This window comes from Epinephelus fuscoguttatus, linkage group LG21 (assembly GCF_011397635.1).
Source record: "Epinephelus fuscoguttatus linkage group LG21, E.fuscoguttatus.final_Chr_v1".
Classification (NCBI taxonomy): domain Eukaryota; kingdom Metazoa; phylum Chordata; class Actinopteri; order Perciformes; family Serranidae; genus Epinephelus; species Epinephelus fuscoguttatus.
The window spans coordinates 5,310,035-5,815,465 of NC_064772.1; the positions used below are offsets into that span (position 1 = coordinate 5,310,035).

The 505,431-nt window shown below is 40.3% G+C and overlaps 4 protein-coding genes and 1 long non-coding RNA gene across 5 annotated transcripts; 2 read left to right on the forward strand and 3 right to left on the reverse strand.

Moving 5' to 3' along the window:
* Nucleotides 1-32,108: 32,108 nt before the first annotated feature.
* LOC125882271 (LYR motif-containing protein 4B) lies at nt 32,109-64,061 on the reverse strand. The gene is made up of 3 exons (XM_049566054.1): nt 63,935-64,061; nt 32,241-32,361; nt 32,109-32,138 (listed from the first exon to the last, which is right to left on the reverse strand). Exons 1-3 carry the CDS (start codon nt 64,021-64,023, stop codon nt 32,109-32,111), a joined length of 240 nt encoding a protein of 79 aa, XP_049422011.1. The 5' UTR covers nt 64,024-64,061.
* A 185-nt stretch (nt 64,062-64,246) lies between these two features.
* Nucleotides 64,247-308,891, forward strand: fars2 (phenylalanyl-tRNA synthetase 2, mitochondrial). Its single transcript, XM_049565812.1, has 11 exons — nt 64,247-64,294; nt 79,910-80,113; nt 132,301-132,638; nt 138,041-138,127; nt 138,426-138,485; nt 140,719-140,887; nt 144,777-144,939; nt 145,032-145,163; nt 226,932-227,092; nt 236,934-237,109; nt 305,264-308,891. The coding sequence occupies exons 3-11, from the start codon at nt 132,319-132,321 to the stop codon at nt 305,400-305,402; spliced, it is 1,407 nt and encodes a 468-aa protein (XP_049421769.1). The 5' UTR covers nt 64,247-64,294; nt 79,910-80,113; nt 132,301-132,318; the 3' UTR covers nt 305,403-308,891.
* A 77,829-nt stretch (nt 308,892-386,720) lies between these two features.
* Nucleotides 386,721-407,213, reverse strand: nrn1a (neuritin 1a). The gene is made up of 3 exons (XM_049565845.1): nt 406,888-407,213; nt 396,652-396,799; nt 386,721-390,902 (listed from the first exon to the last, which is right to left on the reverse strand). The coding sequence occupies exons 1-3, from the start codon at nt 406,940-406,942 to the stop codon at nt 390,674-390,676; spliced, it is 432 nt and encodes a 143-aa protein (XP_049421802.1). The 5' UTR covers nt 406,943-407,213; the 3' UTR covers nt 386,721-390,673.
* A 58,554-nt stretch (nt 407,214-465,767) lies between these two features.
* LOC125882149 (uncharacterized) lies at nt 465,768-466,739 on the reverse strand. Its single transcript, XR_007448308.1, has 3 exons — nt 466,456-466,739; nt 466,205-466,291; nt 465,768-466,163 (listed from the first exon to the last, which is right to left on the reverse strand). It is a non-coding gene; the product is annotated as an uncharacterized LOC125882149 (long non-coding RNA).
* Nucleotides 466,740-468,105: 1,366 nt separating this feature from the next.
* Nucleotides 468,106-484,101, forward strand: LOC125882272 (coagulation factor XIII A chain-like). Its single transcript, XM_049566055.1, has 17 exons — nt 468,106-468,159; nt 468,362-468,458; nt 469,170-469,346; nt 470,977-471,225; nt 471,353-471,471; nt 471,592-471,699; nt 472,210-472,384; nt 473,191-473,329; nt 473,808-473,911; nt 474,003-474,091; nt 476,762-476,915; nt 477,710-477,819; nt 478,716-478,881; nt 478,976-479,130; nt 481,302-481,438; nt 481,517-481,622; nt 483,877-484,101. The coding sequence occupies exons 1-17, from the start codon at nt 468,106-468,108 to the stop codon at nt 483,910-483,912; spliced, it is 2,175 nt and encodes a 724-aa protein (XP_049422012.1). The 3' UTR covers nt 483,913-484,101.
* Nucleotides 484,102-505,431: the final 21,330 nt, after the last annotated feature.

The following is a 505,431-nucleotide window of genomic DNA, read 5'->3' on the forward strand; positions in this document are numbered from 1 at the left end:
TCAAATGTCAGATGAAATAATGAAACAAAACTGCTTAACCTGCTATTTATACACACACCACCAGGTAAAGTGTTTCTGTGGCAACCGTCCAGCCAAAAATAAAAGTGAGAAGATGAAAAGTGAGAAAGACTTGAGAGTTCATCTGTGTGTGAAATGATGATATAAACTTCAACGGTATCATCAGTGTAGGGGTGAACCCACACATTCACTGCGCACACGCACACACACACACACACACACACACACACACACACACACACACACACACACACTCGTGTTTGCAGATAGCAGGGCAGTGACAGAGCTGAATCTTAGGGCGGGTAGATCAGAGAGAGAGGGAGAAACTGAGACAATTACCAAAGTGTCTTGCATCGAGGTGAAACTTGAACTAAAAACTTCACACCCTTCATCTGCTTTCATTTCTCCCTCTCCCTCATCTCTTAAGTCTCTGGCTGGGCCCTTTAAGGAGGTTTATCAGTTTTCACAAACTCAGTTGCCTGAAGCACAAAACAAAAAACTGTTTACTCTGTTCAACTCTTCTCTTTTAAAACCTTTTTATTTCTCTTGGGAAGACTGACTGCGGTCCACTCTCCTCACACAGCGTTACATTTTAGAGCCCTGGCATACCAAGCACACAGTCAGCTGTTGTTGGGCCATCATTGAGCCATGGTAGAACAGTGGTTGCCTTCAAGCACTTGTGAAGGCAAACAAAAACAGGCCAAGAAATACAATGTGGGTCATGTCATACCAACAATTAAACAGTTAAATTTTAGATTTTCTACAATTGGTGGTTTCACAAAAAGCTCATCTTTAGTGACCTTTGACACGTTGATCTGTCCCACTGACAACTGGAGAACCAGCTATAAAAAACCTTTCAGAATGCGAAGCCTATGACCCCATGATGGCCAAAACTATTGTATCAGGTGAGTCACACTACAGATTTTATAGAAACCAACTCTGCTGAAGGAGAAGCAATGCAAATACAGGTTTCCTCTTTGTCTTCTTAAATGAAAAACCACAGTGACTTGGACTGGACTTCTCCTAACTGACCTAAGACTTAACTTAGAATTGTGACTTGACTCATTGTGAGTGACTCATGGACTTGTCTCATTTCCATAGAGACTTGAATTGGACGTATCTTGATTGACTTGAGACTTGTCCCAACTAGTTTTAAACTCGACTTTGTCTTGACTTAATTCATTCTTGATCATAGACTGTGATTAAAAACAAAACAAAACAAAACAAAACAAAAACAAAAAACAAAAAAGTAGTCACCATGATGTCACCTATTGGATTGTGGACTCCCGTCTCGAGTTCAGCATTTCGGCAGGCGCCATCTTGTTTTTTGGAGCCAGAAATGACCATATTTGGAGGAGACAGTGGAGCTGTGGAGGAGTGAGGGGTGGATGTGACTCGCAGACTGTGGCCTGTCACTCATAGTGGTCTGCCCTTAATTATCAATAACAATTTTGGGCCTTAATAAAATGTAAATGAGTGAGTTATTTAAAAATTCACCCCCGTACAGTTGTCATGAATGTTTACGTTAGCTACTGTATAGAGACCAAACCTGTTTTTTGTACCAGGCTGTAAACATGTTTAATTCTGCAGTAAATTTGGGCATTTTAACTTGGGGGGTTCATGGGCATTGACCCTTAGAGCCAGCTTCAAGTGGACATTAGAGGAACTGCAGTTTTTGGCACTTTTACATTTCTTTTTTGTTTTAGCCTCAGAGTGCCGCTTGGGCTTGATGTAATGATGATCACTTGCAACTAGACTTGGACCTGTCCCTTTTTACTTGAGACTTGGTCTGACTCACTGGATGTAAACTGTGGCTGTAAAGCTGCCATTGGCTGATTATTTCAGCCAGCATTCTCCCTTCTTTGTGCCAGCTGCATGTTACTGTTTTCAAAATCCCCTTTGCTATGGGAAACAACAACATTTGAGCTAACAACGAACACACCGAAGATGGCAAGTTTTGATGAAGATTTTGATCGTACAATTGAACTGGCTGCTTTGTTGTTTCTCACAAAATGAATAAAACAACTTGTGAACACAATACAGGAAACCCCAGGCTCTGTCTCGCAGGACTCTCCGATGCTGAGCTGTTTTCCAGCGAACTCCTCCAGAACTTAAGTATGGTCATGCTTCACTTCTAGGGCACCTTTTAGCATTGTTGATATACTGTACTTCTGTTAATGTATTTTGTGGCGTTATCTTTTGTGGAGCCATTTTAATGACAGTGAATGCCTCCCCACACGCAAATGTTCCACTACAACAAGTTCCCTACGGCACTATTTTGCAAGAGCACCGTTGCTGCATCCTGGGCTTAGCTCTGCCCAAGATGACTGCAATTGGTTCAAAGAAATACAAACAAGCCAGAGCATTTTCTCCCCTGTAGCAGAATGATAATGTGTGCTTCCAGACTTTTCTCTAGCGCTCAGGAGACAGGTGTGGCTGAGAGAACTTGAGACTTAGGATTTACTTTGACAATGCACTAGAACTTCTCTTGACTGACTTGAAACTTGACTCAGACTAATCTTGACAATACTTGACTGTGAAGGGTCCCGATGGACTTGACAGTGAGTTGAAGTTTTTTGACTTGGTCCACTGAAACTTAAAAACAGCTCTGGCAGACATAGTGAAAAATCTGCAGAAACTAAGATTGTTTATCTCTGTTTGCTGTGGAAGTCTCTGATGTCTTTGTTTTGCTCTGATGGTTTATTGATGTTCAAATTAATACACAGAACATCTTTAATCTGCTGTACTACATCACAATTCGCCGCAGATCAGACAGATTGTCTTGCTCAAGGACACTTTAGCAGGATGGGATAGTGTTTTGAAGGACGACGTCTCTGCATCTCACACATCTTGCTGCTTTGTTTCATGCTAATGCAGCCAATTACATTGCTCTGTTCTAATTCTTCCGCTTAACCCCCCTCATCTCCCTCGTTTGTCCCTCCCTGCCTCCCTTAATTTGTCCTCTGCTTACCTGCTGAGTATGTGTGTATGTGTGTATTTGTGTGAAGGTCCCTCAATGCCAGACTGCACTGTCAAACCTTCTCATTTAATTTCTTTCCCCCTCTCTTTCAATCTTTGCTTCTACGTCCTCTAGCTGTTCATGCATGCGTGATTAACTGTGCAGATCAGAAGTGTGTTGGTGGAGTATTAATGGTGGCGATAAGGGGTGTGTTGGAGGAGTATTAATGGTGCAGATCAGGGGTGTGTTAGTGGAGTATTAATGGTGCAGAGCTGGGTGTGTTGCTGCCGTATTCATAGTGCAGAGCAGGGGTGTCTTGGAGGAGTACTAACGGTACAGAGCAGGGGTGGGTTGGAGGAGTATTGATGACGCAGATCAGGGGTGTGTTAGTGGAGTATTAATGGTGGAGATAAGGGGTGTGTTGGTGGAGTATTAATGGTGCAGATCAGGGGTGTGTTGGTGGAGTATTTGAACATTCCGGTGAAGCGTCCTGTATGTGTTTTCGAAAGTGCCAGAGTCTCTCTGACTTCGTCTCCTCATTAATTATTCATCAACATTCCAACAGCGCCACATGCCTGTTGACAACACTTTGTCTTTCCCTGCACTGCTTTCTTTCCCCTCTTTTGGCATTTACAACGCGGCTGTCCTCCCCTTTCTTTTTTATTCTTACTTTATTGCTTTTCTTAAAGTCGACACAAAGACACCAACAGAAACAGTGCCAGTGATGCAGGAATCAAACGGACCACTTAAATATTCCTCAAGTACTTTCTGGGTACAGTAGTGTTTTTGTGATGGGAAGGGTAAATAGTATGTGGGTTTTTTTCATTAAACTTACACTACTGAATTTACAGACCATGTGCAAACGTCCATTTTTCTGTCAGGTTATCTAAAAACTGGAGAATATCAAAAGAGCTCCAGGAACACTTGTGGTATGAAAAACAACTTTATTGACCAACGCGTTTTGGCCTGTGGCCTTCATCAGGGTCATGAAGGCCACAGGCCTCAATGAAGTTGTTTTTCATACCACAAGTGTTGATGGAGCTCTTTTGACATTTTCCAGTGTTTCCTCACTCCATGCACCTTGTGAATCGGTGAAGTTGTGCCAGAAACCACTTTCTACTTCATCAGGTTATCTAAAAACAGAACAACTACATATTGGGCACCTGATAAGCTTAAACTCCAAAAACATAGACTCTACAGTATCTTACCATCCAAAAATCTTTCCATTTTGTGATGCAGTTTTCTTCCCACAGTCTAGTGTTGTCACAATACCAAAATCTTTGTTTCGGTACCAATACCAATATAAATTTCGATACTTTTCGATACTCTTTCCTTTTCCTAAGGAAAAGTCCTTTTGGATACAAACCTTTGGAACAATAAATAGTAGGGGTGTAACGGTACCAAAAAAAATCATGGTTCGGTAAGTACCTCGGTACGGACGTCACGGTTTGGTAACTCAAATGTTCCACCAAGTTTGTGTTGTCTTGTGTTGTCTCCCTTTGCGAGGGAGACTTTCTCTTGTCTTTTTTCACGTACGCCAGCTGCGAATGTTGATACAGGTGTTGTCATACACACCACTTGTGCAATCTGTGCTCCAGTAGAAAGGCGTTTGTGTGCATAAATTAGTAAAATAAATTAACTAAATTAATGAATTTAATCAATTTCAAAGTACCATTTTTCCAAATGCAGTATAGTACCGTTTGGAATACTCTAGTACCGTGGTACTATTTTAGTAATGCAGTATACCGTGCAACACTACCACAGTCCAAAATGTTTTACTTTTCATCCACTCTATCTTGTCGTCCTCTTCAGATATTTCTCTTCACCTCTTCTTGCTCTCATTTCTATCTCTCTCCTTTAATCCTCCTCTACCAGCTCAGCTGTGTCTTTCAGAATCTTTATTGGCATTGCTGTCAAAAATCACTGGTGCCAAAGCAACGTATGAGTCCATAACAATCATCTGAGAATAATACAGAATATTGATCTCCGCATTTCTTTTTCTCTCCTCATCTGTCCACTAATAAGGATCTTGTGAAGTCACTGACGACTTTTCTGTATTAATTAATTAATTAATTAGAAATTATTAAAGTCCCCCTCCACTCAAAAATGTGTTTTTCTTCTGTATATGTCCCCTACAATGTTTGACCTTGACTACACTGATCAATATCTGTGCCAAGTTTGTTACTAGAGAGGTGTTGTTCACATTCCTCTCATGAAGGAGGCGATGTCTGTTCCCTTTCCTAAAGATGAGATTCAAATGTACACTGGGCGGCCAGATTAGGTACGTCGCTAATATAAAAGCCAATCACTGTCTGAAACAGGCAACACATATTGATGAGGGAACAGACTTCGCCACAACAAGAGCAATGAATTCTGACACCTCCAGCACAGAGTGGACCCTTTTGGATGTAAACCTGATCAATGTTAACACACCAAAATTGCAGTAGATGCTATTGTATGTTTCACAACCCCAAATGCTGCTAGTTGCCGATGTTGGTGCACAACAGATTCCTCATCTGAGTCTGGCTCTGACTGAGGCCCAAACGTACGGTTGAATCTCTCTCAGGTTTTCTCTAATATTAATGCTAGCCATCTTGATGCACATGCTTTCCAGCCATGTTGAAGGGATAATGCTAATATAATACAGTACATCATAAACTTTGGATGTTAGTCGGCATGCCCCCAGATAGAGGTTAAGCAGTGCACAGCAGCAAAACCTATTTTGGCCACCTAGAAAAACAATCAATATCATTTTAAGTGTATGCTGTATTGAGAGTAATTTCACTGCCTTACCTTAATGTAATTAACAACGGGAAAAAAGCTTTTATATTGCTCTCTTAAAAGCCAGACTCCATTGAGAAAAATAGTAATTTAACATTGTTGAACACAGGAGCTGCTGGTTTCCCACTGCCTTGATCAGTTAGATAGATTTTGTGACTTTGGTGAATGCAAACTAACTCGTTTAAACACCAAAGTCACACAATAGCACTAACTAACTGATCAAAGCAGCAGTAGACCAGCAGCTCCTGTAGTCAGCAATGCCAAAATTATTATTTTTGTCAGTGGAGTCTGTTGGCTTTGACGAGAGCAGGGATGGGGAACTGAAGCTATTAATGGAATTGGACTTCTAACTACGGTGGCTGATGCAAAAACGCAAAAATGTGCATGTCCGTATAAAGACCCGGTGTTTGCTTAGTTCGTTCTGGGCTACTGTAGATATGTGGTGGTGCAACAGGATGATCTCTGCAGATAAGGAAATAGATATAAATGGCTCAGTCCAAGGTTACTAAAAAACAACACTTTTCATATTTTCAAGTGATTATACACTATACACTATCACACTTATTATATTCTTCTTCTCAATTGTACTTTAAAAGTTTAAATCAGTCTTCTCCATCAGAGTCTGAAAACAACCCCAACTCTGACATGAGGACACACTTCCATCTGAAACTGATACTACAGTTGTTTTGACCTTTGAAGGCCACATACACACACACACACACACACACACACACACACACACACACACACACACACACACACACACACACACACACACAAACACACACAGAGTGATTTTCTAGTGTACTGTGACAAGAACCTCCCTCTGCTCCCCCTGTTGTGTGTGTGTGTGTGTGTGTGTGTGTAAGCTCCAGACATCTTAAAAAAGCACCAATGGGACATCTTAGTTTACACACCCCTCTATCTGTTACTGCATATGTGTGTTTGTGTGTGTTAGCGCGTGTGTGTGCACGACCTTGGAAATCTCCTTTGCTAAAGTCCCACCCACTGGCCTTAACGAGCTCGTTTGCCTGTCTCCTGTCTCATTAATTGGCCACAATGACTCAAAAAAAAAAGCCTCGCCCCATTCGGCACGCCTCCTGACCAATTAGCCATCGGTGCTCAAAACCCCGGCATCAACCAATCACAGGCCGCAGTTAAAGAGTAATTAAATGTGATTAAGCTGTGAAGTCAAGGCCACGCCCATACAGAAATGGACAGGAAAAACACACGTGGTACAACAGTAATGAGGAGTTTCTTTGTAAATCTGCAGTTTTTTTAACCTTAAATTTTTTTTCACTCTGAGCACACACTAATTAGAAAGCCAGCAGAGATGAAGGCAAACTGTGCTCACAGTGTGCCAGTGTGTGTGTGGAGTTCCCTTGCTGTGATCTCTCGTTTCAGACCGTCGCACCGAGAGACAACGAGGAGGAGGAAGATGAAAAAGAGGAAGAAGAGGAGAGGAAAGAGATGGAGGAAATGAGGAGGATAGCTGGTTATAAATTGCCGGCGCTGTTTCGCTTCCATTGTTCTCTCCTCATTCTCCAATTTTTTCCTCAGGTCTTCTTTAATTCCTGATATTTCTCTTCATCCTCTGTTCATCAAACCCAGGGGGAATCCTGCCGATAAAATATGTCTCTCCATCTGTCTATGTGAAAGATAACGCACACACTTCTTGACTTCTTAACTTGAAACATATTAATCAGGCATTGTTTTTATTTCTGCATCAATTTCTAACTCAAAAGGACAGAAGGTTTTTCGCACTCTTCATACTGTGTGCTGTGTACTCTTTGACCCATTGCTGCTTTTTCAGTGGCATTTGTGCTGCCAAATGTGGGTGTGTTTAGCAACTCACTGCCACATTTCCATCAGAATTTGAGCTGCCATCTATGGGTGTTTTTTAGCCACGTGTCACTGCTTTTCTAGTAGCGTTTATGCTGCCAAACGTGGGTGGTTTTTATGCAACCAGTGGCTGTTTTTCCGGCAGTGTTTGTGCAGCCAAATATGGGTGTTATTTTGCAACCTGTGACTGCTTTTCCAGTGGCGTTTGTGCTGCTGAAGATGGGTGCTTTTCAGTGATCCATTGCTGCTTTTCCAGTAGTTTCTGTGCCAAAGAACGTGCGTATTATTTAATGACCCATTGCTGCGTTTCAAGCGGCGTTTGTGCTGCCTAACATGGGTGTATTCTGAAACCTGTCCCTGCTTTTCCAGTGGCTGTTGTGCTGCTGAACTGCTTGTTTTTCACGACTAGTTGCCACTTTTCCAGTGGGGTTTGTGCCACCAAATGTGGGTATTTTAAGCAGAATCATCTAACTATAACCAAGTTATTTTTGTGCGTAGTAATCATACATTAACCACAGCATTGTTATAAAAGTAAAGTTTTAATGAATCTGCTACATACAGTAGTAATATGGACATGAAACCTATCCATGGTTTGCAGAAACATACAATGCAACATTCTTCTGACAACCAGGTAGCAAAATGAATACTGGTCAGATTAGAAAATGGTTATATGTGCGGTTCGTTCTGTGGCACAAATTTCTCCCAAACTAAGAAGCTCCAGCTAACAGCAGCCTTTTCTCCACATACATTTCTAACATGGGAGGATTTTTATACTCTTGATGTCATAAACAATTAGTTTAGAGACATTAGAAGGAAAACACTACAACCTGAGCCCTCTCCTCATCACGATGACACCACAACTGTTGTCAAATTAAGTCCCTAAATGCTTTTTTTCACACAGTCAGAAGGGCTGCGTTCAGGAGCAGCAACCACCGGGAGTTTCCCTCATCGTGTGTCTGAGGCTTCAGCTGCCTGTTCAGACTGTCAACAGACTCAGTTTCTCTCATTAACTATCGCAGCACTGCAGAGAAGGAAGAGGACGAGGGAAACACACAAAAACACTTGAACACGCATCAATGCAGCCAGGCTGAGGAAAATAAGAGGCAGTGATTTTTGAGAGAATCGATAGACTGGTCGGCAATCTGCTGAAGAGGAGAGAGAGAGGGAGGACACATTGTGGGAGAGTACAGAAAAGAAAAAAAGTGAAATACAGACAGAGTGACTCATAAAGGGAGGAGATGAGAGAGAGTCCTTCAGTATCAGGCTATGAAATGACAGTCCACTTCACTCTAATGGAGGAGAGGCACTGACATTGATCCACATGTGGTTGCAGATCGACTGCCTTGTTGATGCTGCAGCAACGCTTCAATCGTCACCACAAAGAGGACACCAATGGCATCAACATCACTGCTTATGTGTTCCTGACAAGTGACCTTGTGTGTCACATATTAAAATGTCTAAACTAAAATTTGACTTAAATAAATATATTCTTACATCAAAATCAGGCTCCAAAATGACACCCCAGTCACCAGAAGAGCCACCAAATGTGTGTGTATTTTTTTTTTCTTTTTTGCAACGCATAATTGTTTTTGCAGTGGCTTTTGTGCCCAAAAATGTGGGTGTTTTTTTCCAGCAGCTTTTGTATACTGCCAAACATGAGTGCCTAAACATAACTACAGGTTAACTGCAGCAATATTCGACATGTAAAGTTTCAAAGCTTCTTCTACTAATAACGTCTCTGTGGTTTGCAGAAACATACAATTTCAATATTTCTTCTGCCAACTGGGTTGCAAAATGAGCACTATTCAGATACATATGTCACTGTCCCATGGGGTTGGGTATTGTTTAAGTGTTACTGATTCTGATTCCAATTCTGCTTACTGAATCTGGTTCTTATCGAAGAAAGAACAAAAGTTAGTCTACATTTATTCTTAGAACATTTAAGTATAAACAGTAAACGTCAAGTGTGACATTAAGGGTTTTAGCCTTCATTTATAAAGAATAAATTCTCTTATAAGTAAGATCAACAAATACAATTACAACCCAAAACTATTTGAATAATTAATTGCAAAATATAACAGAAACGAAAGAAGTTTCTGTACTGGAGAGGGGTTTGTGGGGATGTACTGGAAGCGGAGAGGTTCTCTCTGAACTCGTATCTAACAAAACATAAATTAGAATAATTTGTTGACATCATTAATTTACCTAAAAATAAAAGGAGAATGTCAGCACATCTGTGTGTTATACCTTTGCATGAGATGTTGCGACTGTTGACAAGAGCTGCATCCGGAGTGTTATTGTGGCAGGGACACACAGACTATGGTGCACTCTTTCAGATTCATGCCCTGTTGAAGTAAATGCGGTGTTGCACTGAAGTAGCTTTCCCCCTTGCACGAAATATCCTTACTGCAGGTGTTGCATTTTGCTGTGTCGTTGTCTTTTTTAGTGAGAAAGCCAAACTTTCAAGCATTTGCTTTTACCCCAGTCCCCAGCAGGAGAACTGTGTCTGTCTTTGACACTAACACTACTGTCTGTTCAAAAAAATGAAAACTATTTGATCCTTATGCATTGGATTTTTTTGCCTGCTGTACCGAAATCACTCCAAACTGTGACTTCTTCGTATTGTTACAGCCCCAGTCTTTTCATTATGTTGTTTCTTTCTCCTAAATCTTTTCCTGCTTCCTCTCCTCTTAATTTTTCTTTGCTTCATCACCACCTCCCCTTCTGCCTCACTCCCCTTTCTCCCTTTTCCTCCCTCCTCCTCCTCCTCCTCAATCTCCCATTTTCCTCACCTCCTTATCTTCCTCCTCCTCTCATTCATTCCCATTATCTCTCCTCCTTTCTCCTTTCTCCTCCTTTCGTTTTCATCTGTTGTCCTTACATCACATTGCCTTCTTCAGTCAATGAATTTCATCATGCAGTGAGAGAGAGTGACTGTGTGTGTGGAGGATAGGGTATCATCATTGCATCAGACCCAGACTTCCAAGAATAGAAGAAAAACTAACAAACAAAAGAAAAGTACCAGAAAATAACACCATAGAAGAAGCAGAAAATACTGTAGTTATTTGTGGATACTTTTAATCTCACTGCAGCATTTTATGGAATATGCATTACACTAACATATATTAAGCTAAGGTTCATCTGCAAAATCTATGGACAAACCCCAGATAGTAATCCCTCTTATTGATGTCACATATAAATCAAAAAGAGACATAATAATTATGATTGTTGCCAAATTGCAAACATTTCCTGGAATCATGTGGAAAACTAGAAAGTGCTGTGCATTGTGCATAGATATTTTTGATACTTTAAATTTATACTTTTCCTCAAATAAAGTATTTAAATAAAAGTTAAATAAGTATTCAACTTTTATCAATATTGTCAACTATTGTTTGATACCATACTATGGTTTACAGTAATTTAAAGTTATATTTGTTGTTCCATCTACAAACATGCATTTAATTGTTGCGCTGATGTGATGACTTCTCTGTTACTGCAAACATTTCCGAGATATGACACAATATATGAATATGACAATATATAGTGCACAGAAATTTTGGGTACTTTAAATTTGTAATTTTCCTTTCCTATTAAAAACACAATTTTTCATTTTATAGTTTTGGCTTAAATTTTCTTGGTACACAAACTAAAAGGTGCTTAAATAAAACTGAAAATATTTAGATTATATTAAAATATCTTGAACTTCCTTCAATATAATTTAACATATTTAAGTTTAGTAATCCATACTGTTAGTGTTCCATGTGCAAACACATGCATTTAATTAATTTTTGCTGATGGGAAGTCTTTTTGATTACTGTTACAGAATGAAGTGAAATATTGTCAAATTGTAAACACATGCAGGAATCGTGTTAACTAGGAAGTCAGAATGAAATACTGCACTGTAACACTTTATACTTTTAATTTGTAATTTCCTCTTAAATAACAAGAAATCATTTGGAATATACTCATAATTACAATATGATCAAGTTCAACAAGTGCAGCTCTCAAGATTTAATGGCCTGCCAATACCTAAGACTCATGGGAAATGTTGTTGAATCCCAAAAAACTGAGCTTGTTGAAGTTTCTCATTGTAATCAAAATTAAATTCATCATTTGTCCAAGTTTGTTTTTATAAAATGTAGTATTTTCTTTACTTCTCACAGCACATTTCTCCTTATAAATTACCTCTGGTGTTTGAGATTTGTGAACTAAAACATGTTCTACTTCAGGAGCCAGCTTAAGTCGCTATAAAATCAGCTAAAGGATCTTCTATCAATGTTTTGAAAATAAAAAAAGGAGGCTGCACTTCACTATGTTTGCATGCACACTAATATTCCACTATTATTCCAAATGTGACAATATTCTGAATTTATACAGGTCATGTTAACAGCATATACGATTTTGGATATTCCAAATTTCTGAATGTAGCATTTTCTGATTAAGACATGTGGGATGAGTCGGTATTATTCAGGTATACAGCACATTCGGAATATGCATCTCAACTGGGATTTTTACTGCAGAACACAACCTTTATGGTCAGCTCTGTTGTACACAAACCATCTCACCAACAGTTTAAAGGCTGGCATAGAGATCCATGCTCAAAAGAAAAAACTCATATTTCTGCTTGGAAAGAGAAATCTACTTTTAAACATTATGAAAGACTTAGATATCAGTTGGTTTTTGGCTATGTGCAAATATCACAACACCGGCCGTGGTTGAAGGAATGAAAGAGGGAGGCTGTGTTCAACAAGTCCACTGCTGGAGGAAAACTGAAAAAAATTCTATTATGATGCAAAGACGCAAAATGAAAAGCGGTTCCAATTGTTCCACTTTTCTATATTTTCATGAAATAAACTACAGCTACATCTAAAATAAACTACCTCATGTTAATGGGAATATTAGTCCAATATTCATTTTCTTATGCCATGTGAACAGCACAGTAGGAATATTGTGTTTTTCAAAATAAGGGCAAAAAACAGAATATTTGGTGTGTGTAAACTCAGTCATTGGAGTTTGCAGAGTGCTGAACCCAAAATCCAATAAGCACATTCCAAAAAATATGAAAAGGTGGCACATCCCAAATTTCCAAGTAAAGTAAAATAAATAACCACATCACTTGTTTAATTGGCTCATATCACAACAGAAATACGTCTATGTATTTCAGCACAGAAATTTCCTTTACTTGGAAATATGAGATGTGCTACCTCATCACATTTTTTTTTGGAATACGATCTTATATCCCTATCAGGAATAAAGTTCCACTAAGAAGAGGAAGACAAGTGTTGGATTTCTTCTGATTCAAGACTGTAAGTGACTTAGGGTGATACTGTCCCACTGTGAAATGATATTAAGCTACTTTCACAAAAAACCCTCTGTATCTACTTTCAAAAAACACTCTTCTTACAATTTATGAGTCAATACGTACAAACCACAAACAATTCAATCCTTAAACATGCATCACATTAGCATAGGTCTTAAAATGAAGTGTTACTCTAATAATTCTTCATGGTGTACTTTAATGACCGCAATCTCTGAGAGAGGATTCGTATGTTTGTTGTGCTTTTCTGACCCCCAAAAACTTGATCTCTGATTTCGTGCTGTGCTATTTTTAAAGCTGTGCTGGGCAGCTCTGTATGTTGGCAGCTTCTGAGGGAAGCTAAGGGTGATGGTTTGAAATTTTGAGGCCTTCAAAAGTCAGAAATCAATACTTACACTTCAATACTCAGAGTTTGTGGGGCTGGTGGTGATGGGAGGACCAAAAAGAGATGAGAAGAAAAAAGATCTGACGCTACAGAGTCCAGTTCTCTCAGAGTGATTTCTCCTGCAGCTCAAGAGATATTTTGGATTTCACTTTATGTTTTCATTCGTCACTTTTTGTGGGTGCAGAAATTAACTCTTACTTACTTACTACTCTTACACTTAAGTTAAGCCACATGTTTTCAGTGCACAGGGTCAAAGATTCATCATAATAAAACCACAGGCTGGACACATCCTGTTCTGACTGCAGATGATTAGATGATGGCGCTAAAACTGAGTATACTACGTTGTATTTTGGATTGGTTTAGGTGTAATAATGCTGGGAGCATTGGAGTGGTAAAGTTTTTTGTATATATTAAGGTTATTAAGTGTCCAATCACAGCTGTAGATGGGAGAATGAGGGCTTTACTGAACACAAGAACAGCCCTTGTTCCTATGACAATAACCACGAGGGGTTGTAATGCAGTTCCACAGAGGGCAGATTTGGTCCTTTAGTTTATCTTTCACATAAATAAACATTATTCTTCCTAATGAGTACTTTAACATCAACTTTTATGCAGATGATTTGATTTCATGCACATCTAATTTTCAGTTTGCCTTTGATAACTCCCAGATATCCCTTCTTACACATTAAATGGTTTTAAATGCAGAACTAGTTTCCAGTAATATGCACCTTGTAAATGGAGACAACTGCACACTGCTGTAAAACTAGACTCTAGACTTTTCTTAAATGTTTCTAGTTCTCAAGTCTCTCTGGCCCTATCGACAAGACTGCTTAATTAAAAGAAAAATATGAGCGGAAAACATCCACAAAAACCACAAGCAAAACAAAACAAACAAACAAAAATGATCGCTGGCAAGAATTTTGTTCTACGGACTCTTGCAGTGAAAACTAAGCGGTGTTTACAGCAACTCAACCACTATCTGCCCTCACAAACAAGAGAAAATGTGATGAGATACTGCTCTGTTCTGCATGCAAGCTACTATTGTCTGTGTGACACTGAGAACTTCAATTGGTTTACACAGATAAGATTGTGAAACTTGCACCGAGAACTGCAGCCTCCAAAATGACCATTATGTTGAATCAGTACCTCTTCAAAACAGTTTCAATGTTATCACCTTAATGAAAGTAGGTTTCTACTGCAGGACTGTTGCATTAGACTGCATGAATACACATATAACACACTTAAGATAATGCCTATAAATCATTTATATGACGCAATTTCACTGGTATATCTGAGTTAAGCCAATATAAGCAGATAATATCAACCCTGACTCATTCCAGCTATAGTTAAGATGTCTCTCGGCTTATGGTTTTATACCAGAGTCAGACTTTGAGCTGCCTCCCCCGCTGCTTCCCCTCCTGCCTCGGTATAATGTTTTATGAGGCAGAGACAGAGGAGGAGGGCAGGGAGTAAAAACCTGTCTGCTTTTATCCACCTGAACATCTCCCTCCTATTTTTTTGTTCAGCAGTGTGGAGTCATTTACAGTACCAGTGTGTTACTGTGTGTGTGCCTGACTGAAGCTCGGTAAAGCTACCCAGCACCCGTGGGGTAAGTCAGGTGTAAAAGCAGTAATAAAGGTATGGGATTTCTGAGGGATGGAGGGAGGAAGGGAGGAAGGCTGGGGATTTTCACAGATCGAAAGATGGAGGAAGAGTGCGGGGAAAGTAACAGAAGTGAGGAGATAGAAGGGGAGGGAGGGGAAGGGTAAGAGTGAGGTGAAGAGGAGGAGGAGATGGTGAGGTGACGCAGGGTTTCACGCAGGGTGTTGCCCTACTTTTCAGTCCAGCTCCTGTCTGGTTCAGGCTTTCCCCAAAATGTCTGGTTTCCCCAAACTGAGCTGAAACTGCGTCAGAAAGGAAGCTGGGATTTCACATTCGATCTCCTGCATCAGTAAACATGTTATTGGTTTGTTGCTTGGTCGGACTTGCGGTTATTTAAAGGCGTCATGAAATCAAAGCAGCTTTTACTTTAACATCTTAAATTCTGGGAGCAGCAACAGAAAACAGCAACCTCTCTTCTCTGACTGGGATGCTGGAGATTTGTTCTAACTTTAATAGCTTACACCTTCCTAACATTTGCCAAACCTCACGGCAGTGAACTACACTTTCATATCTGAATATGTCCTCATATAATTAAATGTCTCTGTGATAGACAATTCGATACGTATCTAGATAGACGGGTTACGATACGATTCAAAAACGATATATTTTTAATATAGAATGATTCGATATGATTCAATACAGTGTAGGAACGATACGATATGATTCAATGTGATTTGATACGATTCTATGGTTAACATTTGTTGATGTAGACATTAATCATACATTATAAAATAAAGAAGCCAAATCTATAAAAGTGACATTCTTACGGTATTTTCAAATTTGTAAAAGACCACATCCCCAAGCATTGTTGCTGTATGGCACTGGCAAAAATAAAATAAAAAGTCAAACAACAACAAAATCACATGTCAGATGTATTTATTTTTAGACATGGACCAAAAAAAGACTTGCTGAATGAACATCATTTTGTTGGATGGGATCAAAATAAAAATGAGAAGTTTTAAACTTTAAGTGAAGTGAACTTCAAGTAAAATTTAAGTGTTTTAAACCTACTTGTTGTGTTGTTTTTATGGTATTGGTTTATTATAATGCTGTACAATGTAAACATAAAGCAGAATAAAATAATAACATGCAATGTAAGGGCAGAATCTGACGTCTCCTGTTATTAGTTGATATCATCGACTGTGATGACTAGCAGCTTATCACTAACAGCATGTCAGACTATTTCTCTGTGTTTGCTACACTCTGTGTTTGTCATTTATAAAGAGATAAATCACTTTTCTATAATACATCAATGATATTTCAATGGAATAAATTACTTATTGACGTATTCATACTTCAAAAACAGCATCAATAAGTGATTAACATAAGGGGGGATCAAAATAAAATAAATAGAAAAAATAAAAATCAACCAGCCACCCTCCTCCTCTGACAAGTAAAGAACACTCCCTAAAGTGCGGTGAGGTTTGTGGAAATGTGAACTGCTCGTTTCTCCTCTGACACGTCACATACCTGAGTGCTGCCAGGGCTTGGCTGGAATTTCTGGGCAGTCATGACACCGACGAAGACTTCTTGGACCTGGAGCCGGGCTTGTCGGTCGCTGGTAAGCCGTTACCATGCGCCGTCGTATTTGACAGGAATACGTATTTCTGTCTGTGTCTGTGACCCCGCGTTCAACCCACAGCTGGCAGGATTCGCCTTTAGTTTCTGCTGCGGCTTGGCTGCTCCCTGGTTTATCCAACCAGCATTAGCTTCTGTTCCTCAGCTCCACCGGTCAAGCTGGCGCTGATGTTTACATCCATTATCGTTGTCAGTAATGCCTGCTACGGAGCATGCCGCCAGGTCTAGCGTTGTTTTCGAGATGCAAACTGTTAAAGCCAATCAACCGATTGCTAGTCTCGCGATACCCGAATCCATGACTCTACAATCGATTCATCTAAGGATTCATGGCTGATTCGTATCGATTGAGGAGGCTGCTACCGACGTAGCCGTATCTCTCGCTTGTCAAACTGGATATCCGGTTGTATCGGTTAATCGTTCCCAACCCTAAACGCAGCGTATTCCACTTGGGATGTACAGTACTTTATTTACCTTTATTATAACAGTACATTATTTAACTCTTTTATAAATCTACTTTAACTTTTTTATAACAGTACTTTCACTTTACTATAACAGTCCTTTATTCAGCTCTATTATAACAGCACTACTGTATATTCACCTTTATTATAAAGGTATTTAACTTTATGACAACTGTATTTTAATTACCTTCATTATAACAGTAATTTAACTTTACTATAACAGCACTTTATTTACTTCAACTTCATTATAACAATACTTAACCTCTATTATAACAGTTCTTTAACTCTATTATAACTGTACTAATGTATATCCACCTTTATTATAACAGTCTTTAACTTTATTACAAATTTATTACTATTTACCTTTGTTATAACAGTAATTTATTAACCTTTATTGTAAGTCTTTAGCTTTATTAAAGTACCATATTTAACTTTATTATAACATGATACACATCTCAAAATAATGAGATGTGTATCATGTATCACAAAATAGCACTGCTGACAGTCAGTTGCCTGGTTGTAATAGCATGCAGAAGGTTGGTTGAAGCTCTCCTGTCTCCACTGGTTAGCTAGCTGCTCAACACTGCAAATGACCTGGCTGGAGGGGTGCTAGCTAGCAGCGCCTCTTATTTGGCAATTATTGCAGGTAACGTCAACCTGGCCTAAGGTGGTGGGACAGCGCTGTTGCAAAAACATTGTGCCCTCCCTCTGGTCTTCCCACAGGTTGCCCCAGTGAGTAGGTGGCCTAATTTTGTGTGTGTGTGTGTGTGTGTGTGTGTGTGTGTGTGTGTGTGTGTGCGCGTGCGTGCGTGCAAACTATCCTATGAATTGACATGTGTAACTGGTCAAAAATATTCTCGGTGGTTTACCGATTAATGATTAACAACTGACACTGCTAATCAGAAGCATTCTGCTCATAATTGACAGCAGCTGTGTTTCTGGCCTCCTGAAGACAGAAGACACTTCATAGTGTTCCACACACACTGTGACCATCAAACACACCTTCATTAAGGCAGACAAAGAGAGCTGTTTTACTGTTGTGAAACTCAGCCGCAGGAATAATCCAGTTTCAGTGATTATGTGTCTGTAAGACCGCAGAAAACATTTTTCACCAAGGACAGAAAAAGGAAAAGAATCACTTAAAGTTGTTTCGATACGGCTAAAAAACAAGTTTAACAACCAAACAAGTCTGAGACGATTTTACCCCTAGAGTAACATAGAAACATTTAATCCTGTTTCTTCTAAAGCTACAGGTGATTCAGGTAACAAGGTTAACCTTTATAGGAGAAGTGGTATTAATAAATATCACTGTGGGTGTTTGTAAGTGTGTAAAGCTCAAGCTGTTTACCATAAAACCTTATTTCCACTTTATTTATTCAGCCAAGGAAATGTGTTTTTAAGCACCCTGCTGCTCAGCATGAAATCGAATCAAGTTTTTCTGGTTATTAACTGACAAACAAGTAAAACCACAACACACACGTGTAAACTGTGCACATTTAAACTGTGCTCTCATTTGAATGTCTGCAGAGATATAGCAGCACTCAGGGATTTAATTTTCTGTTTACTGAAGCTGGTGGAGATCTACTTTTTTTCTCTTCTACATTACACAAGTGTGTTCAGTAAATAAACTCCCAACATGAGCTCAGTGTTTTCCAGTCTGAAATGAGTCTCTGCTGAGCTCAAGGATTCATTTCTTTCACTCTTTTCGCCTCTTTTGTGTTTTAATTTTTTGGTCAGAGAGTGGAGCAGTTCTTTATACCAGATAAATCCAAAACCTAAAGCTTATTAAATTCACAGAGTGGAGATGTCAAGGTTAAAGGTGAACTGGTTGTTTTCCAGTTATCCATTAATACAGTACATGGACACAATGAATGAGCACAGATACAAACATTTCAGTGTAAAATTCATTCTGCAAAATATTCAGCAAATATTCATATTGTATGAAGATTTTTCTCCCTTTAAGATTTAAAACATATTTAGGTTTATAATTTATCAATATATGATATTATGGATCCGTCTCCAAACACATGCATTTGATGTCTTTGCTAATGAGATGTCTTTCCTATTATTGTCTTATTGTTACAAAATCAAGTGATGAGACAAAATGACATTTACGAGGAAAGTAGAAACAAGAGAAAAGAAAGACACTATACTCCTCACCAGTGGTGTAGTGGTAGTTGATGAGGTGGGTGTACTACTACGTACATGGGCAGGTCACCGTGGAGGAAGTGGGTATACTCTCATATATTACAATGGCTTTTTGGCTGATAGGTGGTAATATTGTGAATGGCCAGAAAAAGAATTGGGTATACCTCATATACCTGCATATACCCTCCACTACACCACTGCTCCTCACTAAATTAAGGGAACACTTTATGGTCACAGTATAACACCAAGTCAGTTAGCTTAAGGGATATCAATCTGTCCATTAAGGAAGCACAAGTGATTGTGAATCAGTTTCACCTGCTTGGGTGCAAATTAAAGTGACAACGGGTGCAATGGAGAGGCAAAAGCAAGGCAACCACCAAAAAGGGAATGGTTCTGCATGTGGTGGCCACAGACAGTTGCTCTCTCCTCGTCCTTCCTGACTGATTCTTCTCTAGGTTTGTCTTCTGCTAGTGTCCTTGTCACTACTGGTAACATAAGGTGGTACCTGCAGCCCAATCAGGTTGCACAGGTAGTCCAGCTCCTCCAGGATGGTACATCCATATGAGTGATCACAAGGTTTGCTGTGTCTCCCAGCACAGTCTCAAGAGCACTGAGGATATACCAGGAGACTGGCTGTTACATGAGGAGTGCTGGAAAGGGCCATTGAAGGGCATCAACCCAGCAGCAGGACCAGTATCTGCTACTTTGTGCGAGGAGGAACAGGAGGAGCACTGTCAGAGCCCTACAAAATGACCTGCAGCAGGCTGCTGATGTGCATGTTTCTGATCAAACTGTCAGAAAAAGACTCCATGAGGGTGGCATAGGGCCTGACGTCCTCTAATGGGACCTTTGCTCACAGCCCAACACAGTGCAGCTTGATTGGCATTTGCCAGAGAACACCAGAATTGGCAGATCGGGCATTGGCACCTTGTTCTCTTTACAGATTCAGTGATGGTCTGGGGAGGGTCGCACAGACCTCGATGACATAGCCAACAGTACCTTGACTGCTGTTAGGTACCGGGATGAAATCCTCAGAGTGATTGTCAGACCTTACACTGGTGCAGTGGGCCCTGGGTTCCTCCTGGTGCAGGACAATGCCCGGCCTCACGTGGTCAGTTGAGTTTGTCGGCAGTTCCTGGATGATGAAGGCACTGATGCCATGGACTGGCCCTCTCATTCCCCTGACCTAAATCCAATTGAGCACCTACTGGGCGTTAAGTATCTGTGCATCTGACGCCACCAAGTACTGCCACAGACTGTCAAGGAGCTCACTGATGCCCTGATCCAAGTCTGGGAAGAGATCTCCCAGGACACCATCCTCCGACTCATCAGGAGCAAGCCCAGATGTTGTTGAGAGTGCATACAGGCACATGGGGGCCGTACACACTACTGAGTCACATTATGGGTTGTTGTGATAAGATTCACAAAGGTTGGATCAGCCTGTGATTTGGATTTTTTACTTTGATTTTCAGCGTGATTTTAAATCCAGTCCTCAGTGGGTTGATATGTGATGTTCAAGAAATTATACAATGTACATCATTAAAGATTTTCACTTGAAAAATTTGTTCATCAGCACAGTTTCAAGATTACAGTCACCAACTCAGTATCTGACCAAATGTCTCCCGTTTCTGATATGACATTGAATAATGAACAGAAAGTGTTTTTGCAGAACATTATGATGTCACAACTTCATAATTTTATCCTATTAGGCATTTGTTTGTGTTTTTGTCATAATTAGCATAAGAATTCTTGAATAATGGCTAAGAACATGTTTTGTGAGGTCACACTGACCTTGACATTTGACAACAAAATCTAATCAGTTCATCATTGAGTCCAAGTGAATGTTTATGCCAAATCTGAAGGAAGTTGCCTTAAAGAGTTATTGAAATATCACATTCATGAGAGTGAGACAGAAGCAGTGACCTTTGACCAACAAGTTCTAAACGGTTCATCTGTGACTCAAAGTGGACATTTATGCCAAATTTGAAAAAATTTCCGAGACGTACGGACAGATGAACAACATGAAAACAAAATGCCTCCGGCCATGGCTATCCCTGGCAAGGAGGCAGAAAAACACACCAAAATGCTTTGGACTTTTTTTCCTGAAATCTCTTTTTACTTTTCTCCATCTCTGTAGTGTTTTGTATGTATGCGGTTTTGTATTGCATTTCTATTGTTTGACTCTTTTTAAATTTACAGACAGGGGTATATATTCAAAGCAATCTGCAGTTGAGGAGCAGCTTACCCGCCTTGCTGACCCAGCAGGTAAATCCTCTGTATGTTCATTGAACTAAGAGATCTGAGTGACAGAGATTCTGTCCAACGCCCCCGAGAGCCGTAACAAGGGGGCAGTTCCCCCCTCCCTCTCTCCCCACCAGCCCAACATCTCCGACATGGCAGGTATAACTCACCACCTGATGTGACATTTAATCTCAATTGAGCCAAAATGGCCGAAGGCTGTGTGACATTGCAGTGACATTAAGCAGCAGTAATCCGTGAGAAATGGCTCTTCAGAGAACGCCACTCGCTCTAACACACACACACACACACACACACACACACACACACACACACACACACACACACACACACACACACACACGCGCACACACACACGCACACACACAGACTTAATGTTATGGCTTTACTTTATCATCTCATGTGTGTCTGAGTGTGTGAATAGTGGGACACAATGTAAACAGACTGAGAAGGCAGGTGCATCTATCCATAAAACAAACTCTCACTGACATCTTTTATAATCTATATATAATGTCATAATTTTTCTGAAGGTGTAGACACACCAAACCAACACCAAAGAACTAGTGATGAGGAAGGCTGACTGTCGTGACACCTCATGTTGCCTGTGTTTTAGCTAAAAAGTTGCACCTGAACACACCGCAAAGACTACAGATAACCCTGGGTGTATAAAGAGACCTGGATACAGCTCTGTGAAATTACCTACATCTAACGCAGTGTGTAGCCCATAGAGCAAGCGCACAAAAGACTTTCACTGGCCGAGCTGTTACCTTCTGGTGGAGTGCCCCACTGACTTAAATGGGGATAAAATTATTTAATTGTGTGGCTCCTCTAGACTTCCAAAATGTTATCAGACCAACTGAATCAAATCCTAATAGTGAAATGAGTCATTTTGGGGGGTCGTGACTCTCAAAAAAATGTATCCACTGATTTAAAGACATAGTTTTCCTAATGTAAGTTCACCGGAAAACTTTTTTTGGACCCCATGGCATCATGTGATGAATTCCATTGTAATTCCATTTTTGGCCACCATGTAAAATTGGCTTCAAAGCCCGGCACTGTTCCCGGGGGCTTGCATTCAACGGCGGACCAGCACGTAATCATCATTCAACAAAGGAACCAAAAGGCTGACAGGGTGGATTCAAGATGCTAGTTAGCCAGTTAGCACATTAACACCACACACCGATGTTGAAATTAGTGGTCGACTGATTCATCTGTTTGGCCAATTAACTGGCGTTGACAGGACTTTATATAAACTACTGTTATTTCACAAGAATTAAGTAGCAAGCCACAGCAATGTGTGTAAAATTAATTTCTGATAATCTAAACGACTTTTAACTCATTATTACTTCAAGACCGGGAGGGGCCGCCACTCAGTGCACTCCAGCCCTGAATGAATGACAAACTTTTAATCTCATTTTTCACCGTACATCAGATATAATTTTCTCAGAGAGCAATTATTCCCACATTTTTCTATAGAATGTGACTTTGTCCCAGCAAACAGCTGAATTTACCACAAGGCTGTTGAGTGGCGCTCTTGTCATAAGAGACCTGGTTTCAATCAATTTCTCCCCACAATAGCTGTCTCTGGAAACTGTTCTGTGATTATCTGCTTTGTTCAGTTTTCACAGTTTTAATGCTGTTCCTATACTGTTCAAGTGCAGTCGGGCAATTAAGTCCCACATAAAAATGATGTTATTCTGCGTCCTGTCATTTATGAACAGGCCATATTTAAGCTCTTTGTAGACCTACACAGTAGAAGGATGAGAAACTTTTCAGCTCTACTCAACAGTGTGGTGTCAGCCTACTCTCTTCCAAATAATCCAGCCATGCAATTATACATTGATTAATATCAGTATTACAGTTTGATCCTCCTGATTTTCCTCCTAAAACTACCTTGGTGCCAAAGGCACCGATTCCATGCCTCAAGGCTCAAGCAGCCACAGAAAAGTCCGCACACTCGTTCGCCTGCGTACAGTTGGGGCCAGTTGAAAGCAATGTCAGATTTACTGCCAATGTGTAGCCTTTGTTCCGTTGTACTGATGAGTCAATTACACCACCAGACCAAAGCACCTTTGGAAGGAAAGAGTGTGTGCGGCAACTCATTAAAGGTTAAAGCGCACGGCTGCAATGAGCTACATTTTCCTCTTAAAAAAGTAATTTCAGTGGTGATTGAACACAAATCCACTTTATTTAGTAGCTGTGTTGGTCTACATGTTCATGGTTATTTGATTGTATTAGTTATTAGTTGAGCCTTTTTACTAAATAATTTTGGTATCATTGATGATTACATTTCAGTGCATTTCATGGTGTACATGGTTAGTGATGAATTGATTGATAAATATCTTGTTTGTGTTGGGTTAGCAGTGGCTAAAATTTCAGGACCATGGAAAATTCACAATCTGTCAACCTCTAGTTGAAAGAACAAAGCGTGCTTACTGTGCGCTAGCAAACAATAACACAAACCACCACAGAGGGTTTATGCTAAAGAGTTCAATGGCTAAAATAATATTATTACTGAAAAACAACTTTGTTTCATTTCCATGACCTATTGACTTTGGCCATTTGTTTGCTTTTCTCTAGGGCTGTCACCTTGTGGTAGGTTGGTTGATTAGTTGATCGATATGCTCTTAACAGACCAAATTCTCATTTGTCGGACAATCGCTGGTGTTACTCTAATGAAGGCCGTACATCCACAAAAACATTTCTTTTCCCAGCTGAAAACAGCAGCTGCTGTTGTTATTCAGCAGTTGTATTTGTATTCTGTGACAATTGGTTTTTGTGGTATTTGACCAACCCTTTTCCACTGTGCCGGGGAGGGGGGCCGGGGGGGTGGAGGGCTGGTGACAGTGACGTGCACAGCCTTTTACCCAAAACATTTTTCAACTTTTTTTTTTAAAACTTTTTTTTAAAGCAAAAAAAGAATTTATAATCACAGGGGACATTCACTGTTGGATTTAAACATTATGGATTTATTTTACAATGTCTCCAAAAAGACATTGTAGTTCAAGGCTGGATTATAAAGCTTGTGAAAGCAATACAGTTGCAGCATTACAAGGATAATTACATTACCAAAGTTATGTTGTTTATGGCATCCTTGACATCCAGTATGTCAGATTTTTCTCATCAGTCCTGTTCAACACTTATTGATGAGAAGGACTCACACATGCAGGTCAGCTGGACGCTCCCAGTGATACAGTGTGCTATTTATTTTCAGATAATTTTACAGTGGACATTGCATTTCTTTACAGTTGAGCATTCCACTTGCCTAACCTGAGTTTATTGCGTTAATGCCGAGCTCTGTGACCATGCAGTCAGAGCACTCTGGCCGATTTATCCAACATACCTTCACAGAACAGTTTGGAGTATACAGTATAAATTATTATTATTATAATGATAAATTAAATGTAAAGTTAAGTATTTAATGTAAAATTACTGTGGTTATAGGTTTGGGAAAAGAAATATGGTTTCAGCAGCTACTCCAAAACTCAGCCGCACGAGTGCTGACAAAGACCAGAGGGCAGGTGCATGTTACACCAGTTTTAAAATCGCTGCATTGGCTCCCCGTGTGTTTCAGGATCAATTTTAAGGTTCTTTTAATAGTTTTTAAATGTCTTAACGGTCTTGGGCCATCTTATTTATCTGAACTGCTTTTATCGCAGATCCTAAGGGTCTCTGGCACCGGCCTTTTAATCATTCCAAGAGTTAAAACAAAAACCTACAGGGAGGCTGCATTCAGCCATTATGGCCCTCACTTATGGAAGAGCCTGCCGGAGAGCATCAGGACTGCAGAGACTGTTGAAGTTTTTAAAAGGAGGCTCAAGACTCACCTTTTTAGTTTTAAATCTTCTATTTTATGTTATTTTAATCTCTAAGGCTTTTAAATGATTTTTAAATCTTTATGTATTTTATTGTTATTAAATATCTGAATTCATTTTTTTAATCTTTAAATTTTTAATTTCTCTAAATCCTTATATTTTTTATGCATTTCATCATTATTTTATCTCATACTTGTTTTAACCTACCCTATTGCCTTTTAGTTTTTAGCTCCAGTGTTTCCTCATGGGGGGCCTCCACAGTGGGAGGTGTGTCCGGTGTGCCCACGGGGACGTTGTCTTGGACATCCCTCAGGCCCGGGGGACTGGGGGGCTCTGCACCATGTGTGGAGTCTACCACAGTCTATCTGGGTCCGGGTGGTCTATGTGGCAGCACTCCCTGTGGCCATAGGCTGTGACACCTCTCATGTTACTATATTGACTGTGTGTGTGTGTGTGTGTGTGTGTGTGTGTGTGTGTGTGTGTGTGTGTGTGTGTGTGTGTGTGTGAGTGAGTGTGTGTGTGTGTGTGTGTGTGTGTGTGAGTGAGTGAGTGAGTGAGTGAGTGAGTGAGTGAGTTTATATGTGGGGGTGGGAGGGGCAGGTTTTCAATATTTGTAGTATTTTTGTTGCATGTTTTTATTTTGTGAAGCACTTTGTGTTGCATTTTTAATGTATGAAAAGTGCTACATAAATAAAGTTTGATTTGATTTGATATCAAAGTGACCCAAAGTTCACACTATTCCAAACACGTGACTTCAGAGGAAAGTCTGCGATTTTGTGACCCATCCACCACCCCAACATGCCTCCCTACAAGACTGCTTAGGACAGCCTCCTTGTTTACTCTTGTCAGCACAATGGTCATGTGATAACAACCTTCCAAAAAACGTGGGATATGTACAAATTTGAGTGCATTTCTTTTCGTAGGAAAGCGTTTGAACAGTTTGTGAGAACAGGCTGATTTATTTGATTCACCCCATAAACAAATTGATTGTTTTGAAGATTATCCAGAGTTTCAGTCAACCGAGATTTTTTTTGGTTGATTACAGCCTTACACTCTTCACTTTTGTTTCTCTTCTTGTGTACTGGGCTAAAATGCCAATCATAGGGACTTTATTCACTGACATGGTCTGCCATCTAAGACACCAATTCAACATACTGAACTGGATGAAAAAAGCCAACGAGGACCAATTAGGGCCAGTGGTGTACACTGCAAAGATAATGGCAGCAGACACTCACTGATGGTCAAGCATTGGCTCAGTATGTCTAGGCCTTTAGGAAGTCTTTTCTGCTTTCCCCCTCAACACACACACACACACACACACACACACACTTTCTCTCCCTCATTAAACAGAACATGCTGGTTTAGTTTCTCTTCTACAGAGGCGGCTCTGCAGCTGCAATCCATCATCTTTACGCTCTAACTAACTTACAAAGACACACAGCAAAATATCCATGCACACACACACACACACACACACACACACACACACACACACACAGTTGTGCAGGGATGCACAGACAAACCTTCTAAGCACACAAAGTAAATTTAAAACAATGAGACTTGAAATAAAAGAGAAAAGCAGCTGTAACCTAAGATGCCGATCAGGACTGTTTAGTGTCATTTTTTAGTTTTTTCATTTATAAAATTAACTCTTGACCTTGTAGGAACTGGTTCTCCATAAGGAATGATCTATGAGCAGCTCCTCTACGCAGTGCATACATGGATGTACAGACAGCTGTCACTGGAAGAAACGAATGAAGTTGTGGACGTTGAGGCACAGTTAGTTCAGAGGTTGCTGCGTGAGGAGTTGGTTTGGATGTCTACCCGGAGGAGTGTCTATATGAAAGATACAATTTCACCTCACACGCTATCATCTATCCTAACAATCTGTTCCACCCAGATATATCAAATATTACACATTGTGTATTTGCATTATCATCAGAGCAACTTTTATGCATTGCCCTTTGATTCTTCGGCAGTGACAGTTTTCTTTCTAACATCAAAGACACTGAACACATCAGCGAGACAGCAGTTTGTCGGGCCGTAAGAAAAGTGTCTCTGGCTCTGAAAAGACTTTTGCCTGTTTTTGTGGTTTTCCCTGGACATAAATCAGAATCGATTATCAACAAAGTTACCACAGGGCACCGGTGACTTAATGGTGGACACTCAGTCTTTAATGCAGCGGGCGCAGATTCAAACCCAGCCTGCAGCCTCACGCCTCTCTCTCCCCATAACGTTATGCTGTTTTGCCATTAAAGGCAACAAAAGCCCAAAAAAATAATCTTTAAAAAAAGAGGAATTCCACAGAACTGCAGGTTTGTTGTCAGTGTTAATCAGAAATTAATCTACGTTACATGATGCAAAGATTCATGAACACTTTTCATATATTCAAAGATTCCGCGGTGTAACTGGCTCATTTGCGGCATCACCAATCATTACTGAGTGCCAGAGTGACTCGCTGAGCAAATTCAAATTGTGCTCTCGCGAGAACTCTGGATTTCCAGGGTAGGGCTCCATCAGATTACAGCTGAATAAGAGGATACAGCAAATTCTATTCAAATATATGAACACTGTTAAGATATAAAAATGTATGTATGCGTGTGTATATTTTCTGTAGATTAGACACATTAACTCATCACATTACATAACGTCACTTCACATTACCTATTAACACTCTCTGCAGTCTTTTCCCATCACACTTCTCACACTGTTTAGCTGCAGCTGACGTAATAGTTTATTTTTTTTTTCATGTCTTCATTTGCAGTCATTAAAATCTCAGGTTCACTTGGGATGAAACAGGTGGCTTTCTGCTTTCTGCCACTGAGAATCACGTTATCTGCACTCCACTGATGATGTCTTTTGGTGCTCACCGTGAAAGCACTTTCCACAGGCTGAACATACTCAGAGCTGATTGAACTGATTCTGATCAGCTGTTCTGGAACTGAAAACTCAGAGTTTCTCAGCTGAGGCTCAGTCAACCTGGAGAATGTTTGTTGAGCCTGCTTTCTAAAATAGTGCCCTGATGATTCTTAGGCAGGCTGCAGTTATGAGGTGTGTAAAAATAAACTCTCTGTGCTGACATTTCTTGTTCTTTACTGATCTTGAGTTTAATTCTGTTCACGTCATGTCCCTTTCCAGTGTGCATCTGTCAAAATTTGACCCCTTAACCCTTTGAATTCTGAAATAGAAATGATGCAAAAAATGAATGTTTTAACAACAACGGCTTTTAATTTAGATAAGTATCTATAAACAGGATTATGCAAGCAACAGTCTCCCATGGCTACAGGGAAGTTCTTGGGGAAATTACAATGAAATACTACGTTTGCACTGCACGTAAGGTAACATAAGGCCATGAGGTGATGATAGGAAAGACAGAAGTCTTACTGTGCGTTCACACTGGACGCGAGTGAAGCGAATTACTCGCACATAACGCGAGTAACGCGCCATGCGTAACGTGTGATTTTGGACGCCGGACCATTTTGTTAATTTGCGTTATCGCGTCAGTCGCGCGTAGCGTGCCCGCCCATTTTCACTAGATAACAACATCTGGCCCGCCATTCTCTCCTCAACCATGGCTGAGATAACCACCGTCGCTGCTTTGTACCTGCTCTGGAAGTCCCAGATGCGTCAGAGGGCCAAGCGCCGTCGTTTTTGGGTTCACCCTATCCTGCAGAAGCGCATGCAGCTCGGTGAGTTTCACCACCTCCTCCAGGAACTCAGTCTCGATGATAGCCACTTTCAGCGGTACTTCAGGCTGACTGGGGCCCAGTTTTAGGACCTGTTGGCGAGGGTTGGTGCCAGGATCTCCCGGCAGGGCACCAACTACAGGCGCTCCATTTCGCAGCTATTGTGCCGCCCGGCGCGAATTCGCGTCTGATCGCGTCTTTGCATTGACTTGTATGTAATCTCGACGCGCGAATTTGCGAATTCGTGCTCGGTATGAACGCACAGTTAGATTTCTGCTGAAAAAAGAATGTACACTCGAGCCATTACAGTTCTTATTGTAGATCTATTTAAAAATGATCATGCAAACAACGATCACTCGCAGCCGTCTGCAGGATGTCCATATTTACAGGGTGGTTCAATGTACTCTCCTGTGTCATTTGAAGCAAGACGTTTCATTTAAAGTGCATTAAACTGCCTCTACCCCCCCTCCCTCTCTCATATAACACCATATGGATCTGGACACGGGGGAGGAAACCTAAAGCCAGAGAGCACCAAACACAAGCAGCCTCATCCACAACAAGTGCGTACGTTTACGTGTGTGTGTGTGTGTGTGTGTGTGTGTGTGTGTGTGTGTGTGATATGGATTTTTCCAAAAGCCTGTAGTATTGCAGCAGGGTTGTAACAAGGTGCATATTCCTCCTCTGATGCATTTAATCCAAGAGTCAGTGTGGGCGAGATGCAGAGGAGAAAACTCACACAACTCAAGTCAAAAGGGACTCGAACAAACAGAAAACACTCTGATCCACGCTGATGGACATACACTGTGGATGTGTGAAAACTGGTCATTGTTGGTACATGGATAATATTCTGCAGTTAGAAGCAGCATGAATTTGTGTTTAAATTACACCATAGCTTTGAGAAGAGCCCTATTTTTTCAGGGGTGGGAGGATACTGACAATGTGCACACACATACATGAGTGCCCCCGCCTACATACAAAAACATACTGTCAACACATTTCCATTCATACAGAGAGTAACCCCGGACAACAAAGAGACCAAAACATTATTCACTATTTCATTGGCTGTAATCTCACTATGGGACCAATCAGCCTAAGATTTTGTGTGCACATATATCTCTCAAGGTCCTCTCATGGTTACAGTGATTCATAATTGTTGGAAAACTTGTTTGTCAACTGTTTTATACTGTCTTTGACTGCTGACTACTCATGGTGGTAGGGGCAGCAAGTCCTCAACAAAATCACATTGCAAAAGGCATTTTTGATGTTGTGCTGAACCCTGTTTTCCTGTTGGAAACCTGTTTCATTATGTGTTTCTCCCCTAACTAAACCTTTACCAAACCCCATCCCTTACCACCAACGGGGACACTATGAATCCACGGGAGAGAAACCCTAACAAGGAAACAGACTTTTTTTTATGACACCGGCAATTGTCTCCACTAAAAACAACAAGCCTTACCATCTGTTGCAAAACACATTTTGGCCTTCTTCATGGCTCAAAAACTGACATCCATAGAAAAGTCTGGCCTCATTTTACACTGGAGGATCTGCAGATGCTAGGCACCTTATGAGAAAAATTAGTCCCCATTTTTGTTATCTTTGCCGCCTCCTAAGGCAGCCTGGAGAGACAACTGAGTAAGATTCAACTCTGCTTTGTTTCACGACCAACATGTTTACACACTGGACACACAGCCTGCACTGCAACTCCTCTTCCCCACCAACAAGCCACCTAACACATGGAGGAGATCTGCACTCTGAGCAGGGGGATGCCACAAAAAATTATGCTTTGGCACCAGGTCGATGCTAAAGTCCTGAAAATGTGGCAGCCTGTACTCAGGTTTTACCTGACGGAGCAGCATATACACCTACAAGTGTTTTAGTCTGCTGTTTTATGCCAAATGCATAAAACCTACCAGCATGAAAGAACAACACTTGTATGTTACGACACCCGTTTTATGGCACCCAGTAAACTGACACAACACCTCTGTTCAGACATTGAACTCACTGTACGCCAAGAGAACTGCCGCTCTGGAGATAGCTGTAACAGAAAATCTTCTGATCCGGTGGAGAGACAGGACGGTCTGGGATCATACCACAGTCGCAAAAGCACTGAATGCAGATATTGTTTAACTGGAGATGTCTGTATACGACTTGGTACGGAATTATTTTGGTTAATGCCTTAAAGGTATCGAGTACCGATGCCCAGCTGTACCACCTACTACGAACCAGAACGTGATCCGTGATGCTGTCACCTAACTACACCGGGTACGCTAAGAGGAAGACTGTGACTGCCGTTGATGTGGCCTATGCTCTGAGGAGGCAGAGACACACTCTGTATGGCTTCAGGGGTTAAATAGATCCGTTGGTAAAAAAAAAAAAAAAAAAAAAGTTCAGTATCAGGCTATTTCATATGCCATTAATAAATATATATATTTATTTGGCATATTTGTCACTGGACATTTTGGCTGTTGATGTTTTAATTTTAGGACACGTGATACAAAAAGCCAACACATGCCAGCTATCATGAGCACAACATCACACAGTAGGTAACGTGCGTTGAGTGCGCCCTCAGGCATGAACGGCCACAGCAGGAAAAAAAGCATATGTAAGCATTATTTAATATTTATATATTATATAAAGCATTATAAGACACAAGTTATCAGAAACTGTTCTGTGCAAACAAACATACAATACATGTTGATGAGTGTTTCACTATTAGCCTATTACTTACACTAGGAAGCTAAATATACAGCAAAATATACATTCATACAAAATAAAACAGCAACACCAAGTTCCTCCTAAATTTCTCACATGAGGCTTTCAAAGAATCTAAGCTCCACGCCACTCCCTGCATTTCCAACCCTGGTTTTATGGATGCTAATACTGATCTATTGAGCTACCTCTTTCATCCAGACTGAAACATCTCAACATCTATTGGAAGGATTGTGATGAAATATGGTTCAGAAAATCATGTTCCCTTCAAGATGAATTGTAATAACTCTGCTGATCCTCTGACTCTTCATCCAGCGCCATCATCAGGATCTCATTCGGTCTTTTTACATCTTTTTCCTCATGGTTGGTTTCTTTTTGATCTACTCACAGTTTTATCTTTTCTTTAAGAAATGTGCAGCATAAATATAACAGCTCTGCCATCAGTTATATCATTCTGACTGTCTCCTGTCAGTAGTATGTAAATCTGATCGTTAAAGTTTGGACTCAATCTTCAGAGTCAACTGTCAGTCAGAATATTTGCAGAAATATAAAATTTATCTGTAAAGATATAAATGCAGAAGAGATCTGATGGGAGGCTGTGTTTGTGCGTGTGTGTTTTTTACCTGTCTCTGTATCAGTGCCAGTGTCTGCTGTCCCTCCAGCATCAGTCTCTCCACAGTTTTTGGATCCTCCACTTTCTTGTTGGCCCTGAAGGCATCACGCACCCGCCGCAGTGCATAGGTCCTGCAAAAAACCCCCACAAAGAGACACCCACGCAGACACACACTTTAGTTTGATTCAATCCTTTATAGTGAGAAAACAAACAATAGTGGGTGGTAGAGAAAAGAAGACAGGAGATAATAAAAACAACAAATATGTGCAGTGGAGACACAAAAACCCTCGGAGGGGTTTATAAAAGCAAACATGCAGCAACAAACCAAACAACACAGAAACCTGAACAACATCAGAGGTGAGAAACATCACAGAGAAAATTAGTGCAGATGAGATGAAAACAAAAGCTCAAGGCAGCAAAACAAACAACAACAACTGATATGGAAACAAATGGCAACAAGTGGAGTCACTGATGTGTCAGTAGAGACTCTGGAGGATTTCACATCAGGGGCCTGGAGCTGGACAGACTCAACCCCAAAGCCCAGTTTGTTCAATTAATGTGAACACTGAGGACAGTACCCGGGCATGGCATGCCTACCCACAGCTGGGTCCACTTGAAGAGGTGCTTCATATCCCTAAAACCTCTGCAACCTGATCTAAAAAGTTATGCAAGTAAGTAAACAACAATTGATGAAACTGTTATAAAAAAATAAAATAAATAAATCATCATTTCATCAGATTTTACAAAATAAAAACGCAGAATATGTTGATCCAAAAGATTTTTAGATGTAGACACATAAAATATTTCCTAACACTTAATAAGTTATCTGAACTTTGTACATAATTCTGTTTTTGAGATATGCTCATTTTTATGAGCAGAATGAAAAGGTGTTAATTTATTCCTATGGCGCCACCACATCTTTTGTGCAGTTTTGCACCACTCGTAATGTGGTGCAATGACGTCTTTATGAGCTTACAACTTGATGACATGGAAGACTGAAACTTCAGCTTTCTGAGGCAAAAAGAATAAATGATCTAGCTATTCTGTTTTTTCTAGGAAATCTATTACAGTACTATGTCTCACATGGCGACCATTGTTGGGACTAAGCCTTAACACGGGCCTGACCTCGTAACAGAGTATAAAAATGGCAAATAATAAATATCTATTAATAATAATTATTAATTATGTTAAATAATGTGACTTAATTAACACTAAATCACGTCGTGGGGCACCATTCCCACGAAGGGAAAAACAATAGCCAGTCAAAGATATCAGTCTCGGACTTCTGGTTTAGCGATCGATGGAGTAAGACACCATACTTTTTCTTTTGCTTCCTGCAAACCCAAATTTCTAACTGTAACAGCACACATTCACAGAATTTTGTTCTGGTTTAAATCAACAGATCTGCCATGGTCTAAGTTAGAGGCACAGTCTTGTGTTTCATCTTCACTTCTAGCGATTACCTCTTCCATTCCAACCAAACTCTCTGGCTTTACAAACGACTAAGGTGTAACTTCCACTCTCAAATTCTGGTACCAATTCCGGAAGCACTTTAGACTCACCCCAGCATCTTCCCTTGACCCTTTACTGAGGAATCATTTAATCCAACCCACATTTACAGACTCCATCTTCTCTGTATGGCATGAAAAAGGCCTGAAAGTTTTTAAAGACCTGTATAGGGATGGTATTTTTCGTAGCTTTGGAGACTTATCAAGTGAGTCTCCCCTCCCACCTTCTCATCTCTTCTGTTATTTTCAAATTAGACATTGCATTAAATCTTTGTTTCCTTCCATTCCCTCTCTACCTTCGAATCAATTATTGGATGAGTTTCTCTGTTTTGATCCCCTTCAAAAGTCACTACTGTTACGGTCACGGTCTGGGTCTTTCTTTCTTTCTTTTTTTTTCTTTGTGGTCTATGCAGAGCTGGTTACGAACCTGAGGTTGCAGCTATGTTATTATTGTTATGTATGTTGTGCAATGCCTTGGGACAATGAACTACAAATCCCAGTGCGGCAGGTCCCAGGTGTTACGGTGCTGTGTGCGTAAGGTGTGTGGCGGGGACCTTTGATGACAAATGGCATACAGCTGGCGAGGATGCGGCGATATAGATATAGATATAGAGAGAGAGAGAGAGAGAGAGAGAGAGAGAGAGAGAGAGAGAGAGAGAGAGAGAGAGAGAGAGAGAGAGAGAGAGAGAGAGAGAGACTGGCAAAGTTAAACTGTCTTGCTTAGCCCATACAACTGTAATAACGCTATGCCCAGTTGTTACATTACCAATCCTTGAATGGATGGAGGGAAGAGTTGTTTTGTGGCGTGACAACCCAAAAAAATGATGCCTCTAGCTACGGCTGTCACTGGCACGTAGGCAAACATTATTAATGCCTATTTTGGGGTGCAAACTTTGACGGTTGCTGTCCCTACCTTTTATATGTCAGAAGTGGTTGCGACAAAAAATTGGTTGCCAGTTTCTCAAAGGGTAAACAATGACAACCTCCCAACCATTATTGTCAAGCCCTGCTTAAATCTTTGCAAACTGGACCAGTTTGAACCAGCTGTACTAAACCAGTTTTCCACTACACAGCAAGTTTCCAACATGACCTGTGAGTCAGGTGAGAATATGCTCTAATAAATGGTTGAACTATGTGATATAAAAAACACAATTATCACATTATAACATTGACATTTAAAATGGAGGTTGTCAGACACCCATTTTACAAGAGTTTCACGTTGTGACTCAGCTTGAAGACAGAAACCGAAAAGATGAAGCAGCTGGAGGTCAGCAGGACTCCACACTATGCTGCTTCGACCAAATAACACTAACACAATGCAAGAACAGCCAGAAGAGGCTCTGATCAATACACAATGTTCACCCAGAGTGTGTCTTTCTATATGATACTCTAATAAAGTGTGTGTGTGTGGGTCTGTGATGTTCTTTGATATATTTCTTCAAAGCTGCTACAGCTTCGTCTTCTCTCTGAAACATAATTACGTCTCCACTTTATACCTCGACATCCAGTCACTCTCAACAGGAGAGTACAACATACAACACGTACAATAATCAGAAATGACAGGGATAATATAAAAAGACATGAAACAAAGGAGTGGAAGGAAGAGGGAGGTGTGTAAAGGTCCAGTGTGTAGGATGTAGCGGGATATATTGGTAGAAATATATAATAAGTATGTTTTCTTTAGTGTATAATCACCTGAAAATAAGAATGATTGTTTTTTTTGTTGCCTTAGAATCAGCTGTTTATATCTACATAGGTAGCAGATCCTCGTCTATGGAGATTGCCATATTGTACCACCATGTTTCTACAGTAGCCTAGAACGGACAAACCAAACACTGGCTCCAGATAGGGACATTGATATTTTCTTGTCAGCAACTGTAGCTAGCAGCCCCTCAGTGAAGAGCAACACTGGGATTTTTTTTTTTTTTTTTTTTTTTTAAAGGTGAAAAAGCTTTATTCAGTGTTTTTACTAGTTTTAATCGTTTACTTGTTTGGTAGAGGAAGAGACCTCTGTGGGTAATTTGGCTCCAAGTAAAGAGCTAAATATTCAGGAGGTTTTCAGTTATCAGAGAAAAAAACAGAGCACAGATCAGCAGACGCTGGGCCTGCAGTCCGTCTCCAACATGCCAAATATTGAAATATTGTAGGAAAACACCAAAGGATACTTAATATGACACAATCTCTGGCTATTGTTTGATATCTTGTGCCGGCAAAAACTGACATTTCCAATCTGTTGTCGCTACTGTTGGCTTGTTTATTACACAATATGAATGCCGCTGTCACACTGAACATCCTGGTGAACCCCATTCAAACTTTATAGCATTGTATGGAAAAAACAAAAACAAAACCTAGAAGAGTATTAAAAAACTGAATCTGATTTGACTGACATAACTGTAAATCAGGTACAGCCCTAGTAAACATCGAAGAAAGATAGAGATGAACATCAGCTGAACTAGCATCCTGCTAGCCATTATACAGGTGTTAGAAAATAACCTGGATGACCTCCATGCCACATCAGTTTTGAGTGGGATATCAGGAACTGTAATATCATTTGATTCACTAAAACTTGGCTAAATCCTGGACAGTGCCATTCAACCAGGTGACTTTCTATATGGCGATGAGGTGTGTACTTTATGGTAAACAAAGACTGGTGTGACAGTGGGAATGTGAGGTGCTGTCCTGTTCCTGCTGTGGATCACCGCTATACACTATTCAGAGGTTGCTGCAGTGCAGCACAGTCTGTGTGTGGGAGGAGCGACCATACGGCCTTCTTGTTTTGGTCGTGATGTGTGGACAGTTCCACAACTAGAAACCATGGATTACCAGAACCATCCGAAAACATGGACAATTATAAATCAGCAGCCGTCAATGTAAGAAGATGCAAAAAAGAACTACGTGACAGAGCACAAGTTAAAAGAGCTGATGAATCAAATATCACTGGAGTTGTAACAAATAAACTATTGATTGATTGATTGACAATTTATCGGATTAAGTTGGTGGCTTTAATAGTGGGTTTAGCAATGAACAACATCTCCATTCTCCCTACACATAGGGTCAGTTTACCAGGGTTCCCACACATTTTGATGGATAACATTTGAAAACTTTTCCATGACTTTCCAGGACCCATAACAATTTTCTTTTCAATTTCTTCCCCCACTTGCCTAGCGTTTTTCAAACATATCCAATTCCAACGTAAATTCAGTTAATGGGCATACATGATAGGGAGAAACAAAATGCAGAGAGAGAAAATGGAAAAACGTGCATGATGGAAAACAAAGCCTCGCACATCGACGCTCATTAGAGTTGCATTACATCAACAGCTGCAGAAAATTTCATAACATACAACAAAGGTCCATGACTTTTTCAAAACTTTCAATTTTGTTTTTTATTTATTCCATGGCTTTTCCAGGCCTGGAAAATATGATTGTGAAATTCCATGACTTTTCCAGATTTTTTATGACTGTAGTTACCCCAGATTACTTAACTGTTTCAAGGAAACTTGAGTACACAACACCAAACTCCACACAAGGAAGTAAATCAAAAGAGACAAACTGAAGGCATTTCCTGGCAGGAGATGCTGAAGTGAAAATGATTATTGGTTTAATTTCCAGCTCTTTTTCCTGATAGACTCGGGCCTCATTACAGCTGGCAGCTCCTCTGATGTGGGGGAAACTACAGCATCGACCTTGAGGAAGTTACGGCGCTGCCCAGCAAACCCATTCATCTCCTCCGTCTGTCTCCTTGTCTCCAGCTCATTTAGGATTTAAGACAGAACCAATAAAAGTGTGATGGATCTGATTTACATGCTGCGGTTAAATACGTGGAGCGTAGCAAGGACATGACAGCAGAGTGATGCGGAAACAGGTTTAGGATGGTGTGAAGGTGAGACAGAGGAAGGGATGGGGATGGAGGAGGTGAAGGGAGGGAATGAGAGAAAAGAGCAAGGATGAAGAAACTAAAGAGAGTTGAGAAGAAGAAAGGAGGACTAAAAAGAAGACAAAATGAGGAAAGGAAACTAAGGAATTAAGGAAGGAAGAATTGTATAAATGAAGGAGGGATAGGAAGAGTGATGAAGATGAGAGGGAAGAAGTGAAAAGGAAAGATGAAAGGGAATAAAGAGAATAAAGGAATAGAAATAGGAACACGGGGAGAAAATAAGGAAATGTGGGCTACATGATGGTTAAAGCATGGGCAAGAATGGGATGGTAAGGTAGGAAGACTGGTAAGAATAAAGGAGGCAGAGAAAGAAGAAAGGAAGGACAGAAAGGAAAGGAATGAATGAAAATTAGGATGGAGGAACTAAAGAGGGAAGGAGGTAACACACACACACACATATATATATATATATATATATATATATATACATATATATATATATATATATACATATATACATATATATATATATATATATATATATACACACACACACACACACATATTATATTATATTATATTATATTATATTATATATATATATATATATATATATATATATATATAAAATCTATTAATCTATTCCAGTAGACCCCAATATTACATATTTATATCAATATGACCCTGAAGCATAATCGGTCTCCTTTAAAGAAACCAAAGACACAAGGGAGAAAGGATTAAATCAAAAGGACAAAAAACAAAAAAGTAGAGAAGAAATAATGATTTGGGTCTTCAGCAGTTTTAAAAAAGGGGAAATGAAGAAGAAGAAGAAGAAGAAGAAGAAGAAGAAGAAGAAGAAGAACAAGAAGACGACATTGGCGCAGCTGAAGGAGACAAGGCAGCTCAGAGTTTGTCATTGAAACGTCCATCTCCTTCTGTTTTTCTGAGGCTCAGCAGGGCCGCAGACGAGGCCTTTAGGCTCCTCCATCAAACTGACTCATACACAAATCCCCTCAGCTAATGGACTCAGCGTAACGAGCCCCGCCACTAATGAGCAAAACAAAAAGACTGAACAACAAAGAGATTAGAAAGTGCTGGAAAAATGATCAACAGGCAGGGAGGAGGTGACTGCCTGCTGCATGTCCAGCAGCTCAGTGTCTCCTCTGGACAAGATGTCACACATGATGACAGACTGAGGGCAACAACAAGAGCCGAGACTCAAAGTTTCACAAAGTCAGTTTGAATGTTTAAGGAGGCTGCATGGTGTTTGTTTTATGACCATCCAGGTGAGAAAGTTTCAAGGAAAATCAATGCATTTCTATACACAATAAATAGAGTTTACATGTGATGTATTTTTCACTTCTAATTATTAGGACTGCACAATAAATCGTAAGAATATTGTGATCTCGATTCACATCTCCAATTTCTAAATGAAACAATTTTCCAGCATTATTTCATGAGCTGCATTGCAAACAAACTCTCGTAGTTGTCATAGACAGTAAAGTAGTTGTCTCAAGCACCCCCAAGTGCTGATCTGGCATTGCATTCTCCCTTATCCTATGACAAAGCGGCTCCACATCATGTGATTTCACGTAGAAGCCAGAAAGGTAACTGTCGGCAGTCTTTCGAAACTAGTAGGCAGGGTTGCCAGGTCTGCTTATTAGGCACACTTGCTAGCTGGGCTTGTTTCTATAGCCCTGGTTGCTTGTTCAGGGTTCTTGCACCATTTTAAAAGTAAAATTTAATGCTTTTTAAGACCTTTTTAAGACCTCAAAGAACATAATTTAAGACCCAAAAATAATATATAAATATCAATTTATTGACTTTATGCAGATAGTAACAGTACTGGTTATGTGCTCTATTCAAGTCAGTCTATGGTCACTGTCGTCTTTCTGTGTGTGGCCTATAAATTTAATGGTAAATTTTGCAAATTAAACTAATGATTTTCTATAGGTTTACTAACTGGTAAAATCATATATTTTGTGCTAAAATATAACATATCTAATGTGTATTTACAAAATAGCTTGATTCTGCATCTCTATTTACAGCTCATTAACCCTTACGTGAATGTTTACTGTTGCTGTGGCAACAAGTGACAGACTACATTAGCAGCTAGATTTGCCCAACCGTCAACAACAACCCATACAACCACAATTTGGCATATTTACACATAATAAACCACATCTACCACCAGTTACACCCCTTAAACTCTGAGCTAATGTGTTGTTACCTGTTAGATTGTCAAAGTGAACTCTGTGAACTGTTTGTTGCGTCCACCGGCTGCTTAGAGGTAACGATAACTCGCTCTCCTTCTGCTGACTTCACGTTCTTTCGTTCCACATACACTCCTCTCAGTAATGTAGTGGTAGTTGATTGGGCACCAGAGAGCTTTTGTTGTTTTGTTTTGTTTTTTTTTTTTTACATTATAACGATACAGCGCATTTCAGGATTCACGTGACGTCGGATAACTTGCCCATCTGCCCCAGAGAGAAGGTAAAGTGTAACGAGATGGGGAGGGGGGCTGGGGGCTGGGGGCTGGGGGGGAACCCGGAAAAAAAGGCCTCTCTATTATTTAGTAGGCTTTGTTATGTAGTTACGTTGTTGTTGCCTTGTGTAATATTTCAAAATATAGCAGTAATAATGTTAGTAAAAAATAGTTATAGATAAACATTTTGTGGTGCCCCCTAATGGATGATGGCGGCCTTAGCATACGCCTATGCTGCCTATGCTTTGTATGCTGCGGCTGGCACTGCTCAAGTGCAACTCAATTTTATACATATATGTAGTAGGGGGTCCCTGCTCCGTCTCTATTACAGCTAAGGGGGCCTTGGCCTGAAAAATGTAAAAGAGTCCTCACTTAAACAATGAATTGATTATCAAGTAATCACTGCTTCCAACTACATTATAGTAAACCATTTATTCAAGTACTGCTCCTAATTGCTAAATAGAGGATTAAAGTAGAGTTTTACCTTTATAATTCAGTTTGTAAGTTTAGCCTGCAATTCAAAAGCATGCTTAGTGATCTTAGTAAGCAACATCCACAGAGGAAGACCCTGAGATGTGGTTGAAGGCTTCAGAAAAAGCCAGTAAGTAAACCACAAATATTTCTATTGAAATTCAAAAGGAATTAAAACACAGCATGCACAGGTTCAGCTCATACTTTTAGTAATCATCATATTAAGCATTAAATTCCAATAACAAATGTGCTACATGTTAGCATGCTACATGTTAGTATATGTTAATAAATGTTGGGTACATTTTGATGATACTATGATGCTTTACTGATAGACATGCATGTGCTCTGAGCACAACATTTTACAAAGAAAAAAATAGATCTGACAGTGCTGTCTGGTGGATAAATTGATAAAGGAAAACACTGTTTCGTCTAATACCCCAGTCGCCAGAGGAAAATGTTGGCATTCCACGTTACTGGAAGCCATGCGTATGTTACATTTGTATGTTTATATGAATCATTTCAATGTTTCTAAAGTGACAAAGTATATAAGCTGACTTTGTCATCTGAAGATGGAGGGGATGGTCGATGTAATACAGAGGCGAGGTGCCTGCCAAGCAGCAGATCACCGTTTGAGGCCAACAAACAACATAACTAGTTCTTATTTTAGGGAATCCCTGTGTTTTAATGTGGGTGTTTTTAGCAACCCATTGCAGTGTTTCCAGCTGGGACTGTGCCACAAAAGCCGGTTGCTTTTTACAGAGACATTGCTGCATTTTCAGTTGATTGTTCCACCACAAGCAGGTTTTTTAGCTAACATTATTTCTAGCAGCAATCATTGTCCCAGGGTTTTATTTAACACAATCAATGCTGCTGTGAACCCATGCACCTCTGCTCTGACTGATGTCTCAATCGCCACTTGTGAGAAGTTTCTTTGCTATTTTGTTGACAAAGTGGAGTCTGTCAGACAAGACATCAGTAAATGTTGTAACTTGAATCTTAATAAGGACTTGCTTGTTGCTCCTACTCACTCTGCTGTGTTCAACCAGTTTGACATGGTTTCTCTCTCCTTTCTAAGTAACATTGTTAAATCCTTAAAGCCTACAAATTGCCCAGTGGATACTGTCCCTCCCAAGGTGCTGAAAATGGTTTTTAACACTGTGGGGCCTAGTCTACTTTTTCTTATTAACAGTTGTCTTGGACTAGGAACTGTCCCAGCCTCCTTTAAACATGCTGTGGTCAGGCCCCTTCTTAAAAAGCCTAATCTTGACCCCTCAGTGATGTCAAATTTTAGACCTGTTTCCCATTTGCCCTTTCTTTCCAAGGTTTTAGAAAAAGTTGTTTTTAATCAATTACAGTCATTTCTGGAAAACAACTCAGTCCTTGAGAAGTTCCAGTCTGGGTTTAGGTCTCATCGCGGCACTGAGTCTGCGCTGTTAAAAGTACATAACGATATTGCACGGGCAGTGGATACCAAATCTCCGGTTGTGTTAGTGTTACTTGACCTCTCAGCTGCCTTTGACACGGTGAACCACCACAGTGCTCCTCTCTCCTGTGGGGTCCCACAGGGGTCTATTCTTGGCCCTATTCTTTTTTCTTTGTATATGTTGCCTCTTGGGTCAATTATAGCCAGGAACAACCTCTCCTTTCACTGTTATGCAGATGATCTGCAAATTTATCTGCCAGTGAAGCCAAACAGTCAAAGTGCGCAGAGTTCTTTGCTTTCCTGTGTGGCTGAAATTAAGCAGTGGTTGGCCCAGAATTTTCTTCACCTTAATGATGGTAAAACAGAGTGCATCATGTTTGGGGAAACAGGGACGGCTGGCTTTGGAACCTTGTTTCCAACACTCAGTCAAAATGTCAGAAATCTGGGAGTGTTTCTTGACTCAGACCTTAAATTCGACAAACAAATTAACAGTGTTGTCCGAACTAGTTTTTTCCAGCTTCGTCTCCTGGCCAAAGTTAAAATGTTTTTAAGTCACCGCAACCTTGAAATGGCCATCCATGCTCTTATAAGCTCTAGACTGGATTACTGTAATGCTCTCTATGTTGGTGTCTCCCAGGCTTCTCTTGGTCGCCTCCAGCTGGTGCAAAATGCTGCGGCCCGTCTTTTAACCAGCACTAACAGACGAGAGCACATCACTCCTGTTCTTAAATCCCTTCACTGGCTTCCCGTCCAGTACAGGATTGATTTTAAAATTTTAATGTTTGTTTTTAAAGCTCTTCATGGTCTCGCCCCAGTGTACTTAACTGAGCTTTTAACTGTTTGGGAACCTGGTAGAGCGCTAAGATCGTCAAACCAGCTTTTGCTGGAAGTGCCCAGGTCAAAAATACAAACACTGGGGTGATCAAGCCTTTTCCATCGCTGCTCCCAGGCTTTGGAATAAGCTCTCTGTTGAAATGCGTCTCATTTCTGACCTGGGCCTTTTCAAATCTAGACTGAAGACATATTTATTTAGGATGGCTTTTAATACCCAGTAGTGTGGTGACTCTTTTACTTTTACTCTGTTCTACTTTATTTTATTGTATTTTATTGCTCCTATTGCTTTTATTGTTTTTTTTTTTTATTGTTGTTATTGCCTCTATTTATTTTTAATTGTTTTATTTATTGCTTCTTTTGCACCTATTGTAAAGCACTTTGGTTCACCGAAAGGGTTGTTGTAAAGGGCTGTATAAATAAAGAGCACTTACATTTACATTTAGCTAAAACATGATTTTTTCCTAACCATAATTAAGTGGTTTTACGTAAACCTAACCACAAGTTCACCAGTGTTGTTGAAACGGCATTCGCTACATAATAACGTACATATGTGTATCCATGGTTGAACCCTGGTAATTGGGTTGCTTCTTAATGACCTCGAACACATCTTTGATATTCACTGTTTATTAGGGGTGTAAATCACTGGTTTCATCACAATACAATATTATATCGATTCTCTGGTCAACAATACGATATTTGACATTATTACAAAGTCTGCCACGATACGATTTTGATTCGATGTGATTCAGGGGCCTGCAACTGATATGACACAATATTATCTGATCATTTAAAACAATCTGTTACAGAAGAAGCTGCCACCCCTTTCTTTGATACCTTTTAACACATACTGTAAATAATAAGACCTTTCTGAGACCTTTTTAAAATGCAATACCAAAACTGTTTTCTTATTTTGCACATTGAATGAATATTACATTGAAAAGCATTTTATTTCATGTCTCCATCCAGAGTATGCATGTTTAATGTGATGTTAACTCCACTACAGAAGAGATTTGATGATCACTAAAATAAACTGGGGAAAAAAGTGAATATATCGATATCGGTATTGGTTATCTGCCAAATTAGTCGTTATATATATATTCGCATATGGGATATAACCAAAAAAATCCAATATTGTGCACACCTAAATAAAGGTATCAAATTCAGCTCAGTAGTAACTGTCGAGGTTCAGAGAAAAAACACTTGTTTTCGCTAATAACCCATTATTGGCTTACACGTTTAGATTGCATAAATTAGCCTAGCAGCTAGTGGACTTCTATGTTCTCTACTCATAGTTTAACAGATTACATGTGGCATTATTATTTGTCTTACTTTCTGTTGGTTTAAGACACTGCATCCCCTGACAGAACAACAAGTTTGAATTTCAGCCTACATGCACGTTTTTCAGCCGAACATTATCAAAACACATATGTTGCTGTAGTGAGAAGTTAGGGGAGTAAGATGCCGTCCAGGCAGGTACATCGTGTTATCTGATAACGTCGTTGTTTACATGCAGCATGTGATTTGTCTGTTGACCTGTATTTTCTCCATTATCCAAAATATTACCACACTGCTTTTTGTATTTGTAAATAACATTATTCTCATTGTCTTTCTCTTGGCTGTTTGCCATTTGCCTGCTGCCGTTTGACCGTGATACAGAATTAAAAAATAAAAGCGTCCTGAAGATGACAATGTGGACTGATGTTTTCACTTTGCATCAATGATATTGGATTGTTGATCACTGAATTGATGTAACGATCCAGATTGAAGGATTGTTACACCTCTACTGTTTATGTCCCTAACATATGTGACAACAACCATATATTTCTAATAAGATAAGTCCTGTGGATTAATGCAACTTTGATAGACTTGGGCAGATAGGAGGCAGGTTGAGCTGCATTATTGGAAGTGTAGGGTCAAGTGTTTTTAGAGTTTAGAAACTAAAATAGAGAGATATCTTGACGTTGCTTTGATTTTGATCTTTCATTATCTGAAAGTTGCGTTAGTGTGATGAATTACACCTGTGCTGCTTCTGCCATGGCATCTTAAATGTGAAGGCATATTTCTTATTAATTATCAATTAATGTGCTTGGCTTTAGCAAGAAATGGTGTTTACTGTAGACAGAGGCAGAGTGAGATGCTCTTGTGTTTAAAATTTAAAACTTTGTGCGACTAAAAACTTCAGTGGGAATTCTCTCGTATGATCTTTGGAATAGGAGAAAGGGAGAGGAGATAGGGGAAGGGGGAAAAGGAAGAAGACAAGTAAAAAACAAACAAACAGGAGATCAGTTATATTTCTGATAGAAAGAAAGAAAAGAGACCTAGAGGAGAGACAGATGGAGAGGCATAGATGACAAACCGAAAAAAAAAAAAAGCGACAGAGTGAGAGACTGAATTTGAGTCAGCTCACATAAAAAGATAGAAACACTGAATCAGTTTGTTATCTGATGTTGTTTTTGTTGTTGTTCCTACACAGAGAAATGACCTACTTCTGACAGAATGCTTCTTCCTCCTCCATCTTTCCATCCATCTCTCCGTCCATCTCTCCCTCTATCTAACATACCTGAGGGGTTGAAGCCCTGCAGGATGTTAAAATTGTGTTTTTGAGGCAGAGCTGGGCACCAGAAGGCCACTTGTGGTCAGGAAAAATATTCAAAACTCAATGCAGATAAACAACACGTTGTCACACCTAAACAACAGAAAAGGACGTTTGCCAGTGACTGTTGGAGAGTATCAATGAAAGTCACGTGCTCACATGGTGAAACAATCTACTTGATTAGGTTTAGGCAAAGGTCATGGTTTGGATGTCTGAGGGAAGTCAAACAACGTTCATCTGCGCACAATGTGATGACACACAGCCGGCTGAATATCAGCAAAGTTTCCCTGCTTCCCTTCACTGGTTCCTGTACAGCATGGTAGGTCTTTTTTGTGTTATAATCATTTAAAAGCAAAAGCAGCATACATATACATTCACAGGGTCCGAGGTTAAGGTTTTTTCCTACTTGCCCTGTCAGGCAAGTACTTCTCAAATCTACTTGCCCCATCTAAATTCTTACTTGCCCTGCCTAAGAGGTTCTTCTTCTGGCTGTGTGGTGCATAATTTCGCTCATGACTTATATCTTACGTCAGCAGAGACGCTCAGCCAATGAAGGCAGCAGCACATAAAAAAGCAGCACACTGCAACTGGCCCGTCCGAGGACAGAAACAGGAGAGGAAATACACGATTCCAGGCCTGGAATTCAGATATTTTTTAGGGCAAGGTCACTTTGGCCTTTGATAAATACAAATTTATTGGGGCACCAAGGCCAAAACCAATGGTGCAATAACAATATGTGCTAACTACAATATATGTGTTGAAAAACAGTACTGAGTTTATTAAAACTGGGTGTGCATGACTGGGGATATATCTCGTTTCTTGTTTTGATTCATGTCCCTTAATTTTTAAGTCTTTGAAATCTCTTTTTTCATTTGTTATCTCCTAGTTATTAAGAAAATATTAGAAGAAGATTCTTTATTTTCCTTTCTCAGCACATTACATATATTTGACCTCTGCATTTGACCCATCCTACTGTATACACTGGGAGCAGTGGGCAGCCACAGTGCAGCGTCCAGGGACCAACTCCAGTTCTTTTGCCAGTGGTCAGTGGTCAGGGTCACTGACAGGAGTATTCACCTAACATAGCCTACATATCTTTAATTATATAATTATTTATATGTCTCTATGGATATTTTTACATAAATCCCCAATATTTAATTTGCCTTTAAAAAAAATCCTCTTCCTTCATTTAATTTGACAATGTTTACTGTATTGTATTATGTGTATTAATTCTCTACAGGATCTTGTATGTTCTTTAGTGTGTGTTCAATTTATTAAAAGAAAAAAAACAAAAAAAGTTTTGGTGAACCCTGCAGCAAAGTGAACCCTCTTCCTCAGAGAGGATCTTTGCCTCCCAGTTTGTTCCTCGCGGCAGAGCAGAGTGAACCCTCTTTCTTCTCAGAGGATCTTTGTCCCATGAGAGCAGCTTTCACTGGCGATTTGACAGTCACTAGAAGCACATTATGACCCTTTGTAAAAGTTTGTGTGGTACCTGTGTTCTACATGAGCTAACGTTAGCAGCTAAGGACTGAGAGGCTGTCCGGTGTGTGTGTGTGTGTGTGCGCGTGTGTGTGTGTCTCTGTGTCTGTCTGTCTGTCTGTCTGAGGAGTGTTAGTATGTTAACTTGTTAGCCGTAGCCTTGCTGTTTGTCATGTTAATGTTAAAAAAACATGGCATGCTACACTGGCCGTATGGGTAGGAGGGGCATCCACGGCACTGGTTGTTTGGCCGTGGTATAATTCCTGCCCTGCGATTAGAAAAAAAATAAATAAATAAAAAATATCCGAGTCGGTGCTGCTTGCCCGATCGGGCATGTCTGCGCAGGGTCTGCTGGCCCGCTGGCTATTTTTACTTGCCCCGGGCATTCGGGCAACCGTTAATGTCGGACCCTGCATTCAGTAGGCTATATCTTCAGTAGCTTGCTAGCTAACCCTACACTTTTCAGGGTCTGATTTTGGTTTTGGAACGGGGAGGAAATGTATATCTCCTTCCAACCTCTCCAGGTAATGAGTATCATTAATACACGACATGTCCCAGACACAACATTTAGCTCAATATCCACAAAACCTGCCTGAAAATTAAGGAACTCTGAAACGATTTCATTCGAGTCAATGAAGCACAGCTGCGTTGTTGTCCGACCCTGGTCTGAGCTGGCCAGATGCTACGTTATGATTGGCCAGTCTGCGTCTGGAGTAGGACTTGGCGACAGGTCAACTGGAATCAGAATTAGTGCATCCCTAATATCAACCATACACAAACAACCTCCAGTAATGCAGTGCGTATTACCAAAGACACAAAACAAATTTCAATAAAGAAATGAAAAAAAAAAAAAAAGAAAGAAAAAAAGCAACCTTTGGGAAAGTACTTCAAACCTGTAAAACTTCACTGTGTATAACAGTATTCAGAAACAAGTTGTTTCAAGGCTTTTCAAGGTCCTATAGATGCCCTGGATTTAATTTGTTCTCCATGTAAGAGTGGTCTGCAGCTCCACTAAGCTCTTTTTTTATCTTTAATATATTCTCCAGTGCTCTGACTCTTGTTTTATACTTTTCTAACATTTGTTCCATCCTTCAGGGCTGTTCAGCTTGTTTCATCCATCCATGTTTCTGTTCTCCAATCACTCTCCCCATAGTTCATCACAAAAAGCCTCTATAATACTTTTCATTTATTGGGCTGATATAAAACCCCAGACTCACTAGATTTGTGTTTAAATTGCATTTCTGTGTTTGTGTTCAGCTTCCTGTTACTATTAGCTGCTGCAGTGAGCTAATTTTCCTGCAGAGAACCATGAATGTTTTATCTTACTTCACTTTATTTCCATGTTTTTTTCCCTGCTCTCTGCCTTTTTTTCCTCCCTCTCGTTGACAAAGCTCTCAAAATTCAGCCAAACTCTCCCACCTCTCCTCCCAGGAAGTGCTGTGAGCATCAGCTGTTATTGTAGTCAGACAACAAAAAACAGCCTGCAGCAATGTCTGGCATATTCAGGTCATTCCACAACAATCCAACAAGTACACTGACACACTGTTTTCACCATGAACTGGAGCTTCTGATTCTGAGAGGGGAAGCCCTTGACAGGATTCAGACATGCTCCTTCTTTCTTAAAAAGGAGAGATTCTGTTTGTCACAAAGACACAAGCAACAGGAGACACATCTTCTCCAGTTTTCCTCAAAATACATGCAAGGGTGTTCCTGATGGAGTCTGAATGATCCTGGTTTAGGGCTGCACGATATATCGTTTGAACATCGCCATCGCGATGTCCGCATGTGCGATAGTCACATCGCAGGACATGCAATGTTTTCTCTTTTTTTAGAACATGTAAACTGTGTTTCGCCTCTCTTAGCATTCAGCAGCCCCTCCCCCTCCCATGCACACGCTGCAGTCGCACACTGAAAATGAGAGACATGCAAGAGGGAGAAACGGTTAAGGAGTATTTATGCCTGGTACACACTACACAACTTTTTTGCCCGTTCTGAAAGTCACTATGTCACATTACACGATTGTGGAGTCATAAAATCGTGCTGTGACTTGGCTGACAGACATGACACACTACACGATGGTACACACCAATTATCCCTGGTCGTCTTTCACGACGTGTGTGATGTCATCAGGTTTTTTTGTCCTATTTTTATTACTTTTACTATTTACAGTCACTGTGTCTGTTCATGTGCCAGCCGAAATGTTGTTGTAGTCACCTAAAAAGCGCCAACAGATGGCAGGCGCTACATTTTAAGTACTGTATGCAAACACACAAGTCACCGAATCCTCCATTACCAAGTTCCTGCAAATGATTCACAATAAAAGCCTATTTAGAAAATGGAGGGATTCTCTCATCTGAGGTTATAAGGGGCTTTTAATTTGAAACAAATTCAGGAAGTGATCTGGTGAAAATACTTGTATTTTTTAAATACTGCAAAATATATTGCAAAAATTAAAATAAAAAAAATCGCAATGTCAGTTTTTTCAAATATCATGCAGCCCTTAGTTCATAAACTCAGAAAAAGGCAGCAGTGGCAATACTGCAACAAAATACGCCTCATCACTTCTTACTCAAAAATTCTTCTTCTAAGTGTGAAATTGAGAAATGTTAAGTATTAGATCTGAAACTATCAGTCCAAACAAAAGAATTCCAGGTGCAAAAGTGCAACAGGTTTGTAAAATGCAGTGGTGGAAGAATCCTATGACCAATTCAGTATCTGACCAAATGTCTCCCATTCCGTTCCTGAGTTACAATGTTGCATAATGGCCAGAAAAGTGTTTTTGCAGAAAATTATGTCACAGTGAAGTTGACCATTGACCTTTTGGATATAAAATGTCATCACTTCATTATTTATCCTATTAGACATCTGTGTGAAGTTTTGTCTTAATTAGCGTGAGTATTCATGACTTATGGTCAAAAGCATGTTTTATGAAGTCGCAGTGACGTTTGTGAATAATTTGAAGAAACTCCCTCAAGGCCTTCCTGAGATACTGCCTTCTTGATAATATGATGGATGGAAGGTCGCAGTGAGAAATTCTGTAAATATGTTCTTGAGATATTATGTTTACGAGAATGGAATTGATGTACGCACATGAAGATGGACAGATGGACAAGCTGTAAACATAAAGCTTCCAGCCACAGCTATCGATGGCGTGGGGGCATGACAAAGCAATTGAACACTGATTTGGACTCTGATTACCATGGCAAAAGTAGAAGCTTTGAAGCATTTAGGACAGACCTATATAGCATTACTACAGTGTAAGAATACTATGTTAGAAGTAAAAGTCCTGCATTCAAAACCTAACTAAGTAAAAATATAGGCTACTTAAAGTACCAAAAGTAAAAGTACTCATTGCAGAATTGCAGCCCACTCTCCAGACAAATATGTTGGCATTGTACATTTCTGGAAACCACAGGTATTCTACATTTGTACGTTTCATACATATCATATAAATATTTCTAAAGTGACGTAGTATACGAGCTGACTCTATCATCACAAGGGGACAATTAGCCTGGAGAAACCATCCTGATCTCGCGAGCTCATATTCGATTTCGATCTGCAGGTCAGTCTGGCCATGCAATCATTAAGGCGCATTCTGGCATTGGTTAAAGCTTAGCGGGCCAATCACAACTGTCTATTACTTTGGAGCGCACGTCATCAGAATAGGAGGGACAAGGAGCAGAATGCATTTGTAAACAACCAACATGGCTACTGATTTTGAAACTGCTATGATAAATGTGTTGATGATATTTTCATTGGTATCGTACAGCGGGTCCCAATTTTGGTCCCAACACTAATCTGGAGGGGGTTCATCTGCAAAAACTAATGAAAAACTACACAACGATATTCAGTATTCGGTACTGGGTATTCAGCCGAGCGCTTAATATTATTCAGCTTTGGCTTCGGCCACAAATGTTCATTTCGGTGCATCCCTAGATCATATTAAGTTTTTCACTGTGTCATGCAGTGCTGTAGTGTGTAATAGTGTGTAACAGTATGTAACATGAGAGAAAATATAGGAATAGGACATCAAGTTAATAGTGGACCTGACCAGATGTATGACTTTGACTGCCGTTTTTAAATCTCAGATTAAGCTTGTTCAAGTTTTTCCCTGCCTCATGTCAGTACTTCAGGTCTTCACAAAAAGGAACAGAAGCATGAGTCAAAGCTGAGATCCCTTGCAGACTAAGTGGTCTAGGTACATGGGTATGTTAAAAACGGCCACTATACCACTGTTCTAGACTCGCTTCCATTTTAATGATTGACCAACAAAATGTGTCTAATTTAGTGGAATAAAGAATAAATGGCCTATTCAAGTGCTGGAACTTGACAACGGCTGAACGCAACACAGGCTCCGCTCCACTGACTGTGGGCACAGTGCCGTGCTGCGAGTTTGGGCCTGGCTCGATTATAAATGTCTCGGACTCTGGAAAATGCTGCCCGAGCCATGCTCTAGTGTGCTCAACTGTGTGTGTGTGTGTGTGTGTGGGCGCGCACACGCATTGGGGCTTAACTCTGCCGTGCGCGATACAGAGAGCAGAGAATTGTAAAGGTGCGACCACGTCAGAGACAGAAATTACATTTACGTCATGTAAACGATTTAAGTCATCACGTTATAAGGTGAAATGTTTCACCGTATAACATGATAAATAGTATAATGTTATGTTATTATATGAAGCGTCCATCGTACAAAATAATATAACTTTAGTTTATGAAGAGATAAGATGGAGCCCTCTCCTCTCCTCTTATATGCTTTACTCACAAGTGCGTGAATTGACCTGGTCATGAAGCGTCCGCAGTGCCAAATAATATAATGGTAGTTTCTAAAGAAAAAAAAAAAAAAAAAAGAAGAAGAAGAAGAAAAAAAAAATCAGCAGAATGGTGCTCCGCTGCTAGTTGCATAGGCCTATAGGGGAAACACTGAAAGAGATGGTGGTTTCACTGAACAAATGCCTATTTTCTGCACATTTTCAGCAACATCAGCCTAATAATTCCAGAATGATTAATTCTTCTCTAGTTTCGTTGTAGCGCTTGATGGTTTTTGCGACTCCACTTGGGGACACATTGCGGACTGACTGACCTTCATTTCTTAAAGTAATGATGGCCACTGGTTTTTCTTTAGTTAGCTGATTGGTTCTTGCCATAATATGAATTTTAACAGTTGTCCAATAGGGCTGTCGGCTGTGTATTAACCTGACTTCTGCACAACACAACTGATGGTCCCAACCCCACTGATAAAGCAAGAAATTCCACTAATTAACCCTGATAAGGCACACCTGTGAAGTGGAAACCATTTCAGGTGACTACCTCTTGAAGCTCATGGAGAGAATGCCAAGAGTGTGCAAAGCAGTAATCAGAGCAAAGGGTGGCTATTTTGAAGAAACTAGAATATAAAACATGTTTTCAGTTATTTCACCTTTTTTTGTTAAGTACATAACTCCACATGTGTTCATTCATAGTTTTGATGCCTTCAGTGAGAATCTACAATGTAAATAGTCATGAAAATAAAGAAAACGGTTTGCAGAAACATATGATGAACATGTTTTATTTTGATTTAGAATAATACCTATTATACCATTGGATTATAATAATGTATGCATTAGTGTTTTCATCACTTTAATGTTGCTTTAAATGCTGCTGGATAGTTTAATCTCTAATAATACATCACAGTTTATTTGTTTATTATATTTTGTATTATTCATGTGAATCTGCAAAGTAAGCAAAGTCATTAAATAAATATAGTGCAGTAAAAATTACATTTGTTTCTGAATTGTAGTGAAGTAAAAGCATAAGGTAGCAGAAATGTAGTGAGTAAATGTAGTAAAGATACTTTCCACCACTGGTTGGTAAAATGTCTCTCTGACTTGTTGCATGTCCTGTTGCCTGCCATAAACTATTGTTGTTGTCTTTAACATTAAAATACAGTAAACGAGCTGAACAGAAGTCGTGTGTGGGAGCATTTTGGACGCCATCACAGTTCTTGTTTTGTTCCACCAACAGTCCAAAACCCAAAAAAGTACTTTATTTACCAGAAAAGTAACAACAAAAAGCAGCACACTCTCACATTTGAGAAGCTGGAAACAGAAAAAGTTTGAGAAGTGACTGATATCAACTCCCCAGAGAGGCAAAAGTGTAACAACAACCACTATTCTGCAACCACTATTCAGAGTTTGACCAAGTGGGCTGCGAATTACTTCAAACATACAATAATTCTTGTTTTCATTTATTTGAATATAAATTAAAAGAAAATATGTTTTTCCGCTATGAATGCAGAACTAGATAAAGAATGTTTTTTTATTATAACAAAAATATTTTTACCGGTAGAAAACGGCAGCATACCTCTGTTTCTTTTCTTAGTTAATAAGCATACTACAGATGTAATTTTGGGTTCTTTTTGAAGTGAACTAGAATTACAGCCTTGTGATTGTACGCCTCCGTAAACCAGTCAAGTTGCAGCACAAAAGATCTATTCAAGTCAGCACAGTTTCAAGATTAATGCCACCAATTCAGTATCTAAATAAATGTCTCCCCTTCTGCTCCTGAGATATGACACTGAGTAATGGCTAGAGAAGTGTTCTATGTAGAACATTATGACATCACAGTAAAGTTGACCTTTTGAATATAAAATGTCATCACTTCATTATTTTATTCTATCAGACATTTGTGTTAAGTTTTGTCATAATTAGAAGAAGAATTCTGGCCAAAAGCATGTTTTGTGAGGTCACAGTGACCTTTGACCACCAAAATCTAATCAGTTCATTGTTGGGTCCAAGTGGACATTTGTGCCAGATTTAAATGAAATTCTTTCAAGGCGTTCTTCTGATATTGCATTCATAGAAATGAATATGGACACAAGGTCACAGTAACCTTGACCTTTGACCACCAAATTCTGATCAGTTTATCCTCGAGTACCATAACGTTTCTGAGGTATCACATTCAAGAGCATGGGATGGATGGACGGACAACCTGCACCAATATGGTGCACCATGACTACTGCCGACGCAGAGGCCTAAAAACAGGTGTTAACCTTTTCAGTGTGCCACGGGTGTATGCAATATATGCTGGTACATGTTGGCACTTTGAGGCAGTACCTCCATGTACCAACAGGTCAACGCAGAAAAAAAAAAAAAGGTGCTGAAGTGGATTTATGTCTGTTTTTTTTTTTTTTTTACTGGCTTCCCAATTGCCAGAAAAAAATATCTATATTGTCCATTTTGCAAACAACAGATACATTACATTTGAACATTATTTTGTAGCGCATATGTTGAAATGTCTTAATGCTGTGGTGAAGGTGTGGTGAGGCACAAAAATCACTTGTTTGATTTCGCTGCCTTTGTGAAGCACTCAAATAAAGATTATTATTATTGTTGGCAGTAGTAGTACTTATTTAGTAATTTTCCTTTTAATTTCAGATGTGTGTTTTCTCTCCTTACAGGATGTCCAGCAGCCATCTCTGGGCAGGCGGTGAGAACTTATTTTATTTGGACCACCAGCAGGAAAAGGAAGGGGGGGGGGAGTTTTTCTCATCTGGCCGTTCAATAATTCAACACAGCGGCAGTCCGCATGAAGGCTAGCAGGGAGCGGCTGCTCTCTGATGTCCGTGCAGAGCGCCGAGTGTTGTGACAGTTGAAAACGGTGTCCCAAACTCACCCCCCCCACACACACACACACAGACACACACACACACGCACTAAGCAGAGAGAATACTCTGACAAACATGATGATGACTGTGCTGCTGCAGGACGACTGATGAAGATGAGTAAAAGGAGTTTGTGCTCATAAAGTTAGTTTTTAAACCCCCCAAAATGTGACGGCTGCAGGATGAAATGTAAAGACAACTCAGAGTTTTCTAATGTTTTCAAGAGAACAGACACACAGACACACACACACGCACTTGAGAGAACAGAGTGCAGTGTCAATCCAGCTGAATCGGACCAGGTGCATTCTGGGCTGTCAGGGTTCGGCTAGCTACATGATGCTAAATGATAGGCTAAATGATACATTTACAGGTGAACAGTGTAGATAAATATGCTGAATTCATGAAGGTTTGGTAAGTCAAACTTTTTACAAGTTTGCAATGTAGCCTAACCAATACTGTGTTATTGAGATTGATACACAAATCAATATTTGACACATACATCTGTGGTGTTTTTTTTAAAAAAAAAAAAAACCTACAAAGGGAGAAAACTAGCCACCTGCACGTCCTCTTGGCTCTGTTTTTTAGGCTTTAGAAAATCAAGTCCATGACATGAGCCAGTCAAAGGTCATTTCAAAGAGAGGGTGCTCCTCTTGGCTTTTTCACAAATGCAGATGTGAGTGCACATCCCTTCAGTGAAAGCCTGAAGTGCAACACACACCGCCGCCGGCGCGGCACCATGGCCGTCAAGTGCCGCCCCCAACACGCACTGGCAGCGGCGCGCAGCGGCACCATCGCCGTGTATTTCCCACCCCAGCCTGCTAGGTGGCTGTACCTACACTAGTTGCCAACAGTTGCCAACTGCTAGTAACGGAAGAAGAAGAGGAAAAACTTCGAGGCAACAACAACTTGGATTTCATGGGTGAGTTTCTTATCAAAGTTGTCTTATTAAAAATTTGAAACAACCAGAGTTGATACTACGGCGGCCGGGACGTACATAAAAGGCTTTTCTCGCAGCGCCACCATGAGCGCCGGCTGCGCTGGAAATAGAGCAGTGGGCTGAAGCAGAGCGGCGCGGTACGTCGGCCAGCGCCAGTATGGGTTGGTTCATAAAATATAATGGAGGCGGGTGTTTTGATGCGCGGCGTATGGCGGCGGTGTGTGTTGCACTTGAGGGTTAGGGTTAGGAGAATCCTGCAGAGAAGCTGCTATTCCAGCAGCAATTGCCTACACTTCAAAGCAACCCAAATCCAGCCAGCACAAATCCCAGCTCTAAGGGACTGGACATGCCCGACCACCAACTGGATCAACAAACTTTCTGTTGCTGCTGTTACACCTGTCACTGCTGCTGGCCATCAGCCAGCTGTGATACCCAGTGCTGGGTGGTTGGCCCGGCTGAATTCAAGCTGCTACAACCAGTGACTGAAATTGGGTCTTGGAGCTGCCGCCAGCTTTCCTTCAGAGGAAGCAGTCCACAGCAGTTGGGAGCGCGGTGGAGGGACATTGAGGTGGCTGGCAGCCAACTCTTGTCTCACTGTGATCTGATGAACAAGCCCATTTACACTGCCTCTTTAAAGCCACGGTGTGTAGGAATTTCTCCCATCTAACCTTGAAATCATATATTGCATTCAAACAGATAGCGCACTCTAGCACCCCACTGTTTCAAACGCGTATTGCAACAACGGTAGCTGCTGTGTACCAAAAAGCTATGATAACATTGATGAAACCATGTCATCCGATACTTCATGGAGTATTCATTCAGGCTCCTACACAGACACATGTGACGCAAGTTGACAAACCCCCTCCTCACCATGCTGGCTGTGTTTACAACATGGGACTGTTGGGGCGGGTGTAAATCGAAACAAACCAATCACGTCTTGTCTTTTGACAACTGACAAGTGGCTCAACCTCACACACCTCATCCCTCTCCTCACATCACTGCGCTGCAGCGGCGAACAGCGCTGCTAACAGTGGCTAAGAGCTGCAACTCCTGCATTATGCTCAAAGAGTGGGACTTTGTTGTGCTGCAGAGTTGTCCCACCTCTGAATGGAGGAAGAATGGAGGTGGTAACAGCGGCACAGGTATGACATTTTGAAGATGTGTATCTGTGCGACCACTGCGGGAGTAGCAGTTGGAAGTTAGTGGTTAAAAAGAGGAAGAACAGCGGCTGGAAATGTCCACAAATTAGGAAAACAATAAGTTCGCAAGCTCCTTTCCCTCCAAGCAGAGGATGAGATCAGCCACCATATAACAGAGATGGTACATGACTGCTGTTGCCATGTTTTGCCATTGTTATTATTTATAAAGTGCTGCTGGCACATTATGTCACACTAGAGGCTGATGCTGTAGCGTTTAGACTTACATGATTTACTGGCAGTGCTCGGAATCGGGCCGTTTTTCACGTGATGGGCCATGACCTGCAACCGGCTGGTCAGTCTAAAATATGCCGATTTCAAACGCCATCAAATTCCCGGTGCGCCGCATGATTGACATCGTGTAACATCAGCAGCGCACACACACACACACACACACACACACACACACACACACGTGCAACTCACGGCTTGGGCGATGTGAGGAAGTGAAACATGGGCAGCTTCTCATCTTAATCATTCACACACACACACACATCAGAAGAGAGAAGGAGAAAGTTGTTAATTGTCTGTGTTAAACTGAACTGCGGAGCTCTCACTGCTGCACTGTGCTGCTTGAAACTGATGAGGCGCGCGTCCGTGTGCCGAAGATGCACGTGTCTGCGCGCTTACTGGCAGGCTTGTCCTGAAGACCTGTGTGAATTTTCCACAGGAGATATTTTTACTTTTTTGTCTATTCAAGAAATTACCCACAAATGCTATACACCAAGAATTATTACTTTATTTATCTATGTTTTTATTTATGTTTCCTTTTTTTACTTATTTATATTAATACTGTACCTGAAGTCATATTTGGGCAAAAAGGAAAATGTTTCTTAACCTGTGTCACTGTTTTTGTTTGTTTGAGATGATTACTGAAAAGCTGGTTGTATCTTGGTTAAAATATTCTAATAAAGCAAAAATAGAAAATATTGCAATATCTTGTGTGCTGTGAAGTGGTTTGACAAAAATGAAATCGGAATTGGCCAAAATTGGAATCACACTCACACAATCACACTCTGCAAATCGGAAATTGGTATTGGCTCAAAAAATTCGGTGCAAGTCTAGTTGCATTACATGTCACGAATGTCATGCCTCTTTTGATTCCGCGATACTGGCATGCTGTCTAAAATCCCACACTGCAATGGCATGATGTTGCCATCATTTGGTTCTGCATAAAAATGCAAAGGAGGCCTAAAGAAGGAACTCAATAGCAGCTCTATAAAGCGATCTCTGTGTAAAAAGGGCTACAGTGAAAGAGTGGGGCAGGGAGAAGCTGAGCGAATGAGCCACGAACAACTCTACAATGAAATATGATGAAATAAGTCAATGTTTGGGTAATACTGGGTTAATGTATAAAGTACATGCATATGCCTGCGGTCGGCTGGTAGGAGGGACTTAGGACAGGGAGGAGAGAGCTGCAGGAGGAGGATGAATTCTCAAATTCTGACTTTTTTTTAATCTACTTTTTTGGCGTTTCCCTGATTTTTTTCTTCCTCTGCTTTAAAGCCTTTGGAAACACAGCTTGAAATAGTAAAAATGCACATATTATATCAAAGTCGAGTGTCTCATTAATCATCCACAAAAGTCTGAGTGAAAATAACCATTCATAACTATCAGAAAACCTGGTTTAAAAACAGCTCATTTTGCTGTTTAGATCACTTGCCAGGACAGAGTGGGCGTGGCAGATAACGCTGATTGACAGATCCCTTGTTTTGATTGACATCTCCCTGGCTCAGCAATGGCTGCCACAAATTTAATCCAGTCGTATATGTTTGAGCCCTCTGATGATTCAGAGGATGAAGCAGAAGCTGAAAATGATTGCTTTCAGGTGGTCACTGAATGCTAAGTTTCAAAATGTTTTGTGATTCATATTAATGTTACTTCATAGAATAGTTAGCATAACTTTTACATGCAATGTTAGCTGAGATGAATGACAACGGGAGGCTAGCTCTTTGCCTTTCTTCACTGAGATACAGTGAACTGAGATACAGTGACCCCAAACACACCTCCAGGCTGTGTAAGGGCTATTTGACCAAGAAGGAGAGTGATGGAGTGCTGCGGCAGATGACCTGGCCTCCACAGTCACCAGACCTGAACCCAATCGAGATGGTTTGGGGTGAGCTGGACCGCAGAGTGAAGGCAAAGGGGCCAACAAGTGCTAAACACCTCTGGGAACTCCTTCAAGACTGTTGGAAAACCATTTCAGGTGACTACCTCTTGAAGCTCATGGAGAGAATGCCAAGAGTGTGCAAAGCAGTAATCAGAGCAAAGGGTGGCTATTTTGAAGAAACTAGAATATAAAACATGTTTTCAGTTATTTCACCTTTTTTTGTTAAGTACATAACTCCACATGTGTTCATTCATAGTTGTGATGCCTTCAGTGAGAATCTACAATGTAAATAGTCATGAAAATAAAGAAAACACATTGAATGAGAAGGTGTGTCCAAACTTTTGGCCTGTACTGTATGTTTTCATTGAAAACATAAATCTGCTCCGTTTTTCTGATAATAGCCTTTTTCATTCAAACACATCCAGTCTTAATAGATTAAATATGTCTTTACTCTGACACACACACCGACCCTCAAAGTGGGAGAGACCGGTGTCAGCCGGCCATCTCTCTAGCAATGCGTAGTATCGTCTATAAGTATATAAGTATTTGCCCGCCTCGAATAATGTTCCCCTCCGGCTAAAATTGTGTTGTTTCCCGCAGCATCACCTCCGCGATTGGGGATATGTTTATTGTTTATGCGTAGCAAAGCTAACTGTTTGGGGTTGGGGTTAGGGGTGAGGAAGGGTGCACATTACGTCCCCTCCCCACGCGCCGACACCGGCACCAGGCCCGGGTGGCAAGCCCGGCTGCTCACAAGCCACTTCTTCCTGCAGCTCCACGAGCTGCAAAGGCTCGGATTGTCCGGGCTCTGGAGCTGGTCAACCTGATTTGAGTGCTGCTGGGAGCCCGCCGGAGGCAGAGCCTCCGCTGGGTCACAGCCGAGCGGTTCAGCCAGTTTACGATCTGTATTTTCTAAACATCAGACTAGAAAGCTGTTTGTTGGCTCAGACTCAAAGAGGCAGATTTAGCAGGAGCAGAAAGGTTTTGTTGCGCTGCCATTCGGGGGCGGGATGAGACAACTGACGGATGATCTATATTGGTTTGGAATTTATTGCGTAATAAATCTCAGAGATAACCACGGCCAAATCAAACCCAATTTCAAGAATGTACAAAAACTTAAAAGACAGATATTTCGGATTTGGATGGAAACTGATTTCTAATTGTTTTTACGTGTTTAATATTATGCACATAAGACCCTAAATTACATAGTTAGAAGGCTATTGTGGATTTGGGTTTCCAGAGGCTTTAAGTTTGACAACATAAAATAAATGTGAGGAATCGGTTGGTAACAACCAGGCCAGGACTTTTTGCAGTGTTAAGGACAAGTTGTTGTAAAAAGAACTTCTCAAAAAACAGAAGCACTGAGGACAAAATACATTGCCCCGTCACCACAACGATATCTGATGTAATTCAGAGAAGAATATTCATCCTCTGTGGATTTAAGGATATAACAAAATTAAAAAAGACAAAGGATATGAAGAATGAAAGATGGAGCAGCGCTAGAAGACAAAGCTAAATAAGCTCCACTGCAGTGATAATAGATGCAGTAACATAATTGAAAATGCAGGTCGATACAAACTATTTTAGAGACATGATATCAAAACATAAACAGGTGCAACTTCAGCAGATTAAATTCAATATTAATCCAATAGCAGTCTGAAGCTACTCAAACAGCTTTTATTAGCTTTAAGAGCAGTGGCCCGGGATTGATTTCCAGAATGAATGTGGAGTGTGTCAAAGTCAGTTAGGCAGAACACATTGAGGCCTGATGGGATCTGAGCGGCAAGAGGCCTGCAGACAAATCAGATCAGTGGTCAGGTACAAACTAGGCCACGGACTCTGGCTCTGCATTGCTGTCACTAACAAACCCTTTGACCCATCTGTACAACCCACTGCTGTAAACACACACTCATATCTGCTCAGAGCATAACACTATACTCCAATAACAGCACAAACTACATCCTCGGACATGACCTGAAAGATAAATCTACACCTCTCTAAATTTAAGATTTTATTATTATGCCTCTGCAGGGGTGACAGCAGTGACGAGAGCCATTATGATTTTAAAGCTGTCAGTCTCTCCCATTCTCATGAACACAATATCTCAAGATATGACATATACAATATCTCTACTTATGACAAAATTACACCCAAATGTCAATAGGATATAATGAAGAAGTGATGACAGTTTATATCCAAAAGCTCAAAGGTCAACTTCACTGTGACATCATAATGTTCTGCAAAAACGCTTTTCTGGCAATTATTCAACATCAAATATCAGGAACAGAAGGAAGACATTTAACCAGATACTGAATTGGTGACACTAATCTTGGTTGTCCACCTTGCAGAATTTATGTTAGCCAACATATGCCAGCTTTTGGCCAGGATCAGGTGTAGTTGCCCGAGGATGAAAATATCGTTGACGAAAATGTCCAGTTGGAAACATGCTAAATAAACAATTAAATTAAGTACTAGCATATTGAAAAGCCTCATATTGTTGACCTATAAGGTAAGTTGCCAAAACATTTAAAATATAAACTTATATTTTGCACACCGGATTTTTAGATATTAACTACCAATGGATCTATTTATCCACTGAAGAGTGTGTCCCTGCCTCCTTAGAGCATACGCCACATCTACGGCGGTCACGGTCTTCCTTGTAGTGTGCTTGGTGTAGTTAGGTGACGGCATCATGAATCATGTGCTCCAGGAAGACCTTCAATACACCGAGGGTCTCCTGGTAGAACAGATCAGAGAAACCATCTGCAGCAATAGTTTGGGTGTCTGGTCTCTTTTTTCTGTCAAGAAAACACCCTGATAATGCATTATGAATGATATAAAAGCTATGTACTGTAGGGATGCAACGGTCCTGTGGATGAAACTGCTCAAATTTTTTGCTAGATGGGTCTTATTAACTGACAACTGAGTATTGTACCTGCATTATCCTGTAAACTTTTACATCCCCTGGACAATAATTTGTAAGTTCCTGCACAATTGTACACTTGTAAAACTATTTATTTTAATAACTTCACATAGTTACGTATTCTTGTGTTTACATTTATTTATCATATTCTATTGTAAATTTTCTTCCTTTTATTTCAGATTTTGTCTTTATATGTTTGCATTGTGTTTAAATGTTATGCACAAAGTCATCACCAAGTCAAATTCCTTGAAAGCACAAAGTTACTTGGCAATAAAACATTTCTGATTCTGATTCATTCATTTCACTACAAATCAGAAACAAGGGCGGTGACTCAAAAATCTGCAAGTCAGAGTGAAACTGGAACTTCCATGTCTGCTTCAGGGGAAAGCAAATCTCATTCAAGTCACACTCTGAAAATCCAGTCCTATGTAATATTATTCAACAGTATGTTGGAGGGTTCACTCAATGTGTCTACACAGGAATGGTAATCATAAAAATCATAAAATAAACAAACAAAAACCCCAAAACACCTATTTGGAAAATTTCAGAGGCAAACAAGTACATTGATAACAGATCAGAGTGTCATTATTGGGTATGAAGGGACATCCTGGAAGGGCTCAGTTGTCCACAAGCAAGGATGGTGTGAAAAACTGCGTTAGGGAATGGTCCAACATTTTGAGAGCAACTATTCTAGATGTATAGTTGCATGGCATTTAATGATTTCACAATCTATAATTAATAATATCATCAAAAGATTTAGAGAATTTGGAGAAATCTCTGCATGTTAGGGACAAGACTGAAAACCAACACTGAATGCCATTGACTTTGACCCCTCAGGTTGCACTGCATTAAAAACCAACATGATTACATAAAGGATATTACTACATGGGCCCAGGAACACTTTGGAAAACCACTGTAGGTAAACACAGTTTGTCGCTGCATCTACAGATGCAAGTCCAGACTTTACCATGCAAAGTGAAAGCCGTATATCAACAACATCCAGAAACACCGCCGACTTCTGAGATGGACTGGCACAAAGTGGAGGGTACAGGGGTGTTAGTGCCTGTGGCATCATGGGTAACTTCACATCTGGGACAGAATCATGAATGCTGAAAGGTACATACAGGTTTTGGAGCAACATATGCTGCCATCCAGACGACGCCTTTTTCAGGAACATCCCTGTTTATTCCAGTAAGACAATGAGACACATTCTGCACGTGTTCCAACAGCGTGGCTTCGTAATGAAAGAGTGCAAGTATGAGAATGACCTGCCTGCAGTCCAGACCTGTCTCCCATTGAACGTGTGGAGCATTATGAAGCACAAAATACAACATCAGAGACCACGGACTGTTGAGACACTGAAGTCATATATCGAGCAAGAATGTGAAAGGATTTCACTTTCAAAACTTCAACAGTTAGACTCCTTGGTTCCCAAACACTTACTGAGTGTTGTTAAAAGAAAAGGTGGTGTCACACAGTGGTAAACATGCTCCATCATATTCAGAATGATTGTTTACTCATACTAAAATAAACAAAATGTATCAGTTTGAATATCTTGTCTCTGGAGTGTATTGAATATGGATAAAAGGATTTATAGATCACTGAATTCTGTTTTTGTTTACGTTTCACAGAGCGCCCAATTTTGGGGGGAATTAGGGTTGAAGTATTTTGTATTAATTTTGTGACTGATACTCTAAAATAAATTTAGTGGAGTAAAAACTGCAATACTGGCTTCCAAAATGTGGTGGAGTCTTCGCAGAAGGTAGAAGAAAATGGTAACTCCTATACAGTTCTTGAGTTGATATACTTAACTCCAATGGTGGTAAAATGCTCACACATTTATGCAGCATTAATATCAATCCCAAACATCATATATAATGTTAACAGACAGGGAACATTTTACTGTACTATACATACTTTAACTTTTCATGCTTACTGTACATTTTGCTGGTACATACTTTTTCTTCAGTCCGGTTTTGAATGCAGGACTTTGACTTGTAGTGGAGTATTTTGGCTGTGTAATTTTAGTACATAGACATCAATTAAATCTATGAGTACTTCCTCCACATGCTGTGCTTTGTAAGCGTTGGATAACAGCTAACGTTATGACATCAGGGTTGCTGATGTAAACACAGCCGTTAGCGGCTACATTAGCATCTTTTCCAGCCGCTGACAGTCGTTTTAAACAGACCGACAGATGTGTTCAGACCCGTCACATGTCATCTCTTACCTGTAGTTGTACGAGGGGAACTTCTTGCTCTCTATCAGCATCATCCTGTACAGAGAAAGCACCTGTGCTCGTGTGGACGCCGCCATCATGTTGCTAATACGCTGCTCCTCGACCCGTTTAAAACCTCAGGACCCCCTCTGCCGCGTGTCCATGGGGCGCCTGCACAGAAATACACTGATTATGTTGACTTTTTTCTTCGCGCCGCTCTCAGTCTTACGATTTACATTAATAGATTTTACTCTCCTAAAATTTCTTTATATAAACAAAGACGTAAATTTTGAACTGGATTTAAAATCCAGTAGGGACTCAGGCGCGCCATCGCCTACCGAACAGCATCTCAACGCTGGAGTGTGACAGGAGGTGAGTTAGCTTTGCTCATTTTAACCTTTAGAAAAATACACTTTAACACACTAATGACATGTTTTAATGAATGGACGAGATTGCGAGGCTATAGCGGCTGAGTTCAGGACACAAACCGGGAGAATGTCGCTTCACACAGCGCTTTATTTCCCCCCAAAACTGTGCTTGTTATGGGGCAGCATGTTAGCTTCCCTGCTACAAACACAACTGACAGAACTGCAGCTGTGAAGTTGGTTTGTTTGAAGTATTTTATAATGCGTTAAAGGCACACAGACACAATGCTAATGACACCTCCTTGGAATTTCCTAAAAGTGCATGAATGTTATCATGCATGCACGTGGTTTAACTGTGTGCACGTGTGTGCCAGTTTTTAATGACCTTTCTGTCAATTTACCTCATCACAGTGTGACCTGACCATGACTCAGTGATATTTAGGTGTTTTATTGCGGTAAAAGTACTAATAGTAACACTTTGAAAATACTGTGGCACGAGAAAAAGTCCTTTCTTTTAAAATATGACATCAGTAAAAGTATGTGAGTATAACTCCGGTAGACTAGCTCTGAAAAGTACCAGAAATGCCATAAGTACACAAATTTTGGCAAGAAGTGGAATATGGAATATACACAAAATATACAACTATACATCAAATATTAAAAAATATAAAAATTATATAAAAAAAAAAAAAATACAATGAACAAGGATGCAGTGTTGTTTGACCTGCCACTCTGTGACCGTTTAGAAGTTCATGAGAGCGACAGCCTGGGGGAAGAAACTGTCTTTGTGACGGGTGGTTTTGGTGAACAGTGCTCTGTAGCGCCTACCGGAGAGGAGGAGTTTAAACAGATTGTGTCCGGGGTGTGAGGGGTCTACAGTGATGTTTCCTGCACGTTTCCTGACCCTTGACCTGTACAGGTCCTCGATGGAGGCAAGCTCAGTCCCAATAATCCTCTCTGCACACCTGATTGTCCTTTTCAGTCTGTTCCTGTCCAGTTTGGTGGCAGATCCAAACCAGATGGTGATGGATGTGACCTGCAGTTCCTGAGGCAGGTTGAGCTAGGGCTGGGCAGTATGACAACATTTTCATATCATGTTTTTTTAAAAAAAAATCATATTGGTTTCACAGTAATTGACAGTATTTTTCTCGGGTTCGGCCCACTTGACATACTGCTGTGTAGTGTTATGGCCTATTCAAGTGCTGGAGTTTGTTATTTACGTGACAACGCCTGAACGCAACACAGGCTCCGCTCCATTAGTGCCGTGCTCCGTTATAATTGTCTCGGACTGGGATCGTCTTCAGTCAGGAAAATGCGGCCCGAGCTCTAGTGTGCTCACCCCTCTGTGTGTGTGTCTGTGTCTGTGTCTGTGTGTGGGGGTTAGGGGTGCAATGGTACAGGTAGCCCACGGTACGGTCCGTACCTCGGTTTTTGGGCCACGGTCAGGAAAAAGCGCCCGGGTGCTCACCTGTCTGTGTGTTTGTGTGTTTGTGTGTGTGTGTGTGTGTGTGTGATTGGACATTAACTCACAGGGAGGGCTTTTGTGCAGCAGGCTGACTCGGCCGTTCTCTTTATACATCCATGGACTCGGCCTGTGGATAGGCACACATACACAGTGGCCTGTAAAGCTAGCCTGGTTCCAGACCATAGACCCCGCCCACTCAACTGAGTAGGCTTGCATCTCTGGTCTGGCATACTTCAATGAATTTGCGATTTATCTCGTCCAAACGCTGGACGGACCAATGAATGCAGGGGGTCTAGTGATTAGCCAATCAGCGCCACGCTGATGTCAAGCTGTACGCCGGTGGGTAACTGGTGAGGATAGTAACAATGGCGACCGCTACAGATCCTACAGACCACATTGACGATGCTATCGAGGTATTTCGCCACTACTCGCGTTAATGGAGGACCAAATTAAGGAAGCTGCTAAACTGGATTTAACGGCGATGCAGCTGGGCGTGCACGACGACGGAGACATTTTAAACAGGCAATTCTCGCTTGTTTATGGCACCCCCGAGGCATGGATACAAATGACGTCAGATTCTGGGTGAGTCGTTGATCTCTACTGATTGGTTAGGGAAAAAATCAAATTCCCTCCCCCTTGTAAATCGCCTTCAATGGAAGCCATGTCAGACTGAAGGTTCTGGGAGCTTCAGTCTGACACTCAGGCTAGTGTAAAGCATCAGTGCAAAATTAATTGCAAAACCGAAAACCTGCGGTCCATAAGGGCGTATTGATCCGTGCAGGGCAGACTGAACGGTTCAATATTTTACCAAGGACCGTTGCATCCCTAGTGTGGGTGTGTGTGTGTGTGCGCGTGCGCGTCAGGGCGGAATGCCACTGTGCGCAATACAGAGAGCAGAGGAGAATTGTAAATGGCGGTGCGTCGTTGCTAGTTGCATATAGGGGAAACACTGCTCTTTTTGGTATGAGTTCTTCTGGGTCATCGTGTACAGTTGCTTCGCTTTCAGGACTCTCTCCGGCAGCCATTCTCGCCTCTAAACTTTTCTCTGTGCTCTCACTCTCGCCGGCTCTAGCACGCCTTTGGTGTGCAGCGGTGAAATAGGTCCCCGCTGAAACACTTTCCCGTCGCACGTGCACATTCCGGACATTGTGTGCAGCAGTTCAGCCTCTGCTGGACCTTTTTCCGGACATTGTTTATATGGGAGGTCCACTTCAGGTCCAGAGAGATTGTGGAACTGAGAAACCTGAAGGTGTCCAGTAGACACTGTGCTGTTGAGGATGGTGAGGCAGGGCAGTGCTGGGGGGCTTCTCCTTAAGTCCACTGTCATCTCCACAGTCTTGAGCGGGTTCAGCTCCAGGTGGTCCTGATCGCACCAGAGGACCAGGTGCTCCACCTCCTGTCTGTAAGCAGACTCATCACAGTCCTGTATTGGACTGATGACGGTGGTGTCGTCCGCAAATTTCAGGAGTTTCACCGAGGGGTCCCCTGAGGTGCAGTCATTGGTATACAGGGAGAAGAGCAGTGGGGAGAGGACACACCCCTGGGGGGCGCCAGTGCTGATGGACCGGGAGCTGGATGTGATGCTCCCCAGCTTCACTCGCTGCCTCCTGTCAGTCAAGAAGCTGGTAATCCACTGACAGGTGGAGGCAGGCACTGTGAGCTGGATGAGCTTCTTGTGGAGTATTTCAGGGATGATGGTGTTGAAAGCCGAGCTGAAGTCCCCAAACAGGATCCTTGCGTAAGTCCCTGGGGAGTCGAGGTGGTGCAGGATGTAGTGCAGTCACATGCTGACTGCATCAGCCACTGACCTGTTTGCCTGGTAGGCAAACTGCAGGGGGTCCAGCAGTGGGCTTGTGATGTCCTTCAGGTGGCGCAGCAGCAGTCTTTCAAAGGATTTCATGACCACAGATGTCAGGGGTGATGGGCCTGTAGTCATTTAATCCTGTTATGGAGGGCTTCTTGGGGACCGGGATGATGGTGGAGCGTTTGAAGCAGGAGGGTATTTCACACAGTGAAGATCCTAGTGAAGATAGGGGCCAGCTGGTCAGAGCAGACTCTCAAGCAGGAGGGAGACACACCGTCAGGTCTCGGTGCCTTCCTGGTCTCCTGTCTCTGGAAGAGCCGACACACATCCTCTTGACAGACCTTTAGTGCAGGTGGGGGGCTAGTGGAGCTGGGGGTGCAGGTAATCGCTTTGTGTGGTTGGAACGTGTGAAAAGCGCCTCTTCAAACCTGCAGTAGAAGCTGTTCAGGTCGTCTGCTCGTTGGAGGTTTTCCACAGGGTGGGTGGTCTCCTGTAGTTGGTAGTGTCCTGCAGGCCTCTCCAAACTGACGCAGGATCGTTGACTGAAGCCCTTTTTAAATAGGAAATTGTGCAAATTGGCAGGAAAGCCCAATCAGTCTTCTTTCAGCATTGGCAGTATAAAAACAAAACTGGGGAGTGCAGCAAAATGCCGCCTGCCTACTTTTGTTCATACAGAATGTGCCTTTTTTGGGGCAATGGGGGGCGTGAGAAAGTAACAAACCATGTAGCTCAGCGCGTGATGTAAACAGTGAGGTACTCCGAGGGAAGCCGCACCTGGTCAGTCCTTCAGCGATTCTCTCGTAAGTCAGCCTGTCCTTCACCGTTCCAGTCATTTGACGGTTAATGGCCTCTTTGTTTGCGAGGACAAAGAGGGTGGGCAATTCTTTATCTCCCCAGTTGCTCATCTTTACAGTGTCTGTAGTTTGTAGGTTTGCGTTTCCGTCTTGCTACTAGTACCAGTTGCTCATGCCTGCTATCAGCTGTTTCCTGTTTATCCACCGCCAGTGGCTCGCATGTGCAGCGTCATCACCAGCTCCTCCCACAAGTCATCAACAGCCCCTTCCATGGCGGAAGGGCTCCTCGTTCTTTTTAAACCAAAAAGGTTCCGCCAATATGTCCACCCTACGAGGTGGAAAATTGGGCACCTCGGATCAACTTGCCAATCCGGCTCTGTGTGTCTAAACGCTTGCAGCTTCCCGGCAAAACGGCCCAACATTGGCCGAAAATCTGGCAGTGTAAAAGGGACTCACTGTAGCCCCTCTTGGCTACCCTGATCTCTTTTGTCAGCTTGTTTCAGGCCTGCTTGTACAGGCCCCGATCCTTACTCCTGTAGGCCTCCTCCTTGGTCTGGTGCAGCCACCTGAGTTTGGGTGTGAACCAGGGTTTGTTGTTGTTATATGTACAGAAGGTCTTAGTCTGCACACACATTTCATCACAAAAACTGAAGATGTCACAGTGTCAGTCAGTTCGTTTAGGTCTGTGGCTGCAGCTTCAGAAACACTCCTATCTGTGCAGTCAAAGCAGGCCTGTAGCTCCAGCTTTGACTCGTCAGCCCACTTCCTTATAGTCCTTACTACTGGCTTAAGGCCCATTTATGCTCCCTTTATGTACAAAAATGTATATGTCCGTTTCAAACGATGTTACCGTCACTGCCCACACTTCCATGCGCCCTTTACATTGGCATGGATGTTAACCAATATATCCACCAGGAGGCAGCCCAGCATCAAAAGTTTATGACAACAACAAACTCAAAAACAAACATGGCGACTGTGGAGGAGATATTGATAATGTTTAATGTTGCAGAAAAGACAAAAACAGAGGCAGCGTTGTAGGAGGCGGTGGTCGGTGAGGCCGTTAAATACATCGCGACTGGAGGACAGAGAATTCTTTTCTCTTGTACTGCCAATGAGAGAAATTGAAGTGTCATTTCTTCTTCGTGTCTCACTAGAGCTATGTATCGGGTAGTGGTAGCAACACTGCCCCCACGGTTCCCGGTGGTACTGCTCCGTTTGGCCCGTATCCGTAAGCTTTATGGAAACGTGCAGAAATATGGACGAAATGAACGCGGAGCACGGACAGAAGGCTCCGTCTGTATCCGGATCCGTAACGTTGAGCATAAATGGGCCTTTAGAAGTTTTTAATTTATGCCTGTAGGTCGGGATAAGATGGAGCAGACAGTGATCAGAGAGCCCCAAAGCTGCACGGGGGACAGAGCGATAAGCGTCCTTTACAACTGTGTAGCAGTGGTCCAGTGTGTTAGAGTCCCTGGTGGAGAATTTTATGTGCTGTTTGAATCTGGGAAGTTCGTGAGAGAGGTTTGCTCTGTTAAAATCCCCTAGGATGATGAGCAGGGAGTCTGGATGTTTTTTCTCCTCGTTTGTCACCTGGTCAGCTAGGTGTTGTAACGCCTCCGTTACACATGCCTTAAGGCACATCAAGCTGATGGTTGGCCGTCGACCAAAGTTGGGCCGTCGGTGAGTGTCTGTCGGCCTAGTTTTTGCGGTGTGTCCCGCACCGTGGGCACTTCGGCGTCTGCGTTGGTGGCTTTTCGGCCGATTGAGCATGTTGAATCGGCGGCGGAGCTTGTCGGTGACAGACATCACTCTGATTGGCTGTTCAGGTTTTATTTCCTCGCCCCTGTAGTGAGTGAATCTGCCTGCAGTGAAACCAGGGCTAACAGGTGCTTCCTCCTCAGGCTCCACTTCATTCAGCTGCCCGACAGATCCGCTGCTTCTTCCCACTTTAACCTGAATAACAAACCGGAGCTAGCTGGGAGCGGCTAGCAGAGAGTTAGCCGCAGCATGACCGGAGGGAAGCACAGCCAGTTAGCCTCTGCTAGCCTCCCAGCTAGCCCCGGCTCTCCGTTTGGATCCAACCAGAGCACTGAGCTCTGGTTTGTAATTCAGGTTAAAGTGGGATGAAGCAGCGGGTTTGTCGGGCAGCTGAATGAAGTGGAGCCTGCGGGGGAAACACCGGGACTGTCTGGATGTAATAGTCCGTGGAGGGGCTGCAATGCTCGGCTGCACAGATAGGAAACCCCTCAGCTGACAGGACTTCTACTACTAGGGCGATTATTCGGAAAATTGTCAAATACTTGCCACGATTTTCGAATAGTGTTTTTGCTTGTGTTGCCCATCCCTACCTACTACTCCTGTTACTTTGTTGATCTCGTGCATTCCTTGGACTTCCGGTTTCCCTTTTTGCGTCATTTCCTCTCACACAGGTGCAGAACGTACGTGCTACTTGGCTGTCGGATGTAGTCCGTGTAGTGTGTTCAAATGCAACTGACAGAGGGCGATTCGTCTCCAGCGAATCCCAAGGACAGCTGCTGCGCCTCCGACCAAAATCTCTGCAAAACTTGCTGGGTCGTTGAAAACCGGCAACAAATTTCCAGTGTAGGACTGACCAATGTGTAGGAGTTCCTCTCTGGTAAAGGTGAGGAGAGGGGGAGCAGAAAGCTAAAAAAATAAACAAAACCAGGATAAGTAGGAGAGAGCGAAGTCCAGAAGCGGCCATCCGCAGCTCCATCTTGGTCTTATTAGGTTCAAGTAAATTCACTCCAATTATAATCAGAATAAAGTTAAGAATTAAAAGTATAAAAACGTCACCTGTGACTGTTACACTATTATTATGATATCATTAAATGATTCTGATTCATGCATTAAAGGGATGGCTCATTTTTTTTTTTTGTGTGTGTTTGAAGTGGGGCCTACTTGTCTACCCAAAGGAGATGTCAGTGGGCACGCCCCAGTGTGGAGAAGCAGGCAGGAGTCTGACACGGAAGCTAACAAATGAACTGCTTTACCTTCCCATCAGACTGCCAGTTCCGCTCTCGTCAAAGCCACCACACTCCACTCACAAAAAAACAATAATTTTAGCTTGCTGAACACAGGAGCTGCTGCTCCACTGCTGCTTCCATCAGGTAGTTAGTTTGTGTTTTTGTGTGACTTTGGTGAATTTGAACTAGAGCCCGACCGATGTATCGGTTGGAACAATTTTATCAGCCAATGCTGGCTCATCACAGATAATCAGTATCGGCTTGAATGTTGTTCGATACACACCGATGTGAAAAGTTTATTTTTTTAACTGAGCATTATGCAGGAAAAAGCTGCTTGGAGTTATTTATGATGATGAAATTCCCAATACACACATCTCTCTCTCTCTCTCTCTCTCTCTCTCTCTCTCTCTCTCTCTGTATGTATGTATGTATGTACATAGATACATTTTTATATATATATATATATATATATATATATATATATATATATATATATATATATATATATATATATATATATATATATATATATATATATGAAGCTGTCAGGTATATGAAGCTGTCAGGTAAATGTCAGGTAAGCTGTCAGGTAAATGTGGTGTGGTGAGAAGTTCATCTCTGTGAGAAGAGTACAGAATTTGTCCTTCAGTACAGCACTTGAGTAAATGCACTTAGTTACATTTAACCACATGGTTACAGACATTAGACTTAAGTTTGTTATGCCCCAGATGTTCCAAAAAGTTCCTGTGAGGTCCCTTTAAGAAGCTTTTAAGTTTGATACAACTGTTTTCCATGGTTTGATGACATCATGTTCAGGGGTGGACAGTGTTATCAGAGTGAACCATGATAAGGATGAGGGAAGACATTTGTATTTAGAGTGGACACTTGTTTTGTGAGAGAGGACAACACAGATACTCTGCCACACAATGGCTTTAATACCCGACTCGAGTGTGTGTGTGTGTGTGTGTGTGTGTGTGTGTGTGTGTGTGTGTGTGTGTGTACAGTATGCTCTTTAGCAGTGGATGTGTGAAAGGTCAGAGACACATCCTGTTTGTTGATGTCCTGCTGTCTTTTAGTGTAAAGGTCAATGGCAATTGTGTGTGTGTGTGTGTGTGTGTGTGAGAGAGAGAGAGAGAGAGAGAGAGAGAGAGAGAGAGAGAGAGATGCAGTGATTGTGTTTACACTGTGTGTCTTCTGTGTAGTCAGGTACATGCTGATGTGGACCACAGAGTGTGTTCATTGGTTAAAACGCAGTTTATCATGAGTCACATTTCCGCAGATGGTACGGCTTGGCTCTACTACACTACACTACAACATACTCTACGAAGCACACTACGACGTACACTACGACGTACACTACAACATGTACACTACAAAGTTAACTACAATTGCACTATGATGAAGACTAAGACATATTGCTATATCAGATACACCGATATGATTGGTGCAGCTCAGCTCCAAGGGCATGGGTAATGAGCATCATTACTGATTGCCAGAGTGACTCGCTGAGCAAATTCAAACTGTGCTCTCGCGAGAACTCTGGATTTCCAGGGTAGCTTCACGCTGCATTGTTATGGTGATCAGCTGAGAATCCTGCCTACTCTGAGGGGGTACTTTCAGTGCAGTGTAGGGGTGGTAATGGCCAGAGGAATCACGATATGATATTATCACAATACGATATTATTGCGATATCGCCAGTGCTTAATTTGTAAAATTAAAAGTAGGGGAACACTTTGGGCCTCTGAGAGAGCAGTGTTCCCCCACTCCCAAAAGTTTTAAGCGGCACCCGAGCCGCCTCACTGCGCGACTCCGAATGGAATGGTTGTGACATCTAGTGGTGTCACGGTACCAAAATTGGGACCCACGGTACGATACCAGTGAAAGTATCACGATTCTGAGTAGTATCAGGATACCACAGCAAAAATGAGGCAGATGTGCCTTTTGTCATTTATAAAAAGATAAATCACTTTTCTATAATACATCAATGATATTTCAATGGAATAAATTACTTATTAACTTATTCATGCTTCAAAAACAGCATCAATAATTGATTAACATAGGGGGGACCAAAATAAAATAATTTAATAAAATAAGAATCAACCAGCCACCCTCCTCCCCTGACAAGTAAAGAACAGTCCCTTCATAAGTAAAGAACAGTCCCTAAAGTGCGGTGAGGTTTGTCGACCGTTACCTGCCACAGAGAGAAATGTGAACGGCTTGTTGTTTCTCCTCTGACACGCCACATACCTGTGTGCCGCCATGGCTCAGTTGTTCAGGTACTACTGGGCAGTCATGACACCAAGAAGAGGAAATTACTGGACCTGGAGTCGGACTCGCCGGTAAGCCGTTATGTTGCGGCGCGGAGCACTATGAGCCTCCGCCGTATTTGACCACCATACCCTGTCTGTGACCCCCGTTCAACCCACAACTGGCAGGATTTGATTTTCCTTTCTGCTGCTGGTTGAAATCTGTACTCACACAACGCACTGAATGATTTAATTTGCACGCACAAAACTATTTTTAGTCGCAAATGCGAGTAAAATGCTCGCACGTAAAGCTCTGTGGAAAACAAATCACTGCCGACAAGTAAAAATAAATAAATAATAACTTTCACTGCTCAAAGATACTCACATGCCTGGAAAACAAACCACTACAGCAGCATATTGAGTGCCAGGTGGCCGGCGCGTGCTGTTACTGACCAGCACGCGCATGCAAATTAGGTCCGGAACGCACCAGGGCCTTTTCTAAAAAGATCCTGATATGCGTTCCAGTACATTCCGGCTCAAATTAAGCACTGGATATCGCAATATGCTGAGTATTGTGACAAAATATATTGCAATTTGTTTCCTTTTTTTCCAGTTATAAATTATTTCTCCAAAGGAAAACCTTTGTCAACATCAGTTCTACCTCATAAGATAAAGTTATCAGTCTGTTCATCTGACTTCAGTGATTTTTACTGCAGCAAAATGTGATGCAAAGCAGACAGACTGACCAACACCGTCATAAAACCAGTCATAAATGCTGCAGACACCTGACACAACTGTTAGCAGATTCAGTGCCCTCTGCAAGGCCAGATAAAGCATGTGAGTGAAACGCTTCACATGCAGGTATCCCCCTAACTAAATGGCAACACCCATGTTTGAAGCGTTGTTTATTACAACCACGATCCCCCATTCTTGTGCTGCATTTTGCATGAGGTCTGCAATGTTTGCTCCAGACATGGGGGAAAGTCATACAACAAGTCTCTGCCCAGAGAGGCAGTGAGAGCTACAGGCGACAATGAGGCTAAAAACAGAGTTCAAACAGGGCTCTGCGCTAACCTTTTTCACTAGGAGCGCATGTGCTCCTAACTGAAAAAATTTAGGAGCACAGAAAGAAATTTAGCAGCGCAGTGAAAATTTTAAATAACACATTTAATAGGAAAACAACAAAATACAAAGGCTGAATGCATGATAATGGCTGAATTTTCATGTTGGGTGCACTACCCTTGAACAGGTATCTAAATCCAGGGTAACTAGCAGCTATCGCTTGTTCATGACAGAGTCACGGAGGACGAGGGGAGGAGGGGGTAGGGGCGAGCCAGCTCGGTTGTGTTTGATAACATTGTTGAACGTAAACAGAAGTGACGCCCAACGGTGCTTAGCGTACCTTTAATATTGAATTAAAGCCAAGTCCTTTCAAGTCATCTGTCTCAAGTCAAAGTCAAGTCTCAAGTCATGAATACAAAGTCAGAGTCTTTTATCAGCGTTAGTCAAGCAAGTCTCAAGTCATCATATTTGCGACTCGAGTCTGACTCGAGTCAAGTCATGTGACTCGAGTCCCCCATCTCTGGTTTGCTCCAATGTGACTTTCGTGTATGGCTCTAGTTTGGAGGACATGAGACAGCAGTCGCCAGTTCTCTGTGAGATAATATGCTATTATCATCACATATAATTCCACCGACGTTGAAGTCCATGCATCACAAGTGAATGCCACCCTTCCTGCTGTTCTCAAAGATTCCTCCGCTTCATGCTTCACTTCTCTGTAGAGCTTGGTGAAAAGACATCGGGACGGAGTCACATACCAGGGTTCCAGTGTTTTTAGCATGAAACAAAAGCCTTTGTTTCCAACAACGCTGTTGTTGATCTTTGAACATGAAGTAGGTGATGGACTGTGTTATTTTCATAGCTTTCTCTGAGTTGGATGGTAGTTTTGTCAAGCTAAGTGTTTCCAATGTCGGTTGATTTTTCAGCGGAGTTGGTTTAGGGTTAGCTTGGCCATCAGTGGCTAACGCTACATACCTCTGGATGGTGGAGTGTGAGGTGAGCCCTCATGTTCATAGTATTACCAGAGTATTTTATTCTCATATGATACTGCTTGCAAATCACGTGTCATCTCAACATCCTCTCCTTCTGTGTTAAAAAATCCAAATAATTCCAGACGTTTGATGCCACTGACTGAGACCTCTGCTGACCTCACCGGGAAAAAAATTTCAGCGCCATCTAGCGGATCGAAAAAGCATTATTCTAGTACCAAAAGTTGTATTAAAGTGAGTATTTGTGAAACTGAATATGGATATAATGAAAGATTGATACTTGGTGTCTGTGTAGTGATACAATATTGCAATGCAAAATATTGCAGTACTATGCTGTATCGATTTTTTTCCCCTCACCCCTCGTGCAATGGGCAACAAAATACAGAAAAGGACCTGGTGCCATGTCTGCTGTTCTGGTGCAATGAGGCTGTGTGTGTGTGTGTGTGTGTGTGTGTGTGTGTGTGTGTGTGTGATCTGTTGTACATCTATCTTTGTGAGGCCCAGTCTGAGTTGGATCTTGAGAGGTTATTTTTGGGAAGAGAGGACTAGGGATGCACCAATCCAGCCTTTTCCCCCACAAATAGGGCTATAACTAGTAAATATTGTCATTGTTATTTTCTAAAGTAATCGATTAATTTTAAGGTCTTTATAATGTCTGAATATTAAATAAAGACCCACTTAAAATGCCCTGTTTTGTCTGACCAACAGTCCAAAATCCGAAGGTGTTCAGTTTGCTACCATAGAAACACTCAAACAATCACTTGCCAAATTATTTTTCTGCCACAGCTTTATGCAAACTCGGAGTGTTGGCCAAGTTCCTATCCGTCATGAGCGGTCTCTCTCTCCACATTGTAAAAGGTGTAAACACGTCTTCTTCAGTATGGAAAGTAATATAGGACTACAGTGGAGATGTTCCTGTTTTTTTTTGTTTAGGTTTGTAAAAATTTTAGTTCACAACTCATGAACCTAACCCATAACAATAGATAAACTGTGAAACACAAAGTTCCTGGTGTAAAAATACTGCAGTTGCGTTCAGACACAGAGCTGTCAAACAGTCTTAGCTGCTGACTGAAGGCCTGTGTGTGTATTCGGGAATGGATTATGTCAATGAGAGTCCCCACAGGTATAGAGGTACAGCGCTGTGTGTCTCTGCAGAGCCGGCTGACTGATGGACGGCTCTGCAGGAGCGACGGATCAATAAAGGAGGATTTTCCTTCAGTCCCAGCTGACTGGACGAACCCTCTCCGTCTCACCGGAGCTTTCAGTCTGAATCCTGCAGATCAACAGACGCTGCTGTCAGTGTCACTGTTCACACTGAGCTGCTAAATGCTTTTTATCCAGTCTCTCAATCCAGCGTCACAACTTCCTCTTCACTATGAAACACTCAGACTGAAAGCAGACGTGTGTGTTTTGAGATGTTGGAATGTGAGTGGGAAGTTTTCCCTGAAAGTTTTTGGCAACGTAGATGACTTAAAATGAGACTTAAATCTTTGCAACAGAGAAGAAATGTTTTTGTCTTTTAAATCTGAGCTGTGAGGTATCCCTCCCTGATATTGTCAGAATGGCCATATTCCATTTAAGACTCATTTTCTGTCAAGTCTTTATGCAGGTGTAGGTGTGCCTTGTAGCTGTTGAATTAGTCCGGAAAGGAATCATTTTCTGTTGGAGTTAACGGAGCTGACAGTTTTAAAAAAAGCCAGTCAGTCAGTGTTTTTTTTTTTTAGTTTAAAAAAAAGTTGTAGGCTATCACTTAAGATAGTTAAAAATTTCTTTTGTGGCACATTAATGTAAAGTCTGACTATTAGGTCAGCCGAACATCAGCATCGGTCGATATTTGCCTTGTTGACTGTCATCAGCAAATAATGCGACATTGACTGATGGCAGTGGCTGATGTTTTTCCGTTGTGTCACATCAATTTTGCATGCTAAAAAGCAGGACAATAGAAGATGTATTTGGGCAGAACAGAGATCTTCCCAGGGACACCATCGTAATGAAAGGACACAGTAAAGTCATTATCAGTGCATCAGAGGACACGCCCTATTGTTTCCCTGATAATGCTACATTGTGAATAACAAAACTGTGTTGACATCAGCAGGAGTAGAGCAAGTTAACATTAGCTGTTAGCAGCTAGCAGCCAGAAATAACAGCTAATGGAGGTTACATTGAGTTACATGATGGTGTGTTTAAGGTCTATTTAGTAAAAATGATTATTGGGTGAAGGTAAATTACAATGTTGTCATGATGTGTTCAATGTTATCTTGTAAAATGTATATTTTGGAGACAACTTAAAAAATTCAGCTGTTTGAAGGAGAAATTTGTTGATGTTTTCACAGCAATATAAAATAGATATTAGAGAGGAAGTTATGACATATATAGTAAAAAGCTTTTGATGCAGTTATTATTTTAAACATGTTTTTCGTGTCTAAGAAGGTGACATTAAAGGTTATTTCATAAATATGTATGATTAAATTTGTGCTTGTTCAAAGGTTGTGTAATGAAGGACTGTATGGCTTTAAAAAACAGTTCAGTTATTTTGTATTCCTTTGTTTTCCTGGCTTGAAATGGGGAATAAATGAGAGCTAAAAAAATAAGACAAAACAAACAAAAAAAACCACATTAATTTTGGCCAATTTGTCATTTTAATCATCGGTATCGGCCTCGAATTTCACAATTAGTACATCCCTAAATATAAGCCATAGACATTTTTTTTTTTTAAATTGTCCAAAGACATGCAGGTTAATAAGTGACTCTAAATTTCCACGTAGGTGTGACTGTGAGCGTGAATGGTTGTCTGTCGCTATATGTCAGCCCTGTGATCGTCTGGCGACCTGTCCAGGGTGAAACTCGCCTCTCACCCAATGTCAGCTGACATCAACTTCAGCCCCGTTGAGACCAGCAGTTACAGAAAATTAATGAATGAATAATAAGCATAATAATAATAGTAATAGTAATAATTGTGATTGTCCACAAATATGGAAATTTGCCTTTGGCTTCATTGGGCAGTTAAAACACATCATTGTTAAATCACACTACATAACACAACATGCACAGTCGATACAACAATTACTGCCATGGTGTGAAGAGTGGTTACAAATTTAGCAAAGTTATTGCATTTAATATAAAATACTTTTTGAAAATGTTCTTGGTGCTGCAGCACCTCCAAGAACACCAAATCCATCTCCAGCTTTACAGTTGTTTTCCGTTCTGTTCCAATAATTTTACTGGCCATGTTTGTAATTCTGCACAGTCTATCTTTGTTCCTGCAGGTGCCCACACCAAGTGCACATATTTTAAGTTAAAACACTTTTAACAAGACTTCTGGGAACAGTCTGTAAAATGTTCTTGTTTCTATTATAATAATCTAATTTCCTGATTAGATACAAGCACTGCAAACTTTTTTAAAAAATTGTGGTCCCTGTTGATTGTAAAACTTAAAGTACAATCAAAAACGGTTCCTAAATTTACTCTTGTCTTTAATGTATGTGCAATATTTTTATTGATGCAATGCAGGTAGAAGCCCAATCCAAATTCCCTGCAGTGTGGGAAAATAAAGTGAATCCTGAATCTTGAACTACAGAGCTTGGTGTAACAGATAAATAAAGACGTCTGTTTGAAGTCTGATTGTTAGATAGTGAAAGTCGATCTTTGAAAGCAGAACTTCTTCTCTGCTGATGTACCTGTGATTATTATAGAGGTGTAAAGGGAGATTCTGCAGATTTTTCCTGTTTTAGTTGAAATATAACACAGAATAGGGCTGCAAGTAATGGTTATTTTCATTAGTTATTCATCTTCCAATTATTTTCTTGATTAACAGATTAATAGTTTGGTCTGTAAAATGTCATAAAATAATGAAAAATGTCCATACCAGTTTCTCAAAGTCAAAGGTCTTTAAATGTCTTGTTTTGTTCAAAACCCAAAAATGTTCTGTTTAACATGATGCGAAACAAAGAAACCTAGGAAATCTCATGTTTGAGAGGCTGAAAATATTATTTTCTGCCATTATGCATGAAAAATTACTTTAAAGATTAATTGATGATCAAAACAGTTGGTGATTTTGTTTCTGTCCATCAATGTACTGTTGCAGCTCTAGTATATAATAATATCTGTTTTCTGTGGGCCTTCAGCAAACTGTTGAAAACCTGACTGGATGAAGTGAGAAATAGTTCCAGAAAGTGTTGACAGGAGTTAGTTTGTTGTTTGTCGGTAGTTTCTCTCTTTGAATCACCGCTGTGAGCTGCAGATTGAGTTTTCTCCTGTCTCCTTTCTGCCTGGTGGATCAAGGCCTCCGACGCCCCCCCCCATCGATTGCTGTTCAGACTGGCGGAAGAATCCGTCTGGGACACATCAGCCTGTGACCCGAACCTGATCGCCAACCAACCCATCCATCCATCCATCCATACATCCACCCAGCCATCCATCTTCTCTGTTCCAGTGCTCCGCTCCAGATCAGCAAACTCTTCTGCACCATTCGTTCCACACACTGAAGTAGGTGGACAGGTGTGTGTGTTTGTGTGTGTTGTTGTGATGTTTCGCCGTGTTGAACATCACATTGATTTCTGCTCTGTTCTCTGTGTTCTCTATCTAAATTCATTACCCTAATGTGCTGCCTGTGTGTGTGTGTGTGTGTTTACATCAGTGGTGTGCATGTGTGGCAGGCACACTTTGTGTTTTCAGTCAGGGTGTCTGTAGCACCATAAAAAGTCTGAAAATTACTTAAATTTAATTTTCCAAATATTAGCTTAGCTTAAAAGAACACACATTTGATCTAATTTCATCTATCCATATAATTATTTCTTTTCATCAAATTGAGTCATGCTCTTCTGTGTAGAAGTCCACATTTTTGATTTTACAAATCTGTAAACCTACCATTGAACTTAATTATACCGTCTTTTTACTTCATACTTATACTTACCTGTTGGGAAAATGTAGATCAACTTAACTCACTCTAGAGCCCCATTTACACTGCACAAAGAACCCGCTAACACACAATGACATCTGGCTTTTGGATATAGTGGGAAAGCTTACAATTGTCATTTACATCTGGGTGAAAAGACATATGTACCATCACATCTCATAACAGCAACAACCCACATGAACCCACATGGACCAGTGGGTCCATTCTCTGACCAAACAGGCTGCTGCTGTTACAGTCACACAAAAGAGTGGCATCAGACTTTAATCAGATCAAAGAGTTGGCTGTTAACAGGTTGGTTATTTACAGACAACACTTTACAACCTAAGAACACCTGGTAATCCAATCGAATACACATATTTGATGGAATTACAAGGTATCATGATCTGGATGCCCAGATAATCAATATCCAGCCACTCTGTTGGGTCATAGATCTACATGTTGAATAAACTGACATTTATCCATACTACATTGACTGGCAATTGAAAAAGATCTCACACAAAAGTTTCCAAAATTCTCTGAATGTCACTGTAAACATTAGGTGTGCACATTGCTGGTGCACATGCAACAACATCAGTATTTATATTTATTTCTGAATTAATATTTTATGTGTCTAACCTCCCTCCCGCTGCATAAAGACACATTTACGACGGTTTCCTGGGATTTCAGCTTTATTTGGTGTTTAATGTCACACTGAGGAAAATGAAGCCAGCGCAGCAGATGTAAACAAACCCGACCTCTGCTTTTAATTGGCAGAAAAAATGCAAATCTAGTCAAAATGAGCGGATGCTTTGATGTGGAGCAGAGACGCTGGAGGAGGTCCAAATCAAAGGCTACAGCAACTGGACTGAAGGGAACATCTGTGGTGATGATTCATAATGTTTATGGTGACAAAGTTAGAGTCCTGGAGAGGGTCAGGGACACACACATCTGCAGAAAGACATCCTCACAGTAATGGAGGGGTTTGAGGTTTGCTCCAATTACATTGCATGTTACAGCAATGAACAAAAAAAACAATGATTATTTGCTATTCATCATGAAGTCTATTGTAGCACATTATAGTGTTTTCTTAATGTGTAGTGAGAATCTCTGTAGCCAATTTGGTAGATTACAATTATCCAACAAGCAGTGGTGAAACGTAACATACAGTACATTTACTCAAGTAATGTACTTAAGATAAGAGATAAGATGCACCTTTATTGAACCCACAACTGAGAAATTCCAGTGTTACAGCAGTCAAGGAGAAAGAGTCAGATTAAAAATTTCAAAATTTAAACTTAAAAACTAGGCATGCAAAATAAAGTACAAAAATACAAGAAACTGCAATAAATAATAATAATAATTATGAGCAGTGGATTAAATTTGAGGTATTTTTACTTGACTTGAGCATTTCCTTTTTATTCATCATTATACTTCTTCTTTACATCTCAGAGGTAAATGTTGTACTTCTTACTGCACTACATTTGTCTGACAGCCTTAGCTACCTTTCAGATGACAGTTTTTTATACCCCTCCTGTCCAGTAAAAACCATGTATCTCTCATCAGATGTGTTGATGTTGAATGTTTGTGATAAACTGAAGGATGAAGTGTTCCTCTTTGTGTTGTGTCCTAATCCTACTTCTTAAAGAAATAGTTCACAGCTGGAAAGATGGTATCTTCATAAACCTGGGCTGTCTATGCAGTAGAAAGCAGGGGTGTAAATCACCAGCGTTTTCACGATACAATATTATATGGATTCTTTGGACGATACGATATTTACCAATATTACAAAGTCTGCTACGATAGGATTTCGATTCGAGGCGATTTAGGGGCCTGTGAACAATATAAGACAATACCCAGCAAGCATTTTTTGGTTTAAAAAACATCTAATAGCCGTTTACATGAAGACCTGACATCTAGGCTAAATCACGGCTGAATTTGGGCTGTCAGTGAAAATTTGGTAGACGTCTAACCATAGCCAAAGTGTAAACGTCATCAATTATACGGCTATGTAGAGACCATGTCCAAAAAATGGAGATAAACATATTTTAATTACTGTTGACTCTCCATACGTGATTGAATATCATACCGCACGCCATCTGCAATGGCAAAAATTACATTTAATCAATTTCAAAATTAAATCGGCTAGATTTGGGTTACGTGTAGCTAGACTAAATCAGAGCTAAATATAGCCAATACGTTTAAATCACGACTATTGCTTGCTGGGTATCACCTGCCCATCTAACACTGTCTGTTACAGAAGAAGCTGCCACCTCTTTCTTTCTTACTTTTGGTCATGAAAGATAAAAAGCCACGCATAAAAAATGTAAATAACTAACCACTGAAGTGCAGTAGAGTTTACTTTAAATTGCCTCCTGTGACACACACAAAACAAAACATGGGGTCAGTTAACCATCAGGGCTTTCTGACAGAGAGCCCTTACTGGAAGAAATCTTTTTATTTTAACCCAAACTATCATCTTTTTCCTAAAACTTCAGCTCTATCTGTTTTAAAGACTACTAACTCTGCCCAACAGCCATAAAACATGGATTATTTAGCAAAAGTATAAAATTCAGCTCATTAAAAACTGACAAGCTTCATAGAGATGTCAGTTGTTTTTTGCAAGTCATTTGTTATTAGCTTAAACACCTAAGCATATTAGCTTAAACACCTTTTATGTTGCATAACTTAGCCTAGCAGCTAGCAGAGTTTCCATCAACTCATAGCTTGAAAAATTACATTTATTATATGTACTTTTTGCGTACTCACTAAAGATGGTGCTACGTGACCAGAGAAAACAGAAACAAAAGGCTGCAGTATTCCTTTTAGCTCAAGAGGTAGAAACTACCAGAATGCACTGCATTTTTTAGGTGAGAAATAGGTATCGCAGTAACAGAATCTTGGTTCGCATTTGATCAGCACTGCCTAATCTTACCATTTGATCTGAGTTTTATCTGAGTTTGAGAGAGGCGGCTCTCTCTTTTAATCTGCTTTTATACTCTTTGTGTCCATGATGGCAGGCATACAAAAATTGCAGACGTAGTAGTTTGAGCAACATTCTGAAAGCCACTGAAAATAAGCAGGGGGATTTGGGCACTGGTTAGATGGAGGGAGCTTCACTTCAGTTCACATACTACTCACATTGTATTGATACAAAGTTGGTTGAAAATCTGCAAAATATCCCTTTAAACTACCTAACAGTATATAAAAGAGTTGGTATGAGCAACGTCTTAAAGATCTACAGAAGGAAAATGCAACATACACATGAATGCAGCAGTAATATTAATCCAAAAGCATCTGATAGAAGGAAAACACTGACCGCAGGGGACACTTTACTGCGTCATGCATACTTTTCCTTTGATTACTTTAAGCGTGTAAATAGACTTTGTATGTTACATTTAGCATTCTAATGTTAGCATGTTCAGAGTTAGCTACTAGATTGCTAGAAGATGTTTCAAATTATTCAGATTTTATATGTTATGTTTAGTAGAAACATGAAACCAAAACAAAGTTGATGATTACTGATCATTTTTTGCAATATTACCACTGGGGATCTGCATATTTACCATTTACCACCCCAACTGACAGAAAAAATGTTGGCATTGTATGTCTCTGCAAACTATGCGCATATTTTTACATTATTATGTAACAGAGACATTGAAATGTAACACCTCATTATGTTTCAACAGTGCTGTGGTTAACATGTGGTTATGTATAGGCACAAAAAACACTTGGTTTTTGTTAGAAAAATAACAATTTTAGCTAAAATAATCTCCTTGTCGTGGCACTATCCCCACTGGAAAGACAGCGATGGGTCACTAATAAACAGCCACATATGAGTCCTAAAATGCGGCAGGAAAAACAGTGAAGGGTCACTAAGACACTTATGTTTGGGGGCTTAAAAAATGCTGGAAACACAGTGACATGTTGCTACAAGACACACAGATTTGGGGGCTAAAAAGCTGCAGGAAACAGTAGCCTTTTTTAAACAGGAATTGTGCAAATTTGCAGGAAAGCCCAATCAGTCTTTTTTCAGCATTGGCAGTATAAAAACAAAATCAGGGAGTGCAGTGAAATGCCGCCTACCTACTTTTGTTTATACAGAATGCGCCTTTTTGGGGCAATGGGGGGCGTGAACAAGTAACAAAACGTGTAGTTCAGCGTGTAACGTAAACAGTGACGTGGGAGGGAAGCCGCGGCTGGTCAGTCCTTCGGCAATTCTCTCGTAAGTCGGCCCGTTCATCACTGTCCCCGTCATCTGACAGTTAATGGCCTCTTTGTTTGCGAGGACAAAGAGGGCGCGCAATTCCTTGTCTCCCCCGTTGCTCATCTTTACAGTGTCTGTCAGGTTTGCATTTCCCTCTTGCTACTAGCTGCTCGCTAATTCCTGCTATCAGCTGTTTCCTGTTTATCCACCACCAGTGGCTCGCACGTGCAGCGTCATCAACAGCTCCTCCCACAAGTCTTCAACAGCCCTTTGGAAGGCCGCCTCGGTCTGTTTAAACTAGAAGGGTTCTGCCAATATGACTACCCTATGAGGCGGAAAACTGGGCACCTTGGATCAACTCGCCAATCCGGCTCTGTGTGTCTAAACGCTCACAGCTTGCCGACAAAACAGCCCAACATTCGCGGATAATCTGGCAGTGTAAAAGGGGCTTGAGATGACTACCTATTGCCAACAATTTCCTCAAGTGACTGGACTGAAATTCATCATAAATTAAATGTCTTGACTAATATAAAGGAAGTGTTTTCAAAAATCACAGCAGAAGAAGAGAAGACCAAGAAGACCAAATCAGACTCTTGTGACTACTTTGTTAGGTTACTATTTTAAATCCTTGACTTACATCACTTTGACCTTGTTTCATATGATGTATATCAATCACTAAACTGAATTTTCATTGGTTTGTTTTCTGTCATTCCTGCACATCTCTGTTCTTTGAAATGCCTTAAATTATTTTTAGTTTCTTCCACCCCTAGCCCTTCTGAAAAGCAGTTTGTGTTCATCTATCTGATCAGGAAACTTCCCTGATTTAGTAATGAGACACACACACACACATATTAGTATTGGAAGTCCGCCTGTAGTCTTGTTTAACCCAGCTGCCTCTTCCTGTAGAAGTAAGGGGTGGAGGGAGGAGGGGAGATCAGAGCTGCAGCCTTCATTAGCTTTCATTAATAACAGAAGAGGCGTCCACGTCCAGCACTCTCCCTCTGCCTTCGCCTGTAATTACTGTCCACTGTAGATTTCAACCAGGGAGACATCACCTCTGGATCTCATCACAGCGCTCGCAGCAGTCAGAGCCTTGTGTTCGACTCATGTTTACTCCAAACCTTTGGAGGACATGTTGGGAAATTAAAACACTTCTCTGTAGAGGTGCAAATAATGGACACGTAAACACTAGTCAACAGCTTCTGATGCAGCAGCAGGTTTTGCTTTTAATTAAGGTGTGTGTGTGTGTGTGTGTGTGTGTGTGTGTATGTGTGTGTGTGTGTGTGTGTGTGCGTGCGTGCGTGCGTGCGTGCGTGTGTTAAGGATTTTTTGAAGCTCATAATGTGGACAAAATTAAAGGGGCGTCAAAAAAAGAGAACAAACAAACTGAACATTGTACCATAGGGCTTTGAAATCATCAAGTTGATGCTGATTTCTCCTCCAACTCATAGTAAAACTGCATTCAAACAAACATTTGCCATAATAATCTGAAAGGAACAGTGTGTAAGATTTAGGGGGACTTAGTGGCATCTAGCGGTGAGGGTTGCAGATTGCAACCAGCCAAAACTTCTCCTGGTTAGAATTCCTTCAATGTTAATGGTTCAGCAGGTTTGGGAGCTGAATTATCCACAGAGGTCTCTTCCTCTCAAACAAACACACCAGGTGATTTAAAGCAGTAAAAACACTGAACAAAAAAGTTTCACATTTAGGAAATCTGTTTTTTCGATACTGCTCATTGTGGAGGGGCTGTTTACTACATTGGCTGATGCAAAAACATCAATGTCCCTATCAAGAGCTAATGTTTAGTTTGTCCATTCTGGGCTACTGTAGAAACATGGCGGTGCAACATGGCAATCTCTGGTCAAAGACTTGCTCTCTATGTAGATATAAACGGCTCATTCTGAGGTCATGAAAACACAACATTTTTTATTTTAAGGTGATTCTACACTAGAGCGTACAGTGAACCTGAGCAGGTAGAGTACAGTGTACCTGAGCAGGTAGAGTACAGTGTACCTGAGCAGGTAGAGTACAGTGAACCTGAGCAGGTAGAGTACAGTGTACCTGAGCAGGTAGAGTACAGTGTACCTGAGCAGGTAGAGTACAGTGAACCTGAGCAGGTAGAGTACAGTGTACCTGAGCAGGTAGAGTACAGTGAACCTGAGCAGGTAGAGTACAGTGTTTCATGGCATTTTATGAGATTCAAATCCAGTATTAAATCCCTTATTGGATATTATTTGCTTCAAGAATCTAAGCTACCACACAGCAAACGTTGGTCTAGGCGAGGAACATGTTGCACAGATGACCAGAGGACTAACAGGGGCCCAGGAGCTCCCAGGGGCCTCCTGGCAGATTCGTCTGGACTGCAACCAACTCCATTAATCAGATTTGAGGATAGGGTGTAATCAGATCCACCAATTATAAATAAAGTAATAAAAAAAAGCTGCCTAGCAGTGCATTATGTTTTACTGCCTGATTCTGAATTAATTAGTGCATAATTTGAATAATAAAACAGTAAAAGCCGACTGGGATTAAATTTGTATGTTGGAGCTGAATCTTTAAGAGTTACAGCCAAGGTGATTAGCTAGCTAATGGCCGCCTTTAGTGGCATTACATTTGCATCCGTGTATGTTGTGTCTCTTGGCTTCCGGCCTGGTGTGGTTGTGTTAAAGCAGCAACAGGAGCTTTGAGTGTGCTGTCTGAACTGATCCACACTGACAGTCTGAATGTTAAGAGGCTTCACTAATACATCACTGCAGTGAAACATGTCAGCATGTTGGGACTGCTTTCACTATTTGGGCTGTGAGAGTTGCCAGTGTTTGTGGTCAGAATGCACCATAAGTGTGAGGACACCTGAGACTGCAGTTTGCGGTGCTGTTTGTTCTTTATTTGGATCCCCATTAGCTTCCACAAAACAGTTGCCAATTTACCTGTTCTCCAAACAGAAACAATAATAATAAAAACAGTTTGGATTTAAACAGTTTCAGTGACATGAGAGGATAATGAAAAATGGAAAATGAGTGAAATGGCTTTACATATGAAACAATTAACAATGTGGCCTACAATGGAAACAAAAACAGAGTTGTCAAAAATACATACATAATAAAGAATTTAAATAAATTACTACTACTACTACCACTACTACTACAACTAATGATAATAATAATAATAATGATAATAATGATTGTTGTTGTTACTATTATTATTGTTATTGTTGTTATTTTAGATAGTAAAAGAATGAAGAAAAAAGGTATAAATGAAATAAAATGCAAGTAAAAATGAGGCAAAAATGTCAAATTAAATTAAAAGTGTGCACATTTATGACTGTATGCTTGTGGCTTCGGTGATTCATAACAGTTGACAAACCTGTTGTATATCGTCAGTGAGCGCGTTTACATGCACACTAATAAACCGATCATTATCTGATTTCTGGAGTTACCTGATTATTCAAGTGGTCATGTAAACAGCATAATCCAATAGGCTTTATCAGATAAAAGCCATTATCTGATTATGAGAAATCAGATAAACACACCAAGCTTTTCCCCAATAGTTATTCTAATAGATTATTCGGTGCATGTATACCCTTTAATCTGGTTTCTTTCGGGTTTTGCTATTTTATACTCCCACTCCACTACATTTCAGAGGGAAATATTGTACTTTCTACTCCACTACGTTAATCTGACAGCTTTTGTTTCCTTTCAGATAAAGATTTTACATAAAATAATATATTTTTATATTCTTGGTGTTTAAATTGTCACTTTTATTTTATCTTACTTATATGTTATGCACTTTGTGTGACAAGTTTATATACAATACACTTGTATATTGCTCTTTGCAGTACTTTTACTCCGAATCTACCCAAAGGATGTAAAACTGGCTCCACATCGATAAACTACACATTAGAATGCTCTCACATGTATTTCTTAATGATAAAAACAAACAGTACTGTAAGAATAAAAGCTGTCAGTATGATGAGTGCTTTATTTTGCAAATATATGATTTGCGTACTTTTCAAGGTTTTTCAAGGATATGAGTACCTACTGTAACAGGAAGTTTGAGTTTTATGTCATGTACTTGAGGAGAAATCCAACCGAAGGACTGAATCATGTAAACCAGGTTTTTCTGATTATCAGATTATTGAAGTGCACGTAAACGTGTCAAATGGGATTATTACCATTACCTGATTATTCCCAGTTATCTGATTATTGTGTGCATGTAATCGTGCTCAATGACTGCTGCCTCCTTACTCCAGAAACTGTCTCGGGTAAAAACAACAAGCCTTATTGTCTGGTGCAGGCCTCATTTTGTCCTTCGTCAAGTCTCAAAAATTCATTCATTCATTCATTCATTCATTCATTCATCTTCTAACCGCTTCATCCTCTTGAGGATGGACAGGTCGCCTGACTATCGCAGGGCTGACACATAGAGACAAACAACCATTCACACCTACGGACAATTTAGAGTTACCAATCTGCATGTCTTTGGACTGTGGGAGGAAGCCGGAGTGCCCGGAGAGAACCCACGCTGACACGGGGAGAACATGCAAACTCCGCACAGAAGGGCTCCCATGCCCGGGATCGAACCGGCAACCCTCTTGCTGTGAGGCAAGAGTGCTAACCACCACACCTCATTTTGACCTGGAACATCTGCAGATAAATTTCATGTTATAATCCACTAAAGTTAGGGACAATATGAGATCAATTAGTCACTGTTTTTGTTATCTTCATCACCATCTTGACTGAAAGGGAGCTGTGACATTTGCACCAGGTTCAGCTCTGCGGTCCAGCTGCAACACTGGTTTTGTCCCATCCACCGCATATAATCATTCCACAGTGGGAGCGTTTCAGAAGGCGAGCGTTTTGCCTGCCTGATTTTGTTGACTTGCAGATTTTATTGATTTGGTTATTTTTCCCTGATATTTTTGCTTCTACCATAAGAAAGTCAGCAGGCTGTGTAGGTAAATGTTTCTTTTTATGTCTAATTTAATGTGTTTTTTTTATGGTATTTCCTACTTTGTTGTGCCGTGCTGTGCCGACAAAGTTAATGTTGTTAAAAGTTCAGCCATAAACGACATGGATCAAAGATTTGTAGCTGTGTTTTAGTTATTAAAAATACTAATTCATCCTAATGATTATATTGTATCTGTAGTTCACATACAGTGCCTGTTAGCAGTAGAATTCGATCTGCTCTGTGCAACGTGTTTTGGCTCCATCATAAATAAATGAGGTGTATTTATACTGGCTTCTGAAATGCATCTGCTGGAAATGCAGGAATTGGCTAGAGTGGCTGTGATCTTCCCAGGCCAAGATCTGCACTCTACTGACTGCACTTTATTAGTTCTGCAGGTTTTTTTTCTTTTCTTTTTTCTTTTTTTGGTCTGTAATGCACTTTGTACACTTGTAAAGAAAAGTGCCACATAAGTGAAGTGATGATAATAATAACAATAAAAACAAAAAGATTCTAAAACAGCAGTAACCAAAGTAACATCTCCTTGAGTTTGATCAGATTTTGTTTTAGTAGCTCTTGTGTTTCATTACACAGATGCCTTTTTGTATTTAGCCCTCACTGATTTACATGGAGTGGACAAAATAAAAGAACACCTATCAGTGTAATGCTGTAAAGTTAAACAGCTCCACAAATTGCAACAATAATCATCAGGTTAAATCAACACGGCCCTAAAACTGTTTAATTTCAAAGTGAACAGAACTGTTAGACTGAATTAGGTTTTAGCTTGATGTACCTAATAAACTGGCAGTAAATGCTTGAATAAATATTTACCTAAACTGTGTGTAAAGGAAGGGACATAGGTGTCCACATACTTTTGGCCGCAGTTGTTCACACTCACATACTGGGGAATTAGGATCATCTAAGGCTAAAGTTTTATGTAAAATATAAATGTTAATTTAAAAAATATACATTTGTAAAAAGTAGTAAATAAAGATCAATGAAATGAATAATTAAAAATAAACAAATCAATAAATATTTCACCCTTTATTCAACTGAGGTAAGAAACATTTTCAGAGGGATAAATAAATGCAATTATTTTCACTATAGTATAGGCCTATATATGAGCAGTATAAGGTTGATTTGGAGCTCCTGCCAAGTTGTTGAACTTGCATTAAATATGATGCAACACACAAATTCCCAGTGTGATTCTCAAGTAGCTGAAGTTATAATTAGATCGTATAAAACCGCCGTCACAGACCAGAAAAAGAGACTGACTCTGCAGTTGTTTATATTTCTGCAGTTTGCAAGAGCTGAATTTATGACTAAGAACTAAAAGTCGGCACAGATGATCTCTGCAGTCACTGAAGCATTCTTATTATAGGCTATCCCAAATTATAATTCTCTAAAAAATATTTTCTTGATCTGTAACATCCTCATAACACACTATACTGTAGAGTCCTGACTGCACTTCAGACATAATAAACATGATAACATGCCAGACACAATCCAAACCAACCAGACTTTCTTTAAAATCAAAGTTTCCAAATATTTCAGGCTGAATTTTACTGGTGAAATGTGTTGAAAACGATGCAAAGACATGAAGAATATTGTGTTTAATGTCTCCTGTTCCACTCAGTGTAACAATGAAAATCTGCAACAAACTGATACAGAATATTTACATTTACTGGAAACAGAGCGACTTCTGTTCTCCTGGTTGTTGTCGGTGGGGTTGTAAATGAGGTCAGACCCCTTGATGTGCCGTTCTAACCAAATTATCTGAGAGGAAGCCGCCTGCCTGATCATTCCTAATGATGGGGCGTCATGTAACAACATCAGCTGTTTGCAGGTCCACTTGTAGGCGTTCACGGTCGGGTTTAATTAATCTGCAGGAAGATGAGTGACGGCTTTACTTCTCATCAGAGAAATATTCCATCAGTTTAGGATCAGACTCAGAATACTTTGCCAGTTAAAACTCATTTGATGAGTGAAGTTGTAATACATACACCAACTGTGTGCTTGCAGATGTGGAGTCTTTGTGGTATTTTTATAGAGCTTTTTTTCCCCTTTTTAAAGTAGAGTGCCGCACTTCAAAGTGAATTAGCCTGCAGAAATTGTAAAACTATCAATATATCTGAGTGTAGCTGGAGCACAAAGCTGCATCAGTGTGAATCTAGTGATGGTCTGTAGTAATAAGGACTTCACAATTTATCAAATATTAATCATGATCATGATTTTGGTTTCCCACAATTAAATTAACATGTTGGTCTGTGATACTGATGTTTAAAATGTGTGCTCTGCTCATAGAAAGCTCTGCCACATATCAAATTAAGCAACTTCTAAACTAGGAGCTGTCTGCTATGCGTGCACTCTCAGCTTGTGAGAAACTTCACTGACTGCTGTGACTGCAGACAGGCAGTACAAAAATCATCCTTCATCAACCATCATCATGTTGTTTGGACATAGGAGAGAGGAAAGCAAAGCAACAAAAGGGAATTCCTATTGACGTACACGTGGACATTTCCAGTCACCTCTTTGTCAGCTCCACTAAATTTGTGCTAAATTCAGGCTCTTACATCTATTTTTCAAGTGTTGGTGGTGTTTTTGAGGTTGGGTTTGGATTTATGATTTATAATTTTATTCAGGTCCTCATTAGCTGATGCATAACATCAGCTACTTTTCCTGAAGAGACACAGAATAGACAGTGGACAGTGTTAGCATATGGCTGTGAGTGCCTAGCTAGCTAACTGCTAGCTAGGCAGGTCAAGGTTTTTATTTGTAAATATAAGGGAAAAGACAAAGAAGATGGACACCAGCTTAACTAGCATTCTGCTAGCCATTGTGCAGCTGTTGGAAATAAAGTGGACAACCTCTGTGCTGCCTCAGTTCACAACAGGATATTAGGAGCTGTAACATCATTTCCATCACCAAAACGTGACTAATTCTGCACAGCTGTATTCAACCAGGTGACACGTTTTCTACAAGCCGAATTGACAATCAGAGGACTCAGGGAGACAATTAGAGGCGGCTTGTGCTTTACGGTGAATAAGGACTGGTGTGCAGGGTTTTCCCTGGGTTTTTTCGAGACCAAGGTGGCAAAGGCCTGTGGCGGGGGGCATCTAGACAGCTGTACTTTTAGATATCGTCCCTCCCTCTATTAAATATGAAAGGAGGCCCCCACATGCTTGAGCTTTACACTGCTGACTTGTATAATCAGAACAGACATGTCCTGTGATTTTCAGCCTTCTATGATTATATTTTCCCTGTACAGCAGGCACATCCTGACAGCTGAGAATATTACTGTCAGGTATTGTCCCCCCTCTATCAAATATGAAAGGAGGCTGAAAATCACAGGACATGTCTGTTCTGATGATACAAGTCAGCACTCCTGAAATGTGTGTTTCTCTTCTATAATATTCATTCTACATCTCGGAGGCAATGTCTTTCCACATACGGGCTTCCTTTGCAGGGCTGCCAACTTTTCAAAAAACCTTGGAGTGAGATTCAGCGGGGCCAACCACAATTTCGTCATTTAAGCCGACACACAAATTTTTTTGTTTGTCACCCGATTTGGTAGATGAACCATCTCCTCATCTCTTGTAAATGATTAATCCTGTTGCACACTGTCCCTTGATAAACTAAATAAACTAAACTAAACCTTACATACAAATACCCTACAGAGAGATACAATGGTGGTATGGTGGGGGTCTGGGGGTCCTCCCCCAGAAAAGTTTGGATGTGGTAGATCTGATTTCCTGCATTCTGGTGGGTTTAGGGGTAGCATTCTGGAGATGGGCAATACCTACATACATTCAAAGCCACCATGACTTGCAGGGCCTTCACAAGTGAACCTGCTATTAATTAACCTCAAAGTCACTTTTATGCTCTAGATATTTTTTCTCAGCCAGTTATATTCTCTTTTCACCTGTGAAGACCCTGCATGATCATCCTTGCTGGCCTCTGGTCCACTGTCTCCTCCCTGACCCTGCTCTTTCTATTGAGGCAATAAAGATTAAAATAATATGTGTAAAGCAATAGTGAGCACAAGTTCTGCGCAGAAATTAAGGAGGAGTGGGTTTATTCCTAGCATGAAACTAACTAGCAAGCGATTTAACATGGGTAACAATAATATTAGTGTTCTTGTAAACTAGCTTCACTTGATATATTGGCATCTATTAATTAGTCATCATTTAGCTAACATTATCTACAGGCAACAGCATTACTCAACTTACACGGTTTGTTTGAAAGAAACTGTGCAAGGTTTTTTGCTTCTTGCTGGCTGGTTTGCTGAACATAGTTAACACACATCAATACTGCCCAGCAGCACATGTCCCGTCTGTGTGATTGATGCAGATCACAACACGATACCATGTGTATGCCACCTGGCGCCACCTCACGGCGCATGTGTGAGAGTTGGCAGCTCTGCGTCGGCTTTCAAATGGGGCAGAGCTCCGTGGGAAACAGTAGGAGAGACACAGCCCAAGGAGGAACCGGGATCTGACACAACACCGGAGGGAGAAGCAGGTCCATGGAACTGTGCACCGGACAAAAAAACAAGCGCGTCGCACTGAATGTGCGCCGCTATACCGTTGCTTTGGGTTGTGAGCGCACATGACGCGCATCGAATGGGTTTGTGCGCACAAAAGACGCTACAGCTGACCGCCCCCCATGCACACATACACATGCTTTAACCAAGGAGGCGGCCAAAATCACCCAGGCGGCCCGCCTTTGTTTTAGATAGGCAGGGGAAAACCCTGGTGTGACAGTGGGGATGTGAAATGCTGTCCCAGGCCTGCAGTGGATCACTGATGTACACTGTTAAGAGGCAGCTGGAGAGCGGTGCTGTCTATGTTTAGGAGGAGTGACCATATCGCTGTCTTGTTGAAGTCGGGATGTGTGGACAGCTAAGTCATTCGTAAACCAGAAACCGTGGATTATCAGAAACATCCGGACACACGGATAATTATAGAGCAGCAGCTAGCAATGTAAGAAGATGCAAAAAAAAAAACACCTAAAAAAATCTTCAATCTGCAGTATGATGAATGCATGGAGGCTGAGAAGAATAACATTGCTAACGTTATTGTATGGTTACTGTTGATCACCATCCTTATCCAGTGTCAACTCAGACATTCAGAACAGCAACACTGCGGTGCGTCATACCACTGAACACTCCAGATACACATAAAAGAAGGATGCACTGAATTCAGGTGGAAACCTTAGTTTATTTTGATGCAAAGACTTGTGAATTAGCTGGAATATAATACAACATGACAGTGAAAGCAGTGCTCTGTTGATTTCACTTTGGGTTAAAAAAAATGTCTTGGTAGAATATACTTTGCTTCTAGGAAATGCACTGTAGGGCACTGGTCTTATTTTGATGCAGAAATCATGTTAGGAGGAATGTAGCACAACATAGCAGTGAAAGCAGTTCTCCGTTTATTTAAATGTGAAAGTGCATTAAAAACATTTTGTCCCTAAAAATAATAAATAATTTTGATCTCAGTATTGATCAAAATAATTGTGATTATCATTTTGCCATAGTCATGTGGCTGTAGTAGTAAAATGAGCAGTTGCAGCCATGTTGGACTGAAGTAATGACCTGGCCTAGGATGCTAACTGTATTAGCAATGCTAATGTTCTAGCATTTGTTTTTCTGTCACTGAAGACAAATTAGCTGCTGTGTTAATGGTTGGGAACTGCAGGAGGATACAGTAGCAGTGTGTGTGTGTGTGTGTGTGTGTGTGTGTGTGTGTGTGTGTGTGTGTGAGAGAGATAACATAGTCCTTCACTGTCCAAATATCACCCAGGATGTCAAATTGATTTCTCTGGCTTGTGTGTGTGTGTGTGTGTGTGTGTGTCCTCCATCTGTTGTGGAAAGCCCTTCCTGAACCTGCTGAGCCCACCAGACCTTACTCTACATACATACACACACACACACAGAGCACACAGAGTCCATGGTGAGCTGCTCTATTATATAACATCCGAAACACTTCCTGGACTCCTATCTCACACACACACACACACACACACACACACACACACACACACACAAGATACCTTATGTTAGCCAGCTAACTCATTTTCACCTGCAGTATGTGCAACTTACTTCACTGCGGGGTTCCCCCCCCCCCAGAAAAGTTGTTAGGCCAGGTGGCAAGTATCTTTTGACAGTGCCTGGCATGGGCTGGCGGACGAGTGTCGTCTTTTTTTTTTTTTTATGGGGGCCAGTGAGACTTTGTTTTGATTTTAATGTTAACAGTGTAGCAAAGTTAAATTGAAATAAGTTGTTTTCAATGTGTAAAGCATTTGGTGTCATATGCATATGGAATATGATGCAGATTTGGTGTGTATTCATGAGTGACTTAAATGGGGGAGCAAACAAAATTTTGCTTTGGGCCACCAAAAAGCTAAAAACAGCCCTGCAAGCTGTCATGGGGGGAGGAGTGGCATGGTGTGGTGGAGAAATCTCACTTCAGCCTTCGGTCCCACAGAGGACGAAGAGGAGTCGGTAAGTTAGTAAGTGGTTAAAATTAGTGACATGATATGTTGAGTTTTGTCTCCTCATAGTTAACATACCAGTAACATCAGCTCACTGTATGCAGACGGTGCCTGCTGACTCAATAACCCAAAGAAATTTAGTTTCCTGTCACAGAACACTACCAAAAAAAAAAAAAAAAAAATTAAATCTGTATGTTTGAGCTGGAACAAGTAATTTTTTCTGTCATTTTTGCTTGAAAAACATGGTGTCTTAGGGATCCTGCCTCACTTAGGCTCAAACATACACAGAAGCATTCTACTCATAAACTTAAAGGATAAGTCTGGTGATATACTTTATGTGTCTCTCAATACTGTCTGACTTCCCGTCTTTGGCTCTCAGCTCCTGGCCCATTGGTTCCTACTAAAGACGTAAATCTTTAAAAACACAAATATAAAGCTTCATCAGTAATTTCCTCAAACACCTGGTCACTGTAGTTTTTATCAAACAGGAGGAAACAGTGCATTTGTTGGGGACTATTTTCAGCAGTGGAAAAATCCACATTTGGTACAGTATGTATTTGTGGCGGCAGGACGGTGTATGTGGGATTAAGTCATCCTTTTAGTAACATTTTGCAGGGTGGGAAGCTCCTGTACAGAACAGGTTTTAAACATTAAAGTACCTGAATGTGGGGTTTTTCCTCCTCACGCTGCAGCATCTAAATCCATGTTTTATGACCTGTGAGGCCTCGGCAGGTCTGTGGAAGTTAGCGCCCCGGCACAGTGTCTTGTCTTTATGTGAAAATAAAACATTCAGCTGCTAATAAGGAGGAAGCAGAGTGTGTCGGGCTCTCTGAGGACCTGACAAAAGATTACAGGGAAGTATAAAACTGCTCTGTAGCGTCTTGGCCTGTTCTCATGGCTCCAATCTGATGAAGTCTGTGTTTTATTAAGGGCTCTTTATGTATCACCTATGTAAATATTAACAGTATGTGTCTGAGTGAGAGATTTTGTATGAAGTTAAATACAAAATTTGACTCCATCACCAAACTTAAAAGAGTTATGACATTCAGATTCTGAGCCAGGATTATCTGCACATGGCTCTGAACACTGGAGGTGGCTGAGCCGGTGGTTAGCAGCGAATGGTGCTAACAGCGCAAACAATGCTGATAGAGCTAACAGTGTTAACCTGGAGGAGAACTGGAGGGTGGGTGCTATGCTTCTGTGACAATGCTTTGGTCAGGGTTTTCCCTAACTCCCACCAACCACCATGAGTGCAGTAAAAAGATTTCTGACTGTCTTTTAAGTTTTTATCAATACTATGGTCTTTGATAATTTGGCCCCGGGGCTAATTTAGTACTGGGTTTCGGTACCCATCCTTAATCAAAACATAAATGAAGTGAAGCTTGTAGAAATTAATTAAAGTTTTCAGCGGCTGCCCATATTAGGAGGTGCAGTCAGCGTTCTTCAGCACACAGCCCTGCCCATCAAGAATTCTGGGTAATCTGAAAAGTCCTACCCCCCTACTCAGTACTTTTTTCAGGGAAAGTTTGGGGTTGGGGAAAGTTTTTACCTGGATCATTTCGGTGGAAATGCACAGAGGTTTTTCAAAATCCCGGGTAAATGAGAAAAGTTCCTGTGGTAGAAAAAGTGCTATTGTACGTATGTTAAACCACGAACATGTTGCATTTTCATGGTTCATATGTATCATATGAATGTTTCTAAAGTAACGTAGTATATGAGTGGACTTTGTCATCTGGAAGTGAAGGGGATGGTGGATGGCGTGGGACCTAGACAAAAGACCTGCCAAGCTGCAGTTCCAATGTTCTAGACCAACAAACAACAAAGCTGTTTGGTTTTTAATCAGTCATCGTGCCTTTTTATCCCCATGCCGGGGTGTTTCCTAGGGACCCATTGTTGTTTTTCCAGTGGGGATAGTGCCACAAAAATTGTTTGTTTTTTAATAGGTCATTGCTGTGTCCAGCGACTTGTCAGCCCCCAAAAATTGTCATTGTGGCCACACTTTTTTTTGAGGGACCCCTCACTGTTTTTCCATTGCAGATAATGCCATGAAAATTGAAAAAAAAAAAAAAATGGTTGTTTGATATAGCAGACCATTGCTGTTCCCTCACCTTTTCAGCCCCCAAATGTGGGTGTTTTTAGGGACCTGCTACTGTTCTTCCAGCAGCTTTTTAACTCATCAAATGTAGGTGTTTTTAGCGATTTATTGATTTGTTGTTTTTTTTTTTCTTTCAGTTTTGTTGTTGTTTTTGCTGTTTTTTTAGTGGACTGTAGCTGTGTTTCCTGGGGGATTTTAGCCCCCAAATGTGGGTGTGTATTAGGAACCCATTGCTGTTTTTCCAGTGGCTTTTTAGCCTTGCATTGATGGTGTTTTTCAGGGACCTGGTTGTTTTTTTAGCAAGTCACTGCTAGCTTTTAAAACCCCAAACATGGGTGTTTTTTAGTGATCTGTTGTTGTGTTTGTTGTGGCTTTTTAGCCCCCAAATGTGGGTGTTTTTAGGGACCTGTGACTATTTCCTGTAGTATTTTAGCCCTTAAACATAGTTTTTTTTTTGTTTTGTTTTTTGAGGAATCTGTCTCTGTTTTTCCAGCAGGGGCAGTGCCACAAAAAGTGGTTGTTTTTTGCTGAGACATAGCTGTGTTTCCAGCATGGATTGATCCCCCAAAACTATGTACTTTAAGACAAACCCTGATCTTTTCCTGCCCATAACCAAGTAGTTATTGTGCCTAAACTCAACCAAACATTAACCACAGCGTTGTTCAAATGCAAAGTTCCACGACATAATAACTTACAAATGTAATGTAGTTTGCAGAGAGGTACAATGCCAGTATTTATTGGATTTGGTTGAAAATCACCAAACGGCCATGTGACAATAACATCACCCCACCTCCCCAGGAGAAATAAGTTCTGTACGAACTTTATAAAACGTCCATATTTATCTTCTTGTTGAACTCAGACATTTCTTTTAATCCTTCATGACACTGTTCTCTTACCATGTCTCTAAGCTTTGGCAACATAGGACAGAGACAGACGGAGTTTAGAGATGAGGATTAGAAGATGCTTCACCTTTTTGTTCAAAAATCTGCTGAAGTCAGAGAAGAATATATTTCCTTGTGACAATCGGACAAAGAAACGGGAGGAAATAGTGAGATTGTACGTAGATGTAGAGGATATATGTGTCTGTCAGAGCAGACCTACAGGTCAGCTGCTCAGCCTTTCATCCTCACTCTGCTGCCAATTACTGTTCAACACAAGTCTTCTCGGACACACACCTGTGAGCCGCCTGCCTCGCCCCTGTTTTACTCCATCGTCTCTTTCATCTCTCTTTCTACGCTGACAGCAGTTTCCTGTGAAGAAAACTTGGTGTGCATGAAAAGTCCACTCTCTTTATTAAGAGTTTGAAAGGATAACTCAGTAAGCTGGCTTTCCAAAACCAGTCTGTTCCTTATGAAACTCCTTTCATGATGACCTGGAGAAACCGAGAGCTCTACCAATTTATCTACAGTATATTTTCAAATGTTAAAGCTGTTAGATATGAAACAAGATTTTGATTTCATTTGGTTATTTGTGTTGAAGAGTAAAACTTGCTCTCCCATTTTGTCTTAACTATTTTCAGTCTTAAAGTCTGTTTTGAACAGTCTTTATATGATGAGCAGAGTGTTACATGTAGAAATAAAAATAGCAGATTGAATGTTTTGCAGAACGTTATTGGAAAAAATATAAACATTCTAGTCAGAAGTGTTAAAATATTATTAAAGGGCAATAATAGTGTTCAGGACAAAACTTTATTCATTTATATTCACTAGTTTTTAGTGAATAGTTTAACATTTCTGTTATTTCTTATTATTGATTGATCTGGAGATTACCATCTGAATTAATCAAATAATATTTTGGCCCACAAAATGTCATAAAACAATGGAAGAGTGTCTTGGTTTGTCTGACAATCAGCCAAAACCCCCAACACTCTTCAGTTTTACTATCATAAAACCAGTAAGACTCTTGAGAAGCTGCACCCACTACATTTTTGAAACATGAACAAGATGTGGGGAATACCTCCATCTGATTAAAGGATGAAACTGTCTCTGTACTCTGTGTAATTAGAACCTCCTAGAGGCCCAATCGGGTTCCTAAAAGCTACACAAACTCTGTGGTTCATAAGGAACCCTTTGACCTGCAGAGAAAATGTTAAAATTACTGTAAAAAAAATACTGTAGTATTCACAAAGACACTTTATTGATTTCACTCTGTTGACAGTTAATTTCTTGCCCAATATTTACACCAATGATTATTTCTTTTTAATTATTGATTGATCTTCTCAAGTAATTAAAAAATATTTTGGTCTATGACATTTTGCTTAATATTAAAATAGTGTCCTGGTTTGTCTGACAAACAGCTACCCGAATGCTCTTCAGTTTTACTTTTGTAAAACCAGTAAACGTTGATGTTTGAGAAGCTGGACCCGGTATATTTTTGCTTATAAATGTACTTTCTTACATGGATTCATAACAAAATGTCTTACATATTAAATTTCTATCGATCAACAAATAGTTTTAGCTCAAGAAAAATTTATCTCTGAGTCAGAAAGGGACATTAGTGTTTCAAAAAGTCTCTTTAAAGTTAACAAAGTCACAGAAATGACACTTTGGGGGCAAACCCCCCCCCCTAAATATTCAGGAATACTCTCTATTGAAACACACTTTTTTCTTATCTTCTAATATTTAAAGTGTCCAAACATTAATGATGAAGATTTAACTTCTGAACGAGCAGCATGCTGCCAGCAGGTTGGTATTTATATCTTCAAATCCACAGATTTATGGTAACAGTCTAATCCAGGATGGATTTCAGTGAAGTTTGACCAAAATGTTTCACACGGTGTGGAATATTTCCATTTGATGTAAGGGTGAATCTGTCTTTTTTCTCTGGGTGATTTAAACCTCCAAGGGGCCCAATCAGGTTCTTTGAGGAACCTCTAAAAGCTTCACAAACTCGGTGTTTTATTAAGGAACCTTTTGACCTGCTGAGGGAATGTTATAGTTGCACAGTAAATTGTCCATCACTCAGTCTGAGCGCTGCAGTGAGCCGTAATAACTGCTGCTGAAATATTAATTATACTTCTCTGTAACACGTCTTGTAAGCTAAGTGTTAGATGTGTTTCTTCTCTAGGGCTCTGTACAAAGTTGTTCCAACAAATTCTAGTTCTGTCCTGCTGATTTCTGTTTTTCAGTTGGAGGCAATGTATCAGGACCTGCAGAAACAAACAAATCAAGATGGAGGCAAATTCTTTTGAAACAGATAAATGGATAGACAAGTATTAGAATAATCAGTTATGAAACAATCTGGAATCTCCCCATATTTCAGCCTTCTGTTTTTCTGTAATCACAATGTGATACTTAAGCTGTGATGTTTTCTTGGTGAGAGAATATTATAGAACATTATGTTTTCTGTCCTCTGCTGTGAGAAAAGTTTTTTTTTTGTTTTTTTTTTTTCCCAGAGAAAGATACTGATGAAGACTTTATTGGAGGCCTGTTTCAGAGTGCTGGCAAGCTGCATTCACTGTTTATGTTGGTGTTGCAAATGTCAGTGTATCCGTGGAAAGTTTCCACTTAACTTGTCCTCTGTGACATTAAAAGACCGTGACACATATTTTTTTTTTCTTGTGCAGTTGGAGCAAATTGTGTTCACTGACAGCACATTTGTTGCCTAACTTTACTTTTATTTTCCTGTCTGGAAGTTTCAGAGAGAAAGTGAAACACATTTTTTGCACATATCTGACCGCTGGACCATTTGTGGAGTCAGTGTTGATTCGCCTCAAACAACCAATGAATTACCTGTACAGAAGTTAGTTGTAACCTAGCAGCGGACACAGCTCAGGCCCTGACTGAACTCCAGTTGTTTCTGTTATTTCCCTCCAGTTCTCTCTCCTGTTTCCTCTCGTCTCTGCAACTTCATGAACTAGATTCATAAAACTCAGCAGACTATTGGACTTTGAAAGCTGCCGTGATTGCAACAACCCTCACACTGGAGCAGCGTCAGCTGTTGGTGCGAGTTGTGAGCTGTAATTCAGCAGCAGAAAATCAGCCGTGTGTGTCTGACTGTGGATGGTGGAGCTACTGAATGGATTTGTGGAGTTTGTTAGTTGCAGCGGTGGCTGTTAGCCGTTAGCTCCACTTGTTAACGGCTACCGGACTCAATCCCTCAGTCCGGACTGTCTTGAGAAGGTTTATGGGTTGATGCTGTTTGTCAGGAATGTAGGAGGCTCAGTTAGCTGTGAGTTTAGCTGTGTTGTAAGTAAAGTGTCAGAGAAAACTCTGCTGAGTTCAGACTGAGATGAAAGTTTAGTTGTGATCACCAACTCTGTGAGAGGACATGAATTTAAACCTCCAAACTAACATGTTGTAAATGAAGGAAGAATGCAGGCTGAAATTAAGTTGTTTTTTTTCTGCTTCCTAACAGTAAGATGGATAAGTCAGAGTTTATGGTGAACCTGGGTACAAGTCCTAGTTGTCTCAGATTAGTTTGTGGTGTCAAAGTTTTTGAGAGCATAAATAGAGAGATGTTGAGCTTTTCAAATGATGATCAGTAGGTGTGCACTTGTAAATCACCCCTTAAACCTGTCAAAAACTGCTGGAGAAATGACACTTTGTCAGTGTGCAGAAATTATCTGTAGTTGTAGATAAAAAATTGTCTAAATTAATTTTTTTACAAAACCCCTCACCTTGAGTCTAACTTCTAATACATAGCCTACGTGGATTAGTTTAAAGATTAAAAAAACATAGAAACATAATGACTAAAAGTTGACTAAAACGTTTCGAATTATCGGCACCTAAAACTGGACCAAAACTATGAAGGATAATAATGACCGAAATATGACTAAAACTAATAAGCATTTTTGTCTCAAGACTAAGAGTAAATCTAATATAGCTGTCAAAATTAACAGTGGTCTCACCTCCTCCTGTTTATTGGCTGGTTGTAACTGGCGCTTAACTTGCACTAGTGCCCCCCTCTTCAGGTGTATAAGTGGTATAATTATATCAAACATTTATAAACCATTTGTTACTTGGAATTGTATTGATGCAAATTATATCTTGATGATTATTGTTTACATTTCATCGCCAGGGGTTCAGTATATCATGGTTCTCTTTATCTGTTCCAATATTGATCTAATAATTGTTGAAGCCTTTGGAATCCCCAGTTTTTTTGCTATTTTCTGTAGCTAGCTAGCTAACCTCTGTTCCCATTCAAAAAGAGGGCTGCTTGCAAGCTGATGTTAGCCACTGAAATGTTAGTTGCTAAAAGCACGTTTCAGCTGAAGATGGAAATATTTAAGTGAAACATGGTTAGTTTGTAGGCTAATAGATAACATTCCAGTAGCGGGTGTTAGCTTGCAAGTAGGCTGTTTGGGATAGGGGCAGTGGTTAGCTAGCTAGCTAGCTATAGCATGTAAGATAAGATAAGATAAGATAAGGTAAGATAAGATAAGATAAGATACACCTTTATTGATCCCACAGATGAGAAATTCCAGTGTTGCAGCAGTCAAGGAAAAAGAGTCAGATTAAAACTTTCAAAATTTCAAAACTTAAAAACTAGGCATGCAAAAAAAAAAAAGTACAAAAATACAAGAAACGGCAATAAATAATAACAATAATAATACTACTAATAATGAGTAGTGGATAATAATGAGCAGTGGATAGTAATGAGTAATGAGTGAATAAAACTATAAAAAATATAGCATATTCACTGGAGATTTCAAGGGCTGCAACAATTTCTGTCAACTTATTTTCCTTTTTGAGCTAACAAATCTGGGCCCTGCAAGATGCCCAGTCTTTGCAAAATCTTGTTCTATGACCAAGATCCCTGAACCTTAGGTATCTGCAGATACTGAGTACCGATCTGATACCAGCGCGTAAAATAAAAATGGATGGGATATGAATTGTTGTATGTCTCAACTCCTAAAATTCTTGTTGTGGAGAAATCAGTGACATTTATGTTTGCATACGGCACTTCAAATGTAGCGCCTGCCATCTGCTGGCACTTTTTAGGTGACTACGATAACATTTCGGCTGGCACATGAACACACACAGTGACTCAAATAAAAGTAAAAGTAATAAACATAGGACAAGAATAACCCGATGACATCACACACGTCGTGAAAGACGACGGGGGATAATTGGTGAGTACCACTGTGTAGTGTTTCATGTCTGTCAGCCAAGTCACGGCACGATTTTATGACTCCACAATCGTGTATTGTATTGTGACAAAGTGACTTTCAGAACGGGCAGAAAAGTTGTGTCGTGTGTACCAGGCATAAATCCTCCTTTACCAATTCTCCCTCCTACATGTTGCTCATTTTCAGTGTGCGACTGCAGTATGTGCATGAGAGGGGTCGGGGCTGCTGTTGTCAGAGAGGGAGAGACAGCTAGAGAGGCGGGCGGAGCAGAGCTTCAGAGCTGCTTTTCTGAAGCAAAATAGAAGTTTACATGTTCTAAAAAAAGAGAAAACATTGCATGTCCTGTGATGTGATTAATTGCACATGCGCACATCGCGATGTTCAAACGATTTGTGCAATCCTAGTAGAATGCTTTTTTTTTCTATTTTTTGTTTCTATTTTTTCGGGCTTTTGCCTTTAATTGACAGGGGAGAATGAAATGGGGGAGTGAGAGAGAGTGGGAGGTTGACATGCGGCAAATGGTTGCGAGCTGGAGTTGAAACCGGCGACTGCTGCAGCGAGGCATCACCTCTGTACATGGGGCGCCGGCACTATCCACTACGCTACCGACGCCCCCTAGTAGAATGCTTTTTAAACTCCGCTCCATTTCCGTTTTGTTGCCTGTAGCATTCGTATGCGTAATGTAGTGAGGCATTACGTGGTATCGGATTGGTCATAGGCTGTACTCGCTGATGCCCGATGCCGATATCAGAGGCATTTCCGATACTGGAATCGGTATCGGTACAACTCTAGATGTGAGAGGGTGTCAGATTTTAGTTTTTTAAAAGTATTTTCAAAGTATTCTAGTGTGTGGTAGTCATTAATAACTTGTGATGCAACATAGATTCTTTTAAATGCATGAAAATGCATCAGACTTTACTTAGCACCAGCAATGAAACATTATGATGAAGCATGCATTATCAGATTCATCAATAGAGTGCTGCAGGAATGAGTTAGCATTATAGCACTCCTGGTTCTTGTCTCAAAGCCAATGGGTTTTTGGGTAGATGTCTGAAATAAGGTCTGTGGTTAACACAAGCTGAAGAGACTTTCACGTTTTGTTCTATGTCATAAAATACCTCAGTAAATACCCCACTGTGAATTCTGAAGCTTTTATGTGTCTTAAAAAAAGTGGCTGCTGACAAGTGGCTAAATGAGACTACCGAAAGTCAGCACGCTGAACATGGCTTTACGGCCTAGCTGTGGTATGGATGTTAAAGCATGCATGCAACCGTGGTGTAGTTTATAGCCCAACATTAGCTTTTTACTTCTGGCAATTGCATTTAGGCTTCAAAAATCATTGAAGTGGTGTTCATTTGTGAAGATTATCTTGCTGAACAGAACATAAGTTTCCTAAATGTTTGTTTGCCACAGAGCTTATTTTCTGCAATAATCCACAATCCTATGGAAAAATCCCGTAGGATTTTTGATGAGAGAACCAGGGTGACACTAACTTCTGCATTGGCCTAGAGAAAAACATAATCCCTGGAGCACCTTTATATGGACTTCACTTATCACATACAATGATAACTTATGACACTGAATGGACTACTGCAGTATATGATGAGTCCTCTCTACAGTTGATTGTTGAAGTGTGTACAGGCAAGTATGGGTTTTCATAATGCATTATAAGCCTTATCTGTCAACCTCTAGTTTATACCTAATCAAAAGCATCCACAAAACACCTGAAACTTATAATTCATTATAAATCACATCTGAATTGCTTTATGACTGCTGATATAGTGCATTAGTAAGCAGTGTATGTGTTTATGTGTGTTGTCATAAAGCATTATGAATGCGTTGTAACTCACTATGAATGCCTTCATAGTACATTATAGATGTGGTCTTCATACAAAGTGATTCTGAAGTAACTGTGCAGTATAGTGTATTTTATTTGATTCAATTGTAACTTAAATGTATTCAGATATAGATATTCTACGTGAGTGTAGCGTGAAGGAGCTGCAACTTACATTCATTGTTCAACTCTGTGTGGCAAATGGCAAATTAACCTTGTAATATTGCAGATAAACACAATATTGAATACAGGACTCAGTTGTGATTTTGAGGAGAATCCGGATGATAAAATCTGAACAATAAATCAAATTTTATTCATGTGTGAAATCTGAACAGTTTAAAGACCCCCAGAGCCTTTGCCGACTCCATCACTCCCTCGATTGTTGCATAGATAATCTCACAAATCATTTTCACTCAAATACTGTGTATTTTCAGCCGCAACAGATGTTGTGATATAGCTGAAATGTGTCAGTATTGTTATAATTATCAAACCGTGGGCCCAGAGGACCCCGCTGTGTGTGGGTGACAGCTAAACGGCTTCTTTCAAATCCCCAAACCCTTCAAATATGAATTGCAAAGCTGCAAAATTTAACCAAAAAGCCGACTGTGTGTGTTTGTGTGTGTGTGTGTGTGTGTGTGTGTGTGTGTGTGTGTGTGTGTGTGTGTGTGTGTGGTGCGTGCATATTTTCAATTTCCAAATTGCAGTCTTTCCAACGTCTCTTGAGCATATGTTTGCTGTGTTGAAGCCAGAATTCACACTCCTACACACTTCCTCCCTCTTTCTCTGTCTGTGTCTCCATCTCACACACACACACACACACACACACACACACAGCGGTGGTGAACAGATGCACAGGTAGTCTCTCTCTGCAGCAGTGCTTCTTAACAGGTTGAGCTAAAGTCAAATTCACTTTATTTTTTCATGAGCTCAAAACTGAAACTAAACAGAGAGTAAAATGAAATTGATAACTTCACTCTTTGTGGGAGACAAAACCTCTGAATCTCATTGAAAAGAGCTTCACCTCCTGAATACTTTAACATTTTGAGGATGGAAACATTGATATTACAAACACCTTTTCAATCCCAATTACATAAAAAATGCTTTTTCTAACAAACAGAATCTGGAGATTGAACTGTTTGTTTCTTGTAGTGGAGCAGAAAGTAATTTGTCTTCATAAAGACACTGTTTTGTCATACAGGTGCTCCACAGGGTTTTACACAGGACAGTAGAAATGTTTAATATGAGGTTCCATCCTATTGAGAACATCACTGAAAAAACACAAAAACTATCATGATGCCAAAACTTTGCTGAATGTAAAAACTTAAAACCCACTTTTTGGATTATTAAAATCAAGTCACATGACATACACTCTTTCAATTGAATTTGGTCCCAGTCTGTGATGTTTATTGTCCTTCACACCCACATAAGACAATGTCATGTCTTACTGTGTATGACTGTCTGCTTGTACATTACACTGTTGATCTATTCTGTCTCTCTGCACTGCCTCTGCTGTATCAACACGTTCTCACTCCCAACATGTCAAATACCATTTGGCCAGTGTTTTTCGCATCTGGTAAAACACCTTGTATTGACATGTATTTCCTTGTGCAACAAAAGCTGGACCGTTCATCTGGAGCACTTTTGGAAAATGCATACCGTTTAGTATGCATTTATAGCAGCACACTGTTGGAGCGCAGAGTGCACTCACGACAGAGCTGCAGAATATCATTGAAAGTCAAACTAAAATCATTCGTTCTGCTGGGTCCAAAAGTTTGCATTCACTCACAGCAGCTGCTCCTTTCATTCATTTATCTGGTCAGATCAAATCAGCTCTGAATGACTTAACAGATCAGTTATCCGCCTCACAAGTAACAAACTGCTGCGTTCAGGGACTTGCCAAAACCTCCGGATTTAGAGAGGGGACACAGAATGATACAAAGGGACACATCGGCATTAAAAAGAAAAAAACCCTCTCACTCTCTTTGACTCTTATTCTGTGGGAAACACTGCATCACCCAGTGATTTGTGGATTCCTGTTTCAAAGCCTCGAATTCTGTGTTTTGGCCATCACCATCTTGGATTTTTGGACCCAGAAGTGACCATATTTGGGTGAGAGGATGGAGCTGTGAAGAATGAGGGGTGGATCTGACTGAGAAGCCAAGGACACTATTAGTAGACAGCCTGTCACTCAAAGAGGGCAGGCCCTTAATTATGCTTAACTTTAAGCCTTAATAAAATGCAAACAGATGAGTTATATAAAAAATCAGCCTCTGTACAGTTGTCATGAATGTTAAAATTAACTGTAGAGAGCCCAAAACTGTTTTTGTACCTGGCTGCAAACTAGGGTTGGGTACCACTCATAATTGAACTGATACGGTACCGGTATCTGAAATTCCGTACTGGTACCAAATGGTACCTTATTTCGGTACTTTTTAACCCTATGGGCCCTAGGCCTTTTTGGGCATTGGTGGGGGGGCACATGTCCCGCTCAATGTATATGGTGACTACGGCCCTGTCAGCATGCATAATTAGGCTACAGTTGTCTGGGTGCGCAAAGGTGAAGTGCGCTTGTTTTGTCATACAAAGTTTGATGGAGTGTCAACTGGACAATATGGAGATATTTGCATCTTGAAAGCCGGACTACAAATGTGGATAGACAGGAAGAAACACACGCAAGCCTAAGACGTGGTAGGATACGATATTCCTCACTATATGAAGTGACTGATAACAAGATCTGTATAATGGATTGTAAAGAAATTCGTCAGGTTTTTATTTTGTAGACAATTGATCTAGATTTATAGCGTGATGGGATGACAGCACAATGATGTGTGTGGTATCACTGGAAAGCTCTGCTCCTGCGCTTTCATGTGATACGCGTGACATTTCTGTGTGAGCCTGCATTCGCGAGTAATCCATCCAACAGGAATGTGTGTGCAAAGCTGTATGAAAGCTCTGTTATACATCATTTTATTGTAAATTTATCAATTTTTTTCGCTGTGAAAACATTGGATTTCCGCCTTTTCGGAAAGCTACAGTTCCGCTGTTTCACGTGATATGCGTTGCTTCTCGCTATGATGCACGGTCACGGAGAAAATCCACAGAGAAGAACGGGTGTGAATTTGGACACACTATGCGTCGTTCGGGCGGGCCCATAGTCTAAACTTCTCAGTTACAACATTTGTTTGAGAACATTTAGGAACAGTGCTGCATGTTAACTTTTGTCTGCACATTTTTTTTGTCGCCATTGTTGCTGAGTCTGAGGTGCGAGTCATGCGCTCTCGCTCCGCCTCCACCCAAGGTACCGAAATTTGGCACCGATTCATTTTAAGTGAATCGGTACTCGGTAGTCCCGACGTGAATCGGTACCCAACCCCACTGCAAACATGTTAATTTCCACTGTGAAGTTGGGCATTTTAACATAGGGGTCTATGGGGATTGACTCGCTCTTCGAGCCAGCCTCAAGGGACTGTTAAAAGACCTGTACCTCAGCTCAGGAACTGTTTTTGGCACTTCAGTGTTGGCTTTATTTTTCAGCCCCTGAGGTTGCTGCTTGGGAAGTACCCCACGATCAACTTATTGTGTGTGTTTTTTATCGCAGTTTGTTATAAAATCATATATCGTCCCAGCACCAGTTCAATTTGATGGCCAGCAGATGCACTATCCTCACATTACTCAGCTGAAATGCATCAGTTTAGACCGTAGGAAGTATTCAGAGCCTTTTCTTAAGTAAAAGTACAAATACCACACTGTAAAAATACTTTGTTACAGGTAAAAGTCTTTTTTTTTTCTTTTTAAGATATTTTTTGGGCCATTTTGCCTTTAATGGACAGGACAGGTAAGTGTGAAGGGTAGAGAGAGAGAGGGGATGACATGCAGCAAAGGGCCACAGGCTGGATTCAAACCCGGGCCGCTGCGGCAACAGCCTGGTATATGGGGCGCCTGCTCTACCACTAAGCCACCAACGATACAGTGAAAATGTTTAGTACACTCATTTGACATGATCAGCAAAATGCACTGAAAGTATAAAAAAAATTGAGTATGTCTAAAAAAGAAAATAACATAAAATGGAAATAAAATACCTTAAAACAGTACCTTAGTACAGTATTTTCCACCACTGTCTGTGGAGACATTCATGCAGTGCAGAAAACAAAATGGTTTTCCAGTCTGAATTGCAATATGTGTAATTATTTTTTTTTTAATTACATTTAATTTTAGTCATTTTACATTTTGAGTCATTGCTGCTATGTTTAAGAGTGTCTGCAAGTCCCTAAACTGCCAGAGAAAGATGTCAAATATTTTAATTTAAGGCCTTTATCAGAAGTGATATTTTTACTAACTGCAACACCTGAATTGTTCTAATCATTTTGTCCATAACTGAGAGTGTTCAGTTTATGTCTTGTTTTGAATTCCAGCAGGAAACAATAAACACTCATAGAACTCTGACTTGACATTAAATAAAACGCTGTTTTCAGTGTTTACAACCTGCATGACATCAGCAAAGTTAACTTTGTATTTTGCCACGTAAACATATAATGTCTCCTCCCTCCTGGTGCTGTGTGCTGAATCTGACAGATCAGAGGAGAAAAAGAGAACTTTGAGCTGCTGCCTTGTGGTCACTGCAGAGGATGATTGATTCAGATTGGCCCTCTCTGTCCCTCAGGACGCCAGCTCCTAGCAATCGATACGACGGCCGGCCGTCCTCTTATTCATAGAGAAGCTCCGAGCTGCTGCTGTGTGACAAAACTTCACAGGCCATCTCGCTTTACATGATGACAGAGTTTCCTGAGCAGACTATTAATGAATGAGGGAAAACAAGAGGAAGGAGAATAAATCAGACAGGAAGTGAAGCAGGAGCAGTGTTTGTCTGTGACTTAATTTACTTTTGTTTGGATTCACTGGGGCGGCACGGTGGTATGGTGTTTAGCACTGTCGCCTCACAGCAAGAGGGTTCCTGGTTCGATCCCAAGAGGGTGCCCTTCTGTGCGGAGTTTGCATGTTCTCCCCATGTCAGTGTGGGTTCTCTCCAGGTCCTCTGGCTTCCTCCCACAGTCCAAAGACATGCAGGTTGGGGATAGGTGAATTGGTGACTCTAAATTGTCCATAGGTGTGAATTGAATGATTGTCTGTCTCTATGTGTTGGCGACCTGTCCAGGGTGTACCCTGCCTCTCGCCCAATGTCAGCTGGGATAGGCTCCAGGCCCCCCCGCAACCCCTAAGAGGATAAGCGGTTATGAAAATGGATGGATGGATGGATGGATGGATGGATGGATTCACTGGACCACAGATGATTTGTCATTTGTTAAAATCTAAGCTGGACATGTGAAGGCTTCTTTTCTTGCCATCTGAAATGGTAAGAGACCTCTTGTTCTTTGTTCTTCAAACAAAGACAGCAATTTGACAGTCATCTCCACAGGATGCCTTACCTCACACCTCAGTGAGAGACAAGTCTCAAAACTTGATTGGACAGAACTTTTACAGTGTCATGTGATCTCTGATGTCACCAGGCAACTGTAGCAGTTCTGATCCCTTCACTGTCAGTCTTCCTCTCTCTCCTCCTGGGCCCAGACAGGCCTCTCTTCCTGCTTGGCTGCTGACCAGCTCAGACCCTTGCTCCTTGGGAGGGCAATTTCTCACAGACTCTCTTCCTCCTGGACTATGACCTGCATGCCCACAGCAGGGCCAGAACCTGGAAACCAGTGAAATTAGTGCGCAAACGCAAGGTTTGCAACTAACTGTCCAGCAACAAGGAAAACCAAGTTGAGAAGGCACCCCAATGTTTAACTCTGCAAGGACCCCGGGCAACGGGCTTCCCCGGATCTGCACCTTTGGAACAAAGGACACAACAAAGAATGTACCTGGACCCACAGCTCTTTCCAGCCTTCCTCTGGCTGCTAACAAAAGCAGCATGCCTCAAACCAACTCTTCCCTCCATCCATTAAAGGATTGGTAATGTAACAACCAGGCATAGCTTTATCACAGCTGCACAGGCTAAGCAAGACTGTTTAACTTGTATGTGATTCAATGCTGTCTACTGAGTTATTGTTGTGATTGTTTCAATTTCAATTCAATTCAGTTTTATTTATAAAGCCCAATATCACAAATCACAATTTGCCTCACAGGGCTTTACAGCATACGACATCCCTCTGTCCTTATGACCCTCACAGCGGATAAGGAAAAACTCCCCAAAAAACCCCTTTAACAGGGAAAAAAAACCGGTAGAAACCTCAGGAAGAGCAACTGAGGAGGGATCCCTCTTCCAGGACGGACAGACGTGCAATAGATGTCGTACAGAACAGATCAACATAATAAATTAACAGTAATCTGTATGACACAATGAGACAGAAAGAGAGAGAGCGAGAGAGAGAGAGAGAGAGAGAGAGAGAGAGAGAGAGAGAGATGCAGGACAGACAGTAATGACAGTAGCTTACAACAACATTAATGAAAGTAATAATATTATAATTATAGTTCCAGCTACTGTGGTACAATATGTTGAAAGTATATATTAATATCTGATAGTATACATATGTGACAATAATCATATGTGTATAATAAGAGTAGAAGTATGACTAATGACTCATGATGGCAGCAGCAGCAGGAGGCATCTGGCAGGACCACGGCAGCAGCACAACCACACACGTCACACTATCCAGGCATAGCTGAAGGCTCTGGCTCCTGATCTACTTTTGGAGACTTTAGGGACCACGAGTAACCCTGCGTTCTTAGAGTGCAGTGTTCTGGTGGGATAATATGGCACTATGAGCTCTCTAAGATATGACGGAGCTTGACCATTTAGAGCTTTATGAGTTAACAGTAGGATTTTAAATTCAATTCTGGATTTTACAGGGAGCCAGTGCAGAGAAGCTAAAACAGGAGAGATATGATCGCGTTTCTTAGTTCCTGTTAGTACACGTGCTGCTGCATTCTGAATTAGCTGGAGAGTTTTTAAGGACTTACTAGAGCTACCTGATAATAGAGAGTTACAGTAATCCAGCCTAGAGGTAACAAAAGTGTGGACCAATTTTTCTGCATCTTTTCGGGTCAGGATAGGCCTAATTTTCGCAATATTACGCAGATGAAAAAATGCAGTCCGTGAGGTTTGTTTTAAATGAGAATTAAAAGACAAATCTTGATCAAATGTTACTCCGAGATTTCTTACGGTAGTGGTAGAGGCAAGAGCAATGCCATCTGGAGAAACTATGTCAGCAGATAAAGAATCTCTGAGTTGTTTGGAGCCAAGAACAATAACTTCAGTTTTGTCAGAATTTAACATCAGGAAATTGGTGCTCATCCAAGTTTTTATGTCTTTAAGGCAATTATGAAGTTTAGTTAATTGATTACTTTCTTCTGGCTTCAAAGATAAATACAACTGTGTATCATCCGCATAACAATGGAAATTTATAGAGTGATTTCTCATGATGGTACCTGAAGGAAGCATATATAGAGTAAATAGGATTGGTCCGAGCACAGAACCTTGTGGAACTCCAAAACAAACTTTAGTACGTAAGGATGACTCATTATGAACGTGAACAAACTGAAAACGATCAGATAAATAAAATTTAAACCACTTAGTGCAGAACCTTTTAGGCCAATTAAGTGTTCCAGTCTCTGCAGTAGAATTTGATGGTCAATAGTGTCAAACGCCGCACTAAGATCTAATAAAACAAGTACAAAGACGAGTCCTTTGTCTGAAGCAATCAGAAGGTCATTTGTAATTTTAACTAGTGCTGGCTCAGTGCTATGATGCACTCTAAATCCTGACTGAAATTCCTCAAATAAATTATTATCATGGAGAAAATCACACAGCTGGTCTGCGACTACTTTCTCAAGGATCTTTGACATAAAGGGAAGATTAGATATTGGTCTATAGTTGGCTAACACCTCTGGATCCAGGGTGGGCTTTTTTAGTAGAGGTTTAATTACAGCTATCTTAAAAGACTGTGGTACATAGCCTGTTAATAAGGATATATTGATCATATCTAATATATGAGTGTTAACTAAAGGAAAGACCTCCTTAAGTAGCCTAGTTGGGATGGGGTCTAAGAGACACGTTGATGATTTAGATGAAGAAATCACTGCGGTCAATTCTTGAAGAGGAATTGGGGAGAAGCAATCTAAATATATATTAGGTTTTACAGCTGTGTTTGAGGTTAGATAGGTACTATCTGAGGACAGGAGGTCATGAATTTTGCCTCTAATAGTTAGAATTTTGTCATTAAAAAAGCTCATAAAATCATTACTGCTAAGGGCTAAAGGAATACAAGGCTCAATAGAGCTGTGACTCTCAATCAGCCTGGCTACAGTGCTGAAAAGAAACCTGGGGTTGTTCTTCTATTAATGCTGAGTAATAGTTTGCTCTGGCATTGCGTAGGCCCCTCTTATACGTTTTGAGACTGTCTGCCCAAATTGAACGAGATTCTTCCAGTTTGGTTAATCGCCACTTCCTCTCAAATTTTTGCGATATTTGTTTTAACTTACGGGTTTGAGAGTTATACCAAGGAGCGAACTTTCTTTGCTTCGTTAACTTCTTTTTAAGAGGAGCTACAGAGTCGAGTGTTGCAGACAGCTTATTGTTCTCAGACAGATTCTTGCACGCAATTTAACATCCTCTGCACCAATCTAGACCCTTTGTAACACATATTACATTCACATAAGCCCCTTTTCCACCACAGGAACTTTTCTCATTTACCTGGTATTTCGAAAAACCTCGGCGCATTTCCACCGAAATTACGTGGGGAAAAAACTTTCCCTCAACCCCAAACTTTCCCTGAAAAAAGTACCGAGTAGGGGGGTAGGACTTTTCAGATTACCTGGAATTCTTGAGGGGCGGGGCTGTTTGCTGAAGAACGTTGATTGGTGGAACACACTTGCAGCGTACTGCACTTCCTGGAATGGGCAGCCGCTGTAAACGTTATTTCATTTCTACAAGCGTCACTTCGTTTGTGTTTTGATTAAGGATGGGTACCGAAATCCGGTACTAAATTAGCCCCGGGGCGGCTAAATTATGAAAGACCATAGTATTGATAAGCACTAATGGTTTCATGGTTTCAGTTCTTTTGTGCCGGCGCTGAACTCCTCCACACACACACACACACACACACACACACACAGACACAGACACACGCCTACACAACATGGTAACTGGTGAACAGCCGAGTGGCCGCGGTGGAAACAAAGTCAAAATAACTCAAAAATTACTCAAGTTGACTGCAGCTACACTCGTTACTGTAAGTGAAATTAAACCTTAGTGAGAAAGAAGCCAATAATTTATTAATACATGTGTTCAGTAGGCATGAACATGTAAACATGCAGACAGCCATATTCAGTATGCTCCATCCACAGTCTCTCATCCACCGACACTAACGTTATGTTTTACACACTGATTTAGACAGCACGCCAGTTCGGCTGATAGCGAATTGTTACTAATAAGCTCAAATGACAGCTGTCTGTATGAAGACTAACTTAGTTTGACACTTATCTTAAAATACTTTTACACTTAGCTCCTGGCTGAGACAAACAGCCCCAACTCTCTATACCAGTATGTAACCAGCCAAGCTGGCAGAGCCAAATACAGAGCACACGCCGAATCATCCAAGTCATTAGCCTGATTTGAATACATTTTCTGGAACTTTGAGGTGCGGTGGAAACGCAAACCACACAGATTACCAGGAATTCTTTTACCCAGGTAATAAATTCCTGGTAATAAAAGTTCCTGGAAATGTTGATGGAAAAGGGGCGGTTGACTCATTTACAAATAGGCTTTCAACAGAGCTACACCCAAAGAGGCAACTCAAAACTCCCACTTTTCTTTCGTTTGTCTTTGTCCTGACCACACGGTCCTGATTTGATACTTTAATTGAAGATCTATTACATGGTCAGGCCAGTGTTAAGGCTTAAGTCCCAACAAACGTTGCCGTCATGTAAACATAGCACCCGTGCCTCGATCACAACATTTTGGGTGTCCCCGTGTGACACATAGTATTGTTAGTATTGGTATAGTATTGGTGTCCCCCATCTTTGAAATTTTAAGATCACATGAAAAAAATCACACTTTTATCAAAAGTCAAAGTCAGGATTTTTGAAAAATGAAGAAAAACACTAATAATAGCCAAGTGTTTTGGAACATATTGTCTTTGAAGGGTGCTGCCATAAATGTGCACGCTTGACTTTGTATGTGCACGTGCTGAGACGAGATAGCTACCAGCTGCAGCCCTCTGCAGACCACTGCCAGCAGTTTGGACAGAGAGCGTCCAATGTAACATGATGCGGAGCAATAGTCTGACGCTTGCATTCAGGTCGGACACTGTCAGGCAAACCACCAGATGCTGCACTGGTTGAAAAAGATCCTGGTTTTTGTGTAACTGGATCCTGTAATAATGTGGTTGGTGATTTGCACTTGATGAGAGTAATGGGCATTCAGCTACTTTAACAAACTTAAATATTTTCAATTAAATGCTCTTAAAACATGTTCAGACTATACAAAGTCCATTTAAAAAATTCACGTTCACATTCTGCAGCTTCACCACCATCCTGCTCACTCAGAAATATTAACACAATCTCAAATATGTTTCACTATTTTGATGTGGACAGACGACAAAAGTTTCTGTGGCTACTGAGAAGTGTTGAGTAAGCAAACTGTGTGTGTGTGTGTGTGTGTGCGTGCATACACATGTTTAACAGTCATGCGTGTCTAAGGTGTCTATGGACAAGTGTGTGGAGAAGTGTGTAGTAAAGGTATGTGTGTGGGTTTGTAGAAATTTGTCTTGTCTGGACATTTGCGTGTGTGTGTGTGTGTGTGTGTGTGTGTGTGTGACACACAGTGAAGGGAAACAAATTGGATGTATGACTGGAGCTGCTGGGTGGCAGAGAGCTGCAGCCTCGGCACTTTTCTCCTCCGACCATAAAATCCCCCTCCTTCTTCATCATGTCAGATGCTCCTCCTCCTCCTCCTCCTCCTCCTCTGCTTGTTTTCTGTATCGTATTCTTTTCTTCTCTTCTTGTTTCATTTTCTCTCTCCATGAATCCAATCCTTTCCTTTCCTTTCCTTTCCTTTCCTTTCCTTTCCTTTCCTTGTTTTCCCTCCTCTCCTCTCTTCTCTTTTCTTCTTTTTTCTATCTTCTTGTTTTTCTTTCTTCTTCTCATCCTCTTCTTTCCTTGTCACCTCTCCTCTCCTTGTTTCCTGTCCTTTCAACTCTTCTCCTTTCCTTGTTTCCTGTCCTCTCTTTGCCTTGTCTCCTCTATTTTTGCCTCCTCTCCTCTCCTCTCCTCTCCTCTCCTCTCCTCTCCTCTCCTCTCACACAAATGTGCCCCCGGGCATGTGGCTTTTTGAAGAGCCATTGTTCTACAACACCTTTATTAAGACCCGTACACTGCAGTCTGCCAGCCTGAGAGGCAGTCTTCGTGTAGCTGGCTGCACCAAACTGGGTCACCTTATGAAGATGACGTCCACAGCTATGGAAGCCCTGATGGAAGAGAGCAACATCAGCTCTGTCAGGCTCATCAACAGAGTGGTGGAGGAAGTCTGTGCAGCCCTGCCACAGCCACTGAGAGTGTTTGCAGAAAACCATGCTCTGTCTGACCAATGGGATGATGAGTGTGAGTACAGTTTTCCCTCTCTCTCCATCACCCCAGCTGTGGGGGAGTGGCAGGAGGGGGGGTCAGCTGCTTTCCTTACAAACCCCTCGCCTGAACAGCTTTGAGATGGTGGAAAAAAGGCAGTCTATGAAGTCTGCGTTAAGGTTCTGAACCTGCGCTCTGTGGCAGGGCTGAAGAAGTCAAGGTGGGCTGGGTTCTTTGACCCAGACATTTCCCCAAAAGGCGGCTGGCGGTCCCTGTACAAGATCCCCTTGGAGAAGTGTACAGCTGACCTCCAGTGGAGGGTAGTACATTGGGCAATAGCTACGAACAGACACAAGAGCACACCTTGATCCGGAGCTAGGGGAGGGTTGTAATTTCTGTTTGTACACTGAGACTCTTTTTCATTTGTTTGTTGAGTGTCCTCGGCTGTCACAGCTCTTTGACCTTTTGAGGAGTTGGTTGCATGGTCTGCAGGAGACCTTTTCTTTTCCACTGTTCATTTTTGGCCCAAAATACAGTACTAAAAACAAAAAAGTACACACATTGATAAACTTTCTGCTGAGTTACTGCCAGGTTGGCTATCTGGCTGACTGGCAGGAATTGGACTCAGGGTGCCGGCAGTGTGGAGCTGGTGCCGGTCTTAGAAGGACTTTTGAAATCCTGGCTCAGAGTGGAACATCATTACTGTCAAACTGTGGACAATTTACAGGACTTCTTGGGGGCGTCCTGTGCTCTGTGACAGGGAATGGAGAGCTGGTATATAATTCTGAGCAGTTGTTTAGCGTTAACTGTGTCTGGCGGGAGCAGCTTTTGTCTGTTTTGGTTTGTTTGTTTTGTTTTGCATTTTTCTTGATGGTTTTAATGGTTTTCAGTCATTGCTGAAATGATTTAATAAAGGGACTTGAAAACCAAAAACCCTCTCCACTCCTCTCCTACCAGGGTAAGAATTGGTGCTATCCCTCTTCCGGAAGTGATGGGGGCAGTATGCGCCATATAGCGTTACAGTCCATGCCTACATTCAGAGCGAGGGGGTGACGAGGAAGAGGAGAGAACGGCTGCCTGCTAAAGCCCACATTCCGAACCAGTCACGGCCGCACTTTAGGCCAGAAAATAGATCTGCTGGCAATATATGCAGCTTTAAACACCACTTTGTCTGTTTATTAATTGCTTTTAACTCGTTCTGAATTGCTTCTGAACCGTCCGTGCTCCGTGTGGAGCTTTGTCCGGACATCTCCCTCTCTCCCCTAGCCCCTCCCCTGGGAGAGAGTCCAGTGGTCTCCGATGAGCCCAGCCTTCCAGACGTACAACACTCCGTTAAATGTCATTCAGTTCATCAAAAATATCCCAATTAAAATCAGTAGCATAATATGCAGATATGATCCATGTTATTTTGTTTAATTTCAACAACGCAGAGAACAGCTTGAACAAGCTGTGTGTGAGCTAACGATCAGAGATTTCACTCTCAGCAGTACGTGTGCAAGCGCGTCTATTTCCGAAACGGGACATTTGATTTCTCCACAACTGGACCACGGACATCCAAATACGCTGTTTGCACCGGGACAGGACAAACAATAAATGAAACCAACGAAATTCCACACATTCTTGTGGCAGGCTCAAACGCTGTCAGCGTGATTTAGATATTAAATATTTAAATAGTTAATTGAGTTTATTGTGGATGTTGATCAATGTTTTTTACAACGAAAAAGAAAAGGAAAAGAGAAAAAGAAAAAATATAAATCACATCAAAAACATCAATCTGTTGATAGAAATGTTATTTTATATGCAAATATTTTAATAAAGTATTTCTTGTTTAATGGGATCTTAGGATTTTTTTATTTATTTATTTTTTTTTAACCATGGTATCAATTTTGGTATTGAGAATCGGCTCTAGTTTCCCGGCGCGGCTCAGGGTGGCGCAGGGTAGTGAACCCCGTGCAGAGCTAGTTTGGAGCAGCGCAACCCGAGGTGCACTCAGTTTGGTAGTTTGGCAGACTGAGGTGCGCTGAGATGGGTGTGGCGGCGCAGCAGGGGGAGGTGTCGACAGATCCAGCTTGGCGCAGTGACAGTTTCGTGCCAAAAGGCTTCGCCGAAGGTGTGCTTAAAGCTTGCCAGCTGAAACCAGGTCTACTGTCAGCGGAACCAAAGTTTGGCTGACCGGCGGACAGTGCGCACACGTCACCAAAACCTCACAGGCAGCTTTCCAGAATATCAGGCACATTAACGATGCAATAAATAGCCACAAAAGCCACTATTCAATGCAACTATCTGCAATCAGCACATAAATGTATCTCTATATCGACTGTCCCGTCACATCTGATGTCAGATCAAAGGGGATTGGCACCGTTTGGCACGTTTGGCACGCGTAATGGAAACCCAACCTGATTTGATTAACACAGCTGCAAACTAATGAGTTCACATCCCTCTCAGCCAACCACAAACAGCCACAGCATCAGATAGGGGGTATATATTCAGCATCTGTCATCTTAGAAAAGTCAAAAGAAAAGAAACAGAGTGAGACTGCAAGAGAGAAAGAGAGAGCACGAGAGAAACGCAACATTGATTTACAATTGTGGTGACCTCCTCCCAGGCTACCTTTGCATCATCAGCCCGTGGAGGTCTGCTCACAGTTCTGTATATTCGGACACGCCCGGTCTGCGAAACTAGAGGCCCTGATGTGTAAAGACCTTAAAACCCAAAGATGACAAAAGAGCAGAGAAGCTGCTTTAAATGTTTTTGCTTCAAAAAAGTGAAATATTTACCTCTGAGATGTAGTGGAAAAGTATAGAATAGTTTAAAACGGAAATACTCAAGTGAAAACTGTACTTAAGTTTAGTACTTGTGTAAATGTACTCTCCACCACTGAGGACAGGAGAGATAAAAGGTTGAAAGAAAATGAGTGAAAGATCGGAGTAATATAGGAGTGAGGGAAGAGGATGAGGAATGAAATGGAGTGGAGGTTGTAGGAGAGGAGTGAAAGGAGGAAGAAAGAATGGGGGAGGAAGAGGAGGAGGAGGAGAGAAATGTGAGAAGGATGAGCAGTGAATTTATGGGTGAATGAGGAGCAGTGAGGCAGATTTAGGGAGGAGAGGACACTGAGTTTATGGCGTTTTAAAAGAGGCTGTAGGGCGGGGGGGGGGGGGGGGGTAGGGAGGAGAGGAGAGGAGAGGAGAAAAAGGAGGACAAGGAGGACGAGGAGGAGGTGCAGGGAGTGAAGATGGATGTGAGGTTGTTTCAGGACACGCTGTTTAAAATAAACGCCATAGTATCAGCCAATCAGTTTAGACTACAGCTAACATAAATCCTGCTGCAGCCCGGCTCCCCTGCAGGCTACACACACACACACACACACACACACACACACACACACACACACACACATATATATATATATATACTGCAGCTGTCCAGCTTTATGACTACAAACACCACATATACACAATATACATATATATATATATATATATATATATATATATATATATAAGACAGAGTGAGAAAGCAAAGCTGGTACAGGTGTATTGATACGGTTGACAATGAGAATTAAAACTGTTTCAAATATTCATAATTGATACAATAATAAATTGATGTTTTTGCCAACACTATACAGCAGGGCTACCTGCCTGAAGGTGTGTCTTTAACTGATGAAATAACAAATAACTTGTTGAATTTCCCTTCGGGGATGAATAAAGTTCTTTCTGTTTCTATTTGATGAGGCGTTTGTGAAGCGACAGAACATTAATCTGTCCGTCAATTCGTGTTCTTGTGGTCAACAACTTTCTTACTATTGTCAGAGTTTTTATATTTTGTCTTGACACAGCAGGAACACACATCGAATTGCCCATTAGACTTTTTGTTAATGAGTAAGATCCTTTTTGTTTAACCAGAAACAGCCCTGATATCACCATCACCACACTCACCTGACTCCATTTAAATAAACAGTAATTTTAGCTTGAATAGAGCCAGCATATTTTCATGTATAACTGGATGAATGAAGGGTTTATATCAACTAAGCCACAGTTGGTGATTGTTAGAACAGTGGAAAGATGCACCAAGATGGCCTTTGTGAGTTTTATTTTGTTTCTGTCAACTTTTGATGAAATGGGTGTTAAATGGTAAAATTTCTGTTCATTTAAATGGAGTCTGGTGGGTTTGACAGTGTTGATTTTGGAGCTCTTTCTGGTTAAACAAAAAGGATGATACTCTAACAAAAAGGTGTATCACTGTATAGACCCTTTCCATAATGTTGTCAGACACTTTGAATAACAATCGGAGCCTGTTGGCGGCAAAACTAAACACTGTTAGTGGATGTACACGGTGCACAGTTGCCCTGAAGGATTACATTGCAGCTAGCTTTACTGCTGCTGGCTGCAGCTCTCTCTCTTTCAATACTGAACCAATTTAAAAAATGTCCTTTCCATTTGTCACCGTGGCACAAAAATATGTGAAAATAGGGTCGAAGCTAAAAACCACCAAAGTTCCCCTTTAACCAAGTAGATTTTATATTAAGTGACTGTCTTAAAATGAAGTAATTAACAAGACTTTAGTTTTGCTTGTTCACACTTTAAAATGCTAAAAATGATCAGACATTTAATTTGTCACATCCTGAGATATCTGCCATTTTAAGGACTCAGGAAGAGTGTTATAACAAGGTTATTTTTACAGTGTAAGACCTTTACTGTTTACAGTCATTCATTCATTACAATAACAGAGGGAGAGAGGCGGGTGTCGGAAGTTGTGTAACTGTCCGTGTTGGCGAGCGAGCGGTGTCGTGAACAGGAAAGAGAGGCGAGAGCCACAGGAAGTGATAATCGTGCCAAATAGGAACTCCCTCTGATGGAAGGGGGCGAGTGACACTGACACTCCTGCAGAGGCAGAGCGAGAGAGAGAGAGAGACAGAGAGAGACACCACCTGTTCTTCTTATACACTCTGTCATTCTGATCACACACAGTTGAGATCATCATGTGTTCTCTATGGGAACCACGGCAGCTCAAAAATAGCTTTCTCTCACTGTGTGTGTGTGTGTGTGTGTGTGTGTGTGTGTGTGTGTGTGTGTGTGTGTGTGTGTGTGTGTGTGTGTGTGTGATGGTTCAGTCTTTTGTCGTTCTTCATTATTGTATGTGTGTTATTGTATGTGTATAAAAAGTGAGAAGTGTATAAAAATTAGGTTAGTGATCACACAATATGAATTTCTTGTTGACATTCTGAAACTTAATGTTTCAGCAACACTGTGATTAATGCATAGGTAGGTTTAGGCACAAGAACCACTTAGTTTTGGTTAGGAAAAGACCGTGTTTTGGCTCAAAATTGACGATTATGGTGGCACATCTTGGCAGGAAGAGCAGCGATGTCTCTGCAAAAATCAACCTCTGTTGGTGCCACTATCCAGCAGTGTCAATTTTTTAAATATCCCACTGAGAGACTCTCACTCCCACCTGTTTTTTTGTTCTGAAAATTAAGGTATGCAACCCCATTATGTGGATGATAAATAAGTTGCAGACATTCCTCTGCATCACGGTTGAAGAGGAAATGCAATGAAAGCTGGACGGAGCAGTGAGTGACAACAACCCGCCTAGATTTAAGAGTACTGACTGCAGAGGAAATGCTAAACCCATCCAGGGTCTAGGTACATGTCCGTCCGTTACATTTGGTTCTAAAGGCACCATACTGAAAATTTATGGTGGAAATCGGACTAAAGGATCTACTGCTAACACCTTACTGCTAGACACTGCAAGGCCCCCTCCAAAGGTTCTGTGTTCATGCCTCGACAGGTCAGGGCCAAGTCTGTTTTAAGGATTCCCCTACCTGTGGCGTATCAGCATGTCCCACAGATGCTCAATCAGATTGTGATCTGGAGAATCTGGAGGCCAGTTAGATGCTCTTTGTCACGTTCCTTGGACAATAGGTGGTGGTAGCTCAGTCCATAGGGATGGGCAATGCCGAGGTGCCCTTGAGTAAGGCACTGAACCCCCAACCGCTTAGGGTGTCTGTCCATGGGCAGCCCCCTTGCTCTAACATCTCTCCATTTAATGCTTGTATAGGTCCTGTTTTTGCATATGTTTTTAGTTTGGGCCTGTGTGTATATGACTACAGAGGGAAAATTGAATTTCCCCTCAGGGATTTATAAAGTATATCTTCCTCTTCTTCTTCATTCGTGAGCAGATGTTGCCGTAAGGCATGGTGCATGGTTCTGTTAGGGGGTGGGGTTGGGCCAGTGTAAAAATTTTCACACTGGTTTGATATTAAGCCAAACACTGGACCAAACCGGTATACCAAATATTGCAAAGTGTCGCTGCTCCCAAGTCAAACACAATGACACCCTGTCCCAACAGCAAACGAGTATTATCAATGAGGATCAGTTAGCTCATCAGAAACTTTCAGCTCCCTGGCGATCTTCCTCCATCCAGCTGACACCTTATTTAGGTTTTTGTAATAAAATAATAAAGTATTGGATAGATAATTCCTCATCCTAACTTCATGAATCGGCCATGTATTGTCATTTGTGGCACTGTCAAAGACACATATAAATAGAAACACGCCATCCAACAAAGGTTCAGCTCACAATGGAAGAGCTACATGATGCTGTGCTTGGCTTACAGCCTGTTAGACATTAGTGCCTCCGTTAGGCTGTTTATAAATATAATATTTTGTTGATAATTACTGATTGATTATAAATGCAGTACAGGTTGGATTTAGCCCTGTGACGCCGTCGGCACAGGTTGCTGACTTAGATACAGTGTATACATATACAGTATCTCTACAGGCCTGTGTCTCCCCCTCTGTCTCTCTGCAGTATATAATTTATCACCTCTTTCTATCAGTGTGTCACTTTTTAGAGGCTGAATGAATCCTTCTGCGCCAAAACTGTCTGTGTGTGTGTGTGTGTGTGTGTGTGTGTGTGTGTGTGTGTGTGTGTGCGTCTGTCTGGAGTTTACGTCTAAGCAGCATCCATTCCATCGCGCTCACCTGCGTGTGCGTCTTATGTGGCACTGTAACCTCTGCGACGGCTGTGTTTGTCTGAAGCATCACATTTCCTGCAGAGTCTGGCATTTTTCTGTCACATCCACACAGTAACAGTGCTGAGGAGCTTTGTTTCACTTTAAGACACAAGTTTATCTCTCCATCTTTTTGACATGTGGTGGGTGTGTTTTTTTTTTTGTGTGTGTGTTTTTTTTTTTATATTTTGGATGGCAGGCTGCAGCTTGTCCTTGGCGGCGTCTCTGTTGCCACCTTTAGCTGACTGGCAGCGTCAGAAGTCACATCACAGCTTCACTGTTGGCTGGTGCCATGCTGGTTAGTCAGAACAACTTCTTGGCAACAAAACAAGGGATTTTCTCAGCAACTTTCACACATGATGAATCATGTTTCACTTCCTCCAGAGCTGCTTACACTCTATCTGCCTCTGCTGCACATAAATCCGTCATGTTTCATACCTGACGCCTCTATTAGTTCTTTTTGGTTCTGTATTAATATGACTCATGGTTCGAAGGTGACCCGTTGACATGCAGTGATGAAGTTTGGGGGATCACTACATGAACACAGACCTCAAGTTAGCTCTTTAAAGAGTCATGAGAAGGATCTGAATCAGGAGGTTTTACAGATGAACAATAACCTGAAGTTGCTGTTTGGGGCCTCCCCCATTAATCTGATGTTGCTATGTCAATGTGTACACTTCTTAAAGTTGTATGGTCCCCAATAATCTGTTTCTGCCTAGTGAGACATTGCCAAACAGATGGATGCTAAATAGTCGCCTCAGTGTTACAAGTGTTTCCTGTGCATTAGCTTGTTGGTTGCTAAGGTGTTAGCAGTGTTTGCTATGGTTTGGTAACTAACATCACCCAAACACAAGAACAGCTTCTCTCCATAGACCACCACTATGATAAACCCTTATCAACAGTCACAGTGTCAGGAACAACCTCTGTGCAATAACCCTGTTATGTTGGGACAAGTGCCTCCACTGACATGACGAGAGACCAATTACTTGGTTTGGTTGATTAATCAGCACCCATAGGACATTTTGTAAACAATCATCATTGGAGAAACTTTGCTCTGATAATGGCAATGTAAGATGTACATCCCCACGACTGGAGCCGAAGAGAGGAGGGTTGTCTTCAATGATCAGTGGGTACAGCTCCAGAGAAAGCAGCTCCCTTCTGCTGTGTGACTATGTCTTAATGTATGGTTCTTCATTTTAAGATGCATGAAATTTTGGGCTTGACCACAACAGCGGGGCATAGTCCATGATTGAGTGAATACCGCCACTTCCGTTTCAAATTAAAAGCCCTCTTTCATACATGGTCCTGACAAAGGTTTTGACCTCATCTTGTTAACATAGAGGGTGCGCTTGGATATACTCACAAACTGGCACAAACTGGACCGTTTGTAAATTCAAAGCACTGTTGGAATGTCCCGTTCAGTTTCCCAGAGCACCACGCTCTCTGAGAGGCAGAGCGCACCCTGGGCAATCTGTCTCAGGAGACAGAGCAACAGAGTGTAGAGTGGAGTGAAACATTCGTAAATTCATGTAGAAATAGAATAGAACTAGATGATCCGTGTCAGATTGGATTTATGAACACACCCATAAATATCATCACTGTAGATAGTTATTTTTTTCTGGTTAATTGTTTAGTAAAATTGTAAAAAATGGCCAGTTGACATTTTAAAATGTCCTGTATTGTTTGATAGGAGAACAAAACTCAAAGATATTCAGCTATAAACAGAGAAAAGCAGCCAATGCTCACATTAAGGATTTTAGAACATGCACAACTGTTCTGTAGAGACCAGTGTAGGTTCTAATGTGTGGCAGAGTAATAAAGTGTTTCATAGTTGTAAATAAAAATAAACATTTGACTTTTAAATATTCGTGCCACATGTTTATAGATTGAGTCATTTGAATAAAGTCACCTCTGGTCCTCTATATTCTATCACAGTGAGAACAAAACCTCAGTACTGACTGTACCAGACACCACTCCAAGGTCATCTTGTGTTTTTGTGTTGAGCCATACTTAGTGAAGATGTTCTGGGTTTAAAAGTGAAAGTGTGAAAATTAATAAATGTGGCAGCTTCGTGCTTCATGTAGTCCCAGCTCTGTCATCACACATAAAAAACAGATATGAGCGGAGACGTGCAAAGAGTTTCACCAATAAACAACCAAAAGCCAGAGCCTCCCCCGCCGGACTCATTAAAGTTTGATCTGATCTAATATTTTCATTTGCTCATCCTCACCACTCTGTGTTTAAAAAATCCATGTGATCGTTTTCCTCTTCAAAAATCTCTCTGATTCCCTTCGACTCTGTTTTCTTTTTGCAGCTCTGCTGTCAGATCTAATGCTTTCAGGGTCACAGGCAGGTCTGTGTCACCTCTGACCTTTTGAAATGAGTTAATATTCTGCAGCTTGTTGTTTATGAAAGCTGTGAGAGATGTTCTGACTTTAAATAGTTAAAACTGAAAAAAGTGACAACAAGAGATAACACAAAAGTTTTCAATCAGATCAGTCTAGAATCACAAGATGTTACTGTAAAAACAACATACAAACTCAACTCAAAGCAATAAGTTCATTCTTTCAAAGAATATTATACAAGGAGTAAATGCAACCAGGAAATCTGATCAATCAATTAGACATTTAGAACGTGATTAAATCAGCATGACAGCACACCATCCTCATCTCCAACAGTATTTCTCAATTCAACTTCCAGAGCTAAATCAAAAACCAGTACACTACAGTCCTGGTGCAAAATGGATTGTTTTGTTTCTGCTGTCTTTAATAAATATTATTTATAGTGCTGTTAGATTGCTGCTGGAGTGGTCTGTTAATACAGCTTCAGGCCTCTCTTGCATTCAGCAAGCCAGAGAGCAAACAGTTTTTTAGAGAAACATATTGGGTTACATTGTTACCTCCACAATTTCCATTTTTCCACCCTAGTGTGTCAGCAGTGTGAAGAATTAGGGGGATATATAGTGTATGAATACTATCATGTAAATAGAATATTATGCATTGAATATGTTTTCATGAGTGTATAATCACCTAAAAATAAGAATCGTTGTGTTTTTGTTACATTATAATGATCCGTTTATAGCTTCATAGGGAGTGGGTCCTCGTCTATGGAGCTCCATGTTGCACCAACATGTTTCTACAGTAGCCCAGAATGGAAAAACCATGGACTGTATTAGGGATGCACAATAGTATCTGCATGTCAGAAGAAGAGACTTGATGATCACTGAAATAATAGGGAAAAAGGTAGATACATTGATATCAGCATCGGTTATTGGTCAAATGAGTTGTTATATATCGGCATATTGGATATTGGCAAAAGAGCCAATATATTAAGATGGACAACACATCTCCACTTACCCATTCTATACAAAAATGAAGCCAAAATATCCTGATACTTCTCCTGCCATCTGGCGCAGTGGTGACATCATTTGGAGCCAGAGTCTGCGTAGATGTAATTGCTGCTGGTATTGAGTTTCCATCTGTACACCTGTCCAACCAGTCACGACTAGCGCCACTGATGGTAAGCATACCAGTTGGCACACACAGCTGTCAATCATCACCTGCATCTCCCTTTTTTAACATCAAATTACTAATTAAAACCAAACTTATCAGAAACAATGTATTGTGTTGTATTTATTTTTGTAAAGACGAAACTGCTTTATTCAGTGCATTTATCAGTTTAAATCACCTGGGCTGTTTGTTTTGGAGAGGAAGAGGCCTCTGTGAAAAATTAGGCCTCCTGGTAAAAACCTCCTGAACCTGTGGATCTTAAAGATTCATTGTGTAAGATGTTGGGAGATTTAGTGGCTTCTAGTGGTGAGGAATTCATATTGCAACCAGCTGAAACTTCTCCTAGTTAGAATTCCCTCAGTGTTCATTGTTCAGTAAGTAGTCACTGGGAGCTGAATAATCCAAAGGTGGCTGCAATCTGCAAATCCTCACCACTAGATGCCACTAAATTCCCCCGAATCTTTCACACTGGACCTTTAAAAGACCAACAAGTCCTCCAAATTAAATATCAAAATATATGTGCTCTGATCTGATGGCCCGATCAGCTAGACAACATCAATTGTCTGTTACAAATCACTGTTTCGGTTTTCACTCTGTGTCTCCATCTTTGTTGAGCTCCAGTTCTCTGCAGTTTATCAGACATACACTATGTGTGTATTTACTGAACATGTGTGTCCGTGTGCGTTGGCGTCCATATGTGCATGTGTGGTGGTGTTTGGTACCATGGGAACAGACATATGGTGATGATTACATGCTGGGAAGAAGTCACTCCCAATGAGATGAAACGAGGAGCTGAGATGGAGATGAGATATTTTATTTTTTTATATTTCAGTTAGTGTCTTTTAAATCGGTCTGAACCTTCACCCAGCTGCACAACACTGCAGGATCACGTACACCACGGCAGGTCGAATTATATATTGTCTGGAAATGTCACATGACCTTTTCTCATCATGTAAGATGAAGGGCTTCTTCACCTTTTCCAGACCATCAGGCATTTCTCAGGTCCACAGAGTCTGTCACTGCACTGTGACAGCTGCATGGGTTTTGAATTATTATTGAAGATTTGGTCATCAAAGTTTTAATCCTGATGGTCTTTGATCAGACGTACAAGATTGTTTAGAGCTGAAATGATGTGACAAACAAAGGCAAAAATGACAAACCTTCTTTAACAACAGCTGCTTTTCTCTGATTTGCTTAAATATGAATTGAACATCTTTGAACTTTGAACTGTTTGGCAGACACAAAGACATATTTCAAGATGTTACCTTGGGCCCTGGTAAAGTGTTATGGATGTTTTTATACTGTTTTCTGACATATTTTTTTTTATATGAAAATGATCAGTCTAAAAATTACATACATAATCCTGTGTGTATCTTGATGCATGAAATGATATCTGCAACAAAAAATATCATGAAATATTTATTCAAAGACCTTTCTGTTTGGTTGGCGATTAATTAGTTGTTGTTGTTTGCCCCTAAATGAAAATAGCAGCATATTTGGGAATACGGTGTATGGTGTATGTATGTTTTTTGGATAATTATTCTTTCATATGTAAAGTCGTTGGCATTTTGAAAAATAAATAAATGACACTGAAATGAGTTACTGACAGTAATGTAAATGTTGGTTAGGTTGTCAATTAGGAATCTTAACAACTTGCTTTGTTTCAGTTAAATCGGCTGTGGATATTCATGTTCCCCAGGGGATGAACTTTGGCTGACCGGTGGCTTGGTGTATCAGGGTCCTCCAGGTCCTCAGGAGTGGGAGGGGCAAGGGGTGTATTTGGATTGAGCCAGAGTCACACACATTTACACAAATTGGAGGCCCATTGTGGTCCTTGATATAAAGATAAAGGTCAGCTGACCGAACAACATTATACTGCGATTAAATTCACACATTAGTACTTAAATCATTATCAATAAAACTGCTCAAAGTCAAACATCTAAAGAATAACTGTAAGATGTTACTTGTGACCAGAATTATTAGCTTACAATTAAAATGTCACCACAAGTAGGATAAAGTTATTCACGTGTTAGAAAAATAAGGGGACACAAAGCACTTCCCTGTGGGACTCCATAGATTGATTTCTAAAATCTCTAAATCTGTAAGTGTGAAACTCTTCCAGCTCTGATGGAAAATTCTACTGAAAGAACAAAAAGATGGCTAAAAGTGACACTCATTAAATATCACCCCCCCCTCCCTCCAGTGACTTGGTTTGAACAGTCACATGATGTAAGATTACATTGTTGACATCCAACTGTTTACAACACATGTTAATAGTTATCAGCACAAAGTGTGCTCTCTGGGTGATTCAGATGTACAAGGTTGTTGCCATACAGGAAGTAAAAGTCACTTTAGTTGTTACATGAAGAGATGTCCTGCTCCTCTTTTCTAACCATTATAAAGTAGGTATAGTGGTTGATGTTATACCTTATATAGTGTAATCATTTTTATGCTGTTAGCAGAGGTGGTGTTGGTTTCAGGCGATGTGTCCCGCCTCCACTGCAGGAAACCCTGTTAACACATCAGTGCTCTACAGAGGACTTCTGTCTATGTTGGTCTTTACATGACCTTTGCTTTAGTGCCGGTCTTCAGACAAATTATAAACTCTGTACACAAGACAAATAATGGCAGAGTTGCCGTGACCTTTACTGAACATATTCATGCTTTTTAGAGAAAGTTTTGGATTTCACAAAAAAAAAAAAATCTTGAGTCCGTCTTTCCAACTATCAACATATTGTGGGGTGTAAAGATCATTGTAGCCTGTAGGGGTCATTGTCTGTGCTTTTACTGCTGTCAGCTCAAATTATGCCTCTACATACTTTACTTTTATGTTCTTGTTAAAGTCAGAATGACCTTCAGATGTCCCATTACCCAAGAACCAGTTTTGTATTATGTGTGTATGTGTATGTGTGTGTATGTGTGTGTGTATGTGTGTGACCTCAGCATTGCCCTGTCCAGTCCAGTATAATATGACACCAGCAGCAGAGCCGAGGTAAAAGCTTCATGGATTTAGGAACAATAATCCATTTTGCTGCAATGCCACTGCAATGCAACACCCCTTTGTCTTGTTCAGGGGTGTGTGTGTGTGTGTGTGTGCGCACGCGTGCGTGTGTGTGTGTGTGTGTGTGTGTGTGGACAAATATTTGAGTGGGACAGATAAAAGGGCGACTGTCTTGTCTTCTGTCAGAGGTTGAATGATGGAAAGAAAGAAAGAAAGAAAAGAACAGGGAGGAAAACATGAAACAAAGCACATCTACTAACCTTTTGATGTTTTGCCCATTTCTGCAATTATAAGCTAATTAGTAGCTGTCACCTCGTCTGACCTCCACTGAGAAGCTGCTGTGTTTTGTTTTTATGATCCTCTCCGACTCACACCCTGCTCATTTCCCTCTCCGCTGTCCAACCGAAATGATGAATCTGAGCCTCTTTGACTGATCGACGAGCACTGACACTGGTCTTTGCTCAGCAGCAAACTGCAGACAGACACAGTTAGAGACTAGCTGTCGAACATGGTGGAGCGTTTAGCAGCTAAAGAGACAAATATTTTCCTCAGGAGTTGGTGGAGACCAAAAACAGGGTTAAAAGAAAGAGAATATTGCAGTCTCTCTGGAATGTTGCACTTACAACAAGTAATGCAAATTCAGCCAATCCCTGTGCATTCTACACAAGTGTGCAATTCTGTCCATTCACTGCAACTTTTCTCACTCAAATTTGGCTATTTTAAACAGGTAAAATCTCATTTCATTGTAGCGCTGCATGCAGCATATTGATTCACTTAGCTCCTCTCTTTGTTTGTCATGACACTACTGCTGCACCTGTCAGTCACACACTCACATGACTAATGTTACCCAACATTTATTACAGGTATAACAACATGTCAAGACCTTAAAAAACGAAAATGTAACAACAATTAATGTTAAACAAAACAGAAATGTGAAATGTTTAAAAAAAAATCCTCTGTCTTAGTTCTCCCCTTCATGTCTGTGGGTTTCTATCCCGCAGGCACATGCTAATGCTAATGCTAATGCTATTATAACTTCTAATGTCTCTCTTTCTGCAGCTCCATGGACCAGTCATCATGAGACTTTGCAACACCTCCGCGTCCTCGCTCCTCCCTCTCCTTCAGTCCCCACGCCTCCCTCGGGTCCACCGCTGCAGCCTGTCAACCCTCTTAGCCAGTGGCAGGGCAGCATCGTGCAGACGCCTCAGCACAGATGGACCCGCCCCACAGCATGTGATTGGACAGGACTCGGTGGAGGTGTTGGGCAACTCTTATCCTCGCGATGACTTCACCAATGTCACACCAAAGATCTTGGCCAAAGTTGGACGTAACCTCCACAACCAATCTCATCATCCTTTATGGCTGATTAAGGAACGTATCAAAGCTCACTTCTACAGGTACGTTTTGAGTAAAGATGAGGTCCTCCACTGTGTTAAGTGCAGACTTGGCACCATTACCTGCTAAATATCAAATCTTTGACCAACAATACTTGAAAAATCACTGGTACTAAGCAGAACAAACATGAACAACCAAAACCTGCAGAACTGCTGTCATTCCCCTCACCCTTGGCTTTGTTTTTAGTGCTAATTAGCAGATGTAAGCATGCTAATATTCTAAACTACAATGGTAAACATGGCGAATATAATACCAGCTAAACATCAGCATGTTAGCATTGTCATTGTTAGCATGTTAGCATGCTGATGTTTTAGCTCACAGCACCACTGTGCCTCAGTGCACCTTCTCTCATCTCCTAGCATGACTGTAGACTCTCATTAAAGGAACACTTCAGCCACAAAATGACCATTTGTATATCAGTTACTCACACTGTGTTGTACTGAATTCTTGAAGAAAACTTTTTTTCTTCTATGCCTCTGTAGTGAACAAAGACTCCAAAAAACAGATACGTTTTTTGATGGATTTAAGTTATTGGGGTTCAGGTTTAACAACAGCAAAACTATATCAAAGCATCAATTTACAAGCTCTCATACAACATGTGAAGTATAATGCAAGTGTCATTTATCCAGTGGTATGCTCTGTACTTCAAAACAGACAGCCCTTTGTGACAGGCAACTGAACCCAAAGTGTAACTTATATATGCTCTCATCAGAACCAAACTCCATTGACTGAGCACAGAAGCTGTTGGTCTACCATCTCCTTGATCAGTTTGTTTGTGTTTTTGTGTGACTTTGATGTTTTAAAAGATTTGTTGGGATTAGGGGTGTTCCAATATTTTGGTATTGATGATAACCAATATATCTTACATTATATCTCACTAGGCTTCTCACGATACCCGTATTTCAGTAGCCGATACCGATACCAGAGAATTTCCACGATTCTCTGACGCTGATGGCGCCACTGGCCACACACATGTGAGTGATCGATGGTGACAACGTGTGTGTGTCGGCTTCGTCGAGTGTACCAAGTGCAGTGCAATGCTGGTATATGACAGCAAAAAGACGGGGACCTCAACACTTAAGAGGCACATGATGAAGGCCTGCCATGGAAAGAAAGACGAGACTCAGCCTTCAATGTCCACGTTCGTATCCTTAAAAAACGTCGGGTTTAAACCGGGCTCAGGCTCGGGCTCATAATTACAGTTAAAGGGCCGGGCCAGGCTCTGACAGAACATGCACGTGCTTGGGTGGGGTCAGGCTGGATTTTTTGGGCCTGATCTAAGCTCTAGCACTTGTAGAAGCCATTGCTTCTAGCAAAGACAATGGAGAACAGGCGTTCTTCGGTGCTCGTCGTCGGCACAGACTGACGCGTGTATACTGCCCCCGTCAGTTCCGACAGGAATCGACACGGCCCGCTGAGGGCAAAGTTGTCCCATTATTGTGTAAATAATGCAGCCCCTCTTTAATCATTCCTGTTTGTTTCTGCTCTCGCTTTGTTGTTCGTTGCCCTCTCACCATTCATCAAGTTTAATTGCTCATTGCTCAGTTATGGTTACAGACTCTCTTTGCACCTCCCTGCACTAGTATTTTGAGTGTAATTCATTTGTGTCAATAAACAAAACACACAGCAAACAAAGATTAAGATGAATATGACTGAAAGCATTTTTTCCCCCCAAATTTTCTGTAGATATCACAATGATATCATTATCATGAGCTCTTTAGGCCATAATAATCGTGTGAAAATCTGATATTGTGCTAGTCTAACTAGAGATCCACCAAAGTCACACAATAATACAGACAAACTGATCGAGGCAGTGGTAGACCAGCAGCTCCTATATTCAGTGAGCTGAAATTATTGTTTTTGTCAGTGGAGCCTGGCTTTGAAGAGAGCATAGATAAGATTAATTTTCAGCAGTTCTCTATCAAAAAGGGCCGTCTGTGAAATACTGAGCATACGATAAATGAGTCTTGCACAAGTTGTGTGGGAGTTTGTAAATTGATGTTTGATATAGTTTTGTTGTTGTTACATGTGGACCCCTATGACTTAAATTCACTTTCACTGTTTTTGATTCTTGGTTCACTGAGGAGTCATGTGAGATGGACAAAGTTTTCTTCATGAATTCAAGGTAACACGAGGTGCATAATTGATATACAAATGGTCATTAGGGAGGTGGTGTATTCCTTTGACTATGTCAGATTTGCAGTGAGCTAAAAAATGTTCTATTGTTGTCTTTATATGTGAATCTTCACACTTGAGGTGTGAATGTTCACACGACCCCCTGTTTAATGTCCTCAGTGTGTCTGTGTTCTCATCTTCCAAATAAACCCAGGTTGTGCTTTAAATCAGCTGCTGCTGTGTCTCTACATCTCATATTTCTGAGCTCTTTCTGTATTTTCGAAGTACAAACTGCTGACTGACTCTCTCCGCAGGCTCTATGTGTCTTCAGGGACGGTCGGGTGTAAAAGTTTGCTGCAGTAAAATATTGTTACGCTGCTGGTTATATTCCACACTCGCCATAAAAAACCAACTCGCACAGCAGCGGGCGTATCAATGCTGCATTAATAAGTCATTAAGTAGTCATTGAGTGTGTTGTGTGACAGTGGTTTATGGCTCTGCCATTTCACAGGTCGTGAACTTTACTCTTTAGAAAAGCCTGTGTGCTCTGATAGCAGCAAGACAGCACACTCTGAGGACACCTGAGGGCTGCTAGATAATTTTCAAACAGCATGAAAACTTGATCAACAGATACTTTCATTAATGTCTGGTCAAAGCAAAAATAAAGGTGTAATGAGTTTGTCACACCACATAAAAATTTATTATTAACCACCCAGCCAAAGCTGAATAATTAAAAATGTTGTCGCTGAAGATTCTCAGTCATCCAGGTCATGGCAAGTGCTATAGTGCTATATTGTAGGCAACTGGACTTGGTTGCATTTCTTGAAGATGTTTCCTTCTCCTCAGCGACACAGCCACACACGAGACACTGTGGCATGATTCTACCAGTGGCTACAAAAAGAAGGCCATAGATTATCTACAAAAACTGGAAAAGGACTAAGTCATTGACAGACCACTGTATTATCAACTTTACCCCGGTGTGGCCATCCCATGCATCTATGGACTCCCCAAGATACATAAGGAAGGAGCACCACTAAGACTCATAATCAGCAGCATCAACTCAGTCACGTACAATCTCCCCAAACACCTCGCTATGATCCTAGCTCCCCTGGTTGGTAACACTCCACACCATGTACAGAACTCTCAGGATTTTACCAACAAGACCAAAGAGGTAACGCTGGAACTATGGTATCATACGACGTCACTTCACTTTTCACTTGCATTCCTACCAAAGAAGCAGATAAGACAGTGAGGAAATGTCTGCTACAAGACAGCTTCCTTCCTATCAGGACCAAATTCACCCCAGACTGCATTTGTGACCTGCTGGATCTCTGTTTGACCACCACCTACTTCAAGTACAGCAAGGGTTTCTACCGACAAGTGCACGGCTGTGCTATGGGCTCACCGGTGTCCCCTGTAGTGGCCAACCTTTACATGGAAGACGTCAAGAAGAGAGCTCTAACCACCTTCACAGTAACTGCTCCAAGCCACTGGTTCAGATATGTGGATGACACCTGTGTCAAAATCGAAACTAAGGAATTGGAAACCTTCACGGAACACATTAATGCAGTGGACCCCAACATCAAATTCACACGGGAGGATGTCAGAGGACACAGTTTACCCCTCTTAGACTGTGCAGTACACATTAAAGAGGGCAGAAACCTAAACATTGAGGTGTACAGAAAACCAGCACACATGGACCAATACCTGCTGTTTGACTCTCACCACCCACTGGAGCACAAGTTGGGAGTCATCAGGACACTGAATCATTGGGCCCACCAGGACAGAGGGGAAGGTGAAGGAACAGAAACACATCAGGGAAGCACTTAAAACCTGTGGCCACCCTAACTGGGCCTTTGCAAAAACCTCTAAAAGACCCAGAGCAGACAGAGAGGAAGCGACACAAAAATGTAACAACATTGTCATTCCTTATGTCGCAGGAGTAACTGAGAAACTCAGGAGGATTTTCAGACACCACATCCCTGTGCACTTTAAATCCAGTAACACACTGAGACAGAAGCGTGTCCACCCCAAGGACAAAACACCCAGACATCAGCAGAGTAATGTAGTGTATGCAATTCAGCGCAGCCAGGAATGCACCGATTTGTACATTGGTGAAACAAAACAGCCACTCCACAAGCATCTTGGATGAGAGGCAAAAAGTTTTCAAGAAAGGCAGTATATAAAATTAGGTTTCAAAATTAGGACAAAATGAGCAGTATTCTCTGCTCTTAGATGCTGGAGACATGTTCTCTGAAGGAGCTGAGCTGAAGATCCAGCCGCTGCACAATGGCAGGCACTCATTAGCAACTTACTCAGTAAGACAAAGCACATACATGCACATCTCCCGACCTGAAGAATGAGCTGCTGCATAGGGAAAGACTCTTGCTAGCAGCTAAATTTAGTAGTGCAAAGCACACACGACTCCCCGGGTCGAAGAACGATCTGCCGCGCAGCTATAGTCGTTAGCAGCTAACTCAGCAGCACAAAGAGCAAACATCCTCTGAGGTACAGAATGAGCGCCACGCAGCTACAGACTCTCGTTAGCAGCTAACTCAGTAGCACAAAGCACTCACGACCACCAAGCTGAAGAATGAGCTGCCAAGCTACAGACCATTGTTAGCTGCTAAACCAGTAGCACAGTAATTTACACAACCCCTGAGCCAAAGATCAAGCCTGAGCCAAAGAGGATGGATCATGGGGAGTACCACCAGTTGGTCCAGGAGCTTTGCCTCCATGATTGCCATTTCCTGGCATATTTTGGGGCAGTTGGACAAGATGTCTGTCATCAGGCTGAGCATAGCAAAAATGAATGAAGTGGTATAGCTCTGAGTATCCAGCAACCGCTACCATCAGTTTCTCCTCCATTGTTTACCAACTGTAAACTTGTTGTCGAGACTACCCCAGAAGGCCCGCCTCTCGATTCATTCGATTTGACAGTGGGGAAAAAGCTGAGATGATGAGGGGCGCTTTTCCGCTCTGAGTTGAAGTTTTTTCAACTTCTGGCAAGAGTGCCAGGTGCCTAGATCGCATAGCAACGCAAAAACAGTGAGCAAAAAGCATCACTTATTAAAAACAATCACAAAAAGCTGCCTTCAGCTGCTAAAACACTTTCTGTGTGATCAGGGCCTAAGTGGCTGTTAGTTACATGCCTCTCTCTATTTTAAGATATATTCAGGTTGTGGATTCTTTGTGAAGCTGTTTGTTTGTGTCAGTCTTTGTTGTTGTTTGTTTATGCTGCATGTCTGCTAATCTATCAGCCATCACAGCTCTCTCCATTCCTCCACAGTGCCTACATTGGTCGCTGGGGCAACCCACTTTTCTCTGTCCATGACAACCTGAGCCCGGTGGTTACCGTGGAGCAAAACTTTGACAGGTCAGCAGCTTTATGATTGATTGATTGATTGATTGGTTGACTGGGCTGAACATAAGCTTTCACAGACACATAAAATTGAAAGAAATAAATGCTATCAAAGTTCTGTTCACAGAGGAGGTGAGTGAATATATTGAGAGTTTTGATTTGTGAACTCACTGAAATGATGTGAACATCTGGAGAGTCTTTATTAAGACAGAATTCTTTTGTAGTTGCTGAAACATTTCACTGAACATGTTTTGAGTCAGTGAATTCTCCCAGTGATTTGTGAAGTGAGTCTTTTATATCATATGACTGACAGCTTGCTGATCCCGCCCGGCCATCCCAGCAGGAAGCGAGGAGATAACTACTACCTGAACAGGTGAGCGGCGCTGCTCAGCACCCACAATGCATCTGTAGTGATGTCTTTTCTTTGTCTTTTCAGTGTGCTGGTCTGTTGATGAATGTCACTCACAGGTTTCTGAAATTCGACAAAAACAAATCAAAGTCTTGAAAACTTGTTGGAGTTTGTGTGTTCTCCTACTGACGTTGTGTGTTGTTGTCAGAAGGTCTACTGAGAATTAAACACAGTACAGAAGACTTAAAGTATCCCACAGTGCACCATCACTGACTTCCCGTCATTGTGCGGACATAAATGTGTTATTTTACTTGTTATTAGGCAGTTGATACTGATCATTAGTTTGGAGCAGCATGTTACTGTTGTAGCTCCTACTTTATGTTGTCAATTGTTAAGTTCAAAATTAAATAATGAAATTCACGTTTTTGGTTTAAAAATAATAAAATGTTAAAAACATGCTATTTACGTTTAATATGGGAGAAAACAAATAGCTTATTTACTGATAGTAATATTTCAGTATTACAAGTGTAAACCAGAAATGCTTTTATTTTGAAGTTTCAGGAAGGGACCTGTTGAGCATTGTCACCAGCTTTAGGAATGACATGAGCATGAACCGAGATGCAGAAGTCTGTTAGTTTACCCCTTTCTTCTTTGTAAAACTGCAGCATATTGCCCAGGAGAATGTTCCTTTAGAGGGACGCCTGTTTTGGTCATTTGAAGCTGCCAATACACTTCATATACACTCACCGGCCACTTTATTAGGTACACCTTCCTAGTACCTGGTTGGACCCCCTTTAGCCTTCAGAACTGCCTTAATTCTTCATGGCATAGATTCAACAAGGTGCTGGAAACATTCGTCAGAGATTTTGGTCGGTATTGACATGGTAGCATCACACAGTTGGCGCAGATTTGTCGGCTGCACATCCATGATGCAACTCTCCCATTCCACCACATCCCAAAGGTGCTCTACTGGATTGAGATCTGGTGACTGTGGAGGTCATTGGTCATGTTCAAGAAACCACTTTGAGATAATTTGAGTTTTGTGACATGGTGCGTTATCCTGCTGGAAGTAGCCATCATGGTCATAAAGGGATGGACACAGTCAGCAACAATACTCAGGTAGGCTGAGGTGTATAAACAGTGCTCAGCTGATTCTAAGGGGCCCAAAGTAAGCCAAGAAAATATCTCCCACACCATTACACCACCACCACCAGCCTGAACCACTGATACAGAGCAGGGTGGTTTTGACCATGTCTACATGCCTAAATGCACTGAGTTGCTGCCACATGATTGGCTGATTAACTATTTGTGATAATAAGCAGTATAATAACAGGTGTACCTAATAAAGTGGCCAATGAGTGTACAGTAAGCTGGCTTAGTTCACTGGACCCAAAGGGTCACCAGATAAATCTGAGGGGTTGTTGCGTGATTAATGGGAGAGAAGAAGAAGAAGAGCTCTGATACACAAATCTATGCAGATTTTTTGAGGATTTTTCTCTAAAAAATTTTTAAATAAATATTAGATAATTTATTCTTTTGGGCTTCAAACAGTCATTTAAATGAAACTATGTGAGAGGTTTAGATGGGAAATGTCTCTTTGATAAAACTTACAACAGTTCAGAGATATCTGAAAACTACACACTGGTTTTTTTAGATGTCACAAGCCAAAAAAAAGTTTTCCTCAACATTGTAAGTACGTACAGTACTTTGATTCTGTAGAGAACTGTAGAGTGTGCAGTGAGTTCATTTACCAGAGTCAGAATCAGAATGTAGAACGTAGTGAGGAGAGGATAAGAATGACCCAAGACTTTTCAGTTGGCTTCAAATCAGCAAACATTTCGACTTGAGAAGTAAGTAAATAAAAATGTATGTTTTCTGCACTGCTTGTTTTCTGTTTTTTATCCTAAACAATTACAATTTGTTGACTCATACTTGTTCTGCTGCTGAGTGCAAAATCTAAGGAGATGTCTAGGTTTGGTTGGAAATGGAGAGATGTTTTCCACTGGTTTTTAATAGGAATTTATTTTACAAAGCATATCATATGTCACACTATCCAGCAAAAACTGCTCAGTTGTTTGTCAATTCAAAGCTGTTCAGCTATACTTTAAAAAGGGAAAAATCAGAAGATATGTCAGGGTTTGGACTTGAATGCAACAAGTGCATGTTCCAAACCAGGCAATCTGTCAATCTGATTCATCACATTAAAACTAGTTTAATATCAGAAATGTGTCATTAAACAAATATGTCAATGTTCCAGGAAAACGATGCTCCGTGCCCACACCTCCGCCCACCAGAGGGAGCTGGTGAGCTCCGGCTTGGATGCCTTCTTACTGGCTGGAGATGTTTACAGGCGTGACGAGATCGATGCCAGTCACTACCCCGTCTTCCACCAGATGGAGGGAGTCCGACTCTTCTCCAATTACGAGGTCTGTGAGAGTGAGACTTTATAAGATAAAAATCATTTTCTGCTTTATAGCTACGTCTTATTGTAAACTTTTATTTAATAAATAAAAATAATATAAGACATAATATAAAGACTAGATTTGAGCTACAAATGTTTCATACATAAAAAGAAGATTAAGATATATTAATGGTTAGCCTTCCAGCTGTGTGTGCTGTTATTAGTAATTAGTAATTAGTAATAAGTAAATATGTTAAAGATAAAATAATGCTAGGTTTCAAAATCTAAAATGTGAAAATGACAACCATTTTTGAGTTAACATGTTTTCATTCTTCAAATTAGTTAATGGGATCACACAGTGTTTGCCTGTGAGCCTTCATCACTATGAAGAACTTTAACTTTAAGGAGTAGTTCACCCAAAAACAGTATAAACTGTCAGGCTAATTGAAATGCTTTGAGGCTTCAACGCTTCGATTGTTGGTATCGTAATCAGTGTCCAATCAGTATTCAAATAATCCATTTATATATATATGCATTACCCAAAAAATCCCAAATAGCCCATAAATTAAGAAATTAGAATCCAACATAATTTATTAGCATTAATTATTTTCAGTTATTCTCTGACATTAACAGTTAGTGATAGTTTTTTGACTCCATCTCGCTCTCATCTACATCAGTTTGAGTCCAGCACTACTGAAACTGGGACTGTTTGACATCACATGACAGGCCAACAGATACACTAGCAAGATGCTAGCCAAGCATCTGGAATAGCTTCAACATTTGCATAGACAACCCCCAAAAAGTCAAGTCTCAGATATGCCAGAGGAAACTGCAATTTGGGCTACCACATCTGATTTGTGAAAAACTGACATTTGATGCATGATGCAGAGCATTTTGTCCATGACAAAAACAGGAACGCATAACTTCATTTAGGTCGGTTGAAGATTCGGGTTGCCATGGACACAGACACACAGACCTGAAAAAGTAATTGATCACTGATCATGAAGTTTAAAAAATTACAGAAACCTACAAACTATTTTTGTCAAGTCATTTCAGAGTGATTCAGGCTTTAGATGCACGCAGTGATTTGTCAGAACTGACATTAGACATCTTAGTCATCCCAACAGCCGCACGAGACACAAGAGTAACCTAACTGCAACATCTGGTCAGGGGCTTTAAAAATAAAAAATTCTCTGCACTCAGATGTGTCACTTATGAAGTGTAAAGGTCTCACACAGCAGGGAGTACAGTAGCCAACTAACTGCACAAAATAATGTGAAATAATTGGATAACCTACCTAAGACAGTGACAGCCTGTGCAGCACTCGCTAGGTGATAAGGTAAACTTCCGTGCTTCTGCTACCAGTTATAAAGAGTATAGACATATGGCCAGTTGTCGCTGTGTTCTACACATTTTTACCTTTTTACAGACACGTGATCATAAAGAAGAAAAAACAGAATAGCAGTCGAAGAATCTGATTTTATTTGGAACTCTGAAGTTCTGAATTAAGAAATAATAGACATTTTCTGGGGCAGACGCTCAAAAAAAAGAGAACAATCCCAAGAAAACCAGAACATGTGGCAATCCTAACTACAACCAACAGCTTAGCCATCTTGCAAAGTATTCTTTTCTAGCTGGTTTTCCTAATGTTACTTTGACTTTGGAAAATGGATATGCAATATCAGTGCAAACAGATTTAAGGCCCAGACACACCAAATCAGCTTCAAAGAACAGAACAGCTGCCACATTTATCAACGCCCAATCATTCCTAAACTTTGATTTGTGAGATTTTTTTAAGCCCTTTTTAGATAGGAAATGTGCAGATTTGCAGGAAAGCCCAATCAGCATTGGCAGTATAAAAACAAAATCAGGGAGTGCAGCAAAATGCCGCCTGCCTACTTTTGTTTATACAGAGTGTGCCTTTTTCGGGGCAATGGGGGGCGTGACCAAGTAACAAAATGTGTGGCGGCGATAGTCAGGCAGCGATTCTCTCGTAAATCAGCCAGTTCTTCACCGTCCCCGTCACCTGACGGTTAATGACATCTTCGTTTGCGAGGGCAAGGAGGGCGCGCAATTCTTTGTCTCCCCAGTGGCTCATCTTTACAGTGTCTGTCAGGTTTGTGTTTCCCTCTTGCTACTAGCTGCTCGCTAATTCCTGCTATCAGCTGTTTCCTGTTTATCCACCGCCATGCAGCGTCATCAACAGCTCCTCCCACAAGTTATTTACAGCCCCTCCCGTTGTGGAAGGCTGCCTCGGTCTGTTTAAACTTAAAGGGTTCCGCCAATATGACTACACTACGAGGCGGAAAATTAGGCGCCACAGATCAACTCGCCATTCCGCCTCTGTGTGTAAGAACGCTCGCAGTTGGCTGGCAAAACGGCCCAGCATTCGCGGAAAATCTGGCAGTGTAAAAGGGGGTTTAGCTTTAGTGTTACCTTTTTTGTTCCATACATTTTAATGACCTGAAGTAGTTATATATGAACACAGTGAACAGGGGATTGTATCCTTTCCACTTACAAGTATGAATATATTTACCCAAAATAAACAAAACAAAGTTAACATTATTAGAAATGTTCTCATCCAGGTTGTCCATATAATAAACTACATCACCGTAATTAAATGACATGTATCATCCCTTTTAGTGACAAACATTTGTGAATATCTGACCAAAACAAATTAGCATTTAACATTTAAAGAATAGATGGCCAGTGGTTTCATCTTTTGAGGAACAAAAGGTTTGTGCAGTGAAATTTTTGTGCATCAGTCAAATACAGACTTAAAACTTTAATCCATGTACAGTGCATTACCGAGAGAACCTGGGAACCTTAGAATTCCTTGAATTCTAAGATTTTTCTTAGAATTTTCCCTTGGTAAGATAAAAGTTATTCACAAAGCATCTTAGGCCTTAAGAGAGCTCCTAAGGTGAAAAACTGTTAAGAGGAGGGAGGAGGACTTTTAAGAAGCCTAAGAGTGTCTTAAACAGAGAAGATGGTGGAAAGACAGAGAGGAAGGAGAGATATTCTACATATATTGAACGACAGTGATTTAATAAGAAGCTACCGGCTTGATAGTGCAGGGATAATGGTTGTGGTTTACCTCATCAGGGATGAGCTTACTTTTCCCACCCAGCGTAGTAAGGCGATAATTTCCCCCTTAAAACTCCCTTGTTCTCCTCCACGAGCTGTGCCAACAGCAGGCACTGCTCTTCTGTCCAGTTCGGCTTTCTCGTTCTTTTTTTTTCCATTTCATTCGTTGTTTTGGTCATTCTGCCAAATCAAACCGCTTTTTACAAGGAGGCCAGCAATCACAGTAATTGCTGACAGCTGAGTCTGCGTCCACCATTAATATCAAATAGATTAAGTAGTAAAATTACCAGCATGGCGAGTAAACATAGCAATAAGCAAATCAATATAATAATCAGCATGTGAATGAGGTAGCCTACTATTAATTTAATTTTGCTGAGTTTCATCATCATGACATAAAATTATTTTCACGATTACACATTTCTTAATACAGTCTAAGTTCTATGATCGGTTCATTTCACTGTCCATTCATTACTAGGAGCGCATTTTTTTTCTTTTTGTAACAACCAATCACAGCTTTTAGAAGACTGCGTCATACCTAGCAACGGGGTCAACCACACCTCCTCACTAAGATAAACGTTTCTGTCCCCTCCTTGCTCAGAGTTGCTCTCAGAAACTTCCTGAATCACTCTTAAGCTAAGATTCCTTGCTAGGAATTTTTAGGCTAAGTTAGGAGCTCTCTGAGAGGACTCTGAGAATCTTTGTGAATACGGGCCCTGGAGGTTACGTGTTGAGTGATTAAATGTGTCTAAACCTCCACAGCAGTAGTAGTTGTGAGGTTTGAGCCTGAAGTCCAGGATGCATTCCAGCTGTTTCCTGTGTGTCTCCAGCTGTTCTCTCAGGTGCAGCACAGTGAGGATCTGTCTTTGTTTGAGACTGGAGGTCGGAGGACGCCTCACAAACAGGAAACTCACTCTCTGGAGGCTGTGAAGCTGCTGGAGTTCAACCTAAAACACACTCTGACACGGCTCGTCACTCACCTGTTCGGACAAGGTGAGACACCTGAGACACGCAAGAAGTCACTTTAGATGTTTTAGGTTTTCACTTCAGTAAAATATACTTCTTTTTTCTCCTCCTCTGCTCAGACCTGGAGGTCCGCTGGGTCGACTGCTACTTCCCCTTCACTCACCCCTCCTTTGAGATGGAGGTGCGTTTCCAGGGTGACTGGATGGAGGTGCTGGGCTGCGGAGTGATGGAGCAGGAGCTGCTTAACTCAGGTCAGAACAAGGCTGATGTCTGTTTCCCTGTGGTCAGTGTTCATCTGTTGCTGCCTCGAGCTCTTGTGCAAGTGTTGATCTGTTTGTATATGTTCATTTCTACCAACGCTGTCAACACAATATGTGCCTTTTATGGAGCTTTTCACTGCATCTCATGGTCCTCCTCAGCGGATGGAGTTTGCTCAGTTGTCATGGAGATGATGAGTTCAACTCAAACTTGACTGATGCTGATTTAGTCACAGATATTTCATGTTTCAGATGAAAACTTGACCAAGTTTTCAGGGGCTTTAAATGACTTTACACTGAATTTAGAAAGAGAGGAGTGGTGTTTTCACCTGCATCTGTGATGGAATGTGACAGTGTGGGTACTTGTGTTGTAGCAGCTCTTCTAGTAGAGGCTCTTCTGTTGTGTGTGGAGGAGTTTCAGTAAATAGTCAAAGCCCTGCTCTGACAGTGGTTACTGTTGCTGTTCAAAGCTGAAGTTATCTGCAGGTTCATGTGTAGCATTCTCTGCCACAGAAGAGTATTAATCTCTTGTTCATGTCTGATGATGTTTTGTGCTGGTGTCCATGAAAGCTGTGTTAACTAGCCAACCATGGTTCAGAATAGGAATTAGCTTTATTGGCCAGTTATGTAGCCTGGGAACCAGATGAATCGTTATGTTTTATTTGCTCTGGAAGATGCATCTGGCCTCCCTCCCATTCTGACACATTTCCAACCGACCAATCACAACCGTTTATCAAATGTGGGGCATTGTTTAGATGATAGACCCATTGGAGATGAGTCAGACCTGCATTGAAATGATCAGCATTGATTGTCACACAGTGCATGCTGGTTAGTCTCACAAGATCAAGGTGGACATAGTGTTTACAGCCAGGCACCGCAGTTGTTCATCACCGACTGCAATTGCCTCATCAAAGAACTGATTAGAGAACCTTAGCTGGTCAAGTGGCTTTGCCTGGACGAGAGTTGGTTTACGGCCAGGCTTCAAGTTCACGGCTTCAAGGGCCCTAATTACCCTTAGTAAAATATTAGAAAGTAGTTGAAGCTACAGCTTGTTTAGATATGTCTTGCAGCCTGCCTCGTATGACAGCGTTGAAAGTGAGCTAACGGTGACTTCACACTGTACGTTACCACTTGCTGTCTTCGCAAGCACAGAAGGCCCGTCTCAATTAATGTGATTGGATGTTGTGAAAAAATGGCAATGACTTTGGGCACTTTTTCTGCTCTGAGCTGAAGTTTTTCAGCTTGGGGCAGTCAAGGCACTCCTGCAAAAATGTGAGGCGCCTAAAGTGGAAAAATGCTTCACTCTTACTGTGCGTTCACACCAGACGCGAGTGAAGCGAATTGCACGCGCGTGACGCGAGTAACGCGCCGCCCGTCACGCCCAAGTTTGGACGCCTGACCATTTTGTTCATTCGCGTCATCGCGTCATTCGCACGAGTAGCGAGGAAGCCGGCTGTGCTAACCGGAGCTAAGCTAGTGCTAACATTCATAGTACAACCATTCTGCAAACTAATTAAGGACACATATTTACAGAACTTACCAAGTAGACCAGTTTCCTCTGCGACTTTCACCCAAGCCTGCTCCTTTTTGTTGCGGTCTCTGCAGAGTAGACACGTAGTATCATATAGCTCCGGGTAGCCGCACACCGCAATGATAAGTTTCTCCTTCATCTCGGCATCAACAACTGGACGTCAGGGCGTCAAGATGTCACTGACGACCATGGCAACATAACCACCATCGCTGCTTTGTTGTTTACCTCCTCTGGAAGTCCCAGATGCGTCGGAGGGCCAAACGCCGTCGTTTTTGGGTTCACCCTATCCTGCAGAAGTGCATCCAGCTTGGCGAGTTTCACCACCTCCTCCAGGAACTCCGTCTGGATGATAGCCGCTTTCAGCGGTACTTCAGGCTGACTGGGGCCCAGTTTGAGGACCTGTTGGCGAGGGTAGGCGCCAGGATCTCCCGGCAGGACACCAACTACAGCCGCTCCATTTCAGCTGCGGAGCGTCTGTCCATCTGTCTCCTGTGAGTAGCAGTTAATTGTTGTTGACACACGCCAGTGACGTCGGGAGAATCTCAACACTGATTGGCTTTCGCGGCACAACGTCACCCGAATTCGCCTCAAAAGTTCAATATTTTCAACTCGAGCGATGAGGCGTTGGACGCAAATTTCGTGTCTATCACGCCGTGCTGAACGCCTCTATCGCGTCCATCGCGTCGCGCTAGACGCGTCCATCGCGCCACCCGGCGCGAATTCGTGTCTAATCGCGTCTTTGCATTGACTTTGTATGTAATCTTGACGCGTGAATTTGCAAATTCGCGTTTAGTGTGAACGCAGCTTTATTGAAAACAATAAAAAAAAGCTGCCCCAGGCTGCTAAAACCTGCTCTGTCTGATCGCGGCCTAATGCATCAAGAATTTTAATTGAATAATATAATTTATATCATTCTGCATAATTAGTACTTTTAGTACTTAAAAAATATTTTAATGTAAATACTGCACTTTTATTATAAAGGTAAAATTTGGAATGCAGGACTTTTAACAGAGTATATCTACACTGCGGTATTACTACTTTTACATTAGGTGAAGATCTGAGTACTTCTTCCACCTCTGGTTTTTGGTGGTGTTGCCTCACGACTGACGTGTGGTTGCTTGCTGTCTTTAATGTATCACTGACTTAATGAAAACTCAACATAAATGTGACAGTAAAATAAAGAAACTCATCTCTCAATCTCTTTCTGTCTCTCTTACACACACACACACACGGGTCAGGGACTGATTTACCGATTTGTCTAACAGTGTCTGACAGATGGACACAAACAAAACAAAGATCCAGCCCACGTTTACAGTGACAGGACACAAACACACATGTACAAACATTCCCCCCCTTCTCTCTCTCTAAGTGGCTAACTTGCAGCTTTGCCCTTCAACAAAGCTGCAGCACTGCGCTCCACTTCACCGCTGCTTGTTCCGATCAATAATACATGCTTTAAGACACAAAGACCAGCTGGATCACACCCACCACACATGTGTGTGTGTGTGTGTGTGTGTGTGTGTGTGTGTGTGTGAACACTCACTTAAGAAAATGTCTCTTTACATTGACGCTCTTCGCTCTTCAAGTTGTCTGTGTGTTTTGGCTTGTGGAGGCAGGCTGTACAGAAGCGAGCATGTGTATTAGTGTATATATACGTTTAAATAAGTTAAAACTAAACATGGATACAACTGAAAATAAAGATGGCTTGTTTCTTGAAGGTTAAGTCTGTGAGCAAGGCACTAAACCCTCAACCTTCACAGCAGAAGACTGAAAGGGTTTCTACTGTTTTTTAAAGGGTCAGTTTACTAAACGACAAAAAGAACGTTACTGACAAAGGGACTGTTGGTCACTTATGAGGGGGGAGGTTTGGTACGAAAAGGGGAGGTATGTCAAATAATTTTTTAAGCACTTGGGAGGGACTTGTGTTTTTTTTCTGTTTTGGCTTAGTGAGGGGCATACAGGTTTTAATGCCTTTATTTTGCATTTATTTGTATTATTTTTTAAAAGAAAATCTGAATTCCAAATTTTGGTGATTTGCCTTCCAAACTTTGGCAATGTAAGCATGTTCACAAATCACTAAAATTACGTTATTTAGGCTATCTTATTTATCTTTATAACCAAATATGGGCTCAAAATTTCAAAATCACATTATTCTAAGTAATTTAAAATGTGTCTTAAAAATATGCACTAACTAACCAAGAGCACAGCAGGAGTGAAAAACTATGACTTTTTTCATCTTTATTATTGATTATTAGGGCTGATTTAGGGCTGTAGTCTCCTGGTCGATTATTTAGTTGCAATGCTCTTGTCCTACCAAATTCTCATTCTCACTCGAATCATCGCTGTGTTACTTTCATAAGGAGAAATGTGCTACATCAATAGTTTTCCAGGATTAATCCATTATTTCCACCCTTTTGGAGTGTTTTCAAAACACCCCCTTTGTTTACACAATGTTGAACTCACCCACCCTCACGCTCAGCGTCACGGTGACGCAGACCTCCTGTCTGTTTCTGTATACTGACACCATTTCCCTCAGTGGAAACAAAACTTGTATTTACTTGTATTTCACAGATAAGGAACAATAAATTGTGAAGACAGTAAAGCCTCCACTAAAATAGCATTTTAAGTCTTGTGTGTGATCTGTCCTTTAGGGATTTATACTTCGGGATTTATTTAGGTTTTTTATGAGAAGAGGAAATCTCTGCTCGTTGCTAGGCTAATTTATACAATGTAAAATGCCATAGGCTGACGCTAATAACATTAGCATGTTGTAATGGTGGGGGAAATGTGTCCAGATAAAGACAAGTGTTTGTCTGTGAATGCTGCGAGTTATAGTGAAGCCAATTTGCGTACTTGTGTTTGAAATTGTCTCTATTAAGCTATGCTTGATGTGTGCCGTGAATCAACTAAACTTTACAGCACTTAACACAGTCCTCCACCGCCGACTAACATTTTGGAGGTGTAACTGCAGAGTGACACAGACACACCACCACAGAAGTAAAAATAACGTGCAGATTATGTTTTTTTCCCATGATTAATTGATTAGTTGAAGATTATGTACGACTTCAGTCGACCAAGATTTTCTTTGGTTGACTACAGCCCTACCAGGATTTCATCTTCAACTTTTAACTTTTATCTTTCATACATCAAAGGTTTTAAAAATCTAATCGGCCTAACTAATTCATGGTGTCGGGAGGGTCATGCATTTTCTGCCAAACACTCAGAGAAGCTTAAGAAGAAATATTTGTAGCTTTTGGAAGGGTCAAAAAAAATTGACACCTCAGCCACCAACCTCCTTTAATAAATAAAAAAGTCCCTACACTCTGGTGTTTTTCAGCCACTCAAAAAGTTTTAGTGCCGAAACTTTAATATTTCGTTTGCGGGGTGTCAAAGCGTTTGAAAACATGTTTCTGAACAGTCCTCAGACCTCCCTGTTAACAGTTTAAATTTCTTCCAAAGAAATATTCAAACCATTGAGACACAGATGGATCAAAACCTGGCCAAAAGAATGTGGGTAGACACTACAAGACGTAGGCAAGGAAATGTGGATATTTGGGTGAACTGACCCTTAAATTTGCCTAGAGAAAAGTAAAAGTTTACATCTTTTTCACAAGTAATTTGGATATTTGAAAGTCACATTTCCTCCCACTAGACACAGACCAGGTGCCAGGATGAAGTGACTGAGGGGGCTGTTAAAAAGTGCAAGGGGGCATTTTTTTCCCATAAAATGCAGTAGCCTCAAAATGGAAGTAGGGCCGTATTTGCTGCTTCTATGCAGTTTTAGTGACATATTCTGTTTGTCTCTCAATCTCCTCCCACTCTGTTTTAGTTACATGGACAACGCAGCTCTAACATACAACCATACAAATACAAAAGCCTTAAATTATTCTGCCAAAGGGATTTTCCAACATGCCAAACCAACAGAATTTGTACAAAGCATGGAGACATAGGCTGTGCAATAAAAGGCAGCAGAGAGAGGTCAGCTGACTGCAGACTTGTCCCCTGAGAATGCAGGTCAACAGTGATGGTGATCACTGACTGGACTAACAACAAAAACAGCAAAGCTAAGACACAATCTGTAGTTCTAAATGTTAAAAAAAAAAAAGTTTTCCTCGATTACTTTGACAGTTTAGTCTGTGATTCTATGTTGTACAGTAATTGTAGTTACACTCCTGAAATCTTGTTTCCCTCTGGAGTTATATGAGGTGTTCTATATGTGGATAATGTGAGGTGAAAGATTTTCAGAACGCTGTAATGCAGGCATGCTCCATGTTTTGCCTGTACACTCAGTAAGTTGGGTTGTGTTTGACTGCTGTTTGGTTTAGGTATAAATTGCTACATGTGTAAGCAGGTTGATTTTCTTCAGGTCAAAACAGTATGCAACGTTACTTTGAGGGGGTAAAAAAAATATACAACTGAGGGGGCTAAGCCTCTGTAAGACGTCGCAGTGTAGGACCAGAGCATCTTCACATCTTCAACATTCTGTCCCTTAGATATCTTTCAAGTTTTGTATTTTTATTCTGGGACAATATATTGTCCAACAAGAGTAGTTATTGCAACAGGCCTACTTGTAGAATATTAAAAATGTTAAAATGTTTTGAATCCAGTTATCTTGGTTTGTTAGCCGTTTCATCCAGAGTCAGTGCCTCACTCTGCACCCTGAACAAGTCACTTTATTTTACCTATAATCTACCAGCTGTGCCGTTTGTGATTATAATAGAGCAGCTATAATTACTCGATCCACAAAAACTTAAAAGGCAGCTGTTTTTGTAAGTCATTAACTAAATTCTTATTGACAAATGTAAAAAAAAAAAAAGGTTAGTTTTTAGCATCTTAAATATAATGATTTCCTTTTTTATATTGTAAGTGTAATATATTTGTGGAGTTTTGAACTGCTTGTCAGAAAAAAACAAGACATTTGAAGATGTGAGAAACTGTTTCCTGACATTTTAAACTAATCAACAGATCTATCCATAAAGAAGAGTTCATATTTCTTTGTCACAAACACAGACTGCCTAGCTTTGATATTTGGACTAAACCCAACTTCCAGACTCCGTTTTAAAGGTCTGGATTTGACCCCTGAACCCTGCAAACAGTGACGTCAGTCTGTCCTGCAGCTGCAGTTCAGTCCCCTGCCAGAGGGGGGAGCTGCTGTTCAGATCAGGAGGAGGGGCAGGATGCAGTGAGGAGGAAGAGAGTACTCCTTCTTACTGCAGAAATCTCTGTCATTTTCACCTCTTCTATTATTGAACGGATCTGTCTCTCACTGCTCACCTGTCTCTCTCTCTCTCTCTCTCTCTCTCTCTCATTGTGTCTGTGCATGTAGATCTACGTCAGCAGGTGTGTGTTTTGTGTTTGTGTATATGTGTGCACGCACACGTCTGAATCCATTTTCTGCAACGCACTATGACTGAAATAGACTGTTTTAGGACACACACAGCGAGATGGAAGCGCCTTTGGCCATTTTACACTTTGGCTGTGCCTTACTGTGTGTGTGTGTGTGGTGTGTGTGTGTGTGTGTGTGTGTGAGATTCTGTTCTCCATGCATTTCCTCCTGACAGTAGAAGCAGTAGGAGGTTAAATTGATGCTGAGGTCCAAACACAGGCAGAGGAAGTAGAGACTCCATCAGACACACAAACACAATAACAACACACACCTGCAGACATAGAGCTCACACACACACACACACACACACACACACACACACTGGTGTTGATGTTGTGAGACTTCAGATTCATTCAGTAACATCTCAATGACATCAAAACATCTTTATTAGGTTGATTTGTAGGGTGCTGAGAAACAGAATCATTTATTCTGACATCACACAGTTTAATGACTCGTATACTCGTTGACACATCATAGTAAAAACTTCTATGTTTATCTCTCTCTGAATACTCTTACTGACCTGCCAGTTTGAATGTTGGAGTTTTGTGTGAGCTGCTTGTGTGACCCTGGGATTTTATTAACTTGTAAATAAGGTGCCAGAGTGCATAAAAAACATCAAAAAAGAGCTCGTTCATCCAAAAAAAGGGAGGGTTCCCCAGGACCCCCCAACAAAGGTCCTAGGTTAGGGCTCAAATGTCCTCAAATCCTAGAAACTGGCCCCCAGTTTATCACAGACAAATCTGTATCAGTGCCGTCAGCTGATAAATAACAAAAACTGTCAGAAGCAATTTGTCAGAGATGTGTCTTAGTCCTGATTTCCGACACAGCTTTGCCTACTTGTGAAAGTCTGAAGAGGTCAAACTCGCTTGCAGTATGCAGGTGAACTTGATTGTTTGACCTACACATTTTGGCTTGTGGCCTTCATCAGAGTCATCATTAAAGACATGACAAAAAACATTTAAATGAGGAGCAGAAAAAATAAACATTATGAGACCACACAAGACAACGGAAGATAAATAAAATGCTTAAATTATCTATTTTGTCCTCATTTTCCAACATTTCTTAATCAGCCTTGCTTATTCAACTGTTGAACTGTTGTATAAAAGCAATATCACACAAGAGGGAGTGATGTTGTACTGTGATATCGTCACGGCTGTGATTCGGTCATAGGCACGAGGCCGCAGGTATCAAAAAGTGTTGCAATGGGACTTGAGCACTGCATATTTACGCTCTGCAACAAACACCTATTCTGCGCTGAGCCTGCATGATTGGGGTTTATTCCTGGTCACTGAGAGTCAAAAAAAAAAAAAAAAAAAATGTTAATCTTTGGATAAAATACTGCACTCCTCACTGTCACTTTTTACCCAGCTGTCTAATCACAGCGGAACAGGGGTGGGAAAAAAAAAACACTTTGGGAATGGCATGTCTCCTGTATATGTTTTATAATACAGTGTCATGTAAACGGCAGTCTTAGTTTTGAAAAGTATCTTTGAGCTCATCTAGAAACAGTGTCTTTGTCACAGTTTGTCCAACAAAGTTTTTTTACACTGTGAAATGTCTCACATGTCTTTGTCACAGTTTTTTAATAATTGATTTTAGGGATAAAAACATTGTATACAATTAGCCAATATGTTGTCAAATGTTTTCCTACTGAAGAGACTACGCTGTATTTGTGTGACAAAGGTTCTTCGAAGTTCAATACTCTAAAAGATATGACACGTGACTTGTCTCGACAGCTCCTTCCTGGGGCCAGTTTGACCTCACGGTACCATGACCATAGCCTGACTGACTGTGGCTTTAATTCTGCCATTAGCTGATAATTTAGGCTGGGATTCTCCCTTCCCTCCGCTATCTGCGTGCAACCATTTCCACATACCCTTCACTACAGGAAACAACAACCTCCAAGCTATTAGCTTACACGCTTAAAATGGCACATTTTGACAAAGATTTGGATCATGCATAAGGCATGCCTCTTTTGTTCTTTCAGTGAATTGTTATAAAGACCTGCAACAAATAAACAGCTTGTGAATTCACCTTGGAAAAGTCCAGACTCACAGGACTCTCATGCCCGATGTTGATCTGTTTCGTGACACGGTCAGTTAATTTGCCACATTTTAACTCTAGCAGCAGCACCTCCGCTCCAGTGACAGTTACTTCACTAATGTACCAATCTGTTCCACTTCACATGAGCTTCTGTGATATCGTCATAATAATTTTCTGTCAGAGCAACATACAGCCAGCAGATCATCTGTGGTTTTAATGGGTCCAGTGAGCTCCTCCAGAGCTAAAGTAGAATCAGGCTTCACCTCTAAGGCTCTGAGTATTAGATTATGTTTGTCTTTTTTATCACTAAAAGTTGAATCACACAGTGACACACGACTGCTAATGCTGTTTGTGGCATTTTCATCTGCAGAGCCATTTTGATGACAGTGCTTGCCTCCTCGCATGCAAATGTTCCACCAAAACAGGTTCCACCCTGACACTATTTTGCAAGAGCCCTGTCACTGCATCCTGGGATAAGAGCAGCTGAAGACAACTGTGACTGGTTTAAAGAAATACAAACAACCCAGAGTGTTTTTTTCCCCCTACAACACAAAGATGAACAGTGATTCGGGACCTTTCTCTTGTGCTGACTCAGTGCTGCGGAAATAAGTCTGGCCATGTAAGACAATCATAACTGTGACTGGGCTCTAATAAATGTATTAAATTTATTGAAAACATTTTTGTCTGAATTTTACAAAATAGAAACATTCTGATTATCAGTTATGTAACAGTTTATTATATTTTGAATGATGTTTTATTGGGAATAATGTGCTGTACACGATATATGTTTCATACCAAGTGTTTTGCACCAGTGCATGTAGAGCTGAGAATTACATGGGTTTCAGAGCCCTGATCTTCCTCGCAAATTTAATTTAGTTTTTTTTTTTTTTTTTTTTAATTAAATATTTGTGTACTTTCATGCCTCTGCACCTGTGATAGCAGTGCTGGAAGCATTTAGTTTTCAGGTTGTCCGTCCATCTGTTCGTGAACACGATATCTCAAGAACCCCTTGATTGAATTTTTTCAAATTTGGCACAGACATCCACTTTGAGTCAGTGATGAGCTGTTTAGATGTTAGTGGTCTAAGGTTGAGATAATGCAATATCTCAAGAAGGCCTTGAGGGACTGTCCTCAAATTTGGCACAAACGTCCACCCAGATTCAAAAATTAACTGATTAGATTTTGCTGGTTAAAGGTCAAGGTCACTGTGACCTCACAAAAACTGTTTTTGACAATATTTTTACACAAATGTCTAATAGGATAAAATGATGAAGGTCAGTGTCACTGTGACATAATGTTCTGCAGAACCCCTTTTGGATATAAACTGTAACTGCAACCTGACTGGTGTGTAGAGGCATACAACCGTGTGGTGGTTATTTGTGTTATACATGATCTGTGTGTGGGGCATGGAGGGAGCTGCAACTGCATTTCATAGTGCAGTCCTGTATTATATAATGACAACAAAGCTGAACCTTGAGATAAACCATGTCTCAGTAAATCATGACTTCATATGAAGAGGGTTTCTCTTCAGCTGTATCTCGTCTTCTCTCCGTCTTTCTCGCATCTCTTGGTTCATCCCTCACTCTCTCTCATTGAAAACTGAACACATCAGCAGTTGTAGCTGAACACATGATGTCGCTCTGCACTTCATTCACAATACACTCCCCACTGTGTGTGTGTGTGTGTGTGTGTGTGAGAGAGAGAGAGAGAGAGAGAGAGAGAGAGAGAGAAATAACATTGGCAGTGTCTCTCTGCCCTTGGCACTGCAGCAATGCTCTTGACATTCATAGTGTTGACACACACACACACACACACTCATTCTTTCCTCTTCTTTCCTTAATTCGCTCACTCTCTTGACTGCTGGGGTCAAGTTTGTTAGGGACGCACACTCACGTGCACACTCACACACTCTCACGTGCACACTCCTGCTTCATTCTCACTCTCTCAACTCTCTTCACACTCTCCACCTCCCCTACGTATCCACTGCGGCAGTGTGGCTTCGTTGCCTTGGAAACCACTCATTCACCCCCCCCCACCCACCCACCCACCAACCCACCCACCCAATCCCCTACACACACACACACACACACACACACACACAGACTTTTTTTCTGGAGCACAGCAAGTGAGAGACAATGAGGGAAAGCCTGCAAAGAGGAGGAAAAATGGGGGCGAGGGAGCGTAGAAGTTAATATGATGGGGAGAGAGGGAGGAAGGAGGAAAAAGAATGAATGGAAGGAGTGGAGCTGGGAATAGGAAAGGAAATATGGAGGGAGGGAAGGAGGTGAGGAAGGAAGGAAAGGGAAAAGACAATAGGAAGAGGATGGAGGGAAGATTAAACTAGTGGCAGGACCTCTTCTCCAAAAGGACAGGGCCACAGGGGACACCAGTTGGTGTGTGTGTGTGTGTGTGTGTGTGTGTGTGTGTGTGTGTGTGTGTGTGTGTGTGTGTGTGTGTGTGTGTGTGTGTGTGTTATTTAATGGTGTGGAAGCGTGACTGCCATATGTGTTGCCTGGGGCTCAGTGTGACGAGGGAGAGACTTAATGAGAGCTGTAAGAGGGGAGGGTTGGAAGGAGGGATCAGGGAAATGAAGGGAGGAACGAAGGAAGGGAGTGAGGGAGGATGGGATGGAAGAGGGGAGGGGTCAGGGAAGAGATGGGGAGGGAGTATAAATGATGAAAGAAGGGAATGAAGGAAGTTGGAAAAGGAAAAGGAAATGAAGGCGGAAGTGAGTAAACAATGGACTGAGTGTAAAAAAGGAAGAAGGAGAAAGACTTGGAAAACGCAAACAAAGGAAAAGTGAAAACGATTGAAAAGGGATAAGAGAAGGACTCAAGGTAGGGGGACGGAGGAGGGAAGGAAATAAGAGTGGAGGGACATAGATAAAGGGATGAAGAAGGAAAGATGGTGCATAAATGGTTAAATAAGGGAACCAAGGAAGTGGGGAAAGGAGATATTGATGACCTGAGGTAGGAAAGAAAGGAGGGAGGATAAATGTTGGACGGAGGGAATGAGGATAGTGAAATGACAAGTGAGCCAACAATAGACTTAGTGTAAAAAGGAACAAGGGATAACAATGATGAGGAAGAGAAGACTTGAGCGAGGAAGGAACAAGACAAGGAGGGGAAATAAAAATGAGCTGAGAAAGAGGATTAGGAAGAAGACACCAAGGGAAAAGTGAAGAGGATGAGAGAAGGACTTCAGGTTGGGGGGATGAGGAAAAAGGAGAAAATGAGGGAGGAAGGGACAGAAAGAAAGGGAGGAGAAAGGACAGAGGGAAAAAGAAAAGAGATGGGAAGGGCAGACGAAACGGAGGAGGAAAAAAGGAAGGAAGTCAGGGTTGAGGAAAGCAGGGGAGAGAGGGGGAAAGGAGGAAAGAGGAGTTGGAGAGGAGGAAGGACAGGGAAAAGGGACAGAAAAGACAGGAGTGAAGGAACAAGGAGGCATGAGGATAGGAAGGAAATGAAAATGAGACAGACGAGGAGAAGGGGTGGATGGAGGAAGGGTAATGAGAAAAAATGGAGAGGAAAGAAAATGATGAGGAGGGAGAATTGAGAAAGAAGGAAGGATGGAAAGAGAGAGTCAAGAGGAGAGGAGGGTGGGAAAGATGTGTGAGAAGAAGGGATCAATGAAGATAAAAAAGAGGAGAGGGAATAAGGAATGATGAAGAGAAAGGAGGGAGTGTAAGAGGGAAAATATAAGGAAAGAAGGGGAGAAAGGAAACGGGAAGGGGTTGGGGAAGGAGAAGAGTGAAGAAAAGATGCTGGGAGTGATGAAGAGCAGGAGGAAAATTGAGGGAGTGATGAAGGGGAGAGAGATAGAGGAGTGATGAAGAGGAGAGGGTAGAGGGAGTGAGCAGAAGGAGGAGAGAGTGTATGGAGTGATGGAGGGGAGGAGAGAGATGTAGGGAGTGAAGAAGAGGAGAGAGATGGAGGAGTGATGAAGAGGAGAGGGTATAGGGAGTGAGGAAGAGGAGGAGAGAGTGTATGGAGTGATGGAGGGGAGGAGAGAGATGTAGGGAGTGAAGAGGAGGAGAGAGATGTAGGGAGTGATTGAGGGGAGGAGAGAAATGTAGGAAGTGATGAAGAGGAGAGAGATGGAGGAGTGATGAAGAGGAGAGGGTAGAGGGAGTGAGGAAAAGGAGGAGAGAGTGTATGGAGTGAGTGAGGGGAGGAGAGAAATGTAGGGAGTGATGAAGAGGAGAGAGATGTAGGGAGTGATGAAGAGGAAGAGAGAGAGATGTAGGGAGTGATGAAGAGAAGGAGAGATATGTAGGGAGTGATGAAGAGGAAAGAGATGGGGGAGTGATGAAGAGGAGGAGAGATGTAGGGAGAGATGAGGAGGAGAGAGATAGAGGGAGAGATGAAGAGGTTAGAGGAAGTGAGGAAGAGGAGGAGAGAGATGTAGGGAGTGATGGAGGGGAGGAGAGAGAAGTAGGGAGAGATGAAGAGGTTAGAGGAAGTGATGAAGAGGAGGAGGTGTAGGGAGTGTTGAAGAGGAGGAGAGTTGGGGGTGATGAAGAGGAGGAGAGATGTAGGGAGTGATGTAGAGGAGAGAGATGTGGGAGTAATGGATAGACTGAGAGGATAAATTAGGTTTTAATAGAGATGGAGGGATGAAGGAGAGAAAGAGATAAATGTCTTCATTAATTCACTGATGAGGAGGGAGAGGGGTGAGTGAGGCAGGGACAGACTGCAGAGAGAGAGAGAGTGTGTCTGATTCTTCTTCTCTGCTTATTTATTCATCAGAGTCCCCTGGAGACACACACACACACACACACACACAATCAGAGGTATGTGTGTGTTTGTGTTATGTGTCACTTTGTGTTGTCTTCTGTGTATTTGAATTTTTATGTGACTGTTTTTTTTTATTGTTTTCTTATCGTGTGTGCGTGTGTCTTGAAGCTTGTATTTGTGTGTTGAAGAGCATTTGTTTTTGTGTGTATTTTGTAGATTGTGTTTGGGGTGTCCTAATCACAAAGATCAGTATCAGACATTTCAGCTGATCAGAATCTGCTCATTTTTTAAATTATTGTAAATTTTGTCTCTTTCTGTGTTCTATGACTTTGACATCACAAGTCATCCTAACGCCAGGGCCACACCAGACGCGGAAGCGCTGCGAATAGCCTCAAAGCGAAGCCAGTTTCCTTTCGGTGCCCATGTTAACCGATTGTGTCATCCACACCGGCCGCGGCGCTGCAGCGATTGTTTCGGTGTCTGGTCTATTCTCTGCGGGGCTATACATATTAGTCAGTGGTATCTAAACAGAGCGCGAGAGAGATGAACACACACACTCACACACACAGACACACACACACACACGAGAGAGAGAGAGAGGGGGGGGGCACACACAGGCAAACATAGAGAGATACCTTGATGGAAAAACAGCCCCAAATGTGACGGAGACAACAGCTGGGAGCAGAAGCGCTTGTTGACCAGCGTGGAGAAATGCACGTCTGATGTGAACGGGCTTGCGCGAGAATTTCGGTGCGTGGCGCTTCGCAGCACTTCGTTGGCAGTGTGGCCATGGCGTAAGCCAGCCAGGAGGGTTAGACAATACAAAATCTGTAAAACATATGGGAAGAGTCTTTGCAAAGACTATAGAGAAAAATGTGATCACAAAAAAGTTTTAGCTATTGAGCTATATAGAACCTGATCTCATTATTTGTTTTACGTCAGCTGTCACACAGGTGGCAGATGTCATCAGCTCTCCACTGTGTGTCTCTCCTCCACTCTGCACTCCTCCCTTGGCAAAACATCACATGTCATCAATGACATTAAAACACAGTATGAGACTGTTTATGTTATATGCTGAAGTCTATGGTGCTGGTGTTTCACCGCAGACAGGAGACAACCACAATCACCATGTCACTGCAAGTACACTAAAAGCTCTGCATGCAAAAAGCCATCAAGAGTAATATAATAATGTGGCGTAATCCATGCAAAAGATATACAGACGAGGGGCATCGGTGGCTTAGTGGTAGAGCAGGCGCCCCATGTACAAGGCTGTTGGGTTCGAGTCCAGCCTGTGGCCCTTTGCTGCATGTCATCCCCTCTCCCTCTCCCCTTTCACACTTAACTGTCCTGTCCATTAAAGGCAAAAAATGCCCAAAAAATATCTTTAAAAAAAAAAAAAAAAAAAAAAAGAAAGATGTACAGACGATGAAAACACTGAATGAACGACCAAAACCTAACTGTGTGCCTTTGTTGCCCAAACCTAACCATGTGTGTTTGTTTTTGAAGGAAAAAACATGTCAATTTGCGGTGTTGTATCGACTATATGTAAATGGTAAATTTCCTGTGAAAATAATATGTCAATGCGTGTAACAGGCAGAACTAGACACGGTGTCCCAGAACATCATCAACCAATGCACCCAGGGTACCTAGCACGTCATATGTGGACGTGGAAAGTCCATGACCAAACGTCAATATGTGACAAGGTCGGAGTGAAAACTGTGTTGTAGCCGGAGACATAATGTTTTTGGGTTGTCCATCCTCCATCGGTCCGTCTATATGTCCGCCCGTCGTTCACCCATCCCATTCTTAAGGGAATTTCTTCATATTTGATATAAATGTCCACCTGGATGTAATGATGAAGTGATTCGATTTTCGTCATCATAGGTCAAAGATCAAGCTCAGTCTGACCTCACAAAACATGTTTTTGGCCATGACTCAAGAATTCATTCACTTATTTCTTCACACAAATGTCTAATAGGATAAATGATGAAGATGATATTTTATATCTAAAAAGTCAAAGGTCAGCTTCACTGTGACATCATAATGTTCTGCATAAAACACTTGTCTGGCCATTACTCAGCATCATATCTCAGGAACAGAAGGGGAGACATTTGGTCAGATACTGAATTGGTGACTCTAATCTTGAAACTGTGCTGATTGTATAGATCGTCTGTGCTGCCGGGGGGAAGATGTGTGTGAAGCATCCATGTTTTCACAGACATGGATAGAAACTGTAAGAGAAACACAGTATCGGATAGACTTGACCGATTACAATTTTTTGGGCTGATACCGATTTCCGATTTGCAGAGTGTTTGGATGGCCGATTCCGATTTTGGCCGATTCCGATTTCATTTTTGTCAAACCACTTTACAGCACACAAGATATTGCAATATTTTCTATCTTTGCTTTATTAGAACATTTTAACGAAGATACAACCAGCTTTTCAGTAATCATCTCAAACAAACAAACACAAACAGTGACACAGGTTAAGAAACATTTTCCTTTTTGCCCAAATATAACTTCAGGTACAGTATTAATATGAATAAGTAAAAAGGAAACATAAATAAAAACATAGAACATTAAAATAATAATTCTTGGTGTATAGCATTTGTGGGTAATTTCTTGAAAAGACAAAAAAGTAAAAATATCTCCTGTGGAAAATTCACACAGGTCTTCAGGACAAGCCTGCCAGTAAGCGCGCAGACACGTGCATCTTCGGCACACGGACACGCCTCGTCAGTTTCAAGCAGCACAGTGCAGCAGTGAGAGCTCCGCAGTTCAGTTTAACACAGACAATTAACAACTTTCTCCTTCTCTCTTCTGATGTGTGTGTGTGAATGATTAAGATGAGAAGCTGCCCATGTTTCACTTCCTCACATCGCCCAAGTTGTGAGTTGCGCATGTGCATGTGTGTGCGCTGCTGATGTTACACGATGTCAATCATGCGGCACGCCGGGAATTTGACCGGCGTTTTAAAATCGCCATATTTTAGACTGACCGGCCGGTTGCAGGTCATGGCCGATCATGTGAAAAACGGCCCGATTCCGAGCACTGCCAATAAATCGATGCAAGTCTAGTATCAGATCAGGACTCAGTTTTGGCAAATATTGAATGACGGGGATCGAGATCTGGGACAAAAAAAAAACCTTGATAAGGACATCCTCGGTTTGTGTTAATGAGTGTGTTTTTCTTACCTTAAAGTGTTAGTTTGTTCATGTGTCGTTTTATGCATATTTATTTATTTGTGTGTATTTTGATGTGTGTGTGTGTGTGTGTATGTGTGTGTCGTGTGACACTGTGTATTTTTAACTTGTATTTAGTATTTTATGCATGTGTTTTTTCACAAATGTCTTTTTGTTAGTTTTTTCATCATGCTGTGTATTTGTGTGTGTTTGTGCATTATTATTTTTTTCACAGTGTGTTGTTTAATTATGTATTTGGGTGTATTTGTATAGTGTGTGTCTTTGTGTGTCCTTGTGTGCTCACAGTCTAAGATTTATGTTTTTCCCTTCATATTACATGTGTGTATTTGTGAGAAAGTGTGTGCTGGTGTGTTATCTGACGTGTGTACATGTGTTGTTCTGATTTTGTGTTTATCATTTGTATGTGTTGTCCATGTAGTGTGTCTGTGAGCGTTTGTCTGGATGACTTGTTTTGTCCATGTGGGTGTGTGTTTATGTGTGTGTTTGATTTTGTGTGTGTGTGTCCCAGGGGTTTTCCCTCCCGTGTCAGCGGGCAGCATATGGGACTTGGCGCTAATGACCACACCTCCTCGCCAAAATCTGATTTAGAGACACACACACGCACCCCATGGGACAGGATTGTGTGTGTGTGTGTGTGCGCGCGCGCACATGCCTACATGTGAGTGTATATATATGTGTATGTATGTGTGTGTGTGTGTGTGTGTGATGAGGGTGGAGGCTGAAATCTGATTAAAGTCGTGTTGGCGACAATTAACAGCCTTTCAGACCCGCCGCCCCCGGCCCCATGGGACCCTCTGTGCGTGCATGTGTGTGTGTGTGTGTGTGTGTGGTTCAGGTGGCAGTTCTCTGTCTTAATCCCCCCGCCCCCTTTCACCGCCTCCACCTCTGAATAAATCATGTGACCCTTCCCCTCCCTCCTTTCATCCCTCTATCCATCCATCCATCTCTCATTAAACGTCGTCTGTCTCCATCGCAGCACTATCATTCATTTTTTTCTTCTGCTGAGTCTGCAGTTTAATCTCTCCTCTGTCGTTCCGTCTGTCTAACTGAGGATGGAGGGATGGAGAGATGAAAGCAGGTGGAACAAAAGAGAAAAAGATAAGATAATGAGAAGCATGGCGACTTCGCTCCTCCATCTGTGTTTTCAGGCTTGTAAAGAGCCGCCTCCTCCTCCTTACCTCTGACCCCACTTTGCAGACTGACAGCTTATTCCATCCATCCATCCATCCATCCATCCATCCATCCATCCATCCATCCATATAACCTCCACCAGCACCCCGCTTTCTTTATTCATGTAGAGGATAATTTTCTTCCCTTTACCATTATGTCATTCTTTTCTTCCTCTGTCATGACTCCATTTTCTTTCTTTTCTCTGTCTGCCATCACTCCATCCTTTCTTCATTTTTCACTCAACTTTTCTGTCTTTTTTGTTTTGCATCTTTTCATCTTTTCTTTCTTTTTGTCCTCTGCGATCACTGAATCTTTTTTCTTTTCTATCCCTACTGTTGCTATATCCTTTCTTAATTTCTTCCTCTAATCTTTGCTTACTTTTCTTCTTTTGCCATCACTTCATCATTTCTTTTAGTTCTCCCTGTCATCCTTTCTTTTCTTCCTGTGCCATCACTCATCCTTTCTTCATTCCTCCCTCTCATCCACTCATTTCTTTCTTCTCTCTCTCTTTGCTTCATTCTTTCATTCACACACTGTCCTTTCTTTCCTCTCTCATACTTTCATCTTTTTCTTTTCTTCCTGTGCCTTCACTCCATCATTTCATTTCCTCCTTTCATCCTTTCATTTTTCTTTCCTTTCTCAGTCTCCCTGTTCATCTTTTCTTTTCTCCCTCTGCCATCACTCATCCTTTCTTCATGTCTCCCTCTCATCCAGTCATCATTTCTTTCTCCTCTCTCTTTGCTTCATTCTTTCATTCATCACTCCCTCTCATCCTTTCATTGTTTCTTTCTTTTCTTCCTGTTGTTCCTCCATCCTTTTCTTATTTTCTTCCACCATTCTTTCTTCTAGCTGTTTTTTAGTCGTTCCTTTAGCTGTTTTGTTTTCATCTCTCCATCCTTTCTTCCTCTCCTTTCATTCCCCCTTTCCTTCATCTTTCTTTGCTTTTTTCATCACTCCATCCTTGCCTCCTGGTCCCCTCATCACTCCATCACTCATCTTTCATGTCCCTTCTTTGTCCTTCCTTTCATCATTCCATCTTTTAGTTCTCTCATCTTGCCTTTCCACCCTTTTTACCTACCCATTCATCTATCTATCTATCTATCTATCTATCTATCTATCTATCTATCTATCTATCTATCTATCTATCTATCCTGTAATCCACTCATCCCTTTTTTCCCACCCATTTATCCCAGTGACTGCAATAACTGGTGGACAGCTGGTGCGCACACAGGGTGTCTGGATGTTCACTGATGTTTCTCACATAACAGACAAACTGTAAAAATTATGTAAATAAATAATAAAAAAATAATAGCATAGTAGCAATAGAAAAGGAAAACAGACATAGTATAAAACATCTAAACAATTAGAAATAGAAAACAATAAAAAACAAAAGAACATAGATGCATAAACGCATTATAATAAACCAAAACAATAGGAAACTGTGAAAAAATGAAGGAATAAAACACACATCAGCTCCGTGTGTGTGTGTGTGTGTGTGTGTGTGTGTGTGTGTGTGTGTGAGAGTGAGAGTGAGAGTCTCTGGGGTGTGCGAAGGGCAGAACAAACATTTGTTTGTGCAGCGATCCATCTCAGCCTGGCCTGCCTCCTCCATAACAAACAGAGTGGGGGGAGGGGCAAGATCTGGTCCACCTGACTTTGGTATTAAAAATAATAATGATCATAAATGTGATTAAAAGCTGCCTACAAGTTTAAGTGTAAGCGTGTGTGTATCACAACAACTGAAAGGAAACTATACACTCATGATGACATTGTTTATAACGGAGCCTTTTCACATCTGAAGGTGTGAATCAAAGTTTGTGTTGTAATCACATTATATACATTTAACCTGGCTATAAATTTAATCAGGCTTTCTGATGGCAAGGTAAAGCGGTGAAAATACTCTTAATATAGCATACACTTAAACTGATACTGACTTTTTAGGTGGGACTTTTTTTTAGGTGGTTAAAATGTGTTTCACTGCTAAATGCTGTCCTAAGCAGTAGATTGCTTAGCTTCCATATTAGTTTTCCTGTCTGCTTATCCAAACTGGGGGCATGCTGACTGACATCTACTGTATGTAATACACAAACTATGAAGTAGTACCCCATATAACCTCACTCCAAAAACTGTTAAGCTTTCATTGTGTTTGTATCATTTTAGTTTTTACATTAACCAAGTAACTATAACTGGTTAGTACCTTTAAAGTACCTTTAGTTTTAGTTAGCATTTGGGTAGTTTTAAAGGTACTCTTTTTAATTTGCTTTATAAGCTGTTCATCATTGGCAATTAAATACATTAATACATGGAGAAAGTTACAAAATTATACCTTTTACGGCACTCCCAGGCACTTTCTCAGTTGCTTGTAACAGTCTGTGGACTGGTTTCTATGTAGAGTAATCTGGTTGAATTTGTGGGAAAATCCAAAGGATGTAATGTTACGCCCTTTCAGTTCCGCTACAGTGCTAACAAAGTTCAACACGAGCTAATGTTACTCTTGAAATTGAGCCCGCTAACATCAACAAACAACCAACACCCACATGACAGAGAGTCCACACATGCTCTGTTTCTGTTCTATTTTTCAGTGGCTGCAGAGACAGACCTTTATATACGGCTGAGGTTTGTGAGGTTTGCTGCATTCAAGCTGCTACAGTCGCTGACTGAAGGTCCCTCTCTGAAGCTGCTGTCTGCGTTCCTGCATGCTAGCAAATTCTTGTCTCATTTGTGGTCTGATAAACAGTAATGCCACCAATGCCTATGTGATATTTGAAATATATTCTAATATTGTGGTTTTAACTTGCAGTTGTCTGCTAACGTTAGCTTTCTTGCTAGCAAGGACAAATTTTTAGCTAGCTAATGTAGAAAAATATTGTCTTGAGTGGTTAACATCAACTAATTCATCCAGACTCCCAGGGCTGGTTTGCAAATGACTTTATCAACTAACTTTACACAGCAACCAATCCAGGGCTGCCAACTCTCACGCATCTGGCGCGACTGTCACTCTTTCACCATCAATGTCACACGTCCGTATTAAGAAATCTCATGCCGGATGTTCCCTGGATCCGTTGCGTGCGCGATTCGGCTGCGGCGTGGACTCGCTCCGTCCTGTAGCAGGCGTCAATGTCAACTGGGAACTATAGCGGCGCGCACACGAGCAGCTGGAATTGGCGGATCCCGAAATCATAATGTCACGTGATAATCTGCGGAAATCTCCTCTGAGCCCCTCTTCGTGTTTGACCTCATGTTGATGTAGCGATGTGAAATACAATCCGGAGTTTTCATGGGTGTTTTATTTTGAAAACTGACCAGATACTCTCGTCTTTTCTGAGCCTGACTTCCTGTTTGACTCATTTGGTCTGTACAAATTGATGCACCGTTGCGAGGAGTCCGTCAAAAATAGAACTTTTTTTTTTTGTTTGTTTGGTTTTTTTTGTTTGTTCTACGTCCAGCCCATTGTGTGGCTTGACCAGACTGCATACTATTCTCAGAAAGCAAGTGTAGGTCTCGTGGAGCTACCCTGATCCCTGATCTACCCTGATCTACTTCGTCCTTCCCCTAGTCTCCTACACTGGTTGCCTATTGGCTTACAAAGGAATTTAGCGTGGAAGTCACCTGTCGTCGATACATTGCTGGTCAGAATTGTACCAAGGTAAGCAAATTGCCAACAAATTTACATTTTACTGTGTTATGAAACCATGTGCCCTGCCTGAATAACTAAAATACACATGATTTAAAAAAAAAACCTTTTTGTTAGATGAGTCTGCTGAATTTATTTAAGAAAAAAACGAGGCAAGAAGAAGAGAGTAGTTGTAATAGGCCTCCTACTACACAAGAAAATGATAGGGTAGGCTTATGGAATGCACTTGGCTATTATCTATTTCTGTGTGATATTGCATGAAAATAAGATTTTGCCACTTGAATTTTCAAAATTTTCTCAGGGGAGACACCCCCAAACCCCCCTTGACCTCTTTCTTTTTGTCACAACAGGACATATTGCTGCATTTTTTAAGCAGATGATTAATACTGTCATCAGATTGATGAAACTGACCTTGATCTGTGCGGTAAAACAAATACTGAGCATCTGTGGACGTATGTGGGACTTAGGCCTATAGATATGAATATGTAAACATACACTCATTTCTTCTGTCTTTGAATATCTTTATTATAATTTAAAAACTAAAATTAAAATGACCGGTAAAAATAGATTATGACCTGATTTTTATGACCCTGTCGGTCAAAATGACCGACGACGAACAAGTCTAGCGCAACGTCTGGGTTTAATGTTATCTCCGTTATTAGAACCAAACAACAGCCGTTGCTGTTTTGGAGCTGAAGGACCAGCATTCTAAAAGTAAGTAAGTATTTGATTACTGAAACAGCAAACTAACGCGTTAGGTTACTCGTTACTACAAAAAGTAATCAAAGTACTCTATACCCAACTCTGTTCATGACCACGCACGCACAAGCAGATATTACGTCACGAGGTAAAATCTCACTCCGGCCCTCTGACCAAAATTGGCAACCCTGCAATGGCAGATCCATGCCGTGTAACTTAGCTATAGCTAACTGGATGACCAACAACCTAAGTACTAGTTTAGTGCCTCCCAGTGCCTTAAAAAAACAGGGAAAACACTGACATGTGAAATATGTTCTAATATTGCAATTTTTACTGGTTAATGTTAGCTAACATTAGCTTGCTTGCTTGCTAATGTGGAAGAATTGCTAGCTAGCTATCTTAGCAAAATACTGCCTTGAGTGGATGTCAGCTTATTCATCCAGATCCAGGGGCTGGTTTGGAAATTACTTCATCAGCTAACATTACAAAGCAACCAGTGGCAAAACGATGCATCCATGTGTAGTTTAGTTACAGCTAACTGGGAGGCCAACAAGCTAACTGCTTGCTCAGTGCCTCCTGGTGCCTAAAAAAATTCTAGAGGAAACACTGACATGTGTCATGTTAACTAACATTAGCCTTTGCTAATGTGTAAGAATTGCTTGCTAGCTAGCTTAGCAAAATGCTGTCTTGAGTGCATAACCTCAGCTAATTCATTCAGAATCCTGAGGCTGGTTTGTTAATTGTTTTATCAGCTAATGTTCTGAAGCAACCAATGGCAAATCCGTGCAGCATCGTTTAGTTACAGCTAGCTGAAGCTAACCGCTCGTTCCTTCGGAGTGCAAGTGAGAGCAAATGGGACATAGGTGTCACTGAAAGCAAGGATTTTCTGGAAGTTACATACAGAACCTTTTAATTGTCAGCTGGAGGTACTTTTGTTTTACTGTTTGTTTAAGAATTGTTACACTGATTTAGCATTGTGCTAAATTTAGTGTTAGGTGCTCCTGGTACCTGACTTGGGGTTAGCGGTTGGATGGATGGATGGACGGATGGACGGAAGGATAACTTAAGTGTCTCAGTTTGGTGGCAGAACTGTATTCAGCGATACCATAACGTGGACCAAAATGATGACGTGTTCAGCAGTGAAGGAAAAGATGGACAGAGTGAGAGGAGGAAAAACAGGAAGGAAAGTAAAATCCAGAATAGTTGTACTCAAATCTCGTTAGGATACATAAACACTGGTCCTGTAGTGTTATTGTGTGTTAGCCTGATATTTAATACATGTTTGATCTGTGTGTAGATGTCTTTATCATGCAGGTTCCTCTGCTCCACAACAACAACAACAACAACAACCACAGTATTTTCTGGCTGAGCAGTCTCCATTCTGACTGTTAAATATTAAAGCAGTGTAAGTGAGCCCTGCATAGAGTCAGCCCTGCACTGCTGCTGCCGCTGCTGCTAAAAATAATCTCTGCACATAAAAATAGATCACATTTCATTTTGAAGGTCTTGATTTCATTCAGAGGGAAAACGTGCCTGCTGTTGTGTTTTGAAATCAGAGTCAGGTTAGCTTTAGTCATTAAGGACACTCAATGCGGAGTCTGTTGGAGGCAAAGGAACCATGATTTTTCTAAATATAGTGCATGTCTCTTAACCTCATCCAATTTGACAAAGAAGCAATGCAGTATTTCCACAGTACAAATTTTGTGTTTTACATTTCATCATGCAGTATACTGTGGGTGTTGTACAAACATGTTATTATATAGATGCACAGTCAGATGTATAAGGTACTGTTAGAATTATCAAAATGCAATTTTACTTAGGCTCTACAGTAAACTTTTAAATATGATCCTAAATTATGTAAATTGAAGCTCTACTTTATGGCTATCTTGTTTTGAAATCACATTTTTGCGGTGGCCTTGATACCTCAAAGCGTGTTTAACGTCATCTTCTGACAAACCTTTCCTCATCAGATAAATTGGTTATTGGGTTTAACGCTTCCAATGATCCATGTTTACGTTTTTCTGACAGGCAACCTCTAGTGGCTGTATGAGTAATGACTGTAATATATTAGTGCCTAAAACAGAAATAGTGTGACAATTGGTGCCTCTCAAACTCAAAGATGCTTCCTTGGTAGAGGCAAGACTCCTTCCTCGCATTCGGTGAACATACATTGGAACAGGGTAGCGAGTGCCAAGGTGTGCATCACTGAAGAGGCTCCACCTTCAATTCTGGCAAATTGTGTGCAAAAAATTGTTGGTACTTCATGCCTGCTAAGGATACACACATGCATCCTTGGACTTAGTCTTCAGTAGAATTCGAAGGATCTTTGACATGGGAGCAGTCCTGTGGTGGTATTTGATGATGTAGCCTCTTTGAAATTCAGCCTTTTCCCTTGATTTTAAGAAGCACCAAATGCAACAAAACATTGGTTTACATATGCAGTTGTGTGTGTGTTTAGCATTAATCATGCATATTTACATACTCACCTCTGATTGGACAGATATTTTCTTCTGTTGCCTCTCTAATGGCTCCAACACATTCTCACCCCCAACTCCAAACTCCCAACTGACACTTTGTCAGTGGTCCTTGGGGTCAAACTATGACGCTCTACGCACTGTCCTGTATCAGTTTTGGACATTCAGGGATGTTGGTCAATTTATACTCATTACATGCATTGTGTCTTTTCAAAATAAACTTCTATTTTTACAGGAAATATACCTTTTCTACTTGTTAAATGCATACAGTCTCTTTCCAAAATAAACTTAAAACACAGGTAAAAAACTTTGTTTTTAGATTTACTTCTTTTGTTTAGGCAGCAAAAGTCCATTGTTAGGTTGTAGAGAGTCAAAAAATGCCACCGCCCAGAGCATCTCATACCATTATTAAAGGGTGCCTCTGTGCCTGGCACAGAGGGCCACTGACCAAGTGTTGGTATTTGACGAGTTGAGAGTGAGACTGGGTTAAATGACTCACAATGAAGTAGTTGATTTCCCAAACTGTTGTTTCCTGGAGCTAATAAAGACTTGGTACCCTATTTAAGGATCTATAGTGCATGGTCTAAGGTGCATGGCGCAAATGCATTTAGGGCGTGTCCAACTCCACTTTACTAGTTTATGGGTCCATAATCTGGGTGTAAAGTAAAGTGCAGGGGGCAAAGGAGTTGTCCCCTTATTTAATCATAGGTGTGCTTTGGATGTAACATAAATTTAACCAATCAGAGTGTTGTGGTTAGCATAGTCACCTTACAGCAAGAGGGTTCCTGGTTTGAACCCGGGATGAGATAGCTTTTCTGAGCAGAGTTTGCATGTTCTCCCTCTGTCAGTGTAACTTTTCTCGAGGTTCTCCAAAGATGTGCAAGTTAATTGGTGACTTGAAACTGTCCATAGGTGTAAATGTGGTCTGTCTCCATGTGTCAGCCCTGTGATAGTCTGGCGACCTGTTCAGGGTGCACCCCGCCTCTCACCCAATCTCAGCTGGGATAGACTCCAGTGCCCCTGCAGCCCCTAACAGGATAAGCGGTTACAGAAAATTAATGAATGAATGGATAAATATTAGGGATGCACCGAAATGAAAATTTGTGGCCGAAGCCGAATAATATTAAACGCTTGGCCGAATGCTGAGTACCGAATACCGAATATCGTTGTTTAGTTTTTCATTAGTTTTTGCAGATGAACCCCCTCCAGATTAGTGTTGTCACGGTACCAAAATTGGATCCCACGGTACGATACCGTGAAAGTATCATGGTTCTGAGTAGTATCACGATACCACAGCGAAAATAAGGCAGATGTGCCTTTTGTCATTTATGAAAAGATAAATCACTTTTCTATAATACATCAATGATATTTCAATGGAATAAATTAATTATTGACTTATTCATACTTCAAAAACAGCATCAATAAGTGATTAACATAGGGGGGATCAAAATAAAATAAATAAATAAAATAAGAATCAACCAGCCACCCTCCTCCCCTGACAAGTAAAGAACAGTCCCTTCATAAGTAAAGAACAGTCCCTAAAGTGCGGTGAGGTTTGTGGGCCGTGAACGGCTCGTTTCTCCTCTGACACATCACGTACGGTCTGTGTTCGGCTGGCTCGGCTGTCCAGGTACTCCTGGGCAGTCATGACACCAAGAAGAGGATATTATTGGAGCCGACTTCTCCGTCGCCCGGTAAGCCAATGGCCACCGTATTTGACAGCAATACATTAACGTTACTGTCTGTGTCTGTGACCCCCGTTCAACCCACAATCGGTGGGATTCGCCTTTCGTTTCTGCTGGTGGTTGAAATCTGTAGGCTGCTTGCACAGCGTGCTGAATGATTTAAGCCTATTTTGCTCGCTCAAAACTATTTTTAGTCGCAAATGCGAGTGCGGTGACGGACGGATCGCCACACTGCCGACATTTTACTCCGCCCATCACGGCACGCTGTTTGATTGCGTTATCAAAACACGCCGCTATTATTCGGCCTTGCTGTTAACTTATTCCACCGAATACCGAATGTGTCTTTTTTTGCAATATTTGGCCGAATATATTCGGTTACCGAATATTCGGTGCATCCCTAATAAATATATACATATATATTGTTCAACACCACAGTAACTTGTGTACCTTTTATTATCTTGTGTGCATGATATTAAAAATAATATATCATGTTTTAAGAGCTTAAAGCCTCCATCATTTAGCTCTTTAAATGGGGCCAATTTGAATGAATATACTCTTTTGATCATTTCAGAACATGTTGCTGGTAATACTTAGTGAAAGTAGGACTTGAAATGCAGAACTTTTACTTGTAGCAGAGTATTTTTACACTGTGGTATTCTTTGTTAAATAAAGGATGTGAGTTCTTCCTTCACTCATGGTAAAAGAACATTAATTACTGTAGAAATACAGTGAAGAAAGGTCACATATACAAAAGTACAAACTGTAAGACAGAAGCTTTGTTACCTCCCAAAATAACATATCCAACTTTAATAAAAAGTGTTGCTTTACTTTATTAAAAAGATCCCACATAAATAAAACAAAGGTCCTTCTAAAAAACAAACTGTGTCCAATATTTGTCTAAATCCAGAGTGCTGAAGTTGAGTCGAGTTTTATTGCTTGCAGGCAGTAAAGTCATCCCGCTGAACCGACGTTCATCCTGCAGCTTCACAGCTCACACTGAACAAGTCCTCCTGATGACATCATCAGCACAGGACAAATCCTGTACACGCTTCTCTGGCGGTGACTCTGCAGGCGGACTCTCTGGATGTTTGTCAGAGCTTTAGTCTCCCAAACCAGCGTCTCTGGGATTTGTCCTGTGAAGACAGTTTGGCTGCCTTCAGGGATACTGGCTCCTGTTTGCAAGCCTGGCATTGCCTGAGCTTGATCTGCATGCTGTAAAAAATGTCCACTGTGAACCCCCATAACTTCTCTAAATACACAGGAGAAACACAGTGGGTTTCAGGGATATTATTAGGTATGATGAATTTGAGTTTAAAAACTACATAGCTTTACATTATATGCAAATATAAATCTCTAATACAGCAACACCTGTAATATATAATAAATAATATTAACTGCACCAAGTTGAAATACACTGATGGGGGCTTACTGCTATAGGTGGGTCTAAAAACTCAACACATTTTTATCCTAACAGAAATATATCTGTAGCATCAAATATTTTTTCTGTCAGTGTTTGTGTTTCCTAACCTGGATGTTTTTAGCTACACATTGCAGTGTTTAAGCCCGGAACCTGAGTGTATTTCACTGACCCATCCCTGTTCTTCCAGCAGCTTTTGTGCCACCAAATGTGTGTTTTTTAAGCCAAAACATGATCTTTTCCTAACCATAACCAGCGTGTTTATGCGCCTGAACTAGAGATGAGAGCCAGCTCGTTCGTGAATGACACATCACTAGCCTAAACATAAACTTGTTATCCACAGTGTTGTTTTAAAACATAAGTTTTGAAGTATCCGGTACATAACAACGTACAAATGTAATCTGTCTTTAGTTTTCAATTTTAGTTGCAATTACAGCATTTTTCCAGGCACTTTGGATTTGGACCAACCCACAGTGCCATGAAAAATTGTTATTGGTACCAACACAAAATAGAATAATAGACTACCTGGGAATGAGACTCACCACTCAACTATCTTTCTCTTGAATCATGAACTGCACCTTTAAATATTTAATAAATACTGTGCAGTGCATCTATTTTCATTAATTGGGTGGCCATTGTAAAGTTGCAGTTGGTGTTTTTCAACACCGTACATGGCTTAATAGATAGTTTAGTTTATAAACAATATATCGACATTATTTGAATGGCTATTATAAAGTTAGATATGATAAATTGTGCCTCTAAAGTACTCCATCACTGTATTTTAAATATTGTATCACTTACTTATTTTTTTTTTAAAAACGTCATCATTGCATTGAGTTGTTGTGTAAACTTTTTTTGTTAACCCATCGTTGGTGTCTCCCACCGTGTTTGTTTTTGGTGCAGTGTTGCATGTTAACATTGACTTTGAATTCATATGTGTGTTCAATATGATGATCAGATACAGTCCTATTAGTGATCCACCAATAATCACTCCTCAATAGATCACCAATTTCAGATTCAATGGGGCCAAATTAATGTTACTCTGTGCTTTATAAATGACTTCTAATCATTAACTCATTATTACAACTTTATACATACATATACATATATATATATATATATATATATATATATATATATATATATATATATATATATATTTATATATATATATTTATATATATATAGCTCCATAAGCAGGTGGCACCTTGTACAGTAGCCTCAGCCACCAGTTTTGTGAATGTGTGTTTGAAGGGGTCATTGTGATTCTGTAGCGTAAAAGCTGTTTGAATGGTCTGAAGACTAGAAAGGGACTATACAAGGGCAGATCCATTTACCATGTTGGATATTGTAGATATTGGATATATAGGTAGTAGCTGCAGTAGTAAAGGCTGCAGGTGTCTCTGCCTGAAATAACAGCAGTAGTAACAGTGTTGTAGTTCCTTTTCATGTTCATAGTGACAGATCGATCACCGTCCATTTTTATCCGTCTGACTCGACTTCTGGCTGCAAAGACACATCGACTCTTTGTGTCATGTGACGGTGCTTATACAACACACACACACACACACACACACACACACACACACACACACACACACAGAGTCAGATTGTGTGTAGGCTGCTCTGTCCTCTGGTCATTATTCACTGAGGAGCAGTTGGGAAAAATAAATCTCGCTGCATCTGCTGTTCTGTACTGACTGACTGACTGATTGACATACACCATCATCATCGTCATCATCACTATACATCATTAGCGTCATCATCATACACCTTCATTGTCGTCACCGACACCTCCACACCACGTAATGATGTATGGTGACATGCAGGCAAATATCAGTTTGACTCTGTGTATGTGTGTGTGTGTGTGTGTGTGTGTGTGTGTGTGTGTGTGTGTGTGTGTTTATCACCATCTGTGCACTTCACCAGTTTGCCTTCATCAGACTTTGTACCACCTGACTCAGCAGTCAGTCTGTGTGTGTGTGTGTGTGTGTGTGTGTCTGTGTGTGTCTGTGTGTGTCTGTGTGTCTGTGTGTGTCTGTGTCTGTGTGTCTCTGTCTGTGTGTGTGTTACATGGTAAATGATGCACAGCTGGTGTCTTCCCAGCTTTCTGCCAGATTGGGCGATCGTCATATGAGGATAGACACTGACACACACTTACACACTTATTTGTCTGTCTACACTTATGGGGTCCTTTGTTGCCCTCATACATTCCCCAGCCACTAACCTTAAACATCACCAACAAACAACACCAAAATATTCCCATGATGCAGAAATGTCCTCATTACAGTGGTTTAAGACTGAAATCCTCACAAAGATAGCAATACAAGGCTGAACACACACACACACACACACACACACACACATAGAGGCTGAACTGCACTACAGTGTACATCCTAACTGTAAAACATCTGCTCTCTCATTTAATCTCATACTCCAGCTTCATTTTGTTTATCTATAAACATGAAACAATCTAAGTCATCTAAGGTCGGTCCTGTTTTTTTCTCTTGGTAGTTCAGGAGTTTTCCAGAAATAAATAAGACTATAAACTAGGAAAGTGCACCCATTAAAGTGCAGCTCTCCACCAGAACTTTAACTTTCTGACAACTGCTAACAACAGCTGTTGACCGGAAGCTTCAGGTTAACAGCAAAAACATCAACACCTTCTGCCCGAGATGAGCTAGGTGCTTCAAAATATAAGCACCACTGGTTGTGCTTTATTTGATTATGACAACTTTAAGCAACTTTATTATAATGGTACTTTGTTTAGCTCATAGACTGTATATAAAGATGGATGACATGACAGACAACGCTAACCCTAACTGGTATCAAAGCATTTACTATGTGTGGCTAATGCTAACCCTAACTAATATCATAGCATTTACTATGTGGGGTTAATGCTAACCATAACTAATATCACAGCATTTATCAGTTGTGGATAATGCTAACCTTTACTAGTATCACAGTATTTATCAATTGTGGATAACACTAACCTTAACTAGTAACAAAGCCTTTCCTACGTGTGGCTAATGCTAACAAAAACAGTTGTTCATGTTGTGTATTTACTCTACTACACTGTATATTTTCCTGTAATGGTGTTTGTCTGCAGAGAATCACAGGGAGAAAAAATCCCTTACTAATGAAGACACACACACACACACACACACACACACACACACACACACACACACACAGTCGTCGGTGTGAAAACGTCAGTTGTGTTTAATGAGCTGTATGTTACAGAGTGTTTGTGGTTTCACAGGCCGGCGGTGTGGACGTCTCTGTGGCGTTTCTAATAGAGGGGTCTACTTCAGCAGCGTTTCATGTCAACCTCAGGATGTGGTGGGCGAGTGGAGACAGTCGGATGGAGAGAGTGAGAGATGTAGTGAACATAATGAGAGTAGAGGAGGATAAAGTGTGTGTGTGACTCATCATTTATCTGTATTTTGTAGCTTGAACTTTGATTTAATGCCAAAATTTTGAACATACCCAACAAATACTACGACTATTACTGCTACTACTAATACAACTACTGCCACTGGTCATAGTGCCAGTGCTTCTGATACTACTGCAAGCACTGCCACTGGTCATGGTACTGCTGTGTCTGATACTACTGCAAGCACTGCCACTGGTCATGGTGCTGCTTCTGACACTACAAGTACTGCCACTGCCGCTACTACTTCTGATGTAGTACCACTTATATTACCTCTGCTACTACTGATGCAAATGTTGTGACCAGTACTGTGACTACCACTACTGCTTTAACAACTTGGACTGTTGTTACCAAAGGAACTACTCTGTGCCTCTCAGTTCTACTACATCTTCAACTGTGTCTCATACTTCTATCTTTACTGCTGCTCCTGTTATCCCATTTCCTGGTACAGCTTACTTAAAGGCCACCTCTCACTGTGTGATTGTGGGTTGTCTCTAAATGAAAGTTGACAGTTGAGAGAGAAGCGAGGTGGAATCTTTAGTCATCAATCACAAACCATGATGTTAGGTGTCACTGTGAGACACGTCCACAGACTGCTGATCTAGAGCCTGCATCACAATTCAAACTGTGTTCGAAATTTAGGAACAAATTCTCACAGTGTGTCTGCTGCGACCCTCACATACAAACTAAACAATCGTAAAATAAAAGGACTCAGAACATACGGATGGGCGAGTGCAACACTACTGCTAAAAACCTGTTTACTTCAAACTCACTTCACAATGTTTACATGTTATTTTGTCTTTCTTCACCTGATTGCAACTGGCTAAACACTCTCCTCCAGTTTTAAGTTTTTTGATGCATAGTAGTGGCAGCTTTACGAGCAAAGATTTATTGTTTTGCCACACCTAAAAAATTTGGAATTATGTTAAAATTACAATGCTTTGATCTTGTTCCACTCACCAAAGTTAATATCCTACAGTTTGACCCACACTTTAGACACATCTTACTCAATTGTGACGTGATTTACTTAAAGGAATACTTCACCCAGCGGCATGGTGGTGTAGTGGTTAGCACTGTTGCTCACAGTTAGAGGTAATCCAGGGTAGGGGATTCGAACCCAGGGTGGGGGAGCCCTTCTGTGTGGAGTTTGCATGTTCTCCCTGTGTCAGCGCGGGTTTTCTCCAGGTACTCCGGCTTCCTCCCACAGTCCAAAGACATGCAGGTTAATTGGTGACACTAAGTTGTCAGTAGGTGTGAATGTGAGTGTGAATGGTTGTCTGTCTCTATGTGTCAGCCCTGCGATAGTCTGGCGACCTGTCCAGGGTGTACCCTGCCTCTCGCCCAATGCCAGCTGCCCTCCGCAATTCCCAAGAGGAAAAGCAGTTACAGAAAATGAATGTTGTAATTCATTACAATGTTGTAGTTGTAATGTCTGTGCTGAACCGCACCGTGTTTAGTTAGGTTACATCGTTTCAGTGAGGTTATGTTAACTGTTGTAAGATATGACAAGTGGCAACACTCAGGTTAAGGTCTTTGATAGAACAGCTGTTGGTGTTGGTAGCTGTTTTTGTTTAGAAATGTCGTATTGTAATTTTATTGTTCATTGTTTATATGTTGAATGCGCTAAGCTAACATTAGCTACTGAAACGGCATATGTTGCCATGGCAACAGTAAATATTGATGTTGCGGGCTGGGGGGATGAAAGCAGGGTGCAGCATTTTATACATTGTAAATAGACCAGAAGTCAGTACCATCCAAACAAATCTATTTCCATAAAGGTTGAAATTGAATCACCATTGGTACATCAATGGAACACTGAGTGCAATATCATGGACATAATCGTTAACATTCTGTATCATCCATGTACTCTTACACTTACATAAGTTCAGAAGGTGATTTAGATCCTTTATTCAAAGTGGCAGCCATTTTGTCAAAACCCTATGAAATTTATTAATCAGTATCTAAGACCACGTGTAATTCAGTTGTCACTGAAGGACTTTCAAGTTATCCTGAATAGATCCAACAAGTTCTAGTTACTTGTTACTTGTTATAATATTTTACATTATTTACTGCTGTGTTGGGCTCTCTGTAGACAGTCGATTGTCTCTCAGTATTCAGCCTCTCATCTGTACTCTCAGGACCAATCACTGTTGTCTCCTCAGTGTTAAACTCCCGCTCGCTCTGACTGTGGCTCTGCTTTAAAGTCTGAGGCAGTCCACTCCTGCAGCTTCACACAGCATTAGTGCTCCTCGCCGTCATCCTGCCCGCCGCCGGCTAAAGGTTAATTTGAAGGCCGAGTGACTCGCAGAGCTTTGATGTGGATGTTTAGACAGAGAGGAGCTGCTGTGATTTCGCTCAGAGTCTCCGCGGTGACGGCTTCACTTAGAGAAAAGAGAATAACGAGACACATCAGACCCTCAGATATCATAAGACACAATTACTGTATGTGTCCATCTGTATATGTGTGTCTGTTGTCACTGATCCAGAGAATCACAACCAGGAATCATGCTGAAGGTTAAACACTAAAAATACATCTCTGAGTTATTTACGAAGCTGTCCTCGTTCTCTCTCAGCAAGGAGGGGAAACTTTAAAACAGAAAGTGACCTCATGGTGACATTTGTAGTTTTTCTTCAGTAGTTCAACATCTGTTTGAAACACCGACAGACTTTTATAGATACAGTTTAATGCAGAAAAGTCCAAATAAAATATGGAAAATAACTGTACAGTATCGTATGCAGTGGTGGGTTTTGAAGTACTTTCACTTTACTTGAGTATGTCCTCCTATTTCTCCACTACATCTCAGAGGGTCATATTGTACTTTTTACTGCACTACATGTATCTCACAGCTTTAGTTACTTCGCAGATTCAGATTTTTGATACAAAATATTATCATCAACAGTCTGATTCCAAAACAGTTAGGGCGCTGTGTAAAACATAAATAAAAGGAGAATGCAGTGATTTGTGAATTCTTTTTGGCCTACATTTAATTAAATACAGTACAAAGCCAAGATATTTAATGTTCAAGCTAATAAACTTCATTATTTTTTGTAAAATGCAAACTCATTCCGAGTTTGATGCCTGCAACACGTTCCAAAAAATTTGGGACAGGGGCAGTAAAAGACTGGGGAAGTTGTGGAATGCTCAAAAAACACATAACATTCTACATGTAAACAAGTTTATTTGTAAAAGGTGATCGTACCATGACTGGGTATGAAAGGAGCTTCCACAAAAGGCTCAGTATTTTACAAGCAAAGACGGAATGAGGTTCACCAGTTTTTGAAAAATTATGTGGGCAACCAGTCTGTTTAAGAACAAAGTTTCTCAGCACACAATTGTAAAGACTGTAGTCATCAACAATCCATAATATCATGAAAAGATTAAGAAAATCTGGAGAAATCTCTACACAGCACGGCTGAAAACCAACACTGAATTGCTGTGACCTTCAACCCCTCCCAACATGACTGTATGAAGGATATAATTACATGGGCTCAAGAACACAACATCAGTAAACACATCTACAAATGTGGAAAGTATGTTATGGTCTGTCTAGGAAAAGGACCATCCAGACTGTTTCCACCTCAAAGTTCAAAGCCAGCAACTGTGATGGTATGGAGGTGTGTTAGTGCCCATGGCATCATGGGTAAGTTCACATCTGTGAAGGCACCATGAATGCTGAAAGGTTTTGGAGCAACATATGCTGTCATCCAGATGAAATTATTACAGCAAGACAATGAGACAATTTCTGCATGTTCCAAAAGTGTGGCTTCGTAGTAAAAGAGTGTAGGTACCTGACTTGCCTGCCTGCAGTTCAGACCTGTCTCCCATTGAACATGTGTGGAGCATTATGAAGCATAAATTACAACACAGACCCCTCACTGTTTAGACACTGAAGTCATATAGCAAGCAAGAATGAGAAATAATTTCACTTTCAAAACTTCATCAATTAGTATCCTCAGTTTCCAAACACTTGCTGAGTGTTGTTTAAGGAAAATTCCTGCCGTTAAAAGAAAAGTCACACAGTGATTAACGTGCTCCTGTCTCGTGTTGCAGGCATCAAATTCAGAGTCAGTGTATATTTACAGAAAACAATGAAGTTTATCAGTTCAAACATTAAATATCTTGGCTGTGTACTGTATTCAATTAGATATATGACAAATGATTTGCAATTAATTTTTTTTCTGTTTTATTCATGTTTTACACAGCAATCCAACTTTTTTGGAATAGGGATTGAAATAAATGATGATGTATTATTACAGATTAAACTACCCAGCAGTATATAAAGTCATTAAAAAGAGCACCATCTTTACCGGCTGCAACACTGAAGTGATGAACATATTATTGCATCAATAATAATTATAATCCAGTAATATACATTATTCTGAAACAGGATGTTCTCTGATGCTCTGAAGCATATTATTTTATTATTATCTTATTATTATTTATTTTAGTTTAGTTACTTGTAACTGAGTATTTCTGTACTGTGTTACTGCAACGTTTACTTTAGTAAAAGTACCTCTTCCACCCCTGGTTGTATGATAAAATAATCACTGCATGTTTTATCAAAATGAATACAAATGCCTTCACCCTGTTCTTCCTGTTCATCCTCTCTGTCCTTAAGGCCACAGTGTAAGATAAGGTCGTTCACTTTAAGGAATTTATACTGTTATGGTTGCCGTATAATGAGCGCAATAAATGCTCTACCTGTTTGCCTCTAGCCGTTTACCTTGCTGTGAGGACGGCTGTTAAACCCAGCTGCACCCAGTGAAACCATTAACCACGCAGATGGAGTCATTTTTATATGAGCCAAAATCCCCTTTTATAGAAGCTTTTCTGCTTTATTGGATGAAACAAAATGGAGGCTGACATGAAAACTTATCAGAACTGCAGTAAATCACAACATCTGCCACAATTCTATTAATTATCTAATAGGAAGGCTGTAATCACCTTGCCAACACTGGGGCAGGGTGCATTTTTTAATCAAGGCCTTGTGTGGCCCCACTGTCCAGAGGGTCTGGGGGTGGTACAGCCTACCGAACACTCATATTACATTCTAGTTTTCTACTTTTTATGGATCTGCGCCAGCGATAACTGTGGCTGGAGGTATTACATTTTTCAGAATCAGAATCAGAGATACTTTAGTGATCCCCGGGGGGAAATTGTTGGCGTTACAAGTGCTCTTTACAAGAGTAGAAAGATATATCACATAGTGCAAAAATATATACAGTAACCTATCAAATATACACAGATTCAGTGGCAAAAATAGATAATAAACAGAATATATACAGTAAAGGTATGTGCTTTGCTTTTTGAACAATAATATACTGATATTATACAGACTTGTTAGTATACATATGTACTGTAATAGACTATAAGCTGAGATGCAGAATGGAAATAAGAAAAATTAAGGATTATGTACATAATGTGCCTCAGTGCCTCGTTGTGCCTTTGGGTTGTCCATCCCATTCTCATGAAATCGATATCTCACCTTGAAAGAAAATATCCTCAAATTTGGCACAAACAACTCTGACCCAGTTCCTTAAATAAGAAAACCTTTTAAGGGATTCTGTGCAACACCTTTTTGTAAGTCTTTCAGCTAAGGAGACATTAACCCGTAAGTGTCATACTTGTGGGGAAAACTTTTGTGTTTTGTGGGACTGGTTGCATAAAACACCTCAAATTAGATTGTACTATATTATATATTCTCCAGATACCATCAGTTAGAAGAATAAATTGGCTGATGCAGGATAAAGTGATTATAGTTGTGTAGAAGGATTTTATCCCTGCAAATAGAGACTATACATATTACTCCCACCCTTATGCGGTCTACTCCAGAATTGATTATTTCTTGGCTTTTGGGAAAGACAGGCAGAGGATAACTAACTGTGACATAGGAGTGATTGACGTTTCAGACCAGACTCCACTCTGTTAAGGTAACCAGCATAAATCTACTCTGAGAAGACTTAACTCAAGTATACTTGACATCAACAAATTAAAGAACAAATCAAGTCAGAGATTAAGCTGCATATGGAACAAAGTGATAACGGTCAGGTGAATCTGTCTATGCTATGGGATGCTGGCAAGGCAGTGGTGAGAGGGTGGATTATTGCAATCTCTTCTTTTCTGAAGAAACAAAATCAAAGTTCCAACAGTTTCTGTCATGCAACACTGTTGGGACATCAACTCAGTGGAAGTTTGAATCGTTTCATTTTTCTCTTGGGGCCAAAACTATTTAAAATGTAAATAGCCAGTATTGAAGGAAAGGAAGGGAACATCAATATAACAGCTGATTCTAAACTTTTCCACAGCAGTGTAGATTGAACCTTTGAAAACATTTTCTGTCATTATTATAACTCATTTTTGTGGAAGTATTGAGTTTTGTTATTCGCATTGACTTTTCCTGCTCTTGGTGTGAGCACTATTGTAGTGTTGCTTTTGCTGTTGATTTTTTTTCTGTTTTTAGTCACTCAAAGAACTATTGGCTCAACCTGATGTTTGTTCAGCTCTTGCATGATTTACATGATTGATATTCAGATGTTCAGTTGTTATTGATAATCAGTCTGGGACTGATGTTGGCCTTCATCAGAAAACTGAGCGACCTCATCTCTGCTGCAGATCTGTTTCTAACTTTTCCTCTGCAGCAGCTGTTTACAGCCGAACCCTGACTCAAGTTATTTAGACTCTGCAGCAGCTTCAAAGCTAATATTGAGGCTTATGCTTAAGCTTTAGAATGTCTGCAGGAACACTCCTGAGTAAAGCTTTTTACATTTTATCCTGTTTATATCCACCCTTTAGGAAAACAAAAACTTTGCCATACAGTTTTTTGGTGATAGTCAAGTGAGTTCCTTTTCTTGCAAAATTTTACTTGAAATATTAAGTTTGTGCTAGCACAGTTAAGTTCTTCCTTTTTGTGTCAGCGTTGAGAAAAAAACATCCCCTGAGATCTATCTGTGTGCTGGAGGTAAAAAGGCTGACATTCAACAGGATAATTCTTAGACTTGTTATTAGATAGTCAAGGTGTGTCAGCTTTTCTTTCATATTGCATGTCAACCAATCAGTGTTGCATATGTTGCAGTTTTCTTGGCTGAGATAGTTGTCTATTTTCAGAGGTTTTCTTATGTCAGTGCCAGTGATAGCCATGAGCAAGAATACTGGCAGAATTTCTTCAAATTTGTCACAAACGTCCACTTTGATTAGATCTTGGTGGTCAAAGGTCAAGGTCATTTTTACTTAGCATTTTTCTAATTTAACAAATAATTTTGTGAATGCCATATCTCTATAATGTCCACTTTGACTCAGCGATGTACTGATTAGATTTCTATGGTAGAAGGTCAAAAGTCACTGTGACCTTGAATCAGTCTTATTCTCGTGAGTGCGATAACAAAAGCCCCCTCAAGGAACGTTCTTTTAAATTTGGAACAAACATCCACTTGAATTCCAGATTAAGTGATTAGATTTTGGTGGCCAGAGGTCAAGGTCACTTGACCTAGTGCCCATCTCATTTTCATGTACACAATATCTCAAGAAGGCCTTGAGGGAGTTTTCTCAAATTTGGCACAAACATCCACTTAGACTCGAGAAAGAACACATTAGATTTAGGTGGTCATAAGTTAAGGTCACTGTACCCCCACAAATCATGTTTTTGGCCATAACTCAAGAATACATACACTAATTATGACAGAATTCCACACAAATTTCTAATAGGATAAAATTATGACATTTTATATCCAAAAGGTCAAAGCTCAACCTTATTGTGACATCATAATGTTGTGCAAAAACACTTAATTGGCCACCGTAACTCAGTAACAGAAGGGGAGATATTTGATGTTTGAGTTGATATTTGAGATATATTTGATACTGAATTGGTGACAATAATCTTTGGTGTCCACCTTGAAACTGTGCTGATTGTACAGATCTACAGATGTTTTGATGCATCTACATTTTCACAGACATAGATGTAGACTGTAACTGCAACTTGACTGGTGTGTGGAGGCATACAAATCCAAGGTCTGTCTGCTAACAAGAACATCTTTGTGGAGAGACTATATTTTGGAATGAAGTCTGCTTTAAAAGTATTAATAAGTATCACAAAGTGCTATTAACAAATTGAATTTAAAAGAAAACTCAAGCTTTTATTACATTTCTTTTCAAACCATCATAATGAACCCTGAAAACTAAATTGAGTAACTTTTGTCAAGGACATCTGGACACCTGAGCTCATCGGCCACGGATAGTGTACCTTTGAGCAAGGCACTAAAGCCTTAAATGTTAGAGTGGATTTCCAGCAGGAGGTTAAACTGCAGCTCAGGCAAGTGATTGTGTGTTAAATGAACAAGAACAGCAAATCCTCTACTGGATGAATCACTGGTTCACCTTTTCAGCACATTTGTGTTTCTCTTTGTAAAAAGGAGAGCAGGTACAAAAAAAAAGGAAAAACGTCTTCTTGCAGCTTTCAGACCTTGAAAGAAGAACATGTTCGGTGTCAGGTTGGGAGGAGGAAAAGAAGGTCATGGCTGTATCTTTTCCTCTATGTGACATGAAGGACAAAGCTGAGAGGAACTTAATGATACGTCTGCTCTCAGTGTATGACTTAATGTTACCAGACTGACTCAGTGTCTGTAACCTTTAACACACCTGTGAGGCTTAAAATGTCTTCATTAATGGAGATCTGGGAAACGTTTTCTGGTTTTCCAAAAGGGTTTCCTCAAAAGTTTCTTAACGCTGGCTGTCTGTAGTAATAGTCTGTAGTAATTTTTGTGTTTTCAGTTGGCAAAAATTCTAAGTAGCAGACAAACAAAAGAAGAAAATAGCAAACAAAGTAGAAGACAAAACAACAAATAGGAGACAACAAAATGACAAAGTAAAATACAAACAAAAGAACTATATAGGAGACAAGAAAACAACAATGTACCAGACTGAACAACAAAATAGAAGACGAACAAACCAACAAAATAGCAATGTGGTAGACCAAAGGGCAAAGTAGAAGACAAACAAAGCAACAGTGTTACAGACAAATATAGCAAGCAAGCAAGCAAAACAAAGTAGCAAACAGATAACACAACAAAGTACAAGACAAACAAAAAAAAAATAACACAAACAGAGGCAAAGAAACAAGCAATGAGACAAAACAACAAATACATCCCTGTAGATACGACATAATGCAATAAAGGTCATTAGGGGATGGAAGATGTTTACTGCTCAACTTCCAAATTTGTTTGACGTTCAAAGTAAAATGTGAATCTCAAAAGTACCCAGTTTTTTTTTTTTTCAAATATCAGTTTGATGTAGTAACAGGTACAATATTCTCCTCTGAAACATAGGAGAAGAAAAGAAGAATGATTGAAATATTCGGGTAAAACAGCAGATGCTCTAAACTGGAAGCGATGGACTTTGGTACTTTCTACCTCTTTAAATCGAAGCCCTCTGTCTGTCAATGTTAATGCCCCCTAAGTACCTTAAATACAGCACTAATGAGTTAAACAGAGCAGCATTAAAATTGTATTAGTTGAGAATCACTTGAGAAACTGGCCCACATATTTCACAGTGAGACATTCTAAGGATCTCTCTGCTCCAGGCTCTTTGTGAATGAAGAAAACGTTTCCTCTCTTTGACACCATGCATCTCTAAAATTAGACAGCTGGATGTTAAAGGGTTTTACCTGCCGCAGGGCCACGAAACTCAACATTCCGATGACCATTAAAAGCTTTCATCTGAGACAAATGCCAAAACTACAGTGAGGTACTTTTATGGTCATTTCTTAGCAGCTGCTGTGACGAGGTAATAAGGGACAAAGTAGTAAATGATGTGCAGTGAGGATTTGTATTTTTCATACTCATACACTTTTTTTTAACATGGTCTTAATTAATGCATGTTAACAAGCTAAATAACAAGCTTAAGGTAATTAGAGTTTGTTAATTGCGTGGCCTGCCTCTAAAGGAGCTGACGGAAGAAATGTAGATGGAAAAACACGATGAGAAAAAGAGAGGCAGCAATTGAATTAAGTAAAGCAGAGAGATTAGAGTTTAAAAGACACGAAATAAGACAATGTAGAAGATCGACACCTTGACTCAAGCTATAAGCAGCTAGCAGGCGGTTATAAGCCAGTGTAGAGTATGCCATCATGGTAATTGGATATGAGGGAGTCTGTGGAACAGCTGCCTCCTCTTCTCACTGCTGTAAATCTCCGCCATGATTAACTAGCATCTGCTGCAGCTTCCCAGCAGGAAAGACATCAGCAGTGAACTATGGTTCCACCTGAAGGCCTTATTGTGTAGGTTTGATTCTGAGGGTTTTATTTGGCAAGTTGGATTTTGCAGGTGTGATTCTGATGGTTTGCGTCTGCTGGCATAATCTCCTAGGTTTTACAGAAGCCAAAAAAAAAATTGCAAGTCAAGGTCTAAATACTTGATTTTTCTGGATCTTTCAGTCATATCACACAAATTCATCAGCAGGACAGAGTTTAGTTGCCGGACTCAAAACAGCTTTTACCCGTCTTCATGACTGCTGAGTGAACATCATCCTTTAATGTGTGGGGCCTTTGAAAGCTCAAGCTCAAGTGGACCTTGATTTAGGGTTACTTGCCCACCACTTTCAGTGTCAACATTAACTTTCATGCTTAGTTTTGTGTGAAAAAGTAAAACTCATGTTGTTTATGTTAACCCAACACTTCCTGCAGCAGCGTCACTGTAAATACAAGAAATCTGGGGTTTTATTAACAGTGAAGCAGCTGCACAGTGTTCAGTACTTAATGGCAAACTTTGATTATTTAGATGAGAGATTAACATGGTTAAGCATTCCAGCATAGATGCAGACCTTTTAGTCTTTTGATTCCACTGTGCAAAAACAGTTTTGTGTTCACCTGCCTGCAGCCACACAGTCCTCCAGTGTCAGCACAGAGTTAAAACAAAGTGAAACAAAGCATGGAAATAGAGCTCAGAGCTGCAACAGACCATCTGAAGATAGATACAAGTGTTGATTCCAGTGTAACCCCGGGGAAATACCTGAATACAACAGGAGTACTTTATTAGAGGCAGTCTGGTGAAGCACAAAGGCAGCCAGGGTGGCAGAGATTTATTCCATTCTTATAAAAAAAATATGTCCTGCTGTGGAGCGAGGGAGCGTTCAAAACAACTCAACAACTGTGAAAACCTTTTACAGTAAACCTCCCATTTATAAAGTTATTGTTACAGGTGGAAATACTTGTTTTGTGCAGGGATTTGATCCATTTCAGAAACAAGAGCATCAGTGAGGTCCAACAGTGATGTTGGCAATCAGGTCTGACTCACAGTCAGTTTTCCAGTTCATCCAGCGGCGAAGGTGTGATTTTTTCTTAATTCCCAATGGGTGAAAGGATTGTAACATAACTTAAAAACTGAGACCCGCCTGGACTTTTTTGATTGCCTGTAACAGCCTATGTAAAGAACTTGGCTTGAATCTTTGGGGAAATTGAGTCTGCTGTTGTTAATAAATGACAACAGTTTCATTATGTTCTGGTCCCAACAAATCATACTGTTTTGTCAGTGAAATTTCATGTCTAAATATTAAGCATTAGGTATCCTCCTGCATCTGATGTTGATGATCTGGGATGGCAGCTTACGCTTGTTACATGCATTGTGTCTTTTCCAAATACATTTCTGTTTTCACAGAAAATGTACATTTTCTGCTCATAAAATTTATGCAGGCTTTTTCAAAATAATCTTGCGTCAGTAAAACAACTAGTATTTATTTACGTTTTTTTCCCAGCAAAAGCACATGGGTAGGTTTTGAAATAAATATTTGGTCAACATTCATACAGGAAGTGAACACCAGGCTCCTGAGTGAAAGTCTGGGGTTTGTTGGACTCATCCACCACCCCTCCCACCCAAACTACAGGGACTTTTCCAGCTCCTTATATTACGGTGTTATCGGCAGCGTTATGAACTTACACTGCCTGGTGGTGCATCATACCGTCATTGTTGCTGGCAGCATTTCAAAATATCATCATCCAGCAGTAGGGATGGGAATCGAGAACCGGATCCTGTTAAGAACCAGTTCCAACTAGTTCAATTCATCAACATCATTAGCCTTTATGCTTAACGATTCCGTTATTGATTCTTTTCATTAGGCAGAATCTTTACGTCGATGACGCATGTCACGCTCGTCAGTCAGCAGCACGTTCAACAACAAAGAAGACGTAATGGCGGAGAGACAGAAGCGGTCGAAAGCGTGGCTTCACTTCACCAAAAAAGACTCTAACAGTGTGACACACAATTTTTGCAGCACCGTAATTACATTCAAGGGCGGAAACACCACCAACTAGGCCTAAACGATCGTACATCTTTTAAGCATTGCCATTGCGAAGCACACGTGTGCAATATTTACATCGCGGGGCTTGCGACATGTGGCTTGCCCTAATTAAATTAAGCATGCACCTTTAAATTGCCGAGTGATGCGCATAAAACTCGCTTCCGTTTTAATGACTGACCAACAAAAGATGTCTAATTTAGTGGAATAAAGAATAAACGGCCTATTCAAGTGCTGAAATTTGTTATTTAGGCTACGTGACAACGCCTGAATGCAACACAGGCTCCGCTCCATAGACTGTGCACAGTGCCATGCTGTAGGTCCGGGCCAGGCTTGGTTATAATTGTGTCGGACTCGGGAAAATGCGGCCCAAGCTGCGCTCTAGTGTGTTCACCAGTGTCTGTGGACCTATTTCATATTTGCTTACTTACACAAGCACTTATCTCTTGTTTAGAATAGAAACTCAATAAAATTTGTGTTGTTGACCTGAAAACTTGTAAGGTCTACTTTTTCTTCACAGAAAATTCACAGGAGGAATCAATAAGCAGAATCAATAATGGCATTGATATCAACAAAATCCTATCAATTCCCATCCCTATCCAGCAGTAGTCTTTAACACTGCCTGGTGGCATATCACACTGCTGCAAAAGGTGCCTTTTTATGTCAGTGTCTGATGCCAAAATCTCTGACAAGGTAACGGTATTTGACAACTTGGAAATTAGAATAGGCTCAAACTTTGCAGAGGCAGCCCGGAGACAGACTTTCATCTACCAATGAGGTTTGCGCTTGCTGAATTCAAACTGTTACAGGCTGACTGAAGGTCTGTCTTCGGAGCTGCCATTTGTGCTCCTCAAGGGCAAAATAATCTCTGAGCGGCAGACATTGAAGTGAAAGGATGCGCTAGCTAATTCTTGTCTCATTTGTGCACTCAAAAATAGTAAATTCATCAAATTCAGTGCCCCACATCATTATTTTGTTGCATCCCGGAGGAAACACTGACATGTGAAATATATTGTGGTTTTAGCTGGCGAATGTTAGCTAATGTTAGCTTGCTTTCTAATACGTATGAGTTGCTAGCTAGCAAACATAGCAAAAGACTGTACTGTACTTGGATAACATCAGCTAATTTGTCAAGATTCCTGGGGCTGGTTTCCATTTACTTTATCAGCTACGAAACAACCATTACAGATCTATCCAGTGCAGCTAAGTTACAATTAATTGGGCAGCCAACATGCTAACTGTAATGTAAGGTTAGTCAGTTAGCTTCAAAGTGATGTTGCACTGATCTGCAGTTGGTTGCTTTGTAACATCCAGCTAATAAAATAATTTGCAAATGGCAAGGTCCTTCGTGCCATGGAGCCAATGGTCCAGATGACATAAAGGAACAATGCAGAGAGTAACATTATTCTAAATATGATTGTAACTTATTTTCCTGTATTCTATCTAAGTAATGCTGGTCAGTCACGCGCAGTCTCATGTTAGTCACTGTCGTGGTCGATAGAGGTGCCCACTCACAGCAACAGAGGATCCTGACTGCAGTTTACTTAACAGCCTCAGAGAGAGGTATCACTAGAAACAAAGCTTTACAAACAGAACCTTTAAAATGATCATATTGAAACAGATTGAAACAGGAAAGGGACAAACAGAAGCTGTTGATGTAAAGCTGGAAGAACATTTTGTCATGCAGTATTAATATTGCCCTTCACTGGAACAAACAGGCCCAAAACAACAAAGCAAATGATGGTGATGATGACATCAGTGAAAGGAGGTTTAGGACACACAACATGAATGGCATGTGATGCAGACAAACAACAGACCTGATTAATTAATTATAACGTCCATGTGGGACACAGCAGGTGATTGGTTGGTCAGTATTGGTGGAGGGAAGGGGTTGAAGCTGGGAGCAGACTGCAGAGATAAATCACTGTGAATAATGTGTGAATCAGACTCTAATGATGCATTTAATGTGCTGATTGGACATATCCGTATATTGATGATGCTTTTAAGCAACTGTCGCCAGCAAGCAAAGGGCCAAGAAACTGATGTGTCATGGCAAATATTTCATACATTTTTTTTATTAATGTGAGCTGACAGCAGATTGTGATGTTTCTTGGCATCGGAAGTTGTTTTATTTTTGTGTAGTTAATCCCACATTCACTATTACGTTTAGCTCACGGACTTAAATGCCCTAACTTCAGTTTACCAGGCAGCTCACAAACTCACTTTGTCTATTGTTTTTTGGCAAACTTAACCTTAAAGTTACAATCTCTCAGATTTTTTTATCAAATGATAAATGGGCTGCACATCCATAGTTTTTCTAGTCTTCTGACCACTCAAAGCGCTTTTACACCACATGTCAAATTTACCCTTTTATATAAACACAGCCACACACTGATGGCCAAGGCTACCATACATGGTGCGACCTGCTACTCAGTTACCATTCTCAGTCACCCACACACCATTAGAACAGCCATCGGGACCAAATTGGGTGGTCAGTATCTTGACCAAGGATTCTTCAACATGTGGACTGGAGGAGCCCGGAATCTAACTGCTGATCTTCTGATTAGTGGACCACCTGCTCCACCTTTGAGCCACAACCGCCCAGTATTAAATCAGACTCCCTATTAAAAATATTTTTCTTTGTTTTATTCTTAAATAGCCATACTGAACACATGCCCTAAAATGTAATTTAACCATATTCCATTAGATTACTCAAACTAAGTAATGAATTCTAAATATTTTGGATCATTTTTGGAATGCTTCAAAATTATCTTGCTAAGGTCATTTGTCTGGGTCTTATATTTTCATGCCAAATTGCCTGGCTGTGCCTCTCCTCTGCCAGTGTTGTATGGCAGCTGCACTTCACACACTTAAAAAAAAGAAATCTGTGATGGGAAATGTGCTTCATATGGATTTTACACATGTCCTAACAACAAGCAAGTGGTACTCTCTTTCCTGAATCCATTAAATATTCGCCTCTGTTGCAAACCATGTAGGCTTCCTATCAGCTGTGCGCTCAACAAGCACCTGCTGTCTTTCTACGTTTGTACTTTTTAAACAGGAAACCCAAGCTGTATTTTGGGATATATACTGGAAATGATATACAGTGTAGCCAGCAACTGGTAGGTTGTTATTAGCAATGGTCATTTACCAGAAACATCCAGCTCCCTGGTGATCTTCCTCCAGCCAGGTGACACCGTATGACACCATGTTTAGGTTTCTGTAATGAAATGAGAAGATGTTGTATAGATAATGCCTATTTCAACTTCATGAATCAGCTGTTCCGTGACCGTTGCAGAGCTTTCAAAGCAAACAACAGGAATAAATAGAAACAGGATGTCTGACAGTCTAACAGTTCAGCTCAAAACGGCAGCACTGTGTCACTATGCCTCGCTAGCTGCCAGTTAGAAAATACCAGTAGAAAACAGTACAATCGAACTGATGTTTGCTCATGTTGTGTTCAGTCAGGACACGGTGTTAGAGCAAATTCAGGAAAAAACAAATAACATAATCCCCTCAAGTAATCTATTTTGTAAGACAGTAACTGTATACAGAATACCAAAAACTTAAACTCTAACTGTTACAGTATACGGTCAGTTATATTTTGTTTTTTAAATACGTTACACTGTCACTTGTATTCCATTATTCCCCAACCCTAGCCATTCTTGTCAACACAAGGGATCAGAATCAAAATGTGCTTCTCAATTAAAATAACTTATTATGCAGAATGGCTCATTTCAGAGTAATGCATATTATTGGATTATAATTATTGCTGCATCTGTATGTTCATTTGTATTACTTTACATACTGCTGGTAGTTTCATGTAAATAAAATATATCATAATTTGTTCATTCATTCATATTTGTATAATAATCAGAAACTGTCAAATAAATAAAGCTATCAGATAAATGCAGTGCAGTAAAAAGTACAATATTTCCCTCGGAGATGTTGTGGAGTAGACATAGAAAGCCGCATATAAAAAGTAGGCGGAAAAAGTACCTTAAAATTGTACTTATGCACATCCCACTGCTGTGTCACACGTGCTACATTTTTCTCCAGTTGCCAGTCTCAGTGCATCAGCATCACTACCTGCAGTTTACTTTATTTAAATAGGTTGATTTAAATCATTTATTTTATGATTTATCTCCAATTTACCTTCAGGATTTCCAGCTTCATCTCTTCTTTTTGTAAAGCAGCTCTCATTATACTCATACACACACCTGAGGAGCTGTGTAAGGTGTGTGTGTGTGTGTGTGTGTGTGTGTGTGTGTGTGTGTGTGTGTGCAGGTGTAATAGAGCTAATGTAGAACGAGTCCGAGGCGTCTCATTTATCCAACTTCCTGTCCTGATGAGCCTCAGGTGGGGCAGAGCGGCTCTCTGCAGCGTTCTTAACTCGTTACAGAAACGATGAGCTCTGTTAGCCGGCGATCTGCCATATAAATTATTATTCCGCACTTACCAAGTCTTCAGAGAAAGTCAAAAGTCTGCAGCGTCTTCTTCTTCTACCGTCAGCAGCAGCCAGTCCTCAGAGACACACACACACACACACACACACACCTTGCACTCAGGCGTGTCAGTCTAATTAACATGTAGACATCTTTATTAAGGTAACAGGCAGCCGGGCTCTTTTCTCATTACAGATCGCTCAGGTTGAATCACTGTTTGGAATCACTTCACCTCTCTGCTAGTGATTAATCATGTCTGACACCATTAAATATCTCATCTTATTATTTTTTTTTCGCCACCTGTCACTCTGCGGGGAGAAAATGAGGAGAGGTCAGCGAGGTGCCATGGTAACGGGAGAGAAAACAAGGAGGGGTCAAGGAGTTTGATGGTAACAGGAGTAAACGACAAGGAGGAGGTCAAACTGTGTGGGAATAATTAAAACAAACAGTGAGGAGGTAAAACAAGAATGGGTCATAACAAGAGGACAGGAGACACAAGGAGAGGTCAAACAGGAGTTGTTACACCTACACGTATGTGTACTCATGTTAGCATGAGGTCTGATGATGTGACGCACTGCTGTGTGGACGGAGGATCCTATTTATTTCACCCACAGACAGTGTCAGGGGACGTAGCTGGAACATGAAGCTCTCTTGATTGAATCGTCGGTTCAAAGGATGGAGAACTGTTAAAAAACATCTGAATCAGCCTGTAGACATATAAACTTAAGTAGCAACGTTAACTACGACTCCCAAGATGCATTTGTTTGGATTTTTAGAGTGTATGAGTGTATTACCTTGTGGGTATTGTACTATTTAGAATCGTTTAACACACTGACAGGGAAAAAATGTGTTTGTCAAATAACAAAGGGGATTTTTTCAAGAAATCATTGCATGCATATATACATACACATTGATCCCTTGAACTTGCATTAAATATATATATATGTATATGTGTGTCTGTATATATATATATATATATATATATATATACATGTATACACACACATATACATATATATATTTATTTATTTATTTATTTATTTATTTATTTTTATTTTATTTTTTTTCAACTGTTGGACACTGCTACGGGCTACATGTGAAGGCCCTGACACGTAAAGTCGACTCCCAGCCGTCAGTAAATTCTGGGTGGTCAGTTATCATTTGACCTCCTAGTCTTTGTGGTGTGTCCCACACCGTTGGCACTAGTCGGCCCTTGTTGGCTTTTTTTCAACTCATTCAGCATGTTGAAGCCAGCTGATAAGAGAAATTGCTTTGATTGGCAGTTCAGCTGAGCACCCTAGAAGAGAAACAGAAGTGAGGAAAACAAACAAACAACTGAAGTCAAGAGGGATTGAGATCAAAATAAATTTGTTAAATTAGGTAAGATTATTTTTTAGCCATAGAGCTGCAGGAATGAGTCCTAAAACGCAGAAATTAGTTATCATTTTAGCACTCCTGGTTCCCTCGTATCAAAGTCAGTGGGTTATTAAATTGGGTTTTTGGCTTAAGAGACTTTCACATGTTTTTCTACAACATAAAATATCAGTAAATACCCCAATGTAAATTTTGAAGATTGTATGTATCTTAAAAAAGGTGGTTGCTAAAAAGTGGCTAAATGGGACTACATAATGTCATCATGCCAAACATGGCTTTACAGCCTTGCTGTGGGGGCGATGTTAAGTCATGTGACTGTGGTGTACTTTGTTTAAACCATTACGTTAGCTCTTTACCTCTGACGAATGCATTCAAGCTTCAAAAATCATAAAAGTGCATTCATTTGTGAAGATTATCTCACTAAACAAAACAAGTAAGTATCACAAACTTTTGTTTGCCACGTAAGTTGTTTTCTGCAATAATCCAAAATCTAATAGAAAAAATTCCATAGCTTTTTTGACGAGGGAACCATTGCGATGCTAACTGCTTCGTCGGCCCACAGAAAAATGTCGTCCCTGGATGAAGCCATCACAGCCACCAGATTCCATTGACAAAAACAGCAATTTTAGCTCACTGGACACGGGAGCTGCTGGTCTATAGCTACCTCGAACAGTTAGGTAGTTTGTATTGTTGTGTTACTTTGGTGAATTCAAACTAACTCTATGTAATACCAACATTACACAAAAACACAAACAAAGTAACCGATCATGGCAGTAGTAGAGCAGCAGCTCCTGTGTTCAGCAATGTTAAATTACTGTTTCTTGATGGAGTCTGGCTTTAGCTACGAGTTAGCATCCCATGATGTAGTTACGTCATATCATTAATGTTAAGTTACAGAGGTCAGGTTTAGGCAAGTAAAGTTACTGTGGTTAAGAAAAGAAACGTGTTAAGGAAGTACCTAGTGGTGTAGGGGTAGCTAATGAGATGAGTATACTATTAAGTAGAAAGGTAGGTTACCAAGGCAGAAGTGGGTATGCTATCCCTTATATTTCAGTGGTTTTTTTGGACTGATAGGTGGGTATACTGTTAACGGCCAGAGAAAGAGGTGGGTTTACTCTGAATACACCTGCTTATACCCTCTGCACTATTGGAACTACCTTAAAATGACTGGAGTTCACTCAAAATTCACACGGTTGTGAACACTAGTCTCTTGGGGAAAATCCAGTGGGGAGAGTTTTGTGTTTTGTGACCTATCCAGCGCTCCAGCCTGCCCTCTAAGTGGACTACTCAGGACCGCTTCCTTCGTTAGTCCCATCAGTATATTGGTCATGTGATCGCAATCTTCTAAAACACATAGGTTATGCATAAATTGCTGGTTCATCATTACATGGGATATGTAAGAATGTTGGTACATTTTTTTTTTAGGAAAACGTACATACAGTGCATGAGAACAGCCTGCTTAAATCCATCCTGTCAGTCTTTGAGTTTCCCTTTATGAATGATGAATACAGGCTACCGCCTTCTGCTGGTATGGAGAGTTAATTCCTCTCACACAGATACTGAACTGACATGCTGGTTGCCTGTTGGCTGTCGTCTTTGCGGTGCGTTCAAGTGCAACTTGGCTTGGACACAGACATGCAACAGTCGGCCTTTGTTGCCACTAGTTCTTTGATGTCAGTTTGGTGTGTCTGGGCTTTTAGCAAACAGTTGCCAAACTCTGAGTCACCTATGAATGTCAGTCCTACATTCACTTTGTTTTAGTTCTGTTTTTGGTCTCCACCAACTTCTGAAATATCTGTCTCCTTAACTGCTAAATGCTCCACTTTATTCACTGGCTACTGTCTTACTGTGTCTGTCTGTTGTTTGCTGCTGCACAGGTAGTGTACAGGGACCTTTTTACAGCTTTTTTGATAAAAACTGAAGAGACTGAACCGGACGTGCCACAAAACCAAAACTCTGAGCTTAAAAGAGGCTAAAAACATCAATGGCGGTGATGGAAACTTTAACTCTGTGTCTTTGTCATCATGAAGGACTTGATCCACTGATAATATAAGAATATTGATTAGGGCAGCTGTAAATCTCATTTCAACCAACAGATGGTCCACACACCCAAGGGAAACACTGCATTGCAATGTGAAATTAAATATATAATTCGCAAAGGGTACAAAGAAAAAGTAGCATTTGTTTATGGAGACAAATACACTTTGATAGATTCACTATGTCCCTTTGAAGAGCAGAGGGTACGATCACTGTGGAGTGTTTATCTTCAGTTTGAGGAGGAGAAATGGTTTCACCCAACATTTCCCAACTGTGATGGAGGTAGACAGATGGAGAGGCAGACAGACATTTAGATCTGCAGGCAGCAGAGCCAGAGACGCACACACACATGCACACAACTACACACAGCTACACACAGCCTTTCACACACTCTGACATGCAGTAAGTAAACACACACACACCGTGGTGTTTGTGGAAGTGTGTTGGAGTTTAGGGGATTTCCCTCCTTCTGCCGGTGATGTTGTCGTGTCTCATTATCCAGTTTGTAGTCCAGAGAGGACACAGTTTATCCGCCCGTATGGACCCGTGTTTTAATGAAAAAGGGGGTGATGAAAGGTTAAACTGAGTCCTGCTAATCAGAATGTAGGGAGTACATAGCAGTCGACCGTTTCTTTAGCATACACCATTCCATTTGTGAACTGAAAGTGGCCCTCAAGAGATTTAGAATTTCTGAAATGCTCAAATATGTGCTCACACCACAAACAAGGTAGGGCAACACATCCAGAAATATTACATTCAGCAGCTCATTGAACTGCCTGTCCACTCCTTATGTTCATACAGATTAAGGCTGAGTATTTCCTCTAATTTTGCAAAGTAGTGTTCGTTTGATTCCATGTTCAGTTTGTTTTGGTAGTAGATGTTGCACTTGCTCTTTGACTAGTCCATTCTTGTTTTTTGTCTCCGTTGAAAATGGCTGCTACAATCCACATTGCAGTGCACCATGACTTATTCTCCATAAGACTCAGGCTCAGTGATTTTCCCTTTTTTCTCTCTACACCCCTGCCTACTTGACCAAAGAAAAATAAAACAAAGATGACACAGTGTCACTTACCGGTAGCGTGCAGGTACACTTTTGGAGTGGATGATGCACAGTCCTTGTAGTTGTTAGCTTCCCAGCCCCTGAGCCAAAAAGTCCTTCATTTGTGGTTTTACTCTCCATCTAATTCACCCTTCACTCCCTAAATCCACCAGCACACCACCTGGCTCCCAAGCCATCCATCCCTGGTAGCTGACTGCAGCACACCTGCTGGATTATGGACGTAACTGAGATGTTCCTGAAGCTTCTCCACGATTGTCTGTTAGTCGTAAGAGGCATCAAATTCTTTAGAATTAAAAGTTCATTGCTCTTTAAAGGTTTAGTGTGTCAGATTAAAGGGGATTTAATGGCATCAAATGATGAGGATTGCAGATTGCAACCAGCTGAAGTTTCTCCTAGTTAGAATTCATTCAGTGTTCATTGTTCAGGAGGTTTTTACCAGAGCTAAATTACCCACAGAGGTCTCTTCCTTTCTAAAGCAAATAGACCAGGTGATTTAAACCGCTAAACACTGAATAAAGCAGTTTTACATTAAAAAAAAAACTGTCTTTCTGATGCTGCTCATTGCTGAGGGGCTGCTAACTACAATGGCAGTCACAGATGTGAATGTCCCCATCTAGTATTATCCAGTATTAGCTTCCTCCTGGAACATGTCAGGTTGTGTTTAGAAGCTTTGGTGGTTTTTCACTGTAGAAAGTGCCACTATACTCTAATAAAGTCATTCCCGAGCTGCAAGTACGCTGCTACATGTTGCTAATGTTTGGGAAACATGCATTCTTGGTTGGTGATGTTAATTTCTCCCCAATTCCTGCTGGAACATGCGCAGTTGTTTTAGAAGCTTTAATTGATGATTTTCTTGATATTCATGGCAAAGTACCACCATACTCTGTTTCTGTCTTTTGCCGGCTGCAGTGACTGAGCAGGCATGCCGAGACACCAAAAATAATGTGTTTTTGAATGTTAAAAGTAGGTAAATATGTTTTAGTTGGAATCCAAAACACAAGCATAAACCTGAAAGTGAGCATAGTAGGTCCTCTTTAAATGATGAGCGTGAGGTATGTATCACGTCGGACAAAACAAAGAACTAAGGGCGTCCAACATGGCAGTCAGAATGTGTCAGATGTAATTCAGTTCTTTACTTTACCTTTCTTTGTCTAACCCTCGCTGCCTCTGCAAGCTCTCTGCCTCCCTCGTTAGTCTTTTTATAATCTGGGCTGGTGTACAGGGACTGTTGATTATCACTGTGTGGATGACAAAGTGTCTTAACCTCCACTAAACAGAGGATCAGGCCGCTAAGCTGTGTGAATAGCTCCTCCACCTAACCTCGCCAAAGCCTGGCCATTTCTCAGTAATCCGTCCATAATTACAGCCTGATCTCTGCAGCATGGCTGATTGGTGTGGGGACACTCACACCTGTGAGTGTGTGTTTCCTACGTACACTTGTTCGCATGAGTAGAGTGAAATTAGCAGAGAAAAAAACAGGAGTAGGAGGTTTGTTTTTGGTAAGCAGTGGGAAGCTGCGTCATATACCTGAGTATGTGTGTGTTTAGTTTAAAGTGGGATTTATGCTAAAAACAAATACAAAGCACTACAGTATTTGTGGAATCGTGACTCATGTTTGCGTGCGCCCACTCAGGCAGGACAAACATGAGTCCAACGAAAACACAGTGAGTGTAGTTTCAGAATAAAAGCAGATGACAGTAACTGAACTGATGCTTTTATCTATTTTCTGCTTTGGTTCTAAGAATTGATGATCAGGTCTGAAACCAGACAGCTGCTGACTGAACACCAATTAACAAATAGAGACTTTCATGGTAATCAGCATCAACAACCACCGTCATCAAGCTTCAGTGATGTTATTGAATGATTTGGTTAAGTCAATATTTGGACATGCTGATGATTTATAAGGTCCATGCACATGTGCTGTTTGTCTTTACTAAAGTTCAGCAATCTGCTGTAGTTTACAGTTGTCTCTCTGTTTATCTTAAAGGGGCAGTGTGTAGGAGTGTTTTTTCCTTTTTCTCTTATAACTTAAAACCTCCCAATAAGTTTGGCTCTTTACCAGGAGCCGAATTACCACAGTGTTCTCTTCCTCTACAAAAAACAAACAGACCACTTAATGAAAACCAGTAAAAACTCCAAATAAAACAGTTTCATGTTAAAATGTGTTTTTCCAACACTCTTGTTGCGGAGGGGCTGCCAACTATTGTGGTTGATGTAAAAACATGAATTGCCCTTTCTAGAGCCAGTGTTTGGTTTGTCCGTTCTGGGCTACTGTAGAAACATGGCAATGCAACATGGAGATATCCGTAGACGAGGACCCCCTTCTTATGTGGATAGAAGTGGCCATTCTAAGGTAACGAAAACACTACAAGTGGTTGTGCACTAAAGAAAACATACTTATTATACTATGTATCATTTCTCCCAATGTATTCTGTTAAATCCTACACACTGGACTGAAGCTTCAGGGCTGATCACTAATTACTGGAAGCAGAGTCAGCCGGTCTATTTGAAACCCTCTATTAACCGTGTAGTATTATTTATTTATTTTTTAAACTATTATTACCAACATTGTATATTAAGTATTACAATTACAAGATGGCAGGGAGTGAGTTACAGCTTTTAGAATGGTGTCTTCCATTCATTATTTATCAGTTTTGAGTGACTTTAAACAACAAAGCTACAGTGCACACAACCTTACAGCACAGGTTAACGCACAGCAACTCAGCTCAGCTCTTCAAAAGGCTAGTAAAATTATTGCAGACCCCTCCCATGAGGAGATACCTGAATAAAACGTTTTTCATCCCTCTATCAGTGAATCTACTAAAGGAGGGTGTAAAATAAGGGGCAGCGTTTCATGTATTTGAATGCATTTTGTCTGTACTTGTCTCTCCCACACACTTTACGTCAGTTTCTGCATTATGTATGTATTTTTAGGCAGCCTTTATGTCCAAGACAAATTAAGTTATCTAAATCTAGAATATTGAATCATCAGTGTTGGCTCATAGTTTGTTTTGTTTTTTTTAACCAGTACCCCAGGCACATTTGTCTCCTTTTAAAGATATACTATGAGGGATTGTCCTAAAAAGCAATGTTTAGACTCATACAACAGTAATCCCGCTCAATTATCACTTATGACCCACTCTCAGTGTGTGGTGGTGTTTCATCTTCAGAGATTTTGCCCTCTGCCTGGATTTTATTATTTTCTTTTTATTTCTGTCTTCAGGACATTTATGGGCGTATCCCCCACAGTGCTCAGGTGAGGTCAGGGCTTTATTAAAACGTAGAGACCAGGTGCCAGATCATCAACAGCAGGCATCTAAGAGGCACAGCATCTACAGCAAATACAGCGAGGCAAAACGCCAAATGAGGGTTTATCTGGGGTTAGCTTTTACTTTCACTTTCACTGGCAAATGTGCTTATAAACAGTAACCGACAATCCTGCAGAGTATACCTTGAAGACAAACAGGAAATAATTTATCCATAGGCTATGAATTATTTAACTTATAAAATCCCTGTGTTTTTATGAGTGTCATGTAGGCTCCTGATAGTTTATCAGGCACGTTACACAGTCAGCAGTTAGCAGTGAATGTTTGGTGGAAGCTGCAGTTTGTCAGAACCACCAGGTGTAGCAGCACAATTGCAAATTGCCTTGCGTGTTTTGCATTAAATGGTCAGGTCTTCTGATTGGCCTTTATAGAGACCTCCAGTCAAACTATTTTGATCAGTATCAGCTTAAAATAATCAGTGGCCGCTCAGGCAGAGCACCCTTACTAAGTAGTTACAGATGATCAAAGATTGTTGGTCAAACCAGTCAAGCAAACAAATGTCTCCAGAGGGTAGTATTTAAGGTTCCTACATAAGACTGGTTTTGTTTCATCAGATTAAATGGGGTGAAAGGTATGAAAGTTTAGGGTTTAAGAGTTTATTATCCTACACACCTGTTAGTAAAACAAAGACTTTGTTTCCAGGCTGTAGTGTTGAAGCTTCATTGGGGTTAAAAAAAGCAGGTCAGACAGAGATGATGACTCCTTGTCAAACATCTTCAAACACTCAGAAACCCAAAATAAATCAAAGCTTTGGAGCTAAACTGAATTAGAAACAAACTCAGACGTCCAGTTTAACTCGCCCTGATTTATACCTGAAGTCTGTTTAAATTGAACACATAGTTTTTCCCTCTTGTGTCGCTCTGTCTCTGTCTCTCGCTCCAACCCCCTCCTACTACACTGATCTATAAATGGAGAGGTAAACCTGCGTGTTGCCTGGTTACTAATCACTCTGCATAATTTATGTCGTTCTCATTACTAATTCAGGAGCCAAGCTCAATAACAGGCGGACTTCAGCCCATATTGTTTTCATAATCTATATTCATTACTGGAGGCTGATTCAAAGCAGCGCTTGCACCGCAGGGAGAGTTCACGTTCAAGAGGTCAGACACGAAGTCTGCACTTGTATTCAGAGTGACAATGAGTGAAACAGTCGGACACAATGAAATCCCGCCATTGTCATAGTTAGAGTCAGCACTTCTGAACTTTGTTGAGAAAAGTTCTGGATAGACACAGTAAAAATAAAAAAGGAAGAGTTGTACATATTTTCCAGTTCCCAGTCTACATGCTGGAGTGTCTTTGAGAATGATATTCAAAGCCAAATGTTTCAGGATGGGTCGTCCAGTGTCCTGCCTGGTAGCTCTGCCACCATCAGTGTCTGTGGGTGAATGAAAGGCTTTGTAAACCACCTACTCAGGTTTAAAAAGAGTTGTAAGACCATATGTACTGTGTCTGGAGCACCTAAACATAAGTTTCAACCAGACAAAGGCCAAGATGAATTGTTGAACGCACATCTTTTTGATAATGAAAATACTCTCTGTAAACTTTCTAATAATGTAATGTTCTGTAATATTCTAATAATGACAACAATTGATTAGGATGAAAGTGCATTAAATCAATGCATGCATCAGTAAATTAACATTTTTGATATTGTTGTCTTTTTAAACCATTTTTAATAAAGGCAGTTTTAATACGCTATGCATTTTGTTTAAATTGTGTTTTTACATTTTCTAAGACAGCCAGGTTTCATTACTTGTGCATACACATGGTCTGAGGTAGAGCTAAATTTGTTTGAAGAGTACAAACAAATTTTGGTAAGAACATACTGATGAATCCCAGATTTGCGCATTAAACATTCATATGCATGGTTTAAGGACAGATTTGTTTGTGAATGAGGCCCAGTGTGATCCGATCACTCAAAGCACTTGCAGAGTTGGTCTGTAATGTGTGAGACCACATATCTTTTGTATGGTGAATGCAAATGCGTCCCGATGATCCCACACAAGAACGTCCTTCACGCAGGGAGTGGTGTTTTTCTGGTGACAGCGCGCTAATGCTCTATAGCTTACCCATTTTACAAGTTGGAGGAGGTTTTGTGTGATCATCTATCGTTTTATTTGTTAAATTTTGCTGACAGCAATATCTCTAGCTGTACTGACACAACCACTAATGTGAGCATGCCAGTGAGCAGAGTGCCATGCCATTGTTCTGACAGTGGCATGGCAGCCCTGCAAAATTCTGAAGTCCCATTAGTCCCATTAGTGACTTTGGAGCAATGGCCGTTTGTTTTTGGGATAAAAGGCTGTTGGAAAGATGGGCTGTCAGTCCAATAGACATTTTCTGGACTAACAAGGCTTCAGAACTTTGGGCCATCAGAACAATGGGCAGTCCCCACAAGTAGCTAGTCAGTGTGTGGATGTAATTACTGTGCATGAGGCCCTTTGACCTTCTAGCAAAAATGAAAAAGGCAGCAATGAGATCTGAACACAAAGGGTCATCTGGAGGCGCATGACACGGATGTGAAAGTGTCTCAGCTGTCCACTTTTCAGATAACCAAAACACGTTATTACCAGGTGTTAACAGGCTCTAAGTCATAATCACATGATCTTCCTCAGCAGATGGAGTTTGTCTTGTTGTCATGGAATAGTAGATATTCAAATTTCCATTTTTTTCTGAGCACTTAAAGGACTTTTCATCCACGTAGGGGCTGATGGTTCACTCTTGACCTTTTAAAAATAGCAAAGGACACAACAATCTAACCACAAACAAAATGTGGTACGATGCCAAATGTAAGAAAACACGATAAAAGAAGAGCAGTAAAACACATATTACGGGGGTGTCGGTAGCGTAGTTGATAGTGCCGGCGCCCCATGTACAGAGGCATCGCCTCGCTGCAGCGGCCGTGGGTTTGAATCCGGCTCGCAGCCCTTTGTTTCATGTCAGTCCCCACTCTCTCTCTGTCTCCCCATTTCACTCTCTGTCCTGTCAATAAAGGCAAAAAGCCCATAAAAATAATCTTTAAAAACAACAAAAAAAACAAACAAACAAACACATATTACAAATATTAATGTGGAAACAAACCTCAAATAAAGAAAGCCGGTGTGTAACAGCAGGTTAAAGAATTTTGATTTATGAGTTGACTGCTTATGACATGTTACAGGGGATCATTCAGTTTTAGTGAAACCTTAAAGATTCCAGAGTCTTTGAGTTTTATTACCAACATTTTGTTGGTGTGCAGTGAAAGTCACGTACCTCCAATTTAGTGTTGTTGAATTTTTCAGATAAACTGAATGATTTCTTTAGAGTTTTAGAATATTCTTCCTTTTAGGCCATTTAAAACCCCATCAGATTTTCTGAAATATGCACCATCACAAAGCTGAGATCAGGGTTATTTTCCCAGCTCATGAAAAGTGGATGTTTGCAGATGCATGGTTTTCCTCTGGATTTTTTTTCTCCATGTTTTTTAAAAAGCTCTACTTTTCTGCAAAGTTGTTTTTTGTAAAATTTCTATGAATGTAATCGTTCTTCTCTTTATAGATTTTAGTTTGATATTTCTCTTGTCCTAATTTTTTTATATCCTCATGTCATTTTGAGTTCAGATGTTAAACATGCAAGGTCCAATTCCGCTCTTTTTCTGCCCGGTTGACTCCCATGTTGCATTGCATTTGTAATTCTCTCCTCGAGAGCTGCCAGTGAGAGTTTCCATCTATAAATCATAGTGTTGGGAGACTAGTGGAGGCTGCCAATAGTCAATTTAGGACTGCTAATGGTGATGGATGAGTATGTGGCTGCGTAAGATGTAGTGAGGTGAAAAGATGAGCCTCCGAGGGCTTCGTATTAACGTGTTCCTTTAACTGGTCCAATACAGCAGCTGTCTGAAACTGGGAGCGACCAGTCCTCCCTTTAAACTTAACACCAGTGCAGGGTCTTTTATTTTGAAATACATATTGAGATACCTACATACTGTAACACATCTGCACAGTGCTCACAGAGCCTTTAGTAGGTCTATATCAAAGTCAAAGCTGGCCCAGTTCACATCAACTATGTTTTACCCAAACTGGATGTTGATTAGATCATCTCTGTATTTGTTTGTGTGACCATGTAGCTCACTTTCTTTGTATGCCACATGTCAAACAAAGTGACGCTACAAAATGTTCTAGTTACTTTTATCTGTTTTATAAGTCATGTAGTCCTGACTGCATATTTTCCATTTTTCTGATACTAAATATATATATACAGTACAGGCCAAAAGTTTGGACACACCTTCTCATTCAATGCGTTTTCTTTATTTTCATGACTATTTACATTGTAGATTCTCACTGAAGGCATCAAAACTATGAATGAACACATGTGGAGTTATGTACTTAACAAAAAAAGGTGAAATAACTGAAAACATGTTTTATATTCTACTTTCTTCAAAATAGCCACCCTTTGCTCTGATTACTGCTTTGCACACTCTTGGCATTCTCTCCATGAGCTTCAAGAGGTAGTCACCTGAAATGGTTTCCACTTCACAGGTGTGCCTTATCAGGGTTAATTAGTGGAATTTCTTGCTTTATCAATGGGGTTGGGACCATCAGTTGTGTTGTGCAGAAGTCAGGTTAATACACAGCCGACAGCCCTATTGGACAACTGTTAAAATTCATATTATGGCAAGAACCAATCAGCTAACTAAAGAAAAACCAGTGGCCATCATTACTTTAAGAAATGAAGGTCAGTCAGTCCGGAAAATTGCAAAAACTTTAAATGTGTCCCCAAGTGGAGTCGCAAAAACCATCAAGCGCTACAACGAAACTGGCACACATGAGGACCGACCCAGGAAAGGAAGACCAAGAGTCACCTCTGCTTCTGAGGATAAGTTCATCCGAGTCACCAGCCTCAGAAATCGCAAGTTAACAGCAGCTCAGATCAGAGAGCAGATGAATGCCACACAGAGTTCTAGCAGCAGACCCATCTCTAGAACAACTGTTAAGAGGAGACTGCGCGAATCAGGCCTTCATGGTCAAATAGCTGCTAGGAAACCACTGCTAAGGAGAGGCAACAAGCAGAAGAGATTTGTTTGGGCCAAGAAACACAAGGACTGGACATTAGACCAGTGGAAATCTGTGCTTTGGTCTGATGAGTCCAAATTTGAGATCTTTGGTTCCAACCGCCGTGTCTTTGTGAGACGCAGAAAAGGTGAACGGATGGACTCCACATGCCTGGTTCCCACTGTGAAGCATGGAGGAGGAGGTGTGATGGTGTGGGGGTGTTTTGCCGGTGACACTGTTGGGGATTTATTCAAAATTGAAGGCACACTGAACCAGCATGGCTACCACAGCATCCTGCAGCGACATGCCATCCCATCCGGTTTGCGTTTAGTTGGACGATCATTTATTTTTCAACAGGACAATGACCCCAAACACACCTCCAGGCTGTGTAAGGGCTATTTGACCAAGAAGGAGAGTGATGGAGTGCTGCGGCAGATGACCTGGCCTCCACAGTCACCGGACCTGAACCCAATGGAGATGGTTTGGGGTGAGCTGGACCGCAGAGTGAAGGCAAAGGGGCCAACAAGTGCTAAACACCTCTGGGACCTCCTTCAAGACTGTTGGAAAACCATTTCAGGTGACTACCTCTTGAAGCTCATGGAGAGAATGCCAAGAGTGTGCAAAGCAGTAATCAGAGCAAAGGGTGGCTATTTTGAAGAAACTAGAATATAAAACATGTTTTCAGTTATTTCACCTTTTTTTGTTAAGTACATAACTCCACGTGTTCATTCATAGTTTTGATGCCTTCAGTGAGAATCTACAATGTAAATAGTCATGAAAATAAAGAAAACGCATTGAATGAGAAGGTGTGTCCAAACTTTTGGACTGTACTGTATATATATATATATATATATATATGGTTAAATATATAGATATATTAGACCAGTGATGACACTGATTTAAACAGTGATCTGTAGAGTCACAAATGTTTATACTGATGTAAAACAATGATATTCATACAAACTTAGTCAAACCGGCACATTTAGGCAAGTCCAAAGTTACACATTCAATCATGAAGGAGGAAATAGTCAAGTTTCTATGCCTCTGCACCAGCAATAGCTGTGGCCGGAAGCAATATGTCTTTAGGTTGTCTGCCAATCCTGTCATTCTTGTGAACGCAATATCTCAGGAACGCCCTGAATAAATATCTTCAAATTTATCACAAGCCTCCTCTTTCACTTGACAACAGCAACAATGAAATAATTAAAATGTTGTGGTCAAAGGTCGTTTTGATCTTGCAACCCTCTCATTCTCATTAACGTGATACCTCATTACTACACTTTGAGGGAATTTCCTCAACTTTGGCACAAGTGTCCCCTTAGACTTAACGATGAACTGATTAGATTTTGGTGGTCAAAGGTCACTGGCGATTATGACAAAACTTCACACAAATGTCTAATAGGACAAATTGATGAAGTGATGACAATTTATATCCAAAAAGTCAGAGGTCAGCTTCACTGTGGCATCATAATGTTCTGCATAACATTTTTCTGGCCATTACTCAACATCATATCTCAGGAATAGAAGGTGAGGGGGGTGAAAATGGTCTGTTTCAACTTTAAGCAAACATAAGATACGAAGAAATAACATCATTTAAAGTTATAATCCTTGAACTTCTTAGTCCTGGTTGATTTGGCATTACCTATAGTTACCATGGTAATGGCAGGTGTGGTTAAGTACTACAGCAAACACTCATTGAGCAGCTACTTTGCTAGAAATGCAACGTTAAAGCAGCTGTTTACAGTGCAGCCAAACAAAGTCAGGTTGTTTTAATAAAGGAGTCTATCAGTGATGGTCACAGCTTGTATCTTTATTCATGCTGCGCAAACAGACAGACAGAGGTTTGGTTTTATAAACATTGTAAGAATTAAGAGGAAACAAGATGGATGAGCAGCAGACTTTAAGGATAGAGCAGAGCAATAGAAAATGCAAAGACAGGCTGCAAAAATGTGTTAGCCAGGTGGAAAGGATAAGTGGATGGTGGGATGAAGGAGGAAGTGGGAGAACAATGATGGACTGCAGTGTGAAGCAGAGAGCTAGAATGAACGAGTGCAGGTGGAATTAAAAGAGACAAAAGGAGCGATGGTGGAAATGTGGAGGAGAAATGTATTAGGTGAGAGGGAGGATTGATCTGACTTGAGGAAAAAAGAGTAGGAGGAGGAAAGAGCAATGGAGGAAGCAGGAGGAAGAGGAGAGACTGAAAATGAGGGGATTAGAGAGGTGGGAAAGGGGAATGAGAGAAAGAAGAGGAAAAGAGCAACAAAAAATTGAATGAAAAATGTAAACAGGAAAGAGGAGAGGTGAGTGATGTAAAAGAGTGATGGAAGATGGGAAGTGTAGAAAGGAAAAAGTGATGGAGGGAGAGAGGGACAGAGAGTGTGATTGAAAGAGGAGGGGGAGCGAGTGATCGAATGTGAAAGACGAGGAGTGAATATGTGAAGTGAATCAACAATGAGAGTGAATCAGAATTAGTGTTTGACAAAGAAAATCAAAGAAGGGAAGCAGAGAAGGCAACAAACTGACCTAATCTAAAAAATGAAACAAATATTAAATAACATCACAAAAAATATAAGTTTCAGTAAAAATTCATCACTTTTATTTTTAGAAAACTGTTCTCATTACTTCTGGCTATAACAACTGCATTTGATATTATTTAAGATATCTTAACTCTTAGCAGATGCTTGGCTAGTATTACTTAAACATCAAACAGAAAAACACCTAGTTGGGCAGCCTGTTAAAATCTGTCGAATAATTATTGGTTTAGCCAAATATCCACTTGTGCTTCATGCTGCTTTCGTCCAATATTTATGGATGTTTTGGTGTTGGTTTGATCCAATATTCATTAGTGCTTTAGTATTTGTTTGGTCCACTATTCAGTGATGTTTTGGTGTTGATTTGGTCCAGTACTATTGTTTTAGCATTAGCTGAGACTTATATTCATTGATGCTTTGGCTTTGGTTTTGTCCAATATTCACTGGTGCTTTAGCATTGGCTTGGTCCAGTATTCAGTAATGTTTTAATTTGGTTTGGGCAAATATTTGCTGATTTTTTTTTTAGCACTGGTTTGGTGCAATAGTCACAAAGCTTTGTGTTGAGTTGATCCAGTATTCACGGATGCTTTTCCACTGATTTGGCCCAAAGTTCACTGGTGGTCTTCGGCTGGTTTGACCCAGTATCCACTGATGTTTTAGTGTTGGTTTGGTCCAATATTCACAAATGTTTAATTGTTGGTTTGGTCCAGTATTTAAGAGCACTTCTTCTGTTAAGGGCTAGATGTTACAATGATGCACATACTTGAGATCATGAGTGGGAGTAATAGTGCCGTCTGGGTAGGCCTGTCACGATAACAAATTTTGCTGGGCGATTAGTTGTGTCAAAACTTATTGCGATAAGCGATAATATTGCGTAATATTGTGCTTTTAAGACCATTTTTATTATTGTTGTAATTTTGCTGTTTTTAGACCATTTTTTTTAACTTGTAGCAAGTACACCATTTTAAAGAGAATTAAAACATTTATTTAACAACAGTATTTAGGAATGCAAACAAAAGAAAATATAAATATCCGAAATAAATAAATAAATAAATAGACCTTTTATAAATACAAAAAAATAGACTGTCAGTCTCTCACTCTCAGGTGTGCAGTTAAGCTGGTTGTATTTGCTCTTTTTGTTGAGATGGTTTTAGAACAAACCCAGCATACCGGCTTGTCCAAATTACTGGGCTCCCCTCTGTCATTTGGTTTAAATCCAAAATACTCCCTCAGGGGACATGGCATTTGGTTTAGGAACAAGTTCCCTGTCTTTCTCTTCACCGACAAGGAGCATAGGGAAGGCAGAGCCAAGGAGAGACGTCTATGCAGACTGAACTCTCCCCCACTGGACCGGGCAGTGCACTCTACCTCCCCCTACTCCCTCATTTTGACAAGCGAAGAGAAGGGAAAAGAAAGAAGAAACTAACAGGAGAAAAACTTACCTAACTTTAATCGAAGTGGAGTTTAAGTGGTCGATTGTTGTTGCACATACTTGAGTTGGAGCCATGTTGCATTAGGTGGGTACCCTCCTTCACTGGTGTTTTGATGATAGGCCCACGACACCTCCAGAGGGCTCATCAGCAACACCTGGCATCCCAGGCGCGGCCCCTTTGCTTCTACTCCCTGCTGTTGTGATTGGTATTTCGGGGCCCAAGTGACGTCTTCCCTCTTAATCCATAGCCACTGGCTTGCCTGTTTGGCTGTGCTCTGGATAAGATCCGTGCTGGTGCATCACTTGGTCAGATCTACACAGCTCTGGCCTACAAGGGTCCGCCTGTAGTGACGAAGATAAGGCGACAATTGGAACATCTTCTTAAATGGTCGTAATAATTATTTAAGATAGAGATACAAATATCATTACATTTGAAAAGCTTGAACCTTTTTTTTTTCATTTTTGCTTAAAAAGTGGCCTGAAGCTATGCTTGGATTCGAATTCCCATTTCTTTAAGCAGCCTGGTAGTTGAGTTGCCTACGAAGCCTCTGCAACCACTTCAACTGGGCAAACCTTTTCTTTCCAGCCACGTTGCTCAGCACCAGCTGCCAACTAGGCGTACTTAAGGCTCTTGCGTCTGTAGGACTCCTCCATAGCATCCTCCCGGGGCACAGTGAGCCCAGTGATTTAGACAAGTCGCAGTGTGGAGGACCAAAGCATTGGGTCTGGCCTGAGGTTAGTAGAAGCAGTCTCAGATGAGAGGCATCGATGCTAATTCAGATCTGCTAGTAACCTCATGTCTCATGCCCCTCCTAGTTGGCTGGTGTCTGATTTTACTGTACAGGCCTTGGTTTGCTTCGCACCTTTGCGAATAAACCCTGTTGTAATTGCCGGATGGAATGATGGAGGGGGTAGGGCATTGATGGATGTCTGTCTGGACTGCAGGGTAGCTGTTAAACACTTTAATGCCTGATTGTGCTGCCAGGTATAACAGCCTTGTGTTAGGCTTGTCTTGAAGCCAACCCGAATATGTTTCAGGTTTGCTGGAGATGGACAGAGGGGGCACGTAGGGTCTTCACCGTACCATTGGCTGAGGTTCCTTGGAGATGGCAGGAGATCGTAGGTGGCTCATATCACGAAGCTAACTTGAGATGCTTCCATGTCCCATAACTTGTCCAAGAGAACTTTCTCTTCTCAGTTCCCTTCCATCTCATCCACTGGCCTTGTTGTGCTTGAGAGATGGCTATTGCTCACTTCATTGCCTGCTCTAGGCGGTGCACCTACTCAACCACAAGGCCTTGGCGGTGAGATGGGTTGCCTTGTTCCAGGATGGTCTGCTCCCTCCAAGGCCAAGCCCTCCTTTCAGCTATGATTTGGTCCAGTAGTTTCCTTTAGTTTTTAACTTCGCTTGGTGCAATATTCTCTTATGTTTTGGCCCTCTTTTAGTTAATATTTTGTGGAGTTAAAGCCCATTTTATTCCAATAGTCTCTGGTGTTTTAGTCCTGTTTTAGTCTCATATTCTCTGGCATTTTAACTCTCCAGCTCCAGTATTCACAAATCATTTAACCCTGGTTTGGTCCAACATTCTCTTATTCTCTTATCCCAGTTAAGTCCAATAATCTGAGGTGTTTTAGACCTGTTTTATTCAAATATTCTGTGGCATTTAAGATTTCATTTGCTTCATAATTCTCTGTTTTTTAGCCTTCTTTTAGTCACATATTGTGTGGAGTAATAGCCCATTTTATTCCAAAGGTCTTTGGTGTTTTAGCTGTGTTTTAGTCCCTTATTTTCTGGCATTTTAATCCTGATTTGTTTCAACATCCATGACATCTGGTGTGATCCAAAATTCTTTTGGGTTTGATCCCAGTTTGGTCTAATAATCTCTTGTGTTTTAGTCCTTTCTTAGTCCAACATTCTTTCAGTTTGGTCCAATATTCTGCAGAGTTTAAGCCATGATTTGGACTGGTACTTTCTGATCTTTGAACCCTGATTTGATCCAACATTCTCTTGATTTTTTTACCCCTTTGGTCCAATAAACTGTGGTGTTTTAGCCCAGTTTTAGACCAGTGTTCTCTGGCATTTTTGTTGTGATTTGTACCAGTATTCTCTTGTGTATTAGCTTTGATTGGCTCCAATATTTTGGGGAGTTTTAGCTCTGATTTAGTCCAGTATAAACAGTATAAACTCTTTTAACCTTTCTTTGGTCCAACATTCTCTTAAGTTTTATCCCAGTTTTGGCCAATCATCTGTGCTGTTTCACCCCATTTTAGTGCAGTATTCTCTGGTGTTTTAGCTTTGATTTGGTCCAGTATTGTCTGGAGTTCTAGCTTTGATTAGTTCCAATATTCTCTGGTGTTTTACCTCTGATTTAGTACAATATTCATGACTCATTTAACAGTAATTTGGTTCAACATTCTCTTGAGTTGTTATCCCAGTTTGGTCCAATATTCTCTGAAGTTTCAGCCATGATTTGGTGCAGTATTTTCTGATCTTTTAACCCTCGTTTGGTTGAACACTCTCTTGGGTTTTATCCCCGTTGGGTCCAGTATTCTCTGGTGATTTAGCTTTAGTTTGGTCCAATACTTTCTGTGGTGTCTGCTGCCGAGAATTAGAGTGTAATAAATAACAAGCTACATTTGCCATTGGACTGAAGTTGTTACTTTATGTTGAGACGTTCAGGATTTATTGTTCATGATTTTTTCTTTCCTGTCTCTGCGACAGATTCTCTGAACACGAGTCTACATACAGATTGCACATTACTCACACAGACACATCACAGCAGCCATCATGCCTCACGTGATTATTAAACAATGACGTCATCGACAGACGGCGATATGGCTAAACACACATACACACACACACACAAAACCCCGTCGCCCCACCACCAAGCTTCTCTGATTGGCTGAGGGAGGGGGCCTGGCATTGCAGAGCTGTGTGAATAAAAAGAGGGAGGGCAGGGGGTTGTCTCATCACACACACACAGTGATGGTTGCTCTCGGGCCATCTATCCTCTCTTTGTGTCGTGCAATCTGTTTTGGCTGACGTCTGTGCCACACTGCAGCTCAGTTCAATGATGTTCTGCCCACACACACACACACTCACTCAGACTGACTCTTGAGCATCAGTCAGGCATCTTTCCAGGCTTTCTTCTTGGCTGCCTGTACGTCAGTGTCTCATGCGTCAGATGTGTGATTTTTTTTTCCTGTGTTGAAAGCTCTTCATTAGCCTCGGTGTCAGTTAATCTGCTGGCAGCTCTGTGGATAATGTCCTACAGCTCACTGACTCTCAGTGTTGATCCCGGTGGTTGAGATGATCCAGACGGGCTGACAGGCTAAAGATCCTCAGATCTGATGCAGCAATAGGCGAAGACTCCCCGCTCTGACACTCACAACCTGATGAATACATGCTTGAAGAGAGTAAAAAAAAAAAAAAACAACCTGCAGCCCAAGTACAAGGCTGGGAGTCTGGGGGCCTCAAATATGAAGGTTGTAGACAAGTCCTACCACCTTAAATATCCAGTTTTAGACCATTCTTACTCTGCCAAACCTGCAGTTTTTACACACTACGGCATTTAGGTTATAGACCAGCTTTAAACTTCCACTGAACAATCATTTGTATGCCTGAAAAACTCAGATTCATACACCACTCCCTCTCCTTTAAGAACCAGTCCTGAACCAAAAATCTCCAGCTTATAGACCAGTCCTACACTCCCAAATGTCAACTTTAAGACAAACTTAAAAACCATCTTATAGGCCTAGTTTAAGAGCAGTTGGATTCTGAAAAACTACAGTTTATAGACCAGTCCTCCATCCCCAAACATCAACTTCAAAGATCAGCTTATAGACCAGTCCCACACCCCAAATCTATAATCAAAATGTCAACACCAAAAATCTCCAGTTTATAGACCAGTCCTCTATCCCCAAACAACTTTAAAGTCCCACACCCCAAATATGCATAAAGACCATCTTAAAGACCAGTACTACAGCCCAAATCTGCATAAATACCAGCTTCAAGATCAGTACAGCACCCCAAATGTACAATCAAAATCTCAAATTTAAAGAGGAGTTGGATCTCCAGTTTATAGACCAGTCCTACACAGCAAATCTGTAATCAAAATCTCAAATTCAAAGAGGACTTGGACACTGAAAATCTGTAGTTTATGGATAATCCTACACCCTCGAACTTCAATTTAGAAGACCAGCATATAGACTAGTCCCACACCCAAATCTGCAATCAAAATCTCAGGTTTAAAGGGGAGTTGGACATCGAAAATCTCTAGATAATAAACCAGTCCTCCACCCCCAAACATCAACTTTAAAGACCAGCTTATAGACCAGTCCTACACCAAAAATGTACAGTCAAAATCTGAAGTTTAGAGAGAAGGTATACATCACAAATTTACAGTTTATAGATTAGTCTTACCCTGGCACTAACCCTCTGGGGAAAACAGTTACGGGTCACTAAAAGAGCCATGGAAGAACAGCCATGACCCCATATAAAAAGGTTTTATTGTTTGCAGATCTAGATTACTTCAGAAATGTTGATATGATACATATAAAATATGTAAATGCATGGCATTTATGGTTTGCAGAAATGTCCAATATCAGCGTTGCAGCATTTTGGCGACTGGGCTGTCTACTGTTGGTGAATTTCACATAAGTTGTCAAACTTGGTGAGAAAAGACAAAAACATTCAGACATGTTGTGTCTTTTAATTAGGATGTTGTGAGATTTCGTGGATGCTACAAAGGTTCTCACTTGACTCTTCCATGTCTGATCAGGTTGGTATGAAATCAAAAAAACTTAAACGTAACCACAAGTAACATATACTTTTGTGAAATGATTAAAACAAACTAGATGCCAGAATGATCTTTATCATCCTTTGCCATATCCCTCTGGCTTTCTCACCTGTTTTTTGTACTTTTCATTCATATTATCACTTCTCTCCACATCTTATTTTTAAGTCCCCTCTTCTTCTCTTTCTTCATGTTCCTCCCCACTGTTGGTTTCACTCCCTCCCTAATAAAACATAATTTTCCATCTCTTTCTCTCTCTCCTCCTCCTCTTCTCCTCTCGTCTGTCTCCATTCCTCCTAATTATATTTGCCATGAATATATTTATGACTGCATTATTAGAGACTGTGCGGTGGCGGCGGCGGTTGTGGTTTTAAGCCGCAGGATTGTGATTAAGTGTAATGATTACATAGGCAGCCGTGACAGAAAACACCACTTGTAATTAGACAGGGCAACTGCAGGTTTCTGCAAGTGGAATCTGAGACTTTTTTTAATGCCAGTTCAAATATAATTTACAACCTGATCCACCCAACAAATGAGAGTAAAACTAAAGCAAACTAAGAATATAGAAAGCTGCCAGTGAAACCAGGGGGATTTCCCACAAGACAAGCAAGTGTATTATGAAGCCATTTTTTTAATCATCTCATGCAACATTAAAGAAATTAACCCCCTTGACAAACTTATCTTTTAGACTTGGAAGTGTTTTTGTCTAAGTTGGAAAAAGGAGCTCACATTAAGTCTCAATAACTAAGAAAGGATCTTTTACTGGCTGAGAGTCTGCTGCATTGAACGTTGCTGATTTTCTCCTCACCAGATATTTTTCAGTGCTGTCAATTATAAAAATGTTGAATACTGAAAAAAGCTCATGATTCACCAAATCTGAGTCTTTGAGGTGTGATAGGAAAGAAAACATTAACTGGGTGACTAACTCAAGTGACTTATCTAATTGCTAAACTTTTTATTCCTTCTAATATCTGGAATTGTGGAAACAACCACGTAAGACCCTTTCAGACCTTAACTATGTAATTTCATACTGCATATTATTACTATACAGCACGTACCATGAACCGATCTGAAGTTTAAAACCTGTATGTAATTCTGAAGGATAAAGTATTGAATTGTGATAATTTTCACCTGAAAATGTAATGCCTCCGGCCACAGCTATCGCCTTGGCACAGGCATTATGTTTTCAGGTCTGTTGTCTGTCACATTCTTGTGAACGCTATATCTCAAGAATGCCTTGAGATGTTGTCAGATGTGTCACAAATGATTACTAGGACTCGAGAATAATCTAATCAGATTTTGGTTGTGAAAGGTCAGAGTCACTGTGACCTTGTGTATGTCTCATTCTTGTGAATGTGGTATTTCAAGAACACCTTGGGGGAGTTTCCTTAAATTTGGCACAATGACTCAAAGATGAACTGATTAGATTTTGCTGGTCAAAGGTCACCGACGAAAGGTAATTGGTAGCCTCTTCCTTCTCATTCTTGTGAACATGATATCTCAATCTTAAAGATATATATAAACTAAGCACAAAAAGTAAGGAAATTTGTGTTTGGTAGATTATTTCTTTGTTGTAACAATGCTTCTTTTTGGGATGAGCAGCAGAGCTGAGTATGTGGGTTGCGCCCATGAAAAATTTGCTAAATCTTCTCTGCTAATGCCAAACAGCTTTTTTTGCTGTTGCTACTGACTCTTGTTTTGAGCTACTGGTACCCCCAGGTGCTGACAATCAGGTGCCTGATTGGCACCTGATTGTCAGCACCTGTGAGCATGGGCCCTGCTACAGTAGTCAGTTGGTGTCTGCTTCAAGAATCGGCATGCCACGTTTGACTGTAAACTTGAGGTTCAAGGAGTATAATTGGTCCAAACACTAGTCCAACAACTGGAGGTTTTGGACGTTAGACCAACGCTCCACTCGGCTTAATCTTGGCAAGATGTCCATCAATAAGTCCAACTGGCAAAAAAAAAAAAAAAAAGATTCCCACACACTTACGTCTAGTAAAAGTAAAACACTGCATAGATGTAAGTGGGTGTAAGACCAGTTAACAGTTTATAAACTGGAGAGCTGAGTTGCAGTATACTGGGACTTTGAGTGTTAAAAAAAAAAAAAAAAAAAGACAAAACTTCATAATAACATATAAATTCAACATATCTGTGGTTTGCAGAAATGTACAATGCTAATATTTTTTGGCGACTGGGTGGTAGGAGAAAAGAGGGCCCTTCAATTGTAAACATGGAGAAGAGAAAAAGCAATGATGTTTTATTTGATTTCAGTGAACCTGTAACCATTTTTGCTTTAACTCGCAGGTCAGGAACATTAAATTAACCTCTCCCGCATGTTGTCATTGTTCGTCCAAAATGTTTTGTTGCTTCTTTACAAGTTTTCAGTGGGATCATTTAGTCCAAAACCTGTTTCTGTTTTTGTTACTTCCAGGAACAGCTAAAATGTTAGCTAATAGATTTCAAGTTACTGAAATGTGTAACGCTGCTACATTAGCGTAGAGGAGTTTCTGTCAGCAGAGGAAGCTGTTAAATAAATGACTCTGCAGATGAATGCAGCGTTTTGAAGACTTTGCACTAAAATAGCCATTAGTTTATTCGTCTGTTTGGTCATCTGTTTCATTATGAATTTGATTTTATGCCTCCATGAAAACTGTAATGTATTCATCATAGTTTTTTTCACGTTCCATCATGAAAAACATCAATAAATGTTTGTTTTGTCATAGTTTCTATTGACGACAGAGGAGACAAATATGAGATCAAGAGCCAGATAAAGGAAAAAGGATAAAAGCAAGTGGTGGCAGAAGACAGAAGCTGGAGAGAAAACACAGTGGAGACAGACAGTATTGAGGTGAGGAGAAGAAAGGATGGGAAGCAGGAATACAGTGAAGGAAAATTCTTGGAAAAAGAAATGACAGAAGAGGAAAAGGAAAGATGAAGGTTGAGACAATAGAGAAGACTTGCAAGTGAGACAAGAAGGGAAGACAAATTAGTGGAGGAAACAAGAGAAGGAAGGAGGTGAAGGAGGAGGAGCAGAAATAAAAAGAGAGAAGAAAGGGCACAGAAGAGGAGGACAAGGAGGAGACGGGTCACAGATCTGATTGATTGTGCGTGATCATGAAGTGGAGATTTATTCCAGCGTGTTCCCTCATCTTCCGCAACCCCCTGACCCAATGCTCATTAGCATAGAAACCACATTCCCCATCTGCTTATTGGACCAGGAGCGACAAGACCAGGATGTAAAGCAGGAAGTGTGTGTGTGTGTGTGTGTGTGTGTGTGTGTGTGTGTGTGTGTGTGTGTGTGTGTGCACGGGCGCTTTGTGGACTCAAGCGCACACCTACGAGGGGGGGCAGGCAGGTTACGCATCAACATAATAAGCAGAAGCATTTCCAATCAAAGCAGGTAATTCTTCCTCCTGCTCGCTTGCTCGCTCGCCATACGCCTCTTGCATTTTTGTGTGTGTGTGTGTGTGTGTGTGTGTGTGTGTGTGTGCTCGTGGGTGTGTTTGTTCATTAGTGGCAAGCCATTTGAATGCCCCCACGCACAAATATTTAGAAAAATGTCCAGATTACATCCCAAGCCTCTCCTCCCACTCCTCACCCAGCTGCTGACCTCGGAATATGAGTCTGAAAGCCAAATAACAGCCTGTGGCTGTGGCGCTGCTGCACACAACTAATTATTCCTGCAGATTTGTGTAAAAGTCATAATATAGGAATGTAATCTCTCCCTCATTGGCTCTTTTTCTTTCTGCAGCGACACACAATGTTTCTCTACTGGGCTCAGTGTGACCAGCAGCATATTAACTAAACCTGCTGGTGGAAAACCCAACATGTACCCATCCAAACGAGCATCAGGAGAGCATGGGTTTAACAAGTGGAGCTATTTTAGCCCTGGTAACCAAGTCATTGTTTTGAAAGTCATGAGTAAGTCTCATGTCTTTGCACTCAAGTCCCAATCCAAGTCTGAAGTCATAACTGATAAGTCCCAAGTCAAGTCCAAAGTCCTAAACTTAAATTTTTGAGTCCTAATCAAGTCATACTGTGCTCTTCATCAAATGTAATGCCATTTTAACAACAGATTTATAATCTTTTAAAGCTGCAAAAATTCTGAATTCTTTTAAATATTTGTATTTATTTGTTAAAACAAGTTTGTTGGAAGTTCGACGGCATCTCCGTCTGTAATTTTCAACCTGCATCTTTTGTATACTGCAGATTGTTTTTCGAGGACCAGCACATAGTTTTTGTGTGCAATTGAAGTTATCATTGGTACCATATGTTTCCAGCTGGCGCACAGTAACGTAACATTAATTCCTCATGGTTCTCTATTGCAGCTTTATTAGATGCTGTCGGATTGGCTCAAACAAAGTGCATCTGGGGAGTTAAGCGTGACTTGCTGGGAATGAATAGCATTGGCGTTCGTTCATTCAAGAAATTAATTAATTTATGGCACACCTTTTAGACAACAGACTTTTAATCTTTAGTGTTGGGGGAAGGTATTTAGTATTTTCAAGTCAAAAGGCCCAAGTCCAAGTGAAGTCACTAGTCATTGGTGTTAAAGTCATCAAATTTGTGACTTGAGCATAGACTATAAATATATTATTCTGCTGTGAAGTTGGACATTTTAAAATGGGGGTCTGTGGGGATTGACTGGCTTCTGGAGCCAGCTTCAAGTGGACTTTACAGGAACTGCATTCTTTGACACTTCCATGTTGGCTTCATTTTTCAGCCCTGGAGGTTGCCACTTGGACTTGAATGTGCCATTTTTAGCCACACCTGCTCTTTCTGTAGTTTCACTATTTTTCCTGATGAAATAAATGCTGTTTGAACACAAGGATATTAAATATGTTACTCTGAGATCTGTAAAATAAAGTCTTCTGTACTGGCGATTAAGAGTGAAAACATTGTCCTGTAAGTGACCCTGGAACTTGAGAGACTGATGCAGGAATCATAATAAGTATTTCAATTTGAAAGAATATCCTCTTCCTGAAATGACTTAGTTATCTTCAGAATCAAACCCCACATTTCACTCTCTGGCTAAATGCTTGCTGTTGTGCATTTTTTAAACTACGGATCATGACCCAGACAGAGGTTACAGGCTCAGGAGGGTCGGCACATCAGAAAGGAAACAGGTTTGTCTCAATTAGTCTTCATCCCAGAGAGAGAAACCACTTCCCTCTCATCTGGGTCCCAGACTGAAAATGCCTGAAATCCTCCGAATTACCCATAATCCTTTATTCCACCGAGTGTTTGCCCTTTGCTTTGACCTGCCTTTAAGCGGTTGAATAGTTTTGTTCTGAAATGAGAAATCTGCTGTTTGAAAAACTTCACTCTGTCTGCAGCAGAATGATTGATAGCACAAAGTAAAGATGGAGGCCTCTTAAAGATCCTGAGTGACTTAAACTTATAGACTGAGAGATTATTTTAATAATGAGAGAATTTCTTGAGTTTTATAGGTTTTTACCTTATAGCCTGCAGACACTGACCTGGAGTCAGTCATGTTTTGATCTGTTTGATGAATTTAGAATTAATGGAACAGAAGCAGATTTTACAAAATTAATTTATTTCAATATAAGCTTCAGAAGGTTCCCTGTTTTTCTTTGTTTTACTAGATAATAAATTTAACATGTATCATGTTCAAAACTACAAGAGATTAGAAATTCAGGATTACAACCAACAAAACTAAATATCAATAAAAGAGTAACTGCATAAAAACTAAGATGTACTGTGTATTAACCCAGAAAATTATAGATTCACCAAACCATGAAAACAAATTTTTATCCCCTCATCTTCTCTAACCATTTGTCAGAGCAAAACAAACCTCTGACTGATGACTCTGGTTTTTAAAACACAAGATTACACATGGTCACTATACTCCATGTAAAAAAACAACCCAATCACCAGAATAAATGTTGGCATGGTACATTTCTGCAAACCATGGATACATTACATTTTTACATTTCTTATTATGTAGCGGATTTGCTGAAACTTTACTGTGGTTGATATGTGGTTAGTTTTAGGAACAAAAACCTCTTTGTTATGGTTTGGAAAAGATCGTGTTTTGGCTTTGAAATTTTCATGGTACCTTCATGGCTGAGCCTGGTGTGTGTGGAGTTGTGTGCAGTTGATGTAGGAGGTATGAGACATTAGCGTGCCGGGTGTGGTGTGTGACGTCAGACGAATGCGCCCCAGGAAGAAAGTGAGGCATGTGCTCTGTTGTTTACATCGAGCAGCCACAGTGAAGAAGCCTACGCAGTTCTGCATGCTGTTTTTGAGTTATTTCCCTCTATGTAAAAGTCAGACACTGATGAGAGAGGCTGTGCATCATCCCTGCAGTGCTGAAAATAAAGTGCCGGTCTTTAACACAGACGAAGTCCCGTTGTTTATGTGTTGTTGCCACAACGAGCTAACACAAGCTAAAGGAGCTAATGGTCTTCGGAGGTCCCTTTACTACGGTTCAGGGGTCTGCCAGCTTGGTGTTGGTAACACTTATTTATCTTATTTACACAATGGCATGTCATTTATGTCCCTACACGGTGTGCCTCTAAAATCCTCCTCTGCTCTCTGTGTCGCGCACGGCGGAGTTCGGCCCTGATGCGCGCACACACACACACACTCACAGACACAGGTGAGCGCACAAAAGCGCTGAAGAGCTCGTTCCCTTTCTTGAGAACGAGTTCTTCAGCACTCGCTGCCATGTTGTTTGTGTATCAAGCGTGTGGGGGGGGGGGTGAGCCCACTCTGAACTACATGAGCCCAGCGTGGAGCGGGGGTGGCAGATTTTAAATAGAAACTCAATTTTCATTCAAACAAATCGGCCTAAACTACAAATACGAATTGATCAATAAAATAGATTTATCGCCCAGCCCTACATGCCACCATTTTCATCTGGTGACTGGGCTGCAACAAAAAATGATATCTGCCAACTTATTCCACAGAGGTTGAATATCAAGAGCTCAGATCAGTTTCTTAAAAATACTAATAGTAATTTTACAAACAAAAGAAACTCAAACTTCAAATTTGATTATTATTTTGTTTTTTGAGATCTGTCATTAATCGCTTATTCAGTTGTGTACTAGCAAAATGACTCACGCTTCAATTAATCAATCATTTGTCACATGCAATTATAGAAGTTTGCGGGTCTGGTAGTGGGGGACGGGGGCCTATCAGGGTGCTCCCCCGCCTCCATTATTACATTTTCAGGAGGGGGTGAGCAGACTGTGTCACATAGGAACTTCCCTGCTCCTGGGCCCTCTGCTGGGTTGGTTAGGAGCCCCTTCTCCTTTGGGTTGGAGGAGGAGAAAGACATTCTTGGCCCTTAGCAACCCACATGGTTCCTTGTGCCTCTCTTTTCTGATTTCAGGGAGGTGGTCGATAGTCGGGTTAAAACGCCAACAGCGGAGGCATATGGCAAGCCGTTTTAACATTTAATCACTAAGTCCGACTATCCGGAATTACCATTATAGATATCTATAACGTCATTTTGACTAGTAGTAATGTCATTGTGACTAGTATGAATTTTAATTTAAGATATCTGTAACGTCATTCTGACTAGTCAAAACTACAGTTACAGATATCTATAATGTCATTCTAACTAGTCAAAACTGAATTACAGATATCTGTAACGTCATTCTGACTAGTCAAAACTACAGTTACAGATATCTATAATGTCATTCTGACTAGTCAAAACTACAGTTACAAATATCTGTAATTCAGTTTTGACTAGTAAGATTCAAACTATTTTTGCCATTCATGTGTATGGTGTTTGTCATTATAGATATCTACAATTACATTATGACTATCTATAATTCCAGTTTGAGATATCTACAACGTCATTTTGACTAGTCATAATTCGAATTCAAGATATCTACAACATCATTCTGACTATCTGAAACTCAAGATATCTAGAAAGGACCATGTAGATATCTTCAATTGATGATAATTAAAGATATCTTGAACTTGAATTATGACTAGTCAAAATTAAATTGTAGATATCTCAAACTGGAATTACAGATATCCACAATTCAGTTGCAGATATCCGCAGCTACATTGGAGATATTTATAATGACAAACCCCATACACATAAATGGCAAAAATAGTTTGAATCTTACTAGTCAAAACTGAATTACAGATATCTGTAATTAGAATTTAATTACAGATATCTTGAATAAGAGTTTTGACTAGACAAAATTATGTTACAGATATCAGTAATGAATATCCAGTCTAGCGATTAAATGTTAAAACGGCTTGCCATAGAGGCATGCTGGTTGCGGCTCTGTTGTTGTATGACTGTGGTTGGCTATCGGGGTAGGAGAGGCTGTGGGCCATTGCCCCCCATGGATCAGGTTTGGTTGCCTTGGTGGCGCTGTCAAAGTTCTTCATGAGCAAAGCAAACTGCCCGAGTAGAAACTGCAAGGTAATGGATTGGTTGTTGGGAAAAATGCATGGAGCCATAGCAGTCCAGACGCAGCTGGCAAACACGCATGCCATACTGCCCCTATACCAGCGCCATCTGGTTGGCCAGCTAGAGGAGGGGTGTAGTACGGATCTAATAGCCGAACTTCAACGTGTCTCCTCACTTCTTCCAAAGTTCATGAGAGAGCAGGGTGAAGCGGCTTGCAGTGCTATGGCAAGCTTTTGCGTGGTCAGGCGCCATCTCTGGCTATCACCATCCATGCTGCAGCCAGAGGATAGGGCATGTGTGCTCAAACTGCTTGTTCAGCCATCTGCCTTGTTTGGGCCTGATGCATCCATGATGATTCAACAGGGCCAGTTAGCCCATCACTGTGCCTAGGAGGTGTCACGCACCTTGAAGCGAGGTCAGGGCTGGCAGCGACCTCAGCCACAGCAGCCAAAGCAAACTTAGCCTGCTTGGGGGCAGGAAGATCTGCGGGGCCGGCTGGATGCAGCACAGCACTGCAAGTCTAAACGCCGCAGAGGACATAGTAGTGGCCAGGGGCCAACCAAGCCCACACCTCAGTCCTGACGTAACATAACCCCCAGCCTTCACTTGCCCTCAGATGACATGGGAGGCTCTGGGAGCAGACCCCTGGGTTGTTTCAACAAAGACCCAGGGGTATTGTTTACAGTTCTGAAGCGCTCCTCCTCTGACGCGGGTGGCAGCATTTTCCATTATTGTCAGGGTAGGCAACTGGTTTGCAACCGTCGCCCTCAAGGACCCCTTTTTTCAAATCCCAATCTGGGAGGGGCACAGGAGGTTTCTCAGGTTTGCCTTCAAGGGAAGAACCTTCGAATTCTGTGTCCTCCCCTTCGGCATCTCACTGGCACCCAACATCAACAAGAAAAAGCGCAGTCTCCAGCCTGCACAAGCCACCCAGTTTCTAGGCATGTGGCTGAATGCCAGGGCTGGGTTGGTGATGCTGTCACAGGAGAGCCAGGTTGATATAAAAGATAAGTAAACGTGTCAATTTGACCACAGGAGGGTTATTTTTTTTTTTTTGTCCATTAGCTGTATTGAATTCATTTACATTTTTTCTTGTTTCTTACAGCAGCTGGAGGAAGCAAAGTGCCTGTATGGGAATATTTTGCAGAAATTAGGAAAAAGACGTAGCTGTTCAGTACGACAGTCAACAGTTGTCGCTAATAAAGGCAAAGATTGACAGCGTTGAATTTTTTTTTTTCGGGGGGATATCAGCTGATTAATCGGCTAGCTTTTTTTTTTTTTTTCTACTCCAAACTATCGTTATCAGCCTTTAAAAATCCACTGTCGTTGACCTCTACTTGGGACTTGCCCAGTCAGTGATTCAGATCATGCACAGTGCTCGGGCACCGTCTACAAGGGCTGCATACTCTTACCGCTGGGAGCTTTTTGCATCATGGTGCACAACTAACCAAATCGATGCACTGACATGTGCAGTCCCAGAGGTGCTCCAGTACCTGCAGGGGCTGCTTGAGGTGGGAAAATCACCTTCAACCCATAGAGGCATGGAGGTGCCTTACCCAGCCAGGGTGGTTATTGGCCTGGCAGCAGGCTGGCCAACTGAGTGGTCTTCCTGCACCCAGCCCCTGCGTCTGGCAGGGTTGGTCGTGCTTATGGTTGCATCTGGCACCTGGGCATCGGTGCAGTGGCACACAGCTTCTGGCATAGTCACAGGCCATTGAATGTGCAAGATGTTGTACATTTATTTATAGTTCATTGGTGTTTTTTCATATATACACACCTATTTGGTATTTTCTGTTGTTAATGCTCCTGGTGGCGGGGATATCTCATTTGAATACATTCGCGCCACGTCAATAACTTACCAAACTTGCCTGCTGGGGCGGCCTCTAGCTCAGCGAGTAGACTGTCTGCCTCATGTAGTGAGTCCTTCACAGTGTGTCATCCCCATTTTCTTCCCCCTTTTCCTGTCACTTTCTAGCTGCACTGTAATAAAGGCAACAAAAGCCTAAAAAATAATATTTGAAAAAAAAACAAGAAAGAAAAGAAAAGAAAAACAAACTAACCCACAAGTTTGCAAAAGCAAGAACCCAAACTAACTTTTCTGTGTCTTAATCTCTTCCTTTAAACAAAATGCCAGAACACATCATCTGTCAGTGCCCTCTAAAATAGGACACATATGAACACTTTCTGATCTGGAGCCTCTACCACCACGTGGACATTGTTTGTCAGGGTCTTCAACACCCGTTAAAAATGACAAATATTATATATATATATTTTTTTTGTTTGTTTGTTTGTTTTTTTGCTCTGCCACATTTATGGACATGAAAACTACTTCTTAATCTCAGAAAAAGATGGTGGTTATGGTTAAAGGCATATTATGCAGGATTCTTAAAAAACAATGTATGGACAATGGCGCATTGAAAAGGATGCTACAAAAATCACAGACACGGGGATGAAAAACACAAATATAGCGAGGCAAAACACAAAGTGAACAAAAACTGGGGTTGGCTTTTACTTTCAATTTAGCTGACAATACTGTTTACAAACAGTAACCCACAGTCCTGCATAATATACCTTCAAAAGAAAATGATGTTGACTTCAGGTAGGATTTTTCTCTCAATTTTGTTAGTTTACCATATTTGAAATTAAGTTATAATGCCGAAAAGTTTTTTTAAAATGTTTGAGCAGGAAATATGGTATCTTTAACAGGTGGAACAATGCCAGTAAGAGTCAATAAAGTGACTGACGGGAGCCCCTAAAGTTCTGGAAGGTTGCATTAGTGCCCGTGAGCAGCACATTTTATGCCTGCTGGTTGCATTAAGGGAATCACACTCACTGACATGCTGAGTGGATACAGAGTGCAGGAGAATTTCCCTCTTGGGCAATCAATAAAATATCAAACAATAACTGAGATAATACAAGCATGTGAGTGGGAGGCGAAGGTTGTATATATTTATTGACTGTATTAAGTTGAGTTGAATAATAAGGAGGAGTCCTGTTTCTACATAACTGAGTCAAATCAGCAGGAACACTGATGGTAGATTATTTGGAGCAGACCTGTTGTTCTGTTTAGCTTCACTCATTTTTATTACAATTTTTTTTTTTTTTTTTTTTTTGAGTTTTTTGTTACCTTGTGGACATTCTTCCAGCTGTGCTTACATTTGGCAGTGAAACCTGCAGGGCGTCTTCTTGATTTTCTGCATGACTTTTTAATCCATATTTTTACTTTTGTCTGCAGTTTTACGTGAACACAACATAATGTCCATTCCAAATGGTGTAAGCTTGTGTTAAAGCTCCATTACATGATTTCTGGCCACTAGAGGGCACAATATGATATATTATCATTTTATAAAGAGGCTATTGCTAATATTTTAGCTTAACCCTAACTATACAGGCATCCAGCAGACACAGAGCAACATTAGCATTCATTTAGAGTCATGTGTTTGTCCACCTGATGAATGTATTCTCTCTCTTTTAGCTCTGTTTTTGGTCTCCACCAACCTCTGAAGAAAATATGTGTGTCTTTAGCTGCTAAATGCTCCACTATATTTCTATTTGTCTGCTGGAAACACTGAGACTGAACCAGACAATGGATGGTATGTTAGCATGGGAAGTGAAAGTTAATTTGTTGTGTGTTTTTTGCAGCGGGGGCAGGGAACAAAGCGGGCTGGGCATTTGGTCTCGGCCTGGAGAGACTGGCCATGGTCCTGTATGGCATCCCAGACATCCGGCTGTTCTGGAGTGAGGACGAACGCTTTCTCAAACAGTTCAAAGTGACGGATATCCAGCAGCCCATCTGCTTCCAGGTACAAACATGGTGCTACTAAAAACGTGTGTAATGTATACACTGAATGAATAGTTTTCTATGTATAAGAGGCTGGATATGTAGTCTGATGGCAAAACATCATCAAAGTAGAGCAAGACAGTCTTAACTCAAGATTCGTTTACATTCCAAAGAATTTAACTGAATCTTATAGTTTTCCTCCTCCTCTAAGGCTCGGGGTTCAACCTTCTTTTCTCATATTATAAAAATAGTTTATTTAATAATAGACTACGTGAGGTATCCATGTTTTTTTTTTTATTTACATGCCACTTATTATTATGCTAGATATACAAAAGCTTTGAACAAATATAATAATAACAATAACCAAACTTTATTTTTATAGCACTTTTCTTAACAAACTTAGGAGTCCGTAAAAAGCAGATTAAAACAATATTAAAATTAAAAACAGATATAAAAACACAGTGGGATTACAAAAAAGTTCAGTTTTAGATGGTAATAGGAATATACAATTTTTTTAATTATAGTTACTGCTTAAATTGTGACTTTGATTGGTATTTTGTAACCATGGTAACTTCTGGATGACAAAACCTCAACATTGCACTTGAAACTGATGTTTTTTTTTTATCTTTTTCATCGATGGTGTGAACATGCCCTGAGTGGTTACACTGCAGCAGATTTCATGTTGTTCAATGCAGGGCCAGTGTCAAAAACTGTTTTTCCCATTCATCAGTTCTACACAAAAACATTGGAAAATAGGGTCCAGGTTGAAAAAGATGCAGTTTGCTTGTTTTGCCATCACGATGTTGCATAAATGTTTATCATAAACTGTCCAGTGAGCAAATGTTTCCTCTCATTATTATCTTCTCTTCTTCCTGTTTATTATTCTGTGTGTTTGGTCATCCATTAGTTTCTCTGCCTGACTGAGTGTTCAGCTCAACATTTACACTCAATAACCTCTGCCTTCAAGCACTTCCATCTCCCTACATCAACCGCCCACATGCTCACTGTGTGTGTGTGTGTGTGTGTGTGTGTGTGTGTAACCATTCATCAGTTCATCTGCAGTAGAAATCAGTAATGAGTAATAACTAGTAGAACTAGAAAGGTGATGACTTAGTTGCTCCATTTTTACATCAGATGTCAAACTGATGCAAGAGCAGTAGCTAACCATCTCTACTTGTCACAAGTTCAGTTCATTTCACTTCAGTTTTATTTATAAAGCCCAGTATCACAAATTAAACTTGCCTCAGAGCAGCATACAACATCCCTCTGTCCTTTAACCCTCACAGTAGGTAAAAAAAACTCCCCCAATTAAAACCCTTTGATGGGGAAAATGTAAGGAAACTCTGGATGAGCAACTGAACAGGGATCCCTCTCCCAGGACGGGCAGACATGCAATATGTATAATAACAATAGTATTATATGATAGTATGATATATGACAGTACCTGTATGTGACAATTATAAGATGTAAATAACAATAGTAAGGGCATGGCTAATAATAATAATAGCAGTAGTAGTAGTAGTAGTATGCATTAGGCAGGACCATGGCATGAGCACAACCAAAACCCACAATCTAGGCGCAACAGCGATCCATGGGAACCTGTGAGACGAGAAAGCACAAAAGCTCTGCGGAAGAAGCCAAGTTAGTAACATGCATCAGTCTTTCCCACAGCATCTTTGTGCTTTTCATGTTTGAAAAATGTTTAATTTTTACTGATAAAAACACGAGTGGTTTGTTATGGTGAAGGGCTACACTTAAAATACGGGGAAAGATTAGTGGTTAAACATTTCAGTAATCAAAAGAAAAATGGCTAATGTACTGATCTGCCTCTGGAGGGCTATTTTATTATTTTAAATCATGTGCAGACAAAATATTCTTTTAAAACTCTCTCACAAACACCATAACAGATACGCAAAACAATACAAAATACGCAATACGAAAAGACAACAAAAGGTAAGACTCAAATTAATTACACACAGACACAAATTACTGCTTTCCTCCTTGCTTCCCTCCCTCCCCCTCCATCCCTCATGAATCAGAGCATTTAATTTTAGGCAGCTTCGAAAGGAAGATTTCAAAAGCCCTCTGGTAGTTGAATGCCTCTGGGACAGAATTCTCAGTAGGCGCTCCAGCCGGTGCGCTACAGAGTGACGTTCATTTACCGGAGGCATTTTATATCTGGCCGATTTTTGGAGACTATGGCGGAGCAAATTATACTATGGCGGGCCGCCATAGTCTCATCAGTGTATGGGAAACACAGTAATGCATTATTGGGACATTAATGTTTTCAAAGAGGGAGAGGAGAGAGGACCTCAGTGTATCATAGGAAGTAGCCCGGCAGACTAGGTCTACATCAGCCTAACTGGTCCAAGACAAGCTTGAGCCAGCCCTAACTATATTCTGTTTTAAAGAGGAGAGTCTCAAAGTCAACATTCAAATATCTTGTTTTGTCCAACGAGCAGTTGGACAAGATCTGCAGTTTATCATGATATAAAACAAAAAAGCAGCAAGTTTATTATCATAGTATTTCAGATGTAGACTACCCCAAATTGCTCCATTAGTATGTGAGAGTGTGTTAATGGTTACTAAGTAGCAGGTGGCAACATGTATGGTAGCCTCGGCCACCAGTGTGTGACATGTGTAAAAACCACTCTGAGTGGTCAGCAGACTATAAAAGCACTGTACAAGTGCTTTCCATTTACCATTTACCTTCCTTCCTTCCTTCCTTCCTTCCTTCCTTCTCTCTTATTTCAGTGGTTAGAAGTTAAGTTAATAATAAAAATGTAAAAAGAATATTTTCAGCACCTACAAACCTATTTACTCATTAATCAAATATATGATATCCACCTTTTTAACAACCAACAAACCAACCAACCACTTTTCCATCAATCTACAGACACACTTGCCTATCTAACCTTACAGCCTAACTATCTACCTACCATCTGCCTACCTTGCTAACCAACCAACAAACCAACCAACAAACCAACCACCTACTGATCCAGCCACCTCCCTACTGTCTTACTTAACCCACCAACTACCTATACCAATCAAACCATCTTCCTGCCTTTCTCCTTAACCAACCAATAAAGCCAACCCACCTACCTGCCGGGTAATGTGAGCACAGGGTTTTGACAAAGAGAGACAATATCTCTGGTTATGCGATTTTAGTCCTTTTTGTCTTGAACTGTTGAGCATGACTCTGATGATGTTTTAAGAGTTCAGTGTGCTTTTAGTGAAGCTTCATCAGCTGTGATTTAAACTTAAATTATGTTTAAAAAAGTGAGATAGTTTACAAAACTGCATTGTATTTAACCTCCTCATTCTACTTGTGTTTCATCCTTTTGCCCTCGCCACTGTAGTCCTTCATATCCAACAGTACGTGTGTGTGTGTGTGTGTGTGTGTGTGTGTGTGTGTGTGTTCTAGCCTCTTAACCTTATGTATAAAACATTTTGACAGTGGGGGCTCACATCAGCAGGTACCAGTCACTTCCCCTGACCCACCACCATCATAGCACACACACACACACACACACACGCTAACACACACAGTGGGGTATGTGCGGGTTCACACAGCGGTCACTCCGTCCCCACTAAAGGTGTTTTTTGTCGACTCTCGTCTTCATTAATGAAGAACAAGTCAAGTGACTGTTGGAGGGCAGATAGGAGAAGAAGAGAGGGGAGGAAGGAAGGGGAAAGGGGAAAGGAAGGAGGTGGAGAGGAGGAAGAAGAAAGAGTAGAGACTGAGAGAGAGAGGAATAAATGAGAGAAACACAGGTAGGACGGAACAGGTGAAATGGAAACAAACAAAAACTGGGGATGAAGGATGTAAAAATAAAAGATTCATAGAGTAACAACAAAAAGGGAGGAGAAGACAAAAACATGCTTGAAAGAAGCAATAAAAGCACAAATATATAAAGTATAAAAATGAGGGAAACAAATGAAGGTAAATGAGAGAAAAAAAAATGGTGTGAGTGAGTGAAGGAAAGAAGTGTGACGAGAGAAGGCAGATGAAATAAAGAAAGTAGGTAGGGAAAAAGGAAGGAAATTAGGTAACACAGTAAGAAAGAAGGAAGAAAAAAAGAGAAAAGGAGATCTGGAGAAACAATGAGGAATGGAAGGAATGAAGGATATAAAGAAGTGAGGAAACAAGGAAAAAAGTGAAAAAAAGGAAGGAAGGAAAAGAAGAAGAAAGAGAATAAGATAAGATGATAAGATAAGATATACTTTGTTGATCCTCAGAGGAGAAATTCAAGTATCACAGCAGCACAAGACAAAAACACATTAAATAGAATAAGATAAAAGAGAAAAAAAAATTAAAAATAAGGATCAAGAACTAAAAGATAAAATAAAAATAAAATTGCTACATCAAGGTGAATAAAGTGATGTAAAGTAAAGTAAAGTGTTGAATAAAATAAAGTGTCAATTGGCAGATTAAGTATCATAAAATGTCATGATCAGATGCAAAATAAGTCAATTCAGAGCTGGATGTAGCTTAAGCCAAACTGCTGTTGTACAGTCTGATGGCAGTGGGCAGAAAGGAGCATCTGAATCGTTCAGTCCTGCACCTGAGTGCGATGATCCGCTGGCAGAATGAGCTGCCCATTAGCCACAGTTCGTCATGCAGGGGGTGAGAAGGATTGCACAGTTTTTGTCCTTCACCCTCTTCTCAGCCACTGTCTCCAGACTGTCAAGGTCTAGTCCCACCACAGGGCGGGCTTTCCTCACAAGCTTGTTGAGCCTGTTGGTCTCACCAGTCTTAACTCCACCCCACCAGCACACTACAGCAAAGAAGAGTGCACTGGCAACCATAGACTGGTAGAAGGTCTTGAGGAGCCCACTACAGACGCCAAACAATCGGAGTCTCCTCAGGAAGAACATCCTGCTCTGTCCTGTGATATGAGTCCAGTCCAGTTTATTGTTGATGTGGACCCCAAGGTACTTATATGAGTCCACCATCTCCACCTCCTCGCCCTGGATGGTGACTGGGGCAGGTTGCCTCCGGTTCCTCCTGTAGTCCACCACCTCCTTAGTCTTGCTGATGTTGAGCTTAAGGTGGTTTCGGTTGCTCCACGCAACAAAGCTCTCAATCAGTCCTCTGCACTCCTCTGACTATGGAAGAGTCATCAGAAAATGTTTGGAGGTGGCAGGAACCAGAATTGAATCGGAAATCAGAGGTGTAGAGGGTGAAGAAGAATGGTGCCAGAATAGTTCATTGGAGCACCCCGGTGTTACTTGACACCACCTCAGATACGCAGCCATCCATCCTGATGTACTGCGGCCGGCCCGTGAGGTAATCCAAAATCCAGGCAGTGATGTCTGGGTGAAGTTGCATATCCAGCAGCTTGTCTCTCAAGAGGCTGGGTTGAATGCTGGTGAGGGCACTTGGGAAGTCAAAGAAAATGACTCTCACAGTGCTTCGAGCACTCTCCAAGTGAGACAGAGCCTTATGAGTGAGGAGAATGATGGCATCCTCCACACCAATGTGCTGCTGGTAAGCAAACTGCAGGGGGTCCAGGAAAGCAGAGAGCAGTGGCCTCAGGTGCTGGAGAACGAGCCTCTCAAATGTCTTCATGACGTGACGTTAGCGCCACCGGCCTGTAGTCATTGAGATGGTGGAAGGTTGGAAAGATGGGAGATAAAAAAAAAAAGGTACACAAAGGAGGAATTGAGAAGAGAAAGTATTAAGGAAAGAAAGTAGGAAACAAGGGAAGAAACAGGAGAGGAGAGAGAACTGAATGAAAAAAGAAGGTGGGTAACATGGAGAGAAGGAAGGAAGAAAACTTATTAGGTAGGAAACAAAGAAAGAATGGAGAGAGAAGACAAGGAGGGTAGGCATGAATGAAAGAAGATAGGAAAAAAGGGTTGAAAAAGACAGAATTATGGGAGCAAACAAGAGGTGAAAAAAGAAAGGATGGGAAAAGGGAAGGAAAGAAAGTAGAAACAAAATAAGAAAAAGGAGAGGAGACAGGGAGAGAAGAAAGAAAGGAATCAAAGTATGTAGGAAACAACAAGACTAAGGGGGAAACTAGGGGAGACAGAATGAAGGGAGGGAGGAGAGAGGGAAGGATGGAAATAAAGAAAGTAAAAAGGAAACAAGGAAAGAAAGAAGGAGGTAAGTGAAGAGGAAAGGGGAGAACAAAGGATGCTGAAAGGAAGAGAAGAATAAGTTGAATGGAGAGAATAATTTATATTATTTAAAATATAAAGACAGAGAAGGAAAAAGGAAAACGGAGAAGTAGAAGCAGAGAAAGGTCATATCTGATAAATAAATGTGATTATAATAATCTAAGAGACAAAGGTGTGATGTATGTCAGCTGAGGACAGACCCTGTCGTCCTGCTACTGTCCACTTCACAGTCCTCTTAGTTTTATTGATGAACTCAGTTCCTCCAGAGGGACCAGGGGAGCACGGCTCATCTCCTGCCCAGGGTCAGCGCACCTCTCATGGGCCGGGACTCTCCACCTCTCTGTCTAAACCCTCCACAGATTTACAGGTAATGAACTGAGACTGCTGGGAAACAGGCGCTGAGTGTGTGTGTGTGTGTGTGTGTGTGTGTGTGTGTGTGTGTGTGTGTGCTTGTGCGCATGTTTGTAAACACTCACTCACACTCACACTCACACACACACACACACACACACACACACACCAGGGAGCTGTCCAATACCATTAAACTGTGATGGTGTTGAATGAGCTCCCCAAGAAACATTCAGTCTATCTACACTGTATAGCCAAAAGTATGTAGACACCACTGTCCACCCACCTATCTACCATTCTTATCTCAATTATCATAGTATGTCAGATAAGTTAAAAACTAATAAAAGTGTAAAATAGTGTCTTTTACCTACCCTGTATCTACCTGTACAAACCAGTCTCACTCCTAACTGGTAAAATGCTGACGTTTGATCAGTGGCCCTCAGCAACAGATCCCAACACACAGAAGCACCCTTTAGTGGCAGTATGAGACACACTGGGTGGTGGTGGTAGTGACTCTCAGAGCAACTACCGTACAATAAAGAGTAGCGGACTTTCACCTGGAGCCTGCTGTTTGTTTCCCTTGTGAAATCAGAAGTCAGTTGAGTTATTTTAATAAACAGCATTGTGTTCTAGTATGTGTATCATGCTACGCTAGTGACATATGTCACATGACCGTTACATGACGTTATTTATTTTAAGCCGACGCATGATGGTTTTTTTTTGTTTGTTTTTTTGTTTTTTTACCAAACCATGTGCTTTAGTTGCCTAAAAAGAAGGAAGTAAACCTAAAAACAAAATGTTTTGTTTTGTTCTGTGTTGATAGTTTATTTTGAGAAGAGACTGTATGCATTTAGCAATCCGTGAGCATCCAAAACTGATGCTAAAGGCATACAGGAGTGAGAAGTGAGAATGTGTTGACTTACCTATTTACCACCTTCTTTCCTTCCTTCCCTTCTTATTTCAGTAGTTAGTGGGTAAGGTAAAATGATAATAAAAGTATAAAAATGAATATCTTCAGTACCTACATACCTATTTACTCATTAATCAAATATATAATATCAACCTGATTAACCCACCAACAAACCAACCAACCACTTTTCCATCGATCTACAGACACACTTGCCTATCTAACCTTACAGCCTAACTACATACCTACCACCTGCCTACCTTAATAACCAACCAACAAACCAACCACCTACTGATCCAACCACCTGCCTACTGTCTTACTTAACCCACCAGCCACCAATACCAATCAAACCACCTACCTACTTTTCTCCTTAACCAACCAATAAAGCCAACCCACCCACCTACCTGCCTGCCTAATAACCAACCACATAGCGATCCAACCACTTACCTACTGTCCAGCTAAACCAACCAACCACCCACCTATACCGATTGAACCACCTACCTACCTTTCCGCTAAACCAACCAATAAAACCAAAACACCTACCTACCTACCTACCCACCCTTACCAAACCAATTGCTACCAATATATACCTACTTACCATCCGTCCTTCCTCTCCCACAGTCCATGTCTTTTGTTTGATGGCTGAATAAATAAAAGCACTGTGTTGACTGAAACATCTCTACAGACAGCATTAAAATGGAGAGACATTTCTTGAAAGGAATGGTTGAGAACATGAAAAGCATGAGAACTTATGTGGGTATAAACCCTCTGTGTGTGTGTGTGTGTGTGTGTGTGTGTGTTTATTAAAAGTTATTTCCAGGATAATAAACAAGTCAGAGATGATAGAAATCTCTCTCTCTGTCTGTCGCTGCATAAAACATCAGATTTATTCCGTCAACCTGATTAACTTTTAATGTGTTATTGTCTTTGTGTTTTACTCCCTGCTGCACTTTCCCCCTTTCCCCTCCTCGTCTTGATCTTTCTTCTTATTTTTCCTTTCTGCTTTTTTCCATATTTCCTCTCTCTATCTGTAGAATTGCTCCATTTTCCCTCCCTTTCTATTTCGCATATCTGCACTCTCTGTCTTACTTTTTAATCTTCCTTCTATGCATCTCTGCTGCTGATGTGTTGATCGGTCGATTGGTTTCAATATGTTTTATTCTACTGTTAAAGTACACAAATAGGACTCATAGGTATTTCCAAAACAGCTGAGCCGAAGTAACCTCCAGACCCCTAAATCAGTCTGTAACATGTTTAATAAAGGGAAATTATAATGTTTTCCTTGGTCTAAAATATTCAGATTTATCATTTATTGTCTTTGTTTTTTTTAAATCCTACATTTATGCATCAGACAGTAGAATAAAAATGTTTATGTGATTGTTTTTGAATGTTTTAAACAGCTAATAAAACTTCAAATTCAAACTTCTGAGGATGAAATATCTGTGTAAATATGTGTGACTGCACATTAAATAAAATAAAGTTACTTGTAAGGTACTCAAACACTTGAGTTTTGAGCGACAAATACAGAAGACATGACCTTTGTATCCTCAATGGTAGCTAAAACCCAGCACAGAATACAGACAATACACAACTGAGAACACGACTAAACAAAGCAGCAGAGCAGCATTCAGCTCAATTTGGGCATTTAAAAAAAAACATAAGTATAAAAACAAGAAAATAAATATTTAAACAAAAAATACATGTATGAAAACAAAAACAGTATGACAAATAAAATAATTAATACTAAAGCAAACAAAACAAAAAATAAAAAATGATATAAAACAATGTATGAAAACAAAAATAAAAGAATTAAATACAATAAATAAAAGTAGGAAAACAAAAAAAGGCTTTATAATTGCCTCTTTTAGGATCTCTAAATTCAATTCAAGTCTCCTTTTTTATGATACAAAGATGGAAAGTCACAAGAAGTAAATACTTCCACTTTCACGTTTGTACTTTGACTATTCAAGCAACTGTTTTTTGTGCCTAGCTGTTGACATCTTTTACTCATGTGAAAGCAGTTGTACCACAGTATACTGTAGAACTAATTCATTACATTTTAAAGCCCTTTATCGAAATGCACTTAAAGTATCTATTTATCCATACACACATATATATATATATATATATATATATATATATATATATATATGTTTTTCTTGATGCATTTATGTAAGCTGCATTTTAATGTTGTAATGTTGTAATTTTTAAGAATGCATTCGACTTTTAAACTGATCATATGTTTTACAGGTAAAATGTTGACCTGAAAATAACTTAAGCTGTTAAATGAATGTAGTGCAGTAAAAAGTACAGTATTAACTCAGAAAATGGAAAACAGAAATACACAGGTAAAGTACAAATACCCCAGAGTTGTACTTGCACAGTACTTGAGTAAATGTACTTAGTCCACAACTGACACCTAGATCAGCTTTTAAAGCTAACCAATGTTAATTATTGTCCTTGTGTGTGTTTGTGTTCTCAGCCCCTCAGTAAGTATCCTCCCCTCTACAATGACATCTCCTTCTGGCTGCCGGACAGCAGAGAGAGGGAGGACGGGGAAGAGGCCTTCACGGAGAATGACTTCTACGATCTGGTGCGCTCCATCGGAGGAGACCTAGTGGAGAAAGTGTCACTGGTGGACCAGTTCACGCACCCAAAGTAGGAAAACACAGACACACACACGCAGTGCATTGACTCAGCTTTACCATAATAATAATGGTGGTCAATGGGGAAAATGCCTTTTGGGCTACGGGGGATTATTTCACTAGATACCGCAAGTGGCCACTGGGAAAAATTGGAAGCAATGCTGATCAGTGTTCCTGGGGGCCTGACTTAGCAGCTAGCGTAAGGGTTATTTCCTCTCTTATATATATAATATATAATATATTCACTTTTGGCTAAAAAAAACCCACGATGTTGATGTCCAAATGCCAAACTCAAGGCTCCAAATCAGGAGTCCACAAACCAGTGGGTGACATCTCGGTGGCTACATTCATTATTTTAAACAGTCTATGTTCACGTTTCCACAATGTCATTAACACAGTAATATACTCATAGACATAGTCATTAATGTTTATACAGTATCACATACAAAGGGACAAGAGAACATTAGACAGGAGGACAGAAAGGTAAAAGGAAATGGGAAAGGATGGTAATGCTTTGATACGGCAGACAGCATTTGTGTCCTAGGATGATCATAAAAGCAGTTTAAAATCATAAAGGCAGGAGGGAGTAATAACAGAGAGAGTAAAGAAAGGAAGAAAGTAAAGACTGAAAACAAAACAATAATGGCAAATGAAAATAAGGAAACAAAAAACAGGAGAGAAAGAGGAAAAGTGAAATATACAAAGTAGAGAGAACAGAGTGGTAAAGGTCACTCTGTCTGTTCTGCTGCTGATGGCAGACGACTGATGGCGATGTCATCAGTATTAATTAACAAACACACACAACACACACACACACTCTTTGTTCACCGAAAAGTGCTTGTTTACTCTAAATGGCAATGAGACACAATAAGACTCTCTCTCTCTCTCTCTCTCTCTCTCTCTCTCTCTCTCTCTCTCTCTCTCACACACACACACACACACACACACACACACACACACACACACACACGTGCACACACACACACACACACACACACACAGCTGTCCTTGGAGTACACCTCTGAGCCCGGTGTTGACATCTCATTTTTTAAGAAGTGCGTGTGTGTGTGTGTGCGCTTGTGTGTGTGTGGGGGGGGCTATAAAGGGCAGCAGTGGGAGGTTGGTACCTTATGGCTGAGAAGTCCTTTTTCACATTACCGTGAAACACACACACACACTTCTCCGACCTTGCATTAGTGAGTGTGTGTGTGTGTGTGTGTGTGTGTGTGTGTGTGTGTGTGTGTGTGAGTGTGTGTGTGTAGTGAGGGCCCTGCAGTGCGTAAAAATGTCTGACACTATTCATCTTTCAGCATTTTAATGTCTTTTAAATAGCAACCTTTTTCCCCCACCGAGCTCATACACACACACACACACACACACACAGGTCGAACAATACATTAATATACAGTGACTTTTGGTATTAGAGCTAATGGGGAGAGAGAGAGGGAGACAAAAGAAAGAGGGGTGAGACATGAGGAGATAAAGACCTAAAGGCTCAGCCACATTATCACTTAAAAAGGTGAAATTTCAGACCTCAAATTGTGGATTTACTTGCACCTTTACTGATCTTTGACAAACTAAGTCACGCCTTTGACCAGTTGTATTTACAGTTACAATTTGGAGAACGTCATGTTGACTGTTGGACCAAACTATTTTCTTTGACTCTGCTTTGCAGGAGTGTAAACTGCTCTGCAAACTGGTCTGAGTCTGGTTTTCCTGGTTTGTTTGGTTTCAAGAAATCTTATCTCTCTAGCATGCAATAATATTTTAGACCAGACTTTTCAGAGTCGGGTGTCAGGACTCCCCTAAGGGACAAAAAAAGATGATTCAGTGGCAGGTTCATCTGTGTTCTTTTCTGGGTTTTTCAATTAGAAACATCCACTTTTAGCAAGAAGCAGTGAAGCAGGTTAGAGCACTGATAATAATCAGTGTTGTGCATCTTTATACAAGTTCTTTTCACATGGATTAACCCTTTGATCTGTGCAGTAGAAACAGTCCTGCAGAGCCTTGGTATTTTTGCATATTGTCATGCCATTTCTTGGAGTATCTTTAAATACTTCATATCCCTAAAATCTGTACGTGTCCGTACTTGTAACATAAGCTAAAAGTTAAAAAAAAAAAACAACAACAACAAAAAAGATGAAGAATTAAAATTATGTTATTAAAAAATATTGCAAAAATCTGACATTTTAAATCAGATTTTTTTTACGATTTGAGATCATTTTTATAAACAGGGCAAAAAGGTGTTCATTTGTTCCTCTGGCACCACCACGTGTTTGTGCATGTTACCGCACGTAACGTAGCGCATGACGTCAGTACAAGCGTATAACATGACACAGAAGACAGAAGCCTTGGCTTTCCGCTGCAAAAACAATGATTCATAATTTCATCATCATTATTATTATAGATTATTATATTATTAACTTTATTTCAGACTCACAAGAGGCTTCATAGCAAACAGAAAGCAGATTATTATGCTGTTCTCTGACTCATCCAAGCAACACATAAAATTGTTCATCAGATGTCTGAGAAGTGCCTCAGATGTGGGAACACCAGAGGACACAAACAGTTGACTGGTATTATTTGCCATCTGGGAACCTTAAGTAGCAACTTGATCACATCACTATAAGCCACTGTGAGCTTCTGCATAATGCTTTTCTTGTAGTTTCACAAAAGGTATTTGATTTCCTTGCGTGTCTATCCTCTCTACTTCTCACTATCAATATATTTATTTTTTTTGACATTTTATTTAATGTCATAATCTTTGCCGTACTGTGAGCACACATTCAGTAGCTACTTTACAGCACTTTTTTTTTTTTGTTTTATTTCAGATCGATATATAAAGGATAGGATAGAATTATGCAAACGACAATCTCCTGCAGCCATTACAGGGAAATACTGGAGAAATTCCAAAGTAATTATGGCAAAATACTATGTTTGCACCGTATGTAAGGTAAGGTAATGTCAGGTCATGATTTGATGAAACCTGCGGGTCACGTGGGAGAATGTTTTTAGAAAAGTATTTAAAAAAAAAAAAAGAAATTAGTTATTTAACTGGATAAAAATAAAATAAATCTTCTACACAAAACGATATTGATTTTTTGGATGTTTCATACATTTTGTGCCTTTTTCTTCTTACTGATTGACTGCTGCTACAACCTATATCCCAAACAAACCGATGGATGGCAGCCCGCCATGGAGGCAAAACACACTAAAAGAAATACGTGGGAGTAAAAGCTTGTGGAGTTGTGGCAGCAGAAGCCTTGCCTGTATGATGTGTCCTCCAGCTCTCACCATGATCGTGTAAAGAGGGACGAAGCATGGAAGGAAACAGTTGCAGAGTTGCAGCTGCGTGAGCAACCCAGCAGCTAGCAAACACATACACAGACACACTGCAGTATATAGTGCCCACAAAACTTTGGGTTATTTAATAATGTGGCCCTCTATGTTGGGCTTCACAGTTGGAGAAATAATAACCTGTGCAGCATCCTCAGTAGAGGAAACTATTGCATAGCACATCGTAGCCTGTGATTTAGTAGGTGCTGTCATCATACAGTCTGTTTACATCAAACTTGATGTCGTACCCAAGTTTATCAGATCCATGACACACAGTGTAGCTGCACTTAACTTACAAGATTGTTAAAATCTCTCAGTCTGTAGGAGGCATAATGGGAGGAAAACTCGTTGGACTTCCCTGTCCACACATTGTATGATGTAGTGTCACACTTTTTGTCTCAACATCACACCTCCCCGTGCAAAAATGAGCTCCATAAAGATATGGCTTCCCCAGTTTGGTGTGGAAGAACTTGACCTCAACCCAGTCAACACCTTTGGGATGCACTAGACCTCATCAGTGTTTGACCTCACCGATGATCTGCTCTCTGAATGAGTTAAAATGTCTGCAGCAGGTTGTGGAGGTCGTTAGAGCAGCACATTAATGAACATGGTGTCACAATCACATGGTGGTGTATGTCCAAGTGTCCACATACTTTTGTCCTCAATCAAAGTTCTGAGGTCTTAAATTAGTGCTGCACAAAATACCTGCAATGCACCTTTTTTCTCCTGAAACCTCCCCCTGTCTGTCTCCCCCTTTGTCACTTCCTCTGCTGATGCTCCTCAAACTCTCCTTACACACACACCTCTCACACTTCCATTGTTTTCATCACAGCCTAATGATAATAATGGAGAGAGAGAAAGAGAGAGAGAGAGAGAGAGAGAGAGAGAGAGAGAGTTAATTACAGTTATCAGTTCTTAAATTAGTGGCGCATAAAATACCTGCATTGCACCTTTTTCCTCCCAAATCTCCCTCAATCCCTCCCCTTCTCTGTCTCTTTGTCTCTCTGTTTTACACACACGTTTCCTCTCTAGCTTCACACACACACACACACACACACACACACACACACACCCACACCCACACCCACACACATAGCTACCCGCACAGATTCTGTCTCTTTATGTGCACACTTTATCATTCTTCTTCCTGTCTCAAACACACACTGTAAATCTTCCTACTTCAGAACAAGATGCAAGAGCTCTTGCATTTCTGTTATTCTATATTTTTGTTCCTGTCAACAAATCTCAAACCAACAGTGAGAGTACTATTAGGAAAAGTTTTCAGTAGCATTTAATCAAATATGAATCTTATTGAATCTGTTCAGGTTGTTTGTTTGGTGGGAAATTATAACATCTCTCAGTAAAGATGAATATGTTTTCTTTTCCCTCAGTATCAAAAAAACCCCACAGAGATTCTACTGTGCTAGAGGGGTGTTAGAGCTCGGACATGTGCTGCTTTTTGTGACCTCAAATCCATTGTTTCCAATGTAGACATGCAGAAGGTGCACTCAAAAGCGGCTGCGCCCTGAGATGAACAAAGTCTGAGTTTTGAGGCATAGCAATGAGCATTGTTTGTCTTGCGATGGGAAACAGCCAATCACAGTAGTCCGATATCTTGGGAGGAGGAGTTAATCCTTTTAGCGCAGGGCTATTGAGAGCTTTACATGTGTCCCACTGACTATACTATGACTTTATTTTAAGACACACATCAAAAAACCATGCCCCAAGATCAGCTTCAAATTCTGAATTTCTGGTAAGTAGGCTGTTATAGTTGCTTACCAGTGCCAAGCACAACCTGTCTCCACGCCCTTACAAGTTTGCACAAGGGTAGCAGCCAGCACCTGGTTTTGTGTTCTCCAGGCAGTAGACACGCTGTATGTCCTGGCCGTAAGATTTTCATCACATATTTAGTCACCGCTTCGTGACAGTCGTTAACCCTCTCCTGACTCATTTTTTGTTTGAGTACAGAAGTTAAAAATAATTGGACATTCTATCCATTCTTTACTTTATCATTCAATATATACTCACTCAATAAACTTCTGATTGTTTTGCTTGAACTGAATGTTAAGGCCCAGACACAATCCGACATCAGAGAACTAGTGGCAATGAAAGCTGACTGTTGCGTTGCCTCACGTCGTCTGTGTCTCGGCAAAAAAGTTGAACTTCAACACACCACAAAGACTACAGCCAACAGCCAACCAGCATGTTTGTTCTGCACATGCATGAGAGGAAATAACTCTCCGCACCAGCAGACAGAGGAAATCTGTTATTATCAGTCTAAAAGGAAAACTGGAAGACCATCTAGACACTAGTTAGCCAGTTAGCACATTAACAGCACAATCAAATGTTGAAAGAACAGAGCATATTTACTGTGTGCCAGTGAACAATGACACAAACCATCAGGAAACGTTTCTGCGAGAGAGCTCAGTGACTTAAGAAAAATAATCTTACCTTATGGAACAAGTTTGTTTTGGTCTCACTCCCTCTTGACTTTAGCTGTTAGCTTATTTTCTACTTCTCACGCGCTAAGCTGAACTGCCAATCAGAGTGATTTCATTCACCAATGGGCTCTGCTGTCACTGACGCTGATTCAACATGATGAATCAGTCCAAAAAAAATAAAGCTAACGAGGGGCAAAAGTGCGGGACGCATTACAAAAACTGGGACAACACTTACCTATGGCCCAGCGTTGGCTTGGAGTGTCAGATCCTTCAGCTTAAGGTGAAATAATTGTTGCACTGTTAGGGGTCACAGAATACAGTGTAACACCACAACCCAGTCGCCAGAAAAAATGTTGGCATTAAATGTTTCAGCAAACCACAGGTCCATTACATTTACACATTATTGTGTAACAGATACATTTAAACTTAACATTACAACCATGCTTGGTTCAACGTGTGCTGAGGTTTAGGTACAAAAACCACTTAGTTATTGTTAGGAAAAAATCATGTTTGGGCTTAAAATACATATTTTGTGGCACAATTGTGAGTAGTGTGTCACTTTTCATGGCACTATCCCTGCTAGAAAATCAGCAACAAGTCACTAAATCACAACCGGTTTTGTTGTTTGTTCTGAAGCTGGTCCGTAGCTTGGCATTTATGTTTTACTGATTTTACATTTAAGATAAAATCAGGGCTAAAATCAACCCAATCATTTTACAGTTAGGCATAAACACAGCCACTTGATGTGTCTTTGTGGAATCTTGTCATTGTTGCTTATGTCGTTATTGTGTAGTGAATATATTTTATCTTATAACTGTGTTTTTATACTACAGTGTTCATTTTCTTAACAGAGATGTTATTCTCTGTTTCCTGTCCAGGGACTGCAGATGTAAATTAGTTCACAGCTAACTCTGATACAGCCAGGAAACTGTGTGTTAAATAAACAAATGAACTAATTTTCATACAACTTCAAGTCAAGTTTATTTATATAGCACATTTCATACGACAAGCGTAAACTCGATGTGCTTAAAACTGCAAAACAGATAAAATCATACATGCCAAGAACATACCATTTTATAGGCAATACATATATAAAACATATAAGATAAAAATAAACAAGAACATTTTATACATATAAAATAGGACAATATATAAAATGTTAGAAGACAAAGCTTTAAATACAAACACTAGACCTGATTAAAAGCTTGTGAAAAATAGATATGTTTTTAGTTTGCTTTTAAAAGAAGATATTGTTGCAGCAGACCTGAGATCATGTGGTAAAGAATTCCAGAGACTAGGTCTGTAATGACTGAAGACTCTTTGAGCTGATTTAGAATGAATTCTAGGTATAATGAGGAAACCTTTACTTGATGATCTCAGGGGTCTTTCCGGTATATATTCAGTGAGCATGTCAGAGATGTAAGATGGTGCTAGGCCATTCATAGCTATAAAAACAATAAGTAAAATTTTAAAATCAATTCTTTGTTTTATAGGAAGCCAGTGAAGAGAAGCCAGAATAGGAGAGATGTGTTCATATCTTTTGGTTCTGGTTAGTGCTCTGGCTGCAGTGTTCTGAATAAGTTGAAGTTTAGTGAGTGATTGCTTTGCTAGTGAAGCAAAAAGTGCATTACAATAATCAAGCCGACTGGAAACAAATGCATGAACCAACTTTTCAGAATCTGAGAGTGTAAGGAAGGATCTCACTTAGGAAATATTTCTAAGATGATAAAAAAGCAGTTTTGGAGACAACAAAGTAGGGGAGACAACAAAGTGCTAATTTGGTGTCTAAGAGCCTTTGGACCTTGTCACATTTGACAACTTGTCACATTGAACATGATAGAAGGTAGATACATATATAAGCACCCTTGTTGTGAGTTTTGTCCAACAAACATTTGATGTTGCAGTTGTTTGGTTGACTTAATGAAGTTTTTCCACACTTTGGGACACTGTTCATATTGCTGAATTATGCTACACAGAAGAAGTAAAAGATCCATTTGGATCAGATGTTGATCAGATAGAGAACTGTTTTATTATTTCCCCACATTTAGCAATTAAATGAGCTTTTATTCATTTTTAGAAGACAAACAGAACATTTATTCCCTGTTGACTTCTTCGCCCTTTACACAACACCATCTCTCTCTCTCTCTCTCTCTCTCTCTCTCTCTCTCTCTCTCTCTTTCTCTCTTTAATCTGTCTGTTGTGATTGATTGTTGCTCTCCATCTGCTGTCATTAGTCAGCATATTAAATGTTGCTAACAGCATTGACTAGATCCAAAAGGCTGACGAGAAAGCTGCGACTGTTTGAAACAGAAACTAGCGGTCAGAGGGCACTAACACAGGCACTCACTTCAATATCTGTATCATCTTAAACCAATCATCTTTTAAAAACTGGTGTTGTTGATTGACCAGCTGATGGACAATAAAGTTTATTTTGAATCTGAGCTGAGAGGTTTGATGCTCCCCCCAGAGGAGCTTTAACTTTACTGGCTTTATTTTTTACAAGAGCAGTAGACATTTATCAGAATGGAGTGTAAACCCACCCAAACACAGTTTACACTCTTTTATTTTTTACAGTTTATGATATGGTATGTTGGATAAGGTATTATAAACATCCATATTAAACAACTTTTTAAAATGAAATTTTTTTATTCTTTGTATTTGTGCATGCAAACATCTTCATGGCCCCTTTCATTTTATTTTTCTAAATGATTTTATGCATGTTTTGTGTTGAATACAAATACTTAAAGTTAATGTTTATACCTGCCTCTTACAACAGGTGCCATTCACAAAAAGACATTACCACATGTAAATAAAACTTTGTTTTGACCCATAAAATGAAGAAACAATGGAGCAGAGAGAAATAAAATAACCTGCTTTATCAACAGGGTTTGATAAATGTTCATTTCATCATGCGTTAGTACAACTATTGCTGTCAGCTGATGGGCAGTTGCAATGGTTACTCCTTGTTTAAAGTAATTTCTGGTGTTCATCAGTGGATTGCAGCAAATAGTCCCTGAGGAAAACAAAACTAAAGTTCTGAATGTTTATGTACATGGTAAATTGTTCAGTAAACCCTTCATCTTTAATGCCACTGATAGCAGTTTACAGCAAGAAAATTTCCATTATTACATTAAAAAAGTGTTGTTTTATTATTGATCTTTTCTTTTAAATGGAATTAAAAGCACTCTTATGATAACAACATTTTTTGATCCAAAAACTAGTGTGACAAAAAGGTGTTGTTTTATAATCGGGGTTATCATACATTTAATATGATATAACTTTATCCAAAGGGAAATTGCTTTGCAGCTGTTGCAATACAAAATGGGATGAGTGTAAACATCTGTAAAAACAACACAGACCATTACAAGTTGAAAGCGCTGACATTATTCATCTACAACCAAAATCTACCAGTCCAGGCACTTCTTTGGCAACACTGTTGCCTCCTGTTTCTCAATTGTGAAAACATTTTGGGCACATAGTTCAATTGCTTAGTTAAAAATATCGTGATAGTTTGGTGATGTTTGGACAAACTGTTACTGATGTATGGCCAAATTTTGCACCAGGTCAACGCACACTTTTGGAACTGCTAGCGTCCTCTATAGAGCCATTTCAAAATGATTTTACACACAAGGTTCAACATTGTTATAAAACATATCCAGTGAATTTTGTAATGATTAGACAAACAATATCTGATTTGTAATTGGATTTATGTTATGCCACATCAGGGTTTTTTTTTTTTTTCTTTTTTTGTTTTTTGCATTTATAGTGCCCCCTAGAGATGGATTTGAATGAAACTCTCAGGGTATGTTTCAGGTACTTATGTGGACATTTTCTACATGTTTTGTGATGATTGGCCTCACAGTTGTGGAGCTAGCTATATCATGTGCACTCCTGATTGATTGATTTCAAAATAAATAAACACACTTTGCTCAACATTATAAACATATCCTGCAAATTTTGTGATGATTGGACAAACAATTTCCATTTCATAGTCCAATTTGTGTTTTCCAGTGCCTATTTTTTGCATTTGTAGTTTCCCCTAGTGGTAGATTTAAATGAAACTTTCAGGATATGTTTCAGGTACTCATGTCAACATATCCTGTTTGTGATGACTGGTGCATCAGTTATGGAGTTAGGTCTATGTATGCGCTAAGCCCTGCCCCAAGTTCATTTGTCAATATCTTCAAAACACGATGAGATATCAACGAGCTTTTGATAATTTTTGACAAAGTTTGTCCAGTAACATTCCACAGACAAATTGGCACAAGTCGGACCAACGGTGTAGAAGGTCATGTGAAAAATCTGCTTTTCAAAAAAATTTAAAATGGTGGAACATCTAGTCAGATGGACCACAGAAGGATAGTGCACCCAAAAATGAAAATTCAGCCATTATCTACTCACCCATATGCCGAGGGAGGCTCAGGTGAAGTCCTCACATCCACCTAATGGAGACTGACGGCGCCCCAGATTAAAACGTCCAAAAAACACATAATTGAAACAACAGAATATCTCCATACTGCTTGTACATAGTGATCCACTTTTTATGTCGGGGCTTCAGGACACTTCGATCACTCCCATCTCCGCAAGGGATGTGACTTCACCTGAGCCTCCCTCGGCATATGGGTGAGTAGATAATGGCTGAATTTTCATTTTGGCACGAGAACATCCACTTGAATTCAACAATGAACTGATTCCAATTTGCTGGTCAAAGGTCAAGGTCAGTGTGATCTTGCATCTCTTGAATGCCATGTCTCAAAAACACAGTGAGGGATTTTTTTTCAAATTTAGAACAGCTGCCCAACACTCATCCCATTTTGTATTGCAACTTCTGCACAGCAATTTCCCCCAGGAACAAGGGCCCGGTCAAGTATTTTCAAGTGCTGTTTATCTCTAAGTCTTGACTTTATAAGTGGAAAGTCCAGTGTGGATGATGTGTGTCTCATCTCCAAACAAACCATAATGTGCATTATGGCTGTAAATTGATCTGAAACCCACTAAAGCTGCCGGAAACTGCTGCCTCTCAAATATATTTTCTTCTCCAAAGTACTTCTAAAGTTAATCGAATGAGGGAGTGATGGATAGAGAGAGAAAACAAAGTGCCCCTCTCTCTCTCTTTCTCTCTCTCTCTCTCTCTCTCTCTCTCTCTCCTCAGCCTCCTGATGGTCTCTCGCCGTCTCTCCTGCTCCATAAACATCTCATGTAGCAGCAAATCAAAGCTGATGGCTCGCTATGATTCCCCACAAATCTGCATTTATTGGTCGGTAACGCTGTCAGCCGCAACCAGGCCGGGACTAATTTGATAAGCCGATAGAGCTGTCAGTCAAGTTGACGCGCCCTCCTTCTCATGACTCCCCTGAGAGACATGGGGGAGGACTAACTTTTCCACTATAAACTCTCTCAGTCACACGCTTTTTAAATGATTCATCTCATCGAACTGCTAAAAAGAAGTCAGGAGGGGCTCAATGTTTTGGGTCATGCATCTATCCCTGCCCTGTTTTGTGTTTCTTACTGTCATTGTGTAGCTTCAGAGTTTCCAAATTAAACTGTGTTGAACTGAAAACAAGTTTTAGATTTGTCTGCAATGGATGGGCCACACACAGCATTGCTTTCCCCTCATACCCCAACCCTGAGTACTACGTCAGCAATTGTGCTACATGGATTGTTCATAAAGTTCTTTGCCGCTACGAACACATGCATCACACGCATCACACGCATCACACACATCACATTCAGGGTTAGGGTAGCCCAACGCTACAAAATTACCTCAAAGTAACAAAAAAATTATCTTAAAGAGACAAAATTAATACAGAGATCACAAAACAACCACAAGAAGACACAAAATGACAAAAAACCCCACAAGATTACCTTAAAGAGACGATAAAAGACACAAAGGAACCAGAGACACTGAGCAGAAAAAGAGGCAAAATGCCCTTAAACAGACACAAAAATACTACAAAGAGACGCAAGACGACTAAAATGGACACAAAATGACTACAAATAGACAAAATGAACCACAGACACAAAACAACCCACTAAAAAAGACACAAAATAACCATAAAGAAATGCAAAGCAACCACATGAGACACAAAACAGCCAGAAAGTGTCAAAAAAAATTACCTAAAAGAGACACAAAACTACTATAGAGAGAGGCACAAAACAGCCAAAGAGACACAAAATGACCACAGGGAGACAGAAAATAGGGTTGGGACAGACACAACATTTTTGTAAAGAGAGACCAAATGACTACAAAGAGATGCAAAACAACAACAAAACAAAAAAAGACTAAATTACCTCAAGAGAAATACTACCTTGAAGATGCAAAGTAACTACAGGAAGACATAAACTGACAAAAACACAAAATTACCACAAATAGACCGAAATCAATCACAAAGTGACAAAAACAAACAAAGAAGACTAAAAATTACCTCAGTGAGACACAATACTAATATACAGAAACACAAAGCAACCAAAAAAGACACAAAATTACCATAAAGAGACAACAAATGGCTTCAAAGGCACAAAATTACTTTAAAGAGACGCAGAGTGACTACAAAGAGACAAAAAGACAAAATTATCTCAAATAGAACAAATATACAATGCAAATTATGACATAGAGAGACGTATCATTCACACAAAAGGATACACAAAACAACAAAATTACCCTCAATGCCCTCAAAGAGATACAAAACTACTACAAAGACACACAAATAAACTTCAAAGAGACACAAAATGTCCAAAAAAGATCACAAAGACATGAAAAATAACTGAAAAGGACACAAAATTACTTTAAAGAGACACAAAACAACTACAAAAGACACAAATTAACCATAAACACAATACCAAAAAGAAGACATTAAACTACCAAAATAAGACACAAAATGACCAAAAAAAAAAACAACCTCAAAATGACTACAAAGAGACACAAAACAACAACAACAACAACAACAGCACAACTGACAAAACCACCACAAAATCTGTGTGTCTTGCTCCTATGGAGAAAGGGTGGGGGGTCCTCCTACATGTCGATGCCCAGGGGCCTGTTGTCTCATAATCCACCATGGCTACATGACTTTTTAACTGTGGAAAGTAGATTAGTGTGATAAAAACTTGACACTTGAAATGTAGGAGTTTATGAGGATGGCGTCAGTTTGGACCGAAACTTTGTCTAAAATGGAAGTTTACAACTGAAACAAAGCCTCACTTTCAGTGCAAATTGGCCTTTACTCCTCTCTCCTCCTCTTTCTGTTCAGTCCTCTCTTCCTCCCCCTGTCATCCTGTCATCACTTCATCCTCCCCCCTCCTCTCTGCAGGCTCAGCAGGAGACAGGGAGGCAGCCGCCCACCACAACTCAATGAATGATTTAACAGAGAGAGAGAGACTAACCCTCTCTCCCAAAAAGATACAGGATGAAAGAGAATGACGACTCAGAGGGAGGGAAGGAGGAAACAGATGACAAAGGGGAAGAGGGGGAGTTGGTAGAGAGAGTAATGTTATAACTGCTGAGAGAAAAAGGGAGGGAGAGAGAGAGAGAGAGAGAGTTGTCATTTTCCGGTGTGCAGGTTGCAGCGAGTTATTCAGCTGAATAATGTATGATTGTTTTCTGTTCCCACAACCAATCAGCCTGACAGAGAGAGACAGAGATGTAACCGCTATTTCAATCCTTTTCTTTTTTCATTCAACCTCAGGAAGAGGCATTAAGTGGTCAGTGTGGACACTCCCAGGTGGATTCAGCTACTGTGGGCCTCTCATACTTGAACAGCTGGATATTCCCAACATGTTTTCAGACACTTTTTCATCTGAATCTGTGATTTGTTCAAATAGAAGGTAATAAGTAGGTAAAACAACGGAGCCAGTTTCAGCTTTATAGACACGATTAAGAAGATGGAAAACAGCTGCATGGGTTGTGGTTGGTTGACTTAAAGGTCCAGTGTGTAGGATTTAGGGGGATATATAGACCCCTTGAGTGTTGGTAAATAGTGATTACGTGACTCGATATGCGCGCGTAACAGGGCAGCAGTAAACATGGCAGAGCTGGAGAGATATGTGAAGTCACTCAATCCCAAGGATCAGGAATATTTTGAACAAATTAATGTTGGCCAACGGCGAAAGACTTCCAGATGATTATTCGAGGGATCCAAAGGAATGGGTGGATGATCCAACCAAATGGCCCACAATCCAGTAGCCAGATATTTATGCATATCTGATTGAAAAACCTAGCGTTTATACTAAAGAAAAGCTGCGTGCTTACACATCTCTGGAAGCATGTAACTATGTTGTCTGTGGTCATGTCCAGGACGTCATGTACAGTGATCTGAATGAAGTATTTTGTGTCCTGAAAGCAGAAGTACTTCCTAGCCAACGACAGGGACACAAAACCGCCATGTACCAGGCATGGGTTGTTATAAACAAACCCAGGAACTTCGTCTTGACTGCGAATTGCACATGCATGGCAGGGTAAGTAACGTTAGCTAGCTATCTAACAATATCCAACTCTGAGCTTACTTGACTTTGACTATTAGGTGGCTAACACTATCAATCAACAATCAATCTTCTAACAATCTTCTCTGGTTAGCATTGAAGGGTCTTTTGCCCTTTGGAATCTGGTAAAATTTAAGTTCTTTGTTTTTACTAGATCTGTTTTAGCATCCCACAACACAACAGGAAGACATGGCAAAAAGTTAACGTTAATAAATTATATAAAGAAAAGATAACAAATTCGATGCTGTCATACAAGGGACTCGAGACTGGGGGCACAAAACTCCATCCAGCGTTTTGCTGCCCTGTTGCGCGCGCATGCTGTGTGTGAGTGGCGATGAAGTAGGTCTCAAAAGCGTCTTGTCAGAAATACAATCAAATATAATAAGTACGTTTTCTTTAGTGTATAATCACCAGAAAATAAGAATCATTGTGTTTTCATTACCTTGGAATGAGCTGTTTATTTCTACATAGACACCAGGGGCCTCGTGTACAAAGGGTGCGTACGCACAAAAGCATGGCGTACGTCCTTTTCCACGGCAAAGTTCAGATGTATCAAGAGTGAAATGGCCGTGGAAATGTGCGGTGCCTCATGCCAACTTCATGGCTGGCATACGCACATTTCTACAGCTGCTGATCCTTTGGCGACACTTAGAGGTGATGCTGGGAAACTGTTATAATAAAGAAATGTGAAAACAATTAGTCCTCAGAGTGATGTGCACATCACAGACACATCAACAATTAACACTGATGAACAATTAACACACCCGTGTGTCTGCAATTAGATGAGTGGCTATAAAAGCATGCAAAGTGGTGCCGAAAATACCGTTAACAACAATGGCTGCTTTAGCAGTATTTGCCGCATTGGTTTCTGAGGGCAATCCTCCTGATTTCCCTGAAACATTTGACCTAATAAATCATTTCCAGTGTTCAAAGACACCACGATCATATTCTGGGTTATTAAACAATGAACTCACAATCAGAAAATCAACAAATACAGATGTAAATAATGAATAAATCATAAACACACTGTGTGACTGTACAGATTATAAATACAGAACGCAGGTTGTTGTTCATGCGCAGGTGATTGTTAAACAGAGAGAAAACACTGCTGCTCTGCTACTGATAACTGTATCTGTATCTTTATCATTATGTATATATAACATTATGTGATAACTGTATCGGTATCTTTATATATGTATATAACATTATATGTGTGCAGCAACAAACTCCATTAAACATTTCTATAGCTGTTAATAAAGCCTCCTGACAGCTGATCCAGCTGTAATCAGCTGCCGCCATCATTAGAAATCGCTTCATGTGACGCTTAAGAGAAAAGGATTTCTCATTTCTCTAAAGTCGTATTTCCTCGTTTCTTCTCTCCTCGCGTCTCATCCTCACATCTCTCCCCCCCGTGTCCTACGAGGGCAGAGCTAAGACGCAAGGAAGAGACACAAGTGAGGGAAACGTGGATGCAAGATTCGGCATTGGGATGAACCCCATGTCTAGATTGCCATGTTGGACCACCACGTTTCTACAGTAGCCCATTTCAGTTTCAGTTTCAGTTCTGCAACCTCACCCCTAGGTGCCACTAAATCTGACACACTGGGCCTTTAAGCCTAATTTTAAAATCTCATGTATATGGAGAATTGTGTTATGTCCCACAAAATGTGATTGGTAGTGTTACTATAGTTGCCATGGAGACAGTAGTTTTAAATCCACACTGACTCTGACCTGCACTCAGTTTCTCTGTCCACAGAAGCAGCTGTGTGTCAGCAGTAGCTCCTGAGGAGCTGAGAGGACAGAACTGCCTTCACCAGACTGACTGATAGTAGACATTTACTGAACTAAAATATTTTTCATGTCAGCACCGCAGGAGGAAGTCAGTGACACATGATTGTGCCAAGTAATTTTTTTTCTCCGCCCACCAAGTGAGGGAAATCTGAAGCTCACAGACAGACAGGGATACATTTTTTAAAAATCTATTGATGGGAAATGCCTTATATGAATTTTACGCAGTGTCCTAACAGCAAGCAATTGTCATTCTCTGTCCACACTGAATCTGTTAAACATGCACTCCTGTGACATCATGTAAACAAACCACAATGGCCACCTATCAGCTGTGCACTCTACTGTAATGTAACAAAAGATGGCCGAGTACTTTATGTATTTTTACTTTTGTACTTTTAAAATATAAAATACATGTTTTGTATTGTAATATTTACTGGAAATGACACATAATATAGCTAACAGCTGGTAGATTGTTATTAGCAATGATCATTTACCAGAAACTTTCAACTCCCTGCTGATCTCCCTCTAGCCAGCTGCCACCTTATTTAGGTTTTTGTAGTGAAATGAGGAGATATTGTGTAGATACAGTGGCAGTAGGAAAATATGTAGGAAAAGAATCTCCTTTTTTTTTCATCTGATGTTCTGATGTTACATTTCAAACAAAGAACTTCCCAAGTAGGGATGTCAGTGGTTAACTGGTTAACTGGTGAGAGTGAAAGACATCCCTCAGTTGGGACCCACAGTACGATACCAGTGAAAGTATCATGGTTCTGAGTAGTACCAGGAAAATGAGGCAGATGTGCCTTTTGTCATTTATAAAAAGATAAATCACTTTTCTATTATAGGCTACATCAATGATATTTCAATGGAATAAATTACTTATTGACTTATTCATACTTCAAAAACAGCATCAATAAGTGATTAACATAGGGGGATCAAAATAAAATAAATAAATAAAATAAAAATCAACCAGCCACCCTCCTCCCCTGACAAGTCCCTTCATAATTAACGAACGGTCCCTAAAGTTTCTCCTCTGATACGCCACATGCCGCCATGGCTCAGCTGTTCAGGTACTTTTGGCCAGTCAAGACTACAAGTTATTCACCTGGAGCCGGACTTCTTCGCCGGTAAGCCGTTATAATGCGCCGCCGTATTTGACAGGAATACGTATTCCTGTCCATGTCTGTGACCCCCATTCAACCCACAACCGGCGGGATTCGCCATTACTGTTTATCGCCTCACCGCACGCTGTTTGATTGCGTTATCAAAACACACCGCTATTATTCAGCCTTGCTTTTCACTTATTCCACCGAATACCAAATGTGTGGTTTTTTGCAATATGTGGCCGAATATATTCGGTGCATCCCTAAAGGAGCCTTCCCCCACTCCCCACTCCCCTCACCGCTGCTCTCCTCACTATGCTGGCTGCTGCTCTTTGCAAGTGCACAGATGTCTCAGAGTGGTGGTGCATTTGCAAAAATGTTTTGAAGGAGCAGCAGCGGCGGCAATAATTTAGCAGTGGTGACGCGCCGCTGCTAAATGAATGTACCGGAAACACTGAGTCATTCAGCGACCTTACCCAACAGCATTGCCCCCCCCCCGGGTTGCCCCCGTGAGTAAGTGGCTCAATTTCACCCACAAACCCCCCTTTAGCATCTCTGTTAGCACCATTAGCAGTGTCAGTACATCAAGGGGTGCTAGTTAACAATGCTAAAGAGGTTTTGCAGCTCAAAATAAAACCACTTACTCCCTGAGGCAACCTGTGTGGATGAAGGAGGGTGGTCAGCATGTCTCATAGCAACGTCGTCCTATCACCAGTATGGCGTTACCAGTGATAATCACAAATGAGCGGCACTACTAGCTGACTTCCCTGACGTCCCTAGTTTCAAGTGCTATAAATAAAATCTGAAAAAATTAAAAAACTTTCCCAGCATAAAACAGTAGATTTTTAAAATCATCCAGCTAGATAAAGTAAGCAGAGATGGACATTTTTCTTATAGATCATCATCATTTTTTTCCTTTAGTTTCTTTCTTTTGTAATGTTTCAGCCGTACATAATTTACCTAATGAAACTAAACAGGCTCTGTCTTAAAGCTCAGCTGCTTCACTTTTGATCTTTATTAATAGTAGCTTTACATTTTCTTCTGTCAGTACTGATAATGAACTGTGTGTAAAACACACACACACACACACACACACACACACACACACACACACAGTGTATTTTGTCATGTTTGAATCGCCCTGTTTTCTGAATGGAATCTAGATCACTTGATCTCACTTTTCTCTAAATGTCAACATCATCCCATTCACCTTTTCAAAATGTCACCTCCTCCTCCTCCTCCTCCTCCTCCTCTCTTGGTTAGCCTTCAGTCTTAGCATATTAGCTTACTGCAGTACTGCCTCCCTGGAGTGTCCTAATATTGTGTATGTGACGGTATTCATCTGAGCATGTGTGCACCCGATGTGTTTATGCATGTATTTTTGTGTGTGTGCTGTTAGTTTATGGCTCTCTCTCTCTCTCTCTCTCTCTCTCTCTCTCTCTCTCTCTCTGCGTGTGTGTGTGTAGCAGTAATGTTTTATGGGCATTAGAGAGCCGGTGTATCAACAACAGACCAGATTTATATCAGCGAGCACACCGGCTGCCACAGCCCCAAGGGCCTCTGGGTAATCTGGGTGTAATTGAGCATAGAGGTTACGGTGGCAGACGCAAACACACACACACACACACACACACACACACACATATATAAACATGCCTTCACTTTCACTAAGATGATAAACACATCAGGAAGCTGAAAAGAGTCATCCACACACACAAGCTGTAAATGCACACTGTGTGCATGTAACACAACAAAACAAGCACATAAAAAACACATAAAACTCATATGAAAGGAAACAAACACAAACAACACCTGTAGACGTACAGTATACATGATAATATTAAGCATACAGTATATCAACAAATCAGCAATGTAACAAACATGAACATAAATACGTAAACACAAGAAAACATACAAGATCATCCTGAAGTTTTCCTTCTGTAACTAAAACTTTGTTTACAAACCAGTGGAAGTCAATTCAGTGGGATACAAACACTACAGCCCAGCCAGCAGAAAAAAAATCATTGTACATTTTTAAAAGCATTACATTTTTACGTTTCTAAAGTGGCATAGTACATGAGCCAACGTTGTCATCAGGAGGTGGAGGGAATGGTGGATGGAATATTACCTAAATGCCTGCCTGCCAGGCTGCAGAGAGAGAGCAACACTAGTTGTGATTTTGCAACCCCTGCTGTTTTTCCAGCCAGGATAGTGGCATGAAAAGCAGGGGGGTTTTTTTCATGTGTATGTGACATCACTGTGTTTCCTTCTGTGATACTGCCATAAAAAGTGTTTACAGAGAAATAGCTGCCATTTTCTTTTACAATAGTGCCATGAAAAGATTTTTTTGTTTTTTCCTGTGGCATTGCTGCGTTTCCTGTTGGGAGAGAAAAGTGGGTATTTTTTACCAAAAGGCGATCTTTTCCTAACCATAACCAAGTGTTTTTTGTTCCTAAACCTAACCACACATTAATCACAGCCTTGTTGAAACATGAAGAAAAGTGGAATTTCATTGTACCTGCTTCATAATGACCTTCAAATGAAATGTATTTATTGCTTGCAGAAACGTACAATGCTAGCATTTATTCTGGTGATTGGGTATAACCACCTAGTTGGTTGTGCACATGTTAACACACATGATTAAAATTTACAAATCTACATAAGTCCTACCACAACATTCTGTTTTGTTTATAAATACCTCAAAACACTGAGTGATATTACAGTGTCACATTAAAATGTTTTTCATGATCCATCTGAACTCAGCTAGACCTAAAACATTGTTGGGTACATTACTTGGGAAAACTTTTACCCATTAACAGGGACAGAGATTCAAAAATTAGTCCATGTGTCAGGCCAACATGTCCCACCCTCATATGTTGACTGAGATTTAAATAATAGATAGTTCAAGTCCTGAGAAGCATGTTTCAGACAGCAAAGAAACACAAAATCAAGCTCTTACACTACCTACCACTGAACCCAGTATTCCTACTATTATACTGCTTTACTGTACCAATGGCAGAAGGATGGGTTAGAGCATGCCTATGTAAAAAGGGATGCTAATATCTGGAACAAAACTCCAAACAGCAGAGATTCAGTCACAAGCTACAGTAGTCCTGAAAGCTGAAAACAGTACAAAATAATAGTACAGTTCATATTGAATAAAGAGTATAGACTGTTCTCTAACAGAAAATCCTAACCAGTACATTTGGTGCGTTTCCCAGCATTAAGTTTCTGATTCTGGGTGTCTGAATAGTAGATGTGAGGGAGCACTGAGTGGTTGCCAGACACTAAATGTGACAGTAGCACTCATCATGAGTACCTGAAGTGCTATGGATAGTATTTGTGACAGTGGTGGATAGTCCTACTACTACCTCAGGCAGTTGTATAAATACAACACAATAGTGTTAATAGCAGTGTCACAGAGTTTGAATCACATTAGATTTTAAGATACATTAAAGAATAACAAAGGAATATGGCTCCAAAGAGTGGTGGGTTTGAAAACTGTTTGCAGTGATTTCTAATTTCAGTTGATTCAGAAATTTATTACAGGTTTTGTGGCTATATGCAAAAACAAAATTAGCTGAATTGCGGTAAAGTCAGTGCTGTAAGGCCTATATATATATATATTATTTATAATATATATAATATAATAATATTTTATATTTATATAGCACCTTTTAAAAACAGCGTTTACAAAGTGCTTTGACAAACAAAGCAAAACCAGAATGATTAACAATAACGGGGCGGCAGTAGCTCAGTCCATAGGGACTTGGGTTTGGGAATCGGAGGGTCGCCCGTTCGAGTCCCCGTCCGGACCAAAATTTGGAGCGTGGACTGGTGGCTGGAGAGGTGCCAGTTCACCTCCTGGGCACTGCCAAGGTGCCCTTGAGCAAGGCACCAAACCGCTCGGGGCGCCTCACCAAGGGCAGCCCCCTCACTCTGACATCTCTCCACTTTGTGCATGTATAGGTCCTGTTTGTGCATGTGTGTGTCCTTCGGACCTGTGTGTAATTGACAAGCAAGAGTGAAAACATTGAATTTCCCCTCAGGGGGAATAATAAAGTAAATAAACTTAAACTTAAACTTAAAAACAACTCAAAAAAAGCATTCAAGGAAAACATAGCAGCATTCAAGGAAAACATAGCAGTCAGTACAGCAACAACAGAAAATATAGCAAAGGCAGACAGAGTAGCAACAGCAGGGAAAACAACAACAGTGAATACCAGTGAAACCATGAAAACAATAAAATAAATAAAACAAATAAAAACAAGAATTAAAATAAATAATAAAAGAAGAGAGATGACATCACATAAAAGCAAGTCTATAAAAATGCGTTTTAAGAAGTGACTTAAAAGAAGATACTGATTCTGCTAGCTTTATCTCCTCAGGCAGGTCGTTCCAAAGCTGAGCAGCCCGGATGGCAAAAGCTCGGTCCCCTTTAGTTTTAAGCCTCGACTTTGGAACGACCAGAATGGCCCCACCTGAGGATCTAAGGTTTTTTATGTATTTTTGTGAACATGTTGGGGACTTCTTTGGAGAAAATCCACACAGAAGATAAAGAATAAGTATGTTGAATTTGTGTGTGATTTTATTCAGTTTTATTTTTTTCTTCACTGTTCCTACCACCTACCACAGTATTATTTTGTATTTATTTCTTTTATATACCTATAGTCAGATTTTCATATGTGTATTAACTTCTGCATTATTTCATTTAGTGTCCTGGATCCTTACTTTTAGTCATGTGTTTTTCATTTCATATATTTTGTAGGGCTGCACCCAATACCATTTTTTGGGTTCTGGAGCCCCAGGCTCTGCTGGTGGTGCTGGTGGTGGTGGTGGAGAATGGGAGTGGTGCTAAACATGACATCTTCTATTTTTCTTTTACAATGACAAATGTGTAAAATTTTATTTCCTTATAGAGGTGCATGCAGTGTATTGCTTTGCTCAGCAACTCCTTGTTCCACTCTCTTGCTCTATTTATTATAAGATGACTGCTGCAGGAGTGTGAGCTCTGTGTCAGAGACATTTGAATAAAATCCACCCACACACACACAGTGACAGGGCTAACTGTTAGCATCATACGGCTAATATTGCCAAAAGGTTATTAATAGGTTTAACAACAGAGTCGAGCTGTTTCAGTGTTGGTGTGAGTTAAATGGATGTTTGTCGGAGTTAGCCACTGCTGCTTTTTTGGCTCATGCCAACCAGGCAGACGTTGAACAGACTGTAGGCCAGGAACAGAGTGGCTCAGCGTTGTGTCAAATGGCAGAAACAGTTCATTGTCAGGCGGGGATCAGCTGTTCCTGTCCCCCCATAACAAATATATTCTAAGGCCACACCCACACTAATACAGTTTCATTTTAGAACAGTGTTTTACAGTGTGCACATGCAGATGTAAACCAGAAGCAGGTTGTCTACTCTGTAGTTGGTTGCTTAGTTACAGAAAATGTTACGGTTACAGCTATGGTGAAAAGTAAGACCATGGATTTCTTTGCTTGGACCGCAAATAAGATGGAAATGTTACTGAAAGTAACACATAATTATAAGAAGGTCAAGGTGGAGGAAAATAGATTAGGTAATTGCAAAACAAGACGTAGACATATCAGAGCAGTGCTGAGAGCATTATACATTGCCTGAAGAAGTCATGTGATTGAAAAGGAATACCCAGACAAGAAGGATGAAATCACAAAAGGTATGTGGTCCTAGCTATGATGTTTTTGCTTTACATTCCATGACTGATAGGACCCAATCAGGACGCAAATGTGGGTGTCTGTGCCATGGTTTTCAAACTAAAAAAACAAATACCTGCTCAACCAACAAATATCCAAATAGTAACATATTCAGGTTCGGCCCTACTGATAACAAGAATTCTATTGCCAACAACTGCTTTTACTGTAATAGTTGTGCAAGTGGCAAATAAAGGCTTAAAACGTTTTGTTTTGCACAGCAGGCACAGTAAAAAATCGTAATCATAGTAAATATAATCATGCTTTTCTTTCTCTTTCTCGTCATCTGCACATTCACAAGACCATCAGGAGCTCATTTTAGATGCACAACTTTAGGCTATTTTAAAACCTTTCGGCATCGTGCCATGCAGAAAACTCCCAAAGTGAGTACTGGCATCAGGCAGGCCACCCCGGTGGAAAGGATCTGGCTTCACCACGTCCTGCTACCTGCAGGTGACATCTGCATTTCCATAACCCAGAGAAACACTGAAAATGTTCCAGTCCATTGTGTCTCTCTCAGATTCTCATCTCATATTTTTTGTTTTTGTGCCGATTCATCATCGGACATGAAAAAGCTGCATTTTCTCGCAGTAATCCAGCAGGAAACCGGATCTCTCAGAGCTCGTGTCCTCGCCTCTTTTCTGTGTTTTATTTTTACGGCCTGACGTGGAGTTTCTAGCCCAGGCTGCTGCAGCTGACATACATATGGCCAACTGAGAACACACACTGGTGAGGCGGTCGTGCCGGCATCCTGCTGCCAATTTCAGCACACACAAACACACACACAAACACACACACACACACACACACACACACACACACACACACACACACACACACCTTCTGTCCTGCCCTGGTGAATCATGCAGTCAGCAGCTTTGCTTGGGTCACTTGAGGTGAGAGGGAGCGATTCACTGCTGTCACAGAAAATCCACGTCATTGCAATTTTTGCTGTTTCACTGACAGGAAGAAAAGTTTCATTGTCATTTTGGTGCTGATCGAGTTTCAGGAACTTTCTATTCTTGTAAATGTCATCATATGGTTTCAGTAATGGACATGGACACTCGTTTTAACATGCTTTAGTGTATTTTTAGTCTGTTTTTCTTGTTTGGGCCTCTCTGTGCCAATGAATGCTGTAGCGTAAAATGATATTTTAGACATTAACATTCTTTCCAATATGACAAAGCCACTGTGCACAAAAGCTCCATAAAGTAATGGATTTCCCTGTGAGGCCTCAGGCTTTAGACCACTCTGAACACTTTGATTCCGTGCCCCAGACACGTTACTGCAATTGTTTACATTACATAAACTGCTACATGTGGCAACATGCTAAATTCAGGTAAACATGTAATGCTGGTTACTGATGTTGTTAATTTTTTCCAGATGTCAGGTCAGCCTCCTCCTGAAAAGTGCTAATGAACACTGTTACAGTCATTCTCCAACTGTAGTACACTGCTACATGTAGCCACATGCAAACAACAGGGAAACATGTAATCTTAGTTGCTGATGTTAATTTCTTCCAGATGTCAGGTCCGCCTCCTCCTGAAAACATGTCAGGTTGTATTTACAAGCTTTTATTGATGATTCTCAACAGTAGAAGGTGCAGCTGTACGCCATTACAGTCATTCCTCAGCTGCAAGTGCACTGCTACATGTAGCCACATGCTAACAAGAAAAATGTTATTTTGGTTGTATATTGGTTCAGATCAGCTTCCTGCTGAAACATGTCAAGTTGTGAAGATTTTGGTTTAAAAGCTTCTATTGTTGCTTTTTCACAGTAGAAAGTGCAGCTATACTGTGCTACAATCAGTCGTCACCAGCAAGCACATTGCTACATGTGACTACATGCTAAAGATTTTGGATCAATTCATGCTGGTTGTATTTAGAAATTTTTTACTGAATATTTTTATGCCAATAACACACTGAGCAGTGGCATAGTGTGGTTCGCCACAATAACAATAATAGAAATTCTTGTCATAAAGGTCAACATGTCACAGGAGTCACAGGACTCTGTTTACTGACTGGCTGCAGGTATTCTCTATCCAGCAATTTGCCACTGAAATTTAAACTACCCCCAACTTTTAGTTTGTCTGCACTTCGCTGCTGCTTGGTCCGCTTTCAGTATTAACGGTAGAATGTACAGTGCTGCATATAGCTACATACTCTTGTCAGAGACATGTAGTCTTGGTTAATGATATCGTTAAGTTCTCCCCGATTTTGTATCATATTCCTGCTGAAACATTTCTGGTTGTGTTTAGAAGCTTTTATTGATAGAAGGTGCAGCTACAGACTGTTATTCCCAGGCTGCAAGCACACTGATACATGTAGCTACATGCTGATGTTGTTAATTTCTCACAGATATCAGATGAATCTGAAAAATTAGCATATTAGGTCCTCTTTGAAGGATAAAGTTGGCATTATTTCATCTTTTTGTTGTGATTAACAAACTCCATAAAAAATTGATTTGGTTTGATCTTGCAAACAGGTACTGTGTGATATTGTGTGTTCAGCTCTACCATGGATTGATAGATAAATAGAGTGCTTGCTTAATTCCAGTAGGAATTTGTACTTCATACAAAGTGTTATCTTTAGTGAAATAATCATAATAGAATTAAGGTACGTGGAGAACTCCAGTTTGGCTGTGTCACTTAAGAGTATCGTAAACATGTTTTCAGCCTTATCTAACCATCCCTGGCTTTGTGAGATTTTACAACATCTTGCAGCACACACAGGAATCCAACTGCTAAAAGACACCAGCCAAAGATTTTTTTCCTGGGAAGACATAACACTCTGAGACCTCTTGAGAAATCCCTCTCCGTTCCAAGTGTGTTCACATACAAACAAGCTCCCCCTGTGTTTAAACTGAGTGGTCTTTTCCAGAGAAATCAGCTTGCATGTAAAAGCATAAAGTGAGGCGTGTTTATTCAGAAAGTGTCCTACAATATGTTCATGCTTCAAACAGTCCGCCTTATTCTCATCTCTGTTTTAATTTAATTTCATGACTTTTTAGAGGGGCAATTTTTAATCACAGGGAATATTATCAGGATGCTGAAGCCTCTGACATTTGACCTTTTGACCAGGAGTTTGTTCTGCTGTTGTAGGCCTCTCTGGATGAGCTGATCAGCTAATTAAAGTTCAGAAATATGAAAAATGTAACATGCAGAGCCGCTGTGGGTGCACACTGTGAGCATGGACACAGATCAGACTCAGAGCGGGCCAGATGTACAGGCTGATAAACAGCAGTTGTTTTCCAGGCTGAGGCGGCGGCTTTGCCAGGTTTTTATATGGAGGATGTTTTCTTATATGCTGTCTGAGCTTTCACTTGCAACATTTTTGTATTTGCAGTGATTTTTTTGTGTTGTCACATTGTTGATTGTGCCTTTCAGTTTGCTTGTGTGAATTTCTTTAGCAGCATTTTTCCTAAAAATGAAATTATGTGTTGTAAAAGTAGTCATTTGCTTGTCCATTTGCTTTTAGTGTGTTTTGAGCTCTCCGGGCCACTGTCCTGAAGGTTTTGTGGTGTTCCAGACAGTCTGACCAGCTGAGTTTTTTGACAGCTAATTGATTCAGCTGTTACACTAATTCTAACACCTGTTTCTTGCATACTAATACACAAGAAAGCAAATGAGTGAATAGCAAATCTCTTTCAGTTCTCTTAGTGTCATAAGCAGGATAAATGATTGTGAAATGTTTGTTTTGCTTGAAAGAATAAATTATTTACCCAATTTCTTTTAGACACAAACATTTATTGGTCAGAATCATTACTTAAGGAACCCGAACACGCTACACAGCCATTGTTTTGTCAGTGTTCCTATTTTGTTGCACAAAGTTGAGCGAATGGAGGAAAGTTGAGAGGCAACACCAATACTATACAATTGTATCTTTGTAACTCTATGTACATGAAGCTTAGACTGAAGTCTAGTGTTGACTGGCAAGAGTTGATCTAAGTCTGACAAGCTGACTCTGAGTTGTCCCCAGATGGTCATGGTTTTATGCCTCTGTGCCCGCAACTGCTGTGGCTGGTGACATTATGTTTTTGGGTTGTTCTTCGTCCCATTCTCATGAACGTGATATCTCAACAACACCTTGAGGGAATTTCTTCAAATTTGGCACAAACATCCACTTAGACTTACAATAAACTGGTTATAATTTGGTGGTCATAGGTCAAAGGTCACTGTGACCTCACAAAGCATGTTTTTGGCCATAACTCTAGAATTCCCACGCTAATTATAACAAAATTTCACATAATATATTTAATAGAATAAAATGAGAAAGTTATGACAATTTATATCCAAAAGGTCAAAGGCCAACTTTACTGTGACATCATAGTGCTTTACAAAAACACTTTTCTGGCATTATTCAACATAATATCTCAGGAAAAGAAGAGGAGACATTTGGTCAGATACTGGATTGGTGACTCTAATCTTGAAACTGTGCTGATTGACATGAAATGTGGTGCAGACAAACAAGGTCCCCAGAGGAGGAATTTCTCTGACTTAAATGATCCCTTGTTTTTTTCCTCTAGTGCTACCAGCAGGTAGCATACAGCTTGTCCTTTAGCATAAAATTGCGCAAATAAAGAGCCCTGTTGCCTGAAGAAAATTTTGGCATTATATGCAAACCATGGATTTGTTACATTTATAGGATTTATATGTCATATCAGTGTTTCTAAAGTGACATAGTATATGAGCTGACCTTGTCATTTGAGGGAGGAGCGGATGTGGGATGGTGTGTGTGACACCGCCCAAGCTGCAGACAACTTCGAGACCAAAAAATAAGAAAACTGGTTGTGATTTAGAGATTCATTCCTCTGTTTCCAGCAACTTTTTAGGCTCCAAACATGGGTGTTTTTTTAGCAACCTGTAGCTGTTTTTTTCAGCGGGGGTAGTGCTTACTTAGTATTTTTTACCGAGACATCACTGTGTTTCGAGCATGGATTGTGCCATCAAACCCAGGTATTTTAAGCCAAAACATGATCAAGGTTTTTCTGCCTAAACCTAACCACGTTAACCACAGCATTGTTGAAAGTTTGATTGAGTTGACCTAAACAACTGCAACTGTTAGTGTGAGTTTGTGCAAGAGAGTACTGTGATTTTAATTTTGTACAAAAGATCCCAGAAACTACAACAATAACCTCATCAGACATTTATCCACAGCTGGTAAAGCCTACACAACTTCTTCCACAACTGTTTCACTTTTCCTTGTCAGTTTTTCTGGCAATTTACTGCAGAGTTTGTGAGCAAATCTCACCCTTGATTTGCATGAATTTTATATATATAATATGACCCCTCCTAACCCCGAGAAAGTCAAGTCATTCACATTTACTTGTTGTCGCTCTATTTTTTATAAATCCAAAAGTTTAGTTTTCTGGTTAAAGCCGCTACAAGGAACTTTTAACTGGATATGCAAAAGTCTCTCGTTTCTGCTGATGTCTGTGCGTGACCTACAACAGCAAATGAGACCATCGGTGTGAAGATAAGCTATTTCTATATAGTGTATATCCATACCTTTAGGAAACTGTCTCCGGGTCCGCCCCAGGTCGCTTCCAGGACGAAACGATTTACGGCACTCAGACGGCACACGTCATCTTACCTAACTGCTTACATTTATAGTGATTCTTATAAATAGTTGCTATTCCTCCTCCTCAACCCGACGTCCGCGGGGAGTTAAAATAGCAGCAATCATCGGGTAAAAGTTCTGTGAAAGCACTGGACTCACCAACAGTCAGCCACGTCTCAGTCACACAGAGAAAATCCAATCCTCGGGAAGTCAGGAAATCCTTCAGCATAAACGTTTTGTTCGCTAGCAATCTAGCATTTACCAGCCCAATCCTGGCAGGAGCCGGCGGGTCCACGGTGTTAGCTGTCCGGGGAGCCACACACAGAGGCTGCAGGTTGCGCAGATTCACCCTGCGCCAGCGGGGACGAGGAGAGCAAGGGCTGCGGGGCTGGAACACCTCATCCAGGCCAACGACAGGTACCAGCCAGGCGTCAACAGGGTCCAGCAAGTGCCGAGAAATAAAGAGGCGAGGCACCGCTCCATACTCAGTCCAAGAAGCCGTTAAAGTGCTCACCAAACAGGCCTTCAGCCTTACCAGCTGACCGCTGCGTTTACCCCGGTGGTGGTGGCGCTTACGCCGGAGAGGTGGAGCTGGGGCGCGGCAGAGGTGAGCTGGGATCCCCGACAGGAGCGGGGGCAAAGTTTTCCCGTCTTGTTGTTTCATTCATCCCCAAAACAAACACACGCGCGAGCAAGGTAAGCGTCTTTACGACAATACGCACTAGAGCTCATGGGAAATGTAGGCTTCATTCCGGCAAAACACTACCGCTTTTGTCCACAGGGTCGCCAAAATCAACTCAAAATGAAAGTTTTTTGTAGGGGCTTTAATAATGATTCTTCACCTTTTGTTTCGTTGCCTTCTTTTTAAAGCAACACATTATATTTTTTACAAATAAAAATGCAGGACTTTGGGGATTTCTTAAAGGAAATGCTGATTTACCACAAGGATGTTACAATACTGCAGCTGCCAGTTTTGCGGTTTTAAATAAATTGACTGAATATCTCGCACACACTCACACCAACCTCCATCTCTCTCCGACACAAATACAGAGGTCGACTGTCACTGTGAAAGCAGAGATATCGATGGATTTCTCTTGCTAATGATAGTGTATAGCACTGGGACAAGAGTGTGTGTGTGTGTGTGTGTGTGTGTGTGTGTGTGTGTGTGTGTGTTTGTGTGTGTGTGAGTGTGTGCGTGCGTGCGTGCGTGCGTGCGTGTCTGTGTGCTTTCTCCTTGTCCACACTGACTCATTTGTCTCTCAAACTAAAATCAAAACACTTTAAAGGAAAAGTGGGGAGTATCTGAAGGAATTTAGAGGGAGTATGGAGAAGAAAATAAAGAGTTAGGAGAGGAGAGGAAATTAAAGAAAGAAGGTATTTTTTTATCGACAGTGTCTGCCATACTGTCCTTTTCGACTCTGACCTCAATCACAAGCATGTGCCTGCGTGTGTGTGTGTGTGTGTGTGTGTGTGTGTGTGTCTCTGTTAGTGATGAGGTTCGATCCAGGCAGATTGACTTTTTATTGTCTGGGGATGAGAAAGAGAGAGAGGAAGTCAAGTCCTTAAGGCAGTGTGGCTACCTCCGCGACGCGGTCCCAAGCGTCATTCTTTTTAGTTTGGTCTCCATAACCGAACAGCGACACATTAGAAAGGACTGAGTGGGCACGAACGCAAGTAATAAACTTCTCGATATCCATTGTCGGAACAAGTGTGCTGTAGGAACCGAAGTTACATGGCTTGTTCTCTGGGACCCGCTTCATCGATGCATGTCAGTATTCCGATTGGTTGTCTCCAAACCGCGTCAGAGCTCATTACCATAAAGTTAAACGAGTTTTAACTCCCCTCCGGACCGCTCCGTCACCCAAGACACGCGGCTGACGACCGGGTCGCCCAAGTCGCTGGGCTCTGATTGAAAACTAATGACTTCCATCGTTTTGGAAGCTCTGGTTGTTGTTGGTTTGAACGTACAGATAGAGTAATACCAGCAGTCTCTTGTTCCCTACAGCATTACAAAGCCACTCTCTAGTTCCCTAGAGTATAACACCAGCACTCTAGTTCCCTCTGGTGCAATCCTGGGACTCTCTTCTTCCCTACGGTGCAACACCAGTACTGTATTATTCCCTACAGCATTACACCAGCACTCTGTTGTTCCCTACAGCATTACGTGGGTGCTCTCTTGTTCCCTACAGCATAACACCAGCACTCTCTAGTTCCCTATGGTGTAACACTGGCACCCTCTTATTCCTTACCATGTAACACTGACACTCTTATTCCCTAGGATGTGACACCAGCACTGTCTCATTCCCTACAGTGCAACACCAGCACTCTCTCATTTCCTACGGTGTAACACCAGCACTCTCTTGTTCCCTACAGCATTACACCAGCCCTCTCATTCCCTACAGCATAACACCAGTGCTCTTTAGTTCCCTACAGCATAACACCGGCACTCTTTAGTTCCCTGTAGTGTAACGAAAGGACTCTCTAGTTCCCCACTGTGTAACCCTAAGATTCTCTGCCACCCTATTGTGTAACACTGGCACACTCCTGTTCCCTGCATTGTAATTCCGGCACCATCTTATTTCCTATGATGTAACAAGGGTACTCTCTCGTTCCCTGCGGTTTAACACCAGCACTCTCTTGTTCAATACAGTGACACACAGACATGCCTCTCCCAGCAGACATGATAAGGAGCATTTCTGATATTTCCCTAAGACCTGTACCTTTTGATATTAAAAAACTATTAATGATATATTTAAGAAATCTGTTGACGTTTTTTGAGGACCACAGAAAGGGACGCCTAAATGTGATTTCAGCTGGACTTTAAAGCTGGTGCTTTGCTTTGGTCCCAAATCCACCCTTTTCCTGCACGAGCCCCTTAAATTTGGTTTAGTTTGGACTTTGATGCCATCTTGAAACAGTCACTCACACACAGACAAGCACACAATGTAAAACTGTAGGCCAAGGTCATCCACAAGGTCAATGTGTACAATATATTCTACTGAATCTGAAGACCCCAGAGACTCTGTGTCAGTTTGTATCCTGACTCTGTCTCTGCTGGCATTTTTTTATTCCCTCAGCAAAAATGACCTAAACACAAACACACACTGTTTTCTCTGTTGACCTCTTTGTACAGATCATATCAGTCAAAGTTCAAATTTCCAGTGAGGGAAAGAGGAGAGACAGAAAAATGAGAATAAAAGAGGAGGAGAAGGGAAGGAGGTGAAATTAACAATTGTTTATCTGTAATTGGACATTGCTGACTGACTGGTTTCAATGCACCAGTTAATCAAACTTAATCAACACACTGGAGACTGTTACAACCATTTGATATATTTTAATCGTTCTGTATTTTATTATCATTATATGTACCAGGTTTCCATGAAAAGCAATAAAAATAATGAGAGGATTCTTGGTAAACATGAAGTCTGTTGAACTGAATGAAGTTGTGTACATTTCAGTTCAAGCTTATCTTTATGTCAGATGGAAAAGACTGATGTGTTTTTGACCTGCAAGAGTTAATTTCATCAGACAACTCATGTTTGTTTGTCTGTTTGTTTAAATCTACTGTAGCAACAACAGTACTCTTTCTTCCATGTGTGTTTACAATACTTCAGTGGAAAAACTAAATACATAACATCTGAGATCCTTACACAACATTAGACTCAAGAATCTACTGATGAGAGACACTGACAATTCAATAATTAAAACTCTGTTGAGTAAGATGTAAATAAATACAGATAACTGCTTTATTATATCACCTTTATTAGACCTGAAGCAATCAGTAGAGCAACACACATCCTCTTATACAAATAAATCAGTATGATTTGCTCTCCCTCACTCCAAAAATCACCTCTTTAGGAGCAATACCAGGATTAAATTTAGTTTCTCCCTTTCTTGTGTAAATCAATACGATCTTAACATTTTATTAAAGCATGTAAGAAAAATTATGGTAATGAATCGTATGCCGCTGTTGCAAGATTAATTTACTGCTTTCTGTAATACACCGATTCTACAAGTTGGCAATAATAAATTACCCTCAGACGACTGCACTGTAAAATAATGATGTGTGTCCAGAAAGAAAAGACAGGTTTCTGTAAAGTAGGGATGCACTGAATATTCGGTAACCGAATATATTCGGCCGAATATTGCAAAAAAACACACATTCGGTATTCGGTGGAATAAGTTAAAAGCAAGGCCGAACAATAGCGGCGTGTTTTGATAACGCAATCAAACAGCGTGCCGTGATGGGCGGAGTAAAATGTCGGCAGTGTGGCGATCCATCCATCACCACACTTGCATTTGCGACTAAAAATAGTTTTGAGCGAGCAAAAGAGGCTTAAATCATTCAGCACGCTGTGCGAGCAGCCTACAGATTTCAACCAGCAGCAGAAACGAAAGGCGAATCCCACCGATTGTGGGTTGAACGGGGGTCACAGACACAGACAGTAACGTTAATGTATTCCTGTCAAATACGGCGGCCATCGGCTTACCGGGCGACGGAGAGGTCGGCTCCAATAATATCCTCTTCTTGGTGTCATGACTGCCCAGGAGTACCTGAACAGCCGAGCCAGCTGAACACAGACCGTACGTGATGTGTCAGAGGAGAAACGAGCCGTTCACGGCCCACAAACCTCACCGCACTTTAGGGACTGTTCTTTACTTATGAAGGGACTTGTCAGGGGAGGAGGGTGGCTGGTTGATTCTTATTTTATTTATTTGTTTTATTTTGATCCCCCCTATGTTAATCACTCATTGATGCTGTTTTTGAAGTATGAATAAGTCAATAAGTAATTTATTCCATTGAAATATCATTGATGTATTATAGAAAAGTGATTTATCTTTTCATAAATGACAAAAGGCACATCTGCCTCATTTTCGCTGTGGTATCGTGATACTACTCAGAACCATGATATTTTCATTGGTATCGTATCGTGGGATCCAGTTTTGGTCCCAACACTAATCTGGAGGGGGTTCATCTGCAAAAACTAATGAAAAACTAAACAACGATATTCGGTATTCGGTACTCGGTATTCGGCCAAGCGTTTAATAATATTCGGCTTCGGGCACAAATTTTCATTTCAGTGCATCCCTACTGTAAAGTATCTCATTCTCCACCGTTGCTTGCACCAGACTGATTGGTTAAAGAGCAGTGCATATCAAGATAGCTAGCTTATTGTTAGAGGAAATATTTATGTAGGTATAACTGCAGCAGTAGCAGCAATACCTGAACCCCGTCTCTTGCTACCTGAGTCGCCCACCATACATATACGTCAATCCATATTCTGCCCCCCTTCGCCCCTTGGCCTGGGAGCAGAAGTCCTGGTAAAAATTGCTAAGTTAGTGATTGGGTAGCTATGAAGTATTACGTTAAAAAAGACATGGAGGTGGTAAAGGTAAAGGAAATGGGAAGGCTACATCCTGTTACTTATGCTATTGCTAAGTTAACGATTAGCTAGCTATGACGTGTTACGTTAAAAGAGAGATGGTTAACGGGATAGTGCACCCAAAAATGAAAATTCAGCCATTATCCACGTGTGCGTGGAGCACAGAGAAGCAGTCAGAGCTACAGGCTACAGTGAGGCTAAAAACAGAGCTCAAATGTCGTTTTTCAAAACAGCTTTTTATGTCGGGGCTGCAGCACACTTGGATCACTACGGATGAGCAGTATGGAGATACTTTGTGGTTTCAATTTTGTGTTCTTGGATGTTAGTCTGGGGCGCCGTCTGCCATTAGGTGTGCTAGCCACTCCCCCCACTGATCTCCGCAAGGGATGTGAGGACTTCACCAGGGCCTCCATCGGCATATGGGTGCGTAGATAATGGCTGAATTTTCATTTTTGCACTATCCCCTTAAGGTAAGGGTAAGGATAATGGGAAGGCTACATCTCATTACTTATTCTAATGCTAATTTAGGGATTTGCTAGCTATGAAGTATTATGTTAAAAAGGAGGTAGTAAAGATTAGATTATGGGTAGTGGAAAGGCTACATCTCAGTGCTTATGCTAATGTTAACTTAGCGATTAGCTAGCTAAGAAGTGTAGCATTAAATCTGTGTAATGAATTGTAAAGAAATTCGTCAGGTTTTTATTTTGTAGACATTTGATCTGTATTTAGAGTATGATGGGATTACAGCACAATGATGTGTAATGTAATGTGTATGCAAAGCTGTCTGAAAGCTCTGTTATACATAATTTTAGTGTAACTTTATCATTGTTTTTCACTGTGAAAACACTGGACTACCGACAAGTGCTTGGTCTTGTTGGAAAGCTATGTTTCCGCTGTTTCGCGTGATATGTGTGGCTTCTCGCTATGACGGTTGCGGAGAAAATCCATAGAGAAGAACAGGTGTGGATTTGGACGCACTATGCGTCATTCGGGCCTATGGGTTTAAAAGAGAGGTTGTTAAAGTTAGAGCATGGGTAATGGAAAGGCTACATGTCAGTGGTTATGCTAATGCTTACTTAGTGATTAGCTAGCTAAGAAGTGTTACATTCAAAGAAAGGTGGTTAAGGTTGGGGAAAGGGTAATGGCAAGGCTACATGTTGTTACCTATGCTAATGCAAACTCAGGGATTAGCTAGCCATGACGGATTTCGTTAAATGAGAGATGGTTTAGGTTAGGGTAAGAGTAATGGGAAGGCTACAACTCTGTACTTATGCTAATATTAAGTTAGCGATTAGCTTCTTTGGCTATGAAGTGTTATGTTAAAAGAGAGACAGTTAAGGTTAGGATAAGGGTACATCTCGTTACTCATGTAAATCACAAATGTGCATTTCTTATATTTTTAATGCATGGATGTTTTTCTTATGTTTTTTTAAAGTAATTTTTTAATCCCTTTATTTCCTTATTCTTCTCCCTATTGCTTTTGCTTTTCCCTATATGTTCCACATTTATTTTCCAATCTTTTTTTATGGCACTCCTGACTTTATAAACACATCATGATTATGACTCTGTATTTACAAGACAGAAACGTGAACGATAAAAGACATAAAGGCCAACATCACACACACAGTCGGTACATCAGCTGTTTGTGCCAAATAAACATAGACTGTGAAAAACACTCAAATTAATTCATAATTCACTTTTTCTTTACTCTGAAAGCACCTTTGGGCTCTTAATGAAGGATGCATGATACATACAATGTGTTGGAGTGAGGAGAACATACAGGGAGCAGCTGCACCCACTGAGCTCTATAGCAACGTGTGAAAATAACACTGAAGAGGCATATTTTATATTTAACACACAAACAGGCACAAACCACAACAGGTACTCCTACATTCACACACTTCCACTGAACAATATGTTCTGCTTCTTTAAGGCATTGTATATAACTTTCACAAAATCCTTGCTATTAGTTACCCCCTCTCTGAGGCTGTTAAGTGAACTGCAGTCAGCATCATGTTGCTCTGGTGCGCGCACTCCGTAGCTGCAAGTGAGCATCTGAGCATCAGCCAAAAAGGTGACAAATAAGAAACTGAATGTTATAATGTTGATAGAATGCTGTAAAATAAATTACAGTCATATTTAGAATAGCATTACTATCTGCAGTGTTCCTGTGTTTGATTTGGACCACATGATACTAAGTGCCTTATTGTTTCAAATTGCATTATTAGCTGATTCTGTGAGGCAACTAATGGCAGATTCATGTAGAGTAGCAGCTAGCTTGCTAACATTAGCAGTCATTTATTGTTGTCTAAGTCAACACTGTGTGACATAAGTATTATGGGTCACGTTAACGGCTAAAGTAATCTGGCAAGCTAGCCAACTGACATATTCATTCATATAGTTTTGCTAGTGTGGCAAGATGAGAGAGAGCAAAGGGAAAATCTACATAAGTTTTGCAACAATGCCACTTGGGGTAGTTTCACCCCCAAGAAATCCTAAGCTAAATTTTAAGGTCACACAGGTTACAAAAACAAACAAACAAAAAAACTATAGGGCAAGAGGCTGTTTTCAATCTAAATAGAAAGAAATTTTATTTAATAAAATTAATGAAATTATAAAAAGAAGAAAACCAAATGTCACACACCATTATTATTAATCAAAAATAGCACCAGGCAGTGAAGGGGTAGGAGGACAGGGCTAGGGGTCCTAAATTAAACACCCGTGACACTGCAGTCGCACACACAGCCAAAGAAAATCGTGAAGGGAACCACCACCAGGATCTGAACTGCCACTGACGGCCCACAGCACCTGTCCAGAGACAAAGAAACACAAGCGTTAAAACGTGCCAAAGTGCTATATGCACTGGTGTGGACAAACACAAGAAATTAAGCAAAATAAACAAAAACAAAAATGCAAAGAACTATAAATGAACACTAAATCATAATAAACTAAACACACATTAAGCAAAGGACACACCACTACAATTTAGTGAATTAAACATCTTAATTTAAACTAACATGCTAGGGAGAATAAACTCATACATACCACGCCCAAGAGAGCCGGAGGATAACCGGCTCAGCACCACGGCTCAATCAACCAGCTGCACCAAAAACGCACAGAGAAAGAATCAGCTGGGAACTGAGTGACAGGGCTGCTTGATGGCAGACAAATCATGGACTTACCGAAAGGAACAGGCAAGCACACCCAGGGAAGGCTTCTGGCCGAGCGATGCGTCCCCAGATGGCCCCAGCAGCCGACTGCGCTACAAAGACCAGAGATCGCATCACCAAAACGCCCGCTTACGCACACATGAACAATGGGAGACTGGCAGAGCGCATTACCTGAACAGAGGATGGTGTGCCACGACAGCCACGCCGGACAGGCCACATCCAGCAGGAAAGAAGCGGAGGAAAAGATAGGGACAGGTATAACCACACTTCTATATGAGTGCACGGTGCCGCCCCACAATCTGCCTGCGCATCAGCCGGCACAGTGCCCCATAGTGGCTGGGAGGGAGACGACCTGTCACACTAGCGATAACGTTAGTTAGCAAGCAGGCTAAGGTAGCCAGCTAGCTGTAACTATGCTACACTGTATTGATCTGGCATTGGTTTATTCTTGGCAACATTTGCTGATAAAGTACTTTGCAAACGACAATCTAGCCAATTTAACAGCGAGATCAGCCCTGAAGTCAGAATGAATTAGGCTAAACGACGTTAGACAGTCAAGATGATATTTTGCTACATCAGCTAGCTAGTGATTTGTCCGTGTTAGCAAGAAAGTTCTCTGGTCAGAAAGCCAGTGGGATTTTTCTCCTGGGTTTTGGATTATTGCAGAAAATAAGCTTTGGGCCAAAAAAGTTTGTTTCTTGCACATTTTGTTCAGCAAGCTCATCTTTGCAAATGAATACAGCTTTATATTTTTTTAAGTGTAAAAGCAGTCACCACAATTAAAAAGTTAACCTTAGGTCGTAAACCATCTACACTTGACTTCAGCGTCACCACTGCAATGAGGCTTTAAGACCAAGTTTGGCGTGATGGCATTTTGTAGTCTCATTCAGCCACTTGTCAGCAATCCCATTTTTAAGGCATCTTAAAGTTTCACAGTTCACAAATGGGGTATTTACTGACATTTTTTATGTCGTAGAACAAAACGTGAAAGTCTCTCAGGCTTGTGTTAACCACAGCCCTTATTTCCTTATCATTACCATCTATTACCATCTAATCAAAAACCCATTTAAAAAATAACACTGACTTGGAGACATGGGAACAGGGAGTGCAAAAATGCTAACACACATTTTAGAACTTATTGCTGCAGCACTTTATTGATCGGCTATTGGTTGCTTTGTAATGTTAGCTATACTATACTATAATTCACAAATGGCAAGCTGGCTAATTTACCAACCAGATCAGCCTGGATAAATTGAAAGACATTAATCACTTAAGACAGGATTTTGCTACATTAGCTAACTATCAATTCGTTCCTGTTAGCAAGCGAGCTCATTTAGCTCACATTAGTTAGCAAAAACCACAATATCTTACATGTGAACAATGTGTTGGATACTGATAGTTTGTACTGATAGTTTGTTGACATTAGCAGATTGCATTTCTTAGGTAACATGTTACACAGTGTTAGTGCTGTAGCAGAGCTGCAGAGAGGCAAGACAGGGGAGCACGCATAATGTCACATCCTTTGGATTTACTAGGGAAAATCTGTCCAGAGTTCTTTACATAGAAGTCAGTCCACAGGCTGTTATAGAGTGGTGCAGGAATGAGTCCTAAAATCCCCAAATGAGTTAGCATTTTAGGGCTCCTAGTCCTCTCATCTCGAAGTCAATGTTTTGTTTTTTTAATGGGTTTTTCGCTCTCCGACGTAGAATACATCAGTAAATAACCCACTGTGGATTTTGGCGCTTTTAGGTGTCATAACAAAGGGAGTCACTAACAAGTAGGTATACACAACTTTACAGCCTTGTTGTTGTGGCGATTTTAAGTCATGCAATTGTAGTGTAGTTTGTTTATAGCCTAATGTTAGCTTTTAGTTCTGGTTATTGCATTTACGCTTAAAAAATGATAAAAGTGGTGTTAATTTGTGAAGATTACCTTACTGAACATATTGTGTAATTGGCGCAAATTTTGTTTGCTACAGAACCTATTTTCTGTAATGATTTGAAGTGGAAAAATTCTATTGGATTTTTGACTAGGGAAACAGGGCAAAGCAATTTTTTTTTTTTCATCAGCCTACAAAAAAACGCCATCCCTGCACCACTCTGCTGATCTGGGATTGTTTCCTTCATAAGGTTAGCATACACTATAATTCACAAATGGAAAGCTGGCTAATTTACCAACCAGATCAGCCCTGGAGTCTGGATGAATCAAATGACGTTAATCACTCAATACAGTATTTTGCTTTGTTAGCTAGGAAAAAACATCATCCTGAGTACATTGAGGTCACTCCACAGGCTGTTATAGGCAACCAAGAAAGTCGGCAAAGGTCTCAGTTTCTGAGTTACATTGCAACCTGTTTACCCAATGGCTACAAAATGCAATACATGTATGACCTTACACACACTACCTTTAGTTGTGTTGTGAAATTGATTCGGAATTTGGCCTAATGACAAATAAACAGGATGTTGGTCAAATGAACAGGACGTTGGTCACACACAGACACAAATACACACACACACACGCAGTAGCTGTCAGAGATTGTCAATATTATTTTGGATGACTCACTCACCTGAGGGAATTCTACAATTCTACAAAAAGTGTGTTTTTCTTTATGCATGTTTGTCCTTTTCTTTCATTGTGTGTGTGTGTGTGTGTGTGTGTGTGTGTGTGTGTGACGGAGTCAGAGAGAGTGGGCGAGTGAGGCAGCTGGTAATTGAAAAGCAGAGAGACATTTTTCTGTGCTAATAGACGAGCTGAGCGACGGCCTTGCCGAAAAAACACAACGATGTTTGTGCGGAGAAGTGAGAATCAGAAATGATGCAGAGAGACACAGCAGAGAGGATGAACAAATAAACCCTCTTTCATTTCCTCCTCTCTTTGTTTCCTCCTGAATTAGAAGCCAAACAGCCTGAGAGCCTTAACCTTGAGTCTGATGGAGAGGGACAACAATATGCTGAGTTTCTGCTCAGCTCTGGACTCCAATAGACCTGCTGTCCTCCCAAACAGGCAATCAGATTCTCCAGAGAGGAGGAACAAACATAATGTGATCTTACGTAGAAAGTTTGTTGTTGCTCATGCTTTTGGTGTTTGTTTTTAGGTATTTTAATTTGTGTACAGTTGCATTAAGAGTGTCTTAATCCTCTTTTTCCAGGTTCAATGACCACACAGAGATTTTAACCTGTTTTAGCTCAGTATTCACTTCCCATTACTGCAGCCCATTTACCAAAATCATACCTGCAGTTTTGGACATAGTCTAATACATGAAATGATAACTGGACATACTAAGCTGACATAAAAAGATGTGGTACAACTGGGTACTTCTCATAAGGTTTTGGATTTAGGAAGTTGTTCTCCCGACTTTGTTGGTTCATGAGCTTTGGTGCTGGACGAGGCAGTCAATATCAGCAAAGAGATGGAGAGAAAATGTTGCTGATATAGTCCCTCCAGGATTTTGCTTGCTTTTTTACTGATCGTTGTAGCCTGAAATGTCTGATGTCATGGCGGCTTTTCAAAACATTTGTGATACATGTTGCAATGTTTTTAGATGTTGTTTTGCAATGTAAATGCAGGAGCAAATGAAAAGTGCAAAAATAGTTGCTGTCTCAGATTCTGAGCCTGTAATTGTAAGAATTCAGTGTTTCCTGCAGAATTGGATTCAGTTTTTAATGTTAGACAGACATCAGCTGTTGATGCCATTCTAAGCAGCAGTCTCTGTGAGCTGCTCTCCTCCTGCTCTCACTGCCTGGTTAGCAGGAGCTAACACAGCGGCAGCTGCAAACATCTGACATCAAATTGTTGAATGGTCCCAACAATCTCTCAGTGACACAGAAATGGCTCAATGTTGTCATTAAACGTGACTGATAACATTAGCTCTGTGCTGAGAACAGTTTTTGGTTGGTTGGAGTGATATATTTCACAGTGATTTGTGTCTGTCTTTGATACTTGTCCTACTATCCGTTCAACATAAATGAAAACAGATCATGATGCATTTGTTTTTCTCTTCACCGTAAGGATCTCAGACCAAACTGTGACTTCTGTGTCTCACACAGCCCTAATACATACGGTATGTAGAAGCAGAAGTAAACCAGCTCAGTGTGAGTGTGAACGGCTGCAGTGCTGTTTATGTGGATCCTTCTTTACTCTGATTGGTCCAAAGAGAGCAGCTGCAAGGGAGAATCGATCCTCCGCTCATCAGTGTGTTCCCATGTGATGTTCCTGGTAGTAGCTGCTGATTGGACATTGACAAATGTGGAAATAATGGAAATGATTGGTTGAGGGGACAGACTGAGCTAGGAGTCAGTGATGTTTCAAGTTTCATAAACATTTTTAATCTGACTGGATGTCAGTTTGACCCTCTTATTAAAACTCAGAGGAGGTGCTCGGTGCAGGAGTACAGGCAGCAGGTTAACTCAACAACGCATTAACTGTATCGATCCACACACACACACATCTAAATCACAGCAACCTCATGTTACCCGAGAGATCAAGACAATGTATTGTGAATGAATCTGATTGGATTGTAGACATGGGGGCACTCACTCACACACACACACACACACACACACACACACACTTTCCCAGGCTTCAGTGGTTGTGGAAAAGCACTCCTGCTGCCTCCATTTTCCTGATAATGATGCTTGCTTCCTGATCTCCCTCCATCTTAATACAGTTAGTACACACACACACACACACACACACACACACACACACACTCATTCACACTCACTCAAGTGGCTTCCTGTTTGTCCTTCAACTCATATCGACCCCCTCCCCACACACACACAGCCTGATGGTGTTTTGCCATCTCCACTATGTGAAGTGGCCTAAAGTGAAAGTGAGAGAGCGGGGGCTGGGGGAGGGGGGGTGGGGGTAGGGGGTGGGGGGGTAAGGGAGTTGAGAATATATGAATGAGATGAGAGAGGAAGAGGAAGTGAGAGTTTGTATGCTTCTTGGCAATTTTCTCACAAAGAATAATAATAATTTCACAAACTTGAGTTTTTTAATGAGACTTCTGTTTTGACTTGTCCCATGGTTGTAATGATCATGATCAGATGAGTTGCAGCAGTTTTTCTTCACCATCATACACTGTGGCTTTTTAGCTTCCAAACGTGAGTGTTTTTAAGGGATGCCTTGCTGTTTATCCAGCTGCATTTCAGCCCTCAAATAAGGGTGTTTTGGGGCAACCCGTCAGTGTTTTTCCTGTGGCTTCTCAGCCTCCAAAAGTAGGTGTTTTAGTAGTAGGTTAAAGTTATAGCAGCTGTGGGGTCAGTGTTTGTGCAGACTTGGCTCCAGTAGTCCTGGAACCATCAGGGTTCAACTTTTTTTCAGACGACACAATCTTCATCTTGTTTTTGTTTGTTTGTTTTGCCATAACTTCTGTGCAATCATTCCCATAGTTTCATTGAAATGAATTACAAAATGAACTAAATATAATTCCCAGTTCCACCTCTCAGCACACAGGTTTATTCCAGAGTCCCTCAAAAGGTTCTTGGTCCCCTCAGAAAGTTCCTACAATCAAAACACAACAACAGAAACACAAGGAAAATTATGCTGGAGCTTATTTTTTACTGATATCTGAATTATAAACCTCTTCAACAGCTATAAACAAACATCAGCTTTAATCTGGACCAAAAAAAACAGATCCTTGATTTCTACTTTTATCTTAAACATTTGATTGTAAAAGAAAGATATGTGTTCTCTAAACTTTGACACCAGTTTCTGAGGTATTGTATATTTTCAACATTTACAGCAGCATCATTAAATCATAAACACGTCTTGAAGTATACATTTTGTAATTACATTTCAGTTTCTTGCTACTTTACATTTTATGAGTTGTGTCGAGTCCAGGCAGATTTAGGAAGTAAAGCAAAAGAAACACAAACAAGCTGTGGACTGTAGCTGCCACTGATTTTCAGTGCCACCTTCCCATTAAATATTTATGACTGTGTGTGTGTGTGTGTGTGTGTGTGTGTGTGTGTGTGTGAGAGAGAGAGAGAGAGAGAAAGAGAGAAACAAAGCGAGCATAGTTCTCTGTGTACTCTCTTCTAGCCACTGATATGTGAAGTGACGGCTGTTGTGTTAAACGGCAGCTCTCTAGTCGAATCTGTGTTGTGTTTTTGGGAGTTTTATGCAGTGCTGTGTGCGTGTGTGTGTGTGTGTGTGTGTGTGTGTGTGTGTGTTAGGGCTACAGCTGCATGTGTTGTTGTTAAATTTTCATTACTGCCCGCGGACAAAATCCAGTGTGCAGAGAGTCACTTTTTCAGAAATGAAGGAAAGAAAGGAAAGAATCTGTTGCCTCTCTGAAAGCTTGTAGATTAGATTCTGAACTTTTACATCAGAGTTTCAACATGAGATTGAGCAGTATGGTGTTATTTACAGTCATGTCTTTACAGTATTTTCTCTGCAGTAGAACCTGACCTGAGCTCTAAGCAGTCTTACAGGGTCATAAAATAAAATAAAGGAAATTAAGGTCATAAATTGTCTTAAATTTATCTTAAATTTGCTGTAGGTATTACATTTGCAGATGATGCCTCTCAATACGCCAACAATAGCCGTTTTATGGTTGTCCGTCCATCCATCCCATTCTTGTGACCAAGGTAGCTCAAGAACACCTTTTGGGAATTTCTTAAAATTTTGCACAAATTTTGGACTGGACAATGAACGGATCACATTTTGGTGGTCAAGGGTCAGTGTGACCTTACAAAACATGTTTTTGGCCACAACTCAATAATTAACATGCTAATTATAAAAATTTAAAAAAAATCACAAAAATGTCTAACAGGATTAAATGATGAAGTGATGACAGTTTATACCCAAAAGGTCAAAGGTCAGCTTCACTGTGACACAATAATGTTCTGCATAAAACACTTGTCTGGCCATTACTCAGCATCATATCTCAGGAACAGAAGGGGAGACATTTGGTCAGATACTGAATTGGTGACTCTAATCTTGAAACTGTGCTGATTGTATAGATCTTCTCTAAAGATTATTTTTTGGCCTTTTTCATCGGACAGGACAGATTAAGCGTGAAAGGGAGAGAGAGAGGGTATGACATGCAGCAGAGGGCCATGGGCTAGAATTGAACCCACGGCCACTGCAGCAAGGACATTGCCTTTGTATATGGGATGCCAGCTCTATCCACTGAGCTACTGGGTGCCCCAGATTGTGTAGATCTTCTGTGCTGTCGAAGGGAAGATGTGCGTAAAGCATCCATGTTTTCACAGACATTGAATGTAAACTGTAACTGCAACTTGACTGCTGTGTAGAGGCATACAACCGTGAGGCTGTAATTATAGTTTTAAAACAGTACCTGTGTGGAGGTTTTTGGTTTTTTGTTTGTTTTTTTTGTTTTTGAGAACAAAACAGGGACAAACCTATTTTCAAAAATACCTGAGTACAAGTGGAATAGGCCTTGGAGAGAAACACGTGTGCCAATCCTGTTGTTGGATGGGTTTTCCATCAGATGTGAGAAATTAACACTGGACGTTAAGAGGGTAAGACTACTTACAGATTTTCTTCAAAGTAACTTTATGTCTTGCGCTTCTTCTCAGATTCAGTTGGAGTTTGTACCTGATGATGATTAAGGTGAAAATCTGCCTCTCTTACCTCTGAAACCAGTGAGAGCCTTCTTATCTATCTCTTTAATTTGTGGCGGAAGCAGGAAGCCGATACTTTCCACCCTGAAGGGAAATGCATCTGACTCAGAGTTTAAATAGTTAAACACTGAGACAGCAACTGAAACACAGACGCCCTAAAACGAAACCACTCAAAATTATATCCTTTTTTGTTAAAGGTCAAGTGGAACGCTTAACGAGCAATTAGCACAGAGGAAATGCCAGCAAGGCTGTCAGCTAAACAGTCGTCTGAATTATTCACTACATAACGCAAAGGAAGTGGAGCCCATATGCTCTGAGCAGCCAATCGCACGCCACTAATGTCAAGTGGATTTGCATTAGTGAGGGCAAGGAATCACGGGTAATGGGAATGTCCCCCTGGCAATATTTGGAAAAGTTTTTCTGGTGACTTAAGTTTGACTGAAGCTGGTTTTAAAGGTCGATACTGGTGATAATGTTTCCTGGACTCAAGTTGCCAGAAGCTCAAACAGATGATTTTTGTCATTTTCTTGTTTTTGTGATTGAGAAACTTCCCAAAATTCCTTTAAAGATATATTTTTTTTAATGTTTTAAATACTTTCGAGGTTAAAATTAAACCTCTAATTTTTAAGGAAGTTCTCTTTCCACAAGACCTTTTTAACATTAACCCTAAAGATATAATATGTAACTTACCGCATTAAAATGTTTAAAAACAACTAGACTAATGTTAAATACATATATATATATATATATATATATATAATGTATTTGTGTACAATAATGGTCAAACCCAGAAAAATCTCTAATTTCATCGCCTATCAGTGGCATCATATCCCCTTTGTCCATGCGTCAGGGTTGTGGTTGTTTGCCAGAAGCTGTCTTGAAGGCAGCTCGGCTCCAGCCCCTGATGAGCCGCACAGCATCTGTGAAACTATCATTTTTAACACTAAACTGCTTTATTCAGTGTTTCATATTAGTTCTTTCAGAGAGGAAGAGACATCTGTGGATAATTTAGCTTCTGGAAAAAACCTACTGACCAATGAAATACTGAAGGAATTATAACCAGGAGAAACTGACGGCATCACTTCGTCTTTTGTAATTGTTTTGATTGAGAGACCCCTAGCAGCAGAAAATGACTTGTTGTGTGTTAAAAAGTCTGTTTGTTTAAACTTTAATACAAACCTCACATGTTGACATACTCGCTGCTAGTGATGTGCAGGTCAACCCACAGCCAGGGTGAACCACTCATGTAAACAGACCATGTAGGATATAAACTGTGTGCTTGAGATCATACTTACAGCGTAATCATTCAAGAGATGGGTGAGTGCTTGTTGTCTTACTACATTTGTAGTTCATAAACATTTTGTGATATTAACCAGAAATGACATACAAAAGAGCCAACAGTAAGCTTGTTATTAGCGATGGTCATTTACCAGAAACCTTCAGCTCTCATTTGCAGGTTTATGGGTCGGTTTCGGGTCACTGATTAACACACATGTTTTGCAAGTCAGTTGGGGCAGATCAGCTCCCATAGTGGGCAGGCTCAGTGCGACCTGCATATCACTACTCAACACCCAGCCAACACACACACACACACACACACACACACACACAAACACACGCAAGGTATGGATCTCACAATGTGATTTTAAATCAATTTTCACTTCATATGGGGGCACTATTTTTAGACTCATGCTTCAGTGCACTGAATTGCAATATGAAACATAAGTGATAGTGAACTGAATTTGTCTCGATGAAACAGTCTGACTGAACAGGGAGAGAAATGAAAAACATGTGTGGGAGGTCGCAGCTTTCTTACTTGATCATTTGAAAGCCACTTACAGATGTCTGCCTGTGTTGAGAATACATCGTTGGTTCAATGACTTTTGTAGAAATAAAAGTTAGGTAATGGAGCATTCCAACAACACTCTCACCAAGAAAACAGACAGTTATTGATCTATCCCTCATTACTGAGATCAGGGAGAAAAACTTACATATTTGGGGTTTTGGTTTTTATCATTCAATTACGCAAAGTCTTGACTATTAAAGGAGCAATCTCCCAGTGATTGAATTTTCTCTTACATGATGGATGTCAGAGGTAAGACCTGATGGAGCTGCCAAAAAGTTATATATTTAATAATTTCACAGCAGTTATAGTGAAGAGCCTTTTTTTGTTGCCAAGAGTTCTTTTAATGCTAATCAAAATACTAATTTTTAAACCATAATTCTTTTTTAATTTGGAATTATAAGGGCTACAGAGTCGACCTGTTATGGGTGAGACACACCTGATAGCAATATTATTTAATGAATTTATCAAAAATTAGAAAGCATACCAGTACATTCCTGCCTTTTTGGAATCCAGGAAATGAAGCAGGAGTCCTTGTGATATAGCTAACTTCCTTTATACCGGATTAAATGATGTTTTTGTTTTAAAAAAAAAAAATGAGTTGACAAAAATCTGGGACACATCTTTAAAATTATTAGTAGTAGTAGTAGTAGTAGTAGTAGTATATTAAAAAAATATTAAGAAACAAACACTAAAACAAACAAACATTTTGACGCCAATGTTATCAGTACGTACTGTTAGTTTTAAATTTTGAAGGCTTCTTACACAGTTTTTAATTGTTTGAATTCTGAATCCCTGTGGCAAGTTTATAAGTTCAAAAAAATGAAAGCACATCAAATTATTTTGGAAATCATATTTATTTCATACATATAAATTCTTTGAAAATAATTAGGACTGTCAAATAATTAATTTTTTAATTACAAGTAATTGCTCAATTTCAAGGGTTAATTGTGATTAATCACACTTTTTAATCATGTGTTTAAATTCCATAATTTTGCCTTTTAAAACTGTTTTAAGTCCATATTAACAAGATGAAGCAATTCTTATCACAGTGTTTTGATTGGGAATTAAATAAATTAAAAGAAATTGACTATATGATCTTGACTGTAAGATTTATTTATTTCTAATCAGTGCTGCACTATGACAAACAGTGTGGTCCAAGAGACAAAAATAGCAGCATGCAATGATCATAGTATATGCAGATGAACAGTTTATGCTATGTAGAAGTAGTATATATCAGCTGACAGCTGGAAACCTGATGCTTAATTTGAGATGCAGCTCATCACTGTGTTAATTCTTTGTAGTCATAAATCTGTAATAAACACTGCATAAAAAGAATTGCATAGTTTGTGCCCAAAACTGTATGAGACTAGGATAAAGTTGACATGTCTGTAAAGGGGAGACCTGTGGGAACTAGGGGTGTAACAATCTGGGATCGATACATCGATTCAAGGATCAACGTTCCAATCTCATGGATGCAAAGTGAGAACATCAATCCATATCATCATCTTTAGGATACGCTCTTATTTTGAAAGCCTGTGTCACCATCAAACAGCGGCAGGCAGATGGCAAGCAGCAGAGAGACGAATGTTGAGGATAACATTATTTATTCAGTAATATGTCAGCAGTGTGGAAATATTTTGGATTTCGGAGAAAGTACAGAGCTCATGGCGTATCTAAACAGTGACGTTGCAAGATAAAACATGAGAGCTGAAAAAACTGAGCTGTTAGGTGGGGACTTAGTGACTTAAACCAACAGTGAGTAAGACAAATAATAACATTACATGTAATCTGTTCAGCTATAAGTAGAGGAAAAAAGTCTGCCGCTAGGCTAATTTATGCAATGTGAACATGCTCAAGCTAATAATGGGTCACTCGCAAAAAAAAAAAATACTTGACATGTCCATAAACTTTGACAGTTATTACTGATCTGAAATTGATAATTTTGTTAAACAATGTTGTTGTCAATCAATGTTTTATGACTGTTTGGAGAACTTTGCCTTCAGGGCTTTAAGACTTTAAGTCCTTAAGTTTTCTAATAAAGATGATAGTTTGGGTTAAAATGAAAACATTTCTTTCAGAGAGACTTTCTAGCAGAAAGCCCTGAAGGTTAACTTATCCCATGGGCTTTTTAATGTGTGTTACGGGAGTCAGTTTAAAGTAAACTTTACTGCACTTAAGCGGTGACTATTACTTGCATTATTTATGTGTTGTTTTTATCTGTCATGGCCAAAAGCAGAAAAGAAAGAGGTGGCAGCTTCCTCTGTAACAGACTGTGTTAAATGGTAAAATAATATCGTCTCATATCCATAGCAAGCCCCTAAATCACATCAAATCCAAATTGTATCATGGAAGACTTTGTTATATTTGCAAATATCGTATAATTGTCCAAAGAATCGATATGATATCGTGTCGTGATGAAACCAGTGATTTACACGCCTAGTGGGTACCCACAGAACCCATTTCATTCAGATATCTTAAAATCAAATCAAACTTTATTTATATAGCACTTTTCATACATTATAAATGCAACACAAAGTGCTTCACAAAATAAAAACATACATCAAAAAATACTACAAATATTGAAAACCTGCCCCTCTCACCCTCACATATAAACATACACAACACACACACACACACACACACACACACACACACACACACACAGTCAATATAGTAACATGGCAGGGCACTGAGGAACCAGGTGAGGAAAGAACCACCTATGTGGAGCTCATCCACACTGAGAGGTGTCACAGCCTATGGCCACAGGGAGTGTTGCCACATAGACCACCCGGACCCAGATAGACTGTGGTAGACTCCACACATGGTGCAGAGCCCCCCAGTCCCCCGGGCCTGAGGGATCTCCAGGACGACGTCCCTGCGGGCAGACCGGACACACCTCCCAGTGTGGAGGCCCCCCATGAGGAAACACTGGAGCTAAAAACTAAAAACTAAAAGACTAAAAAGCAATAGGATAGGATAAAACAGGTATGAGATAAAATAATGATAAAATGCATAAAAGTTGCAGGATTTAGAAAAAATTAAAGATATCTTGAGGTGAGAGGTCAGGTGTCCTCTGTGAAAATGGCCATGCTGTTTTCTTCCCTCACCAAAAATTAAGCCAAACTTTGGAGCATTATTTTGCCTCCTTCCCAAGAAGCTAGCATAACATGGATTAACGTGTTAACGCTAACAATCCTGAAAATAATATTTTACTCCAGAAATGAAATTAGCGTGTTGATTAGTTGTAATTTTAAGGCTTTTTGTGTTGGGAAATGATTCATCAAGAATGGGTGGTGTTTTGATACAGACGTTCACCACTTGCCTTCATTGATGAACTCATTTTTCTCTCACCTGGCAGCTCCACTTTTTTTTTGAATGTGCAAATTGATTCAGAAGGGAAGATGACAGTTATGTGGTGCCGTTTATTTTTTGTCCACTCAACCCTGGCATAAGATAAGTGGGGGCATGTCCAGGGGGTGGCTGAAATGTGCTTGGCCACCCCAGGTGCCACCTCATTATCCCAAACTATTGATTAGCTATCTACCTGATCAGTTTGAACCAGCTGTTCGATGAGTGAACTTTCAGTTATAGGTGCAACATCTTAAACCTGATAGGCATCAATGCGAAGAAGTAGTGCCAAGCCTTCCAAGGTCTGTTTATCTAGCAAATTAGTTGTTAAACTCAAGAATGTAAGACACTGTAATGTCATTCATTGCAGTGGTTAGACTTCTGGAGACAGATATAATACCACCTCAGTGAAAAAAGTCTCACACTTTATAAACCACATTCATCAACCAAAAAGTCTGCTTTACAGCTATAAAGAAAATGCTGGACACTAAAAATATCCCTTGATCTTCTGCAGCACATGAGACATTTGTCTGTTGTATGAATGACATCATTCATGAGACACGCTCAGTTTTAGTTTCAAGTGTTTGACAGAAGGACAGAGTCAGCGTCAGAGATCACAGCTTTCAGGACGAAACTTCTCCAGATGCATCTCTGATCCAGTTTTAGCCAAATTTTAGTGTCTGAGCTGTCGTGTGACATCACTCTCTCTCTCTCACACACACACACACAATTATAGAGGCGTCTGCATTCTGTTTTCTGTTCAGCAGCAGTTCTTTATGATTCATGTCGTCTGTTTGTCTCTTTTTGATAAATTGATTGATGGATCAAGCAAACCTGCTAAAAGATACCAGGAGGAGGGGGAGAGTGTGTGTGTGTGTGTGTGTGTGTGTGTGTGTGTGTGTGTGCGTGTGTGTGCGTGTGCGTGTGTGTGTGAGTCACAGTAAACACTCATCATGTCTCCTGGTGCTCCAACAGATGGACAGTAGGCGACACACACACACACACTGTATATGTACAGTATATAGATGCACACACACACTCAGGGCAGCAAAAAGGCTCACAGACTGTTTGATCAGCGTGATGATGATTTTCCAGTTTGTCTCTGACTACACGACAGGAAAGGTGACGAAGGAAGGAACAGAGGATGCAATGAAAGAAGGGAAGACATGAGGAGGGAGTAGAAAAAGATAAGGAAAGGACGAGAAAAATAAGTGATGGATGAAGGAAAAGGTAAAAAATTTGGAGTGATGGAGGATGGAGTGAGGAGAAAACACAAAGAACATCTTCAAAAAGATGAAGGAAGAAAAGAAGCTAAGTGGGAAAAAAGTGAAATGGAAGAAGAGGATAGAAAAATTGACGTGAAGGGATAAATAAGAAAATGGAGTAAGAAAAAGAAAGAATGGAATTGGGGGAAGGACTGGAGATAAGGGGAAAAAATAAATTGTGAATATAGAAGAAGAAAGAGGGGAGAGCAAAGGAAAAGGAATGGAAGAAGGAAAGAAATAGGAAGAAAAAAGTAAAAGGGAGAGAAAGTAGCTGGAGGATTGGAAAAATGAATAGCAGAAGTAAGAAGCGACAAAGTAAAAGGGGATTTATGGTTGTACGTAGCCTACGCACGTTGCCTATGCCGCTGTGAGCATTTTTACTTCTGCGGTGGTGTGTCTTTGTCACTCTGCAGTTACACCTCCAAAACACTAGTCTGCGGCAGAGATTTCTGTGAAGTGCTGTAAAGTTTGATTCAAAACACACCCAAAACACACATTAAACATGGCTTAATAGACACAATTTCAAACACAAGTACACAAATTGGCTTCACTATAACTCGCAGCATTCACAGACAAACACTTGTTAATCCGGACACATTTTCCCCACAAATACACCATGCTAACGTTATTAGCACAAGCCTATGGCATTTTACATTGTATAAATTAGCCTAGCAACTAACAATCTTCTCATCTTGTCATATAAAACCAGGGACAACGGCAACATTTAGCAAAGGTAACAGCACACAATTTGGCTTTATTACAGCATTACAACTCACAAAGTTTACTAACAAAACAACTGTCCTGTACTAAACACATTATTTTACACAAATACAACATGCTAACATTATTAGCATAAGCCTATGACATTTTATATTGTATTGATTAACCTAGCAACAAGCGGAGATTTCCTCTTCTCATATGAAGCCAGGATAAATCCCTAAGTATAAATCCCTGAAGGATAAATCACACACAAGACTTAAAATGTTATTTTAATGGAGGTCTTACTGTCTTCACAATTTATTGTTTCTTATCTGTGAACTAAAATTACAAGCTTCATTTCCACTGAGGGAAATGGTGTCAGTATACAGTGACAGACAGGAGGTCTGCATCACCACAACTCATAGGTACAATTCCGGCGAGGTGCACATCAGGATACGGCGTAGCTACGGCGTAGGCTCCAAGTCAATGTAGAGCCTACGCCGTAGCTATGGTGTCAATGCAGAACTATAAAATGCGTGTAAAATGGATGAGGATCAGAGCGAATTAAAAAGGAAGTTATAGGAGGAGGGATAGAAGAAGGATAAATGAATAAAAGGGAAGGAAGAGAGGATGCAAAGAATAAAGATGGATGAATGAAAAGGGGAAGGAGAAAGGAGGGACATGGGGATAAAAAGACAGGAAATCAAATAAGGAGGTGAACGTAGGAGTTGGCTCGACTGAAGGACAAAGTAAGGAAAAACGACGATATGTGGACGGGGAAAGAAAGTAAAAGTAAGGAGCAGGATTAAAAAGAGGTATAGAAGAAGCAAAAAGCAGTATGAGGGAAGAAGAAAAGCAAAACAGGAAGGGAGGAGGAAGATTGAGAGATGGAAGAAGAAGACAGAAATAAGGGGGAGGATTTGAGGAGGGAATGAAATGGAGGGAGGTATTATAATAAAAAGTAGGAGGACAAACAGAGGAGAAAGAATAAGAGAGGAGGAATAGTGGAAAGAAAAGAAAGTAGAGGGAAGAAAGTAAAAAGGAAAGGGGATTTTTATCCAAATGGACAGAGGAAGGAAAAAGACATAAATTGGGTCATTAAAGAAAGGTTGGAAAAGAAGAGCTTAAGTAGAAAGGAGGAAAATTTGAAAAGTAAAAAGTAAGGATCAAAAGAAATGGACCAAAAGGAAAGAAGGAAGTAAAAAGAAAAAAATTAATAGAGAAGTAAGAATAGCAAAGAGGAAGAAGACAGTAACATAAGGACAAAAGACAGAAAAAAGTAGAAGAACCTTTGTAGTAAACTCTGATCACCCTCAACGACCAATCAGGTTCCAGTCTCAGGAATAATTAATGAGCTCAGACTGGCTCCTCTGCTGATTGAAATATTGATAAGATGATCAGTGTGTGTGTGTGTGTGTGTGTGTGTGTTATTACATCCTCTGACAGACAGGCTTCCCTACTACAGTGACAGTCCTGTTAATAATTCACACTCCTCCTACTCCCTCCTTCTTTACCACCTCTCCTCTTTTCTCTCTCCCCTCCCTACTCCTCCTTCTTCTTCTTCCTCTCCTTCTTCTTCTTCTTCTTCAGTTCAATTCAATTTTATTTATAAAGCCCAATATCATATCAAAAAAACTTTTACAGAGGAAAACGTTAGAAACCTCAGGAAGAGCAACTGAGGAGGGATCCCTCTTCCAGGAGGGACAGAAGTGCAATAGATGTCATATAGAACAGACCAACATAATAAATTTACAGTAGTCCATATGACACAATGAGACAGAAAGAGAGAGAGAGAGAGAGACAGAGAGATGCAGGACAGACAGTAATGACAGTAGCTTACAACAACATTAATTTAAGTAATAATAATATAATAATAATAATGACTATTGTGGTACAGTATGCTCTAAGTATATGTTAATATATGATAGTATATGTATGTGACAATAATCATATGTGTATAACAACAGTAGAAGTATGACTAATAATAACAGCAGCAGCAGGAGGCATCTGGCAGGACCACGGCAGCAGCATAACCACGTCACACAATCCAGGCATAGCTGCAATACGAGGTAACCTGCCACACAGTGCACAAAGGCTCCAGAAAGAAGTCGAGTTAGTGACATGCAGTAGAGCCAAGTTAGCGAGATACAGTAACAGTACATGAATGTTAGCAAATGAGAGAGAGAGAAGGAGAGAAGGTGCTCGGTGTATTAAAGGAGGTCCCCCGGAAGACTCGGCCTATGCCAGCATAACTAGGGGCTGGTCCAAAACAAGCACGGTGTCTGCCTCCCGGAAACAGGAAGATGATTCCACAGAAGAGGTGCTTGATAGCTGAAGGCTCTTGCTCCTGTTCTACATTTGGAGACTTTAGGAACCCTGCGTTCTCAGAGTGCAGTGTTCTGGTGGGATAATAAGGCACTATGAGCTCTCTAAGATATGATGGAGCCTGACCATTTAGAGCTTTATAAGTTAACAGTAGGATTTTAAATTCAATTCTGGATTTTACAGGGAGCCAGTGCAGAGAAGCTAAAATGAGAGAAATGTGATCTTGTTTCTTAGTTTCTGTCAGTACATGTGCTGCCACATTCTGGAATAGCTGGAGAGTTTTCAAAGACTTACTAGAGCTACCTGATAATAGGGAATTACAGTAATCCAGCCTTGAGGTAACAAAAGCGTGGACCAATTTTTCTGCATCTTTTCGGGTCAGGATAGGCCTAATTTTCGCAATATTACGCAGATGAAAATACGTAGTCTGTGAGGTTTGTTTTAAATGAGAGTTAAAAGACAAATCTTGATCAAATGTTACTCCGAGGTTTCTTACAGTAGTGCTAGAGGCCAGAGCAATGCCATCTAGAGAAACTATGTCATCAGATAAAGAGTCTCTGAGGTGTTTGGGGCCAAGAACAATAACTTCAGTTTTGTCTGAATTTAACATCAGGAAATTGGAGCTCTTTCAGGATTTTATGTCTTTAAGGTATTGTTTAAGTTAACTGATCCGTTTCTTCTGACTTTATAGATAAATACAATTGTGTATCATCTGCATAACAATGGAAATTTACAGAGTGATATCTAATGATGTTACCTAAGGGAAGCATATATAAAGTGAATAGGATTGGTCCAAGCACAGAACCTTGTGGAACTCCAAAGCACACTTTAGTATGTAGAGGTGAATCATCATGAACATGAACAAACTGAAAACGATCAGATAAATAAGATTTAAACCAGCTTAGCGCAGAACCTTTTAGGCCAATTAAGTGTTCCAGTGTCTGCAGTAGAATTTGATGGTCAATTGTGTCAAATGCCGCAATAAGATCTAATAAAACAAGTACAAAGACAAGTCCTTTGTCTGAGGCAATCAGAAGATCATATGTCATTTTAACTAGTGCTGTCTCAGTGCATTCTAAATTCTGACTGAAATTCCTCAAATAAATTATTATCATGGAGAAAATCACACAGCTGCTCTGCGATTTTGAAAGAAAGGGAAGATTAGATATTGGTCTATAGTTGGCTAACACCTCTGGATCCAGGGTGGGCTTTTTTAGTACAGGTTTAATTACAGCTACCTTAAAGGACTGTGGTACATAGCCTGGAAATGGAAATATATTGATCATGTCTAATATGTAAGTATTAACTAAAGGTAAGACTTCCTTAAGTAGCCTAGTTGGGATGGGGTCTAAGAGACACGTTGATGACTTGAATGAAGAAATCAGTTGTTGAAGAGAAATTGGGGAGAAGCAATCTAAATATATATTAGGTCTTACAGCTGTGTTTGAGGGTAGATAGGTACTGTTTGAGGACAAGAGGACATGAATTTTGCCTCTAATAGTTAGAATTTTGTCATTAAAAAAGCTCATAAAATCATGACTGCTAAGGGCTAAAGGAATACAAGGCTCAATAGAGCTGTGACTTTCTTTTTGTCTAGCAACCTAGCTACAGTGCTGAAAAGAAACCTGGGGTTCTTCTTATTTTCTTCTATTAATGATGAGTAATAGTTTGCTCTGGCATTGCGGAGGGCCCTCCTATACATTTTGAGCCTATACCTCTTTCCAGACCAAACGAGATTCTTCCAGTTTGGTTAATCGCCAATTCCTTTCAAATATTTATAATATTGGTTTGGGAGTTGTACCAAGGAGTGAACTTTCTTTGCTTCATTAACTTCTTTTTAAGAGGTGCTACCGAGTCAAGTGTTGTTCACAGCGAGCCTGCAAGTATTTTTTATATTAGTATTCAGTGTTACATTAGAAAGGTTATATGGAAGGGGTACAAATATACTAAATATTACCTAATATACCAAAAAAAAAAAAAAAAAAACAGTTGATGCCTCTTTTTGTAGATGCAGTTCTTCTAATAAATCACTGTGCAATCTCTGTAATAATAGCTGCCTATGAAACCAAAATGCCTCAAACACCTGTCTGTAAGCCTGAATGTGCTTTAAATGAAACATCTATTTTCAAAATCACCATAATGACAAGAAATAAACAATTCTGAGTTGAACCTTTTTTGGACAAATTGTTTCCATTATGCCCCTGCACCGGCGGTAGCCATGGCCAAAAGTATTATGCTTTTGGGTTGTCTATACATATGTCCATCTTATTCTTGTTAACATGATATCTCAAGAGCATCTTTAGGGAATTCTTGAAATTTGGCACAAACATCCACTTTAAGTCAATGATGATAAGCTTTCATCAAAGGTCACTGTGACCTTGCGTATGTCTCATTCTCTTGTATTCAATATCTCAAAAAGGCCTTGAGAGAATGCCTTCAGATATGCCAAAAACATCCACTTGCACTCAGAGATGAACTGATTAGGCTTTGGAGGCAAACGGTCGGGGTCACTGTGACCTTGCATACATCTCATTGTCATGAACGCAAAATCTCAAGAAGACCTAAATGGAATCTTTTCAGTTGGCACAAATGTCCACTTGAACTTGAGAATTAACTCATTAGATTCTTGTGGTCGAGGATCAAAGTCACTGTGACCCTGCTTCTACCTCATTCTCTTACAGGATATCTCAAGAAGGCCTTGAGGGAATTTCTTTGAATTCGACACAAAAGTCCACTCAGACTCAACGATGAACTGATTAGATTTTGGTGGTCACTGTGACACTACAAAAAATGTTTTTGGCCAGAATTCATACCTTAATTATGACAAAATTTCACACAAATGTCTAATAGTGTAAGTAACATTTTCTGGTAAAAAGATCAAAGGTCAACTTAATTGTGACAGCATAATGTTCATAGCCATCATTCAATGTCATATCTCAGGAACAGAAGGGAAGACATTTGGTCAGATACTGAATTGGTGACTCTAATCATGAAACTGTGCTGATTGTATAGATCTTCTGTGCTGCTGGGGGGAAGATGAGTGTGAAGCATTCATGTTTTAGAAAATGTAGCTTCTTTGCAGCAACATCCATTTTTAAAGCATTGTCAACTGTCATGGCTACATATGAGTCTGGACATACATGGATGTGAACTGTAACTGCAACTTGGCTGGTTTGCAGAGGTATACAACCGTGAGACGGTAATTCTAGTTTTGTATTTTGAGAGAAGTTTGGGATTTTCACACTTTTATCATAGTAGCCTTTAAAGAAATCGTGGATGAATACTGATTCATTTAATGGTGATGTTTTCAGCTTGTTAGACTTAAATAAATGTCCATTTTTGAGACTGCTTTGGTATGTTCAAAAAGTGACTACACGCATATTTATAGCAGTTCATAAGCACATGTCCAGGAACTGGTCACAGCTGCAACTGAACAGCCAAGGTTCAAACCCTCAACCCGGCACAGACTGTAACCTCTGACTTTGCTGTAGACATGAGACGAGCTTTCTCTTGAGAGAGCAGCAGAGTCGCCACTTTCCTTCGACAAACGCCAGATTGTGGACAGAATCCTGGCGGATTTTCCGGACTAGAGCCAGGGCTCCTGCACAGCCGGCTAACTGCTACAGAGCGGCTCTGACTAATTTATGCAGATGTATTAATAGATCACAGGCAGCTCTGGCTCTAGTCCGCCGTGCCTCCTCTCCTCAGAAAAAAAGGCCAAATAAACAACTGAGGGAGAGAAGAGCTCTCTCTTCACTCTGCAGACTAAAAGGCCGGCTTCAGAAAGAGGCCGTTTGCATATCTGCCTTCCGGATTTTGTTTGATTTTGTTTGGCATTTTTTTATTTATGCATTTATTTATTTTCCACCAGAAGAAACCCAACAGCAGACGTCTTCAAATTCTGTCTTTATTCCCATGATATTAACAGAGCATCATCACCACACGTTGATACTATTAGAGGAAGATTTTTTATTGAAAGGACAAATCTGGCTCAAATATAAAGTTCGGTTTCAGTTTGTGAATAACTGAACAAAGACAACACATCCGTCAGCTCCAGTTTGAGAAAATGTCCCTATGATCCATAACATCAACAGTAAAGTTAGTCTTGCACAACAAAGAAAGTTGTTTATGGAGCCGCCATGTTTTAATGACGCTCAGTAAGAAAGAAAGAACAATCTCTGCAGTATTTAAGGAGGGTGTTGTGATTTGATTTTGCATTGATTTAAAGCATGACAGATGATGGTTTGGAGGACACCCAACAAAGTCCAAAAAATTATTGGAATTGGAAATTGGAAAACTATTACCTCTTTGTCCTAGAGGACAAAGAGGTAATAGTTCTCTGTACTGACACCACCATCAGCGGGACAACATCAGTTGTCTTTGCTTTCCAGAACCGTTACAAATAAATGAATCTGTTTTATGAAGAACACTACAGTTAAGGTTTGGTTAGGTTGAGGGAAAGATCGAGGTTTGGGTTAAAATAAATGCTTTGTTAAGGTTTTTCCTCATGGCAACAATAATAACCTTATCAGCCCAGTCGCCAGAAGAATTGGCATTGTAGGTTTCTTTCTAAAGTGAAATAGTATACAAGCTGACTTAGTAATCAGGAGGTGGAGGGGATGGTGGATGACACCACCAGTTGTTTTTTGGCAACCCATCAAAGCATTTTCACTAGCATTTCACGCACCTGTCCGTGCTTTTCTAGTTGCTATTGTGTCAACAAATGTGGGTATTTTAAGCCAAAACATCTTTTCCTAACCATAAGTTTCAACATAGCAGCTGCATAATAAGGTACAAATGCAAAGTATCTATGGTATGCAGAAATCACAGACTGTATAAATAATGGATGTAGCTACCATGACATCACCCATTGGTTTGTTGAATCCAGTTCTGAAGCCTTAAGTTTGACATTTTGGCAATTGCCATCTTGGTTTTATGGAAGTGACCATATTTGGACAAGAGGGTGGGGCATCATCAGACAGCCTGTCCCTCAGTGCGGCCCGTCCTTATATGTGTGTTACTTTAATCATGAATAAAGTGAAAAGAGGGGAGTTCTATAAAATTTCTTCAAATACATTTTAACATAGAGGTCTATGGGGATTGACTCGCTCTCAGAGCCAACCTGAAGTGGACATTAGAGGAACTGCAGTTTTTGGCACTTCAGTTTCAACTTCATTTTTCATCCTCAGAGGTTGACCCTTGCCAAATACAAACTGCGAATGATGTTCAGTCTAGTTGCTTTGTGGCAAGTAACAGACAAACACAAGCCCATCACAACATAACTACATTAACAAGCATTTTGGCAACACAACAGCAACTTGGCGATAATGTAGCTGGTCTCACTGTTGCTGTGTCGCTTTTTGGTTCATGCCCCTGGTACTCCAGCAGTGTAGCAGGGGCATGACCCAAAAACTAACCAAATTAAATTTGTGCAACATAAAAATGCTGCTACATTTTCTATTATTTTGGTAGTCACAGTATTTAAAAGTCACCACAATGCAGGAATCAAAGTCTCTGAAATTCAAATTTTCATGGGAGAGGACACCACCACTACCAAAGCTGGGACATCAACAAAAGCATGTAGTTAGGTTTGGTTCTACATTCAAACAGGAACCAAACAGCGGGCTTCCGGGTAAAAGTCTGGGGTTTGTTGTATGCAAATACCACCCCTGCTGCCCACCCTGTGTGGACTTTCCAGCTCCTTATATTATGTCACTGGCAGCATTTCAAACTGATGCCATTCAGGTGCGCATCATTCCGCCACAACAGGTGCGGTCCAGCCACCTCATTGACTAACGCTGTGCGTTTACAACTGATGGCGTATCACAACATTGCGAAAGGTTCCATCCAGCCAGATTACAAACTGACAACACCCAGCAGCATATCATTCTGTCGTGAAAGGTGGCTTCTGGCGTCAGTGTCTGACTCCAAAATCACTGTCAAAGCGGTGGTCTTTCACAAGTTTGGAGTGAGAAAGGGTTGGTTGGTCAGAGCGATCAAAAGTTCTAAGTAAGCAAAGTCCTGTCCAGTAACAAGTGAAGCTTGATTTTGTTTGACTATTGCTCATAAAAGAGGTACTGATTTGGATTATTTTTGCACAGAAATCTGGATTGTTAAAATCTACCAGTTTTCTTGCAGTTTGATCTCTTTTTGCTTGTGACATAATTTCTTTATTTGAAAATACAGTTGATTTGAGTTAATTCTCTAAAAATAGCACAATATACAGATTCCTTGAAGAATTTAGATTGATGACTTTCTTTCTTGTGCATGCTGAAAGGCACTTTGGGAAATGTAGGAGGTTCTCAGCTTGGATATAAGTAGGTGAGAGGAGGGTAACCTTGAGGCTTTCCTACAAATCTGTACCAAATACAGTTCTGGGGAGTATTCCTTTAAATATCCAACTCTGTTTTTGTGTTGAAGTTATGTGATGATGTCTGGCGTGACTTTTAAGATGTAGATAAATCTTTTTTTTTTAACAAGAATGAATAACATTGTCTCTGGCAGCTTGTCATAGAGGATTTTTCAAAGTATTTCCAGCAGCACAGATGACAGCCAAACTCATTCATATTCATAACAACAACATTTATTTATACGTGCTCATGAATATTGTGCATTTAGCGGCGATCCGTTTGTTCAAAGCTCCCTCTTCCTTCCTGCCCTGTGGTTTTCCTCCCGTCCTCCGTCACCTCCGTCTGGCTGTCCCTCCCAATTAGGAAGGATCTAAGTGGGGAGATTAACGAGAGGAGAGAGCCTCCGGTTCACACACACACACACACACGCACACACACATCACAGCCACTTAATAGAATACTAATTGATTTCGGCTCTTTTCTGGACCGATGGAGGGGATGGATGGTGGAAGAAGTAAAGGAGAAGAGAGGGATGGGAGGTGCTTTGATGAAGGAGTGTCTCTTCTTCCAGTCCTCATTCATTCAGATAAACAGAGGAGACAGGAAGAGGAACATGGACTTTAATCTAATTATGTAATCTGTACAGAGAGAGGAGGAATGAAGAAAGAAAAGAAGATAGTGAATGAGGAAGGAGGTAAAGTCACTTGATTTCATACATCACATGATGTTAGATCCCCTAAATCTCAAATCCAGGTTCAATTTCTCACATTTTTTTAGTTAGTTTAACATTCTCCATCATCTCTTCCTTACTTAATTTCAATTTATTTATTAATTTCCTGCTTCTTCTTTGTTACAGTTTCACAGCTTTCATTAGTTATAAATAGTCCAGTCTGACAGCTTTGTTTTCTTTCTGGTTTTTAAGTTGCTCCTAACCTTTGGGTAGAAAGTAATCTGGGAAAGGCAAGAAAAATAATGGCAATATTGGAAAATACATCCGCCGCCTGCAGCTCTCCCCTCTCTGTCCTAAGCCCCTCCCACCAGACAACCATGGTTCTATGCACAAGCTTCATACAGTAACCAAATGTTTCCTGTACATGGGTTTATTTCATATTATTTCATTGTAGAGTTCCCTCTTGGCAGCTGTCGCGGCTAAAATTAGGTCACTGCAAACCCTCCAGTGCCAGGTGTCACACCTAGCTGGTGGCCAGCTGCAGCACCAGGTCTAACTTGTGTAATGGCAGCAACATAAAGTTTGCTGCTCTGGCAGTGAGTCTGGGCTGTCCAGTCAGCGACTGTTGATAAACTGAGAAAGCGCACTTAGATTCATTTCCTGTATCTGTGTCATGTGAGTTTTGTCACTGCCCCGCCTGTTTAGGAGACTAGCAGGAGTCTGTTCATTCCAATGGGATAAGTTTAGGTTTTATTTACTTTATTAATCCCCTGAGGGGAAATTCAATGTTTTCACTCTTGCTTGTCAATTACACACAGGTCTGAAAGACACACACATGCACAAACAGGACCTATACATGCACAAAGTGGAGAGATGTCAGAGTGAACGTGAACGTCATTACAGATTATGACTGTTTCCTTCACCTATAGTCAATGAAGTAAATACTGGACACATTTTTCACAAGCCCCATACTTTCTAAACATTCTAACACTGACATGACTTTGTCAGACAGAGAGATCAGGAGAAAATTAACTTTGCTAAAGACATGTCTCTGTTTTAGCAACACAATCTTGTGAGACCTGACAACAACTAATGTGATCTTACACTCAGTTGATATCAGACATTAAGTTAGCAGATAAAAACGAGCAGCAAAATAAGGAACAAAAATTTGTACTTCTGTGAATCTGATTTCATCCATCGACCCAACTAAATGTACATTTCCAAATGAGGTGGGGGTTTGGGGGAAAAATGACCATGCCCACGCAGGAGATTGGAAGTGTATACCATTTCGTACCACTGGCACAGCTTGTAATGTTGTATCTTCTGTTATAGTGTCTTTAGTCCAGTCCCCCAGAACTGCAGTTTGAGCTGGCTGGATTTTTGTTTCTGTGGCTGCTGTGGCCACTGTCACCAGAGCTGCTGCCCGCTCTCCTCCTAGCGAGGTGGTACATCTGCATTTTTAGAACAGCCAACAGGAATGCCCTCTCTCATCACAGGCTAGGAGCCTGAAAACCCGAAAGCCTGAAAACAGAGCCAAAAGGAGATGTAGAAGTCTATTTTTTTCTCAGACCACTTGCATTACAGTGTGACCGAAGTTTATGATGGGGATTTTAGCTCAATGACTCCAACCTCAGTTTTAAATACAATTTCAACTGGAACTGGAGGAAGAGTGGAATTTACTCCAATTACTGTAAAATAGCAATATACACACATCTCGGTTGTGTGTGTGTGTGTGTGTGTGTGTGTGTGTGTGTGTGTGTGTGTGTGTGTGTGTGTGTTTTCTGTTTAATCACACTATTTTTTTACACAGTCATTTTACTTATGCATTTTGCACGATATATTGAAACAAAGTATTTGAAAATGATAAAATTGTGAAACAGCGATCTTACGTGTATTTGACTTAAAACATCATACATCGGTTTAAACCAGGCCTCTAACTGTACACATAGGTCACTCAGAGGTATAGCGGGAGGAAATGCAATTGCATAGGATCTGTTTCTTTTCATTTTTGTTGAACAGACAGTAGTAAAAGTGCAAAGACTAAATCCTCCTGCTAAGGACTGAGGGAACATTTTGTCCCTTGCCAGCTGTGGTAAACTATTTTTATTATTTAAAAAAATAAGGAATATGTTAAACACTTGTGTCTCATAATGTAGAAACTGCACTGTATCAAACGGAAAATACTAAATACAGGTTGTGTTTTCTCGTCTTGTGATCATCACATCTGGGTGATGCCGTTGAATGTCTGTTAGCATAATGGATGTTTCCATTCACAGACTCTACAACAGTGGAGCAATGCCAACACCATCCTCGTACTATATACAACTCTCTCTGTTGCTGTTGTAGCTGACTGGGAACCTGAAGGCAGGTCTTCCAACTATGCTGGCCATAGTGCGACTGACCTGCACACCAGTCAGCTTGTGCTATTCTTAGTGTATGGCTAAAAGTTTCCAGGTAGAACTTGCGCTTGTGAACTTTGGTTTCACATTCCACAACAAACGGACAAAATCAGTCTCTCATATCAGCCTGTGGTTATATCTCGACAAGGCCATTAACTTGGACTACTGTCCTTGTCCCAGTATACAAGCAGGGGAGGGGAATTGATTTATTGACCAAAGTATGCCCGACTCCGCTACGATAGGTGGTGATATGCCCCCTTTCAGCTTGTTAGTATCGTTCCTTTTCCGGTTGACCTCTTATGTCACAGACCAAATAATCAACAAACAAGTTAGCTACCATTAGCTAGTGGCAAACAGGTGCTGACACAGCATGAATTGTGTCTCCTCAAACATCCAAAAATGCATGGCTCCAGATGTAGATTTCGCCATGTTGTTACCAGAAGAAGAGGCTGAGCAGTTTAATTCGCTGCATGCAGCTCTACCGTGAAATGAGATTTCACCTGTTTTAAACAGTCAAGTTTGTGTTAAAGTTGCAGTGATTGGACAAATTTGCATCAGCACTCAGAACTCACAGGGATTAGCTGCATTTGTTTCTGTTTGCATCTGTTGCAACTGCACTATCATGAAATCCTGGAGGGACTGACCCATGGGGTACATTAACCTCCACCCACTGGGTGACGTAGTTGAAGGACTTCACCTCAGAAACAAGAAATGAGAAGTGACAAAGATAAAAAACCAGAATGGCAGATTAGGGATGTATATGTATGAAAAAAAGGAGCCTTCCTTCTCTCTTCCTCCCTCCTCAGGGGTTTACAGTATCACATCTCCTGGTTCTCCCCTCTTTATGTGAAGGCAGCACGATGCTTTCAAGGGCGTTGGCAGCTGCAGGAGTTTCCTCTCATCTTTACCTCCTTCTGTCTATCGATCTTTCTCTTTATCTCTCTCCCTCCCTCTCTCTCTCTCCATCTCATAGTCGCATTTTCTCTCCAGCTGAATGAAACCCAACACTCCTCTTTCAAGCTTGTCCATCATCATCCACTTATCTCCCTCTCTCTCTGTTTCCCAGTCACTTTCACCATCTCTCGCCCTCCTTCCCCTCCCTGCGAATGTAACGTTACACTCCTCTTTGAAGCTCAACCCCTCTCCCTCCATCCCTTTATCTCTCCATTTCTTTCTCCATCCTACCATCTGCCCGAGTCTGACATAAAATCGATCGTGTTTTTGGCTTCTTCGTTTTTTTATGATGTTTTGGCTGTGATGCTGTCGGCCATGTTTCCTGTCCTCCTCTGACCTCGTTGAAGCTTTCTGCCTTCCTTCTTTCCTTTCCTTCTTATTACTGTCAACATGAACAAATGTTTCCTTTAAGATCACACAACAAATGCTGCTGAAAGAATACTGTGTTTTAATTTGTGGGTTTTGTTAGTTATATCTGAGACTTGGTACCAAGAGGAAAAACAGTTTTTGATATGTAAATTTGTGAAATAGAACAACCCAATCGCCAGAAAAAATGTTGGCATTGTACATTTCTGCAAACTACAGGTACAGAACAATTGCATGTTATTATGTAGCAGATACCTTGAATCTCTATGTTTCAACAAGGCTGTGGTTAATGTGTGGTTAGGTTTAGGCATAAAAAATCACTTTGTTACGGTTAGGAAAAGATCATGTTTTTCTTAAAATAAGAGGGCACAGTCCCTGCTGTAAACACAGCAACAGCATTTGAGAGCTAAAAAACAGCTGGAAAATCAGCGACTGGTGTCTAAAAACACCCACACTGGAGGCTGAAGTGCTGCTGAAAAAAGCTATGGTTTGCTATAAACACCCAGGTTTGGGGCTTTAAAAGCAGAAGAAAAAACAGTGACAGGGCACGAAAAACATCCACATTTGAAAACAGCAACACTTAAATAAATAAAATAAAGACAGTTATTAAACCAGTTTCAACATCCATCTTTGTTGGTTTCATGCAACAAAATTTGCATCATGTTTAATGAAAGCCTAAATAATGATAAGTAAACGTGCATGTGCTACAAATGTATTTCCTCGGCTGTGTACAACCAACTTAAGTATGAATGCGCGACACTGAGTGAATGTGACGTTACCGCTCGGTGTGAAACAGTCAAACAGTCCAAACTGGGACTGAAATAGAATATCTCAGCAGTTATAATGAAACCTACAGAACTCCCTCTGTGAGCAACTCCTCTGAGGTATTTATAGATGCGCGCGCACACACACACACACACACACACACACACACAGTGTTGGGTAAAGTCAGATGTGTGTAAAGACAGAACAGAAAATAAGTTGTCAAGCTGATCTGTCTCACTTTTGGTTTAATTGGTGCAGCGAGAGATTCACAGAATTTTAATTGCTTCGGATAAAAATTTCCCCACACTCTCAATCTCATTTCACACACACACGCACGCACACACACACAGCTCTACACATTATCATCCTCTCTGTTTCCCTTTAGAAAAGCACAAATTAAAGTTTCATTTAAAAAGTAAAAGGCCTTCTTCTGTTTGTAGCTGCATGCCGATGAGTTTTGTTTCTGTCATGTAAAAGTTCTGATAAAATCACCACACGCAGAAACATGTTTCACACTGCTGAATGAGATGTTAATATCAAAAGTTATTCTCTCTCACTTTTCAAATGAACTTCTTGTGATTCCTGTAACACAGTGGAGATTCAGTGTTAGCAGGTTTGGGTCCTTTTCACATTTGATCTGTTACTGGTACCTCAAATATGGTACTGTTACCCAATAATACCTTTTGTAGGCTCATGACAAAAATGTAATAGATGTTAAATCTCCCCAAAATAGAGATGTAGAGAGCAATGGGTCCCAAGATAAATCCAAGAGGTCAAAAGGAAACAGTTGAAAATTGAAACCATTAGCCCCCAAGGAAAAAATCACACTTATTCTTAGAGTCGTAACTGAGTCATATCTGAGCACACAGATATGAAACACATCAGTTTAGATTCACTATCACATACACTGACTGAGGATATCATTATCTCTGATGTTCATAGTCAACAAGCAAACAATAAATTCACTTGGAAACTACAGGGAAAAAGGACGCCCCTTACAAGTGCAGAACTTGCTTGAGAATCATCACATTTTTAAGTTTTCCTTAGTATCAAATTATCCAGTTGTCTGTACACCTATGGCTACACTGCAAACAGAGCCACTAATGACAAATTCAGTATACTTTCAATGGTGTCAATTTGCCAATATAAAACAATAAATGTCTATAAATCCACTTGAAAATCAAAAAAAAAGAAAAAAAGACAGCCCTTGTATGTGCAGAACCTGTCTGAGAAATATCATCATTTTAGGTTCTCTCAGTATCAAACTAATCCAGTGATAGTTGTCAGCACATTTATGGGTACACTGCAAATGGGAGATGCTAATGAATAATATGTCTGGTTTTTTGGGTTTTTTTTTTTTTTTTACACAATGGTGCAAATTTGCCAAAATACTGTGTGTAAACTGTATCCAAAGCTGCTGTCTGCTTTCAACCTCACCACACTCATCTTCAATCTACTTTCTTCCATTTCTCTGTCCATCACTCCTCTGCCTGTATATTTTCCATTACTGAGTTGTGTGTGTGTGTGTGTGTGTGTGTGTGTGTCAGATGCATGTATGACAGAGAACTATATGCTTATTTTTCATGCATAACTAAACGTGTCCAAATTTATTGTACATATTCCAGTTTACTTTGCAACGTGTGAGTGTGTGTGTGCGTGCATGCGTACGTGCGTACATGAGTGTATATGTGTGTGTTTCAGGTGTCACTGTATTGCCCCCCCCCCCCACCCGCTATGTGGGCTGGATAATGGAGACATCAATTATTCAACAACGACACAGTCTATCGCATGAAATACCATTGACTCTGAGTGTGTGTGTGTGTGTGTGTGTGTGTGTGTGTGTGTGTGTGTGTGTGCGCGCACACTTATGTTTGTGTCACTTGGTTCATTTTCTTTATCCAACTCTCTCTGACATTTCCACCAAATGTGCTAATGATCAATTATTCACCAGATCCTGAGAGACTGAATGAATGAATGGATGGATGGATGAATGAATGAATGAGAGAGATATGTATTTATTTATTGTAGATCTGTGTTTTATTGCCTTGTATGTCACTTTGTCAATTGGTAGAGGAGGAATAGGAGGAGGAGGAGATTTAAGGATGAAAAGACAAGAACAAAACAAGTGATGGAAGAGAAAGAGAGAGAGAAAAGGAAAAGAAAAGAGAATGGGAGGAAAAGAACAACTTTGTCCATTGCAAAGTTATTTTGATTTGTAGTGTGTGGCTCACACACACACAACACACATGTAGCAAAAATAAACACAATACATGTTGTCTGGTTTTCTTGATTACTGTAAGAACCACCCAGACAAAAACCTGACTTCATTCCCACAGTAATAACACTTTAATTAACATCTAAACAGACCTGGCACTGTGTTCTGTGTATTTTTATAGTGACATGTCTCCCTCCCCCCTCCCTCTCATACTGCTCCCCCTCTCTCCTCCACTTTTTCCTCTCTTCTTCTCCCTCCTCCTCCTCCTTCTTCTTTCCATCTCCCTCATCCCCCCTGACCCCTCTCCCTCACCATCCTTCTCCCCCACTCACTCCTTCGCTCTCTCTTCCTCCTCTCTCCCCCTCTGTCACCCTCTCTCCCTCTCTCAGGACCGGCAGGCGGAGTCACTGTTATCGCATCATCTACCGCCACATGGAGCGGACTCTGACCCAGCAGGAGGTTCGACTCGTCCAGGAGCAAATTGAACGCGCCTCCGAGACCGAGCTTGGCGTCCAGGGCAGATACTGAATGGCACACGTGCACACATACACACACACACACACACACACACACACACACACACACACTCACTCAATTGGCTGCAGCTTCGTCACGTCGTTGTAGCTGTGATATTTTATATTTTGCTGCAGGGGGAAACGTGTTGACTTTAATACCAACGTCACGCTCAGCTTTTGATGCTGCTGCCAACACACACACACACACACACACACACACACACACACACATACGGTACGTCATCTTGTGTTTTCTCCTCTTCAGATTGAAAAGTCTAAATTTGACGTGTGTCATCTCTAATTTCCTAAAACATCCTGTGTGTGTGTGTGTTGAGTCGGCGGTCACGCACCGCAGCTTCAAGCCACTGCAACGTGTCGATTCAGATTTTCTGACGGCAGCCAGAAGCAGCCGAACCTCAGCAGCTGTTCTGTTGCTGATCACAGACCAGAGAGGATGACTGTAACAACAGTATTCTCTCTTTTTCAGCAGATTCACACTGACATCTTATACTAAAGGAAAATTCCAACACTTTTCTTCATTTCTATCAGTTATAATAAATTAATGCTCAACAAGGTTAAGTCCTGCTATCTTAGAGGTAACAGCTTAAATTATGACCATAAGATTTAGGTCGACATAAACTGAAATGATGCTTTAATTTTTAACAACACCTATAAATTTGCTTTTCTTTTTTTTTTTAAGGTTAAGTCCAGGGACTTTTTGTTCTTGAGATGACATTAGGTTAATATGATGATATGCAGCATTCAAATTCAATTTTTTAACAAGTCAAATACACAGTGGGAGGGAATATCTATGATTTAAATGATTGAACAACTGTGAGATTCAATCATTTCATTAATTTTCTGTGACCACTTATACTGTTGGGGGTCGCGGGAGGGCTTGAGCCTATCCCAGCTGACACTGGATGAGAGGCGGGGTATACCCTGGACAGGTCGCCAGACTATTGTAGGGCTAATATATAGAGACAAACAACCATTCACGCTCACATTCACACCAACGTGAATTCACACCTACGGGCAATTTATTGTCACCAGTTAACCTGCATGTCTTTGGACTGTGGGATTAAGACGGGATATCCGGAGAAAACCCACACTGACACGGGAAGAACATGCAAACTCCACACAGAAGGGCTCCCCCTGGTTTGAACCAGGAACCCTCGTGCTGTGAGGTGACAATGCTAGACACTTTACCACCGTGCCGCCACAACCTGAGATGACTTCAAATGTTTTTAAAGGAATACTTCACCCACAAAATAATAATTTGCACATCAGTTAGTCACCCTGTGTTGCACTGAATTTGTGAAGAAAGCTTTGTTTTTCTCACATGCCTCCTCCACACTAAATGAAGAATCCCAAAACAGAAAAAAAAACTCTTAATGAGCTGAAGTCATAGGGGTCCAAATTTAACAACCGCCAAACTATATCAAAACATCCGTTTACAAAATCTCACAAAACTTGTGCAGTCAAATCCAAGTCTCATTAATCCAGTCATATGCTCACGTATACTAGTCTAAGTCACTGCATGTGGACTGTGGCTATAAACCTGCCATTGGCTGACTATTTAGACCAGCATCCTCTCTCCCTTTTGCTTTCTGTGTGTCACCATTTCCGAATCCATTTCACTACAGTAAACAACAACCTGCAAATTAACAACTTAGTTGCTGAAAATGGCAAGTTTTGACAAAGATTTGGATTGTGCAACAAGGCATGCCTGCTTTGTTCTTTATGTGAATTGTTGTTAAGATCTATAACGAATAAAACAACCTGTTAACCACCTCTTTGTAAATCTTCACATGTTGATCTGTTTTCTGATAGTCTGAGTTAATCTGCTACATCAATTCGTTTTTCTCACAGTCATACCCTGACTCCTCACCGGATCAGCAAACTTTCTGTCGCCACTGTCAGTGGAGCCGTTCTCCACCTGGAGAGTCTGCCTGGTTGGCACAAGCTAACATCCAGCACTGGGCTGTTAAATGGTCCCAACAAACTCACACTAATACAGAAATGGCTCAACTCTGCTAAGGCCACCTGCTGTTTCGCCAGTCGTCGCCATGTCTTAGCAAAGAAAGGCCAACTAGCATGTTTGTTTTGCGCCTGCATGAGAGGAAATAACTCTTTGTTGTCTGTATTTATCATTCAAAAAGGAAAACCAGAAGAACGTCTTGATGCTAGTTAGCCGGTTACCACATTAACAACATAATCCAGTGTTGAAAGAACAGAGCATATTTACCGTGCACCAGTGAACAATAACACAAACCATCAGGAAAAGTTTCTGCTGAAGGCCTCAGTGGATAAAGTAAAACAACCTCACCTTATATCACAAGTTTGTTTTGGCTTTACTTCCTGTTGACTTTAGCTCTTAATTTATTTTACTCACTTCCGTTTCTCTTCTCATGCGCTGAGCTGGACTGACAATCAGAGAGATTTATTCACCTGTGAACTCCGTCATCACTGACACTGATTCAACATGATGAATCAGCAGACAAAATGTCAACTACGCTGATGAAGCCAACGGTGCAGGACATACTGCAACACCGGCAACAGACGCCTAAATTTGACTGATGGCCAACCGTCGGCTTGGTGTGTCAGGGCCTCTGGGTAATGTTAGCCATATCATGCTAACAGTTAGCCCTGTCACTGTGTGTGTTCCCACTGATTGGTTTAAAGAAACACAAACGAGCCAGAGCGTTTTTTTTTTACCTATAGCAGAAAGAAAATCAGTGAATCTAGGATTTTCTCAAATGTTACACAGTGCTGTGGTGATGGGTCTGACTATGTGAAACAGTGCCCAGACACAAAGACTTTTCCATCGGGAAACTGAACTTTTTTGCTGTTGCTAAATGTGGACCCCTGTTACTTAACTTCATCAAGAATTTTCTTCCCCTTTTTGGATTCTTCGTTCACAGTGGAGGCACGTGAGAAAAATAAGTTTGTTTGTTTTTTATTAAATGTAACACAGGGTGAGTGATATACAAATGATCATTTTGTGGGTGAAGTGTTCCCTTAAAAACCTAAACTTTCCCCTGAAAAACTTACGAGTCATATCCTTCAAATTAACGTAATGAGTTAAATTTCTGAACAAAACCTTACTTGTCTGTGCACCAGATGAAATGTTCGATCTGAATTTAAAGAATCCACATTCTTAATTTGTGTCACCATGTTCTGAACTTTAAACTCTTAACAGTTTCAGGACTAAAGTAGTAAAACTCAAGAGGAGAAAACACTGAACACAAACCCTTCACAGGTTCTTTATTCATCTTTACTCAACTGCTTCAGCTTCAGTCAGCTGAACATGAATGAAGACTCTGGTGTTTGGATGTTCACAGAAACAGAACACCAAATCAAAATATCAGAGAAGTTTTTTTGATTCTTATGAATAGAAAATGTCTGTAGCTTTAACTGAAGCTGAGTGTTTGTATGTTTTGTTTTTTGTTTTCTGACGGGTTTGTATCTTTAGATTTGAACATTAAAACTGTTTGTTACATGCTTCTCCCTGTGTATCATTATTTACCTTCAAAAATGTTTCCACTGACTTCACATGAACAGATGCTGATGAAGTCAAAGGAAATTGACAAAAATCTACACATCCTGAAATAACAGTAGGAGACAGATTTTACAGGTGATAAAATGATTTTTAAAAAGTCACACTTTATCTTATTAGAATGCAAAAAATAAAAGGAAATAAAGTCAGCATATAGAATGTGCATAACTTGTGAAATCTTGCATGTATTTATATGAGCAAAGTTGAATTCAAACTTAAGACGCTCAGCGTAACTATCTAAAATACTTTGATTTTATGACTTTTTTATACATGTTTCAACACTGTAACTGTGGTTTTTGAGTCTGCCTAATTATACTTAGAAAACAGAGGACCACTTATTGTCAGCCCTGCAGATTTCCGCATTAAACACATTAAACATCACAATCATATGACATGAATATGACTGAACTGATAGATTCAAACTGAATCCAAACAGCTGCAGAGATCTTAAATACACTGATGAGAACAGCATTTTAAGACTGTGCTTTTAGAAATGTAACCAAGCCCAGAGATGAAAAATAACTAAGTACATTTTTTGAGGTACTTGTGCTTTTCTTGATCATTTCCACTTTCTGCTACTTGGTAAGAGACCTCATGTTCTTTGTTCTTCAAACAAAGGAAAGTCATTTGGCCCTTACCGCCACAGGATGCCCCACTGCACACCTCAGTGAGAGACCAGTTTCCAAACCTGATTGGACAGTACTTTCAGGCCCATTTATACGACAACGATTTAAACTGAAAACGGTAAACTTTAGTTGCGTTTTGGCCCATCGTTTACACGACAGCAGCGTTTTGGGTGCCTGAAAATGCAGCCTTTTGAAAGCGGGTTCCAGAGTGCAATTTTTTTGGAACGGCAGCGTCTCCGTTGTCATGTAAACTTGCAATATGCAGTTCCTCTGAAAATGGAGACTTTTCGCACATGCGCATTACGGTTCCAGTCACTAGGCATGCGCGAGAAAGTCGACCGTCACAACAATGCCAAGCTCTGTTTGTGCTGCTCACCCTGTTGATTTGAAGTGACGTGTAGATCTGTTACTGTAGCAACTCCACCTCGTCATCCATCCAGACAAAGTTATCTGTGCGTGCTTTCGCCATTGTGTCTTCTTTGTTTTGGTTTGTAATCACGGCGTTGTAGAGGAAGGCACTTCAGCGCATGCGCATGGCGTCATGCCGTGGTGTTGCTTTGCAAATTTACACTGCCACCCATTGGCCTGGCGTGCATACTACAGCGTTTCCAGTAGATTTTGCAGCCTTCAATAATGTCGTCATATAAACGCAGAAGTTTTTTAAAACGCAAAGGACAGACTTTCTGTTTTTAGAGAAACCGTTGTCGTCTAAACAGGGCCTCACGGTGACATGTGACTCTGATGTCACCATACAAACTGTAGGAGAAGATATGCATTCCTTACTCTTAAGCCCCTTTTACACTGCCAGATTTTCGGCGAATGTTGAGCCGTTTTGCAGGCAAGCAGCGAGCGTTTAGACACACAGAGCCGGACTGGCGATTTGATCCAAGGTGCCCCAACTTTCCCCCGCATAGGGGTAAACATATTGGCACCCTTCCACCACAGGAGGGGCTGCTGATGACTTGTGGGAGGCGCTTCTGATGACGCTGCACATCTCTTTCTCACGCTCCACTGGCGGTGGACTTACAGGAAACAGCTAATAGGAGGAAAGAGCAGCTAGTAGCAAGAGAGAAACGCAAACCTGAAAGACACTGTAAAGATGAGCAATTGGGGAGACAAAGAATTGTGCAATCTCCTTGTCTTCGCAAACGAAGAGGCCATTAACCCTCAAATGACGGAGACGGTGAAGTACGGGCCAACTTATGAGAGAATCACCAAAGGACTGACCAGCCGCGACTTCCCTCGGAGTACACTGTTTTGAGTATTCTACATTTCCTATTGGGCAATGGACCACAGGGCGCTAAGCCTACATTTTTTTGTCTCCAAAATTAAAGTTATGGACCACTTGCCCTTCACTGAGATCCAATTCTCCCATCACAGCCGTCACTTTGACCAGTAGAAACACAGAACGATCTGCTGCCGTAGACAACTGTATGACAACAACACCCCAGTGTTTTTAATATTTCCTCTAGGGATGTTACCACACAGAGTAAAAGGGGCAAATGATGGTGTGAAACAGCAGAGGCACTTTGTCAACCCGCTGAGTTAATGTTACTGTCATTAGCATCAAGCTAGCAAACAATGGTACATCCTCACGGTCGGACATAAAGTAAGCTCCGTTATTTATTATCCCTCTGTGTTTATATCAAAGAGCATGGATACCAAGAGGCGAAGCTTCATTGAATTTTTGCCAACAGCCACTAGGGGCGCTGCCGCCATTTTGGACTGTTGTGCTTGGACTGTTGCGCCCAGACAACATGCAAGATGTCAAGGAGAGAGGAGAAAAAAAGTAAAAGAAAACAGTGTAGTGCAATTAACTGCAACAGTGGAACACCCCGCACCTGGCCTTCCACCGTTTCCCAAAGGATCCCGACAGGTAAGAACTCCTGAGGTGTAAGTTTTAAAGTGTTTTAATATCAATTTAATATGCCAGTTTTGGAGGGAAGATAACACTTATGGCCTCTTGGACCATTTATATCAGAACTGATTACTGCTTTAGCATTAAAATATATCATATTAAAATAGCCTATATATATTATTATTATCATTACTGTCCCCTTACTGTATAAACTGTAAATAAATCTTTATTCCTGACTATGTGACGTCGCCATTAATGTGTTTCTAGTTAAAATATTGATTTTTTTTTTTTTTTTTTTTTTTTTTACTTTTATTTTTTGGTAGATTGGCTTATGGGGTGATTTTGAAGGAGTAATTAAGCTAATCTTCTCTTAAGTGGATGTAATATGTAGAGATGCCATCTAGGCCGTTTTTCTTCATTTTGTTTAAAGTCTATATTTTGCTTTACAAAAACGTGAAAAAGCAGCTGTGACCAAGCTATCACGAGGTGAGTAGCATTGTAAGCATAATTAATAGCGATATACTTCAGTTTGTCTGTGTGTTTTTGTATACAAGCAGGTCTGCTGCGGTCTGCTGACAGTCCAAAATGGCAGCGGTAGGACGAAACCATGGGCGAGTCTGTTGCTATGTGGCGTTCTGTTGAGCTTTGCCTCTTGGTATCCATGCTCTTTGTTTATATATTTACTTTTTATCCGCCCCGTTGTCTTTATAAAGTTAACATATCGCACCGTCATTTCAAACTCAACACTTGTTTCAAATTAAAAGCCCCTTATAACCTCGGCTGAGAGAAGCCCTCCATTTTCTAAATAGGCTTTTATTCTGAAACATTTGTCAGAACTTCCTGTGGAAGATACAGTAGCTTGACAGTTTACATATGGCGCTTCAAATGTAGCTCCTGCCATCTGCTTACGCTTTTAGGTGACTACAACAACATGTCGGCTGGCACATGAACACACACAGTGACTCAAATAATAGTGAAAGTAATAAAAATAGGAGAGAATAACCCGATGACATCACACATGCCGTGAAAGATGACCGGGGATAACTGGTGAGTACCAGCGTGTAGCGTGTACCAGGCATAATGCAAGTCCTGAGTCTGAAATATGTCTGTCAGCGAGTCCTACTCCACCTATTTAGACTCCACCGTAGACAACAGCAGCATTTCTCCAACCACGTAGCGAGCCACAAGCTCCGTGGCTTCTTTCATACTGACAGGTTTAACGTTATCTCCGTTATTAGAACCAAACGACAGCTGTTGCTGTTTAGGAGCTGAAGGACCAGCGTTCTAAAAGTAACGGAAGTAACTGATGTCTTGTTTGAAAATGTACTTAAGTACAACAAACTAACGCGTTAGATTACTCGTTACTAGGGTTGGGTATCGTTTGAATTTTAGTGATTCCGATTCCTAAGGATTCTCGATTCCAATTCTTTGAGGGGCGGGGTCAAAAAATGTCAAATGCTTATTTCACACAATTTTTTTATTTTTAATATACCTTTCCACAAATTGACTCACATTCAGTCAGTCATTCACATTCTGCAGGGATCTAGCAGGTATAAAAAACAGAACAGAAACCGTTCAAGAAAATAAGCATATCTCAAGCCTTCTCAGGCAGTATATGTGAACGTCCAGCAGATTGTGTTTCCCGCATTAAAGAAAACTTATTCACCTGGTGTAAAGGAGGCCTGCATGGAACAAGCAGGTATAAAAACTCCCCACATTAACAGTTTTTGTTCAGAAAAATAAGCATGTCTGCCTTCTCAGGCAGTTTACGTGAAAACTCAGCACAGATTGTGTTTCCCGCAGTGGAGTAAGCTCATTCACTTGGTGTAGAGGAGGCCTATGCACATAAAAATGAAAAGGCCATGTCTGACAAACAAGGATACATCATTCGCATGTTCCACCACCAAGCAGCAGGGTCATCAGATGTAACGATGGGTGGCATATCCTTGTATATCTGCAACTCCCTCTCAACTCTGTCCTGGATGGATGTGGAGGTCTGCAGTGATGTCATCTTTACAGCATCTTCGTGAGCAAAAAGCTCCTCCAGTGGAGTCATCCTCACAGTTTTGCAAGGAGGTGGCTGCAAAACAAATAACGAACAAGCTTATCACAAAAAAGTTCCAGCATCCATAGATAATAATTAAGATTCAGAATCTATCAAATATAATTTCTGCTATCATATGCTTACATGCTCCTCTTCCTCACTCCACTCCTTCCTTGTCGCCCTGGCTCCTCTCACCATCTCCTCCACAATCATGCACTGTTAACTACAGACAACATTTGGCATTTAGATAAAACATTGTAATTGTTAGGGTCCGGGTTTTGTCGTTTTTCTGTGAAAGTATGTTTCTGTTATTTCCTCACCTCTGAACTCTGTCATTCTGGGAATACCCTGGCTTAAGCTCCACAATACCCACATTGACTGGACCACCGCCACCATCCGCAACTGGAGTTTTCACTGCCACGCCCACTGCCTCCGCTCCGCTCTGCCAGCCAGATCCACGGACTCAGCCCCAGCTCCCGAGGTAATCAACTTAACAAATGTCCCCTCTGATTACCATGACCTGCAGCAGGTTTTTAGTAAAACGGCCGCCACCTCTCTACCCCCCCACAGACCTTATGATTGCGCCATAGACCTGCTTCCTGGCGCCCCTCTCCCAACCAAAAGACTTTTTCACCTCTCCAAACCAGAGCAGGAAGCTATGGAAAAATACATTACAGAGTCCGTGGCAGCCGGCCTAATTCGACCCTCCTCGTCTCCTGTAGGGGCCGGTTTTTTCTTTGTAGAAAAAAAAGACAAAACACTGCGCCCATGTATTGATTACACCGGTCTAAACGAGATCACTATAAAAAACAAGTATTCCCTTCCTCTGATTGATTCAGCATTCAGCCCCCTGCATACGGCCAAAGTGTTCTCCAAGCTGGACCTCAGAAACGCCTATCACCTTGTCCGAATTAGAGATGGGGACGAGTGGAAAACGGCATTTAACACCCCCTTAGGTCACTTTGAATATCTGGTCATGCCTTTTGGACTCACTAATGCTCCTGCAGTTTTCCAGTGTTTGGTGAACGATGTGTTACGCGATTTGCTCAATAAGACTGTTTTTGTGTACTTGGACGATATTCTGATTTTCTCCAGTTCTATGGAGGAACATGTGTGCCATGTGCGAGAAGTGTTAAAGAGGTTAATGGAAATTAAGTTGTATGTTAAAGCGGAAATGTGTCATCTGTGAGTTTCCTGGGGTTTGTGGTCGAAAGGGGGCAGCTGCGGGCAGACCCCTCCAAGGTAGCTGCCGTGAAGGACTGGCCGGCTCCCACCACCCGGAAGCAGCTGCAGCGCTTTCTGGGGTTTGCCAATTTCTACCGTAGGTTCATTAGAAACTACAGCCGTCTGGCGGCTCCACTCACACGTCTTACATCTTCCAAACTCACTTTTGTCTGGTCTACTGTTGAGCAACTAGCTTTTGAAAAGCTTAAGAATATGTTTATTAATGCCCCTGTTCTTGTGCACCCAGATCCTGAGCGGCAGTTCGTGGTCGAGGTTGATGCCTCGGACTCCGGGGTCGGGGCCGTCCTCTCCCAGCGCCTACCCTCTGACAACAAGCTCCACCCCTGCGCCTTCTTCTCCCGTCGACTCACCCCCGCAGAGTCCAACTACGACGTGGGGAACCGGGAGCTCCTGGCGGTGGTGATGGCTTTGCAGGAATGGAGGCACTGGCTGGAGGGGGCAGCTCAACCTTTCATCGTGTGGACTGATCACAAGAACCTAGCCTACCTTCGCTCCGCCCGCCGACTGAACTCCCGACAGGCTCGCTGGGCTCTGTTCCTAGGCAGGTTCCAGTTCACGATTACCTACCGCCCTGGGTCTCGGAACACTAAGCCTGACGCACTCTCCCGTCAGTTCACCCTGGAGGGGGGGGGGCCCTCCAAGGAGACCGTCTTGGATCCGGAATGTGTGCTGGGGGAGGTCCACTGCGGGTAGAGCGGGAGGTCCAAGAAGCACTTCAAGGACAGACGGTTCTGGACGGGTGTCCGCCTGGATGGCTGTTTGTGCCACAGACTGCCAGATTATCAGTGCTCACCTGGGGGCACACGTCTAAAATAGCCTGCCACCCGGGGGTCCACCGCACGCTAGCCCTCATCCAGCAGCGCTTCTGGTGGCCGTCCATGGCCGCTGACGTCCGGACCTTCATTGCTGCATGCACGGTGTGCGCGCGCAGCAAGTCCACTCACCGACCACCAGCGGGTCTCCTGCAACCTCTACCCATCCCTCCACGTCCCTGGTCACACATCGCAGTGGATTTCGTTACCGGCCTACCTCCCTCTGAAGGTAACGACACCATATTAACTGTGGTGGATCGATTCTCCAAGGCGGTACATTTTGTTCCTCTCCCCAAACTCCCCACCGCCTTGGAGACTGCTAATCTCTTAGTGGTGCATGTTTTCAGACTACACGGGATTCCTCAAGATATTGTGTCAGACCGCGGACCTCAGTTCACCTCGCAGGTGTGGAAGGCTTTCTGCCGGGCTCTGGGAACCACCTCCAGCCTCTCATCGGGTTACCACCCCCAGTCTAACGGACAGACTGAACGAGCCAACCAGAGCTTGGAGTCCTGTCTGCGCTGTGTGACCTCCCGCCTCCCTTCCTCCTGGTCCACACACCTTCCCTGGGTTGAATACGCCCACAACTCCCTCATCAGCTCGGCCACCGGCTTGTCGCCATTCATGATCAACCATGGCTACCAACCTCCACTATTTCCGAGCCAGGAATCCGGCGTGGCGGTTCCCTCAGTCCAGGCCCAGTTTCGCCGGGTCAGACGTGTCTGGCGGGAGACCAGAGCCGCCTTGGGGAGAACGGCTGAGCGCAACCGCCGCCTGGCGGACCAGCGTCGAGTACCCGCACCCAACTACCAGGTGGGCCAGCAAGTGTGGCTCTCCTCCCGAGACCTCCCTCTCCAGACTGAGTCCAGGAAACTCGCCCCCAGGTATATTGGACCCTACCCAGTAGACAAGATCATTAACCCCAGTGCTGTCCGCCTCCGCCTCCCAGCCTCCCTGAACGTCCACCCAGTGTTCCACGTCTCCCTCCTCAAACCTGTCCCCTCCAGCCTCCTGCGCCACCACCGCCCCCCCCACGTCTCATCGAGGGCCATCCGGCCTACACCGTCAACCGGATTCTGGACGTACGCCGACGGGGCAGAGGGTTCCAGTATCTGGTCGACTGGGAGGGGTACGGACCCGAGGAGCGCTCCTGGATTGGGCGCTCCCTCATCCTCGACCCACAACTGCTTCAGGACTTCTATGACAGGTTTCCGGGTAAGCCAGGTAGGACGCCAGGAGGCGTCCATTGAGGGAGGGGTACTGTTATGGTCCGGGTTTTGTCGTTTTTCTGTGAAAGTATGTTTCTGATATCTCTCTCCCTCTGTCTGCAGGGGGTGTGCCGGGAGGCGGGGCGATCACTGGGAGCAGGGCTTCCAGCACACCTGCAGCTTGTTTCTGCCTAATCAGCCAGCTACTTAAGCCACTCTCTCATTGTCTCCTGTGCCGGATTGTTCCCTATGCTTGTGCACCTCGCTCGAGCTCTCAGTGATCTCCTGCCTGTCGCCACGTGTAGTCCTCAGCGTCTTCCTCGTGCTTTGTCGAGCGCTTTCAGTTGTTACTTTGTTTTTGAGCATGTTCCTCATGACGTCCTTTTGTGAACATTTGGCAATAAAACTTTTTGTTTGAACTCTGCTACTGGGTCCTGGTTCCTTGACTGGCACGTAACAGTAATGACTGAGGAGAGACGCTGTTTGTGCCTGAATGACATTTCACCTGTTCAGTGTCGGTCAACTTTCCAGCCGCTAAGGTGAAGGGAGTTTCACGTTGTGGGACCAGCTTGTTAGCTTGAGCAGTAACGTTAGGCCGTAAACTCTGCGACTGCAAGCTTTCATCTACAAAAACACATTTGACGCGGTTGCTTATTAAATTTAGAAACTAAACTAAAGTTCACTGAACTTACCCGACTGTGAGGGCTCTGACGAGGAGGTGCTGGCTTTTTGCTGAGCCGGGCTGACGCAGGAGGACGAGGCTTGTGAGGAGGAGGGAGGCCGGCGCAACATGTCAAACACGGTACATTCTTTGATTTGTATACCGTGCTGCTGGCAAAGATGTTTTGCCATATTCGTGGTGCATCCGCCATTGCACGAAATACGTTTGTCAGAAGTGTTGCAATGTGCCGAACAGTCATCTGTTTTGACTAAATGAAGCCACACTTTAGAGCGCCTGCTGCGCTCCATGATGGCGAACAGCTTACGTTATACAGGTTCGTATCGTGTTTTCAACAAAGAAAATATCCATGTGCAGTCCAAACAGAACGGCGTGCCGCGACAAGCTGGGGGTAGATGCAGCTGCGCATGCGTTTTTAATAGAAATGAGTGTGTGCGGCAAGGGACAATTTTTAGGAATCGAAAAGCAGAACCGAAATTAAAATTTCTTAATGATTCAGGTGGAACCAAAAATTCGGAACCAGTTCTAATTTGGAACCGGTTCTCAGGACCCAACCCTACTCGATACTGCAAAAAGTAAACGCGTTACTTTGTTACTTTGTAATGCGTTATACCCAACTCTGGTGGTGGGCAATATGAAAATATGGAAGTAAAATCTGTAGTTCGAGCAACATAGTTAATTTACACACACTACCCACATTGTTATGATTCAAATCAGCTAAGTATCCTTTGAATGGTTTGAATACTTTTTACATCACTGCTGATACTCATGCTAATGGATGAGGGACAGACAGACACTTATATCCAACAATTTTTGATAATTTCACAATAAATCTCATTAATGAAGTCCTTGTCTCCCTCCTCACACACACTGTGTCCAAATGCCACTCTGTCAATTATTCTGTGCCAGTGTTGAGGCATTAAATGGCTTCGCCTGTCACTCCAGTCAGCCATGCAATGAATTCTGGGAGCTCCTGTGTACTCTCTCTCTCTCTCTCTCTCTCTCTCTCTCTCTCGCGCTCTCTCTCACACACACACACACACACACACACACACACTCACGCACACATTAATTTGAATACAGCTCATTAGAAATACACTCCTACTCTCTCACACACACAGCATAATAACCAGAGAGCGCTCTGTCAGTGTGCTGAGACGATATGCTGGCTTAGGCTGGTACAATCATACACTGGCATACTGGAACTACCTACACACACACACACACACACACTGCCAATCATGCAGTGGGAGGCTGTCTGCCTCCGATGGCTCTGCTTGTCACTCTGGTCGAGTTAAAACTGAGCTCTGACAGTTTGAGGCCATGCTAACAGTTTGGACACACACACACACACACACACACACACACACACACACACACACACACCAAGTAAATACACACTTAAATAATTAATAAGTGTGTTTTTATATTTTCAGATGCTTAAGAAAAAGTATCAATAACACAACTGAAAAGTTGTTTGAGATTCGAAGTGGATGTATTTGCATTAAAAAATACATCAGTGTGACAAAAGTTTGTCTGTTAAAACTGTTTTAATATGTAAATCTTCGAGGTAAAGCTGAACATTTGTAAGTTTTTTAATAATGATAATTTAATTCAAAGAGCATGTTTCAAGAAAAATGCACAAATTGGTTTCTAGAAGTAGGAAAATAAAATGTTTGAAAACAGGAACAAAAAAAGTATTACAGTTTTCATCAATGAGTAAGGAAATTATGTATACAGTGGTGGAAAAAAGTTTTTGGACACCCCATGCATTTGTGAAATATTGCATTAAGAATCACTCTTAGGTCTTCAAGTGCAATTTCTTTTAGTACAGTCACAGCCAAAATACTAAATAAATCCTAAAAAAGCCATTAAAAACTTAAAATTGATTGGTTCCATAAAAATACATAAGAAATTTTGAGTATTGGGTCATTTTGGTACCAGTGATGAAGGTCGTTCTTTTTATTAAAAGACACAATTTTTGTTGCCAAGCTTCGTGTCTACATAAAGCCAGCACATTTGAAAGTTCTTCAGACACAAAAATGGCTAAAACAAGGAACCTAACGCAGGAAACACGCCTGAAGATAAAGATTCTCAGCCAGGAAGGGTACAGCTGCTGCCAGATAGCCAGGAAGTGCAGATGCAGTCCTTCAGTAGTTGGATACACTCTGCAGAAATACAGACGAACCAACAGCTTGGAAGACAAACCAAGATCTGGGCGTCCAAGGGTTTCTTCAGCAAGAAATGGCCGCATCCTGATCCGCACATGCAGGCAAAACCGCCGAATGACATCACAGGAGCTTCAGCAGCAGTGGTCAAACCAAACTGGTGTCCAGTGTTCCACCCACACTGTACATGGCCGACTTTTAGATCATGGCTTAAGGTCCTACAAGGCTATCAAGAAGTCCCTGATCAATGAGAGACAGAGGTTAGCCCGGCGTCGTTGGGCGCAGGCACACAAGAGCCGGACAGCCAGGAATTGGAAGAAGATTTTGTGGTCAGATGAGTCCAGTTTCCAGCTTCATCTTCCTCCTACTAATGTGAGGGTATGCAGAAGGCCAGGCGAAGCATTATCTCCAGCATGTACAGTACCTACTGTCAAGCATGGTGGAGGCAGTATCATGGTTTGGGGATGCATGAGTGCTGCTGGTGTTGGTCATCTCACTGTCTGTGATGGCACATTGAACTCTACCAAGTATTGTACCATTCTCGAAACCCACATGCTCCCTTCTGCGCATGCACTGTTCCGTCGAGGTAAAAACTGGATGTTTCAACAAGATAATGCCCCTTGCCACACATCCAAGGCCAGTAGAACTTGGCTGCAGGAGCACAGTATCCAGGTCTTAGAGTGGCCAGCTCAATCCCCGGAGAGGAGCCCCATTCAAAATCTGTGGTGGATTATCAAAAGGTCTGTTTCAAAGCATAAACCAAAGAATTTAGAAGAATTAAAAGCAGTAATTCAAGAAGAATGGGACAAGATTACCCCTCAACAGTGTGAAAGGCTCGTGGGGAACATGCCAGCCAGGATTAGAGCTCTACTACGTGCCAGTGGCAGGACTACTAAATATTAATTTGATGATGTGATGGTTTATTTATTTTTTGTTCAGTTTTGGACACATTCTCTGTTATTTGTTGACTTTGATACCGACAATGTTGAGAACTGACATATTGAAACTGTCAAGAATTTAGTTTTGTTAGTTTTTCTTGTAAACAATAAACAAAAAAATATAATTTGTATTTGTTTGTATCTGTCTAATGCAGCCACACCTTTTGAAACACAAAAAAGATTTTTCCACAAATATTTCATGATAATATTTGAGATTGTGTAAAATTTTAAGGGTGTCCGAAAACTTTTTTCCACCACTGTATATCGGTGGTCTATTTGCCATATATATAGAAATAGTTTATGTATATAGGCCTATTAGTAGTGTATATGTATTATATGTGTAGGTAATTTATATAGCAGTAGGCTGTTTATGTGTGTATTCATATCAGTAATAGTAGTAGTAATCACTAATCAGTAATATATATTTTGGCTTATGAAGTGGTTGTTCATTGTAACTTTGAGCAACAAAGTGATACATCCTTGTCCTTTACAGATCAGATGGGGACAAAGCGGTAGATTACTTTAAAGACACCTTCACACCCTCTGACACACTCACTATCTCAGGTGGAGGTCCTGGGAGGTTTACCCTCCAGTGTGTCTGGTCAGAACTGATTGGATCTTGTACAGAGACACAATGTGACCTCTGCTAGAAACAGACTTTATTCACTGACTGACTGAGACTGAGTCCACATACACTCTCTGTACACAGACCAATGTCTCCAAGACTGTATCAGACATCTGACATTCACACTGCTCATTTCTGGAAGATTCAAGGTTGTTTAAGGGATGTTTGCATATTTTTAGGGAAATGTGAGGTTGTTTGAAGGAGAGTCAAGCCACTGAGAACATTTTATTGTCAGTTTATGAAGATTTAACTGGCTTTCTGAGACTGGATTTGTGAAATCCAGATCTGGTGAAGCAGTCAGAGGCATCAAATGTTAAAGTGATCCTGGTTCAAGTTCACCTGCAGCAGTGAGGAAAATGAAACTCACATTAGTTCAGTGCTGCTGAAGAGAAACAGGACTCTGGTCGGTTGTAGGAAAAGGAGAGTTTTTTATGCTGCCATGTTTCTATTCTATTCTGCTTCACCCAGTGCACATTGGGATTTGTTCTGTTTGCTTTGATTCATGAAGAAAAGTCTGACTGACTGTTTGGTTGAGTGGCTGAATAAACTAACACAAGTCAAAGTGAGGGAAGTGTTAGTGCGTGTGAAGTATTCCATCCATGAAATGTCACACACTGTTCGTAGTTACAGAAACATCTGACTTCAACATTTACATCTCAATGAAACACACAATACATATACAGTGTGTGAAGAGAAGGATAACAAGTCCAACTTTTACTTTCAGTTGTAACAATATCCAGAGCTGGCTCATCGCTTTGCTCCATATCCATACAGGAAGCAAACACCGGGCTCCCGAGTGAAAGCCTGCAATTTGTTAGACCTTTCCACCACCCCTCCTACCCACCTTGCAACCTTGAAATGTGAACAGGCTGGTATCCTGCAATTGCTGTTGATGTCCCAGGACACTGGAAGTAGTTCAGGGATGTCAAAGCATGTGTTTAAGGTTTACGCAACAAAAGCATGTGGTTAGGTTCACAAAAAACCATGATGGTTTGGCTCAGACGGAAAGCAAACACCTGACTCCGGACTATATCACAGTCACGGAGCCGGTTCATAATTTGGTTATAACAACAGGGTCTCTTTTTATTCATTCATTCATTCATCTTCTAACCGCTTCATCCTCTTGAGGGTCGCGGGGGGGCTGGAGCCTATCCCAGCTGACATCAGGCGAGAGGCAGGGTACACCCTGGACAGGTCGCCAGACTATCACAGGGCTGACACATAGAGACAGACAACCATTCACACTCACATTCACACCTACGGACAATTTAGAGTTACCAATTAACCTGATCCCCAATCTGCATGTCTTTGGACTGTGGGAGGAAGCCGGAGTGCCCAGAGAGAACCCACGGAGAGAACTTTGTACCAGTGAGCCAGTGGATAATAGTCCGATTCAACTGATTCAGTTACTTGCTTACTCACATACAGCTCTTCCAGGTTATGCGTAGGTAATTTAAAATTTACAGTGCAGGTACAAAAGGGGCTTAACTGTCAACCAGTTCTGGGTCCAGAGTTTAGGGGCAGCTGATTGAGCAGAAAAAAATGTTGGCATTGTTTGTTTCTGCAAAACACAGATTATGAGACAGTGGCCCCAGGGCAAAGTACAAAGGGGCCCACCACTTCTCCTGCATAGGAGCAAAACACTAAGGGCCGAATTCACAAAAGGATTGCGTGGCTTTTGCGGCCTCTTAACCGGTAAAAAATGGAGCAAACAGATAGTGTCTAATTCACAAAGCATGCTCAGAGGGTGAAATGCTCCACTAACTGCGCTGTCAAGCAGATTGCGTCTCAGTGCTCCGGTGTTATTTACACGTATTTAAATGAGGTAATATGCATATATTTGGCGGGAAAATTGCCCCTTTCTATGCAAATGAGCCTCATTGATAAACAACGTCCAATTCACTAACACCAGCGCTAATAGCCACACGCAGTTTGAGTGAAGTAAATAACGTCTTTAGAAAGCTGGTGCAAACTGGACGCTCCTCTGTGGAAGCCTCTCACCCAGACTTTCCAGTGATCGTGGCAGCATGCAGTGATCGTCTGTTAAATCAGTCTGTAAATAATATTTTGACATTATTATAATAATCATTATTACTTTAATGGCATCCGAAGATATTGATGCGTTGAACAGGTGACAGTCTGCGGTCGTTCTCAAAACGCACTTCTGTCACGCACTTCAAAAGCAACTTTCAATAATTTATTTTACGAAACGGGGGAAACAAACGTGAACAAAAACGGTTCCATAATTCATATTAAATTCAAAAGATAACGAAAAAACAGCTACAAGTGAGAGGGAATAGTGATAAAGTGGTCAAATCCACAGCCTCAACCCATCCGACACTGTTAGACTGACTCACCAGCAGACATCACTACATGAGGGTCTACAGTATTCAGTACTTTGCCAGACAAAGTCTGCCATTGTTCTGCCACAGTGTTCTTGGCGCAAAACCAGCATTTATACTTTGCCATGTGTGGCTTATTGCAATCAGGGGCAAATCAGGGGCAAACTGCACTCAGCTACCAAACTTTGTGGGCGTGTTTGCGCTGGTATATCATTAGCGCAATATCCTTTGTGAATAGGACGGAGCAAACTGCGGGTGCAAATGAAATGCAATTCAAGGTGCTATCAGCGGCCGCAGTTCATTCTTTGTGAATTCGGCCCTAAGTCTCTGAGGTGATTTATTTGTGTATCTTTGTAGTTGTCATGCATTGTGGTCACTTTGCATGTTGTGGTCATTATGTGTTTCTTTATGGTTGTTTCATGGGTCTTTGAGGTCATTTGGGGGCTTTTTTGGTTGTGCGTCTTTTTGTTGGCCATTTTAAGTGTTCTTGTGGTTGTTAAGTGTCTTTGAGGTCATTTTGGGTCTTTCTTGGGTATTTTTTGTCTCTTTGTGGTTGATTTCTGTGTCTTTGTAGTCTTTTGGGTTTCTGACATAAGTTTGTGTCTCTGTGATGTAATTATTTGTCTTTTTGGTCATTTGGTTTCTCTTTATAGACATTTTTAATTCTCTTCCTGGTCGGAACATGTTCATTTTGGGATTTTGACATTTTGCAAGTTAAGGCCAGGGGGGCCCCTTGAGACTTTGGGCCCCTGGACCTGTCCATTGTAGGCCTATTCAGTAATCCGTCCATGGTTACAGTGGCATGTAGAAGTTTGGGCACCCCTGGTCAAAATTTTGTTTGTAGTTAAGTGAGTAGAGGAAGAGCTGATTTCCAAAAGGCATCAAGTGAAAGATGACTCATTTCTTCAATATTTTAAGCAAGATTACTTTTTAATTTCAATCTTTTACAGTTTCAAAATAACAAAAAAGGAAAAGGGCCTGAAGCAAAAGTTTGGGCACCTTGCATGGTCAGTACTTAGTTGCGCCTCCTTTGGCAAGTATCTTCTAATCTAGGTATCTTCTCATAGTAGCTTCTAAACACATTTGTAGCCAGCTAAGAGTCCCATTCTTCCTGCAAAAGGCTTCTAGTTCTGTGAGATTCTTTGGCCACCTGTGACGGCCATGGCAAAGCCTTCAGCTTGCTCCTTTAAGGTAGTCCATTGTGAAGTGTGTTTAGGATCATTGTCCTGTTGTAGAAGTCATCTTCAGCTTTTTTACAGATGGTGTGATGTTTGCTTCCAGAATTTGCTGGAATTGAACTGAATCCACTCTTCCCTCCACCTGTAAAATGTTCCCCATGTGTCACTCTCTGACCTAGAGTGAGGGTAGTGTGTTGAAAGGCAGAATGAAAAAGATGTAGTTTAACCTCAAAATGTAAAAAATAGTAGCAGGACAAAGTCCATATGATGCAAAAAAAAAAAACGACGTGTTTTATTATCCTTTAGAGACAGTTCAGGGAAATGTGAGTAAATAATGAAGCAAAAATACAGCAGAAAAATATTTACAATACGACATCCCTCTGTCCTTTGGACCCTCACAGCGGATGAGGAAAAACTCCCCAAAAAAACTAATTTAACGGGGAAAAAAACGGTAGAAACCTCAGGAAGAGCAACTGAGGAGGGATCCCTCTTCCAGGATGGACAGACGTGCAGTAGATGTTGTACAGAACAGATCAACATGATAAATTAACAGTAATCCGTATGAGACAATGAGACAAAAGAGGGAGAGACAGAGAGAGAGAGATGCAGGACAGACAGTAATGACAGTACCTTACAACATTAATGAAAGTAATAATATTATAATTAATAATAATATATTAATATCTGATAGTATACATGTGTGACAATAATTATATGTGTATAATAACAGTAGAAGTTTGACTAATGACAACAGCAGCAGCAGGAGGCATCTGGCAGGACCACGGCAGCAGCACAACCTCACACGTCACACTGTCCAGGCACCGCTGCAATACGAGTTAACCTGAGAGACAGTGGAGCACAAAGGCTCTGGAGAAGAAGCCGAGTTAGTGACACGCAGAATGGCCGAGTTAGCAAGATGCAATAACAGGATACGAGAGAGAGAGAGAGAGAGAGAGAGAGAGAAGGAGAGAAGGTGCCCGGTGTATTACAGGGGGGTCCTCCGGCAGACTAGGCCTAAGCTTTATCAAAGAGGAAAGTCTTAAGTCTAGTCTTAAATGTGGAGACAGTGTCTGCCTCCCGGACCGTAACAGGAAGATGATTCCACAGGAGAGGAGCCTGGTAGCTGAAGGCTCTGGCTCCTGATCTACTTTTGGAGACTTAAGGGACCACGAGTAACCCTGCATTCTCAGAGTGCAGTGTTCCGGTGGGATAATATGGCACTATGAGCTCTCTAAGATATGATGGAGCTTGACCATTTAGAGCTTTATAAGTTAACAGTAGGATTTTAAATTCAATTCTGGATTTTACAGGGAGCCAGTGCAGAGAAGCTAAAACAGGAGAAATATGATCTCGTTTCTTAGTTCCTGTTAGTACACGTGCTGCTGCATTCTGAATTAGCTGGAGAGTTTTTAAGGACTTACTAGAGCTACCTGGTAATAGAGAGTTATAGTAATCCAGCCTAGAGGTAACAAAAGCGTGGACAAATTTTTCTGCATCTTTTCGGGTCAAGATAGGCCTAATTTTCGCAATATTACGCAGATGAAAAAATGCAGTCCGTGAGGTTTGTTTTAAATGAGAATTAAAAGACAAATCTTGATCAAATGTTACTCCGAGGTTTCTTACGGTAGTGCTAGAGGCCAGAGCAATGCCATCTAGAGAAACTATGTCATCAGATGAAGAGTCTCTGAGTTGTTTGGGGCCAAGAACAGTAACTTCAGTTTTGTCTGAATTTAACATCAGGAAATTGGTGCTCATCCAAGTTTTTATGTCTTTAAGGCAGTTATGGAGTTTAGTCAATTGATTACTTTCTTCTGGCTTTATCAATAAATACAACTGTGTATCATTCACATAACAATGGAAATTTATAGAGTGATTTCTAATGATGTTACCTAAAGGAAGCATATATAGCGTAAATAGGATTGGTCCGAGCACAGAACCTTGCGGAACTCCAAAACAACCTTTAGTACGTAAGGATGATTCATTATGAACGTGAACAAACTGAAAACGATCAGATAAATAAGATTTAAACCAGCTTAGTGCAGAACCTTTTAGGCTAATTAAGTGTTCCAGTCTCTGCAGTAGAATTTGATGGTCAATTGTGTCAAACGCTGCACTAAGATCTAATAAAACAAGTACAGAGACGAGTCCTTTGTCTGAAGCAATCAGAAGGTCATTTGTAATTTTAACTAGTGCTGTCTCAGTGCTATGATGCACTCTAAATCCTGACTGAAATTCCTCAAATAAATTATTATCATGGAGAAAATCACACAGCTGGTCTGCAACTACTTTCTCAAGGATCTTTGACAGAAAGGGAAGATTAGATATTGGTCTATAGTTGGCTAACACCTCTGGATCCAGGGTGGGCTTTTTTAGGAGAGGTTTAATTACAGCTACCTTAAAAGACTGTGGTACATAGCCTGTTAATAAGGATATATTGATCACATCTAATATATGAGTGTTAACTAAAGGTAAGACCTCCTTAAGTAGCCTAGGTGGGATGGGGTCTAAGAGTTACGTTGATGATTTAGATGAAGAAATCACTGCGGTCAATTCTTGAAGAGAAATCTGGCAGAAGCAATCTAAATATATATTAGGTCTTACAGCTGTGTTTGAGGTTAGATAGGTACTATCTGAGGACAGGAGGTCATGAATTTTGCCTCTAATAGTTAGAATTTTGTCATTAAAAAAGCTCATAAAATCATTACTGCTAAGGGCTAAAGGAATACAAGGCTCAATAGAGCTTTGACTCTCAGTCAGCCTGGCTACAGTGCTGAAAAGAAACCTGGGGTTGTTCTTGTTTTCTTCTATTAGTGCTGAGTAATAGTTTGCTCTGGCATTGCGGAGGCCCCTCTTATACGTTTTGAGACTGTCTGCCCAGATTAAACGACATTCTTCCAGTTTGGTTAATCACCAGTTCCTTTCAAATTTTCGCGATATTTGTTTTAACTTACAGATTTGAGAGTTATACCAAGGAGCGAACTTTCTTTGCTTTGTTAACTTCATTTTAAGAGGAGCTACAGAGTCAAGTGTTGTTCGCAGTGAGCCTACAGCGCTATCGACAAAATGATCAATTCGGGAGAGTTTAAAGTCGGCACAGGAAACCTCTGTTACTGAAGGACTTGGTATTGAATTTAACAACGGAGTAATCATTTCCTTAAATTTTGCGACAGCACTATCTGATTAACATCTAGTATAGTAACTGTTGCTGAGTGGCGTGTAGTAAAAAAAAAGAAAATGATCCGATAGCGAGGGATTTTGTGGAAAGACTGTTAGGTTATCAATTTCAATTCCATACGTCAGAACTAGATCGAGGGTATGGTTAAAACAATGAATGGGTTCATGTACACCCTGACTGAAGCCAATGGAGTCTAATAATGAAATAAACGCGGTAGCCAGGGAGTCATTATCAACGTCGACATGAATGTTAAAATCGCCTACAATAATAACTTTATCTGATTTAAGAACTAAACTGGATAAAAACTCTGAGAATTCAGATACAAATTCAGAATACGGGCCAGGAGCACAGTACACTATAACAAATAAAAGTGGCTGCGAGGTTTTCCAGGTTGGATGTAAAAGACTAAGAACAAGGCTTTCAAATGAATTATAGTCTAGTTTAGGTTTAGGGCTGATTAACAGACTAGAGTTAAAAATGGCTGCAACTCCCCCTCCTTGGCCGCTGCCTCGAGGAATGTGGGTATTATTATGACTGGGAGGAGTGGATTCATTTGGACTAACATATTCAACTGGACACAGCCAGGTTTCAGTGAGACTGAGTAAATCAATATGATTATCTGATATTAATTCGTTTACTAACACTGCTTTAGATGATACAGACCTGATATTTAACAGTCCGCATTTAATTCTCCTGTTTTGTCTTTCTGTCACAGAAGAGGCTTTAATTTTTATGAGGTTGTTATGCACAACTCCTCTTTGTTTAATTTTAGATTTAAATAATTTAGGTGGTCGGGGGACAGACACCGTTTGTATAAAACTATGAAAACAATGGCTGGGTAACCGAACTAGAAGCTCAGAGAGGCGTGTAGGACTGCGACTCTGAGTCCTGGTCTCAACTCTGGGTTGTCAGGGATTTGAATTACTAATAAAATTTGCCAGGTTCCTAGAAATGAGAGCAGCTCCATCCAAAGTGGGATGAATGCCGTCTCTCCTAATAAGACCAGGTTTTCCCCAGAAGGTTTGCCAATTATTAACGAAACCCACATCGTTTGCTGGACACCACCTGGACAGCCAGCGATTAAATGATGACATGCGGCTAAACATCAGTGGTCAGATTTGGGAGGGGTCCAGAGAAAACTACGGAGTCGGACATCGTTTTTGCATATTCACACACCGAGGCAATATTAATTTTAGTGACCTCCGATTGGCATAACCGGGTGTCATTGCCGCCAACATGAATAACAATCTTACTGAATCTACGTTTAGCTTTAGCCAGCAGTTTTAAATTTGATTCAATGTCGCCCGCTCTGGCCCCAGGGATACATTTGACTATTGCCACTGGTGTTGCTAACTTCACGTTCCTCAGAATAGAGCTGCCAATAACCAGAGTTTTATCCTCAGCGGGTGTGTAACTGAGTGGGGGAAAGCGGTTGGAAACGTGAACAGGCTTGTGGTGAGCCGTGGGCTTTGGCTTGGAGCTATGGCTCCGGCGAACAGTTACCCAACCTCCCGGCTGAACAGGCGTTACCAGAGGACCGCTAGCAGAGGCTAAGGCTATGCTATGTGGCTCTGCACTGGCTACAGGGGGCTGGCTAACCAATCAGAGCAGACTGGGCTTCTTTCAGAGGGTGATCTTAAACAGATAGGTGTTTCAGACAGAGGGTGAATACAAGAGGTTGTGCTTATGAGCTTTAGTCCACCATTACGTGCATTAATCTTCAAATATGTTTGGTTCTGATTATCTGTCCTCTTAATTCCACCTACAAAGAGATAGTTTTAACATCTGACAGGCAGAAAAGTTTTTGTGTGATTCCCCTCCTTCAGACTCCTCTTCACTCCGTCGTTCATGTCAGTTCTCCGGCTGTTGTGATAACACCAAGCACCCTCACAGCTCCACATCTGTCAGACATATAAATATGTGTCTGTCTGCCTGCCTGTCTGTCTGTTTGTCTGTCTGTCCGTCCATCTGTGGAAACATGTACATCTACAGACATATTATTTCTGTATGTTGACTTTAACTGGAACTCTAACTTTGGGGTCTTGTATCCGGACTTTAATACCTCCCATACTTTTGTGTGTATCCTGAGAGCTGCCTCAGTTTTATTGTTGTTTGCGGAAACAAATAATGTGAGGAGGAACAGAAATAAACTCTGTGGATTTACAGATGAAAAAAATCTGAGGGGGATTCTAAATAAAAACACAATCTGACCCTGAAATGGAAAAAAGAAAAACATCTTTCTTTTTTTCCCCCCATCTTATCTCTTCCTCTATCTGCAGTAGTTATGTTCTTTCTTTCTTTCTTTCTTTCTTTCTTTCTTTCTTTCTTTCTTTCTCTCTCTCTCTTGCAGCAGCATGACCTCATCCCTATTTGTTATATTTAAATGTGAATGTTTTATGACATTAAGGATGTGTTTAAAACTGCTGTCAGGGCATTGTGGCACATAAGTAAAATTAACAGAGGGGCAAATAACACATTCCCTTCCACAGCAAAGCATCCTTGTATCTTCGCATCACGTGGAAATCAACTTTGGTGAACTTTGACTGGCGGAGTTGCAGCCTCAACCAAAGGAAAATATGTGAAGGAGACATTGATTGTTGCAGTGTTTAACAGCTGATATTGTATGATATTGGCTCTTTAAAAAAAATCTCAAACATTGGTTAAAAACAAATCAGACATGTACCCATACATAAATACTGTTTCTTAATCTGATGCCTGTTTCTGGAGGCTTTTAGTTCATTCATCTTTGTAACTTCTTAACTGTGGCGAAAATGTTTTGTTATAATTATTGTTTGTTTTGATATTGTCTGCCTGTGTTTTGTTTGTTTTGATATTGTCTGCCTGTGTAAAAATGAAATAATTGAATAAAACTAAATAAATAAATAAATAAATAAATAAAATAAAATAGAAAGATTTCTCTCTCTTTGACATTTACTTATTTATTTTTTTCCACATGCTTTATTATCAGTGTTTAACACGGTAGAGGGCGACAGGAGGTCGGCCACTTCCAGAGAGTGGAGGGGGAGGAAAAATAATAATTAAAAAAAATAATAAATGGAAGAATGGATGGATGGATGATTAAAATGAATTAGAAAGATCTCTCTGTCTGACTTTTATTTTATTTTTTTCCATGTTTTATTTTCAGTGAAGAGAAAACTAATAAAAATAAAATAAAAAATAAATTAATAAATAAATAAATATATATATATAAAATGACATAAAAAGGTTCCTCTCTCTTTGACTTTTATTTCTTTATTGTACGTTCAGTGTTCAGTCTCCCTGAGAGGGGACAGGGCTCACATGTGACTCCTATGACTCTGCCAGGGTCCACACACACAGGGATTAAAGTCTTCAACTCTGTGATAAAATGAAATAGAAAAATGTCTCTGCCGCCATAGCCGGAGTTCTGTGGTATGACGGTAACCACAACCGCAGTACCGCGGCTCATGTTTACTGCAGTATCCCTCTAAATCATCATTTATGATCAATTCTCAGTCTGAGAGTTGATCATAAATGATGATTTAGAGGGATTACGTCTGTGTGAGTTGTAAGCTAGTTGTGATGGACTCCAAAATCCAAAAAAGGAATATACAATATTAAAATTAGATTAAAATACTGTGCTATTTGCCAGTATTGCCATTGCTCAAGCTCAAAACAAAACTAAAATTAAGCAACAAAAAGAAAATCTTACAAGAAAAAACACATCCTCACAAAAGAAGAGCAAAAGAAGATGGACCCATAGCCATCTCCTCACTCATTTTATGAAATAGGGAAATGGAACTGTCCTCAAGCAAACCCAACACCAAATATATATGCTAAAACATACACACACATAATATTCAGCATGATGGCCAGAAGTTCAGGTATGTCACAGAGATACCACGGGAACTTAAGGCAGCAAAGAAAAGAGAAAAGTTCGCTCCTTGGTACAACTCCCAAACCCGAAAATTGGAAAGGAATTGGCAATTAACCAAACTGGAAGAATCTCATTTAATGTGGGCAGACAGTCTCAAAACATATAGGAGGGCCCTCTGCAATGCCAGAGCAAACTATTACTCAGCACTAATAGAAGAAAACAAAAATAACCCCAGGTTTCTTTTCAGCACTGTAGCCAGGCTGATTGAGAGTCACAGCTCTATTGAGCCTTGTATTCCTTTAGCCCTTAGCAGTAATGATTTTATGAGCTTTTTTAATGACAAAATTCTAACTATTAGAGGCAAAATTCATGACCTCCTGTCCTCAGATAGTATCTATCTGCCCTCAAACACAGCTGTAAAACCTAATATATATTTAGATTGCTTCTCCCCAGTTTCTCTTCAAGAATTGACCTCAATGATTTTTTCATCGAAGTCATCAACATGTCTCTTAGACCCCATCCCAATTAGGCTACTTAAGGAGGTCTTACCTTTAGTTAACACTCATATATTAGATATGATCAATATATCCTTATTAACAGGCTATGTACCACAGTCTTTTAAGGTAGCTGTAATTAAAAATTACAAATTTAAAAAGCCCGCTGGATCCAGAGGTGTTAGTCAACATCTGCGTAACATTGCGAAAATTAGGCCTATCCTGTCCCTAAGAGATGCAGAAAAATGACCTCAAGGCTGGATTACTGTAACTCTCTATTATCAGGTAGCTCTAATAAGTCCTTAAAAACTCTCCAGCTAATTCAGAATGCAGCAGCACGTGTACTAACAGGAACTAAGAAACGAGATCATATTTCTCCTGTTTTAGCTTCTCTGCACTGGCTCCCTGTAAAATCCAGAATTGAATTTAAAATCCTACTGTTAACTTATAAAGCTCTAAATGGTCAAGCTCCATCATATCTTAGAGAGCTCATAGTGCCATATTATCCCACCGGAACACTGCGCTCTGAGAACGCAGGGTTACTCGTGGTCCCTAAAGTCTCCAAAAGTAGATCAGGAGCCAGAGCCTTCAGCTATCAGGCTCCTCTCCTGTGGAATCATCTTCCTGTTACGGTCTGGGAGGCAGACACCATCTCCACATTTAAGACTAGACTTAAGACTTTCCTCTTTGATAAAGCTTATAGTTAGGGCTGGCTCAGGCTTGCCCTGTACCAGTCCCTAGTTAGGCTGACTTAGGCCTAGTCTGCCGGGGGACCTCCGCAGCGGTGCCTGGATCGTGTGACGTGGTTGTGCTGCTGCCGTGGTCCTGCCAGATGCCTCCTACTGCTGCTGTTATTATTAGTCATACTTCTACTGTTATTATACACATATGATTATTGTCACATACATATATGTTAATATACTTACAATATATTGTACCACAATAGCCGTAATTATTATTATAATATTATTACTTTAATTAATGTTGTTGTAAGCTACTGTCATTACTGTCTGTCCTGCATCTCTCTCTGGGTTTGTCTCTCTTTATTTATCATTTTGTCATATGGAATACTGTAAATTTTATCATGTTGATCTGTTCTGTACGACATCTATTGCATCTATTTCTCGTTAAAGGGTTTTTTTGGGGAGTTTTTCCTTATCCGCTGCGAGGGTCCCTCTGAGGCAAATTGTGTTTTGTGATATTGGGCTTTATAAATAAAAGTGATTGATTGATTGATTGATTGATTGATTGATTGATTGATTGATTGATTGATTGACGGGACCTGCATGGTCATGGTGTTAGCTTGACGGTCTGTTGTCTAGTACGTTAGTTCAAGAAAGGGGAAGTGCAGAGGCTGTTCCACAACCTTGTGATGGTTTTTCGTTTGTCTATAAAAAACTCACACTCTGAAGCAGGTGCTGTTGTCAGCCAAAGAAAATCTTGGTCGACTGAAGTTGTACATAATCTTCAACTAATCGATTATCACACGTTATTATATCCAGATTGACTAAATCAGCCACAGTGCACTGGGTACACTCTACCTGGTAGCCTTATTAGCCTAAATGAATTATAAATGAATATAAAAAGCTAGTATTTGCAGTATTTTAAGTCATTTTAAACCCAATCATTTTATACTGAAATGATAACAACAGACTCAGAGCCAACCAGCATGGCATCACGTGCACCTGTGCATATTCATATGATTTCCAAAAATAGAACTATATCAACTGGTGACCCCAGCACAAGAATTATTGAGGAATATACAAAATAATTTTAAGATAATTGTTTTTGTCTTATTTTATTAAAATAAACAGGACCCTATTATTGAACATTTATTAAACAAACTAGCTTAAGGTGAGAAAAATTTAGGCAACTGAAACATCCTATAACAGAAACGGGCTCAGCCGTTTGGATTTTTAAGTATCAGTAAGCTCAAAACTTGTGTAAAGGCTGAACATAGTTCAGCAGAACACCACAATAACAGTACCATAGGTTATTAAACATTTTTAAAAATCTCCAAAACAAAATAAAGTGCCTGATTCAAATAAGGCATAGCGGGTTTCAAAAAAGATGGTGTGCAATAGCGTGTTAGGCTCCAAAACAGAATAAAGTGCCCAAATCCAAAAACCAATTATCAAGAAGTAAAAAATGTACACAATTACAAAAGGGCATTAGTCTCCAATAAGAAATAATATGAAAAAGAAGGAATTACAATACTATATTAAGGCACACAATTGGCAAGGGGCTACATGGTGGGCTATATCCCCAGTAAAAAAATAAATTACAAAGAAAACTTAAGCCAACATAAGTTCTAACAGCAAACACAGTGGTGTCGTAGACCTAATAGAAAACAAAAAATAGAATATATAGAAACAAATGCCGAGAGGCTACTTACTTAACATATTAATAGTTGACGTTTGTGCATAGGCTACTTGCTCACAGAGACCGAAGTCAGAGTGTCCACAGACTACATTCATTCACAGTTTTGTGCTAGAAACCCAAATTCACGTTCTTTGGAAGGAGGCAGCTTCTCAACTTATTGACAATAAATCCTGCCTTGGAAAAAATGTGCTCAGAAGGCGTGGAGGTCGCAGGGCTACAGAGTGTTCATTTTGCTACTCGGGCCAGACTGGGGTTTGCTGCCTGTGTGGACAGTCAGTGCCTGCAAGTACACTCGCAGGACCTCTGCGGCACTAACGCGTCCATTGTGGCCCTGGTGTCAGTCGGTCTGCCAGCTGTGCAACTGCTGTTTAGGCTGCATCCTGTTTTTCATCGTCCAGAAAAGATAGCTGCTTGAAACAATTACTATTACTGCAGCTGTAATATACACACTGCTGGTCATCATCAGTAGGTCTTTAACGTCCCACCGACTGTCAATTTCTTCAACCAGCTTGGTTTTCATTTTTTGGTAACAGGGCTATCATCCTCCGCAATGGTGGAGACCCAGGTGGGGTCTTTTCAAGTTTGCCAGCATTGGTATTGGTTGCAGACAGGGAAGTGATGTCCTCTTCAGACAGCAGCTCAGTCAGAGTTATCATGAGTTTCAGCACATTTCTAATGTCCTCTGCTGCATTCCACTGTGCTGTACTAAGATCCAGTGTACTGCTCTCGCTCCTCTTTGTGAAGTTTGGGTCAGAAAGCACTGCGGTAACGGGCCAGCGTTGCTCAAGCAGTCCCTCCAATATTGAATATGTTAAATTCCAACGTGTAGAGACATCCTGTATCAGTTCGTATTGAGGTACATTTTGCTGCTCCTGCTTCTCTTTTAGCCCAGTTTTTGCTTTGTGTTCCCTTTTGAAATGTCCCACCAGATGTTGCTCAGCAGCCACGGTGCGACAAATTGGCTCTCGTTTGAGTGCTGTGTTAATACAGAGCTGCAAGGTGTGTCCAGCGCACCTGATGCGCTGCATATCTGGCCATTCATCTGACTCCTTTAGTGTCTCCATGCAGAGGGCCATATTAGCTGCGTTGTGACTCACAACAGAAGCTCTCTTTCTTCTGGAATTCCAAAGGAATCGGCAATTTCACTGAGTCGCGTAGCAGTGTTTTTGCCTGTGTGCGCCTCTTCCATTTGTTTTGTCTCGAGAACAAGACTCTGGAGTTTCCAGTTAATGAAATGGGCAGTCACAGTCATGTACGACTCCATTCGAATAGATGTCCACATATCTGTGGTCAAGCTCAGTGCCTCGCTGCATTGTGCTAACTCCAGAACTTTACCTTTTAGTTCATCATACTTTGTGGTCAGTGTGTACATGATTGTCTCGCAGGCTGGCACTGTATATCCAGATTCCAAAATTTCAATCAAGTTCTTGAAGCCTTTACCCTCCACAATGCTAACGGGCCTCATATCCTGAGCAATAAAGTCGACAGTTCCCTTCCAGCTTGGCCTGGGTGTAACTGCTGCCACTGGCAGATGCTGGAGCCATTGAAGCTGCTTCTGGATGCGCCTGCAGTTATAAAACCATTATTAGACCAAACAAAAAAAATATACCAGTGCTGATTATGTTCACACTCAAAGCTCACGGAGCATCCTAATGCAGACAAGTTAGCCTACTGTTTTTCGATGATACGCCATGTTGGATGTTGAGCTGTGATATGGATTCTTCTGCTTGCAAAATTTACACTTGACTTTTTTTGGTCATCTGTTTTAACAAAATGCAGCCATACTGAAGACTTCTTTAACATGTTCTAGCCGACTCCGGTTACACATTCAGTAACGCTCAGTCAACGTGCAGTACGCCAAGTAAACGCTCAGTTAGCAGTCCCCATTAGGTGGGCGAGTTCAACGTTGTGTAAAAATTTTCACAGGTAACTTAGCCTGTCCCTCCCGTCGCAGGAAATAATGGATTCATCCTGGAAAGCTATTGATGTAGCACTTTTCTCCTTATGAAAGTAGTTATTCTAACAATGAGAATTTGTTTGGATGAGAGCATATTGACCAAATAATCGACTAGTTGGTTCATTGGTTCGACAGCCCATTGGTTCGACATCCCATTAGTCCGACTGCCTGTGGTGCTGAACGGCTCATGACGGGCGTATGGTGCGCCGTGACCGGCTTGAGGCGAAGCAGGCTCACGGCTTATGTGTTTGTCACTTTCTTTTTCATTTTAACCCACACCATGATCTTTTCCTGACCCTAACCAAGTGGTTTTTGTGCCTAAACCTAACCAGACCTTAACCACAGGGCATCATGATGATTTCGGAACGAACTTCGGAACAATGAGTTTAATATGGTCGGAACGATGGGATGTCGAACCAATGGACTGTCGAACCAATGGGCAGTTCCCCTACAGACTACAGCGCTGCATGACTGTCCATTTGATCCTTGTGCATGGGATCATCACAAGTCTATTTAGAACACCTTTGGTTGTTTTCACATAAACATGCTCATCACACAGTCCCAAGACAGTCCCCTGTTTCCATTATGTATAGTCTCTCCTTGAGGTCAGTTAGGAGCACATGAAGCAGATTGCACCCTCGGCCTTGAGCGCCTCCTTACAGAGTCTATACATGTTTTCTTTTTAGAAAAATCCTGCATAGTACATCTTTCAGTTAAAGGTCTAAGTACTTCTTCCACCACTTCCTGCCCTGCTGTAACCTCTGTGTAGCCACCGTTAACACGCCTGGTTGTGGCGCGTTGGTAGCGTAGTGGATAGTGCCGGAACCCCATGTACAGAGGCGATGCCTCGCTGCAGCAGTCGCAGACTTGACTTCGGCTTGCGACCATTTCTGCATGTCAAACCCCCGCTCTCTCTCTCACCTCGTTTCACTCTGTCCTGTACAATAAAGGCAAAAAAAGCCCGGAAAAAGAATCTTAAAAGCAAAACAAAAAACGCCTGGTTGTGCTTTTGGGTCCAACCCTTAACTGTATTGTTACTCTGCCTCCCTCTCCCTTGTCTCTCAGGTCTTCTATCTCGTTCTCATATTATTTGCGGTGGAATGAATTGTCAACAGTTTCAGTCACGATGAATATGAAGCAAACCCGGTGCCCCCACTGCGTGTGTGTGTTATAAGGTTCTGACTTGAGCTTTGCAAATCCACTAAATGCATGCATCCACACACCCACACCATGTCTCCAGCGTCTGCTTGTGTGTGTGTGTGGGTCGGAGGGTGAGTGACTACACCCATCTGTCACCCTCCCTCCCCCTCCTCCCCCCTCATCGCCTCCATATGAGACAATAAGAACACAAGCTCAAAGTGTCTGGAATGAAAAATAAGAAGCAAACAGACAAAAGACAAACATAGAGGCCAAGCTTTACTCAAGCTTTTAATGTAGCAGAACAAAAAATCTCATCGAATACTGAATAAAAGCAGAAATACTCCTTAACTTCACCATTTCTGTCCCACAAGAGAAATCTGGTTTGCTGTAATATAACAAGAGAAATACTGCAAATATGAAGTACAATAAAAGCTCAAAATGATTACAGTAAAGACAAAAATATAAAAATGCACATAAATGGAACTCTAATTTGCCACAGCAGCGGGTTAACAACAGGCGGTAGACTGGATACCAAGTGTTGACCGACTGCGTTCTCACTGCGAGCAGCTCGTTAATGTGGTTTTTACTCTGAATCTGTATCTGCTGCTCTGGTGTCACTTTTCATAACATCACATCATCTTTATGTGTTAACACATCTGGCTGTCAGGCTCTAATGAGCCACTTTAAATTGGAAACACACGCTAAATAAATGCAGTAAAACAAAGTCAAAGCTGTGCGCTGACCCTCATCTGCTGCTGATGTGATGTTTTTCAAAATAAAAGTGTAAAGAAATGGTACCGTTTTAACTGCTGTTAAATGAAGTTCAGTCACATGGACAGAGAATCTGATGCATTATAGCTTTAGATGTGTACAATAGGATTTTATCCCTCATTCCAACCCGTTCTCTCCCAAGTCATCAAATCCAGCCATTTTGTCAGTGATTTCAGCAACAGACACAGACACAAGAAGTCAGCTTTTGCTGCAGTATGATATGCCACCAGGCCATATCAGTTTATAAGACCACCAGACAGCATCATGAATTTAGCTGAAGACATTTTTTTGCCATCCAAGATTCCACATCTTGGAGGCAGTCGAGAATTCTTATTCTTGTCATCAGCCAGTTCTACCTGCATGAATGTTTTCTCTAAACCTAACCACATGCTTGTATTGTTCAGTGAAATAAACATAAATATGAGGTGTTTAACTGACTTTGTAGCTTTATTTTAAAAAAGACTTTATGAGCAGAAACTGTGCATTTCCTGTGTAAACAAGTGTATTTTGAAAAGACACAGTGCATGTAACAAGCGTAAATCAGCACAGCGTCCTGGAAACTCAACAACAGAAGCAGGAGGATACCTAGTACATCATGTAGATGTGAAAGTCCACTGACAAAGTGATATTTTACGTGTTGGGATGAGAATGCATTGACTATTCGAGTGGTGAAGGACATTCAAATCAAATTTATTATTAATATTTTTTTTTAATGTTCTTACATCTCATTTAATCTTTATCTTTTGTTATTTTAGTTATAGGTTTTAGTTTGGATGCATTTTATGTCTCTGTTTTAGATCATTCTTACCTAGCTATTAACTCAATTTTATGAGCTAAATAGCTTTTTGTTTTTAGCTCCAGTGTTTCCTCATGGGGGCCTCCCACACTGAGAGTTGTTCCTGGTCTCCCGATGGGGGTGCCGTCAGGAGACAGCTCTCACCTGGGTGGCTGTAGGGCACTGCACCTCGGTGTGGAGCCTCCTGTCTGCCCGGGTCGGGGTGGTCTCTATGGCGGCACTCCCTGTGGCTGTGGACCATGGGCCCTCTATCTCCCGTGTGGACGGCCCCTAGAGGTGGCTTTTTCCTTGCCTCGGGTCTCGGTGCTCGGCCATGTCTCTTTAGTGATAGCTAGTGTGTATGAGTGTGGGTGTGTGTGTGTGTGCACGTCTTTGTGTGCGTATGTGTATGTTTATGTATCTCTATGTGGGGTGGGAGGGTTGGGTTTTCTCTTTTCTTTTTGTTTTCTGTTTTGGATCTTCGTTGTTTTTAACCTCTGTGAGGCACTTTGTGTTACTGTCGAATGTAAAGTGCCATATAAATAAAAAAAAAAGTTGATTTGATTTGATTTGAATGCATGATCACCCTTCCCCCTTAGTGTCAACTGCAGGACTGCCAGGTGCAAGTGGTCTGAGGATCTGAGAGATCTTGGGTTGAAAAGCAGGCAGGGGAGCTCAGAGATATACTTTGGTGCCAGGCTATGTACGGCTTTAAAAACAAACAGTAGGACTTTAAACTTGACCAGCAACCAGTGCAGGGACACCAGTACAGGTGCAATCTATAAATCCATCAGTAAAAAAATAATAATAATTTTTTTCTTCCTTTACCTCTGGAGGCACTGCCCGGTAGTTTTTCGACTAACAGAAGTGCAGGGGCCTTGGGGATCGCTCACCCCCTTCACTTCCGGCGGTGCCCCCAGTGTTACACTCCTACCTGCAACTCGAACCAAACGGCGGTAAAAACGTTGCCACTAATGCCCTTTTTTCCTGTCGTGGGGAGTGGAAGGTGTGCCACACAACGCTTGTAAGTTGTGCTGTTGTCCATGTTTTTCATGTTGACAAGACGGCGTTTTGGGTGGAGCGGTCGCCATGGACGCGGAGCTTGCTGTTTCTGTAGGTATACATTTCCTGGGGACACCTGCATGTCTTGGCCCCGCCCCCTCCATTGTGATTGGCTAAAGCACAGCATCGTTCAACCTCAAACCCAAGATTTCTGGCCTGGGCATGAAGGTTAGGCCCCAGGGGCCCTAGGTGGTTTGCTATGTCTCAGAAGGTGTTGGAGGGGCCAAATAAGACCACTTCTGTCTTACTATAATTTAGCTGAAGACCGTTTTTTGCCATCCAAGATTCCACATCTTGGAGGCAGTGAGGATTGTTGTTCTTGTCATCAGCCAGTTCTAATGAAAGCTGAGTTTCATCTACACAGCACTGGAAGTATTGAGATCCTTTACTGAAGTAAAGGCATGTAGCAACGCAAAAACAGTGAGTCATTAAAAACAATAACAAAAACCTGCCTCCAGCTGCTAAAATGCTTTCTATGTGACCAGGGCCTTATTCAGTGTTTTTACTGGTGTAAATCAGCTGGTCTGTTTGTTTTGGAGAGGATGAGACCTCTCTGGATAGTTCAGCTAATGGCAAAAACATCCTGAACATCTGGATCAGAAAGAAAGTGAGAACACAATAAGTTATCAGACTGAAAAAGTGAAAGAAGGATGAGGCTTTTGCCCACCAGTGCTATGCATGTGCTTGTTTGTTTGCAAACTACTGGTACTCTTATTAAAAGGAGCAGAGGTCTGTACTACGGAGCCAGTTTAACTTACCAAGGATATCTTTTTGTTATAACTAACCCTAACATTGGCTGTATGGATAATCAATAGTACGAAGCTGGTTATCAACTTATTAAGTCAGCTCTGGGTTTTCCTATGCAGCCACAAAAGCGTGCATGTAAAAAGGACGGGGTTGTTAATTGCAAACGCAAAATGGTAACAACAGAGTTTTGTCAACAAGACAGTAACATGTCATTGGCGTGGAATTTAAACAACAAGCTGTAATCTAAAAACGGAAAATCTAGAAACATCAAAAACACCATCCAAAACTTCACTGCCATCCAAGACTTAAATTACGTGCAGGTATCATTGAGCTATGGGCCTATGTGACATTAGTATAGAGTATTTTTTGCTGTTTAGTTGGATAATGATAATACTAGTATGAATATGTCACATAAAACACTATAAAGTGATGCCAGACTGTTTCTGCTACTGAAGTTAAGAGTGAAAAAGCAGCCTAGTTAATGACTGATGAGGTCTGGCTGACCAAATTGTTGCATTTATAATAACGGGAGCAAATTAACAGTGTGTGGATTATTTTACTAATACCTGCTTTATCCTAGTTCTCATCACACAGGTGTCTCATGTTATTCTGAGCTGCAGTGATGAATCAGTGTAAAAGTAGCAGCACTGTCAGCATCACTGTGAACTGATGTTACTTAATCATTTCAAATAGTGCTAAAATCTTGTGCTTAGTGTGTAAACGATCTCTGTGTTTGTTATAAGCTCTGTTTTAAAACCAGTGGAAATAGAGCCCTGGAAATACTAAACAATTTTACTGACCTATAACAGCATATAATAATAATAATAATGATAATAATAATATTATCTTTATTTATAAAGTGCTTTTCAAAAACAGGTTACAGTGCTTACAGTGCTTTACATATTAAAAGACAATAGGTAGACAGTTAGTGAAATAAAATAAATAAAAAATAATAAAATAAAACACATAATGAGAAACAATAAAAGCAAACAGATAATTAGTTAAAAGCAAGAAAGAGGACAACATGTTAGCGTCCCATTGATGAGGGGCTCGAACAGAAAAGGCCTGGTCGCCCTTGGTCTTCAAGTTGGACTAAGGGATGGCCAGGAATGACCTACCAGAGGATCTCAGGTTGCGTTCAGGCTCGTATGGGGTCAGGAGGTCAGCTATATATTCAGGGGCTAGCCCCATACGAGCCTTGAAAGTAATTATTAAAATTTTAAAATCTACTCTTAAATGGACTGGGAGCCAGTAAAGGGATTTTAAAATCGGTGTGATGTGTTCTCTCCTGTTGGATCTGGTAATGAGTCCAGCTGCAGCATTCTGAATCAACTGTAATTTGTTTAGGTTATGATGTGTAAGGCATGAGAAAAGAGCATTGCAGTAATCTAACCAGGATGAAATAAATGCATGTATGACTATTTCGATAAGTTTTTGTAAGTTTTTTGTTGAAAGAAATGATCTGATTTTTGAGATTTTTCGGAGTTGGAAGAAACATGATTGGACAACTGAATTTATATGCTGATCGAAATTGAGGTGGCTATCAAAAATAATACCAAGGTTTCTGCAAGAATTAGTAATGTGGGAGGAAAGGGGACCGAGATGGGAGGCAACATGTGATGAGTCTGGACCTATGATGATAACTTCTGTCTTATCTGAGTTGAGCTGTAGAAAGTTTGATGCCATCCATTTATTGATGTCTGCAATGCACAAGTGGAGGTTGTTTAATGGGTCAGTGTTGCTATTGTCAAAGAAAAGGTATAATTGAGTATCATCGGCATAGAAATGGTAATTAATATTGTATTTTGTGATAATGTGGCCAAGTGGTAACATGTAGATTTAAAACAGCAGTGGACCAAGAACAGAGCCCTGTGGAACTCCATATTGTAATGGTATTGAAGATGATTGACAATTTCTGATTTCAACACAGAATGACCTTCCAGACAGATAAGAACAAAACTAATCTAAAACCGACCCTGAAATGCCCACCCAATTTTTAAGACGCTCAATTAAAATACTATGATCAACAGTGTCAAAAGCTGCAGACAGATCCAACAGGAGTTAAACAGAGTGTTGACCACAATCAGCTATTAAAAGGAGATAATTTAAAACCTTAAGAAGTGCCGTTTCTGTACTAAAACCTGTTCTAAAACTGCCATAATTTTTTCTAAAACTTTACTGAGAAATGGAAGTTTTGAGATTGGCCGGAAATTATTGAGGATATTTGGGTCTAGTGAGGGTTTTATTCAGGAGAGGGTGTACAACTGCTGTTTTAAAGTATTTAGGAACAATACCAGATGAGAGTGATGAGTTGAATATTTCCATGAGAATTGGACAAGTTATGGCAAGGGTTTCTTTTAGGAAATGGGTAGGAATGACATCGAGAGAGCAGGTTGAGTTTCAGTTATGTTTTCTATTTTTAGCAGGTCAAAAGAGCTTAGGGAACAGTTGGTGCTGGGAGGAGAGGGTTCAGAGACAGCCTGGGCAGTATGTGTAATATTGTTTCGGATGATTTTATCTGCGAATAAAGATAGAAACTGTTCACATTTGGCAATTGATGGTTCAGTGTTAGCAGGAGGGGGACTTGATGTACGGCTAACCACATTGAAGAGGAGTCTGGGATTGGAATTATGGTTGTTGATCAGGTCATATAGGCTCCTCTTTTTTACCTGTCATTCTGGACTTTCTTTTATGGATCCTTTTTTTGTTCAGTGATCTGGCGAAAAGTTACCTCGCTAACTTCAAATCCTGCTTCGTAGTACAGGCCTCAGATCTTCATGTTTGTGAAGCAGGAATCATGAAATGTTTTTACATGAAAAATGACTGAAACCAGTGAAAAAACTTCACATTAATTTCAAAGTAATCATTTTAAAAATTTGCACCAAATTTGAATTAAGACTTGAGTACACTGTAAGCATGATGCTGCTTCATTTTCCACAAATTACAGAAGGAGTCGCTGTGAGTTGTTTCAAAATAAAATACACTCATTTCATGTTCACTGTAATGAAGGAATAACTGCCAGAGACCCACTTCTTCTCCTTCTTCTTCTTCTTCTTCTTTCTCTCCCCTCTCTCACAGGAGAACAGCAGCAGGGAATTCTGGGAAGGGCAGCAGCCCCACACATCTCTGTTAGGATAGAGGATGAGGAGTGGTTGCCATGGTAATTTAACTGGGTTGTCGTTTTTCTTTTCCTCTCTCTCTTTCTCTTCAGCGGGTGTTTTACAGTCAGAATTGATCTGCATACTGCCTACCTGTTCATATTTCAGGACGCCACTGTAATGGAAACACACACACACACACACACACACACATACACACACACACACACACACACACACACACACACACACACATACAGACTGGGTGTAATGGGTTTCAGTTAGGCAGCATATTGGAAATGCCAAGGCAATGTCTCAGAAGCTAAATCAGCCTGTGTGTGTGTGTGTGTGTGTGTGTGTGTGTGTGTGTGTATAGAGGGCAGGTATTTTTAGAAGTTCACACCCACCAGTGGAAACGTTATTTGTCCAGTGTGGCACAGTGCATTCTGGTTGTTGCAGGTTTTCTACCTCAAGCAAAAGCATCCTTTTTCTGTTTTCTCAGGTTCTGTTGCTCCAATTTCCAAAGTATTTGTATCTTTATACTGCTTAGACATCCTAGTTAAATTAACACACCATCTTTCCAACAGTGGAATACTTCTTTAAGTAAAAGTATGTTTAAGTTAAATGTACTTAAACTGTAAGCCCAGTTCAGACCAAAGATTTGCAACAAGATGAAACCACTCAAGAACGTTGCAGAGAAAAGTTGCAGCGGTGTGAACTGACTGGTCTGACCTCGACTCAGGCTGGTTGATGGTGTCATCTGCAACTCAGCTGGTCATATTGCCGGTGGTTGGTTTTAGAACGTAAAGCATGTCACCTGTTTCAACAGCCAATCAGCTTGTAGTGAAGGACGCTGGTCATGTCAAAATGAAAGCCGATGCCGTGTTCGCCTGCTGTGGCAGATTCTGCATCCCTGCCGAGCCCTCTGTTGTCCTCCTCACCAAAGCATGTGAGTGGAGCGGATCACCAAGGCAGAAGAGAGCAGCAGCGTCAGACGGCCAAACTTCTCCCAGGAGGAAACTGATGTTTTGGTCCGGGAGGTCCAAGCTCGCAGTGTCCGAATATACGGAACTGCAAGCAGACCTCCACGGGCTGATGATGCAAAGGTAGCCTGGGAGGAGGTCACCACAATTGTAAATCAATGTTGCGTTTCTCTCGTGCACGCGCTCTCTCTCTTTCTCTTTCGCAGTCTCCCTCTGTTTCTTTTCTTTTGACTTTTCTAAGATGACAGATGCTGAATATATACTCCCTATCTGATGCTGTGGCTGTTTGTGGTTGGCTGAGAGGGATGTGAACTCATTAGTTTGCAGCTGTGTTAATCAAATCAGGTTGGGTTTCCATTACATGTGCCAAAGGTGCCAAACGGTGCCAATCCCCTTTGATCTGACATCAGATGTGACGGGACAGTCGATATAGAGATACATTTATGTGCTGATTGCAGATAGTTGCATTGAATAGTGGTTTTGTGGCTATTTATTGCATCGTTAATGTGCCTGACATTCTGGAAACCTGCCTGTGAGGTTTTGGTGACGTGTGCGCACTGTCTGCCGGTCAGCCAAACTTCGGCTTACACTGGCTGTGCTCCGCCTGCGCTGACAGTAGACCTGGTTTCAGCTGGCGAGCTTTTAGTGCACCTTCGGCGAAGCCTTTTGGCACAAAACTGTCTCTGCGCCAAGCTGGATCTGTTGACACCTCCCCCTGCTGCGCCGCCACACCCATCTCAGTGCACCTCGGTCTGCCAAACTACCAAACTGAGTGCGTCTCGGGTTATGCTGCTCGAAACTAGCTCTGCGCGGGGTTCGCCACCCTGCGCTGCGCCGGGAAACTAGAGCCCTAAGAGGTGATGCTGGGAAACTGTTATAATAAATAAATGTGAAAACAATTAGTCCTCAGCCATCACAGGATGTCAACAGGAAGCATTTTCATTTGATCAATGTACAGATCATATGTGATGCGCAAATGCAATTAACCAACATTGTGGCGAGGTGGCTTGGTTCAACGCACGATTCATACATTCTGAGTAACAGCATGATTGGGAACAGACTACTAGCTGGCACTGTGCATGATGGGTGGCTTCTTGGTGAGTAAATAATTTATTTGTTTAATTGTCCTAATATTAATCCTCCTGATGCGCACTGAGCATGTGCGCCCCCAAATATTATTCTGTCTTCACAGCATCAGTACTAGTCAGTGGTTAGAGTTAGTGACTTGCTGTTTTTGCTGGTTAAACTACAGCTTCAGAGCTTTCGAGCAAGCCCGATTGTCTCTGTGTAGAAAGTACTCATGTCAATAAACCCGTGCGTAAAGTATGAAATTTCTTGATCAGCCTCACCTTTTCCCCAGCGCACTTCTGCATTCATTCATGAACATTTACGCATGAACCACTATCTTATAGGGCTGTGAGCAGGCTATTGTATGACCCGTATGAACACAGTTGTTGTAAGGTACACAGATGTATTGGTATTTACCTTGGGGGTAATCCGAGTCACCCATATGTGCTCCCACCACCCCTGAGAGAGCAGTGTCACCCAGAATTGCGGCGACTCTGTTCAAACGGGTTGAGCTCCTCCTCTCCTGTCCCCCTGCCTGTTTTGGCCACACTTTGGCAGTGGGCAGCCGTCCTCCGCTTCACGTCCACCTTAATGTCGGACCACTTCTTTTTTAATTCTGCGTGTGTACGCTCTTCTGACCCCACAGCATTGACAGCCTCAAACACACTCTCTCACTCTCTCTTGTTGCGTTTAGTATTGATGCCGGAGGACAGCGTGTCAAAAAGTACATTTTTGCGCACCTCCACTTCCGTGAGTAGTGTCTCCAATTCGCATTCTGTGAAGTTTTTCTTTTTAACCTGTCTTAAGGTTTATTCTCACTGCCACGATGCGGAAATGTGTCACGGATTTGCGGAATATTCGCGCAGCGCTTTTCCGCATTTAAACCATACACACAGGCGTAGTACGGACGTGGTGCAGAATTTCGCGTTGTTGTGTTCCAAGTCCGCGCTGCGTGAACGGGTGTGGGTGAACATGGATGAGAGTAGCAGCAGCGGCGAGCTAGCAAGCTAACGTTTAACAAGCGTCAACATCAACTTTCTTTAGCACTTACCACTCTCACCGCAGCCACCAAGCTGGACAATGGACTGCCAGACCTTGTCCTTTAATTCATTGTTCATAAAATCATCCCATCTTTTATCATAAAGGACGGGGTGCTGTGAAACAAGGTTTATCAACCTTTCTCCCATACTATCCTGCCTGACTGGATTTTGGACTCTCCTGGGTCTGCGCGACGTCACTATAAAAAAATGATTTCATTGGCCCAGCTGTGTAGTTCCGCCGGTGAATTCCGCGGGGGTCAAAGTCTGGGCAGAAACTTTTTTCACCTCACAAAAAGTTCTGCCCGGTGTGCATACTTCCATAAGAACCCATGAAATCAGCTTTTATATTTTCCTGCGAGAATAATCCGCACGGATATTCGCCCTCAGTGAAAATGGACTTTTACTCATTCTTTTGTTTTAGTTTTCTGATTGTGCAGAGAGGGGAATCTCCGGTGCAGGGTTCATATTTAAATGTGGGAGTGGACAGGGAGGGGTCAGGTACTCCAACATGTGCGCTCAATTCCACGTTGATTGGGATGTACAAAGGAAATGTGTTTGGATTCATGTGTATGCACACATTCATACATCTGGATGTTTTTGTGTGTACGATGTTTTCTGGATTTAAGCGTACGCCATGTTTCAGTAGGAAATCCATGCAAGTCTTTGTACACGATGCCCCAGGTCTTTAAGGGGAGTAATAGCAAAGGGGATGAATACATATGCACGCGCCACTTTTTAGTTTTTTGGTTTATTTAGGATCTTGCCAAATGACAAGATGATGTGCTGAAGCTTTTGGCAAAACGTTATATCATTCCGAAGTCACTGAATACTGTGACTTCCACATCAGACGACAAGGAAAAAGCCATCCTTAAATGGTGGCATGAGATGCAGCAGGGTGCCGTTAGTGTGTAACGGCACCTGATGGCATGAGGAACCATGTGTTTGTTGTTGAAGGAAAAAAATGTCAATTCACTATGTTGCCCCGACGTAATATGTTTATTTTGAAAGAGACTGTACATTTCCTGTGAAAGACACAATGCATGTATCAGACTGAAGCTGACAAGGCATTGCAAAATGTCAACAACAGACACACCCAGGCTACCTTGCATGTCATATGTCAACATGGAAAGTCTGGCGATATGTGATGAGGTTGGAGTGAGAATGTGTTGCTTGGTATTCACAGCACTGACCTGTGAAGCTATCTTTTAACCTTTAAATGTTCCGTCAAATAATGAAACACTGATCTGAGAAAGGGCATTTCTGTTGACAATAAATGCACAAATGAGTGTGAGGAACTGGCATTGCCAGACAAGGCAAACAACAAAACACAAAGATAGTGACCAACACCAAACAGAAAGAAAACAAGACCAGGGAGAGTCCTCCAGGCTGGGCACAAAAACCTCTAAAGCAGTCTGCTGATGTTGAAGAATCATTGGAAAAAAGTTTGATGCACCGAATGAACAAAAAAACAAAAAAAAAACAAAACTTGCATGCCTCAATTAACAGAGTGGCAAATGCAGAGCAGCAAATTAGTAATTCAGAGGACTTCAGAGGTGCTCACATTAAAAAGTCCAAGATCTTTCCAAAGAAGTGCAACAGTTAAAAACGAAAGTCATGCCCCCAGAATCCCAGAGTCCAGCTGTTACACAGAGGGGTGGTTTGATCATGCTTTGTGTTGCAGCCAGTGGCACAGGAAACATTTCAGAAGTAGAGTGAAGAATGGATTCAGTTAAATTCCAGCAAATTCTGGAAGCAAACAACACACTATCTGTAAAAAAGCTGAGGATGAAGAAAGGATGGCTTCCACAACAGGACAATGATCCTAAACACACCTTGAAATCCACAATGGACTACCTCAAGAGGCACAAGCTGAAGGTTTTCCCATGGCTCTCACAGTCCACGACCTAAGCATCATTAAAAATCTGTGGATAGACCTCAAAAGAGCAGTGCATGCAGAATGGCCCAAGAATCATACAGAACTAGAAGCCTTTTGCAGGAAGAATGCGTGAAAATCCCCCAAACAAGATCTGAAAGACTCCTAGCTGGTTACAAAGACCCCCTTTACACCTGGCTTCAACACGTGTTTTTTGTGATCGGATTGCAATCGGATAGCGCTTGACCGCATACATTTATACCTGGTATTAATATGCATCTGTGGTGTCCACATCCAGATCTGTTTGCTATCCGATCCCGCTCCGTCCCGATGATGTCACATCCTCCTCTTCTTCTGTAAATATTTCCAGCAGCAGACTACAATATCCTGCGGGCAACAATAACAACAACAACAACAAGATGTTAGCTGCACGTGAAGTCGCATTATTGTATGGATACTTTTGTCGGACCAAATGGAAAGCAGACACTTGTCTCACCATGACTCCATTCTATCATCCATGTTTTCTTTTTCTTGGCCGTCGCTGCCCGGTGAGGGTTGTTGTTGTTGTTGTTGTTGTCTTCTTCTTCCTTCTTCCTGTGTCCAACTGGCGCACCTCGCTTGTTTTGTGTGTGTATGTGTTTTCGCCCACGGAATTGTTGCATGTGGATCGGACACGCATTTGCATTTACACTTGTGTTTGATGTGGTCACAATGCGTCCCTGACCACCTTCAGAAGTGGTTTGGCAGATCGGAAAACAATCTGTTGTCAATGTGTTTTGAGTGTATTTACAGCTGTACGTGTCATGTGGTCAAGAGCAATCCGATTGCAATCTGATCACAAAAAGCATATGTTAATGCAAGGTGTAGAGGGTGAAAAAGTCTTTAGAAGCTATGACACCTGCCAAAGAGGTTGCTACTCAGTACTGACCATGCACGCTGCCCTGAATACTTTTGCAAGGCCCTGTATTATAAGATGAAAAAATATTTTTTTTAGATGAAGAACCCTGTTGATATCACGTCTGTGGACATGATATCAACTAGTCTTGGACGTCCACAGACGTTGCTTGCTCAGTGTGTATCACGTCTGTGGACATGATATCAACTAGTCTTGGACGTCCACAGACGTTGCTTGCTCAGTGGGTTGAGGGTCGCGGGGGGGCTGGAGCCTATCCCAGCTGACATCAGGTGAGAGGCAGGGTACACCCTGGACAGGTCGCCAGACTATCGCAGGGTTGACACATAGAGACAGACAACCATTCACACTCACATTCACACCTACGGACAATTTAGAGTTATCAATTAACCTAGTCCCCAATCTGCATGTTTTTGGACTGTGGGAGGAAGCCGGAGTGCCCGGAGAGAACCCACGCTGACACGGGGAGAACATGCAAACTCCGCACAGAAGGGCTCCCACGCCCGGGATCGAACCGGGAACCCTCTTGCTGTGAGGCGAGAGTGCTAACCACCACAACACCGTGCCGCCCCGCTAATTAAGTTATGTATTTCTAATCTCTGCGTGTATGTGGTGGTCCTGCTCGTCACTCTGACCCTCCATCAGTTTCCCATTCTTCATCATTTGACTCCCAGCTGACTGTGTGAGTTTCTCTCCAACATTCAGGTCAGAATAAACTACTGTTAGGATCTGATACCTGACACTAAAAGGCAGCACTCTGTTGTCATGGAAACAAGGTGCGTGATCTACCATTGCACTTTTTCCTGGGAGAGCGGAGAGGTTTGTTTTCTGTGTCCGAGGTCAGGCTGCCCTCAAATATCCAGGGACACTCTGGCTTTTCCACTTTCCTCTCTTTTATTTGTCTTATTGCCTCTACAGGTGCTCACTGCTGCTTGTCCTTCAGCTGCCCTTTCAATTCACAGCCAGATAAAAATGGACTAAAATCCTGCTCTTGAATCAGGTCACAGGTATAATTGGTAGACCTCTACTCAGGTCAGTATCCCTCTGTAACCTTTGACCTCCCAATTAGTTGCTTATAATCATCAGGTGGAGTTTATTGTGTTGCGTGAGCACGTCAGCTAAATGTCAGCTGTAAATGTTAAAAGCCTGCCCCTGATAATGTGGTAAATGTTAGCCACTAATGTGAATGATCGATTGCAGTTGTCTGAATGAAGCGAGGAACCAGGGGGAAAAGTCATGTTTGAGTAAAATCACAGGCTCTGCTTTTAAAATGTCACGGGAGCATTTTTGTAACAAACTGCAGCGTTTTGGTTTTTAGAAAGCTTCAACATTTCAACCTGTCAGAAAACATCTGCATGATACTGTGTCTGTCCTGCAGAGCAAAGAGCAGCTTCAGCCCATTGTTCAGATGAACTGCTGCTACTGAGGCGGATTTAACCACATTCAGGAGCTAAATCTTATCACCTAAAGTTGTGCTGAAATTATCTCCTAATAATGTGAGCGATAATGAATAATGAGGTGCGCTTATATTATGAAATAAAGGACAAGGTGAAGTTGAAGTCTATTAATTTCTATTAGGTCTTTTACACTGTGGACACTTAAAGGTCCAGTGTGTAGGATTAGGAGGATATATTGGCAGAAATGGAATATAAGTATGTTTTCCTTGGTGTATAATCACCTGAAAAAAGCGGTTCTGTTTTCATTACCTTAGAGTGAGCAGTTGATATCTACATAGGGAGCAGGTCCTTGTCTACAGAGACAGCCATGTTGCACTGCCATGTTTCTGCAGTAATGGACAAACCAGAGCTGCTAGGAAAAATACACAAGGGTCACTACCAGAGTTGGGTATAAATACTTTGATTACTTTTTGCAGTAACGAGTAAGCTAACGAGTTAGTTTGCTATTTGAGTAATCAAATACTTATGTGCATTTTCAAACAAGACATCAGTTACTTCTGTTACTTTTAGAACGCTGGTCCTTCAGCTCCGAAACACCAACGGCTGCTGTTTGGTTCTAATAACGGAGATAACGTTAAACCTGTCAGTATGAAAGAAGCCACGGAGCTTGTGGCTCGCTACGTGGTCGGAGAAATGCTGCCGTTGTCTATGGTGGAGTCTAAATAGGTGGAGTAGGACTCGCTGACAGACATATTTCAGACTCAGGACTTGCATTATGCCTGGTACACGCTACACGCTGGTACTCACCAATTATCCCCGGTCGTCTTTCACGGCGTGTGTGATGTCATCGGGTTATTCTTGTCCTATTTTTATTACTTTCACTATTATTTGAGTCACTGTGTGTGTTCATGTGCCAGCCGACATGTTGTTGTAGTCACCTAAAAGCATCAGCAGATGGCAGGAGCTACATTTGAAGCGCCATATGTAAACTGTCAAGCTACTGTATCTTCTACAGGAAGTTCTGATAAATGTTTCAGAATAAAAGCCTATTTAGAAAATGGAGGGATTCTCTAGCCGAGGTTATAAGGGGCTTTTAATTTGAAACAAGTGTTGAGTTTGAAATGACGGTATGATATGTTAACTTTACAAAGACAACGGCGGATAAAAAGTAAATATAGAAACACACAGTGGGATTAATAAATAACGGAGCGTCTATAATGTAGTTTGTTTCAAATGAAGCTGGGAGCCTCTGCAGTTGTGGTGAGTAAAAGCCCCGCCGCTATTTGTTAATGTTATTACTTTATGACCGACCGTGAGGATGTACCATTGTTTGCTAGCTTGATGCTAATGACAGTAACGTTAACTCAGCGGGTTGACAAAGTGCCTCTGCTGTTTCACACCATCATTTGCCCCTTTTACTCTGTGCGGTAACATCCCTAGAGAAAATATTAAAAACACTGGAGTGTTGTTGTCATACAGTTGTCTACGGCAGCAGATCGTTCTGTGTTTCTACTGGTCAAAGTGACGGCTGTGATGGGAGAATTGGATCTCAGTGAAGGGCAAGTGGTCCATAACTTTCATTTTGGAGACAAAAAAATGTAGGCTTAGCGCCCTGTGGTCCATTGCCCAATAGGAAATGTAGAATACTCAACAGTACTTTAAAAGTGCTTGAGTTACTTTTCTCAGGGAGTAACGTTGGAAGTACTTTTAAAGTAATTGAGTTACTTTACTCAGGGAGTAATGCAGTAAAGTAACTGGTTACTTTTTAAAAAGTAACGCAGTAACGTACTTTGATGACTTTTAAAGTAATCCGTACCCAACACTGGAAACACCCACATTTTGAGCCCTAAAAGGCCATTGGAAAAACACCAATGGGCCGCTACAAAACACTTATATTTAGAGCCTATAAAACTGCAGGAAAAACAGGCATGTCACAACAAAACACCCACATTTGAAGCCTCAGTGTCGCTTGGAAAACACAGATGTTTCTCCACTAAACACCCCCATTTGTAACTTAAAAGGTCACTGGAAAAACACTGGCGGGTTGCTACAGGACAACCACATTTGGGACCTAAAAAGCTGTAAGACAAACACAGAATAGTAGCTACAAAACACCTACAGTTGGAGCCTATACAATTGCAGGAAAAACAGACATGTCACAACGAAACACCCACATTTGAAGCCTAAGTGTTGCTAGGATTACACCGATAGGTTGCTACTAAAAGCTTGAAAAGTTGCTGGGAAAAAAACTGAAAGGCTGCTACAAGACACCCATATCTTGGTTCTAAAAGGCTGTAAGAAAAACACAGACAAGTAGCTACAAATACCAACATTTAGAGCCTAAAAGCCACTGGAAGAACACAGATGGATCACACCTAAACTTGAGACCTACATTAAAAGCCCAAGAGCTGCTGGGAAAACACCAACAGGTTGCTACAAAACACCCACATTTCAGCCTAAAACGCTGCTGAAAAAACACATAAGGCTTGCTACAGGACACCCATGTTTGAGACCTAAAAAGCTACAAGGAAAACACAGACAGGTAGCTACAAAAGACCTATATTTAGAGTTTGAAAAGCTGCGGAAAACACAGATGGGTACAAAACACCTACATGTAGAGACTAAAAGCTGCTAAAAAACACATACGGCTTGCAACAGGACACCCGTGTTTGAGACTGAAAATGTTTCAAGAAAAACACAGACAGGTAGCTACCAAACACCTACATTTGGAACCTAAAAAGCCACTGAAACAACATTGTTGGGTTGCTTACAAAACACCATGACTGGAGCCTCAGAACCTGCTACAGATAATAATTTTTTGATTGTTTTTGATATGATTTCTTTTTTACTCAGTGACATATTTTTACAAGTGCTCCAATGTCATTTTTTCTTTTTCCAGTTCAGGTTTTCAATGCCAAAATGTATTTTCAGTGCCAAAACTGACTATCTGCTCTGGCTCTAAACACATCAAAGTTCCTGGGAAAATGTTAATTAAACTTTTATTGTACTGCCCATCACTGTGCAGACAATCTACACACATTTTACATCTTACACACACAAAGACAGAACATGGCAGCAAAACACACCTCAGATATTCTAAATCGCCTGTATTTTGAAACACATTTGTAGTGTTGTTTATCTAAACACATTTTGTTTCATTGTCTTGTTTGCCATGTTTAGCTGTTGCAGTCATTTCCACCCCAGAACTACCTGATCTTGGATTAATTATCACTTCTTGAACAGAGCTGAGATTTAGGTTCAGGAGCTGTGGAATAGGAGCACAGTGAAAACAGTGGCAAAACCAGAGACAATGGCAACACCTGAAGGTGGGGGTCATTAAGTTATTGGCGTGGAAAAGACCCATCTATCAAATAAAACATTTCAAATTGGAGTAAAAAGAACTTTTTAAACAAAGTAAAAGACATCAGGATTACAAATGACAAATGTTTCTTAAAATGTGCTTCTAAGAGCAAACTCACTGGATATTTTAACATCAAAGCTTCCACAGTCATTATTTTTTTTGAATGACTGATAGTTATAGTTATATTATTAGACTTTTAGATTTTTATATGAATTCAAACATCTAAAATTTTGGTCGAAAAATCACACTTAATAGCCCTACATTTCCCGCTTCATGTGAATATGGAAACAAAATAATGTCCCAAATTATACTAATTAATTTTAATCTGCATAATCACAAAATCCCTCTATTTATTCAGTGATCATCATAGGTTTATTATAAATCATTTCATTCATGTACAAAGATTTCCTCACTCTTGAACTCGTCCAAGTGACTCTGCATCTGTCTGACAGCAACATGTTTAACTGATGTTCATACTGTCCCCATCTATTCAGGAGTAACCAACATATGGACGCTCCCTAACTCATTTAACATCTCATTTATGTGCTGTATAGAAGTGAACTCTCCCTAAGTCAGTTAACAGCATACAAAAATACAAATGCACCACAAGACAGAGATCCCTAATTTGTTTATGGCTTTACTGATAAGTGCATAATTGCAGACACTCCTTGAGTTATCACTACCCACGGTACTGCACAGAGATGCCCCCTAACTTGGTTTACTGCGGCCTGAGGGATGCACGCCTTATAGACAGTCTCTAACTGAGTTAGCACAGCTGTAACCTGATAACACATGATGAGGATGTGACTGCGTGTTGTGAGAGTGACTGTATTAAGTGAACAGGGAAATATCATGTGTGGAACATGTGGAGAAATCACCCTTAGAGGAACAGCCTGCAGAACTTGTGATGCAGAAGCATTCCGAAGGGGTGATCTCTGTGACATTACTAGTAGATGTGACCTTAGCAACCCACTTTACCCACTGTGCGTTTCTGCAAACCAGGGATACATTACATATGTATGTTATTATGTAGCGGATACACAAAACTTTACATTTCAACAGCGCTGTGGATAATGTGTGGTAATGTTTAGGCACAGAAACCACTTCCTTCTAGTTAGGAAAAAACTATGTTTTGGCCTAAAATATCTAGTGTTGGTGGCACAATCCCTGCTGAAAAGCTGCTATGTGTCTGTAAGAAAAACAACTGCTGCTTTTCATGGTACTATGGGAGCTGCAAAACAGTGATAGATTGCTACAAAACAGCCACGTTTGGTATATAAAAAGCTGCTGGAAACACAGCGATGTCTCTGTAAATCAAAACCAATTTTATTGTTTGTTGGCCTCAAACAGGGGTCTGCAGCTTGGCAGGTGCCTCCCCTAGCTGACATGCCATTCACCATCCCCTCCATCTCGAGATGACAAAGTCAGCTCATATACAAGATATAAAGAGATAGACATGTATGAAAAAAGTAATAACAAAAAACTATAAACAAAAAATTATAAACACATAATTTTTGTATATGTTGTTTTCATAAACATGCATATAAATTTAAATATATATTAATTTATATCCTAGCAACATATAATACCTCATAAAGACTGATCATTAAGTTATATCGATATATGCACAAATGCAATATATACTAATATTATAGACAACATATAATACGTGTAGAAATTCTTCATATAGATATTTGAATGAATTTAAAGGGGAAGTAATTAAGGTTTTTTCAACCTGGGCCCTATTTTCTGATCTACTTTTGTCTAAATGAGTGATAGGATGTTCAATATTTGACATTTCTCCAGTACAAAGCTAGGGCTGACCTGCCTGCAGCCCGTGAGTGCGCACTATATTAAATAACAGGGCACTCAGACAGCAACATTATATGTTGTCTATAATATTAGTATATATTGCATATGTACATATGTCGATATCTAAATGATCATTTTTTATGAGGTATTATATGTTGCTAGCATATAGTTAGTTCCCCTTTAATATATAGGCTACTTAAATTATTATGTACATTTTCATATCGTATATGTAAATAGATGTACATGTATGTTAAAAAAAATTATATACATACATACATACATACATATATATATATACATATATATATGTAAGCATACAGATTTTTTGGACATAAGTTGTTTTATTTATTTATTTATTTAGATAGATATAGGTAGATATTTATATTTGTACATATACAATATATGCTGATATTGTAGACATTATAGACTATGTTATGTACATATATTGATCCAGAAGCCCATCAATATATGTTGATATTATGATTGTAAATATAAAAGATGGGCATGTATGTTAAAATGAATAAGACATTTGTCGTATATATGTTGTTTTTATAAACTTGCATATGTAAATTGAATATATATTGTTGACATATATGGTAGCAACATATAAAACCATAGAAAAACAATCATCACATAGATATTTTTAATATGGGTACATAATACATATATGCTTATATTGTAGACATATATGTTATGTACATATATATCCATCCAGAAGCCCATCAATGTATATTATAATTATAAATATAAAAGATAGACATGAATGTTCAGAATAAATAAGAAAAACATACATAAAGATTTAGACATTTTGTATATATGTTGTTTTCATTAGCATACAAATAAATAAATAAATATATATTGTTGACATAACAGCATATAAAGCTGTATAAAAATCATCATATAGATATTTTTAATATTTATACATAATACGTTATCTTCGTGTTTTCTACATTTTCATCTTAATATATCCAGAGGATGTTTGAGTGGGATTATTATATATCACTATATAGGCAACATATGGCAACATGACTCTTGACTGGGGCATATATGTAACATTACATTTCCATATTCTACAAGAGACTGTCACATGATGTTTTTTTTACACCTCCTCCTCCTCCATCTCCTCCTCTTCCTCCTCCACATGTTAAGAGTCCTGACAGACCGGCTGAGGAATGTAGAAGGTGTTGCACAGATGTTGCCGCTTCATCATGTGTTGGAGCGCTAATGACTTATACTTGTACAACTTTATAGTGCTGCAGAGGGTATCCTTTAATATTAGAACTCCTCCCTCCTCCTCCTCCTCCTCCTCCTCCTCCTCTTCCTCACCTCATCAAGTGCTGATAAGCTGCTGTGTGATTCAAATGTTCCACAGATGTTGCCTCCTTCTCTAACACTCCCCGTCTTCCTCCTCCTCCTTTTAAACCGTGAAAAACATGCAGCCATAGACAATCTTACATTCTTCTTCTCCTCCATGCCTTTCAGTCCTGATGCACAGATGGTGCCTCCTTTTCTTCTCCTGCTTCTCGTCTTCCTCTTTGGGAATAAAATGTGAGAAAATAAGAAATTATAACACTCCTTTTTTCTCTGCCTGCTACTTCTCCTCTCCTTCACCCCCCTTAAGCTGTACTTAAGTACAATTTTGAGGTACTTGTACTTCACTTGAGTGTTAATTTTCTGCAACTTTATACTTCTGCTCCATTGCATTTACTGCTACTACTACTACTTGTATAGGATTCTCTGCATCTTTTCATCCCATACTTCGTCCTCTTACTCTTCTTCACTTATGAAAGTCCTGCATGCATCTGCTGCACTTCCCTCCTCCTCCTTCTTTCTCTCCTCGTGGAGCACTCCTCCTCCTCCTCCTCCTCCTCCTCTTCTTCCTCCTCCTCTCCCTCCTGCTCGTGTTAAAGTGCTGATGAGGCTGGTGTGCGATTAAGGAGGTGCTCCACAGATGTTCCCCCTGTGATTGATTGCTTCATTTATTGTCTGAGGGCTGAATGTAATAAACTCATTAGCACACTCCCTGGGTAGGAGGCCTGTCAGAGTGTGTGTGTGTGTGTGTGTGTGTGCGTGCGTGTGTGTTATTGCAGTCACGACCTACAGTGTCCACCGCTGTCTCTCCGACTCTCTGACGGTTGATTAATGGAGGTTTTCTTCTCTCCAGAGTGAGTCAGTCAGTCACATGTAGTTGTTTCACTGAACAGCCAGTCACCACATCACGTCACAAAGTTTTAAATGTCTGATGTCCGACACTCAGCTCAGTTAAGTTAAACAGCATTGACAGGATTTTATTTTGAAATCAAAATTTCTGGCACTGAAGACAAAGAGAAGAATTCAGGTATGAAACTAAAGGTGCAGTCAGTGTGGATGATTTAGAGACCTGAGAAATATGGTTTTAAAGGCAACACAAATCAGTGAAATCACAGTGATCAATGAATTTGCTCACACAGGTGAAGAAAAACTGTTTAACGTTTATTGTTAAACTCTGTCAAACTTTGACCCGTGAATTTTTCCCTTTTCACGTAAATTTTGAATCAGTGCCCCCCCCCCCCCCCCCCCCCATACTAGAGCCACAATATGACAGGTGGTTGGCTTGTTAGTATCATGGATGTATCACTGAACTGGCCTATCAACCCCAAAAACTAAAATGAGGTGAAAAACTAAACCAAAGGTACATAAAACAAAACATAACAGGCAAAAAATAAAACTTGGTCGCAAAAGGCATAAAACAACCACAAAGAGACTTAAAAAGAAGATGCAAAACAAAACATTGTCAAGGAACAAAAAAAAAACACCTTCAAAGAGATGCAAAACAAAAACAGAGATGCAAAACAACTACAAAGAGATGCAAAACAAAAATAAAGAGATGGAAAACAAAGAGATGGAAAACAACTACACAGAGTTGCAAAACAACTACAAAGAGATGCAAAACAAAAACAGAGATGCAAAACAACTACAAAGAGATGCAAAACAGAAATAAAGAGATGGAAAATAAAAATAAAGAGATGCAAAACAGAAACAAAGTGCTACAAAACAAACAAGACCCACAAAACTACAACAAAGGAACACAAAACAGAACAGGGGGGTGTTCCAGAAAGCGGGTTTAGTGAAAACTGAGTATGTTAACCCTGAAATGAGGGAAATGCTGGGGTTTCAGTTCCAGAAAGAGAGGTAAGTCAAACTCTGAGTCAGTCACCATGGAAACTGACTCTGTGAACCTAACCTGCTCGCTGGCAGGTTTTCTCACCCTGAGTTCACCCTGTCTCCTCCCTACTGCCGAGCCTGAAGCAAACTGGTAGACAGACATGGGTTGTTCGTATGTAGGAAATCTGATCGATATCGAGGGAGAATTAATTCACAATGCTTTACGCTGGGAGAGGATCTTCAGACCCCGTTTAGATGTGCTGTCATTCCCCAATGAATATCTGTTTGAACGGTACCGTTTTTCATTAGACTCAATCATTTACCTGCCACACATATCAAATCTGACCCACCGCAGACATGCCCTCCCACCAGAGCAGATGTGGTGCATCGCACTACGTTTTTCCCCTGTGAGATTGCACCGACATGAAAATCGATTGTATTCAAAACCACTCCACCACTTTTTCACGTGTATGCTACAATTTTAATTGAGTGTGGTTAAAGCAGCTGTGCGGAACTTTACATTTTTGTTGATTATAGCGCCCCTTTGGTCGAAGCGGTATGACACCCACAGCCTAGTGTCGTAAAATGCAGACTGCAATCGGCAATTACCGCATGCATTTTTTTTGGAGAGCGAGAGGAAAATGTTCTGGTGTAGCTCTGAATTTCTTATAAACTGAGGACAACTGCCTGCTGTATATTTGTGTTCATGGTCACAGTCACAGATAATTTTGTGGCGTTTGTTGTAACGTTACTAGACAAAAGCAGTTCATATCAGCTAACGTTACATTTAGCTTGCTTCTAACTTCCATGTCGTCATATACTGAAGTGAAACCACGTCGAAAAAGTTGCGGTATATTCTCTAAATAAAAACAAAAATGACATACCTGTCGATTAGGAAAAGGGCCAACCCGGGATCAGTTTTAAAACCTTTCAAATCTCTCAGCTCTCTCTACTTGGTGAATGCCCGACCAAGGTTTACACGCGTTTGGGCTCGAGCCCTATCACTGTCCCGTTTAGCCTTCTTCTGTTCTTTTTCTTTTAGATGGTGCTCCTTCTTTATCCGCCGTGACATCGAAAGTACAACCAAGTCCTTATAGATACATCTGGTAAAACTGTTATGTGTTCAGCAATGCCTGTTGCGTACCGCTTACTTGAAGAACACTCTCTGAAAACACAGCTCCTTCTTCTGTGGTTTAATGGCTGCGGGCCGCTGTGGGCGTGCAGACTTACTTCCGCCTCCGAGTGCCGTATTCTGGTTTGCTGATTTCCGCTGTGTCCGACCCAACTGAGGCTACGCTAAATAGCCATATAGAGAAAGGCTTTTTTGTCGCTGTTGGGTTCAAATAAATATGCGGATCTTCATACGAACATCTTGATACGAACTAGGGACAGTTTTATAAATGGTAAAAAGTTCTGCACAGCTGCTTTAAATGTAAATTAATGGACTTACTTACTAAACTTACTCGTTGACTCTCATGCTACCTCTCTCTCCTTGACAGCTTTAGTGGTGTTACTTTTATGTCCTTGGGGCCCTCTTTTCTTTGTGTCCCAATGTCAGTGTAAAGCACTTTGTAACCTGCGTCAAAAAGGTGCTATATAAATAAAGCTTTACTTACTTTACTTACTTTTTTTTTACGAAATATATGCTCATATTAGGCATTCATGATCACCTCCAATTCTACAGGTATAAAATAAGTTGATATCTTTTTCTCTCTGGTTGCCATGGTCAATTGAGGTATCAGGGCTCCATTGATAATGGCTTTTTATTGTGGTTGTGCACACACAAGGTGAACCTACTCAGAGTTGATTGAACTAATTCAAATCAGCTGTTCTAGAACCGGATACTCAGAGTTCCCCATCTCAGGGTAAGTCAACTCAGAGTTCAGGATTAGACTTCAGAGTTTGTTGAACCTCCTACCTGGAATACCCCCCAGTACACCAAAGAAACACAAAACACACAAAACAATTACACAGACTCTCAAAACAAAAATCAGAGATGCAAAACTAAAAACAAGTCACAAAACAACTACAGAGAGACACAAAACATTAACAAAGATGCAAAAATAACAAGATATGCAAAATGAGTGTAAAAACAAACAAAAAAAGTGATGTGAAACAAAAATTGATGAGCAAACAAAAAACAATTACAAAGAGGTGTAATACAAAAACAGATGTGGAACAAAAACAAGACTCAAAACAAGATAAAACAAGACACATAAAACAACTACGAAGAGACACAAAACAAAAAACAATGGCACACAAACCTAAAAACATTATATATACATATTATATTATTGTTTCTCCAGTATGGTGATGGAGAGCAGTAATTTTCAGAATAAGGATTGAAAGTCTGCAGATCGATTTCCTTCTAGTATTTCTCATTACAGCTTTGTTCACTGCAGCACTTGCTTTGTTCCACATTGATCTCATTCCATTTCCATCTTCCATTTCAGGCTGAAGGTAATATCCCATATATATAAACTCTGTCTGTGAATCACAGCCTACAGCTCCAACAGCACGCTCAGTTTACTGAGGACTGAGGTGCTCCAGGCCTTATGGTGTGTTCCAGCCGGATCTTCTGTTCCTGTCTGAAATGAGTCATTGTGTCGAAATGTTATTTCAAAAGCATCATTTTTAATTTTTTTGAGATTTTTTTTAGATTGTTTGTCCTTTCAGTACCTGAATAAACAGCCACAGATTCATTAAATAGCTATTCTGAAGCTTTGGGTCATATCACATGATCAGAAAACTGACACAAAGGCCTCTAGTTTCCCGGTGCAGCGCAGGGTGGTGAACCCCGCGCAGAGCTAGTTTCGAGCAGCGCAACCCGAGGCGCGCTCAGTTTGGTAGTTTGGCAGACCGAGGTGCGCTGAGATGGGTGTGGCAGCGCAGCAGGGGGAGGTGTCGACAGATCCAGCTTGGCACAGTGACAGTTTCGTGCCAAAAGGCTTCACTGAAGGTGCGCTAAAAGCTCGCCAACTGAAACCAGGTCTACTGTCAGCGCAGGGGGAGCGCAGCCGGTGTAAGCCAAAGTTTGGCTGACCGGCTGACAGTGCGCACACACGTCACCAAAACCTCACAGGCAGGTTTCCAGAATATCAGGCACATTAACGATGCAATAAATAGCCACAAAACCACTATTCAATGCAACTATCTGCAATCAGCACATAAATGTATCTCTATATCGACTGTTCCATCACGTCTGATGTCAGATCAAAGGGGATTGGCACTGTTTGGCACGTTTGGCACGCGTAATGGAAACCCAACCTGATTTGATTAACACAGCTGCAAACTAATGAGTTCACATGCCTCTCAGCCAACCACAAACGGCCACAGCATCAGATAGGGAGTATATATTCAGCATCTGTCATCTTAGAAAAGTCAAAAGAAAAGAAACAGAGTGAGACTGCGAGAGAGAAAGAGAGAGCACGCGCGCAAGCACGAGAGAAACGCATCATTGATTTACAATTGTGGTGACCTCCTCCCAGGCTACCTTTGCATCATCAGCCCGTGGAGGTCTGTTCGCAGTTCCGTATATTCGGACACTGCGAGCTTGGACCTCCCGGACCAAAACATCAGTTTCCTCCTGGGAGAAGTTTGGCCGTCTGACGCTGCTGCTCTCTTCTGCCACGGCGAATTGAGTAAACTCTCATTACGCCTTCGTGCGGAGCATTTAAGGGCGAGGAGAGGGGCTCATTTGATTGGTGTGATGTGTGTAAAACCCACTCCACGCCTCCTCTCCTCCCTCTTTCTGACTTGCGCAGGTAGGAGGGACGGAGGTGGGAAAGAGGAGTAGCTGCGCCAGCGCGCACGGTGTGCCAAACTTGCAAAATCTGCCTGGCCACACCCAGTTGGCAAAGCGCAGGTGCGCTGCGCCCCTGCCTCGCCCGGTCTGCAAAACTAGAGCCCAGAGTAACTACAGGGAGACACAACCACAAAGTGAGACAAAATGACCACAAAGACACAACACAGCCACACAGAGATGCAATAGACTACAAAGACACACAAAACAACCACAAAGATTTAAAACATTACCAAAAAATGCTAAAAAAACAAAAAACAAAATTACCACAAAGAGATGCAACACAAAAACAAAGAAGTGCCAAACAACCACTAAAACACCACAAAGAGGCATGCAATATGACTACAGACACACAAAACAACCACAGAGTGATTTAAAAAATGACTAAGGCCTAGTCCACACGAGCACAGGTATTTTTGAAACCGAACTTTTTTGGCCTCCAGTTTTTAAAAAATCTGCATCCATACGAGCGGTGTAATAAAAATACTTCCGTCCACATGACACCGCAAATTCCACTATCAAGCAATGTAATACACATGCCAAAGCAGTAGGTGGCGATATAACTCCTAACTGTAAGGCCATTGTAGCCAATCAGAAGGCAGTATAACATCATTACCGGAAAAACAGCAACAAGCGTACTATTATGCAGCAGGAGCAGTCTCCATAATAGCACACTCTTGCGCCTCTGTTGCTGGATGTGTTTGAGTAGCGTCAGTTGTATGATACAGCCACAAAGTGCTGATATGCTGCTAAATAGCAGCAGTATTTTGTTTAGGTCCATCCTCAAATCATCTCTCGCACACACTGGATCGGGTAATAACACAGCTGTTTTCTGTTTACGTCGCACACTGTGACATCATACAATGGAGACGAGACAAAATAACTGCGGTTATCCTGTCCACACATGACTGCTGACACCGGACTTTTCCAAAAAGTTCACCCTGGACTCCGGTTACAAATACCTCCGGTTACAGGGGCCCAAAACTGCGGTTACGTGAGGATGAAAGGCCAAACCATGAGCAAAGAGTCACGGTTTTATAAATACCCGCGGTTACAAGCATGCAAAACAAAAACAAACAAACATGAAACAACCACAAGGAGAAACACAACCACTACAGTTTGACACAAAACCCATCCCAATCCCAGCCCAATTGTGTTTTAAAGCCAGAACAATAAACAAAAAGGAAACTGTTGTAGTCGGAGCGGCCCTGGTTGTAGCTGAAGTAGTCTGTTCAGTCTCATCTACTGCCTAACAAAGCAGAAAATCTCACAATATGAATTGGAGTGAACTTTTGGGAGAGCCTGGGAAAGCTTGTTGATTGGTTTTCTGTGGGGAAACAGAGCGAACTGCCAACTGGCCGTGTTGTGTCTGTTTTTTTGGACGTCAACTTTGTGTGTTTCCTCGCCAGGTTATTTTTCCCTCTCTGCAGTGCTATCAATAGAGCATCACATGATGGGCACGTGCGCTTCGTGCAAGGGTGCTGGATGTGAACCAGGAGGCGTTCAGGGGGCCTGGACGATGTGTTTATTGCTCTGCTTTCAGAGCGCTGCAGGGAGGATAGAAGCAGTCATATATTTAGTAATGACCCAGTTCTACAGGGTGCTGACAGGGGTGAGCGCCAGTCCCTGCAGGATGATTTCCAAAAATTACACAAGATCAAAACTCCAGTATAAATTCTACTGTTTGAATTTGGACCACCTCAATGGGAGCAGTTATGCATCATATAATGCTTGTATTTTAGTTGTTCCGTCCTCTTTCAGACCTCTGAATGAATCACATCCATTAAATTTTAAGATTTAAGGACTTTAATATCTAGAAGTGTGCAGTCTCTGCAGTTTTACACCAGCAGAGACCAATGATCTGACACCCGTGTTAACACAGTGCTAGTTTTCTGCTGGGTTTAACTTAAGTTACAGTCAGATATAACTGTTGTGTGTCTTTGTGGCATTTTGTGGGAAACATTTTACCACCTGCGTTATGTTTTTGCATCAACATAACAAATAAAACATTCACATGAGAATTTTATAATCTCTTACTTCTATGGTTAACGTTTGGCTTAGTTTAGGCAACTAAAACTTCTCTGTTTGTGTTAACTGGAGACCTAAATGTCTTTAAATTTGTTGGTGCACTATCAGTTAGGTTTATCTAAATAGCTGATGATAGTCTATTTCCTGGATGTGTTACCATCATGCTCTTTCTACCACTCATTTTTTAGATTGCCCTCCCACTGAAAAGTCAGTTCACCCTTGTGCTTCCCTTTATATGTTTACTTCCCCAGTATTTCACTCTGGATTGAATTAAAAGAAAAAAATGCAAAAAAATCTGGATACAGTGAAATCCAGACATTTGCGTGCTTTGGAATTTACTAACACAAAATCTAAGGCTTCAAAGATGTGATGTAGCAACAGACAAATTTATTTGTTTCAAAATGTTACAAAAATACTTGTAAAGTTCAGTCAACTTAAAATTTTGAGGCAGCCTGGTCATTAACTATTTATGTCAAAACAAAGTGTAACTGAAGGATTAAAGTACAGCTGAATTAAGTGCAAGTTTATTTGACCATATGTTTTGAATTATTACAAAATTACTACTCAAGTTCAGTCAACTTGGAGCCTGGACACTAACCTTTTTAAGCTAAAACAACTAGTTTCTTTTTATAGTGGTTTGTGATAGTAGTCCTGAAGCATGGTGAATGTATTATAATTTACTATAAAAGCTTACATTTACAGTTACCTTTCTTACCAGCAGGGTGGTGCAGTGGTTTGCATTATTGCCCCTCAGCAAGGGATCCTGGTTCAAACCCAGGGTGGGGAAGACCCTCTGTGCAGAATTTGCATGTTCTCCCCGTGTCAGTTTGATTTTTCTCCATGTACTCCAGCTTCCTCCCACAGTCCAAAGACATGCAGGTTAATTGATAACTCTAAAATGGCCGTGGTGTGAATGCGAGCGTGAATGGTTGTCTGTCTCTATGTGTCAGCCCTGTGATAGTCTGGTGACCTGTCCAGGGAGTATCCCGCCCCTCGCTCAATGTCAGTTGGATAGGCTCCAGCCCCCCACACACAACCCCCATTTTTATACACAACCTCTTTTATGGAAGAGAAAACTCTGCCATAAGTTCTTGGGGAGGAATTTTGAGTGGACCTCAAGTTACATGAATATGATTAAAGAAGTGACATAAACAAATAAAAATGCTCTAAAGCAAGCAAGGCTAACCTGAATCTGTTGTTTAGTTCAATAAAAATCAACTTTTTAACCATAGCTCCCTGGTACTGTTATATCATTAAGAAGAATCTGCTTAAAATTTGAGAACCACTAATGTACACAATGATGCACAATACACTGTGTAGTGAAATGCTTGTTTACCATTTTAACTCAAAGTACCCCTGCAGGTGAAGTTTATTCAGAACCTGAAAGCTCAAGAAAAGTAGACACCAAGTTATATTTTCATGCCTCCGTACTTGGAACAGCTACAACAGGCACTGTGTTTTCAGGTTGTCTGTCCATTTGTCTGTCCCATTCTCATGAATGTGATATCTCTCGAATGCGTTGGGGGAATTCAATCAAATGTGGCATAAACGTTCACTTGGACTTGTCGGTCTCATTCAAATGAAGAAGATATCTTCAGAACACATTTGGAGAATTTTTTTCAATTTTGGCACAAACATCCACTTTGACTTAGTAATTACCTCCCATTGGAATTTGGTGGTCAAAGGTCAAGGTCACAGTGGGTACGGTTACATGATAGCTTCTCATTTAGAATGAAATAAATCTGAATGAAATCATTCGGAATTAAAGTTTTTCCAGGTAGTTTACATGAGAAATATTCATTCAGAATGAGGGTTTACACGGGAGATCAGTTTAATCACCTTTTAATCGCCTGTATTTGGGTCTGCACAAGGTTTGGGGCAGGGAAGGTGTCTGATTGGATAGGGGGCGGGGCAGATGTTACGTGTTTACGTTTATCAGAAGAAAACACTGTAGTCCTTGCTCCAGATAAACAGATAACCCTAACCCTAACCCTAACCCTATTCTTGAAGCAGCAGTACAACAACAAGCTTGTTCTGCTAATGCTTTGTCTGTTGAGGAGGAGAAAGGAGGTAGAAGGTCAGAGAAGGGAGATAGAAGACCGTGCTTTTAGTCCAGGGGCCAAGGGGCTAATTTTCACAAATTGGTATCACTTAAAGGGACCAAACAATTTTGGTATTTTTGACTTTCTCTATGTCTCTAGTTTACATTTTGGTATGATAGACCTGCCTATCTAGTAGCTTAATAAAATTTTTTGGATGATCTTTGGGTCCTCCCCAAAATTGAAAATAGTCAAAATTGAGGCTTCTCCAAAAGGGACAGTGTCTGCCTCATCACATGAATCTCGGGAAATAATTATCAGAATGTCACCAAATTTGGACTGAATGTTCACAGACAGTTGCTGCAAACACACATGAATTACAGGTGGACATGGAATAAGGAATAAAAAATCCAAAAGGCATGTATATATGTGTTTGCCATTATTAATGTAAATAAGCCAATCACCCCAAAATTACATTTATATGTGCCAAACAATGTCATCTTATCATAAAAGTAGGTTATTAGATTATTCACCTCACCATCTGATGTCACCAGCCCCTGACAAGTAACTAGTGCAGCCAGAACTTCAAACAGACAAATAGAATGGGGCCCTATTAGTACAGGGGCTAAAGGGATCGTTTTCACAACTTGGTAGACCCCTATCACCCACGGGGACCAAACAATTTTGGTATTTTTGTCACTCTACAGGTCTCTAGTTTATATTTTGGTATGATAGCCCTGCCTATCTAGTAGCTTAATTATAGTTATCACTCTGTAAACAAACTTAGACCCATGTAGGCAAAACACTACAAATAGGGCGAAAAATTAACTAATAGATATCCATATGTAACTTGCCCAGTTGATCACTCATATTAAGCGAGTGATCAACTGAGTTAAAGGAGATAGAGAAGATAAACTCCCAGGATCAGCAAACACACTCACCTTGCAGCATGGTCTCAAACAAAAGGGATTCAAATAGGCCACTCCCACACTTAAATAACCCTCCTCTTCCTGGATTTTCTCCTGAGAGGACTGATTGGTGGATCTCTCCACCTGATCTCAAGGAGTTATGTACCCTACCTAGTAGATCCCCCTGCTGGCCCCCAACTGACGTTATCCCTCCTCATCCAAATCCACTGACTAGCTCTGGCTGCTTCATCTGACATTTCCTTCACTGTCTTCCTCAAACTCTGTCCCCGCACTCCGAGTTCCCCAGGAGCGAGACAGCTGATCTTGCTATGAATCCCCTACACCCCACTTCCACCGGACAAATCCTAGTTTTCCATACTCGCTGCTCAGCTTCTGCTCCTAAGTCTGCATACCTAAGGTTTTTTCTTTCATAGGCTTCTTCCACTGAATCTTCCCAATGAACTGTCAGCTCAATGAAAAAAACTATCCGTTGACTCAATGACCACAACACTATGTCAGGCCTCTGATTTGTACAAACTATTTCCTGGGGAACAACAAGCTTTCCCCCTAAATCTATTTGCATTTCCCAATCACAAGCACCTTCTAGGCGGCCACACCCTTGCCTCCTTACTAACTTACCTCTTCTGTGTTTCTCTCCCTCACAGACAAACTGAATTGCTAAACTCCTATTCTTAAAACACCTCTGAATTTACCTGTCTTCGTTTCCCTTCGATGCCTGCAGCTAAACTTTTCAACACCTGGTTATGTTGCCATGTATAATGGCCTTGTGACAAGCTAACTTTACAGCCTGACAAAATATGCTTTTAGGTTGTAGTACCTGAACACAATGGGCATGATGGGTCCTCATTTACCCACAGTTTTAGGTTCTGGGGGGTTGGTAACACATCGTATGTAGCCCCTACCAGGAACCTAATACGATTCTCCTCCATATTCCACAGGTCTCTCCAACTAAGCTTCTCCTACTTCTATGAGCTCTTCTCTACACTTTCCCAATTCAACCACTGTCCCTGCTTAGCCTGGGCCACAACCTTTGCACCCCTTAATATCTCCTCCTGTCTACATATCTGTTCCACAACCAGCTTTCTTTTATCTTTGAGACCTGCTTTATTCCATACCGGTTTGCCTGAGCCAAGCTCCAGGCCTCCCTGGCCAAACTGAACATTACCTACAATCTCTGCATGCCTAAGAGCTGCCTCTGCCTCCTGAACTGCCGATCTTGGCTTCCACTTCCTCCCCTTGGTTGGATTTGGAACCACACTCCTAACTACCACGTCCTTACTCCCAGATAACAAGAGCTCTGTCCTGACCTTGGTACATTTAAATTCTTCTGTTAAACTAGATACTGACAGCTGAAGTATCCCTTTTCCATACAATGCAACACTACTTAGGCACCTAGGAGCGCCCACCCACTTCCTAATACAGGAGCTAACCGACCTTTCAATTCTCTCCACTACGGATATTGGAATTTCATAAATTGACAATGGCCACATGAACCTAGGATATAGCCCAAATTGCAAACACCACAACTTCAACTTTCCTGGAAGTTCGGATTTATCTATTCTATCCAATCCTTCTGCCACATCTTTTCTAAATTTCACCACCTGTTCCTCATTATTCGACTCCACACTGTACCACCTACCTAAGCTCTTTACTGGCTTTTCCCTAATTGTTGGTATTTCCTCATCATCTGTGACAAACTTCCTGTCACTTAACTTCCCTCTACGTATCGAGATGCTTCTAGACTTACTAGGCTTGATCTTCATGCTGGCCCACTTGAGGTTCTTATTTACCTTCTCTAAAAGCCTCTTTCTACATGGCATTGTTGTGGTCACCAGTGTCATGTCATCCATGTAAGCCCTAACTGGTGGAAGATGCACCCTGTTCTGCCGTCTCTCTCCACCTACCACCCACTTAGAAGCCCTGATGATTACTTCCATCGCCATAGTAAATGCTAATGGAGAAATTGTACACCCTGCCATAATACCTATTTCTAGCCTCTGCCAACCTGTTGTGAAACCTGCTGTACTTAGACACAACCTAATATCCTGAAAATATGCTTTCACTAAGTTAACAACTACATGTGGCACTTTGAAGTAGTCAAACGCACTCCAAATGAGGCTATGCGGTACTGAACCAAACGCATTTGCAAGATCTAAAAATATTACATGCAGATCCCTTTTTTTAATCTTCGCTACCTGAATCTGGTGCCAGATCATGCTAGTATGCTCTAAACACCCTGCACAACCTGGTATTCCTGCCTTCTGCACCATGGTATCTAATAAGCGATTCCTTTCTAAGTAGCTAGCTACTGTAATCTCTGCACTACTACACTAAAGAAAATCTTTCCCTCCACAATCAAGAGAGAAATCCAACCTGATCTCACAGAAATACGTGAAATGACCACGACCTCTTAACACCGCATTCCGTGGTGACAGCACATAATGGGTTGAAATTACGTGCTGCCACCACGAAAACAATGCCAATGTAAAGTCAAGTAGGGTCCTCTCCCGTGGTGGACATACGGATTCCCTGATTCAATCACATCGCGTCAACCTCGTTTTCCTCAATGATATCTTTAACATTCCTGTACACACTCAAAAACGCAGAAGTGTCCTTAATAACTCAACAATATGACAGGTTAATGTCAAGGCCATAAAATAAAATAAATGTATTTTGCCAGCTTTTGATAGCGTAGGGCTTTAAGAGCATTGTGCTGTGGGCGGATGGGGCGCGTTCCACTACTGTTTTGTAGCTGCTGTCTGCCATCTGTGGGCTTAATGCCATTTCAGATTGCCATCCGTCTGCCATAACTGAATCCAAACGCCACTAATAAATAAATAAATAAATAAATAAGAAGATAAAAATAAGACTGAGCACGGAAGAACCAGAGAAGAAACACCATCACATGGAGCCGTCTGCCCCTGGCAACCCGGCCACCCTCCACTCCACCAGGGGAGAGCGGACCCCAAGCCAGCGCCACAGAACCAGCGGCTGCCCCGCTGGTTATACCTCCGACCGTGGCAGCTGTCACACAAACCGCTGCTGAAAATTATACATTTTGATGCAGGTAGGCTATATACATATTGCAAAACTCTGTAAAAGTACATATTTATTTGAAAACGAAACCATTCATACGGTCAATATAAAACATTTTGTTAGTAATAAAAAACAAATGGAATCTCAATGTGACCACGCCAGCCGGCGGGACTGTGGCTGAACCACTTCCAATGTTCATTCATTCATTCATTCATTCATTCATTCATTCATTCAATCGCGTGTTCAGTGTGTGTGTGTGTGTGTGTGTGTGTCAGAGAGGAGTATCAATAAAAAAAAAAAAGTAATTATTTCGGTGTTTATTTCTTTTATTCTTCCGTGTTTTTTAATTAAAATGCGTAATATAGCCAACAATATTATAGACCAAATGTTAATCTAATTATTATTGTAGAATGTATTTAGCAAATCACCACTCTCAACTGGAGACAGCAGCAAAAAAAAAAAGGCATTATAAAAAGCCGACAAATAGTGTTAATTAATTGACGTGAGACACTGAAGAGGTTGTCTCCTATAGTCTGTAATTTTTTTTATTTTTTTTATCATAACTTCTCTGAAATTACTCAAAAGTAGAACATGCTAAAAGTAAATACAATAATAGGCTAAATAGTATCTAAGCAATAATAAAGTGTCTAAACAATAATAAATATTATCTAAGTTATCTATTAGGCTACCATTCCACTCTGTAAATAGATTTTAAAATTTCAATATAATTTTAATATTATTTTTGCTTATTTCATTATTGTTATTATTGGTTTTACTTTTTAGTAGTATTGTATTGTCTGAGGATGACTCATGTTAAAAAAGAAAAAAACAAGCAAAGAAACAAACAAAACTCATTTTATACACAGGGCCTTCAAAGTGCTCTCTGAAACTACACCTGGCATGGCTTGTGTCCAAAAAATGAAAAAAATCTAAACTTTGTCGTAGAGCTAAACCAAATACATCACTGGAAAGGTCTCAACCTGGAGAGTAACATATGTCAGTATGATGATTCTACATGGCTCCTGCTTTCAGCCATTGACCTTTGAACCTTGACCTCAGTGCATGTTTGAGGGCTTATAACTCAGCAACTAAAGGGGGTACAGACATGGGACCAACTGTTATAGAGAGCTCTTGACCTCAGCTATTATGTGAGTGTAGTCAACAACTGACGGTGCTGTCAGATATGGATAAAATATGGATAAAATTAATTTTCACCCATTTAGAAATTAGATATTTAAAATCTGATTTCACAAATGTGTTTACCATCCCCTTAAAGTCCACAGTGTACTCTCAATTCAGTATTTACAACTTCCAAATCTGGGAAAAACACTTAGATTTTTAAAAAACTACAATTCCTGGGACCGCCATGCAGTTTGATACATATCAGCAACATAGTTGTAGTTCTTCTGATTTGCAAAGTAGGGCTCTAAATAGGGTTGTAAAAAGATATATCTACTGAATATATCTAATATCAAGTAAAGCTGAACTAGTTATTATACTCCACCTAGATGAAATATGGTAAGAAAAAGTAAAGATGTCGGCTAATTTTCGATATTTTAGCTAATACACTAGAAACTGCATTTTTGGGACAGTAGGTTTGTTTGCGGCTTGTAAAATAGGGTTGTAAAAAGATAGATCTACTGAATAAATCTAATATCTAGTAAAGCCGAAGTAGTTATTACACTGCATCTAGATGAACTACGTTAAGAAAAAAAGCAAGGATGTTGGCTAATCGTAGTTATTTTAGATAGTACTCTAAAAACGGCGTTTTTGGGACAGTAGGTTCGTTTGCGGCTTGTAAAATAGGGTTATAAAAAGATAGATCTACTGAATAAATCTAATATCTAGTAAAGCCGAAGTAGTTATTACACTGCATCTAGATGAACTACGTTAAGAAAAAAAGCAAGGATGTTGGCTAATCATAGCTATTTTAGATAGTACTCTAAAAACGGCGTTTTTGGGACAGTAGTTTTTTTGCGGCTTGCTGTAAAACAGGGTCGTAAAAAGATACATCTATTGAATATATCAAATGTCTAGTAAAGCTGAACTAGTAATGACACTGCACCTAGATGAAATATGTTAAGAAAAAGTAGGCATGATGGTTCATTTCAGATATTTTAGCAAGTTCTCTAGAAACAGCGTTTTTGTGATTGAATATTTGAATGGGCTATAACAAATATCTAGAACAGCCGAACTATCACGTTATTATCATTATTATTATTATTATTGGTGGGAAATTATAACACAGGAATGTATTTGTCGTTTTAATATCAAGAACACTTCCGCGTTTTTGTGTGTATACAGGAATGTTAAAGATATCATTGAGGAAAACGAGATTGACGTGACGTGATTGAATCAGGGAATCCGTGTGTCCACCACGGGAGAGGACCCTACTTGACTTTACATTGGCATTGTTTTCGTGGTGGCAGCACGTAATTTCAACCCATTACGTGCTGCCACCACGGAATGCGGTGTTAAGAGGTCGTGGTCATTTCACGTATTTCTGTGAGATCAGGTTGGAGAAATCATCCGGAATTGGCTAAGGTCCACAGACTCCTTCTCCTTAGGAATGAGGATACCCCCTGCCCTACGCCATGCTCTTCGGAAAATTTGTTTCTCCCAAACTATTCTTAGGCCCTGTGTCCACATAGCGCCTTTTCTGACAGAAAGGCGCTGGAAGGGCACTGTGGAGCACTGGGATGAAGCGTCTGTACGCCCAAAAAAAAAACGCTCAGAAGGGTTTTCGTTTTTATGACAACAATATCTTGACAATTCCTGTAGCCACGCAGTTTTGCAGCATCGCCTCTTTGTTTTTATCTATAGTTTGACATTTATTTCACGATGAGCACCAACCGGAAGATGCTTGTGCTCATATTATGTTTGGATGAGCTTAATAGTGATGTCCCTGCTGTCACTGCTCAATCTGACAGACGTACATGTAGAGCAAGGAGGATGGGGATGCATGACACTAACTGTTGCAGGCATCAATACGGTGAATACCATCGCCTCGTCCAAGAGCTGCGGTTAGATGGAGACCGGTTCCAGGCCTATTTTAGGTTAGCCGCCGGGCACGCCGATTTTCACCGGGGACGCACGCGAGTAATTCAGGCTGACATTACCTGCTTTTCAGCGAACTCCTCTGGTAATTTAATTAAAAGGCATGGCATATAGGTCCACAGTAGCTTATTAGTAGTAGTAGTAGTAGTAGTAGTAGTATTGGGCCTTATAAGAGTGGGCTACAATGAGTACCGGGCCATCAAATCACAGCATCCATGGTGAGAGGGCACGGAATTGTGTGCGCTTTTACGCACGTGGGTGTAGGTGATCACGGATCTTTGATGTGGGAAAGATGTAGCCAGATGCATTACCTGTTTTAGATATGTGGTTGTCTGTCCGTCCATCCGTAGCACGAGTCATGTGCACCACTTCACCACCGACCCGTGCGTAAAAGCGCAAACAGTCCCTCAGCCGGCAGGGCTGTCCCTCCTTGAGGCAATGAATGAGGAAATAATCGCCCTGGCGATATAACGAAATAATAAGTCGTTATCACGAGATAATATATATATATATATATATATATATATATATATATATATATATACATATATATATATATATACTGTATATATATATATATATATATATGTATGTATTTATATATTTATATAGTCTCTGTTATGGTAATGTCTATGTGACATGTCATACAACGCCAGCACCAGCTTCTCCTCCATTTTGTCTGGTTACCAGGGTGACGAGTTCCGTGATATGATTGGTTGCCTGGAAAAAGCGCTGGTGATGACACCTGCGCCCCTCTGAAAAGTTCAGAGATTTTCAACTCAAAATGCTCGGAGCGGCCACACAAAAAAGGAGGAGCGGCCGGAAAAAAGACGCAGGGCGCAGCGCCTTTTCCCTAGGTGACCACATGCGGCCACAGACGTTCTCTCCTCATTGGGAACAATTGAAAAAAGACGCTGGCCTTCTTCTGGTGCTCAGAAAAAGGCGCTATGTGGACACAGGGCCTTAGCTGTTTCCACAAAAATTCAACGATATCAGGTGCACTTTTAAAAACCCAGTAGGGGACTCACTTAGGCCCTGGGGCTGAAGAAGCCTTTGCACGCCTGACCACCTCCTGAACTTCCTTCCACCAAGGTGGCCTGACATCCGTCTCATGCTCTATCCCTCCTAATGGAGGGATATCCGGTGGAAAACCTATCAAAACCAATAAACTATCCTATTCTTCTCTAAATCTGAAATGTATTTCTCAAATATTCTTCAACCTCTAGCCTTTCTGCTTTAAGCTGCCCTCCCTTTTCCTGGCTAAACAATCCTTTAACAAACTTAAAAGGATCCCTGAAGAACCTGTCCTTACATGTTCCTTCTTCCTCCTCTTTTTCCTGAGATGCTCTGCCCTTCTAAGAACTGCTAGCCTGCTTCTCAACTCCTCTTGCAACACATTGATTCTCTCCCTTTCTTCTTGTGTAGCCTTTTTCCACTGCTTTTCTAACTGTCTCCTTTCCTGAACTAACTTTTATATTTCTCTTTGCCACCTAGATTTACCTGACTGTACCCTCTCACCCCTCTTTCTCTCATGCACCCCAAACCTCTCTGCACCATATGAGTAAATTATATCTCCCATCTTTTCTAACTTCTCTATTGCATTTCCTTTAAGCCTGCTTAAGATTACTGACAAATCTATATTAACTATCTCCCATTCTTTACTGTCATTTGCCCTAGGCCATCTAACTCTAACCTTTTGCTCCATGGTTCTCTCTCTGACTGGCATACTGACCTCAGTGTCACCTGCATCCTCTCTTACCACCTCCTCCTCCTCAGTGGCAGTGTTACTGATATCCTTCTACCTGTCGCTGGACTTCATCCAGCTGACTTCTTAGGAAGTACTGATCAAGGATGAGGGCAGCAGGTGGGCCCCCATATTTTAGGACGGCCTACAATGGAGAAATAAGGCACCTCCTTCTCTCTGCTAGCCTGGGAGTCCACCTCAGGCAAGCGGTAACACTCCCTTTGCCTCCTAGTTATGGGTCAAATAGCAACTGGGCAGCTCTGAGTGCTAGTAGGCCTACTGTAGGCTACTGAGTGTTAGCACAGTAACTGCATGATCAATTTCCCCTCCTTGTGATTGTTTTCATTAACAAAATTCGTGCATATTTAAATAAAATATTTCAGAAAATTTGTAATACAAAAAATACTTGTCTTAATATGAGTGATCAACTGGGCAAGCTACATGGGGATATCTATTAGTTATTTTTTCGCCCTATTTGTAGTGTTTTGCCTACATGGGTCTAAGTTTGTTTACAGAGTGATAACTATAATTAAGCTACTAGATAGGCAGGGCTAACATACCAAAATATAAACTAGAGACCTGTAGAGTGATAAAAATACCAAAATTGTTTGGTCCCCGTGGGTGATAGGGGCCTACCAAGTTGTGAAAACGATCCCTTTAGCCCCTGTACTAATAGGGCCCCATTCTATTTGTCTGTTTGGAGTTCTGGCTGGTTCTGGTTACCTGGCAGGGGCTGGTGACATCAGATGGTGAGGTGAATAATCTAATAACCTACTTTTATGATAAGATGACATTGTTTGGCACATATAAATGCAATTTTGGGGTGATTGGCTTATTTACGTTAATAATGGCAAACACATATATACATGCCTTTTGGATTTTTTATTCCTTATTCCATGTCCGCCTGTAATTCATGTGTGTTTAGGTGTATACATTTTTTAAAAGGAGGTACTGATGAAATCTTGCTGCATTGTGTGCAGCAACTGTCTGTGAACATTCAGTCCAAATTTGGTGACATTCTGATAATTATTTCTAAAGATTCATGTGATAAGGCAGACACTGTCCCTTTTGGAGAAGCCTCAATTTTGACTATTTTCAATTTTGGGGAGGACCCAAAGATCATCCAAAAAATTTTTATTAAGCTACTAGATAGGCAGGTCTATCATACCAAAATGTAAACTAGAGACATAGAGGAAGTCAAAAATACCAAAATTGTTTGGTCCCTTTAAGTGATACCAAAATCTGCCTTGGCCCCTGGACTATTTAGCGTATGGAAACCGGTGAGTGCAACGAGTCCAACTGCTCTATCGCAGCCCGTTGCTATACACGCTATATGTCTTCGCACCAGAAGGGCAAGGAAACGGCATGCGCAGAAAGACCGGAATGAACTTAAAGAGGAATGAGCGTTTACATGCACACGAAATTCTTTCATTCGGAATGACAAATGGAATAAACCAACCCCCTTTAATCAGATTTAATTTTCAATCGGAACGACCGTTTACATGACCACTTTTAATCGGAATGGCCTTTCATTCGGAATGAAAGTGGAATTAAACTGTCCATGTAAACGTACTGACTGACCTTGTTTTCATGTCATTCTCTTGAAAGTGACATCTCAAGAACACCTTTAGGGAGTTTCCTCAAATTTGGCACAAATGTCCACTTGGACTCAAGAATGAACTAATCGGGGGGGGGCGTCGGTAGCGTAGTGGATAGTGCCGGCGCCCCATGTACAGAGGCGATGCCTCGCTGCAGCGGTCGCAGGTTCGACTCCGGCTTGCAACCCTTTGCTGCATGTCAACCCCTACTCTCTCTCTCACCCCATTTCAATCTGTCCTGTCCATTAAAGGCAAAAAGCCCAAAAAAATAATCTTTAAAGAAAAAAAAAAGAATGAACTAATCAGAATTTGGTAGTCAAAGGTCACTGTGACCTCACAAAACATGTTTTTGGCCAAAGCTCATGAATTTTTACACAGATTATGACAAAACTTTACACAAAACTCTAATAGCATATATATATATAACACCTTATATCCAAAAGGTCTACTTCACTATGACATCATAATTGACATCTGGTCAATATTTACTGTCATATCTCAGAACAGAGGGGTAGACATTTGGTCTGATAGTGAATTGGTGACACTAATCTTTGGTGTCCACCTTGAATCTTAGTTCTTAGATCTTCTGTGCTGCCGTGGGGAAGATGTGTGTGAAGTAGGGCCGTAACGGTACGTGTATTTGTGTCAAACCGTTCGGTACGCAACTTTCAGTTCGGCATGACCCTGTACCGAATTATTGGGCGCAGGATATTATTTTATTTTATTTTGTTTTATTTTAATTCAGTTTTTGCGAGCCGAACCATTTAAAATATCTAGTTCCCCGACGGACATAATTGAGTGACGGACCGAGTCCAACCGTAAATCTCCGCTTTCACTTTGTGCAGCGCATTCTCACATTTTGACAACATGGCAAGTGAGTCTGACGAACCTGAAGACACACCCGCAAACCTTAGTCCTCCGTTCGGGAACACTTTGGTTTCAGGCTAAAATACGAAGATGGAAATAAACAACTGGACAAGACAAAAGCAGTGTGCCGACACTGCAGAACAGCGGTTGGGTATGTACTTGGAAACACGTCTAACATGCTAACGCATCTAAAGCGATACCACCCGAGTTTGAACGTTAACCGGCACGACTAGAAAAAGCAATCTGGTGCAAACTACGATATCATCGTCGTTTAAAAAGAAAGAGCGTTTCCCTGACCATCGCGCTAAAGAAATAACCAACGCCATTGGAGTTGAGTAAAATTGTGTAAGCTGCACTTTAGATATTTATAAGCATGTTTTGTTTACTGCACTTTAACAAAGTGGGAAAGCTAAGTAAGTTCCTAGTAAAACTGAATCTGAGCAGGCTTTAAAGCTGACCAGCTGCACTATACTTTTTATTTTAATTGAGTAAAACTGTTTAAGCAGAAATGTATATTTCTATTTTCATTTAAACAATGTGAAAAAGCAGGATTTTATATATATTTGTTTCATTCAAAAATTGTGTAAAAAGAGTTAACTGCTGTGGTGGTATGTTTTAATAAGGTTAGCAATAAGTAAAAGATATTTAATAGTTGTCTATTTTTTTCATTACTGTACCGAAAAAAAACGAACCATGACTTGTGTACCGAGGTTAGTACCGAACCAAGGTTTTTGTGTACCGTTACACCCCTAGTGTGAAGTAATCAATGTTTTCACAGACATGGATGTAAACTGTGAGAGAAACATGACCAGTGCGCAGAGGCATACAACCTTAAGGTGGTTGTTCTAGTTTTTGTTACTGTTACTTCAAGAACTAAATTGTCAGACTGTATAATATCTCACAATAAAGAAGCAATAATCAAAGAAAAGTCATACAAAGCATTTAAAAAAAAAAAAAAAAAAAAATCGGTGTGGTGGTTAGCACTCTCGCCTCACAGCAAGAGGGTTGCCGGTTCGATCCCGGGCGTGGGAGCCCTTCTGTGTGGAGTTTGCATGTTCTCCCCGTGTCAGCATGGGTTCTCTCCGGGCACTCCGGCTTCCTCCCACAGTCCAAAGACATGCAGATTGGGGACTAGGTTAATTGATAACTCTAAATTGTCCGTAGGTGTGAATGTGAGCGTGAATGGTTGTTTGTCTCTATGTGTCAGTCCTGTGATAGTCTGGCGACCTGTCCAGGGTGTACCCTGCCTCTCGCCCGATGTCAGCTGGGATAGGCTCCAGCCCCCCTGCGACCCTCAAGAGGATGAAGCGGTTAGAAGATGAATGAATGAATGTGTTGTTGTTAATCATGTAGCAACCCCTAAGATTCATCTTGAAATCATCAGTGCGTCCTGACTTCCATGTTGCGAATATCTTCTGAACCCAAAATATTCCTTGGCATTTCATTGTGGGACATACACTTTCAGAGACTGACCTGAAGATGCAAGTATGAGGCAAAAGTATTTGACTTTAAATTCAAATTTAAACCAGAAATATCCCAGCATGTCGAGGATGTATTATATGTGCATCAAATCAGAAAAGAGTTGTTTCCTTATAACTTTTATCATGTTAATAAGCAGAGAACCTCATCAGGGTGATAAAATAACCTAACCTGTACAATCTTTGACTTTGTGTGTCAATGTGTTCCTCTGCTGCAGAGCTGCTGTCAGAAACTCTCAGCCAACCCACTAATCTACTTCTGTGAAGCATCCTCCAGCTCAAATGTAGGCTGTTAGCTCAAAGTAAGAACTTGTGACCCATTTAACACATCAGCAAACTCAGTTTTAGCCTCTTCTGATGTGGACAAGCTGCCGGACACATTTTACTGGGCGATCAGCCTTTTTCACCCGCACACAACCTCGATTCCAGTCCCTGCTGGTTCTCATATTATACTGTTTTGGGGTGGGTTTGTTCCTCAGAGGGGAACGCAGGCCGATATCCGCCCCATTTACACCAGGAGCTGAAACCCCAGAGAAGACAGAAGATGTTATTTTAGGTTCTGTCGGCCTGTTTTAAAGCAGCTACACACAGTTTTTAACTGGTTATGAAACAGTCTACATTTAATACTGATGCCTTTATATGACCTACATAAGCAAACAAGACCATCAGCAAAGAGATTCTGTTCAGTTATTCTTAATGCCTGTACCCAGGTCAGATTCTCCAACAAATTAAACCAAAGGATTTATGGCACTGGGATCAGAAGAATCTGCGTACATTTTCCCAGGCAAAGTTTGGCAGTCAGTGGTATGTTATGCACTTACAAGGTTGTCAGAGATTTAGGTAGCAGTGGACATTACTGTAATACAACAGGGCTTTTCATGCTTTGTGTTTTGAGAGCAGAAATAGGCAAAGGCAGCAGAAACTTGCTTCTGTCTACATTGGTAAAAACAGACAGCACAGGGTGAGAGACAGCTACAGACATATGAGCATATCCAGTCTGAGTGCATGTCAAATACTCTTACATACATACACTTGGCTCCTGTTAGTCTAGCTAAACATTAGGACACTGGAATATTTTGGTACGCTAGTACATGTGTTTTTTTTCATGCTAAGTTGGCTCACACAGTCATGTGATGGTTTAGTTTTTTTTTCTAGCACACAATGTGATGTCATCTCTACTGCTGCTTTAGTAGAAGCCCTGAGCCTTACTAAAATGACACCTAGGGCAGCCTTTTGCATTGTATTTTGATGGAGAAGAGGCTGGCGGTAAAGAGGGGTCGGCAGTAAAAAGGGGTCGGTGGTAAGATTGGTCGATGGTTAGGTTTAGGCAACAAAACTACATAGTTATGGTTATGGTTAGGAACAGATAGCGGGTATCAGCTAAAAAATGGCAACATGTCACTAAAATGCTACTGATTTTGAGTGCCACAAACAAGAAGACTGTGGCATGTCACTAAAAAACACAGCTTTGAAAAGCATAAAAACAAGTGGGAAAGGCAGCGGCATGTTGCTAAATAGCTCCTGACTCTGGGTGCCACAATGCAGATAGAAAGGCAGTGGCGTGTTGCTAAACTACTGAAAAACTTTGAGTGTCACAAACATCACAGTCGACGTTGTTGTTTGTTGGTCTCGAAGACCAGTCTCTTGGGTCACCATCCAGTGTTTGTTAGACCCACCCACCTTAAGCAGACTTTCCCACTCTTTAAACCACTGCATAAAGTTGCTCTGAGCATGATGGGTTTACATTGGAGTTGGTGGAAAGGCTGGTGCATTTCCAGCGGATGCTAAACTGTGTCCCCGCCATCATTATAGTGACGCAGAAGACACTGCCCAAGAGGCTGCATGACAGCTTGTTTACAGTGGTGGAATGTAACTACGTACATTTATTCAAGTACAATACTTCAGTACAAATTTGAGGTACTTGTACTTTACTTGAGTATTTCCATTTTATGTAACTTTATACTTCTACTCCACAACATTTATCTGACAACTGTAGTTATGTTGTAATTAAAATGAGCTCCATCTTTAACAGCTGCAACAATAAAGTGGTGAACTCATTGATGCATTAATAATCTAATAATATAATATCTATGATTCTGAGATAGGACATGCTGTACATTGAGAACTTTCTGTGCTTTAATTACAATTTGATACTTTTGTATTTCTACTGAAATAATATTTTAAATGCGGGAGTATTTCTGTGGTATTGCTTTACTTTAGTAAAAGATTTGAGTACTGCCTCCATCTCTGTCAGCAGCCTGATTGATGCAGCTGAGCGGTCACCTGGCACACCTGATGTTTATTAGCTGTTGTTTCCTGACAGCTCTCACTGCTCCCAATTGTGCCTGAAACTGGAAACATGAATCTGTCCCTTTTTGGGGAGGATAACTTCACTCTTCACTGGATCTGCTGGTCGGCTTCCTCCCTGTCACACCACAAGTGGTGAGGAAGGTTAAAAAAAGCTCTGTTAAGATCTTGTGCTGTAGTGCAAACAGGTTTTCCATTAATGCCTGTCTGTCTGTCTATCTATCCATCTGTCTGTCTGTCTGTCTGTCTGTCTGTCTGTCTGTCTAGCCTATCTAATCTATCTAATCTATCTATGAACACAAATATATGAGGTGGAATATGTTGTAGCATGTTGCAATACGTGTATTTAAAATGAATTTGTCTTCAACTAGATTAACAAATAAAATGCATTTTGTTTTTTATCTTCTGTCTCTGTGCATTTATGAACCAGGGTTTTAAAGTTTTGGGGAAAAAATTCCACTCAGACTGAAAATATTTTGAGACTGTTCTTCAATTCATGATTCCCAGACTAAATTCCATAGACTTTATTGTTGTTGGTGGTGGTGGTAGTGGTGGTGGGGTTTTTTGCCTCAATTTGTGATTTCCAGATCAAATTGTATTGACTTTTTTATTAAATTGCTTTATTTTTTCATCCCCAGTGATTTGTTTTATTGCCTCATGTTCAGTGTGAGCATACCTTAAACAAACTGTTTTTGTGACTTTCCTTCTTCTGTTGAAAGGCTGCTGTTTTACAAGTTGATTTTCCAACCCTCTTAATGTACATTAAAGACAAAATAGGTTCAGATGCTTGTTGATATGTTTGCAATGTTCATGATGATTTAATGTGTAGGCCTGCTGACGCACAGATGTATTTTTCTCATCTTTTCTTTATTTTTGTGTTGGTTTTTGTGAGATTTGCTGATATTTTTGGCTCAGTGAAAGAGGATTATCAGAGTGTGAGGAGGATGTGACTGCAGCTTCATCACATGTGTGAATGGGAAAAATAAGAGTGACACTCTCTGGGGTTTTGGCAGATTTCCTGTCTGACACCTGCTCCCCCCAACAACCCTTACCAACCAACACTAGGCTACTAACCCACTCCTACCACTCACGCACACACTGTGTTTACTGCTTGAATCCATCTTAAGTAATATTCAGCAGCAGTCTACTCACATATCTTATCTTAATTACACATCTTTCTATGTCATGATATCATGCAGGTCCAAGGTCATGATATTGTGCTAACAAACAAAGGCTAAAGGTAACAAGTCCCAAGTCATGATATCATGCTAACAGACGATGGCTAAAGCTAACAGGTCCCAGGTCATGATATCATGCTAAGAGACGATGGCTAAAGCTAACAGGTCCCAGGTCATGATATCATGCTAACAGACAGAGGCCAAAGCTAACAGGTCTCGAGTAATGCTACTGTGCTAACAGACAGAGGCCAAAGCTAACAGGTCCTAGGTCAGGACATCATACTAATAGACAGAGGCTAAAGCTAACAGGTCCCAGGTATAGCCTATTGATATTGTGCTAACAGACAGAGGCTAAAGCGAACAGGCCCCAGTCATGATATTGTGCTAACAGACTGAGGATAAAGCTAACAGTTCCCAGGTTATGCTAACAGAGGCTAAAGCTAACAGGCCCCAGGTCATAATATCATGCTAACTTTTTTTGTGTGCTTTTCTGAATTACAAAACCAAATGGGCTGACAGGGCAAAATTTCTTCTGAGATAAACACTCTAACCAATTGAAAGAACTCACTTCAAGGCTTCTGGGTAGTGTAGTTTTTTTGCAAAAAATTCCGGGAACAAACCTTTATTTTATAGCATCCAAGTGCAAATCAGGCCGACTCACTCCATAATATTGTCTCAGTTGTTGACTGAAACTCCTGCTGGCCCCTGACCCCCAACTTGAACCACACTGAACCAGATCACATGTTAAAATATCAATATTTTAATCTCATAACATCTCATGAACAAATGAAGCAGAATAAGTCAGCTCCTGTTCCCATCATTATATTAGTCATAGATGCTGGCAGACTACTGAATGAATAAAAAAATGGGGACTATTGGAAGTCTCTCCGAAATCCCGCGGGAATTCCTCCATCTCGCAGGGTTCCCTCCATACATTTTTAATGTGGATCTTGCCTGAAATATCACCAGCTCTTGTTACTTCCTACAGGCAATAATTGCCTCTCAGGAATTTTTCTTTTTTTCATTCCCCAGGAATTATTCGGTCTCTTCTACTGCTGAGTAGTTTAAATTAGCTAACAAAAAAATATTAGCTAATGATAGGCCTAGTCTTTGTTTAGCCTAATATTGGCCAATAGTTTCTAATTTTTCTTTGGAGCCATATGAATAGCCTCCTTGATAAGAAATATTTATAAACGGGAGATAAAATATAATCAACAGGCCTAAGCCTAAATGGCCCCTCATAGCACACACTAAGCTTTACTTAAACTGTTTATATCTTATTGTAGGCTACAGGCGATTTTAATGCCTACAAAAAACTTTTATCCAATAGGTTTCCATCAAATACCTATAAAATAGGCTATAGCCTATCTTTTATTTTTGACACGTATTTTTTTCCATCATTTGAGTTTTTATCTGCAGTTTTCCGCTTTAAGAGTGAAAACGAAGATGAAGCGAAAGAAAAGGCTTCCTGTCCTTTTATATATATGTTTTGTTTGTTTTTGTTTGTTTGTTTTGTTTTGGTCCTTGTGATGAGCCTCCTGATCCGCAGACAGCAGCGGTATTCTCCCTCACTTCACATCTCATCACATCCATATTAATGCAGAAACACGCAGTGCATGCGTTTCCCCCCGGGAGCCCGCAGCACGCAAACTGCGGCTCTGATGGAAATCTGCATGAGCTTCATTAAACCTTAACGAAATCATTCTGCTATAGAATTACTGAGGCCCTCACTGTAATAAAAATTAAAGCTGAAAACTGCATGGCCTGAAAGGGATGAATATTGTGCTCATGCAACAAAAGGCTTTAAAATAGCTACAAAAAGGATATAATCACTATAACCTGACATGGAAATATTCTATTTTATAGGAACAGTATAACATTAAAATGCAAGTAAGCTCGAAACACTGCAGCTAAATGCCTGAACTGTTGTGGGTGATAAGGAGTTAAATAAAGAGTTTACCCTATTTCAAAGCTTAACCCTTAAAATACAAATTATTTTAAGGGTTTTTAGTGCTGTAAAAGAGTTGTCAGGTCACTAGAATGTTGAGTGGTTCTACATACACCAATAGCCCTGGTATTATAATAGTATCAAGTAGAGATAGATTGTTACTATCGTTAGCCACAATATCTAGATTTTTTATTGTTTCGTTATCTCTTGGTTTAACATTTCCTCCTGTGTCATGGAAACGGGATCTGGTTTCATCTTGACTTTTTTATGGAAAATCAAAAGTTAAAAAGTGTATTTTTCTCCCTCTATGAAAATACAGTTTTTATCCTAACATGAGGATTATGAGATAGGCTATTTGTGGTAAAAACCATGAAAGGTAGGCTAAGTAGAAAATAAAAAGGATAAATGAAACTCGAATGAATGAATCTCATTTAGATGATACAAGAGTAAATATTTAAGTAGTAAGAAGAAATGTTATATTGTTGTATTCATTTTTTTCCATTATCAATCCATAAAATATTCACTTTTTCAGTTTATAGTATTAAAATATTGTAAAACACAGAAAACATCACCTTATTTGATAATATTTCCTACTGCAGCATGGAAACCAATCTGTTTGCATTCTATAATCTTGACTAAATATCATAAAGATTTTGGTGTTAGATTTGTGGAATAATTGACCAATTAAAAATAGGTTTAAAGGTCTTTGCAGCTCAGATTATCCATATTAAACTGAACAAACATCTTCTACAACAGGACCTGCTCCCTCCTCCTCCTCCTCCTCCTCCTCCTCCTACTCTCGATCAATATAAACTGAGTGCTGAGACGTGTGGCAGCTCAGGGACTCTCCCTCATTAATAATGAATACACTCCAAACCCCACTGAGTGTGTGTGGTTGTGTGAAGAAGAGTCCATCATCTTGAATGCAACAAACCAGACCCAATTTATAAAACCACATCCCCGGATCAAAATAAAAGCACACACTTATTTTCAAACATTAGTCATTTTATTTATTACTCTTTATCATTTTAGCAATCTTTTATCTTTATATCTCAGTAGGCCTATAATCTGTAAAGTATCAATCTTGTGTTAAAACTGTCTGGGATAGACTATCTGTAATAGAGTTTTTGTTTGTTTTTTTTAATTTCTCAAAATCCTTTTATAGGCTATACATATTCTCTTGCTAGATGTTTTTTTTTTCTTTTTGGAATAAGACCATTTTTTAAACTCTTGTTACGCGACATCCTCATAAACAAACAAAGAGACAAACCAACAAACAAACAAAAGTACACATCTTGTTGTCAGAAGGCAGTGGAAACGTCATCTGTGCCTCAGCAAATAAATAAACAACCTCCTCCAATTTATTTACTGTGTTTATGTAGTTTATGATGCTACTATACTGTTGGGACTCAACTTTTTAATCTAACATACAGACCTAAAATATATCACCTCTAAGGTCGTCTAGTATGACTTACTGGCATATGAAAAGGGGGGATGTGCTAAATGGCAACAGTCATATCACTCTTCAGCCACGGTTTGGTTTTTTTTAAGCTACACTGGCCATGAAGTCATGTCTTCATATTGCTGTCAGCTTTTCAAAATATCGTATTTCTTTCTTTACATTTTGCTCACAGATTCATACATTTCTAACACATGGTTCTGCTGAGCAGGGATGTGGCCAGATGGAAGGAACGGTCAGATATCAACTGCAAACATGAACTAAAGTTAATTCTAATGTATTTCTCCCCTCCAAAAATAGTTTCCATCAGGCTAATGTGTCCTAAAGTTTACAGACTAAGCTTTAACTTGTTCTTGTGGCTTTTCAGGAAATGAGCACAATGTGTGATGATGCAAACTGATTAAAGTGAGAAAAGAACAAACTGTTTGCCCAAAATTACTTCACCTTTTAAAATGTAGACATTAAACTCAATTAATTTTGCAGAATGTTTTTTTGCTTGTAATGTGATAGACAATGTTCGTTTAAAAAAAACTTGAGAAAAAAAAGCCTAAAACTCTACTTGAAGAGACGGTTTTCATTCAAGTTAACCAGGATCAAAAGACTATGTGAAACTTTAAGTTGAATGGAGAACTTAGCAATGTTCGTACCTGAAAGCCAGCTCAATATCTTGTACCTTCTGACCTCAGCTGTTAGCTAGCTTACCTTGTCTAGTTTATCTGTTAAACCAAGTGGTTAGCTGACCTGACACAATTCAGTTTAGCTGCTAACTCAAACATTATCAGTTTTAGCCTTTTTAAGTGTTAACTAACCTGACTTAATCTTGTCTGGCTGCTAAATTTATGCTGCTTTCAAATGGTTCTTTGTTACTATAACCAAGCGAAGACATATGAATGCCCCTGTTGTGCCACTCACAACCTTGTAAATTGAAATTTTCTAAGAGCTCTGAAGTCATGAGTTCATGTTCAAGACTTCCTGTTTTGTATAAACCCATGAGTTCCATTTCAAGGCAGCATTAACTATTAGCTAGTCTTCATCCATCTGGTTTGGCTACTAAACCAAGTAGTTAGCAAACCTGACACAATTGTATTTAGTTGCTAACCCAAACATTGTCTAATTTAGCCTCTAAAATGTTAATTAACCTGAATCAATCAGGTCTAGCCGTTTAACAAAGTGGCTAGCTAACCTGACTTTAGCTGCTAACTCAAATATGATCTCTTTTAGCCTTTTTAACCGTTAGCTAACCTGACTTAATCTGGTTTGGCTGCTAAATTGAACTATTAGCTAGTCTTCATCCATCTGGTTTGGCTGCTAAGCCAATTGGTTAGCTAACCTGACACACTTTGTTCTAGCTGCTAAGCTGAGCTGAAAGCTAACCTGATCTGGGTCCATGTCATTGGTTCGACAGTCCATTGGTTCGACAACCCATTAGTCCGACTGTCTGCGGTGCTGAACGGCTCGCGGCGGGCGTATGGTGCGCCGCGACCGGCTTGAGGCGGAGCAGGCTCACGGCTTATGTGTTTGCCACTTTCTTTTTCATTTTAACCCACACCATGATCTTTTCCTGACCCTAACCAAGTGGTTTTTGTGCCTAAACCTAACCAGACCTTAACCACAGGGCATCATGATGATTTTGGAGCAACAGGACTTTGGAACAATGGGTTTAATATGGTCGGATCAATGGGATGTCGGACCAGTGGGTTGTCGGACCAATGGGCAGACCCCTTCTTTTTTAGCCTCCAAACTGTTAGCAGCCAAACCAGATTAGTTTAGGTTATCTGAATCAAACTTATAGCCTAACCTGACTAAATCTGATCCAGCTGCTAAACTGAACTGTTAGCTTTCATCAGTCTGATTTAGATGCTGCGGCTGATAGCTAACCTGATGATTCTGGATTGGCTGCTAAACCAAGTGGTTAGCAAACTGACACAATCCCATTTAGCCGCTAACCCAAACATTGTCTGTTTTAGCCTGTAAGTAGCCAAAACCAGATAAGGCCAGGTCAGCTAGATTGAACTATAAATTTAAGTGACTCAATCTTGTTTAGTTGCTAAACTGAACTGTTATCCATCTAGGTCTGTTCTAAAAGCTACAATGGTTCAAATGACATGTAATTTATTTTAGATGCTTAAGAACACATAGCCACCTGAGAGGGGTTGATTGCAATTTGACAATTTCTTAGGTGTGGATTTGGGATGGGATTTAATCCCAACTGGCAGCAGTGGGTCCATGAATCTGTCTACTAGGCAGGTTGATTCAAGGTTACTGTGTGTGTTTTTGGAGTTTGTGTTCATTTCCTGAAATGTTTTGAACCTTTCTGAACTGCAATCATGCAATTTAACATCAGTCTAACCTGTTAATGAAAAGCAGGCGTTATACTCTCAACTAGCCTACATCCCTGCACCTCAGAGTTTGGTGGGGAAAAAGCAGGCTATGGTCACATCAGAAACTAGCAGACCAAGATTTCTTCACGTGGCATTGATTTTATATGTGGTAGCTAGCAGGGCGGGCAAGCTAGCCAGTGTAACAACCAAAAGTAAAGTACTATAAATTTAAGAATACGCCTACAGCTGGCACAAAACTGACTGGAAGCCATGCTGCTTGGGTCAAAGGTTAGTCATTGCAGGTTTGCTTCAATGCCACAAATTTACCTGTTAAAAGTCCACCAAAGTTTACCTGTACAGGAGGACATTATGCAAAACGGACTTTGCCGATTGAACTTGAATTCACTTTGGTGCAAAATGCCGCGGTGATAAAAGCTGGTGTGACCTTAGCCTGAGCACAATAAACAGCTAATAAGAATACAAATTTTACATCACAATCAAGCATTCAGTCCATCAGATCTACCGGGCTCAACACAGTCAACTTGGCGCAATATTTTTTAAAAAGGAAAAACTGTCCGTGATGGAAATGAGGCGACCGGTCTGAAATGGGCTCTCAGCCTTGGCTTGTCTTATTGATTTTGTGGCAATAAGCTCAGCCTCATGTTGCACATGAATGTGTACCTTAGGCTATATGGGAACCCTAATATATAGCCTGATACTGTGTCAGCACTCGGCAGTCACATAGTGCTGTCTAGGCCTAGCCTACTAAACATCAATAATTCATGGATGACTTTAATACTGTGTAATTCCACAATTGTAAGCGGACGAGGATCCATCAAATTTTCATCATTGTCATCATTTCAGCTCAACGGCGTGTTGAATATTTCATGTTATCGACCTCCAGGTCAGGTCAGCGTGTGATTGGATGAGCGCTCCAGGCGGACGGTCTGCAGATGTCCCAGAAAGGCAAAACAGACCGCCATAGAGTGATGTAGTAAAAATCCATTTTGGGTGTAGTTTTCTGGTGATGAATTCAAACTTAGTTGTTTTTTCAATATTGAAGAGGAGCTATCACTCTTTTTCTATTTTCTTTTTTCATTTTTCCTTTTTTTCTTCTTTGTGTTATTTATTTATTTATTTTTTATGTTTCTCCTTGTTTTCTGTTAAAACGCCAGCCAAGTCAGTATGGTGGGCAGTGTGGTTAGGACCAAGGCGAGGCCCCTGGCATCAGCTGATCTGGGGGCTGTGTTGCTGCCGCCACAGAGTTCAAACAAACTCCCACGGAACTCCAGGTTGCGGGACTCCCTTTTCAGTTTCTCCCAGAGGTCCGTCGCTCCCTCCTGGCAGTCGGCCAGCGCTGTCGTGGCACAGGAGTGGAAGTTATCCCAGTAACTGGCAGGAGAAAACACAGCAAGTGTTAACACCACAAGCTTATGACTTCAGTGGGAGGCTGGTTTTAAACTGAATGCATCATCTAGTTGAGATGCAGAGCCAAGAGTGGAAGTCATCCCAGAATCTGGCACCACAGAAAACAGAGCAAGGAAAAAGCTTATGAAGACACAGCCGGTGAAGTTCATATTTCCAGTAAAACAAACCTAAAGCAAGTGTGGAGCCTCTGAGCATATTTCTACACTGCCTTTATCCATGAGTACTGGGCCATTAGACAAATACTAAAGACAAAGTACTACATTCAAGTGATCATGTCTTTTCCTTTTTTCCCCTGGAAATTACATGATAGTTGATTTATTAGTTTAGCTATTTTTAGCTCATTTCTAAACTCGTGGCCGTCATCATGCTCCAAATAAAGATATAAGCGGCATAAGTACAGGTCTTATCACCACTCTGACATTGTTGTATTTATTTAGGCCTTTTCATAACCAAATCAAATGAATTCTACTCAGGGGGCAAAGCCTGTAGAAATTAAGACTTAAGCGAGATTTATACTTGTGCAGCAGACCCTACTCTGTAGCCTATGCACGTGGCTTAGCCGTTGTGAGCATTTATACTTGTGTGGTGATGTGTCTGTGTCACTCTGCAGTTACACCTCCAAAACACTAGCTGGCAGTGGGGTTTCTCTGAAGTGCTGTAAAGTTCAGTTGATTCAAAAACACACCCAAAACACAAATTACACATGGCTTAACAGAGACAATTTCAAACACAAGTACACAAATCGGCTGCACTGTAAGTCACAGCATTCATAGAATAAGCATTTGTCTTTTGCTGAATACATTTTACCCACAAATACAACATGCTAATGTTTTTAGCATAAGCCTATGGCATTTTACATTGTATAAATTAGCCTAGCCGCCAGTGAACTTTCTCTCTACTCATATGAAGCCACGGACAACAGCAGCATTTAATAAAGGTAACGTTACGAAATTCAGCTTCATTACACCTCACAAGGTTCACTGACAAAACAACTGTTGTATACCAGACATGGGGGAAAGTCACACATGTGCAAGTCACATGGAAGTCTCAAGTCTTTACCTTCAAGTCTCACGCAAGTCAAGTCCCTGCTATAAAATATTTTGTGCTGTGGCGAGCTAGCTCTGTTGTGTTTGATAACATCATTGAACGTAAACAGAAGTGATGCCCAATGGTGCTTAGCGTGCCTTTAATATTGAATTAAAGCCAAGTCCTTTCGGGTCATCTATCTCAAGTCAAATTATCAAGTCAAATTATCAACATTAGTCAAGCAAGTCTCAAGTCATCATATTTGCGACTCAAGTCTGACTCGAGTCAAGTCATGTGACTCGAGTCCCCCATCTCTGTTGTATACTAAACACGTTTGCCAGACAAATACAGTACAATATGCTAACATTATTAGCACAAGCCTATTGCATTTTACATTGTATAAATTAGCGTAGCGACCAGCGGAGTTTTCCTCTGCTCATATGAAGCCAGGATAAATCCCCAAGTATAAATCACAGAAGGACAAATCACACACAAGATTTAAAATGCTATTTTTGTGGAGGCTTTATTGTCTTTACTGTTTCTTGTTTCTTATCTGTGAAATTCAAGTAAATAAAGCTTTGTTTCAGCTCAGGGAAATAGTTTCAGTTTACAAAAGTAGACAGGAGGTCTGCTTTGCCACAACGTTTAGTTACATGTGAAGGTTCAAATGAGACAAGAGTCCTCCAAGTACAAGGCAAACACTGGTGGTACTGTACTTGGTCACGCTGTTCTCATGCACTGTTCTTACAAAACGTAATGCACCAGAATTTGTATATAACCCATGTAATCTGGAGGGCTGTGATCATGTGATCAACGCACTGATGGGAGTAAAGAAGGAAGTAGTATAAAGAACGAAATTCCAGCTATGGGCTCATTTATGTTTAATGTTAGATTTGTATATGGACATGGACAGAGCCTTCTGTCCATGCTCTGCATTCATGTCGTCCATATTTGTGCATGTCTTCTGAAAGCTTATGGATATGGACTAAATGGAGCATTACCACCAGAGAACTTTTGACGCTGCCTTCTAGTGCCATCATTTGGATATATCTATGACACCGTAAAGGATGTATGGAAGTATGACAATGGTGGCAGTTACAAGAACGTACTATATCTAATTTTGTACATAGAGGGAGTAGAAAGGAGATGGGTTTGGTGGTGGATGGGTCAAACAAACACAGGACTTTCCCTAAGGAGACCATTGTTTATGTCCTGTGAGAAACAAGGTACATTGTCAACATGTCTCTTCCTAAATTAACCTACGTAACATTACTTGTTAAACCTAATCTATGTAACTGTGTTAAGTATGTAAATTTACATTAAGTATGTAACGATTAAATGCCATCTCTTAATACAAACCGTTGTATGAGGATACATGAAGGTGCTAAAATTTTCTGCTACTTTACGCTTCTACCCCACTACATCTCAGAGGGAAATGTTGTGCTTTTGCATTATACATTCATGTGAGAACTAGTTTGCAAATGTTTTGTACATAAAAACTTACTGAGTTTGTAGACGATGCATTGTTTTCTGTAAACAACAGTCTGAGAACCCATCAGCTTTCAGTCTGACAGTGATAAGCTTCTGAAAGCAATGGCCAATATTTCTGGAGATCTGGTGCAGCCAGCAGATATCTAGGCCAAGACTTCGTCTTTCATGTATCTCTATAAGCACACATCTCTTTATCAATGCAGATATAGTTTTTTTTAAAAAGCTAATGTAGAGCTAAATTGCGTTCAGATGATAGCTGAAGGGTTCTGAGATTTAATTTCAGCAAATGTGTTGGTCAGTGGCCCTAAATGTCACCTATGATGCTCTGGTACCCCTCCAACATCAGTTTTGGACATTCAGGGATGGCATGTTAATTTATGCTTTTGTTACTAATGTCATGTTACATCACATGACATGATGAGTGAAAGTCCAGAGTTTGTTTGGCCCATACACTTCCACTTCCACCTGCCCTGTGCAGACTCTCTCACTCTCTGCAGCAGTTGCTCAGGAATGTTGAAAAATGCCACTGCCCAGTGCATCTTAAAGGCTACTGCTGAAAAAGGGTGCCTCTGTGTCTTGGTATCTGAGGTGGAGGGGCGCTGACCAAGGCTCAGTATTGACAAATTGGGAAAGAGACCGGTTTGACTCTGACTACAAACAAAAGCCAGAACGCTTCCAATACCAAAATCTTGTCCTGTTGCCTAAAGGTCCTGCAGAAATGCAGATATCAACCAGGTCAGCAACCAGGTTTCATTCCGAAGTCATAGAATACCAGCACTTTGGCAGTGACTTCCACGTCAGACACTGACAAGAAAAGCCGTCCTTTACGTCGGTATGATAAGGTGGCCATTAGTGTGTAACAGGACCTGACGGCATCAGGGGGAAATGTGGCCAGAGAACAATAAAAGTTAAGGGGGCAAAAAGTCCAAGTAGGGTGGGTGGATGGGTCCAACGACCACTGACTTTTGACCACCGATCATCCTTCCTTTTTCCCTTGCTTCCTTACTTCCTCACTACTTTTTTCCTCCTCTCTTCTTTTCCTTTTTTCCTGTTGTTTACTACCTTTTTATTCCTCTTTTGTACCATCCCTTGCTCCCTCTTCCCATCCTCCTTTCTGTCCTCCTTTTTGTCTCTTCCCTTATTTCCCTCCTTCCTTCATTCTCTTCTTCTCTTCTTTTATTGTTACCAGTCCTCTCTTCCCTCCTCTCGATTCTTTGCTGGTATGTTTTATTCATACTGAATCTTCCTCCCTATTTTCTCCTTTCCTCTCTTACTTCCTCTTTGCCCTCATTATTCTTCCTTTTTCCCTTTTTTTTTTTTTACATTTAATCTTGAATCCCCCCCCATGTTCTTTGTCTTTTCTGAGCTCCCCCTTGCTCCTTTTTGTCTCCATCTCTCATCTGTTCATCTTATTTCTTCCATCCTCCTCCCAGTTAATGTAAAGATGACACCAGCCTGCTGACACACACACACACACACACTCTCACAGCGTATCTAATCCAATCTTCCAATCTGCTCTTATTGATGTTGACCTCCTGAACCGAGTCGTGTCGATGCTACATCTCTGAGCAATTAACGTGTGTGTGTGTGTGTGTGTGTGTGTGTGTGTGTGTGTGTATGCGCACGTGCGCATGCGCGTGCGCGTGCGTATTAACCCGTCCCACCTGCCACGCCTCAACACCACTGTGATGGAGCTGTCACTGAATTAAAAAATCATGAGTGTCTGTGTGTGTGTGTGTGTGTGTGTGTGTGTGTGTGTGTGTGTGTGTGTGTGTGTGTTTTTGTGTTTGTGTGTGTGTGAAGGGGTGGGGGCTTCTTGCTGCAGCATGCCATCTGGTGCCCACCCGGTTTGGGTGGTGGGGTGAAAACGGGGATAAAAGGAGGTGTATGTGTGTGTGTGTGTGTGTGTGTGTTTCAGGGGGTTCAGATGGCTAACCCCCCCCCCCCCACCCACACACACACACACACACACACACACACACTGCCTTGCACATATGCACACTCCACCAACCAGTCCACCAACTACACCCTCAAATCTCAGTTTCCCCCTCAGGGTCTGCAGCTAAATCACTCATATTATTTTCTCTATAAGATCAAGAATTAGGCTCACAGCTGATGTCATGTCACAAATAGCAAAAACATTTTTTGAAAAATGTTTGCTAAAAAAATTGAATATGTCACTAATCACAAAAATATTTTTTTAAATTAGGCATTCAAAGAGAAAATATATCCTTAGACTTCACAAATAGTGAAAATATGTTTAAAAAAAGGGATTAAAAGAGAAAATATAATTGAATATGTCAGAAATTGCAAAAAAAAAAAAAAAAAAATTCTAAAAATGATGTGTTGAAAGAGAAAAGGTAATTGAATAAACAGGCTGCAGTTGCATGGACATAAAACCATTTTGTCTGTTTGTACTCTGTATGTGATTTTTCTTCTACATTTTACTTCTACTCCTGTACATCTGAGAGGGAAACGTTGTACAGTTTACTCCGCTACATTTGTGCACTATCACACTGTAAACCCTAATTCGCTCACTTAACTCAGAACTTTTAGTTTAGTACATTACAGTAATATAAAGGTTTTGAGTACACCAGGCACAAAATAAATGTGTCACATGACTCCTGTCTGACATCAATTTTATGGCAGTTCAGCATAACTTTTTGCTGTTTGAGTAGTTAATTCTATGTCATTAAACATAAAACATTGAGTGCATACTTTACAAAATGCCCTTTTCAGTTTCATTGAATTACATAAAAATATTTTGGCAGGTTTAGGTTTCTCTGTAGCTAGAACAGGGCAAAGAGATTAACACTGAACCAAGAGGTACTCTTTATTTCACCTCAGCACAACTTTTCGTGAGACACTCAGGTGGAGCTCACTAACTGTGTGTACAACTAAGCTCATAGTAATGTTTACCACAACATTAACTGTAACCAATTAGAATCATTGTAAAATATATAAACATTGATCACTGTGTAATGGGTAACAAGTGATTTAGAACACATTTAAACACAGTTTTCCTCAGCTTATGACCTTAAACACATTGTCTCATGGCATGCTGGGAAACTCCACCCATTTAGCCCCAGTCTGTCAACCACCTCGTCCTGATGGTGAGACCATCTTTAACATGTTTCTGCAGGTGAGATCATAACATGTCCGCCCTGTGAACATGCACAGGTGTGTTTAAACATACCGGCAGATCTGGTGCAGGTTCTGCCTGTCGTCCAGGTCTTGGGGATAGTGGGCCATGTTCTCCCCCAACTGAAGCAGACAGTCTGAGAAACCTTTAAACACGGAGTCACATTGACCAGCACTGACCAGCACCGTCTGCAACACAGAGACTGCAGGTGGAAGAGGAGGGAGAGGAAGAGATGGATGGAAAAAAGGAGGGGGGTGGGGGATTTTACTTTACAGATAATCACAATAAACTTCTTGCAGAAAAAAGGCCTCTGATTGGCCACATCTGTTCAGTTTTCCTATTGGACGCACAACAAAACATCAGGACCACCTTTCCTGTATAAGATACAGTTTTATCAGAGAGTTTATTCATCAGTTTCCTACAACTTTACAGCTTCTGTTTGGAAAGTTTTTTTTATGACACGAACTTTGGTTACCAGGTATTATTATTTCCTCAAACTAAAGGAAAGTTTTGGGATAATTTAATTTACTTTTGATTAAGGTTTGTTCAGCATTTTATGAGAAAAAACCCATTTTGTTTTTATTTCAGCCTGTGTGAGGTTAATGTCGAGGCTGGTGAAGTACATATGTGACAAAAAACGTGACGTGTTTCTGCATAAATAAGCGGTTGTTTTCCACAAATGTGGGCTTATTCACACATTTATAAATGTAAAATCTACAGAGAGAGTTTTGGTCAATCAGCTTTCCAACATATACATGTGTCACATGTACATACCCTCCTGAGACCTCAGCTTTTGTTTAGTGTGCATTTTTAATTTTTTCTGAGCTATCTGGGATTAGTAGGACCTGATAAGTATAAAAAACTAAACACTGTCTTTAAACAGTGAGTGAAAAAAAAAGATGTCGTCATGTGGGAACATTGGGTTTATTTTTAATGTCACAAGTGTGTATTAAAGTATAAGACTGTCTATTTCAATGCCTGAACATGGCTCTGCATAACTAAATTGCAAATAATGCAACATACCTATGTGATTTGTTAGTTCTTTAACTCTGTATGAATTTTCCATACTTCAAACTGGGAATGTCCTTTGTCTGTAGGAACAGTCTGTCACACCTCACTGGCCTGTGTGAAATGCTCTAATAATACAATAATAAAGTCCCAACATCCTAAAATGAGATGATGATAAAGTCCCAGTTTCCTCAAACAAATACAAATTAACAGGGTCATAGCTTGTTACTTTTGATAAAATTGGTCATATTTCTATGTCATATCAAACTACAAACCTAAATAAATAAATAAACAAGGATCAACCATAATATCTGACCAGGTTTTGTACCTTGTCCACTTTTGTGTCGGGATTGGCTGAAGGCTGACTTTGCAGAGTTGGCCACCATCTTGTTCTTACATGGATTAGTGTCTTTTGCTACCACTATATGACACAAAAAAGCATCCTCAAGCAAGGACAACAGATCTAAGTTAAGTACAATGAAGTATAAGTTACAGCAAACTCAAAATGTAATATCTTCATCTGAGGATGTAGGTTTGCAGGAGGTTTCAAAACAGTAGTTATAAAGTGCTTTAAAGGGCAATAAGAAGTGCACAACTCACAAAATATTAACTAAACATTAAAGAATAGCCAAAACACATAAGTTTTAAGAGACTTGTTGTGGGAGGATGTTCCAAAGTCGAGCTGCAAAGTAACTATAAGCTACAAGCTCTTCCATGTCGGACTCCTGCCTGAGGAGAGGCTGGCCGACTGACATCTACTATATGTTATACAATGACTATGGATAAGAACCTCATCCAACCCCACTTCAACAAATATGAACTATCCCTTTAGTTGTACAATAGTCTCCACGTGAAGGACATGAAAAATGTTAGCAATGAACATTTAAAGACGTCACATTGAATGTGATCCGTCGTCTTCCAGAATCCCCTCCAGCAATTTAGTGTTTGGCAAATTGGTTGCAAAAACAAATAGCAGCTGCGGTTGTTAACTGCAATAATTTGTAATTATGACATAACATATTTTTATATCTAATTTACATTTTTAACAGACAACCTCAGTGTCATGTTGGAGCTTTTAAGATTAACAGTTAATTTTTGAATGGAGGCTGGTGGACAGTATGTGACACGAAACGTTGGCTCTTGATTAAATTCTGTTTTTTGGAACCTCCTCAGTGTTAATGTGACACATTTTACGTTACTTTATGTTACCCTTAATTTACAACACGTACCATTCACAACACGTGCATTTGTTCCCCCAAACGAAACATGAAAGTAGGAGAGGACTTTTATTTTGGTGAAATTAAAGACATTTCCACCATAGACTGATGCAGTGAGGGCCCACACTGCTGCATTAAAATTCACCAGTATGCAGGAAATTAAGTTCTTAACACTCAATATTTCCTCTGGAAGACTCCACACTGACAAGAAACACGTATCCTTTCATAGTGGTATGTTTTGCCATTGAGCAGTCTCAATTTGAATCGCCACCAGACAGCAGCGCAATTTAAGGAGCGGGAAAGTCCTTATAGGGCGGGCAGGTGGAGTGATGGATGGAGGCCCATGTTTGCCTCTTGTATGAATGTTGAGCCATACATGATGTCTTTCTCTAAACCTAACCTTTGTTGCACAAGGAAATAAATGTTAATACAAGGTGTTTTACGTTGTAAGTTTATTTTGAAAGAGACTGTATGCATCTAAGAATCAGAAACTGTATATTTTGAAAAGACACAATGCATGTAACAGGAGTCCCAGAACATCAATAACAGATGCACTCAGAATACCTAGCTTTTCATATGTAGACATAAAAGTCCACTGACCAAGCAGTGATACGTGATGAGTTTAGAGTGAAAGTCTTTTGCTATTACAGCATCACAGACTACATTCTCCAGGATGGACCGTACAGTTCAATCTCTCAAATTTTCAACACAAACTAGAACAAACTACTCTATTAGACTGCATTAATTTAAGCTTGGTCTACCTAATAAACTGGCAACTGGAATATATGTTTGGTCTGTTTTGTTCTGTTTTTACTGTACAAATAAAGTACACGTGAATTAATCACATGTGGACCTCTGTTTCACTTGTTTAAATTAACATTGAAGCACATTTCCCATGTTAAATTCCCATGTGGGCACATGCATGCAGTCAGACATACATTAAACAGCATTTTAAATGTCATGGAGGAGCATGTGGTTTTTACAATGTGGCATACTATAAAACACACTACGAGTCTCCAGTCAGATACACCTCCACCCCCACCCCTGCCCTCATCCATTCACACACACCAACATGACACACACACCCCATTTACATGACCTCTGTTAACTCAGTGTGTGTGTGTGTGTGTGTGTGTGTGCGTGGTTCGTTAAGCAGGGGATCGGGCTGATTGATTGGTTTGGATAATAACACGCCTGCTGTCCGGTTCCACTCCATCAAACTGTGGACTAACACAGCATGACGTGTAGGACGAGACACGGCTGTTAAAGGAGGATGAGGGGAACAAATCCATTCATCAAAACCACAACACTTCAAATAAATACTATCATAAAAACAACAAATAAATAGTATCATGGCTATTTCTGCTCCTATTGGTGTTATCATGAGCGTCAGTTACCCAGTAATAGATTCATATTGAGGCTGAACTTTATGGGATATACCTCTGCAACATGTTTCCTATGGAATCTCAATAATACTCCTATTATATGTCAGTTTAAAGGAGCACTCCAGTGATTTATCATCAGACTCTTATAGAATTGGTCAGACTCATGACAGATCATTAAAAACAAAAAGTAAAATGTCAGTATGTATAAAATGTATGAATGAATGTTCTTTGTCCTTGTCAAAACCGGCCGCCTACATTACCCACAATGCACCTCAGTCAGCCACAAACAGTTCAGTAGGAGATTCAGGTGAGCCTTTCCAAAACTGGAATCTCCTCACTTCAACTCTAGCAGAGTGTCACTATGAAGCACTCTTAATTAAGGTGTAGGGGATAAATAGAAAGAGAACTGATGTAACTTTTCATAAACATGAAGAAAAATAAAACTTAATCCCATTTTATGTGATTCATATGTATTTATAGCACTTACATTTGATCTGTATGTGCTGCTATTGTTTACCTGAATTACCTCTTATCCTTTTTTCATAAAGAGAAATGAATAATGTGTCCTAAGGATATATTTGATCCTAAATACAGTGTAACCTTTAAGATGTTAATGTCTATATGACAGTATGAATGTCTGTCTTAGTTTGAGCAGCTTATATTTGTAGGGTTTGTCACATGGAACTTTATTTAAACAGAGCTTCTTCCATGACTAGCGCAGTTCTGAGTTGCTCATAGTCAGTAAGGTGGCATCAGTGCCGGCCCGCCATAAGAGGGTTTCAGAGTGCACTCCCATTCCCCACTCATTGGTTTAGGATAGCACCTAATGTGGCAGACCGCAGAGACGAAGTGAAAATAGGTAGGAAAAGGGTGCAAAGGTGGTTTGGGAAAGGCCCAGAGGTGTTCTGTCTGGTGGTACTGAGAGCTCAGTACACTGCAAATTAAGAAAACATATGCAAACAGACACACGCAAACAAAGAAACATCTTCACCAACTTAACGACCTCTAATGGCTGCGTTGATTATGACGGGCGCAAAGGAGGAAGTCAGGTCTTCGAAGGGATGAGGTCAGGGTGGACGGATGGATCAAACACAGGACATTTTCCCAGGAGACTGCTGTTTTGCCTCGTGTTAAACCTAAATCGACACCCTGAAACACTCGTTGATTTTTAAAATCAGTGCTGTTTTTTCTTTAAAGTTGCCTTATAGCACATTACTGACATGGCAGGGGTTTATCTGCAGTGGACAACAGAGGTCAACATACTGCAACTTGAGAAAATAAATAAACCACTCTGACAACACATATATCCCATTAAGAGCTATAATGCATCAATAAATCAATCATGGCAACTTAGAAAAAAAAACAGATAAGCCAGTTTAAGAGCAACAAAGAGAGGTGGTGGGAGAAGTATTTAAATCCTTTACTGAAGTAAAAGCAGGGATACTACAGAAGTACTCATTTCACTGATGGACTCAGGGGGCGACCGCCCCCCTTGGTGCCACCTCGGTTGAAAACGCCAAGCCAAAGTGCTCTCTTGAGTGGCGAAAATGAGAGGATGTGCCCTATCAGCTGCCTTCTTGAATGATGAAAACAGGCGGATGTGCCCTTTTGTCTGCCCTCTTGAGTAGTGAAAACGAGAGGATGGCCCCTTTTGACTGCCCTCTTGAGTGATCAAAACAAGACAGTGTGCCCTATTGGATGAAAATGAGCGGATGTGCCCTTTTGCCTGCCCTCTTGTCCCCATGTCATGCAGTAGGTGCCCTTTTTTACCTTTTCGCCCCTGCCCTTCAAACATCCTGAGTCTGTCATTGACTCATTTACTACTAAAAGTCCTGTGTTGTTTTATTGATTGTAGCCTATGATCATATTTAATTAGACAATTGGAACTAGCACATGCATCATATTGTTATTAGTTTAAAAAAAAGTCAAAAGTATAAAGAACAACACAGTCATTATAAATTGAGGGCTGAATGGATGGGTCATACAATGTTCATGTCTCATGTGAAACCAAAAGTCAGCATTTACATATCTGAACGTATGCTACATAACTGAAGTAATGGAACAAACTTATTTTAACCCAAACCATTATTTTTTCTACACCTACCAAACTATGACCATTTCACAACACTGTGGCCATTGACAGCTATCTCTGTATATATATATATATATACATATATGAAATGGTCACAGTTTGGTAGGTGTAGAAAAAGTAATGGTATACTGTGAATTATTTCCAGAAGGTTACAATAATTCTTTATCACCTTAAAGACTACAACTGGATTATTTCAATTTTACATACTGCAAAATCACAGTAATCCAGTGTACATAAACTGTTAAGTTACAGTTAAATACAGTTTTACAGGAACGTACTGTTATATCACAATATTGTAATGGGATGCAACTGTGAAGTTACAATCAAATATAGTAATTTTACAAAAGCATACTATTAAATCACAGTAACATGCAGGTATAACTACTGTTAGATCACAGTATACAGCTGTCATTTCACAATAATTTACTATAAAAATGATACAGTAACTTACTGGGAAAGTAATGCAACTAGTAGCCAGTAACTTACTGTAAATGTACAGTCAGATATTTTACAGTGTACTCTTAAAGTTATTGTTTGTACCAGTGGTATTCAATATTCTCATGGAGACATTCAAACATGTTTGGTGCTCACTGGAGTCACTATTGAATTACAGTATTCCTTTTTTCACCTACAATATTCCCATGAAACCATACACTTTTCTATTAATATTACAACTTTACTGTTCCTGTATTTATTATAGGTCAATATCAATCTAGTATAAAACTTTCGTTTTTTTATCTGTTTGTATTTTGTATTTCTGTTATATTATTCACATGATATTACTTAAATTATCCCATCAAATATGTGTAATATTGTTATATGTTGAGGTTCAAGGATTTCATCAGTCTCATCATAAAATCCACATGAACACTAAAAGTCTAAAATATGGAGAAAAAAAAAGACAGAAATCCAGAGTTATTTACTGTATGTGATTCTACACTGTGACTTTAAGGTGACCTTTATAATTCTCTATATTGTAGTAAATCTGCAGTAATATTCCCCCTGGGACTGTTGTAGTGAGTCTATAATGACTCATCACATACTGTATTTTATTCTGTGGTATCACATATTCATATATTGTGGTCTGCAGTATTCCTTTAATGTTTCTATTGTAGTTTTAATGGAATCTATTGCTCAGCAGTGTTTCTTGGACCTTTTATAGTAAATGATATTACTGTAACATCAAATTAATGTTTACATAATATTCTGAAAATGTCTTAAAGGTGAATTTTTTTTTTATCCTTTAACACTTACTACACTTTGTAAATCATTCCTTGAATGTATTTTATTATTATTGTTGTATTTTTTATATTCCTGAATTAAATATATATATTAAATGCTTTATATTTTTGTCCTTGTGAATATATTTTTTTCCTTGCATAATCCTGTTGTTTGATATTTTAAATTATAATCATGTTTGTTTACTATTATTATTATTATTATTATAATATTTAATGTGTATGTATTGATGAGAGAGAGACACCCCCTCCTCTACCTCTCTCCCTCTCCAATGTGTCTCCCGGTGTTTCTCTACCACTGTACGGAGGTGGCATTACATCATCTCAAACTTGCAGCGCTTCCTCTCCGCAGCACATATGTGTATTGTTATTATTATTTTATTATTCAGCCAAACGGGCCAATCAGCTCCAGACAAGGTCACCACAAAATCCATGAATGAACCGCACATATAATAACCCCAGTGTTTCATTCATTTAATCCGCTTTTATTAACAAAAATCTGACATTTGAATTATGTTTCCCCGGGGCTGTTTTAAATTAATAAATCTTTAATACGAAACAGAAATTTAACAGTTTCAGTATCTTTGTTTATTTCTTGTGTCCAAAAGCAGCGTTTTAAACTCACATTCTTTACATGAAATAACTACAAATTTCAAATTATTTTTTGTAGATTTTGTTTACGTGTTATTTCATCACCTGTTCCATTTTCATCCCCCCCAAAAAACACGTGTGATCTTTTTATTTTTATTTTTTATTCCGCCCTTTTGAAAATATATATATTTTCATCCTCCCTCCAGCTTTTATTTATATGTATCTCTATTTATTTGTTGTTATTATTGTTTCTGTTTTTTTCATTAAAACCAGGACAGTCCCATCACGCGCACATTAAACGGGGACGCGCACAGCATTTTTCGTTCACGCCTCCCATCAGGCACGCTCGCACTCATTCACCCCACCTCCACACACACACACACACACACACACACTGTTGCCTGCAGTGCATCGATGCCAAAAGCAGCGTGTTGTAGTTTCCAGCAGACACACCCACCTCCGACACACACGAGGCCATTTTCGCGCGTAAAAATATTCTAAAAAGATATATACAAATTTCGACCATTTGACAACAATGAAAAAAATCTATGAAACATTGATTTTTAAATCACTGCTGAGAATGTTCTGCACAAGAGTTACTTTAGAATGCATATAGCTCTAAAGACGTCTTTTTGAATATTTGTGCAGCAGATCTATTTATTGCAGCTTTAAAATCACCCCTGAGATTTAATGAGACGGTTTGGGTGTGAAATGTGCTGCAGCAGCGCGCCCAATCTCTGCTCGCAGCTGCCAATCACATTGCACAATTCAAATAAAATAGAATAAAATAGTAAAACCGGAGAAGGCTGATGACAGGATGGAGACTTAATTCCACGCACCCACCGAAGTCCAGTCTGAGTTGGAGGCTGGTTGGTTTCAAGTAAATGGGAAAGGGGGAAATGCAGACTAATTGATCGATTTCATTGGATTTCCCTGCATGTATCAATTAGTATGTGTGGAATAATTCAGCAGCTTTTTGCCCTCATTTGGTTTCATTTTCATTCTCATCTCGTTTCACAACGACTGAGAACGAGAATGATGCAAACAAGCAACAGACAGACATTTCTATTTATTTCTAATCTAACTCTGTATTTATAGTTTCTATTTCATCCTGATTTGACTGGTTTGTTCCTCCTGAACCCTCCGGACCGTGAATATCAAACCTCTCTCTCTAACAATAGCACCGGGGAGGATTCTGCGTCTTGAATAATTCAGCATTTCTCTCTGCCACCAGCATATACACACATATACACAATCAGAACTACACACACACACACACACACACACACACACACACACACACACATGCAGAGCCCTCCTCCACAGCGTCGTTATGCAATGCAACAGCACAAAACAACAACCACATTCCTCTTGTTTCATCTCACATATTGCAGCTTTTTCATTTTCCAGATATTAGACGGATCCGGGATTTCTCTCCTCTGCAGGATCTGTTGCATTTAAACCATTAAAGCTTCATGCAGTGTTATTATCTTTATAAGAAAAAAAGTTAATTTACATCTTATTTTTTTAAAAACATAAAACAAAAAAAAATCGTGCAGTTGTATTTTCCATCGTGCACGAGGCGTGTGCACGGTTGCTAACCCGAGCAAGCACGGCGAAAATTGACGAGATTAATGAGGTTTGTCAACCGTGTTTTTCGTTGTTTTCGTTTTTTATCAGACACATGAGATAAAAATGAAGATGATATTAATAAGAAGATGTTTTAACGGCTGCTTCTCATCCTCTAGTTTTTATTCCCGGACAGCGCGGGTGTGACGGTGCTGCTGCCTCCCTGCAGCTCCGCACACTGCGGCGGGAAGCACGGGTCCTACACAACCGACAAACCCTGAAAAACGAGGCTCCAGCGGTACATTTATAGCGTCTGGTTTCTGTACATTTTTATTCCGGTCAGACAGCCGTTTGCAGACATTCAAACTAGCCTTTTAATTCCTTTGTAGCTTCTTAAACACCCCCGCAAATAACACCACATTTAACCCCCTTGAATAAAACATCAGTTTTTATTTTTCTTTTAATATAGGCCTATTAAATCTGAGAAATAAATTCATGACTGCAGATGAAAAAAAAATCAACAAATGTCTTCAGTTTTGGGACAACCAAGGTGCAGAGAAGAGGAGGGGGAGGGGGGGGGGGCATTCCCCTTGTTAGCACACACACACACACACACACACACACACACACACACACGCATGCACACGCGCCCACTCGTGTCACACACACTCCAAATGTGAAGTGTAGCCCCGTTAAAATGAGCCGCTGCTGCTCACATGTCCCCACTGCTTCATTACGAGCCACACCAACAGGGACACATCATTTGAAAAAAAAATTAATATCATTAAAAACGAATTTAAGTGTGCAAACTTAAAAGTGACCGACATTTAATTTGTGATTTAAGCATTAACCCATTCTTTATAGCCTCTTTTTTTCGGGTGCTGAATTGAAAATAAGACATAGGCTATATTTTAAAAACTCGCTTATAGAAGCGACTCTAGCTGTTTTTATCCACCTTAAAATATGAATAAAAATAATAAACACCGGTAAGTTTCAAAATTAGCCTAAAAAATGACATTATTTGCTTTTAAAAATTAACGATTCCCATCCTGGTAACCAGTAGAAAACAGATTTCGGGACACAATCGAAGGAAATAAATACACAGATCGTAAAGTATGACTCTACATCTTTTTGTTGTATTTATATATCATAATGCTAATAAATAATATGGATAGTTTTTGGACACTCACCTATGTGTAGAGCTAGAAAGAGTGCGAGGCATTTGGAGGACCAGGTTACTCCCATCCTCTGCGTCCTCCTCTCACCATTAGAGCAGAGATTCAGAAAGTTGTGGAGGAGCCGCACATTCCCCGCAAAACACCCGCAAAACAGTAGCTATATCCAACACACTCTTCCTCCTCCTCCTCCTCTCCTCTGCTGCTTCCTTCTTCTTTTTCTCTCCTGTCTTTCGTCTGTGTATGTGTGCTGGTCTTCTTCTTCTTCTTCTTCTTCTTCTTCTTCTTCTTCTTCTCTGCTCTCTGTCGTGCTCCGCTCTGCGCTTCCTGCCTGTTTTTACGCGTCTGGAGAGAAAAAAGAGGAAGGAGAGAAAGAGAGAGGGGGCAGGGAGGCCCCTCCTCTCTCTCTCTCTCTCTCACTCTCTCTCTCGCTCTCATTATGATTTCATCACATACTTTTTTTTTATCATACCCTTCATTCATTTCATTTATTTGCTTTTATACCTCCAACTCACAAATACTGAGGTCATGAGTCCTGATATTAAAGATAAAATTGTATAATTTGTAATAATAATTTTAGCTTAATGTAATCATTTTTTCCCCTGTAAAATTGTTAATATACCAACTACCAATTATTTTATCAAGTTAACTCATGGGCGGATTATGAGACAATGAGCCCCTGAGTTCAGATATGCAAAAGGCCCCACCACCTGTCCTCACAGGAGCAAGTAACACAGACTTTGTGGTGCCTGTTTTTGTTGTTTTGTGTATGTATTCATTATGCATCATTTGTGGTTTTGTGTCATTTGTGGTAATTTTGTGTGTGGTAGGCCTATTTTGTGTCTCCTCATGGTAGTTTACATCTATTTGTGGTGGTTTTGTGTCCATTTGTAGTTCTTCTTCTTCTGCATCACTGTGGTTGTTTCACGTGTCTTTGTAATTGTTTTGTGTCTCTTTGTGGTTGTTTTGCCAATTTTGAATTTGTTGTTTCCATGGTGGGGGGGACATGGCCCAATATTATTGTCTTTAAGAGGCTGTGGTGTGCTCGTTATTTCAAGTAAGCGTAACCTAAACTATTGTTTAATATTTTTCTTTTTTTTTTTTTACAAAATTAAATTTGTATGAAAATACACATTAACATGAACCCAACATATTATTGGCAAGATAATTTTGCCTGTTCATAACATTTAAAAAAAATATTAAATACACAGCATCGTTGATAGGCTAACACCTGGACCACACTGCCTGTGTGAGCAGTATGAAAGCTACTTTGCTGAACTGTTGTGGCTCACCCACATGAAGTGATCACACAGACAGTACTGCTGCTGCAACACTGCATGCTGCTGTGCTTCCACAATTAAAAGCCAGTACTCCATTAATTTATGCAACCGTGCAGCCACTGCATCACCAACAACATGATCATGACAATATTTAACAGTAAAAAGCCTTGTGTTAACAAATAAAACACTGTCAGGTGGCTTTTGTTTTGAAACAGAAAGTGTTACAATAAGAAGAAATACATATATTTTTTCATGTCAGACAGATACACACAATGAAATGACAGGTGGTATAATGCCAGTATAATTATCGAAAGACCATTTTCACCATTTATTTTTGCTGGAAAACATGCTCGTGAAGAAAAAATAGTTGAGACTCCTACTTTCTAGGTGTTCCACAGCTGAGCAGCAGCCAAGCTGTGCCCAAGCAGTGTTGCCCACATGGGCAGTGTGGCCTCTCTAACGTGTTACTGTAACAGGGGCGCAGAAAAAAAAACCCAAGAGGTTCTGCAATGCATATGTGCTGCTTGTGCAGGCAGTGTGGCCTTGGCATTATTGTTACCTATGAATCCTTGTCAAATGAATCCATGATATGTAAATGTATGAATTTGTCAGTCATTATTATAGTGTTGTACACATGATACAAAGATATGTTTATACATGGCACTATAGCTAGCCCTACATGTTAATGCAGGCCCAGTTTAATATGCATCTCAATTTTATAGAGGTAGTCCCTGCTCCATCTCTGTTTTGGCCCGCAAGACTGCTGACCTAAAGCATCCATCGGTACCAACCATGCCAATGCTCAAAAGTTGGGCTAAATTTTGGCGAGGGAACAACTGGCATGGCTAATTTCAAAGGAGTCCCTCGAACCCTCAACCCAAGATGTCTGTATGAGAATGGGTTTTATGGGAACCCACAAGTCTCCTCTAAACTGGAGAAGACTTGTTTCCAGTAAATGTTCTGTGTGCTCCTTCAAATTAAAGCTGTATATTTGTCTTTTCAAGGAAACAAACAACCAGTCTATTGGAAAAACAACAAATCACCTAACATAACACATTAAAACGGGACTGTTGTGAAATTGTTAACTGTACTGTAATGGTGTAATAATAGTTTTCAGTTTGCCCTTATATAGTTTGCCCTTGACTGTTGGAACATGTAGATTTGATTTTCATTTACTAATTAAGTCAAAGTTCAGTCAGTAGCTTTTTACAGAGCTTGTAACTGCATAGTACAGCCTTCATCCATTTATTCATTAATAAAAAACAAAACATACAAAAAAAACCATGGATGAAATGTGCTTGAAATGTTTACGCCACTGTAGATGGGAAGTCATTTAAGTGCCCAGAGAAGAAAAATAAAAAGATGATATGATGACTCCATCAATGATCTTGAGGAAGACTGTGTAGTGACCAAAAAGACTAGAACAGCTGCTAAATAGACCGTGAGGTATGTACATATTTTAAACTTAACTTTAAAACCTGTTAACACCTCAGAGTCTTTATTTGCAGATTTAATCATTTGTTTTTAGCGTAAAGAAGCTTTTTGATATTTCTTTAAATTCACACTCAATGGCCACTTTATTAGGTACACCTGTACAATCAGATGTGTCTGTGCTGACATGAAGTTTTATGACACCAGTGTTCAGGGTTATTTATTTGTTTGTTAATTTTTGTATGTATGTTCATGTATGCAAATACAATAAGAACACTTCTGTCCAGTTCAACACCACCTTTAACTACGACCTCATCAATAAACATAAAATTGAATTCACAAATTTCTGATGGCATCAAAAAAACAAAACAACTGACAATAGTAAACATACATATTTGACACGTTAGACATGTTGCATGTTTCTGTATCTATCATATATTTAAGCAAATTACCACAAATAGCTGATTGTCACCCTGGGACCCCCTGGTGGATTAATGCGGCCTTACAAGCTAGTTACATCACATTTTCTTCTGGTGGCTCTCTGTTTAGGCCTCTGTAGGGGTTTACAGGTCAACAAAGGGAGCCACATGCACTGCTGTGGACATTTTTGTTTGCTTTTTTTTTATTGTTCCTCTATTGTTGTTCTTCACTTGCTTTCTTGTACTGGATAAATAAACTTTAAAATATTGATAGGATAAAAACATATTTTATGGGGGAGAAGTATAGAAAGCCCATTTCTAACAATGATAATAATGATAATAATAATAATCATTATTATTATTATTATTATTATTATTGTTATTACTAGTACTTATAAAGCTCTTTCAAAAGAGAATTACAAAGTGCTTTACATGTCAATAATTGAAACAGAAAAGACATGAAAACAACAACTGATAAAAACACTTTGGTATGTAAAAACTGAGGAAATAATAGACAGTCTAAATGAACTTAATTTTTAATTTTATATACTTTATTAATCCCTGAGGGGAAATTCAATTTTTTTCACTCTGTTGTCAATTACACACAGGTCCGAACACACACATGCACAAACAGGACCTATACATGCACTAAGTGGAGAGATGTCAGAGTGGGGATGCCCATGACAGGCGCTCCGAGTGGTTGGGGGGTTCGGTGCCTTGCTCTAGGGCACCTCGGCAGTGCCCAGGAGGTGAACTGCTACCAGCTACAAGTCCACGCTCCATATTTTGGTCTGGGTGGGGACTTGAACAGGTGACCCTCCGGTTCCCAACCCAAGTTCCTATGGACTGAGCTAAAATTGGTCCCAGAACAGACCCCTGAGGCACACCGTAATTAAGAGATGAAAATGAAGAGAAGTGGTTGCTGACAAGACACAAAACCTGTTCATCAGATAAGATGAAGACCACTCCAAAGCTGTACCAGATATCCCCACCCAGTGCCTTCTGTCTAACAGGATGTTATGATCAGTGGTGTCAAAAGCTGCACTAAGTTCCAGGAGTACAAGGTCTGAACACATGCCCTCATCAGCAGGTATTAAAAGGTCATTGGTAACCTTGAGCAGGGCAGTTTCAATGCTGGGATACATACAGATGCCAGATTGAAACTTTTAAAAAATGCTGTTATTTTCTAGTACAGAGAGTAGTTGTCCAGAAAACTATTTTTTTTCTCAGATGTTTTAATGTAAAAGCTAACTTGGAAATAGGTCTAACATTTTGAGGGAGAGGGATCCAGACCAGTTTTTTTAGCCAGTGTAATGGAAAAAGACAAGACCCTGTAAGTCATAATAATGATAAACCTTCTTGAAACAAGTATCTCAAAATAATGAGAGACACTGTCAAAACAAGGACTTACTTATCTCATAATTATGACTTAGTATCTCAAAATGATGACTTCATATTTCAAAATAATCAGAAGCTTTGTCAAAATATGGACTAATTTATCTTATAATCATGAATTAGCAACTCAAAATAAAGGCCTTATTTATTACTACTACTTAATCAGTATTTTGAGATAAAGTCATTTTTTTGACACAGATTCTCATAATGACAATGTAAAGGATCTTGTCTTTTTTCAATATAGTGGCTGTTATTTTGTTTGTTTTAGATCATTGCAGCACCATCCAATAATAAGATTTGAATGAACTGGTTATTTATTATTTTACTTTCTAAACCTAACCTACGCAAATCTATGCTGAGTACGTAACTTTACATTAACAACGTAACATGAGGACCCCCAACTATGTTTCTTTTTCGTTACCCAATGTACACAACTTTAATTTTACTTTCCTAAACTTAACCTACGCAACTTTATGAAAGTACATAACATGACAATGTCCAAACTTTCCCAAACCCAACCTGTTAGTTTACTCTCCTAACCCTAACCTGCATTACTTTACTTTCCTAAAACTAGCCTACATAACTTTACTTTCCTGAACACTAACCTACGTAACTTTACGTCATTAAATGTAGCCTTACTTTCCTAAACCTAACCTATGTAACTTTACATTCCTAAACCTAACCTACGTTTCTTTACTTTACTATGCCCAACCTACGTAACTTAGGCTGACCAAACATCCTCTTTTGCCCAGACATGTCCACTTTTCACGTCCGGGGCGTCTGGGGGGTTTTTATAAACTGATGATAATGTCCGGTTTTCCGTGTGTGTGTGTGTGTGTGTGTGTGTGTGTGTGTGTGTGTGTGTGTGTGTGTGTTAGAGTGTGGCACGGGCCACATATTTCTGTCCGAACCCGAACCGAACCCGACATTATTTAACGACCAAAGCACTGAGTTTGTGTCACACAGTGGTTACAGGCTATTTAACAGGCCGGGCGTGCTCAGTGGAGAGGGAGACCTCCGTGTTTGAGACGGGAGCGGGAGGCGGGAGGTCCGACGCTTCCAGCGAGAGGAGAGGGAGAAATAAAACAAAATAAGATAAAATAGGAAAAACCTTTCTTCCCTCTTTTATTTTATTTTCAGCGTTTAATCAAGGTGGAGGTGGGCGGCTGGAGGTCTGAGACTTCCAGAGAGGGGAGCGGTAGAAACCAACAGCCAATGTGTGTCTGTGTGCGTTATGTTCAGGCATTGTCACGTAAATAACAGTGCCCAAGCAATAAACAGGACAGACAATAGGGTTTTATTTATTTTTACACTACATTTTCACTGAAAGCTGACCGAATCCGACCCGAGCCCGAATACAATTTATAGCTACATTTTTGACCAAACCCAGCCGACCTGTCGGGTACCATCGGGCTCAGATCGCCACACTCTAGTGTGTGTATGTGTCCCCTATTGGGGCCTATATGAATTTCTGTCTTTGAGAGATATTATTTTGTAATATAACTGAATTTTCTATCGATACATATGAATTTTAAATTTATTAAAATGATAAGGCATCCTTGAATGTCCTCTTTTTTTGGAAATCAAAATATGGTCACCCTAACGTAACTACAGTATATTTCCTAACCCTAACCTACATAACTTTACTTTCCTATACCTAACCTACATAACTATACTTCCTAAACCTAACCTATGTAACTTTACTTTCCTAAACCTAACCTGCCAGTTTTATGTTAAGAATGTAATGTCAAGGCAATAGGTACATAACCTGACTATGTCCAGCCATGTTTTTTCCCCCAAACCTAACCTATGTAGGTTTACTCTCCTAAACTTAACATATGTAACTTTACATTAAGTACATAACATGGCAATGCCCAGCCATGTTTTTTCCCCTAAACCTAACCTATGTAGGTTTACTCTCCTAAACTTAACATATGTAACTTTACATTAAGTACATAACATGGCAATGCCCAGCCATGTTTTTCCCCCAAACCTAACCTACATATCCTTACTTTCCCAAACCTAACCTATGTAATTTTACTTTACTAAACCTGACCTACAAGTTTTATGTCAAGAATGCAACAACGACCAAAACTTGTTTCTTTTCCTAAACCCAACTGGTAGGGGCACTTAATCAGTAGATATCATACAAAGTGCTGTAAGTGCATTTTCATAAATTTATCACATGAACTGTTGTCTCCTCGTAGTGTCAGCTGCTGCAGACATTGAATTCATCTATACCTTAACAAATGTTAATGTTCAGTCTTAACTATCCAGTATTTGTTTAATATACGATAGCATAACAGTGACCGTTAACATTCTACATCATAAGTACTTTTACTTTTGATACTTGAAGTACATTTTGCTGACAACACTTCTGTACTTTTACTGATGTAGCATTTTTTAAAGAGGACATATAGTTAATAGTCATAATGGAGTATTTTAAAGTATTTTAAATAGGAGGGATGTAAAAGGAAGCTGCACACTAAAGAGCTGAGGAGGTCTGAATGACGTACGTGTGTGTGTGTGTGTGTGTGTGTGTGTGTAAAACGTGGGGGATCTCGTCTCCCTCCTGCTGATGTCAGCTGAATCAGAAACAAACCAACTCTCTCCCTCTCTCTCCTGCATATTAACACAGATGTTTCCCTTAGGCGATGCAGTGCTGCAGCAGGAGGAGAGCGCGCGCACACACACACACACACACACACACACGCACACACAGAATAATTGGGTCCCCGGACAGTTTGCAAGCGGCTCAAATTTGAAAACATTTAACTCCTGGACAGACACAAAATTGCCAGCTGTGTGTATTTGTGTGTGTGTGTGTGTGTGTGTGTGTGTGTGTGTGTGTGTGTGTGTGTGTGGCTTTGTTGTCTGACTTTGAGTTTGACCTTCAAAACACAGTCCGTCCTCCTCTCGTCCAATCAGAAGTGGACACAGAGCTGGACTCCGTCACCTCGCTGCCCCAGTTTTGATTCATTCAAAGGCCTGATGTCATTAGTGACCCCTGCTGGTGAACTGGAGGAACTGCAGTGTCTCTTCAAATATCTAACTTTATTTTTCTTATTAGCTACAGATGTCATGAAAAAACAAATCAAGTATAGTGTGTGTATCAGTGAGAGACACTGTGTCTCTAGTTGATATGTTCCTCCATCATCATGAACACGTACAGTAGTTTATTTTAACACAGTCCCTCATACGCTGTCCTTCAGACACAAACACTCACTAAAGCATTAAATGTGGATTAATCCGCCATTGAAAATAGTCCCCAAAAGATGCATAGTTTCCTCTGTTGGTTAATACAAAACTTCAGTGAGCAGCTGTTTGACAGCCTCAGTGCTTCATAAAGAGAGATCAAAGAGGTCATTGAAAAAAGAGCTTTGACAACTAACATCTCAATAAATTGTTTTGAGTCAGGCTGTTCTCATGCACTATTCATTTGAATAGCTAAAAAGTAATTAATGAACCAGAATTTGTATATAACCCAAGTAACAGCAACATGAATGCTGCGATCACATGACCAAATGCGCTGATTGGAGTAAAAAAGGAAAGGGCATAAAAAGTGAAAGTCCTTGTGAGGAGGCAGGCTGGGGTGGTGAACAGGTCAAACAAAGAACTTTTCCCCAGGAGACTGTTATGTGAAACCAAGTGAACCTGAGTCATTTTAAGGCCCGTAGTCATCATGTTTCACTTCCTAAACATAAACTAGGTAATTTTACATTATATGTAACTTTACGTTAAGTACATAATGTGACATGTTTCTTTTTCTAAACCTAATCTTCGTAATGTTGCTTTTCTAAACCTAACCTATGTAACTTTACTTTCCCAAACCTGACCTACCTAACCTTATTGTTTCAAACCTAACCTAGATAACTTTACATTAAGTATGTAACATGACAATGTCCAACCATGTTTCATTTCCTGAACCTAACCCACATAACTTTATGTTAAGTATGTAACGCGACAATATCCAACAATGTCTCATTTCCTAAATCTAACCCATGTAACTCTACTATCCTAAACATAACCTGTGTAACTTTACTGGCCTAATGACGCCATTTGTGGGGCACTAATTTGTTAGATATCATAGTAACCATTGTATGACAACCTAAACTCCATAAAACTAACCCATGTAACTTTATGTTAAGTACGTAATTTTATGTTAAGTACATAACACGACAACGTCCAACAGTATTTCATTTCCCAAACCTAACCTATGTAACTAAAGTTAAACGTAAACTTAAGGGCCTCTAGTTTCGCAGACCGGGCGAGGCGGAGGCGCAGCACCTGTTCGCCGCCAACTAATTCAGGCAGATTTTCAAAGCAAACAAAGTAAAAATAGTCTCTATCAATGACATCTGTGTATTTAAAATCCTGACTCCAGCTCTGTCTTTGGCCCAGAACTCCTTTAGAAAAAAAAAAAAAAACGACTAAAAACTAGAACTGGGTTTTATCACACCAATCAAATGAGCCCCTCGACTCGGTTTCGCGTCCTGAAGGCAATGAGAGTTTACTCAATTCGAAGGAGCAGAAGAGAGCAGCAGCGGTGCCAAACTTCTCCCAGGAGGAAATTAAAATGTGGAAGTTACAGGCAAAACTGCCTTTGCAGTGTCCGAATATAGCGCCACTGCTATAGACCGATTTACGGCTGATTTGACACAAAGCCTAGCCTGGATGACCACAATTGTGACTTAATGTTTGATGTTTACGTAACTACATTAATACATATGAAACAATGCCATTTAGTGGGGCAAAAAAGATTAATTGGATATTGTAACAAGTGCATTTTGTTTGAGTGTCAAAATTCTTTTATAACTTTTTATCAAGCACATCTAAGATTCTATGTGACAACACCAACTTTTCCTAAACCTAATCTACATGTAGGACTTTTCAAAGCTAAAGTCACTTTGTGTTACATGTGTAATGTAATGTTGCAAAGAGAATGTGCAGCAAAAGTAATAATAGTTTAAGCATAATAGTTTGGCTGAAATTAATGTTTGTTGTTTATCTTGTAATAAGCCACGCCCACATTGACCAATCATGACCACCTTCAAGATATGACCTCAGAATTGGTCCCGAAGGACATACGGGCTCTGGGAATTTGAGCACGTATGAATGTGTCATTTAAAATGTGGAAGAGATATAAACTGCCTTTGCATCCGCATAGCGCCAATAGACCGATTTCATACTTGACACAGCCTCTTATGCCAATGAGTGATCTTAAGTTTGATGTTAATAGCATTTACTTTGAGTGAAATATGAAACAATGTGCATTTTTTTAGCTAGCTATAGAAGTTTGTTAATAATTTGCACATTTTTTCAGTGTCAAAATTCTTTTTATAACTTTTTATCAAGCACATCTGGAGATTCTATGTGCAAAGTTTTAGGCAGGTGGCACTTAAAATGTAGGAGGAGTTCAAAAAAGTAGGTTTTGGACATGTGGCGAATTAGCAAAGAGAATGTGCAGCAAGTGGGCGTGACCTGTGTCAAAAACCCAGCTCTATTCAGGGAAGCATGGATATAATGTTTTTGAAAGTGTCATTTAAAATGTGTAAGTTGCAGGCAGCGTTTGCATCCGTTATAGCGCCACCTAGTGGAGTACATGTGCAATTTTGGTCCGGAAGATCTGTGTCCTATTCTATATGTACCCTTAAAATTTCAAAGCCCTCGGGCATAATAAGGAACTTCATCAGAAGAAAACTTTCCCATTGGAGCCTGATTCACCTTCATTTACACAAAACCCCATTACTGTTCCTTTCATTTCTACAGCTTCATGTTACACTCAATGTTTTCCTCTCAGGATGACATCAAACCAGCCTGTTGTTTTTTCAAGCTTTAATGTTGCATCATCTTTGTTGTTCTGTGAGTATTTTTAAAGGTTATTAAATCATCACTAATACTGCAGCAGTTATGGGTTTTTTGGGTGGCAGTGAAGCAGTGGTTTGATTTGAAGTGAGACACAGATAGATTTCACTGATTCTGCTGGGAGACACCATCATTAGAACACACCATACATAATACATCATAACTGTAGGAGTCTGAGAGGCAGCGTCGATGATGTCAGCCAAATTTAGCTCAATGAGGAGGAGGGAAAGGTGACGTCACAGCAGCAAATTCTTCAATGGAGCTGTTAGTGTGTGTGTGTGTGTGTGTGTGTGTGTGTGTGTGTGTGTGCTGCAGCAGTGTCCATCATCACTGCCTCCGTTTGTTTTCTCAGTCAGTGGCGCCATCTGGTGTGAGAAACACATAACAGAACTGTCATCAGAAGTATAGAGAACTTTCCCATGAGGTAGGCCTGATTCACCTTCATTTACATTTTATACATTACTGTTCCTTTCATTTCTACAGCTTCATGTTACACTCTCAGAGGTAAATCAAACCAGCCTGTTATACTCCACTTCATTAAACTGACAGCTTTAGTTACTTACTTAACAGATTCAGATTAATAATACAAAATATAATCAACTAATATATTATGATAGTATGATATCGGTAAGACTTTACTGATATAAAAAAAAAATAATAATAACAAGCTAGAGATCAGCATATAAAGTAGTAAAAATGAGCTCCATCTTTACCAGCCGCAACATTAAAGTGATGAACAAATTAAAACATCAAAAATGAATCAAATAATGTAATACATAGTATTCTGAAACGAGACAGTCTGCATATCGTGTACTTATAATTTACTTTAACTTTTGGAACTTCAAGTATATTTTGGTGCTTTTGTACTTTATTTATCCATATATTATATATATATGAGTAATTGAAATTGAGCTCTGTCTTTACCAGCTGCAACATTAGAATGATCAACATAGTAATGCATCAAAAAGTTATAACAGTATAAAATCATATATATTATTCTGCATAATGAGTGCTTTTACTTTGGTACTTAAAGTGCCCAGCTGGCCACCAGTGTCTTTTAACATTGATATTTGGTTGAATATAGGTTGTGAGGTCAGATGACCAAAATTCAATGTCGAATGCCATTTTCAAGTTGTAGTAGAATACTGTCAATAGATGAAGCTGATATTTGATTAGTTTTACGTGGTGTTGTTAAGAAATCAAATCCAACAACTTCTAAATGTCTCATGCCAACGTCATCTTGACATAAAACTACATTTACCACCTTGTGGTTGTATGCCTCAGTTACAGTTAACATCCATGTCTGTGAAAACATGAATGATTCTAACACATCTTCCCCCATACAGCACAGAGGGTCTATACTGTGAGGTGAGGTGTTTTGTTTTTTTTTTTTGCAGAACATTATTATGTCATAGTGAAGCTGACCGTTCACCTTTTGGATATGAAATGTCATCACTTCATCATTTTATCCTGTTCGACATTTGTGTGAAATTTTGTCTTAATTAGTGTATGAATTCTTGAGTTATGGCCATTTATTGTGTGGTCACAGTGAACTTGACCACCAAAGTCTTACCACTGAGTCCAAGTGGACATTTGTGCCAAACTTGGAAAAATGTTCTCAAGGTGTTCTTGAAAGTCTGCAAAATGTCATCATGTTACACTAATAACAATAATAATAATGATAATAAGCCTATATAGCCAACACACATATATCCATATATAAGATTCCGTACTAAGGCAGAGCAGGTTGGCACACCAACATTTAAAAACATTTGCCTGGCACCACACCATCGTGGAAGTTTAAGAAACAATCTCATGCCATCATTATAGGCCACATGAAGTCTCTGCATGTTGGTCTTCCCATGGGAGCGCCACAAGTGGGCAGTACACAGTGGGGTACAAAATGCTCTAAAAAGAGCTCTCTTTACATCAACTGGACACATACTGAATTTGCAAGCAAGCATATTAGCTTGTGCATATAACTTGTGACTAGATATCTTTATCATCAGATAAATCACTGACAATACGATGACTAAGATATTTAATATCATTACACACTTTAAGAGTAACACCAGATAAAAAGAATTCAGGAAATACTACTTTCTAGTCTTTTTCACTTCTAACTATCACAGTGTTGCTCTTATTCACGTTATATTTGATGTCAAAATCAGCACCATATTTAGAGCAAATCTTCTACAGCTGTTGTAGGCCAGCACTAAAATGGGCAGAAGATTACCAGCCTACCATCATCTGTATACATAAGATTATTTATTATACTGCCGACTACACCCTTTATTACATGCATTTAACTATTGTGACAAGTCATCCTTGTATACATACACACAATGTGAAATTCTAACTTTGTCAGACATTCAAAATAACACAATTCTTGACACAATTTTAATTCCAAACAAAATGTAATGCCTGCCCAAAGTCTTTCTGTTGTCATAATGACATCTGGTGCCAGCTGGGTGTACTTAGTTAATATTTTTAATGCAGGACTTGAGTACTTCTTCTCCCACTGCTGGTATTTAGTCTCATATTGGGGCATTTTTCAAAAATATGTTTAGATTAGGAGAAAAAAAGTATAATATAAATAAAATCAGGAGCATGTCTCCCTCTTCTTCTCTTCTTAGCTTTTATTTTTGTCAGCCCCTTCTCACACAGTTCCTCTTCCTCTTTTCCTCTCCTCTCTCTTACCGCAAGGTCACAGTGACATCACTGGGTCACTGACCTTTGACCCGCAGCCTCAGACCTCAGTGTGGTTGTGATCATACATAATATGGTGCACAAGATGGAAGGTAATCCTCAAAAAATGTACTGAATAAATGTTCCTACATTTGTCTCTTTCCTCTCTTAGCGCTCTTTCAGCCTGTTCTCAGTTGAAGGTCATCAAGTACCTACAATGTGTCATGCCCCTCAGTGTGTGACACTGATGCCGAAGAAAGACACACCAGGCTTTCACCTAACTCCAACGTGAACCCATCATCACAATACTGATGTAATACAAAGAGCGGGAAAGTCTGTGTAGGGTAGGAAGGATGTGAGGTGGATGGATCAGACAAAACTGGATTTTCACCCAGGAGACCACCGTTTGCATGAAACTAATGGTCAATGTTGTTTTAACATAACAGTACATAATTTAGGTACGGTCGTAACACACTGACAAAACGCATTCATGTCAAGTCCCGTTATATGACAAACATGCTTTTTTTTAACCCATCACATAGCTCTTCTTCTGCTGGACAGGTACAACATAAAGTCAAATGTCTGTTTTAATTAGTGTTACAGTAACGTTAGGCACATGTGCTATGTCGAGTCAATTAAATTTAATGTTACAATCGTAGCATGGGCTAATGTCCGGAGCTTGAGTTATTAGCGGCTCGGTCCCAGCAATGGGTCAGGCGTTTCGTTTGTGTTAGGTGAGTAGCCCGGCAGCTCAGCTAACATTTGCAATTAGCATTGTAAAATGTAGCCCAGCAGGCAGCCTGGCGGCTGTGTTTAGCTATTCCCCTGCCTACTTCAATGATGATGGTTCCTGTAATAAATGCAAATATATTTGCTGAAATGGAGGCGAGGCTCACTGACTAGATGAGCTGGTAGAAGTGCTCCATAGCTGTAAGTTGCTCAAGTAGCCGTAGTAGCTCTAGTGCTAACACCAACTAGTGCTAACGCTAACAGGAAAGCAGGGAAATAGCTAAACACAGCAGAGACTGAGAGTGAGTGAAAGACATTGCTAACTGCTAAACTAAGTTGGTTTGTGTTTAGGTTTTATTTCCTCGTCCCTGTGGCGAGTGAATCTGCCTGTAGTGAAACCGGGGCTAACCGGTGCTTCCTCCTCAGGCTCCACTTCACTCAGCTGCCAGCACAGCCAGTTAGCCTCCGCTAGCTTCCCAGCTAACGTTAGCCCCGGCTCTCCATTTGGATCCAGCCGGAGCACCGAGCCCTGGTTTGTTATTCAGGTTAATGTGGGAAGAAGCAGTGGGACTGTCTGGATGTGATAGTCCGTGGAGGTGCTGCGGTGCTCGACTGCACAGATGAGGCGAGTGGGGTCGGGGGTGGAGAGCAGAGGTAGAGGGAGGAGTGGCTCATGACACACTTTGTTTTGGTCTACAGGCAGTGTAGAGTAAACCTAGCGGTGAAACGATTTCACTTTTTGCCCCTTTAAACCCAGTGGCACAGGGTACCAATCTTGCACCCTGACTGCAACGTCAGGCCCATTGGTATAGCTATTAAGAATACACTCTACCTTGCTACAACTATTCATCATAGTGTTAAGCATTGAAGACAACCACATAATAATTCCAGGGGAGTAAAAGTCCTTTGTAGCTCATATATTTAGAGATAAAGCATAAAATACCCCATAGTCCCATTGTAACTCAATTGAAACTCATTGACTAACTTTGGAAATTTAAGACCCGACTAATAATAATATAAGTCCCGATGTCCTCTACAGAGGACATGTGATAAAAAATAAATAAATAATATTTTTTAATTTTTTTTTTTTTTTTGATGCAAAATGTTTCTTTCAAGTCTAATACTTAAATTACATAAAACAAATCTTCATATCAAAACTTTTTTTCTTCTGGGTCTGAATTATACTGTTTTTATGTCTATTTAAATAGTCACTACTAAAGGAAAAAAATAACATTGTTTATAGTGTTTTTGTCCCTGATCTCCATCCAAGTCATTTAATAATCAACTCCCAACTTGAAATAACACAGACACAATTTAAAGGATTACACAAAAAACTATTAAGTTCTGCAAGACTAGAAAAGAGAAACAAGAAAAGAACTAGAAAATCTAAGAAAAAAAACTGACACTGAGCCCCAATTTGACACTTCTTTTCCCAAGAAAATACAGCTGCACAGTAAAAACCTCAGAGCAAAAACATCTGTGTGACAGCTGACATACAACAAAGGATCAGGGGGGTATTCCATCAACATCGCTGAGGTAATTTGCGCTTATTTGAAAACACCCTGTTTGACTTAATATCAACTTCCACTTAAGGCTGAAGCCATTCCATGGACACAATTCAGCCTTATCTAATCAGTATTAACTCTAGCCAGGCTGAAATAAGTTCAAATTAGCATGCTTGGAGTACACAAGCAGCCCAGACCAGCTGATGGTCAAAAAGAGGATATTTATGTCGCAAAGGAAAGGGAAATTGGCCTTAAGGCTTATGGTTTTACGGCTTACATAGATTCAGAATAGTCAGACAAAGTGGAAATTAATCATGCCGACATGTGCAATAAGATACAAACAATTACAAACATTATAGTATGTATGATGAAAAATTCCCCTGAATTACCAAGCTTTCAAATAAAATGGTTCAATCCAGTGGGTAACATGTAATTATTATGGTAAACTGTGGAGAATGCGAGGCAGGGTGCAGTTTCTTGAAATATTATTCATTATATTACAGTTGATACTGGATATGTAATTACAAAAAAAAGGCAAAATTATAAATGCAGCTTACATGATTGACAGCCAGTTAACTGATAGTGTAAACTATAAACACAAAAATGACAATAACCTGCATAAACCACCATGTTCTGAACAGACACATTATAATAACTGATACAAAGTGACATTTGCATTTTTGAGCATAAAACAGCACACTTAACTGCAAACTACTAACTACTCAGTCCAGCACAAGGTATGATGGGAAATATGGGCCTTGCTACATTATACAGTTTAAAAACTCTGAATTACAACAAGGGTGACATTTATAAAATGGGGATTAACTGAAATAAGTCAGCCTTTGTCAAATAACCATTTGGCTTTTTTAGACAGTAAAAGAGACAAGACCTGATTTTTAAAACCTTATTATTATTATTATTACATTTTTCAGAAGTAAACTAAATACCTAAATTCATGCTTGGTCACATTGTGAGAAAAACACTCGAAACATGGCATTAAACTTTTTTCCCGTGTGAAAATGTACTACACAGAAGCGTTTTGGGGGATTTTTTCACATGCAGCGACACCAAGCTTGACAGTTAGCCTGCCACGGAGCAGGCTCCTTCAGCAGTATAAGTTACCATGGTTACTGAGCAGGGATTCATATAAGCCACGGTAGTGGAAGCAATCTCTCACTTAAACTATTAGACTAATCAAATTAAGCTAGGCTTTTCCTTTATCTGCCTTGATGGAATACACCTCAGGTTGGGCTCTACAGTGGTGGAAAAAAGTTTTCAGACACCCTTAAAATTTTACACAGTCTCAAATATTATCATGAAATATTTGTGGAAAAATCTTTTTTGTGTTTCAAAAGGTGTGGCTGCATTAGACAGATACAAACAAATACAATTTATATTTTTTTGTTTATTGTTTACAAGAAAAACTAACAAAACTAAATTCTTGACAGTTTCAATATGTCAGTTCTCAACATTGTCGGTATCAAAGTCAACAAATAACAGAGAATGTGTTCAAAACTGAACAAAAAATAAATAAACCATCACATCATCAAATTAATATTTAGTAGTCCTGCCATTGGCACGTAGTAGAGCTCTAATCCTGGCTGGCATGTTCCCCACGAGCCTTTCACACTGTTGAGGGGTAATCTTGTCCCATTCTTCTTGAATTACTGCTTTTAATTCTTCTAAATTCTTTGGTTTATGCTTTGAAACAGACCTTTTGATAATCCACCACAGATTTTGAATGGGGCTCATGTCCGGGGATTGAGCTGGCCACTCTAAGACCTGGATACTGTGCTCCTGCAGCCAAGTTCTACTGGCCTTGGATGTGTGGCAAGGGGCATTATCTTGTTGAAACATCCAGTTTTTACCTCGACGGAACAGTGCACATGCAGAAGGGAGCATGTGGGTTTTGAGAATGGTACAATACTTGGTAGAGTTCAATGTGCCATCACAGACAGTGAGATGACCAACACCAGCAGCACTCATGCATCCCCAAACCATGATACTGCCTCCACCATGCTTGACAGTAGGTACTGTACATGCTGGAGATAACGCTTCGCCTGGCCTTCTGCGTACCCTCACATTAGTAGGAGGAAGATAAAGCTGGAAGCTGGACTCATCTGACCACAAAATCTTCTTCCAATTCCTGGCTGTCCAGTTCTTGTGTGCCTGGGCCCAACGACGCCGGGCTAACCTCTGTCTCTCATTGATCAGGGGCTTCTTGATAGCCTTGTAGGACCTTAAGCCATGATCTAAAAGTCGGCCACGTACAGTGTGGGTGGAACACTGGACACCAGTTTGGTTTGACCACTGCTGCTGAAGCTCCTGTGATGTCATTCGGCGGTTTTGCCTGCATGTGCGGATCAGGATGCGGTCATTTCTTGCTGAAGAAACCCTTGGACGCCCAGATCTTGGTTTGTCTTCCAAGCTGTTGGTTCGTCTGTATTTCTGCAGAGTGTATCCAACTGCTGAAGGACTGCATCTGCACTTCCTGGCTATCTGGCGGCAGCTGTACCCTTCCTGGCTGAGAATCTTTATCTTCAGGCGTGTTTCCTGCGTTAGGTTCCTTGTTTTAGCCATTTTTGTGTCTGAAGAACTTTCAAATGTGCTGGCTTTATGTAGACACGAAGCTTGGCAACAAAAATTGTGTCTTTTAATAAAAAGAACGACCTTCATCACTGGTACCAAAATGACCCAATACTCAAAATTTCCTATGTATTTTTATGGAACCAATCAATTCTAAGTTTTTAATGGCTTTTTTAGGATTTATTTAGTATTTTGGCTGTGACCGTACTAAAAGAAATTGCACCTGAAGACCTAAGAGTGATTCTTAATGCAATATTTCACAAATGCATGGGGTGTCCGAAAACTTTTTTCCACCGCTGTATATATCTCAATATAGCCAATCCTGATTACTTTAAAAAATGCCTTGTTACTGATCTTTGAGATCAGATCAGTACATCCCTAAATATTTACATTTCAAAAGAAAAAGAATGAAGTGAGTCGATGTCCCAACACTGTCTCATGACAGGGGGAGAACACTGTGTGGAAACTGGGATGTTGACCTTTTTTTTCAGTGACCCTTGATCATTATTGAACCACGATGATGCAACTGGGCTTGAAATATTGAGTTTTTCTTTGGGCCCTCTGCAGTCTACTCAGTGGTTAGAGTGAAGAGGTTTAAACTGTCAGCCACTGGTACGTTCAGCTGATATTCCAACAGGGATAACCTTTTTTTTCTAAGGGATCTCAATCAAGGTCACTTTTCAACAGTATGACTTTATTCTTCTGCCTTTAACTGACACCATCTTCCTTTTTGTTGCCTTCTGACTGCTGATTGATAAAATCATTTGTTGTCACTTGAGTCTGGGAACATGGAGCCTGTCGTCGTCTCTTATTTATCAATTAGCTGTGGCTCTGTGTGCAGGAGGGTTTGCTAATCCCTGCAGGATAATTACAGAGCTGCCTCAGTACAAAGCGCCTGTTGAGGCTGTAATTGGTTTGCGGGCTGGCGGCGGCGGCAGTGACTCACTGCTGGGTATTGACTCGCTCTCCAGTGGTGGCGATGAGACGTTTGTTCTGCTGCTCTGAGACACGGCTCATTTCTGGACCAAACCTCTGAGGAGGTTTCTCAAGTTTAGATGAAAGGAGAATAACTCAATATCGGGACTTCCTCTGCAGAAAAAACACTCCAGTTATTTGTTGTAGTAAATGTTCTTTCTTTGTGTGTCCCTTTAAAATAACCTGACCTATGACCTTAATCACTGTGCTGGTTGTAATGTTGGTGATCTTGGAAGTGAGGTGAAAAAGTAAAACAGAACAAAGTATTTAAAAGTTCCACTAAAGGAAGAAATAAATAAAGAAAACTTCATGACATTTGAAAGAAAGACATATAGTTACTTACATACAATAGATATACTTTTTTTTGTTTGTTTTTGTATGTTGGGGTTAGGTTTGTGCCTAAACCTAACCACACCGTAACCACAGGGTTATTGAAACGTAAAGAAACAGTTTCAACATACAACAAACATAAATTTCTACATACTAACGTACAAATGTATCGTAACCATGGTTTGAAACCTAAAACGTCAACATTTTTTCTGGTGATTGGGTCGGCAAAAGAGTTTGATGTAAAATTCACCAATGCAGTGTACAGCACATCTCGAGTATTTGGTCATAGACCAAAGTATTGGATATGTCAAAATGTTGACCACATGATGGTGCTATAGATAAAACGTTAGAGAAGGTTATTACAGTTGATCCTGAGGGGAACTGAGTGGTGGAACACATTACATCACAATCCATCCAACAGTTGTTGGGGTGTTAATGGGTTAATGAACATTTTGGACATTTTGACATTGAATTTATTTATTTATTTCACATGCAATGTTGTTGATGCAGCAGCGACATGTCAGAGTGACCTTCTCTGCTCTCACTTCCTCCTGTTTCTTTAAGACATATCAACCTGAAACTCATTTTATATATTTCACGGGTCAAGTGAGACAAACAACACCCTTTACTTTTATTTCTGTCCTATCTTCTATTTTTCTATCCATCCTGTGTTTCAAACTCTGTCTTTCAATCGTCCTTTTCTGTAGTACTAATAATAATATTAGTTATTTTTACAGTGGTGGAGGAAATACTCTAATCTTTAACCTAAGTAAAGGTAGTATTACCACAGTGTAGAATACACTGTTAAAGAGACCCGGAGAAACACTGGCAGTCTCGACCGACATTACTGTCTTTCAGAGGCTCAGGTGCCAACTATGTCATATTGGCTTGTCGGGAAGGCGGCTGAATAATGCTCCAAATTTAGGCAAAATTTTGGCAAGGAGAAAAAATAGCATGGCTATAGGGACCTTTTCACAGAGCCCCCTTTTTTCATGTGTTATGCTAGATACATATTAGTCATTTCACTATAGTGAGACCATTTCTTTTTAAACTTAACCTCAATGTATGAAATGACCTGTAGTGACCTCTAAAATAATCACTGGCCCATGAACCTTTACAGCCACAAACTAGGGACCTTGGGTATTCAGAGGCTGTGTGAATGACTCTCACCTGGAGGGCAGATGTTTGCTTTCCATGAGATTGTAAAACCAAACTACGTGCTCTTGTTGCCTAAATTCAGCCACATGCTTTTGTTGTTGAAGGAAAAAAAAACTTCAATTTGCAGTGTTGTACCAACATTTATACGTTTATCTGAACGAGACTGTATGCAAACTGTACATTTTCTGTGAAAATTAAAAAAATGTATTTTGAAAGCAGACATGCATGTAACAGGCAGAACTTGACACAGTATCCCAAAACGTCACCAACCAAAGCACCCAGGGTACCTTGCATGTTGCATCTCAACATGGAAAGTCCATGACCAAACATCGTTGTGACGAGGTCAGAGTGAGAATGTGTTGCACGGTATAACAATCAGGAGGTTTCCCAGCTGTTTCCAGAACAGAAGTACTCATCCTCCAATATCCCAAAGCTGTATTTCTTACAGAAATCTCCAAATGTGAAAAGTTTTTGATATCAAATCCACAGCATGCATTTCTCTGTGGCGTTCCTCAGGGTCTTGGTGTCTTAAAGGGATAGTCAATCAATCAATCAATCAATTTTATTTATAAAGCCCAATATCACAAATCACAATTTGCCTCACAGGGCTTTACAGCATATGACATCCCTCTGTCCTTAAGACCCTCACAGCGGATAAGGAAAAACTCCCCAAAAAAACCCCTTTAACGGGGGAAAAAAACGGTAGAAACCTCAGGAAGAGCAACTGAGGAGGGATCCCTCTTCCAGGACGGACAGACGTGCAATAGATGTCGTACAGAACAGATCAACATGATAAATTAACAGTAATCCATATGACACAGGGAGAGAGAGAGAGAGAGAGAGAGAGAGAGAGAGAGAGAGAGAGAGATATGCAGGTAATGACAGTATCTTACAACAACATTAATGGAAGTAATAATATTATAGTTATAGTTCTGGCTACTGTGGTACAATATGTTGAAAGTATGTATTAATACCTGGCAGTATACATGTGTGACAATAATCATATGTGTATAATAACAGAAGAAGTATGACTAATGACTAATGATGGCAGCAGCAGCAGGAGGCATCTGGCGGGACCACGGCAGCAGCACAACCACACACGTCACGCTGTCCAGGCACCGCTGTGATATGAGTTAATCTGAGAGACAGTGGAGCACAAAGGCTCCGGAGAAGAAGCCGAGTTAGTGACATCCAGAATGGCGGGTTAGCTAGATGCAGTAATAGAATACGAGAGAGAGAGAGAAGGAGAGAACGGGCCCGGTGTTTGATAGAGGGGTCCGCCGGCAGACTAGGCCTAAGACAGCCTAACGAGGGGCTGGTACAGGCCAAGCCTGAGCCAGCCCTAACTATAAGCTTGATCAAAGAGGAAAGTCTGAAGTCTAGTCTTAAATGTGGAGACGGTGTCTGCCTCCCGGACCGTAACAGGAAGATGATTCCACAGGAGAGGAGCCTGATAGCTGAAGGCTCTGGCTCCTGATCTACTTTTGGAGACTTTAGGGACCACGGTAACCCTGCCGTTCTCAGAGCGCAGTGTTCTGGTGGGATAATATGGCACTATGAGCTCTCTAAGATATGATGGAGCTTGACCATTTAGAGCTTTATAAGTTAACAGTAGGATTTTAAATTCAATTCTGGATTTTACAGGGAGCCAGTGCAGAGAAGCTAAAACAGGAGAGATATGATCGCGTTTCTTAGTTCCTGTTAGTACACGTGCTGCTGCATTCTGAATTAGCTGGAGAGTTTTTAAGGACTTACTAGAGCTACCTGATAATAGAGAGTTACAATAATCCAGCCTTGAGGTAACAAAAGCGTGGACCAATTTTTCTGCATCTTTCGGGTCAAGATAGGCCTAATTTTCGTAATATTACGCAGATGAAAAAATGCAGTCCGTGAGGTTTGCTTTAAATGAGAATTAAAAGACAAATCTTGATCAAATGTTACTCCGAGGTTTCTTACGGTAGTGGCAGGGGCCAGAGCAATGCCATCTAGAGAAACTATGTCATCAGATAAAGAGTCTCTGAGTTGTTTGGGGCCAAGAACAATAACTTCAGTTTTGTCTGAATTTAACATCAGGAAATTGGTGCTCATCCAAGTTTTTATGTCTTTAAGGCAATTATGGAGTTTAGTTAATTGATTGCTTTCTTCTGGCTTCATTGATAAATACAACTGAGTATCATCCGCATAACAATGGAAATTTATAGAGTGATTTCTAATGATGTTACCTAACGGAAGCATATATAGAGTAAACAGGATTGGTCCGAGCACAGAACCTTGCGGAACTCCAAAACAAACTTTAGTACGTAAGGATGGTTCATTGCGAACGTCAACAAATTGAAAACGATCAGATAAATAAGATTTAAACCAGCTTAGTGCTGAACCTTTTAAGCCAATTAAGTGATCCAGTCTCTGCAGCAGAATTTGATGGTCAATTGTGTCAAACGCCGCACTAAGATCTAATAAAACAAGTACAGAGACGAGTCCTTTGTCTGAAGCAATCAGAAGGTCATTTGTAATTTTAACTAGAGCTGTCTCAGTGCTATGATGCACTCTAAATCCTGACTGAAATTCCTCAAATAAATTATTATCCTGGAGAAAATCACACAGCTGGTCTGCGACTACTTTCTCAAGGATCTTTGACATAAAGGGAAGATTAGATATTGGTCTATAATGCATAGTGCTATAGTGCACCCAAAAATGAAAATTCAGCCATTATCTACTCACCAATATGCCGATGGAGGCTCAGGTGAAGTTTTAGGGTCCTCACAACACTTGCGGAGATCCCGGGGAAGAGGGGGTAGCAACACAACTCCACCTAATGGAGGCTGACGGCGCCCCAGATTCAAACGTCAGTTAGAGCTACAGGCTACAATGAAGCAAAAAACAGAGTTGAGTTCACATGACATTTTTCCAAACAACTTTTTACATCAGGGCACTTGGATCATTACAGACGAGCAGTATGGAGATATTCTGTGGTTTCAATAATGTGTTTTTGGACGTTTGAATCTGGGGCGCCATAAGCCTCCATTAGGTGGAGTTTTGTTGCTACTCCCTCTCCCCTGAGCCTCCATCGGCATATGGGTGAGTAGATAATGGCTGAATTTTCATTTTTAGGTGCACTCTTCCTTTAATGTTGTATTTTGGAGAACTTCTTGATCATTTTTATCAATTCTTGAGCTGTCAAAAATAGGTTAAATTTAGCACCAAATCTGTGTAGCAAACTGTATCAACACAAACATTTCTGCAATAATTTATGAGACATAACGAGAATGGTCATCATATACTCATCATAATGTTCTAATCCCATACACACTATACAGTTCCAACTTTCAGATGATGTGTACCACTGCTGTGTGGCATCAACCAATTACCCACTATCTCCCCTGAAGATCCCCTACCACAAATGGGTCTAATTATTCTGACCTTTCATTTACTGAAGCACACATTCTATATTTTTGCCTTGACGTTTTTATTTTCTCTGTTTTGTTAGAGAGGTGAAATGTCCAAACTTTATTTTAATTTCATCTTCTGTCCTTTTCATTTCTCTCTAGCCAGTCTGTCTTTCCATTCGTCCCCTCCTGTCCTTATTTTTCTCGTACTCTCCTCCTCTCTGTCTATTTTTCTATCCTGCTGTTGCTCATATATTTTCTTCCTGCACAGTGTGAGAGACATGAGCCGATCTGCTGACAGACCATAATAATAACCCTCAGTCAGTCCTGATGAGTCAGACGGATTAAAGCCAGTCGGAGGTGAGAGACGGTGACTTGTCCTCTAGGGGATGAAACCTGAAGACTTAAAGATAATTGGCTCTAAGCCAAGAAAATAGAGACAAAAACACCTCTTTTGTTTCATCATGTCATCTGGTGATTGATGAGATGTCACAGCAGGAGAGACATGGAAACTTTTACCACTGCATTTTTATGATTACTGTGTACATGCTAAAATAAGTGTTTGTTCCTGAACACAGGAAATTTCACCAGCTTTCTGTAACACTTCAAGTTCCATTTGTGCTAGATGCAGCGTTCCAAAACTGACACCTTCTGGCCTTGAGACACTGTCACTTTCACATTAATGACAAAATTAGGATTTTGTGCTGCTTCACACAGAAAGAAATGGAAGAGTCTGTGGGAGCGACAACAAAAAGCATCCATTAAATTTAGATTAAGTCACACTGAACACGCAGGCTGTTGTCAAGTTGAATTTATCAGAGATCTCAGGAAATTACAAGTTTTCTTTAAAGATGTGAAAGAAAGAAAAGAAGAGAGAAGTTGTAAACTCCTAATTGACCTATGCCTAAGCCATGCCCCCCTCCACTCACTCGGACAAACTATCAACGTTCAGTGACCGGGGCTATGGCAGGTGTCACAGTACACAGCATTTCGCAGGAGGGCCTAAACTACGCAATAGAGGGATATATTCATCAATTTATTGTTGAGAAGGTCGATGAAAAGCTTAAATTACAAGCCAAAATTTACAGTTCACAGTGTACGCTTGTGAACCGCATCTCATTACCGTCGCCGTCAAAGACAACAAGTTAAAGTGCCACTGAAGTTAAGGTTTTTGGCTCAGAATATGAGAAAAGGATAACGGCCTTTTTACCATCTTTACCAAGAGTGTCTCTCCATTAGTTTGGTGCTACAGTATTTACACTGAATCACTCAGCATAATGTTTGCCAACCTTTGTTATCTCTGCGATTACAGATAAGTTAATGAAGCTAAGCTCCAGAAGTTAACGTTAGCTTAACTAGAGCCCTTTGGACAACAGCTAACAATGATGTACGATCACCAAAGTACAAAACTAGAACAAAATAGGCTAATGAACTCCCAGCAAACAAGGTGACATGATGAACAACGCAGCTAGGAGCTAACGTTAGGCTAACTTTAGCTAACGTTAGCTAGAGATGTTAAAGATAACTTTATATTTCTTTCCAGCAAAGTGACAATATGTTGCCTCAAACACAATGTTGACTTACCTTAGAACAGATGTAGACATCATTGTTAATCTTATTCACGTTGAGTTGATGTTGTGGTCTAACGTTACCACACAACTTTATCCAAAGGCCACACTTTTCTCAGTTGAGATGTGGTTTAAAGTGTAAAAAATACACCTTGTCGCCCAGCCTCTCAGGATACCTTGTGTCAGAGTTGCATGTACCCCATGCACACCGTTTGACCATTTTTAAACTTCAAATCTCAGAAAAAGCTCATAAAACCGAACAAAATTGACATCCTGTAATGTGTATGGGAATGGCTATACTCACTATGATTGGCTCATTGCATTTGAGGGTGGGACTTAGCCATAGGTCAATTATGCAACATGTCCTCATAGAATTGTTTTTATAATATCTAACAAATTAGCAGCCCATGAATGGTGCCATTATGTTACTTGACATAAAGTTACGTAGGGTAGGTTTGGGAGAAGAATCTTGGGTGGCTTCATGTTGTGACAGGACTTGACTGAAGACCCCCATCTCTCACAAACTGCTCCACAGCAGAGATATGGTTTACACAAAGTTAGAAGACAGGAGCTGATGATTAGTGTCTTTTCCTGTTAGCCACTGAGCTAAGCTAAGCTAATGAGTTTCCGAACTGACTGAGCATTATTTTCTCTCCTCAATAACTGTTTTTAATCAAACAAAACGGTGTACAGTGGTTTTCCTTGAATTGTTCTTCCTGACAATAGGCTAGCTTGTTAGCCGTTAGCTGCCAGCTACAGCAGCTCAGCAGCTAAAAGCGGATTTATACTTGTGCATAGGCTCTATGCAGAGCCTACACAATACCCTACACAAGTGGCCTACAAAGTTGTAAGCATTTATACTTGTGCCGTGGTGTGTCTGTGTTGCCCTGCAGTTACACCTCCAAAACACTGGCTGTTAGTGGGGTTTCTGCTGTGAAGTCTGACTGATTCAAGACACACCTAAACACACATGCTGAAAGGGATACTTTGCTGATTTTTAACCAAAACAATGTGGGTAGTATGTGTAAATGAATCATGTTAATTCACCCAGGCTCTGCAGACCATAATAGCATTTTGCTTGCTCTGGCTTACCTACCTGTAGTCAAGAGGTCAGACAAAATAACTAAGAACATCAAACAATGGACTCCAGACAGTATTGACAGACTACAGGCTGTTTTGATACCACTGACTGGAATTGTTTACTGTCCTCTAGCAACATTGATGAGCAGGTAGACACAGTGACAGCATACATCTCCTTTGGTGTGGACAGTGTAATCCCAACCAAAACCATTACAATTTTCCCCAACAATAAACCCTGGGTCACTAAAGAACTAAAACAAGTACTCAATAAGAAAAAAAGGATTTTCTTCACTGGCTCGGAGGAGGAAAAGAAGGAGGTCAGTCGTGAGGTCAAGGGTGCCATTAAAAAGGCCAAGCTTGATTATAAGAACAAAATGGAGGTCTCCTTTTCCCAGTGGAACCTCCGCTCTACCTGGCAGGGCCTGAAGAACACGGCAGCTGTGAACTGTACAACATCCAGTCGTAAACCCATCCAGGGTGATGGCTGCAACACAACATCTCTACCCAACGACCTCAACTCATTCTTCTCAAGATTCGAAAAGGACAATAGCGCAGAGCTAAAGACCATCATCTCCACACTCCATCCTGGTGATTCAGCTATCACCTTCAGCAGGGAAGAGGTGGTGAGAGCCCTCAAGAGAACAAAATCCAACACTGCAACTGGACCCGACAACATCTGTGGGCGGACCCCAAAGCACTGTGCTGAGCAGCTGGGGGAGGTATTCCAGCAACTGTTCCAGACCTCGATGAACTGCAGCACAGTGCCCCGGAAGTGCCCCACGAAGGTAGTTAATGACCTGAGGCCTGTGGCCCTGACCTCCTTGGTGATGAAGGCGATGGAGAGGATTGTTAAAAACTCCATCACCAAGTCCGTTGAGCCCATTGATGGACCCATTGCAGGTTGCATACAGCAGGGGAGTGGACGACGCCAAGATATTCATCTTGGAGACCACCCACAAACATCTGGAGACCCCCAACACCATCGCCAGGCTCTTGTTTGCGGACTTCTCTTCTGCATTCAGTACCATGCAGCCACACATCCTTGCCGAGAAGTTAATAACCCGGTTCAATTTGGATCACCAGCTCACCATGTGGACTACTGACTTTTTAACCAACTGGTCACAGAGGGTGCTTGTTAATGGCTCCTACTCTGACATCCTCCACACCTCCACCGGCTCCCCGCAGGGTTGTGTCCTATCGCCTCTGCTTTACATACTCTACACCGATGACTGCAGGTCCACACAGTGAAATTGTCACCTGGTTAAATTCGCTGATGACACAGTTCAGTCTGCTCTCTCTGCTCTCTGCCCCCAACCTACACCACAGCTCTGTTCTTCAGGACTTTAGCCCAATCCCAATTCCTATCTTAACCCTCAATCTTAACCCTCAGTCTCAAAAATCCACACTCCCACAAAGTACTAGTGCTGTCCCAATTCTCAGAGTGTTGAGTTGAGGGTCAAGAATAAGCGCTGTATGGCCCTCACTTTTAAGATTTTCCAGGACCACCCTTGGCAATAACCGCTATCCGCCGAGCTCAGCCGAACCAGGCCGAGTACAGATGATTCAGTCAATGCAAGATGGCGGCGACAAGCATAAAGATCAATGTGAGTATTTTCCTCTTTAATAGTTGTTTTAAAATTAGGTAACCATTGCATTATCTTAGTTTAACGTCATTTTATGAACTATAGACCTCTTTGTAGCGTAACACACATGTTTTTGGTTGCGGGCGACGGCTTGCCTGCCCCGCCTCATGTAACACCAGTTCTCTGATAACCGAGTATGCTGTCATTCAGTTACAAAAAGTCATTTTTCTCAGTGATAATGTAATTGTTAAGTTGTTTTAATATACGTGAAATGTTTGCATCGACATTTTTGTAAGATGACCGGACGGTGTCATCCATGCACTGCGGAACGCATCTGAACAAGGGGGGGCCATAATTTCAAGTCACGCGGAGGGGGTGGGGGGGCATATGCATTGAAACAGACAATATTACTGACGTTGCGGAGCACTTTTTTTATTCCGACGCCACACAGTCACATCTACAGTACATGCATGAACACGAACACATGCTTGCTCAGATTAACCCCTCTGATCCCACTCTAACATTCACACACAACAGGCCAAGCCTATTTATACATAAAGGCACAGATGAGGCCACAGTGGAAGCTGGAGTAATTTGATCATTTTGTTTTTTCTGTTTACTTGAAGAAAATCAGATATCGACTTCTGTCTCTTCATTTTCCCAGATGCAGCCAGCGCAGGTGCCCGCCGTTAGCTCGCAACGCTCATGCATGACGTATTGATAAACAATGCACTTGATAGGCACACTAATATCAAATCAATATGCAGCAGTCAGTGGGAGTTTTTTTTTATCGGCAGCAGTTGGTGAGAGTGAGTGAAGGTGTGTGGTGACTTGGCTTGTAAAAACACAGATAGGCTACAACTTAGGCTTTTATTCATATAAAATAGTTTGTCAGAGTAGAGCCCTGCGCGGGACTGTTTTCTTCATCACGCTCCTGCCCGCTCCCCTGAATTTCTGACCATTACCGCCCGCAACCACAACGTGTGTGTTACACTCCCGCCCGCTCCCGCAATGTGTATGTCCACTCCCGCCCGCACCCGCAAAACTCTGAGAATTTATGCCCGCACAGTAATAGAGATGGATTGATTTGTATCTTCTCCCATCCCGCAGGAGAAAACATGTCATTTTATAGGCTATTAATAAAGAGATTCATGGGGTTGCTTGTTTCGTTCCCCTGGCCTGCATGTCTTTTGACGCACTGGTCAGGAATGGCGCTCCTATTTCGTTGTTTTCATTTAATTTTTAATGAAATAAAGGCTGTTTCATATTCTATTCTCCTCCTCTGTATTTATTTAGGCTATTTTTCTACCTTTATATAATCACGCAGTGATTGAGGTTAAGGCAAGCCCGGCGCCAGGATGAACTTACTGAGGGGGCAGTTAAAAATTACGAGGGGGCAAATCTTTATTGTGCAACATAGGTTCACACAGTGAGTTATAAAGAGCGCGCAGCTGTGCATAATAGTTGCTCGTAATGACAGCTCGTCGCCGGTGAAACACAATAAACTGCACGTCTTCTTTCATGTTTGTCTCATGACAGATGGAGCTGACAGACAGACAGACAGACAGAGAGACAGACAGACAGGTGGAGCAAGCGGCAAACTGGTGTGAAAGCTGGTTCAGGGCATATTCGTCCATTTATGAATAAATATGGAGTGGAAACGCTCATGCATGTGCACCAAGTTTCTGTGTTGACATCCCGTCGCTAGGCTACATCTTCTTCTGCTTCTTCTTCTTCTTCTACTGTTTAATGGCGGTTGGCAAAGAGCGAATTGGCCCATTACCGCCACCAACTGGTGGAGTGTGGATCAAAATGACTATTAGTATTTGCGTTGGGTCCCGCCGGGTCCCAATGCAGCCCTCTATGTCAGAGTACAAAAGTTACCCGGGCCATGGCCCCCCTGGCCCCCCCGGTTCCGCAGTCTATGGTGTCATCTCCTGTAGCCGTAGAGTCTGCAGCTGGTAACGTTACAGCTGCAGGTTAACGTTAGTGATCGTATTATCTGGTTACTTTCCGCTGAATAGGTTACGTCGGTTGTTGTGGTACAGGTTTATTGGTTGAATATCAACTTATAAGCCAAAGAGTGAAACTTTAACGTGGATGAAAGTCACCAGATATCACTTTTGTGACTGTCTCACCAGTTCTGTTGGATGTTGACTACAGTATTCATTGTGATAATACTTGCAATACTGCATGAAACTAAACTAATAACTTAACGAATATCTGACAGGTAGCCCAAAAAAATAAAAAATAAAATAAACTAATAGGGATGCACTAGGGCATTAACGACTTTGATTTTTTTTAGGTTGACTTATCCGTCAATAAAGTCGAAGTCAAGTCGACAAGTCATTGGATGACGTCATCACATTGACACGGCGGAGGAAAGTGAAGTAGCCTGTCTCCACACATGTGATGTGTGTCTGTCAAGGCCCGAACATACTCGGGCGGAACGTACGCGGAACGGACTCTGCGGAGGTCCGTACGGACTCAAAGCGGACATCCACAAGCCCTGTGCGCGTAAGCTCAGATTTTACGACCGCACAGACTCCGCTCCGCGCACCAGTGACTGCTCGGCATGTATTTTTCACATTGCGGGGATTTTTCACGGACATTTTTACTGGAAGCTACAATGCGGAAGTGCACTCGACTATGAAAGCCCGAATGACTGGAGTCTGCTCCGCTTATAGTACGCCCGAGTATGTTCACTTAGTCAAGGATAAAGTATCGGTGTAAGCCAATCAGAGGCAGCGATTGCATTCCGTACACAAGCACACAGAGAGAGAGAGAGAGAGAGAGAGAGGGAAAAAACACACGACTTGTCGACTCCTCCTGGGGGTGTCGACTTGTGCCACTGACGTCGATGAGTCGACAAATCGACTTTTCTGTTAATGCCCTAGGATGCACCGAATATTTGGTACCTGAATATATTCAGCCGAATATTGCAAAAAAACCACACATTCGGTATTCGGCGGAATAAGTTAAAAGCAAGGCTGAATAATAGCGGTATGTTTTGATAACGCAATCAAACAGTGTGCGGTGACGGACGGAGTAAAATGTTGGCAGTGTGGCGATATTTTACTCCGTCCGTCACTGCACTCGCATTTGCGACTAAAAATAGTTTGGTTCGAGCAAAATAAATCATTCAGCATGCTGTGCGAGTACACTAGCAGCAGAAACTAAAGGCGAATCCCGCCGGTTGTGGGTTGAACGGGGGTCACAGACACAGACAGGAATGTATTCCTGTCAAATACAACGGCCATAGGCTTACCAGCAACGGAGAAGTCCGGCTCCAATAATGTCCTCTTCTTGGCATCATGACTGCCCAAAAGTACCTGGACAGCCGAGCCGTGGCAGCACACAGGTATGTGGCGTGTCAGAGGAGAAACGAGCCGTTCACATTTCTCTCTTTGTGGCAGGTAACGGTTCACAAACCTCACCGCACTTTAGGGATTGTTCTTTACTTATGAAGGGACTGTTCTTTACTTGTCAGGGGAGGAGGGTGGCTGGTTGATTCTTATTTTGTTTATTTATTTTATTTTGATCCCCCCTATGTTAATCACTTATTGATGCTGTTTTTGAAGTATGAATAAGTCAATAAGTAATTTATTCCATTGAAATATCATTGATGTATTATAGAAAAGTGATTTATCTTTTATAAATGACAAAAGGCACATCTGCCTCATTTTCGCTGTGGTATTGTGATACTACTCAGAACCATGATATTTTCATTGGTATCGTACAGTGGATCCCAATTTTGGTACCGTGACAACACTAATCTGGAGGGGGTTCATCTGCAAAAACTAATGAAAAACTAAACAACGGTATTTGGTACTCGGTACTCGGTATTCGGCCAAGTGTTTAATTTTATTCGGCTTCGGCTTCGGCCATAAATTTTCATTTCGGTGCATCCCTAGAAAGTAATGCTATTATCTCTGTTCCATTTCAGGGCCACCAGACAAAACACAAGCCCTGATTCATTTCAGGGCCACCAATGAAGACAAGTTCACAAAAAGCAAGCAGGCTCCAAAAAAACTATGGGAGTGAGTAATTGTAACTTGTGAACTGTTCATATTCATAACATAACTCTCGGTCACAACAGCAACTGTTCCTCTAGTGATCAAGCATTCTGTTTCAATATGAAATCAGCACAGCTGCAGACGGCATTGTTGAAGATTGTTGTTTGGTAACAGTACATTTGTTTTGCTGCCCCTATACTGTCACTTTTTGGAAAGATTTTGTCAAGTATATTCGTTGCAACATTTATGTTCTATTTTCACTACTGTACAAAGATGTGCTGTTTGGATTTTATGATGTCAGCATTTCAAAACAAAAACAAATCTATATATCTATAACATAAAACCCTTGATCAAAATTTTTATGAATGAAATGCAGCAATACTTAGAAACCATTCAGCACTCCACAAACTCCAAAGCTATAAAGACTCTGAAAATATGTAAACAATTTAATTGTTTGAGCTGCTGAACTTTTTTATTTATTTATTTGTTTATTTTATTTGTTTTTCTTTTCTCTTAACCCTGGCATATGTGTTCTGTTCATGTCTGTCACTCCTTGTTTTGTACAAGAATTGAAATAAAGTGTTGGAAAAAAACACGTCTTTTTATCGACGACTGCTGATAACATATATTTCTTCTTCTTTGAATTGACAGACTGGACGGAGTTTTGGCATATTGCTGCCCTGGACAGTCTTAAGATGTATTTGCCTTTGAGGGGTGTCCCATTTTAAAGTCACAAGATAGCCCTTAACACTTGGTTTTGAGGGCTAGTGAGATTGAGGGTTGAGCTTGAAAATTCAGATTGAGGGTTAAAATAGGAATTGGGATTGGGCCTTTATCACCTGGTGTGAGGGCGCCTGTCTCCAGCTGAATTCAACCAAGACTAAAGAGGTGCTTGTGACACTCTCCAGCAAGCAGAGACAACTGGCAGAGGCCATTATTACCACCATCTGGGGGGAGCCCGTGGAGGTGGTGGAGGAGTACAGGTACTTGGGCACAATTTTTGACGGCCTTCACTGCAACACTGAGGAGATGCTTAAGAAGTGCCACCAGAGACAATATCTGCTCAGGAATCTGAGATCGTTTGGAGTGAATAAAGACATTCTCCTGACCTTTTACCACTCCTTCATCGAGAGCGTGCTAACATTCTCATTCATCTCCTAGTTTTATTCCATCAGCCTGCAAGATCGGACACACTTATTTAGCATCACCAAAGTCTGCTCCAAAATCATTGGACACCCTGTTAGAGCTCTGTCTGGTTTCTGTGACCAACAAATAATATGCACTGCTCACAGGATCCTACACGACCCCTAACACACTCTACACTCAGTGTTTGAGTGGCTTTCATCAGAATGCAGGCTGCGCTGTCCACGCTGCAGAACACAAAGGAGCACAAAGGAACACAGCAGTCCAGCTCCTGAACACTGAGCCCTCCCTGTCCCAACATCATTGTCCAGCCCCTTGACTGACTGAATGCACATAGCACACAGCACTTTAGCGTGAAGCACAGAGCACTGTGACAGTGACGGTCGCTAGCAATATTCTGATTGTAGCACTTTGTGTATGATTTTATGTTGTTTGATGTTGTGTTTGTCCTTTTTAATGATGCTGCTCCTCATGCCTTTTAAATTGCCCCTCGGGGACAAATAAAGTGTTTTGAATTGAATTGAATTGAATTGAATTGAATTGAATTGAATTGAATGTCTGTAACGACTAACAACCAGTCTGAGCTAAATTTTTGTCTTCAGCAACTGTGTTGAACATGTAACCAGAACAAAAAGGGATTGTTCCTGTTGCCAAAGGATATGATATGAGAAATAAAACCACAAGAGTTTCACCAGACTTAGCGAAAATGCATTAAATCAGAATTTGAGGAAGAGATATGTTGCGCAAGGAATCACAGGGGCTAGGAATAAGGTGGATAGAAGAAGGTCAAGACAGACCTGCCCCTCTCTCTCTAAAACTCAGTCCGAAATCCATTAAATAGTAAAACTATGCAGGGTACAGACAGACCAAGAAAATGAAAGTAGCAGAGAGCCAATGGCTAAATGTCTGCAAAACAAGTGAAGCATCAGATGACAGGCAGAGCTGAAGGGGGAAGTGAGGCAGGCTAATTTTAAGCCAATATAACCTGCTGTGTCGGGCTCAGTTTTAAAGCTACAGTGAAAATACACATAATATGTAATAATACAAATAATATTAAACTAGAGGACCTACAACATCCATAGGTACCAACTATGTTATGCTATCTTGTCAGAAAGGGGGTCAAATAATGCTCCAGTTTTGGCGAGGGAAAAGGGAACACTGTCATTTTTCAAAATTATTCTGCATACTGGGGTTCTTTGAAAGCCATACAGTTACATAAACTGGGCATGTCGGGAAAACTGACAGTTGACAGCCATATAGTCTTCACACAATTTCAGTTCTGCACACAATTTCACCAATATTTGATTAAAGTCGTATTTTTTCAATCATGATATGACCTCATGTTGTAATAATACCTTGCAGTAATTTCTTCAGTCAGTGTTTGATTGTACTTTTCTGTAATCATTCATTGGAAGGCATTTTTTGGCCCAAAAAATACAAAATACAAATATGTTTAATTGGAATATGAAATTAGTGCATAGTATAAGTATCAATCAATCAATCAATCAATCAGTTTTATTTATAAAGCCCAAAATCACAATTTGCCTCACAGGGCTTTACAGCATACGACATCTCTCTGTCCTTTGGACCGTCGCAGCAGATAAGGAAGAAGTCCACAAAAACCCCCTTTAACGGGGAAAAAAACGGTAGAAACCTCAGGAAGAGCAACTGAGGAGGGATCCCTCTTCCAGGACGGACAGACGTGCAATAGATGTCGTACAGAACAGATCAACATGATAAATTAACAGTAATCCGTATGACACAATGAGACAGAGAGAGAGAGAGAGAGAGAGAGAGATGCAGGACAGACGGTAATGACAGTAGCTTACAAAGACATTAATTTAAGCAATAATATTATAAAAATAATTACAGCTGTTGTGGTAGAATATGTTGTAAGTATATACTAATATATGATAGTATATATATGTGACAATAATCATATGTGTATAATAACAGTAGAAGTATGACTAATAATAACAGCAGCAGCAGGAGGCATCAGGCAGGACCACGGCAGCAGCACAACCACACACGTCACACGATCCACGCAACCCTAACTATAAGCTTTATCAAAAAGGAAAGTCTTAAGTCTAGTCTTAAATGTGGAGACAGTGTCAGAACAGAACAGGAGAGGAGCCTGATAGCTGAAGACTCTGGCTCCTGATCTACTTTTGGAGACTTTAGGGACCACGAGTAACCCTGCACTCTCAGATCGCAGAGTTCTGGTGGGATAATAAGGCACTATGAGCTCTCTAAGATATGACGGAGCATGACCATTTAGAGCTTTATAAGTTAACAGTAGGATTTTAAATTCAATTCTGGATTTTACAGGGAGCCAGTGCAGCGAAGCTAAAACAGAAGAAATATGATCTTAGAGCTACCTGATAACAGAGAGTTACAGTAATCCAGCCTTGAGGTAACAAAAGCATGGACCCATTTTTCTGCATCTTTTTGGGACAGGATAGGCCTAATTTTCGCAGTATTATGCAGATGAAAAAACGCAGTCTGTGGACTTTTCCTCTTCTCATATGAAGCCAGGATAAATCACACACAAGACTTAGAATGCTCTTTTCAATCAATCAATCAATCAATCAATCAATCAATCAATCAATTTTATTTATAAAGCCCAATATCACAAATCACAGTTTGCCTCACAGGGCTTTACAGCATACAACATCCCTCTGTCTTTTGGACCCTCTTTTGTCGAGGCTTTATTGTCTTAACAATTTACTGTTTCTTATTTGTAAAATAAAAGTAAATAAAAGCTTTGTTTCCACAGAGGGAAATGGTTTTCTTTTTAGAAAAACAAATATGACAAGACAGTGTCACCATGATGTGTAGTTGAATTTGTGGAGAGATACATGTCAGGCTACTGTGCAGAGAACGTGTCTATGCAGAACTTATGTTGTAGGTACAGCATTGATCTGACACAGAGGTATAAATCCTGCTTAACCTAGTCAGAGGTCATGACGTCACCACTCTAAAACCAAAAAAAAAAAAAAAAAGAAGTACAGATTTATTTATTTATTCCTCTAACTGTAGCAGTGGTGAGGTTGCTGGTTTGAAACCCAAAGTTAAGCCAAATTTTGTCTCGTGTTCTTCTTAGATTCGCTCCACCCCACACTCTCTTTAATGTAGTCTAAACTTAATCCTTGAATTGCTGACTTAAGAGCAGAGATGTCAGTCTGCATACAGGAAGTGAAACTTTGATCACCTGACCAATCGAAAGCAGTGTGTTAGGATGACCTCACAACCCAGCAGTTGAGGTCAGAGGAAGTTCCTGCAGAGGACACAGCTATCTGGTGTTTTCAATAGTAGTAAAGCTCTGACAACATGAAGGATCTTTAACGTCCACATTTGTGTTACACTTTGTAACATCAATGACATGCTGTATTAAAAAACAGATTCCACAAAGATAAATGCAGTGACGTGAAAAAAAAATTAACATTCCCCTCTAAAATGCAGAAAGTTGCACAATAATTTAAACTGAAGCATCTTATCATTATACACAAGTACAGATGTTAAATAAGTTATTTTTCACTTATTTTCTGTTCGATAGAAAACACTGAATGTCCCGCAATCAGACACAGAAAGTGTCACACCTCTTCTTTAACAATCTGTCATCAAGTTAAAGCACCAGTCAGACCAGACTCCATTAACACTTTGAGCTTATTTAAGATGACTTAAGATGTGAATACACACTTGTCAGCAGGGGTGGAAGAAGTACTCAGATCCTTTGGCCTACTTGAAGGGAAACTTCTGTATTTCTCAACCTGGACCCTATTTTCCCATGATTTTGTGTTTAAGTGACTAATAGCAACAACAGTTTTGGAAATTGTTCTGGTATTAAGGGAGAGGGCTACAGCTGGCAGCCACAACACAGGCTGCAAAGTAGCCATCAGGGTCTATTAAAAGTGTTTGTTTTGGTCACCGACTGGCTCAGATTGTCATTCTAAGTGTCTGACAACATGAAAAGGATCATAGACCTTTTGTTAAAGAGAAAGATTCTTTTTGTTTAACGAGAAAAAGCCCTGAAATCACTATCACCAAACACACCAGACTCCATTTAAATAAACAGTAATTTTAGTGTGTATAGAGCCAGAATATTGCCACATCTAACTGGGTGAATTAAGGGTTTATTTCAACCAAACCAGAGTTGGTGACTGTTGGAACAGTGAAACACAAAACAAGATGTTTTTAGTGAGTTTTATTTTGTTTCTGTCAACTTTGAATGAAGTGTGTTTTACAATGATAAAATTATTGTTTATCTAAGTGGAGTCTGGTGGGTTTGGCAGTGAAAATTTCAGAAGTTGTTTCAAATTAAGTTTGCAGATGGTACTAGGGCTCACTCTAAATAATGGTTGGTTTTGCAGAACACCAGCTTGAAGTTGCCCTATGCACAGGCCCTATCCAGATCAGAGGCCGTTTACACGTTGCCAGCTATTTTCATAAACGGACATTTCACCGTCTCCGTTTTCAAAAAGATCTTCGTTTACACTTACCCGTGTATACATACACAAGAGCACTCCAAACCTGTAGGTGGCAGTGTAACGAGAAGCTCAAGCCTTCCATGTATCCATTGTCACCATAGCAACATAGGTCGCACTTTTGACACAGGCGCAAGTTACGGCGCATACTGTGATGTCGGCTGTCTATAACTCAACTATCTCCGTTTATCTCAGTTTACATGCAAATGCGCAACCGGAGTTTTCCAAAATCTCCACTCTGGCCAGAATTTTTAGAAAGACTTGTTTTCAGAGGAGAAATCTCCGTTTGCGTGTAAACGAAGGAAGATGTCTCCGTTTATCAAAATCACCGTGTACGTGTAAACGGCCTCTCAGTCAAATGTGGCATGCCGATTCTTGAAGCAGACACCAACTGACCGCTGTAGCAGGGCCCATGCTCACAGGTGCGGATAATCAGATGCCTGATTGGCACCTGATTGTCAGCACCTGGGGGTACCAGAAGCTCAAAACGAGAGTCAACAGCTACAGCCAAAAAAAAAGCTGTTTGGCATTGACAGAGAAGATTTGACAATTTTTTCATGGGCAAAACCCACATACTCAGCTCTGCTGCTCATCCCACAAATGCATGTTCCTTACAAATATGGCATCATTAAAAAGGGAAATAATCAGGCTTTCCAACAGTATAAGATTTATTGCCAAGAAGCATTGTTACAACAAAGAAATAATCTACCAAACACACATTTCCTTACTTTTTGTGCTTAGTTTATATAGATCCCAGAGTACATTTTTTGTATTTGGAAGCTGTTTAAATGTGTAATTTGTGGTAGGTTTTATTTTGTTGAACTATTAAAATTGTATACAGAATCTGAATCTCACTCTGAGTTGCTGTTGTTGTTTACAAACTAAAGAAATAAGAGATCATTTTTGTTCAGTTTTACTGCATATTTGAAGGTAAACTGTTAGGTTGACATGTAAAACTATATCACTTATTTTGCTGCAATTCTGTGTTCTTAAATTAATAATAGAATACATTATACTAATTTGTCATGTCATCAAGAATATCATTATTGCAAAAATACGCTGAAATACTGTGATATTATTTTATATTGCCCACCCCTACCACTGACTATGTTGTAAAGCTGCGTATACTGTTGTCACCATATAAAGCAGTAGTCCCTGTGTCCACAGGCCACAGAGGCAATCTGTTGTGTTAACAGTAGAAATGGACACTACTGCTTTATAGAACAGGTACATTTTTTCAAGACAATGTAAGTTGTGCTTGCTGACAAAGCACAATTCAGTGAAAGTGATGTTTCTCAGTACACGTCCTGTGTCCTTGGCACACTAAAAACTTAAAGGATGCAGTAAACTCACTATTGAAACTCACCTTACTATTTTCTGTGATAATACAAGATTTTTAACAATAAATGAGCACTGAAATCAGAGAGACAGTGGCATTGCATGACTTTACCTCCAAAGGTCCAAGTTAAAACTGGTGAACCTACCCTATAATCAACTCCTTTGTTTGCTGATTTGTAGACGCTCCAAAAATACAGATAAGGAGGGTGCCAGAAAAGAGGGACTGCCTGCTGTGCATTCGGAAAGAGTTCCCGGTCCTTGGAAGGCTAACATGGAAGGAAGTGAAGTATTTTATCCGCAGTGAAATAATTAGAATCGAGGTAGAGCTTTCAATGTAGCGGGGATGTTTTATGCATATACTCCAGTGCAATATTTCTATTCTGGGATGGCATGTTTTGATTTTTGCATGATTCACAGTTCAACAACAGCAGCTCAAACCCCTTCTTTATCTTATACTCACCTTTTGAGTAGCCCCTCAGTTTAGCCTCTGTTTGAAATAATGATTATTATCGCAGATGTTCAAGCTGTCCTTTCTCATATTCCACATCAGATTCGGGCTCGCTTGAGAAGTAGCCATTTACAATCAAGAATGATAAATTGGGAAAGAGGCAGAGGTAGAGGAGGGAAGAGGAGGTGAAGGCAAGGAAAAGTAAGGAGACCAGTGACGGTATATGAAAGACAGCAGCTGTGCTACAGCCATGACTGCATTGTAGTCGCACTGAGACTGTTAGCCAGGATCTGTACCTTAGCCCATGGGGAAGGCAGCACAACCATGAGGAAGAAGTGAAGTGAACAGAAAAGAGGGATCAAGGGAGACTGAAATTAGAGGAGAGAAGGAGTTGGGATGAGAGACAGATATATGCAAAGAAAGAATCGTGGTGGTAAGGCTAGAGGGAGAAAGACAGAGACAGTGTAGGGGAGAGGAGGAAGAGAATGAGGCCTGGAACACACTGCTTGCAGGAGCAGCACGTGATGGCAACCTTGACAAACTGCTGCAGCTTGCATACTTGTGGTGTTCACACTGACTGTGTTATGGCTGTGGCGTCACTGCAGAGCTGCATGCTGATACTCTGTGAAAGCCTCTGGTCAACAACACGGTCCTGCAGAAATTTCACGATTAAAAGCCTTAAGTTCACAAATGAAAGGATTCTATCCGCAGAAGTGTTGTCAGAAGGTGTTTATTTTGAAATTGAAAGAGGAAAGGTTGAGCGAAACGGAAATACTGTATGATATATGTTCTCATGTTTGTGAGTGATCTAGACATTGAAACTATAGTGAGAGATTGTTTAATGCCATTATGATTATAAAAATACCATTTTTGCTGTCTGTTTTTGCTGAGAACCATGCATGTCAATCAGCAAGCCTTCAAATATCTAGATATTCTGCAGCTGCTCTAATCAGTTAACACAGGCGCCAAAAATCCCAGGGTCCGCGATGCACAACTGTATATTGTTGTTATCAAATATTCTTTGTGTTTAAGTGACTAATAGGAACAACAATATTTAAAATATGTCCACTATTGAACAAGACCCTTGTAGCCAGCAGTGTCGAAACAGGTTGCAATGTAATCCCTCAACACAACTGCGGCCATTAAATCACATCAACTCAAAGTGCTTGTTTTTGCTGCTGACATGCTCACATTATTATTCAGTGCCTAACGAAAAGGTTCCATCTCCGTGGGCATCTTTTGCATAATGTTGTAAAACAGTAAGATCCTTTTTATATAACCAAAAACAGCTGTTAGATTGCTCTTGTCGCAACTCTTATAGGAGTGACCTGAGTCAGTAAAACATGCTAGATTAAACAAAGGCACAACAAAACAAAATCAAGACAAATAAAATTCAGACAGGGCAGAGGAAATAACAGTGTATCAGTTAAATTAAAGACAGCGACAAGGACAACTTCACATTTCCTAAGAACTATTTCCTTTTGGCATTAATATTGTTTTTCCTGTCTCATATGTTTTCTTAAAACCATAACTCAGTGCTGATTTCAAATGTCTTAAGAAAAATAATTATATGAAATATTCACCAGTTTGCCTGAAACAACATATCAGAAGTGATCCCTTCTGAAATGATCATTGTAGAGGTACAGTTTGTAAAAACAAAACAAAACAAAACAAAAAACCTCCTAATGATGATTGAATGTTTTGTTTTAAATTTAAACAATTGTCCTTGAAGATTATGGTAATCACATTCAATATGTCCTAGATGACCATGACATAGGGAAGGTAGAGAGTGTTTAGGTAATAATCTGGGTGAAAATAGGAGATGAGGCCAAATGTATCCTCAATAAACCCAGATTAGGTTTACTTCAATAAATATAACCAAATTAAAAACTGTGAGTCAATAAAAAATTCAGACTGAGTTCACTTCACTTTGATTGAAAACTTTTTCTAAGACTTGATGTTACATATACTTTAAAGGAATGTATGGGTCAAGGGTGCCACCTAGTGTCCTGAATTTACTGTGTTTGTGTTCATATGTGAAGCAGAAATGCTGGTCCTCACTTTGGGGCATTTTTACTCAAGAATGTGTGTGTGTGTGTGTGTGTGTGTGTGTGTGTGTGTGTGTGTGTGTGTGTGTGTTTGTACTGCTATCTTTGTGAGGACCATCATGGGTAGCTAACCTTTCGAGTGAGGACCATTTTGGAAAGTGAGGACATTTAGGCCGGTCCTCACAAGATTTTCACTGAAATGGCCTCCAGAGGCTGTAAATATGCTTCTCTCAAAGTTTCAGAGAGGACCTCAGAAAGATGCCAAACTGAGAAAAAATACACATTTTGTCGTGCGTGTACTCAGTTGGAATATCAGAATACACACACATTTTGCTCTCTATCGCCCCCCCTGGACATTTTCCATTATTGCGCCAGAAGGTCTTGCACTAAAGAAATGGCAGTTTCAAGGTGTTTTAAGTAAAATAATATACATTATATGGAATTTCACCCTTTTTTTGGTTTTTATGATATTTAATATTTAATAATTTTAGGTTATAATTTGTCATTAAATTAAATTAGCAGTAAAAATGATTCATAGATCCTGCCTAAAATCTACTTAAATTATATAGTTTTCTATTCTATTTAAACTTGACCTTGCCCCCTTATTCATATAGCTAACTTGTAAGTAATGTCTGTGATGTTACAGCTTATCAGAACAGATATTAATTATTTTTTAGTCTTCATTTTACTGCTCTGCTTTTAATAAGTGTAACAGAAGCGCACATTTATCTTCAGTCGGCAGCACACTGTGCTCATGTTAGCTATAGTTAGTGTTTTAGGTCCTGATAGACTTAAGTGGGAGAACTGAGACCGCTTCACTTAGGACAAGGATGAACTGATTGGATTTTCAAAGGACAGAGGTAACTCATGAATGTGATTTAACAGAAATGGGTTGCGGGAATTTCTTCAAATCTGGAAGAAATGTCTACTCAGATGCAAGGATGAATTGAACAGATTTGGGTGGTCACAGGTCAAAAGTCAAGGTCACTGTGTACTGTGACCCCCACAAAAAACATGTTTGGTTATTGCTCAATAATTAATATAGTAAGTCTGATAAAGAATAACAAAGTGATGCCATTTCATACCCAAAAGGTCAACAGTCAACTGTGTGATGATTATATTCTGAAAAAATAAAATATATATATAATATGAATCCAAATTGTTCAAATGATATGGCAGCACATGAACTTAGTATTGATTGGTGGTTTAAATTGCAATACTGGACAACCACTGCTTTAGTAAGTGTTTTAAATATTATAAGTGTAAAGACTCTGCTTGCCAATACACCTCTTTTAGTTAATGACAGATACTACACATGTAAACACTGTTTGAGTATATAAACTAAATGCATATCTTATAGTATTTTTGTACATTGCCCATATACTGAAACTCAGATCCATCTAGGGTTTACATCATTTCAATTCTACTTTTTATTATTCATTTTTAGAGTAATTTATTTCATCTTATTTACTTTTTCTGCATTCAGTCCCTGCATACTACTTTTTTTTACTCACAATGCTGGATCAAATTGAATTCCCCCCTACAGGGGACCAATAAATCTTAAATTATCTCATCTTATTTTAGCTTAGTTTAGTGTAGCTAATCCTCCATTACTGTAACTAAAGCTCTCAAACATACTTACTGTTGAGATTACTTTGCCCATATGACACAAGTACAGAGTAAAGTTCACTTTAAACTGACCTCATTAACACACTGTAAACAGAACATCTAACATGAGTGCAGATGTGACAAAACAATTGTTTGTTGCTAGCTGCCATGCTTAGCTTATGCCTATTGCATTTCACATTGTGAAAATTAGCCTAGCAGCTAGCAAATCTTTGCATTTCCTCATAGCTTGACAAATTACACATGCTACATATAGTTTGTCTTACTCACCACTGGCTCATGTCACCATATCTCCTAAAAGGACACCAAAGTTGAATTTCAGCATCCTGCATGCACTTATTTCAGCCTAATATTGTTGAAACTGAGCATCTTAAAATCCTGTAGCAAGCTTCTGAGGCAGGTGTCCAGTTCATCTGGCAACCTGTCTTTTCTCCAAAACCTTAACTATTTCCACACTGCAGAGTTTTTCCAAAGAAGGGTACTACACAGCCTGTTCAGAAAGGAGACTTGAAAAGACAGTGACAAGTGTGGCAGGGGCATTTCAAGGTGTGTCTTAAAAATGATGACATGGATTGATGTGTTCACTTAGATTGATCATTGATTTCCTATATTGATCTGCATTAATATATCTCCTATCTTCCAGAGGAACAAAATTACATGAATGTAACTTCTTTTACTTATTTGGAATCAAAGTAGAGCAAGAGTAACATGTAAACAGAAATATTATATTAATCACAGAACACAGTGGACAACTTATATCTGACATTGAGATTTTTTAACACATAATATGGGGGTGGTAGAGAGATTTTAGAACTAGTACAGGTTGCTAAGTTGTTGGCTTCCTGCACACAGCAAAGCTTGTGTGACTTTCTGTGTTTTCTCCCATTTTAGGCCTGCTATTTTGAACCACTGTAGTATTAAAGATCTATGAATGGCAGTGATAGTCTGTTGATCCACTGCTTTGGTTCAGAATTAAATGCTGTTTGTCAACTATTGTATGGATTGTGAAGAAATATGGTTCAGACATTCATCTTCTCATGATAAATTGTAAAAATGTGATGATCTTGTGCCTTTTCATCACCATACGCCAGTCCTGATTTAAATGTGTCCAGTACATTGGTTATGACTAATAAAATAATTGCCATTCCCATCAACACCAGCTGTGGATTATGAGGATAATCCATGATCACGGCTCACAAGCTAATATTATCACAAGAATAACTAAAGGTGCGGACACAACAAACCGACATCAAAGAACTAGCGGCAACGAAAGCCAACTGTTGCGTCGTCTGCGTTGCCTCATATTGCCCTGTGTCAGTTGCATTTGAATACACTACACGGACTACATCCGACGGCCAAGTTACATGTACGTTCTGCGCCTGCGTGAAAGAGAGCGGAGTGAGAGAGTGGTACATCCTGTCAGCCGAGGGGTTTCCTATCTGTGCAGCCGAGCACCGCAGCATCTCCACGGATTATTACATTCAGACGCTCCGCAGGCTCCACTTCACTCAGCTGCCAATAAACCCGCTGCTTCTTCCCACTTTAACCTGAATAACAAACCAGGGCTCGGTTCTCTGGTTAGATCCAAACAGAGAGCCGGGGCTAGTTGGGAAGCTAGCAGAGGCTAACTGGCTGTGCGTCCCTCCGTCATGCTGCACTAGCTGCTCCCAGCTAGCCCAGGCTCTCTGTTTGGATTCAAAGGGAGAGCCGGGGCTAGCTGGGAAGCTAGCGGAGGCTAACTGGCTGTGCTTCCCTCCGGTCATGCTGCTAACGCTCCGCTAGCCCCAATTTGTTATTCAGGTTAAAGTGGGAAGAAGTAGCGGATCTGTGGGGCAGCTGAGTAAAGTGGAGCCTGAGGAGGAAGCACCGGTTAGCCCCAGTTTCACTACAGGCGGATTCACTCGCTACAGGGGCGAGGGAATAAAACCTGAACAGCCTATCAGAGTGATCTCTTTCACCGACTAGCTCCGCCGCTGATTCAACATACTCAATCGCCTGAAAAGCCAACGCCACCGACACCGAAGGGCCGACGGTGCAGGACACACTGCAAAAACTAGGCTGACACATGCTCACTGACGGCCCGACTTTGGTCGACGGCCGACCTTGGTGTGTCAGGGCCTTAAGATGGTAAACATGTTAAACACAAAAATTGCTGAACATCAGTATTTTAGTAGGTCTTAGGTGTTACTAATCATAACAATGATCAACAACAAACCATAGTAAAACCTTGCCTACCACGTTTGGCTTTTCTTAATCTTTTGTCACATCGCTATCCAATGCTTAGTCACAGATTCTCAATCCTGCTCTCTTCCCTACCATGCACTAACTCTCCTGTCATTTCATATCCATCCACCTGGATCTGACCCCCATCACCTGACTCCCTGAATTGTGTTACACCCTCAGCTTTCCAGCACTTCTCCTTTTTTCGCCTGCCTGATCCTGCCTGTATGATGCCCTGCCAGCCCAACTAACTTATCTCTCAGCATGACCCACATTTTTAATAAATTTGCTCATTTGTATCACCCTGGTTTTTACTTTTGACTGAAATTATTTTTAGGTTACTAGTTAACATGAACTTTCACCTCTCCTGACCATCTCTGAGTCATGCATATGGTTTCAACCCTAGTTTTCTGGGGAGCCATTCCATATGTTGAGAATTATTTTGTTTTGTGCTTACTAAATTCTGATCTGTCACATGCATTTTAAGGAAAAAATAAATGAAGCAAAAATCTATCAAGTAATACAAGGCTGAAAGAAGAGAAGCTGGGGCAGATTATTAAAAAAGGAGATTTGAAATTGAGAGTAAGTTGCATGTAAATTTGTAAATTTAAAATTTGTGGAATCAAAATGTTTTGATATGGACAGGAAAAGAAATATTCAATCTGTGGCCATTGTGACACAAACATTAAAAGCTAAAGTGAATCATTATTGTATTTTGATATTTTAGACATGTTTGATAAAGAAATAAAAAAAAGACAAATTAAACAGTATTCAAAAATGACCTCCTAAATGATGTACTACATATGTCTGTATTTTTCTGCTTCCAGAATGCTTTGTTGAACCTCAGTTTCCTTCTATTTGCTGGCTATTTAGAGACACCACAGAGGCCTGACAGAGCATGAGCAAAAATATTTTTAATTAATAGACATCCTATTGGAGAACAGTTTTTCAGCAGGTATTCATACTAGAGCTGGGTGATATGTCCTGAAAATCATATCACAATATTTCTAGGCTTTATATGGATACACAATTTATATCTCTGTATTTTCAAAACCCCTCAAAAGCACTTCATTAGTGATTGGACTGGGAGACAAAATCGACGATAGCAATATTTTTGACTATGTACAATCTCGGCTGTGACAATATTGTAGATATGGAAAAAAAAGATTCACAAAGTGATAACACAGTAAGATACATGATAGTATCATAACTAATGTGAATATAATGACAATATGGGTAAAAGCAAGCATTGAAACGAAAGGAGAACAGTCTGGTAAGTTGATAAATTTACATCAGTTTAATGTATTTCAGTCTTTCAAACCAGGAAATAATACCATCTCTGCAAAATCCAAGATGATATATAGTGTCATATCTCAGTAACGATGTAATATTGACATATTGTTAATTAACTGTACTATTGTACATTTACTGTACTTACGTTTTGAGGTACTTAAACTTTAGGATTTAATTTTCTGATACTTTATATTCCACTCTACTACATTTTGGAGGCAAATATTGTACTTTCAAATCCCCTACATTTGTTTGACTGCTTTAGTTGCCCTGGATATCCCAAATAATTATACAATATGTCATCAACAGGTGAACTTTGCTATTTTTTAATTTACTTAATTTATCCCTGAGGAGGAATTCAGCAGTTTATAACTGGTCTTTACCACATAAAACACCGAAAAAATATGAATGCATTTTTGATCAATACAATGTAAAATAATTAATATAATATTTAAACAGAATACAAACAGGGTTTATTCTGAAAGGGGCTCAGTAATTTACTTTTGATACTTTAATACTATTTTTTGCCTCAGTAAAACTTTTAATGCAGAAATTTTACTTGTATTAAAGTATTTAAACATTGTACAGTCACTACTGATGCAACTTTGTGCAGATAAATGTGATTCTTCACTTTAATTTTAAGTTTGCAGCCTGTACAGAGGCCTGAGAGTCTAAGCTGAGAAGTGCTGATATTGTGTGGCACTCTGCAGCCTGTTGCTCAGCCTTAATTGATGGCCCATCAAGGGGAGGGGCCACCCCCCCACACACACACCTAGGCTGCTCGTGCCTGCCTGTGAGCAGAGCGAACTGCCCACCCCCCACCTCAGCAGCCCTGCATGTGCTCACTGAGGCAGCGTGAGGAGCGTGGAAGGAGTTTGGAGAGACTCAGGAGGAGACTACAGCAATTAAGACTGCATCACGACTGCAGTTGCAGAGGAGGTTTTTCTCAAAGAATTTGTCAGCAAGTAAGTGTTAAAATGTTTTTGATTTTAGCTTCTACATGTCAGTTTATGCTAACGGTGTTATGTTTTCCTGCACTTTAGAAACATGTTACGATTCAAACTTTCTAAATTGCAAGTGGAAGTGGCAAGTTATGCTAAATTTTAAACTGGGGAAGTAATTTAATGTTATTTTGTTTTGTATGTGACCATAAATCTGACTATATGAGTTCCTAGCAAGTCAGTTAACTCGACCATTGTATTTGTTTAGTTAACCCTTTAGATTCACTGACAAATGAAATGATCAAATGTTAGTTTTAATCTTAATTTAAAGCAACCTCTCAAAGTATTTTCATACCTAGTTTATGGCATTTTTCTCAGTATGTTGAAATACATGTAGGTTAATGTAAGGTGTAGTGTCTTTCAGTGTTTTGTGTCTTTTAGAAATTTAGAGACATTCCATGATTAAACTGTGGGGAAAATGTGGAAAATGTGATAGTAACATTTAGCTTCAATTGTGAAATAGGCCTAAATACACTTAGAATGCCATTTTAAGAGACAGACTGTGGCTGTAGAGTTTAGTTGATTAATTACATTTGAGATGTAAGCTGAAATCAGCTCTTACACCTTGTGTGAATAATGATAATCAGCTCTGTTTAACCTGATTCAGTATTCAGTGACTGTCAGTTCAGTTAACACTACTATACTGTAGTCCAGAACAAAAAGACTTTTAAATAATACCTTGCTTATCAACGAACAAATATTTACATCTACCCATTTTTGACTCAGGCTACAGAAACTGAAATGATGGCAGAGCTGTGTGTGGGTAATAAAGTGGCTACTGACTGCATGGGAAATTAAGAATTTGTAATTTATAAACATATATAGCACATTGCCTGATAGAATACATCATTATTATTTTAATTACACAAACCAGATTCAATGAATGAAAGCATGCAGATTCGAGTGTGTAGATAGATTGTATGTATTCATGATGACAAGGTTTGATTTTTTTTTTTTTAGTCATCTATATATAAGGTTGCCGTTTTTACAATGCAGCATTGACCAGTTCTTGCCTTGTTTGATGTACGAAGAGACAAATGTGTAGAAAGATAGCAATGTATAATTGTATTGTACATCTTACTAGAAGTTACTAGTTACCTGTGATTCTAATTATTTTGTTGAAACTGTTTCAGACAATAACATTTAAATAATATCTCTTCACTATGTTGTTAGGTCCAAGACACAATGACTGGGAGGCCAACACAAGTAAGTAACTTTACAAAATCTTTACTCTGTACTTTTTCAGATTTAGTAGAGTGGTGAAAGGATCGTGTTATTTCAGTAGGCCAGCCTGGATATTAGCTTCTCACAGGTTCCCTCATCAAAAAGCCTATAGCCTAGGGGATTTTTCAATTTGATTCTGGAGTATTACTGAAAATAAACTGTTTCATGATACCTAAATGTTTTGTTCAGCACAGCAGTCTTCAAAGATAAGCACCACTTTATGATTTTTGAAGTGTAAATTACATTGTTAGCCGTAAAAAGTTAATGTTAAGCTATAAACAAACTACATTATGGTCACATGGCTTAGACATCATCACCACAAAGAGTATTGCTTCACTATTACTGTGCATGTTTTCTATGAAGTGATCAAACTGTAAAATAAAGTTTGAATAGTTTGCAACTAAAGCTGCCCTGTAAAGATGGGTTATTGAGGGGATGAATCTCTGTGTCCAACGTGATGACATATAAACTCCATTACAACCAACAGAGTCTTGTTAAGACACACATTAGCAGCCGCCATTTTAAAGGTACTTACATTGGGGTTTTTTTTTAGTTCAAATGTGAAGTCTTTAATAATGTACTTTACATCACAGAACAAAATGTGTAAATATTAAATTTGAGGCAAGAAACCCAAAAATGATGAATGACTCCAGGGTTATGGAACTTGTTCATTAACCACTCTATGTCATAACTGGAACAGGTTGAAGAAGTTTAATTTAGACTGACTTAATTGAACGTTGTTTAATGTGGGCTAGTCTGCTCTTTAATATTTACAAATTTTAACAGAATTCACTTTTTTCTACGTACTAAAACTTTGCGACACACAAATTAAATGAATTTATTGGTGTAATATTAACTTTAAAAAAAGAAACACTTGTGACATTTGGAAGTTACCTTCTTGCTAAGAGCTGGATTAAAAGAAAAAACTATCTTCATGTATATGGAGCTAGAGCCAGTCAACTTCAGGTAAATGTAGTCTAGTGTTTTGTACATATACCATAAGTGTTTTGATCTTCTTGCTAAACTTTAAGGAAAAAAAAGTATATTTCCCATGTCTGAATTATTTCTTAAGGGGAAATCTGTTATTATAAACCTCCTCCCTATATTACATTTATTGGCAAATATTTATAGGTAACAGTTATTTTAATCAGCCCAGTAGATCTCTTCAGCTTACAGCCACAAAACAGTTACAATGTTATTTGGTAAAAGAGCGTCCATCAAAGTTGTATCAAATTTAAATATTTTTGTCACTGAAATACTGAGGTCATGTTTCTAACTGTCTGACAGCGTTACAGAAATCATTTCTACAGAACTTTTTCTTTAATAATAATATCCTTTTTGTAACCACAAATCTCATAAAAAAATGAGTTGATGTGAGATGTGAGTTGTTGCAGGAAGATGATAGTGGAACTGTTAGTCAGATTGGAGAGAGGAATTTGGAGCTTACCTTAAGGAATTGCCAGCAATAACTTCAAATGCCATCACTGAATATTGCACAGAACCTCACAATATAGATGAGTCAAGAAAAATTGTAACAACTGTAACAACAAAGTTTGTTGATTGTCAGAGTGAGACCTCTCTTTGAACAAGTTTGTAGTTCTAGTTTAAAAAATAATTTAATAATGTAACATACAGGTCTCTCTGTGGGAAAGATTTCTGTAATAAAGTCAATTAAAATAACAACCCCAGCATATCAAAAACAGTTCTAGTGGACATAACTAAATCAGTCTAAAGGAGTACAATGCAGTGATGTCATGGCTGCCAGCTGAGGAGATCTGCTGACATGATTCAAAACTTTTGTTATGTATTAAGTATTTACCCACTGATACCTGTAAATACAGGGCTGACGTTTGCAAACTACCATTATTACCATTTGCAGGTAAATAAATAAACACACACACACAGACAATCACATGTGACCTATCAACAGTCTGTTACTATATCTAGTCTCATTTTAAAACGTGGTAATGATTGATTATTCAGCCTCTCTGTCTGCCTTTTACAGTTACAGTGCAGGTGAAATGGAGAGAACATGTGTGGCATAGAACATCAACTTCAGACAAAGAAAATTTAATAAGACTGAAGGTTAATATGATGACCGGTAGACGTAATAGGTGACTGTAATGCTTTCAAAGCCAAAGCTTTATCGAAAAGTGACACCCGTTAACATCTAGTATTAGTGAGTAAAATATTTAACTACAAGACCTAGAATTGATAATGTATATGACTACATTTTCTCTGACACATATGCTTTTGCTTACAGTTGGTCAATATCCGTGATGAGGCGCGAGTGATTCCCCTTACTTTTCCAGCCTTACAGGATCAGACCCAGACTACAATCCAGCTCAGGCTGAATCATCATGTAGTAATGAGGATGAGAAAATTCTGGATGAACCTTCATCATTTAAGGAATCATCCAGTGATGAAGCTGTTGGAGGTCTAGATGCTGATTCAGGGGAAGATGAAGATCAAGAAACAGGCAAGTGCAATATTAAAAAACAAAAAACTCCCAGGACTTATGTGAAACGAAAAAAGAAAAAAGAAAAGAAGAACAAAGATGAAGTGAAAACTGTGACCATAAAAACCTGCACAAAAAGGGAGGATGGCAAACGATCATGGGACAAAAGCACTACTGTCTTTACTGTGGAAAGCCACACTCAAAGATAGCGAGACATTTGGAGAGAAAGCATATGGAGATCAAGGATGTAGCCTATGCCTTCAGTTTTCAAGTAGGATCAAAAGACAGAAAGATTCTGCTAGATCAGCTGCGCAATAAAGGGATTTCAAGCACAACGCCAAAGTTCTGGAAAAAGGCAGGGGACAACTCGTGACATGGAAGCAGCCCTCTCATAAGGCCTTGGTTGAGGATTATTTGCCTTGCACATATTGTTATGGGATGTTTGCCAGAAAGGAGTTATGGAAACATCAGTCCTCATGTGGAAGCAAAAAATCTTGTGTGACAGATAATGAAGCAAATAAAAGAAGAAGAGTACAAAGTTGTGCTGCACGCCTGCTTCCAATCGCTGCTTCTTCCAGTGGATGTCAGAAGATTATTAATAACATGCGACAAGATGATGTATCCTTTCACATCAGGACAGATTCTTTGATTTGCAGGTACGGTGAAGCACTGTATGCAAAACATGGGCGTGTGAAGTCAAGACACCAGTACATTGCACAGAGAATGAGGGAGCTTGGTCGATTCATGTTGGTTGCTAAAGACATGGACAAGACTGTAAAGGGTCTGGAAGACTTGTGTGCACCATCAAGGTTTGAGTTTGTTGTCAGTGTGGCAAAGAAGGTTGCAGAGTTTAGTCCAGGCAAAAGTGAGTATGGAAAACCTTCCACTGCTGTCAAAATCGGATTCTGTCTCAAAGGAGCGGTGGAGGTCCTGATTGGGCAAACACTCATGAATGATGATGACCTGGCTGAGAGAAAGGCAAAAAAATTCTTGGAACTTTTGGAAAAAAACTGGAAGAACCATGTTTCTGTCAGTGCTCATCAAACAATACAAGAAAAGAGATGGAACAAGCAAGATGACATCCCCCTGACCAAAAATGTGATGACTCTGAGGGATCATCTGAGGATGGTGGAAGATAAAGCAAAGGAGGAACTGACAAAGGAGCTCAGTTTAACAGCCTACAAGATGTTGAATGAGACGGTTCTGGCACAGGTCATCATCTTCAACAAGCGCCGTGAAGGGGAAGCATCACGCTTGACTCTTGACACCTACAAGACAGCAGGCACAAATCCCATAAATGAGGACATTTATGAAACTTTGTCTCCTCTAGAGAAAGAGCTCAGCAAGCTTCTAACTCGTATAGAAGTCAGAGGAAAAAGAGGCAGGAAGGTACCTGTTTTCTTGACAGAGAGAATGAAGGAGTCAATTGACTTGTTGATTAAAAAGAGGGATGAAGCTGGCATACCTGCTGAAAACCCTTATCTCTTTGCAAGACCTTGTGCAATGACAAACATACGTGGCTGTGACTGCCTGCGAAAATATGCTGAGGAAAGCAAAGCAGAAAACCCTGAGCTCCTGAGATCAACTAAATTAAGAAAACAGGTGGCCACCTTATGCCAACTCCTGGATCTGAGTGAACAAGAGCTGGAACAAGTGGCAAGGTTTATGGGGCATGACATCAGAGTTCATCGTGACTTTTACCGGCAGACGGACAAAACCTTTCAAATCGCCAAGATAAGTAAACTTCTGTTTGCAATGGAGCAAGGCACTGAGAGCTTAAAGGGGAAGAACCTCAACACGATCAACCCTTCTGTTAATGGTATGTATGCACTACAACTGACACAGATTTGTCCTGCTGTTTTATTGACATCACTTTCTCATGATATCTCCAGAAATCTATAGCTGCCATAATCACATTAGCTATTAGAGGTCCTAACAACTAAGAAGTGTACATGTATTTACAAATCAAAGTGTAAGGCTAGTGTCTTTTTTGATTTGTACAGTCTAAACCAGCTGGACAATATAACTGTCATTTCATAAAAACATTATCATGCAACCCATAAAGATGCACAGTCACATCTTTTACAAGAAGTGGCATTACATATTATATTAATACAGTTGTATTAGAACAACCTCATTTATTGAACAGCTGTCTTTATACTAATGGAGTTTTTGATTCTGCTGAGGAGTTAATTTCACCATTATTGTCTTTCATAGGTGAAAGTCCCACATCAACTTCTGACATTGGCCCACAGAAGAAAGGGATTCCTGGCAGAGAGGAAGTTGATGGTATGTGTCTAAGGATTCTGTTCATTTTAAACATGTCTGTGTTAGAGGTGCACGTAATAATTTAATTATTGAGACAATAATGGGAAGTTACATCAACAGTGATAATATTTTTACCTGCAGTCCTCGTCTCTCAGTGACTCCTTTCTTAGGTTTACCTGTGCAGTCTTTTGTAACTACAACATCCCTACCATAACATCTGTGTATTAGATGCTCATAATGTTCAGTTTTGTTGACATTGTCACAGATGTTTAAGTTGTTAGATATTACTTATTGTGGTGATAGTTAAAGTTGCTATTTTGTTGCACTACAGTATTTTAAGATGTCTCAAATCTTTTGTCCTCCCTGTTTACATACAGGAAGAGGATAAAATATTAGAAATAGCATTGATTATATTGCAGTCCAGTACAGCACCATCATGACCTTAATAACAAATTACCGAACTGAATTTACCAGTTTTATTTAGCAAAAAACTGTACACTGGAGGCACCATAAAAGTCTTTATAGAAGAACAATAGTATTCGATTAGTGAATGTATACACAATTAAACTCTCTGCTTTGCAGATACAGTTACCCGCTTTCATTCTGTCTTCCCCTTCAACACTGTACAGTATAATGTCTCACTTCCTGTTTTTTTCTGTTTATTTTATTTTTCAGATGGATGTCCTGACCTCCTCTCTACCCAAAAGAGACAAGGCCCCTGCAGAGAGGATGAGACCTCAGATGTAGATGGTGAGTTAAAACTATGACAACTATTGAGGGTTAGGTTTGTATGTATTGAGCTCCATCTTTGGAACCTTGTCCTGACTTAAATAAACAGTACCCTCCTCAGTATCCTAAAATGGTTGACATAACAGCCACCCTACTTGCATAAAAAAGAAAATCTAAGTCAATGGTTAAATATTCTTTGAATGAGTGTACTAAGTACAAACAACAGTTTTGCGACAACTGATGGCCTTGAGTGGACTTCATTCCAAATATGAAATATGAATTAGATCAGATGATGTTGTAGTCTGATATAAAGAGCTGATGGTTAAATATCAACACCTTAGTTGTTTCAGCACACATGAGTTGGCTTTTACTGGCAGGGCAATGTGACTTGCTTCCACTATAGCTGAATGAGAGAAGTAGACTTTTTTGGGAGAGTCAGTACATCTGGGAAAAATAAATATCATCTAATCAACAACAGTCTTTGCACTTGAGGATTTGAGCACTAATATTTGACCTTTATCTTTTACAGTTGAAAATCCCATGTCACCTTCTGAGACTGTCCCACATGAAGGAGGAAAAAGAGCCAGAGAGGTGGATGACGGTATGTTCTTTTTTTTATTTGTCAAAACAAATCTTTTTAAACTCCATGCTATCAATCTGCAGATAAAATTACATGCTTTCAGTATCATTTCCTAAACTCCACAGTATGATGTGCCACATATGTCATACTTCGCTCTTGTTTTTAGAAGGATGTCTTGAGCTGTCCTGTGTAGACTCCTGCAACCAGGATGGTAAGTTTATAGCTAGAAGTCAGAAAGTGTGTTAAATACAATGTCAGACAGTGTGCATTCCAGTGTCAACTGAAAGTGGTTTGGACCTAGGATAGTCAAATTATGCATTTCTGCATCATTTCATTAAACATGCACACAAGTCAACAAATACTTTGAATTTTTAAGCTAGAGCTGGATGGTACGGCCTTAAAGTTATATCAAGGTGGGGGTTTTTTTGGCACATCATGATACACGCTACATATATATCATATACCATTTACCATATCATGATACATGTTATATATATATATCACGCTATATATCGATATTTCCCCTCAAAAGCTCTTTATAAATGTGATCTGGGCAACTGAATCAAAAATCATGATGTCTTTTAAACCAAATACCTCAATATCGACACTGTAGCAATATTGTAGGGATGACTACTTGTCCCAAAATTAACACAATTAGATGTTTGATCAGTAATCATCAGTAATGTGTGGGTTAAGGCAAATATTAGAATAGATAAAACAGTTTTTCATTCATGTTTTCCACCATACATCAGCTATAATTGTATAAGGAAGCTATGCTCCACTCAGTAAAAAGCTTTTATTCATTTGATGGTTTTATCAGCTAATGAATTGGTCAACTGCTTTTTCCAGCTCCAAACTTTCGTTATTATATTGGCCATTGAAAATCCACTATTGGTCAACCTCTAATGACAATATCCAAAATATCAGACTGTGTACAGTCTCATATCATGATAATGACATATTGTATATACTGCCCCTCCCTGATTTTAAACAGAGCTCTGCATTTACTGTAGTAACAGCAGGCGTGTTTGGCTACTCAGTGGTAATAAGAGGCTGGTGTAAAGCTCTGGTGTAAACCCTAATGCAACAGTACATATTTCTAATGATTTATTACAGTACTGCTCATCATTTTACGATTTTTCAGTTTTTATTTCATAAAGCTTACAGTGTGGCGTGTTTTGATCAGAACCTACAAACAGACTTGACAAACAGTGTCAGTGTAGTAAAACCAGAGATTGATCTGTCTACATACAGAAATCAGATTGGCAGTAGATAGGCAGTGAGTCTGAAAAGCTAGCAGAGTTTAAAGTCATAAAAGCCTATACAGTTAACATGACTGAAATACTGCGGCTAGGAGGCACAATAGAAAATTTGGCAAAAGAGTAAGACTACATGACTGGTAGTTATACACTCTGGGGAGACAAAGATTGATAATTTAAAAAAAAAAAATCCCAGATCACAAAAAAAATTAAATTTTATTGTGTTGAATTTTTTATTATGGTATAGTCGTGAATCTAGATAATCTTAAATATTCTCACATGAATGACTATAAAGCTGCTAGCTCTCTGATGTACAGTTCTGTAGATGTTTCCTGATTTATTTTGAATTGTCTAAGCCTATCACCATGGCTGAAGGCTCAGGTTCCACATTGTAACCCTTCAAAAACAAGTAAAATCTCATGTGTGGGAATACTGCAGATTACAAACTAAAAAACTACAGGGAGATGAGGCTATCATCATTTATTGACCCTTTATTTGCGAATGCATGTACCACGATTATGTTGGACAGGGTCATGGTGGCATTCAATTTTCATATCATTCAGTGCCTAGATTATGATATGGAGTCATTTTAGGATTAGATGATTGACAAAGAAAAAGGACAAGTAGTACAGTAGTTAGTGAAACAAAGTGAATCAGCCTCATGAGAAGTTGAAATATCATCACAGTACATTTTTAGTGTCTTAATTAATCCTTGGTGATGCATGCCAGCATCAGAACTTTTTTGCAATGTTCAAGAACACTAAATCTTACAATTCTGACTTTTGAAATGAAATATTAAGCCATGAACAATGAGGTCTTGATTGTCAGGTTTTAATGTTGGCCCTGGGTTTTTAAAATTCATTAGAGTTAAGGTTTCATGAACAGGTGCTAATGTTTGTTATTGCTGCAGATCACAGCTCAGGAAAGAACCTGGTGACACAGAAGACAAAGAAAACAGAAAAACGGATGGTGAAAGGGAAAGGTAAATTCTTACTACTGGGGCAAACTTCTATGTTAAGACAGATTTCCATTAATTGGATTCTAGAGAGGGACTGTATGAAACCATTGTAGGTCTGAGGAGAAAAGTAGGCTGTATTCTTAATATCTTTAATATTAATAATAATAAAAATAATAATATTGTGCTGTCACTCAGCATAACATCCTTACTCCCAGTCAGTCAAGACCCCCACCTTCACCCCCCACACCCTGCTGTGCCTGCATGCGCTGTCTCTCCCTCTCACACTCACAAAAGCAGTTTGAGGCACTGCGGCCTATGCTACCTCCCTCTCATATCAAAACGGGCTTTAATACAACTTCTATTAAAAAAAAAAAGTTGCAGCCGGACAACATTTTTTTTTCCTCTCTACTCCCTCTCTCCATGACTGTTTGCTAACTGTGCATGAGCCATGTTAGTAAATCTGTATAGTAGTTTATTTATTGAACATTACAAAATCTATGTTGTCTTCTTCTGTCATTTGTAGAGCCACTCCAAGCTACAGTGAGGAGACCATGGAGTGAAGCAGAAAGGATGGCAGTGGAAAAGCACCTGGGAAACTTTATGGCAGAGCAAAGAGTTCCTGGCAAAGAGCATTGTCTGCAGGCTATACAAGCTGAGAAGGCCCTGAGTGAAAGGTCATGGAAAAATGTCAAAGACTATGTGCACAACAAAATTGTAACTTTAAATCGCAGATCTGCGACAAGAAAACTGAAGTACTAAAGGTTAGGGATGCACCATTGCAATCCATAGAGCGGATCTATAGAGATGCACCAATTGATCAGCCAGCAACCACATTCAGACAATTTTAGGCTTTACCTGGGATCACCGGAGAGGTACTGAGCAGTGTATCATTTATCCGATTCCATTGCGGTCAGACACACATGCAGCCCTCCTCAAACAGGACCGCTAGCCCAAACTGAACAACAGAAATTAAATAGTATTTGTTTGTTTATTTTTGTTGGTTTTCCTACTTTATGTGCACTCATTTAATTTTTAGCTCAGTGTCTTAACTGCATTTTTTCATCATTTGCAGTTTCAATTTCTTCACCTTCTATCTCTTCTCTCTGCTGCATCTGTGTATAAAGTGTGTGCGTTTAACTGCAGCTCCATGATTCACCATAACAGAGCAAAAACATGGATGTTACTCAAGCTGACAACATGTTATGCCGTGACCTATTACACCAGTTTTTGTTGAGGAAGGTAAGATTGTAGGCAAGAGCTGTGAATGCAAATAACAACATTGAGGTTCCATCTGAATTGGAGACGGCAACTTTTTTACTGTGGATCTGACATACGAGACTTAGGTACCAGTTTACATTATTTCAACGCATATCAGGCGGGAACAAAAATTAACTTTAAACATTTCATTTTGAGTGAAACAGCGTGCAAAATGTTAGGTAAAGTGTGATTTACAAGAACTAATTTTAAAATGGAAGTTTGTGCAAAGGGGCTCTGACCAGAATCTGTATTTTATATTTTATGAGCTTGAGTGAGTAAAGGTCCTGCACATTGATGCATTATGGGGAAATAGGCCCTTGTAATAGTCAATGCTCTGTCATGAGCATGAGAATTTATTCAAAAGTAGAGAAACAAAGAGAGATTAAGAATGCTGTAAATTAGAGTTTTTATAAAGGATAAAAGAAAATCAGAATCGGCTCAAAATCAGAATTAGCAGGTCAGGTTGCAATTGGTGCATCTCTGCTGATCTATTCACTTCAGTTTCATTTATGTTTGAAGCTTCAGTATTCTTCACTCAGTTTCAGCAATTTTATTTTATATTGTATTTGCACTAAATGTTCACAGAGAAGTTTGATTCCCATTTATGTGGAATGTTTTACTAAGCTGCTGAAGCCTCATAATTTGTTGAGTCAGAGTTTCAGCAGCTTTATTTTACATAGTGTTTGCACTTAATGTTTACAGAGAAGTTTGATTCCTACTTATTTGGCATGTTTTACTAAGCTTGTGAAGCTTCAGTATTTGTTGTTTCTCTGACCTGAGAGAAAGCTGAGGCCTCTGATGACCTGACCTGAGGACTCTGACCTCACCTGAGGAATTTGACATCACCCGAAGACTTTGATGACCTCACCTGAGGACCTGATGACTTAACCTGTGGACTCTGACCTGACTCGAGGACTCTGATGACCAAACCTGTGGACTTTGACGTCACCTGAGGGCTCTGATGACCTCACCTGTGGACTTTGACCTCACTTGAGGGCTCTGATGACCTCACCTGTGGACTTTGACCTCACCAGAGGGCTCTGATGACCTCACCTGTGGACTCTGACCTGACTCGAGGACTCTGATGACCAAACCTGTGGACTTCGACGTCACCTGAGGGCTCTGATGACCTCACCTGAGGACTCTGACCTCACCTAAGGGCTCTGATGACCTCACCTGTGGACTTTGACCTCACCAGAGGGCTCTGATGACCTCACCTGTGGACTCTGACCTGACTCAAGGACTCTGATGACCAAACCTGTGAACTTTGACCTCACCTGAGGGCTCTGACCTGACTCGAGGACTCTGATGACCAAACCTGTGAACTTTGACCTCACCTGAGGGCTCTGATGACCTCACCTGTGGACTTTGACCTCACCTGAGGGCTCTGATGACCTCACCTGTGGTCTCTGACCTGACTCGAGGATTCTGATGACCAAACCTGTGAACTTTGACCTCACCTGAGGGCTCTGATGACCTCACCTGAGGACTCTGACCTCACCTAAGGGCTCTGATGGCCTCACTTTAGTATCTTTATCTTTATACAGGGATGATGTTATTTGTTTTTCAAATAATTAAAAGACTTTCTAAGAGAAAATGTGTTGCTGTGATGTTCAGTCACCAGTAAGCATTGAGTGTAGTTTTATTAACATATATTATTACAGTATTTGTCAACAGTAAAATACAAAAGGGAGCAAAAAAGGCCTACAAGCTATAAACAGAAATGGTCTGACCAGAAATGGGCCCAACAGCGCCCCCATGAAAAAGTCCTCACTAAGATGGTACAAAACTTTTTCGCAAGGTATTTTTCCTTTGTATGTTTTAAAAATCTGAGGTGGAAACTGGAGTTAGGGGGCCACCTAGTGTTGAAATGTAAGATCAGTTTGTCTCTAAGTATAGCAGAAAGGGTGGTCCTCACTTTCAATGGGAACTTTTCCGGTCCTCACTTTAATGCCTGTACAGGAATGTGTGTGTGTGTGTGTGTGTGTGTGTGTGTAAAGGGGAAGCAGTGTGTGTATATAAACTGATGTTGAAGCCGATGTGATCATCATCTGATTTGATCATCAGAGGCTTGACAGACGAACTCCGCTCCTTCATCTAAGAGGTGAGACACACACACCATCTATTTATTTTCAAATTTATTTCAACATTAATTTATGAATTCATTATTTTATTTATTAATTTATTTCTGTAATGATTTCAGCAGACTATTTTTCATATGTTTTCATTTTTGCTGCTGTATTTATTCATATACTTTTTTTATTATTTTCATATTCATTTATTTTTTCCTGTATGTATTTACTTTATACATGATCATCCATAGTCATGTATTTATTCCTGTATTTAGTCATACATTTATTTGTTCTTTTCTCATCCTTCATACACTTACTTGATTTTTCTTCATACATATTTTTAATGTATGAAGCATATGTAAGTTATATGTATTTTAATTACATTCAACTATTTTATTTTCAACAAATGCCTCAGAGTAATTGTGAACATGACAGTAAAAAGGCTTGACTTGAATGATTTTTTTTTAGGCTCTAAAAGAGGTAAAACTATCCAGTATTTCACAATAAATAAACTTAGAACAAATCAGACAAAACAAAAATAATTTATCTAACATTTATTTTTTTTAAAATGCATCTTTTATGTTTATGTCAAACTAATACATTCAGTTTTTTATTAATGTCAAAAATGTGTGTTATAATATTCTTAAATATTTCTGTAATTCTTGTGCAGTGTTACAGTGTATCTGTGGTGCTTTATGGTGACATTTTCGCATTTACTTGGTGGTTTACATTCACTGCGTACTTTGTTTATATTTTTTCTATGTCTTTTCAATCATTAAATAATATTCTGTCTTTCTGTCCAGTTACTTCAGTGAGACCTCTTCTTTTCAACCATCATGTCAAATCAAACTACAGAATCAAAGAATGACTTGGGGCGCTACAACAAGCCGGTAGGCTACTGTAACAAAACCATCAAGTACTTTTGAGTTTTAGTCCCAGCAGTGTATGTCAGCTTACCGAAAACCAACCTGTTAGATTTCTCTGAGATCTGTGTGTACCTGCAGTTTAGAATGCTCTTAAGTGTATTCTTTAATCTATGATTCTTTCTTTCTTTATTTATTTATTTATTTTTAATTTTTAAATCATCTTTAGGTGCCGAGGTCCAACCTTGAGGATATTGATGATTCTGAGACTTTTGCTGAACATGTCATACCCCCACCCACTGGCAGAGGATATGCACCTGCAGGCGGTAAGACTTATTTAGTTTAATAGGCTAGTTATTTATCTGTCTGTAATAGTAACATATAACATTCAGAATCAGATATTCTTTATTGATCCCCTCAAGGAAAACTGGTTCACATTACAGTTACTCTTATGTAAACACACATGGAGAAAATTATTAGAAAAAATATTCGAAAAATAGAAAACAGATAAATAAGAAGTGCATATAAACGTGTTTTATGTATGTAGCACAAGTATTTTGTGTGAAATATTGTCATTATTGGCATACCAATTCTCAAGCTATGGCCAAAAAATATGTTTAGTCAGGTCACAGTGACCTTTGACCACCAAAGTCTTATCAGTTCATTGTTGAGTCCAAGTGGATGTTTGTGCCAGATTTGAAGAAATTCCTTCAGTCTGTTCTCGAGATATCAAAGTCACAAGAGAGGGACGGATGGATGGACATAAAGACAGATATATGGAGAGAATTAATTACAGACAACCCGAAAACATAATGCCTCGGGCCACTCTTCTTGCTGGCGCAGAGGCATAAAAGTAAAAATACAGAGGAATGGGTTAAGTGTATTAGAAATAAATGTCTAAATAATAAATAAAATACATGGGGTTATAGCTGCTGATAGTGGAAATGAGTCTAATGGCCAGTCTGTTGATTGTCTGATCAGTGATCAATAATCAATAAAAACATGGTGTACTGTCTCCCTTTATTCCTCCCTCTCAGATTCTCTGTCAGTGCAGAACATTGACATGTGTCAGCAGATTAATGAACCAAACCACTATACGGCCTCCTATGACATCCAAAACCTGGTGGTCCGTCGTGGTCAGGAGTTTGTGATCAGAGTCACCTTCAACCGCCCACTGGCGCAAGACGACGACTTCCAGGTCGAGTTCCTGATTGGTGAGTTTGAACTGATTCTCTGATAATAATAATTGCCCCACAGTGTCTGCTGGACCCTCACATCACTTTCTCTCTTAACTGACTATTCACTGAGAATTATTTCATTTGAATTAGCTGTTCATTACAAAGATTCCTTTTTTTTGCCTACACTAACCCTTTTCTTTTCCTAAACCCTAACCCAATAAGATAAGACAAGACAAGACAAGACAAGACAAGACAAGACAAGACAAGACAAGACAAGATAAGATAAGATAAGATAAGATAAGATAAGATAAGATAAGACATTGGGCAAATTCAGGTGGTGCAGCAGCCCATACCATACAGAAATAAAAGCATACTAAAAAGAATATAAGAATAGAATAAGAGCAAAATAAAAGTAGTATGAGGGTAGAAGAAAATTTATGAGGTAGCAGGGAATGAAACTTGAGTTAAGCCAGCGCAAACTAGTGGCACTTCCAAAAACTTATAAAACGTATAGATATGTGATTATAATCTCTGCTTCTTTCCTCACCTCATCTCATCTGACCTCATTTCATGACATCTTCCCAGTAAACTGATCATCTTCAGTCTGTTTCATTGCCACATACAGGAGGGCGTGGTTTGTGTAACAGAGCACGCTTAGTGGTCACACCTCAGCCCACCTGAGACAGTTAAACTGCTCCCTCATAAACCAATCAGCTGATGAAAAGATGCTTCTTAATAATATAATAGACTAATAAACTAATAGTCCCCCACTGAACAATTAGGCAGCTTCACATTCATTTAGCTGGCTAATTAGTACACACACTCCCCATGGCTCTGTCTCACACACACACACACACACACACACACACACACACACACACAGCTGCTGTCTGACAGATTGATGACAATTCTCCTTGTCTCCTGCCCTTGTTTCCTCTCCTTTTCTTGTCCCCTTTCCTTGTCTCCTCCTCCACTTGCCTCATCTCCTTGTTTGCTCTCCTTGACTCCTCTTCTCTTCTTGTCATGTCTCCTTGACTGCTCTTCTTGTCTCCTCGCCATGTTTCCTCTTGTTGACTGCTCTCCTTGTCTTCTCTTGTTTCCTCTCATTTCATTGTTTCCTCTCATCTCCTTGTTTCTTCTACTCTCCTGATCTTCTGTCACTTCACCTCTCCCCTTGCCTCCTCCTGTTGTATCCTGTCCTTGTTTCCTCACCTCTCCTTGTTCGTCCCCTTTACCTCTTTCGTTGTTTCCTCTCCTTGTCTGCTCATTGTTTCCTCCCATCTCTTTGTTTCTTCTCCTTGTCTTCTCTTCTTTCATCTCCCTCTTTCTTTTCCTCTACTCTCATTTCCTTGTTTCCTCAATTTTTTCCTCTTTTTGTCTCTTCTCTTTGTCTTCTCTCCTCCCTTTTCTCCTTGTTTCCTCTTTTTTTCCTTGTTTCCTCTCCTTGCCCCCTTGCATTGTTTGCTCTCATCTCTTTGTTTCCTCTTCTTGTTAACTCTCTTTTACTTCTCTCCTTGTTTCTTCTCCTTGTCTCTTCTCCTCTCTTATCTCCTTGTTATCTCTCCTTGTCTCCTCCCCTTGTTTCCGCTCCTCTTGTTGTTGTCTGTCCTATTCATCACTAATTCTCTTCCTCTTCCTCTTTCCCCTTCTCTTCCTCCTCCTCCAGGTTCCAACCCGTCACCCAATAAGGGGTCCCTGGTGGTAGTGACCTTTGGTGCCCGTCATGGTGGACCGTGGTCAGGTCAGATTCTGGAGCAGCAGGGAGAGTCTGTGATGCTGGGCATCACGCCAACACCCAGTGCTATTGTGGGGAAGTACCGTACATACGTGGCCATCGAGGTTGGTGGCAACATGCAGAGAACCAGCAGGGATACCAGCACCGACCTTTATGTGCTGTTCAACGCCTGGTGTCCAGGTATGAATGCCTCCAGTGCCACTCAGAGGAGGGAGTTACTGCTTAGAATGTCATCAGTTTAGAGTTTCACATTCTTTCATTGATCCTGATGGTATTAAAACACTTTTGGTTGTGTCTGTCTTTTCAGAGGACGCCGTGTTTCTTCCTAATGAAGCAGAGCGGCAAGAATACGTCCTGAACGACTATGGTATGATCTACCAGGGTACAGTCGGATCTGTGTCACACCGTGACTGGGTGTATGGACAGGTATACACACACACACACACACACACACACACACACACACACACACACACACACACCTACATCATAACAAATCATAAAGAATAGACATAGACTTAAAGCTGATGTGTTATCTCTCTGCAGTTTGAGCGTGGTATTCTAGACGCCTGTATTTACATCCTGGATGCGTCACGGATACCGATCTACGACCGTGGCAACGTCATCAAAATGGTCAGGATGGGATCTGCCATGGTGAGAACACAGAGTTTCACCTGCTCGACTTTAATTTAGCTGTGTTCTTTTTTTCTTTTTCTTTTTTTAAGTTACATTTTGCATTTTTAGCTAAGCTACCTTGGTTCAGAGTGAAATATCTCAACCACTATAGAAAGGATTCTTACAAAATTTGGTTCAGACATTTATCATGAATCACCAGAAGATAATTCCTGGTGATACTGATGATTCACTGAGTCTTCATCTAGTGACAAGCAGGTCAAACTTTACACAAAATACCTCTAAATTCATATCAGCATCTGCAGTGCTTTAAAGCAAGCATGCAGATATACCAGATCTTAGTGTGTTGCAATGACAGGTTAAACAATGGCATGATATTATGCTGATGTGTGTATGTTAGCATGTTAATATCATATAATTACACCATACATAAGCATGCAAAATGTCAACACACTAACATTTTTGTGTGTTTTTTGTTACCAGGCTAGCATGATAAAGTAAACCAACATGCTAACCAATGTCTTCCTTCAGATTAACTCTCAGGATGATAGGGGCGTGTTAGTTGGGAACTGGAGTGACGATTACTCGATGGGCAGGTCCCCGACATCTTGGACGGGCAGTGTCAAGATCCTGCTGCAGTACGCCAACACTGGAGTCCCTGTCTGCTTCGCCCAGTGCTGGGTGTTTGCTGGAGTCTTTAACACCTGTAAGAGCATGCACTCCTAATTACCATTATATACTTTTAAAATGCCTGTGCACGTCAGGACTTTTAGATAGCTTCAAGCAAGGGTCGACTGATGAGTGGGCCCACCAAGCCTAGGCCTGGGGGTTGTTTTTGCAACCACAAAAAAAGCCAAAAACACATTAAGAGACATAAAAAACCCCACAAAAACAGCCATAGAAAAGATACAAAACTACTACAGAGAGACCAACAAACAAACACCAAATTTTGCAAAAACATCGACAAATGACCACAATGAGAAATCTTTATCTGAAAAGTAAAAGTAAAGTAAATGCATAAATATATATGTCAAGTAAAAGCCCTGACAGGCAAGGTGAAAAAAGAGCAATGTCAGCCAAAACCTACATTTATCTACTATATATGAGATATCATCTCCTATGCAAGGATACAGTCTCCTTATAGGAGATTATGCCATGAGAAAGCCATGCAGAATAAAGCATTTAGTGCACGATACAAAGGGCATTGAAAGTTCATTCAAATGTAGCATTAACAAAAGGTTTTTTTCAGGCAAGCTGTCGAATGCATTTCAAACACCAGGAGACCTAAAATTTAGGAAATCTAGATCTATCTCCTATCTAGGAGATGATGTTCTGTCAGTACTTTCATCTTGCCTTTCAGGGCTATCATACAAAATTGTTCTTATGTACAGTACTCAAATGATTCTAATTGTTTCCCACTGCTATAATTTTGTACAAAGCTAGATGCATCAAAGTCAGAATATTTTACTCAATTTTAGATGCTAATAATTTAAATATTTCACATCTCTACAGTCCTACGTGCCATTGGTATCCCTTCAAGGGTCATCACCAACTTCAGTTCAGCTCATGACAACACAGGCAACCTGAAGACCGACCTCATCTGCAAGCCTGATGGCTCACCAGACGAGCGCCACACCAGGGACTCCATCTGGTTGGTCCAAATGCCTGTCAGTCATGTCTGTTGCTAGGAGACTTCCAGTCCAGAAGTACTTTCTTTATCTTGCCCTGTGCATGTTTTAGAAAGTAATGATTTAAACCACAAAGAAAACCTCCAGCCAGCTCATGGTAGATATAAACAAGTTGCCATTACAGCTCACCCCCTAAGTAGAAAAAATGAAAATACACAAAGAAATACCTCAAATTCAAACTTAAGTAGAGAACTTGGGAGAACGTACTTTCCACCACTGGAGAGAAGTCGCTAGTAGATACTGTGTCTTCCCTGCGCCCTCATATTGTCCAAATACTGCAGTATCTGAGTATTTTTTAGGTCTCAGACTGGTCTGTGACAATGATTATCTTTGAGGTCGAAGGGTATTCAGATATGAAATTAAGGTATTACAACTTGTGTAATTTGTGGTTTGGGTAACTAAACAGATACAAAAATGTGTACTAACAGGTCTTCTTTATAGGAACTACCACTGCTGGAATGAGGTGTTCATTTCACGCAATGACCTGCCACCTGGACTCGGAGGATGGCAGGTGGTGGACGCCACGCCCCAGGAGACCAGTGATGGTAAGACAGACAGACAGACAGACAGACAGACAGATGATAGATCAGGAGACAGATGGACAAGTGGACAATAAACTCTGTGTTTGCTTTACAGGACATTATCGCTGTGGTCCAGCTTCAGTCGCTGCCATCAAGGAAGGGCTGCTTTGTCACCCGTATGATGCTGGATTTGTCTTTGCTGAAGTTAGTTTCAACTTTTCTTTCAGTGGAAAAAGTACTCAGATCTTTTAGTTCAGTAAAAGTAGAAATACCACAGACAAAACACCGGACGCATTTTCCCCACAAATACAAAATGCTAACGTTATTAGCACAAGCCTATGGCATTTTACATTGTATAAATTAGCCTACTGGCTAGCAGATTGTTTTTTAATTTTTTCTATTCCTGTGAAGCCAGAGAAACGGGACCATTTAACGAAGGTAACGTTACAAAATTCGGCACTATTACAACTCACATGGTTTACTGACAAATGAATCATCTTATACTACACACGTTTTAAACTACAGTACACACGAGCAGCAGTAGCTCAGTCCACAGGGACTTGGCTTAGGTTTGGGAACTGGTTCAAGTCCCCATCGGGACCAAAATATGGAGCGTGAACTGGTAGCTGGAGAGGTGCCAGTTCACCTCCTGGGCACTGCTAAGGTGCCCTTGAGCAAGGCACCAAACTCTGTCCATGTGCAGCCCCCTCACTCTGACACCTCTCCATTTAATGCATATATAGGTCCTGTTTGTGCGTGTGTGTATATAAAAAACAAAAACAAAAAGCAAACCCCATTATCGTAGTACATTAATCGCATTGCAATTAACACGTTAACACTGACAGCCCTATGTAAAATATTTTATAAGATTATTATTATCGGTGCATCTCTGAAGGTGATTTTAAATCAATGTGATTGGAGACTAAATTTATTTGTTTTTTTAGTTGATATTTATATTTAGTTTATTTGCACATACAAATACACAATGTGTATTAAAAAGAAAGTAAGGATTTTAAAAGTTTGAACATTGTGTAGGAGAGGTTGGAATTTAAAAAATGGCTTATGAAGATACCTCCACTATTGATGAACAATAATTACAAATGAAAAAGAAAAATATAAAACAAAGAGTACATAACTGATCATTGTTTCAAGACCAAGCAGTAAAAGGAAACTGATAGAAATGGACAAGTTTAAAAGTTTAGACATACAAGTTAAGATGCATTACAAAGGAAGTGTTATAAATCTTTGAAACTTTCAGGTGTTTAATTGTTATAAAAGACAAGAAAAATTATTTTTAAAAAACAAGAAAAAAAGAGGATGAACAATTGTTTTGTCAGATTAGTTGTTTACATCAGTAATTAAGTCCAAATGAGAAATATTTTCATTGTCTCACTTCTCAGATCTTATTATGCGCTACTTTTTTTCTTTTCATGTGACAGAAAATTTTACAGTTTTGTACCAATCAAACATTGTTGACTACTTCCTGACATCGTGTAGGCTAAATATTTAGTTGAATTAATGAAAATGGTGCCACCTATGAACGTATTAGTATCACTATTATTTTATTTTGGTCTTTTTTTCTTCCTCCATAGAACATTTCTAACATTTATGGCACATAAACAAACAAACATCCATCATCATCAAAAAACATATACTGGTAATATTTGAAGTACTAAGTTTAAGGGCTCTAGTTTCCCGGTGCAGCGCAGGGTGGCGAACGCCGCGCAGAGCTAGTTTCAAACAGCGCAACCCGAGGCGCGCTCAGTTTGGTAGTTTGGCAGACCGAGGTGCGCTGAGATGGGTGTGGCGGCGCAGCAGGGGGAGGTGTCGACAGCTCCAGCTTGGCGCAGTGACAGTTTCGTGCCAAAAGGCTTCACCGAAGGTGCATTTAAAGCTCGCCAGCTGAAACCACGTCTACTGTCAGCACAGGCCGGTGTAAGCTGAAGTTTGGCTGACCGGCGGACAGTGCACACACGTCACCAGAACCTCACAGGCAGGTTTCCAGAATATCAGGCACATTAACGATGCAATAAATAGCCACAAAACCACTATTCAATGCAACTATCTGCAATCAGCACATAAATGTATCTCTATATCGACTGTCCCGTCACATCTGATGTCAGATCAAAGGGGATTGGCACCGTTTGGCACGTTTGGCACGCGTAATGGAAACCCAACCTGATTTGATTAACACAGCTGCAAACTAATGAGTTCACACCCCTCTCAGCCAACCACAAACAGCCACAGCATCAGATAGGGAGTATATATTCAGCATCTGTCAGCTTAGAAAGGTCAAATGAAAAGAAACAGAGTGAGACTGCGAGAGAACGAGAGAAGCGCGCACGAGAAAGCAACATTGATTTACAATTGTGGTGACCTCCTCCCAGGCTACCTTTGCATCATCAGCCCGTGGAGGTCTGCTCACAGTTCTGTATATTCGGACACTGCGAGCTTGGACCTCCCAGACCAAAACATCAGTTTCCTCCTGGGAGAAGTTTGGTCGTCTGACGCTGCTGCTCTCTTCCGCCATGGCGAATTGAGTAAACTCTCATTACGCCTTCGCGCGGTGCATTTAAGGGCGAGGAGAGGGGCTCATTTGATTGGTGTGATGTGTGTAAAACCCACTCCACGCCTTCTCTCCTCCCTCTTTCCAACTTGCGCAGGTAGGAGGGATGGAGGTGGGAAAGAGGAGTAGCTGCGCCAGCGTGCACGGTGTGCCAAACTTGCAAAATCCGCCTGGCCACACCCAGTTGGCGAAGCGCAGGTGTGCTGTGCCCCCGCCTCGCCTGGTCTGCGAAACTAGAGCCCTAAATGTTGTTTTGAACATTAATATTTTGTTAAAATGTCACAATCGCAGTGTTTCCTGCCTTTCAGGTGAACAGTGACGTGGTCTTCCACAAGCGGGATCGCTATGGGGTTTTGACTCCGTACAGGGTGGAAAAGACTCATATTGGACAGGCTATTTACACCAAGTCTGTGGGCAACAACTCATATAATGACATCACACACACTTACAAGTACCCTGAAGGTAAAACACACACACACACACACACACACACACACACACACACACACACACACACACACATGCACACAACCTTTAAGTGAGAAAAAGTAATAAGATGTATCCGTTGGTTTAAAAGGCCAAGTGAGTGGTGGTAATTATATTAATTTATTTGTTGATTATATTTCGTATCATTTATCTGAATCTGAATCGCCTGGTATATAACAAATGTTATGCTATATTACATTACAAATACTTTGAAACATTTTTAGTGCCATTTTTGCTATGTGGTGGAGTAAAAGTATCAGTACAAGTACCTTAAATTTGTACAGTGAATGCACTTTGTTACTATACACCACTGGAGAGAGCGCATATGTTTGTACATACTGCATCTTTAATGTGACTGATGTAAAGCCAGGAGATATGGGGCACCAAATGTAAATATATATATGTATATATATATATATATGTACACACGATATTCTTGCTGATATATTTTGGATATTTAGTTCAATTTCCTCACATTTAGCTAGATGTAAACTTAGATTTAACATTTTGATTTAGATCTAATATTTAGATTTAAATTTAATTTTTAGATTTAAATTTACATTTATTTTAAATCTTTACATTTAACACATTTTTCACAGAAAACAAATTGTTAATGCATATTACATGTTGTTTGACTCAAATGTGAGTAAAGTAAGTTAAATATTCAAAATATATCAGCAAAGAAATTGCAAAAGATTTTTTTTTTTACTTTTGGAGCCCCATACTGAAATGGAACTGAAATTTTGTACTGAAGTGATGTCTATCCGCAGGAAGTGCTGATGACAACAGGACTATGACTCGGGCGGAGGAGTACGGCTGTATGAGAGATCACTCTGAGCTGCCTGAGTCCCAGCTGTCTATCATCATGAATGCCCCACAGGTAGCACATTTGTCCACACATCTGTCTGTCAATATTTACATTTATCCATCTGTGTATCAATCTAGCATCCATCCATCAACCTCTGTGTACATGAATCTGTCCATCCATTCATGTATTCATTTATCATGCATCTCTGTACCTACCCATATGTGAGCACATCCATTTATTCATCCATCAGTCCATCCATCCATTCATCTTGTTTATAACTTTAAAGACTAGTGGCAGAAGAAGTAAAAGTTGTAATACCACAGTGCCAAAATACTGTTAGATGCAAATTTTAATTTTACTTACATAAACGTATAAAAGTGTTAGCATTAAAAAATTCTTTAATTCCCAAAACTAAAAGTACTCATTATGCAGAATAGTTTATATCAGAATAATACATGATATATAACTGGATTATAATTATTAATGCATTAATGTGTTCATCACTTTTAATGTTGTAAAGTTGGAGCTTATTTTAATTTCTTCATATACTGTATATTGTTAATAGATTGATTATTTGTATGAATAATCTGAGTCTACAAAGTAACGAAGGCTGGCAAACTTAGTCAAGTAATAAGTGGTTATATTTCCCTCTGATATGTAGTGGATTAAAAATATACTGTTGCATAAATGAATACTCAAGTAAAGTACAAGTACCTCAGAATTGTACTTTCTACAGTACTTTGCTGTTTGAAACTCAAGCTTACCATTTCAGGTTCTTAAGTTGAAATAAAAATGAACTTCACGGAATCAACTGCAGCAAACTGGCTATTTACTGTTAATGACTTAACAACAACAATGGCCCCATAATTTCCCTCCATCCCACCATCCTTTAAACAGTGGTGGATTTATTCAAGTGCTGTACTGAAGTACAAATTCAAGGTACTTGTACTCTGTACTCCTCTCCACAGGTCCTCCTGGGTCAAGATGTGAACCTGCAGGTGGATTTCCACAACCAGAGTGAATACCCCATGACAGTCCAAACTCACCTGGCCGCTTCCATCATCTTCTACACCGGAGTCAGAGCCAGTCACCTGAAAGACCTGACCTTCAACATCACCGTGCCACCCCATGAGAGTGAGTGACATCAAAGAGGAAGGTTCTGTGTATTTGTGGTTTTCAGAATTAAATTCTGTTACAGTCAGGATTTGTGAATGTGTGTGTGTTGCAGTAAAGAGTGAAATGCTGAAGTTCCCGGCTCAGGAGTACTTGCCTCACCTGGGCTCTCAGCAGTGTTTGCACTTTACTGTGACTGGAACAGCTGATGACCAATCAGTGACTGCCATCAAGGTGGTCGAGCTGCAGACTCCGATGCTCACCCTGACGGTAAAACACACAGCACACAAATCAGGCATCAGATAAAAGCATCTCTACATGACTTTAGTAACCTTGTGCGTATTTATTCTAATGTACATGAATAAATATAGGCATGCATAGTTGATCTTTGCACTCCGTCAATGAACCATTAGGCAAAAAGGTGATGCCATGACACACTTTGAATGATAGCCCCATCGACTGCATGATGAAGAAATAAAAGCATTGAGAAATGTATTTAAATAATAAAACAGACATAAATGAGTTTGGGAAAATAAATAGGAGGGTCATTGCAAAAGGCAAAATAATCCATAAACACATTTTAAAAAAAAAATTAAAAATTAGTACATTATACATTTGACAGTATATTTATTTTATTTATTATTGATTATTACAAAAATTATTTAATTTTTATAATACATAAATAAATAAAAAACCAAATATTAAAAGGAATTAAATAGAAAAGTAAATAATAGGGGAATTAACACAAAGGTAGATAAATAAAAATGCAGATTTAAACAGAAATATAAATTCAGGTGACTTTTTATCAATTAATTGATGCCTTCATTTGTTTTAAATAATATTTTGTTGTTGTTTAATGACATACTCAATAATTTATTGAGTCATCAATTAGTTCAGTTTTGATTTTGGCAATTTCTGTCCTATGTAGAATATAGACTACAACTTTACCACAAACTTTTATTTACTTTTACTTGCATTTATTTTGACAGGAACTCTATCTTAAGCAAATTATATTTTTTAAAATCCTATCCTTTTATTAAAATCAATAGTACACTTGCAATACTATGACAACATTTTTTTTAAGTCAGACACATTTTTTTCAAGATGATAAAAGTAACTTTATAAAAAATTACACATATTTCTGCTGCTAACTTTAGCTTTCTCTGTCCCTCCACACCAGGTTTTGTGTAAGCAGTAGGTTTTAGAGATGCTTTTCTTCATGATCATCAATTTTAAAACAAGGAAAATCTCCAAAACTGGGATTCTTTAAACAAAAGGGACACAATACTGTGTGCTGTCAGGGAAAAAAATTAACAAAATATTCATTTTATAGTATCAAAAATAATCATAATAATCACGATTATCCAAAAGCATACTCAATATTTACCCGACAATAACACTAAACTCCACTACTATTACAATAAAAAATCCTCCTGAGACCTCAGCTTTTGTTTAGCATGCATTTTTAATTTTTCACAGTTATTTGGGGTTAGTTGGACCTGATAAGTATAAAAAACTAAGCACTGTCTTTGGACAGTAAGTTGTTTTGGAAAATAGAATGTCCTCATATGAGGACCACGGGTTCATTTTTAAAAGTCACAGGTGTGTTATAAAGCATAACACAGTTCATTTCAGTGCCTGAACATTGCTTTGCAAAAACTAAATTGTAAACATGCCGCATTTGTTCAATGTTTTGTAATTCTATGGGTTAGAGGTCACCATTCAAGTCTAAAACTGTTCATGTAAATACCTGGACATGGCTGTTCAAAAACAAAATTCCAAATAATGCAACATATCTAAATGTGATGTGTTCATTTTGTCACTCTGTATGAATTTTCCTTGCTCCATACTCCGTACTATGAATGTCCTTTGTCTATATGACTGGTCTGTCACACCTCACTGTGTGAAATGCACTGATAATACAATAATGAAGTCTCAATGTCCTGAGACTAGTACTTCCTAATAAACAGTGTTTTAGTTTGTTACTATTACTAAAACTGGTCACATTTCTAAGTCATATCAAACTACAAATGTCATTAAGCAATATTAAACAAGTTTCAACTATAACATTTGATCAGGTTTTGAACCTTGTCCATTTTCATATCAGAATCTGCTGTAGATTCTGGCAGAGATGGCAGCCATCTTGTGTGAACATGGAGTAGTGTATTTTGCTACCACTAGATGGCACAAAATAGTGTCCACGAACCAGCACAACAGGTCTAAGTTAAGCAATATGAAGTTTAGGGTGCAGTAACCTTACTAAAGCATTTAGTCTTTGTAGCAATAATCCTATGTAATAGCCTGCAGTAATGGAAAATACTGAGAAGTAGGCCCACCTTGTGTATTTGTAGAAAAATATGGCTTGAAAAAGATTTTTACTCCAGGCTTCTGTTGTTATTGTTCTCCTTCTTCTACTACTACTTCTTCTTCTGTGTTTCTAGGTGAGTGGCCAGCCTCAGGTGCAGAAGGAGATGTTTGTGACGGTCTCCTTCACCAACCCCTTCAACTTCCCCCTGCAGGAGGTCAACCTGTCCATGGAGGGACCAGGACTCATGAGCGACAGGACACATTACTACAGGTACACACACACACCTGTGAAGACATGTTGACTGATGTTTGCCTCAGGTGTATTTATACCTGTCTGTGTGTGTTTCAGTGTCATTGATGCTCAGGCTTCGATCACCTGGACAGAGTCCTTCACCCCTCGGCTGGAGGGACAACGCTGCCTTGTGGCGGTGCTGGACTGCAAGAACCTCCGTCAGGTAACTTCAACAACTTTCTGTAAAATTTTTGCTCAGTATCATTAAACCACATTTCCCATCAGGCCTCTGGGAATTTTACCCACGTAGCTCTTAAGATCAGTTCAGCAGTTTGTACCAGGAACAACTGACAAATAATAAAATCTAGTTTTCCACCTACAATTTCTGCCTACATTTCCACAAGTAGGATAGAAATGCAGAAGATAGCATATTAGCATGCTCAACATTACACAATAATATCCCACATGCTTTGGATCTTAACAAGCATGTTGCCATGTGCTAATATTAGCATTAACTGTGAATGACAGACTAGTTCACTAGACATTACGTAGTAGACATTAACTGACCAATCATTTTTATATTTATCGTTAAGATTAACAAACTAAGTGTAGGCATGTTATTGTAGTATGTTAAAGTTAGTATTCAACTTCAAAAGAGCCATAAACCTATTAGATATTAGCAAAATGTAGTGCGTTATGTGCTGGACAACCCACAGCTGTTAACTTTGACTGACAAATAAACATGCACTACTTGGTGTTATATAGGCCTACAGAATATAAAGTTACATCTGTGTGAGGCAGGGGCACCATCTTGGGGGACTGCCTGTTGTTCAGGTAGCCCAAAAATTCTGAATCCCTCTTAAGGCTCGTTTATACTCCCCTTAAGAATGAAATGAGATAGGTCTGTTTCAAACACTGCAAACATGGTTGCCCTCATACTTCCATTCGTCCTTTATGATGGTATAGATACAGCCCATAGATGGTACTAAAGGGTGGAATCAAACGTCTCTGACTACAAACCAGGTGACCGTGGAGGTGATTTGATCCTTTTAACTGAGGCAGCATTGCAGATGGCGCCAGTGGTCTGTGCAGCCATTATATACATCCCAACATGTGGACAGAAATTATTTTTCGTATATTACCAATTCATTCCGTTTCACCATTATTTAAATGTCTTAAATGTCGTGTCCTGCGGTCTTATCTTGCTGGAACTAAACTGTAGGCATTTCACTATTAAAAGCACAGCTACTAAATCTACCAAATTGTAAAATGTCTACAAATAGACAGGATATAAATATGTACACACAGCATTTTGCTTGCTAATAGGGTTACTGCTACATAATAACCTCCTAAAAGTGTTAACAAAAATGTTAGCCTATATTAATAACATGACACGTGCAAAGGTTAGCATTACTGGCCCATGGCATTTTACATGCTAAAATTAGCATTTCAGTGTTTTCTGATATTTAATACTCTGTAAGCATATTAGGTGGGGGAGGCCTTCTGGGCAGAGTTTGCATGTTTTCCTTGTGTCACTGTGAGTTTTCTCCGGGTTCTCTGGCTTCCTCCCACAGTCCAAAGGTTAATTGGTGACTCTAGATTGGTCGTAGGTGTGAATGTGAGCCTGCAATAATCTGTCGAGGGTGTACCTCGTTTCCCAGCCCCCCTGCAACCCCCAATAGGATAAGCATTACAGAAAATGAATGAAAGAATGAAAGCATTTCAATATATGCTAAATTTAGCATTTAGCTTAAAGCATAAACCCACCAAATATTAGCAAAATGTCTACAAATAGACATAGGATAGAAATGCTGACAATTAGCATCTAAACATGATCGCTAATAGGCTTAATGCTACATTTCAACATCCCAAAACTGTTAACAAACATATTATATGAAAACATAACATTTACAAACATTAACATTCAGCACACGGCGTGTTACACACTAGACATTAGTATGCCAATATTTTGTAAAATTTAACATGCTGGTGTTGCTAATAGGCCTATGCTAAAATCAGTACTAAACCCAAAGCTTGGATGAATCAGTTAAACATTACCATATTAGCATATTGTGGTTGTGCTAGCATGTTTCTATGCTAACATCAGTATAAGACTGAGCAGTTATTGACATGTTGCTTATCTCTTTGTTTTATTTTTGTAAAGTGTTTAATTTGTGTATAGCTAATTCAACATTTTAACATGTTAGCATTCAGCTAAGTCTGACAAAATTCGGCTTTTGTCCTAAAATGGCCACCATAATAAACCCTTTTTTCTCTCTCTTTCTTATAATTTATCATACATATAAAAAAAACATGTACAAATACACAGCAATCTATACAGAGAGAGAGAGAGAGAGAGAGAGAGAGAGAGGGAGAGAGAGAATTTTTGGTTTATTTTTTTATTTTAATGATTTCAATTTAACTGAACCAGTGTTAGCGCATCCATTGATTGATGTTCATTGTTGTATTTTTTTCAGGTGAGGGGATCTACTCATATCCTCATCATGCCCTGAAATGATTGGCTCACAGAGCTAGGTGACGCTGCCCCATCTCCATTTTCACCGCGCATCCACCAATCACAGAAGCTTTAAACTGAGCGGGCGGAGCCAACAAACCGTGCAAATGACATCTTTGATGATGATTTGATTTCTTCCTTAATTTTATTTACATATATCTTTGCTTAACAGACTCAGGGGGTTTTGTGTGACATTTTAAAATTAGCTTAGCTAGTTTAGTGAGGAAGCTCAAGGGTTAAAGGTAACAGTATGCTTAAAATGCATAAACCTGGAATTAAAAAAAATTATTGGGCAGATTTGAGAAATTGTAGGATTTGTTTGTTTTTTAATTGATACAGTGATTTGAGGTTACATGTAAAATCTATATTTTAGATTCATTACATGATATATTTACATGATATATAACAGTAATTGATAATAATAATTTTAAAATAGCCAAAAAATCAAATGCAGCATAAACACGGTGTTGGATAATGAACCTACAAAGCAAAAGTTTATGGACATCCTAATGGTCCTGCCACATGTGATTGGAACAGAGGGTGTCCACATACTTTTTGCCATATAGTTTACAACTGGAACAAGGGTAAAAAAAAAAAAACAGCTCTGGAATCTTCTCTGGTTCAACACCAACTTTTAATCAGTAAATTTAAATAAAACTCAACCTTTTTTTAACAGAAATGAAATTTAAAAACTGAGCAAAAAACTGAGGTGGTCCCAGCTGGATCAGTGTGAGTGAGTTTGGCAGCAGCTCTCCTCCATCACATCTCTGCTCTGACACAATGAGCCAATATGAAATATTAATCAATCATAACGTCTTTCAATCAATAATTATCTGTGATATTCTTAGAGCAGTCAGACCTCACATCCTCCTCTCAGTCTGGATATAAAATGTGTTTAATCTTCATTCTTTATTTTTGGATGAAACTAATGTGATTGTATTCCTTTTTTTCTTTAGTATCTTTTATTAATGCTGAATCTTTCTACTAACAATAAAAGCATATTCAAAACCACTGAAGGTGTCACTAATCATTATTTTCAAATCCATCAGAATCATTGATCACACAACACTGTAGTTTCAGTGTTTATAATAGAGCTTTTATTTACTCTTATTTCACAGATAAGAAAAAGTGAATTGTGAAGACAATAAAGCCTCCACAAAATAGCATTTTAAATCTTGTGTGTGACTTATCCTAGCTTCATAGGGGTAGCCAGAACTCAGCTAGACAATAGGCTGATTTATGTGATGTAAAATGTAAAGATGTGTCTCGTATAAGATGATTGTTTTGTCTGTAAACTTTCTAAGTTACAATGAAGCCAATTTGTTGAATTGTGTTTGATTTTATTCCTATTAAGTCATGTTTAATGTGTGTTTTAGGTGTATTTTTAATCAGTTAGACTTTACAGCACTTCACAAAACCCCCACCATAGATAAGTGTGTTGGAGGTGTGGAGTTACACAGACACACTATTGCACAAATATAAATGCTCACAGGAGCATTGGCTCTCCTGACATGACCATGTAGGTAACCTCTGACCTTAATTTCAGGACCCACATTTTAAAACAGTAACAACACTAATAAATGTGACAACCAACTCTGTTCTCCCCTACTCGTCCCACCACTATGGGGTGCCGTTTGTAAAGTGTCTCACGCTGAAAATAACATCAACATTTTGCCACATTTAGCTTCAAACAATGTTTAAAAAAGTATTGTGATTTTTTTAACATCACCTTTTACCACATTTACAGCAATATTTGTTAACTTAGAAATATATTAAATAGTTAAATCTAAATATTAAATGTGGCACCTAAATGTTAAATGTTAAATCTAAATTTTTTTAATTTTTTTAATTCGTTATTTGATTCTATAAACAGTCTGACCTTCTCGAGCTTTTATTTTGGTACTTCCGGTGACCGGCAGTGTGAATTTGCATATTAGCTAAATATTTAGTTTCACCCAAAACATTTAGATTTAACATTTAGATTTAGATTTAGATTTAATATTTAGATTTAACATTTATATTTATATTTAGCATTTAGATTTAACATTTAGATTTAGATTTAATATTTAGATTTAGATTTAACATTTAGATTTAGATTTAGATTTAGATTTAATATTTAGATTTAACATTTAGATTTAGATTTAATATTTAGATTTAGATTTAGCATTTAGATTTAGATTTAATATTTAGATTTAACATTTAGATTTAGATTTAGATTTAGCATTTAGATTCAGATTTAATATTTAGATTTAACATTTAGGTGCCACATTTAATATTTAGATTTAACTATTTAATATATTTCTAAGTTAACAAATATTGCTGTAAATGTGGTAAAAGGTGACGTTAAAAAAATCACAATACTTTTTTAAACATTGTTTGAAGCTAAATGTGGCAAAATGTTGATGTTATTTTCAGCGTGAGACACTTTACAAACGGCACCCCATACACCATTGCCACTGTGGAAATACATATGGAAATCATGCATTCAAAAATGTGCTTAAGTCCAAAAGTATTACTATCAAAATATGCTAAATGTAAAATGCTCATGCAGAATAGCTCATTTCAGAATAATTTTGTCATAATTATAATTTGTTCATCACTTTAATGTTGCAGCTGGTAAAGGTGGACCTCATTCTGTGACGTGTGGTGCGGAGAGGGAACCCAGGAGCGGAAACGGAGCAGGTGTTTACAATGATTTATTTGCACAAAGGGGCGAGTGAATCCACGAAAAAATCAGAAACTGCCAGAGTCCATCAAAAACACAAAAGACGTCCAGAGAGTACTGGGCTGTGAGGGCACGGGAGGCACTGGAAAAGACGAAGGAGAGACCCGGTTACAAAATTCACCAAAATGCTCAAGAGAAAATTCACAATGCTACCAAATGAGAGCCAAGCTGATACCACGGAGGTTCTCTGTATACTCTGGCGTCGAGGAGTGTCTCAGCAGGCTTAAAGTAGGCAGCTTGATTGGCAAAGCAGAAACAGGTGAGTCCAATCACTCCTCGACGCAGCAGGTGGGAAGGGTGCCTCCGGAGGAACAAAAGTAAAGTTACCCAAAGCCACAAACAAACACCACCGGAACATACTATCAAAATAAAAGCAGTAAATACAAACCACAACACATTCAAATTACTTTATATACAGCTGGGTAGTTTATTAAAGTTTGAATGTCTTATCTTAAACTACAATAATTCATTATCATTTTTTGTTGGTTGTATCATACTTGTGTTATTAATCTGAGCCTGCAAAGAAAAGAAAAGAAAAGAAAAGAAAAGAAAAAAATAGGAATCAAGTAAAAGAATATAGAGTAGCATAAAATGATAAATATTCAAGTAATTGTACCTCAGTATAGAACTTGAGTAAATGTACTTCAGTATCTTTCACCTGTTGTGTGTTAATCAACATGTAGATAATAATTGACCTTTGGACTTCTGACCTGTTTGTGTGTTTGTTGTGTAACCAGCTGCAGTTACATAGTCTGACCACTAGAGAGAGCCAACAGCCTTTTATTACGACTGATTGACCTACAGAGCACAATGCAGTCATCTTTAACCTGCACACCTAAACACAACACAGTTATCTTCAACCTGCAAACCTGCAAAGAAAAGTCCAGTGGTTTGACAAATGCTTTTAGTAAATTGTTTCTAACTTATCAAGATTCTACTTTTGATAAGATTAGTCTTTTATAGTTTTTCTTAAGTACATTTTATAATGTTTAATATGTTTGTGATTCATTTGTGGATTATTTTTAAAACTCTTCTCACATATTGACAAAGGACATGCTTTAATAAAGCTCTGAATACAGAAAAAAAGAAAACAAGATAATGATAAGATCATTTGTGTTTTTATTTTTCAGAAAATTACAGGAAAATGATATAACAACAGAGCCCAAATAGGTCTGTTGCAGCAATTATGAGAAATAAAACCAAATAAAAACTGAGAAGCTGTACTTCTACTTTTGATAAGATTAGTCTTTTATAGTTTTTCTTAAGTACATTTTATAATGTTTAATATGTTTGTGATTCATTTGTGGATTATTTTTAAAACTCTTCTCACATATTGACAAAGGACATGCTTTTACTTTTGAATAACTGCTTTGACAGTATTTGGATCAATTTAAAACTCAAATCCTGACATGTGCATCTTAACTGAATATACTTTTGCAGCACTCAACAGTTACTCTACAGCCTGTTTCTGTTACCTATTTATTTATTATTTTATATGCTGCGTTTTTGGTCAGACTGACTTTATTGAATAAAAAGTAGAGGCAAAAATTAGGTGTTAAAATCAATTTAGTAATTTACATAGCAACAGAAAAAATAAAGCATCACATGAAAAAAAAAAGTAACGTAAAACATAAATAAATGAACACACATAAAATCTGTTCTCCTTTAATGGGTCATTCCTATAATGCAGAAACATTTCTGTCCCTGCAAATGACTTCTTTGTATGTTCTTTAAAATGTGTCAAATGTTTTTAACAAATACCTTAAATTATAGATATCTATCTATCTATTTATTATTATTGTTATCTTATTTATGTATTTATTATTTATTTATTTGTTTTGTTTATTCATTCATTCATATCGTTATTTTATTTTTCATCTTTTCTTCTTTTTTTTTTTTTAAATTTTCACCATTTAGCCTACTGTGTGTCCCTGAAGTCATTTTCCACCTTTTAGTTTGTCGTTTCTGGCTTCCTACAAAAAGAAAAACAAGACAGCAATTCCACTGAGACCATTTTCAGGAAGTGACATCAATTTTTTGGAGGGAACTTTAAGGAGTAATGTTTGGTGAGCGTTAACTTTCACTCATGTTTCATGATGTCTCTTTGAGTCTGACCCTGTTTAGGGCTAAAGTATAAAAATCAAGGTGGTCCCATTAAAAAAAAGTAAAATTGTACTAGATATAAAATTTTTGTTCATATGTAAAAGGTTCACCAGCTAAATCTGGATCACTCACAGAGCTGAGACTTACTGAGCTCAAAATGTTCAACCCCGTTACAAACTAGTATGAACCAGTCCTCCCATAAGGGTTATTATTAGAGTGCCTGAGATTGGCCAATATGTTTTCCTGACAGTTAAACATGTCACTATTCTTATTTAATTAAACACACACACACACACACACACACACACACACACACACACACACACACACACACACACACACACACACACACACACGTAGAAATCCTCCTTATTTCTAAAGTTATGAGACCATAATAATAAATGTTTCTGTAGTTTTCTTGAGTACTTTTTACACTACACTACACTAGACTTAGAGAAGCATTGACTCTTTTTAGTGTGTGTGTTTAGTGTGTGTTAAGTGACTGTGTGTCCACAGTGTGTGTGGTCTCAGTCCTCAACACTGTCTGCTGTTAATATGAGACTCACATGTCACTCAGCACTGTGGACTGTGTCTACGATAATACTGATACAAGTTTCTGTCCTGTTATCTCTGGTAGTCAAAGCAGACACAGAGCCTCTATGACGTCTGTCTGTTACACGGACAGCTGACACATTTATCTATTTATAATACCTACTTATTTATCTTTATTTTAAACCCATGAAAAGAGCTTTAAAACAAATTATTATTATTGATTATTCCATTTTTATTCTATATTATTACATTTTTTATTTAAAAATTTTACTCAAAAATCTGGCTTTGAAATAAATAGCAGAGGATTTATTAATTTTTAGAGCTTTAAAGGGAGCTTTAAGAGCTTTTAACTGAATGACAGAGCATCATTCAATTTTTATTTAAAAAATAATAATAAAAGATCTTCAAAACAAATAACATAGGATTTTTCCATTTTTATTCTATTTTATTTAACTTTTTTGTCTTATTACAGTTATGTTCATTATGAGTAATTAGTTATCAATATTACGCCATTTTACATATATAAACTTATATATCATCATGATATGTATCACAGCTTTTTCTACAAGTTTATTTGTATGTACTGTATCTGTGCACTTATGTGTAAGTTATAAAAAAAATAAAATAAAAATAAAACAAATCTTTACAGAAGGTCAAAACAGATAACAGAGGTAAAACAGTTGGTTTATACAGTGAACTTTCCTTCAAATAAAGAGGGCATGAAATCATAAAATAAAATACACCTAAATGTGAATACTTTTCCATACAGATATTTTTGTTATTTTTTAATCATAAAAAAGAAGACACTCCAGTTTTGAAAAGTCAGCTTTTTGTTTACCTGAATGAATGAATACACTGAGCATGTTTTATGTACAGCAACCTTATTTATAAATCACATAGAGACAAACATGAGAAAACCAGCTGAAAGCTTTCACATAACATCTCACTCATTTGTTTAGATCATGAAAAAACTTTTAAATTATTTCTTATAATTATAACTTTTTAATATTTCCAGTGATTTATAGACAGACCAAGATGTTCAAGAAAAAAGGCACAAAATAAGTTGAGATAAAATTATTTTACACGTATATCACCTGTTCTGTAGTTCAGTCAGGACCACTTTAGTCAAAGAAACCTTTATTTCCATTTGCATTTGGTGGTATGGCTCTGTTCTGGGGCCTCTGCCTTTCCCAGGCCTACGCAGAAAGCCTAAGGCAGAGAGAGTGCACCTCCCTGCCCTTACACATGCAAAAGGAAACCTGAGGCAGCGGGAGCAGGGAGAGCAGCAGGAGAGAATCTCGGGAGCAGAACAGAGCAGCATCAATGCCAAAGAGAAATGACACTGATAAGTCAGACACAACATGTAATGGTGGAGCTGGGGTGGAGGTTGGTTGCAAAGCGGCTTGCACCAACAGTAGGCAGGCCAGAGCAGTTTAAAAAAGTCGCCCTGAATGAGATTTGCCAGTTGGTTGCACAGAAAGGAATCATGTGATCTATCAGCTGACTCCCTGCCATCAATCAGCTGCTCCATTAGTTGATTGGGCTGTTTAAAATCAGCTGATGTAGCTAGGGTGTGAGCTGAGCCTGACATTGTGTCATATCTGAACTAACGTTACGTTCAATTTATATTTTTGTTATTGTGTTTGCTGTTTTTATGTGTATAAATAGTGAAACTTCTTGTTTGTGTTATTACTTCTTTCATTTTGGGTTCTTGGCAGATTTATACTTTGTTAGTGAATGTGCAAAATTGAACTGAATTCGGTTTAATCAAAGCAGTATTAAGTTCAGTCATAGCACGAATACTAAAACATCTTTCTTTTTCAAAAAGATAAGTTTATCCAAAAAACAGTCAGTTTTTCCAATCAATCGATCAATCAATCAATTTTAATTATAAAGCCCAATATCACAAATCACAGTTTGCCTCACAGGGCTTTACAGCATTCGACATCTGTCCTTTGGACCCTCACAGCGGATAAGGAAAAACTCCCCCAAAAAACCTTTAACGGGGAAAAAATGGTAGAAACCTCAGAAAGAGCAACTGAGGAGGGATCCCTCTTCCAGGACGGACAGACGTGCAATAGATGTCGTACAGAACAGATCAACATAATAAATTAACAGTAGGCTAATCCGTATGTCACAGTCAAGTTACCAGGAAGTCAAAGGTCACAGTCACCTGATGGAATCATATAACAATAAAATATGTCACATGCATGTGTGTGTGTGTGTGTGTGTGTGTGTGTGTGTGTGTTATGTATTAGTGAACACTCCCATCCCCCTACCCCCGACAGCAACAGGTGAGCCGTTGCCGTGGTAACTGTATCTTGTGTATCAGCATCACAAAACTGGTCTGTGGGCCCACCACTCGCAGGGACAGAGATTGGGGCCAGGTGCATAGTGTGCTGGGCGGCAGGCAGGGGCAGGACCCCTGGCGTTGTGGACTGGCTTTGGAGATGTGGAATGTCACCTTTCTGGTGGGGAAGGAGCCAGAGCTGGGAGGTGGAGCGGTACCGACTAGATATAGTTGGGCTAACCTCCACGCAGCAGCACTGGTTCTGGAACCAAACTCCTAGAGAGGGGCTGGACTCTCGCTTTTTCCGGAGTTGCTCAGGGTGAGAGGTGCCAGGTGGGTGTGGGGATACTCACAAGCCCCCAGCTGAGTGACACTGTGTTGGGGTTCTCCCTGGAGAAAGAGAGGGTCGCCTTGATGCGACTGCGGGTTGCAAAGAGAATGTCTCTGACTGTTGTTTGTGTGTACGCAATGACGGGCAAGAAACCTGGAGGGGAGTGATTGTGAGAAACAACCTGCCTGATCGGAACTTGAGTGGTGTTTTGTTATTGGACTTCTGTGCAAGACTGGCCATAAAGTACACTATGTTTGAGCACAGGGAGGTTCATAAGTGTACCTGGTACCAGAACACCCTGGGCCAAAGATCAATGATCAACCTTGGGGTTGTATCATCAGATCTGAGGCCGTGTGTCTTGGTCACTCAGGTAAAGAGAGGAGCAGAGCTGTCAATTGATCACCACCTGATGGTGAGTTGGATCAGGTGGCAGGGGAGGCGGCCAGACAGACCTAGTAAACCCAAACGTGTAGTGAGGGTGAACTGGGAACGTCTGGCTAAGGCCCCTGTCTGTGGGGTCTTCAACTCCCACCTCCGGAAGAATTTCTCCTGCATCCCGGGGAAGTTTAGGGACATGGAGTCTGAGTATCAGACTCTGAGTTCAGGGAGGCTATGGAGAAAGACTCCGTGAACGAGGCAGAGCCTGAAGACTTGGGGGAACTCTCGCCCATATCCCTGGCAGAGGTTGTTGAGGTAGTTAAAAAGCTCCCCAGCAGCAAGGTGCTGGGTGTGGATGAGATTTGCCCTGAGATGCTGAAGGCTCTGGACACTTGTCTTGGCTGACAAACCTTTTCAGTGTTGTGTGGAGGTTGGGTACGGTGCATGCAGAGTGGCAAATCTGGGTGCTGGTCATCATTGTCAAAAAAGGGGACAGGAGGGTGTGCTCCAACTATCAGGGTATCACGCTGCTCAGCCTCCTGGGTCCGACCGATTGGCGAACCTTGGATTCAGAAGGAGCAATGACTCTATCCTGGCCGTGGAACAGTGGACCAGCTCTTTACCCTTGCGAGGTTGCTGGAGGGGCCGTGGGAGTTTGCCTATCCAGTCTACATTTGCTTTGTGGACTTGAAGAACGCTTATAACCGCGTCCCTCAGGGGGGTCATGAGGGGGGTACTGTGGGAGTACGGGGTACCGGGCTCGCTGCTACAAGCCATCCGGTCCCTGTATGACCAAAGTGAGAGCTGTGTCCGCATACTTGGTGTAAAGTCAAACACGTTCTTGTCACTGTACTATTTGTGATTTTCATGGACAGGATCTTGAGGCGCAGCCATCAGTCCATGATCCTGTCCTGACCTTCAGCATGCACTGGGGCAGTTTGCAGCCGAGTGTGAACCAGTCAGGATGAGTCAGCACCTCCAAATCTGAGGCCATAGTTCTCTGCCGAAAACTGGTGGATTGCCCTCTCCGGTTTGGGGGAGAGTTACTGCCTCAAGTAAGGGAGTTCAAGTGTCTTGGGGTCTTGTTCACGAGTGAGGGTAGAATGGAGCGTGAGATGGATCAGTGGTTTGGTGCGGCTACTGCAGTGATGCAGGCGCTGCGCCAGTCCGCTTGGAGCTCGGACATTTGGAGGGAGCTCGAAGTAGGGCCGCTGCTCCTTCGCGTCAAAAGGGGTCAGTTGAGGTGGTTCGGGCATCTGATCAGGATGTCTCCTGGGCACCTCCTGCTGGAGGTGTTCAGGGTACGTTCCACTGGTAGGAGGCCTCGGGGCAGACCCAAAACAGGAGGGATTACATATCTCATCTGGCTAGGGAACGCCTTGGGGTCCCCCCAGGAGGAGCTGGAAAGCGTTGCTGGGAAGAGGGATGTCTGGGGTGCTTTGCTCGGCCTGCTGCCCCCGCGCCCCAGCCCCGGATAAGCGGATGAAAATGGATGGTGGAACTGACAATCTTGAAAATCACATTTTTACTTTGTTTATGTTTATTGAACAGTACATTTATGTCACTACTGCAGGAGTTTTTCTTCTCACAGCCTCTTTTGGTGGTATCTCTCCAGTTCTTTGGCACGTTCTAGAGGAGATGGTGGATGGTCTGACATGTAGGTGAGACAACTGCCAGGTTGCAGACCACTGTTCGAGTACAACAAACAACAAAACCTGTTATGTTTTAGCAACTCATTGCACTGCATTTCACTGCATTTCCAGTGGCTATTTCAGCCAACAAAACCTGAAACAAAACAGACCTTTTTTTGTTTGTTTGTTTGTTTTCCTTAAACAACCACTTACTGTGTTGCCATGGAGGATAGCTTAACAGACACTGGGTATTTTAAACCAAAACATGATCTTTTCCTAACCATAACCAAGTGTTTTCTGTGCCTAAACGTAACCATATGTAATCCACACTGCTGTTGAAAGGTAACAAAACATAAAGTTTCTATGTATCCACTGCATAATAATATATAAATATTCTGGTGATTGGGTCGGCCATTTCACATATTTCCATTATGTCTTATAGTTGTATCTGAACTGTTTTGCGAATAAACTGAAACTGAACTCAAAAACCATCATTTTAAAAATACTATCTGGCTGCCAGTTGTCATAGCAACACAATGTCAACTTTCTGTTTTTCCCACAGTCAGAAATAAGTACTTTACATTTCAGCATGTGCAGTGAAAACTAGTTGCCTACAGCTTTCCGTTGACAGGTGATGTTAACTGCACAGCACCTGATGGGTCCCATCTGCAGGAAAAACTGTCACCCTTTGGAACAGTGCCAAAAAAAGAGAGACGTCTCAAGATGAAACACTGATCTTTAGCCAGCAAACATATTGAATAATGGAATGAAAAAATGAAATGAATGCTGTCATGTGTTTGTCACATGTGAGACAGTTTTACTTTTGAACAGAAAAAAATGTTTACCAACGGTGGAATGTACATTTACTCAAATGCTTCAGTACAAATTTGAGGTACTATACTTTCCATTAAGCATTTTTTTTCTCATGCAGTTCTATAGTTCCACTCCACTACATCCCAGGAGTGAATATTTTACTTTTTACTGCACTACATATATCTGACAGCTTGAGTTACTTTTCAAGTTGAATTTTTTTTCCCCACAGAGCAAAAGAAAATGTAAAAGGACAGGAAAACTAATTAGTCACTTCACTGAAACTTGATGGCAACTTTTTATCAATCATTGAACTGGTCATAACTGGTAGGTGTATGGCACCTCTGCACAAAGTTTTGTTTTAAGGAGTCACTGGTCAGAGAGGTTGGGAACCACTGCCTCAAAACAAATAAATCCCAATTTCATGGATATAGGATGATATAGTCAATGCACAGTATATTTTAACCCTCTCAAGTCCAACTCAACAATAACACAACTCAGTCAACTACCAATCGCCACCATTTGTTCCATTCTTTTACCATTGTACTGCCTTTATGTCACATTGGAGTCACTGTAATTACCAGTTTCTGACTTGTAATTAACATTCACTCTTAAATTTGTGTTTGTTTGTTTGTTTGTTTTTAAAAATAAATAAATAAATAAATAAACTAAAGTATCTCATGTCAGCAAAGTATATACACAGTGCAGTGGTGGAGGAAGTATTCAGATCCTTTACTGCAGTAAAAGCATTATTACCACATTGTAAAAAATTAAGTAAAATTAAAAATGTTCTTTTAGTAAAAGTATGTAAGTATAATCAGGAAAATGTAGTTAGTGTTAAAAGTGTGAAAATATCCCCTGTGTCTGTTTTATATACAGAATTGGGGCGAGTAAACTACTTTACTAGAAGGTAAGCTTGAAAATAGTAAATAAATTACATTTTATTTTATTTATTTTTTTTGCCATTTTTTGCTTAGCTATACTGAAACTACAAACCATTTTGTGCAGAGTGGGAAAAAATCAAAAAAGATGTAGGCCTAGTAAGCAGCAATCTCAAGAGCTGAAAAATGAAGCCAATGCCAAGTGTCAAATCTGCAGTTCCGCTAATGGCCACTTGAGGCTGCGCCAAGTGCAAGTTAATCCCCATAGACCTCCCTGTTAAAATGTTCAACTTAACAGCAGAAATAAACATATTTACAGCGTGGGACAACTGTACAGGGGGTTGAAATTTTATATAACCCACATGTTTACGTTTTGTTAAGGTTTAAAGTTACACATAATTTAGGGCGGCCTGTTTTGACTCACAGGCTGTCTGTGAGGCGTTTCTATAGTCTGTGAGTCAGATCCACCCCTCGCTTCTCCACAGCTCCACCCTCTCATCCACTCACTTCTGGCTCCAAAAATCCAAGTGGCGATGGCCAAAATGCGAGACTAGAGGCTTCAAAATGGCACGCAGCAAACCAATGGGTGACATCACAATATCCATTCTTTTATACCGTCTATGAGGCCTAGCCTACTTTTGCAAGATCTCATACAACTTTTGACCTGTGAAAAAGTGAGCAATGTTTACAATAAATTCAAATGAGTGGCAGGTGACTCTTGTATTATAATTTTTTTACAATTTCGTATCATGTACATCTTCAATTTGATAACTTTTTATGAAGTAGATTGAACCACATTTTCTAAGTATTTTTTGTAAACCAAACTATAGTTTGGCATTCTTTTTTTTAAAGATATTTTTTGGGCATTTTTAAGCCTTTAATTGATAGGACAGCAAGTGTGAAGGGGGGAGAGAGAGAGGGAATGACATGCAGCAAAGGGCCACAGGCTGGAGTCGAACCCGGGCCACTGCAGCAACAGCCTTATACGTGGGGCGCCTGCTCTAACACTGAGCCACCGACACCCCAAGTTTGGCATTCTAATATTTATTCAATCAACGTCATACACCATGGCTGAATCACCACTGAATTATGTTTTGATTTTGAAAGATGAATCAATGTTGATTTTGCAATGTTGTTTCATAAATTTCAAACATTGTTTCAAAATTGTTTCAATGCTGAAACAGATCTTTCTGAAATTTTAATGTTGAATTATTATGATTTTGTAAACCTTTTCACAACCATCAGAATTAAATGTTGTTTCAATGTTGTTTTAATGTTGAAACAACAACATATTGACATAATTTCAACTACATATCAACATTGAAGGTAAGCCGTGTGCCAGCTTGGTGCATGTCTCCCTGGGGTATCTTTGCTGTAGTTTATCTTCTTCCAGAGTGAAGTAATTGGTAGCTTGCTAAGCTAACCTATGCTTTCAAAGTAGCTTATCCAGCACTGATTATGATCCCATTAGATGATTCTGACTCATGCATTCATGTAAAAGTAGGATTTTACTGTTGAAGTGGGTTGAGATGGAGCTCATTTTGCACAATTAACTAAAGATAATTTTCGTGATTTTTCCAGCTGTATCTTTAAAACTGTGTTTAATTCACCATATATCATCATATTCTATAAACTCTTTGTTTTGTGTGCAGAAATTCAAATCTGTAAAGTAACTCAACCTGTCACATACATGTTTTGTTACTTTAGAATGAGCTGTTCATATCTATATAGGGAGCAGGTCCTCATCTACAGAGATCACCATGTTGAACAGCCATGTTTCTACAGTAGCCCAGAACGAATGAACCAAACACTAGTGTAGTATCTGACGTACACTAGCTCTAGTGTAGCTCCTGTTTTTGCTTAGCCACCATAGTTAGCAGCCCTTCGGCAACAAGCTGCAATGAAAAACACTTTTTTTAAAAACATGAATCAGCTTTATTCAGTGTTTTTACAGGTTTAAATCAGCGAGTCTGTTTGTCTTGGGGAGGAAGAGACCTCTGTGGATAATGTGGGTCCCAGTAAAACCCTCCTGAATGTCTGGATCTTAAATCATCAGACAAAAAGAGAAGAAAGGTGAGCAGTACTGCTTTATTCAGTGTTTATTTAAAGCACCTAGTCCATTTTGCAGAGGAAGAGACCTCTGTGGATAATTCAGCTCCTGGTAAAAACTTCCTGAACAATGAACTCTTGAAGGAATTCTAACCAGAAATTTGAGCTATTGTAATCTGCAGTCCTCCCCACTAGATGCCGCTAAGGCCCCCTAAATCTTACACACTGGACCTTCAAGTACAGCACTTGAGTCAAAGTATTTAGTTACCTTCCACCACTAACATGGTGCTATATTCATCACACTTTGCAATCATGCAACCATTTTTCCAACAGCAAACACAGGAATCCTGTGTCTACTTTCCATGTTAAATGACATGGATGCAGCAGTAAACTACAAAAATGGCTGACACTTCCAGATCACTTCCTGCTCCCTCCCTGACTGTCAGTCATTGCTCTTGAGCAATGTGCTTTGAAAAGTCTGTCTCCACTGCACATCTACAAAACATCCCCACCTTTTCAGCTTTAATCCATTTTAGTTTTGCAACCTCTGTTGAAAATAGTTAACAAACTAGCTTTAGTTTGAATTTTAAATGATCGCTGTGTCAGCAGCCTTAGCGTCCTCTGCACTCTCACTGCATGCTCCAAACTCTGTCTGTGGTTAAGCGGGGCAGGCCTCAGGCTGCAAGGCAAACAACTGTTACCTACAAATCATCCGTCACTATTGGAAACCGGTTTTTCACCCCCTCCTCCCTTTCTCTCTCCCTCCCTCCTTCAACCACCACCATCTTCCCTCCTCCTTCTCCCTCTCTGTCAGAGCACATGTCAGAGCTGCTGCATCTCAGACTTTTTTTTAACATCTTTTTGTGCTGCTAGAAAAAAACAGAAAACAGGGATGAAGTGCACATGTGTTTTTGAAGCTGGTTGGGAAACAGTGAGCCGGAGCAGCATGTGCTCGTCATCCCCCCACACTGCCGACAGGTGTTGGCTTCATGTGACTGCCTGCCTGTCCGGACAACGCTCCAATGAAGGAGGAGGAGGAGGAGGAGGAAGAGGAGGAGTGTGTAAAGTTTCAACAACTGTGTCAACTCATCGTAGTGTTGGGAAACCTCAGCTCAGATCTCCTTTCTGCGGCTTGGTGGAGACTTTGGGGAGTTTGAGGATGCCTCTTCACCTCCTCCTCCTTCTCCTGCTCTCCGCTGGATGAATGGATGAATCCACCCTTTTGTTGGCGATGGTTCGTTCCCCAGCAACAGCTCCATGGTTACAGTCCAATAAATAACATCACACTCTCTCTTCTCTGTCTCTGGTTTTCAGGCCAGGATGCAAAAGAAGATGTTAACTTTTTGTGTGTTTTTTGCAAATTTCTTCTGTTTTGTCTCTTGATGCACCAAACCTCCATGCGAGGAAAAGAACAGGTTTAACTTTTAAATTAGTAAATGTGACTCATTTGTTTGAACCTGAGCTGATATTTGAAAGTTGAGCAGAAACTGCAGATGGAAATGAGCACATAGTCCCTGATGACATGAGAATCATTACAAGTTGTTAGGGATGCAGATTTCACTGTTTTATATTATTTATAAGATAGTAGTTATCAGCAAATTAGGGACAGTATAAAGTCATTTGATTTTCTATTTTTTTTTATAACATAAAGCATCAAGCCGAACCAGAACAAAAAAACCCTCTGGAAGTCGGAGTGTTCTCATGTGTTCATATGTAAACCAGAATCACCAGAATTCATATATAACCCATATTATCATGAAGGCTGGGGTCACAAATGCAGTGACAGGAGTAAAGAAGTATAAAGACTCAAAGAAAACATGAAGAGGCACATTGGGGGTGTAGATTTCACTGGTGTCCCGTGTGAAACCAATGGATGTACAAAGAGAACTGGATACTGCGCTGAAGGAGGGCCCCATTCATTCCTGTGAAAATTGCTCATTGGTACATAAAGTCAAAAAATTACCTCAGCCCTCTGTGTTTGGGGTCTGCAAAGCAAGTGCAATAAAAATTTACTGCGGCCAAGTGGCTAACTTCTTGTTTAGAGCTACACTAACTTCAATAGGGATGAAAATTATTCTAGACTTTCAAAATTGTATTGGACTGAATGGATCAAATCCCAGTGCTGAAGCCTGTCATTTTGCGGGAGGGTGTGAAGCTAGGAAAAACAAACATACCCACTGATTTACAAATGTCTGTTTCCCAGGGGGCCCAGTGGCATCTACATGACGGACCCAGAAGTTGTAATTTCATGTTTGTCCACAACAAAAATTGGCTTCAAACCCGGCATTGAACAATATTTTGTGGTATTTTGAAGTAGTTGTCATTGTCATTAACTACACTTACTGTGCATTCAAACCAACAGCGACCAGAGCTTCCAGAGCAGTGGAAGTCATTCATTTTCAATGAGAGCCCGGCGATTTGGGCGACTTGGGCGACCTGGTCGTCAGCCGTGTGTCTTCGGCTACCAATGCGACCAGAGTGGGTCCGGAGGGAAGTTAAAACTCGTTTAACTTTATGGTAATGAGCTCTGACGTGGTTTGGCGACAATCAAGCGGAATGCTGACGTGCTTCGATGAAGCGGGTCCCAGAGAACAAGCCATGTAACTTTGGTTCCTACAGCACACTTGTTCCGACAATGGATATCAAGAAGTTTATTACTTGCGTTCGCTCCCACTCAGTCCTTTATAATGTGTCGCTGTTTGGTTACAGAGACCAAAATAAAAAGAATGAGGCTTCGGACCACGTCACAGAGGTAGTTGGTTGGTCTGGTGAGTTTTAAAGTGTGTAATGTCAGTGATAGAGGAGAGAATTGCAGGCTAATGTTGCGACATAGTCTTCCTTGCTTGGTTTGAATGGGATGACATACGTTTTCTGTTTTCATTGACCAAACATAACTTTCTGTAGGCCAACTATGAGCTTTTTGACTGGACAACAGCAAGCAGCAACTACGTTGCTTTCAAACCATTAGTTCGCTTTGCGGCTCCTTTAAATTGACAAGCATGTTTGAACATTCAATGATTGACCAAAGCTGCCACAAATATTTTTGACGTCGTGCTTATGGCTGTCTGTGAGAGACTTTGCCTCTTTGGAAGCTTCTGGTTTGAACGTATTATTCATGTGTCTTTTCCTAAACTGAACCTACATAACTTTACTTTGCTAAACTTGTCCTACATAACTTAATGTCAAGTACGTAAGGTGACAATGCCCAACCAGGTTTCTTTCCTGAAATTAAACCTCCGTAACTTTTCTTAGCTAAACCTATCCTACATAACTTAATGTCAAGTATGTAAGGTGACAATGGCCAACCATGTTACTGAATGTAACTTTACTTCCCTAAACCTAACCTACATAACTTCACATTAAGTATGTAACATGACTAGGCCCAACCATGTTTCTTCTCCTAAACCTAACCAGTGAGGGTGCTAATTGACTGGGCATTAATTCTTTAGATATCATATGAACTGTTGTATGAGGAGACATTGTAGAAGTAACCTCAGATGTAGAGCTGATCTTTTGGTGCATTCCATTTCCACCGGGAAGCTGGAATTCCCAAATTCCCAGTCTGAAATTTTAACTGTAACGCCCCCTGAAGTCAGATTTCTGCCTTGACAAGTCAGAGAAACCTCACCAAACCTGACCTCAAAATCCAAAGTGGCTGTAGTAGTGAAAGCTGTAGTAACATTTTGTTTATTAGCACTTCTGTCTGTTTTGTGTCTCATTAAAACAGTCCTACACATAGTATAGTCCAACCTCTATCTGTAGACATGTCACTACGGTGTTTGTGCAAAATACAGCATAATATGTCGTTAGCAGCTGTTATTGCTAACAATGGCTAACCTGGCTGGAACTGGTATTGCTAACAACATCTTGGCTTTTTGACATGTTGCACTCGAATGCAATTAATTTGGATGTGACATCATTCCCAGCTCTGACCTCCAATTTTCACTGTAACTGAAACACAGGATTTAGCAGGTATTTTTAGGTGCATTCCATTTGCGCTGGGAGGTCTGAATTTCCAGGTTCCCAGCTGGAAATTTCAACTAGAACACAACCAAAGTCAGATTTTCTCCCCAGAAAGTAACTAATAGTTGTTGATATGTTTCAGTCTAGACTACAGTAACTAAAAACATGCATGATGAACTGAATTTAAACTAAAATTAATTTATTTATTACGTCTTGGAGTCTGCTGCCTAAGAAAGTAATGAGCCACTGAGTTAGGGCATATTATTTCATCTGTAATCTGCTTATATAAATCTGTAAAGTTTTTAGCTCTACATCTTTAGAACAATAAACAGTAAAGTTTACAGTACAGTTTACAAAACAGTAACTAACTCATTTTAATGTTGTTGAATTATCCTTTTAAAAGTGTGTGCGTGGGCAGCATGGTGGTGTGGTGGTTAGCACTCTCGCCTCACAGCAAGAGGGTTGCCGGTTCGATCCCGGGCGTGGGAGCCCTTCTGTGCGGAGTTTGCATGTTCTCCCCATGTCAGTGTGGGTTCTCTCCGGACACTCCGGCTTCCTCCCACAGTCCAAAGACATGCAGATTGGGGACTAGGTTAATTGATAACTCTAAATTGTCCGTAGGTGTGAATGTGAGTGTGAATGGTTGTTTGTCTCTATGTGTCAGCCCTGTGATAGTCTGGCGACCTGTCCAGGGTGTACCCTGCCTCTCGCCCAATGTCAGCTGGGATAGGCTCCAGCCCCCCCGCGACCCTCAAGAGGATGAAGCGGTTAGAAGATGAATAAATGAATGAAGTGTGTGTGTGTGTGTGTGTGTGTGTGTGAGTAATAGGCTCGTATCTCAATAGATTAATCTGAATTGAAAAGTGACCGGTTGAGGTGAAAAGGAGTGATTGGATTAGTGATGTAATGCCTGTTAGCTGCTTTGGTCTGTGTGTGTGTGTGTGTGTGTGTGTGTGTGTGTGTGTGTGTGTGCATGGCTGAGCATGTGCGTGTGTGTATGCAGATAATGAAATGGAGGCTCCTGCAGTCTGTCTAACTCCATCCTGGCTTCAGAGATCTCTCCTCGCCTGACTGTTGCAAAGAAAATTTAAAAAGTGTATTTACCTGCCTGTATAACTAAGCTGGCCTGAGGAGGCAAAGGGTCTCCTACACCCAGCTCAATGCATTTTTAAGTATTAAACATGTAGCTGCAGAACAACTTTAGCATACTTTCGTGAATTATACATGGAATGAAAACATGATAACTTTACTGTTGCAGACTTGCATGTAACATGTAACATGTGGACCTATTAAACAAATTAAATTTATTTGCTACAGAGGCACTTTTCTTAAACCATTATCAAAGCCAGGTTAGCTGTTTCCCCCTGCTGCCAGTTTTTATGCCAAGCTAAGCTAACTCCATCCTGGCTCCAGAGATTTCGTATCATCTTACTCCTGCAAAGAGAGCAAACAAAGTGTATTTAACTGGATGTATAATTAAAGTTTTAATAATACAAGCTAGCTACAAGAGGTGAGTGGCCCTCTACGCCAAACTCAATGCACTTTTTGAGATATTTAATATGGAAGTACAGAACAACGTTAGCCTATTTTTTAAACATTATATATATTACTAAAAGAAGAAAACTCTTAACAATCGTTAACAGTGACAGACATGTGGACAAATTAAACAAATAAGATACATTTTTTAAACTACAGGCTAGCTGATTCCCCCTACTTCAAGTCTTTATGCTAAGCTAAGCTAACTCCATCTTGGCTCCAGAGATTTCTCCTTGCCTCACTGTTGCAAAGAAATTTTAAAAAGTGTATTTACCTGCCTGTATAACTAATCTTTACAGTAGTAAAAGCTGGCCTCAGGAGGCAAAGGGTCTCCTTCATCGAACTCAATGCATCCTTGAGGTATTAAACATGTAGCTGCAGAACAACTTTAGATTGACATGGAATGAAAACATGATAACTTTACTTTTGCAGACTTGCATGTAACATGGCCTTACATGTGGACCGATTAAACAAATGAGATAGCCTGTGTGTTAGCTACAGAGACACTTTTTAAAACCACAATCAGAGCCAGGCTGGCTGTTTCCCCTTGCTGCCAGTCTTTATGCTAAGATAAGCTAACTCTATCCTGGCTCCAGTGATTACTTATCATCCTACTCCTGCAAAGTGAGCAAACAAAGTGTATTTCTCTAACTGTACAACTCATCTTTTAGTAGTAGAAGCTAGCTGCAGGAGGGAAAAGCTTCCTAAACCAAACTCAAAGCATTGACTGTGTCATTTAAGCGCAAACTTAAGTCCTCCTATCAGCCCTACATCAAACTCAATGCACTTTTTGTGGTAATTTAAGCACAAGCTAAATCCTGTTAACACCCAGTCTCCCCATCAGCAGCAACAGGCAAAACCAGCCTGAGAGACTCTTCCTGCTCTGCTGTAGGCGCCTGCAGGGGAGGGATGGGGGGAGAGGGAGGAGGAGGATGGGAGGAGGGGTCTGTATCTGGAGATGGAGGGCTGGCAGGGAAAAGAACAACACATGTAGCGAGCAGGGAGGAGTTGAGGCGCTCGTACTGATGTTTAAATATAGTTTGCAGCTACTGCTGGACTGAAGTTTAAGTCTGAACTGAGAGCCAAAAGCGCAAAACTTAACTGCTGCTGCTGCTGCTGAGTTATTTATACACACACACACACACACACACACACACACACACACACACACACACAATCCTCATCACTGCTGACTGGACTTAAAGCTGCTGATTAAAAAGTGTTAAGTTCACTAACTTTACTTTTGACATTATGGTTTAAGATAATTTAATAACTTTATGAATTACTTTTAAAAAAAATCTTATGCAAAAACCCTCTGATTTGAATATGATATACATATGATGAAATGTATTTTTTTTTTAATAAGAAATGGCATTACTTTTGAGGTTTAAAATAAGATTTTAAGATGGATTCAACTTCATTTTAAGGTTTGAAGGTGGAACTATTTTGATTTTAAAATTTAAGGTTTAACAATTTTATTTTTGACTTTACTTTTAAAATCTGAAGATGAAATTAGTTTATTTTTTACATTTTAAAGGCGGTATTACTTTACTTTGAAGGTTTTAAGATGAACTACTTTACTTTAGACTTGATTTGTTCTGTTGATTTTAAGTTGTTAGGCTGTTACTTTACTTCGAACTTTACTTTTAAGATTTTAAAACAATATAACTTTACTTTTCAGATTTTAAAATAAATGACTTTACTTATAAGATTAATAACTTAACCTTTAACTTTACTTTTGATTGTAAGATGGTATTATTTTAATTTTGACTTTACCTAGATTTTGAGGTGGTATTACTTTACTTAGAAGGTTTTAAGGCAAATTACTTTTAAGATGGAATGACCTTTACCTTTGACTTTACATTTTAGATTTAAAGATGGATTTCTTTTTACTTTTACTGTAATGTTTTAAGGTGGTATTACTTTACTTGTTACTTTAGTTTTTAGATTTTAAAGTGGTATTACTTTACTTTTAAGATGGAATTACTTGACCTGTAAGATTTTAAGGTGGTATTACTTTAGTTTTGGGGTGGAATTACTAAAGTTTTGACTCAACTGTTTGGATTTAAGGATGGAATTATTTTACTTTTAAGGTGGAATTACTGTACTTTTAAGGTGGTTTTGCTTTACTGTTAAGGTTTTAAGATCAATAACCTTACTTTTAAGATAGAATTGCTTTATTGTTTTTAACTTAGTTTGAAGATTTCAAGATTGAATTATTTTACTTTATAGGTTTTCCAGTGTAATTACTTTACTTTTGACTTTACT

Bases quoted from the DNA above. Each gene is read 5' to 3' on its own strand.
- LOC125882271 (XM_049566054.1), bottom strand. From the start codon at position 64,023: ATGATGGCGGCGTCCACACGAGCACAGGTGCTTTCTCTGTACAGGATG. The intron at 32,362-63,934 runs GTAAGAGATGAC...GGTTTTTTGCAG, and splicing joins TTCCCCTCGTACAACTACAG to GACCTATGCACTGCGGCGGG. The intron at 32,139-32,240 runs GTAAAAAACACA...TCTGACTGACAG, and splicing joins TGGCACTGATACAGAGACAG to TTGACTCTGAAGATTGAGTC.
- fars2 (XM_049565812.1), top strand. From the start codon at position 132,319: ATGAGACTTTGCAACACCTCCGCGTCCTCGCTCCTCCCTCTCCTTCAG. The intron at 138,486-140,718 runs GTGAGCGGCGCT...TCAATGTTCCAG, and splicing joins GATAACTACTACCTGAACAG to GAAAACGATGCTCCGTGCCC. The intron at 145,164-226,931 runs GTCAGAACAAGG...TGTTTTTTGCAG, and splicing joins GCAGGAGCTGCTTAACTCAG to CGGGGGCAGGGAACAAAGCG.
- nrn1a (XM_049565845.1), bottom strand. From the start codon at position 406,942: ATGGGAGTAACCTGGTCCTCCAAATGCCTCGCACTCTTTCTAGCTCTA. The intron at 396,800-406,887 runs GTGAGTGTCCAA...TTCCACCTGCAG, and splicing joins CTTTCTAGCTCTACACATAG to TCTCTGTGTTGCAGACGGTG. The intron at 390,903-396,651 runs GTATGTTTAAAC...TTCTCCTGCCAG, and splicing joins AACCTGCACCAGATCTGCCG to TTACTGGGATAACTTCCACT.
- LOC125882272 (XM_049566055.1), top strand. From the start codon at position 468,106: ATGTCAAATCAAACTACAGAATCAAAGAATGACTTGGGGCGCTACAAC. The intron at 479,131-481,301 runs GTAAAACACACA...CTGTGTTTCTAG, and splicing joins CTCCGATGCTCACCCTGACG to GTGAGTGGCCAGCCTCAGGT. The intron at 481,623-483,876 runs GTAACTTCAACA...TATTTTTTTCAG, and splicing joins ACTGCAAGAACCTCCGTCAG to GTGAGGGGATCTACTCATAT.